The 576,716-nt window shown below is 34.7% G+C and overlaps 1 protein-coding gene across 1 annotated transcript; it reads right to left on the bottom strand.

Annotated features, from left to right (window-relative positions):
* Positions 1–169,084: 169,084 nt before the first annotated feature.
* Positions 169,085–406,500, bottom strand: LOC118203011 (homeobox protein DBX1-A-like). The gene is made up of 5 exons (XM_085812225.1): positions 405,174–406,500; positions 283,470–283,532; positions 272,686–272,811; positions 211,795–212,084; positions 169,085–171,281 (listed from the first exon to the last, which is right to left on the bottom strand). Exons 1-5 carry the CDS (start codon positions 405,607–405,609, stop codon positions 170,976–170,978), a joined length of 1,221 nt encoding a protein of 406 aa, XP_085668351.1. The 5' UTR covers positions 405,610–406,500; the 3' UTR covers positions 169,085–170,975.
* Between the last annotated feature and the right edge of the window lie 170,216 nt (positions 406,501–576,716).

Here is a 576,716-nt window from a genome sequence, read left to right as displayed (position 1 = left end):
GTCTTCGTGGTGTAGTGGTTCTGCACACTGGGTCGGTATTCCAGTGGTCCGTGGTTCGATTCCCGGCGAAGGCGGTTGCATATTTTTCATCTTTTCTGCTTTCAATTAACCTAATGACTCTACAAACTGAATTTTAGGGTTTAAGTGCGAAGAACATGATATTTAATAAATAAATGCAACACGCAAAACGTTAACAAAATGCCATTTTGGGCGTAATGTATAATCATGAAAGCCTTCAGATTTTATTATTATTATTATTATGAAACTTTTAAACTATTGATAAGCTAAGATTCTTTGTCATTGTCGGGCATACGTAGTTTCGCCAGCTGAGAAGGAACTGTTTTGGCGCCTTTAGTACTAGAGTTAGAGAAGCAGTTTGTTTAAATAAAGTTTTAATACAATTGACACGGCAGCAGTCTATACAGTCAGCTCTTAAATCTGGCATTGTTTAGAGGTATAAATACGATTTAATCGAAGTGTAGATGAATTTAGAATTACAATTTATATGCCAGAAACTCCACTAGTTTAAGATTTAAGAAAAGTATATAGAGACATTAGGAATTTTTGGAAGCAGTAAAGATGAAAAATAGCAAACGCCTTCGCCGGGAATCGAACCACGGACCTCTGGAGTACCGGCCCAGTGTGTTGACCACTACACCACGAAGGCTCGCTAGGGAAGTGGGAGAAATACCTTATAAGTAAACTAACATTTGCTAGAGAAAAACATTTTGAAGTTAAATTATAGAAACTAATGTTTGAATTCTGAATTAATACCTATTATTAATCACTTCCCGCAATAGTGGCGATCTAAAATTTTTATTTTCCGTACCACTTCAACTACAAACGAAATTAAAAATGACATTGACAAATATGTATTGCGTTAACCCCCCAAAAAAAGAATATAAATAATGTATATTTTATTACAGTTAGTCCCGAATATGTGTTACGATCGCCCCAGTCGAAGAATTTTAAGAAATGGAGATTTTAAAGATTCATGTGATTACAATTTTTTTTTAATGCTAGCAACACAGAAAACGTAACTCTTGAATATTTATTCAATTCTTGGCGATTTTAATGTTTTATTCATAAGAACTGCAATTTTTAACGCAGCTGCATTTGCTCCGTGTTTCAAGTAAATTAAACAAGCATAAATAGTGAACTGTTTCCGTTACAAATATAAAAAAATCTGAAGTGTACACCACATGACTTCCTTGTATTGGAATATTAAATTGGAATATTAAATTACACGCATTTTTTCTTGCATTTCATTTAAACTTATTGGATTTAATTAAATCCACTTCGCCGACAGCGCATAAACCACAATAGAGTAAATGCATTCTTTAAAATTCACTCTAGTATTTGTTTACCATAACTACACTCTGGCGCTAGATTCACTTAACAGTATTAATAATTATATAGCAGTTAACTTATATAATAATTATATAACGGAAACTAAGTTAACTGTTATATAATCCAATAATTATATAACAGTTAACGTATATATTTCGTTCATATTATAACTCATAATGCACAAAATTTATATCATTTAAAGAATAGAATTATCTAATCGTTGCCACATATTCTATTCATATACTATAATAAAGCTAGAATGATGTATAAAAGAAATTAAGCAAACAAAACAAAAAAGTAACAGTTTTTCACAGACGATTGAGTATTTCTCATTCAATTAATTCAGTTCTCACTTCGCGAGAAGGCAAAAATACATATAAAACTCAAAATATCCATATTAAAAATTACGAAGTAAATCACAAACACTTATTTCCTCGAAAAAATTCCAGAAAGAATTAAGCATGATTTAATTGGCAATAATAAATGAATACGTTATCTTTGTTGTTGCGAAGCTAAGTTTCTCTAGATTGGCAACAAATCCACTAGTCTCCTCTTTTAAATGTAAACATCAATGGCCACCATTAAAAACAGGCCTAGCGGCAATTAAACAACTTTAAAATTGCTGATAATTCTAAAAATATTGCACGCAGATTTACTAAAGGCATAAAATCCTTAACCGGAAGATAAAAACAACATAATTCAATCATTTTTAAAGCAAAAAATGTACAATTTTTAAACATATAAAAGTAAAGAAACTGAGATCACTGAGCCGGGTAACAGAGTGGATAGATATATAAATATATTTATATACGTTTGGTGCGGCCGATTGCAACCAAAATACGAGGTGCACATCTACATGTTATAGCAGTCCTATATACAAAATGTTAACGTTCTGAGGCTACTCGTTTTTGAGTTATGCGAGATACGCACGTACGTACATACGTTCGTACAGACGCCACGAAAAATTCTCTTCAGAATTAATTTTAAAGCAGTTTTATAATTTTTTTTGAAGGAAAAGAGTCTTTTATTATGTCCTTACGTACAGATATCACGCAAAAACATCGTTAAATTCCATTCGATAGCGGTCAAAATGGATATTTTCGTTGAAATATGCTGCCTGAAACTTTTCACGATTACAATACTTCCCTTTTACTTCGTACAAGGAAGTAAAAAGCTGTTGTGTACACCACATGACTTCTATGTACGAAATATTAAATTATATGCATTTTTTTTCTGCATTTCGTTTAAACTTATTTCCACGAATTTCATTAGAAATAGATTTCTCATTCAATTGATTCAGTTCTCACTTCACGGCAAGGCAAAAAAAGTACATAAACACTCAAAATATCTTCATTAAAAATTGAAAGATATAGAAAAACATAAAACACTAAATACAGTTAAAACAATTGAAAAAGCAATTTTTACAACCAAAATTACAGCGCAAAAACAAGTCATTTGATCAACGGGCGCGAAGGCAGATTTTTCGGTGCACAAAACTTGAAAGTTTACTTTTGGTCTCACTCGGCAAAAAGACCCTGAGGGTGCAGAAACTGAATTTGTTGTGGACGCTATGATGAATTAATATATGGGATAATTTAATAACTTAAATGATAATTCCCGAATAGATTAAGCATGATTTATTTCGCAATAATTAAAGAAGACGTTACTTTGTTATTACGAAGCTTAGTTTCTGTAGATTGGCAATAAATCCGTTATTCTGCTAAATTTCAAATGTGAACAAATATGGCTGCTGTGGTAAAAGATTAGGCTTAGCCGCACTTAAACAACTTTGAAATTGTTGCTAATTTTACGGATATAACATGCAGGATAAATAAAGGCATAAAAACCTTAACCGGAAGATAAGAACAACATAATTCAATCATTTTTGAAGCAAAAAATGCACAATTAACCAACATATAAGAATAAAAAACTGAACTCAAGGTGTGTATTTTTGGTGTATATAATTATGGCAAAGCACACTAGGGCTATCTGCCTAAGGGGAGGGATGGCTTCGTGGAGGACTTTCGAAGGGAAACTGGCTCGTTTACGCATTACACATGGGGAAAACCACGAAAACACCCATGCAGTCAGCCCGTTCGCGGGATTCGAACCTCGGACCGAACTACCAGTGTTCAGCGACTTTACCGTTCGGTCGCTGGTGGGCCTGAGCTCAAGGAGCCGTGTAGCAGAATAGGTATATATATATATGCTTTTGAGGTGGTCGATTGTCACCAAAAAAGGAGGGAGGTGTACAACTACATGCTGTATTAGTCCGATATAGAAAATTAATTGCAAAATTATTACAAAACCTGAGGCTACTCGTTTTTGAGTTATGCGAGATACGTGCATACATGCATACGTACGTACAGATGCCACGGAAAAAACAATTCTGAATCCATTTTAAAACAGTTTTATAATTCTTTTGGAGAAAAAGAGTCATTTATTCTGTTCTAACGTTACACAAAAACATCGTTCAACTGAATTTGATAGCAGTGAAAACATATAAGAATAAATAAAATAAATAAATAAATAAATAAATAAATAAACTGAGCTTACGCAGCCGAGTAACAGAGCGGGTGTCCGAAATCGGCCGCAACAAAAGTATATATATATTCTTTCGGTGCGGCCGATTGCATCGAAAACGGGAGATGCACAACTACATATTATAGCAGCCTTATATACAAAATTTCAAAGTTTTGAGACTACTCGTTTTTGAGTTGTGCGGGATACATACATACATACGTACAGACGCCACGAAAAAAATCTCTTCTGAATCGATTTTAAATCAGGTTTATGATTCACTTTACTATAAAAAACAGTCCTTTATCCTGTCGCTACGTACAGATGTCAAGTAAAAACATCGTTAAATTGCATTGGATAGCGGTCAAAACGGATAATTTCGTAGAAGTATGATGCCTGAAATTTTACGCGATTATAATACTTCCTTTTTACTTCGTACAATGAAGTAAAACACTAAAATTGAAGAGTCTTAAAACTTTTAGTACTATTTTGCTATTTGGTTCGATTATTAAACGACAAAGCTAAATGAGGACTAGTGAAAAAATTTGTGTTCGCTATAATACCAAACTATTTAAACTAATTTGCTTTGCATGCAAGATATATATTGACTCTGTTCTGTGAGAGATACGTTAGGTTACGTTACTTCTTTATTAGGACAAAACATTGGAAAGCGTTGGTCGGAAAACGAAAAGTTTCGTGGAGGGCTTTATAGAGGAAAATGGCTCGAATTCATGTTATGTACTAGGAAAACATGCTAATTTTATGTCTGGATTAGGCCTCAAGTAGTTAGGCTGCTCTGGATCGAGCTGCAGTGGAAGTACCAATAATTAGTGGTTGTATACATTTAATCTATGTATTATATCTAAAGAAATTAAATAATGAAGAATCTGCATAAATGTATGTATGCTTCTCACATTGTGATAAAACATCGGTACCTAGAGCCATACAGTTTTGAATAACGTAATCCTCCACCGATTATGGGCATCTGGAAGGCCTAATTTGGAATTCGGAATTTGTTTTATTATCTGTTTCATATTTCGTCAAACTTTAAGGAATTTTTGATTCACAAACTCTACGATTTCAAAGCGAGCAAAGCCAACACATTACGGGGGGAAAATTACAAATAGATTAAATTCGAAGGAAAAAAAACCTGAAGGTGTTCAGATTTTAAATGATGTCCAAAGGGGATTTTTTAATGTTTTATGTGTTACCTTTATTGATTAAATATCAGGTTCTTCGCACTTAAAACACATAAAATTCAATTCAACACCAATATCCCAAACAATTTAAAAACAGCATATCTGTTAGAATTTCCGACACAAAATCTCGCGTACTGAAGATTCCCCCCCCCGGTACAGTGTTGCCATTGCTTGCTTTGAGATCGTTGAATTATCCGTAGACCGCAACAATATTCATCGTCGTTACCGCATTAGAAGGAAGTGCATATTGCTAGGGGAGTCATCACCTTTGCACAACACAAAAAGTAAGAATTTCGACTGATTTTCGAGTTTTAATAAGTCAAACTGTTATGGTCATAGATATGTTACGGTGAAACACCGAAATCTGTAGAATGTCGACTTTCACCGGTGAATGTCAACATTCACATAATCTCTTGGTGTATGTCCAAAATATTTTCCAAATACTCTTATTTCTGACTTACAACGGTCAATGTCGACATTCACCATGTACTAGTGGTGAATGTTGAACATATAACAATACTATATTTTCTTCTCCGTCATTCAGTCGCGAATAAACGCACTTGAGACTTGAAATAAGAACTTAAGAACCTAAAACACACAATACATTCAAAATGAGAAAATAAAATAATAGAATTTAAAAACTTACTTAATTATACAGTACGTTCTAAATGAGAAAATAAAATAACGGTAATAGAAAAGTTACTAAATTATGGGATTCAAATCGTATTTATTGCAACAGCTTAAACTATTATGGCAGTTTATGACCTCTCTTTTCGACTTTCACCAGAGCATATCTGTGATTGTCGACATACACCGGTGAGGATCCGAATATACAAGAATGTACTGAAATATTCGGTCTTTCACCGACGTATTTGGTGAATGTTGATATTCTCCGAACATTCTCCAATTTCGGTCTATCACGGTAACAGATATAAGAAATTTCCAGTGTGTCATTTCTATACATAGATAATTATGTTTCTTGATTTATTTTACTAATAGTGTATAAAAATTTGTTTTATAAAGAAAAAACAATCTGTATTCACCCCAAAATTTAAAATTTGTACTAAAGCACCGCGCGAAAACTGACAGTAATACAAATCTAGTTACAGTAATAATTTTTACAATTTTGTGATGAAATCTCATTAGGTATGTTTCCGCACCTATTTAAATTTTAAAATATCAAAGAATTTTAACACCATTACAATAAGATCTTAGAAAACAGAAAAAGTGTTAAGAGGGCTCATACACGTTAAACCCCTCATGATCTTCGAATATGTGACTGTTGCAAGAATGGGGATATTTTATTTACTTTAAAAGCAATTACTTCCAACTTTTGGCAGCTGGCTACATAATATAGCTGCTTTAGAAAGTAGTAACCAGAAAGTTTGTGTCGCCACAAATATTTTTCTAATTTAATCCTCTTCGTGACAAAATATTTCGCCGTGTTTCCATCTTGCGCGCGTGATATTTTAAAAATGGCTGATGGTACATACTTGAAATTGGATGGAATTCTTTTTATGAGCACTATCTTCTAACTGAACCAAAAATCTGATAAATATTTTAATATTAAAAAATTTTATGGACGAAAATATTACAAATGTTTTTAATAAAATACATTTTATAAACTCGACTCCAAATAAAATAAAAATTTAACATGACATTTTTAGAATTTTAGGTTCACAGTAGTTTCCAAATGTTATAAAAGCTATATATAAAATATGGAAATAAATTATGCGACAGAATATTTTAAACTGTGCGCGCAAGGTGGAAACATGACGAAAAATGTTGTCACAAAGCGGATTAAATTATAAAAATATTTGTGGCAACACAAACGTTCTGATGACTATTTCAGAAAGCAGCTATATTATGTAGTTAGCTGTCAAAAGTTGGAAGTAATTGCTTTTAAAATAAATAAAATATCCCAATTCTTGCAACAGTCACCTATTCGAAGATCTTATGGGTTTTAAGGTGTATGAGTCCCCTTAAAAAATTTTCAGTAAAGTTTTATAAATATTTAAAAAATAATTTTTCAAAGATGAAAGTAGGTGCATTTTTTCCAGCAATATCATCATGTACTTACCCTGAAATTTTTAAATCAGTAGCTATGATAGATTGTTTTAAAGAGTGCTTGCAAGTATGAAAATCACCATTTTGAGAAAAATGGTTTTAAAGTTTCAAAATTTCCAATATACCTTATATTAGGGAGAAAATACCTTATAATACAACTTAAATAAGCATCATTGGCAGTCCTCTGTCTTCCCACCCCTTCTACAGTTGTCTGCTTCAATAGGTTATTTTTAAACTCCTAATAAATGTTTCTTTCCTGATGAACCGACCCTTTCCAACATAAAAGTTCAGCGAAGTGTTATATGTTTTTTTTTATTTAAATGCGTGTGTTTATTTTTTTATGTTCGTGAAAAAATGTAATATATTTTTTTCTTTTGAATTCTGATGTCTTTATAACTTACTTGACTAAGTTACTAATTAAGTTTTTAATTTTAGCTCGATGATTTCATTTCTAAAATTATATCTTCTGTACCTTATAATACTGTTGCGTGCGTACGGGTTCGTTATGAAATGAATGCACAAGTCCGATGAAAAATGAACAAAAATTTATTATTATCACAACAAAAATGCTTAAATTTTCTCAAATTATCATGCAGTATTACAATTTCTCACAGTAGTTATCTTTTAACTACTCAAATGTCCAATAGAACATAATTCAAAACAGCTAAAGAACGCTAATCCGCGAATTCGCTACAATCAACAAGAGCAGTTTTCTAAACAACAACAAACTAAGCAATTACTACAAACTGAGATGTTTTCCTCCTTTTATAAGATTTTAAAATCACGCGCTAGAATTTTCCAGTACTTTCTCGAAATCAAATAATAATTTATTTATTTAACGCACGCGCTCTTGTATTTTTAATTTTTCCGGCTTAGCTTTCTTTTAATATTCGTCACGCGCTGCACTGCGCGAGAAATGAAACCATTTAATTTATAATTGAACTAACATTAGCTTTTTAAATACCAAATTCGTAACACTGCCCCCTTCCCAAGGACTGCACGTCCCGGGCAGTACAATCCCTGGACAGGAAGCTAAACTTACAACTGTGGCATAAATGCAACTGAGGCATAAACATTACATCACAATATCAAACAACATGAACAATAAATGCAATAACTAACTTAAACAAATCAAATGCTATCAAATACTAAATACAAATCAAATACTAAATACAAATCAAATCAAATACACATTTAAAAACAAAAAGGACCATGGTCTGATACTATTTACAATTATTTACATTATGTACTATGGCCATAGTAATGAGCTAACCTGTCGTAAGAGTTCGAAGACTCACGGATCCGAACCACGACGTCATTCGGTTTCAGCACTGTATATGGACCATCCGAAGGTGACTGTAATTTAGGTGACAGTCCTTTTCGTTGAATCGGGTTCCACAACCACACCTTGTCTCCTTTGTTGGATCTATGTCTAGTAGCTCTTGTGTCGCATCTGGTCTTCGTTTTCTCCGTCGCCAAGTTGACTCGCTTTCGTGCAGAACGGTGCATCCCCTCAAACCGGGCCTGGGCATCTTGGATGTGTTCCTCAGGCGATGAAGGCGCATCCGTAGGGAGACTAAACAGGCGGTCACAAGGCAGACGAAGGTCTTGACCGAAGAACTTCTGAGATGGAGAATAGCTGATAGTCTTGCGTTTCTTTTCGACCCTGATATGATTTCGGCAGCTTCCCGAGCTCGATCTTTCGGACAAGGCGTCGACATTTCCAGGCGAGGATCCCTTTTGAGGATGGATAGTCATGCCATCAGATGCTGAAAGCAGCTTATTGTTTTTGAAATCTAAGGAAAAATTGTATTTCCTTAAAAAGTCCAATCCGAGTATGCATGGATCTGTAATATCCGCCACATATGCCGTGTGATGGTAGGCGGCACTTCCAAACGTGATTTTCAGGTTTAACTTCCCAGCTATGTCGATATTATCACCAGACGCAGTCTGAAGGGTAACATAGGATGGCGTCCAAATAAGTTTATCTTTAAACTGTTCAGCTAAATCTTTCCTAATGATGGTAACATTAGCTCCTGTGTCAATGATCATATTGCAAGGAACTCCATCGATATTCCCATTGATGGACAGTCCGTTATTGTTGCCACTCACTATAGAGATCTTAAGCGCTTTAAAACAGGGTTTCTCATTATCTGGCAACCTCCGTTCCTTGATATGGTCATTAATTTGTTTCCTGCGTCGTTGCTCAGAAATTGTCTCAATTTTCGTACCCTGGGGTGTTCTGCAATTCTTTCGTACGTGGCCTTCAGCTCCACAGTTCCAGCACTTTGGTTTCTTGTTAGTCCTTTTCCTTCCCGTGGCATTTAATTGTCTGTTTAAATCGTATGCTTTATTTTCCGTGCTCTGGGGAGTTCTGCAGTTCCTTCGTAGGTGGCCTTCAACACCGCAATTCCAGCACTTTAGGGTCGGTTTCGTTTCACCACTATTCCGTCTTAAAGCATTCACTGGTCTTGTCAACTCATCCGTTTTATTATCCGTGCCCTGGGGTGTTCTGCAATGCCGTCGTAGGTGACCTTCAGAACCACATCTCCAGCATCTTACAGCCACTTTGTTCTCACTGCTACTCCGTATCAAAGCATCGACTTGTCTGGATAAATCATCTAAACGAGCCATCAATTGGTCCCCTGGGTCGTGGACTCGCACAGCTCTGACTGGGTAGCGATCTCTAAGAGTTGCTTGCTGGGCTGCCTCGAACTTCATGGCGTACAACAGAGCGCTTTTTATGTCCTTTACATCTGCCATTCGAAGAGCTTTCTGTATTTCAGGATCCCGGATGCCGTCGATGAAATATTGCAGCGACAGGATTTCTCTTGTTTCTGTCGGGCACTCCGAAAAGGCGAGGTGGGACAGCCTTTCAACATCCGTGGCGAGCTCCTGGAGTGATTCGGTGGGCTTCTGTTGACGGGATTTTAATTGAAGCCTGCTGTAGTCTTTTAAACATTTCTCGCCAAAGCGCCGCTCCATAGCGCCGGACAGAGCTTCGAAATCTAACCTTTTGTTTTCGGGAAGAGTCTGAAGGATATCCGCTGCGTCGGCTCTTAAAGAAGCGGCGAGATGACAGGCCTTAGCTTGGGAATCCCATCCATTCGCATCCGCAACGATAGAAAACTGGGTCTTGTACACTTGCCAGTATGTCTTCCCATCATATGTGGATAGCTTCAGAAATGGACGAGCAGGCATCGGTAAGAATTTAAAATCATCATTCTTGCTCCCTGCCGTCGCTACGAATTTCTTTAACGTTTCCATTTCTTTGGCAACTGCAGAAACTCTCTCATCAATTTGTTGTTCGACTTGGTGTTGGACGGCACAAACTCTTCCTTCAATTCGTTCCTCCACAGCCGAAACTCTCCCTTCTATATGTTCTTTTACAGAAGAAACTTTTTTTTCTATTTCTTCTTTCACCGAAGAAACTCTTTCTTCAATTTGATCTTTTACGAAAGAAACTTTTTCTTCAATTTGTCCAACTTTATTTTCAACTGTGTCAGTTCTGCCTTCCATAGCTTCAAATTTATTTTCTATTATGCAGGTAATTTCTCTTTTCATTTCTTCTTGACATGCTTCAATCTTTTCTTGACCAGCTTGAACGGCTTTCATTTCGTCCTTAACGGATTCCTGGCCCAATTTCATTTCTTCCTTAACGGATTCCTGGCCCAATTTCATTTCTTCCTTAACGGATTTGACGGCCCCTTCCATCTTTTCTTGGAAAGCAGCAAATGCAGTCATCATTTGCCTGAATTGTTCTTCCATCGCTCTTGTTATTGGCATTCAAATCCCACTTCTGACACCAAAAATTGTTGCGTGCGTACGGGTTCGTTATGAAATGAATGCACAAGTCCGATGAAAAATGAACAAAAATTTATTATTATCACAACAAAAATGCTTAAATTTTCTCAAATTATCATGCAGTATTACAATATTTCACAGTAGTTATCTTTTAACTACTCAAATGTCCAATAGAACATAATTCAAAACAGCTAAAGAACGCTAATCCGCGAATTCGCTACAATCAACAAGAGCAGTTTTCTAAACAACAACAAACTAAGCAATTACTACAAACTGAGATGTTTTCCTCCTTTTATAAGATTTTAAAATCACGCGCTAGAATTTTCCAGTACTTTCTCGAAATCAAATAATAATTTATTTATTTAACGCACGCGCTCTTGTATTTTTAATTTTTCCGGCTTAGCTTTCTTTTAATATTCGTCACGCGCTGCACTGCGCGAGAAATAAAACCATTTAATTTATAATTGAACTAACATTAGCTTTTTAAATACCAAATTCGTAACAATACAATCAAGAAAAATAAGGTTCTGTTAAACGTATCAATCTGGAGATCTAAAGCAGTGGCTTATTCTTAACACATATTATGTCTCTGTTACCGTGAGAGACCGAAATTGGAGAATGTCGACTTTCACCGGAGAATATCAACATTCACCAAATACGTCGATGAAAGAACGAATATTTCAGTACATTCTTGTATATTCGGACCCTCACCGGTGTATGTCGACAATCACAGATATGCTCTGGTGAAAGTCGAAAAGAGAGGTCATAAAGTGCCATAATAGTTTAAGTTGTTGCAATAAATAAGATATGAATCGCATAATTTAATAAGTTTTTTATTACTGTTATTTTCTTTTCTCATTTAGAACGTACTGTATAATTAAGTAAGTTTTTAACTTCTATTATTTTCTTTTCTCATTTTGAATGTATTGTGTGTTTTAGGTTCTCGTGTTCTTAAGGGGACTCATACACCTTAAACACCTCATGATCTTCGAATATGTGACTGTTGCAGGAATTGGAATATTTTATTTATTTTAAAAGCAATTACTTCCAACTTTTTACAGCTGACTACATAATATAACTGCTTTAGAAACTAGTAACCAGAAAGTTTGTGTTGCCACAAATATTTTTGTAATTTAATCCTCTTTGTGGTAAAATATTTCGCCATGTTTCCACCTTGCGCGCATGATATTTTAGAAATGGCTAATGGTACATACTTGAAATTGGATGGAATTCTTTATATGGGCACTATTTTCTAACTGAACCAACAATCTGATGAATATTTTAATATTGAAAAATTTTATGGACGAAAACATTACAATTTTGTTTAATAAAATACATTTCATAAACTCAACTCCAAATAAAATAAAAATTTAGCAGGAAATTTTTAGAATTTTAGGTTCATAGCAGTTTCCAAATGTTATAAAAGCTATATATTAAATATGGAATTAAATTACGAAACAGAATGTTTTAAACTGTGCGCGCAAGTTGGAACATGACGAAAAATGCTGTCTCAAAGCGGATTAAATTATAAAAATATTTGTGGCAACACAAACTTTCTGATCACTACTTCAGAAAGCAGCTATACTATGTAGTCATCTGTAAAAAGTTGGAAGTAATTGCTTTTAAAATAAATAAGTTATCCCAATTCTTGCAACAGTCACCTATTCGAACATCTTATGGGTTTTAAGGTGTACGAGTCCCCTTAAGTTCTTATTTCAAGTGTCGAGTGCGTTTATTCGCGACTGAATGACGGAAATGAAAATATAGTATTGTTATATGTTCAACATTCACCATTACTACATGGTGAATGTTGACATTGACCGGTGTAAGTCAGAAATAAGAGTATTTGGAAAATATTTCGGACATACACCAGGAGACTATGTGAATGTTGACATTCACCGGTGAAAGTCGACATTCTCCAGATATCGGTGTTTCACCGTAACATCTCTACATATTATCATTATGCATATTATTATTATACAGATTATCACTCTACATATTACCACTCTACATATTATCACTATACATTGCGAACTTGATGGGTACAGTTTAGGAAATTGTACCGATCAATCTCGATTCTGCATTACACGCACTTGAGACTTGAAATAAGAAATTAAGAGCACGAGAACCTAAAACATACAATACATTCAAAATGACATTTTAAGATCTCATCAAACTCTGGCATTGCGTCAAAACGTTGGCTAATTTGTTCCCCATTTTTATCATGAAATCAGTACCATAAGTGACAGGGTAAAAACTGCAATGTAAAAGAAATATTAGATTATAAATATTAAATAATATTTGCGGAACAAACATCCTTAAATTTATGTAATTGCCATTTGGCAACGCACTCATATTTAGTCATAGATATCAAATCAAAATACAAAGTTTAGCTTACTGTATTGTGTAACCAATTGGATACATAGTGTTTACGTATATAATTTTGAAAGTTTCAGTGTGGTGGCAACACTAACGGTCGTTGTTGCGAGTTGATGTGTAGCATGTGGACATTATTTGAGTTTACGAATTTTTGATTTCTTTGTTTATTGTTATTTTGATACATTCAAAATTATAAAATTGTTTGAACAAGTTTGTATTATCAGGACTTGTGTTCCTCTTTACTTGCTTTGGAAACATGAACTGTCCTGACTCGGAACAGGGAGCTTACTCAAGCTATGTTCAATAAATTGTGAAGTAGACAATACACACAGGAAGGGTATACGAAACCCTTTATTTTTCTATCTTTACAGAGATTTCCGGAACTTCGGAATACAGAGACCAACCACTTGTGGTCTGAAAGTAAGAATATAAAACTACTAACTAAAACTAACTTTGGATTAATATATAAGTGCCTAACTTTAAGATTGGCCGTTATTTAACAAAATCCGTATGTAGTACAGAGAGCTGCTAAAACTACGATACGTTTGAAATTATCAAGAGGACTAAACCTCTGGCCTTGAAGGCAACCAGCAACCGAGTAAAAACTACTATGGCAAGCGGCCTGCTTCTAATAACTCCTTCCTCTCTCTTGCTTGGCAAAAAGCCACAACTTAAGTACTTGGCGTTAGCAAGATAAATTTGCATAAATAAGTTAAAGCTTTTAATTCTGGCCGGAAGTAGAAAATAAGAAGTGATAGTAAAGATTTAAAAATAAAATAAACGTTACTAAAACTTAGGATCCTTACAGTATTATTACATAAAATTATTATTACACATTTTGCCTGTAATATTTTTTGTAAAAGTTAATTTGTAGAAGTAAATAATATTTTTTCAAAAAATTGGAATAAAAACTTAGTTTAGATTTTTTTTTAGTATTTTTAGTCCAAAGGGGCAATTTGCCCCGAAGGACTATTATTTTCATTTTGGCATATTGTGTCGAAAACTTTAAAAGACTGTATCAAATTTCAAATTGTAGCCTCCAAATATTATCGCATTGTATTATATTTAAAGAACTTTAACGAATTTTTGATTCAAACTTAAGGATTTCAAAGTGAGCAATGGCAGCGTTGTACAGAAAACACATTTTATCACCAGCGCGCGAGACTGTGTATCGGAAATTCTAAAGATACGCTCAATTTAAAATTATTTTGCGATATTGCTGTTGCACTGGATCTTATGGTTTAAGTGCGAATAAACATGATATTTAATAAATAAAGGTAACACACAAAATGTTAAAAAATCGGCCCTTTGGACGTAATGTAAAATCTGAAACTTTTCAAATTTTCGTTTTTTCTTCCGTCTGTTTTATTTGATATCTAATCTAACGTATTTTTGTTTTTTAAAAATAAAAATAATAATTCATGCATTTAAGGGTTAAGGAAAACTGATTTTTATGTGAATATTTAAGGAAATATAAGTGGGAATGATGGGGCAGCTCATAAGCGAATGTAACACGGTTATACCATAAGAAAAGAACGCAAAAGCAATTTATTATCCAAAGAAAGAAAACAGCACAAACTAAAATCACAATAATTAATAATCACAGTAGTACAATAAAATCACAATAATTAATATGCCAAAGACTATGCTATGAGTAGAGGAGTAACAAAATGGTCTATCCTAGGAGAAAGTGTTGCGTTTAGAAAACCGCCAGAAATAGCTTTTAGATTACATGTAGAAATCTAATTTTTGTATGCTCATCTTTCCCTTATTTTTAAATCTATCGTTTTTATATCTGACGTATGATATGCATCTGTAAATTTCGATCTTATTTTTACTTCCTTGCACGAAGTAAAGAAAGTATCGTAATCACGAAAAATTCCCTCTTTCATATTTCAACGAAAATATCCATTTTGACCGCTATCGAATGCAATTTAACTGCACGTAACTGTACGCAAGGACAGAATAAAGGGCTCTTTTACCCCAAACAAATTATAAAACTGATTGAAAAGGGATTCAAAAGATATTTTTTCATGGCATCTATATGTACATACATATGTATAGTATATGTATCTCGCATAACTCAAAAAGAAGTAGTCTCAGAACGGGAAAATTTTCTATATAGGACTGTAATGACATGCAGTTGTGCACCTCCCTTTTTGGTTGCAATCGGGCGCACCAGAAGTATATATATATATATACACTCGGCTCCATGAGCTCAGTTTTTTTATTCTTATACTCATATGTTGGTAAATTACGTTATTTTTATAACGTTCTTATTGCGTTCTAATGTTCTTATGTTCCGGTTAAGGTTTTTATGACTTTTGTTAATTTGCATGCTATAGTTGTAGAATTATAAACAATTTAAAAGTTGTTTAAGTGCAGCTAAGCCTAATTTTTGTTTACCATAGCAGCCATATTTGTTTACATTTGAAACTTAGCAGAATAGGCAATTATGTCTTTCTGCACTTTCAGTGTCATTTTGCCGAGTGGGAACAAAAGGGTTTTATTTCTTTTTTTGTATATTTTTCAATTTTGATGAAGATATTTTGAGGTTTTATGCATTTTTGCCTAGCCTCGAACTGAGAACTGAATTAATTGACTGAGAAATCTGTCTCTAATGAAATTTGAGGAAATAAGTTTAAACAAAATGCAGAAAAATTGCGTATAATTTAACATTTCGTACAAGGAAGTCATGTGGTGTACGCGTCAGATTTAAAAGAAAAAAATATTTTCCAAAATTAAATAAGGTTTTTTTAATAAAATTGAATATGAAAGAAGTTTGGTGTTTGTACTAAGCTATTTTATTATACAATAGTATAATACTATTTGTAAAATTGTAAACTCTATTTGCCGAATTATTTAAAAAAAGTCGTTTTTTACTAAATAATTTTTATAATGCCATGATTATGCCTATGATTAATAGCTCGTGATTCCCTGTTTCAGAAGTTATGGAATAAGAACCAATTCTATTTTAATAACAATAATTTTTTAAAGCCAAATAATTTTATATGTGAAAATAAAAATGCTCTTTGTGAAAACACATTATATCTTAAAAATGGATGCTTTGATTTATTGGAAATTTTATTACCTATTATTTTTGTGTAACTATTGCTAACGTAAATCAAAACTCATAACTATTTTAACTACAGAAAATGTTTCACAAAATTTTAAAAACTGAAAATAATCTCTTATGAATTTAGAAATAAATGGCTTTATAATTTACATAAATTTCAAAATTATAACTTTTTAATGTGAAAGGTGCACTAGTTTTTTTTACGTTAAAAATAAATATTTTATTTATTGCAGAATAAATAAATAATTCGGATTAAAATAACATAAGTTGCCAAATGCGGCACTGCAGTTTGGGGAATATAGCTATAGGGAGAAGAGAAGGGAATTAATGCCGTTCATCAGGCGACTAATCGCTTGCCAGAGACACCTGGTGGTCTGAAGGAGAATTAATTGTCGCCTAATCCACAAGACGGAGTTGAGGCCACGCCCCTGAAGCGCCCTGATTGGGCGAAAGAGCCGATTCATCTCAGCTTCCTATTGTTCCGTTCAAAGCATAGAATAATCGCTATTGGCCATTAAAGATGCAATTATTGAGTAAAATCGTTTTCATACATGGTAATGACGGAACTGAGATTTTTTCCCCCGTATTTTCGCCCCGTCTCTTCTAAAGCACTTTTTTCTATCTTTATTTTTTGACTGGTGGCTAACTTTTTTTAATGAATGAATCTACGTGTGTTCTGATGCTGGCGGAGTTAAAAACTCGGAGGATGGAACACAAAAGACTTCTTTTTCATTTATTTTTTAACTTTTGTGAATTTTATTTTATTTATTTATTTATTTTTTTTTTTTTACGCAAGCGCTACTTTAATACATGGGGTTTTGATACAGATTTTAACGAGATCTATTCATCAACAAAAGGTAGTGGAGTACAAAGACGCCATCGAATTTTTACACATTATTTTTTTCCAATATTCTTTTTTTTACCTCGAGGTTTTAATTAGAGCTTAAATATTTTTTTCTCTCTCTCCATTATTATTATTTTTTTTTACTTTTTTAGTCTGCATGATTAACTAATATCTTCCCTCTGGATAGAAGTTTTTTTAACCCTAATTTCTTCTTACATGGTTTTTGCGGCACTGAGTTTTTTTTTCCCTGCACCCGCCTAGCGCAAAAATTAATCAGGGACACGTATCGGCTCATTAGAAGAAAATGTCTTAGAAAGACAGATAATGAAGTTTTGGAAAATTTCTGCTGTAGATAGGAGGGAAAAAAAATCCCCACTTTTTCTCTTCTGCTATGAGTTTAATGGTTTATGTCCCATTTTTCAAACGCCATTTATGAGAGGGGGGTATGTAGGGATAAATGACACATGGGAGGACATCCCTGTTTCTTTGTTAATCCTTCCAAGATTAATAGTGTCTACGGAAACTATTAAGTAATCTTCAAAATAATTTTGCACTATTAGTCAAGTAACTGAAGACCTTCGCTACCTAATGGAGGATGTTTAATTTTGGGACTATAATGACTCGCTGGAAATTACGGATCGTTGCTCTGTAACCATTGTAGCTGCTTGAAGTAGCACAATTTAACTCAAGTGTAGTACCGTTCTCTTATATATTTTGGTAATTTGATTTATGAGCTTTTAAAATATCCGCTCGTTAATGGCAGATTAACGTATAATCATTAACTCACGTCAATTTGAGCGTCGCCAGGACGGGCGTGTAATTTTTACATCCTGCTGTAAGACTGCGCAGTTTCGGCACGAGATTTCGCAACCGAGGAATAATTTAAAAATTCTTATTTTCCAGCAAATTAGAAGCTTACTTTTCAACTGCTAAATCCCAGCGGAATTTTAATTGCGAAACTTTGTCTTGTAGTTCATGCATTAATAAATTTAGTCCTAATAGTGGCCAGATAGTCGTCATGGACAAGAACACTTACATCGATGGTGTGTCACTAAACTCTTAAACGTGTCAGGACTTGTGTTTCTCTTGATTTGCGTTGGAAACATGAATGAACCTGAATAGGAACAGGAAGCTTACTCAAGCTATGTTCAATAATGCTGTTATCACATCTATAGACGCGCGCGCTTATCCGGGACAATTCCGAGAAACGAGATTCTAGTAGTACGGCTTTAAGCGGCAGGCTTCCGAGAAATGTTTCGTCTAGCTAGGAGGATCGTGTCCCGGCTACGAGCAACATTTTAAAACTTTTCCCAAAATGTTCCGGCTGGAGACGTGTTCCTCGAACGTTCAACCAATCAGATGAAAGGTCAGCTTCTGAAGGATCACGGGTAACTTTCAATATGGCAATGGCTCTCACTGTGAAGTGATGGACGGTGGAAATAGAGGCCGATTTAATTATTGCTGTTTTGTTGTAATACAACTGCCTGAGTCATTTTTTAAATGTGTATATATTCATTAAATATATAATCGTGGAAATTTCAGAGTTGACAGTATTTTACGACGTTCTTGCATTTCGGATTTGTTTACAAATTGTTCGTAGCCAAAAGTTCGCCAAATTTGTCGTATTTCGTGCTGATCGTGTATTATAACACTGTTATATAATAGAATTTTATTTCTTAAATTTGAATAATTTTTTAAAATACGTTTGTATATGCGCGGCTTTTCTCCTAATTACTTATCTTTTAAATTGTTAACTGCATAATCAGTGACACATTTTAAACAGCATAAAAGATGCATAAAAAAGAAAAGCATAGCTTATGTAATAATGATAATAATCATTAAATTTGTCTATTATTTTCACGTTATTAATGAAATACTTTTTGGATTATAAATACATTAGAAACTATACTTTTATTGTAAATGCTACATATTGAAACATTGAAAATTTATGGATTTATTATTATGCATGATGAAAAACATTTGTATATACATTCATTAATATAAATCTTATTCATTACATTAATACTAATAAATATATATTAACAACTTCTAAAACATCGCATCTCTCTATCTGTATGTAAATATATGACTTAGATGTGTATATATATATGTATGTATAAATACAAAAATGAACATTGCCAAGAAGTTTATTTGAAGTTACTTTTAATTCAGATAACGATTATGTAATTGGCAGCAACTATAGTTATCAGTTCTTTGCAAATTATTATGGGTATGTAATAATCAGTTGAAAAATAATTGATGAGTATTTGAGTACTAAAGAGTGTACACATTTTGTTATTGGGTTAATTCATAATTATATCATACGTATGATCTACGTAATAAAAACATGACTAATAAATAATAAGAAATGTAACAGCTGTGCATTTATAACATTTGATTACTTAAAACAGCGCACAACTGATTATCACCTTCATGTCTGTTTACATAATGAATTGCACTTTCCAATTAAGTGCACGGGCCTACTAGTGGCCGAAGTGTCGTTGAACACTGGTAGTTCTGTCTCAGGTTAGAATGCCGCGAACGGGCTGGCTACATGACGTTTCCTTGGTTTGCCCCATTTGTAACTGGTATACGAGCCAGTTTTAAAAAATCTTCTACAAAGGGATCCCTCCTGTTGTTATCCCTCGAGGCTTTGCGGTAATCACATAAAACCAACTGAGCCCACCAGCGGCCGAGCGGTAAAGTCGCTGAACACTGGAAGTTCGGTCCGAGGTTCGAATCCCGCGAACGGGCCGGCTGCATGGACGCTTTCGTGGTTTTCCCCATGTGTAACGTGTATACGAGCCAGTTTCCCTTAGAAAGTCCTCCCCGAAGGCATCCCTTCCCTTAGGCAGATAGCCCTAGTGTGCTTTGCTGTAATCTCAATAAACCAAACCATAAAACAAACTCATGATGTGAACACCTAATTTCTAGAGTTGGTATAATTAATGTGTTTTAGGTATATTACCGAGTGTTCTATGGGACAGTAAACAACTCGCACATGTTTAATTGCTCATGTATTCATATGCTTTATTTGATCTTCATTTTGCTGAATAGTATCAGCTGGCTGTGAGGAGGTAAATATCAGTCATATAGATTTTTGTCATTTGAATGGACAGAACAGTAATTATGAGCCATAAAGTTAGTCAGAAAATGCTTTCACCAGGTCACAAATTTTCCAGTGAGCCATCAAATTTTCATTGAAATGCAGACAACAGAAAATACACACAAGCGATGTGTGATAAATAGACTTATCCAGCACATGTTTTTAAACTATTCATAGGTGTATACAGAATTTGGCTATTACTGATGTAATTGATTGCTATAACCAGAAGTGTGTTTATCTGTTACATGAAGTGCCAGAGTGGAGATCAAAGTGATTAACTTGATAGCAATCACCTTTCAATTATCTTCCATTACTAACAATAAAGTTTAAAACGAAAAGCGTGTGAGCGATACAAAACAACACGAAGAAGCGAATGTCACTTGAAAGGAAACGTCACTTTCGCCAATCTGAGCGATAACTGATTCTTGTTTGGCTTTCAGCCTGTTTGCCAAGTGAAGATGGTAACCCTATTTTGCCAAAGGCCGTTTCTCAGAACTGTTGCTACAAACGTTTTGTCCCGGCAACAAACAGCTAATGTGATAACGCTCTAAGGTGTGAAGTAGACAACACAAGCAGGAAGGGTATACGAAACCCTTTATTTTCAATCTTTTACAGGCACTTCCGAACTTTGGAATACAGAGACCAACCACTTGTGGACTGAACGTAAGAGTATAAAAACTACTAACTAAAACTCTAACTAAAAAGCTAATTTTGAATTAATATACAAATGCCTAGCACTAAGACTGGCCTTTATTTAAAAAAGGTACGTATGTAGTACGTCGACCTGCTGAAACTACGATACGTCTGCAAATATCAAGCAAGCTAAACATCTGGCCTTAAAGGCAACCAGCAACCGAGTGAAAACTCGTAAAACTACAGTGGCAAGCAGGCTTACTTCCTAAAACTCCTTCTCTCTCCCTAACTCTTGGCAAAAAGCCACAACTTAAATACTTGGGCGTTAGCAAGACAATTTGCATAAACAAGTTAAAGCATTTAATTCTGTGGTGATTTAATTCTGTGGTGAATAAGTGGAAAATAAGAAGTGATAGTACAGTTTTGAAATAAAATAAACGTTAGTAAAACTTAGGATCCTTACAAACAAAGGACCATGTAATCCGATTCCTAAAGATCCTTCACCTTCCGACCTGTCAAAAATAAAACCTGCGATCAAATCTTCACAAATCCTTCAAGCAACTTAAAACAGTCGCTTATCCCACCTGTTGCGAATTGTGCCAGATTATATGCTCTTCCCAAAATTCATAAATGCGGTATTCCTTTCCGCCCTATTGTATCAAATTTAGGTACTGCCTCATATCCGTTAGCTAAATATTTAGTTTCTAGATTTTCAACTCTATTGGACAATAACATTTACACCATAAAAAATTCAACAGAATTTGTAAGAAAGGTTAAAAACATTTCTCCTAGAAATTTACTCATGGTTTCTTTTGATGTAAAATCATTATTCACCAATTTTCCAGTGGGCGCTTGGAACATGGGCACTTGGAATCCTGAATTTGGAATTTTTTTAATTGTCTATTTCATATTTTGTAAAATTTTAACAATTACAATAACACCGACAACTTGCAATGGAAATTAAACGTTATAACATAATATCAATTCAAGTCTAAATAGAATAGTGCTGGATTAGCACGTCAAGTTACGGCTGACTTAGGTTTTCTCGACAAACCTAACAGGCGTGACAATTATTCGAAATGGCCAAGGAGTGTATTTGCGAAACAGCAAGATCAACAACAAAATGCGCCTTGGCTGACGAAAACACGCTATGAATAAACTTCAATATTCACCCGTTTAAACACTCACTTCATTTAACTTTAAATTTACATCCCGGCGAAGAAATGCAAGGGGAAGTTGAGGAGTTCAGGAAAGATAACAAAAAACATTGAATAATATGTCAATTTAAAAAAGCCCTACACCCCTACCTCCAAACCACCTGAAAGGACTTTCTCTTCCCGAGTATTTTCAGTGCTCCCATGCCGCACATACATTATACATTTACAAGCATCTATGCCTTCTCCGGGATTCAAAACCGGACCCATCGGTACGGCATTGCTAATCACGATACCGATCAGGGCTGTTCAAGGAAGAAACAGAAGAAATTCTGGGTATATCCTCTGAGCTGTTGCTCGGTTTCCGTTCTGTAGAAAAGAACGTCCTCTCTCGTGCGATTTCTTTCAGAATTCGCACGAGAAAGGACGATTTCGATCTACCTGTACGTATCTACGTATCGTACCTGCCTTTAGGTACGTACCCACCTGTCTTTACATTTTTAGCATATATATTTATATAAATTTTTACATAAAATTTACATAATATTTTCTGCTTTCGTTAAATATTTATGTAAATATATGTGATGTACCAGCTTTTGTCCGGAATAAATAGATTGGTAAAGAATCATAGATGTAGTCGTAGCTGAAATTATCAGACGATAAGTTTAAAAAACAGGATCCATTTATTATATTTCAGGAGAAATAACACTTACAAAATCAGATATCCGGAGTAAATAAAAAAAGAACTACTAATAACTTTTTGTATGAAGTTTACTGCATCGTTACATTAAAGAAAAGACCCCGATATTCCTTTGCGAGTCCTTTTATAGCCTCTGGAAAGACGGAGCTTCCAAGAAATGACGTCAGCCTCGTCAGCCATTCCAGTTCGCTTTAAATATCTCCAGAACATTCTATAACTGTACGTGTAGAAAAAGCGGGAAAAACAACTTGACTACGGGGCTGTAGATTTAATTCCACGTACTTTCAAATAAGAGACCGTCGCCATTAAAAATGAAAAGAACATACAGTTGGAATTTTAAGTGTATTCTTGACTATGGAATTTTATTATTACATATATTATATAGATAAATATGTGTGTGTGTGTTTTATATATATAAATAAGATCTGTGTATTGAAGAATTGGTATTTATATGTATGTGATGTACCAGCTTTTGTCCGGAATAATTAGTTTGGTGAAGAATCATAGATTTTGTCGTAGCTTAAATTATCAGACGATAAGTTTAAAAAACAGGATCCATTTATTATTATTCAGGAGAAATAGCAGTTACAAAAAAATCAGATCACCGGAGTAAATAAAAAGAACTACTAATAACTTTTTGTATGAAGTTTACTGCATCATTACATTAAAGAAAATTAATTGACTACGGGGCTGTATATTTAATTCCACGTACTTTCAAATAAGAGACCGTCGCCATTAAAAATGAAAGAACATACAGTTAGAATTTTAAGTGTATTTTTGACTATTGAATTTTATTATTATTATTATATATATATATATATATATATATGCATTTTTTTAAAAAAATTGTTTAGTTTAATTTTAATTTATTAAATTAGTAGATTTATTTTCATGAATAGATTTTGCAATTGATTTCCTTATGCTTCTGAATTTAAATGATATTGTAGATTAGTTCGAGAATTAAATCTTTTACATGTTTGCAATTTTTAAATTATTTAAAATTATTTTGGCTTTTTTCCTTTTTTAGAATTTAAATTTGCTTTTTTACTTTTTTACTTTTATACGTATATATATATATTTGCATAAATGTTTAATGAAAGCAGAAATTTTATGATGAAAGCTTAAAGATGTTGTAGAAAAATTATTGTTTACATATTCTAACTTGCTTACTTACATTCAAACCTGATTTATTGACTCATTTCTCCCCTTCACTTTAATGTAAACTGTTTCCTTACAATAATAGCGTATCTGCAGAGAAACTACTTGTACAGGAAAACAACAATAGCATTCTATTTTTTCTCTCTTGGGGGGAAAACTGCGTCCTGTAAAGAAGAAAAAATGAACGAGAAATTAAGTGTTTCGCTAGCGTAGTGATTGAGTAATATATAGAAGATCACGGTTTACCAAGTTTGCATTAGTTGGGGAAAATATTACCCTGAGTTTTTTAAAATTTGTATTTTTATAACCTTACATTTATTGTCGAATTTTTGAAAAAAAAAAAAAAAAAAGTGTAGTTTTATATTTTTAACTGCTAACTTTGCTTATTTAAAATTACGTATTTGAAATCTAATAACCTTCTGGCTTGAAACGATTGTTCTTTTTACTTCCTTGTACGAAGTATAGGAACTATTGTAATCGCGAAAATTTTCGGGTATCATATTTCCACGAAAATATCTATTTTGACAGGTATCTAATGCAATTTAGCAATGCTTTTGCGTAACATCTCTAGGTAAGTACAAAATAAAGGACTCTTTTTCCGCAAACAAATTATAAAACTGATTTAAAACACATTCGAAACAGATTTTTTCGTGACATGTGTACGTACGTACGTATGTATCTCGCATAACTCAAAAACGAGTAGTCTCAGAACGTTGCAATTTTTTATATGGGACTGCTATAATATGTAGTTGTGCACCTCGTATTTTGGTTTCAATCGGCCGCACCAAAAAAGTATATAAATATATTTATATATATATATCCAGTCTGTTACCCGGCTCAGTGATCTCAGTTTCTTTACTCTTATACATTTGTAAATTGTACAATTTTTGCTCTAAAATGATTGAATTATGTTGTTCTTATCTTCCGGTTAAGGTTTTTATGCCTTTAGTAAATCTGTATGCAATATTTTTAGAATTATCAACAATTTTCAAGTTGTTTAAGTGCCGCTAAGCCTAATAATGTTTTTGATGGCGGCCATTGCTTGTTTACATTTGAAACGCCAGACTAGTGGGTTTGTTGCCAATCTAGAGACTCTTAGCTTCGAAGCAACAAAGATAACGCCTTCATTTATTATTGCGAATTAAATCATGCTTAATCCTTTCTCGAATTTTTTCGAGGAAATAAGTGTTTAAGATTTACTTCGTAATTTTTTAATACAGATATTTTGAGTTTTTATGTATTTTTGCCGTGTCGCGAAGTGAGAACTGAATTAATTGAATGAAAAATACTCAATCGTCTGTGAAAACTGTTTCTTTTTTGTTTTGTTTGCTTAATTTCTTTTATACACCGTTCTAGCTTTATTTCAATAGAACATGTGGCAACGATTAGATAATTCTATTCTTTGCACCAAATCGTTGCAATCGGTCGCACCAAAACGTATTTATATACACATATAAAACTACTCTGTTACCCGGCTGGGTAAGCTCAGTTCTTTTATTCTTATATCTTATACCTTTTTTGCATTATAAATGATTGAATTATGTTGTTCTTATCTTCCGTTTAAGGCTTTTATGCCTTTAGTAAATCTGCATGCAGTAGTTGTAGAATTATCAACAATTTAAAAGTTGTTTAAGTGCCTAACTTAAACAAGCCTAACTTTTTTTACCATACAAGCCATATTTATTTACATTTGAAACTTAGCAGAATAGTGAATTAAGTCAGCTTCTGCACCAACTTAAGTGTCTTTTTGCTGAGTGGGACTAAAAGGAAACTTTCAATTTGTGCACTGAAAAATCTGTCTTTCTGCCCGCTGGCCGAATTCCTTGTTTTTGCGCAGAAATTCTAATTTTAATTGTAAAAAAAATTTTTTTAAAGTTGTTTTAACTGTATTTGATGCTAAATATTTTTCAATTTTTGCTGAAGATATTTCGTGGTTTTATTTATTTTTGCTATGCCTCGAAGTGAGAACTGAATGAATTGGATGAGAGATACATCTCTAATGAAATTCGAGGAAATAAGTTTAATCCTTTGCGGCACAGTGTGTCCGGTCTAGACACACCTAAAAATTTCCTTCTGTACGCACGGAGAAATTGAATGAAAAAATATTTATACCTTACTGTAGGTTATTCTGAACCTTTTTTATTTATAGTAGATGGCAGCTCAACACAAACCAGTCCGTATATTTAACCGTGTTCAGTTTTTTAAGACCCTCATTTTTCAGAGAAATTTTCCAGATTTTTTTAGGGTATAAAAGGAATTGTTTGAAAAGAAATGTCTATATTATGTTTTTGGCTGTATGCTAATCTTCTTATTCTATATTAGTTTTAAATTTTTACTTTGAAATCTTGCCTAAAATCAAACGGCGAACCTTAGGTGTGCCCAGATCGGGCTCACCGATCTTCTAGGACAGCTGAGAGTCTGTAGTCTTTGTTTCTCCCCATCTCATCGGTCAGTTCATTGACAACAATGCTCGTTTCAGCACTCTTTTCGAAGCTCTGTTCAATCAGGGTGCCCACAGAATTAAAACGATAAACTTCACAAAATTTTACTTGTGTACTCCTTTAGGCCTAATTAGACTGGCTACCTTTTTTTTTTTTTTTTTTTTTTTTTTTTTTTTTAAATCTAAACTCCAACTTTAAAAGGTAGTGTGCCGGAAAGGGTTAAATGAAATGCAACAAAAATTGCGTATTAATTAATATTCCGTGCGAGGAAGGTGTACACATCAATTTTTTTTTTAAATGAATTATCACTGGGCTAAAAATGGAACGTCTACAGTAGCCTTAATGGAAAACGAAAAGATAGTACAAGCACGATGAAGGAGCACAGACGATATGGAAAGCTTAATTACATTAGAAAAAATTGAGCTGTCACTTTAGGGGTACCAAAGGTATGTTTTATTTCGAGCTGCTTCGAATCAACCCAACGATCAACTCAGATGTTTATTGCCAACAGCTTGTAGAGTCACTACGTTATTTTGAGGCAGGGGAGGATGAAAAATGAGCAATATCCTCGCCGGGGCTGGAACCACGGACCTCTCGAATGCGCGTCGAGCGTGCACACCACTACACCATGAAGGCACGCTATGAAGGAGGGGGAAATACATTTATTTAATATAAATGTAGGTACAATTTTAATACAAATGTAGATTTATTTCAACATAAATGTAGATATAATTTAAATTATAATAATGCAGATATAAATTAGATAAATGCAGATATAAATTGGAGATAAATATAGATTTATTTTAACGGTCTTGGTACCTTTTGAATGATTTTTTTTTAAAATTTTAAATGCTTTCATCTGTTTTTACGAATGTTATTTAATTGTTTTGTAACGCAAAATGATTAGAAACTGAAAACCATTTTTCGCCTATAATTATTTTTTAATTTAAATGTTTTGAAGAAAAGTTTAACAATCAAAAATATCTTTCTTCTCTTACAGTTTTCAATGTTTTTTCACGATTTTTTTTTTTTATTGTTTTTAAACCAGAATTAGCAAATCGCGAAGTAATCGTGCTCCACCACGACAATTGGAGACCTTACACATTTTTAGCAACACGTGCGAAATTATTCGTGCTTGATTGCGAAGTAATTGCGCATCCCCCATATAGCCCCGACGTTGTACAGTCTGATTATCATTTATTTCGAAGTTTACAAAACTTCTTAAATGACAAAAATTGCAGTAATAACTCAATCAAATGCTCGAAACGCATTTGATTGAGTTTGCTGATACTGTTATTATTTACGTGTTTCGCCCTAAGGCACTACACAGAAGGGAAGGTGGCCTTCGAGGAGGACTTTCTAAGGGATCTGACTCGTATTAACACGTTAAACATGAGGAAAACCACGAAATGAGTTTGCTAATAGAAACAAGAACTTCTATAGGCGCGGAATCAGGAAGTTACCAGAAAGATGGCTAAAAGTTATTGAACAGAACGGAAGAAACTTATTAAATTTTTTATATAGAAAAAATTGAGTTCCCCCACCCAAAAAAAAATAATTACTTGCCAACCCGATGTAATCCCAAATGTATTAATGAAGCTTAGAACCGTAACTTCAAACAATTTTTTCTGTATTTTTAACCTTAGGTACACATGCTAAAATATTATTTGTCAATAAAAAAATATCACGAAAATAGAAAGAATTAACATTCATTTTTCCAAAAATAGTAAACTTTCCTTGCATTAGGCAGAAAATGTTTTAAATAATGACTTAATGATTAAAACGTACTGTTACTTTAAAAGAAAATTCTTTAAATTTCCTTAAATAATGAGCTGAGATACGTTTTTACAATTGTAATTTCAACAGGAAAAGAAAATTCTAAGTTGGACATTAAATTTCTTCGAGATATTTAATTGTATTCGGAAGAAAAATCGATGTGAGCTGTGAATAAGCGAATTGAGTGCATTTTTCTGAAGAGGTTTTGAGATACTCTGTTAATCGATATAAAAATATTTTCCTTTTATTTGAAGAGCAGAAAAATGGCTTCATAGTTTATTAATAAAGTAACATTTCCTGAATTTGTTGTTCAGAAATACTATATAGTTACTGTATCATATGAATATTATAAAATAATTTAACAATATATATATAGTAAAGAAGAATGTTTTTGTTTGTGTGTTTGTTTGTTCGCAATTAACTCAGTCACTACTATAGCTATCGTCACCAAACGTTATACAATTCTTTTCTGTGTCTTTGAAAACAAATAGCTAAAATCAGAGATATTAATTAAAAACTCTGAAAAGGCTAACTTTCGCTCTCATTTTTTCCGAGTGGCAACATGCTGAAATCTGCTTTATTTCAATCTGCTTTATTTTTGCTTTATTCTGCTTTATTTATTTATTTTATCTGCTTTATTTCAATTTTAATTTATTTGAAGAAGTGTTGCCACTGCCCGCTTTCAAATCGTAGAATTTGTTAATAAAATATGTCTTAAGTTTTGCAATGAAATAAAAATAGCATTGCCAAACATTAAATACATTATTTCCGATTTCAAAAATCGTCGGAAGCCATTTCGAGTGTTCCCAATTTCTTGTGACTTTAATCAGCCGAGATATTAATTAAAAACTTAGAAAACGCTACTTTTCGCACTCATTTTTCCGAATGGCAACAGTATCGCACGCTGAATTCTGCTTTATTTCAAGAAGTGTTGCCACTGCCCGCTTTCAAATCGTAGAATTTGTTAATAAAATATTTCTTAAGTTTTGCAATGAAATAAAAATAGCATTGCCAAACATTAAATACATTATTCCCGATTTCAAAAATTCGTCGGAAGCTATTTCGAGTGTTCCCAATTTCTTATGACTTTAATCAGCAGAGATATTAATTAAAAACTTAGAAAACGCTAATTTTCGCACTGATTTTTCCGAGTGGCAACAGTGTCGCGCGTTAGAAATAAAAATGCTTTATTTCGAAAAGTGTTGCCACTGCTCGCTTTCAAATTGTAGAGGTTATTAACCTAAACTTTGCAAGTTTTACAAAAATAAAAATGCCTGGTTGTATGCGTGTTTGTTTGTTCATGTTATTAATTTCTGATCAATTATGATAAATTTTTACCACATTCAATCAACTTAAATTGAATATAGGTAAAATATTGGATGGAATTCGAGCTCTTACGAACATTTGATTAGAAAGACGAAAATCATTCAAAACTGCATGGCATTGTTGTTGATTATAACGAGAGAGAATTAGTTAATTTCTGTATCGAAATTTCTTATGTGGGTTCCATATCGCATCAGAGTGAAAAATGTACGATTCTGAATCGCATTTTTTGCATCGTTATTACAATAGAAAAGGATTACAGCGGTATCGTTCTGTCTGTTGTTAGATACATTACTATGAATCTAACTTAATTCGCATCGGGTACTTCCGCTAGTGTCTACATGTAATAAAAGAAAGAAAGTCTATGTGTGTGTGTGTCTTTCGTTCGTGATTTTGCGCGTAACTTCTAGACAAGAGTCAGTGCACCTCGAAGCGATTTTTTCAGAGTTCGAATCAGATGTTTTTTTAAATTTTATCTTTTCGATTTTATCGCATCATTTTGAATAGTTTCATTTTATTAGAAATGTGGTTTTGACAACAGTTTTTTATTCAATTGTATACTGGACTGCTGACTGTTGAGAATCAACACTGTTGCCACTTGGAAAAATGAGGGCGATAATTCTGTGCAGTTTTTCTTAGGTACTAGACGTTTGTGAAGAGAAGGCAACGGGAAGTTGGTTAATTTATTTATTAGGATAATGAATATTTGTATTAAAGGATATTGCTTATTTCATCATTGTAATTTTGTTATATGTAATACATTAAAAAAAATTGGGTTCGTTTTTTTTGGATGACGTTGTTTTGCAGAGTAAAATTCTGCGAAATGTTTGGTGTTTGTTCCCTTCCAGAATTTTCCGGTACATTTAAAAGCCAGTCGAAAGGTGGCCGCGTAGCTGCTAGTAAGAAATAAAAGAAAATTAAACAGAAATTTAAAAATAAACAGATAGAATCAGCCGTTATTACTTTAAGCTATCTATATCTAACTGCTAATTGCTTTAGATTAACTTGAAATTCTACTTCTCAGAGCTTATGGGATTTAAAATAGTAATAAAAAATATAAAAATCTGAAATGGCTCAGATTTTACCGGTCGCCCAGAATGGTTGGTTAAGGTTTTTCTGCGCTCTTTCTGAACTGGTAGCCTTCTAACCCATTATTTTTTCTCAGAAACTAATTCATTGTTTGCAAAATCGATCCTTAAAGCACTCTAAAAAATAAAATAAAAAAAAATCGTGAAAAAACATTGAAAACTGTAAGAGAAGAAAGATAGTTTTGATTGTTAAATTTTTCTTCAAAACATTTAAATTAAAAAATAATTACAGGTAAAAAATAGTTTTCAGTTTTTAATCATTTTGCGTTACAAAACCATTTATTAACATTCGTAGAAACAGATGAAAGCATTTAAATTTAAAAAAAAATCATTCAAAAGGTACCAAAAGACCCTTAAAATAAATCTATATTATCCTAAATTTATATCGGCATTTATATTTAAATTATATCTACATTTATGTTGAAATAAATCTACATTTGTATTAAAATTGTACCTACATTTATATTAAATAAATGTATTTCTCCTTCCTTCTTAGCGTGCCTTCGTGGTGTAGTGGTGTGCACGCTTGGCGCGTATTCGAGAGGTCCGTGGTTCGATTCCCGCCGAGGGTATTGCTCATTTTTCACGTCTCCCGCTTCGAAATAACCTATTGTCTCTACAATCTCTGCGTGAAAAATTCGACATGAAGCATCGCACTGGAATATATTGAGAAAATATTTTACTGTACACACCAGCTCCAGTGTTGTCTTTTATCTCTGTAACATAATCCAATATAAAACGTTGCGTTTGTTGAATCTTAGAAACGATTCTTAATCTTTCAAAATATTTCTTTTGTTTCTTTTATAGCAATTAAAAATACGCAAAGAAATGCAATATTCGTTATGGAAACATTGGAGAAATCGAAATTTGTTGTCCAGTATAATTATTTATCGTATAATAAATCTATCATCTCCCCTTTTCCAATTAAATGACTTTTTTAATAATGAAAACATATCACTTAATTTTATTTCGAAAGCGATTTTAAGTACAATATTGAATTGCTCAAAATAACTCCTTTTTAAATTTTTTGTTGCACAATTAATATTGTTATGCTTGATATATATATATTTTTTCCTGCTAGCAATAATATGAATTAATTAAAATGCATACGTATATCCAACAATTCGGCGTAATTCAACCACCATTTTTAAATCAGAACTTTTAATAGCCTCGTTCCAGCGTCGCGATTTCTATAATTAAGAATCCGCCGAAACACGCAAAACAGATTGAAATAAGAATCGTTTTAAATAATTGGCAATTATTTGGAGCCTTTCTAATTGACTTCTTAGAGGAAACACTAATTATTTATCCGATGCAATCAACTTCCGTATCCCCGATAAATACGTCGACAGAAGTTTTAATTCGACAAAACAATTAGTGATTATCAATAAAAATATTAACGGAAGGATAATATTTTCATTTTCACCGCTTGCAAAAGGCACTGAAGAGTTGATGTTATTAATGTAGTTGGCTTTCGCGCATTGCTCTTATTAGGTAATTATCTTTTTCTTAAAATGTATAAATGAAAAAGTTTAAATATTTAATTTGAATTAAGAAACGAGAATAATTAGTCCATAGGGGCTTTATCCCTGAGGGACTATTGTTTTCGTTTTACGATTTCGCATCGAATCGCTCTGAAAGTCCGTTTCACTTTTCAAACTGTTGCCACCCAATATAATCACCCTGTGTTATATTTGAAGAAATTAAATAACGGAGAATCTGCATAAATGTATGTATGTTTCTGGCATTGTGATAAAACAACGGTACCTAGAGCCATCCAATTTTGAATGACGTCATATCCTACTGCGAATATGGGCATATGGAAGCACAAATTTGGAATTTGTTTTATTATCTATTTCATATTTTGTAAAACTTTAATTTTTGATTAATTAAAGTTTTACAGAATATGAAATTTTTGATTAATTATGGCATTTTTGATTAATTTTTGATTAACAAACTCAAGGACTTCAAAGCGAGCCATGGCAACGTTGTACAGAAAATCATTTTTATCTCCAGCGCGCGAGACTGTGTATCGGAAATTCTAAAGATACGGTCAATTTAAAATTATTTTGCAATATTGCTCTTGAACTGAAGTTTATGGTTTAAGTGGAAAGAACATGGTATTTAATAAATAAAGGTAACGCACAAAACGTTAAAAAAACGCTTCTTTGGATGTAATTTAAAATTTGAAACCTTTCAGAATTGTGTATATATATATATATATAAAGTTGTTCTGAAAAGTAAAATTCTGTGCAGGTTTTTTAAATTTAATATTTGGTGTTTCTTTTAGGCACTTTTCCGGTACATTTAAAAGCCAGACGAAGGCTGCCCTCGTAGTGTTAAGTATATGACAAATAAATAAAATTCACGGTAAATATTTAGGATGTTATTGGATCCTACAAACTGTTTGACAGTCAGATCGATATACAAACGGGATTTTAGTTTGGGGATATGGGCATCTAGAAGCTCAAATTTGGAATTTAGAATATGTTTTTATTATCGATTTCATATTTTGTAAACCTTTAATGAATTTTTGATTAACAAACTCGTGGGATTTCTAAGCCAGCATTGCGCCCCCCCCCCAGAAAAACTTTTTATCTTTATTTTTCTTGGCAGCGTGTCAGCTCTTCTTTAAATTTGTCTCTAATGCACAAGCCCCTTGTTCTTTTTATTTTTTTAAAACAAATAAATTAATTATACGTTAAGAATCAATGAAACCAAAGCGAATATGGGCTGCGAATATGGGCATGTGGAAGCCGAAATTTGAAATTTGGAATTTTTTTTATTATCGATTTCATAACGAATTTTTGATTAACAAACTCAAGGATTTCAAAGCGAACAATGACAATGTTGTACAGAAAAAAATTTTTTCTCCATGGCGCGAGACTGTGTATCGATTCTAAAGAGAGGCTCCATTTAAAATTACTTTGCGAAATTGCTCATGAACTGAATTTTATGGTTTAAGTGCGAAGAACATATTTAATAAATAAAGGTAACGTAAAAAAAAATGTTAAAAAAATCGCCCCTTTGGACGTAATTTAAAATCTGAAAACCTTTCGGATTTTTTTTAATAGTTTATTTTTAACCTGTAGAAAATTTTAATGTGAACTTTCTTTATTCTTCATCAAGCATTCAAATGCCAAATACAGAAAAGTCTCCACAATAATTATATGGTGTATGTTGGCAAAAATCAGGATATCTGATCTTTTTGTTATTTGCTTTTACAAGAATTATTTTAAATAAAAACAATGTAATGTGTTTACCACATGACTTATTTGTACGGAATATTAAATTTTACGCATTTTTTACTGCATTTAATTTTAACTTCTGCATTAAATTTTTACTTCCCAGAATTTCATTATAGATATATTTCTCATGCAATTAATACAGTTCTCACTTCAAGACTCAAAATATCATATAAAAACTCAAAATATCTTTATTAAAAATTGAAAAGTATAGAAAAATATAAAATACAAAATACGGTTAAAGCAATTAAAAAACAAGGGTTAATCTTTGGATTATGGTAACTTGGCGATTTTTGGCGAAAATTTGGCGACCAACCCTGCTACAGCAACCTGCTAGTTTTGGTTTGGACGCTATTTTGTTTTCAAGAAGTAAAGGCATTTTTTTATTTTTTTTAATTTTTTACTCTAGAAGCCCATAAGTTTCCAGAAGCCATAACGAAATTAATATCTCTTCGGGGCGAACAATACGATAAAATAGTTCAATTAAAAATAAGTATTAAATCAATTACAGGACACCTATGCATTCAAGAGAGCATATTCTAACGGCGATAACGCGAAATCGTGTTGCCAACGCAGGTAAACGAATTGATGCAAATTAATTACGAGGGGCGTGAAAGTGAGCACCTACAATAAAGGGAAATAAATTTTATGCAACAACTCCCTTTAAGGGATGAAAATCACTTCAAATTTTCAAGGTAAAAATTGTTGAGAAAAGCGGTTTTTGGAAAGCAAGAATTACACCATTATGCGAAACTATCAATCCAATATTATGGTGCTTCTAATGGCAGCATAAATGATTTATGAATCTTCATTCATAAATCATTTATGAATTTATTATTTATTATTTACCCTTTTTTACTAAAAGGAAATACATAATTAAGAAGCATTTCGCACAGCAATCAAACATTGCCCCCCTTCTTCTGAATCTCGCACCCAAATTTGCATCAAAATACAGCTTGACACGATGGTCAATAAATAAAAACTTCATCGTAAAATATTTCCCCCCGTTTAATTTAACAGAAATGAATGTAAATCGAAAAACTCGAATTAAAAATGGCGGATGTTTAAAGCTCATTTCATCACGATTTCTGACACATTTTAATGAGAATTCATTTATGCAGTTAGCGAATAAAACCGTGCATGGAGGTGTTGTCAATATTGGAGCCTGGTTTCATTAAACGCCCATAAAATTAAATTGGGTGGAAATTAGAACGTGGTTTGCCGTTTCATGATTAGTTTTACGTGCATTGTAGACGGCTTCTCTGGATTTCGAATGAAAGTTAAATTGTTGGAAGGATTTTAATTCCTAGATTATTTTCACTTTCATTTGGGAATTTAAAATGCATGCATATATTGAGCTCCTTACGTTGATGTCTTTTAATATGCTTAATCTTTATTGAATTATGTAATGAATGATGCACTGAAAGCTAAAATTCTTTTACTTTCTGCCTCTTCTGAAATCATTAGCTACTTTTAATTTTAAAAATCATTATATGATTATTAGCCCAACGGGCGTTATCCCAAAAGAGCTATTAATTTCGTTTTTGTTGTGTTGAAACGTTTAAATGCCGGTTTCACTTTTCAAATTGTTCCCACCAAATATTATCGCCCTGTATTACACTTAAAGAAATAAAATAATAAAAAATCTGCATAAATAAATGTATGCATGTTTCTCGCACTGTGATAAAACAACGGTACCTAGAGCCATCCAATTTTTGAGTAACGTAATCCTCCACCTAATATGGGCATCTGGAAGCCATTGTAGAGACAGGTGACAGGTGAGAGCAGGGTCCGGACACCCGGGTGGCTTTCACTGACTATTCGGGTATCGTCCGAATCCCGCAACTGTACAGAAAAAGAATATTGCAAACAGGAGCAGATGGAGGAAAACAAGGGTACTTCTGATTCCTACAATAACAGTGATTATTATACAATAAAAAGATACTTACATAAAAAACTGCTGTTACTATGTTGAATTACCACAATAGTAGTATTACACTATACACTGAGGTGACAAAAGTCATGGGATAGCAATATGCAAATATACAGATGGCAGTAGTATCGCGTAGAAAATGTATAAATGCGAAGTGCTTTGGCAGGGCTTTCATTTGTGTTCAAGTTATTCATGTGAAGAGGCTTTGGCGTGATTATGGCCGCACGACGAGAATTAACAGACTTTGAACGCGGAATGGTAGTTCGAGCTAGACGCATGGGTCAGTCTATTTCGGATATCGTTAGGGAATTCAACATTCCGAGATCCACAGTGTCAAGAGTATCTAATTTCAGGCATAACATCCCACCATGGACAGCGCAGTGGCCGACCACCTGCACTTAACGACCGAGACCAGCGACGTCTGCGTAGAGTTGTCAATGTTCACAGACAAGCAACACTGCGTCAAATAACCGCAGAAATCAATGTGGGACGTACGAGGGACGTGTCCGACAGGACAGTGCGGCGAAATTTGTCTTCCTTGGGCTATGCCAGCAGAAGACCGACTCGAGTGCCTTTACTGACAGCACGACATCGCCTGCAGCGACTCTCGTGGGCTCGTGAGCATATCGGTTGGTCCCTAAACGAAGGAAAAACCGTGGCTTGGTCAGATGAGTCACTATTTAAGTTGGTAAGAGCTGATGGTAGAGTTCGAGTGTGGCGTAGACCCCCACGAAGCCATGGACCCAAGTTGTCAATAAGGCACTGTTCCAGCTGGTGGTAGTTCCATAATGGTCTGAGCTGTTTTTACATGGCAGGGACTCGGTCCTCTGGTGCAACTGAACCGATCATTGACTGGAAATGGATACCTTCAGCTACTTGGAGATCACTTACAGCCATTCATGGACTTCATGTACTCAAACAACGATGGGATTTTTATGGATGACAATGCGCCATGTCACCGGGCCACAATTGTTCGCGTTTTAGAAGAACATTCTGGACAATTCCAGCGAATGATCTGGCCACCTAAATCGCCCGACATGAATCCCATCGAACATTTATGGGACATCATCGAGAGGTCAGTTCGTGCTCAAAACCCTGCACCGTCAACACGTTTACAATTATGGACGTCCTTAGAGGCAGCATGGCTCAATATTCCTGCAGGGGACTTCCAACGACTTGTTGAGTCCATGCCACGTAAAGTTGCTGCACTTCGCCGGGCAAAAGGAGGACGAACAAAATATTAGGAGGTATCCCATGACTTTTGTCTCTTTAGTGTACAGTGCACTATTATAATAGTCGATGCATGGACGATAAATTAATACGTATAATAATAAAATTTTCTAAATTCTACAGACATTGCAGAGCGGTATCAATGCGCATTGCTAAATATATTATACAATACCTATAGCTATATATATTACACATTAATATTACATGCATAAAATACATTAATACACAGATAACATAAAAGGTGCATTCGATATATTGATACATTATACATTAATAGTGCACTCGATTCAAGCCATACAATAGGAAAAAAAAGTACCTAAACTCTACAGACATTTTGGAGAGCAATACCAATGCGCATTACGCAACTTATAGCTATATACATTATACATTAATAACACATACACATGTCTATTACATTGATACATACATAACATGAAAGGTGCATTCGATGTATCAATATAATTACATAATACATTATACATTAATAGTACACTCGCTATATTAATACATACTATAATTAAATTTTCTAAACTTTACAGACATATTGCAAAGCTGTACCAGTGCACATTATGCAGCTTATACCATTGTAGAGATATTAGGTTATTTCGAAGCAAGAGAAATGAAAAATGAGCAATGCCCTCGCCGGGATTCGAACCACGGACTCTCGAATACGCGTCGAGCGTGCTGGCCGCTACACCCCGAAAGCATGCTAAGAAGGCGGGAGAATACCTTTAACCCGTACTTGGAATTAGTTTTAATATCGATTTCTATATTTTGTAACACTTTAACGAATTTTTGATTAACAAACTCAACGATTTCAAAGCGAGCAATGGCAACACTGTATGGGAAAAAAAGAGAAAAAAAAACATTTTTTATCTCCAGCGCGAGAGACTGAAATTTGTATCGTAAAGATTGGTATCGGAAATTCTAATGATATGCTCATTTTAAAATTATTTAGCGACATTGCTGTTGAATCGAATTTTTTGGTTTAAGTTCGAAGAACGTGATATTTAATCAATAAAGATAACACACAAAACGTTAAAAAAATGCGTCTTTGGGCGGATATAAAATCTAAAACTTTTCAGATTTTTTCTTTTTTAATTTTTTCTTATTAATTGTTATGTAACCAAAATTAACAACAAATTTTCAAACTCTGATAGTATTTGAAATTAAAAGAATACAGAGGCTGTTCGCACAGTTTTTAGACGATTTTTGTAAGCGGTAATAACAAAATCGTTTTCCTGAAAAAGAAGTAATTGCAATTGTACTATGTTTTTAAAGTCAAAATGATCGTCTGTGGCTTGAAAGTTTTGTTTTTATTCAAAATGGCGAATTTAACAAAGCAGTGGTTCGAAGGCTACATTCACGCTCTTTCCGAAGAGAAATATGCATACTCCGTTATCCAAAAACGATGTGAGAGTCATGGTTGTTTTATATCTAAAGCATCGATAGGTAATATCATCAACAAGAAAGGAAACAAACGTCCAATTGGAACCTCAAGTCGGACAAAAATTCCAAACAAGTATCCAAGCAAAAAACGGACATCTTCGACTATTGCAAAGGTACGTCGTTTAATGTTAAAAGAAAATCCCCCTAGTCAAAGGACAGTTGCAAAATCATTAAAATGCTCTGTATCCACTGTAAACAAAACGATAAACGTTGATTTAAATCTTAAGAAAGCGAAACAACGCAATGTGCATCGTCTTCTTCCAAAGCATATCGCTCAACGCAGGACACGCTGCAGAATTCTATATGAGAAACACTTATCCAAAGAAAAATGGAAAACGATTGTCACGATAGACGAAGCATGGGTGTATCTAAATGATTGTAACAAAAAAGGAGCCATTTATTATCATAATAGGGAAGAAAAAATTTAAGTACACGGTTCAAAGAATCGAAAGAATGTTTTTCTAAGAGATTCATGATTGTTGCTGGTTTCTCTTATAATGGCAAGTTAAAAATAAAGAGAGTGCAAAAAAATGTCAAGATTAACTCCAAATACTATCAGGAACATATTTTATCGCCCATTTTTCTGAATGAAATAACATCGCTCTACCCACAGTGCTATCCATCTGTGAGACTCCATCAGGACAAAGCTAGCAGTCACACATCAAAATCCACTGTCAATTTCCTAAAAGAAATGGGACAAAAACTGGTATCAAGGCCGTACCCTTCACTGATATCCCTACTAAATCTCGCGATGTGTCACCTATGGATTTTTGCGCTTTCGGACTTTTAAAAACTGCATTATCCAAACGTTGTCCAAAAACCTAACAGGACTCTGGAAAGCTGTTCGGGAGGAATGGGATAGAGTACCTCTTCTGCCACTTCGAAAGGCATTATTATCCTGGAAATAGCGGTGTCGAAAGATAGTTCAGAATAAAGGATGTCAAATAGAACATTTAAAACACAAGAATTTTATGTAGTTTAATGTTTATGATATATGTTTATGATATTATGTAATTTAATGTTTATGATATGTAATTTAATTTTATGTAATTTATGTTTTGTGAATACAATAAACATCGTCTAAAAAATGTGTGAACAGCCTCTGTACAGATTTTTTTCAGATTTATTGTTTCCTGGTAAACGCAAAAAGTAAACAAAGAGAGATTTTCTAGCACCCTTTAGAATTTTTCATACAAAAGGCATAGTTGATAATCTCATAATAAAAGAAATTTGAATTCACACACAGGAAAAACAGTACAAACTGCAAGCAAATTTCTCGCCACTACTTTTTAACTTCAAAAACGGGTATGTTTAAAACATGAGCACGCATATATAGTAAGATATCGCTACATTTTTATAAATATAAAAATATATAAATTGAAACGTCGAAACCTATTCCATACGCCAAAAAAAAAAAAAAAAAAAAAAAAAAAAAAAAAAAAAAAAAAAAAAGGATTAGGAGAGAGAAACAGAAGAAGAATAACTGTGTCTTTTTCTCCTATGGATGAAAATGTGACAGATTCTCCTGCGAAAGCTGTCAGTGTCCAGAACGAAAGCAATACCGGACCACGCGTTTGTTTCAATGTAAAGCCGGACAGAACGGACATTTGGTATAAAGTATATGAATAGATGTTTCCGGATTTCCAAGGCTATGATGGACATTCATGTCTTCCTCTGTTTCTGATTACTTTTAGAACGACTTACAAAGACAGCAGAAAGATATTGTCCGAAATAAAATACAGGAAAAAGATATTGGATTTTTTTCCGCCATCGATTCAGTGCGGTGGAAAAGCATTTATTTTGCTTAGTAATACTATCAGAGTTGTTTGGTAAAATTCTATATTTTGTGATGGTATTTCCCTGCACCTTTTTGTCTTAATAATGCATGACATTAATACCAAATTCATAAGACAATTGAAATGTTAAATTACTTTTTTAACGTACATCCTATATAATCTGAAAATGGTTCCCGTCATTCTGAGTAAAATTGTATTCTTTTAATTTCAAGTACTATCAGATTTTGAAACTTTGTTGTTAAGGGGTGTTGGAACCCCAAAAATCTTCAAAAAATTGCGATTTCGGATTTTTGCATTTTCAAGTTCTCTACACTTTTATCTTTCTAAAAATACCATTCTTTAATCTCTATAAAAATTAAAACTGTAAAAAAATCTAGTTTTAATGACTGGGGGTTTCGTACGCCTTTCCCACATGGTGTATTGAGAATACGGCAAAGCACACTAGAGGTATCTGCCTAAGGGGAGGGATGCCTTCGTGGAGGACTTTCTAAGGGAAACTGGCTCGTATAGACGTTACACATGGGGAAAACAACGAAAACGCCCATGTAGATAGTCCGTTCGTCTGGGGCCCACTAGCGTCGGAGGAGTAAAGTCGCTGAACACTGGTAGTTCGGTCCGGGGTTTCAATCTCGTCGAACGGGCTGGCTGCATGGGCTTTTTCGTGGTTTTCGTCATGTGTAATGTGTATACGAGCGAGTTCCCTTAGAAAATCTTCCACGAAGGCATCCTTCTCCCCTTAGGAAGATGGCCATTTCTGTACTTTGTCATAATTAAATAAACCAAACCCGTTCGCCTGGAATCGAACCTGCGCGGTCTTCTGGAACGCGGACTTCATTTTTTTTTTTTTTTTGCTTTAAAAATGATTTATAAAGGTATTTCTCCCGACTTCTTGACTTCTGGAACGCGGACTTCATTTTTTTTGCTTTAAAAATGATTTATAGAGGTATTTCTCCCGATTTCTTGACTTCTGGAACGCGGACTTCATTTTTTTTGCTTTAAAAATGATTTATAAAGCTATTTCTCCCGACTTCTTGACTTCTGGAACGCGGACTTCATTTTTTTTGCTTTAAAAATGATTTATAGAGGTATTTCTCCCGATTTCTTGACTTCTGGAACGCGGACTTCATTTTTTTTGCTTTAAAAATGATTTATAAAGCTATTTCTCCCGACTTCTTGACTTCTGGAACGCGGACTTCATTTTTTTTGCTTTAAAAATGATTTATAGAGGTATTTCTCCCGATTTCTTGACTTCTGGAACGCGGACTTCATTTTTTTTGCTTTAAAAATGATTTATAAAGCTATTTCTCCCGACTTCTTGACTTCTGGAACGCGGACTTCATTTTTTTTGCTTTAAAAATGATTTATAAAGGTATTTCTTCCGACTTCTTGACTTTTGGAAACGCGGACTTCATTTTTGTTGCTTTAAAAATGATTTATAAAGGTATTTCTCCCGACTTCTTGACTTCTGGAACGCGGACTTCATTTTTTTTTTTTTTTTTGCTTTAAAAATGATTTATAAAGGTATTTCTCCCGACTTCTTGACTTCTGGAACGCGGACTTCATTTTTTTTGCTTTAAAAATGATTTATAAAGGTATTTCTCCTGACTTCTGGAGAAGTCGGGAGAAATACCTTTATAAACGCATTAACACGGCACGAGGTCACTCTAAATATGCGCCGAGCTGAAAGTCCTCTGGGGAGGTTGGTTGTAGGAAAGAGGGTTTGAAGACTCTCGGACCCATTCCTCCCAGGGGGCTTTCCTTCAAAATTGGGGGTGGAACTGAGCGTTCTGTCACCTGTATGGTGCGCAAGACGCTTACCAACAACAGGCGTAATCTTGTTTTACTTTGCTACGTCAATTTCGTCTGCTTGTTATGATGCCATTGTCGTGCAAGTGGGGTAAATCACAACATAGCATATTTGTTTTAAAATTTCTTCTGAATTACAGTTGTTTTAATAAGACATAAAATAAGTTGCTTGAAAGCAGGACTTAGTTTAGAAGGTTTTGAGTTTTCCCGTACAACCTTTTACCTTGCCAATCGGTATAGGATTGTTATTATTATCACTATCGATATACGAACGTTATTTTTATTGATGTAAGTACATTATTGTTATACCTTTTATTAAAATAAACCCGTTGAAATGTTTTATATATTTTATATTATAAAGTATTTCTCCCGCCTTCTTAGCGTGCCTTCGTAGTGTAGTGGTCTGCACGCTAGCCGCGTATTCCAGAGGTCCGTGGTTCGATTCCCGGCAAAGCCGTTGCATATTTTTCATCTTTTCTGCTTTCAAAATACGTAATGACTTTACAGTATTAGTAGAGATATATATTAGTAGGGAATAGTATAGAATTTATGTTAGAAGGTATAGAGTGATAATGATGTCTGGAAAATGAGATTAAAGTAACAATTATTACAACGAAAAAGAGCATAATGCATATGAGTTTCTAATTCACTTTTTTATTTCCTTGTACGAAGTAAAGGGAATATTGTAATCCAGAAAGTTTACCGGTATCATATTTGAGCGAAAATATTCATTTTGAGCCTTATCGAATGCAATTTAACTATGTTTTTGTGTGACATCTGTACGTAAGGATAGAATAAAGGACTTCCTTTTTTTTATAAAATTGATTTAAAATGGATTCAGAAGAGATTTTTTTCGTGACGTCTGTGCGTACGCATGTATGTTCTAGCATAACTCAAAAATGAGTCGCCTCAAAACATTCAAATTCTGCATATAGGACTGCTATAACATGTAGTTCAGCATAACTCAAAAATGAGTCGCCTCAAAACATTCAAATTCTGCATATAGGACTGCTATAACATGTAGTTCAGCATAACTCAAAAATGAGTCGCCTCAAAACATTCAAATTCTGCATATAGGACTGCTATAACATGTAGTTTTGCATATTTTTTTTTTTGGTGGCAAACGGCGGCACCAAAAGTATATATATATATATGTGATGTACCAGCTTTAGTCGTAGCTTAAATTATCAGACGATAAGTATAAAAAAAAAAACAGGATCCATTTATTATTATTCAGGAAAAATAGCAGTTAAAAAATCAGATATCCGGAGTAAATAAAAAGAATTACTAATAACTATTTGTATGAAGTTTACTGCATCGTTACATTAAAGAAAAGCCCCCGATATTCCTTTGCGAGTCCTTTTATAACCTCTGGAAAGGCGGAGCTTCCAAGAAATGACGTCAGCCTCGTCAGCCAATCCAGTTCACTTTAAATATTTCCAGAACATTCTATAACTGTACGTGTAAAAAAGGCGGGGAACACAGCTTGACTACGGGGCTGTGGATTTAATTCCACGTATTTTCAAATAAGAGAACGTCGCCATTAAAAATGAAAAGAACATACAGTTAGAATTTTAAGTGTATTCTTGACTATGGAATTTTATTATTACATATATATATATATATATATCCACTCTGTTACTCGTATTCGTGAGCAGAGTTATTTTTATTCTTATATGTTCGGTAAATTGTACATTTTTTTGCTTTGAAAATGATTTATTATGTTGTTCTTATGATCCGGTTAAGGTTTTTGTGCCTTTAGTTAATCTCCATGCTGTAGTTGTAGAATTATCAACAATTTAAAAATGGTTTCATTGCGGCTGAGGCTAATTTTTTGGTATAGCAGCCATATTTGTTTACATTGGAAACTTGGCAGAATTTTTAATTCAGTTTCTGCACGTTTCGTGTCTTTTTGCCGAGTGGGACCGAAAGTAAATTTTCCGTTTTGTGCACCGAAAAATGTTTCTTTCTTCGCGCTGGCCGAATTTCTTGTTTTTGCGTAGAGATACTAATTTTAATTGTAGAAATTTTTAAATTGTTTTAATTGTATTTGCTGTTTTATATTTTTATATATTTTTCAGTTTTAAATAAAGATATTTTGAGGTTTTTGCGTATTTGTTGCTTTGTCTCGAAGTGAGAACTGAGTGAATTGAATGAGAAATATATCTCTAATGAAATAAATTTAAATGAAATGCAGCAGAAAGTGCGTAAATTTTAATTTTCCGCGCAAGGAAATCATGTGGTGTACACATGAGAGTTTTTCTCTTGTTTCTAACATGTGAAACAATCACATTAACAGTAGAATGAAAACCATTCCTTCTAACGTAATTCAATTGGTGTGTAGGAATTGTTATAAAAAGCGCAAATTAGAAGAAACACGCTATAATTTTGAGATAATATCCAGAAAATTGTTACTTTCCCTTTCAGGGGATATTATTACGTAATATTTACGCAACTGAAATGTAAATCGTAATCTGATTTTTTTTAATTTTAATAATTTATTCCTAGTTCTGGTGAACTGATAAAATGTATTAACTGTAAAAGTATTAGAAAATACTGATATGGTATAAAAGGGAAATGGCGACAAGATTAAATAGTCCCCAACTCTTTAAAGTTTTCCCCTCCCACGGGGGAAAAAAAAAAGTTATGAAATTTCCCTTTTTCTCCCAAACTAATCCGTCAGAAGGTACAAATGGGATCAAAACATAAAGCACTAGGGAAGAGGGAAAATATTCTGAAAAAGGAATACTCGGGGCGTGTGTGGGGGGAGGAGTAGGTAGAGAAGATCGAGGATTGAACACTGGGGTACGAGATTTGAGGTTCCTTTTCAGAGAAACTTCAGAATAAATGACCTTAAATGGAATAGGAAGGAGGAGGATTTGGAAAAAATCTTGTTCCATTATTTCCCCCCGTTGCCTATAGGAAATACAAAATAAGATAGAAAGGGAAGAGACCACTGAGAATCAAAGGAGAGAAAAATAAATATAAGGAACTGAGAATGAATTATTTTGCGGAGAATACTGGTATGAGATGTTTGTATTGATATAGGTCCTACTATAATCATTTCAACCGAAAACTAGACAGAAATTGTAATTATCAGATTAAAACCGTAGAAAAATACTAATCTTTCATTTTTTCAGATTTTATAAAACCGTTATTATTTCAAAGAGGTGGTGGTGGGAAAAATTTTCTGGAATTCCATTTTAATTTTTTTAATATTTCGTAAATCGAATCCTGCATGTAATGATAATAATAAATGAATAATTAGTCCAAAGGGGCTTTTCCCCTGAAGGACTGTTGTTTTCGTTTTGCGATTCTGCGTTGGTTGACTATAAATGTCCGTTTCACATTTCAGACTGTTGCCACCGAATGTTAGAGTCCTGCATTATATTTGAAAAAATCAAATAATGAAAAATCTGCATGAATGTATGTATATTTCTCATCCATTACGCATTGTGATAAAATAACGGTACATAGAGCCATCGAATTTTAAATGACGTCATCCTACTGCGAATATGGGCATGTGGAAGCCAAAATTTGGAATTTGGAATTTGTTTTATGATCGATTTAATATTTTCTAAAACTTTAAACGAATTTTTGTTTAACAAACTCGAGGATTTCAAAGTGAGCCATGGCAACGTTGTGCAGAAAAAAAAAACATTTTTATCTCCAGCGGCACGAGACTCTGTATCGGAAATTCTAAAGATAGGCTCAATTTAAAACTATTTTGCGATATTGCTGTTGAACTGAATTTTATGGTTTAAGAGCGAAGAACGTGCTATTTAATAAATAAAGGTAACACACAAAATTGGGGGGGGGAAAGCCCCTTTGGACGTAATTTAAAATCTGAAACCTTTCAGATTTTTATTTTAAAGTATTTTAATAAGTATGCTATCACACTCTTTATATTAAGAATTTGTTTATTAATGTGAAATTCAAAGTTGTAATTAACTCAAAGATCAAAAGTTCTAGTCTCGAAATGGGATTTTGTGTTGAATCACTGTAAAAGACTGAATCACTTTTGAGATTGGTGCCGCTAAATATTATCGTCCTGTATTATTTAAAAAAAATTAAATAAAGGAGAATGTGCAGGCATGTAGGTATGTTTCTCGCACTGTAAAGAAAACGTCGGTACCTAGAGCCATCCAATTATGAATAACGTAATCCTCCACACGAACATGTGCACCTGGAAGGCCGAATTTGCTTTATATTCTGTTTCACTTTGTGTAAAACTTTAACGAATTTTTTGTTAACATAATCAATAATTTCAAAGCGAACAGTGGCAATACTGTACGGGAAAAAACATTTTTATCTCCAGCTTGCGAGATTGTCTATCAGAAATTCTAAAGATATGTTGTTTTTCAATATTTTGTGATATTTCTGTTGAATTTAATTTCAAGTGGTTTAAATGCGAGGAAAATGATATTTAATAAGGTAACACACAAGAACATTAGAAAAGCTCTGCTTTGAGAGTAATGTAAAATGTGAAAGCTTTCAGATTTAAAAATTTTTTTATCAATAACATTTTCTTGTGTTTTTTTTTAAATTTTAACTCAATATGTATTGAAATTGTAGAAAGAATTAATAATTCATTTCATCTCAGAACTTATAAATCCGTTATTCCGAAAAAGAAATTGAGAATAAAATTTTTAAAAATACACTAGTGTTTATTGAGAAACTAAAAGAAATAACTAAAGTTTATAAATAAATTTGGAGTGCATAACTAAAGCTTTTAATTAGTGACATTCAGATGAAACTCAAGATTAAAAGCTTAATATTTTTAGAAAAATAGATTAAAATAAAAAGGAAAAAAATCTGAAAAGTTTGAGATTTTAAATTACCTCTAAAGGGTTCTTTTTTTTTAACATTTTGTGTGTTACTTTTATTGATTAAATATTATGTTCTTCCCACTTAAACCATAAAACCAATATCACAAAATAATTTTAAAAATGAGCGCGTCTTTAGAATTTCCGATACACAGTCTCGTGCGGTTTGAAGTAAAAATGTTTTTTTCTGTACAATGTTGTCATTGCTCGCTTTGAAATCCATGAGATTGTTAATAGGATTCTTCAAAGTTTTACAAAATATGAAATCGATAATAGAGCAAATTCCAAATTTCAAAATTGGTGTTCCAGATGGTCATGTTCGCAGGAGGATTATCTTATTCAAAATTGGATGTCTGTAGGTACCGTTGTTAGATCACAATGCGAGAAACATACATACATTCATGCAAATTCTTCATTATTTAATTTCTTTCAATATAATACAGGGCGATAATAATTGGTGAGAACAATTTCAATGCACCGATTATAGTGTGAGCCGACCGAAAATGCCAAAACGAAATTAATAGTTCTTTTGGACAAATTGCCACTTTGGTCTAAAAATGTAAAATGTTCTGCGCGAATTATTTGAAAGTAATTTACCATTTTAGTTTACTTTCTCACTAGTTAAAAAATCATTAAAAATCATATAATTCGATAGTTTTAAAAATTATGGTTGTAAAATGATTTGCTACTGAAAGTTAATTACACACGTTTTGCTTCTTAAGAGAATGTGATTTAAAAACTGTGAAATTACCGTTCCCTGCAATTTTTACTGAATATATATAACAATAATGACAGAATCCCATACATGTTGCTTATCTGTATGAAGCAAACAGATTTATAAAAACCTTTTGACTTTTCAGGACTGGCAAACCTAGAAGGCAAAAGACAAAAAGAAAAGACGATTTCTTTCAAGTAAGTAGTGTAAAATGAAAAAAAGGAATGGAATGATTATGAAAATGTGCAGCTGTTTGTCACGAAAAGCATTTTCTAAGTGCTATAATATAAAAATTTCCTTATATTTCGTAATTTAAGTACTTAATACTATACCTTAAAGAAGTTTTTGGTGTATATTAAGCTTTCATTAATTATTTCCAACTATAAAAATATACTTTTTTTACTTCCTTGTACGAAGTAAAAAAGAAGTATTGTAATCGCGAAAAGCTTCAGGCAGCATATTTCAACGAAAATATCCACTTTGGCCGCTTTCGAATGCAATTTAACGATGTTTTTGCGTGATATCTGTACGTAAGAACAGAATAAAAGACCCTTTTCCTCCAAAAATACTAAAAAACTGCTTTAAAATAAATTCTGAAGAGAATTTTTCGGGGCGTCTGTACGAACGTATGTACGTACGTATCTCGCATAACTCAAAAACGAGTAGCCTCAGAACGTTGAAATTTTGTATATAGGACTACTATAACATGTAGATGTGCACCTCGTATTTTGGTTTCAATCGGCCGCGCCAAACGTATATAAATGTGAGTAGCAGGAGTGCAACAACTCAACACAACGAACGGCATTGCAGTGAGACGAGAGATGAACGAGGGAACCGAAAGAGAGCAGTCATGTTTTCGACTAAGACGTATTAATAGATGGCGAATCTGTTAACTTCTCAATTATAATTCTTTTTTTTTTTCATTTGTAAATACTGTTGCGTGCGTACGGGTTCGTTATGAAATGAATGCACAAGTCCGATGAAAAATGAACAAAAATTTATTATTATCACAACAAAAAAAATGCTTAAATTTTCTCAAATTATCATGCAGTATTACAATATCTCACAGTAGTTATCTTTTAACTACTCAAATATCCAATAGAACGTAATTCAAAACAGCTAAAGAACGCTAATCCGCGAATTCGCTACAATCAACAAGAGCAGTTTTCTAAACAACAACAAACTAAGCAAGCTACTACTAACAAACTAAGATGTTTTCCTCCTTTTATAACATTTTAAAATCACGCGCTAGAATTTTCCAGTACTTTCTCTAAATGAAAAAAAAAAGAGTTATTTATTTATTTAACGCACGCGCTCTTGTATTTTTAATTTTCCAGCTTAGCTTCCTTCTTTTAATATTCGTCACGCGCTGCACTGCGCGGGAAATAAAACCAATTAATTTATAATTGAACTAACATTAGCTTTTTTTTTAAATACCAAATTCGTAACACTGCCCCCTTCCCAAGGACTGCACGTCCCGGGCAGTACAATCCCTGGACAAGAAGCTAAACTTACAACTGTGGCATAAATGCATTAATAAGCATTACATTGCAATAATAAACTACATGAACAATAAATGCAATACATAAAACAAATCAAATGCTATCAAATACAAATCAAACACTAAATGCAAATCAAATACTAAATACAAATCAAATCAAATACACATTTAAAAACAAAATGGACCATGGTCTTATACTATTTACAATTATTTACATTACGTACTATTGCCATAGTAATGAGCTAACCTGTCGTAATGAACGACTTTAGGTTTAGGGTTCGAAGACTTACGAATCCGAACCACGACGTCATTCAGCCTTTTTAGGACTGTATACGGGCCATCCCAAGGTGACTTTAATTTCGGACAAAGTCCTTTCCGTCGAGTCGGATTCCACAACCACACCTTGTCTCCTTCGTGGAATTGATGTTCAGTAGCTCTTGTGTCGTATCGGGTCTTCATCTTCTCCGTCGCCAAGTTGACTCGCTCTCGTGCAAAGTTGTGCATCACTTCAAACCGGGCATGGAGATCTTGAATATGTTCCTCAGACGATGAAGGAGCATCCGGAGGGCGGCCAAACAATAAATCACAAAGCAGACGAAGTTCACTACCGAAGAGCATCTGTGATGGAGAATAGCCGGTAGTCTCGTGGACAGCACTGCGGTAAGCCAGTAAAAAGAGTGGTAATTTCTTGTCCCAGTCCTGCTGGTTTCTGGAAACCACTAATGAGAGGTTATTAAGGATGGTTCGATTGAACCTCTCTACCATGCCGTCCGACTGGGGATGTAATGGCGTCGTTTGGGTCTTTTCAATGCCGAGTAGTTTGCATAGTTCTTTGATTACTACCGAGGTAAAATTCCTTCCCTGATCGGAATGTAACTGAAGAGGCACTCCGAACCTGGAAATCCAGTGCTGTATCATTACCTCAGCTACTGTGACAGCCTCTTGATCAGGAATAGGATAAGCTTCAGGCCACTTGGTGAAGTAATCAACGACAACGAGTATGTATTTGTTGCCATCAGCAGTGCGTGGCAGAGGTCCCAGGATGTCAAAGGCGATTCGTTCAAAAGGCGCCCCTACGTTGTAACGTTGCAGCTTGCCTCGGCTGCGTCTCTTAGGTCCTTTCCGACCTGCACAGGCATCGCAAGATCGGCACCACTTTTGCACGTCATCCTTTGCATTATTCCAGTAAAAGCGCTCACAAACTCTCTGCAAGGTCTTCATTATTCCAAAGTGACCTCCCGTAGGGCTGTTATGTAGTTCTTTAAGGACATCAGGAATGCGGGATCTTGGAAGTATCAGCTGCCATCGGAACGTCTTCCCATCATCCGATTCGAATTTCCGGTATAAGACGCCGTTTCGAATGTGAAGTGAATCCCAGAGTGCCCAATATTGTTTGGTTGTAGGACTACAGATAGAAATGTCCTGCCAGGTAGGTTTTCTGTTTGACGACTCCATTAGATCAATTATGGGTTTAATGTCGCGGTCTTCCAGTTGGTCTTTCCTGACTTCATCATCACTCCACGGTTCTCGATCAGCCGATGTTGATGTTGTAATTTGTCTTGCGACCGGAGTCAGCAGCTCGTATTTCGCTTCCACCCTGGAACAATATCGGCAGCTTTCTTGGCAAGGTCTTCTAGACAGGGCGTCGGCGTTTCCGTGTGATGATCCCTTACGATGACGGATAGTGATGTCATATTCTTGGAGTCTCTGTATCCACCTGGCTATTTGACCCTCAGGATTCTTGAAATTTAAAAGCCAGGTCAATGATGCATGATCGGTGCGGAGCAGGAATTTTCTGCCGTATAGATAGTGATGGAACTGTTCTACAGCTTTGACTATGGCGAGCAACTCTTTCCTGGTGACACAATAATTCCTCTCCGGTTTAGACAGGCACTTGCTCCAGTACGCCACTACACGTTCTTGGCCGTCTATTTCTTGGGACAAAACAGCACCGACACTTTCATTGCTCGCGTCGGTGTCGAGAATAAATGGTCGGTCGTGCTGAGGATACGTCAGGATTGGAGCAGATGTTAAAGCCTCCTTTAAGTTGTTAAATGCATCGTCGCATTCTTTTGTCCACAAGAACTTTTGGTTGCTCTCTGTCAGCTTGTGAAGGGGTCTTGCGATGGAAGAAAAGTCCTTCACGAATCTCCTATAGTAGGTGCAAAGCCCTAGGAAGCTTTTCAGCTGATGGACATTTTCGGGACGTTTCCAGGATTTAACCGCTGTTACCTTTTCAGGATCCGTGCGCACACCTTCTTCAGAGATGACATGTCCCAGGTAAGTCACTTCCTTTCGGAACAATTTGCATTTAGCGGGACTCAGCTTTAGATTGGCTTCTTTCAGTTTCTGAAGCACCTTTCTAAGATTTTCTAGATGCTCTTCAAAACTCTTTCCGACGATGATGATATCGTCCAGGTATATCAGACAGGCTTCATAGGAAAGTCCTTTCAAAACAGTCTCCATGAGGCGTTCGAATGTTGCCGGCGCATTACACAGTCCAAACGGCATCATTTTGAATTGCCAAAGCCCTTGTCCCGTAGTAAATGCCGTCTTTTCTCGGTCATGAGGGTGTATTTCTACCTGCCAATACCCACTCTTTAAATCAAGCGTTGAGAACCACTTGCTTCCAGAAAGAGTGTCTAGAATGTCGTCAATTCTAGGAAGAGGGTAACTGTCTTTCTTCGTAACCTCATTCAACCGGCGATAGTCAACGCAAAATCTTGTTGAGCCGTCTTTCTTTCTGACGAGAACGATGGGAGATGCCCATGGACTTGTTGAAGGCTCGATGACATCGCCTTCTTCCATATCTTTTAACAGTGTTCGCACCTCTTCCTGTTTAGCAAACGGCAGACGCCTTGGATGTTGCTTGATCGGGGGATGATCGCCGATATCTATTCTATGTTGTGTCAAACCAGTTCGACCCACGTCAGAAGACGAGCGGGAAAAAACAACTTGAAGATCTTTAATAACGCGATCGGCAGCATTCTTCTCTTCATCGTTTAGTTGCGCATTCTGCAATAACTCCGATGTAATTCTCTCTGAGGACACGGATTCTTGGATGTTACTCTTTCTTTCAACGGTGGTTACTGGAGTACATGCTGCAACCACTTCACCTTTCTTAATAATTCTCCCCTTCTCAGTTACATTGGCGACTCTCACCGGGATAACCGTTCTGGATAGGTCGACGAGTGTTGAGGCTACTAGTACTCCTTTTGGGCTATTACAGTTATTGGGATATTCTATGATGCCGTAGCGGAAATTTCTGTTTTCGGCTATGGATCCAGGAAGTAAAATTTCTGTTCTTGCCGGTATTGTGATATTGTCTTGTGCTATGATTTTATGGACAGACTTAACTTCATCATTGACTCCAAATAACGCTATGTCCTCAGATGTAGAATGCAATTCGTTATTTTTAAAGTCCAAGGAAAAATTGTATTTCCTTAGAAAGTCCAATCCGAGTATGCAAGAATCAGTGATCTCTGCTACATATGCCGTGTGATGGTAAGCGGCACTTCCAAACGTGATGTTAACATTTACTTTTCCATCGATGTTGATCTTCTCACCGGACACAGTCTGTAGGGTAACGCAGGGCGGCGTCCAGATAAGTTTGCTTCCCAGTTGTTGAGCCAAATCTTTTCGGATTATGGTAACGTTGGCTCCTGTATCTATCGTCATATTGCAGGGAACTCCATTAATATGTCCTATTATGAAAAGTCCATTACTGCCGCCTCTCACTGCAGAAATCTGAAGCGCTTTAAACTGGGACTTTTCATGATCTGGCAACCTCCGCCCCGCGAGATGGCCACTAATTAGTTTCCCTGCTGTTTGTTAGGAGCGGTCTTAGCATCCGTGCCCTGGGGTGTTCTGCAGTTTCGTCGGATGTGTCCTTCAGCACCACAGTTCCAGCACTTTACGGTCGGTTTCTTGTCACCAATATTCTGTCTCAAGGCGTTCAGTTGTCTAGTTAAATCGTCTAGACGAGCAGTGACTTGATCCCCTGGCTCCTGGACTTGAGCAGCTCTGACTGGATGGCGGTCTCGACGGGTGGCTTGCTGGGCTGCCTCAAATTTCATGGCATACACTAAAGCGCTTTTCAGATCTTTAACATCCGCCATTCGCAGTGCTTTCTGTATTTCAGGATCCCGGATGCCATCGATGAAATATTGCAGGAACAGGATTTCCCTTGTTTCTGTCGGGCACTCTGAAAAGGCGTGATGTGACAGCCTTTCAACATCCGTGGCGAGCTCCTGAAGCGTTTCGGTGAGCTTCTGTTGACGAGATTTTAATTGGAGCGTGCTGTAGTCTTTTAAACATTTCTCGCCGAAGCGCAGCTCCAAAGCGCCGGATAGAGCTTCGAAATCTAGGCTTTGATTTTCGGGAAGCGTCTGCAGGATATCCGCTGCGTCTGCTCTCAGAGAAGCGGCGAGATGACAGGCCTTAGCTTGGGAATCCCACCCATTCGCATCCGCAACGATAGAAAATTGTGTCCTATACACCTGCCAGGAGGTCTTCCCATCATATGTAGATAGTTTCAGAACGGAACGAGCAGGCATCGATAAAAATTTGAAACCTTCAGAATTGTTTCCTACCGTCGCTATGCACTTCTTTAGGCTGTCAACTTCTTTGGCGACGGCAGCAGAAACCCTATCATCAATTTGTTGTTCGACGGCAGAAACTCTCTCTTCTATATGTCCAACTTTAGTTTCAACCGCGTCTATTCTGCCTTCCATAGCCTCAAATTTATTTTCTATTACGCAGGTAATTTCTCTTTTCATTTCGTCCTGACCTGCTTTCATCTCATTTTTAAGAGATTTCATCTCTTCCTTAACGGATTCCTGGCCCAATTTCATTTCTTCTTTAAAAGATGTTTGGCCAGCTTCCATCTTTTCTTGGAAAGCAGCAAAAGCAGTAATGAGCTGTCTCAATTGTTCTTCCATCCCTCTTGTTATTGGCATTCAAATCCCACTTCTGACACCAAAAATTGTTGCGTGCGTACGGGTTCGTTATGAAATGAATGCACAAGTCCGATGAAAAATGAACAAAAATTTATTATTATCACAACAAAAAAATGCTTAAATTTTCTCAAATTATCATGCAGTATTACAATATCTCACAATAGTTATCTTTTAACTACTCAAATATCCAATAGAACGTAATTCAAAACAGCTAAAGAACGCTAATTCGCTACAATCAACAAGAGCAGTTTTCTAAACAACAACAAACTAAGCAAGCTACTACTAACAAACTGAGATGTTTTCCTCCTTTTATAACATTTTAAAATCACGCGCTAGAATTTTCCAGTACTTTCTCGAAATGAAAAAAAGAGTTATTTATTTATTTAACGCACGCGCTCTTGTATTTTTAATTTTCCAGCTTAGCTTCCTTCTTTTAATATTCGTCACACGCTGCACTGCGCGGGAAATAAAACCAATTAATTTATAATTGAACTAACATTAGCTTTTTTTTTAAATACCAAATTCGTAACACTACTCATCACTGTATCTCCATCAATAATTAAATAAATACTTAGTCACCTAAATGTGTGTCGTCAGCGTAGAAATCTCCTAAACGCCGAGTTTGCATAAATATATTTATAATTATATCCACTCTGTTACTCTGCTCAGTGATCTCAGTTTCTTTACTCATATATGTTTGTAAATTGTACATTTTTTCTTTAAAAATGATTGATTTATGTTGTTTTTATCTTCCGGTTAAGGTTTTTATGCCTTTAGTAAATCTGTATGCAATATTTTTAGAATTATCAACAATTTAAAAGTTGTTTAAGTGCCGCTAAGCCTACTTTGATGGCGGCCATTGCTTGTTTACATTTGAAACAGCTGAGTCGTGAATTTGTTGCCAATCTAGAGAAGCGTACCTTCGAAACAACAAAGATAAACGCCTTCATTTATTATTGCGATTTAAATCATGCTTAAGCCTTTCTGGAATTTTTTCGGCGAAATAAGTGTTTAAGATTTACTTAATTTTTAATAATTAGTAATTTAATTTTTAATAATTAGTAATTTTTAATAGAGATATTTTGAGTTTTATGTATCTTTGCCTTGTCGCGAAGTGAGAACTGAATTAATTGAATGAGAAATACTCAATTGTCTGTGAAAAACTGTTTCTTTTTTGTTTTGTTTGCTTAATTTCTTTTATACATCGTTCTAGCTTTATTATAGTATTTGAATAGAACATGTGGCAACGATTAGATAATTCTTTAAATGATACAAATTTTGTGCATTCTGAGTTATAATATGAACGAAATATAATACTGTTAAGTGAACCTAGCGCCAGAGTGTCGCTATGGTAAACAAATAGAGTGAATTTTAAAGAATGCACTTATTCTATTGTGGTTTGTGCGCTGTTGGCGAAGTAGATTTAATTAAATCCAATAAGTTTAAACAAAATGCAAGAAAAAATGCGTATAATTTAATATTCCGTACAAGGAAGTCATGTGGTGTCGCATCAGATTTTTTTTGGTGCTTCAGATATCTAAATTTACGTTTCTTAGCGAAGAGATTTTATTAAGATTTAAAATAAAGTTGTCGTGGGAAATGGCCATGTAACTATAACTGCAGCTGTATGGCGTAACCTTTTCGCGCCAACTAGATGAACCCGCAGACGATATGTTAACGAAGACGAATGTGATGACACAACATTCTTTTTCTTTTCTTTTCATTTTAACTTATGTCAATAAATAGTAGTTTAGTAATAATTTGATGAACTTTAGTGGTGATTATACTGGTGTTTATTAGTGATTTATCATTCTTTAATATTCTTCGAAACTGTATATTTATCAGCAGGAAAAAAAAAAACTTAATCGATTTTATAACCTGTGCAATTTCAGTCCTTCGATTTGTTTGAACTTCTCTATTTGAATGTTGCTGTTTCATCTCCTTTGGATTATTTCTGCGTGGCATTTGAAATGTGAAGTAAGTTCTTTTTATTATTCGTGTCTGTTGTATAAAATTATAATCTTATTAATGATGTATTTGTAATATTAATAGACAAATCATCATATCAATGATTAAACTATTAATAATGCAAAATTTAGAATTCTTATATTTGTTGATTAGCTAATATACCGTTGCTCATAAGAGTTCGTACATTTACGAGTTTCAGTGAAATATTGCTTTATTTATTGATAAAAAGTAACATTTTAGAATGAAAAAGTTTTAATAATATCTATAAATTTCTGTTAGCAGCAAAACTGCATTAGTTATGTTATTGTTATTTAACGTTTAACTGTATGCTAAACATATTTAAACGTTTTGTTTTGGAAAATCGATAATAAAAACAAGTAACAGAAAAGTTACCTCACAAAAGTCATCGTACGCTTTAACCCTTTGCGGCACGGTCTGGGTACACCTAAAAATTTCGTTCTGTACGCACAAAAACTTGAATGAAAACGGATTTATAGGTTACTATAGGTTACTCGAAACCTTCTTTATTTATGAAATACGCCACAAAAGTGATCCAAAAGTGAATGACAAATATCACAAATATAAAAAAAAGAGTCACTATCACAAAAGTGAATATTTATTTATGTATTTTATCCACTTTCAATTTTAGATAAAGAAAAAAGTCAGTATTAAAAATAAAAATGTTTGGTTTTATTCAAAATCACATTGAGATGATATTAAATATATTGGGCATTATATTCGAATTCATTTCCGGGTTACAGCGCTTTTTCTGCAAATTCCCAAAGTGTGCGAACACTTTCTTTGTATACCATTCCCTAAAAGTCTCTAAAATCTCTGTGATTATTAAGGAACAAGAAAACAGCAATTAAGTCTAAAGGCGATTTATTTGTTTGGTAAATGGGTATGAATTTAAAATCATTTCACATTTTCGAATAGAATAATGAAATTTCATTCACGATAAATACTCTTGTCGAATTTAGTATAGTATTAGTATAATGTGTCGAATTTAATATAATATTAGTCATATTATAAAACGTTGATAATGCTGATAAATCACGATTCCTTCAAGAAATATTTAAAGTAACTAATTACCTTTCAGAATTGATCATATATTTTCAAGTTGTTAATTTTCAGTTCACACTAGCTAACTAAATTGCTGAAACAAATTCGTTGCTGAAACAAATCGTGAACAAATTCGAATTGATGATCGTTTTTCTTAGAAGCAACAAAGCAGAACAATCTTAAAGTTTTTTAAGTGCCGCTAAGCCTAATAATTTTCTTCATGGCGGCCATTGCTTCTTTACATTTGAAACAGCAGGATAGTGGATTTGTTGCCAATCTAGAGAAACTTAGCTACGCAACAACAAAGATAACGCCTTCATTTAGTATTGCGAATTAAATCATGCTTAATCCTTTCTGGAATTTTTTCGAGGAAATAAGTGTTTAAGATTTACTTCGTAATTTCTAATACAGATATTTTGAGTTTTTATGCATTTTTTACTTGTCGCGAAGTGAAATCGGAATTAAATGAATGAGAAATACTCAATGGTCTGTGAAAAACTATTTCTTTTTTGTTTTGTTTGCTTAATTTCTTTTATACATCGTTCTAGCTTTATTATAGTATTTGAATAGAACATGTGGCAACGATTAGATAATTCTAGCAGAACAAATTAATTAAGTAGAAGCAGAACAAATTGATGATCGTTTTTCTTAGAAGCAAAGTGTAGAATGACGTGCAGATAGAATACACGAGTCAACAGCTTTTCATTATATTAATTAGTTAAATAGAATGTTTCATTATTTATTAGGAATAAGAGATTTTGCTTGTATAGGATAAGAATTTTTTTTAGTTTTCAAGAAATCTGAGAAAAAGGAGATGGAACAACGAAATTTCGTGAACTAGGAAAACATGTGATTCCTAGTTTACGAAGGAAGATAATTTCTTTAAGAGGACTCATACACCTTAAAACCCATACACCTTAAAACCCATAAGACCCAAAAACCATACACCTTAAAACCGAATATGTGTCTGTTGCAAGAATTGGGATAACTTATTTATTTTAAAAGGAATTACTACCAACTTTTGACAGCTGACTACATAATATAGATGCTTTCTGAAATAGTGATCAGAAAGTTTGTGTTGCCACAAATATTTTTATAATTTAATCCGCTTTGTGACAACATTTTCCGTCATGTTTCCAACTTGCGCGCACAGTTTAAAACACTCTGTTGCATAGTTTAATTCCATATTTAATATATAGCTTTTATAACATTTCGAAACTACTGTGAACATAAAATTCTAAGAATTTCATGTTAAATTTTTATTTTATTTGGAGTTGAGAGTAAAAAATGTATTTTATTAAAAAAATCTGTAATGTTTTCGTGCATAATTTTTTTTAATATTAAAATGTTCATCAGATTTTTGGTTCAGGTAGAAAATAGTGCCCGTATAAAGAATTCCATCCAATTTTGAGTATGCGCCATTAGCCATTTTTAAAACATGCGCGCGAGGTGGAAACACGACGAAACATTATGTACCAAAGCGGATTAAATTACAAAAATATTTGTGGCAACACAAACTTTCTGGTTACTACTTTCCGAAGAGCAGCTATATTATGTAGTCAGTTGTAAAAGGTTGGAAGTAATTGCTTTTAAAACAAATAAATTATCCCAATTCTTGCAACAGTCACTTATTCGAAGATCATAAGGGGTTTAAGGTGTATGTGTCCTCTTAAGCTTTCCCTTAGTTAAAATTGTAAACGGGAAAAGTTTATACAGAAAAGTTCCTTATAGGGGAAAGTCAAGGTGATGTCAAATAACTTGTAAAACCTAAACTAACACGATGCAATAAACAAACAGCATATACAGATAAAAATAGTATTTACACAATATAGTTGCGTCATCTTTTAAAAATTTGAGATCAGTTGCATATCTAATTAGGCACCTTTTTTACTAATTCACGAATTAAATTTAGATTTAGCTGTTTTCTCCATATATTCTGTGAATACGATCTAGTTTCGTTAAAAAAGTTATCTACGAAAGCATATCTCCTTCTAGGCAGATATTCTTCGAATGCTTTGTCGCATTTAAATAACCAAAGTACTAATCCTGAATTCAAACCCCGTTATCATTTATTTAGAAGTATTCTGGTTACGTTTGCTCGAGACAATGGTTTGATTTTTTTATATTTTCACTAGGGTTGTCACATGGTATGCTTTTAATTGCTCAAGGTAGTGGACAAATCCTTCTGTGTTTTGGATCCTTATGTGTCTTATCCTCTTAATAGTTTTAAACGTATTGTAGTGTTAACAGTTCTCTTTACTACATACGGCTTCCTGTTAATATACGGCCAATCTTCCACGTAGGCCCTTGTTTGTTCCTCCAAAGTTAAGTTAGAGTTTAGTTAATATTTTTTATATTCTTACGTTCAGACCACAAGTGGTTGGTCTCTGTATTCCGAAGTCCGGAAATTATTGTAAAGAGTGAAAAATAAAGGGTTTCGTATACCCTTCCTGTGTATCTTGTCTACTTCCCACATTTATTGAACATAGCTTTAGTAAGCTCCCTGTTCCGAGTCAGGTCTTTCAATGTTCCCCAAGCAAGTAAGGAGAAACACTGAACCTGATAAGTTCACGCGGAACTAAACAACTCGCAACAACTGCATAAGTAACTGAGCGTAGATGCTCTCTCTGTGGTCTTTCAACCGATCGTGAGATATTTCTAGTACTTTCTGATTCTCGAAATTACTGGAAAGCAATAGGAGGGTGGAATTCCGGTTACAGCTAACATATCGTCAATTATATTTATTCAATTTCAATGCATATTACGGTAATATACAGACAACACCGAAATATCGCCAAATTTGGCGATTTTTAGCGATTTCTCGTCAAATTACGGAGAAATTTCCATTTACTCAATGTTAAATGAATGCGCTTGCCCCTATATTCTTGGTTTTCCGGCATAGATTTCTCTTAAAATTTGTCTCGCGCTGCATTGCAAGGGGAAATAAAACAATTTTAATTATAATTCTACTAAAAATACCTAACTAAATATAAAATTGCCCACCAGCGGCCGAGCGGTAAAGTCGCTGAACACTGGTAGTTCGGTCCAAGGTTCGAATCTCGCGAACGGGCTGGCTGCATGGGTGGTTTCGTCGTTTTCCCCATGTGTAACGTGTATACGAGCCAGTTTCCCTTCAAGTCCTCCACGAAGGCATCCTTCCCCTTATGCAGATAGCCCTAGTGTGCTTTGCCGTAATTAAATGCACATCACTAAATATAAAATTCGTAACAGTATGTTTTCACTGTGCTTATGTTTTGGCCGTGCTACAGTTGTGTTCATGTGACAATATACGTCACCTTTCTGGAATGATCCACCTCCATCTATTCTGCGGAAATCGTATGTTACAACCCAAGCAGTTCAAGTAGAATTTCACTGTTCATATATGTTCTGTGTTCAGGTGCAATGAGATGCTCCAACAATGCTCACGAGAATAATCACTAAATCAGGATGCCCACTCCGTAGCTATTCATAATCAATCCCGCGCTCAGGTTGAGGTGCTTCTCTCACCGCAGTGTCCGGAGAGGATCCATTCATCGTTTTCATACATTCTTGATACGTCAGATAAGGCAATAATTTCCCATCATTCGCGATCCTATCACAATGCTTTCATTACTATTATAGATATATTTGTGGATAATAGTCATTCAGTAAGCGCAGACTCATAGATTTCTCTCGCAAAACAATTCGCGTCGATGTTATGCTGTCTGGGTGGACAATCTGTGGTCAACTGATATGATGCAGTCTATATGTTACCGTGAAAGACCGAAATTGGAGAATGTCGACTTTCTCCGGAGAATGTCAACATTCACCAAATGCGTCGGTGAAAGATCGATTATTGCATTATACTCTTGTACATTCGGACCCTCACCGGTGTATGTCGACAATCACAGATATGCTCTGGTGTAGGTCGAAAAGAGAGGTCATAATTTAGTAAGTTTCTTATTACTATTATTCTATTTTCTCATTTAGAACGCAGTGTATAATTAAGTAAGTTTTTAACTTCTGTTATTTTCCTTTCTCATTTTGAATGTTCTGTGTGTTTTGAGTTCTTATGTTCTTAAGTTCTTAAGGGGACTCATACACCTTAAACCCCTCATGATCTTCGAATATATGACTGTTGCAAGAATTGGGATATTTTATTTATTTTAAAAGCAATTACTTCCAACTTTTTACAGCTGACTACATAATATAGCTGCTTTGGAAACTATTAACCAGAAAGTTTGTGTTGCCACAAATATTTTTGTAATTTAACCCTCTTTGTGACAAAATATTTCGCCGTGTTTCCACCTTTAACATTTTGTGTGTTACCTTTCTTTATTAAATATCATGTTCCTCGCACTTAAACCATAAGATCCAGTGCAACAGCAATATCGCAAAATAGTTTTAAAACAAGCCTATCTTTAGAATTTCCGATACAGAGACTCACGCGCTGGAGATAAAAATGTTTTTTCTGCACAACGTTGCCATTGCTCGCTTTGAAATCCTTGAGTTTGTTAATCAAAAATTCGTCAAAGTTTTAAAAAATAGGAAATCGATCATAAAACAAATTTCAAATTTCAAATTGGGTCTTCCACATGCTCATATTCGTTGGAGGATTACGTTATTCAAAATTCGATGACTCTATGTACCGTTGTTTTATCACAATACGAGAAATATACATACATTTATGCAGATTTTTCATTATTTAATTTCTTCAAATATAATGCAGGACTCTAACATTTTGTGGCAACAGTTTGAAAAGTGAACCGACATTTATGAGTCCGACGCAAAATGCCAAAACGAAACTAATAGTCCTTCGGGATTCAAATCCCTTTGGACTAATAATTCATAATTTTGGGTAATATATTAAATGCATATTATATACATTTTCTAACTGATGCGCGAAAACACGGAATTACTCCTTTCATAGAAATTGCATTGAATGCTCATTATTAGACTGGTTTCCGTATGTTTGTCAAAAACACGCGTAAAAGATCCAACAGCTAGCTGCATCTGAATTGGTAGATATACTGCACGGAAACATGTGAATATACCCTAACGGATATACAAATAGATACATACGCAACATTAAAAAATGAACAGGTGTTTTTGTAAGTGTATAGTGTCCTTGCGGCATGGGGTCTTTTAAAATACTGATGAATTGAGAGACCTTTCGAGTGTTTAGTGGTAGCGGAAGAGGTGTAGGAAACCTTCGGATCCGTCCCAAGGGTGTATTCTCCGTCTAAATTGGGTTAGGTTAGGTTAGGTTATTTAATTACGGCAAAGCCTCGAGGGCTATCTGCCTAAGACGAGGGATGCCTTCGTGGAGGACGTTCTAAGGGAAACTGGCTCGTATACACATTACACATGGCGAAAACCACGAAAACACCCATGCAGCCAGCCCGTTCGCGGGGTTCGAACCTCGGAACAAACTACCAGTGTTCAGCGACTTTACCGCTCGGCCGCTGGTGGGCCGTAAATTGGGTTAAAGCCGCACGTTTAGTGCGGTAAAATTCTAGTGTCCCTCTCTCTTCTACTCGCTAATATTCTATCAAACAACGTAATTTTAATTGAAAAAAAATAAATGTTACAGAAGAGATGAAAGAAAAACATTTTGTGTGTTACCTTTATTTATTAAATATCACGTTCTTCGCACTTGAATAATAAAATTCACCTCAAGAGCAATATCGCAAAATAATTTTAAATCGAGCATAGTTTTAGAATTTCCGATACACAGTCTCACGCGCGGCAGATAAAATCGTTGATTCTGTACAACTTTGCCATGGCTCGCTTTGGAATCCTTGAGTTTGTTAATCAAAAAGTTTTACAAAATAGGAAATCGATAATAAAACAAATTCCAAATTTCAAATTTGGACTTCCACATGCCCATATTCACAGTAGGATTACCTCATTCAAAATTGGAATGCTCTAGGTACCGTTATTTTATCACAACGCGAGAAAAATACATACATTCATGCAGATTCTGCATTATTTAATTTCTTCAAATATAATACAGGTCGATAATATTGAGTGGCAACAGTTTGAAAGTTAAACGAACATTCAGAGTAATTCGACGCAAAAATCACAAAACGAAAACAATAGTCCCTCAGGGACAAAACTCCTTCGGACTAACAAATCTTAAAAATAACAAATCTTAGGACCTTCAGTATGTAGGATTGTATATCAGTATTATTTTAGTAGCAATTTTACTAAAACAAATTGCAGATGTTCTATCTACTTACCCATAAATTTGGTATAATGTAAGATTTAAATGTACATGCCATGCATGCGTACTTTCAAGAACAAGTGGCCTGTAGTGCTATTGTTTAAAATTAAATTATTTAAGAAACTTTTTACAAGGTTATGATCGCTGTTCTAACATATTTTATGACAGGAAAGTTAATTTAGTAAATTTTTATTGTTACAGTTAAAAGCGCATTAATACCCCGTAAACAAGTCCTTCTTTAAAACATTCTATCTCTTTAAGTTCATCCTCCTTTTGATTCTTAGAAATTAATTAATTCCATTGATCCTGCCATTCAGTTCACAAATGAAACTCTCAAAGGAATCTCTCAAACCTCTTGCATTCTAATTGCACACAATAAATTTAATTACATTACCAGACATCATCACATCATCAGAAATCAATGTTTTCACTTTTATAAGCAAATAATAGTTAATTATCCTCGTACTCGCAATTTCAACTTAAGGGGGACTCATACACCTTAAAACCCATAAGACCTTCGAATATGTGACTGTTGCAAGAATTGGGATAACTTATTTATTTTAAAAGCAATTACATCCAACGTTTTACAGCTGACTACATAATATAGCTGTTTTCTGAAGTAGTGATCAGAAAGTTTGTGTTGCCACAAATAGTTTTATAATTTAATTCGCTTTATGACAAACGTTTTCGTCATGCTTCCACCTTGCGCGCACAGTTTAAAACATTCTGTTGCATAATTTGATTCCATATTTAATATGTAGCTTTCATAACATTTGCAAACTACTGTGAACCAAAAAGTTTAAGAGTTTCATTTAAAATTTTTATTTTATTTTAAATTGAGGATATAAAATGTGTTTTATTAAAAAAATCTGTAATGTTTTTGCGCATAAATTTTTTTAATATTAAAATTGTCATCAACTTTTTGGTTCAGGTAGAAGATAGTGCCCATATAAAGAATTCCATCAACTTTTAAGTACGTACCATTAGCCATTTTTAAAATATCATGCGCGCAAGGTGGAAATATGACGAAACATTTTGTCACAAAGTGGATTAAATTACAAAAATATTTGTGGCAACACAAACTTTCTGGTTACTAGTTCCCAAAGCAGCTATATTATGTAGTCAGCTGTAAAAAAGTTGGAAGTAATTGCTTTTAAAATAAATAAAATATCCTAAATCTTGCAACAGTCACATGTTCGAAGATCGTAAAGGGTTTAAGGTGTATGAGTCCCCTTAAAAAGAATGAAAGGCACATATTAACTGTAAAATATTTTTAGTCTGATTTTAATGAGAATAGTTAATTTGTTTTAAAATTATAATGATTGCTGACTACTTCTAACAACATTAGCTTCTGGTATCTTTGACACCGGTAAAGATAGCAATTTAAACTTGGAATTTCAATTAACGTCTTCAGAAAAGTAACTGCAGCAAGAATTTCAAAACAAAATTCGTGTGATAGCAGTATTTTACTATTTACTAGTTTTGTTTGAAGTATCTTTTGGACTACAGTGTAGAGTCATTATGTTATTTTGAAGCGGAGGTGTGGAATATGTGCAATGTTCTCGCCGACACTCTAACCTGTACATTTCGAATACACACCGATTGGGCTACCGTTACACCACGAATACATGCTGGAAAGATAAGCGATAAACGACGGAGGACGTGGGCACAGTCCCTTTACCATTTGGGTTAATCAGTACAGCACCAAGTCCACCTTTATCTTACATTTCATGTTACATTATATATTACGATACATGATTTACACATTGCATTATATACTACATATCAAATTAATACCTTACCATAACATTACATTAACTTCACATCAATTTATTACGTTAAAATTCTTTTCTAATAAACCCTATATTGGTACATTATAAAAGGGTTATTTTGCACAGGATTCGCATTAGACACTGGATACGCATTATATTATCATTATACACTGGGTACGCATTATATTATCATTATACACTGGGTACGCATTACATTATATACGGGGAAATTAATGATACATAGGAACATTATACGCAGTAGGGGGTTATAAACACGATACGGGTTAAATTATTCACAGGAAATTAGTTACACACAGGTTTTGCATTATACAGGATAAATTATACACATGATAGGCTTTATACACTGGATGCATATTGAATTGTCATCTGGACCATGCCAATTGTACCCGTTACTCGATACACTGCCTACATCGTTATGCATAATACTATTATAAAGTTTGCATTCACATTGTTTCAGTTGGGTTTTGCATTGTGTGTCATGTTGCTTATTAATCAGTACATACTACATTACATATTATGATACATATGACACCATTACGATTACATTACATATTGCATTATATATTATGATACATATGATACCATTACGACTACATTACATATTACATTATATATTACGATACATATGACACTATTACGATTACATTATATATTATGATACATATGACACTATTACGAAAACATTACATATTACATTATATATTATGATACATATGACGCTATTACGATTACATTACATATTACATTATATATTATGATACATATGACACTATTACGATTACATTACATATTACATTATATAATATGATACATATGACACTATTACGACTACATTACATATTACATTATATATTACGATACATATGACACTATTACGATTACATTATATATTATGATACATATGACACTATTACGAAAACATTACATATTACATTATTTATTATGATACCTATGACACTATTACGATTATATTACATATTACAATATATGTTATGATGCATATGACACTATTACGATTACATTATATATTATGATACATATGACACTATTACGAAAACATTACACATTACATTATATATTATGATACATATGACACTATTACGAAAACATTACACATTACATTATATATTATGATACATATGACACTATTACGAAAACATTACACATTACATTATATATTATGATACATATGACACTATTACGAAAACATTACACATTACATTATATACTCGTTTTATGATACATATGACACTATTACGATTACATTACATATTACATTATATATTATGATACATATGACACTATTACGATTGCATTACATTATATATTATGATACATGTGCTGGAAAGAGTGAAAATACTCATAACAGTCCTTACTCATTGAAATAAAATAAGGAAATATTTTGTTATAAAGAAGCATAGTATTTAACCCATCGGTTTGTAGCGTCATTAGGTTTTTTGAAAGCAGGAGACATGAAGAATGAGCAACGTCCTCTCCGGGAATCGAACCACGGAACTCTGGAATACGCGCCTAGCGTGCTGACCACTACACTACGAAGGCATGCTAAGAAGGTGAGAGAAATACCTTATATATTTCCTTTTTTAAAGTGCGACAGGGGTTTTTAAGGGACCCAATCGCCAAAACCTGGGTGCGGAGAATCATCATTCATCACCCTTTTAGTTCGGGCGCCACCGTAGAGTCATTAGGCTATTTCGAAGCAGAACAGATGAAAAATAAGAAATGCTCTCGCCTATGGAAGATTACGTTATTCAAATTATTATTACTTTATTATATGGACTATGGAAGATTACGTTATTCAAATTTGGATCGCTCTAGGTACCGTTGTTTTATAACAGTGCGAGAAACATACATACATTCATGCAATTTCTTCATTATTTAATTTTTTTAAATATAATACAGGGCAATAATATTCTGTGGCAACAGTTTAAAAAGTAAAACAACGCTCATCGCGAATCGACGCAAAATGCCAAAACAAAATTAATAGTCCTCCTGGGCAAATAGTCTCTTTGGACTAATACAGATTACTAGTTGACAATATTTGGATAAACTACATTAACCACATAGAATAATTCATATATAATCGATGAATACGTCAAATTTCGTGAATTCCTTGCAACCAGACAGTCTGTATAACCCTTATAAACTGAATGTTATAAAATCTAATCTCTTGGCCTTTGTCCAAACAGCATTTATGTTCCTCCTGTTAAACACATTCAACGCCTCTAATTATTTGATACATTCTTTTATAATTTTCTATGTTGCCAATTAGCTTATATACACATTAGGTTATTTCGAAGCAGGAACGATGAAAAATGAGCAATGTCCTCGACCGAAACTCGAACCTCGGACCTCTCGAATACGCGCCGAGCGTGCTGACCACTACACGACGAAGGTATGCTAAGAAGGCGGGAGAAATACCTTATACTCCCCCTTTTAAACGGCGACTGGGATTAGGGGACCCAATCGCCATATCTTGGGTGTGGAGAATGATCATCCACCACCCTTTTAGTTCGTGCGCCACTGTAGAGACAAAGGTTATTTCGAAGCAGGAAAGAGGAAAAATGAGCAACGCCCTCTCCGGGAATCGAACCATGGACCTTTGGAATACGCACCCAGCGTGCCGACCGCTACACTACGAAGGCATGCTAAGAAGGCGGGAGAAGTACCTTATAGATTTACAAATTAATGAAATTAGGCATTCAGTGCTGCTGCCTGTACTAAGGAAACATTGTTTTAATTTTGCGTAATTTACGGTTGTGATTCATCCGGAATCGAAATAACACTATTGTAGTACAGTTTGTTATGTATTCTTTCTTACCGAATCTTTGTATATTTAGTTTATTGAATAGCAAGAAAACTTATGTAATTGCATTAGAGAATGAAAAATGCTGCTTCTGTAGGCTGATATGCTTGGCCTAAGAATCTTCGATGCTTGACGTGTTGATGAAGCTACCAGACTTTTGTCTGTCATAGTTCTATTGGGTCGGTGCCGTTCTTCATTAGGTTGCAACACATGTATAATAATTGTATAATTGGTAATGCAATTAGTATTGTAATGTATAATAAGTGTATAAATGGTATTGTAATTAGTATTGTAATGTATAATAATTGTATAATTGGTAATGTAATTAGTTTTGTAATGTATAATAATTGTATAATTGGTCATGTAATTACTATTGTAATGTATAATAATTGTATAATTGGTAATGTAATTAGTATTGTAATGTATAATAATTGTATAATTGGTAATGTAATTAGTATTGTAATGTATAATAATTGTATAATTGGTAATGTAATTAGTATTGTAATGTACAATAATTGTATAATTGGTAATGTTCCTATTATTCATCGTAACATACACTGTAAAGTCTATGTGTGTACTGCATAATTAGTATTATAATGTATTGAAATTGCATAATTAGTACTCTAATGAATAATTGGTTAAGTATGAATTGTATAAATCAGTATCGTAATATATAGTGCGTGCTGCAAAATTAGTTTTTAAAATGTATTATAATTGAATCATTAGTATCGTAACGTATTGTAAAAGTAGCATGTTACAAAAGCCCCTGTATGGCCATGTACTTATATTTTTCTCAGATGTCAACAAACACTGGAACCCGGGCAGTTGGACGGTAGCGAACCCCATCGGCGGCTCTGGATAATGGCGGACGTGGTGCTGTATTGATTAACCATTAAGGTAAAGGGACAGTGCCCACGTCCTCCGTCACTTATCACTTAGGTTGTCGTTAACAAACTTCTATCTATGTTGTTAACAAACTTCGTTTTTGGTTATTTTCAAGGCTAAATCAGCATGGATTGTTAAGGGGACTCATACACCTGAAAAACCATAAGATCATCGAATATGTGACTGTTGTAAGAATTGGAATAACTTATTTATTTCAAAAGCAATCACTTCCAACTTTTTACAGCTGACTACATAATTTAACTGCTTTCTGAAATGGTCATCAGAAAGTTTGTGTTGCCAGAAATATTTTTATAATTTAATTCTCTTTGTGACAAAATCTTTCGTTATGTTTCCACCTTGCGCGCACAGTTTAAAACGTTCTGTTGCATAATTTAATTCCATATTTAATATATAGCTTATATGCCATTTGGAAACTACCGTGAACCAAAAATTCTAAGAATTTCATGTTAAATTTTTATTTTGTTTGGAGTTGAGTTTATAAGATGTATTTTATTAAAAAAAATCTATAATGTTTTCGTGGATAAAATTTTTAATTTTCAAATATTCATCAGATTTTTTGTTAAGTTAGGTAATAGTGCCCATATAAAGAATTCCACCAAATTTCAAGTACGTACCATTAGCCGTTTTTAAAATATCGTGCGCCCAAGGTGGAAACAAGACGTAAAATTTTGTCCCAAAGCGGATTAAATTACAAAAGTATTTGTGGCAACACAAACTTTCTGGTTACTAGTTCCCAAAGCAGCTATATTATGTAGTCAGCTGTAAAAGGATGGAAGCAATTGCTTTTAAAATAAATAAAATATCCCAATTCTTGATATTCGAAGATCATAAGGGGCTTAATGTGTACGAGCCCCCTTAAGTATAGAGAATGAAAACTTCCGACACCTTTATCGTCCCTTCTGACTACCATCTTCTATCTATCTCTCTGTAGCAACATCGAAGGACGAGAATTTCATGATGAAGCTTCTGTCAGCCCAACTGCTCAGCAGTTTTCTTCAACTAGAAACCGCAACCGTTCTACATAAATGTCAGTGAACGCCTAACATCATTGACAAAGAGCATGATTACGTCATTCACTGATGATTATTGATTTATGACGTAGTATATCTCTCCGTAGCAACATTCAAGGACAAGAGTTTCATGATGAAGCTTCTGTCAGCCAACAGCCAAAGCCTAACATCAAAGATGACAAAGATGATGATTACGTCATTCACTGATGATTATTGATTTATGATGTAGTATATCTCTCTGTAGCAGCATTCATTTACAAGAGTTTCACGATGAAACTTCTGTCAGCCAACAGCCAAACCCTAACATCATTGACAAAGATGATGATTACGTCATTCACTGATGATTATTGATTTATGATGTAGTATATCTCTCTGTAGCAACATTCAAGGACGAGAGTTTCATGATGAAGCTTCTGTCAGCCAACTGACCAACAGTTTTCTTCATCTCGAAACCACAACCGTTCTACAGAAATGTCATTGAACGCCTAACATCATTGACAAAGATGATGATTACGTCATTCACTGATGATTATGGATTTATGACGTAGTATACCTCTCTGTAGCAGCATTCAAGGACAAGAGTTTCATGATGAAGCTTCTGTCAGCCAACAGCCAAAGCCTAACATCATTGACAAAGATGATGATTACGTCATTCACTGATGATTATTGATTTATGATGTAGTATATCTCTCTGTAGCAACATTCAAGGACGAGAGTTTCATGATGAAGCTTCTGTCAGCCAACTGACCAACAGTTTTCTTCATCTCGAAACCACAACTGTTCTACAGAAATGTCATTGAACGCCTAACATCATTGACAAAGATGATGATTACGTCATTCACTGATGATTATGGATTTATGACGTAGTATACCTCTCTGTAGCAGCATTCAAGGACAAGAGTTTCATGATGAAGCTTCTGTCAGCCAACAGCCAAAGCCTAACATCATTGACAAAGATGATGATTACGTCATTCACTGATGATTATTGATTTATGATGTAGTATATCTCTCTGTAGCAACATTCAAGGACGAGAGTTTCATGATGAAGCTTCTGTCAGCCAACTGACCAACAGTTTTCTTCATCTCGAAACCACAACTGTTCTACAGAAATGTCATTGAACGCCTAACATCATTGACAAAGATGATGATTACGTCATTCACTGATGATTATGGATTTATGACGTAGTATACCTCTCTGTAGCAGCATTCAAGGACAAGAGTTTCATGATGAAGCTTCTGTCAGCCAACAGCCAAAGCCTAACATCATTGACAAAGATGATGATTACGTCATTCACTGATGATTATTGATTTATGATGTAGTATATCTCTCTGTAGCAACATTCAAGGACGAGAGTTTCATGATGAAGCTTCTGTCAGCCAACTGACCAACAGTTTTCTTCATCTCGAAACCACAACCGTTCTACAGAAATGTCATTGAACGCCTAACATCATTGACAAAGATGATGATTACGTCATTCACTGATGATTATGGATTTATGACGTAGTATACCTCTCTGTAGCAGCATTCAAGGACAAGAGTTTCATGATGAAGCTTCTGTCAGCCAACAGCCAAAGCCTAACATCATTGACAAAGATTATGATTACGTCATTCACTGATGATTATTGATTTATGACGTAGTATACCTCTCTGTAGCAACATTCAAGGACAAGAGTTTCATGATGAAGCTTCTGTCAGCCAACTGCCCAACAGTTTTCTTCAACTCGAAACCACAACCGTTCTATAGAAATGTCAATGACCTCTTAACATCATTGACAAAGATGATGATTACGTCATTCACTGAGTGATTATTGATTTATGACGTACCATATCAATGTCTTTTTATTCTATTGTTTCGCAGTGTATATTTTATACTAATAAAATAATAACATGGTGCAAAACGGCAACCCGTTGAAGAACGACAGGGACTTATACGCCGACCCAATACTTACGTCTCCAGGAATGTACGCACCCATGGACAGACAGACAGAAAGAAGTACAGGGGGCACCAAAACATCGTTATGGGCAAAACTGGTATCGACCCCCCCCACACTGCAGTAACCATCTATGGAAGTGCAGCCTTACAGGGCACGCTAATGCCATGCATTGCAGCATTCATAATACAGTGAAATGCGTCTAACGTTTAAAACGAAATATCGGTTAACACAAAATAATACAAACTACTATGTATTTTTATGCATTTTGTTTCATTTAACACGAAACAAAAATCTCTTAACCCGTACAGATATCCTCTCTGGAAATGAACAAAATACGGAAAACACCGGCCTCGCAGGCGACATTTAAGAGGGGTGTGAAATGAAACAGAAATGGTTTCACATGTTTCGTAGAAAAGAGGCCAACTTGGCTTTGAAATACCCTCGGAATAGACTGCGACGCGAGCCAGTTTTGTTCATCTAAGCTACTTTCGACAAGCTGCTTTCCTTACAAACGCAACAAACATCTCATCTCTCATCAGCTGGCTTTGGAATTCGGTGACAAGTACATCGCAGTGTGATGAAAAACATGGGAGTTTGGTTCATATGTTGCATCCTCTATGTCTCTGTCTCTTTATATATTGTAATCTGCATGGAATTTAGTGAGTCCGAGGACGAATGAAAATTGTTTTTGTCATGCAGGATTCTCAAAAGTATCAGATTCTTCGGCGTCAAAAGACATGGTGGAGGAGGTTATTGAAACTGTGCCGACTTAAACCTTTGTTGCTTAGTGTTCCACTACGTGGAGCACCCAAATTGAATCTCTTCTGAAACCGTTAAATTCAACCGTAAATGGATAAAAATGCCTTTATAATATACTTCAAACTTCCTTTTACTTTCTTGTACGAAGTAAAAAGGAAGTATTGTAATCGCGAAAGGTTTCACGCAGCATATTTCAACGAAAATATCCATTTTGACAGCTATCGAATGCAAGTGAACGATGTTTTTGCGTGATATCTGTACGTAAGGACAGAATAAAAGACTCGTTTCCTCCAAAAAAATTATAAAACTGCTTTAAAATGAATTCCGAAGAGAATTTTTCGTGGCGTCTGTACGAACGTATGTACGTATCTCGCTTAACTCGAAAACGAGTAGCCTAAGAACGTTGAAATTTTGTATATAGGACTGCTATAACATGTAGATGTGCACCTCGTATTTTGGTTGCAATCGGCCGCACCAAACATATATAAATATATTTATATATATATCCACTCAGTTACCCGGGTCAGTGATCTCAGTTTCTTTACCCTTATATGTTTGTAAATTGTACATTTTTTCCTTTAAAATGATTGAATTATGCTGTTCTTATCTTCCGGTTAAGGTTTTTATGCCTTTCGTACTTCTGGAAGCAATATTTGTACAATTATCAACAATTTAAAAGCTGTTTAAGTGCGGTTAAGTTTTAAATGGCATGGCGGACATATTTGTTTACATTTGAAACAGCAGAATTGTAGATTTGTTGCCCATCTAGAGAGACTAAGCTTCGCAACAACAAAAATAACGCCTTCATTTATTATTGCGAATTAAATCATGCTTAATCCTTTCTGGAATTTTTTCGAGGAAATAAGTGTTTAAGATTGACTTCGTAATTTTTAATACAGATATTTTGAGTTTTTATGTATTTTTGCCTTGTCGCGAAGTGTGAACTGAATTAATTGAATAAGAAGTACTCAATCGTCTGTGAAAAACTGTTCTTTTTTTGTTTTGTTTGCTTAATTTCTTTCATACATCGTTCTAGCTTTATTATAGTATTTGAATAGAACATGTGGCAACGATAAGATAATTCTTCAAATGATATAAATTTTGTGCATTCAGAGTGTCGTTATAGTAAACAAATATAGTGAATTTTAAAGAGTGCATTTATTCTATTGTGGTTTATGCGCTGTCGACGAAGTAGATTTAATTCAATTCAATCCAATCAATTTAAATGAAATTCAAGAAAAAAATGCGTATAATTTAATATTCCGTACAAGGAAGTCATGTGGTGTACACATCAGATTTTTTTAAAATAGTCGATGGCAGCTTATCACAAGGAGATCCAGAATTTTCATTTACGATGTGTTATTAAATTCCACTTATTTTCTAGTAATTTTCTATATTTTTTTGTGACGAAAAAAAATTGTTTAAAAAAATTCGGTATAATTTTGATGCTTGTACTCTATATTATTTATTATATATTTTTTTACATTTTTCATACAAAAAGCATGCGCAGAATCATTGAATAAAACGGGGTGTTCCATTAGCGGGAACACTGCACCTTTAGCGATCTCGTGCTATTACGCATCAGAACATCTGTCTTAGGAGAAAACATCTGTTGTACATGTTTTCTATTTACGTTGTTTTGGGGGAATGAATTCAAACAAAGCAGTCTTGAGGGGTGAGGTATGGTTTGTGCTATGAAAGTCCTAATATGGGCATCCTGAAAATTTTGTGAGTAGTTTTCAAGTGGGAATTTTATGAGTAGCTCGAGTCATCATTACTTAGGGAAGCTGAGCGAATTATTTTGCTATCGCCTTCTAGTCTCATTCCCGTTTATTTACAATAATTGTGTAGATATTTTTTGTGTATGTATATCTTGTAGAGTTCCTCACTTCGTAATTCTAAGTTAATGTTGGAAGTGAAGAATCTAAGAACAGATAGGCGAATAATCGCTCGAGTTCGGTGACAAGAAACAACAAGATAGAAGGGTAACTAACCCTTTATTATTCCAATAAGATTTAACAAAACTCCTCTTGGGAGTGTACAAGCAAAGCCCGCACTTGAACTTAAAAGCTAAGAATTAAACTAAAACTAAGATTAACTAAAAGAAGTATAGCCGAAGCTATCAAGGTTCAAATCGAGTTGGCCCCTTGACTTATTTGACTACGAAGCTTAGCAAGGGCCTGAGTACGGCCGAGCGTAATAACAGCTTTGAGAGAGAGAGTGGCCAAAAAGGCAAACGCGCGTAAATCAGAAACTCTGATTCTCTCTGACTCAGTAAGAAACTTCGTGGTTTAAATACCGCTCCTTCTCATTAAATATTCAGCAAGATTCCAAAACTGCGTTCTGGCCGGAAGTAGTAAGTTGAAGTTAAGAATTTGACAGGAAAGGAACTTAAAATTTAACTGTTAATAAAATTAACACAATCCTTACAATCTTATAGATTATTTTTTATTGTTAATATTAATTGCAGTTAATTTTTTATTATTAATTTTACATAAATGGCAGGAAAACTCTCCGAAGAGGTCTTCGTTTTCTTTTTTTTTCTTTCCTGTTACTTAGAATTCTAAACATATTGTTGCATGGAGCAGAAGTCGCACAAAACAAGTTCTTTTGTTCAAATCCTGCAAAGTTGGTTTATGCTTCTATCAAAAAGATGTGACATGCTTTAAAAATTTCACGAAGCTATCAAACCGAAAAACTTGTAAATATTTTTGTATATAGGACTTGTGTTTATACATATATTTATCTCATTTATCCATATCTATTCAAGAAAACTGTGTACATCTGTTACCGTGAAAGACCTAAATTGGAGAATGTCGATTTTCACTGGAGAATGTCAACATTCACCAAATACGTCGGTGAAAGATCGAATATTTCTTTACATTCTTGTACATTAGGACCGTCACCGGTGTATGTCGACAATCAAAGATATGCTCTGGTGTAGGTCGTAAAGAGAGGTGTATATATACACGCTACCAATCCAAAAGGAAGTGTTCCACAAATAAATGCAGTTGTAAAAGCAAGGGCCTCTTGTGCAATTCAAACTGTCATAATAGTTTAAGTCGTTGCAATAAATAAGATTTGAATCACATAATTTGGTAAGTTTATAACTTCTATTATTTTCCTTTATCATTTTGAATGTACTGTGTGTTTTAAGTTCTTATATTCTTAAGTTCTTATTCTGAGTCTCGAGTGCGTTTTTTCGCGAATGAATTACGGAGAAGGAAATATAATATTCTTATATGTTCAACATTCACCATTAGTACATGGTGAATGTCGACATTCACCGGTGTAAGTCAGAAAAAAGAGTATTTGGAAAATATTTCGGACATACACCAAGCGACTATGTGAATGTTGACATTCACCGGTGAAAGTCGACATTCTCCAGATTTCGGTGTTTCACCGTAACATATCCAGAAAACCATATATACAACTATAATACAGTGTTTTTTTATTACTATACAAAAGCTTCTACTCATTTCCGTGCTTCAAGGCCCACCAGCGGCCGAGCGGTAAAGTCGCTGAACAGTGGTAGTTCTGTCCGAGGTTCGAATCCCGCGAACGGGCTGGCTGCATGGGTGTTTTCGTGGTTTTCCCCATGTGTAACGTGTATACGAGCCAGTTTCCCTTAGAAAGTTCTCCACGAAGGCATCTTTTCCCTTAGGCAGATAGCCCTAGTGTGCTTTGCCGTAATTAAGTACACCATTACCCCATTTCCGTGCTTCACTGCAATGCTCGCTTCGTCGCACGTTTAAGAGCTCTGGTGGCGCAGTGTTCCACCTCATCGAACACCCAAAGAATTGAAACGGTAAGTGCAATTTTTACAAAATTTTATCTGTTTATAATTCTTTAGGCCTAGATAGACTGCATACAACATTTCGTGTTGAAATGCCGACTTTAAAGTGTAGTGCACCCCCAAAGGGTTAATGCAATGTTTGAGAAAGTTTCTGTATTAATGGACTGTCCTACTCTATTATCGGAAGATTTCGCTGCGGTAGTTGATGATAATATGTGTACAGCCCCAATAATGGCAGGCAAACACATTTTGAAGTGTGTTCTAAGCTAAAAAAATATCATTGATGTATTTTCTACGAGGAAAACGAAATTAATAATGCAACTCCTATTCTCACGTCATCCGAAATGAGAAATATTATGAAAAGTATGCGCAGTTATCTAGACGCACATTCTAATGGTGAAATGAATAACAAAATGGACGACATTGAACAATTTTTTAACTGTTTAATTCTAAAAAGACAGTGCAAAGAAAAATATCAAATTATTTTCCCAAAACACAATAAATGTATCGTTTTTCAAAAAACTTGATTATTTTTGTATTAATTTTCATTAAATTCTTCTGGATGTTTTGTTTCATTGATTTTTATGAAATACATGCATGTGATGTATCAGCTTTAGTCGTAGCTTAAATTATCAGACGATAAGTTTAAAAAAAAACAGGATCCATTTATTATTATTATTCAGGAGAAATAGCAGTTACAAAATCAGATATCCGGAGTAAATAAAAAGAATTAGTAATAACTTTTTGTATGAAGTTTACTGCATCGTGACATTTAAGAAAAAGCCCCCGATATTCCTTTGTGAGTCCTTTTATAGCCTCTGGAAAGGCGGAGCTTCCAAGAAATGACGTCAGCCTCATCAACCAATGCAGTTCGCTTTAAATAATTCCAGAACATTCGAAAACTGTACGTGTAGAAAAAGCCGGAAAAACAACTTGTGTACGGGGCTGTGGATTTAATTCCACGTACTTTCAAATAAGAGACCGTCGCCATTAAAAAATGAAAAGAACATGCAGTTAGAATTTTAAGTGTATTCTTGACTATGGAATTTTATTATTACATGCATATATACATATCTATGTAAACAAATGTACTCTAATAAACTTAATTTTATTAAATATATGTTTTTGTTCCCGATATGTTGTCGCCAATAAAGTCTGCTTGGCGAGATTAGCGCCGGCGAAACGGAAAAGTACCAAATTTTGTATAAAATTTATTACCAGTGTTCCTGAATAATGCAAGAATACTGAATAAGCTACACGTCAATAATAATTGATTGTACAAAAATTAGCCATAATATTTTAACTTGAAAACTTAATTGCATTTTATTGCAAATCCTGATTGTAATTCTGCGTATTTAACAATATGTTTCCATCAAAAACGAAGTACTGACCCAATTATTAGTAACACAATGATAAACTCTCGTGTGCACTTAACACCTAATACCATCTCTTCTCTCGCATTGAAACGATATTGATTACATTAATCATAATCTCACTCTGATTACGATTATGTGCATCGAATCGTCACGAATTCGGATTACCGACAGTTAAAAGCATTTACCGAGGACTTAGCTCACTGTTCTGACGAATGCTGCTGCACGCGAATCGGTGAAAATGAGCTTCAATGCCGGAGGCACCATATGCCGATGACAGCTCCCCCAAACGGCGAGCCTGCGAAAATGCGCAAATTGCCAACCCTCTATTCGGGGTTGGGGTGGATATATATACATAGGCGCACATATGCATGTATCTGTACGTGTTATATGTGAGCAAACTGAGTAGTTCTGGTGGGTTAATCCATTTTTTTACAACTGAGTTTCTGATACGAGTAACTGAATAAAACGAATTAAATTTAATCGATATCGAATGCGATTGAAGTCATGATAAATAATCGATATAATTATCTAATAGCATATTCTAGTTAATAAATTGTTGATGCTTCAGATAAATGTTTAAAATCCCATCACTGTCTTGCCATATGCATATATGGTGATCCAATTTATTAACTTTGAATGTTATGCTTAATTTTTACTTTTTTGTACGAAGTAAAAGAAGTATTGTAATCACGAAAAATTCCGAGTTTCATATTTCAACGAAAATATCCATTTTGACCGCTATCGAATGCAATTTAACGATGTTGATTTAACGATGGGTGAATCTTTATATTATGGTAACTTTGCGATTTTTTGGCGAAACTTTGGCGACTAACCCTGCTACAGCAACCTGCTATTTTTTTTTTTGGACGCCATTTTGTTTTCGCGAAGTAAAGGCCTTTTTTTTTTTAACTCAACATTTTTTCTAACAATCCGCTAGCCGAATTACGCTTATACTAGAACTTTTACGGTACAAAAGTGCTTAATCATGACGAAGATTAGGTGCGAAATTGGGAGAAAGTGCAGAATCGTCCACTGCTTGCCGCGTTTTTAAGAATTACATATACACGGTATCCATGTACACGTCGACCTATTTTCACTTAAAAAAATCTGATGTGTACACCACATGACTTCCTTGTACGGAATATTAAATTATACGCATTTTTTCTTGCATTTTATTTAAACTTATTAGATTGAATTAAACCTACTTCGCCGACAGCGCATAAACCACAATAGAATAAATGCATTCTTTAAAATTCACTTTGTTTACCATAGCGACACTCCGGCGCTAGGTTTACTTAACAATATTATATTTCATTCATATTATAACTCAGAATGCACAAAATGTATATCATTTAAAGAATTATCTAATCGTTGGCATATGTTCTATTCAAATACTATAATAAAGCTAGAACTATGTATAAAAGAAATTAAGCAAATAAAAGAAAAAAGAAACAGTTTTTCACAGACGATTGAGCATTTCTCATTTAATTAATTCAGTTCTTACTTCGCGAGAAGGCAAAAATACATAAAAACTCAAAATATCTATATTAAAAATTACGAAGTAAATCTCAAACGCTTATTTCCTCGAAAAAATTCCAGAAAGAATTAAGCATGATATAATTGGCAATAATAAATGAATGCGTTATCTTTGTTGTTGCGAAGCTAAGTTTCTCTAAATTGGCAACAAATCCACTAGTCTCCTGTTTCAAATGTAAACATCAAAGGCCGCCATTAAAAACAGGCCTAGCGGCAATTAAACAACTTCTCAGATTATTGCTAAAGTCCTAGCTAGTAACCTTTATCGCCTTAGCAAAATGTCGCCAAACTACCTCTTACCATATTCTAAAGATTAGCCGTTTTTAACGATATCGAATGCGTGACATCTGTAAGTAAGGACATAAGAAAGGCCTCTTTTTCCTCTTTTCTAAACGAATTATAAAACTGATTTAAAATAGATTCAGAAGAGATTATTTCTTGGCGTCTATGCACACCTACGTATGTATGTATGTCTCTCGCATAACTCAAAAAGAATAGTCTCAGAATGCTGAAATTTTGTATATGGGGCTGCTATAACATATAGTTGTTCACCTCCCTTTTTGGTTGCAATCGGGAGCGCCAAAAGTATATATGTGTAATAAGGCGGTTGAATCCGTAATGAACAGCGGATATGATGAAACGCCGATCCACAATGACTAAGAAGTTTGATAGCCTATGTTTAATTCAACTTTATTCCAGTAAACATGTTGTGACCACAATCAAGTTGGTACATTATATGTGCCTATCCCCAGAAAGCTTACATTTTAGATAAATTTGAAGCAAGATAGAAGGAGTACACAGACAGCAGTCCAGCTAGGCCAAAGCATTGAAGGTAAATGCGTAATGTTCAGGGTGAAATCTTAATTCAGACTGAGTTAGTTTTGGTTCTCAATGCATTTTGATTGGATAGTTAATATTACGGTAAAATTACTAATGGCTGCTTGAGTTTTAGTTCCATTTACATCATCAGAATTATGCAAGAGTCATATGACATGGATTTATCTCAAAATGACGCAGCCCACCAGCGGCCGAGCGGTAACGTCGCTGAACACTGGTAGTTCGGTCCGAGGTTCGAATCCCGCTAACGGGCTGGCTGCATGGGTGTTTTCGTGGTTTTCCCCATGTGTAACGTGTATACGAGCCAGTTTCCCTTAAAAAGTCCTCCACGAAGGCATCCCTCCCTTAAGGCAGATAGCCCTCGAGTGCTTTGCCGTAATTTAATAAACCAAACCAAACCAAACCAAAATGACGCAATGCAGAGAGATTACTATTTTTAGAATAAAGAAGGGAAATTAAGCTGTTTCATGACGATGTGAAAATGGAGTGTGTAGAGTAAAATCTCGCTTTCCTATAGCTCATTATGTCTCAAAATGACGCGATTTCGTCACAAACATAAAAAAAAAATTCGAATTCGAATTTCGAAAAAATCGCTTCGAGGTACACTGGCTCTTGTCTAGATGCACCTATGTATCAAATTTCGTAGCCTTGGCTCTATTAGCTTACGCGCAGCGCGAACGAAAGACACACAGACAGACTCTTTCTTTTATTATATGTAGAAATCACATTCTTCGCACTTAAACCATAAAATTCAATTCAACGGCAATATCTTAAAATAATTTTAAAATGAGCTTATCTTTAGAATTTCCGAAACACAGTCTCGCGCGCTGGAGATAAAAAAAAGTTTTTTTCTTTATGAATTAATTTAATTACCCCAATTAGTGTAACGTCTGGATGTACTATATACTTAATGCATAATGCGTCTCCAACATGCATTTAAATGCATGCATATTTATTTATTTATCCCTGTATCAGTATTTCTTTACTTATCTATGCATGTGTGATGTTAGTGTAATTCAAGTTATAGGTGATTTTATATATCCAAGACAAATCACTATGATCATAACATTTTGCGACGAGTACTGTATTCTCTATTATGTGCTAATGTATCCTAAACCGCATAATGTAATATATTTAACCTGTATTATATTAAGTAGCTACTGCATGTATATGTAATGTATATAATCAGTGTTATATCACACGTATCCAACTATACAGTGTTCATATTTCCATGCATATTTTAATGCATATTTTAATTGTAGTTCAAGGTATATTTTAAGCAAGTCATATATTGTGTAAGTGTTATTCAATGTAACAATATGTGTAACTATAATTTGTGCAGGTAATTATAATTGGTACTATTCCGTTTTGAGGGCCGTAAAAAATCGCCAAACTATTGTTGATGCCAGTGCAGCCAAAAATAATTGCGGCAACCCTAACGCAAGAAAAGAAATATAATAGGAAATAACTATCTAAAGATTGTTTTAATTTATATGAAAGGTTAATTTCATATTATACTTTTTTATTATTATAATTTATATAAAAAAGGCTAAACATAACTGAATGGAAGCATAAGAGTAAATAAATATTTCAGATCATTATTATAATTGGTACTATTCGGTTTCTAGGGCCGTAAAAAATCGCCAAACTATTGTTGATGCCAATGTTGCCAAAAATAATTGCGGCAACCCTAACGCAAGAAAAGAAATATAATAGGAAATAACTATCTAAAGATTGTTTTAATTTATATGAAAAGTTAATTTAATATAATACTTTTTTATTATTATAATTTACATAAAAATTGCTAAACATAACTAAATGGATAAGTTATTCGCTATTTCGCTACCGACTATCGCTAAAGCATAATTTCGCTACCGACTTATCACTAAAGCATAATTTCATCTCGTTGGTTGTTCAAACGTAATTTTCTATAAAGAATGATGCCTTTTCTTTGAAAATATTCTCGGTAAAGTGCAGAAACACTCATGTATTTGTTTGCCGCTTTTTACAAGGGTAAAAACAATTGAATTTTTGTCATTTTTTTTTTACTTTTTAAATGAAAATAGGTCGATGTGTACATAGATAAAGTCAAGGGTGTGCGCAGTGCCATTTTTGTGCAATTCTAGGATTTTTTTTAAGTGAAAATAGGTCGATGTGTACATGGATACCGAGTATGTGCAATTCTTAAAAACGCGTCAAGCAGTGGGTGAATCTGGACTTTACCCAAAATTCTATTTATATACCCAAAATACTTTTCGTCATGGGCAATTCCCAAATTGTTAAATCCATAGGATATCAAAAAAAGGATTTAAAATCAAAAACGGATTTAAAAATTAAACTAGTATGTCAATGGCGCCTTAAGAAATACAGAACTATATAAACTTACGCAATCTGAAATCAGCGCGTACGCTAGATTTGGCACGCTGTTAAATGGGCGCGTTTGCTAGATTTGGCGCTTTTGCGCATACATTTTCGCTGCAATTTTTTTACGGCCCTCAAAACCGAATAGTACCTTATAATTTATATAAGAAAAGGCTAAACATAACTGAATGAATTCCTGCATCGCGATTATTTCGCTACCGAGTTATCGCTAAAGCACAATTTCACCTCGTTGGTTGTTCAAACATAATTTTCTATAATGAATGATGCCTTTTCTTTGAAAAAATTCTATTACAGACTTTTTGTCATGGGCAATTCCCAAATTGTTAAATCCATAGGATATCAAAACAGGATTTAAAAATTAAACTATTATTTCAATGTCGTCTTAAGAAATATAGAACTATCTAAAGTTAAGCAATTTTGAAATCAGCGCGTGCGCTAGAATTGGCGCGCTATTAAATGAGCACGTTTGCTAGATTTGGCGCTTTTGCGCATATATTTTCGCTGCAATTTTTTACGGCTTCAAAACGGAATAGTACCTTATAATTGTTATCAAGGTCACCGTAGGAAATCTTGTAATGTGTATCTTGAACGACGTATAAGACACTGTATTTATAAATATAATCAATGTATACTAAATCGGCGAGACGCCAGCGTGCCCTCTCTCTTGACATATGAAGATGTTCTACTTAACCTTTTCCGTCACGCTACCTTTTAAAGTCGGAGTTTTGAGATATATATATATATATATATATATATTTAAAAAAAAGGTAGGCATTCTAATTAGGTTTAGAGGAGTACACAAGTAAAATTTTGTGAAGATAGCACTTATCGTTTTAATTTTGTGGGTGTGCCAAAAGTGGCACTGATTGAATAGAGCTTCGAAAAGAGTGTTGAAACGAGCATTGTTGTCAATGAACCGACCGATGAGATGCGGAGAAACAAAGAATATATACTCTCAGTTGACCTGGATCATCGGTGAGCCCGGTCTGGGCACACCTAGGGTTCGCCGTTTGATTTTAGGCAAGATTTCAAGGTAAAAATTTTAAACTTATATAGAATAAGGAGATTAGCATACAGCCAAACAAATAGCATCGAAATTTCTTTTCAAACAATTCGTTTTATATCCTAAAAAAAATCTGGAAGATTTCTTTGAAAAATGAGGGTCTTAAAAAACTAAACATGGCTAAAATATATGGACTGGTTTGTGATGAGCTGCCATCTACTATAAATAAAGAAGGTTCAGAGTAACCTATAGTAACCTATAAATCCTTTTTTATTCAATTTTTCTGCGCGTACAGAAGGAAATTTTTAGGTGTGTCCAGACCGGACACACTGTGCCGCAAAGGGTTAATGATTGACGTGGCACTAATTTTTGAAATTAATTTGCGGTATTGCTGTTGAATTGAATTTTGTGATTTAAGTGCGAAGAACATGATATTTAATAAATAAAGGTAACACATCAAACGTTGAAAAAACGTCCTCTTGGGCGTAATGTTTTTTTTTTTTTTTTTTTTTTTTTTTTTTTGTTGAGATTTTGATACCATTAACCAGTTTACCTGCGATCTCGTTACCTGTGATGCGACCAATGAAGAAAGCTGCGGCTTTTTTCAATGCGTTTTAAAAGGTTTAGCGATTTTGGGAGCTATCCTGGTTTGTATGCGTATACTTATGCTCACAACTTTTGTTGTGAAGTTCTCACTTATCCAAGCAGTGATACCAGGGTATTATAAAGTATTTTTCCGGCCTTCTTAGCATGCTTTCGTGGTGTAATGGTCAGCACACTCGGCGCCTATCCGAGAGTCCGAGTTTCGAGTCCCGGATAAGGCATTGCTCACTTTTCACGTCTCTCAGCGTCAAAAATCGTAATGTTTCTAATCTGATTTTCTCAGGCCATAAAAGCTACAACAATAAAAAATGTCAGGATAAGCTTTCATGGAATTTTAGAACAACTATAATAGAGAAGTTTTCAGAAATACAGGCGAAGCATAGCCTCTTATTACCGGCAAGCAATAAGAGGGCAGTATAGAAACATTTCTTATCACATTTCATTGGTTTTGAAACTCATTTTTGCTAAAATTCAGTAATAACATCGAAAATTGAACAGGAACTCTGTTTCAAGGAATTAGATTGCTTCAGTGCGTCAAAGATATGTATTCCTTCCTGAATTGGAAAAAGACATTTATGCCTTTCTCAAAGTTAGAATGTTTAGTCCAAAAGGGCTTTGTTCCTGAAGGCCTATTCTTTTCGTTTTGCGATTTTACGTTGGTTTATTATAAATGTCCGTTTGCCACCAAATGTTACAGTCCTGCATTATATTTGAAGAAATTAAATAATTAAAAATCTGCATAAACATATGTATATTTCTCCCATTGTGATAAAATAACGGTACCTAGAGCATTCCAATTTTGAATGACGTCATCCTACTGCGAATATGGGCATGTGGAAGCGCCAATTTGAAATCTGGAATTTGTTTTATTATCGATTTCATGCTTTGTAAAACTTTAACGAATTTTGGATTAACAAACTCAAGGATTTCAAAGCGAGCCATGTCAATGTTGTACAGAAAAAACATTTTTATCTCCAGCGCGCGAGACTGTGTGTCGGAAATTCTTAATATAGGCTCATTTTAAAACTATTTTTTGCGATATTGCTCTTGAACTGAATTTTATGGTTTAAGTCGAAGAACGTGATATTTAATAAATAAATGTAATACACAAAATGTTAAATAAAATGCGCGTTTGGACGTAATTTAAAATCTGAAACCTTGCAGATTTTTTTTTCCCTTCCCGTTCCTCCTGTTGCGTTTTACTGATCCTGTACGGTCCAAATGCTTGTTCCAATTTTCGTACTTATTCTAAATCTTCGAAAGTTCGCCATCTCTCCTTTCTCTATTCCAATTAAACCAAATTTATACCTTTTCGATTTTTTAAAATTTTAATTTTTTTTTAATCGCACGAAATAAAATTCTTACGCTTTACACGTGAAGAAGTAAGATTTTAATTTCATCATTTTAATTCAGAATTGAAAACTGCTTTTAATAACTTGAGTCTGGAAAGTAATTTTTTTAGATTTTTTGCAGTAGTACGTAAAATTTTTGCGACCTTTTGCAAAAAACAACACAGTCATATTTTTGTTTTTGTGTAATCTGAATTACAGAGCGCGGAGAAATGTCAAATATTACTCCCATTTCTTCGCATGCAACTCTTATAGTAAAAGTAAAATTTCAAAGTTATAAATCAATTAATATCTAAGTTTATTTTATCATTTATAATCGTGCCGTTATAAGGTAATTCTCCCCCCTCTTAGCATGCCTTCATGGCGTAACGGTCAGCACGCTCGGCGCGTATTCGAGAGGTTCAACTTTCGAGTACCGGTGAGGTGCTTATTTTTCATGTCTCCTGCTTTAAAAAAATACATAATGACCCTGCAATGGCGCCCAAACATAAAAAAAAGGTGGTGGATGATGTATCTCCATCACCAGGATTTAGCGATTGGGTTCCCTGACCCACAGTCGTCTTTTAAAAGGGTAACTATATAAGGTATTTTTCCCAGCTTCTTAGCATGCCTTCGTGGAGTAATGGTCCGCACGCTCGGCGCGTATTCGAAAAGTCCGAGGTTCGAGCTCCGGCAACGGCGTCGTTCATTTTTCGTGTCTCCTGCTTTGAAACAACCTAATGGCTCTACAACATTTAATGGTAAACATCTCTTTACACTTTGAATTATTTTGTTGCAGGCGTTAGTCTAGAGTAGGCACTTCAGAGTCATTTTTCGCCTCCTGGCTTATGTCGTTACCATGGCAACCGAAGTTGCAAAAGATGCTCGAGTTCATTAATTTTTCCTCTGTTTATTTGTGCTTAGTTTGTTTCGCATCGTGAGAAGTTCGCGAGGTGAAGACTTAGTTGAACTGTAAAATGATTGTCGTGGAATGAATGATGATCGCAAATGACGGGGGTTAAGAAGTACCTTGAAGTCCCTGCTTTAAAGAAATAGATTAGAAGTACAAATTGTAGCAAGTATTAAATTTTGATGCCATTTTCAACTTGCCTCGAGAGATCGGTTAATTAAGCTAAAAAAATTCGAAGAAATAACTTTAAATGAATGGCAGCAAAAAATGTGGGTTGTTTAGAATAAGGAAGTCACTTGGTGACCATATCAGATTTTGTTTTCTTTCATTGAAGATTTCTGAACAGATTTCTGAAGTTCCTTCGGTGTGCAGGCACTTTTATGTCACAGCAAGAAACACCATTAATTTCCTCGAGTTGACTCTTTTATTCCTCAACATAAGTTTAAATCATCCAAATATTAATTCAGTTACGTAGATATGCATTTTACTAAAATTCGTTAAGTTATAAAGCATTTAGTAGATAAAAAATGAATTTTTAAAGATATATGCTAAAAATTCTACGTTATATTATTATTTATGTCACTGGCATCTAGTAAGTTACTGATCTTAGTTGAATTTTTTATATTTAGCTACGTTATTTTAATTCTTGCGTATTGTACCAAACTCACAATTATATATTAATAAAATTGAGCTTTATTACAGTAATTTACAGTGTCATTTACTTAAAATGATGTATGGCAGTGTGTTTATTAAGGTTTAATTGAAATGCTATCTTACTAGCACTGTATAATGGCTTTTGCTGCAGCGTTACTGTTACGGCGGGAAAACAAACATTACAGTATTAAAGAAGACTCTAAATATATGCAAATATGAACTAATTATTCATAATTAACTGTGGACGTTTATGAAGTTTTCATACCAAAGTGCCTTTTTACCTCCTTGCACGCATTAGTGTAGTTCCAAAAACATTCTGACGTCTGTACGTACGACTCGTTTTTCCCGAAACCGACTGTAAAAGGGATTTAACCCTTTCCGGCACGCTACCTTTTAAAGTTGGAGTTTTGATTTAAAAAAAAAAAAAAAAAAAAATCTGAAACGTTTCAGATTTTAAATTACGTCCAAAGGGGCGTTTTTTAACATTTTGTGTGTTACCTTTCTTTATTAAATATCATGTTCCTCGCACTTAAACCATAAGATCCAGTGCAACAGCAATATCGCAAAATAGTTTTAAAACGAGCCTATCTTTAGAATTTCCGATACAGAGACTCACGCGCTGGAGATAAAAATGTTTTTTCTGCACAACGTTGCCATTGCTCGCTTTGAAATCCTTGAGTTTGTTAATCAAAAATTCGTCAAAGTTTTAAAAAATAGGAAATCGATCATAAAACAAATTTCAACTTTCAAATTTGGTCTTCCACATGCTCATATTCGTTGGAGGATTACGTTATTCAAAATTCGATGACTCTATGTACCGTTGTTTTATCACAATACGAGAAATATACATACATTTATGCAGATTTTTCATTATTTAATTTCTTCAAATATAATGCAGGACTCTTTTGTGGCAACAGTTTGAAAAGTGAACCGACATTTATGAGTCCGACGCAAAATGCCAAAACGAAACTAATAGTCCTTCGGGATTCAAATCCCTTTGGACTAAAAAGGTAGGCAGTCTAATTAGGCCTAGAGGAGTACACAAGTAAAATTTTGTGAAGATAGCAGTTATCTTTTAATTCTGTGGGTGTGCCCAAAGTGGGCACACTGATTGAATAGAGCTTCGAAAAGAGTGCTGAAACGAGCATTGTTGTTAATGAACCGACGGATTAGATGCGGAGAAACAAAGAATATAGACTCTCAGTTGAACTAGATCATCGGTGAGCCCGGTCTGGGGACACCTAGGGTTCGCCGTTTGATTTAAGGCAAGATTTCAAGGTAAAAATTTAAAATTAATATAGAATAAGGAGATTAGCATACTGCCAAAACAAATAACATAGAAATTTCTTTTCAAATAATTCCTTTTATACCCTAAAAATAATCTGGAAGATTTCTTTTAAAAATGAGGGTCTTAAAAAACTAAACATGGTTAAAATATATGGACTGGTTTGTGTTGAGCTGCCATCTACTATAAATAAAGAAGATTCAGAGTAACCTATAAATCCTTTTTCATTCAATTTTTCTGTGCAGAAGGAAATTTTTAGGTGTGTCCAAACCGGACACACTGTGCCGCAAAAGATTAAAATGGATTCAAAAGGGACATTTTTGGTGATGCCTGTACGTACGGTTTTCGCATAAATCAAAAACGATTAGCTGTAGAATGTTTGGTACACTGGTCGAAAAAAATAGGACAGTTCTGTATCTCCCGTTCTATTGGGCCGATTGACGAAATTCAACTTGCGTTTTTCATGTCTCCAAAGCGCGACTTAGGATATGTATTAGATTTATATATAGCATTGTTCTAATGTAGGTATTTTGACCCAAAATAGGATTTTTTCCGAAATAACATGCCATGCTTTTTCCATATTTCGATTCTACGGCTAAGCCTAATTTGTTTTACTATAGCAGGCATATTTGTTTACATTTGAAACTTAGCAGAACAGTGAATTAATTCTTTCTGCACCTTCAGTGTCTTTTTGCCGAGTTGGACCTAAAGGAAACTTTTCGCTTAATGCACCGAAAAATCTGCCTTTTTGTCCGCCGGCCAAATGGCTTGTTTTTGCGTAGAAACCGTAATTTTAATTGTAAAAACTGTTTTTTTAATTGTTTTAACTGTATTTGGTAATTTATGTTTTTCTATATCTTTCAATTTTTAATGAAAATATTTTGAGATTTTATATATCTATGCCTTGCCGAGAAGTGAGAACAGAATTAATTGAATGAGAAATATATCTAATGAAATTCGAGGAAATACGTTTAAATGAAAAAGTTCGTATAATTTAATATTCCACACAGGAAAGTCATGTGGTGGTCATCATATTTATATATAATTTGATCTCGGACTTCTTTTTTACTTCCTTGTACGAAGTAAAAAGGAAGTATTGTAATCGCGAAAAGTTTCAGGCAGCATAGTTCAACGAAAATATCCATTTTGACCGCTATCGAATGCAATTTCACGATGTTCTTGCGTGATATCTGTACGTAAGGACAGAATAAAAGACTCGTTTCCTCCAAAAAAACTATAAAACTGCTTTAAAAGGAATTCTGAAGAGAATTTTTCGTGGCGTTTGTACGAACGTATGTACGTACGTACGTATCTCGCATAACTCAAAAACGAGTAGCCTCAGAACGTTGAAATTTTGTATATAGAACTGCGATAACATGTAGATACGCACCTGGTATTTTGGTAGCAATCGGCCGCACAAAACTTATATAAATATATTTATATATATATATGTAGTCTGTTCCCCGGCTCAGTGATCTCAGTTTCTTTACTCTTATATGTTTGTAAATTGTACATTTTTTGCTTTAAAAATGATTGAATTATGTTGTTCTTATCTTTCGGCTAAGGTTTTTATGCCTTTAGTAAATCTGTATGCAATATATTTAGAATTATCAACAATTTTAAAGCTGTTTAAGTGCCGCTAAGACTAATAATTTTTTTGATGGCGGCCATTGCTTGTTTACATTTGAAACAGCAGACTAGTGGATTTGTTGCCAATCTAGAGAAACGTAGCTTCGCAACAACAATTAAGATAACGCCTTCATTATTATTGCGAATTAAATCATGCTTAATCCTTTCGGAATTTTTTCGCGTAAATAAGTGTTTAAGATTTACTTCGTAATTTTTAATACATATATTTTGAGTTTTTATGTATTTTTGCCTTGTCGCGAAGTGAGAATAGAATTAATTGAATGAGAAATAGTCAATCGTCTGTGAAAAACTGTTTCATTTTATTTTGTTTGCTTAATTTCTTTTATACATCGTTCTAGCTTTATTATAGTATTTGAATAGAACATGGGGCAACGATTAGATAATTCTTTAAATGATATAAATTTTGTGCATTCTGAGTTATAATATGAACGAAATATAATACTGTTAAGTGAACCTAGCGCCATAGTGTTGCTATGGTAAACAAATAAAGTGAATTTTAAAGAATGAGTTTATTCTATTGTGGTTTATGCGCTGTCGGCGAAGTAGATTTAATTCAATCCAATAAGTTTAAACGAAATGCAAGAAAAAATGCGTATAATTTAATATTCCGTACAAGGAAGTCATGTGGTGTACACATCAGATTTTTTAATTAAATATTTCAAAACTGCAATTTGTATTTTAATATTTCTTTAAGAAAATACTAAAACAGAAATGTAAATGAATCATTTTATCTATCGGAATCTGTTAATTGACTCAATTTTATTTTGACGTCATATCGATGCTTGTAATGAAGCATGATTATCAGCTAAACATCTTTTCACTGCCTTCTCTCGTTTAGACTGCGATGTCCCAGTTTAAATCACGAAACTTCGAACGATTTAATAAGTACCCGAGCCCTGAGACACCTCCGACGTACCCTATTTAACATGAAAGCATTTCGCTCGTACCCCTCTTCAATTCTATCAAAGGGAGGAGGTGGGGAAATAGGATGGACGAAGGCTTTAACATCAGGAATTTTACCGAAAATTCCGTTAAACCCCATCACGGCGCATTGGGGTTTCAGGAACAATGGTTTAAGTTTTGATGGCGTTTTCTAGGAGCGTTACGCTTTGTTACGTTACCCACTAAAAGAAAGGTAAATTAGTATGTCTTTGTATTAATCGTTTTGGAAACACGTTTTACAATTTTAGCTCCAAGGGTGTTAGCCTAGAAGGGCTATTAATTTAGTTTTGGCATTTTGCGTCGAAAACTTTAAATATCCGTTTCAATTTTCAAATTGTTGCCACCAAGTACTAATGCCCTGTGTTATACAGAGGCTGTTCACACATTTTTTAGACGATGTATATTGTATTCACAAAACTAAATTACATAAAACTCTTGTGTTTTAAATATTCTATTTGACATCCCTTATTCTGAACTATCTTTCGACACCGCAATTTCCAGCATAATAATGCCTTTTGAAGTGGCAGAAGAGGTATTCTATCCCATTCCTCCGGAACAGATTTCCAGAGTCCTGTTAGGATTTCGGGACAACGTTTGGATAATGCAGTTTTTAAAAGTCCGAAAGCACAAAAATTCATAGGTGACACATCTGGAGATTGAGTAGGGAAATTAGTGAATGATATGGCCTTGAAACCAGTTTTTTGTTCCATTTCTTTTAGGAAATTGACAGTGGATTTTGATGTGTGACTGCTAGCTTTGTCCTGATGGAGTCTCACAGATGGAGGGCATTGTGGGTAAAGCGATGGTATTTTATTCAGAAAAATTGGCGATAAAATATATTCCTGATAGTATTTGGAGTTAATCTTGACCTTTTTTTTTTTCACTCTCTTTATTTTTAACTTGCCATTATAAGAAAAACCAGCGACAATCATGAATCCCTTAGAAAAACTTTCTTTCGATTCTTTGAACCATGTACTTAAATTTTTTCTCCGCTTTTATGATAAAAATGGCTTTTTTATATTAACGGTAATACGAAGCATGAAACTCATAATAGTATTATCTTATAAATTTTAAGGATTGATTATCAAGGTTTAGATCATGCTTACATAAAAATTTCTAAGATTTTCTGAAAGACTACTTGGGTCAAAGGATAAATATTAAATATACATTTTAAAATTATGACATCTTGTAAATTTGCTTAGGGTATGAGATATTTTTCTCGCCTTCTTAGCATGGCTTCGTAGTGTAGCAGTCAGCACGCTCGGCGTGTATTCGAGAGGCCCGTGGTTCGAATCCCGGAGAAGACGTTGTCATTCTTCATCTCACCTTCTTCGAAATAACCTAAGGTCTCTACCAAGCGGCGCCCCAACTAAAAGGATGGTAGATGATGATTCTCCACCCCCAGGATTTGGCAACTGGGTCCCCTAAATCCCAGTCGGCCTTTAAAAGGGGGAGTATTTACAAACTACAACCCCAGTCGCCATTTTAAATGTATTTCTCTCGCCGTTTTAGCATGCCTTTGTAGTGTAGTGGTCAGCACGCTCGGCGCGTATTCCAGAGGTCCGTGGTTCGCTTCCCGGCGACGGCATTGCTCATTTTTCACGTCTCCTGCTTCGAAATAACCTAATCGCTCTACAAGGTCGGTGATCATCAGAGTAAATAATTCAAGAATTTTTAAAGCTTTCAAGTTCTTAAGACGGTGTTTTGGATGCTTAGAAATATGATTCTTTCTTACAAATGCTATTTTTGTACACAAGGTGTCTAGGAGCCATTGTCTTTACCGATGTTATTTTAAATATTGAAATTGAATTCAGTTACGTCATCTCGCAACATAAGATACGATGAACTTGTTTAATTAGAATTTCCTGGAGGCTATTTTTTGAATAGGTTCTTTTAAGTATTGTCATCTTTTTCTTCGAAGCTAAGTAAGGTTTTCTTAAGCTCATAGAAATAAAGGCTCTAGGCCTTTATTTGTATTTTTAAGTAATGTCTTATTTTACGAGTATTTCTATTTTAAACATGGTCTTAATTTATTTCTAAGCCATACACTTCGAAAAACATTATAAGGTATTTCTCCCGCCTTCTTAGCATGCCTTCGTGGTGTAGTGGTCAGCACACTCGGCGCGTATTCGAGAGGTCCGAAGTTCGAGTCCCTGTCGAGGACATTTCTTCAGTTTTCTGACATCAATATAACCTAAAAACTCTACAGTGGCGCCTGAACTAAAAAGGTGGTGTACGATGATTCTCCACCACCAGGATTCGGCGAATGGGTTCTCTATTCCCCAGTCGCCCTGTAACAGGTGGTGTGGTGTGATGGTGTATTTAATTATGGCAAAGCACACTAGGGCTATCTGCCTAAGGGGAGGGATGCCTTCGTGGAGGACTTTCTAAGGGAAACTGGCTCGTATACACGTTACACATGGGGAAAACCACGAAAACACTCATGCAGCCAGCCCGTTCGCGGGATTCGAACCTCGGACCGAACTACCAGCGTTCAGCGATTTTACCGCTTGGCCGTTGGTGAGCCTCGCCCTTTAACAGGAGAAGTATTTCTACCGCCTTCTTAGCATGGCTTCGTGGTGTAATAGTCAGTGCGCTCGACGCGTATTTGAGAGGTCCGAGTCCCGGCGAAGGCATTGCTCATTTTTCATCGTTCTTGCTTCGAAATAACCTAATGTTTTTACAAGCTAATTTGAAACATAGAAAATTCTAAAAGAATATATCAAGTAAATAGAGGCGGTGAATGTGTATAACAGGAGGGACATAAATGCTGTTTGGACAAATGCCAAGCGAGTATATTTTATAGCATTAAGTTTATAGAGGTTATACAGACTGTCTGGTTACAAGAATTCACGAAATGTGATGTATTCATCGATTATATATTAATTATTCTGTGTGGTTGATGTAGTTTATCCAAATATTGTCAACTAGTAATCTGTATTAGTCCAAAGGGACTATTTGCCCAGGAGGACTATTGACTTCGTTTTGGCATTTTACGTCGATTCGCGATGACCGTTGTTTCACTTTTTAAATTGTTGCCCTGTATTTTATTGTCAGTCTATAAATTCGTTCGCATTTTTTGGCAAATTTTTAAATAATATAAAAAACACAATTTAACATTTTTTTCAATTATATATTTTCCTCCATTATCTACAATGTCTCGCGATCTTACAGGCAGCTTTTTTAAGGGGACTCATACACCTTAAAACCCATAAGATGTTCGAATAGGTGACTGTTGCAAGAACTGGGATAACTTATTTATTTTAAAAGCAATGACTACCAACTTTTTACAGCTGACTACATAATATAGCTGCTTTCTGAAATAGTCATCAGAAAGTTTGTGTTGCCACAAATATTTTTATAATTTAATCCGCTATGTGACAACATTTTTCGTCATGTTCCCAACTTGCGCGCACAGTTTAAAACATTCTGTTGCATAATTTAATTCCATATTTAATATATAGCTCTTACAACATTTGGAAACTACTGTAAACCTAAAATTCTAAAAATTTCCTGTTAAATTTTTATTTTATTTTGAGTTGAGTTTATAAAATGTATTTTATTAACAAAATTTTTAATGTTTTCGTCCATAAAATTTTTCAATATTACAATATTCATCAGATTGTTGGTTCAGTTAGAAAGTAGTGCCCATATAAAGAATTCCATCCAATTTCAAGTATGTACCATTAGCCATTTTTAAAATATCCTGCGCGCAAGGTGGAAACACGGCGAAATATTTTGTCACAAAGAGATTATATTACAAAAATATTTGTGGCAACACAAACTTTCTGGTTACTATTTTCCAAAGCAGCTATATTATGTAGTCATCTGTAAAAAGTTGGAAGTAATTGCTTTTAAAATAAATAAAATATCCCAATTTTTGCAACAGTCACATATTCGAAGATCATGAGGGGTTTAAGGTGTATGAGTCCCCTTAAGCCATTGCTGTAGAAAGTGGTTTTGATGCAGAAATACTTGAAAGTTCATTGTGTACATCCTGTTTAGAATTTATCTTTTTTCCCAGTATAAAATTTTGTAAGGGCACGAAATAAGTGAAAATCCCTTGGGGCAATATCTGGGGAGTAAGCACGATGTGGCAAAAGCTCCCAATTAAATTCACTCGTTTTTTGCAGCGCTGTTCGAGCCGTATGCGGTCTAGCGTTATCATGATGAAACAACACTTCTGGATATTCACCCATCGTGGGCGTTTTTTGATCCATTCTGAGTGTAGACGGCAAAGTTGTTCACTATCAACTCCTGAATGAATCGTCTGATTTGGTTCTAACAGTTCAAAACGTCCTCAACGGGGTTTATCATCCATGCTGCTTTTTCCAACTTTAAATTTTTTAAACTATTTCTATGCAGTCATTACACTAATGGGTGTTCACCATGTACACTATTAATTTTTATCGCTGCAAACCTGGCAGATTCACCACACGAAAATAAAAAATGTAGCACGGCACGTTTGTACTGATTATCTATATTCATCTTCTATGGGTACTAAAATGCGTTCGATATTTACGAAAGTGGGTGATGAACTGAATAATATGTTAGTCAAACGATGACAAGTTTCAAGAAGTTCAAAATTGTATTGTTTTAGTAAATGCGTCATAGTGAATTCCACGCATACTCTTAATGCGCACGAACTTATGGACTGACCCGATATTGAAATAAATTAAATAATGAAGAATTTGCATGAATGTATGTATGTTTCTGGCACTATATATTTCTGGCACACTTCTATGTATGTTTCTGGCACACATAAAACAACAGTACCTAGAGCCATCAAAATTTGAATAACGTTATCTTCCATAGAATATGGGCATGTGGAAGCCGTAATTTGAATTTGAATTTTTTTTTATTATCGATTTCATGCTTTTTAACACTTCAACGAATTTTTGAAACTCAACGATTTCTAAGCGGGCAATGGCAACACTGTACGAAAAAAAAAATCATTTTTTATCTCCAGCGCGGGAGACTGTATATCGAAAATTCTAAAGATAAGCTAAAGAAAATTTTCTATTTTCTTATCTTTAATTATTAAACTTAAATAAAATTTAAATTTAGATAACACAATTCTAAAGATACTTTAAAATTATTTTGCGATATTTCCGTTGAAAACTGAATTTTATGGTTCAAGTACGAAGAACATGATATTTAATGAATAAAGGTAACACATCAAACGTTGAAAAAACGTCTTCTTGGGCGTAATGTAAAATCTGAAAGCTTTCATTTTTTTTGGAGATTTTGATACCGTTTACCAGTTTATCAAAATTTTAGAGACCAAAATCAAAATTTTAGAGACCCAATTATTTTTTTTGGAGATTTTGATACTGTTTACCAGTTTATCAAAATTTTAGAGACCCAATGATTTTTTTTGGATATTTTGATACCGTTTACCAGTTTATCAAAATTTTAGAGACCTAATCGGTATCAAAATTTTAGAGACCCAATTATTTTTTTTTGGAGATTTTGATACCGTTTACCAGTTTATCAAAATTTTAGAGACCAAAATCAAAATTTTAGAGACCCAATTATTTTTTTGGAGATTTTGATACCGTTTACCAGTTTATCAAAATTTTAGAGACCCAATTATTATTTTTTTTTGGGGGGAGATTTTGATACCGTTTACCAGTTTACCTGCGATTTCGTCACCTGTGATGCGACCAATGAAGAAAGCTGCGGCTTTTTTCCATGCGTTTCTAAAGGTTTAGCGATTTTGGGAGCTCTCCTGCTTTGCATGCAGTCAAAATGTTAAACAAAACGCCCCTTTGTACGTAATTTAAAATCTGAAACCTTTCAGATTTTTGTTTTGCTTTGTTTATTTATTTATTGAATCTATTTTCATCGCGATTGTCTTTCATTTTACATTCATAATATTTCTTCAGCGAATGATACTACACATCACATAAAAAATTGCAAGAATACACATGCTATTCGCACATATTTTAAACGATTTTCATTGTATTTACAGAAATATTTTACCTAAACGTTTTGTGTTTTAAATGTCCTCTTTCGTATCTCAATTATTCACCATCTTTCTGCTCTTTAATTTTCAAGACAATAAAGCCTTTTGTAGTATCGAAAGAGCTATTTTATCCCATTCCTCTTGAACAGCTTTTCCAAGTCCGAGGAGGCTTGAAGGTCTTGGACAATCCGCTTTTTGAAAGTCCAAAAGCGAAGTACTCCATGGATCTATTAAGAGAGAGATATATTATTATTATCATCAAGAGATTTAATAAATATATGAGCGAAGGATGTAGATTTAATATCCACTTCTTGTTCTTTTTTTTTTCCTAGGAAATTAGCAGTGGATTTTGAAGTTTGGCTGCTTGATTTGTCTTGAGGCAGTTCTACATTGAGGGTAATGCGGGTAAAGAGAAGGTATTTCATATTTAAAAATTTAGTATAAAATATGTTCCTGATAATATACGGAGTTCGTCTTAACATTTTCTCACTCTCTTTATTTTCAATTTGCAGTTATATGAAAAACCGGCAACAATCATGAATCCCTTGGAGAAACCTTCTTTAAATTCTTTAAACCATGTTTCAAGATATTCTATAAGGTATTTTTCCCGCCTTCCTAGCGTGCCTTCGTGGTGTAGTGGTTCTGCACGCTGGTCCGGTATTCCACAGGTCCTTGGTTTGATTTCCGGCGAAGGCGGTTGCTAATTTTTCATGTCGTCTGCCTCCAAACAATCCTAATGGCTTTACAGTGGCGCCCGAACTAAAAGCGTCGTGGATGATGATTCTCCACTCCACACCCAGGACTTGGCGATTGGTTCCCTAAAAACCCCAATCACCCTTCATGCATATGGTGGTGTGGTGGTGTATTTAATTTCAGCAAAGCACACTAGGTCTATCTGCCTAAAGGGAGGGATGCCTTCGTGGAGGACTTTCTAAGGGAAACTGGCTCTTATACACGTTACACATGGGGAAAACCACGAAAACGCCCATGCAGCCAGCCCGTTCGCGGGATTCGAACCTCGGACCGAACCAATAACATATATGATTTCGTATTTACATTGTATTATGTTAAATGTATCGTAATCTGCTATTTACACAAATGCAACAATTCCTTATTGCCAAGGTATACTACAACTGTTTAAACTGTATCATGTCATATGCACATCTCTTTTTAACTGGCATAATATTTTCAATGTATTTTACCGCAAACATATTAGTCCATACCTATGTATTAATCATTACTGTAATCTGCTGTAAACTACTGTATTTTTATCATCCTATACTGGATTTTTATCATACTGAACCGTATTTTTATTTGTAATCTCTCTATAGTTATATGTTTGACTTCTCCTCAGGAGTTTATCCTCGCGCTGTGTCATGTATTAAGTTTAATGATACATCACTTGTTAGAAGTCTTCTGCAATAACACATATCATTTCTTAACTACATCGTATTATGTTAAATGTATCGTAACTTGTTATTTACACAAATGCAACAATTTTACTGCCAAGGTATACCACAATTGTTTGTAATCAATCATTCATTTTCAATTATGTACTCACGTACTTGAATTAGTGTTGTGCTAAGAGTTCTCTAGGTCATGGTGGACGTGGTGCTATACTAATTAACCTTATGGTAGGGACATAGTGCCCACGTCCCTCGTTCCCTATCCTTATCCTTTAAAAGAGAGAGTATATAAGGTATTGGTACTACTTTAGTAGACGGTTGCACGGATTTTTGGCGATTTACGTTGGCGCAATTGTTGGCGCGATTTTTACAAACGTCAGCCATCTTGAAAAACGCTGCTTTTACGCATAGTAAAGTATTCGAAACTTTAAAAAAAATATCGTTAAAAGTAATGGATTAATTTTTTGTTGAAAATGTCGTTTATTAAGGAGACTCATACACCTTAAAATTCATAAGATGTTCGAATAGGTGACTGTTGCAAGAACTGGGATAACTTACTTATTTTAAAAGCAATTACTACCAACTTTTTACAGCTGACTACATAATATAGCTGCTTGCTGAAATAGTCATCAGAAAGTTTGTGTTGTCACAGATATTTTTATAATCTAATCCGCTTTGTGACAACATTTTTCTTCATGTTTCCAACTTGCGCGCACAGTTTAAAACATTCTGTTTCATAATTTAATTCCATATTTAATATATAGCTTTTATAACATTTGGAAACGACTGTGAACCTAAAATTCTGAAAATTTCGTGTTAAATTTTTATTTTATTTTGAGTTGAGTTTATAAAATGTATTTTATTAAAACAATTTGTAATGTTTTTGTCCATAACATTTTTCAATATTAAAATATTCATCAGATTGTTGGTTCCGTTAGAAAATAGTGCCCATATAAAGAATTCCATCCAATTTCAAGTGAGTACCATTAGCCATTTTTAAAATATCATGCGCGCAAGGTGGAAACATGGCGAAATATTTTGTCGCAAAGAAAATTAAATTACAAAAATATTTGTGGCAACACAAACTAAGGTGTATGAGTCCCCTTAAGATGGCAGGCAAGTGTAAATAAATACATTGACTATGAGTATAAAATACTAAAGTAAGGTTATTATTACTTTCATATAGCAAAGAAGAGAATAAAAACACCGCTATAAAAACATTGTGCCAACGTTTAATTAGATTAAAATATTACTGAAATTGAATATCGAATTAAAAACCATCCTACCAACATTTAAAAGAATTAGAATATTATTAAATTAAAATACTTTAAAATACTTTATATAGAATATAATTAACATTAAAACATATGAACAATAATTATCTCAGCAATTTTTGAAAATAGTGTATTAATTTTTTTAACAAAAATTGAAAAATACAATTATAAAATAAAAGAAAAATATGTACTTACATTTTTTTGAGTCATTTAACCTGTTGTTTATTGGTAAGTACTACAAAAAAATTAGGAATCATAATTTAGATAACATCTTTGAAGGAATTCCAAGATATGAATCAAATTTTAAAGCGGCGCGGAAATGCACAAATTGTCAGTAACCAATCAGGGAGCTGATTACAGCTCGTTAATGCACAAATATTCTATAACCAATCAGAGAGCTTATTACATCACGCCTAGAATTAAAACTATTTAAAAATTCATACATAATAAAATCATTTTTTTAAAAAATGCAAAATTAAATTGTATTTTAATATTTAACAGCCATAAATAATGTTTAAAACATTAGATTAAATTTATACATATTAAAACCAATTACTTTTAAAGTAAGCTGACGCCATTGATAGCATCATCCACAACATAAAATTTCATAAAATATGATAAATAATAAAAGTTTTATTTCAAATAAAAATGCGAAATTAAATTGATTTTTAATATTTAGAAGCCATAAATAATATTTAAAACACGGAATTTATGCACAATAAAACGCATTATTTTTTAAATAAAATAACAACAAAGTATCGGTTACCATAAATAACTTATCCAGCAATGGGTTTACCATAAGTTGTATTACTCGCCAAAAGAAAATCGCCAAAATCCTCGCAACCGTCTACCAAAGTAGCACTGTTGCTAATTTTTCATCTCGTCTGCCTTCAAATAATCCTACTGACTCTACAATTCTTCTCCCCTTTGATGATAATAAATGGATCTCTTTTCATTGCAGTCATTTAAATACATCCAAGATTCATCTATCGTACCAGCGGCCGAGCGGTAAAGTCGCTGAACACTGGTAGTTCAGTTGGAGATTCGAATCCCACGAACGGGCTGGCTGCGTGGGCATTTTCGTGGTTTCCCCTTGTGTAAATGTGTATAAGAGCCAGTTACCATTAGAAAGTCCTCCACGAAGGCATCCCTCCCCTTAGGCATATATCCCTAGAGGCTTTACCGTAATCACATAAACCAAACCAAACCAAACCATATACTGCGATGGCATTTTTCCATGTATGTCCGGATAAATGTTTCTCATAAAGAATTCTGCAGCGTGTTCTGCGTTCGGCGACTTGCTCGGAGAAAGTCTACCTTTTTAAAATTCAAATCAGCATTAATCACTTTTTGACAGTTGACACTTGACACTGGGCATTTTAATGATTTTGTAATTGTCCGTTGACTTGGCGGATGTTCTTTTAAAAATAAAGATTTTACTTTTGCAACATTCGAAACATTCCGTTTTCTCCTTGGATATGTGTTTGGAACACTTTTGCCGTTTAAAGCCAAACTTTGACGATTTTCTCCCTTTCTTGTTGACAATATTACCCATTGTAGACATCGAAATATCATGATTTCCACGGCATTTTTTGATAATTACAGACGAATCGTTTTTTTCGGCTAAAGCTCAAACATAACCTTTTATCCATTTGCTTCTTTAAAAGCGCCATTTTGCATGAAAACAAAGCTGTCAAGTAGCAGACGGTAATTTATACTTTCAAAAGCATAGTTGCAATTTAAAAAAACATAAAAAAAAACCTGAAAGGTTTCAGATTTTAAATTACAACCAAAGGGGCGGTTTTTTTTTTTAATATCTTGCGTGTTACCTTTATTTATTTAATATCATGTTCTTCGCACTTGAACCATAAAATTAATTCGACAGAAATATCGCAAAATAATTTTAAATTTCGCGCGCTGGAGATGAAAATGTTTTTTCTGTACAACGATGCCATCGTTCGCTTTGAAATCCTTGAGTTTATTAATCAAAAATTCGTTAAAGTTCCGCAAAATATGAAGTCGATCATAAAACAGATTCCAAATTTCAAATTTGGACTTTCTGATGCCCATATTCGCAGTAGGATGACGTCATTCAAAATTGGATGGCTCTAAGTATCGTTGTTTTATCACAGTGCGAGAAATTTACATACATTTATGCAGATTTTTCATTATTTAATTTTTTCAAATATAATACAAGGCGATAATATTGGGTGGCAACGGTTTGAAAAGTGAAACGGACATTCAGAGCGATTCGACGCAAAATCGCAAAACGAAAACAATAGACCCTCATAGAAAAAGCCCCTTTGGACTAAAAATTCCAAGCGGATGATATTTTACTTCCTTGTACGAAGTAAAAAGGAAGTATTGTAATCGCGAAAAGTTTCAGGCAGCTTATTTGAACAAAAATATCCGTTTTGACCGCTATCGAATGCAATTTAACGATGTTTTTGCGTGATATCTGTACATAAGGACAGAATAAAAGACTCGTTTCCTCCAAAAAAAAATTATTAAACTGCTTTAAAATAAATTCTGAAAAGAATTTTTCGTGGCGTCTGTACGAACGTATGTACGTACGTGCGTGCGTGCGTACGTACGTACGTATCTCGCATAACTCAAAAACGAGTAGCCTCAGGACGTTGAAATTTTGTATATAGGATTGCTATAACATGTAGATGTGCACCTCATATTTTGGTTGCGATCGGCCGCACCAAACGTACATAAATATATTTATGTATATATCCACTCTGTTACCCGGCTCAGTGATCTCAGTTTCTTTACTCTTATATGCTTGCAAATTGTACATATTTTGCTTTAAAAATAATTGAATTATGTTGTTTTTATCTTCCGGTTGAGGTTTTTATGCCTTTCGTAAATCTGTATGCAATATTTTTAGAATTATGAACAATTTTAAAGTTGTTTAATTGCCGCTAAGCCTTTTTTTTTATGGCGGCTATTGATTGTTTACATTTGAAACAGCAGACTAGTGGATTTTTTGCCAATCTAGAGAAACTTGGCTTCGCAACAACAAAGATAATGCCTTCATTTGTTATTGCGAATTAAATCATACATAATCCTATCAGGAATTTTTTCCAGGAAATAAGTGTTTAAGATTTACTTCGTAATTTTTAATACAGATATTTTGAGTTTTTATGTATTTTTGCCTTCTCGCGAAGTGAGAACTGAATTAATTGAATGAGAAATACTCAATGGTCTGTGAAAAACTGTTTCTTTTTTGTTTTGTTTGCTTAATTTCTTTTATACATCCTTCTAGCTTTATTATAGTATTTGAATAGAACATGTGGCAATGATTAGATAATTCTATTCTTTAAATGATATAAATTTTGTGCATTATGAGTTATAATATGAACGAAATATAATACTGTTAAGTAAACCTAGCTCCAGAGTGTCTCTATGGTAAACAAATACTATAGTGAATTTTAAGGAATGCATTAATTCTATTGTGGTTTATGCGCTGTCGGCGAAGTAGATTTAATTCAATCCAATAAGTTTAAATGAAATGCAAGACAAAATGCGTATAATTTAATATTCCGTACAAGAAAGTCATGTGGTGCACACATCAGATTTTTTTTGTACGGCAAAGCAAAATTGTCTAAAAAGTGCTCGGACAGCCACTGTCATAACCTTCTCCATTCTAATCACGCGGTTGGGAATCTTGAACCAAAGCGATGTCGGACTTGTACCATTTACACTGCAAACGACCGCAACTACACGCCTCACTCATACACACATACATGTATGCATGCGTCGCCGTAAATGCCGGCGAATTTGAATTTCGCCCTGAAGGAAAGAATCTGGCAAATCTGTGAAACTCTCTCTGATTGGTCGACGGAGCTTATGCATTTAGAGGGAACGAAAGCGGGGTCCACCTTATTAAAGCAGACCCCAGGCCCTTTTTCAAAATGTACACCAGCACAAGTTGAGCAAAGATATGTCGAGTTGCATAGAAACGGGGAAGAATTTTTTATCCCACTCTCTATTTTCCGAATATCAAACCTTTTCCCGGAGTTCTTTTACTACGGAAACTCATGCCAATAGTTCGTGTATTGAAGCGAGGTTGTATTTATATATTTTAATATCTTGGGGATCTTGGTGAGACCGTTTTTCGCTTCCGCGAAACGTTGTTATGTGAAGGGGAGGAGTTTAGAGGTTTTTTTTGGAGGTACTTTTTTTTTTTTTTTTTTTCTTTTTTTTTTTAAGTTAGACTCCTCATTTCTTTCTCTCTCTCTCTTTAAAGAAGCTCCTGTGTGGGGCTAATTTCGCTCGAAGGTAAGAACTCCGCCTCTGATGGGGGTCATTTCAATACTGAGATGCTTAATTCTGATGATTCCAATTCGGCGCTTTTACGAACTTTTATAATGCCTTCTTTAAAATACCCAACTATGTTCGACACCAAATTTTGGACAATACAAAGCGTGTTCACGTATTTTGTAACGATTTTGCAAATATTTATATATAAACAAACCCTTGGAATGTTATTAGTCCAAAGGGGCTTTGTCTCTGAAAGACTATTGTTTTCGTTTTGCGATTTTGTATCGAATTACTCTGAATGTCCGTTTCACTTATCAAACTGTTGCCACCCAATTTTATCGCCCTGTATTACTTTTGAAGAAATTAAATAGTGAAGAATCTGCATAAACGTTTATATGTTTCTCGCATTGTGATAAAACAACGGTTCCTAGAGCCATCCAGTTTTAAATGATGTGATCCTACTGCAAATATGGGCATTTGGAAGCCCAAATTGGAAATTTGGAATTTGTTTTATTATCGATTTCATATTTTGTAAACCTTTAACGAATTTTTGAGTAACAAACTTGTAGAGTCATTAGGTTAATTGGAAGCCAGAGAGAGGAAAAATTAGCAACCGCCTTCGCCGGGAATCGAACCACGGACCTCTGAAATACCGGCCCAGCGTGCTACCGTTACACCACGAAGGCACGCTAGGGAAGTGGGAGAAATACATTATATACTTCCCTTCTTAAAGGGCGACTAGGGTTTTAGGGGACCTAGTCGCCAAATCCTGAGTGCGGAGAATCATCATCCACAACCCGTTTAGTTCGGGCGCCACTTGTAGAACCATGAGGTATTTTTGGAAGCAGGCAAGATGAAAAATTAGCAACCGCCTTCGCCGGGAATCGAACCACGGACCTCTGGAATACCGGCGCAGCGTGCTACCGTTACACCTCGAAGGCACGCTAGGGAAGTGGGAGAAATACCTTATAAACTCAGCGATTTGAAAGCGAGCAATGCCAACACTCTACGGGGGAAAAAACCCTGTTCATCTCCAGCGCGCGAAACTACGTATCGGAAATTCTAAAGATATGCTCCATTAAAAACTATTTTGCGATATTGCTCTTGAACTGAATTTTATGGTTTAAATGCGAAGAATGTCATATTTAATAAATAAAGGTAACAGACAAAATGTTAAAAAGACGCTCCTTTGGACGTAATTTATTAAAACTTTTTAATAGTTTCAGTCTAAAACCTTTTGTCAAACTATCATATTACATAATTCAGAAGTCAAATAACAAAAATCAGCGTTATATTTTCAAAATTTGGAAAATATAACGCTGATTTTTGTTGTTTGACTTCTGAATTAGTATTTGTTCGGCGTGTTATTGGGTCTTAATTATCATATTGCATCTTGATTTTCAAGATAAAAGTTCTTTTCTTAAAATATCAAAGTTGATTTTATTCTACTCCTCCTTCAGAATCTTATAGAGTCTGTCCACTGTTTGGGTATGCCGATTAAAAAGAGCTCGTTTTAAATGCACAGTAATCCACAGGAGACACAACAGTTGACTTGGGTGGGATGCATTTAAAGCAAATAGCTTAAATTCGATTCTATTTCTCATTTTTGTCAGAAAATAAAACAGTAGATTTAGACGTATAGCTGGGAGCCTTATCCTGATGGAATTTAACACAGTGAAGATTCTTTGGATAAAGAGATGGAATTTCGTCTTTAAAAATAGTTGTTAAGATGTATTTTTGATAGTAATCCGAATTAATTTGACATTTTTTTCTATTTTTCTTTTTTTAAGGTTTTCTTTAAAAGAGAATTCAGTAATAACCATAAAACTAATAATAACTTTTAGTAAATAACCATAAAACTAATAATAACTTCAGTAATAACTTTTAGTAAAATTTTCCTTGTTTTCTCGGAACCAGCATATTAACTATTTTTCTTCGCTTTTTCGTTAGTAAATCCATTTTTACTTCCTTGTACGAAGTAAAATGGAAGTATTGTAATTGCGGAAAGTTTCAGGCAGTATATTTCAACGAAAATATCCATTTTGACCGCTATCGAATGCATTTTAACGATGTTTTTGCGTGATATCTGTACGTAAGGACAGAATAAAAGGCTCGTTTCCTCCAAAAAAAATTACAAAACTGCTTTAAAATTAATTCTGAAGAGAACTTTTCGTGGCGTCTGTACGAACGTATGTACGTACGTATCTCGCATAACTCAAAAACGAGTAGCCTCAGGACGTTGAAATTTTGTATATAGGATTGCTATAACATGTAGATGTGCACCTCGTATTTTGGTTGCAATCGGCCGCACCAAACGTATATAAATGTATTTATATATATATCGGCTCTGTTACCCGGCTCAGCGATCTCAGTTTCTTTACTCTTATATGTTTGTAAATTGTACATTTTTTGCTTTAAAAATGATTGAATTATGTTGTTTTTAAATTCCGGTTAAGGTTTTTATGCCTTTAGTAAATCTGTGTGCTATATTTTTAGAATTATCAACAATTTTAAAGTTGCTTAAGTGCCGCTAAACCTTTTTTTTTATGGCGGCCGTTGATTGTTTACATTTGAAACAGCAGACTACTGGATTTGTTGCCAATCTAGAGAAACGTAGCTTAGCAACAACAATTAAGATAACGCCTTCATTTATTATTGCGAATTAAATCATGCTTAATCCTTTCGGAATTTTTTGGAGTAAATAAGCGTTTAAGATTTACTTCGTAATTTTTAATACAGATATTTTGAGTTTTTATGTATTTTTGCCTTGCCGCGAAGTGAGAACTGAATTAATTGAATGAGAAATACTCAATGGTCTGTGAAAAACTGTTTCTTTTTTGTTTTGTTTGCTTAATTTCCTTTATACATCGTTCTAGCTTTCTTATAGTATTTGAATAGAACATATGGCAACGCTTCGGTAATTCTATTCTTTAAATGATATAAATTTTGTGCATTATGAGTTATAATAGGAACGAAATATAATACTGTTAAGGGAATCTGGCGTCAGAGTGTCGCTATGGTAAACAAATACTAGAGTGAATTTTAAAGAATGCATTTATTCTGTTGTGGTTTATGCGCTGTCGGCGAAGTAGATTTAATTCAATCCAATAAGTTTAAATGAAATGCAAGACAAAATGCGCATAATTTAATATTCCGTACAAGGAAGTCATGTGGTGTACTCATCAGATTTTTTTCTACTGCAATCAGATAAGTATATCCAAACCTCATCAAAGTTAACTATATATTTCCATTTTTCACCTGCCAAATAATTCTACAGAGATATTTATAGATTTTGCAATAGCTCTTTGAGAGGCTTTATTTTCCTTGAAAACATGAGATGCGACTTTAGATTTAATAAGAGTTCTACGTATCTTTGTTGGGTATGCATTTTTTGCCTTTTTTCCAGTGAGATGTTGTAAGGATCTTAAGTTTTACTAACGTTTATTTTATTTTAAATCTTTACTATCACTTCTTATTTTCTACTTCCGGCCAGAATTATAAGCGTGAAGGAGTTTATGCAAAGTTGTCTGGCGAACGCCAAGTATTTAAGTGTGGCCTTTTTGCCAAGAATGAGAGAGGAAGCAGTGAGTTCGAAGCAGGCCGCTTACCTTAGAAGTTACGCAGTTGCTATTTGCCTTCCAGGCCAGAGGTTTTAATCCTCTTGATAAATTAAACGTATTGTAGTGTTTGTTCACAGTCTCTGTGCTACATACGCTTCCTGTTATTATAAAGCCAATCTTACACGTGTATTATTCTAAAGTTAAATTTGAGTTTAGTTTTATTTTAATATCTTTTACGTTAGACCCCGAGTGGAGGGTCATTGTATTCCGAAGTACGGAAGTCATTGTATATAAAGAAAAATAAAGGGTTTTGTATACCTTTCGTCTGTATCCTGTCTACTTACTACAATTAGTGAATATAGCTTTAGTAAACTCTCTGTTCCTAGTCAGGTCCTTGTATGTTTCCGAAGAAGATTAGAAGAAACATTGAACCTGATAGTGGCGCCCGACGAAGAATAACCATGGCCGAATTTCAAGAAGAACCTGTGCTGCCTGCAGAAACGGCTCAGAATCCAGAAATGCCAGCTGCCGCCCTGGAAGGATTTGGGTACATCGTCCAGACCATGCGCGCTTCGATGAAACCAGAAGCAACCTTTAACGGAAACTCACCGGTAACCAGTTTTTTGGAAAAATTGGATGACCACTTCATGCTCTACCCCGTGCACGAGTTTCAGAAAGTTACCTTAGCTACCAGCGCTTTGAGGGGCCAAGCGCTTAACTGGTTCAAATGTATCGGCAGAAGTCTCTTGGGTCAAGCAGGAAGTCCCACCTATAATTACGAAAATTTCAAGACTGCCCTACTAAAAGCCTTCCCTGTTGTAAGGGATCGTGCGAAATTAGAAACAGAACTTTTCAGTATATATCAACAAAGAATGGAAAACCTCTCGAGCTTTATTTTAAGAAAAATTCACGTTTTCAAGCTCTTGTATGGAAACCGTCCGGATCCTGAAATAATTCAAGTGATTTTGCCGAGGTTACTACCCCAAGTGCAAGACTTTATTGAATTGAGAAATCCGACTACACTGGGAAAATTATTTGAGCTAGCAATCCAGTTTGAAAGTAGAAGAACGGCGGACGTCGAAAGAAGACGCCAATATCAACAGCGAAACCAATTTGGTACGCCAAGACTACAGCAAACTCAAGCATACGGCTACGGAGAAAAAGCGAATCACTAGGCAAGGAAACCCGAGCATTCAAAAACAGCCGGCGAACGTCGACAGTTCAATAGCAACCCAGGAAAAAAGTCTCAAGGCCAGTGGAGAAAGAAGGAAAGCACCGAAAGGAAAAATAATTTAAACTAAAACGGATTTCTGCTGACGAGAGGGTGCGGAAATCCGAAGGCCACGAAAATCCCTCTTCCTACAAGTTAAATACAGTAATGGTGAAAAATTTAACTCTTCCGAAGATTGATGTCTTGGTAAATAATATCCCGGCCACCGCACTCCTGGATACCGGCGCGCAGTGTTCCTGTGTGGCAGAAGTCTTTTTTAGAAAGTATTTTCGCAAATACCGCATATATAATGCGGATAATACAACAGTATTAGCGGCGCAAGGAGAACAATGTAAGTGCGTAGGTAAAGTACCTTTGTACATCCGTATCAAGGACGAACAAGTAAAGGTGATGTTTTTTATAGTAAAGAATTTGCAAGCACACTTAATACTAGGAATAGACTTTCTTTCAGACGCACAAGCTACACTGGATTTTAATGAAGCATCCCTTAAGCTGACGATGAAACCAGTGCGTGTAGAAAGGGTTGAACCGCCAAGGTTAAATCTTGACCACCTGCATAATGACGAGCAAGATAGAATCCGACAAGTGGTAAGTGAATTTGCTTCCTTATTTAGTGATATTCCAGGATTTACTCAGGTTACTAACCATAGTATTGACACCGGAGATGCATTGCCGGTTCGTCAAAAACCATACCGGTATAATAAGAATAAGGAAAAAATTATAGAATGGCATATTACCGATATACTACGTAAAAAGATCATAACGCCCATCTCAAGTAGTTATGCTAGTCCGGTGGTTTTATGTAAGAAAAATAATGATTATCCTTTGGAGCATCCAAAAAGGTGGAGATTCGCTATTGATTACCGTAAATTAAATTCCATAACGAAATATCCGGTATATCCGTTACCGATCATAGAAGAAATTTTAAGGAACATAAAATCAACCAAATTTATGACGACTTTAGACTTAACGAATGGTTATTTTCAAATAGGGGTCAGGCCTGAGGACGTGCCTAAGACTGCTTTTATAACCAAGTCTGGCACTTATGCATTTTTGCGTATGCCGTTTGGCCTTTCAGGCGCCCCAGCAACATTTCAGCGATGCATGGACATTGTGTTAAGACCTGTTCTTGGAAAGTCCACATTTATCTATTTAGACGATATCATTATTACTAGTGATAATCTCGACCAACATATACAGGATTTAAGACAGGTGTTTTCTTTATTAAATGAGGCCGGTCTAAAAGTTAATGTCGAAAAGTGCAAATTTGCAGCCCCTGAATTAAAATATTTGGGTTACAAAATATCGCAAAAAGGGATCGAGACAGATGAATCAAAAATAATCGCTGTACAAAAGTATCCGACTCCAAACACGGCAAAGAAGCTCTCTTCTTTTCTAGGACTTTGTTCATATTATAGGTCCTTTATAAAAGATTTTGCGGCTATCGCTGAGCCATTGTTAAAATTAAAAAGGAAAAAGGGCAAGATTCTCGTGGACGGCTGAAGCCAATAGTGCTTTCGAAAAATTAAAACAAGCATTAACGCAATTTCCTGAAAAGGATGAAAATTTAGAAATTTCAGCGGATGCTTCGGATTATGCGGTAGGAGCGGTACTTTCGCAAAATCAGCAGCCCGTGGCATTTTTAGCCGAACTTTAAATCAAACACAAAGAAACTATTCCGCGACCGAGAGAGAGGCACTTGCAGTTCTGTTAGCAGTGCAAAAGTTCCGAGTCTATTTTGGAAAGGCGCCGATAACAGTATATTCTGATCATGCGGCGGTAACTAGATTGTACTCAGGGAAAAATTTATCCCCAAGGTTAATAAGATGGGCACTCAAGCTGCAAGAATATAATCTGGTAATCAAGCATACCCTCGGAAAGGAAAATATCGTAGCAGATGCCCTATCACGAATTAAATTAGACGAACAGGGTAATACCGTAAAAGTTGAAATGCTTACAGCGTGTACAATAAATTCCCGAGAAACTGTAATAACCGAACTGGGTAAGGATCCTGAGTTTGGAAGTATTTATGAGTATTTGAAGGATCCTGAAAATTTTAGCCACCAAAATATTGTGGCGATAAGAAATAGGGCGGCCCATTACGAACTAATAGATGGTCTATTATTCTACACAAAAACTACGAATTCCAACAACGAATTTCGACCTGTTATCCCAGCTAGTCTTAGATTAAATATCCTGCAAGAGCTCCATGACAGCCCTTTAGCTTCTCATGCTGGTATTCGAAAAACAATCCAACGCGTACGCGAGGCAGTCTACTTTCCTGAACTGCAAAAGTTAACAAGGGCGTATGTCCAGTCCTGCCCAACATGTCAAGCCGTTAATTATATTAATTTCCGCCCGGCCGGGTTTCTAAATAGTATTAAATCCGAATTTCCAAATGAAATAATCGGCATCGATTTATTGGGCCCTTTCCCAAAAAGTCAGTTAAACAAAAGTCGCTATCTCCTTGTTATGGTTGATCATTTTAGTAAATGGACCGAAATTGTTCCCTTAAAACGAGCCTCCGCGAAATTAGTTACTGATTCTATTTCAAATAAATATATTTTAAAATACGGGGCGCCCCTAAAAGTTATATCGGATAATGGTCCTCAATTTGTAAGTAATATATTTGAAGACATGTGCCAAAAACTGGGCATACGTCATTTAAAAATGGTCCCGTATCGGCCGCAATCAAATATAGCGGAACGGGTCAACAGAAATATAGTGAAAATTATCCGTAGTTATGCTAAAAATTTTCATAAAAGCTGGGATAACTATGCCAATGAATTTGCTTTCGCCCTTAGGACCGCAAAACATGATACAACGGGCAAAACTCCTGCTGAGTTATTTCTAGGCAGAAAGGTTATAACACCGTTAGATAAACTATTTTATGTGCAACAAAGAGCCCCAGAATTTAAAATGGGTGATATAGAAAAACTAATAAAGGAAGCAAAAAAGAATACGGAAGTAGCACAAAGAAAACAGAAGTTATACTATGATCTGAAACGACGGGGAGTAACTTATAAAGTAGGGGATGAAGTTTTAAAAATTAAGCATTCACTTTCTTCAGCACCTGAAGATAAAACTGCCAAATTTTTTCCACGCTTTGAAGGACCATATGTTATAGAAAAAATAACTCACGCTGTTGTAGTGTTAAAGGCAAGAAATGGTGAAACCTGTTCCGCAAATATTGATCAAATTAAACCCTACTTCGATCGTAATAAAATGAAAATCTTTTCAGATCTTTTGCAGGATCCGGTACGGCAGACACCGCAGATACAAGTTCCAGAGGTGGGAAAACGACAAGTACAAGGGCAATTCAATGAGAGACAGAAGCAAGTGAAAAGAAAATTGCCCCGCGGAAAAATTGAAGGTAAAAAGAAAAAGAAGCCGTTCCACCGTCCAGAAAACAGAGTTCACGAACACCCCCAGAATGAAGAAGGGAGAAGGACGACGTATGTGAAGAGGACCAGGAGAAATGACGGCAACTATAACCCGGCTTTGAAACGGAAGATTGACTCATCCGACAGAACTCTCCGCAGCAAAAGTCGCCGAACTGCGGAAGGGCCATCAGCGGCGGAGGAAAAAGTACAAGAAAAATTTGAACGGCCAACAACGAGGTCCAAGCAGGATCACGACAGAAGTTTCCCGGTTCCACCAAGACCAGCTGCCTTCAAACGGCCAAGACCACAAGCAGAGGACAAAAGGAAGATGTTCAAGGGTGGCCGTACTGGTGAAAAACGGAAGCTTCCAGAGGAAAGCACTGAAGGGCCAGCCCGTACAAGAAGGAGGATCAACCAAGCTACTATCTGCTATACCTTTAAAGACTGGGCCCAGAAAAGGATGTCTGAATATTACAAAGATAAGTAAAATTTTATGTTATTTTGCAAACTTGAGTTAATCTTTCATTCTTACTGCAAGTGGCAGATTTCAAGAAGTTTTACCTCATGCGAGGTCTACCTTTATCGCCGAAAGGGCGAGAAATGAGTTGTGACCGATTTTCTTATTATGTTTTTCAATTACTCGCGCGTAAAACTAAAATTGATGTATAATAGCGTTGTGTAAGAACTTAAATATTGTAAAAATAGTTATTGTATAAATTTTATTTAAAACATTCTAGCAAGAGAGAAGTTTTAGTCTGAAAGACTTTTTGAAATGTAGTATTATTTCAATGTAGAAAGAATTGGCACTTGCTTTGAAAAGAATAGAAGTTAACAATGTACTACTAATGTATGTTTTCAAATGTGTAAAATTAACGGCATGTTGATATGTTCTTATATACATGTGAACTGTTATTTTAAATGTTAAGAAATACCGTGATATGGTAAAAGTGAAAGTAATGTTAAAAATTTGTTATTCGTGTGACTGTAAAGATTAAATCATGGCAAATATGTGGTAAAGGTTGAATGATGTAGTTAGGCTCTCTGACGCTACACTTTAGAGTTAGCCACTTTTAGAATAGTACCTCAGGGTTTAGAGTTGAAAAGTAGGGTGTGTTAAGAGGTCTCGTGTGTTGAATTTTAACACGTTAGTGTTTTGATTGTAGGAGGAAGTGTGGCACACGTAGACAGAAACACATTCGTGTTTGGTGTTCTTTTACAACACATGTCAGAGAGCACGGGGAGAGATAATTAAAATAGTCATGAATGAAATAAGAATGTTAAGAGAAGTATATTCTATATGTTATTTGCAATGTCATTCTGTAACATTTCATTAAACTAGTTTTCCTTCCAGATCTCTGGAAGGAACCAGAATTGAATAAAGCTCCTGTTTAGATGCAGTACAGATGAGAAAAAAAAGATTGTTGTATATCCCGGGAGCTGCTATTGTAACAAATTTCTTTCTTTCAAATTTTCTAGTTTCTAGCTAAGTTATGATTGTAAAAGGTTGGCCTCGCGTTAGTTTTTAGAGCTAAAAGTTTTCAACAAGGTCGTTTGAGACCTCAGATTCAAACAAATTAACTCTGGCGGGAAGTATGTAAGGATCTTAAGTTTTACTAACGTTTATTTTATTTTAAATCTTTACTATCACTTCTTATTTTCTACTTCCGGCCAGAATTATAAGCGTGAAGGAGTTTATGCAAAGTTGTCTGGCGAACGCCAAGTATTTAAGTGTGGCCTTTTTGCCAAGAATGAGAGAGGAAGCAGTGAGTTCGAAGCAGGCCGCTTACCTTAGAAGTTACGCAGTTGCTATTTGCCTTCCAGGCCAGAGGTTTTAATCCTCTTGATAAATTAAACGTATTGTAGTGTTCACAGTCTCTGTGCTACATACGCTTCCTGTTATTATAAGGCCAATCTTACACGTGTATTATTCTAAAGTTAAATTTGAGTTTAGTTTTATTTTAATATCTTTTACGTTAGACCCCGAGTGGAGGGTCATTGTATTCCGAAGTACGGAAGTCATTGTATATAAAGAAAAATAAAGGGTTTTGTATACCCTTCGTCTGTATCCTGTCTACTTACTACAATTAGTGAACATAGCTTTAGTAAGCTCTCTGTTCCTAGTCAGGTCCTTGTATGTTTCCGAAGAAAATTAGAAGAAACATTGAACCTGATAATGTAAACTTTGATGTTGCTTTCCTTTATATTTATTATAATACCATGCTTTTCATATCTTTTTTTGATAACTGAAGAAGAGTATTTTCCTTGAACAACGCAAAAATATGGCGTTAGATTCATTGTTTGTTTTTCAGCGACGCTCTAAAGAAAAGAATATTCTTAGTGCTCAGCACTAAGAATAAACGATAATTAAACTTATTCCAATTAAGACGATAATTAAACTTATTCCAATTATATGGTAGTCACTTTTGCATTTTGAAATTAATATGTAAATTCATGGGGAAAATCAAAATCGTTATAAAAATGTGTAAACACCATCTATAGTATGTAGGTACTTTTCCGTTTTGCCGGCGCCAGCGATAAAGTCGCCAATAATGGTACAACCGATGCCAAACGGAATATTCTCGCTGGTAACCTTTTACGCCTCATTTTCAAAACAAGTCGCAGCTTTTTCTTATCAGATTGATTGTTTCTTTCAATACTGGCATATAATTACATAGACCGTGCTGCAATCGAGAAGCCACTCATCAGTGATGCTAATGCCCGTAACAGGAAAAGGTGGTGTTTAAGTCATAAAGCCTGGACTATAGAGCAGTGGAAGCGAGTAATATGGTCTGACGAGTCTTCTTTCACATCGTTTCCCACTTCTGGCCGAGTTTACGTCTGGAGAACGCCATCTCAAGCCTATAATACAGACTGCTTGTTGCCAAGAGTGAAACATGGCGGGGGTTCTGTTATGGTTTGGGCAGCCATATCGTGGTTCTCTGCTAGCCCCATGATAACTGTGTCAGGGCACATGACTGCCAAGACTTAAGTGAACATTTTGGCCGATCAAGTACATCCCATGGTACAAACTTTGTTCCCCGATGGTGATGGTGTTTTCCAAGACGACAAAGCCCCTGTTCACACAGCTCACATTATCCAGGACTGGTTTCCTGAGCACGAGGATGAGTTGTCCCATCTCCCCTGGCCACCACAGTCATCAGATTTGAATATTATCGAACCTTTGTGGTCTACATTGGAACGGAAAGTGCGTTCTCGTTATTCACCGCCAACATCGTTATCTGAACATCTTTATCTGATCTTCCGTTTTGCAGGAAGAATTGTATAATATTCCCTTGGAAAACATACAGGAACTGTATTTATTCATTTCGAGAAGACTGCAAGCTGTTTTGGATGCCAACGGGCTTCCTACATCATATTAAGCAAAGAAACATTTTTTTAAAGGTGTTTCCATATTTTTGTCCAACCCCTGTAGATTAATACAGAATAAATACGGAAAATATTATAATGAATAAAAGTGTATTACACTACAGATGCGATACAATTCAGTATATCACAGGGAATATTAATTCAGTGCATAGCAAACGCAATCAAGATGAATCGGGATATAACTAATACGGTTGATATAAGTATAAATAGAGGCAGTACTTTAAGATTTATCCAGACAAGTGGACGTTTTGATGCGGAGTAGCAGTGAGAACAAAGTGGCTCCAAGGTGTTGGAGATGTGGTTCTGAAAGTCACCTACGACGGCACTGCAGAACACCCCAGGGCACGGTTAATAAAACGGATGAGTTGACAAGACCAGTGAATGCCTTGAGACGGACTAGTGGTGAAACGAAACCGACCCTAAAGTGCTGGAACTGCGGTGGTGTTGAAGGCCACCTACGAAGGAAGTGCAGAACACCCCAGAGCACGGAAATACGATTTAAACAGACAATTAAATGCCATGGGAAGGAAAAGGATTGACGAGAAACCAAAGTGCTGGAACTGTGGAGCTGAAGGCCACGTACGAAAGAATTGCAGAACACCCCAGGGTTCGAACATTGAGACAATTTCTCAGCAACGACGCAGGAAACAAATTAATAACCATATGAAGGAACGGAGTTTGCCAGAGAATGAAAAACCTTGTTTTAAAGCACTCAAGATTTGTAGAGTGAGTGGCAACAGTAATGGACTGTCCATCAAAGGGCACATCGATGGAATTCCTTGCAATATGATCATTGACACAGGAGCTAATGTTACCATCATTAGGAAAGATTTAGCTGAACAGTTTTAAAGATAAACTTATTTGGACGCTAGGAAAGTGGGAGAAATACCTTATATACTCCCCTTTTTAAAGGGCGACTAGGGTTTTAGGGGACCTAGTCGCCAAATCCTGGGTGCGGAGAATCATCATCCACAACCCTTTTAGTTCGGGCGCCACTGTAGGATTATTAGGATTTTTGGAAGCAGGCGGAGAGATGAAAAATGGGAAAACGCCTTCGCCGGGAGTCGAACAATGAACCTCTGAAGTACCGGCTCAGTGTGCAGAACCACTACACCACGAAGGCACTCTAGAAAGGCGGGAGAAATACTTTATAAACTTCCTGGTTCTTAAACAGAAACTTCCGGTTTTGCGGCGTAGAGCAAGAACAGCCATAATTCTGATTCTAAAGATTGGAGAGACAAAATCAAAGCAGTTTTGGGAAGCTTAAAGTATAAGATTTAAAATAAAGTATTAAAATACTTTTGAAAAATTTCGTTAAAATTGACAATTAGGACGTAGTTTGATAAATTATAATTTCGCCTCTTTGTAAGATATTTCTAAGGCATTCGTAGCATGCCTTCGTAGTGTAGTGGCCAACACGCTAGGCGCGTATTTCAAAGGTCCGTGGTTCGACTTCCGACGAAGGCTTTGCTGATTTTTCAACGTCTCTTGCTTCCAAAAAAACTAATGTCTCTACAGTGGCGCCCAAACTAAAAAGGTGGTGGAGGATAATTCTCCACACCCAGGATTTGCGATTGGGTCCCCTAAAAACCCCAGTCGCCCTATAAAAGGGGGAGTATATAAGGTATTTCTCCCGCCTTCTTAGCATGCCTTCCTAGTGTAGTGGTCAGCACGTATTCCAGAGGTCCGTATCTACATTTTTTGCAAAGTAAGTCTAATGATACGTTTAAAACAGTTTCTTAATTCTCAATTTTATTTCGGTAAATTTCATTTAATTCATCTTTTTTTTTTTTTTTTTTTTTTTTTTTTTTTTTTTTTTTTTTTACGTGATTTGTTTAGCCTAGAAGGGCTGTTAATTACGTTTTGGCATTTTGCATTGATTTGCTATGAACGGCGAATCACTTTTGAAATTGTTGCCACCAAATATTACAGCCCTGTATTATATTTAAAGAAATCAAATCATGAAGAATCTGCATGAATGTATGTATGGTCCTCGCATTGTGATCAAACAGCGCTACCTGTAGCCATCTAGTTTTGAATAACTTAATCTGTAATTTTCCACCGAATATCAGCATATGGAAGTCCGAATTAGAAATTTGTTTTGTCATTGATTTCATATTCTGTAACACTTCAACGAATTTTTGATTCATAAACTCAACGATTTCAGAACGAGCAATGTCAAATCTGTACACACACAATAAATATACAGTGGTGGACAAAATTGTGGACACTTTTGGAAATTTTTATGTTTTTGAACTTTGTATGCTTATAGAAAACGTTACGTTTCACAAAATGCAAACTTTTATATATCATTTTAAAGAGAATTTATTACTGAATTCAATACAAAACACAAAATTCAATTATTTGCAATACAAAAAAAGTTCAACGATAATAGTTATCGATATACATTAGATAGTGACGATTACAGTGAGTCATCAATACTTAGTAGGGTACCCTTTATTTTTGATTACAGCTTCACATCGACGTTTCATTGAGCTGACAAGAGTTTTAAGCTCTTCTTTCGTTATTACATGATGCCAGGAAACAATTATAGCCTCAACTAGTTTCCTTTTATTTGATGGGCGCCTCATTCGGACAAGAGTTTTCAAACGGTGCCACAAATTTTCGATAGGATTGAGGTGGACTGTTTCCTGGCCGTGACAACAAATTAATGCTCTTTGTACGAAACCACTCTTTCGATATTTTGGCCGTGTGGCAAGGAGCAGAATCCTACTGAAAAATAAACGAAGCATTGTTGGGAAAGAGATCTCTGATGGAAGGTAGAAGTTTTGGTTCTAGAATAGTGTCAATGTATTTTCTGGCATTCGTTATCCCATCGATGACATGAAGGCGACCAATACCATCTGCTGACACTCATGACCAAATCATAACACTAACTGGGTTCTTCACAGTTGCGTGAATGCAGTCAGGATGTAGCTCTTCTCCTATTCTACGTCTTATATATTTTCGCCCATCACTACCGAATAACGATATCTTAGTTTCATCACTCCATATAACCTGTGACCACTGATCATTTGTCCAATTAATGTGTTCCTTTGCCCACTGTAGTCTTTTTTTTTTCGTTGCTGAAAATTAAGATAAGGCTTTTTTCGTGGAATTCTACCTCTCGGTCCAACATCTGTTAATCTTCTCCTTAATTGTTCTTGAACTGACAGAAACATCAGCATCATTCAGATCACTTCTGATGGCCGCTGATGACATTTTTCTATCTTGGAGACATAGTCTTTTTATTCTTCTGTCATCAATAGATCTGGTGCACCTTTTTCGGCCTTTTCCTTCTTTGTTTTTTTATTGAATTTGTCTCCTGATATCGTAAACAAAACTTTCGGACTCCAGATGTAGTCACTGAACCACCCACCTGTCTTGCAATTTCAGCATAGGAAAGACCATTTTCTCCTAACACAATAATATTACATCTCTTTCTAGGTGTCATTGCTTCTTGACTAAATATTAAAAATTTTTACAAAAATTCCTACTTGTAATTGCAGTGTATAAGAAACAGGTCCTCCTTCTACAGAACAAAGCAAAATAATGAATTGTTTGAAGTGTAAACATGATGTCAGCTTCTACTGGCAGTTACTAACATTTGATTGGTTCTCAGAACAAGAACAGTGATTGGCCAGGAAAGTTAGATATTACAAACCACTTCATAACTGTGTTTTTTATTTATATTAAAGTACATATAACTTTTTTTGTATTGCAAACAATTGAATTTTGTGTTTTGTATTGAACTCAGTAATAAATTCTCTTTAAAGTGATATATACAAGCTTGCATTTTGCGAAACGTAACATTTTCTATAAGCATACCAAGTTCAAAAACAAAAAAATTTCCAAAAGTGTCCACAATTTGGGCCACCACTGTATATATATATATATATGTACATTCCCTTTTCTTATTACATATTTTTTAAGTTAAAATTTTTATTTTTTATTTTTTGATTGTTTTTGCAAATATTGCATTATATTTCTTATATTTTGTAATTTTCTAATGTTTATTTCAATCACTTTGAATTCTATTTCATAATGCCAATTTCCAATGTTTAATTTTTACAAATAGTTTTGAATTAAAGTGCATAAACACGAGGGTGTCGGGGGACAATTACTCGAGTAATATCAATTTTACTGCATGAATTGCTTTTCACTCAAAATTGAATTAGCTAAAATGCTTAATAGGAATGAGTTCTTTGGTTCTCTGCATTGGTTCTTTATACCTTCTGCTCACGGAAATGTTTGGACTAGCGTGAATTACCGGTTTGGCATCGCCTTATTGCTCGAGTAGAGGACGAAACACTTTCGTATTTATTTCTTAATTATTGTTCATTGAACGGGAGTTAGTTTGTTGCCCTTGAAAAGTCAACTAATTTCCGATCGATGGCAATGATTACTTGCATTTAATTTAATTACTTGCTTTTAATTTATTCCTTTTTACAATTGAAATTTTGTTATTCATGATTTAATTCAAGTCCCCGTTAAACATTTTTAGCAATTTACATTCAACTTGCTTTAAAACAATTTTCGAAATTGAACTTACTAAGTATGGATTCACTCTTTTAAGATAATTCTACTAATATTAAGCTTAGGAAATAATATAATCAGTATTTCTTTAGTAAATAAATTATTATTAACTTACTTTGCAGCAATTGCGCAAGTAGTGGAATAACTCGATTTCGCACTAAGTGAATTTAAGATCATACAGCATTATAATATATATATATTTTTTCTAGATTTATTTTTATATATTTTAATATTAATGTTTGCAAAAAATTTTTAATATAACAAAAATAGCAGCTTGGCACTCAACTTTACCTACATAAGCGCCATCTATATAATTAATTTGAAGAAAACACTTACTTCTCTTTAAAAACACTTTTGCAGACCCCAATGCTCATATAGTAGGTAAGTTAGAATTAAAACTTACTATTTACTTGCTTTAAATATTTTTTAAAATTTTTTATGTAGTATTTAAGTATTTTCTAAATATAAAATTACATTTTTAAGTATATGTTTGTTTTTAAAAAATTGTGAATTAGTTTTTTGTTTCTTATTGGTTTATGTGGATTATGTCTAGTTCTTTTTTAGTTTCTTTTTATTGATATGCATATTCATGTCGGGGAGGTTTCTATAGTCAAGGGTTTCTAAAATACATTGGTTTCTAGATTATTTTTTATAAAAAATGTTTTTAAAAATTTAATTTAAAAAAAAAGTTAAATTTAATACTTGACTTTACTTGCTTGTTTCTCAAAAGACTTCATATGTATTTTCCTTTTAGAACTTTAATTCTTAAATGCTAATTTCTAAGGGTACCACTTTATTGGTATTTCTTTTTGGACATTCTTCACTTTTTACTTTTGGTTTTGACTTTTACCCTTGCCTGCATGAATGACGAAACACGAATTGAATGATTGGAGAGTTAGGTTTGGAGGCAACTTCCCCTTGATAAGTCTGTCTCCTGCCTGCTCAACAGTCATTCACTTATGCATTTTTAAAAAAATTGTTTGGATTAATTTTAATTTGCTAAATTAGTGAATTTATTTTCATGGATTGGTTTTGCACTTGATTTGTTTATGCTTCTGAATTTAAATGATATTGTAGATTAGTTCGAGAATTAAATCTTTTATATGTTTGCACATTTTTTAAAATTTTTTAAAAATTATTTTGGCTTTAAATTTGCTTTTTTACTTTTATACGTGTTTGTTAAAATTTAAATTTATATATATATCTCCAACGTGCGGAATCTGTATATAAGAAATTCTGAAGATAGGCTCATTTTAAAATTCTTTTGTGATATTGCTTTTGAATTAATTGAATTTTTATGGTTTAGGTGCGAAGAACATTTAATAGGTGAAGGCAACACACAAATGGTTAAAAAAAGTCCCTTTGGGCGTAATGTAAAATCTGAAAGTTTTCATATTATCTCTCTGTTTTTTCTCTGTTTTCTCTCTTAATAGGAGTCATCGATTTATCAAGGGATCTGAAGAGATCTCTTGGGCGCATCATTGTTTTATTCCAGTCCATTACGGGTCTATCCAGCCCTTAATGCGATGAGATCTCCAGGAATTTGCGACTGCATGCCACATCTGGACAAATTCCAGTGTGTGCTAATATGTTACTGTTCTTATATTTCCTGATAAATACTGCACTGTGTTTCAATACCCGATAGCTGTCGTATTTCTCAATTGATCTGCCATCGAATATGTTAATATTATAATACTGCAATTAATTACAAGCAATATAGAAAGCACAATTCGGATTTTCTACGGTTTGGCGGAAGCTTCTTCACTCCAAGTTGAGACTAAGGAGAGGAAGTAAAATGCGTTAAGTTCTTATCAGGATCAAAATACGCTTAAAACCACTCTTGCTAAACGCATTAGAAATCCGATTATCCGAATCAATAAGGACCGGACCACATTCGGATAATGAAAAATTCAGATAATTGGATTTTTTCCGAAGAAAGGATCTACGTACGCTTTAATTAATTACTGTACGTATTGTACGTTGGAAATGGAAAAAAATAATAATAATTTTTAAAGAAAAAAGAGGTTTTGGGCTTGTATTCCGAAGGTCGGTGGTTCGATTCCCAATGAAGACTTTGCTGATTTTTCAAGTCTCCTGCTTCCAAAAAAAAAAAAAAAAAAAAAAAAAAAAAACCTAATGTCTCTACAGTGGCGCCTGAACTAAAAAGGTTGTGGAGGATGATTCTCCCCAACTAGAATTAATTAATTGAAATCCAAATAATTAATTTAATTAATTGAAATGAAAAGGCAACACTTTTGTGTACATGTTATATAGCGTACCGTACACTACTTACAAGTGCTGAAAATCATTGCTGGCTAATCTTTGGAATATGGTAACAGGTAGTTTGGCGACATTTTGGTAAGGCGATAAAGATTACTAGCTAGGACTTTAGCAATAATCTGAGAAGAACACAGTTCGAATCACAGATTATTTTGTCTCAGAGAAATGAGAGATCATGAGACATGTAATGTAACATTTTCCGGAAAATTCCGATCGGGATTTTAGCTAATAAGCACTTAGAAACAATTTCGCTGCTAAAATGCAGAATCGCCCACTCATTTGTTTGGCGCTTTTTACAAGTGTAAGAAGAATTGGATTTTTGTCTATTTACTTTAACTTTTTAAGTGAAAATAGGTCGATGTGTACATGGATAAAGTCAAGTGCGCAATGCCATTTTTGAGCAATTCTGGGATGTTTTTTTAAGTGAAAATAGGTCGACGTGTACATGGATACGTGTATATGCAATTCTTAAAAACGCGGCAAGCAGTGGGCGATTCTACACTTTCTCCCAATTTCGCACCTGATCTTCATCATGATTAAGCACTTTTGTTCCATAAAAGTTCAAAAAATGTTGAGTTAAAAAAAAAAAAAAAAGCCTTTACTTCGTAAAAACAAAATGGCGTCTCCTCCCCCAAAAAAACTAGCAGGTTGCTGTAGCAGGGTTTGTCGCCAAAGTTTCGCCAAAAAATCGCTAAGTTACCATAATCCTAAGATTCACGTCATTGCTTGCTGAACATCTCAATCAAAGTAGGCTGTTTGACTGTCTTCGTCCGTTTTTGGACAACCAAGTCGCGCGTCCGCTTGACGGTGAGAAGTTGCATGTGGTCAACTCGGGCTGACGCTCCATTCACTTCGACGCAGTTTCGAGTCCGGCAAACGCTTCACTAGCTGATGGTCTCGCGTCTGCTCCAACTTCGAAGTTAAGGTCACCTTCTCCTTCGACACTTTCTTCTCTCACACTTGCAATAAGTTCATAGTCATTTTAGAATTTGATACCCAGGGTCTGACGAATCACATACCGTCCATTCTGCTGTATTCTCAGCACTAACATCTGAACATCCAGGAATTTGCAAAAGAATGTTTTTCAATTCCGCCAGTAGTGACACTTCATCCTCATCTTCTCCTGTCTCTTCCCTTTCCTTTTCTTTTTTTATTTCTTTTTCCTTTTTCTCCATTTCCTTCTCTTCTGAAAGCGATTCGGATAGTCGAATTTCGGATACTTGGAGTTGTATTGTATACCGCTTTATTAAGCAGCAAAACAGAGATAAGTAGCAAAAAATAGAGAAAACCAAAAATAGAGAGATTAAGTAGCAAAAAATGGAGAAAACCAAAAATAGAGAGATTAAGTAGAAAAAAATGGAGAAAACCAAAAATAGCGAGATTAAGTAGCAAAAAATAGAGAAAACCAAAAATCGAGAGATTAAGTAGCAAAAAATAGAGAAAACCAAAAATAGAGAGATTAAGTAGCAAAAAATAGAGAAAACAAAAAATAGAGTGATTAAGTAGCAAAAAATAGAGAAAACGGAGACATAATTATGAAAATTTTCAGATTTTACATTACGCCCAAAGGGAAATTTTTTAAAACCTTTTGTGTGTTACCTTCACCTATTAAATGTTCTTCGCACCTAAACCATAAAATTTCAGTAGTTTAATCCAGTAATTTAATATACTTCCAGAGTATTTTTCAATATCTATGAATTTGGTTTATTTATGTATAATTAAATATTATAAAAAACAGAAGAGAAACCAACAGTTCCATTTAATGCCTGGCTGCAATTTTATTGATCTTTCACGCGTCTTTTCACAAGTCACTTTCATTAATAATTTTTTGGCCCACCAGCGGTAAAGTCGCTGAACACTGGTAGTTCGGTCCGAGGTTCGAATCCCGCCAACGGGCTGGCTGCATGGGCGTTTTCGTTTTTTTCCCCATGTGTAACGTGTATCCGAGCCAGTTTCCCTTAGAAAGTCCTCCACGAAGGCATCCCTCCTCTTAGGCAGATGGCCCTCGAGGCTTTGCCATAATCACACACACACACACACATTAATAATTTTTTGATTAAATAACACTTATTATGCCCATATGTGGTTTAATTATTCTTAGAATGTGAAAAATTAATGAAAAAAATTAATTAAAAATAAAATTAAAAAAAAATTAATAAACTGAAATCTTTCAGATTTTATATTATGGGCAAAGGGACGTTTTTTAACGCTTGAAACCGTTACATATTAAATATCACGTTCTCCGCACTTAAACCATAAAATTGAATTCAACAGCAATATCACAAAGTATTTAAAAGAGCATGTCTTTAGAATTTACGATACAGTCTCGCGCGCTGGAGATAATTTTTTTCTTTTTTCCTTATAGTGTTGCCATTGCTCGCTTTGAAATCGTCGAGTTTTTTAATCAAAAACTCGTAAATGCTTTACAGAATATGAAATAGATAATAAAACAAATTCTAAATTTGGATTTCCAGATGCCACTATTCGGGTGGAGATCTGCGTTATTCAAAATTGGATGGCTCTAGGTCCGTTGTTTCCTCACAGCGCGAGAAACATACATACATTCATGCCGATTCTTCATGATTTAATTTCTTTAAATATGATACAGGGTTGTAATATTTGGTGGCAACGGTTTGAAAAGTGAACCGACATTTAAAGTTTTCAACGCAAAATGACAAAACGGAATTAACAGCCTCTCTGGACTAACGCCCTAATAATTGATTGATGGTTTAAAATCGTAATAGAATTTATATAGGTTTTATGGTTTTTAAACATCACCCAGGCACCTAATTAAAAATTAGAAATTAGAAAATGGTGTCTTGAAGATTATCCAGTAAAATACTCTGTAGAGATATTAGATACTTTTTGAGAAGCAGGCAAGAGAAAAAATATGCAACGCTTTCGCCGGGAATCGAACCGCGGATCTCTCAATTACGCGCCGAGCGTGCAGACCACTGCACCACGAAGGCTCGTTAAGAAGGCTGGAGAAATACCTTATAACATTAGGAGTTAATTTTTTATATTTGCAACGAAGCTGCTAAGTTTACATTAAAAATCAAAGGAAAAATATAATGCATAATGTAACCTCTAAGCCGTGGTGTAAGCAGGGCCGTCGCATGGGTATTAGGTTAGGTTATTTAACTGCGGCAAAGCCTCGAGGGCTATCTGCGTAAGGGGAGGGATGCCTTCGTGAAGGACTTTCTAAAGGAACTGACTCGTATACACGTTACACATGGGGAAAACCACGAAAACCCCATGTAGCCAGCCCGTTCGTGGGATTCGAACCTCGGACCGAACTACCAGTGTTCAGCGACTTTACTGCTCGGCCGCTGGTGGGCGCCGTGTGGGTATTAGGCGTCCTTGTTCAAATTGAAATGTAACGCCCCTTTATGGGATTCTGTTGCACTCATATAAAGTGCTGCAAATTATACGTGAAATACTCTTTTATAACATTCAAAATTTGACTTTCGAACTGAAAAGCTTTAAAATTGTAATATTAAAACACGTATTTGTTTTTATTATTTCATAAATTTTAAAAACAAAACGATGATAAAACAGTTTTTAGGTAAATTATAAAAATAAGAAAATATATTAAAATATTGATTTTTCTAGCTTTAGCAGTTACAAACGCGCGTATCTATTCCTTTATGTTTAATTTACCCAAAATTTCGCTCTCTGTGGATATAATTGGCAAGTCCAATAACGTCTCTTGCGCCATGGTAGATCATATGTAGTTTTTTTAACAATTTTAAGTTTTGAAAAACTGCGTTCTCCAGTAGCCAACGAAGCTGGCAGGGTTAATGAAATCCGTAAAGCTATTGCAATATATAGAAATGTATCGGTAAGATTGTTTTCAAGAATATAATTTAAAACATCAGTAGCTGACATATCTTATTTGGTAAAGCATCGCAAAGATTTTATTTCTTCGAACAAATTTAATCCATCAATATTCTTTCCATTGACATTTTTAGTATCCATTAGTTTTTGTTCTTCTCCTTTACAATGTTTTAAAATTTCATCGTCAATCCAGTTTTTTAAATTAAGTATACACTGGTGTGCAAAAATTAAGGACGAAGTCGAAAAATTAGCATATCAGCTGAACGAAGAGGCAGAGCGGACAGAAAGACCAGTCAGGAGATTAAGTAAGGCGATGTACGGTAGCACATGCGCAGATATGCAGGTAGACGTAATGGGGGTAGTATAAAGTAATCTGAGTAGTATAAAGCATGTTGTCGGTGTAAGATCAGTATTTCTGGCACAGAGATTGCACGCCGTATAGCAGTTAAAATCACACCGAGTTGCTGCCTCAGCGAGAAATGGCGAATAATCAATCTGTTAGACGACATCTGGATGCTTTTACCCGAGGTAGAATCATTGGGAAGTTGGAGGAAGGCCGCAGTGTGACAAGTGTGGCTGCAGAGTTCGGAATTGCTCACAACATCATTTCACGACTTTGGAGACAATTTCAAACTACAGGAGCAGCTATCCGGGAGTTTAGTAGTGGTCGTCCACGAGGAACCACACCCGCAGATGACCGGTATATTGCCTTACAGGCCAGAAGAAACAGGCGGCAGACAGCGGGAGAAATCGCTAGACACACGACGCAGGCGACTGGACGACCGATATCGCGTTTTACCGTGGCCAGAAGACTGCACGGTGGTGGTCTGTTTGCACGACGCCCTGTACGGTGTATACCTCTAACGCCTGCCCATAGGAGAAGGCGTTCTCTGTGGTGCCGGGAACACCGGAATTGGAGAGACAATGAATGGGGACGAGTACTCTTTACAGATGAGAGCAGATTCAGTGTGAGTAGCGATTCTCATCGCATACTCATCTGGAGAGAGCGAGGAAGCCGTAATCATCCCTCGAACATCATTGAAAGGGACAAGTATGGAGGTGGCGGTGTTCTCGTTTTGGAAGGCATCATGCTTGGTAGTCGTACAGACCTTTACATCTTCGACGCAGGTTCAGTCAACGGGACTCGTTACTGTAACGAGATTCTTCTTCCATATGTGCGTCTTTTTAGAGGCGCTATGGGTCCGCAGTTCCTTTTCGTGGACGACAATGCACCATGTCATCGCACAGTAGCTGCCGAACAGGTCTTAGAGAGTGAGGATATTGAACGTATGGATTGGCCGGCACGATCTCCGGATCTCAATCCCATCGAGCATGTATGGGATTTTCTAGGAAGACGCTTGGCAGCTCGTACCTTACCACCAGTAACGATTCCGGAGCTTCGATTGGCGCTGCAAGACGAATGAGCAACAATGCCTCAACAACTCATTGACACCCTCATTCTCAGCATGGGCAGACGCTGTGAAACCTGCCTAGCAGTCAGGGGAGATCATATCCCCTATTAAAGACGGAATGTTTCTTGCTGGACGCCCATCACAGGGATGTTTCGGCCTTCAGTCGCATTGCGCTCCATGCTACTTTTTCAATAAAGCTTCTTTTTATCCCTCTGATTTCTCTTTTAGTAAGTGTTGCTTACGTTACTCCTGTCCTTACGTATTGGGGATTAAATGTGTTGATTTGGAAAGCTTTTGTACAAAGTTATATTGAAAAAACCGTCTCGTCCTTAATTTTTGCACACCAGTGTATATTGTACTTAGAACCTAGAAGTAATTGTAATGTTCTTTTAAACGACTGAATATTTCAGTAACTGAAGACATACTAGTGTCTAATATTATATTGTAAAATTCAACCTTAATTTTTTGTCTCGGATTGTTGATTGGTTTGTTCATCTTGAAATAGTTTCTTTTTAAACCTATTTCGACTTTGTAGAAAATCAGTATCCACCCCCAAATCATTAGCAACGATACTTGCATTGGCAATTGCATGTTCATACGCTTCATCTGATCTACGATTATGGAATTCCGATATAAGATTTTGTAAATTGTCAGTCACTATTTGTAAATCACATTTAGAGTTTTGCATTATTTCATTTACCATATTTACTAAATTTAAAATATCGTGTCAGATGTTAATGGAACAAATGAATTTAAACGACGAAACCATTTGAATCAACTTTTTTTGCTAGAGTTCTTGATTCCGTGTCTCTTGTTTGATCTTCTTGAATATTTGTTAACGCTCTGAAATTTCCCTTCAAATCGTTTTCTTCGACCGTTGGGTCTTAACCTTTTGCGGCACAGTGTGTCCGGTCTGGACACACCTAAAAATTTCCTTCTGTATGCACAGAAAAATTGAATGAAAAAGGATTTATAGGTTACTCTGAACCTTCTTTATTTATAGTAGATGGCAGCTCAACACAAACCAGTCCATATAGTTTAGCCATGTTTAGTTTTTTAAGACCCTCATTTTTCAAAGAAGTATTCCAGATTTTTTTTAGGGTATAAAATGAATTGTTTGAAAAAAAATTCCTATTTTTTTGGCTGTATGCTAATCTACTTATTCTATATTAGTTTTAAATTTTTACCTTGAAATCTTGCCTAAAATCAAACGGCGAACCCTAGGTGTGCCCAGACCGGGCTCACCGATGATCTAGGTCAACTGAGAGTATATATTCTTTGTTTCTCCGCATCTCTCCGCATTCTTTGTTTCTCCGCATCTCATCGGTCGGTTCATTGACAACAATGCTCGTTTCAGCACTCTTTTCGAAGCTCTATTCAATCAGTGTGCCCACTTTAGGCACACCCACATAATTAAAAGCTAAGTGCTATCTTCACAAAATTTTACTTGTGTACTCCTCTAGGCCTAATTAGACTGCCTACCTTTTATTTTTGTCAAAACTCCAACTTTAAAAGATAGCGTGCCGGAAAGGCTTAAATCCCTTTTACAGTCCGTTTCGGGAAAAACGAGTCGTACGTACAGACGTCAGAATGTTTTTGGAACTACACTAATGCGTGCAAGGAGGTAAAAAGGCACTTTGGTATGAAAACTTCATAAACCTCCACAGTTAATTATGAATAATTAGTTCATATTTGCATATATTTAGAGTCTTCTTAAATACTGTAATGTTTGGTTTCTCGCTGTACAAATAACGCTGCAGCAAAATCCATTTTACAGTGCTAGTAAGATAGCATTTCAATTAAACCTTAATAAAAATACTGTCATACATGATTTTAAGTAAATGACACTCTAAATTACTGTAATAAAGCTCAGTTTTATTAACATATAACTGTGAGTTTAATACAATACGCAAGAATTAAAATAACGTAGCTAAATATAAAAAATTCAACTAAGATCAGTAACTTACTAGATGCCAGTGACATAAATAATAACATAACGTAGAATTTTTAGCATATATCTTTAAAAATTCATTTTTTATCTACTAAATGCTTTATAACTTAACGAATTTTAGTAAAATGCATATCTACGTAACTGAATTAATATTTGGATGACTTAAACTTATGTTGAGGAACTTATGTTAGCCATGTTTAGTTTTTTAAGACCCTCATTTTTCAAAGAAGTATTCCAGATTTCTTTTAGGGTATAAAATGAATTGTTTGAAAAAAAATTCCTATTTTTTTGGCTGTATGCTAATCTAGTTATTCTATATTAGTTTTAAATTTTTACCTGGAAATCTTGCCTAAAATCAAACGGCGAACCCTAGGTGTGCCCAGACTGGGCTCACCGATAATCAAGGACAACTAAGAGTCTGTATTCTTTGTTTCTCTGCATCTCATCGGTCAACTCGTTGACAACGATGCTCGTTTTAGCACTCTTTTCGAAGCTCTTTTCAATCAGTGTGCCACTTTGGGCACACCCACAGAATTCAAACGATAAAAACAATCTTCACAAAATTTTACTTGTGGACTCATCTAGGCCTAATTAGAGTGCCTACCTCTTTTTTTTTTTTTTTTTTTTTAATCAAAACTCCGACTTTAAAAGGTAGCGTGCCGGAAAGGGTTAAAGCCTGAATTCTACTTTCCCATCTGGTGTTGGAGAGTGGTTTTAAAGTAATATTTTCAACATATTGTTGCAAAATAGACCAATGTTTAACGGATGAAGAAAAGCAGTTGTAAAGCTCGTGAACTACTCCGAAGAAATTAACCGTTTCGAAGGAAATTTATCTGCATCATTTACAACTAAATTTAGAGAACGGCAGAGCAGGGGATGTAGAGTTTCCTCTAATTATTTTCAATATTTTTTTGTTGTAATCCTTTGTGCTTTCCTCTCATATTAGCACCATTATCGTAAGATTGGTCTCGTAAATCTGATAAGTTCAGTCCTAACGATATTAAATGTCCATTTATGAATTCAAACAGACCCTGTCCAATAGTGATATCGAAGGATTGAAATCCTTAAAAAAAGTTCTTCAATTTGGGCTTTAATGGTTTCCTCGTTCTTATAAACAAATCGAATTACAACAGTCAACTGTTCGGTATGTCTGACATCAAGTGTAGTATCCAGAATTATTAAGTAATATTTTGACGATTTAATCATACGTAACAAATGCTTTTTAATTCCTTCTGAAATAATGCTTATAATTTTATTCTGAATTCGATCCCCTAAGTAATGAGCAATGCTCTTCTTTTTGAGGTGTTTGAATTTTGTGGAGATTTCGAGCGATTATTGGATCAAATTTTGCTATGGTTTCAACCAACTTCACAAAATTTCCATTATCAGTATGATACAACTCTTTGGAAGAACCTCTAAATGCAAGGCATTGCCGGGTTAAATATTGAATTAAGGGGTATCAGAAACCCCTATACCAACAATGTTAAATTGGCAATTTTCGATGTACCTTTTCTCAATATCTGCTGTAGATACAAGCTTGAAATTTTTTCTGTAATTAAAGTATACCTATCTGATTATACTGAAATGATCTTTTGAAACATTTTGAATTTTAGAGTAAATTACAGAATATTTTGTTAGGCATAGTAAAATTGAGCACTTTTCTCACACAAAAAAAATTTAAAAATTTTTTTTTCTAATTTTATTACAAAAAGCTCATTTCAGTAAATATTAGGGAACCTAATAAATAAGTCATAAAAAGTTTAGATACCTGTGAGCAGCAGTTCCTGAGAAAAGGTACATCGAGTATAAAAAAAATCACGGTTGGAGAAAAACGCGTTTTTTAAGTCCTCATTGATCAAACCAGTAGATGACAAATAAAAACTAGATTATTTTGCAGTTCTAATTTTCATAGAGATTATAGAATGGTACTTTTAGAAAGATAAAAGTGTAAAGAATTTGAAAATGCAAAAATCCGAAATCACAATTTTTTGAAGATTTTGGGGTTCTAACACCCCTTAAATAAATAAGCCGATTACCAATTACCGATTGCCAGTAAACCTTTTCTGCATCATAAAGTCTTTGTTGAGCTGCGTCAATAGGACATAAATTACGCAAAGACATTTTGAGTTTACTGAATTTTGAACTATGTTTAAGGTGAAATGCACTGTTTTCATGTATTTTCAAAAAGGGGGATAAATATGCCCAATCATTACATCCATCCTTAATAAGCTGTGAATGCTTCTCACTGAATACTTTACATGCGAAGCAAAAAACTGCGTTTCGGGAATATGACTATACTAAATAATTCATAATACTTTTTCTCCATTCGGTAATATTCTATAGTAGAACGATTCTGAAAGTTTTCTGCCTGAGTTATCTCTCGGAAAATGTTTGGTTATCGAGCGGGGAGGATCATTTTTCAATTAAATAGTCTCTAATTTTTATAGAAATTGTATCAATCTAGGTACCTGGATCGTTTAAATTCAAAGTCAAAAATCTTCGTTTTGAGATATTGCGTTATTACCTGACGAATTTTCTACGTCAACATCCAAGTTTTCTATTGGTACAAGTCGTGGCTTCTCCTTGATCGGATTCTGATGAATTTACATTTTGAGATAAATTTTCATTATGAAATTACAAACCAAATTTTGATGTTGACGGTCATAATTCAATTGTTTGTCCGTCTAATCCGTAGCTGACAGTCCTAGTTCAATTGAGCCCACCAGCGGCCGAGCGGTAGCGTCGCTGAACACTGGTAGTTCGGTCCGAGGTTCGAATATCGCGAACGGGCTGGGTGCAGGGGTGTTTTTGTGGTTTTCCCCATGTGTAACGTGTATACGTGTCAGTTTCCCTTAAAAAGTCCTCCACGAAGGCACCCCTCCCTTAAGGCAGATAGCCCTCGAGTGCTTTGCCGTAATCTAATAAACCAAACCAAACCAAACCAAACCTAGTTCAATTGCTTGTCCGTCTAATCCAGGGGCGTAACTAAGGTTTTAAGCTTCCGGGGGCACCTAAAGATTTTGCGCCCCTTTCTGTGTTCCAAGAGTGGAAAACATTTCATCCTGAAATGTGTATCATCAATTTGGCGCCCACTGGATGCTGCGCTCGGGGACGGATGCCCCCCCCCCTTGTCTCACCCTAACTACACAACTGGTCTAATCCTATTGTGTTTCTAATCCTATTGTCTATTTAGAGATCCCGCCAATTTCTGATTAGCTTCCTCTCGTTGCAATGTCCTTTTTCTATTTTGCTCCAGACTTTTTCGTTTTTTGTGAACATGTTTCTAAAATATATTTATTGCACTTATCTCTCCTGAAAGTTTGTCACCGCTGTACTGATACATCCTATATACACTCATGAGCAAAACTAACAGAATTTGCAAATTATGCCAACTTTTACGAAAACTATTGAACAAAAGGTACTAATTATACCAACGAAGAATTGTGCAAATATTGGGAGTCGAATACGTAAGCGTAGATGTGTGTGTCTGCAAAGATGTGAGAATATCAGGGTACGAGGGTTTAAGGGGCCTCATACACCTTAAATCCCTTATGATCTTCGAATATGTGACTTATGCAAGAATTGAGATACTTTATTTATTTTAAAAGCAATTACTTCCAACATTTTACAGCTGTCTATATAACATAGCTGCTTAAGAAAATAGTAACCAGAAAGTTTGTGTTGCCACAAATATTTTTGTAATTTAATCCTTTATATGGGCACTATTTTCTAACTGAACCAAAAATCTGATGAGTATTTTAATATTAAAAAATTTTATGCACGAAAACATTACAGATTTTTTTAATGAAATGCATTTTATAAACTCAACTCCAAATGAAATAAAAATTTAACATGAAATTCTTAGAATTTTTGGTTCACGGTAGTTTCCAAATGTTATAAGAGCTATATATTAAATATGGAATTAAATTACGCAACAGGATGTTTTAAACTGTACGCGCAAAGTGGAAAGTTCACGAAACATTTTGTCATAAAGCGGATTAAATTATAAAAATATTTGTGGCAACACAAACTTTATGATTCCTGTTTCAGAAAGTAAATACATTATGTGATCAGCTGTAAAAAGTTGGAAATAATTACGTTTAAAATAAATAAGTTGTCCCAATTCTTGCAACAGTCACATATTCCAAGATCTTATGGGTTTTAAGGTGTATGAGTCTCCTTAAAAGATAAGCTGAGTAGGACTAGACAAAAAAATCTCTTCGAGTATTACTATAAATCCTGGCTACCTGGTGGAGAAAAGGAAAAACTTATCTAGATATCAATAGATTCGACGTTAAAAATCTATATTTAAGCAATAATTGCAATAATAGCTGAATTTGTAGTTGTAGGTTCCTGTAGAATATCTGGAAGTTTCTCACACGGATATACACATTTAAATTCCATTCAGAACAACGTATTTAAGTGAAACATCTTTCCCGACGTATGTAGCAACAAAAACAAAACGTGGAAACAAATTAAATGCAGAATATGAAATGCGATTGCAAATAACATCAAGAGCTAGATTTCGCCAGTTGGTGTGAATAAAAATGTAACCACTCTCCTGTTACTAAATATAAGGCAAGTTTAGGTGAACTCTGAAGAAAACATTAATGCTATTAATGAGTAAATTTATATTCGTTTTATGTTAGTTAAAATTACAATAATTTAAAAAAATTTTCTTTACATGAAGTACCTATAACACATTGATTTACTTTAAATACTATTTTAAGATATATTTTTCTAAGGTTGGAATGGAGTTGTTTGTAAAAAACCTTATATTTATCATACACTGTTATCATACACAGATTTCCGCATCACCCATGAGATACCGTGTATTGGGATGCGTCTTCATTATTTAACGTGGTGGGATCCCCAAAAGGCCTACACCACGAAACATTGCCAACATAAAACTAAGGTTTAATATATATTTAACTGTTATCATAAGCTTCATGAAAAATAAATGTTTCTATAATAATATCTTTGTTATCAAATTTTTTAATCAATTGTAATTATTTGTCCTTGATTTTGTTTTTATTCATGGCAATTTATATAAATAACAAGAACATTTTTATTTTTCATCACAATAATTTATTTCTCTTAATTTATAACATTTGTTTTCATGAAACTTATGATAACAGTTAAATATAAACGTTAGTATTAACCTTATCATTTAAATGTTGTTTGTATTCATTGGATAGATGCAAGTTATTTACCAATTTAATAATTTTAAAGAAAAATGCATTCATTGGCAACATTGTATTTCATATCTGGTTTTGGCAACAATAAAAGAAAATTCTGAACTTGCATTTGAAAACCAAATATATGAGAAACTTCTATTGTATAACAAAAAATCCATTTTAGTCAAGATTTACGTAAAATCAGTTTTTAGCGCGCGTCTACATCTTCGAGTGAGTAACTACACAAACTTTCAAGTCAATCGAATGTATAGTTTTGGAGATCTCGATATAAGTAAGTGGTATTTCGCTTAAATAAAGAGACGAGCGGAAGTATCCGATGCCAGTTAAGTTAAACGGTGAGTAATACATCTAACAGCAAAGAGAACGGTACGCTGTAATACTTCTCTAATAACGATGCAAAAAATCTGATGTGTACACCACATGACTTCCTTGTACGGAATATTAAATTATGCGTATTTTTTTCTTGAATTTCATTTAAATTAATTGGATTCAATTAAATCTACTTCGTCGACAGCGCATAAACCACAATAGAATAAATGCACTCTTTAAAATTCACTATATTCGTTTACTATAACGACACTCTGAATGCACACAATCTATATCATTTGAAGAATTATCATTGCCACATGTTCTATTCAAATACTATAATAAACCTGAAACGATGTATGAAAGAAATTAAGCAAACAAAACAGAAAAGAAACAGTTTTTCACAGATGATTCAGTATTTCTCATTCAATTAATTCAGTTCTCACTTCGCGACAAGGAAAAATACATAAAAACTCAAAATATCTGCATTAAAAATTACGAAGTAAATCTGAAACACTTATTTCCTCGAAAAAATTCCAGAAAAGATTAAGCATGATTTAATTCGCAATAATAAATGAAGGCGTTATTTTTGTTGTTGCGAAGCTTAGTCTCTGTAGATTGGCAACAAATCTACAATTCTGCGGTTTTAAATGTAAGCAAATATGTCCGCCATGTTATTTAAAATTTAACCGCACTTAAACAGCTTTTAAATTGTTGATAATTGTACAAATATTGCTTCCAGAATTACGAAAGGCATAAAAACCTTAACCGGAAGATAAAAACAACATAAATCAATCATTTTTAAAGCAAACAAATGTACAATTTACAAACGTATAAGAGTAAAGAAACTGAGATTACTGAGCCGGGTAACAGAGTAAATATATATATAAATATATTTATATACGTTTGGTGAGGCCGATTGCAACCAAATACGAGGTGCACATCTACATGTTATAGCAATCCTATATACAAAATTTCAACGTTCTGAGGCTACTCGTTTTTGAGTTATGCGATATACGTACGTACGTACATACGTTCGTACAGACGCCAGGAAAAAATCTCTTTCAGAATTCATTTTAAAGCAGTTTTATAATTTCTTTTTTTGGAGGAAAAGAGTCTTTTATTCATCGTTAACATCGTTAAATTGCATTCGATAGCTGTCAAAACGGATATTTTCGTTGAAATATATTTCCTGAAACTTTTCGCGATTACAATACTTCCTTTTTACTTCGTGCAAGGAACTAAAAATACGTTTCATAGTTATACATTTTTTCAATCTGATGCGATATGGAACTCACATAAAAATTTTCCATAGGAAAAATAAACTAGTTTTTTCTTTCATTATATCAGCAACAATGGCAGGCAGTTTTGAATGATTTTCGTCTTTCTCATCAAATGGTCGTAAAAGCTGAAGTTCCATCCAATATTTCACCTAGATTCAATTTTAGTTGATTAAATGTGGCAAAAGATCTATCGTAATTGACTATAAATCAATAAATAAACACACAAACAGACATTGTTATTTTTATATAGAGAGATTTTATAAAACTTATAAATATTTGATTACCAGACTCTACGATTTGAAAGCGAGCAGTGGCAACACTTTTCGAAATAACGTATTTTTATGTCCAACGCGCAAGGCTGTTGCCACTCGGAAAAAATGAGTGCAAAAATAAACGCTTTCAGAGTTTTTAATTAATATTTCGGCTAATTAATGTCGTACGAAGATGTCAACAGTCGAAATGGCTTCCCACGAATTTTTGGAATCGGAAATAATGTATTTAATGTTTGGCCATGCTATTTTTATTTCATCGTAAAACTTCAAAATTTTTCATTAAAGTTTAGAATTTGAAAGCAAGCAGTGGCAACACTTCTCAAAATAAAGCAGATTTTTATCTCTAGCGTGCGAGATTGTTGCCACACGGAAAAATGAGGGCGAAATCTTGCGTTCTCTTAGTGCGAAAATTAACGCTTTCAGAGTTTTTAATTAATATTTCGGCTGATTAATGTCGTACGAAAACGGGAATAGAAATGGCTTCGCGCAAATTTTCGGAATCGGGAATATTGTGTTTAATGTTTGGCAATGCTATTTTTATTTCGCCGTAAAACTTAGAAATTTTTTATTAACAAACTCTATGATTTGAAAGTAAGCATTGGCAACAACGTTCGAAATAAAGAAGATTTTCATCTCCAGCTTATTGTCACTGGAGAAAAATAAAGGAGAAAATTATCCTTTTGTCGAGTATTTAATTAACATCTCTGATTTTTAGCTATTTGTGTTTTGAAAATGTGGACGTCGATCTTTTACAGGACCCAGAAAAGAATTGTAGAAAGCTTGGTAACGATAGCTGTAGCACTGACTGAGTTATTAGATGACAACCAAACACACAGACTTTCTTCTTTATATATAGACGAGAAGGTTCTGGTAATTTCCATTTTCTCGAGATTTCTGGAAAGCAAAAGAGTAGAATTACGGTTATAACATTTCGGCGGCCAATGAATTCCAATTAATTTTAATCTGCATTTCAGTAGATTTCTTGCTTTATCAACCAATGGGCAGCAAAAAGCAGGTGGAAAACACTTTGCTGAAGGCTAAGATTGAAATAACGCAAATTGGAAGATGTCAGCTTAAATCGTTCAAGATAAACATTAAACTTACCATGTCCAGACAATTACGTAACTTTAAAATTGAGCAACAAGTCCTTACTTTTCAGTCTTTCAAAAATAGTTGGGAAGAATGCTTTTGTAACAGATCCCTCATCAGAAGAGATATAACCACAGTTTCACCGCTCAATCATTTTAGCTTTGAATGTTTTTTACTTCCTTGTATGAACTAAAAACGAAGTATTGTAATCGCGAAAAGTTTCAGACAACATATTTCAACGAAAATATCCATTTTTATCTCTACCGAATGCAATTTAACGATGTTTTTGCGTGATATCTGTACGTAAGGGCAGAATAAAAGACTCTTTTCATCCAAAAAAATTATAAAACTGCTTTAAAATTAATTCTGAAGAGAAATTTTCGTGGCGTCTGTACGAACGTATGTACGTACGTATCTCGCATAACTCAAAAACGAGTAGCCTCAGAACGTTGAAATTTTGTATATAGGACTGCTATAACATGTAGATGTGCACCTCGTATTTTGGTTGCAATCGGCCGCACCAAACGTATATAAATATATTTATATATATCCACTCTGTTACCCGGCTCAGTGATCTCAGTTTCTTTGCTCTTATATGTTTGTAAATTGTACATTTTTTGCTTTAAAAATGATTAAATTATGTTGTTTTTATCCTCCGTTTAAGGTTTTTATGCCTTTAGTAATTCTGGAAGCAATATGTTTAGAATTATCAACAATTTTAAAGTTGTTTAAGTGCCGCTAAGCCTAATCTTCTTCTTGATGGCGGCCATTGTTTGTTTACGTTTGAAACAGTAGACTACTGGATTTGTTGCAAATCTAGAGAAACGTAGCTTCGCAATAACGAAGATAACGCCTTCATTTATTATTGCCAATTAAATCATGCTTGATCCTTTCTGGAAATTTTCTTAGGAAATAAGTGTTTAGGATTTACTTCGTAATTTTTAGTATAGACATTTTGAGTTTTTATGTATTTTTGCCTTCTCGCGAAGTGAGAACTGAGTTCATTGAATGAGAAATACTCAATCGTCTGTGAAAAACTGTTTCTTTTTGTTTTGTTTGCTTAATTTCTTTTATACATCGTTCTAGCTTTATTATAGTATTTGAATAGAACATGTGGCAACGATTAGATAATTCTATTCTTTAAATGATATAAATTTTGTGCATTATGAGTTATAATATGAACGAAATATAATAGAGTTAAGTGAATGTAGCGCCAGAGTGTCGCTATGGTAAACAAATACTAGGGTGAATTTTAAAGAATGCATTTATTGTATTGTGGTTTATGCGCTGTCGGCGAAGTAGATTTAATTCAATCCAATAAGTTTAAATGAAATGCAAGAAAAAATGCGTATAATTTAATATTCCGTACAAGGAAGTCATGTGGTGTACACATCACATTTTTTAAAATAAGATTTTGGAATATTTACACCAACATTAATATCATTTTTAGTTGCATTCTTAGCAAGCCAAACAGCTCTCTCGTTTCCATAATTACCAGAATGACCACGGACAAATGTAAAAAACGCTGAAATAACCTTCTTCTTTAGATCTCCAAGAGACTGCTGTATATTAACAATAATATCATTACATAAAGAGGTATTTTTCAGGGATTCCAGGGCAGAGAGTGAATCCGTAGAGATTAAGTAGCTGGAACAACGTCCATCCTCGCTAATTATCGACTACTACTGTATCCATTACCACTATCTACTGTATTATCATTTAATTTTGCAGATTTAGAACTTCCTTTTCTTTCTGTTCATTACCATCTTTATAAATGCTTTCTTTGTGAAGCGGTTGCCATATTTTCGCTTAAATACTTATAAATATATTGTTGCCAAACGAAGTCAACAAATTCCGGCTTCAAGGTATGGATAATCCCTCGAAAGCAATTCTTAGGCAAAACGTTCATTGAATTTTAAGAAATAAGTCTTTTATTGTCAAACTTTTCATCCAAGGGCCCTTTTCTATGGGTGAAGAGCTTAAAAAATCATTATTCTATTATTTATTTATCATTTTCTCCCCTTTCAGTCTTCATCTTCTTATCTTGAGTGTTATCTTTGCCGTCTCTTCCTTTCTTCCCCTTACCCAGAACTTCATAATATCATTATTGGGAGATATAATTGACTGGTGAAGAATTCTCGCATTTGAATATAAATTGGGAAGGAGGGAGGGAATGGAAAAGGAATTCCCGAATGCTCATTTTGAAAGTTTTTACTCATCTATTCATTTGCCATTTCATCTTCGCTTCTTAAGGCGGTAATTTCTCTTCTACTTCTTTTTCTTTCCTCTTTTAATCTTCCGATTTCCTTCGGAGAAGTTGTTCATTTTCTTATTTATTGTCCTTATAGATTTGGGTTTTTCTTTTTTTTTTGTCTTGGCGTAATTTATTGTTTGTTGTCATATCGTCTGTGGCCTTTTAGCAGTATTCTAATGTTGTTTTGACGCGGACAATAGCATTTAATGCGATTAAAATGTTTGATTTTTCTTTCGCTGATGGCCTGAAAAGCACTTAAAGCACAAATGCAAATGCCACGTTGACGTGAACCATTAAATAGCGTTGGAAATAAAAGAACGCGTTTGAAATAATAATGAATCCACTTATATGTCATTCTGATTTCTCTCTTTTGTGCTTGTGGGTATATGTATCTAAGCACTTTCATATATACAGTAGCTCTCCAATTTTGCGAATCAATTCGGACCAAACCCCATCCGGATAATCCAAAATTTGGATAATTATATTTTTATTTTTTCATAGAAAAAATATAATTACATACACTTTAATTAATTACGTACACTTTAATTCACTTATGCGCTGTATGTATTTGTTATGATACATGCTTAATAAGTTCATATATACAGTAAAAAGAATGCGTTTGAAATAATAATGAGTCCACTTATATGTCATTCTAATTTCTCTCTTTTGTGCTTGTGGGTATGTGTATCTAAGCACTTTCATATATACAGTAGAGCTCCAATTATGCGAATCAATTGGGACCAGACTCCATCCGGATAATTCAAAATTTGCATAATTATATTTTATTTTTTTCATAGAAAAAATATAATTACGTACACTTTAATTAATTACGTACACTTTAATTCACTTATGCGCTGTATGTATTTGTTATGATACATGCTTAATAAGTTCATATATACAGTAAAAAGAATGCGTTTGAAATAATAATGTGTCCACTTATATGTCATTCTTATTTCTCTCTTTTGTGCTTATGGGTATGTGTACCTGAGCATTTTCATATATACAGTAGAGCTCCAATTATGCGAATCAATTGGGACCAGACTCCATCCGGATAATTCAAAATTTGCATAATTATATTTTATTTTTTTCATAGAAAAAATATAATTACGTACACTTTAATTAATTACGTACACTTTAATTCACTTATACGCTGTATGTATTTGTTATGATACATGCTTAATAAGTTCATATATACAGTAAAAAGAATGCGTTTGAAATAATAATGAGTCCACTTATATGTCATTCTGATTTCTCTCTTTTGTGCTTATGGGTATGTGTACCTGAGCATTTTCATATATACAGTAGAGCTCCAATTATGCGAATCAATTGGGACCATACCCCATCCGGATAATCCAAAATTTGCATAATTATATTTTATTTTTTTCCATAGAAAAAAATATAATTACGTACACTTTAAATAATTACATACACACACTAGGTACACTTTAATTCATTTATGCACTGTATGTATCTGTTATGATGCATATTTAATAGTAAGTTTATATATACAGTAAAAAGAATGCGTTTCAAATAATAATGAATCCACTTATATGTCATTCTGATTTCTCTCTTTTGTGCTTGTGGGTATGTGTATCTAAGCATTTTCATATATACAGTAGAGTTCCAATTATGCGAATCAATTGGGACCGGACCCCGTCCGGATAATCCAAAATTCGCATAATTATATATTTTTTTTCCATAGAAAGGGTCTACTGTTATGATGCTTACTTCACGTGAGAGGACCGAATAAACACACACACACACACACACAAAAAAAAAAAAAAAAAAAAAAAAAAAAAATAACTTATCTGTTAAGACATCTAATGTTATATCTGAAACTCCTATATGTTAAATGTTAAATATGAAACTACTTGCCGTGAAAAGGTTTCTACTTCCTCTTAGGGAGGAAAACTAAACTCTTAAGAATTTGCCAACTAACAAAATTTTAGTGATCGTATAGTGAAACGTGTACAGCATTTTTGCGTTGTGAAAAAAATGCATCCCGGGACCGCGCCGTGAGAGGATCGAAAACATAAACATATACAAGATATAAAGGAAATGTTCATATTAAATATATAAAGAAAACATACTGTAATAGTTTTCCAGATTAAATATCAGTTTATTCAATTACATCACAATATGAAAAATCTTAACCTCATCTGAGAGTCTTTTCATTTAAATTCATAAAAAAAAACTTAAGGTTTGTCTGGTAATTTAAAAGAAAGGAAAGGGAAACAATTTATGGCCTGAGAGTTAAATTTTAGATTCGACGTTGTTTTTACTGCTAAGGACGTTTTTGAAAAACTTGCTTAAAGTTCAAACACACCAAAAAAATAAAACTTATCTTGAGGGGACATCTTGAAGTGGAAGACTCGTATCTTATCAAGCGTTGATGTCGGCCGGGCTCATCTTGACACTGGTTCTAAAAACGGTCGGCGCCAATTCCCACTGTAGAACAGAAACAGGAGCACTGCTGCCCAGGACGGCTATCCGCTTGGTCCTGAAAGTCCTATGTCAACACGCAGGTAACTCGTTCAAATTTCGCCTCTTTACCAGCACGCCGCAAGGAAGAGGGTTTTCCGCCACAGGTCAGAAACGTTTTTTCTAGGCAATTACGGCTCGCCTGTTCTTACTCATCCCAAGAGCAAGCTTCACGAGTAACGTCCCAAGTCCAGCAAGCCCGAAAATCAGCGAGTCCAAAAGTGAGTGAGTCTCGCCTCTTAACCAAACGCGGCCGGGGAGCATATTTGCCGCTCCCCGCCGGAAAACATCTCTCTTCGTAATTACATTTTGTCCAGCAAGCCCGTAAGTCCAGCAAGCCCGAAAATCAGCGAGTCAGTCAGAGAGTGAGTCAAAAAGTGAATCCAACTCGAGTTTTCCTTCGTCTCCTTCACAACCCGGGCTCCCACTATGGCTTCACTTATCGCCCCCTTAATTATGGCAAAATCTTCGTTTTCAACTCCAGAATGCGGAAATAAGGGTGATCGCGCATGCGCGCCCTTCTTCACTTAGCCAACAACCGGACCCTCAATCGCCAAAAACCTGAAATGACTTACATTGAAAGACAAGTAGCAACCTTTGACCTTTCTGTCACGTACTTTCCTCTCTTAAGGTCAACTAACAATGAAAATTCTTTCTCGAACATTCTAAAGGACAAAGCGCGCGAAATCATGACTTGGCAAAAATTGCCTCCCTTTCCCTGCTTCTTTCACAATGAATAAAAGTTTGTACAAGATTTGTAAATAAAAGAAAATAAATAATATTCATTTAAACTAAATAATATTTCCAGAAGCATCTGTTTTCCCCCAAAATTAAAGCCTTAAAATAAATAATTCATAATCAAATAAAAATTAAGATTTCCATAAATCAGAAAATCATTCACATAGTTTTTTATAACGCTATCAGATAATTTCTCTACATAACACTACGTACACTTTAGTTAATTACTGTATGTATTGCATTTTGAAAATAGAAGAAAAAAACAACTACTTTTAAAGAAAAAGTGTTTCATTTATTAAAATGAAAAGGCAACACTTTAACGTACATGTTATGCAGCGTATTGTACAATGCAGTAGAAATCCACTTATACGAAACAATTGGGACCGGATCCCATTCGGATAACCCAAAATTCGGATAATTGAATTTTTTCCGAAGAAAGACTCTACGTACACTTTAGTTAATTACTGTATGTACTGTATGCTGAAAATGAAACAAAAGAACTATTTTTAAAGAAAAAGAGGTTTTAATTAATTAACATGAAAATGTACTGTATAGTAAAGTATAGTTAACTGTATAGTACAGTAGAACTCTAATTATCCGAATCAATTGGAACCAGACCCATTCGGATAATCGGACTTTTTCCGAAGAAAGGGTCTACATACACTTTAATTTTAATTACTGTATGTAGAGACTACTAATTTAATTACTGTATTACTGTTGTAGAGACACTAGGTTAATTGGAAAGGCCGGAGAGATGAAAAATGGGCAAATGCCTTCGCCGGGAATCAAACCGCGGACCTCTGGAATACGCGCCCAGCGTGCAGTCCACCACACCATGAAGGCATGCGAAGAAGGCGGGAGAAATGCCTTATATACTGTATGCTGGAAATGGAAGAAAAAAGCTATTTTTGAAGAAAACCAGGTTTTAATTCATTAAAATGAAAATGTAGCACTTTTACGTACATGTTATGCACTGTACAGTGCTTACAAGTGCTGAAAGTCATTGCTTGTTGAACATCTCGGTCAAAGTAGACTACTTGACTGTCTTCGTCCGTTTTCGGGCAACCAAGTCGCGCATCCTCCAATGAGAAGTTGCATGGAGTCACACTCGGGCTGACGTTCCATCCACTTCGACGCCGTTTCGAGGCCGGTAAACGCTTCACTAGCTGATGGTCCCGTGTCACACTTTTAATAAGTTCATCATTTAGAATTTGAAACCCAGGGTCTGACGAATAGCACACCATCCGTTCTGCTGCATCCTCGGAACTAACTTCTGAACGTCCATGCATTTTCTAAAGAATGTTTCATAATTCCTCAAGTGGCACGTCATCCTCATCTTCTCCTGTCTCTCCCCTATCCTTTTTTTGAGCTTCTTTTTCCTGTTTCTCCTTTTCTTTCTGTTCTTTAGTTGATTCTGAAAAATTCTGAAATTCTGAAAACGATTCGGATAGTCGGAGTTTGGATAATTGGTGTTCTACTATACAAGGTGATCTAAAAGTCAATAAACATTAAAAAATTGAGCTTCAGTATGTAAGGATTACGTTAATTTTATTAACAGTTAAATTTTAAGTTAAAGTTCCTTTCCTGTCAAATTCTTAACTTCAACTTACGTATGTGAAAACAAACCCACGTAAGTGAAAAAATCAGCTCACAAAATATTTCCATTAAAGATAAATCTATTTAATTGATCTCTTAACGTTTCAGAAATGCTAAATAACTCACACAGTTTTACTTTACGGCAAATAATTTAATTAAGAAAACTATAAAACAGTTTTGGAGGAAAAAACCTGCATGAATAGTTTTCCCTTAATGCGTGAAAAATCCCTAAGCTAGGGAAAATTTAGGGTATTTCAACACGCTTTTAAAGCAAGTGAAAAAAATGTCTTATTAGACGCCGCTGGAGAATTAACATGGCGTAAAGTCTCTAATTAGCGATAATGAGAATGTAAATACAGTGCGGGAAGACATTCTAGTTTTTTTTATTCTTGTCTTCATTTATTTTAATAATAATAATAATTGTACTCTCAGCAAAGCATAAGTAACCCTGAAGGAGTTTTATTAATATCTCACTTGTTCCTTGTTAACTTGATGGCAAATTAATTGCTTCCGAGGAGATTTGGAGCGGTTTTTGCATACGCCGTGTTATTTGCTCGGTATCGGAAGGCTGCTTGTGAAATATTATGCGGACTGATATTTTTATTATTTGCTTAAATATTAGTGATGTTTCAATTCAAAACCCCCCATTAAACATTTATGTTTTAGCATTTTTTATCTTTTTTTTTTTTTTTTTTTTTTTTTTTTTTTCAATAATTTTTGAAGTAATGATTGAATTAAACGTTTAGAGTTGTTGAAAGCTTCTTTCTTGATGACTCAGATTGCGTAATAGATTTACTAAAAGAAGAATTTTCAGATTAGGTAAGAATGTTGCTTTAAATATGACGGAAGTATTATATTTTAACTTCGAATGGACATTAACTTCTGGAGTTCCTTCTTAACCCGCGGGAAAGCGTGTGGTGTGTACCATACCCCACCCCTACATAAAAGTGGAATATTCCTAACTTGTGAAACTAAAATTCTGTGCTGCATTCAGTAGCTGAGTTTCTAGTTGTGATTGGCTTTCAGAACCGCTTTTTCTTTTCCAGCGTGTTTCAGTTGGTGTTGGTGTATTTAATTATGGCAAAGCACACTAGGGCTATCTGCCTAAGAGGAGGGATGCCTTCCGTGGAGGACTTTCTAAGGGAAACTGGCTCGTATACACGTTACACATGGAGAAAACCACGAAAACACCCATGCAGCCCGTTCGCGGGATTCGAACCTCGGACCGAACTACCAATGTTCAGCGACTTTACCGCTCGGCCGCTGGTGGGCCCAGCGTGTTTCAGAAAAACGATTTATCGGTATTTTGTTGGAACTGGGGTATGACACACCCCACGCGCCTGTTCGCGTAAGTGTTTTTCTGACTGAATATTTAGTTCAGAAATTTATTTCTAGAGTGTAACAGTAAATATTTCTACTCGCAAGTGATTTTAAAGTACTTGACATTAAATTCTTAAAACTTTCTAATCGCATTATGGTAAAAAGAATGACTCCCTATGAGTTGGAGTTGCAACGCCTATGAAATTTATTAGAAATATTTGAAAACGATGAAGACTGCATTTCGGAAACTGAAGATGAAACTAGGAATATTTTCTACACTGTTTTTGGTTTCGCAAAAGATAAAACATTAATTCCTAATGTTCCTGAAAAAGGAAAAACTGTTCTTATGCTTTCAACATTATATAACGATCGTACTATAGATGATACTATCGGAGAAAATAAAACATCAGGAATTATATGTTTTTATAATATGACTAAAGGAGTAGTGGATATGGGGAATGAAATGTCAACCAATTATTTAATTGCCAGTATAACAAAGAGGTGGTCAATGGTAATTTTCTTTCCTGCACTGAATAGTGCTGTAATAAATGCTTGAATTATATTACATTCAACTGCTAATCCACCAACCAGAAACAGAAGTCTGTTTTTGTAGGACTTAGCATTACAATTACAGTAAGACCCAGCTTAACGCGGGGGATACGTTCTATCAAAGTAGAGCGTAATGCGAAACAGCGCTAAACGAGGCTATCTTTACATGTAAATATTGGGGTTAGGGGAAGATGGCTAGGAAATTGGTTAGGTATTAAATTTAAAAAGTATGTTTTTTTTAATAAAAATAAAACCAAACATTTATTTCTTAAAGCCCAAATTAATACCACATTATTATTTCTTGCAAAAATAAAAACAAAATATAAATAACAAAACGAATATTCTTAAAAAAAAAACAAATAAAATTCTAAGTCAGTCATATTTAGTAAGCCTTCCGCGTTTTCAGCGTTCTGCCTTTTTGTGACAAAAGCATCTAATGTTGTTTGCCTTTTTCTTTTGCGTTGTTCTCTTAAAAGTTCTTCATAAACGGATAGAGCATCTCTAACACCACGCCTTACTTTTGAGCTCCTGTCAAAATTCGGATCATTTCAATGAATTGATCCATTATTTCAGTTATGGTAGACAAACTCCTTTTTACAAACGCCATCGAAAGTTCTTTTTGCTCTTCTTCTGAATCACTGCTGTCAACATTTTTGTTTTCTTCTTGTTCAGTTAATTCTTTGAGCTCATCATTAGAAAGACTAGCCGCTGCTTCTTGAATTATTTCTTCGACATCTTCCACATTTACCCCTTCAAAATATGTCTGTACAATACCGCACCAAACAAGAAATACAAGTACACTCTTTCGGATATGTATTTGAAACCTATCGCTGCATAATATTTCGGGGAATCCCCGTATGCTGCGAGCGATTTCGTGGAATCCCCGGGTTGAAATAAAAGAGCGCTAAACCGAAACAGCGCTAAACGAAACAGCGTTAAGCGGGGTCTTACTGTAATGAAAAAAAGTATTGAACAAAGATCAGAGATTAATACTTTACCAAGAAACTGACGTACTGCATGCAAAGCAAAAGTTTCGACGAAGAATTAAAACGAATACACGAAATTTGAAACAACTAAGTATGAAAGATGTGATAAATTGCCCTCGCGCCAAGGACAGAAGAACGTGAATGCAATGTTTAAAATGTGAAAACATTCTGTGCCAAGAACACATGAATGTATTTCGTTCAAAGTGTGAAGAAATAAAAAAAGCATGGTGTATTAGAGATGCAATGAAACTTAGAGACGTGATGTTTATTTTTTATTATTTTCATTTATCTTAATTTTAACTCTAAGATTATTTTGGAAATTAAATTTTTGAAACCCAATTATTATTCACTTATTTATAATACACGAGAACAAGAAAAACAGCTTTAAAACAAAATAAAACTATTTTGATCGTATTTTAAATATTGGGGTCCCCAATATTTATATCCCACGCGCCCACTCTAGTAACGTTTCTTGGTGCGACTTCCGCAGGGTTAAAATTTACATGGCCCTTTCTTAGGGCGTACATAAAAGTCTCCGTTTGGAGCTTGAACTCAAGAATACTAAGAAAAATTAATAAAATAATAATAATAAAAAAAAAACTTAAAAGGTTTCAGATTTTAACTTACGTCCAAAGCGGTGTTTTTTTAAATATTTTGTCTGTTACCTTTATTTATTAAACTTCACGTTCTTCGCACTTAAACCATAAAGTTCAGTTCAAGAGCAATATCGCAAAATAGTTTTAAATGGAGCCTATCTTTAGAATTTCCGATTCTTGCGCGCTGGAGATAAAAATGTTTTTTTCTGTACAACGTTGTCATGGCTCGCTTTGAAATCCTTTAGTTTGTTTATCAAAAATTCATTAAAGTTTTACAAAATAGGAAATCGATCATAAAACAAATTCCAAATTTCAAATTTGGGCTTCCACATGCCCATGTTCGCAGTAGGATAACGTCATTCAAAATTCGATGGCTTTATGTACCGTTCTTTTATAATCGGTAATAATATAATCGGTAATTATGTATATATGTTTTATAATAAAATCGTAGTGCATTGATTTATTTCATTCTCAGAACAAACTCTTAGTACGTTCATTTATTTCACTTTCGTAACAAACTCGTATTGCGTTCATTTCTTAACTGCTCAGAACGACTGCGTAGTACGTTGATTCATTTTCATAAAAAACTCGTAGTGCATTCATTTATTTATTTTTCAGAACGAACTCGTAGTACGCTCCTTCATTTTCGTAACAAACTCATAGTACGTTCATTTATTTCACTTTCAGAAAAAACACTTAGTACGTTTATTTATTTCATTTTCGTAACAAACTCGTAGTACATTCATTTATTTCATTTTCGTAACAAACTCGTAGTAAATTCATTTATTTATTTATCAAAATAAAATCGTAGTTCATTCATTTATTTCATTCTCAGAACAAAATGCCAGAAAAGTACATACATTGATGCAGATTTTTCATTATTTAATTTCTCCAAATATAATGCAGGACTTTGACATTGGGTGGCAACAGTTTGAAAAGTGAAATGGACGTTTATAGTAAACCAACACAAAATCGCAGAACGAAAGCAATAGTCCTTCAGGGAGAAATCCCCTTTGGACTAATAAAACTTAACTAATGCTCATCTAAAACGATACAGCGGAAGCTACCAAAATTCTACAGAAGTTGGCCCCTTAAACGCTTAACTAAACGGCAAAGCTATCAAGTGCCTGAATTACGGCGGCTAAGCGTTATAATAGCTAGAGATAGAGAGTAGCTAAAAGGCAAACCGCGCGCTAGTCAGAATCTTTGGCTCTCTAACGATGTCAGTGGAACTTCGATTTTAAATACTGCTCTTCCTTCATTTGCATTTAACCGCGATTCTGAAAACACATTCTGGTAGGAAATTGTAAGATGGGAATTAGGAAAGATAGGAAAGTGGCTTTAACTAAAGATAGCTGTTAACAATTTAGGATAAACCTTACAAAGTTTACTGCATAACTAGTTTTTCTTATATAGATAATAATTTAAACAATATGTTTCATATTTTCTGGAATCTTCACATCTTGTAATCCATTTTTGTTCTCGGCCTTGCTCAATTACTTGCTTATTGTTCATGCCAGCCAGTATGAATCATACACTGAATAGCTTGAATAGAAGTCTGATTAATTTCTTATCACACTTAAACGTTTATTTCTCGAAATTGTAGTTTCTGGGTCCAGACTAACATAGTTGCACATTAATTAAGAAAATCTGTGGTTTCACACGTGCTATGTCTAAAGCTATATATATATTTCTTTGAAAGCTTAATTTTGTAGTGAAATGGACCAGGCGCATTTAGCTTGATTGCTTCTCCAAAAGTCGTAGAAATTATTTAATTCTCATAACAAATTCGTAGTACATTTATTTATTTACTGCTCAGAACGAATTCGTAGTACGTTCATTTATTTATTTCATTCTCAGAACTAACTCGTAGTACGTTCATTTATTTCAATTTCATAACAAACTCGTAGTACATAGATTTATTTATTTCTTAGAATAAACTCGTAGTAAATTCATTAATTTAATTCTCGGAATAAAATCGTAGTGCACTCATTTATTTCATTCTCAGACCAAACGCTTAGTACGTTAATTTATTTCATTTTCGTAACAAACTCGAAATACATTCATTTATTTATTTCTCGGAATACACTTGTAGTAAATTCATTTATTTAATTTTCAGAATAAAATCGTAGTACATTCACTTATTTCATTCTCAGAACAAACGCTTCGTACATTAATTTATTTCATTTTCGTAGCAAACTCGTAGTACGTTCATTTCTTATCTTCTGAGAACGAATGCCTAGTACGTTCATTCATTTTCATAAAAACTCGTACTATATTCATTTATTTATTTTTCAGAACGAACTCGTAGTACGCTCCTTCATTTTCGTAACAAACTCGTAGTACGCTCCTTCATTTTCATAACAAACTCGTAGTACGTTCATTTGTTTCATTTTCAGAAAAAACATTTAGTACGTTCATTCATTTTCGTAACAAACTCGAAATACATTCATTTATTTATTTCTCGGAATACACTCGTAGTAAATTCATTTATTTATTTCTCAGAATAAACTCGTAGTAAATTCATTTATTTAATTCTCAGAACAAACTCTTAGTATGTACATTTATTTTACTTTCGTAATAAACTCGTAGTACGTTAATTTCTTAACTGCTCAGAACGAATGCGTAGTACGTTCATTCATTTTTATAAAAAAACTCGTAGTACATTCATTTATTTATTTTTCAGAACGAACTCGTAGTACGCTCCTTCATTTTCGTAACAAACTCGTAGTACGTTCATTTATTTCATTTTCAGAAAAACGTTAGTACGTTCATTTATTTCATTTTCGTAACAAACTCGTAGTACGTTCATTTATTTCATTTTCGTAACAAACTCGTAGTAAATTCATTTATTTATTTCTCGGAATAAACTCGTAGTAAATTCATTTATTTAATTCTCAGAATAAAATCGTAATGCATTCATTTATTTCATTTTCAGAACAAACTCTTAGTACGGTTATTTATTTCACTTTCGTAACAAACTCGTAGTACGTTCATTCATTTTCATAAAAACTTGTAGTATATTCATTTATTTATTTTTCAGAACGAACTCGTAGTACGCTCCTTCATTTTCGTAACAAACTCGAGCCCACCAGCGGCCGAGCGGTAAAATCGCAGAACACTGGTAGTTCGGTCCGAGGTTCGAATCCCGCGAACGGGCTGGCTGCATGGGCGTTTTCGTGGTTTTCCCCCATGTGTAACGTGTATACGAGCCAGTTTTCCTTAGAACGTCCTCCACGAAGGCATCCCTCCTCTTAGGCAGATAGCCCTCGAGGCTTTGCCATAATCACACACACACACACACACCGTAACAAACTCGTAATACGTTCATTTATTTCATTTTCAGAAAAACGCTTAGTACGTTCATTTATTTCATTTTCGTAACAAACTCGTAGCACATTCATTTATTTATTTCTCAGAATAAATTCTTAGCACATTCATTTATTTATTTTTCAGAACGAACTCGTAGTACGCTTCTTCATTTTCATAACAAACTCGTTGTACGTTCATTTATTTCATTTTCATAACAAACATGTAGTGCATTCATATACTTACTTACCAGACTGAACTCCATTTATTTTTTAGAATAAACTGGTAGCACATTCATTTATTTACTCAGAATAAACTCGTAGTACGTTCATTTACATTTATTTCTCAGAATGAACTGGTAGTACATTCATTTATTTCATTCTCATAACAAACTCATAGTACATTTATTTATTTCATTCTCGGAACAAACTCGTAGTATGTTCATTTATTTCATTTTCATAACAAACTTATAGTACATTCATTTATTTACTGCTCAGAACAAACTCGTAGTACGTTCATTTATTTCATTCTCATAACAAACTAGTAGCGTATTCATATACTTACTTACCAGATTGAACCTTTGTACTTTCATTCTTTTTTTTATTTTTTAGAATAAACTCGTAGTACATTCATTTATTTATTCTCAGAATAAACTCGGAGTGCATTCAATTATTTGATTATTATCTAATGTTATACAAAATGTGAAATAGATAATAAAACGAATTTCAAATTCCAAATTTGGGCTTCCAGATGCCCGCATTCGGGTGAAGACGTACGTTATTCAAAACTGGATGGCTGTAGGTACCGCTTGTTTATCACAATGCAAGAAAAATGCATACATTTATGCAGAATCTTCATTTTTTAATATCTTTAAATATAAAACGGGGTTCTAATATTTGGCGGCAACAATTTAAAAAGTGATTTGCTCGCCGTTTATAGTGAATCAACGCAAAATGCCAAGCGAAATTAATAGCCCTTCTGGGAAAATTGCTCCTTTGGGCTAAAAATATTATCTATAATTTGTTCTTTGTTAACATATTTTTTTAATTAATTAACTTCAGCAAAATCCTGAATTTCCTTTTGTAAATTCCGAATCTTCCTCAGAATGCAATAGCGAATATTAAATACCTTCGCCAGAGGACTCTTTACTTTTAATCCGGATGTTAGCATTTGATATTGACACTATTCGTAAAGTAAGCTTAAATTTTGAAAATTATAACCGGAACTTGCGGATAATATTATTCAACACTTTTATTTTGATAAGGAATTAAGTCGAATGAATTCCATAATCCTAAAATGTGTTTAGACATCTTGAAAATAAGCGAACATTTCCTAGCAAATTACTTGTAATCCGCAATGAAGCAATGAAAACAATACGCAAAGCTGAGTGTACAGCTTTATTTCTTGTTTATACTTCCGGAGCATTATTCGACTCTACAGCTGAAAGCTCCGTAGCAATAAAAGATTAATCTAAATTGATTTTTATGAAAGTAAACATTCCGGATAATGATATTTTGGATTTATTATAGTAAAGAATTATTTCGTTATTACTAAGAGAACAGTTGCTATTTACGAGGAAATGGTATTTTATTTCTTCCTGTAACTCTAAACAGAAAAAATTTGATGTGTACACCACACGACTTCCTTGCATTGGAATATTAAATTATACGTATTTTTTCTTGCATTTCATTTAAACTTATTGGATTGAATTAAATCTACTTCACCGACAGCGCATAAACCACAATAGAATAAATGCATTCTTTAAAATTCACTCTAGTATTTGTTTACCATAGCGAAACTCTGGCGCTAGATTAACTTAACAGCATTACTAATTATATAACAGTTAACGTATATATTTCGTTCATATTATAACTCATAATGCACGAAATTTATATCATTTAAAGAATAGAATTATCTAATCGTTGCCACATGTTCTATTCAAATACTATAATAAAGCTAGAATGATGTATAAAATAAATTAAGCAAACAAAACAAAAAAGAAACAGTTTTCACAGACAATTGAGTATTTCTTATTTAATTAATTCAGTTCTCACTTCGCGAGAAGGCAAAAATACATAAAAACTCAATATATCTGTATTAAAAATTACGAAGTAAATCTCAAACGCTTATTTCCTCGAAAAAATTCCAGAAAGCATTAAGCATGATTTCATTGGCAATAATAAATGAATCCGTTATCTTTGTTGTTGCGAAGCTAAGTTTCTCTAGATTGGCAACAAATCCACCAGTCTCCTATTTCAAATGTAAACATCAATGGCCGCCATTAAAAACAGGCTTAGCGGCAATTAAACAACTTTAAAATTGCTGATAATTCTAAAAATATTGCACACAGATTTACTAAAGGCATAAAACCCTTAACCAGAAGATAAAAACAATATAATTCAATCATTTTTAAAGAAAAAAATGTACAATTTACAAACATATAAGAGTAAAGAAACTGAGATCACTGAGCCGGGTAATAGAGTGGATATATATATAAATATATTTATATACGTTTGGCGCGGCCGATTGCAACCAAAATACGAGGTGCACATCTACATGTTATAGCAGTCCTATATACAAAATTTCAACGTTCTGAGGCTACTCGTTTTTGAGTTATGCGAGATACGTACGTACGCACATATGTACATACGATCGTACAGACGCAACGAAAAATTCTCTTCAGAATTAATTTTAAAGCATTTTTATAATTTTTTTGATGAAAAGAGTATTTTATTCTGTCCTTACGTACAGATATCAGGCAAAAACATCGTTAAATTGCATTCGATAGCGGTCAAAATGGATATTTTCGTTGAAATATGCTGCCTGAAACTTTTAGCGATTACAATACTTCCTTTTTACTTCGTACAAGGAAGTAAAAAACATCAGTGTGGAAAATTGAATCTGATGCAGTTTTTCACATATTGAGGAATATAAAATTAAAAATACAAGTAATGATGTAGATGTAGTCCTTTTTCTTCCTTGTAAGAAGTAAAAAGGAAGTATTGTAATCGCGAAAAGTTTCAGGCATCATATTTCAAAGAAAATATCATTTTAACAGCTATCGAATACAATTTAACGTTGTTTCTGCGTGACGTCTGTACGTAAGGACAGAATAAAGGACCCTTTTCCCTCCAAAAAATTAAAATGAATTCTGAAGAGTATTTTTCATGGCGTACGTACGTATCTCATAACTCAAAAACGAGTAGCCTCAGAACATTAAAATTTTATATATAGGACTGCTAAAACATGTAGATGTGCACCTCGTATTTTGATTGCAATCGGCCGCACTGAAAGTATATAAATATATATATATATCTTTGTTACTCGGCTCAGTGATCTTAGTTTCTTTATTCTTATATGTTTGTAAATTGTGCATTTTTTTGCTATAAAAGTGATTGAATTAGGTTGTTCTTATCTTCCAGTTAAGGTTTTTATACCTTTAGTAAATCTGAAGGCACTATTTGTAGTATTATCAGCAATTTAAACGTTGTTTAAGTGCTGCTAAGCCTAATTATTTTTGCCATGGCGGCCTTGTTTGTTTACATTTAAAATTCGGCAGAATAATACATTAGGTGCCAGTCTAGAGAAAGTAAACTTCGCAACAACAAATATAGTGCCTTCTTTTATTATGTATTGCGAATTAAATCACACTTAACGCATTCTGGATTTGATGCAACAATTTATTCGAGGAAATAAGTGTTTAAGATATACTATTTCGTAATTTTTAATATACATATTTTTAATTTTTATCTATTTTTGCATTGGCGTGAAGAAGCGAGAACTCAATTAATTAAATGAGAAATACTGAATCGTCTGTGAAAAAACTGTTTCTTTCTTTCTTTTTCTTTCTTTTTCTTTTGTTTTGTTTGTTGGTTTAATTTATTTTATACATCGTTTTAGATTTATTATAATTTTATAATATTATATAATTATATATAGATAATATTATTTGAATGTTGTCCGCTCTGGCGGCAATTCCAAGCAGAGTCTTTGTACTCACATATATAAGAACATGTGGCAACGATTAGATAATTCTTTAAACGATATACATTTTGTGCATTCTGAGTTATAATATGAACGAAATATAATACTGTTAAGTGAATCTAGCGCCAGAGTGTCGCTGTCGTAAACAAATATAGTGAATTTTAAAGAGTGCATTCATTCTTTTGTGGTTTATGCGCTATCGACGAAGTAGATTTAATTCAATACAATACGTTTAAATGAAATGGAAGAAAAAAATGCGTATAATTTAATATTCCGTACAAGGTAGTCATGTGGTGTACACATCAGATTTTTTTCCTTAAATTTCAAGTCGCAAAATCATATTCGAAACAAATAACATAAATCGATGCGATATTGTTGCATGCGTACAATTTAGTAATAGATTGAATGCATAAGTCCAAAAATAAGTTAAAAAAAATTTATTTTTATTAAAAGAAATATTTCAGAACTCTGGAATTTTCCACAGAAATATTTGAACAAGTGTTCACACTGTCACACAATGTAATTAGTAGTTACACTTTAAACTACTTAGAACGTTAAACACAAGGCAATGCAAAGGGTATTTACAGAGAAAGCCGACTCCGTTATATCAGCTCACGAAGAACTAAACAACTCGCAACAGCAATAACTAAGAAAGCATTGCAGAAATGTATCTGCAATGAAATTGGGGGAGGGGAGGATAAGTTTAGATGAAATGCAGTAAAAAATATGTATAATTTAAATAATAAATACGTATAGTTTAACAGATTGTGGAAGGAATACATTTCAGATATTTTTTAACATTTTTCAAATTTTCTTCGTCATTTTGACTGCTTTTTTATGCCACGTTACTGGAACCATAGTTGCCAGAATCCTGACTGCTCTTGGACCACGTTGCGAATATAAATGCAGTTGTTTCTTGTAATGTTACCTTGAATTACAACATTATTTCTGAGATTATATACATATCTGAGACTTCAACTAGCTTGAAAGGAAATATTGGAGAAAATTGGAGAAAATGCCAAACGCTTCGGAGTTCGAATAATTGGAGTTACACTGTATAAGGTGATCTAAAAGTCAATCAATATTAAAAAATTACGCTTCAATTAATTAAAGACAAATATGAATGCAGTTGGCACATAAATGCAAAAAACACTTTGTAATCGCGAAAAGTTTCAGGCAGCATATTTCAACGAAAATATAAATTTTGACTGCTATCGAAAGCAATTTAACGATGCTTTTGCGTGACATCTATACGTAAGGACAGAATAAAAGACTCTTTTCCTCCAAAAAAAAAAAAAAAAAAAAAAAATTATAAACTGCTTTAAAATGAATTCTGAAGAGAATTTTTCGTGGCGTCTGTTCGAACGTATGTACGTACGTACCTCGCATAACTCAGAAACGACTAGCCTCAAAACGTTGAAATTTTGTATATAGGACTTCTATAACATGTAGATGTGCACCTCGTATTTTGGTTGCAATCGGCCGCGCCAAACGTATATAAATATATTTATATCTATATCCACTCTGTTACCCGGCTCAGTGATCTCAGTTTCTTTACTCTTGTATGTTTGTAAATTGTACATTTTTTCCTTTAAAAATGATTGAATTTTGTTGTTCTTATCTTCCGATTAAGGTTTTTATGCCTTTCGTAAATCTGGAAGCAATATTTGTACAATTAATCAACAATTTAAAAGCTGTTTAAGTGCGGTTAAGCCTAATCTTTAAATAACATGGCGGACATATTTGTTTACATTTGAAACAGCAGAGTACTGGATTCGTTGCAATCTAGAGAAACATAGTTTCGTAAAAACAAAGATAACGGCTTCATTTATTATTGCGAATTAAATCATGCTTAATCCTTTCTGGAATTGTTTCGAGGAAATAAGTGTTTAAGATAATTTTCGTAATTTGTAATACAGATATTTTGAGTTTTTATGTATTTTTGCGTTGTCGCGAAGTGAGAACTGAATGAGAAATACTCCATCGTCTGTGAAAAACTGTTTCTTTTTTGTTTTGTTAGCTTAATTTCTTTTATACATCATTTTAGCTTTATTATAGTATTTGAATAGAACATGTGGTAACGATTAGATAATTCTATTCTTTAAATGACATAAATTTTGTGCATTCTGAATTATAATATGAACGAAATATAATACTGTTAAGTGAACCTACCGCCAGAGTGTCGCTATGGTAAACAAATATAGTGAATTTTAAAAAGTGCATTTATTCTATTGTGGTTTCTGCGCTGTCGACAAAGTAGATTTAATTCAATCCAATAAGTTTAAATGAAATGCAAGAAAAATGCGTATAATTTAATATTCCGTACAAGGAAGTCATGGGGTGTACACATCAGATATTTTTTAATGTAAATGCTTTAGTCGCAACTGTTTCTATTAGAGTGCATTATTCATTCGAATTCAAAATATATCATTCTGGCCGAGCGGTAAAATCGCTGAACACTGGTAGTTCGCTCGAGCTTTGAATCCCGCAAACGAGCTGGCTACTTGGGCGATTTCTTAGTTTTCCCGATGTGTAACGTGTACAAAAGCCAGTTTTCGTCAGAAACTCCCTTACGAAGGCATCCGTTCCTTTGGGCAGATAGCCCTCCTGTGCTTTGCCATAATGAGATACATTCCGATGACCTAATTGATCACGTGATTTATGTATGCCTTTTATAAACATACAGTGCAGATGACCTCAGAGATCACGTGACATATGTACAGCTAATGCAAACAAGCAAGGTCATTCTGCCTCTTCTTCTCTTGCGGAATGAATCTCATTAAATAAACTCAAACCTGGATAACTTGCCATAGAATTTGCGGGAAAAGTCAACTGTTTTTAAAACATTAATATAACGCAGCTTTTGTTTTAAAGTCCTGCCAGGGAAGGTTTATGAATGTAAGTATATATCGGTAGATTTTTTAATTTCAGAAAATTTAGAGTGACATATGTTTTTTTATTATTATTATTATTATTAAAATGTGCGAATAAAATTTGTAACTTTTGCATGAAAATATCGTCTAATTCTGAAATTTTTGTTCCAACGTCGGATACCATTTTTTGGTAGGATTTTATTAGATCATTAAAATCCGTCAAACCACGTACAGATACGATCGTCCTTCTAACATTGTAAGGATCTTAAGTTTTACTAACGTTTATTTTATTTTAAATCTTTACTATCACTTCTTATTTTCTACTTCCGGGCAGAATTATAAGCGTTAAGGTTTTTATGCAAAGTTTGTCTGGCGAACGCCAAGTATTTAAGTTGTGGCCTTTTGCCAAGCGAGAGAGAGGAAGCAGTGAGTCAAAGCAGGCCGCTTACCTTAGAAGTTACTTAGTTGCTGTTTGCCTTCCAGGCCAGAGGTTTTAATCCTCTTGATAAATTTTAAACGTATTGTAGTGTTCACAGTTCTCTGTACTACATACACTTCCTGTTATTATAAGGCCAATCTTCCACGTTTATTATTCTAAAGTTAAATTAGAGTTTAGTTTTATTTTTATACTTTTACGTTAGACCCCAAGTAGCGGGTCAGTGTATTCCGAAGTACGGAAGTTATTGTATATAGAGAAAAATAAAGGGTTTTGTATACCCTTCGTCTGTATCCTGTCTACTTACCACAATTAGTGAACATAGCTTTAGTAAGCTCTCTGTTCCGAGTCAGGTCCTTGTATGTTCCCGAAGAAGGTAAGAAGGAACAATAGAACCTGATAACATAATTAATAAATATTATGAGTGTCGCGTTCAGAAGGCTCTTCTTTTCACCGTTTGAGGAAAAATTCATTTTCATTCCTTGCTCATGCAAATAGATATTTCCAGGCATTGCGACGAAGGCGTGGAACTGAAGAAGCAACGCACGAATATAAACAAATTTCCTCGCAAATGCATATTACATAATGTTGACTTCGAAAAGGGGCGCCTACGAGTTTTAATATGCTCCGAATGAAAGCTAGAATGCAACGCAAGAAGGTGAAAAAAACATAATAATAAAGGAACACTTTAATTTAATACATGTCACTGGTGCGTATGTTTAACTGGGCGGTGGTACGGAGGAGAAAAATTTTCAATGCACCAGCGAAGATTCTCATTTTAAAACAGCAGCTCAACAAACCCGCATGGCAAAACCTTTATTGCTAAGTCTTTCCTATATTGTGAAGAAAAATGTGAGATGTAATTTCACACCCCCCTTACTGTACCCTCTCCAGCGCCCCCTCTCCACACAGGCACGAAACACGCGCAAACGACTTTTCCAACAGGTGCTCTTGGCTCGACTACCGCTAGAGAAGCCGGCCACAAAATTATTTCAACAAATTATCAACTCCCTCAGGCGTGTGCTCGCGGACCCCTTCGGGAAAGGGGTGGGGAAGGGTCGAAAGGGGGAGGCGAAGGTAGAAGGTTCCCGTTTTGCAGCTTTTACGCCAAAATTTTAATAATTTTTCGCGGAGATGTGAATGCCGGGAAACGGGCTGAGAGGCGGGGGAGGGGCGGACCCAGCAAAAGGAGAGGGGACTCGTAAGAGAAGTAAAAATAAAATGCCCCAAAACCCGTTTTGAATGGTATATGTCAGCATTTAAATAACCTTCAAAACTGGAAAATTCCCGGCTGAAATTTTAACGCTCCGAAAAATCAGGAGAAAGTGCAAAATGGATCTAGACTTTTCTCTTGTACGTATCTATATCTATATCTATATATATATCTTAATATATATATGTGGTGGTGACACTGTTATTAAGATCTGGAAAACTCATTTGACAGCCTTGCCGCCCGAGATACGTACATTTTTTTTAATATTATTTATTTCAGCCTGCCCCCCTTTCTCTCCTCTTTATTCGACCCCCTCAACTTCTTTATAAGGGGTGGAGGGAGGAGTTTTTTCCCCTTTATGGTAATCTTTTCTCCTGAAACGGAGCACAGAAAAGTAAAAATAATAAGAACTTAATATTTTTACATGTGCGTGGGCACTTTTTTTTTATAAATTTATTATTACGGCCTCCATTTTTTTATCTTACATATATACATATATATATCTGCCCTTTTCCATTTTTTCCCCTTTCGGTATCGTTTCTATCAATGCAAAAAGGGCAGAGGCAACACAAGTGGAAATTGAAAGAGAAAAAGCAATTTATTTAATAATTTAGGGGAAAGCCAGTCACCCCGTGGGGGGAAAATGACAGCTAATAGCATGTTAGCGAAATGTTATTTTCCCTCATTCCCCCCCTTCGTAATTTAATAGGCAAATTGCGTTCATGCTTTACAAGTCATTACAATCAAGGGATTTTCTCTAAAAGACACTAGGGAAAAAGCATTAAAAAAAGCGGTAGGGAAAAAAAAAAGTAATCTTTTAGCCTTTACATTTAATGACTAAAACTTCTGAAATTGAATATTTTTTTAACATATATTAAAACGCTCTTTGTGGGGTAAAAAATAAATAAAATATAAATAAAAACTGCAACAAAAATCTAACTTCATCACCTACTTCTTGAAGAAAAATAGCTCACTTTAAATGAAATATTCAAACTTGACAGGTTTATTACTAAAATTTCTCCGCGACGTACGTTTTGAAATATCAAATGCAGCTCAAATCTAATCTACAATATGCAAATGCAATAGGACTGGAAATCTTTCGGCGAAACTTTTTGCTTCGCCATTTTTTTTTTTTTTTCGAATTGCATGCTGGGAACTGTATAACTGTCAAGCGAAGTTTTATACGCTGCTTTATTCGATAGCCTGATATTTTAATTTAGACATTTGCGTATATTAAAATCCTTCTGCAATATTCACAGTAGTATGCACGCATTACCAAAATATAGCTACTAGAAATTTCTTCCGAGATTCTAAATTGAGGTTTTTACCATTAATCAAATGTCGTGGTATTTTCTGTAGGGATCATATGAACAAGCTGGTTTACTTTATTTATACTTTACTTTTTTTATTAAATTTTACTAATACAACTGTGCCTATTTATTTAAATGATTAAAAAGCTTTTGGGGTTGAAGTTAGAACGATAATAAAGCATTTGAATTCCGTACGAGAGTATTTCTAAGCAGTTAAACTCGTAAAAGCAAAAAATGTGCTGAACGAAAGATTTTAGAAATAATATATCTATTTATGTAATGCTTCTTCATGTATTATATTGTACTAGCGAAAGTACCCGATGCTAGTTAAGATAGATTGAGAGTAATGCATCCAAAAACAGAGAGAACGATACCACTGTAATTCTTCTCTGATAACGATGCAAAAAATAAGATTCGCAATCATACAATTTTCAGTCTGATGCGATATGGAACTCACATAAAAATTTTCGATGGAAAAATAAGCTAATTTTTTCTCATTATATTGGCAACAATGGCACTTAGTTTTTATAATGATTTTCGTCTTTCTAATCAAATGGTCGTAAAGGCTCGAGTTCCATCCAATATTTCACCTATATTCAATTTCAGTCGATTAAATGTGGCAAAAAAATGGATCCCAATTGATCAGAAATCAGTAACGCGATCAAACAAACAGACATTCTTTTTTACATGTAATAAGATTTTCTAAAACTTACAAATTTTTGATTAACAAACTCTACGATTCGAAAACGAGCAGTAGCAACACTTTTCGAAATAAAGCATTTTTATCTCCAACGTGCGAGACTGTTGCCACCTCGGAAAAATGAGTGCAAAAATCAGCGTTTTCAGAGTTTTTAATGAATACTTCGGCTGATTAAAGTCGTACAAAGATGGCTGTGGCTATAAAATTCTCACGAATTTTTGGAATTGAGAATAATGTATTTAATGTTCGGCAACGCTATTTCTATTTCATCGTAAAACTTAGAGACATTTTTTATTAACAAACTGTAGAATTTGAAAGAGAGCAGTGGCAACAACTTTCGAAATAAAGCTGATTTCCATCTCCAGCTTGAGAGACTGTTGCCACTCGGAAAAAGGAGGGCGAAAATGACCGTTTTTCCGAGGTTTTAATTAATATCTCTAATTTTAGCTATTTATTTTTGGAAAAAAGTGGCCAGCGACCTTTTCCAGGACCCAGGAAAGAATTGTAAAAAGTTTGGTGACGATAGCTACCGTAGTGACTTGGTTATTAGCGAATAAACAAACAGGCTTTCTTCTCTATATATGTAGATTATATTACATAAACACAAACACAGTGTTCTTTTAGTGTGAAAACGTATGTAGTGTTTCCATTAGCCTTTCTAAAATTCATTAAAATACCGGGTGGCCATAATTAAACTGACTGCGCTCACAGTGTTCTGTAGAGCGATCTATTTTCGAAAATGACGCCACATTTTGTAGGAAGATTAAACAAGACGGGGGCCGAAGGATTCCATGAAAAAAAATTAGTTCCAAAAGTCACCGCTAAGGGAATATTTGGCGCTGTGTAATAGAAAATAGAGTGTTAACAAATACAAATTAATACGGAATAAAATTTATCGTAGGTCCATTCTTCTATGAGAACATTACCTCGACAGGACCGGAAACCTGTTCTGTTACCGGACAGAAATATCGCCACATGTTGAACAACTTTGTCATTCCGGCACTTCAGCAAAGACAATGCGTGGGGCAAATCATATTTATGCAAGATGGGGCCCCTCCACACGTTTCTGTACGGGTGCAACAGATGCTACGCCAGAAATTCACAACAGAAAGAGTCATTAGTCGCTACTTTGCAACTGCATGGCCACCTCGGTCGCCTGATCTTACCCGATGTGACTTCTGGCTACGGGGTTACCTTAAGTCCAAGGTCTATCAAGGAGTGTCCAGGACCTGGCTACGTTGAAGGATAACATATCACGGACTGTACGGGAGATTCTTGCAGACATGTTACTTTCTGCTGTTGTGCGTACTGTGCACAGAATGCAATATGTGGTCCACAACAACGGCAGCCACATTGAACCTAATTTGAATGCAAAATAAAAGATAATTTCCGTATTGATTTGCATTTGTTAACACTCTATTTTCTATTACACAGCGCCAAATATTCCCCTAGCGGTGAATTTTGGAACTAATTTTTTTTTTTACGGAATCCTTCGTCCCCGTCTTGTTTAATCTTCCTACAAAATGTGGCTTCATTCTCGAAAATAGATCGCGCTACAGAAAACTGTGAGTTTAATTATGGCCACCCGTTATAAGGCGGATATTATTAAACTTGCTCTATTCTCAATATTGTAACACAGAAACTGTTCGCACACTTTTAAACGATTTTCGTTGGTTATAAAAGTGAAGCAACAGCCTGTGTTAGACGTAGATTTTTAGCATAGAAACTGAAACGATTCTGAGGGAAATAAAGCCCCTCTTTATCAGAAGGAAAGAAATTTAATGCAATATGATACATGAGAATTCATTTCTTTACTCCTGATAGACTTTGTTTACAGAAGAACTTTAACTAAACGTTTTGTGTCTTTTTAAATGTTCTATTTCGAAACCCTCCTTCTTCACTATCTTTCTAAATCGTAACGTCGAAGACAATAAAGCCTTTTTTAGTATTGGAAGAGGTATTTTATCCCATTCCTCTTGATCATCTTTCCAAAGTCCTAGGAGGTTTGTAGGTCGACGTTTGCAGATGTAGAAATATAAGTGTAGTTAAGATACAATAACACGCTGAACAAATATTAATTTAGAAGTCAAACAACAAACATTTCACCCAACATTATTAATCAAACAGTTAAAAAATTCTCATCTCAACACACCAAAAGGCACACTCTTGTTTTAGAAGATTATAAAAATTCCATTGTCATTCCCTTCTTTCCATCAATTAGCTATAAAGTTGCACGTATTTTGCAGAAATTTCACTTTCGAGTCGTTTATTCTCCCATCAATAAAATTCCGAGTTCCATACTCCAGGACACCATTCTGGATATAAATTCCTGGGGTATTTACAGGATTCCTTGCCAGTGTGGCTGAATTTACATTGGCCAAACTAAGAGAGCCTTAAAATTTCGCATTAAAGAACATGAGGCATATATTAGAAAAATGGAAACACAGAAGTCTTCTATTGCCGAACATTGTTGGTCCGAAAATCACACTTTCAATTTGTCTGCTGCCAAAATTATTCAAAAAACATCTTCTATTGGTGAAATGTATTTTATAGAGGGATTTCACATTCAAAAAATCTTTCTGTTCTAGTTAACGACCCTAATTCCAATCCATCTTTGCCTACAGCCTTTGAAGAAATTATGTTTTAGTTCTGGTTTCATCAACAGATGGCGCCAGGGGCTTATCTCCTGTACAGGCGTTCTTATCTTATCTAATCATTATATCTTATCTCGTTCATTTGCGCTTTTGCAGCTGAGGATGATGGTTCGGTAAAACCATCGAAACTAGTCCTGTGAAAATTTGAAAATGTAACGCTGATTTTTGTTGTTTGAATTCTAAATTAATATAAGTGTAGGTCACCATTTCTTGTTAGCCCAAAAGGGCAATTTGCCCGGAAGGGCTATTTAATTTCGTTATGACATTTTTTGTCGGCTAACTATATATCCAAGTCATTCCAAGTCAGCCCGAAAACTTTCAGACTGAAATTCTGAGAGGTTTGACAGTTTTTAAAACTAGAGCTTGCATCGATATGTAACTCTCGTAGGATAAACAAATTTTGATAATTGAGGATTGAAGTAATAAAATAAGTTTTGATAATAAGTATTAAAGTCAGTCCCAAAACTTTCAGACTGAAATTCTGAGAGGTTTGAGAATTTTTAAAACTAGAGCTTGCATCGATATGTAACTCTCGTGGAATAAACAAATTTTGATAATTGAGGATTGAAGTAATAAAATAAGTTTTGATAATAAGTACTGAAGTCAGTCCCGAAACTTTCAGACTGAAGTTCTGAGAGGTTTGAGAATTTTTAAAACTAGAGCTTGTATCGATATGTAACTCTCGTAGAATAAACAGATTTTGATAATTGAGTTATAAAATAAGTTTTGATAATAAGTATTAAAGTCAGTCCCAAAACTTTCAGACTGAAATTCTGAGAGGTTTGAGAATTTTTAAAACTAGAGCTTGCATCGATATGTAACTCTCGTGGAATAAACAAATTTTGATAATTGAGGATTGAAGTAATAAAATAAGTTTTGATAATAAGTATTAAAGTCAGTCCCAAAACTTTCAGACTGAAATTCTGAGAGGTTTGAGAATTTTTAAAACTAGAGCTTGTATCGATATGTAACTCTCGTAGAATAAACAGATTTTGATAATTGAGTATTTTGATAATTGAGTTATAAGTTTTGATAATAAGTACTGAAGTCAGTCCCAAAACGTTCAGACTGAAATTCTGAGAGGTTTGCGAATTTTTAAAACTAAAGCTCGCATCAATACCTATATGTCATAGAATAAACAAATTTTGAAAATTTCATGTGATAACGTTATGAACATTCACGTGATAACGTTATGTTTTCGCGTAACGTTTTGATGTGATAACGTTATGAAATATAGCCGATTCATAGTCAGGTAAAACATATCAATCAAACAATATTTATTAATTAAAATTAAATTTACAGGCATAATCAATGAATCAATCACATTCGGTATTTTTGGCGAAAACATGTAGTATTTAATAGACAATCTTCAGCACAATAAAGAAAATTTTTTTTTTCTCTTTAAAATTTACATGCTTGTAAATAACACATGAACCTGCTTTTGGCACACATAAAGTGCATTTATTTTAAGCACATATGATGAATGTAGGAACATTAGTGTGTACATTATTTACATGATATTTATAATACCCAGCTGCACGCCGTACAAGAAGTGTTCATAATCCAAATTTTTGTCTTGTTCAAAGTGAAAAGTTTGCATTCGTAGACAATAAATAAGGAGGATTTGATCTCCTTTAGGAACATAGAAAACCTCTTTGATAATGTTAAGTAGCGGCAGCTCAGTTCTGCAGATACTGCATTCTTCTCGAACTTGGTAATGTTCATACGATAGTTGAGCAATAATAACAGAGGCCGCATAATCTTTTTCAAAAATATGACGTCAAGTCGCATCCAGATTTACAAAAGCTGTTGTATAACACGTGCAGCAGCTTTCCAGTTTGAAAACCCAATAAATGTAAGTTGCATTATAACTGGCGTTTAAAACCATAAGATAATTAAAGTGGTGTTTGCAAATATTGCACACTGTGAGGGGGGAAAAAGACAGTTCTGTATCTCCCCTTCTACTAGGCCGATTGACGAAATACAACTTGCGTTTCTCGTGCCTAAAAACGTCCAGTAACAGGACGTTTGACAGCAGATTCTGAAGGACAATATTTCATATTGTGTCATTCTGGACCAGAATGAAAACTCTCATGAACTGTTTCCACAAGAGATTGTAAATCATGTTAATATTTAACAGTTCTGAACCTATATTTGTTGTATAACACGTGCAGTAGTATTTGTTGTATAACGCGTGCCTCAAAACGTCCAGTAACAGGACGTTTGACAGTAGATTCTGAAGGACAATATTCCATATTGTGTCATTCTGGACCAGAATGAAAACTCTCATGAACTGTTTCCACAAGAGATTGTAAATCATGTTAATATTTAACATTTCTGAACCTATATTTGTTCAATAAACTGATCGAGTAATATCCAATTTAACCCTTTGCGGCACAGTGTGTCCGGTAAAATTTTCCTTCTGTACGCACAGAAAAACTGAATGAAAAAGGATTTATAGGTTACTATAGGTTACTCTGAGCCTTCTTTATTTATAGTAGACGGCAGCTCAACACAAACCAGTCTATATATTTTAGCCATGTTTAGTTTTTTAAGACCCTCATTTTTCAAAGAAATCTTCCAGATTTTTTTTAAGGTATAAAAGGAATTGTTTGAAAAGAAATTTCTATGTTATTTTTTGTCTGTATGCTAATCTCCTTATTCTATATTAGTTTTAAATTTTTACCTTGAAATCTTGCCTAAAATCAAACGGCGAACCCTAGGTGTACCCAAACCGTGCTCACCGATCATCTAGGACAACTGAGAGTCCGTATTCTTTGGTTCATCGACAACAATGCTCATTTCAGCACTCTTTTCGAAGTTCTATTCAATCAGTGGGGCACTTTGGGCACACCCACAGAATTAAAACGATAAGTGCTATCTTCACACAATTTTACTTGTGTACTTCTCTAGGCCTAATGAGACTGCCTACTTTTTTTATTTTAAATCAAAACTCTGGCTTTAAAAGGTAGCGTACCGGAAAGGGTTAAATCAATGTGTCTTCTTAGTGTTGATGTCAGATGGCATAATGATAAAAAATGTTCGTTAGGTGTGCGGATTTGTCTGATATACAGTTACAGTAGAGTTGAATGACTAAGCTAAGAATTTCACTTCTGTCTATTTTTAATGAGATTATTATTGTTCGTATTGTACGATTCTTAAATTATTACAATTCGTACATTAGCTAGTGGTACTTGTGATATTAACTACTTTCTGCAGTAGCTTTAAGTGTACATGGATATAGTCAAGAGTGTGCGCAATGCCATTTTTGTGCAATTCTGGGATGTTTTTTTAAGTGAAAATAGGTCGACGTGTACATGGATGATACCGTGTATGTGCAGTTCTTAAAAATGCGGCAAGCAGTTTGCGATTCTGCACTTTCTCCCAATTTTGCACCTAATCTTCGTCATGATTAAGCACTTTTGTTTCATAAAAGTTCTAGCATAAGCGTAATTCGGCTACCAGATTGTTCGAAAAAAATGTTGAGTAAAAAAAAAAAACATGCCTTTACTTCGTGAAAACAAAATGGCGTCCAAACAAAAACTAGCAAGTTGCTGTAGCATTGTTGTTCGCCAAATTGTCGCCAAAAAATCGCCAAGTTACCACAATCCAAAGATTAACCGAAAATTTTAACGGCTGACAAAATTACTGTAGTAACTCAATTATAAGGTATTTCTCCCACTTTCCTAGCATGCCTTCGAGGTGTAGTGGTTCTGCACGCTGGGTCGGTATTCCAGAGGTCCGTGGTTCGATTCCCGGCGAAGGCGGTTGAATATTTTTTATCTCTCCTGGTTCGAAAAATACCCAATGTCTCTACACAATTACAAATTTCTAAATGAGTTTTGATGGTAACAGAATATTATATCAGTTACCAAAGATACAAAATACAGTGTGCAATGCTAGTGGAGTTTGAAATCACATTATTTCATTAACAAATACTAGAGTATAAACGAAAACGCCAGTAAATCTATGCAGTTTAAAATGGGTTTTGTCGAGTGTTAAAACATTTTGTATAACCTTTAGATTTTTTTAGTCCAAAGGGATTTCAGTCCCGAAGGACTATTGCTTTCGTTTTGGCATTTTGCGTCGGACTCATAAACGTCGGTTCACTTTTCAAACTGTTGCCACAAAATGTTAGAGTCCTGCATTATATTTGAAGAAATTAAATAATGAAAAATCTGCATAAATGATTGTCTATTTCTCGCATTGTGATAAAACAATGGTACATAGAGCCATCGAATTTTGAATGACGAAATCCTACTGCGAATATGGGCATCTGAAATCCCAAATTTGGAATTTGTTTTATTATAGATTTTATATTTTGTAAAACTTTAACGAATTTTTGATTTACAAACTCAATGCTTTAAAAGCGAGAAATGGCAACGTTATATAGAAAAAAAATACTTTTATCTCGAGCTCGCGAGACTGTGTATATCGGAAATTCTAAAGATATGCTTAATTTAACATTATTTTGCGATATTGCTCTTGAACTGAATTTTATGGTTTAAGTGCAAAGAACATGATATTTAATAAATAAAGGTAACACTCAAAACGTTAAAAAAACGCCCCTTTGGACGTAATTTAAAATCTGAAAAATTTCAGTTTCTTTTTTTTTTTTTTTTTTTTTTTTTTTTTTTTTTTTACGTTTAAGCCAAGCAAGATACATTTTTTGGGTTTTCAACTCCAATAAGCTATTTCTTGATGATAACAAAAACGTAACATTAATATGGCATCTCTGTTGCTATTCAGTATCAATAAATCGGTTAATTTTTGTAGTGTTTATTCACTTTTTTTATTCACTCGGGCATTAATCGAACGTCAAAACATCTCTTTAAAATGTTTTTATATAGATGTTCGTAATCAATTTACAACATTTGAATGCATCTTCTTTAAACACAACTTCCTATAAAATGCTTTAGTCTTTGGCCTAAGGAAGTTTATAGATACCAAGTTTCTTGTTTTAATTTTCATACGAGCATCTGCAAACAGTCTTTTCGAAGCTAAGAATTTTCAATTCTTTCACTTTCTACAAATGACATTTCATAAACTTCAGTATCCTGAGTCTTGTGCTTTTTTGAGAGTGTGTAATTTTAGTGGAATGGATATTTCAGAAATTTCAAAGTATTTCTGTGAAAAACGGTTTCTTTTTTGTTTTGTTTTCTTAATTTCTTTTATACATCATTCTAGTTTTATTATAGTATTTGAATAGAACATGTGGCAACGATTAGATAATTCTATTCTTTAAATGATATAAATTTTGTGCATTCTGAGTTATAATATGAACGAAATATAATACTGTTAAATGAATCTAGCGCCAGAGTGTCGCTATGGTAAACAAATACTAGAGTGAATTTTAAAGAATGCATTTATTCTATTGTGGATTATGCGCTGTCGGCGAAGTAGATTTAATTCAATCCAATAAGTTTAAATGAAATTCAAGAAAAAATGCGTATAATTTAATATTCCGTATAAGGAAGTCATGTGGTGTACACATCAGATTTTTTTAAATAAGAAATTTCATCTCTTTATCCAAACAATCTTCACTGTGTTAAGCTCTATCAGGATGAGGCTCCAAGCCATACTTCTAAACATACTGCTCTATTTTTGAAAAAATGAGAAATGAAACCGGAATCGAAGGTATTCCCTTTAAATGCATCCCACCCAAGTCCCCTGTTATGTGTCCTATGGATTACTGTGCATGTGGAACTTTTAAAACAAGCTCTTTATAAGCGTCATTCCAAAACATCGGATGAAGTCTGGAAGATTGTGTAGGAGGAGTGGAATAAAATCAACCTCGATGTTTCAAGAAAAGGACTTTTATCTCAGAAATCAAGATGTAATATGATAGTTCAACAAATGGGCTATCAGACGGAACATATTAGAAAATGAAATTCTAAGGTTTGTTTATATATAAATCTTTTCAAAATCATTACAAAAATGTCTGAACGCTCTTTGAAGTTTAAGTATAGTGTTATTTTCAAACGGAAATGTAATCAGTATCATAATCAGAAAAATTATGTGCTTTAAAGATAAAAGCAATTAGAAAACTATGCAGATTTCCCTGCGTAACTTAACGAAACTTGAACAAGTTACATAATTGTACCTTTGAAGGTTTTTTTCAAGCGCAATATTTTAAATTCATGCAATAATTTAATTGGCTGATAACGATTTCTTTTCAACAGTTCTTTAAATAAGCAACCGATTACAGCGAAATTTCCAGTCGGCCGAAAAGGTCCATATTATCGCGGAATTCTCGGTAATATTTGAAGAACATTACTATTATGAAATTTATCTCTTTTTCTTTTCTTAAATAACATTCTTCAAAAATTTGAAATGAAAATTATGCTAGCACAAGACTCAGAACTCGGCGAATATCTATGCTGTCCACCTCGTCAGTGGTATAGCCGACGCTAGGCTCACTTTCGAAGATTAGGTCATCCGATCTGTTACATTTTTCAGGTACTGGTCCAATCATGTTGACCCTCATTTGCGTCTATAGCACTTTGATGTCCATTTCGTCCGACCCGCGGTCCACGCAGTGCCGCACATGATGGTGCCCACTGTCGTCATCGGCTTGGCTGTCCGGCGTGTGGCATGGCGTAATCTTCATGTCTTTGAAATTGTTTTCATCCCGAATGCAGTCCGAGTCTTTGGTGACGTAGGATCCGACGTCACTGAGGTCAGGGTTAGGGTTGTGTTTGGTGGGGAGAGTCTGCTCCCTGGATCCTCCACTGGATAACAATTCCCGTTCTTTGGAGTTGCGCCATTTCATTCTCCGATTCTGAAACCATATCTTTACCTGGAAAGAGGAGAAAGAGTTGAAGAATTTTCAGTATGAGCCCATAATAAAGAAATCATTCATTTCACGGAGAAATAAAAAAAAGATTAAAAAAAAAAAAAAAATCTGAAATGTTTCAGATTTTAAATTACGTCCAAAGGGGCGTTTTTTAACATTTTGTGTGTTACCTTTCTTTATTAAATATCATGTTCCTCGCACTTAAACCATAAGATCCAGTGCAACAGCAATATCGCAAAATAGTTTTAAAACGAGCCTATCTTTAGAATTTCCGATACAGAGACTCACGCGCTGGAGATAAAAATGTTTTTTCTGCACAACGTTGCCATTGCTCGCTTTGAAATCCTTGAGTTTGTTAATCAAAAATTCGTCAAAGTTTTAAAAAATAGGAAATCGATCATAAAACAAATTTCAAATTTCAAATTGGGTCTTCCACATGCTCATATTCGTTGGAGGATTACGTTATTCAAAATTCGATGACTCTATGTACCGTTGTTTTATCACAATACGAGAAATATACATACATTTATGCAGATTTTTCATTATTTAATTTCTTCAAATATAATGCAGGACTCTAACATTTTGTGGCAACAGTTTGAAAAGTGAACCGACATTTATCCGTCCGACGCAAAATGCCAAAACGAAACTAATAGTCCTTCGGGATTCAAATCCCTTTGGACTAATTAAAATTCTTAGTTTTACTGAAATATTACTGAATAAGTTTTATTGAAATGGGATATTTAAATAAAATAGAATTCTTTTTATTTAGGATACAAGATTCTAATTAGAATTTACTTTGTTTTTACCTTCCTTCGGGGAAGGGTCAGAATTTTCGGGTGAACTGTTATAATTAAAATACATTAAAATAGTTTATCGGCTAATTCTGGATACAGAAAAGCAAGGATTTGGGTGGAAGAGATATTTCAATTTATTTCAATTTTCTTCCCCCCCCTCCGATGAAGTGGCACTGAAGTTGCTTGAATTCCTCTTCTGTTATGTTAATTTTTCTTTAGTTTTCATTAAATTTTTAAATGGGGTTTTTGCTTGTTTGAAAAGTTTTTGTTTTAGCGTTTTTAAAATTCTTTGTTACATTTATAGGAATATTTAAAATTTATCAATTATTTGTTACATTTATATTATATATATATTTGTTACATTATTGTTACATTTATGATCCAGTGGATGAATTTCAATTTTTGGTCTTTGTGAAAAGTTAGTTCTAAATTTCTTGCTTGATGTCTTGAATGATAATTTTTCAACAGCTTAATACGCGAAAATACTAGGCATGTTTGTATTTTGTTTAAGGTGGCTCATACACCTTAAACCCCTTGACACCCTTCGAATATGTGACTGTTGCAACAATTGGGGTATCGTATTTATTTTAAAATCAATTAATTCCAACTTTTTACAGCTGACTACATAATATAGCTGCTTTGGAAACTAGTAACCAGAAATTTTGTGTTGCCACAGATATTTTTGTAATTTAATCCACTTTGGGACAAAAGTATTCGTCACGTTTCCACCTTGCGCTCACGATATTTTAAAAATGGCTTATGGTACATACTTGAAATTTGATGGAATTCTTTGTATGAGCCCTATTTTTTAACTGCACCTAAAATCTGATGAATATTTTACTATTAAAAAATTTTAAAGACGAAAACATTAAAACTTTTTTTTAATCAAATACATTTTATAAACTCGACTCCAAATAAAATAAAAATTTAACATGAAATTCTTAGAATTTTTGGTTCACAGTAGTTTCCAAGTGTTATAAAAGCTATATATTAAATATCGAATTAAATTATGCGATAGAATGTTTTAAACTGTGCGCGCAAGGTAGAATTATGACGAAAAGTTTTGTCAGAAAGCGGATTAAATTATCAAAATATTTGTGGAAACACAAACTTTATGATGACTATTTCAGAAAGCAGCTATATTATGTAGTCAGCTGTAAAAAGTTGGAAGCAATTTCTTTTAAAATACCGTATATACCCGCGTATAAGTCGAGATATTTTGGACAAAAAAAAAAAAAAAAAAAAAAAAGACTCAAAAGTGGGAGGGTCGACTTATACGCGGCGCCATAAAAAATTAAAAGAATCGGAAGTTCAAAAATTTCTTTGTATAATGCAGTTGTTTTCTTCCCGCACTCGAATTGGACGACTTATCAAATAAGTCACTTATTTGAAGTAATTTCATGACTTAAATTATGTGACGAACTACAGTGGTGGCCAAAATTGTGAACACTTTTGGAAATTTTTATGTTTTTGCCCCTGAAAAATGCGAATGCCTGCGAAATACCTTCTGAATGATTATAAAATCATTTAAAAAATATTTTATTAGAAACGAACTAGACGGTACGGAAGATGATGCTGTTTTTGAAAGTGAAAATGACGACGAAGGCTGTAGTAGTGAGCTCACCAGCGGCCGAGCGGTAAAATCGCTGAACACTGGTAGTTCGGTCCGAGGTTCGAATCCCGCGAACGGGCTGGCTGCATGGGCGTTTTCGTGGTTTTCCCCATGTGTAACGTGTATACGAGCCAGTTTCCCTTAGAAAGTCCTCCATGAAGGCATCCATCCCCTTAGGCAGATAGCCCTAGTGTGCTTTGCCATATTCTCAATACGCAATACGCTGTAGTAGTGATTGTAACAATACAGAGTTCGAGACTGAAAATATGTATGATGCCGAGCCAATGACGACAGAAGAGTTCTATGAAATGTTTGGCGAATCTGACCATGAATCGGACGTTGAAGCATTTTAATTTTGTTTATTTACCAATGTATTTTTTATCGTATATTTACTTTTTTTTCTCAGATGATTTTGAATAAATGTAGTACTTAAAAATTTTTTTTCGAAGTTTCTCGATCGATTTCGGAAGTGGGGGATCGACTTATACGCGGGTTTCTTATTTTCTACGAATTTTTTATGTCGAAGTGGGGGGGGGGCGACTTATACGCGGTATCGACTTATACGCGAGTATATACGGTAAATAAGGTATCCCAATTCTTGCAACAGTCACATATTCGAAGATCTTATGGGTTTTAAGGTGTACGAGTCCCCTTAAAAAATGTTTTATAATTATATATATATGTGTGTGTAAGATATAACAAAATACGACAGCTGATTTAAAAATAGTTGGCAATTTCAAAATTAACTATTCTAGATTCTCCCCCTAAATTCATCTGTTCTCCTAAATTCGAGATCCTTCTATGTTATGTAACAACCTAAAATTAACCAATCACAGATTAGCTGTGCTTATACGTCAGACTTGGTATATATACTTGGCACAATAAGTAACCAGAAATTCCTTCTATGTTATGTAACAACCTAAAATTAACCAATCACAGATTAGCTGTGCTTATACGTCAGACTTGGTATATATACTTGGCACAATAAGTAACCCGAAATTTTGTGTAATTTTGTGTAAATTTTGTGTAAGTCATTCCATTCCTTTCCCTAAGTGCTGCTCTGATATTCCCGCTTCCCTTCTCAAATGCCTACGTCATTTCTTTTAAAACCAATATACTTAGCAATTTATCCCATTTAATTATGATTGAATAAATGTCTATCAAACTAATTGGATATGTGGGAAAATAAAGATTAGTGGTTTTTTGGAATCCAGTTTCGTCATCTTTGTCTCGTTTTGACACTCTGCCATCACGACTATGCAGTAAAATTATTACACATATATATTTACTAATGTATTATTTAGTATATTATCTCCTTTGATAAAGGTAGTTAGAATTATATTGAAATGAAATAACGTATAAGCATATTTAAAAACTGAATCTTGAAAACAATTTTACAACGGAAACATCAGAAATGAATCTTGAATAAATTGAAAATGGAAACTTTTAAGAAGGTATAATTAAAAGTAATCAATAAGCCAAGTAATTATCGCCATTGACTGGAAAATAGTTGACTTTTAGAGGGGAACAAACCAACTTCCGATCAATTAACAATAATTTATAAATGCAAAGGTGTTCCGTTTTTTCTCAAGTAAGAATTATTGTGCCAAAAAAGCATTTTAGTAAGATAAGTTTAAACTAAGTAAGTAGAGTTTAAGTGAGATGAATTGAAGTAAAAACGCTGTTTAGAATTAAGTAAAAAAGAGTGGGTATTCCGTCAAGTTTTAAAATAAATTTTAAAATCGTGATATATTTGTGTAAGAGTTGTAGTTTCTTACTTGAGAAAAATGTCCCCCGACACCTTCGCTTTTAATCATATTAGCTCAGTATAAACTTTTAAATGGTTTATATATATATGTACATATATATGTGATGTACCAGCTTTAGTCGTAGCTTAAATTATCAGACGATAAGTTAAAAAAAAAAAAAAAAAAAAAAAAAAAAACAGGATCCATTTATTATTATTCAGGAGAAATAACACTTACAAAAAATCAGTTCTTTGGAGTAAATAAAAAAGAATTACTAATAACTTTTTGTGTGAAGTTTACTGCATCGTTACGTTAAAGAGAAGACTCCGATATTCCTTTGCGAGTCCTTTTATAGCCTCTGGAAAGGCGGAGCTTCCAAGAAATGACGTCAGCCTCGTCAGCCATTCCAGTTCGCTTTAAATATCTCCAGAACATTCTATACCTGTACGTGTAGAAAAGGCGGAAAAAACAACTTGACTACGGGGCTGTGGATTTAATTCCACGTAATAATATTCCACGACGTTCTCCAAATAAGAGAACGTCGCCATTAAAAAATGAAAAGAACATACAGTTAGAATTTTAAGTGTATTCTGACTATGGAATTTTATTATTACATATATGTGTATATATACCCGACATAGGTGTATTTCATTTTTTACATCGGGTAGTGTCGGGGAATTTCTTTCGCGTGTATGAAAATGATTTAAATTAGTTTAATTAAATGGAATTTCTGCTTTAGATTACATTGGATTGAATTTTATTCAGATACGCGAAAGGGAAGAAAAGTCAGGCTTTTCCATGAAATAAACAATAATTACTCATTTTTTTACTTTTCTTTGAATTAAGGTTTTCTATATGATTTATCAACAAGTTTTATATTACAATAGTTTAAAAGTTATATTTTCCAGTAGAGTCATCTTTTGTAAGTTTCATAATTACAATAGTTTATTCGTTCTTAGTTTTCATCTTTTTTCCTAGAATATAATCTCCATTAATAATTTAATTATATATGAGAGATTCAGAAATATATAACTGAAAAATGAAATTAGAAAGGTCATTAAAAAGGAAACCTAAAAAAAGAAACTAAAATCAAAATAAATCCAATAAAAAAAATAATAATAATAATAAATTACAAATTCGATTCAGCTTAGCTCTTCTTCAAGGGGACAGATTTGACTGAATAAATTTGGAGTCGTATTTCTGGTATTCCATTAGAGAAAATGGCAAATAATAGGAAATCGGTGGCTTATAATAATAATTAATTAATCAATAATAAATAAAAGTTTGAAAGTTTTCAGAGTTTAAATTACGTGCAAAGTGGCCTTTTTTAATGTTTTGTGTGTTACCTTTATTTATTAAATATCATCCATCTCCTTCGCACTTAAACGGTAAAATTCAGTTCAACAGCAATTTCGCAAAATAATTTTAAATTGAGCCTATCTTTAGAATTTCCGATACACAGTCTCGCGCACTGGAGATAATTTTTTTTTTTTTCTGCACAAGATTGCCATTGCTCGCTTTGAAATCCTTCAGTTTGTTAATCAAAAATTCGTTAAAGTTTTACAAAATATGAAATAGATAATAAAACAAATTTTCCAGATGCCCATATTCGGGTGGAAACGTATGCTATTAAAAATTGGATGGCTCTAGGTACCGTTGTTTTATCATAATGCTAGAAGCATACTCACATTTATGTAGATTCTTCATTATTTAATTTATTTAAATATAATACAGGGCGATAATATTGTGTGGCAACAATTTGAAAAATGAATCGGTCATTTATAGTGAACCAACGCAAAATGCCAAAACGGGCCAAGTGCCAAAAAAATGCCAAAATAATAGTCCTTCAGGGCAAATTGCCCCTTTGGACTAATAATTATTAATTAAACAATAATTATTATTAATTAAATAATATCAATTAATTATTAAACAATATCAATAATTAATTAAACAATAATATTGATTAATTAATTAAACCATTTTTATCTGATAAAATGCTATCACCGAAGTGGCTTTTATTCTTTTTACATTTACTTATCTAGTTCTTTGACATGCTTATAAAGCATTAGGATATCTTTCTAATCAAGGTAAAATATTAGTTTGTGTTTTAAGGAGCCCTTTTTTTTAGCCTCCTAACATCGAGTTACTTAGTTTTAAGAAAGCCAAATAAAAATACTGCCTTTTCCAGAGGTCTAAAATTATTTACATTCTGATAGCAATTACGAGACGTAATTAATTATCATAATAATTACATAATTAATTAATTATCTCCATGAGAAAATTGCACTTTTGCTTTTGTGAGTATTTAAACATGTAGTTCTAAGAAAGTTAGTAATTTTCAAAGAAAATTAGGAAATTGTAATATGTAGATTTATTTGGAGTAAAGTAAACTGTTTTCTTTTTTTTACATTTTTATTTTATACTTATACATTGTAATATTTTTTAAGAATTTAAAGATATCTGTAGAATATGAATTTTCATGGACTTTTTAGTTATTTAACTTAACATTAAACTTTTTAGTTAATATTTCTCCTGCTGAATTGAAAAAAGATGCTTTTAAATGCCAAAAAAAAAAAAAATACTTTTTAATGTTCTTATGGCTTTCAAGCGGATACATACTGTGCAAATTCCGGTCGGAATCAGTAAAATGAATAAGAATGTTGTATACTACACTGATTACGAATAAGTATTTGGACACCTCTGATAGAAAAGAAAAACTAACTTTATTCAAAATCAATAGTTGGTAGAGCCTCCACGAGTGGTAATTACAGCGTGGACCCTCCGGGGCATACTTTCCACAAGTCTTTGTATGACAGCTAGTGGTATTTTCTTCCACTCGACATAGAAGTTCCTTCACCGATTTTGCACGGGTAGTGCACCCCTGAATTCGGCGATGCAACTCGTCCCACAGGTTCTCGATAGGGTTCAGGTCTGGACTCTGGACAGGCCAGTCCATTCGATGAACTCCATTGGCACCATACCAAGCCTTGGTTAACGTCGAAACATGACAACTGGCATTGTCGTCCTGAAAGTAACAGGGGTCCTACCCGTAAAACTGCCACAACGTAGGAAGCACATTGTCATCCAAAATAGTGCAGTAGGCATCGGAGTTGAGCTTACCATGAATGGGGACCAAGGATTCCAGCCCATACCAGGAGAAACGCACTCAGACCATAATTCCACCTCCACCGAACTTGACTGTTGGCACAATGCATTCGGGCAGGAGACGTTCTCCAGGTAGACGCCAGACCAAGACTCTGCGATCCGAACGGTAAAGGGTGAACCTTGATTCGTCACTCCAAAGAACCCGTTTCCACTGATCTATGGTCCAATTTCGATGTGCTTTGCACCCCATTAACCGAGCAGCGCGGTTGGACTTTGTGATCAGAGGCTTATGGGCAGCAGCACGACCATGAAAACCAAGCAGATGTGCTTCCTTACGGATGGTATTCTTTGAAACAATACTCCCGGATGCCTGTTGAAACTCCTCGCGGATGAGGGCCATCGGTTGGGTGCGGTTCTTCCGAATTTCTCTTGACAGCACTCGTCGGTCTCTATTTCCCAGTTTCGTTGGTCTGCCGACTCGGGGCACATTCCGACAATCACCTCTCACCTTCCACCTCTTAATCACATAGGCCACTGTCGATTTTGAGTACTTCAGATCGCTAGATATGTCCCTTAAGGATCGGCCACATTTGTGATACCCGATAATTATACCTTTCTCGAAATCAGAGAGCTCCGAACTGCGAGGCATCTTGCATGCGACTAAAGCCGATGCTGTTTCCTACACGCTCTATAGCGGTGGAGTCCGTGACGTACCTTAGGACCGCAGATATCGTCATTTGCATAGGTGTCGAAATACTTATTGGTAGTTAATGTAGTAGTTTGTCTTGGGTTCAAATATTGATAAATGGATTAGGTGTGGTGCGTGGGAGCTTTCGTGACTTTCCCCAATGTGTAATGTTAATTAGAGCCAGTTTCCGCTCAAAAGTACTCCATGAAGGCTTTCATCGCTTTAAGTAAGTAGCTTTGGTGTGTTTTACCACAGGCAATGTTTATCACTTCATGTAGCATTTCCTGATATAAGGCGTTAAGGGGATCATGGAATTTAAAATAGCTAAAAATCAACCAAAATATTGAATTTTTTTTTCTTTTTTTTTTACTCTCATAATATTCCACATATGTAACAACATCATATGCAGAAAACCGATTTCAAATATTCCAATTTTTAAAGAAGTTAGAAGCATTTAAAATGTGTAACAGCGTAAACTTTGCCCTTTAAAATTTGGAGAAAATGTAAAAAAAAAAAAAAAAAAAAAAAAAAAAAAAGTATTTCAACAGTTATTTACTGATGTTATAATTTATAGATTTGACCAAAAGAAGTGTTTATTTCTTTAAAAAAAAAAAAAAAAAAAAAAAAGGCTAGAAATAAATTTCAGTATTGACAACCATTAATGAATTTTTGGTTATGCAGGCGTAGAACAGGAAGAAGCCAACTAGTTTTCCCTACTCGTTGCAGAAAAATGATCCATGTCGCTTCAACCAAAGCAAAAAGAGCTTGAAAAAAAAAACAGAAATAGTAAAAAATACCATAAAGCCTTAAAAAATAATGTAAATGTAACAAATAAAGGCAAAACATATGATAACAAATGAAGGTAAAACATATGAAGGTGAATTTTAAAAGTTTCAGTGAATATAAAGCATAAATTGTTTCTACCTCTAACTTCGAATCACATACCAATCTGCGATGTGTTTATTTTTCTCAAATTGAATATTATGAGATTAAAAATAGTTAAATGATACGAAAATGTTATCTAGTGTCTATATATTCCTATTTAAAGTTAATTTGCTGTTTCTCATGACCATGTATTAAAGGTAAGTTTGAAGAAAAACATTAAATTCGGTTCGGATTCTCAAAACAAGTCTTTTCGCAGTTATGTCTTGAGTCTCATTTTTAGTTAAAAATGGAAATGGAAAAATATTTGGAAGAAATTATCTTGTTACAGTAGATCTGTGTATGCATTTTTGGATATGAGGTTATTAAGAAGTTTAAACTTGTGATAATGTTTAACAAAAAGGTGACTTTTTTCCGAAAACTGGGTTTAAGTCCACAAAAATACATTTTAAAAATTTCTGATCCATCATATTCAATAATGGATACACAAAAACTTTTGTCTAGTCTTTATAACTAACTGAAAGGAAAAAATATTGAAAATTAGTGCGAAAAGAGCATTTGAAATCTTTAATTAAAATAATTAATTATTTTTTAAAAAATGTTTAATTTAAAATAAATTGAAATTTTGAACATATATTTTATAAGCTGATGTTATAATATGTATATGTATAAAATTTCTTGTTGAAAACACAAAAACTTAAAAAACTAATTTTAAAGTCCACCGTTCCCTTAGATGGATATCAAATTTTAATTCTCATTTTGCGTGTATCAAGGCATATTTCATCATTAAGGTATACCATAGCTGTGTTAAGGTTGAGGTAAAGGAAATACTTGCCTTAGATAAAATGCGAGAGGGTTCAAGGTTAAAATATAAGAAATTAAATAATGAAACGTGTCTAAAATGAATGAAATCGAGACTCATTATAGCATCAATAATAACACGCAGTTTTGAATGATTTTCATCTTTCTAATCAAATGGCCATAAAAGCTCAATTTTCATCCAATATTTTACTTATATTCAATTTTAATCGATTAAATGTGGCAAAAAAAGGTGGATCATAATTAATCAGAAATCAATAACTCGAACAAACAAACAGACATTATTCTTTATATATATGTAGAGAGAGATTTTGTTAGAAGTTAAAAAGTTTTTGATTGACAAACTTTGCGATTTGAAAGCGAGCAGTGGCAACGCTTTTCGAAATAAAACATTTTTATTTGCAACGAGCGAGACTGTTGCCACTCGGAAAAATGTGTGCAAAAATGAGTGTTTTCAGAGCTTTTAATTAATATCTCGGCTGATTAAAGTCGTACGAAGATGAAAACATTATAAATGGCTTCCCGGGAATTTTTGGAATCGGGATTAATACATTTAATGTTTGGCAATGGCAATGCTATTTTTATTTTATTGTAAAACTTAGAAATTTTTTATTAATAAATTCTACAATTTGAAACCGAGCAGTGGCAACACTTCTCGAAATAAAGCAGATGTTTATCTCCAGCGTGCGAGACCGTTGCCACTTGGAAAACTGAGAGCGAAATTAGCGTTTTCAGAGTCTTTAATTAATATATCTGATTTTAGCTATTTTCTTTTTTGGGGGGGACTGGAGGTCTACCTTTCTCAGGACCCAGAAAAGAATGGTAGAAAATTTGATGACAATAGCTGTAGTAGTGACTGAGTTAATCGTGAACAAATAAACACACAAACATACATTCTTCCTTATATATTCTTCCTGTATATAGGACCCAGAAAAGAATGGTGGAAAACTTGGTGACAATAGCTATAGTAGTGAGAGTTAATCGCGAACAAACCAACAAATAAACACACAAGCATACATTTTTCCCTATATATTCTTCCTATATATAGAGAGAGAGAGATTGAAATATAGAAATTAAATATCGCCCTTTTAAAATTTCCTCAATTAACTGTAGGTATAACGTTAAAAGAAATGAAATTTTGCCGATTCGTCAGCAAACCGAATCTGGTCAATCTTAAAGTAAAATTAATTATGTGTAACTAATATTGTTACATTTATACCAGTAAGCATTTCATGCACACGTGGTGGGATCAATATTGTTTCTGGCAACAATCCCCACATGGTTTTCCGATGCAAAGCCTCATATGTATGCCACTCATTTTTTATGCGTTTTAAAAACCCAAATGCCCACTGTCTCTAGTTTCAGCCCCCCTCTAGATGGTTGGGGGTGGGGGACATCTCATTTCTTTGCACGGCGCATGCGCGAATCAATGAGACGTGGCAATTCGTATGACAAGCACCTCTTCCCATTGGTTGCAGCTGTGACGTCATTGCTATTCACGATATTCAGTCGCAACCGGGGATCGCTGGGGGTTGAGGGGAGAGTAAAGTGCCGTTAATGCAAAAGCTCTACCCCTTTTGCATGTATGACGGAGTTTTCAGCTTCACCTGATATCCGGTACCCCCTTTTTAAACTTCTTTTTTCCCTCGATTTCTTGTGCGCTTTTTGTGGGAGATATCTATGAGGGCTAGGGCCAGGGCTATACGAGTGAGGCGTCTGTGTGGATTCCATATATATTCATGCATGTGTTACACTGAAATATCGAAATCTGTCAGAAGCGGTTTTCTTTTGGGTAGGGGAACTAAGGGAAAAAGATGAGGAAGAAAGGTGCTTTAAATCTTTAACCGTGACTTGAACAGGATCGAAATGGCCATACTTATGAAAATATATTCCGAATATGTCGCCGTATCCGAAACATTAACAATGGTTTTTGAGTTTCGGTTAACTTTATTTTGGGGAGCTACTTCAATAACTCGAATTTCACAGAACTCTCAGAGTGTCAGAATATCATGAATTCATGATAACTACTAGATTTTGAGTATGAAAGAATATGAAGTGTATGCCAGCCGTATGTTTTATGATGAGAATTGTATTCAAAAGGACCTTAATTTTAACAGGAAATAATGAAGACAAATGAATAAATAAACAGGCAACTATAGTATTTTAAAAACAAAGTTATTTTTTTTATCAAAATAACAGAATTAGTCTTTCACGGTGAAATATACTAATTAATCAATACATCCGTTTTTTCAATATTTTTGATTGGTGTAGTATTCCCAGTTATTAAATACAAAACCAAATAAAAAACATTACGCCCAAAGGGGCTTTTTTTTAACGTTTTGTGTGTTACTTTTATTTGCTAAATATCATGTTCTTCGCACTTAAACCGTAAATTTCAGTTCAACAGCAATATCCCAAAATAATTTTAAAAATGAGTATATCTTTAGAATTTCCAATACACAGTCTCGCGCGCTGGAGATCAAAATGTTTTTTTCTGTACAACGTTGCCATGGCTCGCTTTGAAATCCTCGAATTTGATAATCGAAAATTTATTAAAGTTTTACAAAATATGAAATAATTAATAAAACAACTTCCAAATTCCAAATTTGGACTTCCAGATGCCCATATACGGTGGAGAATTACGTCATTCAAAATTGGAGGGCTATAGGTATCACTGTGCGAGAAACTTACATGCATTTATGCAGATTCTCTATTATTTAATTTCTTTAAATATAACACAGGGCTGTACTATTTGGTGGCAACAGTTTGAAAATTTCAACGCAAAATGCCAAAACGAAATTAATAGTCCTTCTGGGTAAATTGCCTCTTTGGACTAATAAAAAAACTCTGAAGTTTTTTTTAACGTTTTGTGTGTTACCTTTATTTATTAAATATTATGTTCTTCGCACCCCAGCGGCACCACAGCGGCACCACAGCTTCGCACCACAGCGGCAGAGTGGTGAAGTCGCTGAACACTGGTAGTTCTGATCTGGTTTCGATTCCAGGCAATAGGGCTGGCTGCATGGGCGGTTTCGTGTTTCCCACCTAAGTAACGCGAATACTAGCAAGTTCCCTTTAGAAAGTCCTCCACGAAGGCATCGAGTGTTTTGCCATAATTAATTAAACCAAACGAAGATTTTATCATTACTCTTGAGTATGGAAAATGTTTTTACACAGGAAATATTATTGTGCATTTTGTTTGAATATTTTAAGAATACTACTAAAATCATAAATTTGAAACTGCAGTTTTCTTAGTAAGATGGTTTGCAAAACTTTTTTTTATCTTATTATTATCTTTTTTATCTTATTATTATCTTTTTATCTTATCATTATCATCTTTTTATCTTAATATTATTAACTTTTTTATCTTATTATTATTAACTTTTTATCTTATTATTAACTTTTTATCTTATTATTATTAACTTTTTTATCTTATTATAATTAACTTTTTGTGTGTGTGTGTGTGTAATAAATATCATGTTCTTGGCACTTACGCCTATTCTATTCTTCGGCAAAATCACACAATATTTAAAAACATCATATCTTTATAATTTCCGACAGACAGTTTCGCGAGCTGGAGATAATAGTGTTTTATTCCGAACAGTGTAGCAACTGCTAGCTTTGAAATCATTGAGCTTATTAATGTTACTAATGTTACGCTATTTAATTACGGCAAAGCCTCGGGGGCTATGTGCCTAAGGGGAGGGATGCCTTCGTGGAGGACTTTCTAAGGGAAACTGGCTCAAAATTCATTAAATTTCTACAAAATATGAAATATATATTTCGAAATTCAAAATTCGGTCTTCCAGGCGTACATGTTCGAGATTCGAGTTCGGACTACTTTATTCGAAATTTGATGGCTCGATGTACCGTCCTTTTGTAGAGAACTTTTTCAAATATTGTAAAATATTGGAACAGTATTATATCATTGTAAAATATTTGTATTTAAATATTGTAAAATATTGTACATTTTAATTGTACAACTTTGTAATTCTAAAATATTGTACGCAGTATTGTACATTTTGTTTGAATATGTTAAGAATACTAATAAAACCATAAATTTGAAACTGCATTTGCGAGCCTGTAACAAAACCGAAACAAATCCGAACGAAATCTATGCAAATAAGTTTAGTACTTTTTATCTGGAATTGTATTATATTATTGTAAAATGTTTGTATTTAAATATTGTAAAATATTATACATTTTGTTTGAATATGTTAATAATACTAATAAAACCATAAATTTGAAACTGCATTTGCGAGCCTGTAACAAAACCGAAACAAATCCGAACGAAATCTATGCAAATAAGTTTAGTACTTTTTATATGGAATTGTATTATATTATTGTAAAATATTTGTATTTAAATATTGTAAAATATTATACATTTTGTTTAAATATGTTAAGAATACTAATAAAACCATAAATTGGAAACGCATTTGCGAGACTGTAACAAAAGCGAAACAAATCTGAACGAAATCTACGCAAACGAGTTTAGCGCTTTTTATTCGATTTTCAAAGCAAGCGCTAACCGTATTTAAATATTATAAATAAAAGGAGAAGATTAGGAGAAGAATCTGATTTTGAAAACACACCTCTTAATTTCATAAAGTTGAAAGCCGAAAAAATTTTGCGTGTTGAGCCAAAAAAAAAAAAAAAAAAAAAAAAAAAAAAAAAAGTGTTTGTTTTTTTTTTTAGCTTAATTAAGTCTGAAGGAAAACGGGGGAATAGAAAGAAATGTTAGGTATTTCGAGAAGCGAAAGCTTTTTGCGTGTCACTTTTAAGTAACACCTGTTCATTACAAGTGAATTACCTGTCTAAAGCAAAGACGAACGGTGTCATAAAAAAGCACGCTTCGGAGAGCTGTTGGAAAGGTTTTTCTTTTATTTTAACGCTTTTTCTCATTAAATATGTCGACATTTACTCAGTGTTGTTATGACTTTATTTAGTTATCTGGCAACTGTTGTAAACGTTGCGGTCATGCAAAGGGAAGGCGTAAACATAATAAAGATGTTCCATGAAAAGATCTGTGTTCCTTCCCAGTCGTGTGTTGAATTCGGGTTTATAGGGTTTTAAGAAGAAAGAATACGAATGAGGATATTCAAATCAGTTTTTTTAACGGCAAGAATTTTGTATAGGTTGCACCAAATCTCTCTCAATTTGTAACTTTTATGTTAATCTTTAGTTTCAACCCTTAGTTTATAAGGTATTTCTTCCACTTTCCTAGCGTCCTTCGTGGTGTAGTGGTTATACACGCTGGGTCGGTTTTCCAGAGGTCCGTGGTTCGATTCCCGGCGAAGGCGGTTGCATATTTTTCATCTTTTCTGCTTCCAATCAACCTAATGACTAAGTGGCGCCCGAACTAAAAGGGTTGTGGATGATGATTCTCCGCACCCAGGATTTGGCGACTAGGTCCCCTAAAACTCTAGTCACGCTTTAAAAAGGGGAGTATATAAGGTATTTCTCCCACTTTCCTAGTGTCCTTCGTGGTGTAGTGGTTCTGCACGCTGGGCCGGTATTCCAGAGGTCCGTGGTTCGATTCCCGGCGAAGGCGGTTGTATATTTTTCATCTTTTCTGTTTCCAATCAACCTAATGACTCTACAAGTTCAGTTTCAGCCCTTAAAGATACGTATTTTTGTTTGTTCGCATAACTCAAAAATGAGTAGCCTCAGAACGTTGAAATTTTGTATACAGGACTGCTATAGGATGTAGTTGTGCACCTCCCTTTTTGGTTGTAATAAGTCGCACCAAAAACATATATATATATATGTTCGTATACCCGGCTCCGTGAGCCCAGTTCTATAAAAAAAATTATTTATTTATTATTGTATAGTATTTAAATATTATACATTTTGTTTGAATTGTAATATGTTATTTTACAATAATATATTATTTTAAAATAATATACAAAATTGTAATATATTGTAAAATAATATATTACAATTTTGTAATTGTAAATATTGTACAGCCGAGTATTCTTACTCAGCTCCGTGAGCCCAGTTCTTTTGTTTTTATATGTTGCTAAATTGCACATATTTTTGCTTTAAAAATGGTTGAATTATGTTGTTCTTATCTTCTAGTTAAGGTTTTTATGACTTTAGGTAATCTGCATGCAATATTTGTAGAGTTATCAACAATTTAAAAGTTGTTTAAGTGCGGCTTATCCTAATTTTTGTTTACCCCAGCAGCCATATTTATTTACATTTTAAACTTAGATGAATAGTGAATTAAGTCAGTTTCTGCACGCACTCGGGAATATTTAAATATATTGTTGCGTGCGTGCGGTTTCGTAATACATTGAATGCGCAAGTCCGATAAAAGGTTAATAAAATTTATTCTTATCGCAAGAAATAAAACAAAATGCTGAAATGTTTCCTCACAGATATTCTTACAATATCACACAGTAGTATATATGTTACCGTGAAAGACCGAAATATGAGAATGTCGACTTTCACCGGAGAATGTCAACATTCACCAAATACGTCGGTGAAAGATCGAATATTGCATTACATTCTTGTACATTCGGACCCTCACTAGTGTATGTCGACAATCACAGATATGCTCTCGTGTAGGTCGAAAAGAGAGGAGTCTATGTACACGCTGTTATTGCAAAAGGAAGAGTTCCACAAATAAATGCAGTTGTAAAAGCAAGGGCCTCTTGTGCAATTCAAAGTGCCATAATAGTTTAAGTTGTTGCAATAAATAAAATTTGAATAACATAATTTGGTAAGTTTATAAATTCTATTATTTTCCTTTCTCATTTTCAATGTACTATGTGTTTTAAGTTCTTATGTTCTTATGTTCTGAGTCTCAAGTGCGTTTTTTCGCGAATGAATTACGGAGAAGGAAATATAATATTCTTATATGTTCAACATATGTTGACATTGACCGGTGTAAGTCAGAAATAAGAGTATTTGGAAAATATTTCGGACATACACCAAGCGACTATGTGAATGTTGACATTCACCGGTGAAGTCGACATTCTCCAGATTTCGGTGTTTCACCGTAACATATATATATAATTTGAATTTAACAAATATTCTCTAATTCGTATAAAGCTAATTTAAATTAAAATTTTAAATTATGAAAATTTAATTGTATACAAATAAAAGATTAATTATTGCTGCGAACTAATTTGCAATATCATTTAAATTCAGAGAGCATATGTAAATTAAGTGCTAGTATCTAAAACCATGAAAAAAATATTTAAAAATTCAAAAAATTAATCCTAAAAATTTAAAGAATTTTTAAGACTAAATTAATTTGCACAAAGTGAATAATTGTTGAGAAGGCAGGAGGCAGATCTTTTCAAGGGGAAGTTGCCTCCAAACCCACCTCTTCAATTACTCAATTCGTGTTTCTTCATCCATATAGGCATGGGTGAAGTATTATTCAAAACCAAAAGTAAAAACCAAATGTAGTGAATTGCTTAAATATGAAATTTTAACTATTACAGTATTTCGAGAAATTTAGTAAGCAAATCGACTAGGAAACAAAATTATTAATTACAAGTGCATTGCTAACGTAATTAAGAGTTTAAATCCAAAGTAATTTAGAAAACTAAATTTGCTAAACAAAGTGAGGGTGAGTAGTTTGTTTCTGCTAACTGTGCAATTCAGAGTGTCATAAATAGTTTAAGTTGTTGCAATAAATAAGATTCGAATCACATAATTTAATAATTTTTATTACTATTATTTTATTTTCTCATTTAGAACGTACTATGTATAATTAAGTAAGTTTTCAACTTCTATTATTTTCCTTTCTCATTTTGAATGTATTGTGTGTTTTCGGTTCTCATGTACTTAAGTTCTTATTTCAAGACTCGAGTGCGTTTATTCGCGACTGAATGACGGAGAAGAAAATATAATATTGTTATATGTTCAAAATTCACCATTAGTACATGGTGAATGTCGACATTGACCGGTGTAAGTCAGAAATAAGAGTATTTGGAAAATATTTCGGACATACACCAAGAGACTATGTGAATGTTGATATTCACCGGTGAAAGTCGACATTCTCCAGATTTCGGTGTTTCACCGTAACATATACTTTACTATTTACAACTAAGTGAACAACTGAACTGAGATATTTCTCTCCAGCTTTTTAATCAATCACGAGAAGGTTCTGGTAATTTCTGTTTTCTCGAGTTTTCTGGAAAGCAAAAGAGTGGAATTACGAGATATCTATTTATTAAATGTTAAATGCGCATGCTCCTGTATTTTTATTTTTCCAGCGTAGCGCTCTCTGCACGGGGATATAAAACAATTTTAATTATAATTGTACTAAAAATAGCAAACTAAAATACAAAATTCGTAACGGTATTTTTGTTTGCTTGTGTTTGTTTTCAAGAACTTTCAATCATCGCTCGTTCTAATCTGAAATATTTGAATTTTATGATGTATAATTGGAGTATTATTGCATGTTACGGCTGATTTTGCAGCTGTATCAGCTTCCTCGTTCCCCGTGGTTCCAACATGAGTTTTGATTCATGAGATTCGTGAAGACAGGCTAGGATGTTGTGAGGTACTTTCGATAATTTTTATAAGGTATTTCTCTCGCCTTCTTATCATGCCTGTCTGGTGCGGTAGTCTGCTCGCTGGGCGCGCATTCACGGCCAACTGGAAGAACATGGCCTGATTAGCTACAGAGTGACGTCACGGAAGGCGTCTGAGTCCTCCGTGACTTCACGTTTGAATATGCGAGTTTCGTTAAATGTTTAGATTCTTTTGTTTTAAATAATTCATAGTAATTAACTTTTCAGAGACTTACGGGAAAATGTATATAAAAGATCATTTATTCATTTATAGTTAAGATTGATAGCTTGTAGGTATTATTTTAAGAAATATTCATTAAATTTTCTATCCAATGTTTTAACGATATTTTGTACAATTATTTTTATACTGAATGACATTTTAGGATTTACTGAAAAACAAAGTTTTAAAACAAATAAATAAATAAAGATTGCTATTTATTAACATAAATAAATCTTTACAGTTTGATTGTTCATACTATCAGGTTCAATGTTCCGCCTTACTTGCTTGGGGAACATTCAAGAACCTTACTCGGAACAGGGAGCTTACTAAAGCTATGTTCAATAAATGTGGGAAGTAGACAAGATACACAGGAAGGGTATACGAAACCCTTTATTTTTCACTCTTTACAATAATTTCCGGACTTCGGAATACACAGACCAACCACTTGTGGTCTGAACGTAAGAATATAAAAATATTAACTAAACTCTAACTTAACTTTGGAATAATAAACAAGGGCCTCCGAGAAGATTGGCCGTATATTAACAGGAAGCCATATGTAGTACAGAGAACTGTTAACACTACAATACGTTTAAAATTATTAAGAGGATTAAACCTCTGGCCTGGAAGACAACCAGCAACCGAGTAAAACTGCTAAGGCAAGCGGCCTGCTTCTACTAACTCCTTCCTCTCTCTCGCTTGGCAAAAAGCCACAACTTAAGTACTTGGCGTTCGCCAGACAAATTTGCATAAATAAGTTAAAGCTTTTAATTCTGGCCGGAAGTAGAAAATAAGAAGTGATAGTAAAGATTTAAAATAAAATAAACGTTAGTAAAACTTAAGATCCTTACAATACTTCCACTAAATACTAATATAAAATTCTTTAACAAATACTCCGAAAAATATATTTACAAAATTTACTGTTGATTTCATTCATCCCAAAATTTCCAGGTTCATTTTCGCAGATATGAAGGAAAAGGGAAGGAAATGAATGAAAAGAGTCAAAAGTATAAATAATTAACCGACAAAATAATAAACACTATTTTACCAATTAAAAGACATAAAAACGATTTTTTATTATCTTATAACGATATAACTATTTATTAATAATTATTGCTGTTTTTAATTTTAAGAATAACTTGAATGAGCGATCAGTAATATAGCTTTACTGCAGAGCTTTTAAAATGTATGCAAATGTATTTTTTATTCATTTCAGTTATTATCTAACAAAACGAACATGAAATCAAAAGTCGCAGAAAAATTAAAATTTCCTAAAAGTCTGACATTTGCCAACATAAATTAAATAAAATGTAATTTTGTGCAAAATTACAGCAAGCGAATTATTGCTAATGTAATGATATCTTTATAATCTGATAATAAAGAAGAAATCATGAAAGACTGAACAGATGTTGCTTCAATACTTTCAGGATTCTCAGGAAAGCCAATTAATTTGTTTTCCTTTCTATGTCACCTTTTTCACTCAAACTTCATCAATATATAAATTCTCGAATTGTTCATGTCCCAGTAAATGTTTTTAGCTTTACCTTCTACATGCTTGCAATTAGCTTCATTGTTCATTGATACATCAAGCTTAACAGGCCCAGGATTTTTCAGAAATGGTCAATACATGGAAGGAAGATTAGTTGACTGTTATAGAAGCAACTGTAACAAGGAGCGTACTGTCTTTGGCGAAATGAAGCAACTCCAATGATGGAACACAGCAATAACTTTTATTTAACACTAAAAAAATGGCGACATACAAACAAGAAGAGAAAACATATTCTAACACTTAAAAATAAATTACATTCTTCGTGCGAGAGTCGCACGTGGCACTCGAGTCTGTTTTCAACTATTGCCATTCACAAATACCTTAATGTTCATCTATTTAAATTATTTAAACTACAAAATTTTAATACTATTTAAAGCTGTTACAGTACTTAATGTATAACGATTTGAGTTGACTTGGTTTAGTTTATTGTGGCAAAACACTGTCTTAGGGATGCCTTCGCGGAGGACTTTCTAAGGGAAATTGGCTCGTATACACGTTATACATGGGGAAAATCACGCAAATACCCTTCCAGACAGCCCCTTCGCCTGGATTCGAACCCAAAAACTATCAGAGTTCAGCGATTTGACCGCTCGGTAGAATGGTGGGATAATGTATAACGAATAAGCAAAGAATCACTTTGGATTCCCTGTTGTGTTTCTCCAAGTGAGTATTGAAAAAAGCTTAATGAAGGAGCAATATAATTAAGTATGAATAGACACAGTGAAACAGATAACCTCATTATGATGCTCTTGAGACAGACCCTGCCGCAATAGTTAGAGAGAGCATACTAATAAAACCCTGAACTAAAAAGAAAAAAGAAAGCTCTCAATGCCCATGAATGGCTCATGAAAGAAAAAAACAGAAATCCAGACACCGTATGTTTTAAAACTCCGCACGCTTTTTCGCATACAATTTCACCCTCCTTTTCAATAACACACACCCCCTCGTCTCTCAATACGGGGGGAGGGGGATGAGAAAAGCCAAAATTTTTGCAGCCCCACAGCAGAGAGAGGGCGCCATCTTGTTCGAATGATGCCAGGGGTGGTGCATACAATGGTGCAGAGTTGGCCACATGACAAGTGCACGCGGTACCGAGTGAGAGGGTGATTCCCGCGCAATGGAGACGTCAGCTGGCACACCCCTTGCCCACCCCCCCCCGCGAATTTTCCGTCGAAAATGATCCAGCTCACCTCCCCCACCTTCTTTTCAGCACAGACATATACATTTTTAGGAGGATTTCCACTTGGGGTATGAATTGTCATCGTTAAGAAGAGGCTGCTTCGTAAGGGAGTGTTAGCATCTTCTATAAATGATAAATATTATATTGGGAAATTATATCTATGGTATATTTGTATTCACTTATATTTCCATGCATTTTAGTTCGGTAAACCAAATTGAAAGATTTCAATAATTTGATTAAATTTTCAATTCATAGATTTCTAGACTGGAGATTTTTCAGTCGCAGTTTTCCGTAGTTTTACGAGCTTTTTGTGACATTTTCAAAAAATGATTGAATTTTCTTTACACAGGTAATTGAAAATTTATTTTTCTTGTTTCAAAACAACTTCAATTTTTTTTTTTCGTTGAGTATAATTAACACATGTTTGCATTTTTAGCCCAAAGGGCTATTAGTTTCAAAACGGCATTTTGCGTCGATTTGCTTTTCAAACTGTTGCCACCAACTGTTACAGACCTTGAAAAATCTGCATGAATGTTTGTATTTTTCTTGCACTATAAAAAAAACAACAGTACCTAAAGCCATCCAATTTTGGATAACATAATCCTCAAACCCAACAAGGGCACTCGGAAGCAAATTCGAAATTCAAACTTGGGCACCAAAGTTTCAATTTCGAATTTGCTTTATCGTCTGTATCAAATTTTATAAAACTTTAACGAATTTTTGATTAACAAACTCAACGATTTCGAAGCGAGCAATGGCAACACTGTACGGAAAAACTTTTTTTATCTCCGGCGCGTGAGACTGTGTATCGGAAATTCTAAAGATATGCTTATTTTTAAATTGTTTTGCGATATTGCTGCTGAATTGAATTTTGTGTGTCTTAAGGGCGAAGAACATGATATTTAGTAAATAAAGGTATAAGGTATTTCTCCCAATTCCCTAGCGTGCCTTCGTGGTGTAACGGTATCACGCTGGGCCGGTATTCCAGAGGTCCGTGGTTCGATTCTCCGGCGGAGGCGGTTGCATATTTTTCATCTTTTCTCCTTCCAATTAACCTAATGATTCTACAAAGGTAGCACACAAAACGTTAAAAAAGTGCCCTTTTGGGCGTAATATAAAATACAGCATTGTCTTTATCAGATAAAATGAAAAAAAATTATCGCCTCCAACTGAGGAGCCAGAGAAGAAGCAGAAGTCTCATCCCATGAAGCTGTGAGCAGCAAGTGGTCTTATGTTGCGGTCTTCATTGAGTATTTCGTAGTTGTGTGTGTGTGTGATTATGGCAAAGCCTCGAGGGCTATCTGCCTAAGGGGAGGGATGCCTTCGTGGAGGACTTTCTAAGGGAAACTGGCTCGGATACACGTTACGCATGGGGAAAACCACGAAAAGGCCCATGCAGCCAGCCCGTTCGTGGGATTCGAACCTCGGACCGAACTACCAGTGTTCAGCGACTTTACCGCTCGGCCACTGGTAAGCTATTTCGTAGTTGAAGACTTGTGTTCACATAGTCGCATTGGACAGCTTTAGAGAACAATTTCTCATTTGTTCCTTTAATAAATTCTGTGATGGTTTCACGCTTAAGCTTATTTCGGATGAGAAAGTCAGCATCAGGGATAATACGAATAAATTTGTTCTGCACTATTTAAAGTTGATGTTATTGATTAGGAGAGGCAGTATTCCAAGCTGGAGATGCATAACAAAGAATAGGTCGGAAACAAGTAGTATAAATGTGTCTCTTGGTTCTTAGGCTAAGGTTAGAAAATTTTCCAATTACTGGAAGAAATCTGCGCATACAATTCCGATTGCTTTATTTTTAACATTCTTAATATGGCTGGTCCAAGTGAGATTATGGTTAAGAATCACACCTAGGTATTTGGCTTTTGTAACTAAGGGAACAGGCTCTTGAAAAAGAAAACGTTCTTTAAACTTAATCCGTTTTTACTTCCTTGTACGAAGTAAAAAGGAAGTATTGTAATCGCAAAAAGTTTCAGGCAACATATTTCAACGAAAATATCCATTTTGGCCGCTTTCGAATGCAATTTAACGATGTTTTTGCGTGATATCTGTACGTAAGGACAGAATAAAAGACTCGTTTCCTCCCAAAAAATTATAAAACTGCTTTAAAATTAATTCTAAAGGAAATTTTTCGTGGCGTCTGTACGTATCTCGCATAACTCAAAAACGAGTAGCCTCAGAACGTTGAAATTTTGTATATAGGACTGCTATAACACGTAGATGTGCACCTCGTATTTTGGTTGCAATCGGCCGCACCAAACGTATATAAATATATTTAAATATATATCCACTCTGTTACCCGGCTCAGTGATCTCAGTTTCTTGACTCTTATATGTTTGTAAATTGTACATTTTTTGCTTTAAAAATGATTGAATTATGTTGTTTTTATCTTCCGGTTAAGGTTTTTATGCCTTTCGTAATTCTGGAAGCAATATTTGTACAATTATCAACAATTTAAAAGCTGTTTAAGTGCGGTTAAGTTTTAAATAACATGGCGGACAAATTTGTTTACATTTGAAACAGCAGAATTGTAGATTTGTTGCCAATCTAGAGAGACTAAGCTTCGCAACACAAAAATAACGCCTTCATTTATTATTGCGAATTAAATCATGCTTAATCCTTTCTGGATTTTTTTCGATGAAATAAGTGTTTCAGATTTACTTCGTAATTTTTAATGCAGATATTTTGAGTTTTTATGTATTTTTGCCTTGTCGCGAAGTGAGAACTGAATTAATTGAATGAGAAATACTAAATCGTCTGTGAAAAACTGTTTCTTTTCTGTTTTGTTTGCTTAACTTCTTTCATACATCGTTTTATTATAGTGTTTGAATAGAACATGTGGCAACGATAATTCTTTAAATGATATAAATTTTGTGCATTCAGAGTGTCGTTATAGTAAACAAATATAGTAAATTTTAAAGAGTGCATTTATTCTTTTGTGGTTTATGCGCTGTCGGCGAAGTAGATTCAGTTCAATCCAACCAATTTAAATGAAATGAAAGAAAAAATGCGTATAATTTAATATTCCGTACAAGGAAGTCATGTGGTGTACACATCAGATTTTTTGTTTTTGCAAAGGATTAAAAGCTGAAACTTACTGACGTTAATTTTAACTCTCCAATTGGTGCACCAGTCCTCTACAGTGTAAAGAAAATCTTGCATTTTATCAATTGCATGATTAGCGTTGATAAACTTAATGGCTATCGCCGTATCATTGGCGTAGCATGGGTGCTACTTTGGTAGACGGTTGCACGGATTTTGGCGAGTTTTTGGCAATTTTTCTTTTGGCGAGTAATACGACTTATGGTAAACCCATTGCTGGATAAGTTATTTATGGTAACCGATACTTTGTTGACATTTTATTTAAAAAATAATGCGTGTTATTATGCATAAACTCCGTGTTTTAAATATTATTTATGGCTTCTAAATATTAAAAATAAATTTAATTTCGCATTTTTATTTGAAATAAAAATTTTATTCTTTATCATATTTTATGAAATTTTATGCTGTGGATGATGTAATCAGTGACGTCACCTTACTTTAAAAGTAATTTGTTTTAATATCTATAAATTTAATCTAATGTTTTAAACATTATTTATGGCTGTTAAATATTAAAATACAATTTAATTTTGCATTTCTTTTTTAAAATGATTTTATTATGTATGATTATTTAAATAATTTTAATTCTAGGCCGGATGTAATCAGCTCTCTGATTGGTTATACTAAAATATTTGTGCATCAATGAGCTGTAATCAGCTCCCTGATAGGTTACTGAAAATTTGTGCATTACCGCGCCATTTTAAAATTTAATTCATATCTTCGAATTCCTTCAAAGATGAATGTTGTTTTTGATAAGTACCAAGAATTTTTGGTTTCGGAATCAAAAAATTGTCCTTTGAGACCTTATTTTCGCCAGCCTGGCTTTCCTAATCAAAGATTTATTTATAAATTCTTACAAGGGTCAGAGGAAATTTATTTTAAAGTTTGGAGGAAACGTCGCTAATTGTTTCTTCAATGAAGTGCGAAAATGTAGATCACAGATGAAGACCGTTAGAAGAGCCGATTCTGAGACGGCCGTATATGATATTGTGGTCATGTTGGAAGAAATAACCGCTGTAACGGTAAGAAAATTATTAGACATTCCTCCTTTTTTACCGACAATAAACTAATTGCTGTCATTTTAGCTCTAGTGTACGAAGCGTTCTTATTTACTTATTTTAAAGTATTTAATTTAAGTAATATTTTAATTCTTTTAAACGTTGGTATGAGGGTTTTTAATTCGATATTCAATTTCAGTAATATTTTAATCTAATTAAACGTTGGCACAATGTTTTTATAGCGGTGTTTTTATTCTCTGCTATATGAAAAGTAATAATAACCTTACTTTAGTATTTTATACTCATAGTAAATGTATTTATTTACACTTGCCTGCCATCTTAAAAAACGACATTTTCAACAAAAAAATTAATCCATTATTTCTAACGATATTTATTTATTTTTTTTTTTAAGTTTCGAATACTTTACTATGCGTAAAAACAGCGTTTTTCAAGATGGCTGACGTTTGTAGAAATCGCGCCAACAATTGCGCCAACGTAAATCGCCAAAAATCTGTGCAACCGTCTACCAAAGTAGCACCGGAGCATGCAAGAAGAGAGTACTTGTCAAGTCCAGGATGAGGAAAGTCTGAGATATCAAACAGGTAAAGAACCGGTCCGAGGATGCTTCCTTGTGGAACGCTAGATCTTATAGCTCTCAGACTAGAGGTTTCATTGCCTAGTGGGACGAAGAACTTGCGATGTTGCGAAAAGGAATAAATCAGGAGAAATAATGCCGTTTGGTGCGACGATCGACCCTTTTTATACCACTTATTTACAATACCACCTAGCGGCTCGTCCTTTGCTTTCTGACTATACATTCTATGACGAATATTGTTCGCATAGCTGCCTTCTATCTGCTCGTATATCACCCCGTAAAGTTTTGCTTTCTTGTTCAGATTCATCCTGTATTTCATAATTTTTTAATTAACTAATAATTTTGATTAAATTGCAGCGATTCTTCGAAGCAAGACATGTGACCCCCAGACCGGGTTTCTGCTTTTTAAGGATGGATTCCTTTGCAGGAAAATTTCGAAAGCTGATAAAAAATCCAAATTGAGGGGCAATATAGTTATAAGGTATTTCTCCCGGCTTCTTAGCATGCCTTCGTGGTGTAGCAGTCAGCACGATCGGCGAGTGTTCGAGAAGTCCGAGGTTCGAGTCCCGGCGAGGGCATTGATCGTTTTTCATGTCTCCTGCTTCCAAAAAAAAAGTAATAAATCTACAGTGGCGCCCGAACTTAAAAAAGGTGGTGGATGCTGATTCTCTACCACCAGGATTTGGCAATTGGGTTCCCTAATCCCCAGCCGTCCTTTAAAAATAAGCGGTACTTTAAAGGGGGGAGTATATAGGTTATTTCTCCCGCCTTCTTAGCATGCCAGCGTGGTGTAGTGGTCGGCACGCTCGGCGCGTGTTTGAGAGGCCCCGGGTTCGAGTCCCGGCAAGGGCATTGCTCATTCATCCCAAGCCTGTACCAACCACGGGAAATTCCCAGCGTATTACAGACGTTTCCTCAGACGGGACGTCAACTGTTCTTGCGGTTTTCGCGGGGAAGACGCGGACGCACTTCATTACCTGCTCTCCTGCCCTCTGACAGAGCACCTTCGACAGCAGTTCTTTCCTTCCGACTCCGACTACATCACATATCCTGTGAATAGACTGTTCACGGACTATTACTGCAACAAGGGCATCTTAGAGATAATGAAGCAAGTGAATGAAAATAATTATATCCAAGAAACTACAGATTAAAGTAAAATGTAGAAAGTCGGCCTAACCGTCAGATTGCTGGCAATGACTAGGATGACTTCCTAACCCTGTAGTGCCATTAACTCAGTTTGGCGGAACAGGTTAAGTAAAGTGACCATATCTCTCCTGCTTCCAAATAACCTAATATCGCTACATAGTACAGGCAATAGTTCTGGCCTCCGAAAGCGGAAAGTCTTGTTTTTGATTTTCATTTTTCCGGGAAGTATCCTTAAAAGTATTTAACATCAAACAGAATTATTTTTTGCTTTAATATTATTTGCTATAAATAAGAAAACTACCTTCACGTCGTCATCTCGGTGGTTTATTTTATATCCTCTCTAGCGGCAAGAAAAAAAAAATTCTTGCTCCATATTCTGGGTGCTGCCACGATAATAATTTACAATATTGAAGAAAAAAAATAGTGCTTCATTTTATAGGGAAATAAATAAGAAAAAAAAAGGAAACCTCATCTCTTTCTGCATGCGTCAAAAATCTTTAATTCCGTTTTATGACGTGCAATAAAGAACCTTCTGGTTTAGCCAACTGTAAACGAATAACTCCCAAATAAATAAAACGGAAAAAATACGGAATGAAAAAACGGTTTTTTCTCTCTTCCGACTTTATAAGATCGAAGACTTGAATAACTTTTTCTCTATGCTCTTTTATTTATATTTTCTCAGAGAGAGAATAAGAGAGAAAAGCTCATACCGCTGTCGTTAAATAAGCGGTATTTTAGAGAAGACTGTTAGAGTATGAGTGGTATGAATCTGCGATGCAGGCAAGCTTCCTGTGGAATTCAACACATATTTTTTTAATAATTCGTTTTTTGATTTAAAGGCACACTGAGCTACGTCATCGGGGTCACCGCTTTCAGATAGTTTTATGAAAATGCCTAGGATATAAGGAGGAGTATATAAGTTATTTCTCCTGCCTTCATAGCATGCCATCGTGGTGTAGTGGTCGGCACGCTTGGCGCGTATTCGAGAGGTCCCAGGTTCGAGTCGCGGCAATAATGTAAACAGGCATAAGCATTTGTAATTATATTATTCTTTAATCCTAAACGAACTCACAAGTAAACCTTCTCTCCTTTGATACCGGTTTTCCGGAAATTTTCTGAAAGCTTGTAAGGATTATGTTAATTTTATGAACAGTTAAATTTTGAGTTAAACTCCATTTCCTATCGCTTCTTAATTTCAACTTACCACTTCCGGCCAGAACGTAGTTTTAGAATCACGTCTGAATGCTAATGAGGAAGAGCGGTATTTAACCGCGGAGTTCGACTGCCTTAGAGAGATACCAGATATTCTGGCTACACGCGTCCTCCTTTTTAGGCATCTCTCTCGTAAGCTATTATTACGCTCGGCTCATCAATTTAGGCCCTTGATAGCTTCGCAGTCAATTAACGTTAAGGGGTTAACTCTGTTAGTATTTTGATAGCTTCGGCTATATCTTTTTAGTTTAGTTCTTAGTTTCCTGAGTTGAAGCCATAATAAAGGATAATTTAACCAAACGACAGTTGCAAAATCATTAAAATGCTCGGTGTCCACTGTAAACAAAATGATAAACGTTGATTTAAATGTTAAGGAAGCGAAAAAACGCAACGTGCATCGCCTTCTTCCAAAGCATTTCGCTCAACGCAGGGCACGCTGCAGAATTATATATGAGAAACACTTATCTAAAGAAAACTGGAAAACAATCGTCACAATAGATAAAGCACGGGTGTATTTAAATGATTGTAACAAAAAAAGAGCCATTTATTATCATAAAAGGGGAGAAAAAAATTTAAGTACATGGTTCAAAGAATCGGAAAAAAGTTTTTCTAAGGGATTCATGATTGTTGCTGGTTTTTCTTATAATGGCCAGTTAAAAATAAAGAGAGTGCAAAAAAATGTCAAGATTCACTCCAAATGCTATCAGGAGCATATTTTATCGCCAATTTTTCTGAATGAAATACCATCGCTTTACCCACAGTGCCCTCCATCTGTGACACTCCAACAGGACAAAGCTAGCAGTCACACATCAAAATCCACTGTAAATTTCCTAAAAGAAATGGAACCCAAAACTGGTATCAAGGCCATACCCTTCACTGATATCCCTACTGAATCTCCCGACGTATCACCTATGGATTTTGGTGCTTTCGGATTTTTAAAAACTGCATTATCCAAACGTTGTCCCCAAACCCTAACAGGACTCTGGAAAGCTGTTCGGGAGGAATGGGATAGAATATTTCTTCTGTCACTTCAAAAGGCATTATTATTCTAGAAATTGCGGTGTCGAAAGATAGTTCAGAATAAGGGATATCAAATAGAACATTTAAAACACAAGAATTTTATGTAATTTAGTTTTGTGAATACAATATACATCGTCTAAAAATGTGTGAACAGCCTCTGTATATGTTGAGTGCGACCGATTGCAACCAAAAAGAGAGACCCACAACTACATGTTATAGCAGTCTGATACACAAAATTTCAACGTTCTAAGGCTACTCGTTTTTGAGTTATGCGAGATACACACATACGTATGTGCGTACGTACGGGGAGAAAAGTCTCTCTGAATCCATTTTACACTCCATTTTGCGAAACATATTCCTTTGTTCTGTCCGTAGGTATATCAAAAACTTATTGTTAAGCTTATTGTTATTGTTATATCTTATTATAACTTATTGTTAATCTTATTTATTGTTATATCTTATTGTTAAGCAAAAACTTCGTTCGAATACTCGAGAGCGGTCAAAATGGCTATTTTCGTTGAAATATGGTACACGAAGTATTTCGCGATTTCAATACATCGTTTACTACGTACAAAAATGTAAAACGTGGTTAATTATTTTTTAATCATTTAATGTATACTTCTTATGCAGAGTGGAATTTTCATATAGACATGATTCCGCGGTTATAATACAAAACTATTTAAATGATTCGTCATATTTCTAAATGATTCATTTCCTGTTGAATGATTAATTAAGTTCCCCTTTAAACGATAATATATATCAATTCTCCTTTAAATTATTCCTTACCATTTTCGCAGCTACATTAAAAAAAATTATTTTAGTCAATTGTGTTTATTTCTAAGCTGATATTTTTGAGTCTGTAAGCGTATGGAAAACGGCCTGGGAGAAAAACATTTTTAAATTCAGTGTCTGTACTTTTAAGAAGTTGAAGAAATTAAACCGGAAGAAAGTGAAAAAATCTTTGATATTCTTTTAACTGAAACTCTTATTTCTGTAAATAAATTAGAGGATGACAGGGTTGATCTTATTGGCGACTTTATTGTTTGGAATCATTCTTATTGTTGTCAGCTAGACCTGAAAGGTTATTAATTTCGTTTTGGCATTTTGTGTTGAAAACTTTAAATGACCGTTTCACTTTTCAAATTATTGCCACCAAATATTATTGCCCTGTATTGTAGTTAAAACAATTAAATAATGAAGAATCTGCATGAATGTATGTATGTTTGTCGCATTGTGATAAAACAACGGTACCTAGCGCCATCTAGTTTTGAATAACGTACGTCTCCACCCGAATATGAGCATCTGGAAGCCCGAATTTGGAATTTGTTTTATTACCTTTTTCATATTTTGTAAAACTTTAACGAATTTTTGATTATGAAACTCGAAGATTTCAAAGCGAGCAAAAGCAAAACTGCACGGAAAAAAAATATTTTTATCTCCAGCGTGCGAGACTGTGTATCGGAAATTCTAAAGATAGGTTCATTTAAAATTTTTTTTGCGATATTGCTGTTGAATTGAATTTTATGCGTTTTAAGTGCGGAGAACATAATATTTTAATAAATAAAGGTAACACACAAAACGTTAAAAAACGCCCCTTTGGACGTAATGTAAAATCTGAAAGTTTTCAAATTTTTCTTCTTTTTTTATGAAATAGTTAATTTTACTGAAATACCCGAGTAGAAGATGTATGTGATGTACCAGCTTTAGTCGTAGCTTAAATTATCAGACGATAAGTTTTACAAAAAAACAGGATCCATTTATTATTATTCAGTAGAAATAGCAGTTACAAAATAAGATATTCGGAGTAAATAAAAAGAATTACTAATAACTTTTTGTATGAAGTTTACTGCATCGTGACATTTAAGAAAAAGCCCCGATATAACTGTACGTGTAGAAAAGGCGGGAAAAACAACTTGGCTACGGGGCTGTGGATTTAATTCCACGTACTTTCAAATAAGAGACCGTCGCCATTAAAAATTAAAAGAACATACAGTTAGAATTTTAAGTGTATTCTTGACTATGGAATTTATTGTTACATGTATGTAAATATAATGGAATTATGTAAAATACTTGGTTAGGAAATAAAAAAGCAAGCTGTGATTGCAGTAAGCTACGACTATGTGATTATAGCTTACCGGATAATACCGAACATGCCATCAACGGTTAACTCAATTGCAGTTAATGCGAGGGCAGTTAGTAAACGCAAGAAAGAAGTTTTTTTATCCATTTGTTTTATTATCCATTTCATATTTTATAAAGCATTTATGAGTTTTTGGTTAAGAAACTCGTCAATTTCAAAGCGGACAATGAAAACACGGTACTTAAAAAAAAACGCGCCTGATTGTGTATCGGAAATTCTAAATATATGCTTTTTAAAATATTTTGTGATATTACTGTTGAACTTAATTTTGTCGTTTAAGTGCGAAGAACATGATATTTAATAAATAAAGGTAACACACAAAATAAGATAAATAGAGTTTGTAATATAAGGTAAGTAGAATTTGTAAAATAAGATAAATAAATTTTGTAATATAAGATAAGTAGAATTTGTAAAATAAGATAAATAGAGTTTGTAATATGAGATAAGTAGAATTTGTAAAATAAGATAAATAGAAGATTTTACGCGCGTGTTAAGATAATTTTCATCTCTAACTTTTAGAATAGTTTAGAAAATCAAAAATTAACTTGGAAAATGCATTGACAAGTGTAGAAACACTCTAGTGTTTCCTAATTTTCGCTTGGAACCGAAGAAATATTTTTAAATAGCGCCAAATGTAGTTGAATATTTGTTTCCTTTTTTTTTTAATAACGCTTAAAAATACTGATTAAAAACAACTTTAATTCATTATGTAATTCTTTGCTTTCCGTAATTTTTTCAGTGTATTTTCAGAAAAGCTGAAAAGAAATCGAATTGAATTATTGAAAGTTAAAAACAATTGATTCTGAATTTCCATAATGTTAGAAAATTGTTAATCTATAGTTTTGGGTAACATTTTCTTATTTTTGAAAAGACTGAATATTTGATGCCATTAATATTATAATATAAAAACCAATATTAAAAAAAAAAGGGGAAAATAAAATTAAAACTCGACAGTAGAAAGTAATGTAAAAAATAGATTCAGCCTGACTTATTTCCCTTTTCTTTTGAAACATTCTCTTATATGAAGTGTCATTTTTTTTCACTTATTATTTACTTTTATTTAATAAAAATATATATCTATATATATATTCAGAGCTAAGTGAGATTTTTGAAAGGAAAGATAGATTTTCATCTTTGAAAAGAATAATAAAAAATGGATTCTTTTTCTCATATATATAATATAATATACGCGAATTTTTGTTTATTTATTTATTTATTTTTTGAATTCTCCAATGGTTGTGGACTACTTGGGCGTCATATTTTCCCATTGAATTCCGATTTCGTTTTTTTTCCGTCACGGTTTATTGGCAATGTGCGAATACAGAGGGCGCTTCATTCGAAACGAAGGACCAATATTTAGGAGAATATATATATTTCCTATTTTATTTCATTTTTATTCTTTACTTTTCACTTTGGTTTTTAAAAGTATTTCTCTCCGAGCATTGATGCTAGAAAGCTATAAATTTCACCATCTTGAAGGAAGCTTATACATACATATAGATATATTTTTCTTTTAGAGCTATTTTAATAGGATTTTATTTATAAAGGATCGTTTGCCAGAACGCCGTCTTTTATTGAAGAGAATTTTTATTTATTATGATTTTTTATTTTCCGCTCAGAAAGCAAGTAGTGGCAATGGCCGTTGAAAAAAAAAAAAAAAAAAAGAAGAAGAAGGGTTCTTATCTACGTCAGGTTTAGGCTTTTCCTGACTTCCTATACAGCATTTTCTTATAAAACTACTGCTGCGATATTTATCTGTTAGGCGTATTTGACCGCAGAAATAAACTGCGTGGATGACTTGTTTAATTGATATGAGAAAAATTATCTATCACTTGTTTGTAATTCAGAAACGCATTTCGATATTTTATCGAATTTCTTTTTTTCCCTAGCCCAGAAGGGTTATTAATTTCAAAACGACATTTTGAGTCGATTCACTTTTCAGATTGTTGCCACTAAATATTATCGCCCCTTATTATATTTAAAGAAACTAAATAATGAACAGTCTGCATGAATGCATGTATGTTTCTCGCACTGTGAAAAAACAAGAGAGCCATCCAATTTTGAATATTGTAGTCTTCCAACCGAACATGTGCACTCGGAAGCCCGAATTTTGAATTTCGAATTTTCTTTATTATCTATTTCATATTTTGTGAAACTTTAACGAATTTTTGATTTACAAACTCGACGATTTCGCAGCCAGCAATGACAACACTGTACGAAAAAAAAAAAAAAAAATATTATCTCCAGCGCGTGAGACTATGTATCGGAAATTCTAAAAATAGGCTGTTTTTAAATATTTTGTGATATTGCTGTTGAATTGAATTTTATGTGTTTTAAAAGTGCGAAGCACATGATATTTAATAAATAAAGTTAATTCACAAAACAATAAAAAAAACCCACCATTTTGGGTGTGATATAAAATCTGAAACTTTCAAATTTTCCTTATTTTTTAAAAAGTTTGATAGTAATATTATTTGCATACAAATGGGACTTTACTAATAGCAAACAATTGTAGATATTGTTACGGATTTGGCATTTAAATAGCTTATGTTAGTTGAATTGTAAATTAAATGGTTTTATTTCCCGCGCAGTGCAGCGCGTGACGAATATTAAAAGAAAGCTAAGCCGGAAAATTGAAAATACAAGAGCGCGTGCAATGTAACATTTAATAAATATCTCTTTTTGATTTCAAGAAAGTACTAGAAAATTCTCGCGCGCGATTTAGAAATCTTATAAAAGGAGGAAAACCTCTCAGTTCGTGGTAGTTACTTAGTTTGTTGTTGTTTTAAGAGTTTGTTTAGAAAACTGCTCTTGTTGACTGTAGCGAATTCGCGGATTAGCTTTCTTTAGCTGTTTTGAATTAAGCTCTCTTGAACGTTTGAGTAGTTAAAAGATAACTACTGTGAGATATTCTAATGCTGCACGAATATTTTAGGAAATTTAAGCACATTTGTTGTGATAATAATAAATTTTTGTTCATTTTTCATCGGACTTGTGAATTCATTTCGTAACGAACCCGTACGCACGCAATACGAGATTTACCAATAACTACCGCATTTCAGAAGTGGTTAAATCAGCTATTTTTAAGCTGACGATTTTTTCTGAAGAAATTTTTAGCATTTACAGAATGGAATAATGTGTAATGATAGTCACATATTCTTAGAAAATATTGATTAAAGGGTTAAATCGATATTTATTTTACAATTGCAACATAAAATTTTTCTTTTTTCATTCTAAGATATTATATGTAGAGTTTTAATACTGAAATGTTTTTTCAGAATTTTCTTTCAGTTTTATTTTAACATAAAAACATAGTTTAAATCTTATTCCAAGAAATATATCCGTGAAGAAGTTTTTCTTTTTTCCTTTTATCTTCAAGAGACATTAGTCTCTTTTTTCCTTTTATCTTTTTCCTGTTATCTTCAAGAGACATTAGTCTCTTTTTTCCTTTTATATTTTCCCTTTTATCTTCAAGAGACATTAGTCTCTTTTTTCCTTTTATATTTTCCCTTTTATCTTCAAGAGACATTAGTCTCTTTTTTCCTTTTATCTTTAAGAGACATTAGTTTATTTCGATGTCAGGAAGTTGAAGAAATATGCAACGCCCTCGCCGGGAATCATACCTGGACCTCTCGAATGCACATCAAGTGTGCTATAGTTACAACACGAAGACATGCAGAAAGGAGGGAGAAAATAACTTATATACTCCCCCTTTTAAAAAGCGACTGGGTTTTCAGGGGGCCAAATTGTGGTAGGGAAGAATCATCATCCACGATCTTTTAGTTCGGGCGCCAATGTAGTGTCATTAGATGTTTTTTTGCAGCAGGAAAACTGAAAAATGAGCAGTACCCTCTCCGGGACTCGAACCTGGACCTCTCAAATATGCGCCGAATGCGTTAACCGTTACACCACGAAGGCATGCAGAAAGATGGGAAAACATACCTTATATACTTTCCCTTTTAAGGGTCGACTGGGGATTAGGGGGCCCAGTCTCCATATTCTGGTGGAGAAGAATCATCATCCACCCCGTTTTAGTTCGGGCGCCACTGTAAAGTCATTAGGATCTTTTTCCAGCGGGAAACCTAAAAAATTAGCAGTACCCACGCCAGGACTCGAATACGCGCTGAGTGTGCTACCATTACACCACGAAGGCATGTAGAAAGGAGGGAGAAAATACCTTATGTACTCCCCACTTTTTAAAGGTCGACTGGGAATCAGTGGGCGCAACCTCCAAATTCTAGTGGTGAAGAATCATCATCCACCACCTTTTAGTTCGGGCGCCACTGCAGCGTCATTAGGTTTTGTTTTTGCAGCAGGAAGCTTGAATGATGAGCAATGCCATCGTCGGGACTCGAACCTGGACTTCTCGAATATGCACCTAGTGTGCTAACCTTTGCACCATGAAGACATGCAGAAAGGAAGGAGAAAATAGTAAATGGAAATGCCTTGAAATAATTTATTTAAGCAAAGATTTTCTTTCATGTATACCATGAAAGAAACATATAAAATATATATGTTTTTAGACATGTCGTATTAAATCACACAATGAAATTTTGATCACCTCATATTACAATACCCTCTTGCATCCCTCCTCGGCAATTACCCGCAATAATTGAACAGTTACAGTTACAGCGCAGTGGTTTGTTAGAAAATCTCTCCCACATAATACGTTATGACCATTAAAATACGTTCTATGTTGTGACAATTATCTTATCCAACAGTGAATTTACTACCCACAGTGCTCTGCAGTAGAGCGTTGAATCAATATGTTCTAAATGGGCTGGGGGAGGAGTAGAGAATTAGGAACGTAATGACCCCGATTGGGCTCTTCTAACTGCTGATCGAGTGCCAGGGCTTGCTACATAATCCAGCGAATATTGATGGCGTCCATACTGAGTGATGTGTAATTAGTATCGCTGGCGACACTGCTTAATGGATAACTCTGTACTGACTATAGCAGTTGTACCGTTTGTTAATAGTGGGAATTTAATACTATACTCTGCGCACTATCTATGTATAATTAACTATATATGGCTCTCTGTTTGAAGCTATACATGCCTTAACAAAATGCTATAAGCAGTTTTAAGTAGTCATAACTTGAAACTGATAATCCATTCACGTTATAACGAATCTTTAGGATTACGGGGGGGGGGAGAGATGCTTTATATCCAGTGGCATATTTCACAAGTGCGCATCTGCGTAGCCACTGAGGGAAGGGTTTCGAAAGTAGAACAATAAACTTCTATTGCTCTTGTGTCGCTGTTTTGCCATATTCAACACAAAATCATTCCTAAGATCATTAATTTTATGTTAGATGATACGAAGCTTTTCAAAAACTAGGATGCTTTCCGTAAACAATTAGTATTAATAAGCACTGTTCAACTGGAATTGGGTTGGATTATTTGTTTATAGCAGTGCTTTTCAGCCGACTTACATGTACCTGTATGTATTGCTCCGAGGGAGGGTGGAAGGAAATTCCTCAACGAAAACAATGTAATAATGAAATGTTAATAAACAAATAAATATAACTTTTCGTATCTTATGTAATTTGTCTCCATTCTGATACCATGTGCATCATTTATTTCTGATATACTGAAGGAGACCTAAAAACACTTAAAAAAAAAATATCTCCCCTTATGATCCCTGACACAGCCGTTTACTTTCCTCTTCCGTAATTAACGTCAGTCTTGACCGCATTTGCCAAGCCACCATCCTGGTAACGGGGTCTTCCTGTTTCCGCGAAATCATAAATCTTCATTACCATCCTTCCCAAAGGGGTTATACAGTAAGGGGCTGACTGGACATGACTGGACATTGGCCGCTCCGGGAAGAATATTTCACAAGTGCACATCAGCATAGCCACTGAGGGAGGGGTTTCGAAAATGGACCAATAAGATTCTATTGCTCTTGTGACGCTGAATCTTCGTGCATGTGAGGGTATGTTGTTTACGTTTTAATTTGCATTTGTTTCGCAGTTATAAATGTATGGAGTAATAATAGAAAATCTCGTTGTGCTTTCATTTTTTGAGTTCAATTAATTTCTGGCATTTCGCGTTCACGATTTTTATCACGCATTAATATTTGGATTGATGTTCATGGTATATTATCGCTCTTTACATCGAAAAAACGACTCAAGCTACAATTAGCCTCGAATATTATGCATTTCCTAACACCTGTGGATTAAGAGAATTCAAGTGTATATATATTTTTTTAAATTCAGCTGAGAAGGACTGGAAGAAGCACTACAACGAATCTATTGTTTTCTTATTTCAATGCGTGCATTCTTTTAATTTTGAAGAGGCAAGATTCAGAATACATATTGTGTATAACCTGATTATATTCGCTTTTAACATTAAAAATTATATGTGAATAAATTGAATATATTCGTTATGATAAAATAAATTAATTCTATTTGATGAGTATTTCTGGAGAAGAGTGAACAGTTATTAAATATGAAATTTAACACACTAAGTGTATACAAATGCAAATTATTAAAATTCACTTTGAATAAAATTCTGCATTGTCTATTATTATAGAACATCTTTTTCATACAGATTGCAATAAAATGGGCTGACGTCTATTTACGTATATAACTGGTGTAAATATTTTTCTCATATGCATAGGTTTATCTAAAGATAGCATTTAGGCGCAGATGTTTATCATATATTTCTTTCTTATTTACCATTTATTAGATAATATTTCACATGCAAATTTTTGCGAAGTGTCCAACATTTGTTTGTATTTCAAATTCTTTCAACCAGGTAGTGAAATCTTCACAATTGCTTATATTTGATCTAACTGCGCAATAGAAATTTCCAGAAGAAATCGACAATGCTTTAATTATTTTGTACAGAAAATTGCGTGGCACAATATTTTCAACCATCTTGCTTAAATTTTAAAGCACGCGAAAAGTCATGTGACATGAGAGAAATATTACTGGATGCCCATTGGTCGATCCTAGAAGCCACTCCCTCGGTGGCTACACAGATGTGCACTTGCGAAATATGCTACCCGATGCCAGTTACGTTAGACTGAGAGTAATGCATCTAACATCCGAGAGAACAATACCGCTGTAATCCTTCTCTAATAACGATACAAAAATTACGATCCATAGTTCGTACATTTTTCAGTCTGATGCGATATCAAATCCACATACAAAATTTCGATAGAAGAATAAATTAATTCTCTCTCATTATATCGCAACAATGGCAGGCAGTTTTAAATGATTTTCTTCATTTTAATCAAATGGTCGTAAAAGCTGAAGTTCCATCTAATATTTCACTGATATTCAATTTTAGTCCATTAAATGTGGCAAAAAATGGATTGCGATGGATCAAAAATCGATGATGCGAACAAACATTCTTCTTCATATATATAGATTTTGTAAAACTTACAAATTTTTGATTAATAAACTCTACGATTTGAAAGCGAGCAGTGGCAACACTCTTCGAAATAAAGCATTTTTATCTCCAACGTGAGAGACTGTTGCCACCTCGGAAAAATGAGTGCGAAAATGAGAGTTTTCAGAGTTGTTAATGAATATCTCGGCCGATTAAAGTCGTACGAAAATGGTAACAGTCTAAATGGCTTCGCACATATTTTTAGAATCGAGAATAATATACTTAATGCTTGGTAGAGCTTTTTTATTTCATATTTTGCAAAACTTAGAAACTTTTTATAAACAGACTCTAGGATTTGAAAGCGAGCAGTGGCAACACTTTTCAAAATAAAGCAGATTTTCATCTCCAGCTTGCGAGATTGTTGCCACCCTGAAAAATGAGGCTAAAATTTATCGTTTCTCCGAGTTTTTAATCAATATCTCTAATTGTAGATATTTTTTTTTTTTTTTTTTTTTTTTTTTTTTTTTTTTTTTTTTAAAGTGGACGTCGACCTTTTTTAGGACCCAGAGAAGAATTGTAGGAAGTCAGCTAGAGTAGTGATTAAGTTAAGCTCGAACATACAAACACACAGGCATTATATATAGAGAGATAACGAATTACAATGATTTCTTATGTAATACACACAAATTAACGGAGACACGACGTTATATTAGAATAAGAGAAAGACAGGCAGAGTAGTATAGCGTTGATAGCGTGGCCAGAGTTAGGAAAAGACTTGCGAGCGGTATTTATACTAAGTCTGATGTAATTGTAGAGACAAGCTATGATTGGTTAATTTATAAGGTATTTCTCCCGCTTTCCTAGCGTGCCTTCGTGGTGTAGTGGTCAGCAGACTGAGCCGGTATTTCAGAGGTCCGTGGTTCGATTCCCGGCGAAGGCGTTGCTAATTTTCAATCTCTCTTGCATCGAAACAAATCCGAATGTCTCAATAGTGGCGCCCGAACTAAAAGGGTTGTGGATGAAGACTCTCCACACACAGGATTTGGCGATTGGGTCTCCTAAAAAACCCCAGTCGCCCTTTAAAAGACGGAGTATTTAAGGTATTTCTCCCGCCTTCCTAGCGTGTCTTCGTGGTTTAGTGGTTCTGCACGCTGGGCTGGTATTTCAGAGGTCTGTGGTTCGATTCCCGGCGAAGGCGTTTGCTCATTTTTCATCTTGCCTGCTTCCAAAAAATCCTAAAGTCTCTACAAATTTGAGGTTGTTATATAACGTAGAAAGATCTCGAATTTGGGAGAACAGAGGAATTTAGGGGAGAACACCAAATCTAGAATCGTTAATTTTGAGGTCGCCAATTACTTTTAAATGCATTTTGTTATATCTTACATGTATACATTTTGTACTTCCAATTGCAATAAAGAAGAGGTGCACAACTGGATGTTATAGCAGTTCCACGTACCAAATTTCAGCATTCTATGGCTAATCGTTTTCAGTTACGCCAGATACTACGTACAGACGTCACGATAAATCTTTTTTGGAAAAAAAAAGTCTTTTGTTCTATCCGTACATTACAGATATCATAGGAGAAAAAAAAGTCCTATGGATTCGGGAACGGTGAAATTGGGTATTTACATTGAAATGTTATACCCGAAATTTTTTGCTATTACAATACTTCGTTTATTTAGTACAAGGAAGCAGAAGTACTGTAGATGGTAGACAGGTTATTTTGGAAAATCATTTTTTTTTTTTTAAATAAGAGGTAAACAAAAATGAAGGTGTGGCGTATATACGGGGAAGAACACGATAAATAAAAAAACTCCCGAACTCACCTGAGAATCCTTGAGTCCCAGTTTCTCGGCAAGTTTTTTCCTGTCCGGCTTGCTTATATATTTCTGGATTTGGAACCTTTTCTCCAGGCCTTGCCGCTGAGCGTCGCTGAAGACCGCTCTCCTCATCATGCCGCGACGAGGCTTGCCCCTAGCCGCGGCCGCCCATGGAAAGGTGGCAGGAAGAGGAAAGGTGACCCCCGACGTAGGAGTTATTCCCGCCAAACCGTTCATACCGACGGAGTTGAAACCGATGCCTGCAACTGTTACTCCAGGGATGCTAGAATTAGGACCTGAAAGATACGAGAAAGACAGCCATTCTGATTACATGTAGTACATTTGAACTGATTCTTGAAAAATGAAGTCGGATATTTTTGCGTAAATAAAAAATTTCTTCTTTAGTACTCCCTTTTAACACTCAAAATGGCTATTAATTTCGTTTTGGCATTTTGATTTGATTCACCATAAACGGCGAATCACTTTTTTAATTGTTGCCACCCAATATTAGAGTCCTGCATTATATTTAAAGAAATTGAATAAGGAAGAATCTGCATAGATTTATGCATATTTCTCGCACTGTAGTAAAACAACGGTACCTAGAGCCATCCAATTTTGAATAACGTACGTTTCCATCCGAATATGAGCATCTGGAAGCCCGAATTTGAAATTTGTTTTATTACCTATTTTACATTTTGTAAAGCATTTTTATGAGTTTTTGATTAAGAAACTCGACGATTTCAAAGCGAGCAATGGCAACACTATACAGACAAAAACATATATATATATATATATATAATCGAAACAGAAATTGTAAAGCGAACAAGTAATGAGACGTAAGACCTATTTGGTCATAAAAATTTTTGCGCAGAATGCTTCAAAAATATATGAAATAATAGGTAGAAACATTGCAGCCAGCTTGCTAAAAAGTTACCAGGAGCTGTAGCTCCACGAAATAGTTCAAGGCAGTATTACTAAAATATTAACAAAGAAGAAATTTTTTTTAAAAAAAAATTATTAATCTGGAAAAAAACTGCTTACACGCGAAATAAAACTGTTAAAAATCAATGTTGGAAGACGTGAATGCACGAAAAAACTAATCTGACCGTTGTGATATGTGAAAAGTTAATACACATAAAAATAGATCGACGGAACAAGTTAAAACAAAATAAAATTAAAAAATAATTAAAACATAAAATGCAAAAATTATAAAGAAAACATAAATTGCAAAATTACAAAAATACAATAATTACAAAGCGGGAAATAGTTAATTAACCCACTCGAACCCTCAACCAGGCTTTTCAAGGGAAAAATGATTGAATGTCGAACTAGGCCAAATAACATTACGCGTTTCGCCGAAACAGACCATTGAAACTCTTGTTTGATGAGGAAAATTTTATAAAAAACAGGAATTGTCCCGAAAAAATCTTTTTTGGAGCTTCAATTCTCTGTTCCTTTTTCCCGACGCGTTCGAAGAAAAACACATTAAGGTGTAAAAAAAACACACACACACACACACAAAAAAAAAAAAAAAAAAAAAAAAAAAAAAAAGCTTTCAGATTTTATATTACGATTAAAGAGGCGTTTTTTAACGTTTTGTGCGTTACCTTTACTTATTAAATATCATCTTTTTTCGCACTTAAACTATAAAATTCAGATTAACAGCAATATCTCAAAATAATTTTAAAATGAACCTATCTTTAGAATTTCCGATACACAGTCTGGCGCGCTGGAGATAAAAAGTTTTTTTTTTTTTTTCCGTACAGTGTTGCCATTCTGCGCTATGAAATCGCTGAGTTTCTTAATCACAAAGACTTTAATGTGTGACAAAATAGAAAGAGATAATAAAGCAAAATCCAAAATTCGGTTTTCCAAGATGCCGATATTCGATGGAGAGTTACATTATTCAAAATTGGATGGCTCTAGTTACTGTCGTTTTACCACAATGCCATATGCAAGAAACATACGTGCATTTATGTAGATTCTTCATTATTTAATTTCTTTAAATATAATACTGCACTGTAATGGTTGGTGGCAACAGTTTGAAAAGTGAATCAACGCAAAAAGTGAATCGACGCAAAATGCCAAAACGAAATAAATAGTCGTTCTGGGCTAACGACATTGGGCTAATAATTTTACGTGAACAAATAATGCTTAGTTTTGAAGATTTTTATTCATTTTAAAACCAAAATCAATTTAACTTTGAATTTTGGTTAATTTTTAAATTTCCTTTTTTTCCCCTCATCAGTATATCCAAAATGACTTTAGATTCTAAAAAAGATTTGAATATGGGTAAATATTTTAGGGTATTTTATAATAACACTAGCAGCTTCGCTGCCAGCCTCCGTCTGGCTTTTAAATGTACCGGAAAAATAGCTGAAGGGAACAAACACCAAACGTTAAATTTAAAAATTGCGTAGAATTTTACTCTGCAGAACAACTACATAAAAAAAAGTTATTACGTATAATAAAATTACAATGAAATAAGCAATATCTCTTAATACAAATATTAATTATCCTAATAAATAAATTAACCAACTTCCCTTTGCAAAATCTTAAGAACTCAAATGGTATAAAGGAGGTTAAGAACTTTGTTTCTTAAAAAAATCACTCAAAAGTTTTCAATATTTTAAAGACAGTGAAATGAGCAATAAAATAACATAAAAGAATACAAAAAACAAAAAATTCCGAAAAAGCAAAGTATAATTAATGATATTTTATCTTATATTTTCAAGAGAAAAAAATTACAATGAAATAAGCTATATCCCCTAATACAAATATTAATTATCCTAATAAAAAAATTAACCAACTTTCCGTTGAAGAAAAAAAAGATCATGCAAAACTTTTCAATATCTTACAAACAGTGAAATAAGCAAAAAATAACATGAAAGCAACTCAAAAATCATAAAATTCCGAGCGGAAATTCTCTTAAAAACAGTGACATAAGAAATACGACGAAAAATTGTTGCCAAACCCATATTTCTAAAAGAATGAAACTATTCAAAATGATGCGATTTCATCACAAATCTATCAACAACAATAAGACAGGAAAATTGTTGCCAAAATCACATTTTTAAAGATGTGAGATGTGAGAAGTGTACTCGGAAGCTTCATTTAAAAAATTCTTTAAAAATACAAAATATTATCATTTTTCTAAAATTCTTTTTGCAAAAGCAGTCGGAAGGATGAAAGTTTAATGTGTCCAAAAATCAAAGAAAAATAAAGTGTACATTTTTAAAAATAAACTATTTTAGAAAAAATCACGTTGAAAAGATGTTAAGCTCCCTTTGTTAAATAAATTCGTATTTACTCGATTTATTGAAACGCAAAATTTATTTTAAGTTCGTAAAATAGCTAAGTGCCTACGGTTTCATGACTATGTGAAAATGGAGTGTGTAGAGTAAAATCTCGCTTTCCTATAGCCCATTATGTCTCAAAATGACGCGATTTCGTCACAAAACATAAAATAAAAAAATTTCTAATTCGAATTTCGAAAAAACCGCTTCGAGGTGCACTGGCTCTTGTCTAGATGCACCTATGTACCAAATTTCGTAGCCGTGGGTCTATTAGCTTACGCGCAGCGCGAACGAAAGACACACACACACACACAGACAGACTCTTTCTTTTATTATATGTAGAGATACTACTTTGAGAAAATCAAACATCAATGCTACCAACTCTTTCGATCATGGTCTCAAATTTTGAGATGCGAATTAAATAAAACTTGACTTACCTGTGAAGTAAGGCTTTCGACAGGCAACCAATGAATGCAGATTACACTTTAAAATGTCATGTAAATTTTAGGGTATTAAATTTTTAATTATTAATGACTGTATGATGGAAAAAAATTAGATTTCTTATGGGGTTATCTAAAGTATTCTGAACAGATACAAAACTAGATACTCGTTTGTAAAAATAATTTTAAAATTGAAAAGAGAAGTTTTAGAATTTCTTTGGAAATTCCGAAGTTACCATACATATCAGATGGATTTTAAATAAATTTATGTCTATGAAAATCTTTGAAAGTTTATAACATCAAGTTTATAACATCAACACTAAAAAATAAATAAAAGTTCACTTTTAATTAAACGTTTTTAATAGTTTTGAATAAACTACGATAAAACGTTACTGTACAATGCTCAAGCGACTGCATTAAGTTTATAACATTAACAAAAAATATAAAAAGAAATAAACGTGTGTTTCATCGCTGTTATTGGCTAAATGCATAATTAATAAATAGTGTCTACACGCGTGTTAATTATTCCATGAAAAACGTATAATTGAATGAAAATATATAGAATACATCTGCTTTTGAGTGAGCATAAAAAATAATTTCCGCAGCAATTTTATCACCGTTACTTTTTTATTTCAAAAATGGCTTTACGAAGAACAATAAAAATTACTTCGGAATTTTCTCAATTAATTAACTCATTTAATCATAGAAATGTGTAAAACGAGTTATGGAAACGACTAAAAAAGAATCTACACTAATTATCTAGCGAAACGTGAACGGTCCCTCCCCCCCCCTCTTCAACTTTCGATGTCGTTTCTGTCGGAATGAAAACGAAAAAAAAAAAAAAAATAAATAAAGTAAAAAATACCTCAAAAGAAGCCCCCCCCCCCAAAAAAAAAAAAAAAAAAAAAAAAAACGTAATAATTCCGGCAATTAAGCCAAAAATGAGAGAACTGGAAAGTAAAATGGAACAGATGTTTTGAAACGAACATTGCATTTATATTGTAGCGTACGTGATTTTCTTCAAGCTTCGGATCGTTTTTTATTCGAAATGATAATTGTTTCGGGATTTTTTTTTTTTCAATTTGCGCAGCTCCATATAAGAGAGAAAGATTTGCTGATAATCTCCATTCAGTTTTTTGAATGCTGCAATTATTTGTAAAAGTGGTTTAAGACAATTCGTACAAACTTGAAAAAAATTAACAATTTGCATTTAGATCTATTGAATATGTTACCCGCAGAGAATGGAACGCCGGCATTATATATATAGAATGCCTAGGCATTGTATATAATGCCGGACGTATTTAGGCAAAGTATAAAATAGGAGCAGTATTACACACTTTCCCTAGGCATTGTATGTAATGCCAAGGCATTCTATAAATGTTCTTTAGACAAAGTATGAAAAAAAAAGGTTATGATAAGACTATTTTTTAAAAGACGTTCATTCCTCAAAATTATTGTTTTCGTTTTGCGATTTCGCGTTGGTTCACTATAGATGTCCGTTTCACTTTTCAAACTGTTGCCACTCGATGTTAGAGTCCTGCATTATATTTGAAGAAATTAAATAATGAAAAATCTGCATCAATGTATGTATATTTCTCGCATTGTGATAAAACAACGGTACCTAGAGCCATCCAATTTTGAATGACGTAATCCTGTTGTGAAAATGGGCATGTGGAAGCTCAAATTTTAAATTTGGAATTTGTATTATTATCGATTTCGTATTTTGTAAAACTTTAACGAATTTTTGAGTAACAGACTCAACGATTTAAATGCGAGCCATGGTAACACTCTACGGGAGGGGGGACCTTTTCCGTAATTGCGTATCAGGAAATTCTAAAGATATGCTCATTTTAAAATTAATTAGCGATACTGTTGTTGAACTGAATTTTATAGTTTAAGGGGACTCATACACCTTAAAACCCATAAGATGTTCGAATAGGTGACTGTTGCAAGAATCGGGATAACTTATTTATTTTAAAAACAATTACTACCAACATTTTACAGCTGACTATATAATATAGCTGCTTTCTGAAATAGTCATCAGAAAGTTTGTGTTGCCAAAATATTTTTATAATTTAATCCGCTTTGTGATTTTTCGTCATGTTTCCAACTTTCGCGCACAGTTTAAAATATTCTGTTTCATAATTTAATTCCATATTTAATATATAGCTTTTATAACATTTGGAAACTACTGTGAACCTAAAATTCTAAAAATTTCATGTTAAATTTTTATTTTATTTTGAGTTCAGTTTATAAAATGTATTTTATTAAAAAAATTGTTAATGTTTTGTCCATAAAATTTTTCAATATGAAAATATTCATCAGATTGTTGGTTCAGTTAGAAAATGGTGCCCATCTAAAGAATTCCATTCAATTTCAAGTATGTACCATTAGCCATTTTTAAAATATCATGCGCGCTAGGTGGAAACATGGCGAAATATTTTGTCACAAAGAGGATGAAATTACAAAAACATATGTAGCAACACAAACTTTCTGGTTACTAGTTTCCAAAGCAGCTATATTATGTAGTGAGCTGTAAAATGTTGGAAGTAATTGCTTTTAAAATAAGTAAAATATCCCAATTCTTGCAACAGTCACATATTCGAAGATCATGAGGGGTTTAAGGTGTATGAGTCTCCTTAAGTGCAAAGAACATGATATTTGATAAATAAAGGTAACACACAAAACGTTAAAAAAAAAAAAAAAAAGGCGTTTTGGACGTAATTTAAAATCTGAAACCTTTCAGATTTTTATTTATTTATTTATTTATTTTATTTTTTCTGAGACTGAGGATCGGTAAGATACACCTGGCAACGGAAATTAAATTGAGAAACAGTCATAATTTTCACAACAATGCCCTTTTTTAATACGTTTTTATTTTTTCTGATAGGGCTCAGAAAGGTGGTTGTACAGTTCAATATCGTGTAACATTTTGTATTTCGTTGAAAGTTCTTTCAACATTTTCTCACGTCGTCCGCGTCCACTACTCTAATGAGTTTTCGTGAAGTACGGGAAGTAACTCGGCGTCCGTGACGTAATACTGTATAGTACTGACGCTTTCTTTAAACATAATAAATTAATGTACTTTTGTTTTCTAGCGATTCATTGGTCAGTAGTCCAGTGGTTCCTTCTTACTGGTTATTTTGGATTTTTTGTATTTATTAACTTCTGGTAAGTAGTTTCAGTTCTTCGAAACGAATCGGAAATGTATTTTATACTTTGCCGGTTTGTCATTTTGCATTCTGTAGAATGTCTGGGAAATGTGTGGACTATGAATCGTTTCATACATTTCCGGCTAGTTTTAGGCATTATATACAATGCTTAGACATTTTATAGCATACCAGATTTCAAACTTTGCCTTTGGCCCACCAGCGGCCAAGCGGTAAAGTCGCTGAAAACTGGTAGTTCGGTCTGAGGTTCGAATCCCGAGAACGGGCTGGCTGCATGGGCGTTTTCGTGGTTTTCTCCATGTGTAACGTGTATACGAGCCAGTGAAAGTCCTCCACGAAGGCATCTCTACCCTTAGGCAGATAGCCTTCGAGGCTTTACCATAATCACACACACACACACACTTTGCCGTTAACAAAAATATATTACTGTAAAGAAGATTTATCTTTAAATCCTTCTTATATTTAAAATTATTTTAGCAAGTGGTAGTAACGCCAAAGGATATAATTTATTATTTAATCTCAGGTATGGAAGCTAAGTAACAGAGATTTCTTCTTTTTAACAATATTCTATTTGATTACGTAATTAGGGTTAATTGCCTACGGGAAGTAAAACTTTTCATGGATAAGTAAGGGAAATTTTTATAGTTGTTTAGTCATATGGAACATCGAGAACATTCCATTAAATGCATACGAGTTGTATTTGTATTGTATGCCCCTTTTCACATAAAATAAACTAGTCACTGTAGCAAATGAAAAAATAAATATTTCGTTAAAATATTATAATTATAATATTATATTATCAAAAGACATTTTTATCTCTTTATTAAAGAGATAAAATCATTTTTATCTCTTTATTAAAGAGATAAAAATGATTTTTATCTCCAGTGCGCGAGATTGTGTATCGGAAATTCTAATGCTATGCAGTGTTTAAATATTTTTAACCCAAATGCTCTCGAAATGTCTATGTGTATGTAAATGAAAAAACTCCTCTTTGGGCGTAATATAAAATCTGAAAGCTTTCTGATTTTATGTTTCCTTTTTTGTGTGTGTGTGTGTGTGTGTGTGTGTATTTTATGTAATCAGTATTCATTAATTTTATAAAACATGTATATCTACATTAAATGAATGTTAAAAGCAGGAGATATACACGTTTATATAAATATTTCCTTGATTTTATTACAAAAATTAAAATTTTTGATCTCGTGTAATTGTATGTTTTTAACAGAATCTGCATAATCTCAAGGAAGAGGAAAGCTTCAACGTTTAAAGAATCCTTGTTTTAGTACTGTTACAGACGACAGAAAACTAAAATAAGCATTTACACCCTTCTGAACACTAGCTAGAAAAACCGTCGTGCTAAAATCATGCTAGCACGCACGTCGAAATGCGCATAATTCGCAATGGCACTTATGAAACAGCATGCATGCAAAGTGTTCTAAATTATGTGTGGTGCACAAAATTGAAAGTTAATTTTCGGTCATACTGGGCAAAAAGACTCTGAAGTTCGTGCACCAATTGACTTAATTCACTATTATACTAAGCGTTTCAAATGTCAATTCTACAACTATTACATGTAAATTAGCTAAAGGCATAGAAACCTTAACCAGAACATAAGAGCAAGGTAACTGAAACACTTTAAAGCAAAAAACGCACAATTTATGAACACATAAGAATAAAAAAACACTGAGCTCACTGAACCGAGTAACATACTGGGTGTGTGTATATATATATATATATGTGTGTGTGTGTGTGTGTGTGTGTGTGTGTGGACATTCGCTCCTACAACTCAACCGCCTTTTCCTAAATCTGGCAACAGCTACAGCAGCAAGATACGTCTTCAAGCTGCGTGAAGAAATGGACAGACTTCCATTCCGATGAGGTGATGACATGGCAATGGATGGAGTTGAACTATGCCGCGCGAAGATGTTGCTTGATGATGTGATTCCGTTTCATGATGAATAGAACTTTTTATCGTACTCCCTTTTACTCTGTACATATCATAATCATCTATTCTATCATCATATCATCATATCATATCATAATCATAATAATCATCATATCATAATCATATCATAATAATCATCATATCATAATCATCTAATTCTTTCATCATTAAATACCTTTAAAATGCCACTGCCTTCCTCTATTTTAATCCTAACCTCATCCCACACATATATATATATACCAAGAAAGCAAAAAATCAATTATGTTTCTTTATATATGCAGGACTGTGCAGAACTACATATTATAGCAGTCCTATATACAAAATTTAAACGTTCTGAGACTACTCGTTTTTGAGCTATGCGAGATACATACAGTGTCTCACAAAAGTGATGGGACGCTTGTGCTTTACAAAAGAAAACTGTAGTAAAATAAATTAAAATAACATGTAAAAATTTTTTGTGGGTGTGTTTCATACTTAAATTTAGCAACAATTATTACATAACATACATTTTCTCAAAATATTAAAATATTAATTTAATAAAAATGCAATTGTTTAGGACGGAGCAAAAAATGGCTCACATAAGTGATGGGACACTTACTTTTCCATCAAATATTTATCAAAAAATTTTACTTTTTAAAAAGTTTTAATATTTTGTTGGATTTCCTTTTACTTTTAAAACATGATTTAATCTTCTTGGGATGCATTCGACTAATTTTTTTGTGATTTCTCGAGTGATTTTACTCCATTCTTCTTGAAGCACCGATTTTAATTGTTGTTTTGAAGAAATGGCGTGTTTGCGAATTCTTGATTCCAATTCTTGCCAAATATTCTCTATGGGATTTAAGTCTGGAGATTGAGGTGGTGTTTTTATTATTTCAGGATAGTTATACAGCAGCCAGAGTCTAACGTTCAAAGCAGTGTGCTTGGGGTCATTGTCTAGGCAGAACTTAAAATCGTTATGAAGGTTCAATTTTTGTGCTGAAGATTTCAAATTTTGATTTAGAATGTCAATATACTTGTACTGATCTATTATACTGTCAATAAAAACAAGATTATGAACTCCAGCGGACGACATACACCCCCATACCATAATTCCTCCTCCACCATGTTTTACTGTTGGCACCAAGTTCTGTTTGCGAAATTCTTCCCTGGGTTTTCTGCACACCAAGATTCTACCGACAGAACCAAATATATTAAATTTACTCTCATCAGCAAATATAACTTCATTCCAGTAATCAGAATTCTTATTTATGTTGGATTTTGCGAAAGCCAGTCTGAGTTTTCTATTCTTTCCACTTACGAAGAATTTTTTCCTGGCTGCTCTACCGTGATATCCAGCAGATCGAATTACTCTTCTAATAGTCTCAGGATTAACAATTACTCCATATAATGCTTGTAAATCAGCAACAACTTTAGGAGCACTCATTCTTCAATTTTTTTTAATATTTCGAACGATAATTCGCTTTATTCCATTGGATAGCTTTGATGGTCGGCCAGGTCTTCTTTTATCCTGAATCACATGATGCTTTTTATATCGTTTAATGATATTGAAGACTGTTGAATGAACTCAAGTTAACTGTTTCAGCAGTTTCTCTAATAGATTTTCCACGTTCAATATGCGAATTAATAACTAATTTTCGAATTTCAGGCAAAGTTTCTTTCCGTTTAGCATTCATGGCCGCACAGAGCTAAAAAACACAAATATTCCAAAACAAACTGGAGAGAAATACTGCAGACGATTTTATAAATTATTTCCAATTGCTTTTGAGTAAAAATAAAAACCCCAAAAAATATTTTTATTGTAGTACGTAGTAGTATCTAATGGTGTGCCATCACTTATGTGAGCCATTTTTTGCTCCGTTCTAAACAATTGTATTTTTATTAAATTAATATTTTAATATTTTGAGAAAATGTATGTTATGTAATAATTGTTACTAAATCTAAGTATGAAACACACCCACAAAAAATTTTTACATGTTTTTAAATTTATTTTATTACAGTTTCCTTTTGTAAAGCACAAGTGTCCCATCACTTTTGTGAGACACTGTATGTACGTATGTACAGACGTCACGAAAAAAATCTCTTTTGAATCCATTTTAAATCAGTTTTATAATTCATTGGGGGGGGAAGAGACCTTAATTCTGCTCTTACGTACAGATGTCACGCATAAACATTGTTAAATTGCATTCGGTTAAAATGATATTTTCGTTAAAATATGATACCCAAAATATTTCATGATTAGAATACTTTATTTACTTCGCACAAGAAAGCAAAAAATCAACTGAGATTCGAAATGTAATACACCAAACCTGTATGAAACATGTACTGCGCAATGTATCAAATAATCAATACATGAAATGTGAATATTAATCAATACATGAAATGTGAAATGAAATACGAAATATTTATTCAAAGGCATGTGTAACAATGAACACATGTGAAACAATTACTAAAGATTGCACCCACTGCTTATTAAAAACTCAACAGCCCATCTTTATTGACTTATTTCATTGTTCTTCGAATCGTGCCATTTGCGGAAGTCTCATTGAAAATACGCGTATCTAATAAAATAAATAAACACGTAAAAGTGGAGACTGGGAAAAGCGAAGGACCTTTGATTATTTAAATGAAGCATTTAAAAACTAATGTGACTGTAACAGCTTTCGTGGAATATAAATATTTTTGAAAAATGGACTTCTGACTTCCAATCGGGAGCCTTAAGTATCTATTTAATGACGGTTACAAAAGAACAGAATAAATGAAAAAAAAAAAAAAAACTTCTACTTCAAATTAAGTTTTTTATTTTATTTTTTTCATTTTATGTCTTTTCTACGAGAGAAAGTGCACGATTGTTTGAAAGGGGTCGTATTCATAATGCATTAACAATGGAGTTTTATGATGACGGGACAATTAACAATGTTTTCTAATTGATTTTCACTGCCGAGTTCAGATTTCATTTACATTTTATTGTTCAAAGATGATTTTCCAGAAAATAAACCATATTAAAAAGGTTTTGAGAAAAAAAATTACTTCTTTTTTAAAGGGACTGTAAGCTTTAAAGCGTTTAAAGGGGGCTTTTGTTATGAACACTTATATGCCGTTATTTTAAACAAAGAAGCTGGAAACTTTAATCGAATAATTACTCCTTTAAATCGTACTAATCCAATACAAATCTTAATTTAGTACTAATTACTAGTCTAATCCTACCAATCCAGTTACCGACATTTTAAAGGGATGACATAAAGATTTAATTACCAAGAAATAATTAAGTCTTCCTATAATGTCAAATGCAACATCTCCGAGAAATGGCAGTATGCCGTGCCGTGTTAATGATATCGAACGGCAGTTCTTGCTGGGAGACATTAGAAAAATCAGGTAAATGTTCTGTTAGGTAACGTAATAAAGATGTTACCAGCAATGCATGAAAGCCGGTATTCTACAGAATACTTAGGCATTTCATAGAATGCCGAAAACTGGCGGGCAGTGTATGAAAGGATAAACATTTCATTGACATTCTATAGAATTAAAACCGTCAAAGTTTGAAATACATATTCGATTCGTTTGGAATATCCATGCATTTAATGCATTCATACATAATCTATCCATTTAATACACTCATTCCATAACTCCATGCATTTCATACATGGTTTTCTTTAATAAAAAAATCTGATGTGTACACCACATGACTTCCTTGTACGGAACACAGAGGTTGTTCACACATTTTTTAGACAAGGTATATTGTATTCACAAAACTAAATTACATAAAATTCTTGTGTTTTAAATGTTCTATTTGACATCCCTTATTCTGAACTATCTTTCGACACCGCAATTTCCAGGATAATAATGCCTTTTGAAGTGGCAGAAGAGGTATTCTATCCCATTCCTCCCGAACTTTCCAGAGTCTTGTTAGGGTTTTGGGACAACGTTTGGATAATGCAGTTTTTAAAAGTCCGAAATCACAAAAATCTGTAGGTGACACATCGGGAGATTGAGTAGGGATATCAGTGAAGGGTTATGGCCTTGATACCAGTTTTTTGTTCCATTTCTTTTAGGAAATTTACAGTAGATTTTGATGTGTGACTGTTAACTTTGTCCTGATGGAATCTCACAGATGGATGGCACTGTGGGTAAAGCGGTGGTATTTCATTCAAAACAATTGCCAATAAAATATGTTCCTGATAGTATTTGGAGTTAATCTTGACATTTTTTTGCACTCTCTTTCTTTTTATCTTGCCATTATAAGAAAAACCAGCAACAATCATGAATCCCTCAGAAAAACTTTCTTTCGATTCTTTCAACCATGTACTTAAATTTTTTTCTCCTCTTTTGTGATAATAAATGGCTCTTTTTTTGTTACAATCATTTAAATACACTCATGCTTCATATCATTTTTCTTTGGATAAGTGTTTCTCATATAGAATTCTGCAGCGTGTCCTGAGTTGAGCGATATGATTTGGAAGAAGACGATGCACATTGCGTGTTTTCGATTTCTTAAGATTTAAATCAACGTTTATCATTTTGTTTACAGCGGACACCGAGCATTTTAATGATTTTGCAACTGTCCTTTGACTAGGGGGATTTTTTTTTTTTAACATTAAACAACGTATCTTTGCAATAGTTGAAGATGTCCGTTTTTTCCTTGGGTACTTGTTTGGAATTTTTGTCCCACTCGAGGCTCCAATTTGACATTTGTTTCCTTTCTTGTTGATGATATTACCCATCGACGCTTTAGATATCACAAAACCATGACTCTCACAGCGTTTTTGGATAACGGAGTATGCATATTTCTCTTCGGAAAGAGCGTCAATGTAGCCTTCGAACCACTGCTTTGTTAAATTTGCCATTTTGAATAAAAACAAAACTTTGAAGCCACAGACGATCATTTTGTCTTTAAAAACATAGTACAATTGCAATGACTTCTTTTGCAGCAAACGATTTTTTATTACCGCTTACTAAAATCGTCTAAAAAATGTGCGAACAGCCTCTGTATTAAATTATAAGCATTTTTTCTTGCATTTTATTTAAACTTATTGGATTTAATTAAATATACTTCGTCGATAGCGCATAAGCCACAATAGAATAAATGCACTCTTTAAAATTCACTATATTTGTTTACCGTAGCGACACTCTGGCGCTAGTTTCACTTAATATTTTGTTCATATTATAACTCAGAATGCACAAAATTTATATCATTTGAAGAATTATCTACTCGTTGCCACATATTCGAATCAAATACTCTAATATATCTAGAACGATGTATAAAAGAAATTAAGCAAACAAAACAAAAAAGAAACCGTTTTTCACAGACGATTGAGTATTTCTCATTCAATTAATTCAGTTTTCACTTCGCGACAAGGCAAAAATACATAAAAACTCAAAATATCTGCATTAAAAATTACGAAGTAAATCTTAAGCACTTATTTCCTCGAAAACATTCCAGAAAAGATTAAGCATGACTTAATTCGCAATAATAAATGAAGGCGTTATCTTTGCTGTTGCGAACTTAGTCTCTCTAGATTGGTAACAAATCTACTATTCTGCTGTTTCAAATGTAAATAAATATGTCCGCCATTTTATTTAAAAATTAGGCTTAACCGCTCTTAAACAGCTTTTAAATTGTTGATAATTGTACAAATATTGCTTGCAGATTTACTAAACGCATGAAAACCTTAGCCGGAAGATAAGAACAACATAATTCAATCATTTTCAAGCAAAAAATGTACAATTTAAAAACATATAAGAGTCAAGAAACTGAGATCACTGAGCTGGGTAAGAGATTGGATATATATATAAATATATTTATATATGTTTGGTGCGTCCGTTTGCAACCAAAATACGAGGTGCACATCTACATTTTATAGCAGTCATATATACAAAATTTCAACTCTCTAAGGCTACTCGTTTTTGAGTTATGCGAGATACGTACGTACATACGTTCGTACAGACGTAACGAAAAATCTTCTTCAGAATTCATTTTAAAGCATTTTTATAATTTTTTTGGAGGAAAAGAGTCTTTATTCTGTCTTTACGTCCAGATGTCACGCAAAAACATCGTTAAATTGCATTCGATAGCGGCCAAAATGGATATTTTCGTTGAAATATGCTGCCTGAAACTTTTCGCGATTACTATACTTCCTTTTTACTTCGTACAAGAAAGTAAAAAGGGAAAAAAAATGCGTCGCTACAAAAAGAAGTTCGGCACTTCGTTTTAAAAAGCCAGGTATCCTATAAAATGTCTAGGTATTCTATAGAAAGCCAGTGTTTCATACATTTCCGGTTATACAGGCAAAAAATGGGAAGATTAAGCCCATTGTAAACATCTATAGCAAAACCCATTATAATGGTTTAGTTCGCAAACAAAATCTTTATTAATTTGTTTTTGTTTATCGAAATTAGAGCTTAACAAGGCAAATTACGTAATTAAAACTGGTACACAGAGATATTTTGTTCTAAATGCTTTGCTACAGAGCTTCCTCATGTGAGCATATAACATAGCTATATGATGCTTGAAGGTTTTTCCAGTCCTGTCGTGTCCAGTCTTTTTACAATCTCACAATCTCATATCCACCGAAAGAATATTTTTAGAAAAAAAAAAAAAAAAATCCTTCTGGAGATTGGGGGGGGGGGAATCTGAAAGGTTTCAGATTTTAACGGTCGCCCAGAAGAATTTGTTAAGGTTTTTTACTCTCTCGCTGAGCTTGCAGTCTACCAGTTTCCTTTTACATTCACTCCTCGAACTAACATTTTTTTTATGTCTTTTTAGCTTTATTATTAAGCATCATTTCCTTCGCAGTTATGCCATATAAAGTTCAACAGCAAAATTACAAAAAATTTAAAAGCAGCATAGCAGTATACGTTTAGAATTCACGATGCAGCGTTGATTGTTGGTAACCATTAAGGTAAGGGGACAGTGCCCACGTCCGCCGTCACTTATCACTTGGCATACATTTTTCTATTTTTTTCCCAGTCTTTTCTCAGTTCATCATATTAACGTTCAGTTTTGTTACTAACATGTATTTACAATTTTTTTTTTATTATTATTAACGTTTTGTGTGTTTTATTTATTAAATTTCACGTTCTTGGCATTTACGCGACATGAATTTCCATTCAACAGCAAAATCACAAAATATTTAAAAGCTGCATATGTTTAGAATTTCAGATAAACAGTCTCGCACGCTGGAGATACAAATGTTTTATTCCGTATAGTGTTGCCACTTTTCGCTTTGAAATCTTTGACTTTTTTAATCGAAAATTCATTAAAGCTTTACAAAATATTAAGCAGTTACTAAAATAGATTTTAAATTCAAAAATTCGGGCTTCAAGTTGCCCATGTTTCGGTGGAGACACCACGTTATTTAAAATTATATGCCATTCATGTGCCATTGTTTTATCACAATGCGAGAGCCATACATACATTCATGCAAATTCTTCATTATTTAATTTCTTTAACTATAACACAGGGCTCTAATGTTTGGTGGCAACCTATTTAAGTGTTTTGACGCAAAATGGCGTTTCGAGAATAAAATCCCATTCAGTACTAACATCCCTTTTGAGCTAATGAATCCTTTTATTACTTAGTTAATTTTATTAGTTATTATTTTATTAGTTAGTCTTTTTATTATTATTTTTAACAAACCGAAAGAGTCTCCCCAGCTTGAGGAAAATAAAAGTAAAATTTAAATATTAAAACAGGAAATTTACAAAATAAAGCTCACCTACAAGCTTTGACTCAGACTTCTTAGACTTAACTTAGCTATATATAACTTATTGCTTCTAACTTAGCTATTATAACTTAGCTATATAACTTAGCTTTATAACTTAGCTATTATAACTTAACTTCTAACTTAGCTATAGATAACTTATTGCTTCTAACTTAACTATTATAACTTAGCTATATAACTTAGCTATTATAACTTAGCTATATAACTTAGCTATTATAACTTAGCTATATTACTTAGCTTCTAACTTAGCTATATATAACTTATTGCTTCTAACTTAGCTATTATAACTTAGCTATTATAAGTTAGCTATATTACTTAGCTTCTAACTTAGCTATATATAACTTATTGCTTCTAACTTAGTTATTATAACTTAACTATATATAACTTATTGCTTCTACCTTAACTATTATAACTTAGCTATATATAACTTATTGCTTCTAACATAGGTATTATAACTTAGCTATATAACTTAGCTATTATAACTTAGCTATATTACTTAGCTTCTGACTTAGCTATATATAACTTATTGCTTCTAACTTAGCTATTATAACTTAGCTATATAACTTAGCCTATTATAACTTAGCTATATAACTTAGCTATTATAACTTAGCTATATTACTTAGCTTCTAACATAGCTGTATATAACTTATTGCTTCTAACTTAACTATTATAACTTAGCTATATTACTTAGCTTCTAACATAGCTATATATAACTTATTGCTTCTAACTTAGCTATTATAACTTATCTATATAACTTAGCTATTATAACTTAGCTATATTACTTAACTTCTAACTTAGCTATATATAACTTATTGCTTCTAACTTAGCTATTATAACTTAGCTATATAACTTAGCTATTATAACTTAGCTATATTACTTAGCTTCTAACTTAGCTATAGATAACTTATTGCTTCTAACTTAACTATTATAACTTAGCTATTATAAGTTAGCTATATATCCATAGCAATTATAGCCAACAAAGCTAAATAGATCTAGTTGTAGGTAGTATTGCTAGAAATTTTGAGCGAAAATAGCAAGAGAAGAATTGAAAAATCAAAAAAAGAAAAAAAAAAAAAAAAAAAAAAAAAAAGCAGGCAGTGTCAGAGCCCATGTGAGTTTTGTGATGTCACATGATGTTTACATGAGCTTTGACGTCATCACAAAGTCAAGTTCATTATTACCCCGAGGGTGGTTAGTTCAGAAGGGCTGTTAATTTCGTTTTGGGATTTTGCATTGATATTCACTTTCTGAGTTCATTCACTTTCAGACTGTTGCCACCGAATATTAAAGACATTAAATAATGAAGCATCTGCATAAATATATGTATGGTTCTCGCATTGTGATAAAACAGCGGTACCTAGAGCCATCCAATTTTGAATAACGTAATCCTGTAGCGAATATGGGCATCTGGGAACCAGAATTTGGAATCAGGAATTTGTTTTATTATCGATTTCATTTCATATTTTGTAACGCTTTAAAGAATTTTTGATTAACAAATTCAAGGATTTCAAAACGAGCCATGGCAACGTTGTACAGAAACAAACATTTTTATCTCCGGCTCGCGGAACTGTGTATCGGAAATTCTAAAGATAAGCTCTTTTAAATATTTTGTGATATTGCTGTTGAATTGAATTTTATGGTTTAAGTGCGAAGAACATAATATTTAATAAATGAAGGTTGTAGAGTCATTAGGTTAACTCGAAGCAGGAAAGATGAAAAATATTCAACCGCCTTCGCCGGGAATCGAACGACGGACCTCTGGAATACGGGCCCAGCGTGCTACCGTTACACCACGAAGGCACGCTAGCAAGTGGGAGAAATACCTTACAAGGTAACATCCAAAACGTTAAAAAAACGCCCCTTTGGGCGCAATATAAAATCTGAAAGCTTTCAGATTTTATTTTCCCTTAGTCTAATACTATGAATAAAAAAAATAAAAAATTAAAAATAAAAAAAAAAAATTTAAAAAAAAAAAATCTGCTATGAAAATAAGTGCTATAAAAACTTGTCTTAACAGAAAAAAAAAATATGTCTTCAAGTTCGCAACCTACAAATAAAATGCAGTGTAACAGGATGACGAGTTATGCCTTGCATTCGAGCAATATCGATATCATAAATACTATGATTTAGAATCGAAATCGCTACGCACAAACTGCGATTTCTGGTAGGGTCCCTTTGAGAGGATTCATCGGTGGAATGACAGTGGTAATGTCTGAAAAAGCCAAATATGAGGGTTGGGGGTGGGTGGGTATATTCTGAATAGGGGTTGGGGGGGAATGGCAGCCCTTTTTTTGCCTTTTGACTGTATTACACCCGCAGTTGGGCTTAATGGCCTGATAGCTAATGCGCCGTTTAGGCCCAAGCACATTCCACAACAGATGGCAACACACAAGAATGGGAGTCGGATAAAAAAAAATCATAGATCTAGTGTTTGGATCATAAGTGGTATATGTGTCGTGGAAAAAAAATGTCGCCGAAGATATGCATAAGTTAACATGTTTGAAGATAATCCCATATCTCCCATATGTTAAGCACTATTCATATCCTAAGTGATTAATATTTACTTTCATTATTAGACTTCTGAGAAAAATAAATAAAAATAAAAATTTGAATGCTTTCAGATTATACATTACGCCCAAAGGGGCGTTTTTTTAACGCTTCCTGTGCTACTTTTATTTATTAAATATCGTCCTCTTTACACTTAAACCATAAAATTAAATTCAACGGCAATATCGTAAAATAATTTTAAAATGAGCCTATCTTTAGAATTTCCGATACACAGTCTCGCGCGCTAGATATATATATATATATATATATATATATATATAATAATTTATTCCCTAAACAGTATTGATTAATTGATTATATTATCTCCTAAGATTAATTAAAGTAGAATTATTTTAGAAGAGTGAATCCATACTGGTAAGTTATATTTTGAAAGATGTTATGAAGTGATTTGAAAGCAAAATGTTAATAATGTTTTAACGGGGACTGGAGTTAAATCATCATGAAGAATAAAATTTCAATTGTAAAAGGAAAAATTAAAAACATGTAATCATTGTCATTGATCGGAAATTAGTTGGCTTTTCAAGGGGAACAAACCAACTCCCGTTCAATGAACAATAATTGATAAAAATACGTAAATACGAAAGTGTTTCGTCTTTACTCGAGTTATAAGTTAAAGCCAAACCGGCAATTCTAGTCAGGCCAAATATTTCCGCGAATAGAAGGGATGATGAACCAATGCTGATATATAACTTACCAGTATGGATTCACTCTTTAATGACTATAACTTACTAGTATGGATTCACTCTTTTAAAATAATTCTACTTTAATTAATCTTAGGAGATAATATAATCAATTAATCAATACTGTTTAGGAAATAAATTATTATTAACTAACTTTGCAGCAATTGCGCAAGTAGTAATAACTTGTTTTCGCACTAAATGGATTTAAGATCATACAACATTTATATATATAAATAAAATTCCATAGTCAAGAATACACTTAAAATTCTAACTGTACGTTCTTTTCATTTTTTAATGGCGACGGTCTCTTATTTGAAAGTACTTGGAATTAAAACCACAGCCCGTAGTCAAGTTGTTTTTCTCGCCTTTTCTACACGTACAGTTATAGAATGTTCTGGAAATATTTAAAGCGAATTGGAATGGCTGACGAGGCTGACTTCATTTCATGGAAGCTCCGCCTTTCCAGAGGCTATAAAAGGACTCGCAAAGGAATATCGGGGTCTTTTCTTTAATGTAACGATGCAGTAAATTTCATACAAAAAGTTATTAGTAGTTCTTTTTTATTTACTCCGGTGATCTTAATTTTTGTAACTGCTATTTTCTCCTGAAATATAATAAATGGATCCTGTTTTTTAAACTTATCGTCTGATAATTTAAACTACGACTACATGTATGATTCTTCACCAATCTATTTATTCCGGACAAAAGCCTGGTATATCACACACATATATATATGTTCTTTTTTTCCGTACAGTGTTGTCGGTGCTCGCTTTGGAATCATTGAGTTTGTTAATGAAAAATTCATTAAAATTTTACAAAACAGATGATAAAACAAATTCAAAATGAGGGCCTCCGGTTGCCCATGTTCGGGTGGAGGACTACGTTATTCAAAATTTGATGTTTCTACGTACCGTTGTTTTTTCACAATGCATGAAACTTACATACATTCATGCGGCCGAGCGGTAAAGTCGTTGAATACTGGTAGTTCGGTCCGAGGTTCGAATCCCGCGAACGGGCTGGCTGCATGGGTGTTTTCGTGGTTTTCCCCATGTGTAACGTGTATACGAGCCAGTTTTCCTTAGAAAGTCCTCCACGAAGGCATCCCTCCCTTTAGGCAGATAGCCCTAGTGTGCTTTGCCATAATTAAATACACCACCCCACCACCACCATTATTTAATTTCTTTAAATGTAACACAGGGCTCTAATACTTGGTGGAAACAATTTGAAAAGTGAACCGACATTTGTAGTGAATCAACGCAAAATGCCAAAACGAAATCAGTAGCCCTTCTGGGCTAACGCCCTTTGGGCTAATAATTATAGCTACACTTTTAATCCACACCATTTATTGTGTATGATCGTGGTGTAGCAACTAAGGCGATTTTCTGGTAATTAAAACTATTAAGGAATGCTAGTATTAAGAAGTATCTAATTGCTGTAACAATTAATTAATTCCTCAGTTTCATAAAACAGCTATCAAATGAAAGTGTCCAAACATATAATTTTAATTTAAAAAAAATTAGTTGTCCCATTTGAAGGTTAAGTTTTTCTTTAAATTAGCCATGCAAGGGGTTAGTGCCTAAAACTGCTATTTAAAAAAAGGAAACAAAAAGAAAAATATATGTAATGAGTTTAGTGACTCCAAGCTAGCGTATTTTCGTAAATCATGAATTAAATATATTTTTTTTAAATCAGTCAAATTAAAAATTTTAAAAATGTTATCAAGATATGCGTTTATTGCTTTTAAAGCTTGTTAATTAATAGCAGATTAAATTTAGTAAAGTTAAGTATTCTACGCTTTGCCGAATGACAACACACTGGAGCAACAGAAGAAAGAAGCATTTTATTTCTGGCAGTGGCAAAACATAACTTGAAAACATACCTTACCAAATGCATGTGTTTGCGGAATAAAAATAAAAGATAAAAATTTCTTAATTCGAGCTGTTGCAACATATAGTGGCTTTAGACAAAAAGATAAAAGATAAAAATTTAAGAAGCATTTTATTTCTGGCAGTGGCAAAACATACCTTACCAAATGCATGTGTTTGCGGAATAAAAATAAAAGATAAAAATACAACGATAAAAGATAAAAATTTCTTAATTCGAGCTGTTGCGACATATAGTGGCTTTAGACAAAAAGATAAAAGACACAAAGATAAAAGATAAAAATTTCTTAATTCGAGCTGTTGCAACATATAGTGGCTTTAGACAAAAAGATAAAAGATAAAAGACACAAAGATAAAAGATAAAAATTTCATAATTCGAGCTGTTGCAAAATATAGTGGCTTTAGACAAAAAGATAAAAGATAAAAATTTCTTAATTCGAGCTGTTGCAACATATAGTGGCTTTAGACAAAAAGATAAAAGATAAAAAATTCTTAATTCGAGCTGTTGCAACATATAGTGGCTTTTAATTCGCTGAGCTGGTTTAGTCAAAAATTCATTAAATTTACACAAAATCAGAAATAATTTCGAAATTGAAATTTCGGACCTAGAGGGGCACTTGTTCGGGAGAACGTCTCTGTGTGTTCAAAATTTGACAGCTCTATATAAAGCTGTTTTTTCACAGTACAAACAACATATATACATACATACATACGTATATACACACATAGAGATTTTTCATGACTTAATAATAGAGAAGAGATAATAGCTGAATTTGTAGACTTTAGGTTATTTCGGAAGCAGGAGAGATGAAAAATGTGCAACGCCTTCATCGCACTCGAACCACGTGCCTGTCGAATACGCGCCGAGCGTGCTGACCACTACACCACGAAGGTATGCTAAGAAGCCGAGCGAAATACCGCATAAGTCTGGAATATGTACTACATATGTAAACGGCACAGACTATATAAACATTCGGTACCTCTGTATAACTCGCGTATTAATCAAAAGAAAGCCTGAGAAGAACAAATCTTCCGACTCAGTTAATTATGAAAAAGAAAATTGTATTACTGTGTTTAACATGATCAAGAGTTTTATATAAACTATTTCAAATATTTTATTTTGTTTTTTACTTTTTGTGAACTGGATAATTTTTTAATAATTTCTGCTCATATTTATTAGCCGAAAGAGCGTTATCCCAGAAGGGCTATTAAATATTATCGCTCTGTGTTATATTTAAAGAAATTAAATAATGAAGAATCTGCATAAATGTTTGTATGTTTCTCGCATTGTGATAGAACAACGGTACCTAGAGCCATCCAATTTTGAATAACGTCATCCTCCATCGAATATGGGCATCTGGAAGCCCTAATTTGGAATTTGAAATTTGTTTTATTATCGATTTTATATTTTGTAACACGTTAAAGAATTTTTGATTAACAGACTCAAGGATTTCAAAGAGAGCAATGCCGACACTGTATGAAGAAAAAAAAAAAAAAAAGAAAAAAGAAAAAAAAAAAAAAAAAGATTTTTATCTCCACCGACTGTGTATCTTAAATTCTAAAGATACGCTCATTTTAAAATTATTTTGCGATTTTGCGGTTGAATTGAATTTTGGAGTTTAAGTGCGAAGATCATGATATTTATTAAATAAAGGTGACACATAAAACGTTAAAAAACGCCCCTTTGGGCGTAATGTAAAATCTGAAAACTTTCAGATTTCTTTTCACTGCTTTTATTTGTTTTAAATTTAAAAAGTGAATTTATGTTGATATATTTTAAAATTAATACAGAAATTCAAGAATTTCCAACTATTCTAATTGATAGAAATACTTAAAGGTATATAAGATTATTATTAATAATGTACACTCATGTCCATAAATTAAGGATAATTCGGAGTCACGCGGGAATCGAACTCTAAAATAAATATATCACTTGTAAAATCACTACACACATCTTCAAGAATCATATACAAATTTCAGGAAGTAACCAGATGACACCGATGGTACGTCACAATGACGAGAGTGTAAGAGAGTGATATATAAGGAATACAGGCAAAGAAGTAAAATTGTTCGCAGGCGCTTTATAAGCATTTCAGTGCAATAACCGAATAGTTATGACACAAAGGACGCATTTAGATGATTTTTTATGTGGTAGAATTATCGGCCGTCTGGAATGTGGGCGTACCCAACTGGAAGTGTCAGACGAACTTGGAATTGCGCAGAGTGTCATCTCCAGGCTTTGGCAATGATTCCAAGATGATGGTCATGTGAGTAGACGTTACAGCACAGGTCGCCCCAGAGTTACAACGCCGAATGAGGACCGGTATTTGGCAGTTACTGCCAAAAGAAACAGGCGGAGCACAGCCTCAGACCTGTCTCGTCAGCCACTGGTACGGCAATTTCAAGGCAGACCGTGTATAGACGCTTAGGGCAGATTGTTCTATATGCTCGTAGACCTGTCACGTGCGTTCCACTTACCGCAACTCACTGTCGCCTGCGGTTAGCCTGGAGTAGAGAGCATGCATTGTGGACACAGCAACAGATGTTTTCCGACGAGTCCAGGTTTAGCTTGCAGTCTGATTCTCGCCGGACTTTCATATGGAGAGTCCAGGTACCGGTTACAACAAGAAAACATCATTGAACGACACCGTTACGGTGGTGCAGAAGTGCTCGTTTGGGGTGGAATTATTCTCGGTTCCAGAACTGACCTGCATGTTCAAATTGGAACCATGACAAGCCAAATCTATCGGGACGTCATTCTGGAACAACATGTACGTTTGTTTCGGGACGCCATGGGCGCACAATTTGTGTTTATGGATGACAACGCCCGTCGTCATCGTAAGCGAACCCTTCGTAAGCGAAAACATCGTAAGCGAATGCCTTCAATGGGAGGATATCACCCGTATGGACTGGCCAGCATTCTTACCGGACTTGAATCCAGTAGAGCATGGGTGGGATATGCTTAGCCGACGAGTTGCAGCCCGTCAACCTCCACCTACATGTCTACCGGAACTTCGGAGAGCATTGCTTTTTAAGTGGTGCAATATCCCCCAAATCAGATCGATAATTTGATACTCAGCATGCCTAGGCGTTGTACGGACTGTATTGCATCGTCTGGGAGACATACAATGTATTAAAAATCATATCAACCATGTAATATTGTTTTTTTGTAAATAGGTTTTTTTTTCTAATTTGCTCCAGGGAGAAAAAATCGCTAGTTTTTTTTAATAATATCAAACATATAGCATCTTTTTTTGGCTCTTTACCTTTTGTTTAATAAATAAGCTTTACAAATAAGTCAAATTTGTTTTGCTTCTAACTCTTCCTTTGCCTGATTTTGCATTATCCTTAATTTATGGACATGAGTGTATTACCTGTTATGTGAATTACTAACTTTATTGCTTCGTGTAATATTACCATTATATTGCATCACGTATATCATTGTATCATGTACCTTAGTCCTTACATTGCATCTTGCATATCTGCGCGTTTTCATGTGTGTACTATTATTATCATTGTTTCATGAACTACTGTGATCACATTGCTTCACGTATATATGCGTGCCCTATTGAGTGTCCTCTGAGTATCATGCGCGCTGTTTAAATAATTACGTGCTATTATGCGTGTCATAACATCATCAAGTGTTCCGTTTTTATGTGTCCGCATTATATAATTGTCTGCATCGTGTTTATCTATGTTCGTTCTGTGTTGTGTTTAGTTCCGTGTACTTTTTTTTTTTAAAGATCCTAATAAACTCCCGGGGCGGTCTCATGGGGCTGGAGGGAGTTGTTGCCTCTAGATAGTGGAGGACACGAGGCATATGCCTGTTTTACTATGTTAGACACCAGACGCCCCCGTCCTCCGTCACCTGTCACCTGTGAAATATGCTAACGGGATTGATGCCTTATTGTAAGATTTTCTAAGGAAGCCTGCCTCATATTCACGTTACGCATGAGAAAAACCAATCGTGTAGCCAACCAGTTTGACCTGTATGGAATCCAGTTCGAACTACTAGACTACCATATATTATCGCCCTGTCTTATACACTGACTACCAATACGTATTTCGACACCTATGCAAATGACGATATCTGCGGTCCTAAGGTACGTCATGGACTCCGCCGGTATATATCGTGTAGGAAACAGCATCGGCTTTAGTCGCATGCAAGATGCCTCGCAGTTCGGAGCTCTCTGATTTCGAAAAAGGTATAATTATCGGGTATCACAAATGTGGCCGAACCTTAAGGGACATATCTAGCGATCTGAAGTACCCAAAATCGACAGTGGCCTATGTGATTAAGAAGTGGAAGGTGAGCGGTGACTGTCGAAATGTGCCCCGAGTCAGCGGACCAACGAAACTGGGAGCTAGAGACCGACGAGTGTTGTCCAGAGAAATTCGGAAGAACCGCACCCAACCGATGGCCCTCATCCGCGAGGAGTTTCAACAGGCATCCGGGAGTATTGTTTCAATGAATACCATACGTAAGGAAGCACATCTGCTTGGTTTTCATGGTCGTAGTGCTGCCCATAAGCCTTTGATCACAAAGTCCAACCGCGCTGCTCGGTTAATGTGGTGCGAAGCACATCGAAATTGGACCGTAGATCAGTGGAAACGGGTTCTTTGGAGTGACATATCAAGGTTCACCCTTTACCGTTCGGATGGCAGGGTCTGGGTCTGGCGTCTACCTGCAGAACGTCTCCTGCCAGAATGCATTGTGCCAACAGTCAAGTTCGGCGGAGGAGGAATTATGGTCTGGAGGTGTTTCTTCTAGTATGGGCTGGGACCCTTGGTCCCCATTCATGGTAAGCTCAACTCCGATGCCTACTGCACTATTTTGGATGACAATGTGGTTCCTACGTTGTGGCAGTTTTACGGGTTGGACCCCTGTTACTTTCAGGACGACAATGCCAGTTGTCATGTTTCGACGTTAACCAAGGCTTAGTATGGTGCCAATGGAGTTCATCGAATGGACTGGCCTGCACAGAGTCCAGACCTGAACCCTATCGAGAACGTCTGGGACGAGTTGCATCGCCAAATTCAGGGGTGTACTAGCCGTGCAAAATCGGTGAAGGAACTTCTATGTCTTCTCCAAGCCGAGTGGAAGAAAATACCACTAGCTGTCATACAAAGACTTGTGAAAAGTATACCTCGGAGGGTCCACGCTGTAATTACCTCTCGTGGAGGCTGTTACCAACTATTGATTTTGAATAAAGTTAGTTTATCTTTTCTATCACAGGTGTCCAAATACTTATTGGTAGTCAGTGTATTTAAAGAACTCAAATAATGAAGGATCTGCATAAATGTATGTATATTTCTGGTATTGTGATAAAACAGAGGTACCTAGAGCCATCAAAATTTGAATAACGTAATCTTCCATAGAATATGGGCATGTGGAAGCCCTAATTTGAATTTGAAATTTGTTTTATTATCGGTTTAATATTTTGTAACTCTTCAACGAAATTTTGATTAAAAAACTGAACGATTTCAAAGCGACTAATGGTAACATTGTACGAAAAAAAAAACCATTTTTATCTCCAGCGCTCGAGACTGTATATCGGAAATTCTAAAGTTATGCACATTTAAAAATTAATTTGCGATTTGGCTATTGAACCGAATGTTATAGTTTGAGTACGTAGAACATGATATTTAATAAATAAAGGTAACACACAAAACGTTTAAAAAACGCCCGTTTGGACGTAATTTAAAATCGGAAACCTTTCAGATTTTTTTAGTTTTTATGTAATAATTTTATTAATTTTATTTATTTATTTTTTTTTTCCTCCGTACAGTGTTGCCGTTGCTCGCTTTGGAATTGTTGAGTTTGTTAATCAAAAATTCGTTACAAAATATGAAATAGATAATAAAACAAATTCCGAATTTGTGTTTCCCGATGTCCCTGTTCGGGTGGAAGATTATGTTATTCAAAATTTGATGGCTCTAGGTACCGTTCTCTAATCACAATGCAAGAAACTTACATACATTTATGCAGATTCTTCATTATTTAGTTTCTTTGAATATAATACAGGGCGATAATATAACGAATAGATAATAAAACGAATTCCAAATTTGTGTTTCCCGATGCCCCTGTTCGGGTGGAGGATTGTGTTATTCAAAATTGGATGGCTCTAGGTACCGTTCTTTTTTGACAAAGCAAGAAGCTTACATACATTTATGCAGATTCTTCATTATTTAGTTTCTTTGAATATAATACAGGGCGATAATATAACGAATAGATAATAAAACGAATTCCAAATTTGTGTTTCCCGATGCCCCTATTCGGGTGGAGGATTATGTTATTCAAAATTTGATGCTTCTATGTATCGTTCTTTTTTGACAATGCGAGAAGCTTACATACATTTATGCAGGTTCTTCATTATTTAGTTTCTTTGATTGTTATACAGGGCGATAATATTTGGTGGCAGCAGTTTGAAGAGTGATATGTCGTTTATAGCGATTCGACGTAAAATGCCGAAAGGAAATTAATAGCCCTTTTGGGCTATCGCCCTTTGGGTTAACAAAGAATAATGTGAAGAAATTATCACGAACAACCAAAATATTAAAACGTAACAAAGAAACAATGCTTTTTTATATTCATTTGAATTTAATTTTTTTTTCATTTCTTTCATTTGAATTTAATTTTTCGAGATTGAAAGCAGTAATATCTTCTAAATACCAACAACAGAGTCTTCGCAGGAAATCTTCAGTGTACACCATTTTTGCTCTGAACTCTTTCCGCAATATGGAATAAAAAGTATTTCCAAAGTCGGAATGCAAAAGGCAGATAAAAAGATGGGTTTACATATAACAAATGGGCTCTCTAAGGAAAAAAAAAGGGAATAAAAAGGCGAATAATGAAATGTGAAATGGCGGTGGGAATCAATTCGGGAAATCAAAGTACTTAAAGCAGCATGTGGTCGTAGATATTTAACCCCTGGTTTTACGGGTCGACACTTAAGCTAAATGAGAAATTTCCCGTATAAAATTCGTAACTGCAATTCCTAGATATGAAAATGACTTTTCTATTCGCCTTATGGAATACGAGGTTTTGATTTTACGACTAGACGAATCATCACACATAGGTCGGGAAAGTCAAAACCATTGTTGACAAGGATTGGACATGATTTTTGTGGATTTAAATTGTTCTCTGATATCATGATGCGTGTTGGGTTGGTGTTGGTGTATTTAATTATGGCAAAGCACACTAGGGCTACCTGCCTAAGGGAAGGGATGCCTTCGTGGAAGACTTTCTAAGCGAAATTGGCTCGTATACACGTTACACATGGGGAAAACCACGAAAACGCCCATGCAGCCACCCAGTTCGCTGGATTCGAACCTCGGACCGAACTACCAGTGTTCAGCGATTTTACCGCTCGGCCGCTGGTGGGCCGGTGCGTGTTGGGAATGGCATCACCACGCCGACACAAGATAAAGCACTTTTAGAAAAATATGCTACGATTTTCCGGGAATGGGAAAAATTGAATATAATTGAAAAGGTAACTGATAATATTGACATGTGGCATTTTGGTGTCTTCCTGTTTCCGCGGTCGTCAAAAAACGTTCCTGTTTCTGCGAAATCATCAATCTTCATTACACCCCCCCCCGTTTCAAAGGGGTTTACATAGTGAGGGGCCGAGTGGACCTTGGCCTCTCACAAAATGTAGAAAAACAAAACATTTTTAGATTTAGAAAAAAGAATTTTTAAAACAAATAATCGAAAAATTTAGAATTTTTAGATTTAGAAAAAAGAATTATAAAAATAAATAATCGAAAAATTTAGAATTTTTAGATTTAGAAAAAAGAATTATAAAAATAAATAATCGAAAAATTTAGAATTTTTAGATTTAGAAAAAAGAATTTTTAAAACAAATAATCGAAAAATTTAGAATTTTTTAGATTTAGAAAAAAGAATTATAAAAATAAATAATCGAAAAATTTAGAATTTTTAGATTTAGAAAAAAGAATTTTTAAAACAAATAATCGAAAAATTTAGAATTTTTAGATTTAGAAAAAAGAATTATAAAAATAAATAATCGAAAAATTTAGAATTTTTAGATTTAGAAAAAAGAATTTTTAAAACAAATAATCGAAAAATTTAGAATTTTTAGATTTAGAAAAATAATTTTAAAAATGAATAACCGAAAAATTTAGAGATTTTAGATTTAGAAAAAAGAATTTTTAAAACAAATGGTAAGATTTTCACTGTGTAAATCTCACTTACTGTAGAAAGTGACGAATCTTAAGAACTAGTTAGCGAATAATCGCTTAAGTTCGTGTGACAAGAAACAACAAGATGGAAGAGTAACTAACCCTTTATTATTTCAATAAGATTTAACAAAACTCCGTCTTGCAGTGTACAATCAAAGCCGACATTTGGGCTTGAACCTAAGAGACTAAAAATTAAACTAAAACTAAGATTAATTGAAGAAATATAGCCGAAGCTATCAAGATTCTAATCGAGTTGGCGTAATAACAGCTTTGAGAGAGAGAGTGACCAAAAGGCAGACGCGCGTAAATCAGAAACTCTGATTCTCACTCGCTAAGACCAAAGAACTTCGCGGTTAAATACCGCTCTTCCTCATTATGTATTCAGAGGTGATTCTAAAACTACGTTCTGGCCAGAAGTAGTAAGTTGAAGTTAAGAATTTGACAGGAAAGGAACTTTAACTTAAAATTTAACTGTTAATAAAATTAACATAATTCTTACAAAATAATCGAAAAATATTTTTTATCTCAGATCTTTGCATGGATGAACCTGATACTGTATTTAAAAGAAGAGAAATGTTCAAATTCTGTGATGATTTTGGCAATAACCTAAAATGTCGTTTCCGAAAAAAAAAAAAAAAAAAAAAAAAAAAAAGGAAACAAAATCTGAAATGTTTCAGATTTTAAATTACGTCCAAAGGGGCGTTTTTTAACATTTTGTGTGTTATCTTTCTTTATTAAATATCATGTTCTTTGCACTTAAACCATAAGATCCAGTGCAACAGCAATATCGCAAAATAGTTTTAAAACGAGCATATCTTTAGAATTTCCGATACAGAGACTCACGCGCTGGAGATATAAATGTTTTTTCTGCACAACGTTGCCATTGCTCTCTTTGAAATCCTTGAGTTTGTTAATCAAAAATTCGTCAAAGTTTTAAAAAATAGGAAATCGATCATAAAACAAATTCCAAATTTCAAATTTGGTCTTCCACATGCTCATATTCGTTGGAGGATTACGTTATTCAAAATTCGATGACTCTATGTACCGTTATTTTATGACAATGTGAGAAATATACATACATTTACGCAGATTTTCATTATTTAATTTCTTCAAATATAATGCAGGACTCTAACATTTTATGGCAACAGTTTGAAAAGTGAACCGACATTTATAGGAGTCCGACGCAAAATGCCAAAACGAAACTAATAGTCCTTCGGGACTCAAGTCCCTTTGGACTAAAAAAAAAAAAAAAAAAAAAAACTGAAATATTTCAGATTTTAAATTACGTCCAAAGGGGCGTTTTTTTTTTTTTTTTTTTTTTTTTTTTTTTTTTTTTTTTTAAATTTTTAAGTTTAGTGTGGCGATTTTTATTTATTAAACATCATGTTCTTTGCACTTAAACCATAAAATTTAGTTCAATAGCAGTGTTGAGAAATAATTTTAAAATGAGCATATCTTTAGAATTTCCGATACACAGTTCGAAGCGCTGGAGATAATTTTTTTTTTTTTTCCCGTAGAGTGTTGCCATTGCTCGCTTTTAAATAGTTGAGTTTGTTACTCAAAAATTCGTTAAAGTTTTACAAAATATGAAATCGATAATAAACCAAATTCCAAATTTCAAATTTGTTATTCCAGATGCCCATATTCGTAGTAGGATTACGTCATTCAAAATTCGATTGTTCTATGTACCGTTGTTTTCTCACAATACGAGAAATATACATACATTTATGCAGATTTTTCATTATTTAATTTCTTCAAATATAATGCAGGACTCTAACATTTTGTGGCAACAGTTTGAAAAGTGAACCGACATTTATGAGTCCGACGCAAAATGCCAAAACGAAAGTAATAGTCCTTCGGGACTCAAATCCCTTTGGATTAAAAAAAAATTCTTTTAAAATTCTGCATAAAGGGGAATTATAATAAAATCTTTCAGAACAAATATTCGTTCTAAAACGAAGTTCTAAAATGACGTTCATTCTTCTAAAACGAATCTGCTTTGGTTTTAATTGCGCCTTTTGACAATCGGTATTGTTTCATTTTTTTTCACCTGTAATGTTCCTTTAGATGAGGATTTCTAATTTTCTCAACATAATAACATTCGTTATTTAATAAATTCCCAGTATTTTATTCTTTCGGTAATGCCAATTCAACAACGTTAACTATTATCGTGTTATGTAATTAAAATAAATTGATATTTTTCGTAAATTCATTTAAAATTGGTTAGGTATGTGGAATATATGCGAGAATCATAAAACCTTTAACTAATCGTCTGCCAATAAATGGCAGTTCTGTATATTTTTTAAAGAACGTCTTTTTTAAATTGGCAATGACTAGAATTTAGAATTCTAAAGATGTAATTAACAGTTGTGTTTGTGATTTTTGTCTCTTCGTGCAAAGTAAGGTATTGTATTAGTTTATGTATGTATTTATTCTATGAAAGTGTTTAGTCAATGTATTAATAATAATGTAAATATTTAGTCATCGAACGTACATATATATGTCTAAAATGTGATCTCCAAAATAGATTTATTGAAGAATAAAAATTTTGTTCTGTGAAATAATTTTCCATATTATTTTGGAGGTTAAATGTTGGCAGTTACATAACAGAAACCTTATGAATTTATTTAGAAATTACGCTAAAATAAAATTGATATTTTTCATAAATTAATATTCATTGAAAATTGGTGAAATTAGGTTATCAGATACTCTTAAATATACATATGTGGGAATAATCAAACATTTAACTATTCGTCTGCCAATAAATAGCAGTTCTGTATATTTTTTAATGAATGGCATTTTTAAATTGGCAACGATGAGAATTTAGAATTCTAGATGTAAACAACAGTTGTGTTTGGGATTTTTGTCTCTTCGTGCAAAGTAAGTTATTGTGTTAATTTATGTATGTTTTTATTCTATGAAAGTGTTTAGTCAATGTATTAATAGTAATGTAAATATCTAGTCATCGAAAGTATTATATATATCTAAAATGTGATCTCTAAAAGCTTTATAAGAATAAAAGTTTTATACTGCGATATAATTCTCCATTTCATTTCGTAGGTTAAATATTGGCCAGTTGCATAATAGAAGTTGTTGCATAATAGTTGCTCATGAATTTTATTTAGAAGCTACGCCAAAATAAGGTTGCTATGTTGCGTAATTTTAAGTTTTACACTAGCGAGTTTCTATTCCAGTGGGATTTACCTATAAACATATTTTTGAAAAAATGGAGATGGAATGCAGAATAACAAAGACAAGAAAACTCGAGATCAGATAGCTTCATAATTAAGAAATTCTTCTTTGCAAAAAGTAAAAAGCAAAAATTTGCGAAACTTATAGCGGTTAAGTAATCTTTGATGTATTTGTTGTTAAAACTCTATCCTACACTTGAAAAGTAAGAACGGGGGACATACTGTCAAGTCGAGTAATGAGTTTTTCGAATCGCGTTTGGTGTCGCAGTTTAATCCGTTCAAGGTAGAAAACCCAAACGAAATAGAATACTTAACCTTCCTTCCTGAACAAAGATAAAATAACAATAAAAAAAAAAACTTTTACACAAAACATCTTGATGAACTGTGTTTTGCATACACGCAAACTTCGTCCTCTTTTCTCTATTTCAAAAGCATCGCCTGGTTTAAAATGCTACCTCTATACCACACTTCATAGGATCGAGGGTGCAGTATGGGGGAGCAGGGATGAAATAGAGAGAATATTCGAAGACTTAAGCCTATCTCACAAAAAGTAACTCAGCTTTTAAAAGCGGAAACTTTGCATTGAATGGCTTCCTAGTTTGAAAAACCGCCCGTGGCATCGCGGCATGAGCACCCAGCTACCAAAGCGAAATTCTCGCTCTTTAAAAATACCCCAAAAAAGAACTGGGGAAAAAAAAAAATCTTTATTTTCTTTTTGACCTATTCAGGAATAAGTCGAAAAGATTCAGGATTTGAATTTTTTCCCTCTTGTCCCCCCCCTCTTGCCACAGAAGTTTCGTTAAGGTTTGAATGCGTTGTTATTTTTGTAAAAGATCTAAGCCTAACATTCGATGCTTCGTTAAATACGAATGCAGGTCTGGTGTTCGAGGATTGTACTATTTGAGGTTTTAAATACCCTCACGATCCCGTCTTTTGATTGGTAAGTCAGAAGGTGGGGGGACTAAAATAGCAGCTGTGTGTTCTTTTTGTTAACTTTATTTCTTTTTCCTTTTCTGCAATGATTACAAGCCGGTGAAAAGAATTGTAGAAGTTCGAGAACTAGGTATAAAGCTTGCTGCTACCGATTTAAATGATATAAATATATTTAAAAGCTTTTTTTTTATCATCTTTTTAACGCAGAACGAGCCGTCACCATTAAATAAAGCAAATTAATTTTATTTAAATATTTCAATTTGCTGATTCATTTTTATATTGAAAGTATAACATTCTATTAAATTGAAATCTGATTTTCCTTAAAAAGAATTACTAAATTGTTTCTTCTTATTTCGTTACTATTAATTCTTAATTATTAAAAAAAAATAAGAAAAAAAATAATTTACGTATGCTTAGGACTAAAAAAAGTACGTCTTCAAAACAATTACTTTTTTATTTTAAATTATAATATTTCCAATAAAAATAAGTAAATAAAAACAGTAAATAGTAGGTGAAAGGAATTGAATAAAATGTAAAACTACAAATGAAAATTAGCTTGTTGTACGATGAGTTAGTTTGAATTACTTATTTTAAGAAAATTAACTTAATGTAATTAAAAAAATCTGAAATCTTTCAGATTTTACATTCGCCTAAAGGAGCGTTTTCTTAACTTTTTGTGTGTTACCTTTATTTATTAAATATCATGTTCTCGCCCTTAAACCATAAAATTCAATTCAACCGCAATATCGCAAAATAATTTTAAAATGAGGATATCTGTAGAATTTCCGATACACAGTCTCGCTCGCTGGAGATATTTTTTTTTTTTTTTTTTTTTTGTACAGTGTTGTTTAAAAAATCGTGGAGTTTGTTAATGAAAAATTCATTAAAGTTTTACAAAATATGAAATCGATACTAAAATAAATTCCATATTCGGATACAAAATTTGATGGCTCTAGGTACCGTAGTTTTATCACATTACGAGAAGCATACCTACATTGATGCAGATTCTTCATTATTTAATTTCTTTAAATATAATACAGGGCGATAATATTTGGATGGCAACAATTTGAAAAGTGAACTGACATTTATAGTGAATAAACGCAAAATGCCGAAACGAAATTAATAGTCCTTCTGGGCAAATTATCCCTTTGGCAAATTGCATTAAAATAATGTATCTTAAAACTTAAACAAAATGCTTAAGCAAATACAAACAAAGTAACTAAATGATAGCAAGTTATGGCATAGAAGGAGAATAAAAGTAAACATTTTAAAAGATAGACTTTTTAGCCCAAAGGGCGTTAGCCCAGAAGATCTATTAACTTTGTTTTGGCATTTTGGGTCGAACACTTTAAATTTCCGTTTCTCTTTTCAAATTGTTGCCACCCGATATTATCGCCCGTGTTATATTTAAAGAAATTAAATAATGAAGAATCTGCATGAATGTATGCATGTTTCTCTTATTGTGATAAAACAACGGTACTTAGAGCCATAGATGATATGTGTGTTTATAGTTTGTGTTTTAATGTTGTGATTGTACTTGAGTTTTGTTTTGGGGTGAACTTAGAGGCGAACCAAACAAGATCATAAGGTCTATTTTTAGATCAGGTGGATCGGGTCGTATTCCTCTCACTTGTACCTCGAGGCATTTAATTTTGAATAACGTAATCCTTCACCGAATATAGGCATCTGAAAGCAGTAATTTGGAATTTGTTTTATTATCGATTTCGTATTTTGTAACACTTTAATGAATTTTTGATTAAGAAACTAAACGATTTCAAAGTGAGCAGTTGCAACACTGCTCTAGAAAAGAAAAAAAAAAAGAAAAGAAAAACCTTTTTATCACCAGTGCGTGAGACTGTGTATCGGAAATTCTAAAGATATGCTCAAGTTAAAATTATTTTGGGATATTGTTGTTGAATTGAATTTTATCTTTTAAGTGCGATAAACATGATATTTAATAAATAAAAGTAGCACACAAAGCGGTAAAAAAAGGCCCCCTTTGGGCGTGGTGTAAAAATCTGATAAGTTTCAGATTTATTTTGTATTATTATTTTGGCTTCTAATCGATTTAAATCCTTTTGCAGGATGCATTAGAGCTATTCAATATTCTTCTTTCGGAATTTATCGTATTTCAACATGCAGTATTTCTTCTCAAGCTTCTCAAGCTTCTTAGAAACCCTTCACGGAAAAGTTACTTATTCCAACAAAAGTGAGGTATGTATTTAGAAACTAGCGCTAATATTCATTTTGAAATATTGCATTAATAATAGAATTTTTTGGTAATGTTGCCATTCGGCTATAAAGCAATATACCGAAGCTCAACTTATTTGGAATTCCAGCTGAAATTATAATTTTAATGAAGAACCAGAAGTGAACTCCAGTAAGTCCAGACTAAATTTCAGCACTGTTCACAGTTATAGTCTAATGCAGTGGTGCTCAAACTGTGTTCCACGGGAGTCAAAAAATTCAAAAATAAAATTAGAAAGCACTCACAATTGTTCAGTAGTATTTATTAACTAAAAAATATAAAGATACATTTAGTTATAGATTAATTTTAAGACTTAACATGTGGTTATTATATGTGCAAAAAGAATGACGTGGAATGCTTTGAAAAGCTAAACACTTTCACAGAAATGGAAAATCAATTGAATTTAGACGACGGTGTTACAAATTATACAATGGAACCCCTTTTCCAAATGACAAAATCTGATGTGGACCCCACAGGATTTCCCTGTGTGGCCTATTAAATTATGCACATTTTTTTCCTGCATTTCATTTAAACTTATTTCCACGAATTTCGAGATACATTTCTTATTCAATCCTCATTCCACGGCAAGGCAAACATATATTAAAACTCAAAACATCTTGTTACAAATTGTTAAATACAGAAAAGCATAAAACATCAAATGCAGTTTAAAAAAAAATTACAATTAAAATTAGAGTTTCTATGTAAAAACCAGCCATTCGGCCAGCGGGCACGAAGACATATATTTCGGTGCACAAAACTGAAAGTTTACGTTTGGCCTCACTCGGCAAAAAGATACTGAAGTTGGTGTAGAAACTGACTTAATTCAGTAATCTACTAAGAGTTCCAAATGTAAACAAATGGAGGCTTCGTTAAGCTTAGTAGTACTTAAACAACTTCTTAATTAATTTAGAAATCAAACAACAAAAATCAGCGTTATATTTTCAAATTTTCACAGGACTAGTTTCGATGGTTTTACCGAACAATCATCCTCAGCTACAAAAGCACATATAAACGAGATTTCTCTTGCATCGAAATTGATGAGCTAATTTCTCTCAGTCAACTCTGTTTGAAACAAACGCATTTTGTTTTCCAAAATAAATATTACAAGCAAACTAAGGAATTAGCTATGGGAAGCCCCCTCAGTCCATTCCTGGCTGATATCTACATGCATTATTATGAATCAAAATTGTTAGAAACTTTAAATTTCCCGGCATGGTTCCGCTACGTAGACGATACTTTTACCCTGTTTGAAGGTAATAAAGATGATTTAAATATTCTTTCAACAATGACTTTTATTGATCCTGCTATTGAGTTCACTTTTGAACTTGAGACTTGCAATTCTCTTCCATTTCTCGACATTTAGGCCACACGTAACACATCCAACTTCAGTACTACGGTTTACCGTAAACCTTCATTCAGTTTGCCTTCCACCACACTTGAAATCATATCATCCGACTAAACAAAAGTTAGCTTCATTTTATTCCTATGTTTTCCGTGCTCTTCAAGTTTGCTCCTCCAAACTATCCCTTGATGAAGAACTAAATTATTTAAAAGCAATAGCTATTGACAGGGGCTTTTCACCCAACAGTATTAATCAAACAGTTAAAAAATTCTCATCTCAACACACCAAAAGGCACACTCTTGTTTTAGGAGATTATAAAAATTCTGTTGTCATTCTCTTCTTTCCATCAATTAGCTATAAAGTTGCACGTATTTTGCAAAAATTTAACTTTCGGGTCGTTTATTCTCCCATCAATAAAATTCCGAGTTCCATACTCAAGGACCCCATTCCGGATTTGAATTCCTGGGGTATTTACAGGATTCCTTGCCAGTGTGGTTTAATATACATTGGTCAAACTAAGAGAGCCTTAAAATTTCGCGACAAGGAACATGAGGCATATGTTAGAAAAAAGGAAACACAGAAGTCTTCTGTTGCCCAACATTGTTGGTCCGAAAATCACACTTTCAATTTTTCTGCTGCCAAAATTATTCAAAAAATATCTTCCATTAGTGAACTGTATTTTCTAGGGGCATTTCACATTAAAAAAAAACTTTCTGTTCTAGTTAACGAGCCTAATTCCAATCCATCTTTGCCTTCGGCCTTTAAAGAAATTATGTTTTAGTTCTGGTTTCATCAACAGATGGCGCCAGTAGCTTATCTCCTGTCCAGGCTTTCTTATCTTATCTAATCATTCTACCCTATCTCGTTCATTTGCGCTTTTGCAGCTGAGGATGACGGTTCGGTAAAACCATCGAAACTAGCCCTGTGAAAATTTGAAAATATAACGCTGATTTTTGTTGTTTGACTTCTAAATTAATATTTGTTTGGCGTGTTATTGTATCTTAACTTCTTAATTGTTGATAATTGTACAACTATTGCATCCAGATTAACTAAAGGCATAAAAACGTCAACCGGAAGATAAAAACAATGAAAGGGCCGGGTTCGAATCCCGGAGAAGGCATGGACGTAAAATTGTCTGTCCCTTCATGGTAATGACGGCCGCCTTTTAGTTGCTCCACAATGAAATGGCCATCACTTCTGGCCTTAGGGGTGGACAATGCCGTTATAGGCAAGTGCCCGCCGTTGGAGAGGGGGGGGGGAATACTGCTTTGTACTAGATATTAAGAGGCAAATAAATGGAAAGTATCGTAGAAAGAAATAGAAAAATGATTTAAGAGCAAGAAGAAATTTTTCTGAGGTAGAAGAACAGAAAAATAATGTTCTTTTTTAGTAAAATATGACTAATCTTAAACTTTAAAAATATTAGTAAATCTTTTGAAGCCAAAATTTCAATTTAGAATAGTATTATACTGAAAAAAAATTATTATATTGTTGTCTTAAATTATTCATAAAAACTAATGTAATTTCTACATATAATAAAAGAAAGAGTCTGTCTGTGCGTGTGTGTGTGCCTTTCGTTCGCGCTGCGCGTAAGCTAATAGACCCACGGCTTCGAAATTTGGTGCATAGGTGCATCTAGACAAGAGCCAGTGTACCTCGAAGCGATTTTTTCGAAATACGAATTTTTTTTATTTTATGTTTTGTGTGAAATCGCGTCATTTTGAGACATAGTGCGCTATAGGAACGCGAGATTTTACTCTATACACTCCATTTTCACATCGTCATGAAACGTAGGCACTTTATGAACTTAAAATAAATTTCGTGTTTCAATAAATCGATTCAATACGAATTTATTTAACAAAGGGAGCTTAAAACCTTTTCCACGGGATTTTTTCTAAAATAGTTTATTTTTAAAGATGTACAGTTTATTTTTCTTTGATTTTTGGACACGTTAAACTTTTATCCTTGCGAGTGCTTTTACGAAAAGAATTTTGAAAAAATGATAATATTTTGTATTTTTAAAAAAATTTTTAAATGAAGCTTCCGAGTACACTTCTCACATCTCACATCTTTAAAAATGTGATTTTGGCAACAATTTTCCTTTCTTATTGTTGTTGATAGATTTTGGATGAAATCGCATCATTTTGAATAGTTTCATTCTTTTACAAATATGGGTTTGGCAACCATTTTTCTTCGTATTTCTTATGTCACTGTTTTTAAGAAATTGTCCTATTTCATTGTCATTTTTTTTTTATATATATAATACATTTTTATTGATTTTTTCTTTTTCTTTTTTTTTTTTTCGATAAAGTTGTTTTGCAGAGTAAAATTCTGCGCGGAATTTTTTGTTTTTTGAGTTCCTTCAGGTTATTTTTTGCTTATTTCACTATTTGTAAGATATTGAAAAGTTTTGCATGATTTTTTTTTTCTTCAACGGAATGTTGGTTAATTTTTTTATTAAGATAATTAATATTTGTATTAAGGGATATAGCTTATTTCATTGTAATTTTTTTCTTTTGATTTGAATGATTATTCAGATCTTGTATTCTCCCACTTCTTACTGTGTATCTTAGTGGTTGTAAACGGAGCCGAAATAGCACGTAAGACTGGAAATCGGAAGGTCCGGGGTTCAAATCCCGGCGAGGACATAGCTGATTGTTCATATTTTCCTTCTTCAAAAGAATGTCAAGCGGTTCTACAATTTATAAGGTATTTCTCCCACTTCCCTAGCGTGCCTTCGTGGTGTAGTGGTAGCACACTGGGCCGGTATTCCAGAGGTCCGTGGTTCGATTCCCGGTGAAGGCGGTTGCTAATTTTTCATCTGTCTGGCTTTCAAAAAATCCTAATGACTCTACAAATTTACTGCCTGTTTTAGCTATTTCTTATCAAAATTTTGGGAAAAAAAAGGGGGGGAGTTTTTTTTTTTTTAACTTTTCTTTAAATCAATGCTGTTAATTAATATATTCTTTCGAACTCGTGGATTTTACCAATCACATAAACAATTTTTGTCATTTTACTTTTCATTGATTTCCCTTGGCGAAGCATTTTTACTTAGCCGTATAGAAAACTCATAATTCATCGTGTAATTAGTGAAGGAATCGCTTTCTCTAATAAAAACATCACTTTCACCCTTTCCTTTCGGAGATGTTGACAGCTATTAGAAAAATCCAAAAATAACAACTTGTTTGTGAGCGGCTGAAAACCAGATGTCCCGCTAACTCCAATAAAGAGGTGTCCGACCAAAACAGCAGATCAATTACCCACTCCATCTGAAGTGTTGGCAAATAAAGGGGTTGCGAGCCAAGTAACGAGAGCAGAGGGCAAAGCGGGCGGGTAAGACAACCCTTGCAGGTGATGGACCTAACCGTCTAGGTTCGAAGAGAACCAGAAGTCCTTTGGCGTATCGAATGGCCATCGATTGCGGACAGATGGTCCAAGAATTTTTTTTTTTTTTTTTTTTCCTCTTTTCTGGCTGGAGGTTGTCCATTAACTTTGGTTACTGAGCGGCGAGTTACTTGCTTGTTAAGACTGATGCTAAAATCTAAGAATTGAATGGTCAATAGAAACTGAAGTGGGTGTTTGAAGTGATTGTAAAGAAGGGATCACAGAAAGACCATTTCAATCTGTCTGCAGATTGAACTTCATCTACTAAACAGGACAACACTTGCGTGCAAATATAATATGTGTTAGTCTCTAATTCTATTATGTGCTGAAAAGTGTTTATAAAAAAGTGACTGTTGCAAGAATTGGGATATTTTGTTTATTTTAAAAGCAATTACTTCCAACGCTTTACAGCTGACTACATAATATTAGGAACTACTAACCAGAAAGTTTGTGTTGCCACAAATACTTTTGTAATTTAATCCGCTCTGTGACAAACATTTTCGTTATATGTTTCCACCTTGCGCGCATATTTTAAAAATGGCCTTGAAAGTACGTACTTGAAAGTTGATGGAATTCTTTATATGGGTGCTATCTTCTAACTGAACCAAAAATATGACGAATATTTTAATATTAAAAAATTTTATCCGCGAAAACATTACAGATTTTTTTTTAATAAAATGCATTTTATAAACTCAACTCCAAATAAAATAAAAATTAACATGAAATTCTTAGAATTTTTGGTTCACAGTAGTTTCCAAATGTTATAAAAGCTGCATATTAAATATGGAATTAAATTATGAAACAGAATGTTTTAAACTGTGCGGGCAAGGTGGAAACATAACGAAAATTTTTGTAACAAGGCAGATTAAGTTATAAAAATATGTGTGGCAACACAAACTTCCTGATTACTGTTTCAGAAAGCAGCTATATTATATAGTCAGCAGTAAAATGTTGGAAGTAATTGCTTTTAAAATAAATGGGCTATTCCAATTCTTGCAACAGTCACATATTCGAAGATCTTATGGGTTTTAAGGTGTATGAGTCCCCTTAAGTGGTACTAACCCTAACGAAGACGCCATTTGTTTACATTTGAAACTCTCAGTAGAATAGTGAATTAAGTCGGCACCAACTTCAGTTACAACCGAGCGAGACCGAAAGTAGTAGACTTTCAGTTTTTTGCACCGAAAAATCTGCTTTCTTGCCCGCTGATGAAATTGCTTGTTTTTGCGTAGAAACTCTAATTTTAATAGTAAAACTTGTTTTTTTTTTAAACTGTTTTTAAATGTGTCTGGTGTTTTATGTTTTTCTATATTTTACAAGTTTTAATGATTGAGTTTTTACGTATTTTTGCTTTGCCGTGAAATGAGAACTGAATCGGCTGAATGAGAAGCTTATCTCTAATGGAATTCTAGGAAATCAAATGAAGAGCAGCAAAAAATGTGTTTAATTTAATAGGCCGTGTGGTGTCATGTCAGATTTTTCCTTTTAAATCTTCGCACGTATGTTTTGTATAAATAAATTTTCTGAGATATTTTTCTTATGATGAGTAATTTATTATTAGTATGAGATGACATACAATCCAAAACATTTAAGTCTATCATTTTCTATCTGATGTCAAATAGATTATATTAGCGCTACACGAAGACTCCAAAAGCATGGCACTATCTCACCGAGAAACGATGTTTTCTCGTGTAGTTTCGTTATTTAAAAAATTTGATTGATAGCCGAACTCTAGGCTGAAATTAATATTCATTAATTTGAAGCGGCTAGTCGATGTTAATCATTTTCGCCAGAAAATAGATTTTTATATTTATTCAGAAAGTAGTTATTCATCATTCTGCTTCTTAAACGAAACTTTTATAACATTTCATCGTACAAAATTAATAAGCTTATTTATTTGATCTGTATGAGCTGGTGTAGACTATTCGTTAGCCAGCGAATAATTAATCAAAGCCTTATAAATTGAAAGCAGGAGTGTATATATAAAGATTAAAATTGCTTAACATTTTAAAAGGCAGTTTTGCTAATGTTTTTCCTTATTGACGTGTGTAAGGGTCACCTTCAAAAGAATACAATCTTTCAACTTCTGATTTTCTCAAGTATGCTTAGAAATAAGCAAGATGATCAAAAGTGTATTCAAACTATATTCTCTCAATGATTCTGATCAGGTATTGGATGGTGCATTTTTAATTTCATAGGAATCCGTCTCTCACTGATCTGTCGAATATCGATATCGAATATCGATAGTACATTTCTATACACAGTACTGTAGTTCTTGTCGAATATCGATAGTACATTTCTATACACAGTACTGTAGTTCTTCTCAGATATCGATACACAGTATTGTAGTTTATGTATACATTTCTATACACAGTGAATGTGTTTACATTTCTATACGCGGACCTGTAGTTTTTGGGGGGCATCGATAGCACATTTCTATAAACAATACTATAATTCTTGTCTTATATCGATCGTACATTTCTATACACAGTACTGTAGCTCTTGTCGGATATCGATAGCACATTTCTATACACGGTACTGCAGTTCTTGTCGGATATCGATAGCATATTTCGATACACAGTACTGCAGTTCTTGTCGGATATCCATAGCACATTTCTATACACAGTACTGCAGTTCTTGTCGAATATCGATAGTACATTTCTATACACTGTAGTGTAGTTCTTGTCAGATATCGATGCACAGTACTGTAGTTTATGTATACATTTCTATACACAGTGAATCTGTTTACATTTCTATACGCAGTACTGTAGTTTTTGTTGAACATCGATAGCACATTTCTATAAACAATACTATAATTCTTGTCTTAAATCGATCGTACATTTCTATACACAGTACTATAGCTCTTCTCGGATATCGATAGCACATTTCTATACACAGTACTATAGTTCTTATCGATATCGATAGCACATTTCTATACACAGTACTATAATTCTTTTCGTATATCGATCGTACATTTCTATACACGGTACTGTAGTTCTTGTCGGATATCGATAGCACATTTCTATACACAGTACTGTAGTTCTTGTTGAATATCGATAGCATATTTCGATACACAGTACTGCAGTTCTTGTCGGATATCGATAGCATATTTCGATACACAGTACTGCAGTTCTTGTCGGATATCGATAGCACATTTCTATACACAGTACTGCAGTTCTTGTCGAATATCGATAGTACATTTCTTTAGACAGTACTGTAGTTCTTGTCGAATATCGATAGTACATTTCTATACACTGTAGTGTAGTTCTTGTCGGATATCGATGCACAGTACTGTAGTTTATGTATACATTTCTATACGCAGTACTGTAGTTTTTGTTGAACATCTATAGCACATTTCTATAAACAATACTATAATTCTTGTCTTAAATCGATCGTACATTTCTATACACAGTACTATAGCTCTTCTCGGATATCGATAGCACATTTCTATACACAGTACTATAGTTCTTATCGATATCGATAGCACATTTCTATACACAATACTATAATTCTTTTCGTATATCGATCGTACATTTCTATACACGGTACTGTAGTTCTTTTTGGATATCGATAGCACATTTCTATACACAGTACTGTAGTTCTTGTTGAATATTGATAGTACATTTCTATACACAGTACTGTAGTTTTTGTCGAATATGGATAGTACATTTCTATACACAGTACTGTAGTTCTTGTCAGACATCGATAGTACATTTCTATACACAGTACTGTAGTTCTTGTCGAATATCGATAGCACATTTCAATACACAGTACTGTAGTTCTTGTCGAATATCGATAGTACATTTCTATGCACAGTACTGTAGCTCTTGTCGAATATCGATAGCACATTTCTATACACAGTACTGTAGTTCTTGTCGAATATCGATAGTACATTTGTATACACAGTACTGTAGTTCTTGTCACATATCGATGCACAGTACTGTAGTTTATGTATACATTTCTATAAACAGTACTGTAGTTTTTGTTGGACATCGATAGCATTTCTATACACGGTACTGTAGTTCTTGTCGGATATCAATAGCACATTTCTATACACAGTACTGCAGTTCTTGTCGAATATCGATAGTACATTTCTTTAGACAGTACTGTAGTTCTTGTCGAATATCGATAGTACACTTCTATACACTGTAGTTCTTGTCAGATATCGATGCACAGTACTGTAGTTTATGTATACATTTCTATACACAGTGAATCTGTTTACATTTCTATACGCAGTACTGTAGTTTTTGTTGAACATCGATAGCACATTTCTATAAACAATACTATAATTCTTGTCTTAAATCGATCGTACATTTCTATACACAGTACTATAGCTCTTCTCGGATATCGATAGCACATTTCTATACACAGTACTATAGTTCTTATCGATATCGATAGCACATGTCTATACACAGTACCATAATTCTTTTCGTATATCGATCGTACATTTCTATACACGGTACTGTAGTTCTTGTCGGATATCGATAGCACATTTCTATACACAGTACTGTAGTTCTTGTCGAATATTGATAGTACATTTCTATACACAGTACTGTAGCTCTTGTCGAATATGGATAGTACATTTCTATACACAGTACTGTAGTTCTTGTCAGACATCGATATTACATTTCTATACACAGTACTGTAGTTCTTGTCGAATATCGATAGCACATTTCTATGCACAGTACTGTAGTTCTTGTCGAATATCGATAGCACATTTCTATACACAGTACTGTAGTTCTTGTCGAATATCGATAGTACATTTCTATACGCAGTACTGTAGTTCTTGTCACATATTGATGCACAGTACTGTAGTTTATGTATACATTTCTATACGCAGTACTGTAGTTTTTGTTGGACATCGATAGCATTTCTATACACGGTACTGTAGTTCTTGTCGGATATCGATACAAGAATATTCTGCTGTTTTGCTCCTGCAGGCGCAGTACCTTGGGTGAGCCTGGTTGCCATCTAGTTTTATGGAATACTAGCTCATTATAAAACCACACGAGAAGAATACTTTTACTACCATGCTTTCGGGTTATCTTATTCCATTCTCAGTTATGAAGTGATCGCAAATTCCAAGCCTCACCCATGCCCATACCAAAAGATCCATCACAACATGAAGTGATAACGCCTTACTGATTGAGTGATATAAAAATCCCCGTTTTCTAAACGCTTGAACAACTTAGTTTAAATGCAGAGACAGATCGTTAAAGCGGTTAAAGTGGATAAAGGGTTAGTAAAAATTCTATTTACTTACTTTGTAAGCAAGGTCAAGCCACAGAAATTATATTTGCTACTATTTTTCTTCAATATGTTCTCATATGTCTCATTTCTTCTCAAATGCTCGAAAGATCCGCCGCTTGGCCTTTTTTTTTTTTTTTTTTTCTTTTCAATTGCGAATTTTATACAATCCATCAACTCGTGAATAAATTTAACTCGACTCTAAAACCGTATCACGACAGGCGCTTAACTCCAAAACAAAAGCTTCGTTTCATTCTTCTTTTTCGAGACCATAATGGATCTATTCTTTTTTAGACACGTGCCTGCCCACGTAATTGTCACACGAGCCGACGCTACTCATTGCAGAAAAGTAGCAGCTCTGCATAATAAAACAATACTCTCACAAAATACGAAGTAAACAAAGGAATCGTATCTCTCAAAAAACAGCTGTTTTTAAGCACCCTTCAGTACTGTCGAAAGTGGAGCCACTTAAAGGTGTTTCGCCGAGGGATCTGTATATACATATACATGTATATTATATAAATATCGGTAAGTGTCTAATATAATCTGCCTCTCGAAGTGGTCCTGAAGAGCAATTGATTCAACGGCAAGGGTGGATAAACAGATTTAGTGTCGCTTAATGGAAAAAAAATTCTATCCCGAGGGCTGCTCTAGTTTCACTCGTGTTACGCCGAGGGGGGGGGTGTGAATTGGGGGGGATAAGAGGAAGGGGATATAATTGCGTCCAAGTATGTGGTGATGGTTTGTTATTGCTTGGATGTAGTCTAGCTGAAAGTAAGTAGATCGCTATCTTTAGTGCAGCAGTCCATGGCTGATCGAAGCATTAATAACAGCATAAAGACATAATCCGGTGCTTAGTGAAAGATAAATTATAGAGGAAATTGTTACAAAGTTTTATTAATTTAGTGTGTTTATGAGTAATACGAGGCACAGTCGTGATGGATCTTTTGGTGAGCTATAAGCGTGCTGCGAATTAAAATGGCAGTTACATTGTTTTAACGGCTGTCTAATGAATGTTACTGTGAATGAAACATATAATGACAAGTTGCAACTTGATTAGAATTTTATAAGAAGTATCATCATGAAATTGGTAAATTTCGGTTGTTACCTAGTGGTTAAATATTATTCTGTGAGAAGCGAAATTATTTTTCTTGTGTACTCCAATTCATTAATAAAAGCAAGTTCGTTTTCTTTTTTAGCCCAGAAGATCTATTAATTTCGTTATGCCATTTTGCGTTGGTTCACTATAAATGTCCGATTCACTTTTCAAATTATTGCCACCAAATATTCCAGCCCTGCTTTATATTTAAAGAATTTAAATAATGAAGAATCTGCATAAATGTATGTATATTTCTCGCATTGTGATGAAACAACGGTACCCAGAGCCATCCAATTTTGAATAAAATAATCCTCCACACGAATATAAGCATCTGGAAGCCCAAATTTGAAGTTTAAAATTTGTTATATTTTCGATTTCATATTTTGTAAAGCATTTATGAATTTTTGATTAAGAAACTACATGATTTCAAACCGAGTAATGGCAACGCTGTCCAGGAGGGGGACATTTTTATCTCCAGCGCGCGACACTGTGTATCAGAAATTCTAAAGATATACTCTTTTAAAATTATTTTGCGATATTTCTCTTGAACTGAATTTTATGGTTTACCTGCGAAGAACATGATATTTAATAAATAAAGACGAACAAAAACATGAAAAAGAATCAAAAGATTAAAGTAAAAGTAAGCCCTTTGGGCGTAATACAAAATGTGAAAGTTTTCAAATTTTTACTTTAATCTTTTTAGTTATTTATTTTTTTTAAATTTTCAGTCTACACTGTAATATGAATAGAACTTTTATATCAAATCGAAAACTGAAGAAATTATTAGTTAGAAAATGCAAATATATATTAAGTGCAGAATGATTTCAGAGGCGCATCAGTAGGGAGGGGGGCGAGGGGTAAAGTTGTTGAACACTGGTAGTTCGATCTGGATTCTAGGCAAAAGAGCTAACTGAATGGACTTTTTTTCCACGCGTAACGTGTCCTCCACGAAGGCATCCCTCCCCCTTGGGTAGATAGCTTCCGCTCTTTTGTCGTAATCAAATAAACCAAATAAACCAGAAAGATTTTACATTTTATAATTCTTAGGAAATCAGACAGGAAATTTTTGATATATTTAGTAATGAATAAGATATTTCAAAGTTTCCATTTATTTTACAAATATCAAGAAATTTATTTTCAGATTTGGCACTCGAATATGATGAAACAGGAAGTTTAAAATTTCATATATCATTGCGCTTTCGCAGTATAATTTCAAACAATTCATTAAATATTCTAGAAACGTTTGAATTTTCAGATAAAAATGAAAAAGTATTTTCCTAAATCATCAATTTAAATTCTTAATTTCTTTTTTTAATTTTCTTTTCTTTTCTTTATTTATTAGTTCAAAGAGGCAATTTGCCCTGAAGGACTATTAATTTCGTTTTGGCATTTTGAGTTGAAATGTCGGTTCACATTTCAAATTGTTGCCACCGAATATTAGAGCCCTGTGTTATATTTAAAGAAATTAAATAATGAAAAATCTGCATAAATATATGTATATTTCTCGCATTGTGATAAAACAACGGTACCTAGAGCCATCGAATTTTGAATGACGTAATCCTCCTACGAATATGGGCATGTGGAAGACCAAATTTGAAATTCGGAATCTGTTTTATTATCGATTTCATATTTTGTAAAGCTTTAACGAATTTTTGATTAACAAATTCGAGGATTTCAAAGCGAGCCATGGCAACGTTGTACTGAAAAAACATTTTTAACTTCAGCGAGTGAGACTATCGGAAATTATAAAGATATGCTCAATTTAAAACTATTTTGCGATATTGCTCTTGAACTGAATTTTATGGTTCAAGTGCGAAGAACGTGATATTTAATAAAGTAAAGGTAACACGCAAAATGTTAAAAAGATGCCCCTTTGGACGTAATTTAAGATCTGAAACCTTTCAGATTTTATTTATTTATTTATTTATTATTTTGTATTTGCGTTTTCTAGAATTTGCTTGCTTCGTTTTAAGTATATTAACATACTTTCATCCCTTTTATGCTCAGTATGAGTGGTTTCTTTGGAAAATTCATTTAAATAGAGGAAATTTCATTCATACATAGCGAAACCTTAAAGCATAAAGCATTCGTATTATATAAACAAATGCCAATTATTTGGCGTAATGCAAATTGACATTAAGCTGAAATCTCAGAGTGCTTAAAAAATACGCGAAATAAAAAGTTCCATAATCAAAGCACATTGCGCTGCGAGTAAAAATCGTTTCTTTGCGCAGCCATCATATTTTGTTATATCTTACACACACATATATATAGATATATATTAGAGCTTCTCTTAATTGTAATAACTATGTTTCGAGTTCAAAAATGCAGTAATTATTACACAACCTCACAAATGTACTGTAATCATTAAATGGAGTCAGAAGGCGTTTTCTAGAATTTGCTTGCTTCATTTTAGTATGTTAACATACTTTCATCCCTTTTGTGCTCAGTATGAGTGGTTTCTTTGGAAAATTCATTTAAATAGAGGAAATTTTATTCATACATAGCGAAAACTTAAAGCATAAAGCATTCGTATCATATAAACAAATGCCAATTATTTGGCGTAATGCAAATTGAAATTAAGCTGAAATCTCAGAGTGCTTAAAAAATAGGTGAAATAAAAAGTTATACTTTGCGAATACAGAGAGGAAGTACCCAAATTAAAAATGAGGAATTAAGATGTACATGTATACTAACATATCCCTTAGTAATTACATAAAACAGGAAATTAACCACTAAAAATCGAAACTAGAAAATATAGCAAAACTGTTCTTATACACTAAAATCCTCTTTTCCCACTCTTCTCTTTCGGAAAGTCACAATCTGTTCAATCAAACATCTGACGTGTTTCCGCGGAAAAAAAGAAATGAAATAAAATATAATAGAGTATAATATTTATAAAAAAGGTCCCATGCATTTAAGAGATTGAAAGTAGACACAGAGAAAAAAAGGCACTAGAAAAAAAAAGGGAGGAGTTTGTCGTATTAGATTTCAGTGTTTGAGTGCTTTAAAATCCTAAATTTGATACGAAGATTCACCATTTGCTCAATCCATAGTATTGACTGAGCTTTTTATTTTAACCCTGATAGCGCTTTTCAGTGTTTTTCAATTTTTTTTTTTTTTTTTTTTTTTTGAAAGGAAGGAACATACGTAGATTAACACTCCAAAAAGACAGGCCTTTATATGCAATAAAGTGCTTTAAATTCTTCTAAATGTGTTCTTTCTTCGCAGCGCTAATCGATCAAGCTATCCATCATTGCAGAAGTTTGGATTTGAGAGCGTTTAAAAAACTCGGTTTTCTTTTTAACATATTAATGTGTATGTGCTTCATCCTTGAGCACAGAATTTAGACGCTTTTATTTTGTACAATAAGAGATATTGAAACGCATCAAGAGTTTGTTAAAGATTTGAATCAGTAAATAGGAATAAAATACAGATTGATAAAGACTCTTAGTAAAGTTTTTATTATTAACATTAAGAAGATTTTTGCCTTTTAATTATACCTAAACTCGCGGAAGTACCCGATGCCAATTAAAGGGACTCATACACCCTCAGATCCTCGAACACGTGACTGTTGCAAGAATTGGAATAACTAATTTATTTTAAAAGAAATTACTTCTAACTTTTTACAGCTCACTACATAATTTAACTGCTTTCTGAAATAGTCAGCAGAAAGTTTGTGATGCCACAAATATTTTTATAATTTAATCCGTTTTGTGACAAAAGTTTTCGTCATGTTTCCACCTTGCGCGCACACTTTAAAACATTCTGTTGCATAACTTAATTCCATATTTAATATATAGCTTTTATAACATTTGGAAACTACCGTGAACCAAAAATTTTAAGAATTTCATGTTAAATTTTTATTTTATTTGGATTTGAGTTTATAAAATGTATTTTATTAAAAAAATCTGTAGTGCTTTCGTCCATAAAAATTTTTAATAATAAAATAATCATCAGATTTTTGGTTCAGTTAGAAAATAGTACCCATATAAAGAATTCCATTAAATTTCAAGTATGTACCATTAGCCATTTTTAATATATCGTGCGCGCAGGGTAGAAACACGACGAAAATTTTGTCACAAAGCGAATAAAATTACAAAATTGTTTGTGACAGCACAAACTTTCTGGTTACTAGTTTCCAAAGCAGCTATATTATGTAGTCAGCTGTAAAAAGGTGGAAGTAATAGGTTTTTAAATAAATAAGTTATCTCAATTCTTGCAACAGTCACATATTCGAAGATCATAATGGGTTTAAGGTGTATGAGCCCTCTTAAGCCAATTAAGACGATACGTTTTTTTAGAAAGACGTTTAAAAATATATGATCTGATATCAATATCAGTAGAGTATTGTTGTTTTATGTTTTGACATTATAAAAATTTACATTACTACATAAATTAGGAATATTAAATTTTCGAAACGTATTATAATGTTGATACACTTGCATTAATCTAAGGGAATTTGACATTACCTTACCAACGTTAACGGACAAATACTTTCTAAGACTATTTGGAGAGATTTTTGACAGCATTGTTATCGTTTACAAAAGCTGGACAAATGAGAAAAGGTATTAAAATGATAGTAAAATAAAAATAATTTAAGGTTTTTAACTGAAATTACATATATATATATATATATATATATATAAGAGAGAACGACACCGCTGTAATCCTTCTCTAATAATGATGCGAAAAATACAATTTATAGTCATACATTTTTCAGCCTGATTCAATATAGAACTCACAAATTTCCATACAAAAATAAACTAATTCTGTTTCATTATATCGGCAACACTGGCGTGCAGTTTTTAATGATTTTCGTGCTTCTAATCAAATAGAAGCGAAAGATCGAGTTCCATCCAATATTTCACCTACATTCAATATTAGTCGGTTAAATATATAAAAAAATTGATCAGAATTGATCGGAAATCAATAACGCGAATAAACAAAACACACCTTCTTTAGATATACAGATTTCGTAAAATTTACAAATTTTTAATTAACAAACTCTATTATTTGAAAGCGAGCAGTGGCAACACTTTTCGAAATAAAGCATTTTTAACTCCAACGCTCGAGACTGTTGCCACTGGAAGAAATGAGTGCGAAAATGAGTGTTTTCCGAGTTTTTAATTAATATCGCGGCTGATTAAAGCCGTACGAAGATGGGAACATTCTAAATGGCTTCGTGCAAAATTTTGGAATCAGGAATAATCTATTTAATGTTTGATAATGCTATTTTTATTTCACTGTAAAACTTATAAATTTTTTATTAACAAACTCTACGATTTGAAAGCGAGCAGTGGCAACACTTCTCGAAATAAAGCAGATTTTTATCTCCAGCATGCGAGACTATTGCCACTCGGAGAAATGAGTGCGAAAATGAGTGTTTTCCTAGTTTTTAATTAATATCGCGGCTGATTAAAGCCGTACGAAGATGGGAACATTCGAAATGGCTTCGTGCAAAATTTTGGAATCAGGAATAATCTATTTAATGTTTGATAATGCTATTTTTATTTCACTGTAAAACTTATAAATTTTTTATTAACAAACTCTACGATTTGAAAGCGAGCAGTGGCAACACTTCTCGAAATAAAGCAGATTTTTATCTCCAGCATGCGAGACTATTGCCACTCGGAGAAATGAGTGCGAAAATGAGTGTTTTCCTAGTTTTTAATTAATATCGCGGCTGATTAAAGCCGTACGAAGATGGGAACATTCGAAATGGCTTTCTGCAAAATTTTGGAATCAGGAATAATCTATTTAATGTTTGATAATGCTATTTTTATTTCACTGTAAAACTTAGAAATTTTTTATTAACAAACTCTACGATTTGAAAGCGAGCAGTGGCAACACTTCTCGAAATAAAGCAGATTTTTATCTCCAGCATACGAGACTACTGCCACTCGGAAAAATGAGGGCAAAAATGAGCGTTTTCAGAGTTGTTAATCATTATCTCTGATTTTAGCTACTTTTTTTTGGGGGGGAAAAAGGTGGACGTCATACTTTTCCAGGACCCAGAAAAGAATTGTAGAAAATTTGGTGACGGTAGCTAGTGATAGTGACGATAGTGACTGAATTAATTGCGAACAAACACGCAAACAGACTTTCTTCTTTATATATATATAGATTATAATATAAAAATTTGTCTGCATTTAAATATGTTGCATATGCCTTTATAGCTTGCTACGACTAATTTAATTTAAGGGTATATGTTTGGAAGATATTTCTTATGTTCCTGATACTGTAAAGAATGATAAATTTGATAAGCTGTTATTTTTAATTATTAATTATTAGAAACAATGAAAATATATTGCTGAAAATTATTTTTCATAAAATCGAGCGCAAATAATAAAAGACTCTAAAAATTGCAGATATCCTTAGTAAGGTTCATTTTCCCGTCAATTCGAGTTTAACTTGGTCATTTCTTCATCTTCTACAAGACCGAGAAGAAGATTCAGGCGAAGGATCTTCAACGAAATCACCGCAAGTAAAAGTATTGCGGAGAAAGCATCGCGAAGGTCCAGTTAATCCAATATGGTTAAAGCACACGAGAGTTTTCTGTTAAAGGCATGTTTCCCTTAGAAAGTCCTCCACGAAAGGCATCCCTCCCTTTAGGCAGATAGCCCTCGTGTGCTTTGCCATAATTAAATACACCAACTGTTAAAGGCATGGAGGTAGGAAGTAATAGTGGCCCTAAACAGGTTTCTCCCGTACCCTGCTCTGAAGCACCGGGGATCCCTACGTGTTTACCAAAACATTGGGTTATTTACCATTAAGTTCAATGGGTTTTTGACGCGATCGAATGTAAATATTTTGTAATTACGTCGTAAATATACATATAAATCTATATATTTCCTTTTTCTACAACACTTCAGAGTCCTAAGTATGTGAAAACAACATTTTTAAACAACATTTCATTCTGAACGGAATTAAATGCTATACTTTTCACAGAACAGTTTTCTCAGAATGGTTTAATTTGAATGAAATATTTTCACAAGTTTTCGTTAATTACATTAGAAAAAAAAATTAAGGTAATTCGATTTTATTCGTTTAAGGTACAAAAATTAAGATCAGCAGTGTTGCCACTGCTGATTTTAATTTTTGTTAAGTTTATTGTACTATTTATATTAAAATTATGCTTTATTTCTTTTGTATTTATAGAGCTTCTTCCTAAAATACTTTCTTAAAGATGACATGATTTTTTGGCTTCTGAGGCATCTTTTAAATCGAAAAATGTAAGTCAATTTATAATCAATGCTCTATTCGGTTCATTTTAAATTAGAGAATTATTAGAAATTAGCGAAATACTTTAAATAGTACTTGACTTTCTCTGAACATTTCTGAAAGGGAATGAAATAAGTTTTTTTTAAAGTATTATTTAAAACTTGTAACTGAGTTATTATAAAACGTAAGGAGAATAATTCTTTTAATTATACTTATCAGTTTTTTTACCCTTCATTTCAACAATACATATTCCAAAAATCTTTTATTACTTTCTTATTACAAATGTTACAAATTATTCTTATTACAAATTTTACTTTATTACAAATGTGTGGTTCCAAATCAAGGGAAAGCTAACTTCTTGGCATATCTGTGTGTATATTTATTAATTTTGACGAGGATTGCAGCATTTGATGGTAATTTTATTTTTAATTAACCCAAATAAGTAAAACCTGTAAGCCCAAAGTGATTATTTTTCAGATATATAAAATTAAAACGATGAGTTTAAAATGAGCAGCAGTAAAGCCTCTCCTGTAAAAAATTTTAAAAGGTACATGTTACAATAATATATGGATGTGAAAAAAATTTATTTTATTTAAAACATTTTGGCGTTTGGAACATAAAATAAAAGTAGCGAATACTCCATCAAGGGTATCGAAAGACGTGTACAATTTTAAAGGTTCCGCAAGGTATTTTTCATTCTTTAAGCATAACATTTTTGTTAAAATCTATATTTTTGTAGTTCAACAGCTTAGAATTTTATAAAACAAATTCATAATCAAAATCGCTGTTGTTAGTTATCGAAAAATAACCAAGATGTGATTTTTGCGTAAATGTCCCTAAACTATACAAATTGCTACTATCCATCACACTATGAATGTTTCTTTCATGCGAAAGTGTCCCTTTTTCGATTTGTATGGAACTATTATGTGTCGAAATACTATCAGAACACTGTCAAGTGAGCTTCTGAATGTAAACAAAGAACACCCCATCTGGTGACCGAAGCTTCGAAGCGGTGCTTCACCTCTAGCGCCGGTTCTAGCATGGTTAAGGGGATGAGTGTTTTCATGGAGGATTTTCTAAAAAAGCTTGATTGGCAATAGTTGTCTTGTTTGCTGAGTTATTTCTTAAACTTCGCTCGTAAAATCTTCCATTAATCCGTGCGGTGAAATCTTTGATTGATTCTATTTTTAGATCCGAGCGCAGGTTTCTGTTCCTTATGAAATACGCAGCACCTGTGGTAATTCTAAGAGCTTTATTTTGCAACACCTGAAGTTTTCTGTAGTCGTTCTCGCTGGCAGAAACTGAAAACTAATGCTTTGTCTGGTCGTTTATAGATTTCCCCGGTCATTTCAGAAATTTCCGGGCCCACCAGCGGCCGAGCGGTAAAGTCGCTAAACACTGGTAGTTCGGTCCGAGGTTCGAATCCCGCGAACGGGCTGGCTGCATGGGTGTTTTCGTGATTTTCCCCATGTGTAACGTGTATACGAGCCAGTTTCTCTTAGAAAGTCCTCCACGAAGGTATCCCTCCTCTTAGGCAGATAGCCCTAGTGTGCTTTGCCATAATTAAATACACCAACACCATTTCAGAAATTTCCATTACCTTTTTCTCGAAATAGGCTAAAAGGCATACACAGCTACAGTTACTAAGGGATCGAACCAGTTACAGTGACACAGGAGTCAAACCAAAATGTCGCTAAGTTTGGCGACTTTTGACGATTTCTAGTCAAATTTAGCGATAAAAATTAGTCGCCAAAAACATGGTCAAATTGGCGAGACAGCCGTTAAATGGACTTACCCATGTAACACTGTTTTTCAGGCAATACTTCGCATCATGACGCTTTTCATGTTACATTATACGAGAGGTACTACAGTTTACGTATAATATCACGAAAATTATGTACATGTTGTATGCAAAATTCGTAACAATATGGTATTTTTTATTTATTCATCCATCGTTCACCGATCTTAATGTTTTGGGCTTTGAATTACAGGTTAAAAGCAAACTAAATTTATGTGAGTGGACTTTTATTCGGCGCAAATACATAAAATAAAATTAAACTTTTCCATGCTTCAGTGAATGTTTATAAAATTCAAATATAAAGGTGACCAAAAAGGTAGAGAATTTATGCAAAAAAAGCTTTCGCGTAAAACAGCTCCCAACTTGATATCAAAGCACATCTGAAAGAAATACGAGCATTTGGTTTTGACATTTATAGGTCCCGACCAGGAACCAAATGAAGCCAAATATCATATTTCACGGGAAAGCAGCATGCGGCGCCATGTTTCGCCATTCACTACATATTAGAAATCATGAATACCAATATTCTGAGAAATAAAGTCCCAATATTTCCGCGTTCGGAGTTTTATTGGATTATTTATGTGAAAGATGTAAAGGCCTGGTGACAGGCTAGCAGCCTGGGTAGTAAATAATAGTCATTTCTTCAGATGGATATATGTGGAATATGGACTACATTTTAGAACCAAGAATGATTGAATTGAAAGTGTGCAGATATGGCATCGTTCGTTACCTTCCGTAGGAAGATCTTGTTGAAAAATATGTAAATATCCAAATGTCAAACTCACAATATACGCCATTTTTGGACTTGGAGGAAAGAACTTAAATGTCTATATCGCAAAAAAAGTACAGCATTCGAAGCTATTATCCTGCATCTAAATTAACAACATTATAATAGAATAGTTAATATGATTTGATATCTAAGGAAAGCCCAAAACGGCTATTAATTTCGTTTTGGCATTTTAGATGGGTTCACTATAAATGTCGGTTCACTTTATAAGGTATTTCTCCCGCCTTCCATGCGTACCTTCGTGGTGTAGTGGTTCTGCACAATGGGTCGGTATTCCAGAGATCCGTGGAAAACCGACCCAGTTCCGGCGAAGACGATTGCTCATTTTTCATCTTGCCTGCTTTCAAAAAAATCCTACTGTCTCTACAAGGTGTCCGCCGATAACATCGCGGATGAAAACGTAGCGGAGAAGACAACGCAAGACGAAAACGCCGTGCTGCAAAACATCGTGGGAGAAAACATCGCAAAGAGAAAACATCGCAGTCTTAAAAAATCGTGGTACAAAACATCGTCGTTGAAAATAAAGCGGTTCAAAAACTTCGCAGTTGAAAAACATCGTGATAAAAAATAAAGTATCTACAAATCATCGCATGACGATAACATCGCAGATATGCTTTTTTTTCAGGCTTTAATAACTGTAAATGGAAATATGGTTCTCATAAGGATTTGTGAGTGCAAGATGTAAAGAAGAATAATTTTTACTTTCACAGTTTTTTATTGACTAATAAATTTTTGTTGAAAAAGTAAGAAGGAAACTTAAGCATAGAATATTAAATGCAACTTATAGATTATACTTTTCATGAAAAATTACCAGTAAAAACTTTATAAAAAATGATTTATTTATGGCCTTTGTTAGTTAACTATGTCGGTTTAAAATTCTATTGAGTGCTATAAGTTGCATTAATTTTCTATACTTAAGTTTCCTTCTTATTTTCTCAGCAAAAATTTATTAGTTAATAAAAAATATGAAAGTAAAAATTATCCTTCTTTCCATCTTGCGCTCACAAATCATTATGGAAATATCCATTTACAGTTGTTAAAGTCTGAAAAAAGTATGTCTGCGACGTTATCGTCATGCGATAATTTGTAGATACTTTATTTTTTACCGCGATATTTTCGACGACGATGTTTTTAAACTGCGAAGTTTTTGAACAGCTTTATTTTCGACGACGATGTTTTGTACCACGATGTTTTGTAGCACGGCGTTTTCGCCTTGCGTTGTTTTCTCCGCGACGTTTTCGTCCGCGATGTTCTTGCCGCAATGTTTTCAGCTGTAACTGCACACTGGGTCGGTATTCCAGAGGTTCCGTGGTTGGATTTCCGGCGAAGGCGATTGCTCATTTTTCATCTTGTCTGCTTTCAAAAAAATCCTAATGTCTCCACAGTGGCGCCCAAACTAAATGGGTTGTCGATGATGATTCTTCACAGCCAGAATTTTACGATTGGGTCCCCTAAAAACCCCAGTCGCCCTTTAAAAGGAGGAGTATATTTCTCCCGCTTTCCTAGCGTGCTTTCGTGGTGTAGTGGTTCTGCACGTTGGGTCGGTATTCCAGAGATCCGTGGTTCGATTCCCGGCGAAGGCGATTGCTTATTTTTTATCTTGCCTGCTTTCTAAAAAACCTAATGTCTCTACAACTTTTCAAATTGTTGCCAACAAATATTAGAGCCCTGCATTATATTTAAAGAAATTAAATAATGAAGAATGTGCACGGATGTATGTATGTTTCTCGAACCTTGATGAAAAAAAAAAAGGGTAGAGACATCCAGTTCTGAATAACGTAGTCCTCCATGATGACCGAGACTTTGAGCACTTGTAAGTAGTACACTGTCTAACATATATGTAAGTTCAGTACTAACATTTTCAGTGTCTAGCATGTACGTAATTCAATACGTTGTCTAACATATAACTAAAAGTCTTGCCTTTTCATTTTGATTAATTAAAACCGCTTTTTCTTTAAAAATAGTTTTTTGTCTCATTTTCAGCATGCAATACATACATTAACAAAAGTGTACATAGACCCTTTCTTCGGAAAAAATCCACTTATCCGAATGGGGTCCGGCCACAATTGATTCGGATAATTGGACTTCTACTGTACTTTGTTACGAAAATGTCGTTTTAATTGCTATTATGCAACATGTCGCGAATGAACCATTATGCCAGTGCTACTCGAACTATCTTTATTACTTAATTCTTCTTCATGAACGAACTGTTTACTATGAGTTTAGATTACTCTACTCGAAATAAGTATTTTGCTTTACCAGATTAATTCTCTAATTATAATAAACTAGCAGCTTCGCTGCCAGCCTTCGTTTGGCTTTTGTACCGGAAGAATGGCTGAAGGGAACACCAAACGTTAAATTTAAAAACTGCGTAGAATTTGACTTTGCAGAACAACTTCATAAAAAAATTTTATTATGTATAACAAAATTACAATGAAATAAGCAATATCCTTTAATACAAATATTAATTATCCTAATAAATAAATTAACCAACTTCCCTTTGCAAAATCTTAAGAACTCAAATGGTATAAAGGAGGTTAAGAACTTTGTTTCTTAAAAAAATCACTCAAAAGTTTTCAATATTTTAAAGACAGTGAAATGAGCAATAAATAACATAAAAGAATACAAAAAACAAAAAATTCGGGAAAAGCAAAGTATAATTAATGATATTTTATCTTATATTTTCAAGAGAAAAAAATTACAATGAAATAAGCTATATCCCTTAATACAAATATTAATTATCCTAATAAAAAAATTAACTAACTTTCCGTTGAAGAAAAAAAAAATCATGCAAAACATTTCAATATCTTACAAACAGTGAAATAACCAAAAAATAACATAAAGAGACTCAAAAAATATAAAATTCCGCGCAGAATTTTACTCTACAGAACAACTTTATCAAAAAAAAAAAAAAAAAAAAATAATAATAATAATAATAATAATAATAATAAAAATAATAATAATAAAAAGTATTATATATATATATATATATATATATAAATGACAATGAAATATGCCAATCTCTTAAAAACAGTGACATAAGAAATACGATGAAAAATTGTTGCCAAAATCACATTTTTAAAGATGTGAGATGTGAGAAATGGACTCGGAAGCTTTATTTAAAAAAAATTTAATAATACAAAATATTATCATTTTTCGAAAATTCTTTTTGTAAAAGCAGTCGCAAGGATGAAAGTTTAACGTGTCCAGAAATCAAAGAAAAATAAACTGTACATTTTTAAAAATAAACTTTTTTAGAAAAAAATCCCTTTGAAAAGGTGTTAAGCTTTCTTTGTTAAATAAATTCGTATTGAATCGATTTATTGAAACACGAAATTTATTTTAAGTTCGTAAAATAGCTAAGTGCCTGCGTTTCATGACTATGTGAAAATGGAGTGTGTAGAGTAAAATCTCGCTTTCCTATAGCCCATTATGTCTCAAAATGACGCGATTTCGTCACAAAACATAAAATAGAAAAAATTTCTAATTCGAATTTCGAAAAAACCGCTTCGAGGTGCACTGGCTCTTGTCTAGATGCACCTATGTACCAAATTTCGTAGTCGTGGGTCTATTAGCTTACGCGCAGCGCGAACGAGACACACACACACACACAGACAGACTCTTTCTTTTATTATATGTAGAGATACTAATTTGAGAAAATCAAACATCAATGCTACCAACTCTTTCGATCATGGTCTCAAATTTTGAGATGCGAATTAAATAAAACTTGACTTACCTGTGAAGTAAGGGTTTCGACAGGCAACCAATGAATGCAGTGGGGATTCTAGGAAAGGCCTGGGGACGGGTTTTGCCACAGAAGATGCGGCGTATGTGTAGGCAGGTGGGCAGGGTATACCAGCACCTATCAATGAAAAATCAAGCAAACTGTCAATTAAAAAATATGAAGAAGTGGAAGCTATATCTTAAACACCTATAGCAAAAAAAAAAAAAAAAAAAAAAAAAAAAAACATTTCTTGACGTAAAAACTCAGTACTGTAATATTCCGAAGTTACGCAATGGGTGATGACGATGAAAAATGCATAATGTAATAATAAAAGCGCATAATTAATTATTAGTAATAATAAATTATTCGCATTATAATTTTTCCTTCGCTCTTATTTTAATTAGACATGACGAAGAACTGAAAATACTATACTAAAGAAAATATTGATTATATTATCTCCTAATATAAATTTAGTAGAAGTATATATATATATACTTTCGGTGCGGGCGATTGCAATCGAAATAGGAATTGCACAACTACATGTTATAGCAGTTCTATAGATAAAATTTCAATGTTCTGAGGCTACTCGTTTTTGAGTTATGCGAGATACATACATACGTACATACGCCACGAAAGTATCTCTTCAGAATCCATTTTAAATCAGTTTTATTATTCGTTTGGAGAAAAAGAGTCCTTTATTCCGCCCTAACGTACAGATGTAACGTACAGTAAAAACTCAAAATATCTGTATTAAAATTTACGAAGTAAATCTTAAACACTTATTTCCTCGAAAAAATTCCAGAAAGGATTAAGCATGATTTAATTCGCAATAATAAATGAAGGCGTTATTTATGTGTTGCGAAGCTTAGTCTCTCTAGATTGGCAACAAATCTACATTTCTGTGTTTCAAATGTAAACAAATATGTCCGCCATGTTATTTAAACCTTAACCGCACTTAAGCAGCTTTTAAATTGTTGATAATTGTACAAATATTGCTTCCACAATTACGAAAGACATAAAAACCTTAACCGGAAGATAAGAACAACATAATTCAATCATTTTTAAAGCAAAAAATGTACAATTTACAAACATATAAGAGTAAAGAAACTGAGATCACTGTGCCGAGTAACAAAGTATATATATATATATATATATATATATATATATATATATATATATATATATATAGTATTTATGTACGTTTGGTGCGGCCGATTGCAACCCAAATACGAGGTGCACATCTACATGTTATAGCAGTCCTATATACAAAATTTCAACGTTCTGAGGCTACTCGTTTTCGAGTTATGCGAGATACGTACGTACATACGTTCGTACAGACGCCACGAAATATTCTCTTCAGAATTAATTTTAAAGCAGTTCTATAATTTTTTTGGAGGAAACGAGTCTTTTATTCTGTCCTTACGTACAGATATCACGCAAAAACATCGTTCAATTGAATTCTGTAGCGGTCAAAACGAATATTTTCGTTGCAGTACGATACCCGAAATTTTTCGCGATTACAGTACTTCCTTTTCACTTCGTACAAGGAAGTAAAAAAGCGAGATGAAAAAAATAATCATTCATGGACCACTTAATTCTGCATGTAATATTTATTCCATGTACCCAATGATTATAATGCTTCAGCAATGATGGATTAAAACCTACAAATAAATCTACCGCAGCGAACTCTGTTCCCTTCGTCACTTCAGATTGATAACGCTGGAAACAGAAGTCAGCAACTCTTTGCAATCGATATTTGCCGGCCTGTCCTTTTGAAGAGGTAGGGACGCGATCTTTGTTAACTAAATAATCACCGTGTAATTAATCGGTCGGCATGCGTACACTAATTAACAATTAGTCACCGAAAAAGGCCTCCCTGCTTCATTTGCATATTTCCTGACTGCCACCCCCCGCACGCACCTAGAAGGGGGGGGGACTACCAATTAGGAACAGCCACCAGTAATTAGACTCGCATTTCTGCCGTTGTAGCTTCTTTAAAAGTTGGCCCTTCGGCGCTCTAAACCGCAGGAATTATTGACACGGCGGTAATAATTTTGGCGCAGTTTTGAAGGCGATAAATTAGCTTTCCTTGCTTTCTGCTCCCTTGGTCGCGAGCGGGTTGTTTTAAAGTTTATAAATGCCTCTGGTGTTATTGGAATTTTAAAGGAGGTGGAACCGCAAATTGAGGTAAGGTTCATTGGAAATTAAAGATGGTAACGGTTACCCTGGAGAATGTAGCCGAGGAAATATATGGGAATAACTGATTCCCTCTTCAAAGAGTTGGAAGGTGGGTGAGGGGCGAGGAAGATTTTTGGAATTATAATTTTCGCGATATTTCACAGTCGATTGGGCGTAAGTAAAGGAACGGTTTGATTCTTTATTCGTGAAAATGCGCCAGTGGCGTTACGTAATTACATGCACCAAATTGTCGCCACTGCGAATTCAGTCCTGGGTTTGGGTCGTAAATTGACTGTAACTTTTGTCTCATTGAGTCCTTAAAAGATATCTGCATTACGGGCATTATGAGTTCCGAGTAAAGTTTTCATTAATTAGGTGCATATTAATGAGTTTTGGATCGTTGAACGCTTGCGACACTCGAGCAAAAAGAAGTAATTGCCTGTTTTGTTTCTGATTCTCGATACGAGATCTTAAAATTAAGAAGTTAACTGTTTGAGATCTTCATTGTTTGCTTGCTCCATAAAAAGATAATAAAGCGAATGAATTATAAGAAATAATAACTGTGTGATGTTGGTAAACTGTGTAACAGAAATCTGCCTTTTATGGCAGCGAGATGTTCATATTAACTATCCCTTTGCAGTTCATCAAGCTATTCCATCTTAGTAAATATATATAAATACCGAGTGCTTAAGCAAAGTGTGGCAGAAAAGTGGCGAAATTCTTGCTAGAAAGTTCTGCGTTAGTGCACCACAACAGCCCATTCCCGCAATAAAGAATGTTCCTAATTTCTTGACTGCCTATCAGTGCAGTTATGACTTCTAAATAGAGCTTATGTGATAATGTACTACGCTACACAGGGTTAGCATAAATGAATCGTTCGTTTTGAAAAGGCTATATTTTCAAAAGTATTTCACGTGCACACATGGAAGATATATGAAAAGAACCATAAATTCACCAAGTTTATACACCCTCTACGAATAATTTAGTATGTGCCCTTTTGGTGACACGACACACGTCCAAACAATAATAGAGCTCATTTCATACATTTTGAAGCATTTTTGTCTAGATGTTCATCTTGTCGATTGACCAGATGTTCGGAATACCACAAAAAACTGTGTGGAAGATTTTGCGCCAACGGTTGCATTTCAAACCGTTCCATGTGTAGCTCCTGCAACATTTAAAGCCGGAGGTGTGTGTGTGATTATGGCAAAGCCTCGAGGGCCATCTGCCTAAGAGGAGGGATGCCTTCGTAGAGGACTTTTTAAAGGAAACTGGCTCGTTAAAGCTGGAGGGTTACGCTTACCAACTAAATTTTTGCGTCAACATGCACATAGAAAAAATTGGTATATTATTTCAGAGAAAGTTCGATTTTGTGTCGAAATACTTACGTTAAAACAATGTTATATATAAATTTTAATATACGTCCTAAGTCGCGCTATCGAAACAGGGAAAGTAATGTCGCTGAACGCTGGTAGTTCGGTCCGAGGTTCGAATCACGCGAACGGGCTGGCTGCATGGGCGTTTTCGTGGTTTTCCTCATGTGTAACGTGTATACGAGTCAGTTTCCCTTAGAAAGTCCTCCACGAAGGCATTCTTCCCCTTAGGCAGATAGCCTTCGAGGCTTTGCCATAATCACACACACACAGACGAGACAGGGAAAACGCAAGTTAATTTTCGACTACCGGTCTACTAGAACGGGAGGTATAGAACTGTCTTTTTCTGTGTGTGTGTGCAATGTGTTTTTCTTGCAACGTTAACAACACATTATATGGTTAATGATTTCTTGTAGTGACAATTTATTATGGGCAAGTATACTATGAAAAGAGAAAATTAAAACACAGTGCGAAATTTATAGTTCTCAAAGCAATAACATGTACCTAATAATAAATATTAAATAACTAAATTATAGAAGAAAATCATTTATGCATTAATAAGTCATAACAAATGACAATTGTACATTAATATGTGACAATTACGCATTAGTGTGTGACAATTATGCATTAATATGTGAACATTAAAAACCTTTCATAGCTCTTAAAAAGCGATAATATGTACTACATAATGATAAAAATTAAATAACTAAATTATATAAGAAAATCACTTATGTATTAACATGTGACAAATAACAATTGTACATTAATATGTAACAGTTATGCCAATAATGCATTAATATGCAACAAATGACAATTATGTATTAATATGTGAACATTAAAACCTTGCACACAAATAATAATTCGTTATTACACAGGATTACTATAGTTTATATTATTACAGGATTACCGTAGCATTCAGTTATTTATTTATATTACAACAAGGTTACTGTAGTTTTCAGTTATTTATCTTGACTATCGGTTTTCGGCACATTAACTATAGCTCCGTTATGCTTTATCAAGTAAATGATTTGGCTATAAATATTTACAGTAGCATATACACACAGTACATTTATAATGAAGAAATTCTGTAAAATATTTAATTAAATTTGTGCAGTTTAGTTGACAGTACTAAACTGCACAAATTTAATTAAATATTTGTACTTGAAGAACAAGCTGGCCAAGCTTTATCGCTCTTCGCTTATCTTAACGGGGAAAATCAATAATCGTGCGTTTCTTCATTTTTGTTTATTGCGAAACATTAACAGGTTTACGTAGATGATCATTTCTGGGCAGTCATATATACAGAACTGAGGCCACCCCACATATACGAAGATTTGTGTCTCCAAATAAAAAAGGATCAAGGAAAGAATCCTTTTTTTATTTGGAGACACTTCCTTGTAGAGTGAAGTACCCAGGGTAAGAAGCTATATTACATCCGGATGTTCGTGTTGCATTTTCCTGCTTTAGCCTCTGCTGAACCTATGCAACAATTCGTGCTACGGAAAATGATGAGAATTAAATGTGTTATCCCTTAAAAAGGAAGAACTTGGGAAAAAAAGGGAAAAAGTTGAATGAAGAAATTAACTGCTAAAAGAATTTTTCTATTGGTGTATGAAACGAGATCATTTACGTCAAGGATGTCAAACTCGACGCCCACAACAAATATTTTTGCGGCCCGGCCAATATATCGGAAAATAATAATATATAATAATAAAATAACATATCGACGAAGGAAAAAAATGAAATGTTTACTGCTAAGTAGTTAACGATAATTTATTCAGTGTTGTTAGATTATTCACAGCGAGCTGACACACACACTACTTAAATTACAAATGCGTGTGAGTAGCTTGCGTTCAGCCCATGGAGGTAGGAAGTAAGATGGAGTCGCCCTAAACAAGTTTCTCCGTACCCTGCTCTGAAGCACCGGCGATCCCTACGTGGTGACCAAAACATTGGGTCATTTACCATTAAGTTCTATGGGATTTGACGCGTTCGGGTGTAAATATTTTGTAATTACGTCGCAAATATACATATAAATGTATATATTTTCTTTTTCTACAACACTTCAGAGTCCTAAGTATGTGAAAACAACATATTTTTAAACAACATTTCATTCTGAACGGAATTAAATGCTATACTTTTAACAGGACAGTTTTCTCCGAATGGTTTAATTTGAGTGAAATATTTTCACAAGTTTTCGTTAATTACATTAGAAAAAAAAATTAAGGTAATTCGATTTTATTCGGTTAAGGTACAAAAATTAAGATCAAAGCTTATTGTATTATTAATATTAAAATTATGCATTATTTCTTTTCTATTTATAGAGCTTCTTCCTAAAACACTTTCTTAAATATGACATGATTTTTTGGCTTCTTTTAAATCGAAAAATGTAAGTCAATTTATAATTAATGCTCTATTCGGTTCATTTTAAATTAGAGAATTATTAGGAATTAGCGAAATACTTTAAATAAGTATTTCGCTAATAATTAAATAGGTATTAAACTAATAATTAAATAGGTATTAAATAGTATTTGACTTTCTCTGAACATTTCTGAAAGGGAATAAAATAAGTTTTTTTTTTTTTTTTTTTTTTTTTTTTTTTTTAAAGTATTATTTAAAACTTGTAACTGAGTTATTATAAAATGTAAAGGGAATATTTCTTTTAATTATACTTATCAGATTTTTTTCTTACCCTTCATTTCAACAATACATATTCCAAAACTCTTTATTACGTTCTTAAGTGCGCATCTCATAGCATTTGCTTTACAATACCTTTTAACAGATTGCTTTCCAATACGAACAATTCTTGCTTAAATAATTTTATAACGTATTTGACAACAGGATTTCAATTTATGTTTACAATTCAATATTAAGGTTATTATATATTTAGATAACATTTATAATCATTATAAATTAGATACATTTAATCATTAGATTTCTTCACAGTACTTTCACAGTTGTTTATAAGTAAATAAATTCTTCATTTCAAATACATTTATAAATAATTTAATGAATATTTAAGTATTTTGTCAATGGCAGATACATGCTTTTTGCAAGCACATGCATAAATACCCATACATATTTCCTATTTATCATTTCCGACATGTGCAAATCTTTAATTTCTGTGCATTCACTATATTTTTCGTGTAAAGTAATTTACACTAATTTAGCATACACCCGAAAGTTTTACATAAAAAATATATATGAATATAATTTGAATAAAAATTATAAGTATTATTTTTAATACCCACTCAAAGGTCAGTTTTTCTTCAAATTTCCTCCACGATGGCATCTCTCTCTTTAGGCAGATAGCCTTAGCATGCGTTACTCTATTTAATAAAAACTTAATCTGACCTATGTGCCTAATTACAAATATTTTAACATACATAATTTTATATTTCCATTTAGCCATCAAGTTTCAAACTTTTCAAATCTTCTAGAAAATAAATTTTGGCAGATCTCTTTTAGCAATTTTCTTAAAATCTATATTTTTGTAGTGCAACAGCTTAGAATTTTATAAAACAAATTCATAATCAAAATCGCTGTTGTTAGTTATCGAAAACTAACCAAGATGTGATTTTTGCGTAAATGTCAGTAAACTATACAAATTGCTATTATCCATGACACTATGAATGTTTCTTTCATGCGAAAGTGTCCCTTTTTCGATTTCTATGGAACTGTCGTGTGTCGAAATACTATCAGAATCTTGTCAAGCGAGCTTCTGAATGTAAACAAAGAACACCCTGTCTGGTGACCCAAGCTTCAAAGCAATGCTTCACTTCTAGCGCGGAATGGCCCCTCCTCCCTTTCCTACCTCCATGGTTCAGCCACCTTCGGCTTTTGGGGGACACGTGCACTCAGAACTTGTACGCATTCCCCGATAGCCGAATGTGGCCGAACTCGTGGTCTCAGTTTTCCAATCATAGTTTTGTACGATATATTGGTGCATGCATGTGCATACACTTTGCTTTATTATTAATTATTACTTAATTCATATTGTTACGGATTTCATAGTTATTTATTTAGTTAATGTTTTTGATTTAGAATTGTAATTAGATTTGCTTCATGTTGCCTTAGCAACGCAGACGATTTTTGAACAGACAGCTGCGTTGGAAGGTTAAAAATAGAACAGCGCGTGCATTTAATACCTAATAAATAAATATCTCGTAATTGGTGTTGCCATCCACAAAAATCCAGATATTTATAGATGTTTCCAGTATATTCGAGAAATTAATTATAAAGCTTAGAAAAGCCGAGAACAAACAACTCATCTCAGTTGTAGCTGTAGTTCTAGCGAACTGTTTGTTGACTTAATGCTGTGATTGATTTGTAGCGATTTCGCTGTGAGATAGAATTAGTTTCTCTGTTTTGAATTGATTTTTGCTAAACGTTTGACATTTTGTGATATTGTTAGAATAATTTTGAAGAAATATTGCATGCGGCCCGCCTAAAGTTAAACCTTGTTTGTTTGGCCCAAGTGTACCTATGAGTTTGACATCCCTGATTTACGTAATGTGGAAGCAAATAGTAGCCGTACCTCAATTTAAAAGGTTTAAAAATTAAGACAAATATTTTCTCGAAGTGAATTAATGATCGACGCAACTTTGTACGTCATGACTGCTGCATTTTCAACTCGTTCGGAAAAGCGTATGTAGTCCATTGTAAAAATGCCATAAATGTATACAGTCAATTCTTATTTAACTGGGAGGGGAAGGAATATTTACCTCGGGTTGCTTATTTACCAAGTAATGAAAAGAAGAGATGTTTATCTCGGTTTGCTTGTTTTTGAATGCTGATTTAATTTGCACATCTAAATGAAATTATTTTCGAAATGAAACTGTTTAAAAATACAGATAAATTTATAAAATATTTGTATTAATTATAATATAAGCCAATCCTTTTTAAAGTGTTTTTTAAATCGCTGCCAAATTAAACGATTTCTTAATCAACCGGATCACGCAGGATTATGGCGAATAAACTAGAGCGAATTGTAGATATTTTGAAGTTAATGCTACAGACTTATTGCTATTTTTACGTTGTCTTTTAAATTCTAAAATTTGAAAACAGGAAGAAAAGTACTAATGGAAAAATGTCTAATGACTCATACAACAGTATAAATATTGCTACGAATTTTGGGTACTATTCGGTTTCGAGGGCCGTAAAAAATCGCCAAACTATTGTTGATGCCGATGCTGCCAAAAATAATTGCGGCAACCCTAATAATTGCGGCAAGAAAGTATAATAGTAAATAACTATCTAAGATTGATGTTCTAATTTAGATGAAAGGTTAATTTCATATAATACTTTTTTATTATTATAATTTATATGAAAAAGGCTAAACATGACTGAATGGAAGTATAAGAGTCAATAACTATTTCAAGTCAATATTGTAATTTATATAAAAATTCCTAAACATAACTGAATGGATGCCTGCATCGCTCTTTCGCTACCGACTTATCGCTAAAGCATAATTTCATCTCGTTGGTTGTTCAAACGTAATTTTCCATAATGAATAATGCCGTTTCTTTGAAAATATTCTCGGTAAAGTGCGGAATCGCTCGCTTATTTGTTTGCCGCTTTTTACAAGGGTAAAAATAATTGGATTTTTGTCAATTATCTTTTACTTTTTCAGTGAAAATAGGTCGATGTGTACATAAATAAAGTCAAGGGTGTGCGCAGTGCCATTTTTGTGCAATTCTCGGATTTTTTTTCTAAGTGGAAATAGGTCGATGTGCACATGGATACCGAGTATGTGCAATTCTTAAAAACGCGTCAAACAGTGGGTGATTCTGCACTTTACCCAAAATTCTATTGCCGACTTTTCGTCATGGGCAATTCCCAAATTGTTAAATCCATAGGATATTAAAAAAGGATTTAAAATTAAAAAAGGATTTAAAAATTAAACTAGTATTTCAATGGCGTCTTAAGAAATATAGAACTATATAAACTTACGCAATCTGTAATCAGCGCGTACGCTAGATTTGGCACGCTGTTAAATGGGTGCATTTGCTAGATTTGGCGCTTTTGCGCATACATTTTCGCTGCAATTTTTTACGGTCCTCGAAACGGAATAGTACCGAATTTTGTATATATGTAAATAATTTTAGTGAAATTATATGTGAAATTGTGGGTTATTTTTCGTGGGGGGGGTATAATATAACATGAAAATCTAAAGAATCAACGCTTTGCTGGAAAAGTAGGAATACAGGAGCAAGTCTGTAAGTCACCAAACTTGGCGAGCATTTGGATTGAATAACTAACTGATGCTACATTTGGCTGTAACGATATCCGTCCTTCATATACCTATATATATATTCGGGAAATGGAAGGTACTATAAATCTCTTTTTCGGCCAGAGTACTTTGTCATCAGTTTCTACTACACTTCCTTGGAAGTTGTCTTAAAATTACTATTATTCTTTGGGAGCTGGTTATAGTGAAAATTTTTTTGGATGTATTTGAGTTCATTCGCGTTGCCCAAAGAGCTTCTTTGCAAAAGACTGCAAAATTATCCGTCTATGAAATGCCGAATATAGCATACAATGTTTCCCAGAAATATTAATCTTGCAAGCGAAGAAAATTAAACGATATCAGTCAAAGATACTGAAACAATCACAAGCGTGATGGGTCCTGAACAAAGGACCGAATTCCTTGAAGGATGATCAATATCTAAATCTTATAACATTTGAAACCGCAAGTAACTGCTTTACAGTCAGAGAGTTACAGATAAAAATGTCTCAGAAATTAAATGTACCAAAATTCTTTAATAGTAACCGTTTATCATATACGAATTTGTGTAGCTTAAAACAAAAAATGCTGGCATGAATTTTTAAAATGAAGTGAAATCTAATTATATCAAGCTGCGTATTTAACAAGATTATAACTACGCTAGGCCCACCAGCGGCCGACCGGAAAAGTCGCCGAACACTGGTAGCTCGGTTCGAGGTACGAATTCTGCGAATGGACTGGCTGCATGGGCGTTTTCGTAGTTTTCCCCATGTGCATCGTGTATACGAGCCAGGTTTCCTTAGAAAGTCCTCCAAGAAGGCATCCCTTCCCTTAGGCAGATAGCCCTCGAGTGCTTTGCGGTAATCAAATATAACTACTTTATCTCTAAATATATCCCTTTGCGAGGAAAAAAAGCCATGTTTTGTGAAAATAAATTCTGGAATAAATTGTAATCAACTCTAAAAAGAAAAAAATCATTTTTATTCATTATAAAATTTTTTTAAAATATATTTTCTTACCTGTGAAGGCATAGCTGTTCTTATAGTCTCCTTTGACAGAGAAGTATTGAAATTTCGGATGTTCTAAAAGATAAAAAAAAAAAAAGACACTTCTTAAAATATTTTCCTTCAATTATTATTAAAATCTTTATATAGAACTATGTACACATTGACATGGTAATGAACTAAAGGTAATATTGGCAAACAGAGTAAAATTCATTCATTACTTAAAATGCATTTTTGTGAGCGGAATTTATGGCGAAAATATTGATAATCTAGAAAGGAGATAAAGTACTTAACGATACATCTTATCCACTCAATATATTTTAAAATCATCAATTGACACTTTTGAAAACTTTATTTGCGAATTTTTCTTTAATATATAACGTATGCTTTTATGGAAAAAACAAAACGAACTTATCCTATTCATCATATTGACGTAGCATTTGAATATTCATAACACTATACATCATAATTTTAACATAACACCTACTTATTCTAGGGTTTATTATTCAAACCTTTCCTTCATCGAGCAGAACGTATATTTAACCAAAGCTAGACTCGTACATCTTGCAAGCAGGAAGTTGAAAAAATAATAATACTAGAACACCCTATTTGCGAATAGTAGAACTTCCAAAATGGGAGTGTATACACAGGCGTAAGTTCTTTATCAAAATCAGTCAAAAACCTCGTAGCCGTCAGACGACACCTCCCTTAAACTCCGCCTGATGATAAGATTTCTTTATCAAAATCATAATCTTGGATAATGCATGGCGAACGTGCTTTTACAAGGAAAAATTACGATGTATTTTTGGCAGGCCCATTGCAATTATTATTAAAACGTAGTAGTGTGTACTACTATTTAAAAATAAGAAATTTTAAAAAAAATGAAAGCTTTCAGATTTTAGATTACGCCCAAAGGGGCGTTTTTTTAACGTTTCGCGTGTTACCTTTACTTATTAAATATCATGTTATTTCCACCTAAACCATACAATTCAATTCAACGGCAATGTCGCAAAATATTTAAAAGAGCATATCTTCAGAATTTCCCATATACAGACTCGCGCGCTGGAGACGAAAATGCTTTTTTTTTAACTTCCTTGTACGAAGTAAAAAGGAAGTATTGTAATCGCGAAAAGTTTCAGACAGCATATTTCAACGAAAATATCCATTTTGACCGCTATCGAATGCAATTTAACGATGTTTTTGCGTGATATCTGTACGTAAGGACAGAATAAAATACTCTTTTCCTTCAAAAAAATTATAAAACTGCTTTAAAATGAATTCTGAAGAGAATGTTTCGTGGCGTCTGTACGAACGTATGTACGTACGTGCGTACGTACGTATCTCCCATAACTCAAAAACGAGTAGCCTCAGAAAGTGGAAATTTTGTATATAGGACTGCTATAACATGTAGATGTGCACCTCGTATTTCGGTTATAATCGGCCGCACAAAACGTATATAAATATATTTATATATATATCCATTCTGTTACCCGGCTCAGTGATCTCAGTTTTTTTACTCTTATATGTTTGTAAATTGTTCATTTTTTGCTTTAAAAATGATCGAATTATGTTGTTTTTTATCTTCCGGTTAAGGGTTTTATGCCTTTAGTAAATCTGTGTGCAATATTTTTAGAATTATCAGCAATTTTAAAGTTGTTTAATTGCCGCTAAGCCTTTTTTTAATGGCGGCCACTGATGTTTACATTTGAAACAGGAGACTAGTGGATTTGTTGCCAATCTAGAGAAACTTAGCTTGGCAACAACAAAGATAACGCATTCATTTATTATTGCGAATTAAATCATGCTTAATTCTTTCTGGAATTTTTTCGAGGAAATAAGTGTTTGAGATTTACTTGGTAATTTTTAATATAGATATTTTGAGTTTTTATATGTATTTTTGCCTTCTCGCGAAGTGAGAACTGAATTAATTGAATGAGAAATACTCAATCGTCTGCGAAAAACTGTTTCTGTTTTGTTTTGTTTGCTTAATTTCTTTTATACCTCATTCTAGCTTTATTATAATATTTGAATAGAACATGTGGCAACGATTAGATAATTCTATTCTTTATATGATATAAATTTTGTGCATTATGAGTTATAATATGAACGAAATATATACGTTAACTGTTATATAATTATTTGATTATATAACAGTTAACTTAGTTTCCGTTATATTTATTATTTAAAATTATTATATAAGTTTACTGTTATATAATTATTTATACTGTTAAGTGAATCTAGCGCCAGAGTGTCGCTATGGTAAACAAATACTAGAGTGAATTTTAAAGAATGCATTTATTTTATTGTGGTTTATGCGCTGTCGGCGAAGTAGATTTAATTCAATCCAATAAGTTTAAATGAAATGCAAGAAAAAATGCGTATAATTTGATATAATTTAATATGCGTGTAATTTAATTATTATTAAAATGAGTATAATTTAATATTTAGGGAAGTCATGTGGTGTTCACATCAGATTTTTTTCTTTTTAATTTATTTCCATATCGTAATGCAGAATTTCATTACTTTTCACCTACCTCGACGACTCACATGACGAATACCTATAGAGTAATGTTTCATGTGAGAAAAGCCACCCCCAAAAAATTAACCGCCCGGGGCAAACCGCCGCCTTCATTTTCCTCTAGTTACGCCCCTGTTTCTGGGGGTATTTGGTGAGCGTACGGATTTTTATTTTCATCTCAAAATACGTAGCGAAGAGAACTATAGTTGCTTAATCATTGTAGATAAGCAATTAAAATAATCAGATATATACACCACATGACTTCCTTGTATGGAATATTATATTATATGCATTTTTTTTGCTTTTCATCTAAACTTATATCTTCAAATTTCATTATGGATATGTTACGGTGAAACACCGAAATCTGGAGAATGTCGACTTTCACCGGTGAATGTCAACATTCACATAGTCGCTTGGTGTATGTCGGAAATATTTTCCAAATACTCTTATTTCTGACTTACACCGGTCAATGTCGACATTCACCATGTACTAATGGTGAATGTTGAACATATAACAATATTATATTTTCTTCTCCGTTATTCAGTGGCGAAAACACGCACTTGAGAGTTAAGATAAGAACTTAAGAACATGAGAACCTAAAACACACAATACATTCAAAATGAGAAAGGAAAATAATAGAAGTTAAAAACTTACTTAATTATACAGTACGTTTTAAATGAGAAAATAAAATAACAGTTATAAAAAACTTACTAAATTATGTGATTCAAATCTTATTGATTGCAACAACTTAAACTATTATGGCACTTTATGACCTCTCTTTTCGACTTTCACCAGAGCATATCTGTGATTGTCGACATAACCGGTGAGGGTCCGAATATACAAGAATGTAGTACAATATTCGATCTATCACCGACGTATTTGGTGAATGTTGATATTCTCCGGTGAAAGTCGACATTCTCCAATTTCGGTCTTTCACGGTAACAGATATACTCCTTATTCAAGTCATTCAGTTCTCACTTCGTGGCAAGGCAAAAACACGTAAAAACTCAAAATATCTTCATTAAAAATTGAAAGATATAGAAAAATATAAAACATTAAAAACAAATGTTTAAATGTACACATAGCTGTCATGATTTTATGTAACTATCATATGTACTTGTACAAGCAATGTTTGTAATCAACATATCTATGCTTATACACAGGCCTTGTATGCCCATGTAATATTTATATTTTTACACGGAGGAAATATACCCTTCTGCCGGGGTGACTATTAACACTGTAAGACTTTTACAACAAAGTCAGGTCAGTGGTTATCTCAAGCGCCGGTCAGCTGGCAAAAAGGCAGATTTTAAGGTGTACAAAACTGAAAGTTAATTTTTGTTCCACTCAGCAAAAAGACACTGAAGGTGCAGAAAGATTTACTGCTATTCTGCTAAGTTTCAAATGTAAACAAAAATGGCTTGGGGATACAGTGAAAGTTTTTGTTCTTGGTTCGTAGGGTCTACGAGAGAAAATAGACTTACAAGCCAACTCATGGTTGATCTTTACAATATGGTAACTGGTAGTTTGGCGACATTTTGGAGGCGATAAAGGTTACTACCTGGGACTTTGGTAATAATGTGAGCAGTACTCAGTTCCGATTACGCATTATTTTGCGTGAGGGAAATGAGAGATCATGGGATATGTCATGTGAATTTTTGGATGTCGGAAGTTGGTATTTAAATGGTCGTATAAATGTAAATATTAAGTTTAAACAACTATTTTCTAATTATTAAACAGTATAAAAGCTGTAAAAGCAACACATCTTTCACTGTGTGTAACTTTGCTGAAAAAATGCCTACATGGGAAGACTCGAAACAATAATGAGTGTTTTAATAACCTTTTGAGGACTATTTTACCTAAACAAACTTTTGCCCAACTTGCAACATTGCTTTTAGGTGCACATATTGCTGTATTATTATTTGATTTAAGATATTTAAGACTTTTAGCTATTTTCAGGTATATAGAAATAGAAATTAATCCCATTGTGCTTGAATTGAAAGCTACATGGGAATAGACAAACAGCGAATTCAGAAATCGAAACGCCGATCTCTACAAGCAACAAATTTATCTAGAAAATACTAAAAGAAAGTCAAAATTAGTTAAGAATGAAGTAAAAGAGGGCCTACCATACCAAATATAGCGAGTTTTAAAGGTCTAAAATGGCTACAAAATTTTTTGTGCTGTATTAAAATCTTTAAATGCATTTTCTGAGAAATCGTGTTTTTCGTTACTTTTGATTGCGATTACGTTAATTTCTCAAAATGTATTTAGAATATTGAAATGAAATTTTGCCAAAATGTTTTATTCATCTTCAGCTGTGTTCTGTAGCAAAATATGACCTCTTTGTGTTTATTTATTGATTTTATTGACAGTATTTTGAAGAAAAGAGGATTTTTTTTTTGTTTTAATTTTGAGTTTTTGTACCAAGTTTTGAATATTTCAAAATATTTTATAAGTACAGCAAATCTTTTGCTACAGAACACAGGTAAGTATGTTATTTATATACAGTGTAAAGATTATTGAAGTATATTCATTAGAATCTGTTATAGGAGATCTGGCGTAAATGAACATTTTCACTAAAATTTTACTAAATATTGCCTATATTTAAAAAATTAATGAAACATTCTATAAAATCCCATTTAAATTCATAGTTTTGTATCTCATCTTACTCAAAAACATGTGTGTTTAATTAAAATGTTATGTATTTAAAAAAATGCTTCGTATGTAGGCACATACCTTAACTAGAGTTAAAAGAATCGCCAAAATCCACTGCGCGAGCGATTGGAACATTAAGCATAGTCTGTTTTTACTCTATTCGTCCGTGAATTAAGTTCACAATACAAAACAAGGGTTAGTAAAATGCGACAGAGTGTACGCAAAAAAAAGGTACTTACGTATTATCTCGTCAATAGCGAAGTTTGGCTACCAACAAACCGTGAAAGTTGGCGAAAGTTATGCCAATCATTGCTGAATTGTGAAGGAAGGGAATTTATTTAGTTAATAAACAATCATAATTCAAACCTTTGCGTTTTTGTGTTTCGTAAGAAAGGCTTTCGTCGATTTGTATTGTTATATTATCTCGATTTCATCAAAAGCTTATAAATTTCCCCGAGTAATTGTTTTATTGTTCACTGAATAAAAACGACCATATCGTGACATATTCAGCTGACCATATTATCCATGCTTTTTTGATGGCAGGGTTCCATACCTTTGAAATTAATCACTGCTTGTTATTTTATGGAAGAAAAGTCCCATATTTTAATATTTTTTTTTCAAAGGGAGGAAAAAATACAGGAATAACTTTTAATTTATATTATACTTTGTAGAATAAAGGGTAGCTTATCTATAATCAGTCGGGGTTATACCAAACAAAAGCGCAGATGGGATGAGTGGGTACTCATATGTACCGCCTGGCGATAAATCGTGCTAGTTGGTCACAGTTTCTTGATCGACGGCATAATACGTAAGTACCGCAGAAAGATTGGGTTTGAAAGTGACAGATAGTCCAGTTTCACGTCTAGGTTACAGCCGAAAACATCGCGGACGAAAACGTCGCAGAGAAAACTACGCAAGGCGAAAACGTCGTGCTACAAAACATCGTGGGAGAAAACATCGCAAAGAGAAAACATCGCAGTTCTAAAACATCGTGGTACAAAACATCGTCGTCGAAAATAAAGCGGTTAAAAAACTTCGCAGTTTGAAAACATCGTCGTCGAAAATATCGTGGTAAAATATAAAGTATGTACAAATCATCGCATGACGATAACATCGCAGACATGCTTTTTTTAGGCTTTAATAACTGTAAATAGATGTTCCCATAATAATTTGAGAGCGCAAGATGTAAAGAATAATAATTTTTACTTTCACATTTTTTTTATTAACTAATAAATTTTTGCTGAAAAAGTAAGAAGGAAACATAAGCATAGAAAATTAAATGCAACTTATAGATTATACTTTTTATGAAAAATTACCAGTAAAAACTTTATAAAAATTATTTATTAATGGTCTTTGTTAGTTAACTATGTCGGTTAAAATTCTATTAAGTGCTATAAGTTGCATTAATTTTCTATGCTTAAGTTTCCTTCTTATTTCCTCAGCAAAAATTAGTTAATATAAAATATGAAAACAAACTATCCTACTTTCTATTTTGCGCTCACAAATTTTTATGGGAATATCTATTTACAGTTATTAAAGTCTGAAAAAAAAGCATGTCTGCGATGTTATCGTCACGCGATGATTTGTAGATACTTTATTTTTTACCACGATATTTTCGACGACGATATTTTTAAACTGAGAAGTTTTTGAACCGCTTTTTTTTCGACGACGATGTTTTGTACCACGATGTTTTAGAACTGCGATGTTTTCTCTTTGCGATGTTTTCTCCCACGATGTTTTGTAGCACGACGTTTTCGCCTTGCGTTGTTTTCTCTGCGACGTTTTCGTCCGTGATGTTTTTGCCGCGATGTTATCGGCGGACACCCACGTCTAGGCACTTCTAGCACTGTAAGTAACGGAGAACTTGATGCATTGTTTACGCTCCACTTTAATTGTGACTTATTAGGTTTAAGTCACTATTAAAATGGGTATAAATACCCACTGAGCTATTCTCTTATCTTGTAGTCCCTCCGAACCATGAACAACTACATTCACTGCATCCACTAAGACTTGATTGAAGCTGATTCGTTTTGAACTGAAGGTAGTGAAAATAATCTTTTATGGTGGTGTGGTGTATTTAATTATGGCAAAGCACACTAGGACTTTCTGCCTAACGGGAGGGATGCCTTCGTGGAGGACTTTCTAAGGAAAACTGGCTCGTATACACGTTACACATGGAGAAAACCACGAAAACACCCACGCAGCCAGCCCGTTCGCGGGATTCGAACCTCGGACCGAACTACCAGTGTTCAGCGACTTTACCGCTCGGCCGCTGGTGGGCCGTGAAAATAATCTTTTAAACTGGGCAACTATTAACTCACGCTTATTCCAGTAACGATCCTTCAATAATTCCCACGCTATGACATAATTGTTATCTGTTATCGCTACTCTCTGTGAAGTACGATAATGCATCACCTTAAAATTTCAACTGCTGTTTTCGCTTTAGAAAATATTAGTAACAACTACAACATGATTCAACATTATACCGAATTGAGACAAAATAGAAGTTTGACAATGGAAACTAATTGAAGTTTGTATGCCAAACTCGGTTTATTTTCAATTTGTTTTTATAAGCTACCAATAGGCAATTATTACAAAAGCATAAACGAAAGAAAGCATTTAGTGTTAGTAATTTATCAGTATTGATAAACATCATTAAATAATATAGCTCCGTAGTCTTTGGCAGTTTAAATCTGAAAGAGTTAAATAAGTCATTTATCCCTTACAAATTTGATAAATTTGTTTTCTCTTTAACTGATTAATTAACTATCAATAACATAGTAACTATCAACATGTATCATAAAATTTCCTGCAGGCTTAAAACATTTTGTGGTAGTTTCAAATAATTATTTTTATATGCAAAGTGAATTACTTCGAACATTGCGTAAGAAATTGGGATCTGCGCCATTAACTTATTAAGGTAGGCTTTTAAAAATTGTTTTATGCAAACTCGTGATCCTTCGCCGTACAGAATAATTATTAGCTTCTCTTCTCGTCATTAATAATAACGCCAATAAATGTAATATCTAGTAACACAAATGAATTCGCTAATAATCGCTCTGTAGATAATATATAATTTTATGCAATACGTTCGGCGATAAAGTACTTGTATAACACTAATTGGTACTTCCAAATTACTATGCAGTAACTAGTGATTAATGCTTTCGATATCAATAACTTTAGTGATGAGCGTAATGTATATAATTTTCAAGCCTGCTCTATCTGTCTGTACTATATCTTCGTATCATGTGGGTTAGATGTCATAATAAGATTAACAAAGATGTTAAAGCTTTCTTCTGCTACTGTTGTAAACTTGACTCTTGACTTTGCTTTTGGATATCCGGAACTGATTAAGAAAGGTAGCGATTTCCAAAAAGCATGGAAAGTATGCTAATTTCTGCAAAAAAGTAATATAAAATGTTTACTGCTTTATTGCTAATATTTAATTTTACATAGCTTTGCATAATTTTGTTTCTCTGTTAGCTCGTTTATTCATTTGTTTTCTGGCATCAAATCTAGAGATTGTTATTTAGCATAATTTTGCTTCACCTAATTTTCTAAAATCTTCAAAAATCTTCACCGCCCACCAGCGGCCGAGCGGTAAAGTCGCTGAACACTGGTAGTTCGGTCCGAGATTCGAATCCCGCGAACGGGCTGGCTGCATGGGCGTTTTCGTGGTTTTCCCCATGTGTAACGTGTATACGAGCCAGTTTCCCTTAGAAAGTCCTCCACGAAAGGCATCCCTCCCCTTAGGCAGATAGCCCTAGTGTGCTTTGCCGTATTCTCAATACACATACACACTAAAATCTTCACCATCGATAGACAGTATCATTGATAAGCAAGTGGGCGTTGTGTATCGATTACGCAGTTTTCAAATAAATAAAATTCAATGGATCTTTTCCTCACGTGCTCTACCATACATAATTATTATTTTAAATCATACATATACAATCACTGGATTCTAATACATGTTTTGTAATCATGCATTATTTCAGCATAGGCAACAATACCGACATATATTAATTTTCATTATTTTTTAGAAACATGCACAATTGCTGTTTTTACTTCCTTGTACGAAGTAAAAAGGAAGTATTGTAATCGCGAAAAGTTTCAGGCAGCATATTTCAACGAAAATATCCATTTGGACCGCTATCGAATGGAATTTAACGATATTTTTGCGAAATATTTGTACGTAAGGACAGAATAAAGTACTCTTTTCCTTCAAAAAAAATTATAAAACTGCTTTAAAATTAATTCTGAAGAGAATTTTTCGTGGCGTCTGTACGTACGTACGTATCTCGCATAACTCAAAAACGAGTAGCCTCAGAACTTTGAAATTTTGTATATAGGACTGCTATAACATGTAGATGCGCACCTCGTATTTTGGTTGCAATCGGCAGCACAAAACTTATATAAATATATTTATATATATATCCACTCTGTTACCCGGCTCAGTGATCTCAGTTTCTTTACTCTTATATGTTTGTAAATTGTACATTTTTTGCTTTAAAAATGATTGAATTATGTGGTTTTTATCTTCCGGTTAAGGATTTTATGCCTTTAGTAAATCTGTGTGCAATATTTTTAGAATTATCAGCAATTTTAAAGTTGTTTAATTGCCGCTAAGCCTGTTTTCAATGGCGGCCATTGATGTTTACATTTGAAACAGGAGACTGGTGGATTTGTTGCCAATCTAGAGAAACTTAGCTTCGCAACAACAAAGATAACACATTCATTTATTATTGCCAATTAAATCATGCTTAATCCTTTCTGGAATTTTTCGAGGAAATAAGCGTTTGAGATTTACTTCGTAATTTTTAATATAGATATTTTGAGTTTTTATGTATTTTTGCCTTCTCGCGAAGTGAGAACTGAATTAATTAAATGAGAAATACTCAATCGTCTGCGAAAAACTGTTTCTGTTTTGTTTTGTTTGCTTAATTTCTTTTATACATAGTTCTAGCTTTATTATAGTATTTGATTAGAACATGTGGCAACGATTAGATAATTCTTTTAAATGATATACATTTTGTGCGTTCTGAGTTATAATATGAATGAAATATAATACTGTTAAGTAAACCTAGCGCCAGAGTGTCGCTATGGTAAACAAAGTGAATTTTAAAGAGTGCATTTATTCTATTGTGGTTTATGCGCTGTCGGCGAAGTAGGTTTAATTCAATCCAATAAATTTAAAGAAAAGGCAAGAAAAAATGCGTATAATGTATTCCGTGCAAGTCATGTGGTGTATACATCAGATTATTTTTATTAACAGAACTAAACTAAGCATTTTGATCTCTCTTTATCGTTTTATCAGCAATATGAGCCAGTATAAGGCATTTATAAAGGTCTCACGATGAATTAATTCGAATAATGGAAAAGACTGACTGTATCATAGAGATTTATCCTCATAGCGTCTAGTCTCGTATATAACAAGAAAAAAAATTAAATATGACGGTAGGCAATTTTCCTTATTGCAAGATTTCCTTATTCCTATATACAATTCCGCATAAAAATGTAAACGAAGCATTGAGACTTCCTAGTTGATTACAAAGTGAAAAGTATATCAGCTATTCTCCATCGATGATGAAAGGACAGTCTGTGCCATCTGAAAAAGCGGCGACCGTTGTAAAATCGCTGAACGCTGGTAGTTCCGACCTCGGTTCAAATCTAGCCGAAAGGGCTGGCTGCATGGGTGTTTACGTGGTTTTCTCCCCATGTGTAACATGTATACGAGTTAGTTTCCCTTAGAAAGTTTTCCGCGAAGGCATCCTTTCCTTTAAGAAGATAGCCCTCGCGTGCTTTGCCATGATTAAGTAAACCAATCAAACCAACCTGACATTTTTTACATGCTAGCCGTTAACGTAGCCAGGTGCCGTAAAAATTATCAAAAGAAAGGAAAATATATAAGATAATTTTAATGTGCCTAGCTAGTGTAATATCAAGAGACTAGGGAGTAATTAATAATATACTATATGAATATCTGTGTTTATTGCTTTACACTGCTTAGTTTACATACATTAATATACAGATTAAATTTGAAAAAAACTAAATATCTTAAACTCTGCTGAATGGCAACATACTAGCAAAAATATTTTATTTCCGGCAGCGGTTACACATTTTTTTCAAATTGCTGAATTTGTTGATTGAATTCGAAAGGAAAACGCCTTAGGCTTTGCCTAAAGTGGCAACACATTTCTTTTGAATAGCTGAATTTTCTGATTAAATCTTAGGTTTTTTAGAATGGCAACACTTTGTTTTTAAATTGCTGCGTTTTTTAACGAAAATTTCGTTATTTTAGCATAAAGCATAAAACGAATTTTTGAAATTCGCAATTCAGATCTGTGGTTGGTTTTTAAATGTGCATGTTAAAGCGGAAGACTCCGTGAGGAACAAGCATGTTATACAACGTATATACCTGCTTATATACCTACAGATTCTTGTTTGTTTAATAATGGAAATATAAGCAAATGCGAAGAAAACGCAATATAATTTTTTTTTCCAAAATTTTTTATCGATTACTTTTACTTTCTTCTAATCTATTTCTCGCCCACCAGCGCCGAGCGGTAAAATCTCTGAACATTGGTAGTTCGGTCGAGGTTCGAATTCCGCGAACAGATTGGCTGCATGGGCGTTTTCGTGGTTTTCCCTATGTGTAACGTGTATACGAGCGAGTTTTCCTTAGTAAGCCCTCCACGAAGGCATCCCTCTCCTTAGGCAGATAGCCTTAGAGGCTTTGCCGTAATCACATAAAGCAATTTAATCTATTTTTTATGGATTTTGCACAAATACTTTAGTTTAAAGATCAGTTAATCATCGTGGACTCTAATCCTTCCATTATCAAATAACCAGAAAATAATTTTCTAGATGATATTGTTTCCGAATTTCTAACTTAATTTACCGATTGAGCCGATTCTCCAAAATCTGTCGATTGCTGTTAATGATGATGTCTAAGTTCGCAACAGCCCACCAGCGGCCGAGCGGTAAAGTCGCTGAGCACTGGTAGTTCGAACGGGCTGGCTGCATGGGTGTTTTCGTGGTTTTCTCCATGCGTAACGTGTATATGAGCCAGTTTTCCTTAGAAAGTCCTCCACAAAGGCATCCCTCTCCTTAGGCAGATAGCCCTCGATGCTTTGCCGCAATTAAATAACCTAGCCTAACCTAACCTAAGTTAGCAACAGGGCAGATTTTTAAAACAAAACTGTGAAAATCAAGTCGACGTCGCGCACTATCGATCTTATGAATGTAAACCATATTAAAAATTCAGCAGAGTTTACGATATTGAACCAATTAAATGAACCTTTTTAAAATGCTTTACATAAGATTTAAAATCATTGTTGTTCATTTAGTACAATGGTCTTCTAATTCGACTCACGGAACCCTTAGAACTATGATTTTGTCGGGGAACTCCATCCCACCCTTAGAAAAATATATCTTAAAATAACACTTTATTTATTAATGGATTATTTAGTATATTATCTCCTTTGATAAAGATAGTTATAATTCTGTTGAAATGAAGTAACTTATAAGAATATTTAAAAACTGAATCTTGAAAAAAATTTTAAAATCGAAACATCAAAAATGAATTTTGAATAAATTGAAAATGGAAACTTTTAAAAAGGTATAATTAAAATTGAAAATGTAATTAATAAACCAAGTAATTGTCGTTATTGGCCGGAAATTAGTTGACATTTCAAGGGGAACAAACTAACTTCCGATCAATTAAAAATAATTAATAAATGCGAAGCTGTTTCATCTTTTTCTCAAGTAAGAATTATGCGAACAAAGGGTTTTAGTAAGATAAGTTTAAGCAAAGAAGTAGAGTTTAACTGAGATGAAATTGAAGTATAAAATCGCTGTACAGAATTCAGTAAGAAAGCGGCTGTTTCTTTAAGTTTGAAATTCAACATCATGATATATTATTGTAAGAATGAATTGTATTGAATATATTACGATTTTGAATTTTAAACTTGATGAAACAGCCACCTTTTTTACTGAATTTTATACAGCGCTTTTACTTCAATTCATCTCACTTAAACTCTACTTAATTTAGCTTAAACCCATCTTACTAAAAAGCTTTTTTGACATCTCTACATATAATAAAAGAAAGAGTCTGTCTGTGTGTGTCTTTCGTTCACGCTGCGCGTAAGCTGATAGACCTACAGCTACGAAATTTGGCACATACGTGCATCTAGACAAGAGCCAGTGCATCTCGAAGCGTTTTTTTCGAAATTCGAATTCGATTTTTTTTTTTTTTTTTTTTTTTTTTTTAGTCCAAAGGGATTTGAATCCCGAAGGACTATTAGTTTCGTTTTGGCATTTTGCGTCAGACTCATAAATGTCGGTTCACTTTTCAAACTGTTGCCACAAAATGTTAGAGTCCTGCATTATATTTGAAGAAATTAAATAATGAAAAATCTGCATAAATGTATGTATATTTCTCGTATTGTGATAAAACAACGGTACATAGAGTCATCGAATTTTGAATAACGTAATCCTCCAACGAATATGAGCATGTGGAAGACCAAATTTGAAATTTGTTTTATGATCGATTTCCTATTTTTTAAAACTTTGACAAATTTTTGATTAACAAACTCAAGGATTTCAAAGCGAGCAATGGCAACGTTGTGCAGAAAAAACATTTTTATCTCCAGCGCGTGAGTCTCTGTATCGGAAATTCTAAAGATAGGCTCGTTTTAAAACTATTTTGCGATATTGCTGTTGCACTGCATCTTATGGTTTAAGTGCGAGGAACATGATATTTAATAAAGAAAGGTAACACACAAAATGTTAAAAAACGCCCCTTTGGACGTAATTTAAAATCTGAAACATTTCAGATTTTTTTTTTTTTTTAATGTTTTGTGACGAAATCGCGTCATTTTGAGACATAATGGGCTATAGGAAAGCGAGATTTTATTCTACACACTTCATTTTCACATCGTCATGAAACGTACGCACTTAGCTATTTTACGAACTTAAAATAAATTTCGTGTTTCAATAAATCGATTCAATACGAATTTATTTAACATAGGGAGCTTAACACCTTTTCAACGGGATTTTTTCTAAAATATTGTCTTTTTAAAGATGTACAGTTTATTTTCCTTTGATTTTTGGACACGTTAAACTTTCATCCTTGCGACTGCTTTTACAAAAAGAATTTTGGAAAAATGATAATATTTTATATTTTTAAATGAAGCTTCTGAGTACACTTCTCTCATCTTTAAAAATGGGATTTGGGCAACAAATTTCCTGTCTTATTGTTGTTGATAGATTTTTGATGAAATTGCATCATTTTGAATAGTTTTCATTCTTTTAGAAATATGGGTTTGGCAACCATTTTTCATCGTATTTCTTATGTCATTGTTTTTAAGAGATTGACATATTTCATTGTCATTTATATATATATATATATATATATAACAAGCAAGGTAGTTAGTACAATACTGTATGACCAATTTGGTCTAGATAACATTTTAATTAGATATATATATATAATACATTTTTATTGATTTTTTTTTATAAAGTTGTTCTGCAGAGTAAAATTCTGCGCGGAATTTTTTTGTTTTTTGAGTCTCTTTATGTTATTTTTTGCTTATTTCACTGTTTGTAAGATATTGAAAAGTTTTGCATGATTTTTTTTCTTCAACGGAAAGTTGGTTAATTTTTTTATTAGGATAATTAATATTTGTATTAAGGGATATAGCTTATTTCATTGTAATTTTTTATATGTAATAACTTTTTTTATGAAGTTGTTCTGCAGAGTAAAATTCTACACAGGTTTTAAATTTGACGTTTGTTGTTTCCTTCAGCCATTTTTCGGGTACATTTAAAAGCCAGACGAAGGCTGGCAGCGAAGCTGCTAGTAATATAATATTTCTTACTTTAGAAAAACACGAAACAGCTTCCCATTGATTAATTATTGTCAACTGATCGGAAGTTGGTTTGTTCCCCTTGAAAAGTCAACTACTTTAAAGTCAGTGACAATAATTACTTGGTTTATTAATTACATTTTCAATTTTAATTAATAATAATTTTAATTAGTTTAATAATAAAGTTTCCATTTTCAATTTATTCAAGATTCATTTTTGATCTTTCCATTGTAAAATATTTTGAAGATTTAATTTTTAAATATGCTTTTGAGTTACTTCATTTCAGTATAATACTAACTACCTTTATCAAAGGAGATAATTTACTAAATAATACATTAATCAATAAATTATTATTTTATTACTTTGCAACTTTTGTGCAAGTATTAGGCAATTTGTTACGATTAATTAAATTGTTTACTTAAAGTAACATTTAAGGGGACTCATACACCTTAAAACCCATAAGATCTTCGGATATGTGACTGTTGCAAGAATTGGGATAACTTATTTATTTTAAAAGCAATTATTTCCAACTTTTACAGCTGACTACATAATATAGCTGCTTTCTGAAATGGTAATCAGAAAGTTTGTGTTGCCACAAATATTTTTGTAATTTAATCCGCTTTGTGACAAAAATTTTCGCCAAGTTTCCACCTTACGCGCACAGTTTGAAACATTCTGTTGAATAATTAATTCCATATTTAATATATAGCTTTTATAACATTTAGAAATTATTGTGAGCCAAATGTTTTAAAAATTTCATGTTAAATTTTTATTTTATTTGGAGTTGAGTTTATAAAAATTATGCACGAAAATATTACAGATTTTTTTAATAAAATATATTTTATTAAAAAAATCTGTAATGTTTTCGTGCATATTTTTTTTAATATTAAAATATTCATCAGATTTTTGGTTCAGTTAGAAAATAGTGCCCATATAAAGAATTTCACTAAATTTAAAGTATGTACCATTAGCCATTTTTAAAATATCATGTGCGCAAGGTGGAAACATGACGAAACATTTTGTCACAAAGCGGATTAAATTACAAAAATATTTGTGGCGACACAAATTATCTGGTTACTAATTTCCAAAGCAGCTATATAATGTAGTCAGCTGTAAAACAATGGAAGTAATTGCTTTTAAAATAAGTAAAATATCCCAATTCTTGCAAACAGTCACATATTCGACGATCATAAGAGCTTTAAGGTGTATGAGCCCCCTTAATGTAAATCAGTATGCTATAGATACTTCATATAAAAACAATTAAATGAAAATATTTTAATTTGATTAAAAAGTTTATAAATGAAATTAATCTGATTTGCTTATTAATAGCAATCATTTGTGACCTAAATATCACACCTACCGTCGCATTATAATAAGTGACAGCGTTCTGCTTGCATTTGTTTTACACAAACTGTCGAAGTCTAGCTCTGCTGATGTTACTGCAGTTGCATTTCGTATGTATTTAGTTTCTTTCTGTATTTTGTTTTTATTGCCGCATACGTTGAGAAACATTTTTCTCTTAAAGACGTTCCTCCTAATGGCAGAAAACTGTTTGAGTAACATTTTCGTTGACAGCAGACATACGAAGCTTCTGACTAATTTTCAAAGATAGCTAAATGAGTCTTAAGTCTTTTAGTTAATACGCAGCAGTCAACTAGTGTGTGTGCTTTATAATTTTCATGTCGAATTTTCATTTTGGCTCGTGGAACTCCAATGTTTGACTAGTGGAGGCCCGGGGTTCCGTGGAACACAGTTTGAAGACCACTGATTTAATGCAAAGATTGCACTCGGTCAAGGAATCCTTTCATAGAGGGTTACTTTTTTGTAGTTGTTGCGTTTCTACGGGTTCGTAGATTTGGAGTGATTGACGACAACACTTGATGAAGAGGAAAACACAATTTATTAGCAAGTATTACTCAGGACAGCTTCAAAAACACGTTTACAGTCGTCGAAAAACTACGACAAACACGCTGAAATAATCAGCAACACAGGCTATAACGGTGAAGACAGCTTCACGGCAAAACACTTAAGTACAGCTCCCGACTCAGCCGATCACTCTCGAAGATCAACACACTCACGGTACTCTTTGCAATAAAACTTACGATACATTCGACGAAGCACTAACGATGCCTCCTACTCCAGGATCAGGATCATCAGTCATAATAGGAAGCCTTCAGCCTGACGGCTTTTACTTCTATATATCACCTGCGAAAAGGCCTCGAAAATATTAAATTCGTGAATTCCAGAAATTTACGGAGGCATGTACAGTAATAATGATAAGCAATCTTTTGACAAAGCAATTTTATGGCAGTCTAGATAAGCAGCATCACTGAAGAGGCAGTCACGTGACGTGGAGGAGCTCCCAGGAAACGGAGACATCGTGTGGCTAAGATTTCACGGTACGAAAAAAAATTCTTGAATAAAGATTGAAAAACATAAGATAAAAATGCACAGTGCACATAGAAAATAGAGTACCCCCTACTCCGCGTATAGGCAGGGTTTATATAGGTTTTGGCCTGCCTTCGAGAGCATTCTGGGCCGAATTGGTAAGAATTCGTTGTAGATTTTTCTTCATCCGTCTATGGCATATCGCCAATTTTGTCACAGAATGTCGCCAAATGGGCGGATTCGCACCAAACAAGGCAACCTTGCCTTTCCTTAGCATTTTCTGGCAATCCTAAACCCGCTTTGCAAGGAAGCTATCTTACCGCGGCTGGACATTTCGTAACTCTATTACGATTGCCGTAATCGGTCACCAATTAGAAGAGTCTAATTTTGAATCTCGATTTAACCTTACATATTTTGCATCATGGTGTCTACGCACAGCAGGTTAAAATTTATCGGTCCAGCAGTCGTTTTATATGTACCTAAGAAACAGGAAGAAAAAAAGCTTTCATAGATCTTGTCAATCCTTAACAGAAAGTATGTCTGTCTGCATCTTACTATTAAGTTCACGCTTAGAGTTGGCGCATCTGACTCATACTTACATTTCCCATAATGATTCTGCAGAGTTGTCTCAGTGAACGTATAAATGGAAAATACATTCCTACTTTAACGGACATTTCGTCACCTCATGTTATTCAATATAGTAATAATTGCGATAGGAATGTACAGTATTTTTTTACATAAAAATGCATTTTTGTGAAAATTATTTTTACCAAGGGAATTATACAGTTCTTCCATCTCTTCCATTTATAATATTCTTTCCAGTTTTTCTGAACTCATCATAGAGATGATTATTATTATTATATTATCGCCCTGTGTTGTATTTAAGGGAAAGGATATTGCCATCGTCAATATGTTCATTTTGTTCAATAAAAATCCTAGAAATATTCTTTAATAAATTTAGCATTTGCTACTGTTAGTTAAGACTAATATAGGGTAGGGATATTTTCCCTCCATATGTAGGGGAAAAGAACACCACCCTTGATAATTCCTCCCTCCCTCCGACGGAATTACTTTTTTGCTCGCCTAACCTTCGCACAATTAATCAAAATATGCAAGAGGTCATTTTTTCCCACCTCTTGTACGTCGTCTCAATCACGTTAAAATCCACATCACGTGATCTCGAGCGTCACATGATTAACGAGTACCCTCCGTCGGCAGTTATTTATCACCTATCTCCTTCGTTTTTTTTTTTTTTCCCTTCAACTTCTCCTCCCTTTCGAAACTCTGGTTTTGCATTTCAGATATATTGAAATCGGCCGTCTTGAGTAAAAAGTTAATGAAAAAACATACGAAGGAAGGGGAGGGTAGAGAGCGTCTCTTCCCCCTATCCCCACTACCGTTCTGTAAGGAATGCGTGATGAATGGAGTCTTCGTTTTTTATTTATAAATTCGTGAGTGATTAATTTTTATTGCGCCGGTAGGTAGTTATTGAATGTTTACATGTTGTCATTTATTTAGGTAATAACAGCATAAACTGTCCTGAAAAGGCAAGCGTCATTTTGCAGGGATTTACCGGGCATTTATCAAAAGAGGTGTCCGGACATTGCGATGCGTCATGTTCCTTGTTAATAAAGCCGTGAAGAGACGTTTCGCTTCAGGGCTACATGAGTTACAATAATTGCTTACGGTGAGTAGATGGTGGTATACACCCAACTCTGACTCGGACGGCACTTCCAAAGAGTTTTACTCGCTCTCAAATACTGAAAGCCAGAAAAGGTTTTTCTTCACTCTACATAGTTAATACTTTCTACTCTTCTACTCTACCTCCATTTTTAGCCCAAAGGGCGTTAGCACAGAATGGCTATTAATTTCGGTTTGGAATTCTGCATCGAAAACTTTTAATGTCCGTTTCACTTTTCAAATTGTTGCCACACAATATTATCGCCCTGTGTTACATTTAAAGAAATTAAATAACGAAGAATCTGCATAAATGCATGCAGCGCGCGAAAGTGTGTATCAGAAATTCTAAAGATATGCTCATTTTAAAATTATTTCGCGATATTGTTGTTTAACTGAATTTTATGGGTTAAGTGCGAAGAACAGGATATTCAATAAATAAAGGTAACGCATAAAAGGTTAAAAAAAACGCACTTTTGGGCGTAATGTAACATCTGAAAGCTTTCGGGGTTCCCTCCCCGCTTTGCCATGCAATTTCGAACAAAAAATATTTGATATGCAATAATGGAATCAGAACCCGTTCTTTTCTCAGATCAAGTATTGTTAAATGTGTTAATACACTCACTACCAATAAGTATTTGGACACCTATGCAAATGACGATATCTGCGGTCCTAAATTACGTCACGGACTCCACCGGTATATATCGTGTAGGAAACAGCATCGGATTTAGTCGCATGCAAGATGCCTCGCAGTTCGGAGCTCTCTGATTTCGAGAAAGGTATAATTATCGGGTATCACAAATGTGGCCGATCCTTAAGGGACATATCTAGCGATCTGAAGTACTCAAAATCGACAGTGACCTATGTGATTAAGAAGTGGAAGGTGAGCGGTGATTGTCAGAATGTGCCCCGGGTCAGCAGACCAACGGAACTGGGAGATAGAGACCGACGAGCGCTGTCCATTGAAATTCGGAAGAACCGCACCCAACCGATGACTCGCATCCGCGAGGAGTTTCAACGGGCATCCGGGAGTATTGTTTCAATGAATACCATCCGTGAGGAAGCACATCTGCTTGGTTTTCATGGTCGTGCTGCTGCCCATAAGCCTTTGATCACAAAGTCCAACCGCGCTGCTCGGTTAATGTGGTGCAAAGCACATCGAAATTGGACCGTAGATCAGTGGAAACGGGTTCTTTGGAGTGACGAATCACCCTTTACCGTTCGGATGGCAGGGTCTGTGTCTGGCGTCTACCTGGAGAACGTCTCCTGCCAGAATGCATTGTGCCAACAGTCAAGTTCGGCGGAGGTGGAATTATGGTCTGGGGGTGTTTCTCCTGGTATGGGCTGGGAACCTTGGTCCCCATTCATGGTAAGCTCAACTCCAATGCCTACTGCATTATTTTGGATGACAATGTGCTTCCTACGTTGTGGCAGTTTTACGGGTTGGACCCCTGTTACTTTCTGGACGACAATGCCAGTTGTCATGTTTCGACGTGAACCAAGGCTTGGTATGGTGCCAATGGAGTTCATCGAATGGACTGGCCTGCCCAGAGTCCAGACCTGAACCCTATCGAGAACCTCTGGGACGAGTTGCATCGCCGAATTCAGGGGTGCACTACCCGTGCAAAATCTGTGAAGGAACTTCTATGTCTTCTCCAAGCCGAGTGGAAGAAAATATCACTAGCTGTCATAAAAAGACTTGTGGAAAGTATGCCTCGGAGGGTCCACGCTGTAATTACCTCTCGTGGAGGCTCTACCAACTATTGATTTTGAATAAGTTAGTTTTTCTTTTCTATCACAGGAGTCCAAATACTTATTGGTAGTCAGTGTATATTTCTTACCACCTGCGAATTTCTTTTATTACTGCGTGTCTTCGTGATAAACCCTACATTCGTACACAATAAATACATGTTTTTGTACGCTCAACTACCCCCCAAGTTTGTCCTATGATCATAGAATCACCTTGTATGTGTTTAAGAGGTAAAAATTGCAGAGTAAAGGTTCTTATGGTATTGTTCCGAACCTTTGGACTGTATTCAACACAATGTTAGAAATTAAAACTCTTTAAAATAACGTGAAAGTGTAACATAAACTTTCGCATAATATGCATTTGAATTAATTTTATGCTAGACAAATTTTCATTTAATGTGCAGGATGACTCACGTTTCTCTAGCCCATGTTTATCCGGCTTCATCGGTCCGTATGACGGGCAGAATATTCTCATTTTCTTCAAACATTCAAATTCTTTAATAAAAAAGAACCCACTCACCCCCGCCAGAACACCAGAGAATGTGGTTCGAGTAAGTCTCGGTCGCTCTGTCAGGCGGCACTCTATAGAGCTGAGAATATCTCAAAGCAATATATAGTGTATTTTACGCAAAGACCTAGTGTTCATCTGTATAAAATTATGATATTCCAACAATTGAATAAGCGGGATTACCAACCATGCCTCACTCTTTGCCAAACAATGTTTGGCATATTTGAAGAAAAGGAGGATTTGACCATCATACTCAGCGATGAAGCCCATTTTTATCTAAATCTGCTAGTTCATAAATAAAACTGTAGATTCTACTAAGCATTACATAATGGCACGTGGTTTAGTGGAAATATTGGAAATATTTTTAGTCCAAAGGGTCTTTGTTCCTGAAGGACTGTTGTTTTCATTTTGCGATTTTGCGTTGGTTCACTGTACATATCCGTTTCACTTTTCAAACTGTTGCCACCCAATGTTAGAGTCCTGCATTATATTTGAAGAAATTAAATAATGAAAAATCTGTATGAATGCATGTATATTTCTCGCATTGTGATAAAGCAACGGTACCTAGAGCCACCGAATTTTGAATGACGTAATCCTACTGCAAATATGGGCGTGTGGAAGCCCAAATTTGAAATTTGTTTTATTATATATTTCATATTTTGTAAATCTTTAATGAATATTTGATTAACAACTCAAGGATTTCAAATCGAGCGATGGCAACGTTGTACGGAAAAAAACATTTTAATCTCCAGCACGTGAGACTCTTTCAGAAATTCTAAAGATAGGCTCAATTTAAAACTGTTTTGCGATATTACTGTTGACCTGAATTTTATGGTTCAAGTGCGAAGAACGGGATATTTTATATATATATATATATATAGAGAGAGAGAGAGAGAAAGATTAGTAGTATGTCTTTATGAGAGAATTCATTGCGTCTTCTTCTGCCTTGTTTTAGAATTCAGTTATTTAGTGCAATTTACTTAGCGATAGCCTTGCTATAGCAGCATTTTATCCATATACAAACCAGACATTTATACAAAACTGGACGGATTGAACAGACTAGAAAATTCACTATGAGAGATGCTCCTGAAAAATGCATTTCTATTTCAGTAAAGATTAATTAGGACTATTGCCGATGCCAACTTTATCTTCCCGCTGTCGTAACTAATTATACACCGTTCGGAAATAAGCTTCTGTTAATTGATGTACCCAAAATCAAATTCAGAAGCATCTATTAATATTATCGAATTCATTACACCGTCATTCAGCTCCTGATTCCCTAAATCATTCTTGATTGAAAATTCCGAATTTTGAATTTCATTTCCACGTGATTTACAGATGAATTTTTAATCACGGAAACAGGGTATGGGTGCCTCGAATCGGTAGCTGTCCCATTATACACTGAGCTGTTAATGCCTCGGATCATTATGATAAATTAACACTGTCATCATTCGAAATCGGGAAACGGGAAAATGTCATCGTTAATTAAGGATATGGTAACTTTATATATATTGCTGAAAAACACGCGGGCACTGTGTCATTAATATGAGAACAGATGCCCGCTTTATGTATTAATAAATGGAAATTATTAGGTTTGGTGGAGCTTTCCGTCACGAAAGAAGACATTGCTTATACAAGCAATGGGTGGAGTTTCATTTGCATTTTTTACCATATTTCCCCCTTTTGATCGCTTTAGTCAATGAATATCCAAAGAGATTACTAATTAGCTGTTTCATAAAAAGGCGTCTAATAATTTGTCTCTGTTGCCAGCCAATATTTTCAGCGATAATCTCAAAGCCGCTGTGAATTCTTTTTTTCGAGCAATCAAGAAATAAGTTCGGAGTCTACGTTTGCAAATTCGGTTTCGTTCCTGTTTCTGAAGGCGTAATACAGAGGCTGTTCACACATTTTTTAGACGATGTATATTGTATTCACAAAACTAAATTACATAAAATTCTTGTGTTTTAAATGTTCTATTTGACATCCCTTATTCTGAACTATCTTTCGACACCGCAATTTCCAGGATAATGATGCCTTTTGAAGTGGCAGAAAAGGTATTCTATCCCATTCCTCCCGAACAGCTTTCCAGAGTCCTGTTAGGGTTTTGTGACAACGTTTTTAAAAGTCCGAAAGCACAAAAATCCATAGGTGACACATCGATTGAGTAGGGATTGAGTAGGGATATAAGTAAAGGGTTATGGCCTTGATACCAGTTTTTTGTTCCATTTCTTTTAAGAAATTTACAGTGGATTTTGATGTGTGACTGCTAGCTTTGTCCTGATGGAGTCTCCCAGATGGATGGCACTGTGGGTAAAGCGATTGTATTTCATTCAGAACAATTGGCGATAAAACATGTTCCTGATAGTATTTGGAGACTTTACATTTTTTTGCACTCTCTTTATTTTTAACTTGCCATTATAAGAAAAACCAGCAACAATCATGAATCCCTTAGAAAAACTTTCTTTCGATTCTTTGAACCGTGTACTTAAATTTTTTCTCCCCTTTTATGATCATAAATGGCTCTTTCTTTGTTATAATCATTTAAATACACCCATGCTTCATTTATTGTGACAATTGTTTTCCATTTTTCTTCGGATAAATGTTTCTCATATAGAATTCTGCAGCGTGTCCTGCGTTGAGCGATATGCTTTGGTAGAAAACGATGCGCATTGCACGTTTTTTCGCTTTCTTAAGATTTAAATCAACGTTTATCAGTTTGTTTACAGTGGAAACCGAGCATTTTAATGATTTTGCAACTGTCCTTTGACTAGGGGGATTTTTTTTAACATTAAACAACGTACCTTTGCAATAGTCGAAGATGTCCGTTTTTTCCTTGGGAACTTGTTTGGAATTTTTGTCCCACTTGAGGCTCCAATTTGACGTTCTTTTCCTTTCTTGTTGATGATATTACCTATCAACGCTTTAGATATCACAAAACCATGACTCTCACAGCGTTTTTGGATAACGGAGTATGCATATTTTTCTTCGGAAAGAGCGTAAATGGAGCCTTCGAACCACTGCTTTGTTAAATTTGCCATTTTGAATAAAAACAAAACTTTAAAGCCACGGATAATAATTTTGACTTTTAAAAACATAGTACAATTGCAATGACTTCTTTTGCAGCAAACAAAGTTTTATTACCTCTTACCAAAATCGTCTAAAAAATGTGCGAACAGCCTCTGTATTTGTGAAAAGTAACAGTTGTTTTCATGAAACTAAGCTCTTAATGATTGAGTCAATAACAGCAGATAATTAGAAAAGTAGTCGAGATAAAGCTTCGAAGCTCTCAGTTCTACAGAAATTATGTACGAAAGGAATGTTTTGCTATTACATTTCTATTGTTGCGTGCGTACGGGTTCGTAATAAATTGAATGCACAAGTCCGATGAAAAATGAATAAAATTTATTTTTATCACAACAGATTAAAACAAAATGCTTAAATTTCCTTAGAGATATTCGTACAATATCCTGGTTTTTCACAGTACTTATCATTTAAACTGTTAAAATGTTCAACAGAACTTAATTCAAAACACAGAAACGTAGAGAAAACTAATACAATCTCGCTTCGAATTGGCTACAGTAAACAACAAGAGTTTTCTAAACAACTCATGAAACAGCTGAGCTGAGATGTTCTCTCTCTGGCTTTTATAGCCTTTTAAATCGTCCGCACGAGATTGATGTAGCAACTTCTCGAAAGCAAAAAGAGGAGAATTGCGGTTACGGTTAGTGAATTACCATTTATTCGAATTAAATGTACATTAAAATAGATATTTATTGATTAAATGTTAAATGCACGTGCTCTTGTATTTTTAATTCTCCGGCTCAGCTTTCTCTTAATATTCGTCACGCGCTGCACTGCACGGGGGAAAAAACAATTTAAATTTATAATTCTACTAACATTAGCTATTTAAATTCCAAATCCTTAACAGTATTGTTCTTATCCCATCTGAAAATAATCAGCAAAGTAATCCGTATATTAAAACAAGAATGTGTTTTTCCGTACTTGTATAACACCTATGTAAGTATCCCACCACACGGTAACAATTAACATTTTCAGAAACAACTGAAACATTTCGGCATATCTGCGAGAACATACCTTACCCGATAAGCATCCAGATATTGGATATCAAGAATAATTACGTGCTTTGCCATAAGTCTTAATCAAATGAATATCATATGCATACAAGGCACTTGAAGAAGAGTACAACAATGTACAAAGAAATATATACATGTGCATACAAGGCACTCGAAGAAGAGTACAATCGAAATATATGTATATACATATAAATAAAAACTCATATACAGATATATAGTACACACTTACATACATAGATATTCCGAAACAAATAAAAGTATACATACTCTCACTCATATTGATATATACATCCATACACATACGTTATCATTATAATTAAAGTTTACAAGAAGCACACCATTGAGGTACGCGTGATATCCTTAGTATAAATTAGGTACCATAAATAAAAGATATAAACATGTACAGGTACATTACAGCATTCAGATACAGTACCAACTTTATGTATGAGAACCTGGCACAGCCTAAATACAAAATTACATATTGAACATACATATCACATACTCTGTTGCTGACATATTGAACTAGCTTATATAGACTTTTATGACTACTATCTTGCAGTGTCAGAAGAGTAATTGCTAGTACAGTAGTCGATTATTGTTTTCAGTTTCCGCTGGGCAACTCTGTTACTTTGTAGATTCTGGAACCAATTTGGCCAGAATCTGGCTCCCGGTTGCTTGAGGCTGTTAAGTGCTGTGTATGGGCAGGAGAACACAAAATGATCTGGATGACCCTCCTCCCCACATTCTCAGTTACCATTCTCTCTCAAGCCAAAGCGGCAGAGGTATGAAGGAAAGGGCCCACGACCAGTGAGGAAATACGTCATGTAATTGCTATTAGTTTGGATTGTTGTCTTGACCTTGGGAATGAGATTGTAAACACATCTCCCTGTGGAGGCTTGATTCCAACGTTCTTTCCATATTCTTAGGAGCTGATGGAATATCCGACTCTTTAGGTCCGAGACTGGCCTAAGTGTCGGGACTTCTCCTGCGATACCTGAATATGCTCACTTTTAATATGAAATGTGCAGCTAAATGACGGAACATCACAGCAGGTTTTTCACTTTTAAGCTGGACACTTAAGGGGACTCATACACCTTAAAACCCATAAGATCTTCGAATAGATGACTGTTGCAAGAATTGGGATAACTTATTTATTTTAAAAGCAATTACTTCCAACTTTTTACCGCTGACTACATAATATAGTTGCTTTCTGAAATAGTCATCAGAAAGTTTGTGTTGCCACAAATATTTTTATAATTTAATCCGCTTTGTGACAACATTTTCCGTCATGTTTCCACCTTGCGCGCACAGTTTAAAACACTCTGTTTCATAATTTAATTCCATATTTAATATATAGCTTTTATAACATTTCGAAACTACTGGGAACCTAAAATTCTAAAAATTTTTTGTTAAATTTTTATTTTATTTGGAGATGAGTTTATAAAATGTATTTTATTAAAAAATTTGTAATGCTTTCGTCCATAAAATTTTTCAGTATTAAAATATTTACCATATTTTTGGTTCAGTTAGAAAATAGTGCCCATATAAAGAATTCCATCCAATTTCAAGTATGCACCATTAGCCATTTTTAAAATATCGTGCGCGCAAGGTGGAAACATGGCGAAATATTTTGTCACAAAGAGGATTAAATTACAAAAATATTTGTGGCAACACAAACTTTCTGGTTACTAGTTCCCAAAGCAGCTATATTATGTAGTCAGCTGTAAAAGGTTGGAAGTAAGTGCTTTTAAAATAAATAAAGTATCCCAATTCTTGCAACAGTCACATATTTGAAGATCAGGAGGGGTTTAAGGTGTATGAGCCCCCTTAATATAGTCTGTGGATATTCTTTCGTAACATACAGCTTTGACTCTACGTCGAAGATGAAGTAGCGAATTTTCGCTGTGTTTTTAAGAAATAAACGCTGCAGATGAAATGTTTTAAATGCACGGTTAAAAGACACACGCACTTTGTGCTCTCAAATTCACCATAACTTGTGGCTACTAAATTAACAGAAAATAAGAATGTAAAATGCACATTAACTTAAGACAGCTAACGACTATCTCTTAGGTTGACTAATACTAAATCGGCTACACGCAGCAAAGCCGAGCCGAGAAATATTAATATAAAGTGTTGAACAACGATTAGAGAGCTAGTTTCGATGAAGATCGGAATTAAGTCCGCTGCTACTCCTTTTAAACTCTTAACACGAAGTTTAAATACTGCTTCTGAAACACGTTTAAATTTGGATACTATGTCATAACAAATTTACATTCCGGCAGAAAACTGAAATCAGGAGGGACAGGAAAAGTCAAACTAGTTTGACCTTTCCTGTTTCTCCTGACAGGCTAATTACAGTAATAATTAGTGATGGGCAACTTCGGTACTTTCTTGTACCCGGTACGAGAGTAACGGGTACAGACAAGTACCCGGTACAAAATACCCGTTACTCAAGTAACCGTTACTTTGAAAAGTACCGAAAACCGATTTCAAGTACCGAGTACCCAAGTAACGATTTGGAGTACCAAAGTAACGAAATACCGGAGTAACGGTTTTCTGTACCGGAGTACCCTAGTAACGATTTGGAGTACCAAAGTACCCTAGTAACGATTTGGAGTACCGAATTGCCCTAGTAACGATTTGGAGTACCGAAATACGCAGCTAACGATTTTGCGCACTGAAGGAACTCTTCCACGTCACCACGTGTTTGATTTTATCTGTACGGAGTAGATTTTGAATATCAGAAAACATGTCAACTACGGAAGTGTCTGAGGAGCAGGCCATTCATGGACACTAGAAGCGCATATCACCATTTCGCAAATACAACCAGATACTACTGTCCTCGTACCAAAACCGAAGTGAGCTGAACCCTCATCGATCCTCCAGTAACGAATACCGAAATACCGAGAAGAGACGCATATTTTCGTTACAAAGTAACGAATAGCGAAAAGCACCCGTTTCAGTACAGAAGTAACGAATACCGAAAAGTACCCGTTTCGGTACAGAAGTAACGAATACCGAAAAGTACCCGTTTCGGTACAGAAGTAACGAATACCGAAATACCGAGAAGAGACGCATATTTCCGTTACAAAGTAACGAATAGCGAAAAGCACCCGTTTCAGTACAGAAGTAACGAATACCGAAAAGTACCCGTTTCGGTACAGAAGTAACGAATACCGAAAAGTACCGATTTCGGTACTGAAGTAACGGGTACTTGGATGTACCGATTTTCAGTACCCGTTGCAACTAAGTACCCGTTACAAAATACCCGGTTCGGTAGTACCGACTCATCACTAGTAATAATTGGTTAGAATAAATTACATAATAAATAATAATAATAATTGGAAATAATTGGTTAGAATAAATTACATAATAAATAATAATAATAAGTGGAAATAATTGGTTACAATACGTTAAATACTTACTGTAAGACCGTACGTTTTTTTAGAAAGACGTTTAAAAATATCAGTAGAGTATTATTGTTTTATGTTTTGACATTTTAACAATTTACATTACTAGATGAATTAGAATATTAAATTTTTGATGTATATAATGTTGGTACACAGGGCATTAACTTAAGGGAATTTGACATTACCTTACCAACGTTAACGGACAAGTACTTTCCAAGACTATTTGGAGAGATTTTGACAACATTGCTGTCGTTTACAGAAGCTGGTCGAATGAAAAAAGGTATTAAAATGATAGTAAAATAAAAATTATTTCTTTAACCCCTTCGAGCCGGGTAGCGAAAACGCGCGCTTATCGCTGAGGCCGGCAGTGTCTTAGGCGAGCGTCTCTCCAGGGCCGGGGGCTTTTTTGCTACTAAGCCTAAATCCATGAAATTTCCGAAGTATCAACGCATTGTTTAATAATGCTCTATAGAGTATTTAAACGGCTTATGCTTTATAAATATTTTTATATATATACTTTAATTACCTTATTTTTTGTTTAAATGCATATTTTACACATTTTATTTTAATTACTCACCATTTTATAAATTTTAACATTATACATCTGAAAACTAAATATATTACTTAAAATTCTCTTTTCGTACGAAAAATTTGAAAACAGGGATCTACACACAGTCCTGCGTTACATTCCTTGCACTCGTAATAACTCATTTTGGAGGATTTTTCCGGGAATGTGAACAAACGAAGCATCGTCGTCTCATTTTCTTATCAGTCTCTTCTGAACAAAGTTTTGGAAAATGTCTTTCAGTTAATCTTTCAGAATCAATATCAGAATATCAGAATCAATATCTGAAATATTTTACCTCATTTCTGCTATTTCATGCTCTGTTAAACATTTTCGACGCTTCGAAATTGCAACGGTAAAAACAAAGAATTCACGTCTAAGAAGATCTAATTATTTTCTAAAAACTGAACAGCAAACCGAAATACCCAACGCTTTAGAGCAAATAAAACTTCTCTACTTACAGTAAACAACTACCACGTGCGAATAAAGTGCGATTTAAAGAGACGTCATAAATCACGCCATTCGGAAACATTTATTTCCCCGTTTGTTTATATAATCAAAAACACGTGTATGTGAGTCATGCTTCTCTCATTTCGAGTATAAGAGGTAATTTACATGTATCTGAAACCATATGGACATACAATGCCATCTTGTGGCAGAAATTATAGTTTGAAAAACGTTCCAAAGTACTGGCACAAATACGTGACAGTCGGTAGAGAATGGAACAATCCTCTGGCACGCCTGCGTGTCGGCCGGTAGGTAAGTGCGTTCGTTGCTGGCACGTATACGTGACAGTCGGCGCGAAGGGGTTAAGGTTTTTAACTGAAATTATATATATATATATATATATATATATATGTAAGATAAAAATGTATGAATCAGAATTATAACTATAAACATTAATTCTTCCTCTCTATTCTAAAATCGTAATAACTTATCTGCATTGCGTCATTCAAATTAATCATGCGATCTTACGTAATCGTTAATACCAGATGCCTCGCACCCTGGGCCACCAGTGCGGAGAACACACTGGTTAGCTCAAGAGGACAGCCCTATTGATGGATATGGTTTGTTTAGAAGTATTGCGAGGCCTTCCAGTTGGTAAAATACAGGAATTGTAAATGAAAGATAATAACGGTGAAACCATATTTTCTGAAGCTTACTCCTATTATTATATGCTGTTAAAATATAATTTATCAGTATAGAAATAAGTATCATAAATATTTATGTGCATTACATTTAATTATAAGTAATGATTATGTAAAAATTTATTTTGTGATATTCTGTAATAACAAGAACCTTCCCTGAAGAATTATGATTATGTGAATTCTCAAACAAAAAGACTTTTGGACTGAAATGCTGAAAAATTCAGTAGGACTCTAAAAATTAAAAATTTATTTAAAAAAAAAATTGATATTTATAAATTATACTTTACAGGACAAAAATTTTATGATTTATTTATTTTTAGTCCAAAGGGATTTGAATCCCGAAGGACTATTAGTTTCGTTTTGGCATTTTGCGTCCGACACATAAATGTCGGTTCACTTTTCAAACTGTTGCCACAAAATGTTAGAGTCCTGCATTATATTTGAAGAAATTAAATAATGAAAAATCTGCATAAATGTATGTATATTTCTCGTATTGTGATAAAACCACGGTACATAGAGTCATCGAATTTTGAATAACGTAATCCTCCAACGAATATGAGCATGTGGAAGAAAGACCAAATTTGAAATTTGAAATTTGTTTTATGATCGATTTCCTATTTTTTAAAACTTTGACGAATTTTTGATTAAAAAACTCAAGGATTTCAAAGCGAGCAATGGCAACGTTGTGCAGAAAAAACATTTTTATCTCCAGCGCGTGAGTCTCTGTATCGGAAATTCTAAAGATATGCTCGTTTTAAAACTATTTTGCGATATTGCTGTTGCACTGGATCTTATGGTTTAAGTGCGAGGAACATGATATTTAATAAAGAAAGGTAACACACAAAATGTTAAAAAAACGCCCCTTTGGACGTAATTTAAAATCTGAAACATTTCAGATTTTTTTTTTTAATTTTAATTTTTATTTTTATTTTTATTTTTATTATTATTTTTTTTTTTACATTTGCTAGTGTTTTAATTCTTTCTCTTTAAAAAGGCTTCTCTGTCGCTACGCCTTTTTCTTTTTGAAGGGGGGAAATATGTAAGATAAAAATGTATGAATCAGAATTATAACTATAAACATTAATTCTTCCTCTCTATTCTAAAATCGTAATAACTTATCTGCATTGCGTCATTCAAATCAATCATGCGATCTTACGTAACCGTTAATACCAGATGCCTCTTGACGACCAATCACCGAATTGTAAACCAGAACTTTTCTCTTCGCGTGCTTCCATCTTTCATAACTACGCACTTCAGCTTTTGCTCTCTACTGTGCTAAGATGTAATTTCACTGGCTTGCTTTCTATCCCAACAATATTAAAAATGTAAAAATCTTCTGTGGAAAGGCACGACTAGAGTGCCAAGTGATTGTGGCCACAAATATAAATTGGAAAATAAAAATGGAATTAAAACTGCCTCGACTGCCAAGTTCTTCAAATACTACGCAATCAAAATTCTTCTTCAATATGGATCTAAGCACGCATCTACAGTGTTCTGTCTTTTCCTTGTGCTTCTATAATGACATATATATATATATATATAATTTATCAAGCAAAGCAGTAATAACAATTTGTGAAAAACCAATTTTGGTCTAGAAAACATCTTGCGCAATATGCTGCAAAATAAGTAAAATATAAAAATTGTAGAAAGCTCGCCTAAAAGTTACCAAGAGCTGCTGCTCCAAAAGGTTTAAAACGTTTTCAAAAATTAATACACATGAAAAGCAAATCATTAGACATGTAAAACATAAATAAAATTAAAAAACTGAAAAAGTTAAAAAGTAAGCGGAAAATGGTAAATTAGCCAAATTCCACTTCCAAACAGGCTTTTCAAGGGAAATTTCATTTATTTGAACGTCGAACCAAGCTAACCCCATTACGCGTTTCGCCGAAACAGACAATTGAAACTTTTTCGCTAAAAAAATTTTTTGACAAAGTGTCTTGGAAATTTTAATAGTCTCAATTCTCTGTTCCAATTCTCTGTTCCAATTCTGTTTCTCAATTCTCTGTTTGCTTTTCATGTGTATTAATTTTTGAAAACGTTTTAAACCTTTTGGAGCAGCAGCTCTTGGTAACTTTTAGGCGAGCTTTCTACAATTTATATATATATATATATGTCATTATAGACATATATATATATATATATATATATATACTAGCGGAATTATCCAATAGCAATTAAGTTGGATTGCGAGTAATATATCTAAGAACAGACAGAACGATACCGTTGTAATCCTTCTCTAATTACGATGCAAAAAATACCATTCATAGTCATACATTTTTCATTCTAATGCGACATGGAACCCGCATAAAAAATTTCGATAGAAAAATTAATTAATTCTCTCTCATTATATCAGCAACAATGGCACACAGTTTTGAATGATATTCGCCTTTCTAACGGAATGGTCGTAAAACCTCAAGTTCCATCCAATATTTCACTTATATTCAATTTTAGTCGATTCAATGTGGCGAAAGATTTATCATAATTAATCAGAAAGCAACAATGTTAACAAACAAACGCACTTTCTTCCTTATATATAAACTTATAATATAAACTTACAAATATAAACTTATAATATAAACTTACAAATATTTTTATTAACGGATATAGTATAAACTTATAATATAAACTTATAATATAAACTTACAAATATTTTTATTAACGGATTCTACGATTTGAAAGCGAGTAGCAGCAACACTTTTCGAAATAAAGCTTTTGATCTCCAAAGCGCGAGACTGTTGCCATTCGGCAAAAATGAGTTAATAAATTAAATTTTGCCAGTCGGAAAAATGAGGGCGAAAATTATGGTTTTTCCGAGTTTTTAATTAACATATCTGATTTTAGCTATTCCTCCCTTTTCTTTCTTTCTTTTTTTTTTCTTTGAAAAAAGTGGTCGTCGACCTTTTTTAGGACCCAGAAAAGAATCGTAGAAAGTTTGGCGACTACACCTGTAGTAGTAACTGAGTTATTAGAGGACAGACAAATAGACTTTCTTCTTTATATATATGTGTGTGTGTTGGGGGGGGGGAGAGTTTAGTGCTTGGAACTACAAATTAGTTAAATTTTGTCCCTTTTTTAGTTCTGCATCTAAAGTAGATTAATTACTGTTTAAAGATACTGGAAACGGCATACACGATTCTTTATAAGTTTTCATTCCAAAGATACACATGCTATTTAACACGTTCCCTGCTAGACCGTTTTCTGAAGACTTCCCGTTCAGGCCGCGAGGGGGGCGTATGCGCTCCACGCGGCAGGGAACGTGTTAATAAATAAAGGTAACACACGAAACGGCAAGAAAACCGCTCCTTTGGGCGTAATGTAAAATTTAAAAGCTTTCAGATTTTTTAAAAAAAATTTCGCATATTTTCTACTTTGTTAAACAACAAAACTCTGAGATTCTGCTAAACGCGATGACGCTCCAGAGATAAATTAAACATCTGAAGTGTCGAGAAATGGGAAAAACTAACCAAGGGCTGCGTCTACAGTCTTTTCGTTCTTCTCGCCAATCAGTTTTGAGCGCACGATTGTATCTATGGGCTGTATTTAGTCAATAATGTATTTCAAACATTAACTGAAAATAATTGTTTAACCAATATAACTGATGAAAGATTTTAATAAATAAATTCACATAAGTACCATGGGTCAAACATAAGCATTACATAAAATTATAGATTGTATGTATAATACATGCAATAATGGATTGTATTATATAATTATTTTGATAATTTGATTACTAAATCATGCTATTTTACCTTAACAAATTGCGAAATTATTAGAAAGAAAACATTTAACCTATTTAATACTTTTTATCTATTCAATTTTCAGGCGTAAGATTAACTAAATAAAGAAAATTCTTTTCGCAAAAAATACTAAAACGCATTTCATCTTTCATATAAAGTACATTTTCTTTGTACTTATGAATTAAGTTGTGTTCACTGATCACTAAACTAATAGGTTTAAAACTTAAAAATAAACTTTTTGTATTATCCGTAACTTCCAGACATTTTGAGGATGTTTCTCGAACTCATATTCGTAAATCAGAAGTAAAATCCAAAAACAGAATCCCGAAAAGGTTTATTTACAATGATATAGATATGAATCAATTGATTACGGGACATGGGAGGTTCCCGTATTACTTGAATTAGTTTAATATACAAGACAATGAATTTCATACATGTATTAAGATTAAGATGAATGTTTACAATAATGTTATTGTTAATTTATATACTAATTGCCACTCGTTGCTTCAATTGCTCTCCCGCCCCGACAATACAAATTTGCTTATTGTGGATATAAAATTGTTGCTTCAAAATATGCACCCTAAAATTGTGTTGCACGGGGTCAAAGCCCATGTTGGGTATGCCGGAAATGAGAGGGCCGACATTCTAGCCAAAGAGGCTGTTACTAAAGAGAACATACCATTTATGGAAATATCTGGCTCCAAACGAGTAGCTTTAACTCTCATGAAAGAATATTTTAATAATGAGTGGAAAGAACTGTGCTGACAGGAAGAAAAACCTACTCTTAGATATTAATATTTCAAATAAAATGTTTATTTACAATGATATATATATGAATCAATTGATTACGGGACATGGGAGGTTCCCGTATTACTCGTACTTGAATTAGTTTAATATACAAGACAATGAATTATGTTTGATTTTTGGTGTTCCAGAAAATGCCAGACACTTCGTGGTGGACTGTCCGCTAATAGATATTATTAGAAAAAGTTTTAATAATGTATCATTTGATTTCAAGAATTTGAATTTTAAACATTTTAAGCATTTTTCAAGAATTCTAATGCGCTTTGTTAATAATAATAGGTAAGTTGTTGGCATTTTGGTTTGAGGGATTTACTTTGGTGGGCATTATTGGTGGTGCAGTAATTTTTAGGAGTTTTAATTTAAATTTTTGATTACACTTGGGATTTAAAGGGTTTTAATTCTTAGTTTTTATGTGTGGTGCCCTGTCAATTCCAATGTGTTGTTTGTTTGGTAGTATTTTGTGTTTGTGTTGTCCTTATATATGTACCTTTCCTTATTTTTGTTCTCTTATACTAACATATATTTTTCTTGGTTAGTTATTTTTGGTTTTATGGGTGCCCCTTTAAGATCATAAGATCACTTCGTAATCAGGTGGGTGGGGAGCACTTCAGCAATCTTAACTTTCATACAGTTAATTAGCATAACTTTTAAAATCTCCGAGTCTTCTGATAACGCATCTTCTGATGTTCGATTCGGCGCAAGTGAGGATGACAGAGGGAAGTCTATCATAATTTTTCCAATTAGTAACGACGATAAGAAAGAAGTGTTTTTTAGAAAGCTTTTGGTTTGGTTTATGTGATTACGGCACAGCCTGGAGGGTTACCTAAGGAAAGGGATGCCTTCGTGGAGGACTTTTTAAGGGAAACTGGCTCGTAAAAATTTTACACACGGGGAAAACCTCATTTTTAAAAAATCTACTTCTCATTTTACAAAACTAAAATCGGAACTAATGTTGTTTGTTCACTGCTAGAGTTTTAGATTATTATGCCAAAGTCGAGGAAAGACTTTTGACTGTCCAATGGATACAATCTCAAAGACATGAATGCTGTATGCCAGGGGTGGCCAACCTGCGGCTCGGGAGCCACATGCGGCTTTCTGAAGGATTACTTGTGACTCTCGATAAATGTATTCCAGTTCCCTTTTCATTTTTGTGTTATTACATTTTAAAAAATCTGATGTGTACACCACATGACTTCCTTGTGCGGAATATTAAATTATACGCATTTTTTCTTGCATTTTGTTTAAACTTATTGGACTTAATTATATCCACTTCGCCGACAGCGCATACACCACAATAGAATAAGCGCATTATTTAAAATTCACTCTATTTGTTTACCATAGCGACACTCTAGCGCTAGGTTCACTTAACAGTATTATATTTCGTTCATATTATAACTCAGAATGCACAAAATTTTGTAAAAAAAGTGAGTCACGTAACTTTCAAATTATTGAGATTCTCGCAATTGTAATGAAAAGTCAACCAAATAATTGTGTTTCTTTGTGTAGTAGGGCTGTTATTCCAGAAGCAGTAAAATATAAATTCAAACTGTATCGTCTAATTCATGGTAATGAAACTGGGAAAACGTTATGGGAACGGAGAAGCTTGGATTACGAAAACAAAGAAGAAAGTTTCCAAACGTCTTTAAAAACATCCAAAGACCTGCACGTTCTGTTTCACACTGCGTAGACGGTCCCCGTTTAGACGAAAGCACACCCAACCGATGCGGCAGTGAAGTTAATCTGGAAATTAATTGCCGGCGCCCGCTTTGGCGACTGAATATGAAGCGCCTCCCTTTATGTGCGCGGGGGCGCCAGCTGGGCCCTTAAACAGTCATCAGGGCTTGATTTGTGGCACCAATGAGCGTGCACAGAAGATTATTTAGTAGGGCGGAGTATGAAAAGCGGGATTTAATAACGGTACCTATGGTGACAATCATGAAGCCCCAGATTGCACGCGCTTATGGATTCCGGGAAATTCTCCCAGATTCGGGAGAGTTGAAATGTGGACGGATAGCAGCATCCGAAGCAGACGCGAGTTTTCTTGCTGGGGTGCGGTCTTCAACAGAGAACAGAAGCGATTGGTGAAAATTTTCATTTGATGTGTAATAACATTACGCACTGGAAATTAAAGGGAAAATAATTCTAACTATTAACCAATTAACTGCCAAATTTTTTTCTCTCAATTTATATTTATTTTTGGGTGTCTAGATGGACTGGAAATTGGACTATAAAGGGAATATACATGGAATTTTCCATGTGCCCCAAATGGGGATCGACATTCAAGTAGCCCTCAACGGAAAATAAAATTCACATTAACAATAAATAGTTACTAAATATATCCTAAAACCACTAGAGAACACGTCAGTACACAGGAGTTGGAAGTTATATACATTATAATATGACATACCGCGTTTTGAAAATGCTGAAATCTTGAAATTCACAAAAATTTTACTTCTCACAAACAATACTCTCCAGCTCACTCATTTAACAACTACTACTCAGCAACTCATGCAAAAGCTTGCGAAAGGTTTAAAGAACAATGTAAAAAAGGCTCCATTGTTGCCAGCCTAATTAAGGTTAAAAAATTTCCGCTACTAAGACAAATAATCTCCAAATGGGGATCATGGCAGTTAATAGGTTAAGAAGAATCGCGATCGAAAAAACAAAGTGGAAATAAAATTAATTGTTTTTTCACCAGCCCTTACAGAACACAGAAAATATTATCTTATCCGTGAAAAAAATGTAATGAGTGAGTTAGTTATTCAAATATTACACTTTTTGATTCTCCAATTTTTGGAACTAATAGTATTAGTCTTAAGGGGACTCATACACCTTAAACCCCTCATGATCTTCGACTATGTAACTGTTGCAAGAATTGGGATATTTTATTTATTTTAAAAGCAATTTCTTCCAACCGTTTACAGCTGACTACATAATATAGCTGCTTTGGAAACTAGTAACCAGAAAGTTTGTGTTGCCACAAATATTTTTGTAATTTTATCCGCTTTGTGACAAAATGTTTCGTTATGTTTCCACCTTGCGCTCACGATATTTCAAAAATGGCTCATGGTACATACTTGAAATTGGATAGAATTCTTTGGCGCTATTTTCTAACTGAACCAAAAATCTGATGAATGTTTTAATATTAAAAAATTTTATACACGAAAACATTACAGATTTTTTAATAAAATACATTTTTATAAACTCAACTCCAAATAAAATAAAAATTTAACACGAAATTCCGAGAATTTTTGGTTCACAGTAGTTTCCAAATATTATAAAAGCTATATATTAAACATGGAATTAAATTATGCAATAGAATGTTTTAAACTGTGCGCGCAAGGTGGAAACATGACGAAAAATGTTGTCAAAAAGCGGATTAAATTATCAAAATATTTGTGGCCACACAAACTTTCTGATGACTATTTCAGAAAGCAGCTATATTATGTAGTCGGCTGTAAAAAGTTGGTAGTAATTTCTTTTAAAATAAATAAGTTATCCCAATTCTTACAACAGTCACATATTCAAAGATCTTATGGGTTTTAAGGTGTACGAGTCCCCTTAAAAGAACCTTAAACATAAGTCATATTCAATTTCCCAGTAAATGTAATGTGTAATATGAAATGTTTGAAATATATACCGTGCAATATGAATGTAAATGCACCATGCAAGTATGAATAAGCAAGTCCGAATATGGTACGGCATGTGTAATAGTGATGCAAGTCAGAGTATGGCAATATGAACCATGCAAGTCTGAATGGGTAGCGATAACCTAAGTACCTAATTATGTCATTCTAGATAAGGGCGGGCGTGGTGCTCATACCAATTAACCGGAACGGTAGAGGGATGGTGCCCACGTCCTCCGTCACTCACTCACTCACTCACTCTCACATTCAGTTGCAATATGTATAGTGTATATCCACAGTTAATTATACCGTAAGTAACGCATAATAGCAATGTATAGTGCACATCCTAGGGAACATAAGCACAGCACACAATACTGTAAATACGTTCTTCAGGTAACATACTGCAAGATTCTGTAGGCATTTCTGCAACAATATGTATGCATGTCATGAGTATAATGTATGTACAGATGTATGGTATAAGATTAAGGCGTAAATTTAAGTATAATGTACTATAATGCATAAGATTAAATTCCTAATGCAATTATGACAGTGAAATGTAAATGTACTGTAGCATTGTTTATGTTAATTTTGCAATATGTATAGTGTATATTCTCAGTTAATTATGACGTAAGTAATGTAAAATTAATGCAAGTTTATGTATGTAATTAGGTAATACTATGTATGTATGGCATGTCATATATGCTTGTTGACTACCAGATATGTTCTCCTATGCTATAAGGTATTTCTCCCACTTCCCTAGCGTGCCTTCGTGGTGTAACTGTAGCATGCTGGGCCGGTATTCCAGAGGTCCATGGTTCGATTCCTGGCGAAGGCGGTAGCATATTTTTCATCTTTTCTGCTTCCAATCAACCTAATGACTCTACAATGTAACCTGAAGCCATAGCACTGCAAGCCTATGTAAGCAACGCCATTATTTTATAACACACTCTGACACTAGCCCCTGTATGGCCATGTATCTATTAATTTTGAACTCAATAAATGCTGGGCCCGGGCAGTTGGGTGGGAGTGCATTTCCGGGGGCATTTTTGGTCTGTTCGACTGCCTACCGGATGGTCTGGGTGCTGCGTCTGGGCGTCATGTGCGAGGCCCACTTGTAGCCATACCATCTGGCCTGCTGTAGATAATGGTGGACGTGGGGCTGTACTGATTAACCGTTATGGTAAAGGGACAGTGCCCACGTCCACCGTCACTTATCCCTTATCTCACAGTTAGTGGAACTTCGACTTAAATACTACTCCTTCTCATTTGCATTAAACGCCATTCTAAAACTCATTCTGGTAAGGAATTGTAAGAGATAGAAAAGGTGCTTTAACTTAAAAATAACTGTTATAAAGTTAGGATAAACGTTGCAATACATTGAACAAATCGTAAGTTGCCTAGGAACAGAATGTTTAGAAGGGAGGCAAAGTTTAATTTAATAGTTGGTAAAAACAAGAGAGAAGAGGTTGAATGTTTGATGACCACTTTTCTGCGGGAAAACTGGCTTTTATTCACGTTACGTATGGCGGGAAACCACAAAATTATAAGGTGTTAGCCTAGATTTGAACCCAAGTCGAACAACCAGTGTTTAGCTGCACTGACTAGGTAGTTATTGGTGAACCGAAAAGACGCTAAAAATAAAAATAAAAATATATGCATGTATATGACGCATTTTATTATTACTTTCCGTTTGATAGAAACATTGTGCTTAAATGATATCAGATAACAAATATCCATAAGTTTATCGATTCTATTTACCTGAAAATAATTCATTTGATTAGTTTCTTTAAGGACTTAAAAATTCACTTTTTTTGCAAAAATCTAAAGAAAATTTCACCAATTTGGTTTTAAAAAACTTTACCTAATGGTAGCTCAGAGAAAATTCAATAGGGAAGATTAAAGAAACGGAAAGAAGCGAATATCTTTCAGTTATACGAAATTAAAAGCAAAGGTTATGGTGATAGAGAAAAAATGCTATTTTCCGTTTTCTTTCAAAAATGTCTGCAATCATATAACACACCAAAATTTTTATGTTTAAGTGATTATTAGAAATAAATATTAAGAAAAGACTGAAAAAAAAAAAGTTTTGTCGACACTTAGCATTTCATCGGGAATTAATAAAACTGAGAGCTTAAAAAATCCTTAACAAAGCCTTTGGGCAACCATTAAAAATCTGAAATCTTTCAGTTATTTTTCTTTTACTTTTTATTATTGTTATTATTATTGTTGTTGATGTTACGCTAATGCAAATGACATGTGGTAATTTCTTAGAAAACTGGTTTTTTTTTTTTTTTTTTTTTTTTTTTTTTACTAATTGTTTTATGCTTGTTTTAAAAAATAAAACGTATTCTATACATTTCATATGAAATGCTGAAAATTTCGGAAAAAAAGTGCGTCTTTGCATCTTTCCTCATTGCATGTTTCTGTTTCTTTCAATTCGCGTGACCTTTCTGTGATTCTGGGCATCTCAAGAAATGAAATCTCGGCTTAAACAGTCCAAATATTTGTAAGACATTTATTTACCGAGTGCTCTACTCCCCTTCGAACACTGCAACTTATCTTCAATACTTAGACGCCCCCTTTCTTCGCTTTACAAATAGAACCATAAGATCAGCCCATAAACATTATTCAAGAGTCTTCTACGTCCGCCTTTAACAAAAGATTCTACTCCCACCCTTCCCAAAATGCTCTTCACACACCTCCTTCGTACTAACTAAATAAAGCAGAATTCCAAGCGAAAGCCTGAAACACTCGCGACCCCCCCTCAAAAAGCTTGCATTAACTGCGATATTTGTATTAACTCCTTCCTGTTGAATTACTCCGAGAAGGTTCTGGAAAGAGAGAAAGCGAGAGAAAGTGTGTGTGTGTGAGAGAGAGAGATAAGGAGAAAGGACATTAGACAAAAGCCCAATCCTCGAATTCTCGGTATCGTCTTGTAATTACGAATGTAATTAGAGGTTATTATATTGTTGAGTTGCTCGCCATTGTCGCTTTTGTGATTATAAGGAGCTAAGGAGTCAGCGTGCGAGGGGGGGGAGGAACGTGAAGGTGTTCTTGAAGATAAAAGATTTGGTGGTTTGGGGCGACCAGAAGGAGGTGCGTAATGCTTTTATAACAATTTCCGAATACGCAAATGGGTAAAAGATGAAGTGTTTAGCAGTTTACGTTCAGGTAGATTTCTAATTCAGATGAATTTGATTAGACAGAAACTAGGATGTTTCTGAGGTTCATTGTGATGATTGGTTATTATCTGAAAAGGTATTTGTCTGTCTTGTTTGTCATCTTCTTTAGATGCAATACAGAAATACCTCGCATAGTCCGCGCAGTTACTTCTGCCAGTATCTTGGACTGTTTGAAACCGGACAAATAAAATAGATACATACAAAAAGTTATAATTGGTTCCCCCCCCTCAAAAAAATTTTTTTTCCCGCATTTTCAATTTTTCGCTCCTATTGCACTTATTTAAAAAATTAATAATTATGACTCACCTGTGCAATTTAATATTAGTTATTAATATTGTTTGTCAATGTACAAATAATTAAGATGATAGATTTGTTTTAATTATGTAAATAATAATTAATATTATGACGCGATTGAATGTAATTAATAAATACAAATACCTTCCCTAGAAAGAGTTTTTAAAAGTTTTTTCTTTGTGTTTCTGTAATTTCTTTTATTAATTTTATTTTATTTATTAACATTAACAAATATATTACTGTTAGAAATAAAATTTATCTATTATTATTAGCCGAAAGAGGCGTTAGACCCAAAGGGCTATCAATTTCAAACTTTCAAAATCAACTTTGCGTCGTTTCGCTTTCTGCGTTGGCTCACTCTTCAAAGTGTTGCCACCAAATATTATCGCCATGTATTATATTTAATGAAACTAAATATTGAAGAATCTGCATGAATGTTTCTCGCATCGTCAAAAAACAATACCTAGAGCCATCCAATTTTGAATAACGTAGTCCTCCAACCGAGCATGGACATTTGGAAGCCTGCATTTTGAATTTCGAATTTGTTTTATTATCCATTTCAAATTTTGCAAAACGTTAATGAATTTTTGATTAACAAGCTGAACGATTTCAAACCGAGCAATGGCAACGCTGTACGACGGGGAAAAAAAGAGAGAGAGAGAGAAAAAAAAAAAAAAAAGAAACTTGCGTGACTGTGTATCGGAAATTTGAATGATACGTTCATTTTAAAATTATTTTGCGATATTGCTGTTGAACTGAATTTTATGGTTTAAGTGCATAGAACATGATATTTAACAAATAAACCTAACACACAAAACGTTAAAAAAACGCCCTTTTAGGCGTAACATAAAATCAGAAATCTGTGAGATCTTTTCTTAGAAGTTCTCTCAAACTTTTATATTCATTTTTATTATATATTTCTTATTAATATTATTCATTAAATAGCATAATGGAAATATATACTTACATTTATTTAAATAATTACTCATGTAAACTGTATATATGTATACTCACACACACTCGCATATTATACATTATTCAAATTACTTTATAAAACATTTCAAATTTTCCATTTTTAGTCTGTACATTGTTGTTTTGCACAGATAGCCGTTTTGCACTAGCTGTTTTGCACAACTAGCTGTTAACTAGCTGTTTTGCACAGATAGCCGTCTAAAGAAGTTCTTATATGATGAATTTAATAAGTTCGTGAATTAAATGCGTTTTCTTAAATCAATGAGATTAAAAATTTTAAAAATATTTTTAAGAACTACATTTATTGCTTTTCAATCGCTTAGTTTGTTAACCAGTAACAGATAGGTTAAGTTTCTAAGCTCATATCTTGCGCTTTACACTTTTTCGTAAACAACACGCAACACATTAATACGAGGAAGATAAAGTATTTTGTTTCCTGTAGTGGCAGCACATTCCGACTTTGTTGATTAAATGTGAAAGATAAATATCTTACATTTTGCTGAACAAAAAAACACTGGCGCGGGAAAGATAAAAAGGTTTATTTCGAGCAGTAGCTTTGAAATCACTGAATTTGTTAATAAAAAATTGATTAAATTCACATAAATATGAAATAAATAAAAAAATTCAAAATTAACTTTTTTCCACAATGCGGGGAACATACACACGCACGTACATACATACATACTTATGCATGCTTACCTGTTTAACATATTAAAATATATATATAAATTGCATATTTATTTAAATACATACATACAGATTCTTTATTTAATAACAAAGTACACTTTTGATCATGTTGTAGAGTCATTAGGTTAACTGGAAGCAGAAAAGATGAAAAATATATAACCGCCTTCACCGGGAATCGAACCACGGACCTCTGGGATACCGGCCCAGCGTGCTACCGTTACACCACGAAGGCACGCTAGGGAAGTGGGAGAAATACCTTATATACTCCCCTTTTTAAAAGGCGACTAGCGTTTTAGGGTACCTAGTCGCCAAATCCTGGGTGCGGAGAATCATCATCCACAACCCTTTTAGTTCGGGCGCCACTTGTAGAGTCATTAGGTTAACTGGAAGCAGAAAAGATGAAAAATATATAACCGCCTTCGCCAAGAATCGAACCACGGACCTCTGGAATACCGGCCCAGCGTGCTACCGTTACACCACGAAGGCACGCTAGGGAAGTGGGAGAAATACCTTATAAAGTATTATATTGTTATCAGTTTCTTCTCTTCCTGATCTGCAAAATTCTTATGTATGTTTCAAGGTAATCCCGCTGCTAAATTAAAATTATTTTTTATAATCGTTCATCAGTTTTCAAATATCATTTACCTAAAAAATCACTAAAATTTCTCTTAGAATTTACGACATTATTAATCATAGCTTAAAAAAAAATTTTTAACGCCACCCAATTTTTTTTTTCTCTGTGTCCAACTATATTTCACATGCCCTACAAACCGCACATGCTGTTTTCACGTTAAATAATTAGCAGTTATTTTAAGGAAATTATGATTATTCCTTGCTTAGTATTACATTCACAAAGCTTTCCCAACTGCAGTGTATCTCAGTTTTAATTCAAGGCCAAATGCTTAGTGAGGATTTTCGAAGAGCTCTATAAGCTACGTAAAGTAATAATTTGAAGTACATTAGAAAGTAAAATCTTCTCAATTTAATTTGGATGTATCGGTAAAACGTCTTCAGGTTTGCCAGGTATAGACAGCTAAAGTTCAGTCACGAAATCTTAAACATCAGGAATGTAGTACTTTTGATAACAGTTATTAAAACCTACGTTTTTACTTCCTTGAAGGAAGTACTATAATCACGAAAAATACCAGGTACCATACTTCAACGAAAATATCCACTTTGACCGCTATCCAATGCAATTTAACGATGTTTTTGCATGACTTCTGTACCTAAGGACAGAATAAAAGACTCTTTCACACCCAAAAAAATTACAAAACTGATTTAAAATGAATTCTGAAGAGAACTTTTCGTGGCGTCTATACGTAGGTACGTATCTCGCATAACTCAAAAACGAGTAACCTTAGAACCTTGAAATTTTGTATATAGGACTGCTATAACATGTAGATGTGCACCTCGTATTTTGATTGCAATCGACCGCACCAAACGTATATATGTGTGTGTGTGTGTGTATATATATGTATATATCCACTTTGTTAACAGGCTCAGTTTTTCTCAGTTTCTTTACTCTTATACGTTTGTAAGTTGTGCATTTTTTGCTTTAAAAATGTTTGAATTATGCTGTTCTTATCTTCCGGTTAAGGTTTTTATGCCTTTAGGAAATCTGCAAGCAATATTTGTAGAATTATATCAACATTTAAAAGCTGTTTAAGTACGGTTAAGCCTAATTTTTAAATAACATTTTTGTTTACATTTGAAACAGCAGAATAGTAGATTAGTTGCCAATCTAGAGAGACTAAGCTTCGCAACAATAAAGATAACGCCTTCATTTATTATTGCCCAATAAATCATGCTTAATCCTTTCTGGAATTTTTCGAAGAAATAATAAGTGTTTAAGATTTACTTCAAAATTTTTAATATAGATATTTTGAGTTTTTATGTATTTTTGCCTTGTCGCGAAGTGAGAACTGAATTAATTGAATGAGAAATACTGAATCGTCTGTGATAAACTGTTTCTTTTTTGTTTTGTTTGCTTAATTTCTTTTATACATCGTTCTAGATTTATTATAGTATTTGAATAGAACATGTGGCAACGATTAGATAATTCTTCAAATGGTATAAATTTATACGCATTCTGAATTATAACATGAACGAAATGTAACGCTGTTAAGTGAAGCTAGTGCCAGAGTGCCGCTATAGTAAACAAATATAGTGAATTTTAAAAAAGTGCATTTATTCTATTGTGGTTTATGCGCTATCGCTGAAGTAGATTTAATTCAATCCAATATGTTTAAATGGAAGAAAAAATGCGTATAATTTAATATTCCGTGCACGGAAGCCATGTGGTCATGTTATCAACAGTTTTCATCAGATATTTTTTTTTTTTTTAACCACAGCATGCATATTTGTTTACGTTTGAAACGTAGCAGAGTAGTGAATTAAGTTTTTCTGCGCCTTCAATGTCTTTTTGCCGAGCAGGATCAAAAGGAAACTTTCAGTTTTATGCACCAAAAAATCTGCCTTTTTGGCTGCTGGCCGAAATGCTCGTTTTTGCGTATAAACTCAATTTTAATTGTAAAAAATTTTTAACGTTGTTTTATCTGTATTTGGTGTTTTAAGTTTTTCTATACTTTTAAATTTTTCATGAAGGTTTTTTGAGTTTTTATGCCTTCCTGCAAGTAAGAAATCTATCGCTAATGAACTCGAGGAAATACTACATTTTTTAATTGTTTTAACTGTATTTGATGTTTTATGTTTTTCTATAGCTTTCAATTTTTCATGAAAATATTTGGAGTTTTCATGTATTTTCCTTGCCGCGAAGTGAGAACCGAATTAATTGAATGAGAAACATATCGTTAATGAAATTCGAGGAAATAAGTTTAAATGAAATGCAGGAAAATATGCGTATAATTTAGTTAATATTCCGTACAAGGAAGTCATGGGGTGTACACATCAGTTTTTTTTTAACTTCATAGTGTGTTATATTGCATGGTGCTTGCATAGCTGATTATATTATTAGATGTGTAACTATCCTGCAATAGAAACATTAATTTCAGTAACAATTATTTTTGTTCTTAAAAATGTCACTTTTCTATAGGAGATAATTTATTTCTCAAATATGGTAAGTAATACAGCATTTTTAAGACCAATTTTGGTGTAAAAAAAGTTTGAAGTTAGTTCATAAAGGCATTTTATTTTTACAGAGGGACGTTATTCTGGAACAGCGTTGTTTACGGCTTACAATTTTAACCAGTATGCTCTTAATATCCGAAGTAGCGGTATATGAAATTACGTTAGAATCGAAGACGTAAGAATCAATATTTTAATGAAATTTATCAGCTACCTAATTTTCCCGCAAACAGTATTTATATTTTGGCACTTATTGAATGACATACCCAACAGATGTGTGTGTGGGGGGGGGAAGAGATAGGATAAAGTAAATAAACAAAAAAGTGGAGAGTCTTGATGCAGTTTTCAGGCACTTTAATCGTTCAGTTTTCATGGAAGTTTAAAAAAGGAAAAAGGGAATCCGAATTTCTTGTATGACGCGCATTTTCTTCCGCCCAATGACATCTGGCTTTAATAACATCAGACAGCTAGCTTTAAGTGAATTCAAAAATAGTAATAAAAAAATTCTTTTTCACCGCTTCCTCACTTAATGCTCAGTAAAATCCACGTTTCTGGGGCTCTGACAGTAACGCTTATTTTCAAAAGCAGACGACAATCTCGGAATTCAGAATAAAATTGCATTTTGGTAGTATTAGCACTCTCTCTTTTTTAGCGCACGCCTGCTTTAAGATATGAAATCGGGGGTAAAAAAAAGTAAATAATATTGAAAAGGAAAAGCGAAATAGAAAATAGGATTTGACTTTCACGTTCTTTACGTAATCTGCTTCTGCGTTCCCCGTTTTCAATCAAATCGAGTCGATGATTTGGAAAAAGACTTCTAACACTTTTCCCTTTGTTTTGTCCCATTTGGCACTAACTGGCGCGAACCGGGCGGTTCGCTCCCATTGGTTAAATGGCGCGCACGCGCCGTGACGTTTCGCCGTTACGGTTGCGATCGGCTTCCGGGTCGTTTGGCGTCGGGAATAGATCTTTTAGGGCGTTTTAAGAGGTTCTAAGTTGAGTGGAACTCGAGTCACTAGGGCCGCATATCGGTGTTTGTTTTTTTGGTTTTGTTTCTGTTGTTATTTATTTATTTATTACTTTTTTCCCTTTCGTCCGTGCACATTACGTTGTTATTGTAGAAGTTCCAATACGATTGTTCCTGCCTTTTTTTTATTACATTTTTTTTCCGTCTTCCGATTTGTCTTACACAACAACAACAGGCTGCGAATGATAGTCAGACAAGCAATAGAGAAATAACACTCGAAGAGAAACAATAACCGTAATTGCGTCGTTATGAGTGTTTCATGGACCGTTATTTTCACCAATTACCGGTATTAACTCCATCTTTCAATGTGACACCGTTTCATTATCTTTTGAATTATGGATTCATTGGAGCCATTAAGTTCCATTAATGCCTGGCTCTGCACTCATGTAATTTTATGACTGAACTGAAACATTGTAAATTTGGAATATGAAAAGGATATTTGATTTTATAAGCGAAATACTTTACAATAGTCATAAAATTTGTCGACTATTCTATGTCAAAGGTGCTTATAAAGAGCCTGCCGATTTTCCTCCTTTCGAAAAACGGAGAAGAACAAAAAAATTAAATCAAAACAAATATTTTGAAAAAAAAAAAAAGGGAGAGAGAGAGAGAGAGAGAATGTTCTTTTTATTCTTTATAAAGGAACATTAGTTATTCTGCCCATTTTTGCCATACTACATAAAGCTGATTTTGCATCTCTGCACATTTGCGTTTAAGGATCTTCATTTAAAGAATACAATTTGAGTCTGGTGTATTGATCAGCTTCACAGTTCATCGAAGTAAAGGGTGGGCCAAATAAGACCTACCAATGTTAAACACAAATAACTTTTTTATTTTTTTGATATAATTATTTTTTCTTTTTGTATGTTATAATTGAATTCTTGGAAATTTATTATTTCTCAAATATGGTAAGTGATACAGCATTTTTAATAGCAATTTTGGTGTAAAAAAGCTTGAAGTTAGTTCATAAAGGGATTTTATGGTACTTACGTATTAACGCAACCAGGCCAAAATTCGCATAAATCGCCAAATTTGGCGACCCTACTTACGGCAACCCTACGTGTTATACGTAGTTTTTCGTAAAGAAATTATTTTTCTTACTGGTTAGATTGAATGTTTTGAAATACTGTGTGAGAACCGGAAATTGGTTTGAAGGTAGCCGAATTTCATTTGTGACAGCGGTGCGCTTCATTTATTGTTGGTGTAAAGAGTTAACCTCAATTAAATTTTGAGCAGAAGAGATGGAAATTGCTGACAAAACTGTTATAGATTGTTATAATTACAATGGCGAAGACGGTTTTCAATCAGTGCTAAAAGCAATAGCCAAAAGATTTCCGCCGAAAAAATAATTCTGCAACTTATTCAAATTCGAAACCGGAAGGGTTTAATTGCTATTTTATATTTTAAAACAAAATAATATAAAAAATGGATTAAAAATTATCTGTAATTAATAAATGTACATTTTCTTTCTATTCATACTTTTTTACTCAAACTTACAAATCGCGCCAACCTGGTTGCGATAATACGTAAGTACCTTTTATTTTTACAGAGTGACGTTATTCTGGAACAGCGTTGTTTGCCGCTTACAATTTTAAGCAGTATGCGCTTAATATCCGAAGTAGCGGTATATGAAATTAACGTAAGAATCGATATTTTAATAAAATTTATCAGCTACCTAATTTTCCCGCAGACATTATTTATATTTTGGCACTTATTGAATGACGTACCCAACAGATGTGGAGGTGAGAAGAGATAGGATAAAGTAAATAAACAAAAACGTGGCGAGTCTTGATTCAGTTTCAGGCACTTTAATCATTCAGTTTTCATGCAAGTTTAAAAAAGGGAAAAGGAAATTCGAACATACAGTGCAAAACAACGCGTTAAAACTATCGAGTTTTGCTATTCTTGTCAACGATCAATTGTTATGATGCAGCGTAAATATCGGCAATATTTTAATTCAAGATCAGCTGCCACAGCCGACTTTCTTTCTTATGGGGATATTTAAAATACAAAGTATAGTTTAATTAAACCAAAGCCTATTAGACAGCCGAATCAGAATAGTCGAAACGAAATACCGAGCCTTCAACCAGAAACATTACGTGGTGTAATGGAAAACGCGTTAAAAAGAGCCAATCTCTGTATCGAGAAAAATGGTGCACATTTGTCTGATGTCATATTTCATACATAATTTCCATAAGATATATTTAATGTATAAAAAATTAATATCAAAATAAAGGAGTATTACAAGAGTTATCCGTGCTTAACATTAGTAGGTCTTATTTGGTCCACCTGTGTTTATATAAAAGATGAAATTCTTGTTAAATTCGTTGGAATTTTGGAATTTTTTTCTATTTAGTTTTCTGGGAGAGCGGAAAAATCAGTTACTAAATAGTTCTTTCAGAATAATAAGTAATTGACTTATAATATATCCATATAAGGAAGAATGTCTGTTTGTGTGTTTGTTCTCGATAAACTCAATCACTACTAGTGCCCTAACGTCACCAAATTTTCTACCATTCTTTTCTGGGCCCTGGAAAAGATCGACATCCACTTTTTTTTTCAAATAAAAAAAAGCTAAAATCGGATATTAATTAAAAACTCTGAAAAAGCTTATTTTTGCCCTCATTTTTTTCGAGTGGCAACAGTCTTGCGCGTTGGAGACAAAAATGCTTTATTTCGAAAAGTGTTGCCACTGCTCGCTTTCAAATCGTAGAGTTTAATTAGTTGTTAATCAATAATTTATATGTTTGACAAAATCTATATATATAAAGAAGAATGTCTGTTTGTTCGCATTATTGATGTCTGATCAATTATGATAAATTATTTGCCACATTTAATCGATTAAAGTTGAACATAGGTGAAACATTGGATGGAACTCGAGCTTTTACGACCATTTCATTAAAAAGGCGAAAATTATTGGGTGGCTGAAAATTATTTTCGATTGTTAAACACTGATAATTAGACTCGATGAGAAATCTGTTTGTTTCTTTTGACTTCCCCACTTTTATTCTAAATAAAAAAAAAGGAACTAACATCGCTATCTTCAAATAATGGATTAAAATTGAAGTTCATTGAAAGTACTAAAAAAGACTCTGCATCTCTGTCCTGTTCTAGCAAGAAAAGCATATTATTTTCCACATCATACCTCTTTGTGAGGCAGGTTAATATTTAAACAAAGAAAAGCGATATCCTGAGAAATACAGAAGAGATGCTTTATCATTTATTATAAATATTATTGCTGAAATCTGCAAACATCTTCATACTCAATACGCATTAAATTTGAGAATTAAAAAAAGGAACTAACATCGCTATCTTCAAATAATGGATTAAAATTGAAGTTCATTGAAAGTACTAAAAAAGACTCTGCATCTCTGTCCTGTTCTAGCAAGAAAAGCATATTATTTTCCACATCATACCTCTTTGTGAGGCAGGTTAATATTTAAACAAAGAAAAGCGATATCCTGAGAAATACAGAAGAGATGCTTTATCATTTATTATAAATATTATTGCTGAAATCTGCAAACATCTTCATACTCAATACGCATTAAATTTGAGAATTAAAAAAAGGAACTAACATCGCTATCTTCAAATAATGGATTAAAATTGAAGTTCATTGAAAGTACTAAAAAAGACTCTGCATCTCTGTCCTGTTCTAGCAAGAGAAGCATATTATTTTCCACATCATACCTCTTTGTGAGGCAGGTTAATATTTAAACAAAGAAAAGCGATATCCTGAGAAATACAGAAGAGATGCTTTATCATTTATTATAAATATTATTGCTGAAATCTGCAAACATCTTCATACTCAATACGCATTAAATTTGAGAATTAAAAAAAGGAACTAACATCGCTATCTTCAAATAATGGATTAAAATTGAAGTTCATTGAAAGTACTAAAAAAGACTCTGCATCTCTGTCCTGTTCTAGCATATTATTTTCCACATCATACCTCTTTGTGAGGCAGGTTAATATTTAAACAAAGAAAAGCGATATCCTGAGAAATACAGAAGAGATGCTTTATCATTTATTATAAATATTATTGCTGAAATCTGCAAACATCTTCATACTCAATACGCATTAAATTTGAGAATTAAAAAAAGGAACTAACATCGCTATCTTCAAATAATGGATTAAAATTGAAGTTCATTGAAAGTACTAAAAAAGACTCTGCATCTCTGTCCTGTTCTAGCAAGAAAAGCATATTATTTTCCACATCATACCTCTTTGTGAGGCAGGTTAATATTTAAACAAAGAAAAGCGATATCCTGAGAAATACAGAAGAGATGCTTTATCATTTATTATAAATATTATTGCTGAAATCTGCAAACATCTTCATACTCAATACGCATTAAATTTGAGAATTAAAAAAAGGAACTAACATCGCTATCTTCAAATAATGGATTAAAATTGAAGTTCATTGAAAGTACTAAAAAAGACTCTGCATCTCTGTCCTGTTCTAGCAAGAAAAGCATATTATTTTCCACATCATACCTCTTTGTGAGGCAGGTTAATATTTAAACAAAGAAAAGCGATATCCTGAGAAATACAGAAGAGATGCTTTATCATTTATTATAAATATTATTGCTGAAATCTGCAAACATCTTCATACTCAATACGCATTAAATTTGAGAATTAAAAAAAGGAACTAACATCGCTATCTTCAAATAATGGATTAAAATTGAAGTTCATTGAAAGTACTAAAAAAGACTCTGCATCTCTGTCCTGTTCTAGCAAGAAAAGCATATTATTTTCCACATCATACCTCTTTGTGAGGCAGGTTAATATTTAAACAAAGAAAAGCGATATCCTGAGAAATACAGAAGAGATGCTTTATCATTTATTATAAATATTATTGCTGAAATCTGCAAACATCTTCATACTCAATACGCATTAAATTTGAGAATTAAAAAAAGGAACTAACATCGCTATCTTCAAATAATGGATTAAAATTGAAGTTCATTGAAAGTACTAAAAAAGACTCTGCATCTCTGTCCTGTTCTAGCATATTATTTTCCACATCATACCTCTTTGTGAGGCAGGTTAATATTTAAACAAAGAAAAGCGATATCCTGAGAAATACAGAAGAGATGCTTTATCATTTATTATAAATATTATTGCTGAAATCTGCAAACATCTTCATACTCAATACGCATTAAATTTGAGAATTAAAAAAAGGAACTAACATCGCTATCTTCAAATAATGGATTAAAATTGAAGTTCATTGAAAGTACTAAAAAAGACTCTGCATCTCTGTCCTGTTCTAGCAAGAAAAGCATATTATTTTCCACATCATACCTCTTTGTGAGGCAGGTTAATATTTAAACAAAGAAAAGCGATATCCTGAGAAATACAGAAGAGATGCTTTATCATTTATTATAAATATTATTGCTGAAATCTGCAAACATCTTCATACTCAATACGCATTAAATTTGAGAATTAAAAAAAAAAAAAAAAAAACCATTATTGTCTTAAATGATTTTAAAATAAATGTTTGCATTTATCAGTGTCGGTACATTTATAAAAGTAACACTTTGAAACAGGGATGATCAGTCCCAGGTTTGTGATGTGATTCCTCCCCCCCCCCAAGCAATGGAGTTATTTTTGCGAGTAATATCCTTTTCTTTTTTCTTTTTTGCATCCTCTCAAAAACGTACATATGCTTCGTTAACATTGCTTTTAAAGCGATAAGTTTGTTTATAAAAGTTTCCTGTCATCCAACCGGTACATGGTTAGCGTGGCTGACTGCCGTCCCGAAGGGCCTGGGTTCGAATCCATCAGACAGCTTGGATATTTCTAAATGTATAGTGTCGGTGCGGAATGGCAGCTCTAAATATCCGAATGTCCTCTCCAGAGGTTGATAGTAGAGGAAGAGGAAGAGGGTTGGAAGATACTCGGACCCGTCCCCCCACGCGTAATGGCAGACCGCACATTGAGTTGAACCAAGGAGGTTAGAATAGAAGGAGGGAGGGTTCGCAGTTTCCTCCACTGTCGGGGAATGAAACTCCGCCGAACAAGCGGCGTCCATGTTTGTGACTTCAAAACATTGCATTACGGCAGTGACATGTACGTGTTTCTAAGCTGTTCCGTGCATTTATTTTCCAGTAAAAATATGTTAAATTTATAATGAAATCCCTCGCTATTGTTGAATATTTGTTTTAAAGTAATAAAGATGATATCCATAATTTACTATGTACAGCAAATTATTAAGAAATAGTTCGAAATCTAAATGCATGCGCATAACATTAAAGCCTTTAAAAAATGATGTTTCTGCATATTTCACGAATTTGCTTAGGTTAGAAAATAAATCTTAATAAAATAAAACAGATTTATGTGAATTCATTGATTTCAGTTTATGCGCATTTCATATTTATTAATCTCAAAGAAACTGCCTTTAATTAAATTGAATTACAGAAATACACCTATATAAGTTTTTGGATACATCTTTCCACATGTTCAATGGTGTAAATATTTTACTTAATTTTATCACTATACTGCCCAGAAATTTGTAAGTTTATGCAAAAAATTTTTAACAACAGAACAGTTTATCTTAACTTAAAAAAATGAATAATAATTAATATATAAAGAAAAGCATTGCTTTATTTAACACCTTTACAATTAATAAAAGTAGTAACAATTGATTTCTTACTTTTCATGAAAGTTATAAAACGAATTAAGTAAAACGTTCAAATTATACAATTTAAATCCTACCATATAGCATTGTATCTTAAGGAACGAAGATACCAGCTATAAACAGAAACATTAAAATGTATTTAATATATTTTGATTATAGTTATATTAAATAACCTATTTTAAGTACTTTTTTTTCACATCTGGAAAGAAAACCACATGACATTGTGATATTTTTGACATAGTTGTCATATTACATAAAAAAAGAAAATTAATACTTACGTGTGAAAAATAATGCCCGGAATTTTTTTCGAGAATCTATTTGTGCATTAATATGCAATACAAGCTGACATGCTTCAAAAAGAAAAGAAAAAAATGTTGCAATGACAGACTTCCTTGCACAAGTCACGGTGATAACAGGAAGATGGCCGCCAAGCTTCACCGTTTGAGTTGAAACTTCCCTCCTTCTATTCTAACCTCCTTGAGTTGAACGGTGTTAAGCGAATTTCGCTTACTGCGCATGCTTGATGGTGTACCTTTCGCGAGGGGAGAAATATTGGCGACTAAGCAACCCTACGCTAGCTTATTCGTGATCTCCATGGCTGTCGAGTGTGTTCGAGTGATGTTTACAATTGCAATGTTGTGGAACTTTGCTAATTAGTTATTTTAACGTCCATACCGATTGCTTATTTTTCTAATATATGTTTCATTTTAATTTGTCAATAACAGTGCATTTAATATTTGTTAACAGATGTTCGTAATAATTCGTTACTTAGATGTAATTTGTTCACATGTTATAATTCAGTAATTGTAGACTGGAGTATCTCGCTTAGTTTGTTAGCGTATATTCGCGCTTATATTTTCTCATTTCAAAGAATTTAATAACTAGCATTAAGGAATTGTAAAATTTCTGCAGTGTTATTTGCAAGCACTTGTTATATTCCTCAGTGTTTCTTTATGTATGTACGAATGGAACGTATTGTAAATCCTGAATTGTTTTTATTGCTTAAAAGTATAATGAATAAATTTTCAACTAATATATCCTTAATTTCAGTCTTTTTCTGAACGAAAATTTGTACAGTTCCAAAGGAATGTGCAGAATTTCATAAGTATTATATTTTACATTTTGAATGTAAACAGTGCTTCACATTGCTTCGCAATAATTTCAGCTTTCTAGTTGTTGGAGCAATGCAGCAAAAAATAGTATTTTAAAACAGTAATTAATTTACATTTACATTATACTCTACGAAGATTTAAACGCCAGATTTGTTTACAATCAGATGGCGGTACATCTCCCATATACCGTATTTATCTTCTTTTCGAATCGCGCCAACATAGTTATTACGCCAAATTCTTTTCTGAGCATGCGCAGTATGCGACATTCGTTTAACACTGTTTAAATCAATGTGCGGTTTGCCATTACGCTCCCCCCACCCGGGTCATGGATGTAGGAAGTAAGATGGAGTCGCCCTAAACAAGTTTCTCCGTACACTGCTCTGGAGTACCGGCGATCCCTACGTGGTGACCAAAACATTGGGTCATTTACCATTGAGTTCTATGGGATTTGACGCGTTCGGGTGTAAATATTTTGTAATTACGTCGCAAATATACATATAAATGTATATATTTTCTTTTTCTACTACACTTCAGAGTCTTAAGTATGTGAAAACAACATATTTTTAAACAACATTTCATTCTGAACGGAATTAAATGCTATACTTTTCACAGGACAGTTTGCTCAGAATGGTTTAATTTGAATGAAATATTTTCACAAGTTTTCGTTAATTACATTAGAAAAAAAAAATTAAGGTAATTCGATTTTATTCGGTTAAGGTACAAAAATTAAGATCAAAGTTTATTGTATTATTAATATTAAAATTATGCATTATTTCTTTTCTATTTATAGAGCTTCTTCCTAAAATACTTTCTTAAGTATGACATGATTTTTTGGCTTCTTTTAAATCGAAAAATGTAAGTCAATTTATAATTAATGCTCTATGCGGTTCATTTTAAATTAGAGAATTATTAGGAATTAGCGAAATACTTTAAATAAGTATTTCGCTAATTCCTAATAATTAAATAGGTATTAAATAGTATTTGACTTTCTCTGAACATTTCTGAAAGGGAATAAAATAAGTTTTTTTTTTTTTAAGTATTATTTAAAACTTGTAACTGAGTTATTATAAAATGTAAAGGGAATAATTCTTTTAATTATACTTATCAGATTTTCTTTTGACCCTTCATTTCAACAATACATATTCCAAAACTCTTTATTACGTTCTTAAGTGCGCATCTCATAGCATTTGCTTTACAATACCTTTTAACAGATTGCTTTCCAATACGAACAATTCTTGCTTAAATAATTTTATAACGTATTTGACAACAGGATTTCAATTTATGTTTACAATTCAATATTAAGGTTATTATATATTTAGATAACATTTATAATCATTATAAATTAGATACATTTAATCATTAGATTTCTTCACAGTACTTTCACAGTTGTTTATAAGTGAATAAATTCTTCATTTCAAATACATTTATAAATAATTTAATGAATATTTAAGTATTTTGTCAAAGGCAGATACAGATACCCATACATATTTCCTATTTATCATTTTCGGCATGTGCAAATCTTTAATTTCTGTGCATTCACTATATTTTTCGTGTAAAGTAATTTACACTAATTTAGCATACACCCGAAAGTTTTACATAAAAAATATATATGAATATAATTTGAATGAAAATTATAAGTATTATTTTTAATATCCACTCAAAGGTCAGTTTTTCTTCAAAATTCCTCCACGATGGCATCTCTCTCTTTAGGCAGATAGCCCTTGCATGCGTTACTCTATTTAATAAAAACTTAATCTGACCTATGTGCCTAATTACAAATATTTTAACATACATAATTTTATATTTACATTTAGCCATCAAGTTTCAAACTTTTCAAATCTTCTAGAAAATAAATTTTGGCAGATCTCTTTTAGCAATTTTCTTAAAATCTATATTTTTGTAGTGCAACAGCTTAGAATTTTATAAAACAAATTCGTAATCAAAATCGCTGTTGTTAGTTATCGAAAAATAACCAAGATGTGATTTTTGCGTAAATGTCAGTAAACTATACAAATTGCTATTATCCATTACACTATGAATGTTTCTTTCATGCGAGAGTGTCACTTTTTCGATTTCTATGGAACTGTCGTGTGTCGAAATACTATCAGAATCTTGTCAAGCGAGCTTCTGAATGTAAACAAAGAACACCCCGTCTGGTGACCCAAGCTTCAAAGCAGTGCTTCACTTCTAGCGCGGAATGGCCCCTCCTCCCTTTCCTACCTCCATGACCCGGGTGCTCTTCATCTAAATTGCGGGCGGACATGAGGAAATTCGCGCTAACACCTGAATGGTGCTCAAGGCTGTTGACAAGGGTAGGCGTATTCTAGCGACTTCGTGGGCTTGGGCTGACTACGTCAGACAAGTAAGCATAAGCAGCAACAACAACAATATCAAAGTTCGACCAAAACATAAAATAAATAAATCAATTTCAAACTAAAAATTGGGCTTTTCGGTGTACATGTTCGGATGAAAGACTAAGTTCAAAATTTGGTGGCGATAGGTACCATCATTTTCTTGCAGAGCGAGGAACAAATATATATACGTACAAACATACTTTGTACATACATATAAACACTTTGTTAATGTGTTTTATTAACAGCAGAAAACGCTATGATTTAATATTAAAATATTTTAATATTGTTTCATAAGAATAAACTGAATTTAATTTTAAAAAAATTAAATCACATATTTAATTAAATATTCTTTGCGCCATTGCTGCAAGGAATGAAATTTAAATTTAAACAAATTTAAATTCTTAACAAAAACGTATAAAAGTAAAAAAGCAAATTTAAATTCTAAAAAAAGGAAAAAAGCCAAAATAATTTTAAATAATTTTAAAAAAATGTGCAAACATGTAAAATATTTAATTCTCGAACTAATTTACAATATATTTAAATTCAGAAGATAAGCAAATCAAGTGCAAAATCTATCCATGAAAATAAATCTACTAATTTAATAAACTAAAATTAAATTAAACAATTTAAAAAAAAATGCATATGTGATTGACCGTAGAGTAGGCAGGAGACAGACTTATCAAGGGGAAGTTGCCTCCAAACCTAACTCTCCAATCATTCAATTCGTGTTTCGTCATTCATGCAGGCAAGGGTAAAAGTCAAAACCAAAAGTAATTCCAATATAGTGGTACCCTTAGAAATTAACATTTAAGTATTAACATTTAAGAATTAAAGTTCAAAAAGGAAAATACTAATGAAGTCTTTTGAGTAACAAGCAAGTAAAGTCAAAAATTAAACTTTTTCTTAAAAAATTAAATTATTTTTTAAAAAATTAATTTTTTATAAAATAATAAAAAAATCTAGAAACCAATGTATTTTAGAAATCCTTGTCTACAGAAATTTCCACTATACGAATATGCATATCAATAAAAAGAAACTATAAAAGAACTATACATAATCCATATAAACCAATAAAAAACAAAAAGAACTAAATCACAATTTTTAAAAAGCAAATATGTATTTAAAAATATGATTTCATATTTAGAAAATACTTAGATACTACATAAAATTTTTTAAAAAAAAAATACTTAAAGCAAGTAAATAGTAAGTTTTAATTCTAACTTACCTACTATATGAGTGTTGGGGTCTGCAAAAGTGTTGTGAAAGAGAATTAAGTGTGTTCTTCAAATTATATAGATGGCAAAATTATATAGATGTAGGTAAAGTTGAGTGTCAAGCTGCTATCTTTGTTATAGTAAAAAAAAAATTGTAAACATTAATATTAAAAATTAAATTAAATTAAATTAAAAATCCTAAATGTTAGTAATATCAATTATTTAGGGAGTTAAGTAACTGAGCCTATCAAGAGATGTAAGTTTGCTTGAAGGAAATTAAAGTGAAGTGGTATGTGAAAAAAATGTAAACTGTTTGTAATTTAAAATGTGTGTTCTGTTGAAAAATTGTGAAAATTGTTAAAAAAATTAAGTGAAAGATATTTTGTGTGAAAATTGCAAAAAATTAAAGTAATTAAGAAAAACTGAAATGTTTAAATATTAAAGTTTTAAAGTAAAATTTCCCAAAATTTTTTTGAAATGAAGTCCTTAAAAAACCTCTAAAAATTCCCAGAAATTTCTCAAAAATTCCTTTAGGAAGTTAAATAAAACTTAAATTTGATGAAAGAAAATATTAAAAGTTTAATGAACTTGATTTCAATTGGTATATTAGTGTAATTTGTTTATCAGTATCCAGTAAACTTCTTTGTTTATTGCAATAAAAATATGCTATCCCTATTGATTTCACTTCATCAATATTTTACAATCCCATGCATAAGGAGATAAAAAGAAAGGCTTAAAACAACGGCCTTTAACGTATGTACATTTTAATTAATTTTATGGAATTTTTTGAATAATCTAATTTTACTCGGTGCTTATTTTCTGTTAAAAATCAAACCCTCCAAAATGAATTTATTCATTTAAAATTGCTCTTCGAATGGCTTCATACATCAATTACTGTAAAAGGGGGAAGATGTAATCCATATGCACAGCAATGAAATACTTCAAAAATCTTTCTTATCTAATTAAAACACGAATTCAAAAATGTGCTACACGTTTTCCTGCAATGTAATTCGAAATAAGCAAATGAAAATAACTTTCTGAAATGAATGAAAACCAACAAAACAAATTACGCCAATAAATCTAGAAAAACATCAGCATAAATACGAAGACATTTATACAAAAGGAGAGTTATTACTAATGTTTAATTGCATTTTGCATTTTTGGCCTTCTTGTGACACAAGTGAAATGAGAACATTTTCTATAATTTATTAAAAATAGTGTAACAACTGCAAGTTAGAATTTGTTTTCTGCAACAAAGATTTACGTTCGACTGTTGACAACATTTTTTCTTTCTGTTGACAGCACATTCGTTTTAAGACAGCTTGAATCTTGGATATAGTTTACGGTCGCAGTTTAAATGCAGTCGTGTAGCCACTTTCATTTCAACTTTTCACTCGCATAATGAGTTTTTGCGTTAAATTGTTAACACGGAAAAGTTTTTGATGTTCATCACTTAGTGAACCAATAATTACACGCACACTTCGACGCACTCCATTTGCAAAATGTTCCTCAGACTGCAAAATCGGAAAGATATCTACATATTTTTCTTCTTCCGTGTCTCAACTTTAATTAACTAACATATTTTATGACTTGTCTAAATAAGTTCGTCAGTTATTTTGCTCTCTGAAAATAACAAAGCAAAAGCTGCTGTCCCGAATATACATGCGCACCTGGAAAAGCGAACCGATTTCAATTAGCGAAGAAAGCAGCGCCCTAACAACTCAACCCCTTCATTTATTTGACAGACGACGGCTTACGTAAATTTCCCACAGTACAGTCAACGGTTTCTCGAAACTACTTAAACAACTTTAACAACGTTAAAGCGCAAAATAAGACACAGACTCGAGCGCTAAAAAATAAAAACAAATAAAAACATAATAATTCTCTCGACGCTGTTGGCAATCAAAACTACTTAAGAATAATGTCAGCAAACAACTCGGCTCTGAGCAGACGATTATTCGTTAAACACAGAATTCTTTCATTCGAAACAAAAGAGCCGTTGTTCGGGCCTTTTAGAAAATATTTGCGACAGTAAGCCTTTGCCTTCGTGCAACTAGAAGCATTATTATTGCTTCATTTCATTCTAAATTAAAGAACGCAAAGAGGTGCTTGTAAAGTAAGTAACACACGTCTTTCTTATTTTTAATTAAAATGCTTCCTGCACAACAGCTGGTAGAGGGATTTAAGTGGGGAAAGTAGCGCGGGGGGGAAGGCGGAGAGGGAAATTTTTCTCCCCATCGACGCTTGCGAGTAAAGCGATATGTTAATTTGATGACATGGATGAAATTTAAATGCCGCGGCATTGCCTTGTCTTCTAGTTTTGACGTAATAAAATTAAAATACTTGTTTGCAACTGCATGATTTATCAATTTGTGTAATAATGGTCATTCACAGATCTGACGGGGGAAGGCGATCGATGGGTATTTTCGCTTTATTCATTTCTAACTGAATTAATTGATCTCGGCGCTTTCTTTTTACACAGACGATAAGTGTGCACGCACTTCCAGGGTGAATTGAGGGGAAGCACTGCAAAACATCTTCTCGAATACAGGATTTAAAACGCATAACTGAACGCAGAACTCCCAATTTGAAAAGTTAGATAATTTCTTATTAGTCCAAAGAGGCAGTTTGCACAGAAGGACTATTAATTTCGTTTTGGCATTTTGCGTTGATCGGCGAATCACTTTTGAAACTGTTGCCATCAAATATTAGAGCCTTGTATTATATTTAAAGAAATTAAATATGAAGAATCTGCATGTTTCTCGCACTGTGATAAAACGACTGTACCTAGAGGAATCCAATTTTGAGCAACGTACGTCTCCACCCGAATATGGGCGTCTGGAAGCCCAAATCTGGAATTTGTTTTACTATCTATTTCATATTTTGTAAAACTTTAACAAATTTCTGATTAACAAGCTCGACGATTTCAAAAAGAGCAATGACAACACTGTACGGGGGGGGGGAGACATTTTTATCTCCAACACATTTAATAAACATGACATTTAATAAATAAACGTAACCCAGAAAACGTTTAAAAAAACGCCCCTTTGGGCGTAATGTAAAATCTGAAAGCCTTCAGATTTATTTTTTTCCCCCGTTACATTTGTATGTACGGACAGAATAAAGGAATGTGATTTCAAAATGGATTTTTCGTGACGTTTATACCTGCGTAACAAATTTAGCCAGATGACAAAAATCTAACTTTTAATGCGGTCTGCCGGTTCCTAAGATTCATGTTCTATTTTGGAGAGTTTCATACTCGTTATGAAGAAAATAAAATTATAAAAAATTCCCCTCTCGTACGAGAGACTTGTTTGTTTGTTTGTGTAATTACGGCAGAGCCTCGAGGGCTATCTGCCTAAGGGGAGGGATGCCTTCGTGGAGGACTTTCCAAGGGAACTGGCTTGTATACACGTTACACATGGGGAAAACCACGAAAACGCCCATGCAGCCAGCCCGTTCGCGGAATTCGAACCTCGGACCGAACTACGAGTGTTCAGCGACTTTACCGCTCGGCCGCTGGTGGGCTCCCCGTACGATAGAAATTGAACGATATATTTAATTTCGAAATTTGCAATTTTTGATGTCATTTTCAACTTGCATCGAAGGATCGGTTAATTAAGTTAGAATAGTTAACTGAGATATCTCCTTAAATGACATTTAGTTATATTCTTTTCTGATTTATTTTCGTGTATTATTAATTTAATACGGACAGAATTTACAAGCAAGTAATTTATATGTCTTCAATGCTAGAAATGTGTTATTAATATTCACATGAAATTTAATTACTTTAAAATTACTTATTACTTTTTACATCTAACTTACGGATATGTACAAAATATGCATATGAAAAGCGACTCTTTCCTATTAGATATAGTCCTCGTAAAAAGAAATATACTTAAATTTATGAATTTAACTGGCACGTATATACTGCTTATGTACGGGGGACGTAAAGTGATGGATTGTCTTAATTTGTGGCAGCGTTATCGCATGCCACAAGTAAACTTTTAAAGTTACTGCAAAAAATGTTTGAATTGAAGACACTTAACAAAAGCTTAACCCTAAAGATTCATGTTCTTAATTTTATCATGGAAATGCTTTCAATGAAGGGAAAGTCATAGTAAAGCAATACAATTATAGAATTTCCTTCATTGTTCTTTATGCTATCTTGAATCTGTAATTTCTTCCAATAGCTTTCGAAACAGCTAGGCAAATTCAGAGTAAAACGTAAAATTCTTTTAAATTATGAGACTGAAAATTATTACCTGATGTGAGACATGTATGATTATGATAAATACGTTTAACTATGTTACTAGAAGAAAACGATCATATATCTATGTGGAATATTTGTTTATAATCTCTTGTTCCCTAACTTTCACTGTTGCAAGTGCGGTGTGTAAGTAACTGTAACCACAATCATCTATCTGATCCGCATTCCTTTCCAACAAATCGTTCTTTCAAATATCTGGAAGATAATTTATTCATGATACTAACATGAAGGTCGTGGCAACAATTTTCTCTTTCTTTTCCTTCGTTCGGTTAAGATAGTCATTTAATAGAGGATACCATCAGTCACGTGATCTTTGTTCATTGCTTTGCATATGACGTGATTAATTAATTACTTAACTCGCAACTAATTTTAACGAACTGGGATGGGTTAATTATGTTGCATGTCTTGATTCTAAAGTCTTTTACGAGACACAATGGTATTAGTCAAGTTTCGTGAAAACCGTAGTCTGAGAAGCTCCTTAAGGGTGTCATCGACGTTTTTCCCTTTAGAGGGATAAATAAATAAATAAATAAATAAACTGAAAGCTATCAGATTTTACATTACACACATAAAAACTTTTTTTAATGTTTAGTGCGTTACCTTTATTTATTAAATATCACGTTCTTCGCACTTAAACCATAAAATTCAGTTCAAGAGAAATATCGCAAAATAATTTTAAATTAAGCATATCTTTAGAATTTTCGATACACAGTCTCACGCGCTGGAGATAAAAATGGTTTAATTTTTCCGTACACTGTTGCCATTGCTCGCTTTGAAATCGTAAATTTGTTAATCAAACATTTGTTAAAGTGTTACAAAATATGAAATACATAATAAAGCAAATTCCAAATTTGGGCTTCCAGATGCCAATATTCGGAAGAGGATTACATTATTAAAAATCTGATGTGTACACCACATGACTTCCTTGTACGGAATATTAAATTATACGCACTTTTTCTTGCATTTTATTTAAACTTATTAGATTGAATTAAACCTACTTCGCAGACAGCGCATAAACCACAATAGAATAAATGCATTCTTTGAAATTCACTTTATTCATTGTTTACCATAGCGACACTCTGGCGCTAGGTTTACTTAACAGTACTATATTTCGTTCATATTATAACTCAGAATGCATAAAATGTATATCATTTAAAGAATTATCTAATCATTGCCACATGTTCTATTCAAGTACTATAATAAAGCTAGAACGATGTATAAAAGAAATTAAGCAAACAAAACAAAACAGAAACACTTTTTCACAGACGATTGAGTATTTCTCATTCAATTAATTCAGTTCTCACTTCGCGAGAAGGCAAAATACATAAGAACTCAAAATATCTGTATTAAAAATTACGAAGTAAATCTCAAACGCTTATTTCCTCAAAAAAATTCCAAAAAGAATTAAGCATGATTTAATTGGCATAATATATGAATGCGTTATCTTTGTTGTTGCGAAGCTAAGTTTCTCTAGATTGGCAACAAATCCACTAGTCTCCTGTTTCAAATGTAAACACCAATGGCCGCCATTAAAAACAGGCTTAGCGGCAATTAAACAACTTTAAAATTACGGATAATTCTAAAAATATTGCACACAGATCTACTAAAGGCATAAAATCCTTAACCGGAAGATAAAAACAACATAATTCAATCATTTTTAAAGCAAAAAATGTACAATTTACAAACATATAAGAGTAAAGAAACCGAGATCACTGAGACGGGTAATAGAGTGGATATATATATAAATATATATTTATATACGTTTGGTGCGGCCGATTGCAACCAAAATACGAGGTGCACATCTACATGTTATAGCAGTCCTATATACAAAATTTCAACGTTCTGAGGCTACTCGTTTTTGAGTTATGCGAGATACGTACGTACGCACGTACGTACATACGTTCGTGCAGACGCCACGAAAAATTCTCTTCAGAATTAATTTTAAAGCAGTTTTATAATTTTTTGGAGGAAAAGAGTCTTTTATTCTGTCCTTACGTACAGATATGACGCAAAAACATCGTTAAATTGCTTTCGATAGCGGTCAAAATGGATATTTTCGTTGAAATATGCTGCCTGAAACTTTTCGCGATTACAATACTTCCTTTTTACTTCGTACAAGGAAGTAAAAATTTTATAGCTCTAGGTACCGTTGTTTTATCCCAATGCGAAAAACATACATACATTCATGCAGATTCTTCTTTACTTAATTTCTTTAAATATAATACAGGGCTGTAATATTTGGTGGCAACAGTTTGAAACGTGAATCAACGCAAATTGAATAGCCCTTCTGGGCTAACGCCCTATGGGCTAGAAAACTTTAAACTAATTGAACTGGAAACAGAGGGAAAATTATTTACAAACCTTAAAGAAGTTAGTTGTACAGATTCGGCAGAATTCTTAAGTCAAACAATTCTTGCTGTGCCATAAAATACACACCTGACTTGTTCCATTTGTTCCTGCAAAATGCGGGAACGTTTTAAGTACCTCATTGTCTTTAACGCTAAGCATAAAACATGCAGGGTGTTGTCTTAATCAAGATTTTGACACATGATGAATGAATGTTATTTTACCACGCTTTACTGCCTACTCCATTTATAACGAGAGAGCCTCGGCAAAACAAACAGCTGCGGTAACAAGGAGTCGACGTATATGAATTAACGATTAAGTTTGATATTAACGAACCATCATCCGAAAGAAGCGATTATAACAGGGCTGGGCGCTTTTTTGCACAATCTAAAATTCTTTCCTGCTCCGTGACAAGAGGTGATTTGATTAACGTTCTTCATTAATTGATCCGAGTTCGTGATATTGTTGACATGGCTTTCGAGAAGGATTAACTTCATTGTGAACAGGATTATTAATGTAAATAGTTAATAGAAAAGATAATGATATTTATTTTTTTGTAATGTAGTTGATTAGATAGTATTACAGGCTAAAGATGTATTTCTTCGAAAGAAATTGCATAGTATTTTTTGTAACTATTTAAACCGCTATCATAAAATCGTCTTTGTCACATATTTGTACAGTCTGTACACCTTGCACACACACACAAAAATAAATAAATAAATAAATAAATAAATAAATAAATTAAAAATAAATAAATAAATAAAAATTAAAAAAAAATTGGACAGTTCTACACTGACTACTAATAAGTATTTGGACACCTGTGATAGAAAAGAAAAACTAACTTTATTCAAAATCAATAGTTGGTAGAGCCTCCACAAGAGGTAATTACAGCGTGGACCCTCCGGGGCATACTTTTCACAAGTCTTTGTATGACAGCTAGTGGTATTTCCTTCCACTCGGCTTAGAGAAGACATAGAAGTTTCTTCCCCCATTTTGCACGGGTAGTGCACCCCAGAATTCGGCGATGCAACTCGTCCCAGAGGTTCTCGATAGGGTTCAGGTCTGGACTCTGGGCAGGCCAGTCCATTCGATGAACTCCATTGGCACCATACCAAGCCTTGGTTAACGTCGAAACATGACAACTGGCATTGTCGTCCTGAAAGTAAGAGGGGTCGAACCCGTAAAACTGCCACAACGTAGGAAGCACATTGTCATCCAAAATAGTGCAGTAGGCATCGGAGTTGAGCTTACCATGAATGGGGACCAAGGGTCACAGCCCATACCAGGAGAAACAACCCGCAGACCATAATTCCACCTCCTCCGAACTTGACTGTTGGCACAATGCATTCTGGCAGGAGACGTTCGCCAGGTAGACGTCAGACCCAGACCTTGCCATCCGAACGGTAAAGGGTGAACCTTGATATGTCACTCCAAAGAACCCATTTCCACTGATCTACGGTCCAATTTCGATGTGCTTTGCACCACATTGACCGAGCCGCGCGGTTGGACTTTGTGATCAAAGGCTTATGGGCAGCAGCACGACCATGAAAACAAGCAGATGTGCTTCATTACGGATGGTATTCATTGAAACAATACTCCCGGATGCCTGTTGAAACTCCTCGCGGATGAGGGCCATCGGTTGGGTGCGTTTCTTCCGAATTTCTCTGGACAGCACTCGTCGGTCTCTATCTCCCAGTTTCGTTGGTCTGCCGACTCGGGGCACATTCCGACAATCACCGCTCACCTTCCACTTCTTAATCACATAGGCCACTGTCGATTTTGGGTGCTTCAGATTGCTAGATATGTCCCTTAAGGATCGGCCACATTTCTGATACCCGATAATTATACCTTTCTCGAAATCAGAGAGCTTCGAACTGCGAGGCATCTTGCATGCGACTAAAGCCGATGCTGTTTCCTACACGCTGTATACCGGTGGAGTCCGTGACGTACCTTAGGACCGCAGATATCGTCATTTGCATAGGTGTCCAAATACTTATTCGTAGTCAGTGTATATCTCCCGTTCTAATGGACCGATTGTCGAAATTTAACTTACGCTTTCCTGCCTCGAAAGCGTGCATAGGATATGTATTTAGATTTACATATAGTGTTGTTCTAATATACACAAAACTGGACTTTTTCTGAAATGACATCCCGATTTTTTTCCATTTTTCGATTTTACGACTCAAATTTTGCCAATATTGTAAAAACGCAAGAGTACTTTTTAAACAATTAGCTCTCAAAATTTAATCTCCTCAGTGTTAATTGAATTTTGTATATCAGTTAATATCTCCGTTTTTATTATTAAACTTATTTGATTCTTCCTTTCACATTTTGAAATTTAGGTTCATTCCGATTAAAATTCGCCCATTTTTTACGATTTATTTTTAAAATTTGTATTTTTAAATAATTTTTATAAATTTTTCAAAAAAAAGGTTTGAATGATAATCTATCAAATTTTTAAAATCATCTTAAATTAGATGTATTTCCAGGCGCACCTGCAAACTGCGGAACTCAGGATATTTATTAGATTTATATATAGCACTGTTAGGTATCGGACTTTTTCTGAAATGACATACCAAAATTTTTTTTTCACATTTCGATTCTACGACTCAAATTATATTCAGTACTGTAATTTTTTATGAGAAATTTAAAAATTTATCTTGGCGATTTTTTTTAAGATTGCGCCAAGAATGATTCGCTTGGCAAACTTCTTAATTTATAGCAACCTATTTTCATTTCCTTTTTTTCATTGTACACAAGCAGAAAAAAGGTCATCATTCGTAATTTCAAATAATTTTAACAAAGTTCGTGAAACACATTTAGCGTTATTATCGCTTATAACGAATATGCTAAATTTCAAAACGCGCCAATATGTTAATTCACGTAAATGTTAGGAAATTTTGAATTAAAAAACTCTAATTTTTTGCAGGTATGCTTAGAAATACATCGAATTTAAGAAGCCGGTAAATATTTTATAGGTTATAATTCAGAATGTTTTCGAAAAATTAATAAAAATTATTTAAAAATAGAAATTTTAAAAATAAATTTTAAAAAATGGACGTATTTTATTTGGAATGAACCTAAATTTGGAACTATCAAAGAAGAAATCAAGCAAACTTAATAAAAATAGAGATATTAATAAATATATGTTACCATGAAAGACCGGAATCGGAGAATGTTGACTTTCACCTGAGAATATCAACATTCACCAAATACGTCGGTGAAAGACCGAATATTTCACTACATTCTTGTATATTCGGACTCTCACCGGTGTATGTCGACAATCACCGATATGCTCTGGTGAAAGTCGAAAAGAGAGGTCATAAAGTGCCATAATAGTTTAAGTTGTTGCAATAAATAAGAAATGAGCAATAAATAAGAATAAAATTATTTAAAGATTTGAATCACATAATTTAGTAAGTTTTTTATGACTGTTATTTTATTTTCTCATTTAGAACGTACTGTATAATTAAGTAAGTTTTTAACTTCTATTATTTTCCTTTCTCATTTTGAATGTATTGTGTGTTTTAGGTTCTCATGTTCTTAAGTTCTTATTTCAGGTTTCAAGTGCGTTTATTCGCGACTGAATGACGGAGAAGAAAGTTATATGTTTGACATTCACCATTAGTACATGGTGAATGTCGGCATTGACCGGTGTAAGTCAGAAATAAGAGTATTTGGAAAATATTTCGGACATACACCAAGAGACTGTGTGAATATTGATATTCACCGGTGAAAGTCGACATTCTCCAGATTTCGGTGTTTCACCGTAACATATATACTACATTCAATTAACATGGAGGAGCTGAAATTTTGAAAGCTAATTTTTTAAAAACGACTCGTGGGATTTTTATAACACTTGGCACAATTTGAGCCTTAGAATCGAAATATGGAAAAAAATTGGTATGCTATTTCAGAAAAGGCCGATTTTGTGTCCAAATACCTGTACTAGAACAATACTATACATAAATCTAATATATACCCTAAGTCGCGCTTTTGAGACGTGGAAAACGTAAGTTCAATTTCGACAATCTATACAGTAGAACGGGAAATATAGAAATGTCCCATTTGTGCAGGTGTTCATGTAGAATAAAAATGTTGTTGAGTGTTATGCAAATTGAAAATTTTTTCATTTCTGTTCTTCAAAACTAAGTTTACTAGAAAACTATCGTTTTCAGGCTAAAAATATTTCACTTGGCCAAATAAAGTTTATGTCGAATTTGCTACGAAAGCGTGCAAGCTCATTGGAATTCGGAATCTAGTAAGTTCATTTTCATTTATTATCTGCAGGCTGAAAAATGTTTCCACTTGCAAAATAAAATTTATCTGGAGATTACTATCAGCGCTTAGAAGTTAGTACTAGTTTCTGCATTACATACACTAAAACTGGTCTTACAGGTGCTTAAATCGCACTAAGTTCATCTGTCATACCTTATCCCATTCCTAAAGTCATGGAATGCTGTTTCATTCTTTTTACTTCCTTGTACGAAGTAAAAAGGAAGTAAAAGTTTCAGGCAGCATATTTCAACGAAATTATCCATTTTGACCGCTATCGAATGCAATTTAACGATGGTTTTGCATGATATCTGTATGTAAGGACAGAATAAAATACTCTTTTCCTTCAAAAAAATTATAAAACTGCCTTAAATTAATTCTGAAGAGAATTTTTCGTGGCGTCTGTACGAACGTATGTACGTACGTACGTACGTATCTCGCATAACTCAAAAACGAGTAGCCTCCGAACGTTGAAATTTTGTATATAGGACTGCTATAACATGTAGATGTGCACCTCGTATTTTGGTTGCAATCGGCCGCACCAAACGTATATAAATATATTTATATATATATTCACTCTGTTACCCGGCTCAGTGATCTCAGTTTCTTTACTCTTATATGTTTGTAAATTGTACATTTTTTGCTTTAAAAATGATTGAATTATGTTGTTTTATCTTTCGGTTAAGGTTTTTATCCCTTTAGTAAATCTGTATGCAATATTTTTAGAAATATCAACAATTTTAAAGTTGTTTGAGTGCCGCTAAGCCTTTTTTTATGGCGGACATTGATTGTTTGCATTTGAAACAGCAGACTAGTGGATTTGTTGCCAATTTAGAGAAACTTAGCTTCCCAACAACAAAGATAACGCCTTCATTTATTATTGCTAATTAAATCATGCTTAATCCTTTCTGGAATTTTTTCGAGGAAATAAGAGTTTAAGATTTACTTCGTAATTTTTAATATAGATATTTTGAGATTTTATGTATTTTTGCCTTCTCGCGAAGTGAGAACTGAATTAATTGAATGAGAAATACACAATCGTCTGTGAAAAACTGTTTCTGTTTTGTTTTGTTTTCTTAATATCTTTTATATTAATATCTTTTATATTTTTATCTATCTAGCTTTATTATAGTATTTGAATAGAACATGTGGCAACGATTAGATAATTCTATTCTTTAAATGATATAAATTTTGTGCATTATGAGTTATAATATGAACGAAATGTATAAGTTAACTGTTATATAATTATTGGATTATACAACAGTTAACTTAGTTTCCGTTATATAATTATTATATAAGTTAACCGTTATATAATTATTAATACTGTTAAGTGAATCTAGCGCCAGAGTGTCGCTATGGTAAGCAAATACTAGAGTGAATTTTAAAGAATGCATTTATTCTATTGTGGTTTATGCGCTGTCGGCGAATTCAATCCAATAAGTTTAAATGAAATGAAAGAAAAAATGCTTATAATTTAATATTCCGTACAAGGAAGTCATGTGGTGTACACATCAGATTTTTTACTTAAGATTTAAAATTTCATCAACTCTGCTCTTTCACGGTAGTACTCGTATACAGCATAAAGCTACTTTCTTGTGTATTACAACTGCGCGTTACCGCGTACTTCTAGTAATAATATTCCCTATCGCAAACTCATTAATTTTACTTATCACGTATATGTGGTTGTCACCAATGGTTCGCCATTAGCTTTTATTAATAGAGAGGGCAACGGTAAAATGCCAAACCCATACAACTGCCATTTTGTGCTTACGATCACCAGATTCCCTTTTGATAAGGATTGTTATAATTTTATGTAGATTTATAGTTTTTTCGAGCTTGCATTAAATATGGAAGATGAATTTTACTTATAAATATATTTTATACGTTTATGTGAACGCGAGTTTTGCATCTCTAATATCCGTGAGTAATTTTAATATGTTTGACACTTAGAATGGAAAAAAAAAAAAATGTTAGTTATAAGCAGTAAAGAAATTGAGTCAAAATACAATAAAGTCCACGTGCAGTGAAGAAATTGAGGTTTTTGGTAGTGAAATAGTTTCAAAATTAAATTTGGATTACTTTTTATGTTTTAATTATATTAAGTTACTAGCGGAAGTACCCGATGCAAGTTAAGTTAGATTGAAATTGATGTATTTAACAACAAAAAGAACGATACCGCTGGTAATTCTTCTCCAATAACGATGCAAAAAATACGACTCATAGTTATACATCTTTCAGTCTGGTGCGATAAGGAACCCACATAAAAAATTCCATTAGAAAAATAAGTGAATTCTCTCTCATTATATCGGCAACAATAGCACACAGTTTTTAATGATTTTCATCTTTCTATTCAAATGGTCGTAAAAGCTGAAGTTCCATCCAGTAGTTAACGTTAACCTATATTCAGTTTTAGTCGGTTAAACGTGGGGGAAAAAAATTATCCAGAAATTTAAAAAAAAAAAAAAAAAAAAAAAAAAAAAAAAAAAAAAATTCTGAAATGTTTCAGATTTTAAATTACGTCCAAAGGGGCGTTTTTTAACATTTTGTGTTTTACCTTTCTTTATTAAATATCATGTTCCTCGCACTTAAATCATAAGATCCAGTGCAACAGCAATATCGCAAAATAGTTTTAAAACGAGCCTATCTTTAGAATTTCCGATACAGAGACTCACGCGCTGGAGATAAAAATGTTTTTTCTGCACAACGTTGCCATTGCTCGCTTTGAAATCCTTGAGTTTGTTAATCAAAAATTCGTCAAAGTTTTAAAAAATAGGAAATCGATCCTAAAACAAATTTCAAATTTCAAATTGGGTCTTCCACATGCTCATATTCGTTGGAGGATTACGTTATTCAAAATTCGATGACTCTATGTACCGTTGTTTTATCACAATACGAGAAATATACATACATTTATGCAGATTTTTCATTATTTAATTTCTTCAAATATAATGCAGGACTCTAACATTTTGTGGCAACAGTTTGAAAAGTGAACCGACATTTATGAGTCCGACGCAAAATGCCAAAACGAAACTAATAGTCCTTCGGGATTCAAATCCCTTTGGACTAAAAAAAAAAAAAAAAAAAAAAAAAAACCGCTCCTTTTGTACGTAATTTAAAATCTGAAAGCTTTCAGATTTTTTAGAATTATTTTTCGTTTTTTTTTTAATCATCCGAAAAGGGCGTATTAATCTTAAAACACGATTTTGCGTTGTTTCACTTTTCATTCTAGCCTGTTGCCATTCCGAAACAATTAAGACATTATTCTTTGTATTTTAGTCTGTAATTAATTAATTAAACTATTTAAAAGCTGTATAGATGCATATCCAAAAAAATCTTAGTTTACTTTTTAATCTGATTTATTTAAATAAAAAGTTAATTTATAGATTATTTTTTTTTAATTTATAGTTTATTTTTTTTAAATTTATAGTTCTACTAAATGAACGTTGAGGAACCTAGTGAACTGTTAAGGGACGTATAGGTGAGTTCAAATAACAAAAGTCGTAGACTCAAGAAAGGTAAACTACCCTTTATTTCATTCAAGATGAACAGCTGGCCCCTTTTCCGGGCTTACAACAAAGCCTCCACTCGGGCTTGAATTCAAAATAAGAACCAAAAGAGAACTCGCTAAAAGAGACTTAGCCGAAGCTAACGCAAATCTAACATTGTTGGTCCTAAATTTAAACTGGCCGGCGAATATCAAAAGACATGTAGTATATTTAAGTATGCGTAACAATCTCTTAGAGACACTTCGTTAGGCCGAAGGTGGTGGTGGTGGTGGTGTATTGAGAATACGGCAAAGCACACTAGGGCTATCTGCCTAAGGGAAGGGATGCCTTCGTAGAGGACTTTTTAAGGGAAACTGGCTCGTATACACGTTACACATGGGGAAAACCACGAAAACGCCCGTGAGCCAGCCCGTTCGCGGGATTCGAACCTCGGACCGAACTACCAGTGTTCAGCGATTTTTCCGCTCGGCCGCTGGTGGGCCGTTAGCCCGAAAGCAATCGCAATCTATTCAGGATTCCTATTTCTATTTCAAGAAGTATGTTGAAACTTCCTTAAATACTAAACTCATTTGCATTTAACGCGATTCTAAATATTCATTCTGGTAGGGAATTGTAAGTGGAAACAAGAATCGATAGGAAAGTATATTGAAATAAAAAAGACTGTTATAAAATTAAAATATACCTTACAATGCATTTAATTCATAATATATCTAATTAAAAATACCAAACATTTTTATAGAATTACATTGCATACTTCATAAATATATAGAGGATATATATTCTCTTGTTAGTCTAAATGCACATTTATCTAAATAAAATGTTTCGCTATGTCACCTGGGCCAACGCTATCGATAATTGATATTGACAAACCATATTAAACCTTCAAAGAGCCCCTTTGGATGATCGTTAAAATCTGAATCCTTTCAGGTTTTTTTCTATTTTAGTTTTTTAGTTATTATTTATTTCTTACTATCGGAAGTACCTGATGTCAGTTACGTTAGATTGAGAGTAACGCATCTAACAACAGAGAGAACGATACCGCTGTAATCCTTCTCTAATAACGATGCAAAAAATACCATTCATAGTCATACATTTTTCACTCTGATAGGATACAGAACCCACATAAAATATTTCGATACAACAATAAACTAAATCTCTCTCATTACATCAGCAACAATGGCATGCAGTTTTTAATCGTTTTCGTCTTTCTAATCAAATGATCGTAAAAGCTCAAGTTCTATCCAATATTTCGCCTATATTCAATTTTAGTCGATTAAATGTGGCAAAAAATTGCTCATAATGGATCAGAAATCAATAACGCGAACAAACAAACACACAAACAGACATTCTTCTTATATATATATATATGTTACCGTGAAAGACCGAAATTGGAGAATGTCGACTTTCACCGGAGAATGTCAACATTCACCAAATACGTCGGTGAAAGATCGAATATTGCATTACATTCTTGTACATTCGGACCCTCACCGGTGTATGTCGACAATCACAGATATGCTCTGGTGTAGGTCGAAAAGAGAGGAGTATATGTACATGCTGTCATTGCAAAAGGAAGTGTTCCACAAATAAATGCAGTTGTAAAAGCAAGGGCCTCTTGTGCAATTCAAAGTGTCATATTGTGCAATTCAAAGTTGCTGCAATAAATAAGATTTGAATCACGTAATTTGGTAAGTTTTTAACTTCTATTATTTTCCTTTCTCATTTTGAATGTACAGTGTGTTTTAAGTTCTTATATTCTTAAGTTCTTGTTTTAAGTCTCGAGTGCGTTTTTTCGCGACCGAATTACGGAGAAGAAAATATAATATTCTTATATGTTCAACATTCACCATTAGTACATGGTGAATGTCGACATTGACCGGTGTAAATCAGAAGTAAGGGTATTTGGAAAATATTTCGGACATACACCGAGAGACTATGTGAATGTTGACATTCACCGGTGAAAGTCGAGATTCTCCAGATTTCGGTGTTTCACCGTAACATATATATAACAAAATTTTGATTAACAAATTCTACGATTTCAAAGCGAGCAGAAGCATTCCTTTTCGAAATAAAGCATTTTGATATTTATATTTTATTTACGCCTTATACAATTGAACAGCAAAATTACAAAAATTTTAAAAGCTGCATAACAGTACACGCTTAGAATTCCCTATGCAAGTGTGCCCTTAAGAGTTGCCATATATTGTTCTGTTTTTTCAATCTTTTCTCAGTTCATGCTATCAGTATTCAGTTTTCTTACTAAGATGGATTTTCTTGTTCTTTTTTAAGTTTTCTTACTAAGATGGATTTTCTTGTTCTTTTTTAAGTTTTCTTACTAAGATAACATTTTTCTGTCTTTTTATTACCATTTTATTACCGTTTTTATTACCGTTTTATGTATTTATTTTTTTTTAATTAAATACCACGTTCTTGGCGCTTACGCCATGTGAAATTAGATTCAATAGCAAAATCACAAAATATTTAAAAAGAGAATATCTTTAGAGTTTCCGATAGAACGTCTGGCACGCTGGATAGAAATTGTTTCATTGCACAATGTTGCCACTGCTCCCTTTGAAATCGAGGTGTTTGTTAATCAAAAATTCGTTAAAGTTTTACAAAGTACGAAATAGATAATAAAATATTTTCACATTGCGAGAAACATACATATATTCATGCAGATTCTTCATTATTTGATTTCTTTAAATAGGATACAGGGCGGTAATATTTGGTGGCAATAATTTGAAAAGTGATACAACGCATTTAAATATTTCGATGCAGAGTATCTTTCGACACTAATATCCAATTCGGAATTAATGTTCCTTTTAGGCAAAAAAGAGAAACAAATCAATGAAAATTTGCATATTCACTGGAATATGGAATATAGACATCCAGTGTGTGTTTATATATTAAACGAATAATAAAATTGTTTGAAAAGAATAAATTGAATAAATACATTGAATAAATACAAATTTAATTAATTCTTTGCGCCATTGCTGCAAGAAATGAAAAGAATAAATTGAATAAATACATCCTTGCAGCAATGGCGACCCATTGCTGCAAGGAATGAAATTTAAATTTTAACAAAAATGTAATACATAAAAAAGCAAAATTAAAGTTAAAATAATGTGCAAACATATAAAAGAATTAATTTTCGAACTAATTTACAATATCATTTAAATTCAGATTGCATAAATAAATCAAGTGCAAAACCAAAATATGAAAATAAATTCACCAATTTAGCAAATTAAAATTAATCTAAAATTTTTTAAAAAAATGCGTAAGTGAATGACTGTTGATCAGGCAGGAGACAGACTTGTCAAGTGGGGTTGGTGTTTCGGTGTATTTAATTACGGCAAAGCACACGAGGGCTATCTGCCTAAGGGGAGGGATGCCTTCGTGGAGGACTTTCTAAGGGAAACTGGCTCGTATACACGTTACACATGGGAAAAACCACGAAAACGCCCATGCAGCCAGCCCGTTCGCGGGATTCGAACCTCGGACCGAACTACCAGTGTTCAGCGACTTTACCGCTCGGCCGCTGGTGGGCCTTATCAAGTGGAAGTTGCCTCCTAACCTAACTCTTCAATCATTCAATTCGTGTTTCGTCATTCATGCAAGCAAGTGTAAAAATCAAAAACAAAAGTAGTGAAGATTGTCCAAAAAGAAATACCAACTTAGTGGTACCTTGAGTAATTAGCAATTAAAATTAAAGATCTAAAGGAAAATACCAATAATGAAGTATTTTGAGAAATAAGCAATGAAAAGTTTAGTATTAAATTAAACTTTTTTAAAAATTTAAATTTTCGAGAAAAATTTAGAAACCAATGCATTTTAGAAACCTTTGTTTACAGAAACCTCCCCGAAACGAATATGCATATATCAAAAAGAAACTAAAAAGGAACTAGACAAATTAATATAAACCAATAAGTAACTAAAAAGAACTAATACTTTTACCCTTGCTTGCACGAATGACGAAACACGAATTGAATGATTGAAGGGTTAGGTTAGGAAGCAACTTTCCCTTGATAAGTCTGTCTCCTGCCTGCTCAACAGTCAGTCACTTATGCATTTTTAAAACATGTTTTAGATTAATTTGCTAAATTGGTGAACTTATTTTCATGGTTTGATTTTGCACTTGATTTACTTATGTAATCTGAATTTAAATGATATTGTAAATTAGTTCGAAAATTAATTCTTTTATATGTTTGCACATTATTTTAACTTTAAATTTGCTTTTTTACGTATTACATTTTTGTTAAAAGTTAAACGAATAATAAATATGTAATTCATATAATACTTCCGGGTCTTTCCATATGTAGAGGTTTCCGAAAGAAGCCTAAAAATGGCGCTTTGAATATTCGACGTACCGCCATTTTTATTAATCACGCAACACGGAACAGCAATCGAGTTTCCATCAGGCGCGAATAAACACTTCATATCGAAGCGACCGCTGCTCCAATTTGTTATTTATTAACGTCTTATCGAAAGACGATTACCGTTCCGGCCCCCAGATTATGTTTTATTCAAGGTAATCATATTGTGGGTATTTTTAGTTTTGGGCCATTAGTGCCTCTAATAATCACATCAAGTTATCGTTATACTCTTCGGAGGAAAAAAATGGAATAAATAAAAGCTTTTCCTTACCTCCAGCTAATAAATGGGTGATTGAAAACTACCCTTAAAGAAGAGTTTAATGTCTTTCTGTATGCTCTTTATGTGATTATCATCGTAAGTAGTATTAAGATACGCATTACTTTAGTTAATCTATTTGTAAATCATTTAGTATCCAACATTTGGATGTTTTCGTGAGAAGAAAATTGTTAATGAATTAGCGTGCTGATAAGAAAAATTCATTCTCCCTACGAAAGGTTGTTTTAAACATCTGGCACCAGCAATTGCTGTTAGGTTTGCGTAATGTACTGCTAATCATGTGCTACTTATTCTCAAGAAAAAATTTCAGCGTGTCATTCGAAAGAAGGCACTGATTTGAAGAAAGAAAATTTCCTATGTTTAATTAATCATAATTATTATAATTTAAAGAGGTCACCGTTTTAAAATATGACTGTTATTAGTCCAAAGAGGCTTTGTGCCTGAGAGACTGCTGTTTTTACTTCCTTGTACGAAGTAAAAACGAAGTATTGTAATCGCGAAAAGTTTCAGGCAACATATTTCAACCAAAATATCCATTTTGACAGCTATCGAATGCACTTTAACGATGTTTTTGCGTGATATCTGTACGTAAGGACAGAATAAAAGACTCTTTTCCTCCAAAAAATTATAAAACTGCTTTAAAATGAATTCTGAAGAGAGTTTTTCGTGGCGTCTGTACGAACGTATGTACGAACGTGCGTACGTATCTCGCATAACTCAAAAACGAGTAGCCTCAGAACGTTGAAATTTTGTATATAGGACTGCTATAACATGTAGATGTGCACCTCGTATTTTGGTTGCAATCGGCCGCACCAAACGTATATAAATATATTTATATATACATCCACTTTGTTACCCGGCTCAGTGATCTCAGTTTCTTTACTCTTATATGTTTGTAAATTGTATTTGTATAATTATCAACAATTTAAAAGCTGTTTAAGTGCGGTTAAGTTTTAAATAACATGGCGGACATATTTGTTTACATTTGAAACAGCAGAATTGTAGATTTGTTGCCAATCTAGAGAGACTAAGCTTCGCAACACAAAAATAACGCCTTCATTTATTACTGCGAATTAAATCATGCTTAATCCTTTCTGGAATTTTTTCGAGGAAATAAGTGTTTAAGATTAACTTCGTAATTTTTAATGCAGATATTTTGAGTTTTTATGTATTTTTGCGTTCTCGCGAAGTGAGAACTGAATTTAATTGAATGAGAAATACTAAATCGTCTGTGAAAAACTGTTTCTTTTCTGTTTTGTTTGCTGAATTTCTTTCATACATCGTTTTAGCTTTGATATATTATTTGAATAGAACATGTGGCAACGATAATTCTTCAAATGATATAAATTTTGTGTATTCAGAGTGCCGTTATAGTAAACAAGTATAGTGAATTTTAAAGAGTGCATTTATTCTATTGTGGTTTATGCGCTGTAGACGAAGTAGATTTAATTTAATCCAATCAATTTAAATGAAATTCAAGAAAAAATTGCGTATAATTTAATATTCCGTACAAGGAAGTCATGTGGTGTACACATCAGATTTTTTCATTTTGCGATTTTGCGTCGAAGCACTTTGAATATCCGTTTCATTTTTCAAACTGTTGCCACCCAATATTATCTCCCTGTATTATATTTGAAGAAATTAAATAATGAAGAATCTGCATAAAAGTATGTATGTTTCTCGCATTGTGATAAAACAACGCTACCTAGAGCCATCCAGTTTTGAATGACATAATCCTCCTGCGAATATGGGCGTCTGGAAGCCCAAATTTGAAATTTGTTTTATTATCGATTTTATGTTTTGTAAAACTTTAACGAATTTTTGATGAACAAACTCCGGGATTTCAAAGCGAGCCATGGCAACGTTGCACAGATAAAACAATTTTATCTCCAGCACTCCGCTCGAGACTGTGTATGGGAAATTCTAAAGATGTGATCATTTTAAATCTTATTTTGCGATGTTGTTGTTGAACTGAATTTTATGGTTTAAATGCGAAGAACGTGATATTTAATAAATAAAGGTAACACACAAAATGTTAAAAAAACGCGCCTTTGGAACTTTCAGATTTTGTTTTCATGTTAAAATTTGAAGATGCCAAAATTTTGATCTTTGATAATTGATTCTTGTTCTGATTTTAAGACTCCAGAATTTGAATGCCCAGGTTGCTAATTCGCATTCTTGTTCCAAATTGCTAAAGTTTTATAATTTGATTGGCCATTAAGGATTTTGGTCAAGCCTAGCTTGAAGTCTTCCACAGTTCTTTGATTGTAAGCTACATTATAATGCATTACTGAATATAGGAACATTTGCGCTTCAAGACAGCAAACCACATCATCCAGAGTCACTTAACCCTTTCCGGAACGCTGTCTTTTAAAGTTGGAATTTTGATTTAAAAAAAAAAAAAAAAGTAGGCAGTCTAATTAGGCCTAGAGGAGTGCACAAGTAAATTTTGTGAAGATAGCACTTATTGTTTAATTCTATGGGTGTGCCCAAAGTGGGCACACTGATTGAATAGAACTTCGAAAAGAGTGCTGAAACGAGCATTGTTGTGTATGAACTGACCGATGAGATGCGGAGAAACAAAGAATACAGACTCTCGGTTGTCCTAGATGATCGGTGAGCCCCTTCTGGGCACACCTAGAGTTCACCGTTTGATTTTAAGCAAGATTTCAAGGTAAAAATTTAAAACTAATATAGAATAAGGTGATTAGCATAAACCAAAAAAATAACGTAGAAATTTCTTTTCAAACAATTGCTTTTATACCCTAAAAAAAATCTGGAAAATTTCTTTGAAAAATGAGGGTTTTAAAAAACTAAACATGGCTAAACTATATGGACTGGTTTGTGTTCAGCTGCCATCTACTATAAATAAAGAAGGTTCAGAGTAACTTATAAATCCTTTTTCATTCAATTTTTCTGTGCGTACAGAAGGAAAGTTTCGGTGTGTCCAGAGCGGACACACTGTGCTGCAAAGGGTTAAAAAGCATATTTGTGAGAAATTAAGGGATTCTCTTAAATCCGACCAGGCAGCAAAAGCAACAGGCAAATCCTGGGCTAACATTCAACACACATGGAAAACGTTTTGTCGAAAACCCTGTAAAGAGGCTGTGGAAAACTTCAGACTGCCAGCGGTCCACTATTGCCTGGCACATCATCTTAATAAAATTGGCATCCTTCCATCTAGTATACGCCAAATTTATGATTCGGGCATCGTCAATGCAGAGCATTTCGTAATATGTTCAGAACTAGATAAAGAGTCTCCGAAACGCGGAGAGATAAGCAAACTATATTGGAATGCCAGAACATTCATCAACTCCTTGCAAAGACTACATCTCTTATGTTCCGTTCTTTGTTTTTTAAATCTTTAACTTTTTACTTTGTTCCTGTGTTCATTTATTCTGATACTTTCCTTATAAATATTTGTTCTTTTTTATTATTTATCATTGTTCATGTGTGATGCTTGAGCTTTTTTGTATGTTTGGAATTACATTTCCAATAAGGCCATATGACATATGAATGACTACATTCTAGTCACTTACTTGCTAATTTCTCAAAATTCCACTTGTTTAAATTTCTTTTTAGTAAACCAAATTCACAACATTTGGTTTTATTTTTGGTTTTACTTAAGTGAAAACCAAAAACCAAAAATAATTCAAAACCAAAAATAATTCACAACATTTGGTTTTATTTTTGATTTTGACTTAAGTAAAACCAAAAATAAAACCAAAAATAAAACCAAATATTGTGAATTTGTTTACTAAAAAGAATTTTAAACAAGTGGTCATGTTTTTTTACGTCATTCATGTAGAAAAATTTAAGCAAACATTTCTACATGAATGACGGAACACGAATTGAATGACTGAAGAATTACGTTTGGAGGTACCTTCTCCTTGAGTCTGTCTCCAACCTGCTCAACAATTATTCACTTATGCATTTTTATTAATTTTTTAGAATTAAAAAAAAATTTTTGGAATTATATAATTATTCATGGATTTTGATACTTGCACTTGATTTACTCAGAATTTAAATGATACTGTAGATTAGTTCGCAGTAATAATTAATCATTTATTTGTTTGCAATTAAATTTCATTATTTAAAATTTAATTAACTTTAAATTTGCATTTACGAATTAAAAATGTTTGTTAAATTTAAATATTTACTCAGATATTACTCAGATTTTATTTTTGGTTTTGACTTAAGTAAAACCAAAAATAAAACCAAATGTTCTGAATTTGGTTTACTAAAAAGAATTTTAAACAAGTGGTCATGTTTTTATCTTGCATATTTATAAACACATGTATATTTTTATCTTACATATTTTAGTTACTAAAGAAATATTGATTATATTATCTCCTAAGATTAATTTTAGTAGAATTATCTATGGATTCACTCTTTTTAGATAATTCTACTAAAATTAATCTTAGGAGATAATATAATCAATATTTTAGTAAATAAATTATTATTAACTTACTTTGCAGCTATTGCGCAAGTAGTAGAATAACTTGATATTGCAGTAAGTGAATTGAAGATCATACAACATTTATCTTACATATTTATATACACATGTATATATTTTTATCTTACTTATTTATGTACACACATATATATATATACACATATGTATTTTTTGTTACATATTTATATACATTTCTTACATATTAACACATATATATTTGTACATTTACTATTTTAGGCATCTGGTCTCGCAAACGGCTAGTTAAAAAAAATAAAAAATCTAAATTATAGCTATTTCTGACTTAGCTTTTTATACATTTTAGTCGAATTTATTAAGTAAAATTCGCGTGTTCTTTGTTGCAAGCAAGCAGCTGCAATTTTATGCGAAAGAAAATTAGCAGTGAGTGAGGTCGTAATTGAAAATAATTAACGCATCGCGAACATTCCCCCTGTGTTCTATTTTCCATTTAATTCTGCGATCGGGACCACGTCAGCTTTATAAAGCACAACTTATTATAACATCAAAATTGGAATGGAGGCGGGGAGGGATGAAGAAACCTTCCTCACCCCGCTTCTCCCACCTCGCTCTGAACCCGTCCGGAGGGCGAGAACAGTTTAAAGGAAACTAACTGAACAAATTCGTTCTGGTGAGGGATTTCCTTTCTCCCTTTAACTGTGACCGCAGGCTGATCGTTCAATTAGGCCGTCACCGGCTGAAAACTGATGAATGAGGCACCTATGTTCCCCCAGGGTCTATGAGGGGGGCACCACCCCAAAGTGTCAGCCCTGTTTGCTCTTAGCTCTATTATCATTTAATTACTAGGTCTCGGCGGATGCATGCCGAGGTATGATAGAAGATGAAAGCGTTATGAAGATATCGTGATTTTAATCATTTTTTTTTTTTATTATTATTTAGGTTTTTCTGATGAAATAGTACTGCTTCCCCCTCTCTCTTAACGTAAAAAGAAAAACTACGATGTACTCTGTTACAAAACATTATCTGTTATTTTAAAATTGTACGTTGTATCGAAGGATCAGCTTTAATTATTGAAAAAGAACTGCATTATAAAACGCTATGTAACATAACTGATTTAACGGAATAATAGCTAACATTGAATATTTAAATATAAATACAAGAATCGTTTCAAATTCCGTTAAATGGACTAATTTAAATATAAAAAATACATGCACAGTTCTTATAAACAAATGATCACTCCATTCATGAAGTAAACATTACCTGGCGTTATGACAATCTTTCGTAAATGACTGTACAAAGTCTGTAATCCGGACGTCCATTATCCGGGATGATCTATAATCCGGACCTCAAAGCCACAAACTTTTTTTGTTATGCTTTACGCATGCGCGTTTGATGCTTACGCATGCGCGTTTAGCACAAAAAACGAAACAACTTACATTGAAAGAAATGTTTGATAAAGTAAACAAATAAATATTAAGCTTTTTTTTTTTTTTTTTGTAAATTTTGTTACCCTTTAGATCATAATTGCTCTTTATTTCATAAATTACGGTTTCGTATTTTTAATTGCGTAATTTTTGCATGCCATCTTACCAGATTTAAATTGATGATCCGGAAATACCCTTAATCCGGAATCGCCGAAGTCCCGACGAGTCCGGATTACGGACTTTGTACTGTATACTAACTCTATAATATAAATATTTACAAAAATTATCAGTTTGATACATTGCTTAATGCGCAATATTTATAGCAATATTTTAGAAGCGTATAGTTTTAATAGCTCATTTTCTACTTCCTTGTACGAAGTAGAGGACTTATTCACGAAAAATAATCGCGAAAAATTCCAGGTATCATATTTTAACCAAAATATCTATTTTAACGGTTATCGAATGCAATTTAACGATGTTTTTGCGTCACATCTGTATGTAAGCACATAATAAAGGACTCTTTTTCCCGAAACGAATTATAAAACTGATTTAAAATGGATTCAGAAGAGACTTTTTCGTGGTGTCTGTACGTATGTATTTCGCATAACTCAAAAACGACTCGCCTCAGAACGTTGAAATTTTATATATAGGAATGTTATAACATGTAGTTGTGCACCTCCCTTTTTGGTTGCAAACTCAGTTTTTTTTTTAATTCTTATATGTTGGTAAATTGCGCATTTTTTGCTTTAAAAAGGATTGAATTATGTTGATCTTATTTTCCGGTTAAGATTTCTATGCCTTTAGTTGATCTGCATGTAATAGTTGAAGAATTATCAGCAATTTAAATTTAAGCGCGGCTAAGCGTAATTTCTTTTACCGTATCAGCCATACTTGTTTACAAGTGAAACCTAGCAGAATAGTGAATTAAGTCTTTTCTGTACCTTCAGTGTCTTTTTGCCGAGTGGGACCAAGAAGAAACTTTTAGTTTTGTGCACCGAAAAATCTCCCTTCTTGCCCGCTGACCGAGTGGCTTGTCTTTGCGTAGAAACTGTGATTTTAATTGTAAATTTTTTTTTTAAATTTTTTAACTGTATTTGGTGTTTTATGTTTTTCTATATCTTTCAATTTTTATTGAAGATATTTTGAGTTTTTTATGTATTTTTGCCTTGCCACGAACTGAGAACTAGATTAACTGAATGAGAAATCTATCTGTAATGAAATTTGAGGAAATAAGTTTAAATGAAATGCAGGGGAAAAAATGCGTATAATTTAATATTCCGTACAAGGAATTTATGTGGTGTATACATTAAATTCTTTATGTATGTACTGATAAAGGTGCTATACACAATACTGACAAACATTTCATATGCTATGCACAAAACTATACACAATATTCGTGAATATTACTTTTTTGAAATGAATACAAATCTTTTTGCACAATATTTGGGAATGTCATTATGGTACTCATGCAGATAGATTATTAGCATGCATACTGCTTAATAGATTTAATTTTAATTTTTTTACGCTGACTAACCGATTGTGTGACCAGTCAGTTAAAATAATTACTTTAAAAAATATATAATGATTAGTTCAAATATGAATTGTGTCATTTTATTTTGCGTCTGTTTTAAAAAATAATTTCATATTAGAGATACATTCTGCATCGTTCATCAAAGATATAATCTCTACATATAATAAAAGAGTTTGTCTGTGTGTGTGTGTTTTTCGTTTGCGCTGCCGTAAGCTAATATACCCACGGATACGAAATTTGGTACATAGGTGCATCTAGACAAGAGCCAGTGCACCTCGAAGCGATTTTTTCGAAGTTCGAATTAGAATGTTTTTTATGTTTTGTGACGAAATCGCTTCATTTTGAGGCATAACGGGCTATAGGAAAGCGAGATTTTACTCTACGCACTCCATTTTCACCTCGTCAGGAAACGTAGGCACTTAGCTATTTTATGAACTTAAAATAAATTTCGTGTTTCAATAAATCGATTCAATACGAATTTATTTAACAAAGGGAGCTTAACACCTTTTCAACGGGATTTTTTTCTAAAAAAGTTTATTTTTAAAAATGTACAGTTTATTTTTCTTTGATTTTCAGACATTTTTACATACCTTTTTATTGATTTTTTTTTATAAAGTTGTTCTGTAGAGTAAAATTCTGCGCGGAATTTTATGTTTTTTGAGTTGCTTTCATGTTATTTTTTGCTTATTTCTCTGTTTGTAAGATATTGAAAAGTTTTGCATGATTTTTTTCTTCAACGAAAAGTTGGTTAAGTTTTTATTAGGATAATTAATATTTGTATTAAGGAATACAGCTTATTTTATTGTAATTTTTTTTCTCTTGAAAATATGAGATAAAATATCATTAATTATAATTTGCTTTTCTTTTTTTTTTTTTTTTTTTTTTTTAGGAAATAAAAGTTCTTAACCTCCTTTATACCATTTGAGTTCATAAGATTTTGCAACGGGAAGTTGGTTAATTTAATTATTAGGTTAATTAATATTTGTATTAAAGGATATTGCTTATTTCGTTGTAATTTTGTTATACGTAATAACTTTTTTTTTTATGAATTTGTTCTGCAGAGTAAAATTCTACGCAGTTTTTAAATTTAACGTTTGGTGTTCCCTTCAGCCATTTTTCCGGTACATTTAAAAGGCAGAAGAAGGCTGGCAGCGAAGCTGCTAGTAGTAATTATTAAAATAAGATATTATAGTAAATAGTCTGTAGCAAAATTCCTCCTTTTTGTTTCTACTTATGCGACAAACCCTGGGCAGTTCTTTTCAATGAACTATGAAAAAATTCGAGCGTCTTAAAATGGTATTATCACTAAATATATTATAGAGTGAACGGATTAAACGTTATGAATTAAAAAAAAGAAGAAGAAAAGAGAGGGGGAAACAGAAAAGGAAAAATTTGAAAGCTTCTCAGATTTCTGAAATATTTCAGAAATTTGAAAGATTTTATATCCTTTGGGAGTAATATAAAATCTGAAAGCGTTCAGATTTTGTATTACGCCCAAAGGGGCATTTTTTAACGTTCTGTGTGTTACCATTATTTATTAAATATCATGTTCTTCGCACTTAAATCATAAAATCAACAGCAATATCGCAAAATATTAAATAATAGTAATAATAATAAAGCTTAAAGGCAAATAGTGAAAGAGATAATGTTTTTGTGAAGTAGTTTTTCCAGCATGTCATCTCCCAGTTATTATTAAAATTAAAGATGTTAAACCACTGGCGCTTTATCCTTATAACTCACGTGTCAAAACCTGTCACATCGTAAAGCACTTTAAAAATCAATCTCCTCTTTGCCTAAAATTCAAAATTTCCTTCCGAGATTATGAGATCCATCGCCACACGCTACGCAGAGCGTTAAATTTTTTGAATTTTTTTTTTTAACCACTCGTACCACTGCTTTCGCTCAAATCAAAATTTTAATTACCTGAAAACTAGTCACTTGGCAAATTGCCATACGAGAGCGCCTCACTGAACAAGAATTAATAATAATAATAAAAAAAAACACATATTAAATTCTCAAAGAAAGGCTATCGGCACAAGTTCGATCAATCAAGCAGCACGGATATTGCAGAAATAAAACCTTCGGCTTTACCGAAGCCCCTGTATTTTAACATTCTTGCTTGGCGTGATTTTTATGTATTTATTTATTTTTTTCCCCTCTTATACGCAATCACTTATTTTGTATCGGCGAGAAAGTATGTTCATCGCGTGTATTATGTATTTTAAGTGCAGTTTTCTCTTCGACTTAACGATGATGTTGATGTTTGGGTCCCGCCTCTTGCGAAAGTGTGGGGCTTATTTAATCTGACTTGATGCATTGCCGATGAATGATGATGCATCGTAGAGGTCTCAGCTGGGAGCATTTATTTTGTGAAAGATTGTTGGCCGAAGTTTTATTTCAGGTTACGGACTCCATTATAAGATTCGGGGGGAAGGGAAGCTGCTATCTGAAAACTCCTCATGATGGTATGCTTTAAGATTTCCGAAGAGGGATTTGTAATTTTAAGTCAATAAAAACAATAGCTGTTATTGCTGACTGATTAAAACCAAATCTTTAGTATTGAATGAATTTAAATCTTGATTAAAAATTCTGATGGGTATGTTACCGTGAAAGACTGAAATTGGAGAATGTAGACTTTCACCGGAGAATGCCAACGTTCACCAAATACGTCGGTGAAAGATCGAATATTTCTTTACATTCTTGTACATTCGGACCCTCACCGGTGTATGTCGACAATCACAGATATGCTCTGGTGTAGGTCGAAAAGATAGGAGTATATTGCCATTCCAAAAGGAACTGCCATTCACAAACTGCCATTCCAAAAGGAAGTGTTTCACAAATAAACGCAGTTGTAAAAGCAAGGGCCTCTTGTGCAATTCAAAGTGTCATAATAGTTTAAGTTGTTGCAATAAATAAGATTTCAATCACATAATTTGGTAAGTTTATAACTTCTATTATTTTCCTTTCTCATTTTGAATGTACTAGGTGTTTTAACTTCTTAAGTCCTGAGTCTCAAGTGCGTTTTTTCGCGAATGAATGACGTAGAAGGAAATGTAATATTCTTATATGTTCAACATTCACCATTAGTACATGGTGAATGTCGACATTCACCGGTGTAAGTCAGAAATAAGAATTATTTTTAAAATATTTCGGACATACACCAAGCGACTATGTGAATGTTGACATTCACCGGTGAAAGTCGACATTCTCCAGATTTCGGTGTTTCACCGTAACACGTACACCACATGACTTCCTTGTAGATATATTATGTTATACGCATTTTTTCTTGCACTTCATTGAACCTTATTTCCTCGAATTTCATTATAGATAGATTTCTCATTCAATTAATTCAGTTCTCACTTCGCGGCAAGGCAAAAATACGTAAAAACTCAAAATATCTTCATCAAAAATTCAAAAAATATAGAAAAACATAAAACAAAAAATACTGTTAAAACAATTTAAGGGGGCTCATACATCTTAAACCGCTTATGATCTTCGAATATGTGACTGTTTCAAGAATTGGAATATTTTATTTATTTTAAAAGCAATTACTTCCAATCTTTTACAGCTGACTGCATAATATAGCTGCTTTGGAAACTAGTAACCAGAAAGTTTGTGTTGCCACAAATATTTTTGTAATTTAATTCGCTTTGTGACAAAAGTTTTCGTCATATTTCCACCTTGCGCGCATGATATTTTAAAAATGGCTAATGGTACGTACTTGAAGGTTGATGGAATTCTTTATATGGGCACTATCTTCTAACTGAACCAAAAATATGATGAATATTTTAATATTAAAAATTTTTATGCACAAAAACATTACAGATTTTTTAAGTAAAATACACTTTTTAAACTCAACTTCAAATAAAATAAAAATTTAACATGGAATTCTTAGAATTTTTGGTTCACAGTAGTTTCTAAGTGTTATAAAAGATACATGTTAAATACAGAATAAAATTATGCAAAAGAATGTTTTAAACTGTGCGGGCAAGGTGGGAACGTGACGCAGAAAGCAGCTGTATTACGTAGTCAGCTGTAAAAAGTTGAAAGTAATTGCTTTTAAAATAAATAAGTTATCCTAATTCTTGCAACAGTCACATATTCGAAGATCTTATGGGTTTTAAGGTGTATGAGTCCCCTTAAAGAAATTTACTATTAAAATTACAATTTCTATTCAAAAACAAGCAATTCGGTCAACGGGCAATAAGGCATATTTTTCGGTGCACAAAATTGAAAGTTTACTATTGGTCTCACTCGACAAAACGACACTGAAGGCGTAGAAACTGACTAATTTGTTGGGGACGCTATGCTGAGTCAATATTTGAGAGAGTTTAGTAACTTAAATCATAATCACAGAACGGATTAAGCATGATTTAATTCGCAATAATGACAGAAGACGTTATCTTTGTAGTTGCGATGCTTATTTTCTCTATATTAGCAACAAATCCACTATTTTATTAAGTTTCAATCGTAAACAAATATGGATGCTATGGTAAAAAAATGAGGCTTAGCCGTAATTAAACAACTTTTAAATTGTTGATAATTCTACAACTATTCCATGTTGGTTAACTAAAGGTATAAACCCTTAACCGGAAGATAAGAAGATAATTCAATCACTTTTAAAGCAAAAAATGCACAATTTACAAATATATATGAATAAAAAAAAAAAACTCAGCTCATGGAGCCGAGAACAGTGTAGGTATATATATACTTTTATTGCGGCCGATTGCTACCGAAAAGGGAGGTGCACAACTACGAGTACATGCTATAGCAGCCGTATATAGAAAATTTCAACGTTCTGAGGCTGCTCGTTTTTGAGTTATGCGAGATACATACATAGGTACACGTACAGACTCCATGAAAAATTGTCTTTTGAATCAATTTTAAATCAGTTTTGTAAATCGTTTGAGGGAAAAGAGTCCTTACGTACAGACGTCACACAAAAACATCGTTAAATTGCATTTAATAGTGTTCAAAATGGATATTTTCTTTGAAATGTGATACTCAGAATTTTTTGTGACTACAATAGTTCCTTTACTTGGTACAAGGAAGTAAAAAACTTGCCCTTTCAATTTTGAAAGTTCCAGGATTTATTAATGTACACGCTGCACACACAAATAAAGTGAGAACAGTTCTGTATCTCTCGTTCTACTGACCTTATTGACGAAATTAGACTTGCATTTTTCATGTCTCGAAAGCGCGACTTAGAATATATATTAGACTTATATATAGCGTTGTTCTGACATAGGTATTTTGATATAAAATCGAACTTTTTCTGAAATGACATGCAAATTATTCTCGATATTCCGATTCTACGACTCAGTTATGACAAAATGCCAAGTTTTGTAAAAAATCGCAAGAGTAGTTTCTAGAAAATTATCTCTCAAAGTTATCACTCCTGAACGTAAATTGAATTTGGAATATATTTATTAATATATCATTTTTTTTTATTAAACTTACTTGATTCCTCCTTTCACAGTTCGAAACGTAGAATCAAACCAAACAAAATTAGCAGATATTTTCTGATTTACTTTTAAAATTTGTATATTCAGTAATTTTTAAGAGTTTTTCAAAAAAAAAGGGGGGCTACAACCTAAAAAATTTTAACCATAACCTTAAAGTAGATGTATTTCTAAGAAAACCGGCAAAAAGTTAGCTTTCCCTCAAAATTTTTGGAAATGTATATATTCCAGAAATGTATATATACTCATAATTTCCGGAAATTTATATGTAAATGTATATATTGGCGAGTTCGGAAATTTGGTATATTTGTTATAAGCAATAATAACACTAAATGTGGTTTAAGCACCTCTTTAAAATTATTTCAAAGAATGATAACACACTTTTTTCCGCTCGTTCACTATGAGAGGGAAAGGAAAATAAGTTACCATAAATTAAGAATTTTGCCACGTAAGTTATTCTTGGCGCAAACTGGAAAAAGTGCACCAAGATAAATTTTTGAATTTCTCTGTAAATTATTCACCAAAATTTACAAAATTTAATATTTAGTCATAATGTGAATCATTATGACTAAATATTAAATTTTGTAAATGCTAGTCATAATGTTGAAATGGGTGTAGCCTGTCATGACCATAAGACCAACTTGTTTGGTTAGGCGGGTCGGGCTGTGCCCGTTACCGATACTGATAATGTGAATGATAGTGTCGAAATATGGAAAGCAATCGGTATGTCATTTCAGAAAAAAGTCCGATTTTTAAATAAAATATCTACCTTAGAGTAATGCTATATATAAATCTAATATATATTTAAGTCGGCGGCTGAGCGGTAAAGTCACTCGCAAAGAGAAAACATCGTGGTACAAAATATCGTCGTCGAAAATATCGTGGTAAAAAATAAAGTATCTACAAATCATCGCATGACGATAACATCGCAGACATGTTTTTTCAGTTTTTTTTTTTTTTTTTTTTTTTTTTTAAGGTTATACTTTTCATGAAAAATTACCAGTAAAAACTTTAAAAAAATAATTTATTAATGACCTTTGTTAGTTAACTATGTCAGTTTAAAATTCTGTTAAGTGCTATAAGTTGCATTAATTTTCTATGCTTAAGTTGCCTACTTACTTTATCAGCAAAAATGTATTAGTTAATAAAAAATATGAAAGTAAAAATTATCCTCCTTTCCATCTTGCGCTCACAAATCATTACAGGGATATCCATTTACAATTATTAAAGCCTGAAAAAAAGCATGTCTGCGATGTTATCGTCATGCGATGATTTGTAGACACTTTATTTTTCACCACGATATTTTCGACGACGATGTTTTTAAATTGTGAAGTTTTTGAACCGCTTTTTTTTCGACGACGATATTTTGTACCACGATGTTTTAGAACTGCGATGTTTTCTCTTTGCGATGTTTTCTCCCACGATGTTTTGTAGCACGACGTTTTTGCCTTGCGTTGTTTTCTTCGCGACGTTTTCGTCCGCGATGTTTTCGGCTGTAACCTGTTTGGTCCGAGGTTCGAACCCCGCGAACGGGCTGGCTGCATGGGTGTTTTCGTGGTTTTCCCCATGTGTAACGTGTATAAGAGCCAGTTTCCCTTAGAAAGTCCTCCACGAAGGCAGATATTCCCCTTAGGCAGATAACCCTAGTGGGCTTTGCCATAATTAAACACACCATACCATATATTTAAGTCGTGGTTTCGAGACATGAAAAACGCAAATTAATTCTCGTCGACCTGCCCAGTAGAACGGAAGATATAAAAACATCCCTTTTTCGTGCTGAGTGGGCGTGCTCTATTGGGGAAGGTATTAAGGAGTATACATAGGAAGTTATCTTAGTATTAAACATCATACTTGAAAATGAAGATCACTATTTTAGTGTCGTTAACAAAAGGAAATACGGCAATATCTTGCATATCCTGGGTAATCTGCAGATATCCTGCATTGTTTCCAAACCGGTGTGGTGTATTTAATTATGGCAAAGCACACTAGGGCTATCTGCCTAAGGGAAGGGATGCCTTCGTGGAGGACTTTTTAAGGGAAACTGGCTCGTATACACGTTACACATGGGGGAAAACCACGAAAACACCCATGCAGCCAGCCCGTTAGCGGAATTCGAACCTCGGACCGAACTACCAGTGTTCAGCGACTTTACCGCTCGGCCGCTGGTGGGCCTGTTTCCAAACCGGAGTAGATAAGGAACGAAATACATAATACATCCCCCCCAGATAGGTCTTAAGGGGACTTATACACCTTAAATCCCTCATGATCTTCGAATAGGTGACTGTTGCAAGAATTGAGTTATTTTTTTTATTTTAAAAGCAATTACTTCCAACTTTTTACAGCAATAGTAACCAGAAAGTTTGTGTTGCCACAAGTATTTTTGTAATTTAATTCTCTTTGTAACAAAATATTTCGCCGTGTTTCCACCTTGCGCGCATGATATTTTAAAAATGGCTAATGGTACATACTTGAAATTGGATGGAATTCTATATATGGGCACTATTTTCTAACTGAACCATCAATCTGATGAATATTTTAATACTGAAAAATTTTATGGGCGAATACATAAAAATTTTTTTAAATAAAATACATTTTATAAACTCAACTCAAAATAAAATAAAAATTTAACAAGTTTCACAGTAGTTTCCAAATGTCATAAAAGCTATATATTAAATATGGAATTAAATTATGAAACAATGTTTTAAACTGTGCGCGCAAGTTGGAAACATGACGAAAAATGTTGTCACAAATCGGATTAAATTACCAAAATATTTATGGCAACACAAACTTTCTGTTTACTATTTCAGAAAGCAGCTATATTATGTAGTCAGCTGTAAAAAGTTGGTAGTAATTGCTTTTAAAATAAATAAGTTATCCCAATTCTTGCAACAGTCGCCTATTCGAACATCTTATGGGTTTTAAGTTGTATGAGTCCCCTTAAATTCAACCCTTAAATTCAAATTTATATACTGTATGTAAGGAAAAGCAACTATGTAATACATAGGAAGCTAACCATGTAATAATTCCAGATAATTTTGAAAGCAAATCATGTAAAGGAAACAGTAAATGAAATTGCTTCAGAATGAAAATGTGCAATGCTTAGTTGGAAAAGGATTTTGCTATGAAGTGGAAAACGTAAGGTTATTTCAATACGGAAAATGCACTTTTTATGTCATACACAAATTTAAATGGTTATTTTAACCTTAAAATAGGCCCACGAGCGGCCGAGCGGTAAAATCGTTGAACACTCTTAGTTCGTTCTGAGGTTCGAATCCCGCGAACGGGCTGGCTGCATGGATGTTTTCGTGGTTTTCTCCATGTGTAACGTGTATACGAGCCAGTTTCCCTTAGAAAGACCTCCACGAAGGCATCCCTTCCCTTAGGCAGATAGCCCTAGTGTGCTTTGCCGTAATTAAATAACCTTAAAATATAGCATCTTTTATTGAATGTAATGTAGCTCTGGGCACAATGCTTATTCATAAAGATATTGCCCGTTTTACATATTCTTAGCCTAATAAAACAATGTTGAGAACGATTCTGTAGAAAGCGGACTTAAACCGCTGCTTTGCGTCCGCTTACTAAAAACTTACTAGAAAAACATACGCCACCTTTTTTATTTTGCCGCCATTGTAAATTCATTGGGATTTTTTTTTTTTTTTTTTTTTTTTTTTTTTTTTTTTGAAGTAGGAGAAGAGACAAATGCGCAATGTCCTCGCCGGGACTCGAACCTGGACCCCAAAATACGCGTCGAGTGTGCTAAGGCATGCAGAAAGGATGGAGGAATTACCTTATAAAAATTTACGGCTAATCTTTGGAATATGGTAACAGGCAGTTTGGCGACATTTTGGTAAGGCGATAAAGGTTACTAGCTAGGACTTTAGCAGTGTACGTGGATAAAGTCAAGAGTGTGTGCAATGCCATTTCTGTGCAATTCTGAGATGTTTTTTAAGTGAAAATAGATCGACGTGTACATGGATACCGTGTATGTGCAACGCGGCAAGCAGCTTGCGATTCTGCACTTTCTCCCAATTTCGCACCTAATCTTGGTCATGATTAAGCACTTTTGTTCCATAAAAGTTCTAGCATAAGCGTAATTCGGCTAGCAGATTGTTGAAAAAAATGTTGAGTAAAAAAAAAAAAAAAAAATCTGAAATGTTTCAGATTTTAAATTACGTCCAAAGGGGCGTTTTTTAACATTTTGTGTGTTACCTTTCTTTATTAAATATCATGTTCCTCGCACTTAAACCATAAGATCCAGTGCAACAGCAATATCGCAAAATAGTTTTAAAACGAGCCTATCTTTAGAATTTCCGATACAGAGACTCACGCGCTGGAGATAAAAATGTTTTTTCTGCACAACGTTGCCATTGCTCGCTTTGAAATCCTTGAGTTTTTTAATCAAAAATTCGTCAAAGTTTTAAAAAATAGGAAATCGATCATAAAACAAATTTCAAATTTCAAATTTGGTCTTCCACATGCTCATATTCGTTGGAGGATTACGTTATTCAAAATTCGATGACTCTATGTACCGTTGTTTTATCACAATACGAGAAATATACATACATTTATGCAGATTTTTCATTATTTAATTTCTTCAAATATAATGCAGGACTCTAACATTTTGTGGCAACAGTTTGAAAAGTGAACCGACATTTATGAGTCCGACGCAAAATGCCAAAACGAAACTAATAGTCCTTCGGGATTCAAATCCCTTTGGACTAAAAAAAAACATGCCCTTACTACGTGAAAACAAAATGGCGTCCATACAAAAACTAGTAGGTTGCTGTAGCAGGGTTGGTCGCCAAATTTTCGCCAAAAAATCGCCAAGTTACCATAATTCAAAGATTAACCAAATTTATCTAAAAGAACTCCTTGGAATCCTAGTTCTCGGGAGAGAAACAGGGGCTTCTCGAGAAAGAGCGGTTTGCAATGCACGAAAGAAAATCGTTTGCAATGCATTTTTGAGAACGACTTTTCAATTCCTGAAAAGACACAAACCTCTTTTCCACGCAGACCTCTTTCGATATTGCATGCTGAATCCTTGCTCATCACATGGCTTTGGATGTATGGAGATATCCGAAAACCATTCTTCTTTTAGGACTCCTTTTAGGTGCGGGAACTGAGCATAGTGAATGATCTCCGAGGACTACAACTCCTCTGTTTCGTCACGAAGAAAGGCTAAATGTGGCCAGGCATTAGCATGAGGAAGGCACCAAGAACCTTTCTTCTCGAATCATTTGCAATAAATTTGACAGAACATTTGTGTATGTGTTAGCATTTATTGCCATTCAACCTGACTGAAGTTTTCTTCACTTTTTCAATGTCTTCGTCATTAGGAGACCTCATAAGCTTTCCGAGCGTCTTTAATGAAATTTCTCCCATCCCGAAAACGTTCAATCCTTTCATTGCTTTAAAGATACGCCTTCTCATCTCCATAAATGGGTTTCAGCATGTTTCGTAAATTTATCAAGTTTGGATATGAAATTTAAACTCGTTCGCTGATGGCACTGCTGAATGACGTTTCCTCGCCGAACTACTACTAGAACTCCGTAGTTATCTATACCTATGTCGCGCTCAGATATATTCAGTTAGGATTACGGAGTATCTTTTGCGCACGTTGTCGTTGCCCCCCCCCGCTCGCGTGTTTGCTGCATCTGGTGACGTCATTTACCGACCTTTATTATCATAACCTTGTAATTACAAGGAGAGAATGTATTAAAACTGCAGGCTGTTCTTAGCGTAAAAATTTCACCCAAATAATCGTCGCTATGTAATCAAAGGTTGTTGAATACGTTTGAAATTTCGGACCACTTTAAAATGGTATGTAGGCTTACTAATTTTTAAAATTCGCAATTTTTATGAATAATAAATTCGTGGAATTTTTAATTAACAAATACAATTTCTGGCATTGTAATATCAGAATAAAATCTGATGTGTACACCACATGACTTCCTTGTATTGGAAAATTAAATTATACGCATTTTTTCTTGCATTTCATTTAAACTTATTGGATTGAATTAAATCTACTTCGCCGACCGCGCATAAACCACAATAGAATAAATGCATTCTTTAAAATTCACTCTAGTATTTGTTTACCATAGCGAAACTCCGGCGCTAGATTCACTTAACAGTATTAATAACTATATAACAGTTAACTTATATAATAATTATATAACGGAAACTAAGTTAACTGTTATATAATCCAATAATTATATAACAGTTATCGTATATATATCGTTCATATTATAACTCATAATGCACAAAATTTATATCATTTAAAGAATAGAATTATCTAATCGTTGCCACCTGTTCTATTAATCGTTGCCACCTGTTCTATTCAAATACTATAATAAAGCTAGAACGATGTATAAAAGAAATTAAGCAAACAAAACAAAAAAGAAACAGTTTTTCACAGACGATTGAGTATTTCTTATTTAATTAATTCAGTTCTCACTTCGCGAGAAGGCAAAAATACATAAAAACTGAAAATATGTATATTAAAAATTACGAAGTAAATTTCAAACACTTATTTCCTCGAAAAAATTCCAGAAATAATTAAGCATGATTTAATTGGCAATAATAAATGAATGCGTTTTCTTTCTTGTTTCGAAGCTAAGTTTCTCTAGATTGGCAACAAATCCACTAGTCTAATGTTTCAAATGTAAACAATCAATGGCCGCCATAAAAAAAGAAGGCTTAGAGGCACTTAATCAGCTTTAAAATTGTTGATAATTATAAAAATATTGCACACAGATTTACTAAAGGCATAAAATCCTTAACCGGAAGATAAAAACAACATAATTCAATCATTTTTAAAGCAAAAAATTTACAATTTACAAACATATAAGAGTAAAGAACGTGAGATTACTGAGCCGGGTAATAGAGTGGATATATATATAAATATAGTTATATACGTTTGGTGCGGCCGATCGCAACCAAAATACGAGGTGCACATCTACATGTTATAGCAGTCCTATATACAAAATTCCAATGTTCTGAGGCTACTCGTTTTTGAATTATGCGAGATACGTACGTATATACGTTCGTACAGACGTTCGTACAGACGCCACGAAAAATTCTCTTCAGAATTCATTTTAAAGTAGTTTTGTAATTTTTTTGGAGGAAAAGAGTGTTTTATTCTGTCCTTAAGTACATATATCACGGAAATACATCGTTAAATTGCATTTGAAAGAGGTCAAAATAGGATGTTTTCGTTGAGATATGCTGCCCGAAACTTTTCGCGATTACAATACTTCCTTTTTACTTCGTAGAAGGAAGTAAAAAAATTATTTAAAGCATTTTTGCTTCAGAAGTTCTGAAATTCTATATAAAGGTCTTATTATTGAAGAACATGTTTGGCACCCATTTGAAACAAAAGAATTAAAGTGTATTTTAAAACACGTGACCATAACTTCCGTTTCTCAATAACATGCTTGTCTTAAGCAATGTATTTTTTTTTTCTTTTTTTCCTTTGAGAACATAGAGACTCCCCGTACACCACATATGTACTACACGGGGCTTACAGAAGTAAGTTAACTAAAGCATTAAAAGTTACATGCAGAAATAAAGCGAACAAAAGCAGAGAACAGCAGTCTGGACTTCACGAAAACAGATAAGTTCACTGGCCAAGTCACTCCGAACATTTTCAAATCGTTCTGTAAGCATAATCTAGGGCATGAGAAAATCAAATGTTCCACATCCTGAGGAACTCTTTTTGAACATTCACATAAATTGTTTGATCGTAAAATAAAACGAAACAGGTAACTTTCAAATTTACCGTGACCCGATAAAAACTGAGACGCTTTAAAATTCAACGAGAGGAAAGACTCGGAATTCAGTCTATGGTAAATAGAAGGTAGGAACGTTTTGGTGACTTCAGCATTACAAGACGAAATGTATTCCTCATTCCACATAGCTAAAAGCTTTTTATAATGAAAGGACTTCCAATAACTCTTTGGAATGCTAATGTTGATATCAATGGGTAAATTTAAGGCATCTTTAGCTAAGAAATCAGCTCTTTCTTTTCCGTAGAAACCATGATAAGCACGCACATAAGCAAAGCAGATATCAATACCTCTAATTCTAAGTGAACTAACAGTTACTAGGGTTTCGATAACTAATTTATCGCAGCTGGTAATGCTGTTCAAAAGTTGAAGAGAAGAAAGAGAATCAGAACAAATAAGGTACTTTGAGGATGTTGTCCCATTATCCTGGATCCATTTGACGGCAAGATAAATGCATGGAAGTGCTGCTTGAAAAACTGTGCATTCATTCCGTATACGGTGTCTAAAGAAACAAACCTCAGAATGGCCTTCAAAAAGAACAAATGCAAGGCCAACCTTGTTGTTCATCTTGCTGCCATCTGTAAAGAAAACCATATGAAAACTTATTTCAGCAGTCTTTTTATAATCGCAGAAATTTATGGGTTCTAAAGTAGCGGGATGAGGAAGATCAGTGAAGGGGACAATTTCATAAATACAGTCTTCCAAAGCATCAGTTGCCAATGACTCTAAAATGTTATTCTTATATGCAATTTCAAAATCAATAGGCGGAACTCCTGCAAGAACAAAAGTAGCCTCATAGCTTAAGGTTCTATATTAAGCAATGTATTAAAGTGTAACTTAGAATTATAAAGCTAAACTAAAGCTGAATTATACCAAATTACTGAAGTTTAAGTTGAATTATACGATGTGCAGCGATATAAATTCCAGCAGCAGAGAAATAAGAAAAACAATGGATGTGTGATAGAAATTGCCTTTTTATCTTACACAGATATACGTGCTAATCAGTCAAAAATTTATTCATGCAGTTTTGAAAAGAATTTTCAAATTTATTTTCATTATGACTGATTTCATCATAAAAATTTTGAAATTCTATTGAGAAAATTCTAGTGGACCGTAACGTATTAAATTAATATTAAAGTTATGATAATTTATATTGTATTGTACGATAGAGATTATTGTTCCGAATTTCTCAAATTGTTAGATTTACATATGCCGTAACATAAAAGGAATAATTTTTATCCTCAACTGCGGAATGTGCATTTTTTAACACGAAATTTGCTTTATTTTTTTCCCTGCCTTTCCCGTATTTCGAATAACACGTCTGTATTACTAAATGATAATCCAAGTCTAAAAGTAAAGGCAGATTATTATCAAGAGAAAAGCGCCCATTTTTTGTAATATATTGCACCGTTTTCTCGAAATTATGAGATATGTCATTAAGCTTCAAGATCCCACAAAGAGATACGTTGCCACCTCTCGAAGCGAAAGATATTTGTCTTCGAAATTTTATCTACACACTCTGCGGTTTCAAAGAAATGCGTTGCCACTGTTCATTGCCCGAAATAAAGTATTTTTATCTTCCATGCTTCTGTGTGTTGCCATTCGGCTAGCGTAAGATATTTATTTTCTCTTTCAAATTTAATTTGTGTTTTATTGATTAACAAAATAAGGTATTTAAAACAACAAACACGGTTCTTCATTTCATTTTTTAAAGTTCTCGTGAAATGACACTGCAATAGCTGGACAAATTAAAAATCTTATATACATGATTTAGGCAGGTTGCTGCCAATCGAAAAGTAAAAGAAAATAATGGATGTTTAAGAAAACGGCGAAACACAAAAATGAAGATGCTAAAGAAGTTCGGAAGATATGCTGATGGGTAAGAAGAAACGGTTTCCATTTAATGATGTTTAATACAAAAGAAAAAGAAAGCACTCAAATGAGTAATTTAGCACTAACATACGGTACTTTGATCTGTTACTGACATTTTTTATGCAAATATTTCTGATAGTTATAGGAAGAAAATATAATTATTACGTCAATTTTTCTAATCCAAAACTCTTTCTATACCAGTTTCTGGCATCGTATTGTAGGACCCGGCATTTTTTTGGAAACTATTTAATTATTTATACGATGGTAACACTTTGATTATGTTGAAAAAAACTCATGTAGGTACTCGTATATATTGATGCTGTAGAGACATTAGGGTTTTTTTTGAAAGCAGCAAAGGTTAAAAATAGCAACGCCTTTGCCGGACCTCTAGAATACGTGCCCAGCGTGCATTCCAGAAATTCCTTATAATGTTGTGGGGAAAATACTAGTCTTCAGTGGTTTCATCCACTTTGGATAACTTTCTTGTCCATCTATTCAGAAGCATGTAAATTTCTTCAATAAACATGATGAGGTTACTAAAAATTTGCAGCAGTTACTAAATCTCACATTCAACAAAGTAGACAATACATTTTAAAGAAAAATCTGAATTCTCTTATTTATTACGGCAGAAATTCTATTGGTGATACAGCAGTAGAAAAGCATTGAAAAGTCCGGCTCGCAAGTGAATCTTCAGAAGTGAAAATTTTGTATCTGAAAACGTAGCGAAATGAAAAAAAAACAGCGAAAAAAAATCGTAGTTCTAAATGTAGTAAAACGTCCTCTGGGTTGCATTGTATTTAATAAACCAAAATGTTATATTATATGGCATAGCAATGGGAAGGAATGTAGATATAAAAACATCTCAGACAATGTTATCACAAAAATACACTTATACTCAATTAAAACCCCGCAGATTTTTTTGAAACTCTACTTGATGTACTTAATTATAAAAGAGCTCAACTCAAACTGTTAATAAAACGTGTTCTTTGAATAGTAATTAATGAAAAATGTTCCGTTATGCATTCGAATTCATAGCATCATCTATACAGTAATTGTTAATGTGTGTGTGTGTGTGTGTGTATTATGGCAAAGCCTCGAGGGCTATCTGCCTAAGAGGAGGGATGCCTTCGTGGAGGACTTTCTAAGGGAAACTGGCTCGTATACACGTTACACATGGGGAAAACCACGAAAACACCCATGCAGCCAGCCCGTTCGCGGGATTTGAACCTCGGACCGAACTACCAGTGTTCAGCGACTTTACCGCTCGGCCGCTGGTGGGCTAATTGTTAATGTAACATTTTCATCAATGGTCTCTTTACTATTCATTTGAATTCTTTAACTTGTAATGTAAGTCAAACACAAAGAATTTTCTTTTTTTTTTTTTTTTTTTTTTTAAGTTCTTGATACAAGGAAGAATATTTGAAGCTCTAATGGTGTGTTGTATTTAATTATGGCAAAGCACACTAGGGCTATCTGCCTAAGAGGAGGGATGCCTTTCGTGGAGGACTTTCTAAGGGAAACTGGCTCGTATACACGTTACACATGGGAAAAACCACGAAAACACCCATGCAGCCAGCCCGTTCGCGGGATTCGAACCTCGGACCGAACTACCAGTGTTCAGCGACTTTACCGCTCGGCCGCTGGTGGGCCTGAAGCTCTAATGGAAAAATGTTTTGGTAGATTAAGAAACAATTTATTATTTACTGAAATTAATCCTTCAGTTTTTAATTAAAACTTCTCAGTTCCTATTAATTATTTAATTAAAGCATGCAAAGTTAACTAATTATATTCATTATATAAATCACGACGGTGAGTTTTTCTACAGAAGGATAAAAATGAAACACCGAAAATGTTTATATTTATATTTCCTAGCAATTAATTAGGCAAAAAAAAAAAAAATTCTCTTCGATTAAAATTGCATGCCTGTAGCTAAACTGCATTTCCTGAATATAAATGAGACAGGAATTATGAATACGCTGTCCTGTATGGCTACAAAGTTATCAGACTTTAAAAATGATTTTTAGAGTTAAGGTTATAGTAATTGGAAAGTTATTCCTTTTAACTATTCAAGACTTAATTAAAAAAATGACTGCTGCAGTCTAACATAACACCCGAACGAAATCTAACTGCATGCTCCCTTTGTAAACCAAAGCAGCTATGATAAACTCCCTTTGTAAACCAAAATAAAGTCTTTCGTACGTAAAAATCCTTAATAACTTAACATCAAAATTAGAAAGAAAAAGTATGATTTTGTACTTACAGATATTACATGAAAAAAGAAACACTCTTGTATTCCGAATTTATCCGATTATAGAGTTAAGGTTATTTTGATTTATAGAGTTAAGGTTATAGTTATTGGAAAACTATTCTTTTCAATTATTGCAGACTTATTAAAAACTATTGCTGCAGTCTAAAAGAACATCCAAACGAAGTCTAACTGAAATAGTAGTTATGATAAACTTCCTTTGTAAACCAAAATAAAGTATTTACATCGTACGTAAGAATCCTTAATAACTTAACATCAAGATGAGAAAGAAAAATTATGATTTTGTACTTGCATACTATATTACATGGAAAAGAAACACATTTGTATTCCGCATTTATCCGATTATAGAGTTATGGTTATTTTGATTTATAGAGTTAAGGTTATTGGAAAACTATTCTTTCAACTATTGCAGACTTATTAAAAAACTACTGCTGCAATCTAAAAGAACATCCAAATGAAGTCTAACTGAAATAGTAGCTATGATAAGCTCCCTTTGTAAACTGAAACAAAATATTTACTTCGTACGTAAAAATCCTTAATAACTTAGAGGTATTTCTCGCATGCTTTCGTGGTGTAGTGGTCAGCACGCTCGGCGCGTATTCGAAAGGTCCATCGTTCGAGTCCCGGCGAGGGAATTGTTCATTTTTTGTCTCGCCTGCTTCGAAATAACCTAATGACTTACAAACTTAACATCAAAATTAGAAAAAAAAAGTTATGATTTTCAGCTTAATACACTTTATATGAAAAAGGAAAACTTTTGTATTCGACATTTATCCTTGAAAAGGCCAGAAGGAAATGTATATAGATATACAATGTAAAATATAAAATATCTGTCTTTCAAATAATAAATTAATAATAGCCCTTTAACTCCCGCCTTCATTCTAAAAAGAATAATAACATTTCTGGATTGGGTCATTTCTAGATGAATCTATGCCACGAAGCTTGCGAAACGCTAATTGGAAACCTAAGCTTTGAGAACTTAAACTAAAACCTTTCTCTTAACAGCCTTCCATATTGGATAACTACGCACTCTGGCTTCTCTCTCTATGCTGCTTGGACATAATTTCGCTGTATTCGCTTCCTATTGCAACAGTCAAAGTGTAAATGTTCTTGAATAGGCACGATTAGAGTGGCAGATGAATTGTGGCTACAAATGTCAACTGTAAATAAAAATGGAATTAAAACCGCCTCAACTGCAAATTTTCTGAGTCATTACGAATTCTACGTCTCAGTGTTGCTACATCAATACTCCTCTGAAATTTGCTTCTATTACATTTCTTAACCTTGTCGCAGAGTTTATTTTTCCATTTTCGTTTATTGCTTAAAAAGATGTAAGCTGTATAAATAAATTACACTGAAATTTATCCTTCACATTGATCTTTAAGTTCTCAAATTTAGGTTCCCAGTCAGCTATGTCATCAGTGTTTCTCAAGCTTCGTGGCATAGATTAATCTAAAAATGACCCAGTCCAGAAATGTTGTTATTCTTTTTAGAATGAAGACGACAGTTAAAGGGCTATTATTAATTTATTATTTGAAAAACATATTTTATATTTTCTATTGCATATCTATATATATTTCCTTCTGGCCTTTTTAAGGATAAATGTCGAATACAAAAGTTTTCCTTTTTCATATAAAGGTATCCTATATCAACATTTTCTGTATTTCATTTTTATCCTTCTATAGAAAAACTCACCGTCGTGATTTATATAATGAATATAATTAGTTAACTTTGTATGATTTAATTAAATAATTAATAGGAACTGAGAAGTCTTAATTAAAAACTGAAGGATTAATTTCAGTAAATAATAAATTGTTTCTTAATCTACCAAAACTTTTTTCCATTAGCGCTTCAAATATTCTTCCTTGTATCAAGAACTTAAAAAAAAAAAAAGAAAATTCTTTGTGTTTGACTTACATTACAAGTTAAAGAATTCAAATGAATAGTAAACAGACTATTGGTGAAAATGTTACATTAACAATTACTTTATAGCTTATGCTATGAATTCGAACTCATAACGGAATATTTTTCATTAATTACTATTCAAAGAACACGTTTTATTAACAGTTTGAGTTGAGCTCTTTTATAATTAAGTACATCTAGTAGAGTTTCAAAAAAATCTGCGGGGTTTTAACTGAGTATAAGTATACTTTTGTGATAACATTGTCCGAGATGTTTCTATATCTACATTCCTCCCCATTGCTATGCCATATAATATGACATTTTGGTGTGCATTATCAAGGAATAAAATTATGTATGGAAATAATATAAAATTATGTATGACTTCGAATGCCATCTTTTTAACTATGCTATAAATTCTCTGTAAGTCATCTTATTACATATATATAGTATATACTTAAAAAGACTATTATGCGAAATTACATTCAGACTCAAAATGAAAAGTTATTACTACAAGTATTTAGCGTTCTTTCTGTAAGAACTTATTGTAAGAGGGAAATTTACCGTGATCTTCATTATGCTCATTCTAGTTGTTAGAAAACCTTAGATATTTCTTCAATGAATTTTCCCGAATTCCGAGGACGGGCTGGCTGCATGGGCGTTTTCGTGGTTTTCCCATGTGTAACGTGTATACGAGCCAGTCCTCCCCTTAGGCATCCCTTCCCTTAGGCAGATAGCCCTCGAGGCTTTGCCGTAATCACACACACAATGAATTTTCCTTTTTTTAGAACAGTTCCATATCATTTACCTAAAATACGAAGGCCTTGAATCATCAAGAAATCTTGATGAACCAATGATCCTCAGTTACTAGAAAACGGCAAAGCACACGAAGGCTATTAACACAAAATGAATGACTAGAGAATATCTCAATAATTTTCTGGAAGCTATAATTTGTTGCTACTTGAAAAAGAGCTTTGTGTCTGAAATATATTCGAGCGTTAAGCCCAAAGATTTTCCTCGAAAGCTTTTACATTATTGTTATTCTTGATGCAGAGCTTAACAGAGAGAGTATTTTTAAGAATTTAAATATCACCGATTTGCCAGTTTATTGTTACACACATATATAATCAAAGATCTATGGACCATTAAACACTAAATAATATTTATAATGTGTGCCACGTTTATATTTAAAATGATTTTCATAAAAATTGAATTCTTCAATTTTGCACCGTTCGAATAATGAAGATGTTAAAATTTTATGAAGGAAAAAAAGTTTGAATAAATTTCTGGATTTTAAACTTGATTTTACTCTAATTTAAAAATACGCTAGCGAAAAAACATTAATTGTAAATAAAAATTAAATGAGAATTTTTTAAATGAATGCGCAATTCTCCATTTATTTCGTATGACAAAGTGAAATTAATTAATTTTTCATATCCCAATTAAGAGATAATAGGAAACACACATTAACTATCCTAACTAAAGTAGCATAATAATTATATGGGGAAGGGGACTCATACACCTTAAACACCCTATGATCTTCGACTATGTGACTGTTGCAAGAATTGGGATATTTTGTTTACTTTAAAAGCAATTACTTCCAACTTTTTACAGCTGACTACATAATGTAGCTGCTTCGGAAACGAGTAACCAGAAAGTTTGTGTTGCCACAAATATTTTTGTAATTTAATACGATTTGTGACAAAATGTTTCGCCGCGTTTCCACCTTGCGCGCATGATATTTTTAAAATGGCTAATAGTACATACTTGATATTTGATGGAATTCTTTATATGGGCACTATTGTCTAACTGAACCATAAATCTGATGAATATTTTAATATTAAAAAATTTTATGCACGAAAACATTATAGATTTTTTTAATGAAATACCTTTCATAAACTCAACTCCAAATAAAATAAAAGTTTAACGTGAAATTCTTAGATTTTTGGTTCACAGTAGTTTCCAAATGTTATAAAAGCTATATATTAAATATGGAATTAAATTATGCAACAGAATGTTTTAAACTGTGCGCGCATGGTGGAAACATGACGAAAATGTTTGCCACAAAGCGGATTAAATTATAAAACTATTTGTGGCAACACAAATTTTCTGATGACTATCTCAGGAAGCAGCTATATTATGTAGTCAGCTGTAAAAAGTTGGAAGTAATTGCTTTTAAAATCAATAAGTTATCCCAATTCTTGCAACAGTCAGATATTCGAAGATGTTATCGGTTTTAAGGTGTATGAGTCCCCTTAAGATAAAATAGTAAACATTTAGATTATACGAAGCAGAATGAAATATAGAAATACCTTTCTGGAATGAAGGTTTATTAAAGCAAGCTTTCGCAGATTATACAATACTTATTGAACTAATTGAAATTTTTGCTTTTGAAGTTCATATTACAAGCAGAAATATTCTGGATTTAGTAAAATAGTTATTTTATAAACTTTATCTTATATTACTCTGAGTAATTTTTACTGAAGATTAATTGGTACTTTTCTGTTATTGGATTCAGAAATTGCATGCATCTATATATATTTGTAATAATAAAATTCCATAGTCAAGAATACACTTAAAATTCTAACTGTATGTTCTTTTCATTTTTAATGGCGACGTTCTCTTATTTGAAAGTACGTGGAATTAAATCCAAAGCCCCGTAGTCAAGTTGTTTTTCTCGCTTTTTCTACACGTACAGTTTTAGAATGTTTTGGAAATATTTAAAAGCGAACTGGATTGGCTGACGAGGCTGACGTCATTTTTTGGAAACTCCGCCTTTCCAGAGGCTATAAAAGGACTCGCAAAAGGAATATCGGGGCTTTTTTTAAATGTCACGATGCAGTAAACTTCATACAAAAAGTTATTAGTAATTCTTTTTATTTACTCCGGATATATGATTTTTGTAACTGCTATTTCTCCTGAATAATAATAAATGGATCCTGTTTTTTAAACTTATCGTCTGATTATTTAAGCTACGACTAAAGCTGATACATGTTTGTGTTTAATACATGCATACATACACATAGAAATGCATACATGCATGCCCACATACATTTTTGAATCTGGTCTTGGTAACAGAAAAGTACCAATTAATTTAAATTCAACGCCGTTAAGGGATTTCTACCTCACTGAATATTCGTATATTCTACCTCATGAATGGTCACGTGGTTAAGATAGTTGAATGCTAAAAGTTTGACATCGGTTCCACCCCAGGCAAATGGGCTGGATGCAGGGTTATTTTTTATAGTTTTGCTCATGTGTAACGTATAAAATGAAGGAGTTTCCCTTAGGAAGTCCACTACGAAGCCATCTCTCTCCTTCGACAGTAACCCTCGTGTGCTTTACCACATTCCAACTGGATCCCTGGACACGTTGCCATTAAGGGGAATGAACTGGCGGATATTGCAGCTAAAACTGCAACCACAATGTACAATCTTCGGATTTCACTAGCAGACATCAAAGGGTTTGTCAAAAGCAAAATTCTCAGCAAATCGCAAAAGCAATGGGATGACAAAGTATATAACAAGCTGAGAAATGTAAAACCCACCATTGGATACTGGCCATGTATGGCTAATAGAAAGGAGGATGTCCTCTTGACTCGACTGAGAATTGGCCATTGTCGCCTGACCCATGACTATCTTCTGAAGGGAGAAGAGAATCCCAGCTATCCAAACTGCAATGCAGATCTGACACTCCATCATATCTTGGTGGAATGCCAGAGTTTAAATTATTTTCGCCAAAAACATTTTAATTGTTCAGAACTGGACTTAGGAAATTTAATTGGAAAAACACATCATCGTAATTTGTTTCTGCTTTTAAAAGATATTGGCTTTTATAATAGACTTTAACCTGTTTTTTTAAAAAGATATCAGCTTTTATCATAGATCTGTCTCTTTTTATCTAAGCTGGAAGTTTTTATAAATGACTAATTGCATTGTTACCATTTGTCTGGCGCAGATAACCTTGACAGGTTTTGTGCCAAATTACAATAATCCAATCCAATCCAATCCCATATTCCAACAATCTAATCTAACACTCTATATTAATGGTAATAATAAATTAAATTCTCTTTATTTTATGTTACAGTTTCTTAATTACTTTTTAGTTTAATATTTTTGAAGATTTCTGCATGAATTTTTAACCACAGACTAATTTTAACCAAGAAACAAGCCAAAATAAAATTTAAAATTAGGCAAAGCAGGAAAAAAGTTGCTGGTTTGCCTAATTTGAAGAGATAATAATTATTCAAATTACTATATTTTAGCTCGTGTTATTCAGTAATCTATGCTAGCGTTTCTTAATTTTATTTAGTAGCCGCTCCCCAAGTGCAGCAGATATAACCTTCAAAGCTCTGTGTATAGTTTATATTGTAATCTTACGGTAAAATATTTTGTACATGATAAATTTCAGGTATTTTCATTTAATTTATGTTTGCATTGGTTTGAAAATAGAATACAAAGAAAATGTAACAACAAAGCAAAAGATAAACTTTAAAAATGATTAAGAACGTAGTCCATGACTATTGGTTCTATGCTACTGACTTCCAGTTTATATTATTAAGAAATAAGTAGTTTTTAGAATTTCAATAATCCAAAAAATGTATGGTGGTAAAACAATTTATATCTATCTAGAAAACTTTTCTCACTTTGATTAGAACTTAAGAAATTATTTAGTCAAATAATTAATAAGTCAAATAATTTCTAACCAAATTTAAATTAATTATTTTCATATTTATGTGCATGCCGGAAAAACTGAGGAAAACCCAGAGAGAAAAACCTCAATGAATGGAAGATATATGAGTAGCACAATATTAATAAACATTGCCACAGATTAATCATAATGAAATTAATAAATAATAATATATGTTAATTTAATAACATTTATAATTATTATCGGATTATTTATTACATTTGAAGACTATCTTTTAATAGTCTTCTTTTAAACAGTTGCGTGCTATGTATCTTTCCTGGCCAATTTCTTGCAAATGATGATTTTTCAGGGTGAAATCACAGAACTTTTAAAAATTTTTGACTTGTTTTTAGAAAATTCAGTTATTCTGGAATTTCCTAGTTTATTTTAGGAAAGAAATTTGTAGGTTTCAGTTTAAAAATTTTGCAGAACCAAAAGAAAAGTGTAGGCTTCAGTTTAAAAAAATTAAAAAACCAAAAGAGATTTTTTGTATTAAATTTTAAATAAAAAAGTATTTTAAGTGTAAATACTTTTTAAAATTTTGAAAAATTCCTTTTACTGAATATGACGCTATGCCGTAATAAATTTGAATATTCTTGCGTGAATTGGAAAACTAAATTTTTTAAGAGCTTTTTCAAAGAAAAAAAACATTACATTAAGCTTTTGAAAACTATTTTTATTTTGTCTCTCCAATCGTTAGAGCAGGATTATGGCTGTTCTTGTTCTACGCCGTGAACTAGCAGATTTTGTTTAAGAACCGAAAAGTTGATGTCTAAAGGAACACAGACTAAATAACTTTAAAATGGGAATTTTTCATTTGAATACATTCGGTGGCGTTCAAAAGATGATTTTGAGCTTTTCTATTTGTTATTTAAGTGCTCGGTAACAAGTTTAGTTTCGAATTTCATTTTCATACTCGGTTGTAGTTTTCTTTCTGTTTGCATTTGCATTACTTTAAACCCACTTTCTGAACAACTTGATTTTTTTCAGCTTTTATGTTACGAATAAAACTTTTGACTTAACTTATTACTATAGTAATTTTATGAAGCTTTCTACGAATATTCTGTGAAATATTCTGAATTAAATGTACTAAAAGTTTAGGTTCATGTTCTGAAACTTTTTCAGACAATTCTGCAAATGAAAAAAGAGAAATTTCTCGCAAAATAACTAGTGCGTGTACTCACACAGTTATCTTTAATAGACATTTCACTTTATCGCATTGATTTTAGTCCATTTAATTACTTATACCTTAATAAATATGAATGACAAAAGTAAAATATTGGTACATATTTTTGTGCGAACATATCTAGTAATCCTGAAATTCAACACATTTTTAATCCAAAATGTAATATAAATCCAAAAATTATACTTTGGTAATGTTTTGTTTGATAATTTTTGTTATACTTTTAAGTTTTAGCTAAATAACGCCAATAATATATTTATTTGTACTACCTTCCAAAATTTGCATGTTGAATGTAGTCAGATAAAAAATACATTTTAATACGTGATGTTGTCTTAAGTCTGTTGTATGGAATGGGAAAATTTAATATTTACTTAATATTTTTAAGATAAAAATTTCGTCACCGTAAGGATTTTTAATCAGCGTAAATTTCACTAGTATTATTTTGTCAGGACAGAACAAACATGAAAAGTTATCGTAATAATTTGTCTAAATTTAAAAAATGAGAACTAATAACTTTTAAATTTTTACAGCAATTTGTAATTTTATCTGTCTGTCTATATCTATAGCACACAATTTAATCTAGAATTAGAAGCATTACATTTTAATCTAAAATTAGAAGAATTAATTCTAAAAATTAGAAGATCAATATATCAATAAGATCAATATATCAATAAGATATTGACTTTTATTATTTGGCATTTGTTCATTATGTGCACCTTTATGCTGCACGAATTTTGTGTATAAACCTGGCTTAATGTTCTATGCGTAACCTGTTAAAATATTTAAAGTAAAAACATGGAATATTTTTAATGAAAGCGTCTAACTTACACTAATTAAACACTATTACTTAACGCCGACTAAGCTCTATTTAAATTTAATATATATATATATTAGTCTGAATGCTTTCAGATTTTATATATATATATACTATATAAAAGTCTGAAAGTTTTCAGATTTTATATTACGCTCAAAGAAGCATTTTCTTAATGTTTTGTGGGATACCTTTATTTTTCAAATATCATGTTCTTCGCACTTAAAACATAAAATTCAATTCAACAAAATTTTAACAAAATATATAAAACAGCATATCTTTAGAATTTCCGATAGAGTCTCGCGCGCTGGACATAAGAATGTTAGTTTGTTTCCGTACAGTGTTGCCATTGTTCGTTTTGAAATCATGGAGTTTTTTGGCCAAAAATTCGTTAAGTTTTAGAAAATATGAAATCGATAATGAAAAAAATTCCTAATTTGGGCTACCAGATACCCATATTCGGTGGAAGATTACGTTATTAAATATTGAATGGCTCTAGGTACCGTTGATTTATCACAATGCGAGAAACAGATATATTTATGCAGATTCTTCTTTATTTAATTTCTTTAAATATAACACAAGTTTCTAATATTGGATGGCAACAATTTAAAAAGTGATACGCCGTTTATAGTGAATCAACGCAAAGCAAATGTCAAAACGAAATTAATAGCCCTTTTGGGCTAACGCCGTTTGGGCTAAAAATTAATAATTTGAGCCAAAAATTCGTTAAGTTTTAGAAAATGTGAAATCGATAATAAAAAAAAACTCCAAATTTGGGCTTCCAGATACCCATATTCGGTGGAAGATTACGTTATTAAATATTGAATGGCTCTAGGTACCGTTGATTTATCACAATGCGAGAAACAGATATATTTATGCAGATTCTTCTTTATTTAATTTCTTTAAATATAACACAGGTTTCTAATATTGGATGGCAACAATTTAAAAAGTGATTCGCCATTTATAGTGAATCAAAGCAAAGCAAATGTCAAAACAAAATTAATAGCCCTTTTGGGCTAACGCCGTTTGGGCTAAAAATTAATAATTCGAAATTCGTCTGCCTTAATACATCCAGTCTGAATTTCTGAGATTCATTTAGATCAGGGGTATCAAACAGGCTGTTCCCGAAGCTTTTATGCCACCTGCGGAGATATGTGAATTATGTATTTGTTGCAAATACGATGTTGTAAAGATCACAAGATTTTTGTTAACCGAGGTCCGAAATTACAATTTTTTCGTTTCCATTGAAAACGAGCATGAATAACCCAATCTGTAAATGCGATTAAGTAATTTGCAACGTTGTATAAATCTAATTCAAAGATTTGAAGATGCAGAGTTTATTAGCTTTTACTCGTACTTATTGAAAAGAAATGGGTTAAATCAAGAAGTTTGCATGAAAAATAATCGCTCGGTTTGGGAATACATTTTTATGTGAACAGATTTTTTTAACAGTTAAAAATTGATAAGAGAAGAACCATTGATCGATGAATCTACAATCCGTGTGGAAGTAATTTCTTTATCGGAATCTAATATCACAAAAGCTGCAGTAAAAAATAAAGAGTTTATAACTGCTTGCGTAGAAACGTACAGTGTCTCAAAAAAGTGATGGGACACTTGTGCTTTACAAAAGGAAACTGTAATAAAATAAATTAAAAGAACATGTAAACATTTTTTGTGGGTGTGTTTCATACTTAAATTTAGTAACAATTATTATATAACATACATTTTCTCATAATATTAAAATATTAATTTAATAAAAATACAATTGTTTAGAACGGAGCAAAAAATGGCTCACATAAGTGATGGGACACCATTAGATACTACTACGTACTACACTTAATTCGATTTGCTGGATATCACGGTAGAGCAGCCAGGAAAAAATTCTTCGTAAGTGAAAAGAATAGAAAACTCAGACTGGCTTTCGCAAAATCCAACATAAATAAGAATTCTGATTACTGGAATGAAGTTATATTTGATGATGAGAGTAAATTTAATATATTTGGTTCTGACGGTGGAATCTTGGTGTGAAGAAAACCCAGGGAAGAATTTCGCAAACAGGACTTGGTGCCAACAGTAAAACATGGTGGAGGAGGAGTTATGGTGTGAAAGTGTATGTCGTCCGCTGCAGTTGGTACTCTTGTTTTTATTGACAGTATAATGGATCAGTACAAGTATATTGACATTTTAAATCAAAATTTGAAATCTTCAGCACGAAAATTGAACCTTCATAACGATATTAAATTCTACCAGGACAATGACCCCAAGCACACTGCTTTGAACGTTAGACTCTGGCTGCTGTATAACTGTCCTAAAATAATAAAAACACCACCACAATCTCCAGACTTAAATCCCATAGAGAGTATTTGGCAAGAATTGGAATCAAGAATTCGCAAACACACCATTTCTTCAAAACAACAATTAATATCGGTGCTTCAAGAAGAATGGGGGTAAAATCACTCCAGAAATCACAAAAACATTAGTCGAAACCATCCCAAGAAGATTAAATCATGTTTTAAAAGTAAAAGGATATCCAACAAAATATTAAAACCTTTTAAAGAGGAGAATTTTTGGATAAATATTTGATGGAAAAGTAAGTGTCCCATCACTTATGTGAGCCATTTTTTGCTACGTTCTAAACAATTGTATTTTTAGTAAATTTTTATTTTAATATTTTGAGAAAATGTATATTATGTAATAATTGTTACTAAATTTAAGTACGAAACACACCCAAAAAGAATTTTACACGTTTTTGTTTTATTTATTTTACTACAGTTTCCTTTTGTAAACTACAAGTGTCCCATCACTTTTGTGAGACACTGTATGCACAGAGGGTGTTCACACATTTTTGTAACGACTTTTCTCCGGGAATTTAAATATTAATTCTAAAATACAAACGTAACTGCCATCCAGTTGGAATAAGGTTAATTATCGTCTGCAGCGTTAAAAATATTCTTTTCTTTAAAATGTTGCTAAAAAATAAACAATTGGATCGAAGGCTCTATTTTTGCGCTGTCCGAAAAGAGAAACTCTTATTCAGTTATCAAAAAAAGATGTGAAAAGATGGTTTTAATGTTTCTACACGTAAAGTAAGTGACATAATTAACATGAAAGGTAAGAAACGTCAAAGTTTACATCTTTGACTGGGAAAAAGGCAAAAAATGCATACCCAACAAAGGTAAGTACAGCTCTTATTAAATCTAAAGTTGCATCTTATGCTTTAAAGGAAAATCGAGCCCTCAAAGAGCTATTGCATATCTTTAAGTATTTTTGTAGGAACTGTGAACAAAATTATAAAATCTTATTTAGAACAAAATACATGATGCTCATCAGCTAATGCCAAAACATGTTTCTCGACGTAAGACTATGTGGTGAAAATTGCTCGTATGAAAATTATTTGACTGGTGAAAAATAGAAATATATAATGGCAATGGATGAGGCTGGGATATACTTATCTAATTGCAATAGATAAAGATCGACTTATGATGTTGGGAGGCCCCAACTTGTCAGCAACAGTAGTAGTGACTGCTATGAACTGGAAATTACGCAGGGGACTCGTACTTAAGGGGACTCGTACACCTTAAAACCCATAAGATCTTTGAATATGTGACTGTTGTAAGAATTGGGATAACTTATTTATTTTAAAAGCAGTTACTTCCAACTTTTTACGGCTGACTACATAATATAGTTGCTTTCTGAAATAGTGATCAGAAAGTTTGTGTTGCCACAAATATTTTGATAATTTAATCCGCTTTGCGACAACATTTTTCGTCATGTTTCCACCTTGCGCGCACAGTTTAAAACATTCTGTTGCATAATTTAATTGCATATTTAATATATAGCTTTTATAACATTTGGAAATTACCGTGAACCAAAAATTCTAAGAATTTCATGTTCAATTTTTATTTTATTTGGAGTCGAGTTTATAAAATGTATTTTATTAAAAAAAAACCTGTAGTGTTTCCGTCCATAAAATTTTTTAATATTAAAACATTCATCAGATTTTTAGTTCAGTTAAAAAATAGGGCTCATATAAAGAATTCCACATAATTTCAAGTATGTACCATTAACCATTTTTAAAATATCGTGCGCGCAAGGTGGAAACGTGACGAAATATTTTGTCACAAAGCGGATTAAATTACAAAAATATTTGTGGCAACACAAACTTTCTGGTTACTACTTTCCAAAGCAGCTATATTATGTAGTCAGCTGTAAAAAGTTGGAAGTAATTGATTTTAATATAAATAAAATATCTCAGTTCTTGCAACAGTCACATATTCGAAGGGTGTTAAGGGGTTTAAGGTGTATGAGCCCCCTTAAGAAGGGTTTAACTCCCTTTTTATTTCACTTTAGAAATCACAGTTGCGTTCACTTGACGCTCACAAACTACGCCGACCCGACGGTTAAACAAAAATAGAAAAGTACAACTAAAAATAAATGACAAGATGCATAAATAACGAAGTCACTATCTAAGAGGCTGGCTGTATAATTGTAACTATCTTAACCGCGTTCTAAGATACAGCTGAGATTCAGCAAACTTTCTGATTAAGAATTTGAAAGATTCAACGAACTGTCGAAATAGGCGCACAGGCCGAAACGCGCGGTTCTTAAACTTTCTACCAAGCAACCTTCACGCTCGTGATTCAAGAAGCACACTTACAAATCTCGTTTCCCTTCTATTTAAACTCAATTACTTCTGCTTAAAATTTGAATACTCTGCGCGTTCTACTACGATTTACATACTCTGGCATTTGCAATTCGAGGGAAAAGTAAAGGCTTGACAGGAAAGATAGCTTAAAATAAATGTTAGTTAAAATAAATATAAACCCTACAGACTTACTACCGAAAAAGAGGAGATAAAGGCTTAATATATTGGTTAAGATAAAAAAAAAGTTTTTCTAAAGGTTTTACGGTTATTACCTGGTTCTCCTAAAACGGAAAACTTAAAATAAGGAAAGTAGAAAAAAATGTCAATATTAATTTGGATTACTGTCAGAAATATGTTTTATGATTGTTCGGATAAAAAAATTCCATCTCTTTATCCGAACAATCTTCATTGTGGTAAGTTCCATCAGAACAAGGCTCCAAACCATACCTCTAAATCTACAGCTCTATTTTTTGAAAAAATGAGAAATGAAACCGGAATCGAAGCTATTCTCTTTAAATGCATCCCACCCAAGTCTCTCGATGTGCCTCATATCGATTACTGTACTTCTGGATTTATAAAAACAAGCTCTTTATAAGCGGTATCTCAAAATAAGGAGGAGGAGTGGAAAGTGGGAATAAATGAAGGGAGTGGAATAAAATCAACTTTGATGTTTTAAGAAAAAGACTCTTAGAAATCAAGACGTAATCAACAAAAGGGCTATCAAACTGAACATATTACAAAACAAAATTCAAAGTTTTATTTATATATAAATCTTTCCAAAATCGTTAAAAAAAATGTGTGTACTTTTACTTGCTTATTATACCGAAGAAAAAATTAATAAATACGGAAAAGAAATTAGGTTGTTAATATTTATTCTGAGAGTTTGGCTTTCTGTGAAATGTTTCTTTGAAAATTTAGAAATTTTTCATAATTGATTTGTCGTTTAAATTTTATAAGTAAATTAATTAATGATTAATTAAACATGCTAGAACTATTTGAAAGGAATGTTTGTCTAAGAATTTCATATTTAGCTGTCGGTATATTTTGCATTACGATGTGTAACCAACAAATATCTATTGCAAGTACCAAAAAGCAGATTTCAGATAGAAAAAAACAATGAAAAAAAAATAGGAATTTGAATTGTTTTCCTTTATGTTATTATTCTTTATGTCACGTTTTTATAAATATCTAGTAAACGAAACTTGAAACTTGTTTAAAATATTTTTTTTTTTATTTCGTTAATATTATTTTTTTTTTTTTTTTTTTATTTTTTTTTTATTTTTTGAAAATAAAAAGTTCTTTCGTGCATACGGCTGACTCCACCGATTCAGATATTCAGAATATGCTTAAAATCCGTGGGGGAAAAAAAAAAAATTTTATGCCTATTGATACAAGCATAGATTTCGAATGAAACTTTGAGCGTTACAATTATAGGACATAACCAGAATTACAAGGAAGAAAATTTAAAGTGCTATTAAGAGTAATTTTTTTATAATTTGGGAATCTGAAATTATTATTTTAAAGATTAAAAACAAGCTTCAAATTTCCTAATAATATGCGTACGGGTAATTTTAGAATAAGAACTGCAAACAGAAAGAAAGGCTGCTTCAAACAATTTTGATTCTTTTTGTTTGGAGGCCGAGTTGTTTGGGGTTTCTTCTTTCTCTCTTTTTCTCATATCATTCAGTTATTAAAATGTGGATTGCTGTTGTCTTGAAAGACGATGCTAAATAGATTTGCAAAAATATTATATCCTTTAGATGATGATTTAGATATTTTTTGAGAACTTGATTTAAACTAGGTTTTAAACTGTCGGCTTAAATCAGTTTTAGTGATTCCATATTATTCTGCCAGTTTTAAATCATTGAATGATATATAATTACTCAGTTATAATGTAGAACGATCAGAAACAATATAATGTAATACGCGTATTACCCTTTCCTCCATCAGTTATTTATAGACGAAACTTGATTTAAACGAGGTTTTAAACTGTCGGCTTAAGGAATTTTAGTAATTTCATATTATTCTGCCAGTTTTAAATCATTGAATAATATATAATTACTCAATTATAATGTAGAATTATCAGAAACACTGTAATGTAATACGCGTATTCCCCTTTCCTCCATCAGTTATTTATAGACGAAACTCCGGAATATATTTTCTTTCCTCAAGTAGAAAATTAACTGTTCTGCGAGTAAAATGTTACGTTAAAACTCTCACATAAAAGCCTATCTTTACGTTTTACTTTCAGTGTCTTTTGAAAAGATGTTAGAAATGAATAAAATTCTTGTTAAAATCAGAATATTTTAATTTTGATATGCTTTATGCATCCGCTTAAGAGTTCTAAGGGCACAGTCACTTCTAAAGCACTTTTTAAAAAAAGCTTTATTTCTTTCTTTTTTTTTTTTCTTTTTTTTTTCTTTTTTCTTTTTCTGTTTTTCAGCCCACAGGGACAATTTGCCCAGAAGGGCTATTAATTTCATTTTGGCATTTTGCGCTGACTCACTATAAACGGCGAATCACTTTTTAAATTGTTGCCACTAAATATTAGATCTCTGTATTATATTTAAAGAAATTAAATAATGAACAATCTGCATAAATGTATGCATGTTTCTCACATTAAGATAAAATGATGGTAACTAGAGCCATCGAATTTTGAATAACGTACGTCTCCTCCCGAATATACGCATCTGGAAGCCCAAATTTGGAATTTGTTTTATTATCTCTTTCATATTTTATAAACCATGAGTTTTTGCCTAAGAGACTCAACGATTTCAAAGCGAGGATGGCAACACTGTACGAAAAATAAACATTTTTATCTCCGGCGTGCGAGACTTTGTTTCGGAAATTCTGAAGATATGCTCCTTTTAAAATTATTTTGCTATATTGCTCTTGAACTGAATTTTATGTGCTTAAGTGCGAAAAACATGATATTTAATAATTAAAGGTAATACACGAAACGTTAAAAAAACGCCCCTCTGGACGTAATGTAAAATTTGAAAGTTTTCAGATTTTTTATTTATTTATTTGGAAAGAGGGGAAATGTCCACAATTATATAGAGTAAATAGTTTTATATGAAATATTATTCTTTAAATTTATTGTATTCGAGAAACATAAAATTCTACCTTAATTATCATTAATTAAGATAATAAGTTAGGTGATTTCGCATATTAACCTTACTTATCATTTGAAGTTTTAACATAAAATATATAAGCTTAAATACATAAATTTTTGTCATTTATATCATTCGAAACTTAAATATTAATGCGATGTTTTTGAATAAACATTCTTATTTTTTCACTTCGCTTGAAAAGAGTGGAGTTTATCATGTAAAAAGGTTCAAAGTAATATTTAATTTAAGAGAAAGTCAAAGAAATAAGATTTGTTTCTCTCTATTTTTGAAGTCACCAAAGAATAAGGCCTTTTTATTCATCATCAAAGAATAAGTCCTGTATTGTTTTTCCTTAAAATCTTACACTACTTATCAAAAGGACACTTCATAAACGAAATTAATCTGAAATTACTGAATTAGAGAGAAATCATAGTACAAACCGTCTAATATTGCCTATTTTCTAAGAAAATTAATGAAATAAATCATTGTTAAATGAAAGTGTGCATGCATTGTTTATTTCTTAGTTACTTATATTTATGGATAACATGATTATTTAAATTTCTGCGAATTAAGCTACAGTGGCATCACCATAATTTCTAATAATATGTATTCTTTAGGATTTAAAACTTAACTTCAGAACTTGTAGGATTTAAATACCTTTAAAAATAATTGATTTTCCAATAATTATATGTAATACGTTATTAATTATTAGCAGTTATTTAAAATTAATGGCTGACTAACTTCTAGAACTTGATGAAAAACTTCATTTATCTCTAAATTAAAAACGATTCAGAAATTCGTATGTCTTGTACTTAATACAGAGTCAGATTTTTCTAAACTCTAATAATACCCTCTCTCTAATAGCACTTCATAAGGACTAAAAAGTTATCTATAACGCTTCTGTTAAATTAATTTTGAATGCATAAAATGAAAATATCTCTCTTTGGTAAATACCGTGGAACTTCGATAGATCGAACTGAATGTTAACATTCCTTGACATTTGGTCATGTTTTCTATTATTTTTTTTTATTTAATTAATTTTTTTGTTAAATACTCTTATTTCTGGTTCAGTTTCGGCTTATCCAAGTTCAATATCAGTACAGTTTAATTTAAATAAAAATATTTATGATAGTTTTACTCTAGAAGAACAAAGAAAAATGTACAGTATCCGGTGTTTTAACTCGTGTTAATTCAAAGTTGAGATGTTTGTTTACAATTAAAAAAAAAAAAAATCGGAAAGCCTTCAGATTTTATATTACGCCCAAAGATGCGTTTTTTTTAACGTTTTGCGTGTTATCTTTATTTATTAAATATCATGTTCTTCGCATTTAAACCGTAAAATTCAATTCAAGAGCAATATCCCAAAACAATTTTAAAATCAGCATATCTTTAGAATTTCCATTACATAGTCTCATGCGCTGGAGATAAAAATGTTTTTTCCGTACAGTGTTGCCAATGCTCGCTTCGAAACCGTTCAGTTTATTAATAAAAAACTCAAATTTTCAAATTTGGACTTCCAGATTCCATATTTGAGTGGAGACATACATTATTCAAAATTGGATGGCTCTAGGTACCGTTGTTTATCACAGTGCGAGAAACATGCATACATTTATGCAGATTCTTTATTATTTAATTTTTTTTTAAGTATAACACAGAGCTCTAATATTTGGTGGCAACAATTAAAAAATTGAATCGCCGTTTATAGGGAATCAACGCAAAATGCCAAAACGAAATTAATAGCCCTTCTGGGCAAATTGCTGCTATGGGCTAAAAACTAGACAGTTTATCTTAGACAGAACAAAAAAAAAAAAAAAAAAAAAAAAAAAAAAAAAAGAGGATATGCAAATTATGATAACAAGATATAACCTCATGTTTCTTGTTAAATCAATTATTTTCTTTTTTCAGTCAAAGTGATTCAAAAGAGTTTATGAGTGTTTTTTTAATAACATTTTCCTTTACTTAAAACCTAAACTGCTATTATAACAATGTTTCCATATAGTGACACAAATATTTTACATAGGCACGCACACTCACACTTGTGATACAAAAAGTTAAAAAAAAAAACTTAGGAGGAGGAAAAAAATGTTATTATATGTATATTTATGAAATTCATTAGCAACTAGTGTTTTGGCTTAAATTACTCATTAGCAACTCTTAAATTTCACTCGCGGCTCAGTTTCATGTATTATTTTCTTATTTGGTTAGTGCAGAGTGGATTATTTTAATTAAAATAGAAACTTAAATATCAGAACTTACCCGACACCGATATGACATTCTTCGCTGCCATCTTCTCCTTTGACTCTGCTGCCAAAATTGCACTAACGCCGAACTTGAGATAGGGTGCTCCCGGACTCGCGCTCTGGGCTCCGCTGCCGTTTTGACATCTTCCACTGACAGTCTTGCTGCTCACCGCACCGGGAGAGCACCCAGCACAAGTCGTGCACGCCGTGCACCCCCCTGCCTGTTCCGGACAAGCAGACACGGCTATGGGCCGGGCAAGGAACGGCCCGCCACTGGCTACTGCAGCAGCCACAGCGGCCCTGTCCCTTAAGATATTGTCCACCAGGAAGGAACTGCTGACCGGTGGGCTGGCAGCCGGGGACAACGGACTGGACACCAGACCTCCTGCAGGCATGGGACAACGGAGTAATGGGGAGTAAACTGAAGTTTGGGCCAACAAGTTTGGATACATAATACACTCCAAAGTCCTCTGCAACACCTCTGTGGCGGTAATTTTACCTGTTTTTTAAACGATATGTCATGGTTATATCACCTAATTAAAGCTGCTAGATTAAAATAGCAACTCCAACAGCCAGTCCAGTAATCACAATCTTGGAATATCTCGTCTAAGTACCATTGTCCAGATATTCTAAACTTTTGTTGCTCGAAGATTAAGGTATTCTTTTTATTAATTAATTTATTTTTTTCAGTCACTTCAAATCGATTTACATCCCAAATTACGAAGATTGTTCAGTTTTCAGTTGGTTTGTTTTCTTGGAAGCAGTCAGTTCATCAACTTTGCCCCTTCAAGCGAAGGAATCCAATTAAAGAAAAAGTCTTTTACAGACGAGATTACTCTAAAGGCTTTTTTTTTTTTTTTTCTTTTTCTAGTTTAAGAAATAAATAAGTTATCTTTCATATTTTTGTTCGAATAATTCACATTTAACGAAAAATATTTCGAAAAAAGTTCCTTTGCAGAGCTGATTGATTTAACGTAATTGCCAGTATTTTGAGATAAGTTATTGGCAACGAATTCAGTTCATTTATTAGTCAACCGATCTGCAGCTCTATTAAAGCTGAGCAATTACAGCTCATAAAAGAATAACAACTGAGACCGCGGAAAAGCGCTCAGCGGGGGGCCGAACCAACGGGAAACACACGTGCGATTTAAATCGTCTGCAAGAATGCGGTTATTTGTCTCTCTGGGTATCGTCTGCCGCTCCTGTGACCATCAGCTGCGAGTTAGAACGATTAGGGTTAACCGTCGGGGTCTTGTCAAATCAGCCTTGACGGCTAGAGTCCATGAATTATACACAACGCTGCTGAAATGTTTTCGTAATGTGCTAACACGGCCTTCGCCTTCTTGAGTACAGAGGGAAGAGCCAAATACATACACCCCGCGCCGTGAACCACATGAATGTAAGGCCGGCCCCCAAAGTCCGTTGCCGATTGGATAAGAGATATGCCCATCAAAAGCGTGGCTCGCCCATTTAGCGTCACGTGACAATTATCACGTGATCACGCCCTCTCGAATCACCTGTTGAGATGGAGAGGAGCGGTATTGTTTCGTCTTGATGCACTTAGGGATTTTTCTGCATGGGGATTTAACTAATACTTTCTTTTTTCCCTTTCTTAATTCCGGGAAATAAATGGAAGAGACGTTTGGTGAAAGATAATGGAAGTTTTCGGACGCTTATATTTATTTATATCAGCCTAGTTTTGAAGGTATAAATTCAAGATCTACAAGCGGTTTCTTAAAATAATCATGAAACTGTTGGTATTACAATTTTTTTCAAACACGCTCATTTTTAGCACAAAGGGGCAATTTGCCCAGAAGGGCTGTTAATTTCGTTTTGCCATTTTGCGTGGATTCATTATAAACGGTGAATCACTTTTGAAATTGTTGCCATCAAAATATTAGAGTCTTGCATTATATTTAGAGAAATTAAATGATAAAGAATCATAAATGTACGCATGTTTCTCGCATTGTGATAAAACAACGATACCTAGTGCCATCCAACTTTCAATGACTGCGAATATGGGCATGTGGAAGGCCAAATCTGAAATTTGGAATTGGTTTTATTATCGATTTCATATCTGTTTCACACTTGTTTGTTTGTTCATTTTTGATTAACAAACTCAAGGATTTCAAAGCGAGCCATGGCAACGTTGTACGGAAAACACATTTTTATCTCCAACGCGGGAGACTGTGTATCGGAAATTCTAAAGATACGCTCAATTTAAAATTATTTTGCGATATTGCTCTCGAACTGAGTTTTATGGTTTAAGTGCGAAGAACATGATATTTAATAAATAAAGATAACACGCAAATCGTTGACGAAACGCCCCTTTGAACGTAATTTAAAATCTGAAACCTTTCAGATTTATTTATTTTGCTGAGTTATTTCCGTGCTTTTATTTCCCTGAACAAAAACTTCGTTAGAAACTGAAAATGCTTAGAAAACGAACTCTGAAGTCAAAGTGCGCCAAGTTTTCGTAAACATTCATAATTCCGGTTTCTTAGCAGCAATTCTTAGAATGTATTAATGTACTCAATAAATTGCCGGATAAAAATATGTTTCTTGCAGAAAATTCTAGTCGAAATTAATGCTTTTATACGGGGAATGGAAAGAGGAAATAAAGTGTTGCCTTCTGAAAAGTGAAGTACGATTTATCATGCAAATGTAATTTCTTTATTTGAAAATCACAAGATAATTTTCATTAATAAAGAAATTATCATTAATAAAATTATCATTAATTAAGAAATTTATCATTAATAAAGAAAAGAAAAGTTTTTACATGGGAACAAGAAATTAAATATTTTTTTTTAAATAATTCATCTACAATTTTATATCGCAAATCATAACAGCGTGAGGCTGTCTTGATAAATTTATAAAGATAATAGCGTATAAAGATAATAACAATTTCATTCATAGATTCTCACTCAGATATTTTATTATTCGATATCAGGGCCGTTCTAGGCCATTGCTACCCGCGTATTTTCCTACGATTGCCGTCCCCCCCCCAAAAAAAAATGCTCCTCAATGATTAATAAAACTTTTATTTCATACTCACTAAGTACTTACATATGACAAATTGTATAAAAAGTACTTACATATAACAAGTACTTACGATAATTTTAATGAATTAAAAATATTTAGCCGTGGTATCGCGAGACCCTGATTGTGAACCCCCGCTAGGAACGGCCCTGATATAAAATTGTAGATGAATTTTCTAAAGTTAATTTTGTGTCTCGTGTGTGTAAGTTATTGTATCACTTCTCAAATTGTAGCCGCTCTGCATTATATTTGAAGAAATTAAATAATGAAGAATCTGAATGAATGTATGTATGTTTCTCGCATTGTGAAAAAGCAACGGTACGTAGAGTCTTCAAATCTTGAGCAACGTAGTCCTCCACCCGAACATATGCACCTGGAAGCCCAATCTGGAATTAGTTTTATTGTCTATTTCATATTTCAGAGTTTTTAATTAATACTTTAACGACTGTCTATCGGAAATTCTAAAGATATCCTGTTTTAATATATTTTATGATTTTTACGTTGAATCGAATTTTATCGCGGGGAGGGGGGGGTAAGCTCCAAGAACGTGATATTTAATAAATAAAGTAAGCACATAAAACGTTAATAAAAAATCTGATGTGTACACCACATGACTTCCTTGTACGGAATATTAAATTATACGCTTTTTTTCTTGAATTTCATTTAAATTGATTAGATTGAATTAAATCTACTTCGTCGACAGCGCATAAACCACAATAGAGTAAATGCACTCTTTAAAATTCACTACATTTGTTCACTATAACGACACTCTGAATGCACAAAATTTATATCATTTGAAGAATTATCGTTGCCACATGTTCTATTCAAATACTATAATAAAGCTAAAAGGATGTATGAAAGAAATTAAGCAAACAAAACAGAAAAGGAACAGTTTTTCACAGACGATTGAGTATTTCTCATCCAATTAATTCAGTTCTCACTTCACAACAAGGCAAAAATACATAAAACCTCAAATAACCGTAATTAAAAATTACGAAGTAAACCTTAAACACTTATTTCCTCGAAAAAATTCCAGAAAGGATTAAGCATGATTTAATTCGCAATAATAAATGAAGGCGTTATTTTTGTGTTGCGAAGCTTAGTTTCCCTAGATTGGCAACAAATCTACAATTGTGCTGTTTCAAATGTAAACAAATATATCCGCCATGTTATTTAAAAATTAACCGCACTTAAACAGCTTTTAAATTGTTGATAATTGTACAAATATTGCATAGAGATTTACTAAAGGCATAAAAACCTTAACCGGAAGATAAGAACAACATAATTCAATCATTTTTAAAGCAAAAAAAATTTACAATTTACAAACATATAAGAGTCAAGAAACTAAGATCACTGAGCCGGGTAAGAGATTGGATATATATATAAAGATATTTATATACGTTTGGTGCGGCCGTTTACAACCAAAATACGAGGTGCACATCTACATGTTATAGCAGTCCTATATACAAAATTTCAACGCTCTGAGGCTACTCGTTTTTCAGTTATGGGAGATACGTACGTAGATACGTTCGTACAGACGTAACGAAAAATCATCTTCAGAATTCATTTTAAAGCATTTTTATAATTTTTTTGGAGGAAACGAGTCTTTTATTCTGTCCTCACGTACAGATATCACGCAAAAACATCGTTAAACTGCATTCGATAGTGGTCAAAATGGATATTTTCGTTGAAATATGCTGCCTGAAACTTTTCGCGATTACAATAGTTCCTTTTTACCTCGTACAAGGAAGTAAAAAGAAAGTTTTGTAATGAGATCATGATAAGAAAACTGAACATTGATATGTAGAAGAGCAAAGACTAAAAAATACATTGAATATTATGTTGAATTGTATTTGGCGTGAGTGCGAGGAAATGGTGCTTAATAATAAAGCTAAAAAGACAAAAAAGACAAAAAATGGGTTAGGAGGAGTCAGTGTAACCGAAGACCTTTGAAACCTGAAACCTTCCAGACTTTTTTTTATATACTTTTTTTTTCATTTTTTAAATCTCTGTGGCATGTTATCAATCAAATTATCGAACTGAAAAATCATTTTTCAACAATGAATAATAACGCTTTCTCTTCTAGCAATTCTGTAACACCTTGCTACATCTTGTCAAAGGAGGGAAAAAATAGCTACCAGCGATTTTGCTAAAAAATCAGAAATTCTATTAAAAGCTTTGTAGAGAAAGCTTTGTGGATAATATACCGCATATATGCATATGCTTCCACCTCTTTTCTTTCTTATTTTATGAATCGAATATTTATATACGTTGTGAATTTTACCCAAAATATTTCTGGATAAAAATATATTATAAATGTTTTATCTCGGGTATTAAATAATTCGAAAATCATTGCCTTTCGTTGACATTATTAAAAATTAATTTTCGCATGAACTTTGCGTAACAATATATTAGCAACTTAATATCCACAGTGCTACCTAGTTATAATACTTTTTTTTTCTGAAAATGAATCCATAGCATTTAAGTAGCAATAAAAAGAATGTTTGCCCTTCTTTGGAAAAAAAAAATATATATATACATATGTGATGTACCAGCTTTTGTCCAGAATAAAAGACGGGTTGGCTGCATGGGTGTTTTCGTGGTTTTCCCCATGTGTAACGTGTATACGAGCCAGTTTCCCTTAGAAAGTCCTCCACGAAAGGCATCCCTCCTCTTAGGCAGACAGCCCTAGTGTGCTTTGCCATAATTAAATACACACACACACCAGAATAAAAGATTGGTGAAGAATCATAAATGTAGTCGTAGCTTAAATTATCAGACGATAAGTTTAAAAAACAGGATCCATTTATTATTATTCAGGAGAAATAGCAGTTACAAAATCAGATATCCGGAGTAAATAAAAAGAATTACTAATAACTTTTTGCATGAAGTTTACTGCATCGTGACATTTAAGAAAAAGCCCCGATATTCTTTTGCGAGTCCTTTTATAGCCTCTGGAAAGGCGGAGCTTCCAAGAAATGACGTCAGCCAATCCAGTTTGCTTTAAATATTTCCAGAACATTCTATAACTGTACGTGTAGAAAAGGCGGGAAAAACAACTTTACTACGGGGCTGTGGATTTAATTCCACGTATTTTCAAATAAGAGAAGCCGCCATTAAAAAAGAAAAGAACATACAGTTAGAATTTTAAGTGTATTCTTGATTATAGAATTTTATTATTACATATATATATGTGTAATAGACGAACATTAGTAATAAATTTTATGCATATTGGTTAATATACTTAAGCAAAAAAAAGTAACAAAAATAAAAATGCATATAAAATGTAAATGCATGTACGTAAATTAACATCACAATTTGTACATTTCAGGAGTATTAAATGGAGTATATTTGCATGGCTTTGACGGAATTTCACCTTTTGAATCAAGGTATTACTTCCTTTTTTTTTTTTTTTTTAGTCCAAAGGGATTTGAATCCCGAAGGACTATTAGTTTCGTTTTGGCATTTTGCGTCGGACTCATAAATGTCGGTTCACTTTTCAAACTGCTGCCACAAAATGTTAGAGTCCTGCATTATATTTGAAGAAATTAAATAATGAAAAATCTGCATAAATGTATGTATATTTCTCGTATTGTGATAAAACAACGGTACATAGAGTCATCGAATTTTGAATAACGTAATCCTCCAACGAATATGAGCATGTGGAAGACCCAATTTGAAATTTGAAATTTGTTTTATGATGGATTTCCTATTTTTTAAAACTTTGACGAATTTTTGATTAACAAACTCAAGGATTTCAAAGCGAGCAATGGCAACGTTGTGCAGAAAAAACATTTTTATCTCCAGCGCGTGAGTCTCTGTATCGGAAATTCTAAAGATAGGCTTGTTTTAAAACTATTTTGCGATATTGTTGTTGCACTGGATCTTATGGTTTAAGTGCGAGGAACATGATATTTAATAAAGAAAGGTAACACACAAAATGTTAAAAAACGCTCCTTTGGACGTAATTTAAAATCTGAAACATTTCAGATTTTTTTTTTTTTTTTTTTTTACTTTACTACTTCTATAACTACTTTTTAATTTTAAGTATAATTTAATACTCAAATAATAATGAAATACTATAATGAGTTCAGATTTAAAGAAATAATATTTTTGTAATGTTCTATAAACAACATTTTATGCTATTGTTGTCCAGGAGCACGGAAAACTTACATTAGAAATACGTATAATTTTTCTTACAATAACCTTCCTACAATTTAAAAATCTAAATAATTATTATTTTTTTTTTTGAGTTATTCATAGGACCATATAATAATACATTAAGGATAAATTTTGTTGCCATTTGCAAGTTTATTTTTGAACTACCAGAAATACCTGATGCCAGTTAAGTTACATTGAGAGTATCTAAGAACAGAGAGAACGATACCGCTGTAATCCTTCTCCAATAACGATGCAAAAAATACGATTCATATACATTCTTCACTATGATGCGATGTGGAAATCAAAGAAAAAATTTCGATAGAAAAATAAACTGATTCTCTCTCATTATATCAGCAACAATGGCACGCAGTTTTTAATGATTTTCGTTTTTCTAATCAAATTGTTGTAAAAGCTCAAGTTCCGCCCAATATTCCATCTTTATTCAATTTCAGTCGATTCAATGTGGCAAAAAATGGATCAGAATTGAACAGAAATCCATAACGCAAACAAACACATAAACAGATATTCTTCTTTATATATATATAGATTTTATAAATGTTACAAATTTTTGATTAACAAACTCTACGATTTGAAAGTGAGCAGTGGCAACACTCTTCGAAATAAAGCATTTTTATCTCCAGCGCGAGAGACTGTTGCCACTCAGAAAAATTAGTGCGAAAATCAGTGTCTTCGGAGTTTTAAATTAATATCTCGGCGAATTAAAATCGTACGAAGATGGGAATAGTCGAAATGGCTTCCCACGAATTTTTGGAATCGGGAATAATGTATTTAATGTTCGGCAATCCTATATGTTTTTAACTGTAAAACGTATAAATTTTTTATGAACAAACTCTAGGATTTGGAAGCGTGCAGTGGCAACACTTCTCGAAATAAAGTAGATGTTTATCTCCAGCGTTTGAGACTGTTGCCACTTGGAAAAATGAGGGCGAAAATGAGTGCTTTAAGAGTTTTTAATTAATATCTCTGATTTTAGCTACTTTTGGGGGGGGAATTGGTCGTGGACCTTTCCCAGAACCCAGAAAAGAACTGTAGAAAGTTTGGTGACGATAGCTATAGTAGTGATTGATTTATTAGCGAAACAGACTTTTTTCTTTATATATGCAGATATATCACTTAATGCACATGTGTTTTAAACTAATGGTCTCGATTTCAGATTGCATGTGGACCAATTGCAACATCTGAAACAGCTAACAAGCCAGACTGTTTTTTTCAAACAAAGTGAAAAACTTTATTTAAAAACAAATTAAAAATGCATATAACTTTTTTAGTTTACTAAATATTTATCAAACATTGCATAAAAAATAACAGTGTCTTAAAAGGGAAAAAGTGTAATTGATATTTATTTTCTGGAGTTCCAATGCCTGTAATATTAAATTCTTAGACTGACATTTCTTTCAAATAATTCTAACATGCTTTTATTATTCATTAAATAACTTACCTTAATGTAAATTAAAAGTTAACAAGTTATGAAATTTTCCCAAATTTTCAGAAAGAATTTACTAAATGGAACAAACCTGAAAATAAATAATAGAAACCTTGTCTCTTTCTCTTATTCATTAATTTTTTCTTCGACGCATATTTATGCGTATAAAAATACATAATATCTCACAAAAATGATCGGCCATTATAATATTTTACATTTTTTTATGTACTAGGAGAAAAGCTTTGAAATAAAATAAAGAGGATATTTTCCCATCGAATATTTATTTTTTTAGCTCTCTCTCTTCGTACTAAATAAATTTGAAAAATTTAAAAAATAACGTTTCAGGCTAAAATGCAAAGAACAGATACCACAAAATTAGTCGGATATTTTCATAATTTCTAATAAAAGTCCTTTGCAATAAATAAAAACGACATTTATGGCATTAGTTTGGATAAAGAAGCTAAGCAACGATCTAAAAATCGCTTGCTTTTATAATTCGAATTTTCCTTTTAAAAAATATTCGTTATTAGTCCAAAGGGGCTTTGTCCCTGAAGGAGTATTGTTTTCGTTTTGCGATTTTGCGTTGTTTCACTATAAACAACGAAACACTTTTCAAACTGTTGCCACCCAATGTTAGAGTCCTGCATTATATTGGCAGAAATTAAATAATGAAAAATCTGCATAAATGTATGTATATTTCATTGTGAGAAAACAACGGTACCTAGAGCCATCGAATTTTGAATGACGTAATCCTCCTACGAATATGGGCATGTGGAAGACCAAATTTGAAATTTGTTTTATGATCGATTTCATATTTTGTAAAACTTTAACGAATTTTTGAGTTACAACCCCAAGGATTTAAAAGCGAGCAATGCCAACACTCTACGGGGAAACAGGAAAAAAAAAAAAAAAAAAAAAAAAAAAAACTTTTTATCTCCAGCACGCGGAACTGTGTATCGGAAATTCTACAGATATGCTCGTTTTAAAACTATTTTGCGACATTGCTCTTGAACTGAATTTTATAGTTTAAGTGCGAAGAACGTGATATTTAATAAATAAGGGTAACAGACAAAATGTTAAAGGAACGCCCCTTTGGGCGTAATTTAAAATCTGAAACCTTTCAGATTTTCTTTTCTTATTTTTGTTTTTATGTTCATTACAGAATACAAAAATTCAAAGTGTTCGATCATTTTTTTGAACCATTGTATGTTTGTATGGAAAAATATTAGAAACTTTTTCAATTCTTACTACCGCTTAACACTTGATGGTGTTTGGATTCTCATAAAGTGGCTAGAATTACTAGACATTATCTCCATCATGGGTTGTAGATACTCATTGGTCAATCGGGTTTTTTTCTTATTAAATTTCATTTGTGGAAAAAAAATTGCTGTTCATGTATAACAGTATTACCAAACAGAACGATTATTATTGATGCAAAAATTCGGAATTGAGGTTATTTACTTTTTGATAAGAACGAATAAAAATTAGTGAGCTGTTTATCTCCAAATTTTTGAATAAGATTTACATAACGTTGTAAATTACTTAGCTGCATTTGTAGATTTTTAAATGCATTATTCATATTCCTTTTTAATGGAAATAAATGTAATGCAAATTTGGACTTCAGATAACTGATATCTCGTAATATTCACTATACCGTATTTGCAACAGATACATTGTTAAATTAGATTTCAATTATATTTCAATTTGATAACACTTATTTTAATTTAGTTAACCCTTTAACTGTCAAGTTATTTTGATGATTTGGGCACACAAATTGTCAAATTTTTTTATTGCAAAAATCAAATGTTTAGTAAAAAATAAAATATACTTAAGTAGTTAAAAATTGATATTTTGAAGTGCATGGGTAAAATTTTTAAAGTTTTGTAGCCACTGCATATTTGCTTGAGGCGGCTGCCACTCAACAGGGCAGTTGTAAAGTTCGCTTCTAGTGGAGCATTATTTTCCAAAAATGAAAAAAATTAATTATTTTCTAAAAAATAAATAAATAAAAGTGAATACTAATTAGTAGTTCAGTAATTCAGTCTTGTGTGGTACAACTGGAAACACTTTTCCAAGCACAAACCAACTCCACAATCACTACACCAGAATTGTGTTTCCTTCCTTATCTTTTTCCCATTTTTATCCTTTTTCGAACAACACACTTTGCACTGCCTTTTAGGCTCACGTTTCGCAGGTGTAGGAGGAATATGGGATATAAAATTTCGTTCAGTAAGACGGGCAGGGTTATCTATTGTAGGTGGTCTGCCAACATTCTTTTGTCCAGAAGCTGCATCATCATATTTATGTAAAAGCTCTTCTACAACTTAAATTCGAAATTCTGAAAATGTAATACGTTTCCCAACTACATTTTTATACAGCAAATATGAGTTCCAGAGTACCTTATCTAGTAAATGTAAAAATATCTTTTTATAATATTTTTTCTGACGTTTTCGGATTGTTGGATGAAAGGATATTTCCTAATCACAGCGATCTACACCACCCATAGTTAGACTGTAATTAGAAACAATCTTCGGCTTGAGTATATCTCCATTCTTTTTTATTTTGAGGCTGACCATGGAAGTATCATGAATACTGCTCATCAAACACACATCCTTCATCTTCGGTTGAAGAATCTAAATCATCTATATAATGCTTCAAAGAACTGGACGCCATTTTACAACAATAACTGTGCACTTTGAACCAAAGAACTTATAACCTCTAACCTTTGAAATCTTCAGTAAAGTGCTGTCATCTATTGAACTGAGCGCACATTAACTTTTCCCGAGATACAGTCGGGTTTCACAAAGAGATGAAGTCGAACTAAACGTCTCCCGATATATATTCGGGTATAACAATACAATGCACTCAAAAAGAAATTACCCCGAGTAATACTCGGGCGTGACATTTTCGAACACCAGCGCTGTGCCCGAGATAATCTCGGGCATGACAGTTAAAAGGTTAACCTTTCCCACCTTATCTCGTTTCAACTTACAACTCCCTGCGAGAATGAGTTTTTAGAATTATGTCGAATGCAAAAGAGTAAGAGATAGTATTAAAGGAAAGTTCAACTTACTTCGAAAGTGGATTAGTGGATTATTCAGTAATGGCAAAGCACACGAAGGCTATCTGCCTAAAGGGAGGGATGCCTTCGTGGAGGACTTTCTAAGGGAAACTGGCTCGTATACACGTTACACATACATACTTCGAAAGAGAAAGGGGCTAGGAATCGTGAGTAGCGCAAGTTTGCCTCTGGGCTAAGTCTCTCTTACTGCTATTACGCTCTGCCATATTATTACAGTATACAACACCAATTATCCGAACTCCAATTATCCGAATCACTTTCAGAGTTTCAGAATCATCTGAAGAAGAGAAGGAAAAAGAAGCTCAAGAAAAGAGAAGAGATAGGAGAAGATGAGGATGACGTGTCACTTGAGGAATTAAGAAACGTTCTTTTGAAAATTCCTGGATGTTCAGAAGATACAGTTGAGGATACTGCTGAGGCTGCAGTAGAAGAGATGGTCTATGTTTTTCAGAGACTGGGTATCAAATTCTAAGTGATGTGAAATTCTAAGTGTGAGAATTCTAAGTGAGTATCAAATTCTAAGTGTGAGAGAAGAAAGTGTCGGGGAAGAAGTTTACCTTTATGTCGAAGTCGAAGCAGACACGGGACCATCCGCCAGTGAAGCGTTTGCCGGTCTTCGAAATTGCGTCAAAGTGGATGGAACTTCAAACCGAATGTGACCACTTGCGACTTCTCATTATCAAGGGGAAGAGCGAAAACGGATGAAGACAGTCAGATTACTTTTACCGAGATGTTCAGCAAGCAATGACTTTCAACACTTGTAAGTACTGTATAATGCGCTATGTAACATGTACAGTAATACCCCGCTTAACGCTGTTTCGTTTAGCGCTGTTTCGGTTTAGCGCTCTTTTATTTCAACCCGGGGATTCCACGAAATCGCTCGCCACATACGGGGATTCCCCGAAATATTATGCAGCGATAGATTTCAAATACATATCCGAAAGAGTGTACTTGTATTTCTTGTTTGGTGCGGTATTGTACAGACATATTTTGAAGGGGTAAATGTGGAAGATGTCGAAGAAATAATTCAAGAAGCAGCGGCTAGTCTTTCTAATGATGAGCTCAAGGAATTAACTGAACAAGAAGAAAACAAAAATGTTGACAGCAGTCATTCAGAAGAAGAGCAAAAAGAACTTTCGATGGCGTTTGTAAAAAGGAGTTTGTCTACCATAACTGAAATAATGGATCAATTCATTGAAAATGATCCGAATTTTGACAGGAGCTCAAAAGTAAGGCGTGATGTTAGAGATGCTCTATCCGTTTATGAAGAACTTTTAAGAGAACAACGCAAAAGAAAAAGGCAAACAACATTAGATGCTTTTGTCACAAAAAGGCAGAACACTGAAAACGCGGAAGGCTAACTAAATATGACTGACTGAGAATTTTATTTTATTTATTTGTTTATTTTTTTATTTATTTTTTTTTAAGAATATTCGTTTTGTTATTTATATTTTGTTTTTATTTTTGCAAGAAATAATAATGTGGTATTAATTTAGGCTTTAAGAAATAAATGTTTGGTTTTATTTTTTATTAAAAAAACATACTTTTTAAATTTAATACCTAACCAATTTCCTAGCCATCTTCCCCTAACCCCAATATTTACATGTAAAGATAGCCTCGTTTAGCGCTGTTTCGCATTACGCTCTACTTTGATGGAACGTATCCCCCGCGTTAAGCGGGGTCTTACTGTACGTAAAAGTATTGACATTTCATTTTAATCAATTAAAACCGCCTTTTTCTTTAAAAATAGTTTTTTCTCCCATTTTCAACTTAACAATACATACAGTAATTTAAGTGTACGTAGATCCTTTCATCGGTAAAAATCCAGTTATGCGAACTTTTGATTATCCGAGTGGGGTCCGGTCCCAACTGATTCGGATAATTGAAATTCTACTGTACGTTCCTTTTGATAGTTTGCCGGATAGTTTCGATTACGGGCCAAGTACTTTAGAGTTGTGTTAACTTCGACTAAATCTCTTAGCTAGTTATAGTTAGTTCTTATTTCTTATTTTTGAGTTCAAGCGCAAATGGAGGCTTTTTTGTAAGCCCGAAGAAAGGAGCCAACTGTCAATCTTATTTTGAGTGAAATAAAGGGTAGTTAACCCTTCTTGAGTTTACGACTTCTGTTCTTTGAACTAGATTTACTTTAGCAGAATAAAAGTGATGAACTGTACAACATAATCCGAACGTCTTTGCTGACCGGATAAAACTGCTTTGGGGGCCGCGAGTTTGAGACCACTGTTTTAAATAACCTCCACTTATCCGCAACTGTGGTATATCGAACACTGTCCCAACATGTTTTTGCGTAGCATCTGTACGTAATGCATTTAATTTTCTCTTCCACTGATGGCATTTTACTCCTGAATTGTATTTTGAAACCAGCTATCACGGTACCCGCCAAATGATTCAAATACTTGTAATCTCGGAGAATAAAGTCTAATTCGGGAAAAGACTGTATCCCATAAAGCCGGCTATTTTACGTCTTTGAGTGTTTTTCCCTTTGAGGGGGGGCGGAAATAATAAAATGCCATCTTTAGCTAACAAAATCCCTCCCCATATCGAAAACCAATATAAGACTACGTCAACCGTACAAACCGTACAAGGGGTCCAATAATAAAGGAAGAGCCCGACAGCTTTTATTTGCACCAATAGCCTTTGTACCGGTGGCGAAACAAAAATAAAAAGCACAGAAAGAGAGAAAAAAGCCATTTTCCCCCCATCCATATCGTATAGCTTATATATATCCTTAACTCCATCGTTACTTAGCGAAGCGGCAAAACGTTTTGGGAGGGGTATCGAGGGAGTGGGAAAAGCAGGAGCTAACAGAGGGTGAGAGTGCGATGCTTCCCCCTGCGGGTGAGGGGTGTAGGAGATTTAACGGAGATGATCTCTGCACGTGCGGATGAACCTCCTCCTCTATTCACAAAAGCCGCTCCGACGACACTTTTGACCGCAAGGAATTTGTGTGCGGTCAGATTTAGAGCCATGATCGCTCCCGTATTGATGTTTACGTCTTATTTTACTATCTATTCAGTGCCATCTAACGGCAGGTAGAACTGGCAGAAAATCCTGGGCTTGGACAGGCCATTGTCCGCCAGCAAATGGCAGACGAGTTCAGGAATTTTCTTTTGGCCTTTTTTTTTTTTTTAAAGAAATTTATGCTATGCTGAATTTTATTGCTATAAAATCGAACAGCTGCCATTTTAACCCAATAACTGCCAAATTTTTACTTCCTTGTACGAAGTAAAGGAAGTATTGTAATCGAGAAAAATTCCGGGTATCATATTTCAACGGAAATATCCATTCTGACCGTTATCGAGTGCAGTTTAACGATGTTTTGGCGTGACATCTGTACGTAAGGACTGAAAGAAGCACTCTTTTTCCCTCCCTCCTTTTAAACGAATTATAAAACTGATTTAAAATGTATTCAGAAGAGATGTTTTCGTGGCATCTGTACGTACGTATATGTTACCGTGAAAGACCGAAATTGGAGAATGTCGACTTTCACCGGAGAATGTCAACATTCACCAAATACGTCGGTGAAAGATGGAATATTGCACTACATTCTTGTATATTCGGACCCTCACCGGTGTATGTCTACAATCACAGATATGCTCTGGTGAAAATCGAAAAGAGAGGTCATAAAGTGCCATAATAGTTTAAGTTGTTCAATCAATAAGATTTGAATCACATAATTTAGTAAGTTTTTTATGACTGTTATTTTATTTTCTCATTTAGAACTGACTGTATAATTAAGTAAGTTTTTAACTTCTATTATTTTCCTTTCTCATTTTGAATGTACTGTGTGTTTTGGGTTCTCATGTTCTTAAGTTCTTATTTCAAGTCTCGAGTGCGTTTATTCGCGACTGAATGACGGAGAAGAAAATATAATATTGTTATATGTTCAACATTCACCATTAGTACATGGTGAATGTCGACATTGACCGGTGTAAGTCAGAAATAAGAGTATTTGGAAAATATTTCGGACATACACCAAGAGACTATGTGAATGTTGACATTCACCGGTGAAAGTCGACATTCTCCAGATTTCGGTGTTTCACCGTAACATGTATATCTCGCATAACTCAAAAACGAGTAGCCTCAGAACATTGAAATTTTGTATATGGGAATCCTATAATATGTATTTGTACACCTCCCTTATTGGTTGCAATGGACCACACTAAAAGTATATTTATTTATTTATTTACTAAAGTAGTATTGATTTTATTATCTCATATAAAGTTAGTAGAATTGTATCTGAATGAAGTAACTCAGAAGCATTGAAACTGAATCCCGAAAATATTTTTTTCTAAAAGAAACTTGAATTTTAATCATGAAAAATAGAAATGGAAACTTTGAAAATGAAAATTAATCAATACACTAAGTAATTATCGTCACTGATCGGGTCACTGATTGCGAGTGTAAATGTGTCTGTTAAAATTTTGATTTTATACAGACTATGAAAGGAAATGAATTAATTTCTGGCTAATTGTCGTTGCGGAACGAGGAAGAAAAGAAGAAGTAATCTTCACTCCTAACGAGCTATTTAAAAGACTTAGAGTACTGAAATATTCTCATTTTTTTATAAAAGCAAAAAGGAATAAGAAAATGCCAGAAAACAACGATTTTTTACATTAATCTACCATGAATTCAGTAATTACGCAATTTACAAACCCCCAACTGATAAGTCATCCAACTTAACCGCCTTTTCAGGTTTAGGAACAAATTTTCATATCCCTATCAGTTAAATGATTTAGAAAGAGTACTTTAACGCCTGCCCTTTTAAGGCAATGATTAATAAAGCGATTAGGTACTAGATTATTTTTGAGAATTTTAATAAGTAGCAGAATTTCGCGATGTAGATCTACCGTATCTGTACAAATATTTTGAATTTGTTGTAGTTGGCTTAAGATAGTACAGAGGCTGTTCGCACATTTTTTAGACGATTTTGGTAGGCGGTAATAAAAACTCGTTTGCTGCAAAAGAAGTAATTGCAATTGTACTATGTTTTTAAAAGTGAAAATGATCGTCTGTGGCTTGAAAGTTCTGTTTTTATTAAAAATGGCGAATTTAACAAAGCAGGGGTTCGAAGGCTACATTAACCCTCTTTTCGAAGAGAAATATGCATACTCCGTTATCCAAAAACGATGTGAAAGTCATGGTTTTGTGATATCTAAAGCATCGATAGGTAATATCATCAACAAGAAAGGAAAAATACGTCAAATTGGAGCCTCAAGTGGGACAAAAATTCCAAACAAGTATCCAAGGAAAAAACGGACATCTTCGACTATTGCAAAGGTACGTTGTTTAATGTTAAAGGAAAATCCCCCTAGTCATAGGACAGTTGCAAAATCATTAAAATGCTCGGTGTCCACCGTAAACAAAATGATAAACGTTCATTTAAATCTTAAGAAAGCGAAAAAACGCAATGTGCATCGTCTTCTTCCAAAGCATACCGCTCAACGCAGGACACGCTGCAGAATTCAGTATGAGAAACACTTATCCAAAAAACAAAACAAAACAAAACAAAAAAAAAAAAAAAAAAAAAAAAAAAAAAAAAAAAAATGGAAACAATTGTCGCAATAGATGAAGCATGGGTGTAAACAAAAAACGAGCCATTTATTATCATAAAAGGGGAGAAAAAATTTAAATACATGGTTCAAAGAATCGAAAGAAAGTTTTTCTAAGGGATTCATGATTGTTGCTGGCTTTTCTTATACTGGCAAGTTAAAAATAAAGAGAGTGCAAAAAAAATGTCAAGATTAACTCCAAATACTATCAGGAACATATTTTATCGCCAATTTTTCTGAATGAAATACCATCGCTTTTACCCACAGTGCCATCCATCTGGGAGACTCCATCAGGACAAAGCTAGCAGTCACACATCAAAGTCGACTGTAAATTTCCTAAAAGAAATAGAACAAAAAACTGGTATCAAGGCCGTATGCCCTTCAGTGATATCCCAACTCAAACTCCGATGTGTCACCTATGGATTTTTGTGCTTTTGGACTTTTAAAATCTGCATTATCCAAACGTTGTCCCCAAACCCTAGCTGGACTCTGGAAAGCTGCTGTGGAGTAATGGGATAGAATATCTCTTCTGCCACTTCAAAAGGCATTATTATCCTGGAAATTTCGGTGTCGAAAGATAGTTCAGAATAAGGGACGTCAAATAGAACCTTTAAAACACAATTTTATGTAATTTAGTTTTGTGAATACAATATACATCGTCTAAAAAATGTGTGAACAGCCTCTGTATTACTAGAGAAACACGCCAATGTGACATTCATAATCGTAATAACAACCTTGTATTTAGCGTAAGTATATTCAAACACTCAATCGATTTCGAGGGCAGCTAAGGGTCCCTCCTCATCAGGAGAACAAATTCCTAGAAATTCCTCTTTCCTCTTAATTAATTCCTCTTTTTAGGAATTTCGTTCCCCTGATGAGGAGGGACCTTTAGCTGCCCTCGAAATCGATTGAGTGTTTTAGTATACTTACGCTAAATACAGGGCTGTTATTGCGATTTTGATAGTATTACTAATACCTTTGTCCTCCAAAAATATTAAGGATAATTAATTAAGTTATATCCATATTAGTTTTTCTTCTTAACTTGGTTATTTCATCCATATTGTCCATCAATTATGTTGTACCCCACTGCTCGCCTCACAAGAATAATAATCTTTAGTCACTTTTAATGATTTCTTGATCAAAGAGTTGAATTATAGACATCGAATCAATGGGAAGGACTCGTTTCAGGAAGATCTTTCTTTGTGCGCTTTACGTTTGATACCCAAAAAGGATACTATTTTTCATTTTGTCATTCCATTTGGAAAAAAAAAAAAAAAAAAAAAAAAAAAATCCATTTGAAAATCCATCCATTCATTCTAATTTCATTTGTGCTATATTGAGATCATCTTTTCAGGTCATTGCACTTTATGCGCCTCCATGATTCAGAATTGTCTAGCATGGTAGAAGTGGTTAAACTTACCACATGGCTGATTTGACATGGCTGATTAGCTAGCACATGGCTGATTAGTTCACGAGGCGGGGAGTTAGTTTCACGATTAGTTCACGGGTTAGTTCACGGATTCACGGGTTCAAGGGTTAGTTCACTGATTAGTTCACGGGGCTTCCCCGCCCCGTCAACTAATCAGCCATGTGCTAACTAATCAGCCATGTCAAATCAGCCATGTGCTAAGTTTAACCACTTCTACCATGCTAGACAATTCTGAATTCATGTGGAAAACCATCTTCTTTGCCGATTTAATTTTAGAAAAAATTTCGATCTTTAATTAAATGACTTCTTGATTACAATAAGCGAGGAATTTTCAATGTGTTTGCATACAACTAGACAGGATTTCAAATAATTTCAAAATAATACCTGTTTGATTATATTAACTGAAATCACATTAAGTAACTACTACTGTATTAATTTAGAAGTCAAACAGCAAAAATCGGCATTTTATTTATATAACGCTGATTTTTGTCGTTTGACTTCTAAATTAATACTTGTTCGGCGTGTTATTGTATTTTAATCACAAAACTGGAAATTATTTAGATAAAAAATTAAGAATTATCAGAAATTATTTCTATTAAAAAAAGACGTAACTTCTTGATCAGCAAGTTTAAAAAAAAAAAAAATTGAATTTTAGATTTTTAAGAATATTCCCTTGATAGAATTACCAAAACGTTTATAATTAAATATTTCTCCTTTCTCACATTATTCCTTGATGGTTGAAGTGGTAGCACGTCCGGCTAACAATCGGAAGATTCGGAGTTCAAATCTCAGGAAGAGTATCTTAGATTTTTTTCATATTTCCTGCTTCCTAGAAGTCCAATGGACTCTACAAAATAATGATTAGTCTTTTGAAATTAATTCTGTATCGCTTCTCCCAGAAGTTAGGTTATTAAAATAAGACAAATTACACGATGGCTATCTGCCTGAGGATGATTTTCTGGAGAAATTTCTTAGGGAAACTGACTCATATGCACGTTACACATGAGGAAATCCTTGAAAACCAATTATGAAGCTATAAGGTATTTCTCCCGCCTTTTTAGCATGTCTTCGTGGTGTAGTGGTGAGCACACTCGGCGTGTATTCGAGAAGTTCATGGTTCGCGTCTCGGCGAGGGCACTGCACATTCCTCCAGTTTCCGGCTTCAAAAAAAATCCTAATGACTCTACAATGGCGCCCAAACTAAAAAAAGTGTTGGGTGATGATTCTCCACTCCCAGGATTTGGCGATTGGGTCCCCTAATCCCCAGTCACCTTTTGAAAGGGGAAGTATGTAAGGTATTTGTCCCGCCTTCTTAGCATGCCTACGTGATGTAGTGGTCAGCACACTCGGCGCGTATTCGAGAGGTCCGTGGTTCGATTCCTGGTTAAGGCATTCCCCATTTCTTTAGTTCCTGCTTCAAAAAATTCGTAATGCCTCTACAAAGCCACCCGTTTATTTAGGATCAGGCCCAGTTCGAACTTTCACTATTCAGCGAGCTTAATTACTCGCCTACTTGTGGAGCCAGTGCTCCAAGAACAACAAGGTTCTTGGCTTCCCCGCCCCATGAACTAAATCACACTATGGGTCTACTCCCCCTTTGGGCACTTCGTGGAGGTTCAACCTTCACTATTGCCCTTCTAACCTATTTTGAGCCTTCTTTTCTTAAGTATGTGTATGCCACCTTATGCATGTCCTTATATTTGTCACCTTATGTATCTACCGCACCTTATGTTCTACGTATCGTGCATCCTGGCATCTGCCAATATTTGCATTTTCTGCATATTGTAACATATATCTCGCATAACCCTGTATCATGCATCTTATTTCGCACCTTCTACCATGTACCATGCACCTTCTACCATGTACCATGCACCTTCTACCATGTACCATGCACCTTCTACCATGTACCTACCTTCTGCCACTTATATCACTCTGCACCTCGTATTGTGTATCTTGGCATCTGCATATATCTGTATCCACAGCATCTTGTATCATATATCTCGCAACATCCTGTAACATGTAACTGAATATGCTCCTATGTATCTTATATTCATAAGTATGTGTACGCCATCCAATGTGTGTCACCTTAGATATGTTCTTATGAATGTCCCCTTATGCATCTCATGCACCCCATGTTCCTACTTAACAACAACAACAATATTGGCTGCCCCGCCCCGTGAACTCAATCACACTACGGGTCCACTCCCCATTTGGGCACTTCGTGGAGGTTCAACCTCCACTATTACTCTTCCAGGGAAGCAGCGCACCACCTGGATAAGACACCAGGCAGCACTGGTTGTCAATTGCTCCTGCAAGTCGTATGGGCGAGCCCGTCGCAGTGGGCCGTTACCCAGCAAACCGAGGGGAACTAGCGCTCCGGCTACGGTTCCACACCGCTCAGAACATGCCAGACCCCGAGGCCGGCCAATAAGTGACCTTTCCCAGGGCCTTCAGAACCACCAAGTTCATAAATTTTATACCCCGTGGCCGAGACTGCCTAGGTACTGATCCTAGCCAGTAGCTTCGCAGAGTTCTCTCCGTCGACCCCCGGGGGGGGGGGCTCCAAAAACAACAATACACGACTATCCTTTTGAGGATTTTCGCTCAAAAACTTCTCATACTGAAATAAAATACTGAATCTATTGAGTCCTACAGTTCGTTTGCTGACTTTTGACAGGCTAATAAGAGTCCTTAAGCCACGTACATCATAATTATTGATGCTGCTAATAAGAGTCCTTAAGCCACGTACATCAGAATTATTGATGCTGCTAATAAGAGTCCTTAAGCCACGTACATCAGAATTATTGATGCTGCTAATAAGAGTCCTTAAGCCACGTACATCAGAATTATTGATGCTGCTAATAAGAGTCCTTAAGCCACGTACATCAGAATTATTGATGCTGCTAATAAGAGTCCTTAAGCCACGTACATCAGAATTATTGATGCTGCTAATAAGAGTCCTTAAGCCACGTACATCAGAATTATTGATGCTGCTAATAAGAGTCCTTAAGCCACGTACATCAGAATTATCGATGCTGCTGGAGTCTTAGTAAGCTTATTGATTTCTGTAAGGCTAATAAAAACTGCTTCAATTCCTGTATATCAGAAGGTTGTGTATAGTACGATTCCAATTGTCAGACTCCGACTACCCGAATCGCTCTCAGAATTTACGAAAAAAAATTGAGACGAAAACGTAATGTTGGACAATCAACGTTTTCAGACATTCAAAGGAGCAAACCTCCACTTTTTAACCCCGTGTCTCTGCTTGAAAACGAAGATGGAAGTTCTTCAGTAAAATCAATGAAGGCAGCAACAAACAAAAATTTAGAAGATGTGGTTTTCAAGTGGTGTTTGCAGCAACTTTCTATGGAAAACCCAATTTCAGGTCCTATTCTTTGTGAAAAAGCCAAGATCTTAGGACAGAAGCTTGGCTGGTCATCCTTAAAGCAAGTAACGGCTGGCTAAGAAATTTTAAGTGCAGGCACGGTGTCTTTCGAACACCTTTGACCGAGATGTTCAGCAAGGAGTGACTTTCGGCATTTGTAAGAACACTACAGAACGCTATCCAACCCTGTACGTAAAAGTGTTGCCTTTTCGTCTTAGTTAATTAAAACCTCTTTTACTTTAAAAACAGTGTTTTCTTCCATTTAAACATGCAGTACGTACAGTAATTAATTAAAGTGTACATAAACCCTTTCTTCGGAAAAAATCTAATTATCCGAATTTTTGATTATTCGAATGGGGTCAAGTTCCCATTCGGATAATCGTTCTGCTGTATCCAGTATTTTCATAGAATGATGTTATATACTGCTACGAAATGTAAAATCGCGGTGAGATGGCTTCCCCGCAAAGCAGTTTTAGGGTTGCCATAAAATGGCAAGGGAAGGCGGGGTTGCCACATTTGGCGAGAAATCGCCCATTTGGCGACAAAATTCGCAATATACCATGGACGGTTGGTTGGAGAACTTTCTGGAACGAATTCTTACCGGTTTAGTCCAGAATGTTTTCGAACACAAGCCGAAAGCTACATAAACCGTGCTGGTCTGCAGTATGCTTCATCGAGAGGAAGTGTGTCTCTCATCGAGCGTGAGTGTGTCTCGTCTAGCGAGTCAATCCCTGCGGAGTCGATCGAGTTGACAGCCGGGCAGCGAGTGCAGAGTGGGTCGTCGAGTCCTCTGAAGGAGTCTGTTAGTGTATCGCGGTTACTGCATCGTCGGGAGAGCGTGTTGAGCTCCGGGAAGGATTGAACCGAAGAGTCGGGAGCTGTGCTCGTGTGTTGTCGAGTGCATCGCGAGTTGTAGCGTGGAGAGTCTCGAGAGTACGTGGAGTTCCGAGAACGACCGAGCAGAGTCGGGAGCTGTAATCCGGAAAGCAGAGTCGGCTGCTTTGCAGGAAGCTGTCTCCACTGTGATAGCCTGATAACCTGAACGCTGTGTCGCTGATCGTGTCAGCGTGTTTATAGTAGATCTTCGACGACTGTAAAACGTGTTTTGGAGCTGTCTTGACAATACTGGCAAATAAAGTGTGTTTCGATACTTCATCAAGTGTCGTCGTTATTCACTCCAAATCTACGAACCCCGCACGAACGTGGAAGGAAGAAAATAACGCAACAATACTTTTTTATCATTTATTTCATATTTTGTAAAATTTTACTGAATTTTTCAATAACAAACTCGAAGATTTGAAAGCGAGCAGTGTGTTCTCGACCAGGGAGGAATTTCATAATTTCAGAGGGCGGGGGGAGATGCGATCAGCCTTTTATTTATCGTTAAGTATTTAATAAGTTTATGAATATAAAAAAATGACTTTTATTCAGATTTTGGTATTTATCAACATTTTCTACACTGTTCGTTGTTTAATTTATAAAACATGTTAAGAAAATCATCTAAATCTGGATGAATATAGATATTTATATTTCGAGTTTTGGAAACGAGGGGGGATGGACATCTAGCGGTAGTGAAAGGAGTGCATAGGGCAATTTCAAATTTAACCGGTAAATCTAATTATCCGAATGGAGTCTGGTCCCAATTGATTCGGATAATTGGAATTCTACTGTATTTACTTTTTAAGAAGACTTCCTTCGTTGATGCGGCCCACCAGCGGCCGAGCGGTAAAGTTGCTGAACACTGGTAGTTCGGTCCGAGGTTCGAATCCCGCGAACGGGCTGGCTGCATGGGCGTTTTCGTGGTTTTCCCCATGTGTAACGTGTATACAAGCCAGTTTTCCTTAGAAAGTCCTCCACGAAGGCATCCCTCCCCTTAGGCAAATAGCCCTAGTGTGCTTTGCCATAATTAAATACACCACACCTCCACCTTCGTTGATACGCGCGTAAACTTATGTAAATTTGTAGAGACATTAGGTATTTTTTGACGCAGGCAAGATGAAAAATGAGCAAACGCCTTCGCCGGGAATCGAACCACGAACCTCTGGAATACCGGCCCAGCGTGCAGAACCACTACACCACGAAGGTACGCTAGGAAGGCCGGAGAAATACCTTGTAAATTCATACACATAATTAACTAAGTATTAAGGGGACTCATACACCTTAAAACCCATAAGATGTTCGAATAGGTGACTGTTGCAAGAATTGGGATAACTTATTTATTTTAATTCGCAATTACTACCAACTTTTTACAGCTGCTAATTATTCGCAATTACTACCAACTTTTTACAGCTGACTACATAATATAGCTGCTTTCTGAAATAGTCATCAGAAAGTTTGTGTTGCCGCAAATATTTTTATGATTTAATCCGCTTTGTGACAACATTTTTCGTCATGTTTCCAACTTGCGCGCACAGTTTAAAACACTCTGTTTCATAATTTAATTCCATATTTAATATATAGCTTTTATAACATCTGGAAACTACTGTAAACCTAAAATTCTAAAAATTTCACGCTAAATTTTTATTTTATTTTGAGTTGAGTTTATAAAAGGTATTTTATTAAAAATTTTTTTAATGTTTTCGTCCATAAAATTTTTAATATTAAAATATTCATCAGATTGTCGGTTCAGTTAGAAAATAGTGCCCATATAAAGAATTCCATCAAATCTCAAGTATGTACCATTAGCCATTTTTAAAATATCATGCGCTCGAGGTGGAAACACAGCGAAGTATTTTGTCACAAACATGATTAAATTGCAAAACTATTTGTGGCAACACAAACTTTCTGGTTACTAGTTTCCAAAGCAGCTATATTATGTAGTCAGCTGTAAAAAGTTGGAAGTAATTGCTTTTAAAACAAATAAAATATCCCAATTCTCGCAACAGTTACATATTCGAAGATCATGAGGGGTTTAAGGTGTACGAGTCCCCTTAAAAAAGTCAGAAACTATCAATAGATCTATGGTCATCAGGTCCTCCGTTTCAATTCGGGTGATAAAGGTAAAGTCAAAGCGTGTTATTCTAGGTTATTATATTTTCTTATTTAACTGCAAATAGAAATAAAACTGAACTTTGCGAAGTAGTAAACCGTAAGAAATTCTGCTTAAATTTTCCAGTTTATATTATGCTGCAAATTATGATCAGCTGTTACACTCCTCCCGCCAATAAGAAAATAAATGAATAAAAATAAAATAAAAAAAAAAAAAAAAAAAAGAGAACTTCCCCTACTTGCAATCAAAAACTGACAGCCATCTTCTATTTAAAATCTCCGCCACCCCCTCAATTCACCTGCGCTGGCACATCAGGAGGAAAAGGGGGGGACTGCAGCGAATTCCCATTTTGTTCTATATTCCACACCCCCTCGCCCTGTCCCTACCTAACCCTTTATTTATATAGCTAGATAAATTTTTCCTTCAAAACGTTTTACCCAATCATCATATTTATCGATTTACTATGGAAAACAATTTTCCCTCTTCTTCCCCTGTTTGTTGTTGATCTATTCGAAATTCCTCCAGTCATCCCTACCCCTCCAGAAACCGCTTTCTCTCTTTCGTTCTCTCTAGGTGCTTGTTTATTTATTTTTTTTATCGTCTGCGCCGCCTAGAGGAGCGAGTGGAAAGTACTAATGCTATTGGAATCCTAGAGGTTTTCCTTGCAGCATATCAGGAGAAAAGATGCCTAAGTCAGAAGGATTAGTTTTTAGTTTCTTATGATTTACCGTCGAAGCTAATTAAACTGCAAGATTTTATTTTCACCTGAAGTAACCAATTAGACTTTTAAGCTATTTTGTCCCTTTATGCCTCGTTTCCGGTGCAAATCCAACTCCGTTCATGACTGCAAAGGTCGTTTCCGCAGCAGTCACGAATGTCGCCACGAAAGCCAAAAAGCAAGATATATAACAACAAAAACAACAAAGGAAGACTTAAGATCTTTCGTATATATTGACTTATGTCTTTTCGTATATATTGACTTATGACGTATATATAGACTTTCTGTCTTTAATTTACATGTGATCCATCCGGCAAACCGTATTTCTATCAATTATAATATTTATAATCCTTGTTTAACGGAATACCAAATTTTTATTGATGGATCGGGTTATGAGGGCGGGTTGGGTTCGGCTTTTGTTGTATATTATTTTGATACTGAGATCTATCACTATAAATTGGACCTTGAAAAATATAACTCTGTTTATCAAGCCGAGCTCATCGCTGAGATCTATCACTATAAATTGGACCTTGAAAAATATAACTCTGTTTATCAAGCCGAGCTCATCGCTGAGATCTATCACTATAAATTGGACCTTGAAAAATATAACTCTGTTTATCAAGCCGAGCTCATCGCTGAGATCTATCACTATAAATTGGACCTTGAAAAATATAACTCTGTTTATCAAGCCGAGCTCATCGCTGAGATCTATCACTATAAATTGGACCTTGAAAAATATAACTCTGTTTATCAAGCCGAGCTCATCGCTGAGATCTATCACTATAAATTGGACCTTGAAAAATATAACTCTGTTTATCAAGCCGAGCTCATCGCCGTCCTCTATGCCCTTAAATTTATATTGAAAAGTAATTTTGCAAGAAATTCTAACTTCCATATTTTTACAAATTGCATGTCTTGTTTAAATGCACTTTATAATGTAGAAAATAATAATGGTCTGATTATCGATATTAAAAATGTTTTCCAAAAACTATCCTTATCTTTTAATATTAAATTTGGTTGGGTTAAAGCCCATATCGGAATATACGGTAATGAGAGAGCGGATGTGCTCGCAAAAGAGGCTGCCATAGGGAGTGTTTCGGAGACGCCTTATGTTCAGGGTTCAAAAAAAAAAAAAAAAAAAAAAAAAAAAAAATAGCAACTAAAGTTATTTATTCGTTTTATTTTAAGCAATGGCAGTTACAATGAAATTCTTCTAAAAGGAAATGTCGCTATTTGAAACATTTAGAACTGATTAGGGAAAAAAAAAATTATCTTTAATGATTTTGATGTTAACCAGTTTCTGACCGGTTTTCCGGGATACTTCGCTAGGTTTAAGATACAGAACGACGATAAATGTAAACTATGTGATCTGTTTGGTGATGCTAAGCATATCCTCGAGGTCTGTCCCTACTTTGATGGCTTAAGAAACAATAAAAATATTGATTCTGAAAATCCCTTTTTATGCTATAAAGATTTTGCACAATTATGTAAATCTGTGATGAAATTTATTGACGGTGAGCGCCGGGCAGTGGGAATCAGTGTATGATATTTGCATTTTATTGCCATCACTAATTGGTATATTTTAATAATTTGTTGTTACCACTGTTTGTGTTTGTTATTCGCTTTTTTGTTTTTGTCTTTAGTGTCTGCTCTTGTCTAAATGTTTGTATTTTTTCCTTTTCTTCACTTTTATGCTTTTAATTATTATTTACACATGATTATTCTCATTTAGGTATTTTATGTTTTATTTTTTCATTTGTTGAAATGGGCATGGCCTGTCATGACCATAAGACCGACTTGTTTGGTTAGGCGGGTCGGGCTGCGCCCTCTACTGATACTGATACTGATATTGCTAGGGTACTGTAAAGAATTCCCATTCGCTTATTAAACCTCAACAATTTGATAAATTTCAAGATTGCGATAAATATTAGGAAAGCCATCAAGAAACCAAAGAATTACTCTAGCTACGAGTAATGCAAATTCAATTGTACACATGTAACGATAGCTTCAAAGCCCAGCGGATTGTTATACGCAATATAGCACAACATCGGTGAATATGTCTAAAGCTTACTGAAGTGTAGTATAGATAAGTTATGCCGGAGTACCTGAGAGTAAGGTAAGAAACTTTAAGGGGACTCATACACCTTAAAACTCATAAGATGTTCCAATAGGTGACTGTTGCAAGAATTGGGATAACTTATTTATTTTAAAAGCAATTACTACCAACTTTTTACAGCTGACTACATAATATAGCTGCTTTCTGAAATAGTAATCAGAAATTTTGTGTTGCCACAAATATTTTTATAATTTAATCCGATTTTTGACAACATTTTTCGTCATGTTTCCAACTTGCGCGCACAGTTTAAAACATTCTGTTTCGTAATTTAATTCCATATTTAATATATAGCGTTTATAACATTTGGAAACGACTGTGAACATAAAATTCTAAAAATTTCACGTTCAATTTTTATTTTATTTTGAGTCGAGTTTATAAAATGTATTTGATTAAAAAAAAAGTTTTAATGTTTTCGCCCATAAAATTTTTCAATATTAAAATATTCATCAGATTTTGGTTCAGTTAGAAAATAGAGTCCATATAAAGAATTCCATAAAATTGCAAGTATGTACCATTAGCCATTTTTAAAATATCGTGCGCGCAAGGTGGAAACACGGCGAAATATTTTGTCACAAAGAGGATTAAATTACAAAAATATTTGTGGCAACAAAAACTTTCTTGTTACTAGTTTCCAAAGCAGCTATATTATGTAGTCAGCTGTAAAAAGTTGGAAGTAATTGCTTTTAAAATAAATAAAATATCCGAATTCTTGCAACAGTCACATATTCGAAGATCATGAGGGGTTTAAGGTGTATGACCCCTTAAATGAGGTTCCGAAGAATTTTGAATTACACGTGGAATTCCAGTCGACTTTTCATAATCTCTGGGCCGAAATGTCAATTAGTTCTTAATAGAATATGGGGCGTTCCTTGTTTCGTCCACTTTATAAGGTATCTCTTCCGCCTTCTTGGCATGCTTTCGTGGTGTGGTGGGCTGCACGCCGGGCGCGTATTCCAGAGGTCCGTGGTTCGATTCTCGGCGAAGGCGTTGCACATTTTTCATCTCTCCTGCTTCAAAAAAAAAAAAAAAAAAAAAAAAAAAAAAAAAAAAAAAACCTAATGTCTCTACAGTGGCTCCCAAACTAAAAGGGTGGTGTATGATCATTTTCCTGGATTTTGAATGATTCTCCTCACCCAGGATTTGGCAATTGGGTTCCCTAAAAACTCTAGTCGCCCTTTAAAAGGGGAAGTATATAAGGTATTTCTCCCGTCTTCCTAGTGTGCCTTCGTGGTGTAGTGGTTCTGCACGCTGGGCGCGTATTCCAGAGGTCCTTGGTTCGATTCCCGGTAAAGGCGTTGCTGATTTTTCATCTTGCCTGCTTCCAAAAATACCTAATGTATCTACATATCTTTTATGATATATCTTCGAAACTGGAGTTCTTTTGTAGTTGGTCTAATGCTGTGATGCACTTATGTTAGTGGGAATGAGAAGAAGTATTGTTCTGGAAATCCTCTTTCGCCGGAAATATAGGTATCTCAGGGGGGAGATATTTCTTTTAAAGTAATAAGTGTCTCTACAACGTAATGACACTACGAGCCCGATCCCACCGCCGAACCAGACCCAAGGATTCAACCCTTGTCCTTCTTCCTTCGAGAGACCTGAATGCTATACAATGGTCGTTAATTTGTTACCTACCAGTCACATGGGCTGCCCGTCGCCCAAGAACATTACCCAGAAAACCTGGGGTGTGGTACGAAAAAGAGTAATTGTTTCCGAAATTTTTTGCAAAACCTATACTCTCAGTACGTCACTTTCGATTGAAAAAAACTTTGAAGACTGAAAAGCTTTGTGCGTTTTAGCTGCTTTAATGATAACTTTATTGCCCTGGGTTTGGAAATGAAGCAGTTGATAAATCAGCTGAAAAATCATACGCGGCAGAGATGTCTGAAATTTAAAATATTAAACGAGTAAAAAAAAAAAATAAAAGTTTTTTAAAAAAAATCTGAAATGTTTCAGATTTTAAATTACGTCCAAACGGGCGTTTTTTTAACGTTTTGAGTGTTACCTTTATTTATTAAATATCATGTTCTTTGCACTTAAAACATAAAATTCAGTTCAAGAGCAATATCGCAAAATAATGTTAAATTAAGCATATCTTTAGAATTTCCGATATACACAGTCTCGCGAGCTGGAGATAAAAGTATTTTTTTTTTATATATAACGTTGCCATTTCTCGCTTTTAAAGCATTGAGTTTGTAAATCAAAAATTCGTTAAAGTTTTACAAAATATAAAATCTATAATAAAACAAATTCCAAATTTGGGATTTCAGATACCCATATTCGCAATAGGATTTCGTCATTCAAAATTCGATGGCTCTATGTACCATTGTTTTATCACAATGCGAGAAATAGACAATCATTTATGCAGATTTTTCATTATTTAATTTCTTCAAATATAATGCAGGACTCTAACATTTTGTGGCAACAGTTTGAAAAGTGAACCGACGTTTATGAGTCCGACGCAAAATCGCAAAACGAAAACAATAGTCCTTCAAGGACAAAGCCCCTTTGGACAAAAAAAAAAAAAAAAAAAAAAAAAAAAAAAATCAGAATTGAAATGAACATGAACACTTCGGAAGAAGGGCATTAGCATGGTAACCTATGCTTGAAAATACGGTAATCGAGGACCACAGAGAAGAAAATGGTTTCTAAAGAAAGAAAGTTCTGGTTAAGAAGAAAATGGTAGAATAAGCCGCCTAGACGATATAGTGGTTAGGGAAGGTAAACCGCTGAGTTGGCATCCGACCCAGGTATAGATATATCCATTCAGAATTGGTTACCAACTCGGCGGGTGTCAACCACTAGCTACCAGGCCGCAGCCCCGGCTGAGCAGACGACATTTCTAAAATGCAAAAAAAAAAAAGAGATATACATATGCATACAAGGCACTTGATCAAAATATATGTATATACATACAAATACAAACTCATATACAGATATATACACACTTACATACATAGATATTCCGAAACAAATAAAAGTATACATACTCTCACTCATATTGATATATACACCCATACATATACGTTATCCTGATAGTTAACGTTAACAAGAAGCATGCCATTGAGGTATGCGTGATATCCTTAGTATAAATTAGCTGCCATAAATAAAAGATATAAACATCTACAGATACATTACAGTATTCAGATACGGTACGAACTTTATGTATGAGAACCTGGCACAGCATAAATACAAAATTACATATTGAACATACACATCACATACTCTGTTGCTCACATATTGAACTAGCTTATATAGACTTTTATGACTACTATCTTCCAGTGTCAGAAGAATAATTGCTAGTACAGTAGTCAATTATTGTTTTCAGTTTCCGCTGGGCAACTCTGTTACTTTGCAGATTCTGGAGCCAGTATGGCCAGAATCTGGCTCCTGGTTACTTGAGGCTGTTAAGGGGGCTCATACACTTTAAAGCCCTTATGATCTTCGAATATGCGACTATTACAAGAGTTGTGATATTTTATTTATTTTAGAAGCAATTACTTCCAACTTTTTACAGTTGACTCCATAATATAGCTGCTTTCGGAACTAGTAACCAGAAAGTTTGTGTTGCCACAAATATTTTTGTAATTTTATCCGCTTTGTGACAAAATGTTTCGTTATGTTTCCACCTTGCGCTCACGATATTTCAAAAGTGGCTCATGGTACATACTTGAAATTGGATAGAATTCTTTATATGGGCTCTATTTTCTAACTGAACCAAAAATCTGATGAATGTTTTAATGTTAAAAAATTTTATACACGAAAACATTACAGATTTTTTAATAAAATACATTTTTATAAATTCAACTCCAAATAAAATAAAAATTTAACATGGAATTCCGAGAATTTTTGGTTCACAGTAGTTTCCAAATATTATAAAAGCTATATATTAAACATGGAATTAAATTATGCAACAGAATATCTTAAGGGGACTCGTACACCTTAAACCCCTCATGATCTTCGAATATGTGACTGTTGCGAGAATTGGGATATTTTATTTATTTTAAAAGCAAATACTTCCAACTTTTCACAGCTGACTACATAAATATAGCTGATTTGGAAACTAGTAACCAGAAAGTTTGTGTTGCCACAAATATTTTTGCAATTTAATCCTCTTTGTGACAAAATACTTCGCCGTGTTTCCACCTTGCGCGCATGATATTTTGAAAATGGCTAATAGTACATACTTGAGATTTGATGGAATTCTTTATATGGGCACTATTTTCTAACTAAACCGACAATCTGATGAATATTTTAATATTAAAAATTTTATGGACGAAAACATTAAAAATTTTTTTAATAAAATACATTTTATAAACTCAACTCAAAATAAAATAAAAATTTAGCGTGAAATTTTTAGAATTTTAGGTTCATAGTAGTTTCCAGATGTTATAAAAGCTATATATTAAATATGGAATTAAATTATGAAACAGAGTGTTTTAAACTGTGCGCGCAAGTTGGAAACATGACGAAAAATGTTGTCACAAAACGGATTAAATTATCAAAATATTTGTGGCAACACAAACTTTCTGATTACTATTCCAGAAAGCAACTACATTATGTAGTCAGGTGTAAAAAGTTGGAAGTAATTGCTTTTAAAATAAATAAGTTATCCCAATTCTTGCAACAGTCACCTATTCGAACATCTTATGGGTTTTAAGGTGTATGAGTCCCCTTAAACTGTGCGCTCAAGGTGGAAACATGACAAAACATTTTGTCGCAAAGCGGATTAAAGTATAAAAATATTTGTGGCAACACAAACTTTCTGATGACTATTTCAGAAAGCAGCTATATGTAGTCAGCTGTAAAACGCTGGAAGTAACTGCTTTTAAAATAAATAAGTTATCCCAATTCTTGCAACAGTCACATATTCGAAGATCTTACGGGTTTTAAGGTGTATAAGTCCCCTTAAGTGCTGTGTGTGCAGGAGAACACAAAAAAGATCTGGATGACCCTCCTCCCCACATTCGCAGTTACCATTCTCTCTCAAGCCAAAGCGGCTGAGGTATGAAGGAAAGGGCCCATGGCCAGTGAGGAAATACGTCATGTAATTGCTGTTAGTTTGGATTGTTGTCTTGACCTTAGGAATGAGATTGTAAACTCCTCTCCCTGTGAAGGCTTGCAATGCCGAAGGGCCCAGGTACGGAATCCCGGTGGATGTAAAATTGTCTATCCCTTCATACGAGGTAACGGTGGCCGCCTATTAGGTGCCACCACTTCTTTTGGCATTGCGAGTGGCCAATGCCGTTATAGGCAAGTGCCCGCCATGAGGGGGGGGGGGTAGAGAAGTTTGTAGAATTACATTTCAAGTTATTCTGCTGTGAAGAGCTTAGCCAACAAGCATTCCCAAAATACACGACTTTCTGCTTTTGACTAAATACAAATTAAAAACAAAAGTCAACAAAGAACTCAAAGAAAACCGCAAACCTAAAATAGCCACGAATGAAATTTACGGCAATAAAACTGATTTCTGTTGGAAATAACAAGAAGTATACGAACAGATTCCATAAGGAAGTCGAGGAAGTTTGTTCACAAATTAAATTAAGCTGGCATTGCCGTGACATAATTTGCTAAAACTGTCACCAGAAACAATACGCGAATGACACATTTCGGATCTGGTAACGTTCGCGTTGGGAGAACAACTTCTCGGCCTTAGAATGAAAGGAGACTCGATGACAATCGTAGCGAAAGCTGTTGGGGTAAGAAAAATTATTCGTCTCCGTAATATTTACTTAATCGTGGCATTTTATTATGTTGATAATTCATCGTGCAATGAGTTCGGGTCACCTGCAGTATGTTGAATGACATAGTTGCAATTGTGGCAGAAATGTTCTTTAGGTATAATTTATTCGTATAATTAAGAGACTGCATAAATGGGACTTCCAATTATTTGTGGGCCAAAATAAATGCAAGGAAACTTGTAGAAATGCTAAAGTTGTATTCATGTTGCCACATTCTTTTAAGAAAGTTTACCCTCCAGGAATAAAAGTAGATCTGCGTTTGGTAATTCTTAATGTACTGTTACGAATTTAAAGGAGTTAGAATTGTGAGCTGTGGTTATGTATTTCTTGAAGCTGTCAACTTCCTTGGCTACAGCAATACAAACTCTTTCATTAATTTATTGTTTGACAGGAGAAACTTTCTCCGATTTGATGTTAGACAGTAGAAACTGTTTCTTACATTTGCTGTTCCACTCTTTCTCGAATTTCTCCAACTTTATTTTCAAGTGTCTATTTGGCTTTCTGTAGCCTCGGAGTTGTTTTCGATTATGTAACAAATTTCTCTTTTGATTTTATCTTGACGCGCTTTCGTCTTGTTGAGACATTAGGTATTTTGGAAGCAGAAGAGATGAAAAATAGCAACACCTTCGCCGGAAATCGAACCACGGACCTCTGGAATACGCGCCCAGCGTGCAGACCACCACACCACGAAGGCATGCCAAAAACGCGGGCACCAAAAACCCTATATACTCCCCCTTTTAAAGGACGACTGAGGTTTTTAGGGGACCCAATCGCCAAATCCTGGGTGAAGAGAATCATCATCCAACACCCTTTTAGTTCGAGCGCCACTTTGGAGACATTAGGTATTTTGGAAGCGGGAGAGATGAAAAATAGCATCGCCTTCACCGGGAATTCACCGTAAAGCTTTCAGATTTTATATTACTTCCAAAGGGGCTTTTTTTTTTTTTAACGTTATGTGTGTTACCTATATTTATTAAAAATTATGTTCTTCGCACTTAAACTGTAAAATTCAATCAACAGCAGTATCGCAAAATAATTTTAAAATCAGCATAGCTTTAGAATTCCCGATACTCAGTCTCGCCTGCTGGAGATAATTTTTTTTTTTTTTTTTTTCTTTTTGGTACAGCATTGCCATTGCTTGCTCTGAAATCGTTGAGTGTGTTAGTAAAAAATTCACTAATGTTTTACAAAATATGAAATAAATAATAAAACAAATTCAAATTAGGGCTTCCACATACCCATATTTTATGGAAGATTAATTTATTCAAAATCGGATGGCTCTAGGTGCCGTTGCTTTATCACAATGCGAGAAACATGCGTATATTAATGCAGATTCTTCATTAATTAATTTCTTTGAATATAATGCAAAGCTCTAATATTTGGTGCCAACCATTTGAAAAGTGAAACGACATTTATAGTGAACCGACCACATTTTTTTTTTTTTTTTTAGTTCGGGCACCACTGTTATTAATTATTTTGAAACCGAAGTATATGAAAAATGAGCATTGTCCTCGCCGGGACTCGAACCTGGACTTCTCGAATACGCGCCGAGTGTGCTAACCATTAAACTACGTAGGCATGCTGGAAAGAGGGAGAAAATACCCCTAGTCTGACAGGTCTCCCTGGCATAGTGGTTTGGGAAATCGCCTTCCATACCCTTAGTCTGATGTCTGCTAGGCATTCAAGCTGACCTTATGGTATGTTGGATAAGCTAGACTAAGTTCGGATAACCTAGACTAAGTTCGGATAAGGTAACTAAGTTCGGATAAGCTAGACTCTACTACATATTAAATTTGTATTCGCCAATTAATTGCATTTCTGAATTCTTACAGAGAAAAGCTTAATAATAATCCAATAAAGCGAAGTAATTTAATCTTTCTAAGCAACAGTAAAAGAAAAAAAAATGCGTGTAAAGCAAAAAATATTACTATTCAGCCGAAAATCCTCAAAAAGTATTGTCATTAGCCAGTAATTGCTTTGGTTAACGGCCATTTTCGTGCATTACTTGAATCCATATTTACCTGCGTGATAAAACACTTATGCTAATATTTAGCACTCCGGAATCATGCTGATTTAACTTGAGCAGTATATCAGGATCTATGCCATTTTGGCTAATATGTCTCCGGCCTACATGCCGCTGTGAATACCAATTAATGAAGGAGAGGTCATATAATCTGATATCGTCGCCTGTTTAACCTTACTTGTCAACATCTGAATATTAAACTATGAGTTTAGAGTATAAAGGCATATACGTCGACTATATCCTTTCTACATGACTTATTTACGCATAGCTCGTCTAGGCCTTCAAAGCCACCACTACAGAAGAGTATTTACATTGCATTGCTTTCCTTGCGAACTTTACTTGTGATTGACAGCTTTTATTAGCCATTAGAAATGAAAAACGCTGAGTTTTACATTACTTTTTACTTCCTTGTACGAAGCAAAATAAGTATTGTAATCACGAAAAACTCCGGGTACCTTATTTCGACGATAATCTCCATTTTGACCGCTATCGAATGCCATTTAAGGATGGTTTTGCGTGGCATCTGTAAAGGACAGAATAAAGGAATCTTTTTCCTCCAAAAAGAATTATAAAACTGATTTAAAATTTATTTGGAAGGTATTTTTTCGTGCTATCTGTATGTACGTGTGTATGTATCTCGCATAACTCAAAAACGAAAAGCCTCAATATGTTGAAATTTTGTACGTATATAGGACTGGTATTACATGTAGTCGTGCACCTCTTTTTGGTTGCAATCGGCCGCGCCAAAAAAGTACATAAATATATATATACGATATATATTTCAGGCACTTTACAATATATATATATTTCATATATATAAGAGATATAAGATTTTTTACTAGCGTCCTTTTAAAATATTTTTGTGCGTTAAAATTTCTAAATTTTTTTCTCCCCTTTTTGATTTTGAAGGTATCTCGATTTGTAGTTTTTACATTTAGTTTTTACGCAATAGTTTTTACTACTGTAGTAATGCTTGCAGTCGTTACATGATTTTAAAAGTTTGCTAAGGAACTATAGTGTCAAATGTATTTTTTTAGCATTAGCTTTTAAACATTCCTCTTCCTTAAAAAATATTTCATATATATATATATATATATATATATATGTTGGATTTTAAATCCGTAGCTTAATAATTTTTCCTCGCGCGCTGTCTAAATTTTAGCTGTTGACTGCACGAGTGAAATGGATAGAACTCTCGCCACTTTGTTTTATGAGAGGAGATATAAGATGATATAGATGTATTAATAGATGTAAGATAATATAGATATTGTATTAATAGATAAACGGTGTTATAGATGCTGTATTAATAGATTAACGATATTATAGATGTATTAATGTTTCATTAAATATGTTTTGTTTGAGTATGAATTGTGATTTCGAAACTAAGTTTAAGTTTTTTAAGCGTACCAAATTTAATTTTGTTGTATAAGTTTTTAACAAAATTTATTTAGTATTTTCAAAGTACCAATTACGATTTGTTATAGAGTTTTTTTTTTTTTTTTTTTTTTTTAATTTTGTAGTATTTTAAGTGGGTTTTTTATGGCGTAAATTTTAACTGCTTTCTTTAGTGTAATTGTTTTTACTTGGTATCACTTGTAAACTTTAATTAACTAAATTATATCATTTCACTTAAACTTTACAGTTTATCACTTAAAACTTTAATTAATGGAATTAACTGCATCAAATGTACTTTAAAATTTTAACTAATTTTAACTGTCTTTATCATTTCAATCTTATTTCAAAATTTGCAGCTCAATGCGCAATTTTTTTGACCAACTAGGTCATTCAATTTTTTATTTACTACTTTCTACTTTTGCAATTATATAAAGTCGTTTATCGTTTGTTCTTTTTACTTTAATTAGTTATATATATATATATATACCCACTCTGTTACTAGGTTCAGTGAGCTCAGTTTTTTTTATTATTATACGTCGGTAAATTGTGCATTTTTTGCTTTAAAAAGGATTGAATTATGTTGTTTATCTTCCGATTAAGGTTTTTATGACTTTATTTAATCTGCATGCTATAGTTGTAGAATTATCAACAAGTTGTTTAAGTGCTGCTAAGCCCAATTTTTTTACCATAGCAGCCATATTTTATTACATTTAAAACTTAAGCTGAATAGTGAATTAAGTCAGTTTCTGCACCTTCAGTGTTGTTTTGCCGAGTGGGAGCAAAACTTTCCGTTTAGTGCACCGAAAAATCTGCCTTGTTAGCTCCTGGCCGAATTGCTTGTTTTTGCGTAGAAACTCTAATTTGAATTGTAATTTTTTTATTGTTTTATTTGTATTTGGTGTTTTATTTTATTTTATTTATTTTTCAATTTTTAAAGACTATATTTTGAGGTTTTATGTATTTTTGCCTTGCTTCGAACTGAGAACAGAATTAATTAAATGAGGAATCTATCTGTAATGAAATTCGAGGAAATAAGTTTAAACGAAATGCAGCAAAAAGTGCGTATAATTGAATACTCCGTATAAGGAAGTTCGTGACGTACACATCAGATTTTTATGTATTGTGAACTGTTATGAATACGATTCGTGCATTTGATGAAGATAAACTTTTTTGTTGTTAAAAACTGTTTGCATAGACTTAGAAATTTCTAAAATTTTTCTTCAAATAAAATATTTACCATAACTGAATATGCAGAAAGACGTATCAATAATTTATGCAACTACATTTTTATAATTCAGATCAATTCAAGGTAATTTCTTTAATCGGGATTCATAAATATGAAACAGCTCATAAATATGAAATTAGCTCGAATAATGAGCTATTTCAGTAACACTGCTATAGCCAATAAAACATTTGTGTGATTTTTTTCTGTTTTAGCGTAGTACCACCTTCAGCTGAACTGTTAAGGATATTAAAATAAAATAACTTTCTTTCCTATTTCTCAAACAGTTTTATATGATATGCTTCTTTAATAATTCTTAATATTGAGAGTAAATCAGAAATATCTGATTTTAAAGCAATACCCAACAGGTAGCTAAAAAAATCTAAACAAATCCTTGAAATAATGAATAACTTCATTTTAAAGGCTTTAGTGATACACATATGCATTTCGCAGAATTTCTTTATAATTTCCTGCACATAGTAAATTATAGATATTTTTATTACTTTAAAACGAAAATTTAATAATAGCGAGTGACTTATATATAGCGAGTGACATAATAAACTTAATATATATTTATTGGGAAAAAATGCATGGAACATCGTAAAAACAAGTAAATTTCCCAAGTAGCACAGCAACGTCGCAATGACGTAGCAAAAACGTTGCAATATGTCGTCTTTAAGACGCCCAGATGTCTGCGAAATTCCACTGTTTTGTAAGCGTTGCAAAGACGTCATGAGGTTTTTGTCGCATAGACGTCGTTATTGCGTCTTTCGTATGTGATATTTTGGTTGTTAAAGCGTCGTATCACGACGTCTTAACCATGCCTAAATGTTCGCAAAATTCCACCTTTTTGCAACAGTTGTGAAAATGTCGTTATTATGTCCTTGTGTTACATATTCATTTATGCAGAAAAATAAGCTTAATAATTAATATATTTTCCTTCTTTTTTAAAAGTTTGTAATCCTTGTATTTATCTAAAGTTTAAATATTTTATCATTTCCTGAAAAGCAGAAGATAATACAATTTTTTTCTTTAGGCTAAATATGCATAATTAACAATAGCCTTAATTATTTTCAGTCCTGTAAACTATATTTTTTAAATAACTTAAATTCTAAGTTACGATTATTTAAGATTTCCCCATTTTTTAAGTGAGAGTAATTATGGAAGTGGTTATTATAAATATATAACATTAATAGTAGGTTTTAAGTAAATAAAACTCAATTAGACATAAATATCACAGCATTATCACATTTATTTCTGTTAAATCTCAGAGACATTGAAAATTGCTCCTGTCATGATAAATTAGGAAGATGGTTCTTAAGGTAACACAATCAGTATTTTACCTGAACTCAAGTATAAATATATTCGCGTTTCACAATAATAAATATAACCATTAACTTCTATATCTCCAAGATATGCAAATGAAAGACAGTATAAAGAAGTTAATAAATGTGATCAAAAATATTTCATACAAAAATATACCTAAATCTTATAACTTGAGATATTCATATCTAAAATGAAATAATAACCTAACAAACACTTATATCAATTAAGTTTTCGAAGATGGCAGTTATTTTTAGTCCAAAGGGGAAATTTACTCAGAAGCACTGTTAATTTCGTTTTGGCATTTTGTGTTGGTTCATGATAAGCGTTGTTTCACTTTTCAAATTGTTGCCACTCAATCTTATCGCCCTGTAAGAATTGTAAGAATTGGAGGCTCCCTTCAGCCCACCTGGACACAAGTGTCCCCATAGCTCAAAAGAAGGGGCCCCGTATCTCCACAAACGAGGGCAGCCAGTAACACAGCCACCCCCAAACAACAAACAAAAATACTAAATCAAAACTAAATAAGCACATCTAACACAAAATTACAGACTAACTAACAAACAAACAAAGAAAATACATAAACACAAATTCACAACATAGAACACCACAGATATCCAAAACCCATATAAACACAAAATTCAATTTTAACAGAAGGTTCCTACTAGCGCCCTATTTTCATTCATAAACTTCATTAGAGCAATAGAATATGATTTTAAAACTTTGAAATTAATGACACTTACATTAAAATCAGTAATGTTAAAAATCTGTCTAATAGGGGCTATTAAACTGCAATCAACCACAAAATGCCTAGGATCACCATCCACCTGACAACTATTACATACTTTATTTTCCTGCAGATTAAATCGGTTGAAATAGAACGGAAACCTACCATGTCCAGTTAAAACCTGATTAACATCAATGTTGTTTATACATTTCATTTTATTCGGGATTTTAATTAGTTCCATAAATCCTTTGTTTTTAGGTGAAGAGAACCACTGTATTTTCCATTTGTTAACGTAATATTTTTTCATTCTTCGAATTGCAATTCTCTTCGAATCTGTTACTTCAATATCCATTGCACTGACATTTGAGACCGCCTGCTTGGCCAGGCTGTCGGCCCTCTCATTACCAATAAAGCCTATATGGGCTTTAACCCAATGTAGCTTAATATTTAAATATGAACTCAAAGTTTCTAAATGACTCTTAATTTCGACAATTAATGGATTGAAATTGTCTGGGCGGGAGAGCGCATGGAGAAGTGACAGGCAGTCAGTGTAAATATTTACAGACGTGGGTATAAGCAAGGTATTTTTAATCCATAATAAGGCTTGTTTGAACGCTTCACTTTCTGCCTGGAAAACTAAATGATATATGTTCAACTTAAACATTCTATAATCCACCTCAATTCCATAAAAATAATAGTAAAAAACAACAACACAGTACAACATTTCCATAGTAAAAAACAACAACACAGTACAACATTTCCATAGTAAAAAACAACAAAAGCAGCTCATACGCTCCTTCCGACCCCAGAACCATCTGTATAAATATCAAACACATCAACAGTTGGATTACATTTATCAAAAACAAAACCAATTCTATTGGAAGGATGTATTAAATGAATATTAAATTTTTCAAAAACATTCTTGTATTATATTTGAAGAAATTAAACAATGATGAAACTGGATAAATGTGTGTATGCTTCTCGCATTGTGCTAAAACAACGGTACCTAGAGCCATGCGGTCATAAGGTATTTCTCCCACTTTCTTGGTGTGGCATCGTGGTGTAGCGGTCTGCACACTGGGTCGCCTTTCGATTCCAGAGGTCTGCCTTTCGATTCCCGCCGAAGGCGTCGTTAATTTTTCATCTTTCCTGCTTCCAAAATACCTAATGTCTCTACACAGTTTTGAGTGACGATATGGATATGGGAATCTGGAAGCCCTAATTTTTTAGTTTCGAATTTGTTTTATTGTCTATTTCATATTTTGTAACACTTCAACGAATTTTCGATTAACAAATTCAACGATTTGAAAGTGAGTCATGGGGACGCTTTACGGGGGGGGGGAGAGGAAAAAAATCAACTCCAACGCGCGAGACTGCATCAGAAATTCTAAAGATAGGCTCATTTTAAAATTATTTTGCGATGTTGCTGTTGAACTGAAATTTATGATTTAAATGCGAACTCGATATTTTATAAATAAACGTAACGCACAAAACATTAAAAAGCCCCCTTTTGGGAGTAATGTAAAATGTAAAAGCTTTCAGATTTTTGCAATTTTTTTCACCTGTTTTTAATTTTTAAAAATTTTTTCAAAATTCTCCATTCGACTTTTTTTTTTTTTTTTCTATTTCTTGTTATTTTTGCTTTGTTTTTGTTGAAAATATATTACAAACACAATTTGATATCGATTAGTGAATTGCATAAAATGTTAATTAACATTTCTTTTACATACACCTAAATTTGGAACAAAATTTCCCAGTTTAATACACTTTAATTGGACTTTTATCCCCTTTATGAATTTGCATTTAAAAATGCATACCTCTTTTTTTTTTACATACACAAACAGGAATCTAAATTATAAGTTAATGTCATTTTGAACATAAAGTAAAGCACATGGAGCATTTTGAAGATGTGACAATTACGAAAATTTCATTATGAAAAAAGTACGTTTTAAGAATATTTTTACGATTTCCATTATAATTACTTCTCAGTGTGTCCTAATGGATGGTTTTATTTAATATAAGATATTTTAACATTGTTCTACGTATGCATAAAAGTTTTTTCTACTAATAAAATTTTAAAATGCTAAGAATATTATAGAAATTTTCTCGAACACTTTCAGTAAATTCAACTAAATGGTGTTACGAAATGTACAGGCGCAGTGAGATAGCTTCCCCGCAAAGCAGGTTTAAGGTTGCCATAAAATAGCAAGGGAAGGCAGGGTTGTCACATTTGGCCATTTGGCGACAAAATTGGCGATATATCATTGACGGATGGAGAACTTTCTGAAACGTATTCTCACCGGTTTAGCCCAGAATGTTCTCGAACACAAGCCGAAAACTATATAAACCCTGCTGGTACGCGGAGAGTCAGAGTGCGAGTTAGTATGTCTCGAGTTAGTCAGTCCGTGCGGAGTCGATCGAGTTGACAGCCGGGAAGGGAGTGCCGAGTGGGTCGTCGGGTACATCAAAAGAGTCTCAGAGAATCTCAGTTAGTGCATCGTCGAGAGAGCGTGTTAAGCTCCGGAAACGACTGAACCGAAGAGTCGGGAGCTGTGCTCTGTGTGTCGTCGAGTGCATCGCGAGTTGTAGCGTGAAGAGTCTCGAGGGTACGTGGAGTTCCGAGAACGGCCGAGCAGAGTCGGGAGCTGTACTCTGGTGCTTTGCAGTGAAGCTGTCTCCACTGTTATTGCCTGACAGTGTGAAGGCTGTATCGCTGATTGTTCCAGCGTGTTTATAGTAGATCTTCGACGACTGTAAGTGTTTTTGAGCTGTCCTGATTAATATTGGTAAATAAAGTGTGTTTCGATACTTCATCAAGTGTCGTCGTTATTCACTCCAAATCTGCACGAACCCCGTAACGTAACGTAAAGAAGAAGAAGAGAAAATAACGTAACAACAGGTGTCAGGAAAAAAACGCAAAAATATTCTTAAATCACTTTAAAAACTTCCGGCAGAAACTCAACGATTTCAAAGCAAGCCATAGCAACACCGTACGGGGAAAAAAAATCGTCTCCAGCGCGCGAGACTGTGCACCGGAAATTCTAAAGATAAGCTGATTTTAAAATTATTTTGCGATATTGCTGTTGAACGGAAATTTATAGTTTAAGTGCGAAGAACATGATGTTTAATAAATAAAGGTAACACTCAAAATGTTAAAAAAAAAAAAAAAAAAAAAAAGTCTCTTTGGACGCAATTTAAAATTTGAAACCTTTCATGTTTTTTTTTTCCAGTATTTTTATTATTTAGTCTGAAAAGTAATATTTTCCGAAATACAGGTACCTACTGCTTGCGACTGCAGACCATCCTATTGAGAAGGATACCATATTCCTATTCCAGTCTTCCCGACATTTTCGTGAAAGCATTGCAGGAATCAATGCAGGGATGTAATCTAAATTTCAAATATTATAGGAGGTTCTCTGATTTATCCTGGAAAAGCATCTTTAATTCGTCTCCAATCCCTCCCCACAACATTCTCTCTCTCTCTCTCGTTCTCCGCTTTACATATTCATATTATTTAACGGGATACGAATTGGATAAAAGGGGCGGATTCCGATGCAGAGTCAGGAATTCCCGAAATTCGGGAGAAGTCATACCTGAGCTTGGTATGAGTATGTGAATGCATTTTCGCTGTGTGGGTTAAGGGAGCTCCTGCGATTGTAGTGCGTTAATATTATCATAATCCTCTCCTTCTCCGATCTAATATCATATTCGGGTCAGAATTGAGTTTTGGGAATACAACGATTAGAAATATTGGTGCTAATGCAAGATGTGCTCTACCGTGAAATTTACAAAGACGAGTTTTAAAATGCTTTTATGTGTGGTTTTGTTTATAACCGCAACGGAGGGGAAAATTGCAGTTCTAAGGAATAAATATGTAGATATTTTAAAATTAAAAAAAAAGCTGATGTGTACAATACATGACTTCCTTGCACGGAATATTAAATTAGACGCATTTGTTCCTGCCTTTCATTTAAATTTATTTCCTCGATTTTCATTAAAGATAGATTTCTCATTCAAATAAATCATTTCTCACTTCGACAGAAAACAAAAATATATAAAAACTCAAAATAGGTATATTAAAAATTGAAATATATAGAAAAACATAAAACACCGAATAAAGTTAAAACAAATAATTTTTTTTTTTTACAATTAAAATTGCAGTTACCACGCAAAAATAAGCACTTCCACCAACGGGCGAGAAGGCAGACTTTTCGGTGCACTAAACTAAAAGTTTACTTTTGGTCTCGCTCGGCAAAAAGACACTGAAGGCTTAGAAATTTGTTCGGGACGCTATGCTGAGTGAATACATGAGATAATTTAGTTAACTTAAATGATAATTGCAGAATAGATTAAGCATAATTTAATTCGCAGTAATAAACGAAGACGTTAGATAGAAAGAAGACGGAAGAGACGAAGAAGACGACGACGAAGATGAAAGAAGGAAGAAAGGGCGAAGTAAGAATAGCGAATCTAGGAATTACCGGTAAGAGAATGAAGGATACTAGGGGCCACCCAACCGGTATAGTGGTTATGTCGCTGACTGCCTTGCCGAAGGGCCCGGGTTCGAATCCCGGAGAAGCCATGGATTTTTTAAATGTATAGTGTCCGTGCGGAATGGGGGGGCACTATAAATATGCGGCGAGCCGAAAGTCCTTTCAAGAGGTTGGTGGTAGGGAAAGAGGACCCTCGGACACGTCTCTTCTGGGGAGGGACCAAATTGTGGACGGAACTGAGCTAAATCGCACTGTCACCTAAGGTGCTCAAGGCTGTTGCCAACGACAGGCGTAATCTTATGCTCCTTGCCCTGAGGAATTTTGTGGGCTTGGGCTGAGTGAGTATACGTCAGACAAATTAGCATCAGCAACAATAACAGAATGCTAGGGAATGAACTGGCACGATCCTGAGCAGAGGATGAAGCAGGAATAGATTGGGATTATTCAGTTATAGCAAAGCAAACGAGGGCTATCTGCCTAAAGGAAGGGATGCCTTCGTGGAGGACTTTCTAAGGGAATCTGGGTCGTATACATGGGGAAAACCGCGAAACGCCCATGCAGCCAGCCCGCTCGCGGGATTCGAACCTCGGACCGAACTACCAGTGTTCAGCGTCTTTACCACTCGGCCGCTGGTGGGCCAATAGGAATAGATAGTTTGGTTTATTTTATTATGGCAAAGCACACGAGGGCTACCTGCCTATGGGAAGGGATGCCTTTGTGGAGGGCTTTCTAAAGGGAACTGTCTCGTATCCACATTATACATTGGCAAAACCACAAAAAGGCCCATGCAAAGAGACGGTTCACCTAGAATTGAACCCAACTCAGTCGAACTTCTAGTGTCCGACGACTTCACCGGTCGGCCGCGGAAATGGATGAACTGATATTAAAACAAGACTGTCTCCTCACCGCAGGTCAAAGGAAATAAATTTCCAGGAAAATTCTTTTGGGTAAAATGTTACAAAATTACAAAATTAAGCGATTCAAATTTATTCAGAAGTACAGTAAGACCCCGCTTAACGCTGTTTCGTTTAGCGCTGTTTCGGTTTAGCGCTCTTTTATTTCAACCCGGGGATTCCACGAAATCGCTCGCAGCATACGGGGATTCCCCGAAATATTATGCAGCGATAGGTTTCAAATACATATCCGAAAGAATGTACTTGTATTTCTTGTTTGATGCGGTATTGTACAGACATATTTTGAAGGGGTAAATGTGGAAGATGTCGAAGAAATAATTCAAGAAGCAGCGGCTAGTCTTTCTAATGATGAGCTCAAGGAATTAACTGAACAAGAAGAAAACAAAAATTGTTGACAGCAGTGATTCAGAAGAAGAGCAAAAAGAACTTTCGATGGCGTTTGTAAAAAGGAGTTTGTCTACCATAACTGAAATAATGGATCAATTCATTGAAAATGATCCGAATTTTGACAGGAGCTCAAAAGTAAGGCGTGGTGTTAGAGATGCTCTATCCGTTTATGAAGAACTTTTAAGAGAACAACGCAAAAGAAAAAGGCAAACAACATTAGATGCTTTTGTCACAAAAAGGCAGAACACTGAAAACGCGGAAGGCTAACTAAATATGACTGACTGAGAACGTATCCCCCGCGTTAAGCGGGGTCTTACTGTACAAAGTTTGTCTTAAAACAAAGCGACGACCCTTCACAAATTCTTTCATCAGTTAAAACTTTGGTAAAATTAATTACACTTACCACTTGCGAGCTTTGATGCTCTCTCTTTCCGTTTATATAACTGTTTATTTTTTATAGGGTACAAATATCGAGGTACAAAATTTACTCTCCAAGGAAGGATATGAATCACCATTTTACGCAAGATTCGTTCAAATTTTCTCACTTCGATCCTCCTACCTTCTTCTCAAGTAAGTAAACAGTTAGCAAATTCTAAACAAGGTTTTTAAAATGAAAATAAAGGGAAGGGCGTAAATAAAAACTGATTAATTGTGCCGGTAAATAAACAATAATTTCATTTTGCATGCTTGTATGAGTGTATAATCAAAAAGAGTGTTCTCATCATGGAGGTAGGAAGTAAGAAGGAATCTCCCTAAACAAGTTTCTCTCGTACCCTGCTCTGAAGCACCGGCGATCCCTACGTGGTTGACCAAAACACTGGGTTATTTACCATTGAGTTCAATGGGATTTGACACTTTCGGATGTTTTTGTAATTACGTCGTAAATATACATATAAATGTATATATTTTCTTTTCCTACAACACTTCAGAGTCCTAAGTATGTGAAAACAACATATTTTTAAACAACATTTCATTCTGAACGGAATTAAATGCTATACTTTTCACAGGACAGTTTGCTCAGAATGGTTTAATTTGAATGAAATATTTTCACAAGTTTTCGTTAATTACATGAGAAAAAAAATTAAGGTAATTCGATTTTATTCGGTTAAGGTACAAAAATTAAGATCAAAGTTTATTGTATTATTAATATTAAAATTATGCATTATTTCTTTTCTATTTATAGAGCTTCTTCCTAAAATACTTTCTTAAATATGACATGATTTTTTTGCCTTCTGAGGCATCTTTTAAATCGAAAAATGTAAGTCAATTTATAATTAATGCTCTATTCGGTTCATTTTAAATTCGAGAATTATTAGGAATTAAATAGTATTTGACTTTCTCTGAACATTTCTGAAAGGGAATAAAATAAGTTTTTTTTTAAAGTATTATTTAAAACTTGTAACTGATTTATTATAAAATGTAAAGGGAATAATTCTTTTAATTATACTTATCAGATTTTTTTTACCCTTCATTTCAACAATACATATTCCAAAACTCTTTATTACGTTCTTAAGTGCGCATCTCATAGCATTTGCTTTACAATACCTTTTAACAGATTGCTTTCCAATACGAGCAATTCTTGCTTAAATAGTTTTATAACGTATTTGTCAGCAGGATTTCAATTTGTGTTTACAATTCAATATTAAGGTTATCATATATTTAGATAACATTTATAATCATTATAAATTAGATACATTTAATGATTAGATTTCTTCACGGTACTTTCACAGTTGTTTATAAGTGAATAAATTCTTCATTTCAAATACATTTATAAATAATTTAATGAATATTTAAGTATTTTGTCAAAGGCAGATACATGCTTTTTGCAAGCACATGCATAAATACCCATACATATTTCCTATTTTTCATTTCCGGCATGTGCAAATCTTTAATTTCTGTGCATTCACTATATTTTTCCTGTAATTTACACTAATTTAGCATACACCCGAAAGTTTTACATAAAAAATATATATGAATACAATTTGAATGAAAATTATAAGTCTGGAATCAATAAGAGGACCATTCATGATCGGACTTCCTTTGGCAGGATATACAAATGCTTTCACCTGCGTCGATTACCCTATTTTCAAATTCTTAATAAGCTGTCTTGATGATGTAGCACGTTCACATGGTCACATCATCTTGACCGCACATGGTACTTCCGCCAAATTCGCAAATGTATCCCTCTTCTGTTCCACACATTTGTGTAAAATTGTACATAATTTTACACAAATGTGTGGTTCCAAATCAAGGGAAAGCTAACTTGTCGGCATATCTGTGTGTATATTTATTAATTTTGACGAGGATTGCAGCATTTGATGGTAATTTTATTTTTAATTAACCCAAATAAGTAAAACATGTAAGCCCAAAGTGATTATTTTTCAGATATATAAAATTAAAACGATGGGTTTAAAATGAGCAGCAGTAAAGCCTCTCCTCTAAAAAATTTTAAAAGGTACATGTTACAATAATATATGGATGTGAAAAAAATTTGTTTTATTTAAAACATTTTGACGTTGGGAAAATAAAATAAAAGTAGCGAATACTCTATCAAGGGTATCGAAAGACGTATACAATTTTAAATGTACCGTAAGGTATTTTTCATTCTTTAAGCATAACATTTTTCTTAAAAATCTATATTTTTTGTAGTGCAACAGCTTAGAATTTTATAAAACAAATTCATAATCAAAATCGCTGTTGTTAGTTATCGAAAAGTAAACAAGATGTGATTTTTGCGTAAATGTCACTAAACTATACAAATTGCTATTATCCATCACACTATGAATGTTTCTTTCATGCGGAAGTGTCCCTTTTTCGATTTGTATGGAACTATCGTGTGTCGAAATACTATCAGAATCTTGTCAAGCGAGCTTCGGAATGTAAAGAAAGAACACACCATCTGGTGACCCAAGCTTCAAAGCAGTGCTTCACTTTTAACGCGGGTTGGCCCCTCCTCCCTTTCCTACCTCCATGGTTCTCATACGCTTTAATATATTAAATCCTTTAAATTTCCACTCGTTACCTTAACTGGCTTTCGTCTCACGTTAATATACATGATATTTATTCAAAAATGGTAATGAAATTAGCTACCGGATTTTATATTGAAGGACTGAGAAAACACAATGAATTAATTAACGCGATTATTTACAAGATTTTAAACATTAAGCTGTGTCGCATTAAATTCTAATTAATAATTCTTCGCAAAGTTAGTGATGAGACTTTTTGAAACCTAATTTGCCCCAAATTCCTGGGCTTCGAACTAATATTTTCTGAAACCCTATCAACCCATTTTCTCCGTGTAGCCTTCTGCCATCAGCACTCTTTGGTAGCCCCGATTAAACCTCTACTGCACACACAACGAATGCAACCGAATGGACAGAACAAAAGAGCGCAACCCAAGAATGGAACGAAGGAACGTTTCCATTCATCAGGGTCCCGCCTTGTCACTTGCAGCTGCCCTGCCCTTCTCCCCCCTTCCTTTTACCCTGGAGCGCGCCGCCGGACCCTCGGACCCCCCTGGCAATTGATGATCTTTTATTGGTTTGTAGGTGACGGCAGATTTCGGAGAGGGTGGGTATGCGCTTAGTCGAAGGTTCGAAGTTTTCGCAAGGGGCTGGGACAGGAGGGGGTCAGTCCGAAGCCTCCACTAATTATGAGGAACAACAGACTTCGGGGGATAGGGGGCAGACGAAAGCTAAACGCCTGAAATCACTGCTCCTTATATAAGAGGAGAAAGGGGGGTGGAGGACCTGACACCACGTGCTATTGACGGGTGCTAGAGCCCAAATCGGGGGTGGTCCCAAGGGGGGCTAAGGGAAATAGCTGGTGCGTATGATTCCGAAGCCTGGCGGAAAACAGTAGCCACGTGATGAACAACTTCTCTAGCTGGAGCAAGGCACACAGACATTATGGTTCCTATATTCCTCTTCGTGTTGTAACATGAATTTTCGTCGGCTGTCAATGTCAGAGAGGGAGGGAGAGATCTACCCTCATCTTGAGCTTCCCACTTCGTTCATCCCCCAGTCCCCTCCATATGGTCGTTTAGTCTATCTCTTCGCCGATTGGTGGATAAAGAGAAGGCTGTCAGATTCTCCCTTCGATCCTTGTTTATTATTGCCCATTGCGCGTTAATGATGAATGTTATAGTTTCATTTCATCGGTCTTCCCTGGAGTGAAGGAGGATTGGTAGGGAGGGTGTTCCAGAGGAAGGGGGGAGAAGAATGCTCCGCTTCATATACGGAAGTCTCTTCCTTCCGATTTTGCGAGGATGGTTTTGCGAATGGACGCCCAAACCCACCCCTGTCTTTTGTATTTCAATTAGTGTCAAAACTGACTATTTGTCGACTGCTTTAGTTGATATAATCTGGCGGCTATTAAAGCGGGCATCAAAATTCCATACTTACGTCAGAGTTGTGAACAACTTCTCTCATAAATGTACGGTTTAATTTTAATTCAGTTTTATAACAAGAAACTGACACTTCGGCTATTAATTGTAATCTGCGTTTGGCAAACGAGAGGGTTGACAATTTTTCTGACAAGATGCGTATATTATGTGTTTAAGTTAAATTATCTGTATCGTGTTTACTAGATAAATTAGCTTCAACGATAACAGCTTGCATCGTATACTTTACCTCAATTTGTTATGTCCAAATCCAATTTGTTATTTTCAAATACAAAGCGTGAGAAAACTAATTAAAAAAAAATGATAACTTGAGGAACGTGTTGCGGAAATGATAAAACTGTTGTTTTAGTAGTTATTACAAAAAATATCATATCTATTTTAGTAAAGAAAAATATATTTGTGTTAGATTATTATTATATGACGGACATGACTAGATCAAAGATGTTTCACCGACACTTTAAATTACTGTATTAAATATAATTTTAAAGCGAAGTTAAAAATAAAATCATGACTTCCTTGCACGGAATATTAAATTATACACATTTCTTGCTGCATTTCATTTCAACTTATTTCCTCGAATTTCATTAGAGATAGATTTCTCATTGAGTTAATCCAGTTCTCACTTCTCGGCAAGGCAAAAATGCATAAAACCTCATATCTTCATTAAAAATTGAAAAATATAGAGGAACATAAAACACCAAATATGGTTAGAACAATTTAAAAATAATTTTTACAATTAAAATTAGTTTCTACTCAAAAACAAGCATTTCGGCCAGCGGGCAAGAAGGCATGTTTTTCGGTGCACAAAACTGGAAGGTAACTTTCGGTCCCACTCGGCAAGAAAACAATGAAGATGCAGACACTGATTTAATTCACTATTCTGTTAAGTTTCAAATGTAAACAAATATGGCTGCTATAGTAAACAAAAATTAGGCTTAGAAGCACTTAAACAACTTTTAAATTGTTGATAATTCTACAACTATTGCATGCAGATTAACTAAAGGCATAAAAACCTTAACCGGAAGATAAAAATAACATAATTCAATTACAATTTGTAATTTATTGTGAGAAATATTATGGAGAAATTTAAAAATTTACCATGGAGCATTTTTTTCAGGTTGAGCCAATTCACTTCGCCAAATTTCAAAAGGCGCCAAAATGTACATTCACGTATATCTTGGGAAATTTTGAATAAAAAAACTCTAACTTTTTGCAGATGTGCTTAAAACTACATCTACTTGAAGATGATGTTAAAAATTTGGCAAGTTATAGTACAAAAATTTTTTCAAAGAATTTATAAAAAATATTTTAAAATACAAATTTTTGAAATAAATAATAATGAATGTGCGAATTATATTTGGATTAAGCCTAGATTTCGAATTCTGGAAGAAGGAATCGAGTAAGTGTAATAAAAAAGAGATACTAATAAATATATATCAAATTTCTAAATCATAATGTTTTTCTATAGCTTTCAAGTTTTAATGAAAGTATTTTGAGTTTTTACGTATTTTTACCTCTCCGCGAAATGAGAACTGAATTAATTGAATGAGAACTGTATCTGTAATGAAATTCGAAGAAATAATTTTAAGGGGCATAAACCTCTCATGATCTTCGAATGTGTGACTGTTGCAAGAATTGGGATATTTTATTTATTTTAAAAGCAATTACTTCCAACATTTCACAGCTGACTACATAATATAGCTGCTTTCTGAAATAGTAACCAGAAAGTTTGTGTTGCCACAGATATTTTTGTAATTTAATCCTCTTTGTGACAAAATATTTCGCCGTATTTCCACCTTGCGCGCATGATATTTTAAAAATGGCTAATGGTACACACTTGAAATTTTATGGAATTCTTTATATGAGCACTACTTTCTAACTGAACCAACAATCTGATGAATATTTTAATATTGAAAAATTTTATGGACGAAAACATTAAAGATTTTGTTAATAAAATACATTTTATAAACTTAACTCAAAATAAAATAAAAATTTAACATGAAATTTTTAGAATTTTAGCTTCACAGTAGTTTCCAAATGTTATAAGAGCTATATATTAAATATGGAATTAAGTTATGAAACAGAATGTTTTAAACTGTGCGCGCAAGTTGGAAACATGACGAAAAATGTTGTCACAAAGCGGATTAAATTATAAAAATATTTGTGGCAACACAAACTTTCTGATCACTATTTCAGAAAGCATCAATATTATGTAGTAAGCTGTTAAAAGTTGGTAGTAATTGCTTTTAAAATAAATAAGTTATCCCAATTCTTGCAACAGTCAGTTATTCGAACATCTTATGGGTTTTAAGGTGTATGAGTCCCCTTAACCGACCACGCCAGTTGGGAGGACTGCGTCATTGAGTAAACACGTGCAACTTCATTCTGCCGGAAAAATATCTAAAATATGTAATGTAAAAACGAAACAGCGAATCAACATTAAGTTTCTCGTCAAACTTAAGAAATCAGCCACGGAGGAAACATTTCAAATGTTTTTCGAGGCTTATGGAGATGAAACTTTGTCTCTTGCACGTGTGTTTGAATGGCATAAGTTGTTTTCAGTGTAAAGCACAGTGTGTATGTTGATGAACGTCCTGGGCGCCCAGCACGTTCTTCATGATTCATGATTGAATGGCTTCCCAGTGGTCAGACTGTTAATCAATACTACTAATTGAAGTACTAAAAAGACTTCGTGAAAAAATTAGGAAAAAAAAAAAAAAAAAAAAAAAGCCATAGTTTTGGAGTGATGGATAGCTGTTGCATCAGAACAATGCACCCGCTCACATTGGCCTTGTCAAGCGGTTTCTGACCAGCAAAAACATTATTGTGATGGAGTATCCTCCTTATTCACCTGATTCGGCTCCATGCTACTTTTTCTTATTTCCTGAAGTTAAATCTTACTTAAGGGAAACCCATTTTACCTCAGCTGAAGAGGTTCGGGCAAAAGCAGAGAATCTCCTGAAGGGCCTTGCAAAAACCTCGCTTCAGAACTGTTACCAGCAATGGCAGCACCGAATGCTGAAGGGAATTATTTTGAAGGTGATAATGCCACGGAGAACTGATTCTGTAAGTACAATGGTTTATTAAAACGGTTTCGGTATTTTTACTTCCTTGTACGAAGTAAAAAGGAAGTATTGTAATCGCGAAAAGTTTCAGGCAGCATATTTCAAAGAAAATATCCATTTTGACCGCTATCGAATGCAATTTAACGATGTTTTTGCGTGATATCTGTACGTAAGGACAGAATAAAAGACTCGTTTCCTCCAAAAAAATTATAAAACTGCTGTAAAATTAATTCTGGAGAGAATTTTTTGCGGCGTCTGTACGAACGTATGTACGTACGTACGTATCTCGCATAACTCGAAAACGAGAAGCCTCAGAACGTTGAAATTTTGTATATAGGACTGCTATAACATGTAGATGTGCACCTCGTATTTTGGTTGCGATCGGCCGCACCAAACGTATATAAATATAGTATTTATATATATATATATCCACTCTGTTACTCGGCACAGTCATTTCAGTTTCTTTACTCTTATATGTTTGTAAATTGTACATTTTTTTATCTAAAAATGATTAAATTATGTTGTTCTTGTCTTCCGGTTAATGTTTTTATGCCTTTCGTAATTCTGGAAGCAATATTTGTACAATTATCAACAATTTAAAAGCTGTTTAAGTGCGGTTAAGTTTTAAATAACATGGCGGACATATTTGTTTACATTTGAAACAGAAGAATTGTAGATTTGTTGCCAATCTAGAGAGACTAAGCTTCGCAACAACAAAACTAACGCCTTCATTTATTATTGCGAATTAAATCACGCTTAATCCTTTCTGGAATTTTTTCGAGGAAATGATTTACTTCGTAATGTTTAATACAGGTATTTTGAGTTTTTATGTATTTTTGCCTTGTCGCGAAGTGAGAACTGAATTAATTGAATGAGAAATACTGAATTGTCTGTGAAAAACTGTTTCTTTTCTGTTTTGTTTGCTTAATTTCTTTCATACATCATTCTAGCTTTATTAAAGTATTTGAATAGAACATGTGGCAACGATAAGATAATTCTTCAAATGATATAAATTTTGTGCATTCAGAGTGTCGTTATGGTAAACAAATATAGTGAATTTTAAAGAGTGCATTTATTCTATTGTGGTTTATGCGCTGTCGACGAAGTAGATTTAATTCAATCCAATCAATTTAAATTAAATTCAAGAAAAAAATGAGTATAATTTAATATTCCGTACAAGGAAGTCATGTGGTGTCCACATCAGATATTTTTTTTTTTTTTTTTTTTTTGTGATGGTGTGTGTGAGTGTGTGTGTTTGTGTGTATGTGTCTCACCTTGTAAATGAGAACGCTGGTTACAACCATTTACATAATAAAAATCGATAAGTTTTTATAAGTTCATGCCAGGTCGCATAGCAGTAGTGGCAGTCGCACTGTTCATCATAGTTCTGGCAAATATATGTTATCACTAAAGTATTTACTGCAAACTAGTTTTAATCACTTCTTCATTTTGTGCGTCATAATTGCTTTTTTATCACAATGGAACAATTTTTGTGGTCGCGATGTCTGCTCCTTGGTCAGATACGAAGGGTGTAGAGTCATTCGGATATTTTAGGCTGCTGGCGTGAAAAGTATGCAATGCCGTCGCCGGGACTTGAACCTCAGACCTCTCCAATACGCGCCGAGAGTGCTGACCATTACACCACGAAGGCATCCTAAGAAAGAGGGATAAATTCCTTATATACTGTGAGTAAAAAAAGTATTTGCACACCTACATTTTTGTTTGCAATTCATAAAAAGAAGCATTGAGAAATAAAAAAAATTGTATTGCCAAATCAGAATAAGTTTATTCATCCAAAACAAGCAAAAAAAATTACAATAATATAAATAACAATGCTTTTTTGTAACAAAATTAAAATATCTCGTATCAAAAAAGTATTTGCACACCTGCATGAATGCAAAAGAAATAAAATATATAAGCAAATTTCAAATAACTAATATTTAGTATGCATTCCTTTAGCATCTATTACTGCTTGTAATCTTGCTGGCATTGATTTAATTAAATTTTCTGTAATAGTAGGGTCAGTATTCGACAATTCTTCAATAAGGGCTTATTTAAGGGCAGATTTGCTTGAAATCTTCCTTTTTCTTATTTTTAAATCCAAAGAATTCCACAAATTTTCCAAAGGATTTAAGTCTGGTGATTGTGGTGGAGTGGCAAGTTTTCTGGGTACATTATAAAGCAACCACGTACGTGTTATACCGGCAGTGTGCTTGGGGTCGTTGTCTTGCTGAAAATAGTACGAATTACTGATACCCAATTTTATTGCACTTTGTGGCAAGTTATCTCGAAACACATCAATATAGGTTCCAGCTGTCGTATTCCCATCAATGAAACACAAATTACCAACTCCTTTGCTAGCCATGCACCCCCAAATCATAACAGAACCTCCTCCATGTTTAACTGTAGGTAACACATTTTTGGTATGAAAAGCAGTACAAGGTTTTCTCCAAATTAATTTCCTGCTAATTTAAAGATATTGAACTTACTCTCGTCGGAGAATATGACATTTTTCCAGAAATCAATTGGCATATTGATATATTCCTTAGCGAATTCAAGTCTCTTCAGTCTATTTCGTTCAGTTATGAGAGGTTTTTTTCCTTGGAGATCTCCTATAAATGTGTGCATCGTGCAGGACATTTCGAACACTTTGGGCACAGATTTGAACTCCAGATGTTGAAGCGACATCATTGGCTAAAGTAATTGCACTAACAAATGGATTTTTCGATGCTTCTCTTATGATTTTTCGCTTTATTCGCAGTGAAAGTTTCTTTGGGCGTCCAGAGCGCAAGTTATTTGATGTAGATCCTCTTTCTTTATGACGTTTTATAATATACCGAACAATAGAGAAGCAAACATTTACTTTTTTACCTATTTCTCGATAATTTAGGCCATTTGCACGTAGAGAAACAATTTTTTCGAAATCGGCAGTTCAGATTTCTTAGGTGCCATTGCAATTTGAAATCGACAATCAACTGATAACGTTTCGACAACACCTCCTTTTATAGTCGTCTTACGTATGTTATTTACTGCGGGGTGACTGTCAAATAATAGCATAAAAATGCAAATTTGCTAAAGTTGAGTTGAGTGTGCAAATACTTTTTTGACATAAGCTATTTTAATATTGTTGCAAAAAATCTTTTTTATTAATATTATTGTATTTTTTGTAATTAATTTAGATGAATAAGCTTATTCTATTTTTTAAATGCCAATTTTTGTATTTCTTAATGCATTTTCTTATAAATTGTGAACAAAAATGTATGTGTGCAAATACTTTTTGTACCCACTGTACTTCCTCTTCTAAAGGGCGACTGGGGATTAGGGAACCCAATCGCTAAATTCTGGTGGTGGAGAATAGTCATCCACCACCTTTTTTAGTTCGGGCGCCACTGTAGGATATTTTATACTGCATATGTGAAAAATGTGCAATGTTCTCGCCGGGACGCCGTAGCGTGCTGACCATCACACTACGAAGGCAGGCTAAGAAGGCGGGAGAAATACCTTATAAGGTGTATTCTTAAATCTTTGTAAAAACAGTGTATTATAAAGTGATACACACTAAATTTAACTACTTAAAGTAACTTAACGTAAATAGTCGGTCAGTTTCGTTAAAACATTCCACTAAAATCAGCCAAATTCAGGTGGAGCCAATATATTTTTCTTTCGCCGCACAGAAGCTTCTAAAATTCTTAAAAAACTTCTCCAAGAGCCTTCATTATCAGTAAAAGAAAATCAATATTCTAAAAGGGGAACGTGAGCGCCTTCACGCCTTCTCTTCTTTTTTAATGGCGCAAAAATTAAAAAATGTTCGTTAATTGCTCTTTAATCGCTTTTACGAAACAAACAATGATTAAAAAATGCGGTATAAAGAGTAGAAACTTTTTAAGCACAATGGGCTGAACCCGTAATATGAAAATGTATTAATTATCTTAGCCTCCTCTCGAGAAAAAATTTATTTTTTATCCGCTTTTATTATTATTTAGAGAGTTAATTGAATAGATTTGGCTCCTTGGACCAGCAGATTTCTCGGAGATTGTTTTAGTACAAGATTTATTCATGTATTATTTAAATTCAGTTTAGTAGGCTTATTCATCTAAAGTTTTTAAAGCTTTCAATTTAAATAATCAGTTGAAACTGCATAAGGTATTTTCTTCCACATTTCTGCATGCCTTCGTGGTGTAACGGTTAACACACTGGGTGCATATTTGAGAGGTCCAGGGTTCCAGTCCCGGCGAGGGCACTACTCCTTTTCCGCATCAAAATAACATAATGCCTCTACAGTGGCCCCCGAACTAAAAGGTGGTGGATGATGATGATTCTTCACCACCAGGATTTTGCGCTTGGGTCCTTTAAGCTCCGTTCAGACGGGGGCGTAAAGGGCATAAGACTGCGTTGAGACGGGACGTAAATATCACAAGGAATAAAATGCGAAAATTCCATTCACACCTGCGACACAGGGTCTACACTTAGAGCAGCTAAAAATTTGCGCATGCTTTGGATATGTCTGCAGCTTTCCCGTTCTGTTTTCCCATTCAGGTTTCAGGCGTTTGCTCTGATTGGTCAGCGCTTATCCCAAGTCGGCATAAAGTTTAAAACTTCGAATTTTATGCCAAGAGCCCTAAACCAGGTTTTGTGACGTAGCACAGACTGGTTGCCTGGCAACGCAGCTCTGCTTAAACCACTTATGCCCTTTATACCGTCGTCTGAATGCAGCTTAAGTGGTTAAAGCCGAGCTCCGTTGCCAAGACAACCAGTCTGTGCAACGTCACAAAATCTGGTTTAGGGCTCGTGGCATAGGATTCAAAGTTTTCAACTTTACGCCGAGTTTGGGATAAGCGTCGACCAATCAGAGCGAAGCTAAAACGAAGCGGCGTTCTACAGAAGATTTCGCTGTCACAAAACAAGCAGAGCGAACGCGGGAAATCAATCGAGCAGGAGAACAGGGCGGGAAAGTTGTAGACACACCCACGCATGCGCAAATTTAGCTTCTCTCATTGACCACGGCTTGCACACCGTTCTCGCAATTGTGAACGAAATTCCCGTATTTTATGCCCTTACGACTACGCCTCTATGCCCTTTACGCCGCCGTGTGAACACAGCCTAAATTCCCAATCGCCCTTTAAAAGGGGGAGTATATAAGGTATTTTCTTCCTCATTTCTGCATGGTGTAACGGTCAGCGCGTATTCGAGAGATACAGAGTTCGAGATCCAGTGAGCGTATTGCTCATTTTTCAAGTCTCCCGCTTAAAAAAAAAAAAAAAAAAAAAAAAAAAAAACTAATGTCTTTACAAATGTAGAACAAAAATTCTAGTTTTTCCATATTACTTAGAATAATACCGAGTGTAATTTACGAATGCCTCACTCTATGTAATTTTAATAATGTTATTATTATTATGTTAGTATTCCTCGCTTTGCAGTTGTAATATATTTTTTATTTTGCTAATTTTTTAAGGTATTTTATGTTAACTAGCAAGTTTATTAGCCCAAGGAACTGTTAATTTTTGTTTTGGCATTTAGCGTCTTTTCACTTTTCAAATTGTTGCCACCCAATACTGGAACCCCGCATTATATTTAAAGAAATTAAACAATGAAGAATCTGCATACATGCAAGGAAAAAAACATGGTATGTTATTTCAGAAAAAGTCCGATTTGGGGTCAGAATACCTACGTTGCAACAATGTTACAACAATTTTTTTAATTATTTTCACTTTAATTTTGCTTTTTTACGTATATTCATGTTTGTTAAAATATAAATCTTATGTATATTTTAAGTTGCGCTTTGGAGACATGGACAACGCAAGTTAAATTTCGGCAATCGGTCCAGTAAAACGCGAGATATAGTGTGTGTGTGATTATGGCAAAGCCTCGAGGATTATCTACCTAAGGGGAGGAATGCCTTCGTGGAGGACTTTCTAAGAAAACTGGCTTGTATACACGTTACACATGGGAAAAAACCACGAAAACGCCCATGCAGCCAGCCCGTTCGCGGGATTCGAATCTCGGACCGAACTACCAGTGTTCAGCGGCTTCACCGCTCGGCCGCTGGTGGGCAGCGAGATATACACTGAGTACCAATAAGTATTTGGACACCTATGCAAATGACGATATCTGCGGTCCAAAGATCTGCGGTCCGCCGGTATATATCGTGTAGGAAACAGCATCGGCTTTAGTGGCATGCAAGATGTCTCGCAGTTCGGAGCGCTCTGATTTCGAGAAAGGTATAATAATCGGGTATCACAAATGTGGCCGATCCTTAAGGGACATATCTAGCGATCTGAAGTACTCAAAATCGACAGTGACCTATGTGATTAAGAAGTGGAAGGTGAGCGGTGACTGTCGGAATTTGCCCCGAGTCGGCAGACTAAAGAAACTGGGAGACAGAGACCGACGAGTGCTGTCCAGAAAAATTCGGAAGAACCGCACCCAACCGATGGCCCTCATCCGCGAGGAGTTTCAACGGGCATCCGGGAGTATTGTTTCAATGAATACCATCCGTGAGGAAGCACATCTGCTTGGTTTTCATGGTCGTGCTGCTGCCCATAAGCCTTTGATCACAAAGTCCAACCGCGCTGCTCGGTTAATGTGGTGCAAAGCACATCGAAATTGGACCGTAGATCAGTGGAAACGGGTTCTTTGGAGTGACGAATCAAGGTTCACCCTTTACCGTTCGGATGGCAGGGCTTGGGTCTGGCGTCTACCTGGAGAACGTCTCCTGCCAGAATGCATTGTGCCAACAGACAAGTTCGGCGGAGGTGGAATTATGGTCTGGGGGTGTTTCTCCTGGTACGGGCTGGGACCGTTGGTCCCCATTCATGGTAAGCTCAACTCCGATGCCTACTGCACTGTTTTGGATGACAATGTGCTTCCTACGTTGTGGCAGTTTTACGCGTTGGACCCCTGTTACTTTCAGGACGACAATGCCAGTTGTCATGTTTCGACGTTAATCAAGGCTTGGTATGGTGCCAATGGAGTTCATGGAATGGACTGGCCTGCCCGGTGTCCAGACCTGAACCCTATCGAGAACCTTATTTCTGGACCTAACCTCTGGACCTAACCTCTGGGACGAGTTGCATCGCCGAATTCAGGGGGGCACTACCCGTGCAAAATCGGTGAAGGAACTTCTACGTCTTGTCCAAGCCGAGTGGAAGAAAATATCACTAGCTGTCATACAAAGACTTGTGGAAAGTATGCCCCGGAGGATCCACGCTGTAATTACCTCTCGTGGAGGCTCTACCAACTATTGATTTTGAATAAAGTTAGTTTTTCTTTTCTATCACAGGTGTCCAAATACTTATTGGTAGTCAGTGTAGAACGGTCTCTTTTGTGTGTGATGGTGTGCGTGCAATGCATAGATATATATTTTGAATATATAAAAGAAATAAGGCTTTTAGCCACTTTTTTTTTCTTTAACAAAATGTATGCATTACCATATTGCTAACAAATTACATACGCGCACAAATGGGGGGGAGGCAGCTAGGTAACCCATCTGCATACATTTTATGGCATTGAAGGATGCAGTACATTATCAGCGACGTATTTTTCGTGCATTTGCGAAATATTCAATATTGAGCCCAAAGGGAGTTAGCCCAGAAGGGCTATTAATTTCGTTTTGGCATTTTGCGTTGGTTCACTTTTCAGATTGTTGCCACCAAATATTAGAGCCCGCATTATATTTAAACATATTAAATCATGAAAAATCTGCATGAATGTATGTATGTATGTTTCTGATGCTGCGAAAAAACAAGGGTACCTAAAGACATCAAATTTTCAATAAGTTGTCCTCCACTAAAATATGCCTCCATAGCACAAAACGTCCTCAGTATGTCCTATTTAAGTCGCAATATCCCGGGACATACTTAGGATGTCCTGAGTATGTTGATTCTCAGATGTCCTGAGGACATCGTAATTTAACATCCTGAGGATGTCTTATTTAAGTCTCTATGTCTCGGGACATGAGACATCTTGAGGATGTTGATTCTCAGATGTTCTGAGGTCCATAGAGATGTGGAAGCCCGGACTTCGAATTTGGAATTCGTTTTATTATCTGTTTCATATTTTGTAAAACTTTAACTAATTTTTGATTAAGAAACTCCAACGATTTCGAAGCGAGCAATGAAAACACTGTACGGGGAAAAAAATATCTTCAGCGCGCGAGACTGAGTATCGGAAATTGTAAAGGCATGCTCATTTGGAAATTATTTTGCGATATTGCCGTTGAATTGAATTTTAAGTGCGAAAAACGTAATATTTAAGAAATAAAGGTAACACACAAAACTTTTAAAAAACGCCCGTTTGAGAGTAATGTAAAATCTGAAAGCTTTCAGATTTATTTATATGTTTATTTCATTACGTTTCATCCGTGGCATAGTTTATTAACATTACCGTGCTATTTGCATATTTTCCATTCATTCCCAGGCCTAATTTGAATTTGGAATTTGTTTTATCATCTATTTCATATTTTGTAAAACATTAGCGAATTTCTGACTAACAAACTCAACGATTTCAGAGCAAGTAGTGGCAACGCTGTACGGGAGGGGGGAGGATTTTTTTTACCTCCAGCAGGCGAGACTGTGTATCGGAAATCTTAAAGATATGCTGATTTTAAAATTATTTTGTGATACTGCTGTTGAATTGAATTTTACAGTTTAAGTGCGAAGAACATGATATTTAATATATAAAGTCAACGCACAAAACAGCCATTTTGGGCTGAAAGTTTTCAAATTTTTTTATTTCTTTATTATTATTTTTTTTATTAAAAAATAATAAATAAATATTAAATAATAAATGCTTATTTATTATTTTTTTTAAGTTCCTTTTTTTAAACTCTAAAGTTTTGCTAAACAGTTTTTCATATTGCCGCAGATCATTTTTTTAAATAATTGCATTACGTCTTCCGTAAATAAGTGCTCTTAGAGTGGGATCGAGTAGTTCAAAACCTGCTTGTTAGAGAATCAAGTGTATATTCTTACAATTTGTCCTTTTCTAGTTTTAAGTTTTATATTTGTTGTTCAAGCATGAACTGTGCATTCATATATTGAAAAATCTTAATCCTTATTGAAAACCTTGTTGTTAAAATTTCATAAGTTGATATATTTTGTTCAAGGATCGACTAAATATTTGCATAATTTGTCATTAAGATAAATTCTAACCTTTCTGTTCGAGCATATTTGTATATCGAAACCGTAACTATACATTCACGTACTGAAAAGCCTTGTTGCTCAATGTCAGAAAAATCCTTTTTGTTCAATGATCGACTGAGTGTACATTTGTCCTGTTCTGAGTCTCGTTATTGAAGTATATTTGTACATTGACAATTTTTACTTCCTTGTACGAAGTAAAAAGGAAGTATTGTAATAGCGAAAAGTTTCCGGCAGCATATTTCAACGAAAATATCCCATTTTGACCTCTTTCAAATGCAATTTAACGATGTATTTCCGTGATATCTGTACGTAAGGAGAGAATAAAACACTCTTTTCCTCCAAAAAAATTATAAAACTGCTTTAAAATGAATTCTGAAGAGAATTTTTCGTGGCGTCTGTACGAACGTATGTACGTACGTATCTCGCATAACTCAAAAACGAGTAGCCTCAGAACGTTGAAATTTTGTATATAGGGCTGCTACAACGTGTAGATGTTCACCTCGTATTTTGGTTGCAATCGGCCGCACCCAACGTATATAAATATGCTTATATATATATCCACTATGTTACCCGGCTCAGTGATCTCAGTTGCTTTACTCTTATATGTTTGTAAATTGTACATTTTTTGCTTTAAAAATGATTGAATTATGTTGTTCTTATCTTCCGGTTAAGGTTTTTATGCCTTTAGTAAATCTGTATGCAATATTTTTAGAATTATCAACAATTTAAAAATTGTTTAAGTGCCGCTAAGCCTAATAATGTTTTTGATGGTGGCCATTGCTCTTGTTTACATTTGAAACAGCAGGATAGCGGATTTGTTGCCGATCTAGAGAAACTTAGCCTCGCAACAACAAAGATAACGCCTTAATTTATTATTTAAATCATGCTTAATCCTTTCTGAAATTTTTGCGAGGAAATAAGCGTTTAAGATTTACTTCGTAATTTTTAATACAGATATTTTTAGTTTTTATGTATTTTTGCCTTGTCGCGAAGTGACAACTGAATTAATTGAATGAGAAATACTCAATCGTCCATGAAAAACTGTTTCTTTTTTGTTTTGTTTGCTTAATTTCTTTTATACATCGTTCTAGCTTTATTATAGTATTTGAATAGAACACGTGGCAACGATTAGATAATTCTTTAAATGATATAAATTTTGTGCATTCTGAGTTATAATATGAACGAAATATAATACTGTTAAGTGAACCTAGCGCCAGAGTGTCGCTATAGTAAACAAAGTGAATTTTAAAGAATGCATTTATTCTATTGTGGTTTATGCGCTGTCGGCGAAATAGGTTTAATTCAATCTAATAAGTTTAAATGAAATGCAAGAAAAAATGCAAGAAAAAATGCGTATAATTTAATATTCCGTACAAGGGAGTCATGTAACATCAAATTTTTTATATTGAAATTATAGCTGTATATTTACATAGTAAAAAAAAAAAAAAAAAAAAACCACTTGTTTAACGAAGATGGGAAACCTTATTATTCAGATATCAACTACATATTCGCGTAATTTATTCTTCTCTAGTATAAGTTTTCGCCTTATTGTTCGGGGTTTAGCTATATATTCGTATACTGAAAAACTTTGTTGTTCAATTAAACAATCATAAATTGAAACACATTAGTATTCAAGGATCAACTTTTAAGTTTTAGCAAGTACAGAATTCTGACACAAGAGAAAATAGATTCCTTGTCTAAAGTTTTGTGCATAAATACAATAATCCAAAATTACACTCTCATGAAATGAGCTTCTTCTTAATAATGCATATTCAAGGAGCTAAAAGAATCTGAAATATAAAACGCTTTAAAGATCGAAATCCAATAAAACGAACTGAGGAATAATAATTTCCTATAAAGGCATAGGACCTTATTGGTATGCTTCCGATTAACTGTGTGAAAACAGAATATATCTATACATGCGTCATAGCTTTTCAAAATATTCCATACGTAATCCGTTTTTATTGGCTGCCGTTTGAATCATTCTTTTTTATTTCCCTCAGCTGTGGTGGTTTACTAGGCAAAGGGTTTTTATTCCTTATTGATTTATCTTTATATATATATCTATATCTATATTTCGACCCTTTTGATTTCGGTTGGTATTTTTTCTGCGAAGAGAGACTGGGTAACAATATAAAAACTGTTTTTTTTTTGGCGCTGTTGTTGAGAATAAAAAATATATTTAAAAATATATATTTATATAAAGTTATGTTTTGAATGCACCGTGGGTTTCGGCTTTAAGTTTATAGGTGTAATAAAAAATAAATAAAAATGAAAATAGGAAAAAAGTCATGCATGAAATGCGGTTGGCTACAAATATTTTCCTTTGCTTCTTCTTCCCCCCCTTATTTCTCGTTTTTTTTTTTTTTTTTTTTTTTTTTGTAGTTTATACATAAAGGGCTGTTTAGACAATCTTCGGAAGAAGAGTATTTGTTCTTTTATATTTATTTGCGCTTATATACTATTAATGACAGGAGTGATAAAAATTTCATCCCATTTTAGAGTACGTATATAAATAGTTTAATGTTTATTTTTGTAAAGATCGCTGAATCTGCATTTTCTTTCTTTCAATTCTTTTTTTTAATCTAAAAAATTTTTTTCTTACATTCCCGGAGACATATTTCACAAGTGCACATCTGTGTAGCCACCGAAGGAGTGGCTTCTAGGATGGACCAATGAGCATCCAGTAATATTTCTGTCATGTCACATGACCTTTCCCACGCTTTAAGATTTAAGCAATTTTCTGTACAAATTTCTGTACATCGTCTATTTCTTCTGAAAATTTTCCTTACGAAATTAGATCAAATATAAGCAGTTGTCAAGATTTCACTACCCGGTTGAAAGAATTTGAAATAAATACAAACACATGTTGGATACTCAGCAAAAATATTCATGTGAAATATTACTTAATAAGTGATAAATAAGACGAAAGAAATATGTGATATACATCTGAGCCCAAATGCCATCTTTACATAAATCTATGCATATGAGAAAAATATTTACACCAGTTATATATGTAAATAGAAGTCAGCATTTTTTATTGCAGTCTATATGAAAAAGATGTTCTACAATAATAGCCAATACATAATTTTTATTCATAGTTTTATTCATTCATTCACTTCGCTAATTTGCATTCAGTGTGTTAAATTTCACATTTAATAACTCCTCACTCTTAAATATACAGAATGAATTTATCTATTCACAACGAATATATTCAATTTATTCACATATATCTTTTAATGTTAACAATAGATATAATCAGATTATACACAGTATGTATTCTGAATCTTATACTTTCAAAATCAAAAGAATGCAAGCACTGAAATAAGAAAACACTAGATTCATTGTAACACTTCTAGTCCTTCTCAGTTCAAAAAAAAAAAAAAAAAAAAAAAAAAAAAAAACTATACACATGAATTCTTTTAATCCACAGGTATTAATAAATGCATAATATTCGATGCTAATTGTAGCCTGAGTCATTTTCTCGATGTCAAGAGCGATAATATGCCGTAAACATAAATCCAAATATCAACAAGTGATAAAAATCGCGAAAGTGAAATGTCAGCGATTCATTAAACTCATAAAACGAAAGCACTACGAGAATTTTTACTATTACGCAATACAATTATAACTGCAAAACAAATGCAAATTAAAACGTAAACAACATACGCTCACATGCACGAAGATTCAGCGTCACAAGAGCAATAGAAGCTCATTGGTCCATTTTCGAAATCCCTCCCTCAGTGGCTGTGCTGATGTGCACTTGTGAAATATGCTTTCCGGAGGGGCCACTGTCCAGTCATGTCCAGTCAGCCCCTTACTGTGTAACCCCTTTGAGAAGGGTGGTAATGAAGATTTATGATTTCGCGGAAACAGATGCGTTTTTGACAACCGCGAAAATATGAAGACACCGTTACCAGGATTACGAGGCAAGCCAAAAGAGGGAAAATGACCTTGAAGTGTTTATTCTAAAACAACACACTATAGTTATGGAAGTTGACTATACATACCTTGGAGTTCTTTTAAAATACTGAGTATTTGTTAACAATATTTCTACGGAATGTGGTCACCTAAAGCTGCTCGTCTCGATGATCTGGAGAAAGAGGGGAAGAGACACAAGAACTTCGGGTTCCATCCCCTGAGATATTTTGGTCCAAACTGGAATTATGCGGAAATACGTGGTACTTGTATCCGTTGTTTTTAATTAGCCCATCTGCCTTCTAATTTCATTTCCAGTGGATTGGATTAGTTTGAAAATGAAAATTTAATAAAATAAAAATTAATACATGTTTTACTAGTAGTTACAAATATATATTATTTCTTTTATGTGATATAAATGAATATAGCAAAATAATAAAGAATAAATTTTAAAATTTACTTTTTTGCAAAAATGTGTTTAAGAATAACATTATTGTCGAAATTCGTGCATGCAATAAAATTTGTAATTTTACATTTTTTACGAAAAGTTATCCGAAAGAAACTTTTCGTAAAATTCGGATAACTTCAGTTATCCTTAATTCGGATAACTTCGGTTATTCGAAAGAAAAAATTGGTGTTATCCGACATGACTAGATCAAAATTAATTCGGATAAACGAGCTTCTGCAAATAAATTTGCAAGAAATGGCAATGCTACCTATAATAAAATTTGAATCAACGCCTTTCCTGGATTATTGGATGGCGATAATTGGCTAATTCTGACGCTGCATTTCCTTTACATGATTTATACGAATATAACAATAATAAAGAGTAAATCATAAATTAATTTTTGCAAATGTATTGCAAAATGTAACATTATTGTATCAGGACTTGTATTCCTCTTGACTTGCTTTGGAAACATGAATTGTCCTGACTCGGAACAGGGAGCTTACTCAAGCTAGGTTCAATAAATTGGGAAGTAGACAATACAAACAGGAAGGGTATACGAAACCCTTTATTTTTCTGTCTTTACAGGTATTTCCGGAACTTCGGAATACAGAGACCAACCACTTGTGGTCTGAACGTAAGAATATAAAACTACTAACTAAAACTCTAACTAAAACTAACTTTGAATTAGTATACAAGTGCCTAGCATTAAGATTGGCCTTTATTTAACAAAGGTCCGTATGTAGTACGCCGAGCTGCTAAAACTACGATACGTTTGAAATTATCAAGAGGACTAAACCTCTGGCCTTGAAGGCAACCAGTAACCGAGTGAAAACTCGTAAAACTACTATGGCAAGCGGCTTGCTTCCAATAACTCCTTCCTCTCTCTTGCTTGGCAAAAAGCCACAACTTGGCGTTAGCAAGACAATTTGCATAAATAATTTAAAGCTTTTAATTCTGGCCGGAAGTAGAAAATAAGAAGTGATAGTAAAGATTTAAAATAAAATAAGCGTTAGTAAAACTTAGAATCCTTACAATTGTTGAAATTCGTGCATGCAGTATAATTTGCATTTTTCCAAAAAGAACTTGAATTATCCGAAAGAAAAACCCGGATTATCCCACATGACTAGGTCATAATTAGTTCGGATAAACGAGCTTCTGCAAATGAATTTTAAAGAAAAGATAATGACATCTATAATAAAATTTGAATCAACGCCTTTCTTGGATTAATAGGGCAATTGGCTAATTTTTTAACACGGCATTTATTCTACATGATTTATACGAATATAGCAAAATAGTAAAAAACAAATCTTAACTTCGTGCATGCTGTATAATTTGCATTTTCGCATTTTTTACGAAAAGAACTTGAACTTCAGTCATTCGAAAGAAAAACCCGGGTTATCCGACATGATTAGGTCCAAATTAGTTCGGATAATCGAGCTTCTGCAAATAAATTTTCAAGAAATGGCTATATTCCCTATAATAAAATTTGAATCACGCCTTTCATGGATGGCGATAATAGGGCAATTCGCTAATTATGACACTGCTCTCCAAATCGCAGCACCTAGTTTCACATATCATTATTTATTCTACCGGTTGGCTATAGCGTTGCGTCAGTAATTGTAACCCTGAATCTTTCATCAAGCAATCCATCTGCGCAAAATTGTGCATTGTCATGCAATTTTGCGCAGATGGGACGTAAGGATATCAGTCACTCAACTTGTTGTTCCTCTTATTTCAATCACACGATGTAGAAACTCGATACAAAGAGATAATAGCACGTTAAATAATAGTAAAATATAATAAAAAAATACACTGTGTATTTGCATATTTTTTTAAAAATATTTTCCCTGTTCCAGTATCTTCTTCTCATTGTAGGCATGTCTGCAGTTTGACAAGCACCTTTCTTGGGCGACGGTACCACCCCTTAGGGGGGGGTGTTCCATTTTTATTCCGCTGCGATATTTTTTCTTTCGCCCCTTTTTTTTACTTCCTTTGTTTTCTTTATATCCCGTATAATCTATTCAGTAGCAACACAAAAAGTATCACACTATGTTGTTACAGAAAATAGCCCTCATCGATATAATATACTGGGTAAAGAAGGCGATTTTGTAGTTTGGGTGTCAAAGTGACAGTGATAATATTAAGGTGGTTTTAGAGCTACGTAAGAGGAAAAGCCAGTGGAAGATATTTTTATTCTTCTCTTCTTTTCCTTTTACCTTCTTTTTGACTTTCGGTGTGTAAAGTATTTGACAGATTTTTGGCTCGAGGAAAACAAAATTGATGAGGATGATTTTACATATTATGATGGATTATATAGCTTTTATTCAATGCTTTAGCTTTTGATAATGGAATTTGACAAGAGCTGAGTTTCTTCAAAAATTTTACTTTGAATCATTGACAGATGTGATATGCACAAATTATTGAAAAGTTTATGATGTGCTATATTTGAAAGTGAAAAATGAAAACTTTAACTGATTTACAGTATTCTTCTTTACGCCCGTGGCCCGTATAGGGTAAAGTTCCGTAAGTTGTATCCCCTAAGAAGAATTAGGTATAAATCATAGGATCTATGCAAATAATAATAATTAAAAAAAATCTGATATGTACACCACATGACTTCCTTGTACGGAATATTAAATTGTACGCATTTTTTTTTTTTTTGAATTTCATTTAAATTGGTTGGATTGAATTAAATCTACTTCGTCGAGAGCGCATAAACCACAATACAATAAATGCACTCTTTAAAATTCACTATATTTGTTTACTATAACGACACTCTGAATGCACAAAATTTATACCATTTGAAGAATTATCGTTGCCACATATTCTATTCAAATACTATAATAAAGCTAAAACGATGTATGAAAGAAATTAAGCAAACAAAACAGAAAAGAAACAGTTCTTCACAGACGATTTAGTATTTCTCATTCAATTAATTCAGTTCTCACTTCGGGACAAGGCAAAAATACATGAAAACTCAAAATATCTGCATTCAAAATTACGAAGTAAATCTTAAACACTTATTTCCTCGAAAAAATTTCAGAAAGGATTAAGCCTGATTTAATTCGCAATAATAAATGAAGGCGTTATTTTTGTGTTGCGAAGGTTAGTCTCTCTGGATTGGCAACAAATCTACAATTCTGCTGTTTCAAATGTAAACAAATATGTCCGCCATGTTATTTAAAACTTAACCGCACTTAAACAGCTTTTAAATTGTTGATAATTGTACAAATATTGCTTCCCGAATTACGAAAGGCATAAAAACATTAACCGGAAGATAAGAACAACATAATTCAATCATTTTTAAAACAAAAAATGTACAATTTACAAAAATATAAGAGGAAAGAAACTGAAATCACTGAGCCGGGTAACAGAGTGGATATATATATAATATAGTATTTATATACGTTTGGTGCGGCCGATTGCAACCAAAATAAGAGGGGCACATCTGCATGTTATAGCAGTCCTGTATACAAAATTTCAACGTATTGAGGCTACTCGTTTTTGAATTATGCGAGATACGTACGCACGTTCGTACATACGTTCGTACAGACGCCACGAAAAGTTCTCTTCAGAATTCATTTTAAAGCAGTTTTATAATTTTTTTGGAGGAAAAGAGTCTTTTATTCTGTCCTTACGTACAGATATCACTCAAAAACATCGTTAAATTGCATTCGATAGCGGTCAAAATGGATATTTTCGTTGAAATATGCTGCCTGAAACTTTTCGCGATTACAATACTTCCTTTTTACTTCGTACAAGAAAGTAAAAAAGGGGGAACAAAAGTCTGAAAGCTTTCAGATTTTATATTATACCCAAAGGGGTGATTTTTTAACGTTTTGTGTATTACCTTTACTTATTAAATATCATGGTCTTCGCACTTAAACCCTAAAATTGAATTCAACTGCAATATCGCAATACAGTTATAAACTGAGTGTACCTTTAAAATTTCTGATACGCAGCCTCGGGCGCTGCAGATAAAAATGTTTTTTTTTCTTTTTTCCCGTACAGTGTTGCTATTGCTGGCTTCGAAATCGTAGAGTTTGTTAATAAAAATTTCGTTAAAGTGTTACAAAATATGAAATCGATAATAAACAAATTCCGGCTTCCAAATGCCCATGTTCGGTGGAGGATTAAGTAATTTAAAATTGGATGGCTCTAGATACCGTCGTTTTATCACAATGCCAGAAACATACGTACATTTATGCAGATTCTTCATTATTTAATTTCTTTAAATGTAATGCAGAGCTCTAGTATTTGGTGGCAACAATCTGGAAAGTGAACCGACATTGAGCCCACCAGTAGCCGAGCGGTAATGTGTCTGAAGATTGCTAGTTCTGTTCGTGGTTAGAATTTCGCGTACAGGCTGCCTGCAGGGGCGTTTTCGTCGTTCTCCACATGTTTCTCTTAAAAAAAAAAAAAAAAAAAAAAAAAAAAAAAAAAAACTATAGTGCTAGGTTCCCTTAAAAAGTCCACGAAGGCATCTCTCCCGTCCATGTAGTGCCATAGGCCGGAATACGTAAGTAATAATAATATATCTGTTACCTAAAATCAGACGAAAATAATGCCGATCCGAAGTATAATAGGCAACGAAATAAAGAAACAGTAATTCTCAAGTTTCATATAGCTCTAGAAGCGTAGACAGAAATAAATGACAAGAACTTGAAATATACAGTGTCTCACAAAAGTGATGGGACACTTGTGCTTTACGAAAAGAAACAGTAGTAAAATAAATTAAAAAAACATGTAAACATTTTTTGTGGGTGTGTTTCATACTTAAATTTAATAACAATTATTACATAACATACATTTTCTCAAAATATTAAAACAGTAATTTAATAAAAATACAATTGTTTAGAACGGAGCAAAAAATGGCTCACGTAAGTGATGGGACACTTAATTTTCCATCAAATATTTATCCAAAAATCTTACTACTTAAAATGTTTTAATATTTTGTTGGATTTCCTTTTACTTTTAAAACGTGATTTAATCTTCTTGGGATGGATTCGACTAATTTTTTTGTGATTTCTGAAGTGATTTTACCCCATTCTTCTTGAAGCACCGATTTTAATTGTTGTTTTGAAGAAATGGTGTGTTTGCAAATTCTCGATTCCAATTCTTGCCAAATATTCTGTAAGGGATTTAAGTCTGGAGATTGTGGTGGTGTTTTTATTATTTCAGGACAGTTATACAGCAGCCAGAGTCTAACGTTCAAAGCAGTGTGCTTGGGGTCATTGTCCTGGTAGAATTTAAAATCGTTATGAAGGATTAATTTTCGTGCTGAAGTTTTCAAATTTTGATTTAAAATGTCAATATACTTATACTGATCCATTATACTGTCAATAAAAACAAGATTACCAACTCCAGCGGACGACATACACCCCCATACCATAACCTCCTCCTCCACCACGTTTTACTGTTGGCACCAAGTTCTGTTTGCGAAATTCTTTCCTGGGTTTTCTCTACACCAAGATTCTACCGTCAGAACCAAAGACATTAAATTTACTCTCATCAGTAAATATAACTTCATTCCAGTAATCGGAGTTATTTATGTTGGATTTTGTGAAAGCCAGTCTAAGTTTTCTATTCTTTTCACTTACGAAGAATTTTTTCCTGGCTGCTCTACCGTGATGTCCAGCAGATCGAATTACTCTTCTAATAGTCTCAGGATTAACAATTACTCCATATAATGCTTGTAAATCAGCAGCAACTTTAGGAGCACTCATTCTTGGATTTTTTTTTAATATTTTGAACAGTAATTCGCTTTATTCCATTGGATAGCTTTGATGGTCGGCCAGGTCTTCTTTTATCCTGAATCATATGATTCTTTTTATATCGTTTAATGATATTGAAGACTGTTGAATAACTCATGTTAACTGTTTCAGCAGTTTCTCTAATAGATTTTCCACGTTCAATATGCAAATTAATAACTAATTTTCGATTTTCAGGCAAAGTTTCTTTTTGTTTAGCATTCATGGCTGCACAGAGCTAAAAAACACAAAAATTCCAAAACAAACTGGAGAGAAATACTACAGACGATTTTATAAATTATTGCCAATTGCTTTTGACTAAAAATAAAAACCCCAAAAAATATTTTTATTGTAGTACGTAGTAGTATCTAATGGTGTCCCATCACTTATGTGAGGCATTTTTTGCTCCGTTCTAAGCAATTGTATTTTTATTAAATTAATATTTTAATATTTTGAGAAAATGTATGTTATGTAATAATTGTTACTAAATATACGTATGAAACACATCCACAAAAATGTTTACATGTTTTTTAATTTATTTCATTACAGTTTCCTTTTGTAAAGCACAAGTGTCCCATCACTTCTGTGAGACACTATAGGCAAACTAACGAAATAGTAGTTCATTACTTTCATATGATTCTAAGCGTGTTGTCAAAACCCACATGTAAATAACATGGACCGAAAATAATACGCATATCTACAAAACAGTATTTCTTCCGGTCCTTTCGAACCGAACTAAACATAAAAATTAAAATAACATTTTGTTTAAAGTATCGCAGAAAATTCTGAATATGCATAAGTTTATCAAATTATGATCAAAGAGATGTTAAAAAAGCAGCAGACATGCTAGCAAAACTGATAAAACTAGCAGCATTTAAATAGTATTTACTTTTAAAGGAACTAGAATGAATTCTTGATTTCCTTTCCAATGCTCATTATTTTCTCGATTTTAAAAGGATATTCGTAATTATTTTTGCTTTCGCACATATTCAGCAAAACCACAAATATTGCTGTATTTTTAGCCCAAAGGGCATTAGTCCATAAGGGCTGTAATTTGCCATTTTGCGTTTATTCATTATAAACGGAGAATCACTTTTAAATTGTTGCCATCAAATATTATCGGCCTGCGTTATATTTTAAGAAATTAAATAATGAAGAATATGCGTGAATGTATGTATGTTTCTCGTGTTGTGATAAAACAACAATACGTAGAGCCATCCAGTTTTGAATAACGTACGCCTCCACCTGAATATGGGCATCTGGAAGCGCGAGTTTGGAATTTGCTTTATTAGGTTAGGTTAGGTTATTTAATTACGGCAAAGCCACGAGGGCTATCTGCCTAAGGGAAGGGATGCCTTCGTGGAGGACTTTCTAAGGGAAACTGGCTCGTATACACGTTACACATAGGGAAAACAACGAAAACACACACGCAGACAGCCCGCTCGCAGGATTCGAACCTCGGAATGAACTACCAGTGTTCAGCGACTTTACCGCTCGGCCGCTGGTGGGCCCTGAAGTGATGTTAGGTTATTTAATTACGGCAAAGCCTCGAGGGCTATCTGCCTAAGGGGAGGGATGCCTTCGTGGAGGACTTTAAAAAGGGAAGCTGGGGAAACTGGCTCATATACACGTTTCACATGGGGAAAACCAGGAAAACGCCCATGCAGCCAGCCCGTTCGCGAGATTCAAACCTCGGACCGAACTACCAGTGTTCAGCGTCTTTACCGCTCGGCCGCTGGTGGGCCTGAATTTGCTTTATTATCGATTTCATATTTTGTAACACTTTAACGAATTTTTTATTAAAAAACTCCACTGTTTCAAAGGGAGCGATGGCAACATTGTACCGGGGGGGATATATTCATCTCCAGTGCTTGAGACTGTGTATCGGAAATTCTAAAGATACGCTCTTTTTAAATTATTTTGTAATATTGCTGTTGAATTGAATTTTATATGGTTTAAGTGCGAAGAACGCCTGTTATCTTTATTTGCCTGTTATCTTTATTTAATAAATAAAGATAACAGGCAAAACGTTAAACAAATGCCCCTTTGGGCGTAATATGAAATCTTAAAACTTTCGAATTTTTTTATTGTATTTACCTATCTTTTTTAAAAATTTTTATTTATTTATTTATTTTTAATTTTGCCATTATATTCCTTCGTAATGAGATGAAAAGGCTATAAACAGCTTCGCCCGTTTACTATCGAAAAAACGGAAAAAAGACTTATCTAAAAGAAACAAGTCAAAGGTTGCCTCAACAGGTTTTTCTTTGCTGAAGGTGTGAGGGGGGAAGGGAATTTGAAGGGGACCCCCTAGGCTGACGCTGAGTTTGACAGACCACTCTTCAGTCAATATTAGACTTTTCAGAACAAAAATAGATTGAGTCAACTCACAACTTCAATGCCGGGGATTCCAAAAATGGATTTCAACCATGTTCTTGAATGGAATTTCCGTTAAATGTGAAAACTACGCTACTAAAATTTAGTTATTGTAAATGTTAGAAGATTAGTTTAGTAACTGATGCAAACTAAAATCTGAAAATTTGAAATTGTTTCAGATTTAAGGTGATTTATTTGAGATTCATTTATTGATACCTCAGACTAGGATGGGATTAAGGGGACTCATACAGCTTAAAACCCGTAAGATCTTTGAATATGTGATTGTTGCAAGAATTGGGACAACTTATTTATTTTAAACGCAGTTATTTCCAACTTTTCACAGTTGACCACATAATATAGCTGCTTTCTGAAACAGGAATCATAAAGTTTGTGTTGCCACAAATATTTTTATAATTTAATCCGCTTTGTGACAAAATGTTTCGTCAACTTTCCAACTTGCGCGAACAGTTTAAAACATCCTGTTGCATAATTTAATTCCATATTTAATATATAGCTTTTATAACATTTGGAAACTACTGTAAATGTAAAATTCTAAGAATTTCATGTTAAATTTTTATTTCATTTGGAGTTGAGTTTATAAAATGCATTTCATTAAAACAATCTGTAATGTTTTCGTGCATAAAATTTTTTAATATTAAAATATTCATCAGATTTTCGGTTCAGTTAGAAAATAGTGCTCATATAAAGAATTCCATCCAATTTCACGTATGTACCATTAGCCATTTTTAAAATATCGTGCGCGCAAGGTGGAAACGTGACGAAAAATTTTGTCACAAAGCGGATTAAATTACAAAAATATTTGTGGCAACACAAAGTTTCTGGTTACTAGTTTCTTAAGCAGCTATGTTATATAGACAGCTGTAAAATGTTGGAAGTAATTGCTTTTAAAATAAATAAAGTATATCAATTCTTGCAGAAGTCACATATTCGAAGATCATAAGGGGTTTAAGGTGTATGAGGCCCCTTAAGCTTATAAGATATTTTCTCCCTCCTTTCTGCATGTCTTGGTGGTGTAACCGGTAGCACACTCGGCGCGTATTCGAGAGGTCCTCGAGTCCGGCGAGGGCGTTGCACATTTTTTAAGTCTCCTGCTTCAAAATAACCTAATGACTCTACAAATTAATTACAACTCTATAGAATTTTAATTTTGTTACTTCCTTGTATGATGTAAAGGAAGTATTGTAATCGCGAAAAATGTCGGGTATCGTATTTCAACGAAAATATTCATTTTGACCACTCTCGATCCTATTTGAAGGATGTTTTTTGTGTTACATCTGTATGTACGGACAAGCACCCTTTTTCTAAGAATGGATTTAAAATGGATTCAGAAAATATTTTTTTCTTGACTTCTATACGTACGTTTGTATGTATCTCGCATAACTCAAAAACGAGTAGCCTCAGAACTTTGCAATTTTGTATATGTGACTGCTATAACATGTATATGTGCAACTTCCTTTTTCGGTTTCAATCAGCCGCACCAAAAGTATATATATAAATAAATAAATAAATAAATATATATATATATATATATGCACACTCTGTTACCAGGCTCAGTGAGCTAAGTTTTTTATTCTTACATTTTGGTAAATTGTGCATTTTTTGTTTTAAAAGTGATTGTTTAAAAGTATTGTTCTTATGTTCCGGTCAAGACTGCATGCAATAGTTGCAATTTGCATGCAATGGTTGTAGAATCATCAACAATTTAAAAGTTGTTCCACTAAACCTAACTCTACCGCCATTTGTTTACATTTGAAACTTAGTAGCATAGTGAATAAAGTCAGTTTCTGCTCGTCTTGCCGAATGGAGGCAAAAGTTTTATGCAGCGAAAAATCGATCGCCCAGACGGTATAGTGGCTAGGAGAGCCTACTGCGGTACCTAAGGGCCCGGGTTCGAATCTCGCAGAAGACATGGATGTTTGTAAATGTATAGTGTCGGTGCGGTATGGCGGCATTCTAAATATGCGGCAAGCGGAAAGTCGTCTTCTTTGAATTGTTGGGATTGCAGAGGGGTGGGATTCCTCCCGGGGGGCGTAATGGCAGACCGCACATTGAGTTGAACAGTGTTAAGCGAATTTCGCTTACTGCGCATGCTTGATGGTGTACCTTTGGCGCGGGGAGAAATATTGGCGACTAAGCAACCCTACGTTAGCTTATTCGTGATCTCCATGCTGTCGAGTGTGTTCGAGTGATGTTTAAAATTGCAATGTTGTGGAACTTTGCTTATTAGTTATTTTAACGTCCATGCCGATTGCACTTGCTTATTTTTCTAATATATGTTTCATTTTAATTTGTCAATAACATTGCATTTAATATTTGTTAACGTATGTTCGTAATAATTCGTTATTTAAATGTAATTTGTTTACATGTTATAATTCAGTAATTGTAAACTGGAGTATCTCGCTTAGTTTGTTAGCGTATATTCGTGCTTTTATTTTCTCATTTCAAAGAATTTAATAACTAGCATTAAAGAATTGTAAAATTTCTTCAGTGTTATTTGCAAGCACTTGTTATATTCCTCATTGTTTCTTTATGTATGTACGAATGGAACGTATGGTAAATCCTGAATTGTTTTTATTGCTTAAAAGTATAATGAATAAATTTTCAACTAATATATCCTAAATTTCAGTCTTTTTCTGAACCAAAATTTTTACAGTTCCAAAGGAATGTGCAGAATTTCATAGGTATTATATTTTACATTTTGAATGTAAGCACTGCTTCACATTACTTCACAATAATTTCAACTTTCCAGTTGTTGGAGCAATGCAGGAAACAAATCTAATTTTACACAGTAATTACTTTACATTGCACGTATACTCTACGAAGACTTAAACGCCGGAGGTATTCACAATCAGATGGCGGTACATTTACCACATACCGTATTTATCTTCTTTTCAAATCGCGCCAACATAATTACGCCAAATTTGTTTCTGGGCATGCGCAGTATGCGGCATTCGTTTAACACTGTTCAACTCAATGTGCGGTCTGCCATTACGCCTCCCGGGGTGCACTCCCTCAGAATTTGGGGGGGGGGGGTGTAAAATAGAAGTCCAACCTCTCTTCGGAGTAGGCTCTGGTCCATGTAATATGGACAAGGCAATAACAATAACAACCGAAAAATCTGTCTTTCTGCCTAATTTTAATTAATTTTAATTTTAAAAAAAATTGTTTTTTCTACTGTTTTTATTTCTGTTTGGTGTTTTAGGTTTCCCTGCAATTTGCGATTTTTAATGAAGATGTTTAGAGTTTTTATGTATTTTTTCCTTGCCGCGAAGTGAGAACTGAATTCCTTGAATGAGAAAATTTATCTCTAATGAAATTCTGGGAAATAAGTTGAAATGAAATGCCGCAAAAAAAAATGTGCATCATTCAATAAACCGTACAAGGAAGTCATGTGGTGTCCTCACCAGATTTATTTATAAGTAAAATATTAAACGGGAGGTGTACGAGAGGTAAACAGATTAAGGGGACTCGTACACCTTAAAACCCGTAAGATCTTTGAATATGTGACTGTTGCAAGAATTCGGATAACTTATTTACTTTAAAAGCAATTACTTTCAACTTTTTACAGCTGACTATATAATATAGCTGCTTTCTGAAATAGTGATCAGAAAGTTTGTGTTGCCACAAATATTTTTATAATTTAATCCGCTTTTTGACAAAAGTTTTCGTCATGTTTCCACCTTGCGCGCACAGTTTAAAATATTCTGTTGCATAATTTAATTACATGTTTAATATATAGCTTTTATAACATTTGGAAACTACCGTGAACCAAAAATTCTAAGAATTTCATGTTCAATTTTTATTTTATTTGGAGTCGAGTTTATAAAATGTATTTTATTAAAAAAATCTGTAATGTTTTCGTCCATAAAATTTTTAAATATTAAAACATTCATCAGATTTTCGGTTCAGTTAAAAAATAGGGCTCATATAAAGAATTCCATCCAATTTCAAGTAGGTATCATTAACCATTTTTAAAATATCGTGCGCGCAAGGTGGAAACGTGACGAAATATTTTGTCACAAAGCGGATTAAATTACAAAACTATTTGTGGCAACATAATTTTTCTGGTTACTAGTTTCCAAAGAAGCTATATTATGTAATCAGCTGTAAAAAGTTGGAAGTAATTGATTTTAAAATAAATAAAATATCCCAATTCTTGCAACAGTCACATATTCGAAGGGTGTTAAGGGGTTCAAGGTGTATGAGCCCCCTTAATATCATAATGCCAAAGCAAAACCACTTCTTTGGCTACTTCAATCCTGTGGCTACTTCTTTGGGTATTTTTGTTAAATTCATTCGCATGATAACATGTTGTCAAAAAATTCAGCTAGTTTAAGCTTGTAGCGTAGAGCCTGATGATCGTGTAGGCCTACATGCTCGGGCCTCAAGAGCGTTCAAGGCCTCAAGAGGCTCCATAATCTTATTTATCTCTCACGAACGAAAACAAAGAAAAGGAGCTTGTAGGCCTTCTGAAAAACATTTGTGCCTAAGGCTTGAGACTTTCTTAATCAGGCTCCTCTTGTACGTAGTCGATGTAGGATTTAGACATGTTTATGTAACCTATTGCAGATGGGAAAGAATAGCTGTGAAATTTTACGAGCACTTAAGGGGACTCATGCACCTTAAACCCCTTATGATCTTCGAATATGTGATTGTTGCAAGAATTGGGATAACTTATTTATTTTAAAAGCAATTACTTTCAATTTTTTACGGCTGGCTACATAATATAGCTGCTTTTGGAAATCGTAATCAGAAAGTTTGTGTTGCCACAAATATTTTTATAATTTAATCCGCTTTGTGACAAAAAGTTTTGTCCTGTTTCCACCTTGCGCGCACAGTTTCAAATTATCTGTTGCATTATTTAATTCCATAGTTTATATATAGCTTTTATAGCATTTGGAAACTACCGTCAACAAAAAAAACTGAGAATTTCATGTTAAATTTTTATTTTTATGTGGATGGCCCACCAGCGGACGAGCGGTAAAGACGCTGAACACTGGTAGTTCGGTCTGAGGTTCGAATCTCGCGAACGGGCTGGCTGCATGGGCGTTTTCGTGGTTTTCCCCATGTGTAACGTGTATACGAGCCAGTTTCCCTTAGAAAGTCCTCCACGAAAGGCATCCCTCCCTTTAGGCAGATAGCCCTCGTGTGCTTTGCCATAATTAAATACACCAAATATTTTCTGTGGAGTTGAGTTTATAAAATGTGTTTTATTAAAAAAATCTGTAATGTTTTCGTGCATAAAATTTTTTAACATTAAAACATTCGTCAGATTTTCGGTTCAGTTATAAAATAGTGCCCATATAAAGAATTCCATCAAATTTCAAGTGTGCTTCATGAGCCATTTTTATCAAATATCATGCGCGCAAGGTGGGTACATGACGAAAAATTTTGTCACAAAGCGGATTAAATTAAAAAATATTTGTGGCAACACAAAGTTTCTGGTTACTAGTTTCCAAAGCAGCTATATTATGTAGTCAGCTGTAAAAAGTTGGAAATGATTGCTTTTAAAATAAATAAAATATCTCAATTCTTGCAACAGTCACATAATTCAAAGCACATAAAGGGTTTAAGGTGTATGAGCTCCCTTAAAATACCCCGTAGAGACAAAGGAGTTACTGAAACAAGCTCTAAAGAAAATTCTCTGTGCAGTACACGATACTCTGCGTAGCTAATTTGAGTCGATTAGAAGTGCCTGGAAGACATTCCACGTTTCAGCACATCTTTGGTACCGACCATACGGAGGTCAGCCAATATTAGTGATGCAAATCTGTGTGAAGACTGTGAATAACCATTAAAGAAATTGTAATGCAATGCGGATGCTCATTGGATCTGTGAAGAAAACTGTGAGAAACGTGTTGCCACCCCTCAAAAAAAGAAAGAATGTCAGAAAGGGCTGTTTTGTAGCATACTTTACTTACCCAAGCAAATTACAAAATGTCCAAGATCGGAATGATGGTGCCCCATCCGCATTCCCTACCTGACACCACGTGACTACTTCCACCTTATTCGCTGAAGATAGTAATTGTAATGCAATGCGGATGCTCATTGGATCTGTGAAGAAAACTGTGAGAAACGTGTTGCCACCCCTAAAAAAAGAAAGAATGTCAGAAAGGGATGTTTTGTAACATACTTTGCTTACCCAAGCAAATTACAAAATGTCCAAGATCGGAATGATGGTGCCCCATCCGCATTCCCTACCTGACACCACGTGACTACTTCCACCTTATTCGCTGAAGATAGTAATTGTAATGCAATGCGGATGCTCATTGAATCTGTGAAGAAAACTGTGAGAAACGTGTTGCCACCCCCCAAAAAAAGAAAGAATGTCAGAAAGGGATGTTTTGTAACATACTTTGCTTACCCAAGCAAATTACAAAATGTCCAAGATCGGAATGATGGTGCCCCATCCGCATTCCCTACCTGACACCACGTGAGTACTTGCACCTTATTCGATGAAGATAGGAAGTATTACAGCGCTCGTGCACTGAATGCTGTAATAGGTACTGAATACCATGGCAAGAACAGACTTATAGCACATTTTAAGGAAGCGGATGGAATGGATACAGGTAGAGGCAGAATGCTTTGAAAATATTTTGTCATTGTTGGGACTTAATCACACTTGTTTGACTGTAATAACAGAACAAGTCCACGTATTTTATCGTGGCAAGGAGCGTTAGAATAGATCTGTCGTTAGCGTGGGCTTTGGGCACTTTCTAGGGCGCTTTTTTTGTCGACAATACGTCTTTATGGAACTCCGTCCCAATTTTAAAGGAGAATCCCTCGGAGGACGGATCCAGATGTTTCCCAACTCTCTTCTCCTACCATCCAACCACTCGTTAGAGCTTTCGGATCTGTATTTTCAGTGTCCCTGTACCACAAACATGCTGAACATTTACAAATATCTATGGGATGCAAACTGTAACGATACAGCAGTCAGCAATGCTAACTGCTATACCGATTTGGACAGCTGGGTAATATGTAAATGCAAATGTGTTCGGTCAGTAATGTTTCTGATGTGATGGGGGGGGGATACTGTCTCATTACTTTTTGTATTACCTGTAGTAGAATAATCATAAGTTGCAAAATTTTAGTTCGGTTCTAATTCCTAGAACTTCAAAATACTACATATTTTTGTGTATAGTTCAAACAATTTAATTTCATAATCCAACGGAAACTTATTACAGATTAAGATCCTTTTGATCAGAAAATTTATTACGCTGTAGTTTTTAAAAATATTTATCGGACTTTTCACTAAACATGATTGTTATGACGAAAGCACAGTCAATGCCTCGCAGAAACGCCTTGTGAGAAGCTGTATACACTATTAATACCAGAAATCAGTTACCTCAGAAAGTCTTGTCAAGGGGTTGATGGTAAAAAAAGAGGGGCGGGAGATCCTCGGACTCCCCGGGGTGTTCTCCCTCAAAATTGGGGTGAAAACTTTAGCAAATAGCTATGTTCAGCAATACATCAATTACCAGTGGTACTACGTAGGTGCTGGCCTAGCTGCTACCTGTACCTGTGAGAAGCTGTGTGCACGTGGTCCGTCTTACTTTACTTAGTTGCTTAGCTGATATTTTTTAAAAATGGTTTTACCTATTTATTTTGTCTATGTATTAAGATTTAAAATAATACCTCTCAACATCGAATCATTTTTTATAAATCAGCAAAAATGTCCGAAACCATACGATGAGTCAATTTGCAACAAAATCTCCGGAAAGTTGTAACATGTCATACTGTCTCGGGGCCAGTTGTTACATGTTACAACTTGCCTCGAGATCTTGATTCATGTAGTTAGATTTTCTTCCTTAAATGGTAACATGCAAATTGCTTTATTCTATCTAGCCTTCTTTATTAAAATAGAAAAATTGATTTTTAACTGTTAAAGTTTAGACCTCTCCTTAGGGCTTCACCTCGGCAACCGTTTAACAAACCCTGGCGCAAAAGAAGATCTCTCATTCTAGCTGTTGCACCGGAAACGGAAGCATTTGGAAAAAAAGTATGAAAAGGTAATTAATCAGAAACGGAAAAAGGAAAGACAGGGAAAGTAACGAGGTGAAAAGGGAAAAAGAAGAGGTCTTTGAATTCAAAAAAAAAAAAAAAAAAAAAAAAAAAAAAAAAAAAAAAAAAGTTCTGAAACAGAAAAATTGTTGTGCTTAGCTTGCGGAGAAGCCTCCAGCGATTCTTATGAAATAGAATGGGCGCAATGTTTAATTTGTAAAATGTGGGCACACGTTAAATGTGTGAGAGGAAGCAATTTTATCATTAATTCGTGTTTTTTGCAGTTTTGATAAAGACTGACTTTTATGTTGATTGGCTAAATAATTTTATCTTTGTTTTCTCATAAAAAAACTTATCATGCATTATCACAATACCAAGTAATAATAATCAACAAATGTTTTTTAAAAATTGTCATTTTCGTTATTACTCTTTGGGCCCAGGTTTGTTATAATTTACCTCATGTCCGTGCCAAATTGTACCGGAAGAACAGTTTTGATCAAATGCTCGCTCAAAAATCAACAAAATGTTGGTTTTCTGCATATTATGAAGGAATAGTTATATTATTATTAACAAAAGCAGTTAAAAGAAATCTGAAAGCTTTAAGATTTTATATTGCTCCGAAAAGGGCGTTTTTTTAACATTTTGTGTGTTACGTTTATTGATTAAATATCATGGTCTTCGCACTTTATAACACATAAAATTCAATTAAACAAATATTTAATAATATAAAAAATATTAAGTAATAAATATTAAATAATGACATAGATTAATAATATTAAATTTAACAAGTGTTAAATAATAATATTAAATTCACAAAATATTTAAAAACAGCATACAGATATCTTTAGAATTTCCGATACACAGTCTCGCCCCAACTGGAGATAAAAGTATTCTCCCCCCTCCATACAGTGTTGCCATTGCTCGGTTGGCAATCGTTAAGTTTGTTAATCAAAAATTCGTTAAAGTTTTATAAAATTTTAAATAGATATTAAAACAAATTCGAAACTCAAAATTCGGATCTCCAAGGGCTCACGTTCGGCTTTGAAAACTGCGTGTTTTAAAATTTGATATTTGTTGTTTCTTCACAATGCGGGAAACTTTGGAAATTGTAATTATGAAAAAGATTTCAAAGTAGTTGAAATAAACATTAGAAAATTACAAAATATAAGAAAAATAATGCAATCTTTGTAAAAACAAATCAAAAAATAAAAAATAAAAAAATATATATTAAGAAAAGTGAATGTACATGAAGATATAAAGGCCAGAAAAAGCATTAATTAACTTGTTCCTATAAAGTTTTCACATATAATTCTACCTCACTTAGACTTAAACAAATAATGCTGTAGCTATCAAAAGCTAAAATTTATTGTTTCTAGAATAATATTTTGACCTCAGTGAACAAGTAAATTTTCTGTTCTACAAATTTTCCCGAAAACTTCATATTTCCCTTTCATTTTGATTGGTCTCTCACTTTCGAACGAGTAGACCACACATTTTTAATTATTTTATGGGACTTTTTTTTTTTTTTTTTTTACCCAGGGAGTCCTACGAGACAATCTTTTTCCAAATCAGTGGGACTTAACATTTTATTATTTTGAGTCTGAAAATTTCACTCTTTTTGAAAATAAATTTTCATTTTCAACTGTTGGTGTTGGCGTGGTGATTGAGAAGCGAGCTAATAAAGTCTTAGGCTCGGGTTCTAACTGAAGATGAGGCATGGATGTTTGTAAGCATATATAATATCTTCTTAGCATGAAGGCACTTAAAATAATATCCAGCTGAATGTTTTCCAGAGAGGCTGTGGCAAGAAAAGGGGCTGGAGGCCTTCGAATACATTTCCGGCGAATTCTCCATCGAAAGCATCAGATTCGAACATTAGGATAAAGAGCCTTCACACTAGTCATCCATGCGAAAAGTGGTGGTGTTTTCACGCATTAAGAACACTTTGTACAATTCCTTTAAACTGGTATCTCTAGCTGAAATTTAGTTTATGAGCAACAGAACAAATGATATAAGTCTTTTAAATTGATATCTCTAGCTGAAATTTTATTTATAAGCAACAGAACAAATGATACAAGTCTTTTAAATTGATATCTCTAGCTGAAATTTAATTTATGAGCAACAGAACAAATTATACAAGTCTTTTAAATTGATATCTCTAGCTGAAATTTAATTTATGAGCAACAGAACAAATTATACAAGTCTTTTAAATTGATAATTCTAGCTGAAATTTTATTTATAATCAAAGAAGCAAGTGACAGAATTCTTTTAAATTGAAATCTCTAGCTGAAATTTAATTTATGAGCAACAGAACAAATTATACAAGTCTTTTAAATTGATAATTCTAGCTGAAATTTTATTTATAATCAAAGAAGCAAGTGATAGAATTCTTTTAAATTGATATCTCTAGCTGAAATTTAATTTATGAGCAACAGAACAAATTATACAAGTCTTTTAAACTGGTATCTCTAGCTGAAATTTAATTTATGAGCAACAGAACAAATTATACAAGTCTTTTAAATTGATAATTCTAGCTGAAATTTTATTTATAATCAAAGAAGCAAGTGATAGAATTCTTTTAAATTGATATCTCTAGCTGAAATTTAATTTATAAGCAACAGAGCAAGTGATACAATTCTTTTAAATTGATATCTCTAGCTGGAATTTAATTTATACGCAACAGAATAAGTGTTGCAATTCTTTTAAATTAATATCTCTAGCAGAGATTTAAATTATAATCAACAGAGCAAATTATATAATTATTTTAAACTGATATCTCTAACTTAAATTTAATTTAGGTAACGGAACATTTACGTTTTCTTTCCAAATGCCAGTTTCATGAATATTGGATATATTTTCAAACTTATGGACACAGTCAAAAAGAAAACTTGAAAATAAATATTTGCTGTTGGAAAAAGAGGGTTGTTTCGTCTGTATCATAAATATAAAATAATTAGATCATGAACAGCTTTGTAGGGAAACATCATTTAATGTTTTTATAATATTATTAATATTTTCTGAGTGGCAACATGATTTAATATTTTTGCATAGTTAAGATTCGCTGCGTATCAACAACGAGTTGAGTTCAGAAAGTTATCAGTTTGAGTGTTCCATGATAGTCGTTGGGTAAGCCTTATTCCTTAATAAGCTTGTTATACAATTTTTATACTGAAAATAAGTAATAAAGATACAATAACACGCCGAACAAATACTAATTCAGAATGATATATGTAACTACATAAGTACATTATATTACATTATTATAGTAACTACATTATATTAAGTGATATATGTAACTACTTAAGTACATTAAGATAACTACATAAGTAATATGTAGCAAATAAATATGAAAGGTGATATAAAAATAAATATGCTGTTTTCTTAAAGACTAAAATAAGCATTTATTTAAATTCCGAAACGCTTTGGATGTTTTGTTTCGATTTTGAGTTTTTGTCAATACCTACAGCTTTTATAAGATACCATTTCACGTAGTATTTAAGAAGAAGTTATCTAGGGTTCTTGATATTTGCTCCCAAAACTCATAAATTGACTTATTTCACTTTTATGCTTCTTATTCTCTATTGCAATCTGATGTTTGTCCAAAATCCGTTTTGTCCTACCACGTTTTCGTTATCGGAAAACTGTTAAGAATTTCTCTCTTTTTTACTTCTTTTCTTTTTAGAAAGGTATAAAGACATTTTTTTCGGACATAATTCTTTTTCTCCTGAAGTCATTTTTGAGTGGATAGCGAACGATATATAGTTGAAACTATTGTTCTCTCGGGGAAGACAAGTGTCACAACATGGTTCATCTTTCTTTCTATTGTTACTTATTTTTTTTTCCAGCTAGAAACTGATTCGTACTATTGTATTTCAACCCTCATATCCAGGATTTGCTTTTGTTGAAAAGTTAATTCATTTAAATGACTTGCATGTTTTTAAATTTGGCTTGGTATCCTCATTTTCGTAAACATAAGAAACTGCAGCAAACACTATTAGATTTATTTGTATTGCAAAGACATTAGGTTATTTTGAAGCGGAAAACACGAAAAATGCCTTCGCCGGGACTCGAACCCTGGAACTCTAGAATACGTGCCGAGTGTGCTAACCGCTATACCACGAAGGCATGAAGAAAGGAGGGAAAAATACCTTATATACTTCCCTTTCAAATGGCGACAGAGGATTAGGGGACCCAATCGTCAAATCCTGGTGGAGAAAAATCGTCATCCACCACCTTTTACTTCGGGTGACACTTAACAGAGTAACTTAGAATTTTTCAGTGTCAGGAAATTGAAGAAATCCGCAGTGTCCTCGCCGGGACTCGGACCCTGGAACTCTCGAATACGTCCCGAGTGTGCTAACCGTTATATCACGAAGGCATGAAGAAAGGAGGGAAAAAATACCTTATATACTTCCCTTTTAAATGGCGACAGAGGATTAGGGGACCCAATCGCCAAATCCTAAAGGTGAAGAATCCTGATGGTCCACCGCCTTTTAGTTTGGGCACCACTGTAGAGTCATTAAGTTATTTTGAAGCAGAAGACATGAAAAATGATCAGTCGCTTCGACGGGACTCGAACCTAGACGTCTCGAATACGCGCCGCCGAGTGTGCTATCGTTACACCACGGTAGCATGCAGAAAGGAGGGAGACAGTACCTTATAAACTCCCCCTTTTAATGGGCGACGTAGTGTCATTAGGTTATTTTGAAGCAGAAGACATGAGAAATGAGCAATGTCCTCGCTGGAAATCGAACCTGGAGAAAATACTTTAGTATTAATGCATTTTTCTAAAATTGTAAATTCTACTCCAGTCAAACGAAAAAAAAACTCTCTAACGTAAAATTTAAAACTAGGCAAAAAAGCAACCTTAATTTTGTACAGATTTATTGATTTATTTATCGATTTCGAGGGTTATTACGCAAAAGACTTTCTTTTTCAGGAGTGACTTTTTTTAGTTTATGAAATATTTACGAGTTTGTTTATTATTAATTATTTCATTAATTTCGCACAAAACAAAAATAAGTAAGAAAAACTCGAAAATCCAAATTCAAAGGCTTTATAAATGGACATCTTCAGAATGAAGGACTACCAACTCCCCAGATAGATCGCAGAATCTTCCCCGGTTTTTAAATTTTAGTCTTTTCTAAGGAAATCGTTTTCTGACAATAAATGGATTATACTGAATTAATCAAATTGTGCAACTTCTATTCTTCCTCCCTTAGTGATTTTCAGCATAGATTTTTCTCATTAAATTTTATTTGACTTGTATTGCAGTGATCTAAATTTGTAGAACTTCTATGAAGATTCAACTAGTGATTAATCACTAAATATTTGTATTAAATTTTGTTTTACATCAATATTGATGCATTACAAAGACTATTCGTACAATAATATATATATATGGTAATTTACATTGATAAATAAAATTCCTTTTCTACTCAGAATTTACTCCATGTAAATGTGTAAGAAAATTATGAAATAAAATATATAGAGTGATCACAAAGTCATGAAAAAAATCTCTTGTGAATCCGTTTTGGAAGAAAGCCTTTTATTCTGTCAAAGTACAGATGTCTTGCAAAAAAATTGTCAAAATTGATTAGGGAACGGTGAAAAATAATATTTCCGTCGAAATACACACACACACACACAGTCTGGCCAATAAACTAGAGACCTCTGAGATTTTCATTAAAATGCGTGCTAGGGATAAATTTGCAATTTTTGTTTATGACGTGAGTTATTCGGGGTTAGAATGCTAGTCTAAGTAAGGTGTAACTAACTAACTAAACTTTATACCCAAGCCGTGAACTTAATCGCACTTTAGGGACTGATACTAAGCATCAGTTTGTGTCACCCTAAGATGACGATTTTACACACGTGCTGGACCCAGCAATCCCGCAACTCCGAGACACCAACAATTTTTAGAAACTTAGCTTCGCAACAACAAAGATAACGCATTCAATTATTATTGCCAATTAAATCATGCTTAATTCTTTCTGGAATTTTTTCGAGGAAATAAGTGTTTGAGATTTACTTCGTAATTTTTAATATAGATATTTTGAGTTTTTATGTATTTTTGCTTTCTCGCGAAGTGAGAACTGAATTAATTAAATGAGAAATACTCAATCGTCTGTGAAAAACTGTTTCTTTTTTGTTTCGTTTTCTTAATTTCTTTTATACATCATTCTAGCTTTATTATAGTATTTGAATAGAAGATGTGGCAACGATTAGATAATTCTATTCTTTAAATGATAAAAATTTTTTGCATTATGAGGTATAATATGAACGAAATATATACGTTAACTGTTATATAATTATTATATTATATAATAGTTAACTTAGTCTCCGTTATATAATTATTATATAAGTTAACTGCTATATAATTATTAATACTGTTAAGTGAATCTAGCGCCAGAGTGTCGCTATGGTAAACAAATACTAGAGTGAATTTTAAAGAATGCATTTATTCTATTGAGGTTTATGCGCTGTCGGCGAAGTAGATTTAATTCAATCCAATAAGTTTAAATGAAATGCAAGAAAAAATGCGTATAATTTAATATTCCAATACAAGGAAGTCATGTGGTGTACACATCAGATTTTTTACTATTCATTTCATAATGACTGTGTGTGTGGCTTCGTTTCCATAACAGAGTATGATTCTTCTCAACCTTGCTGGCGTGATGGCAATAGATGCACGTCCTGGCAGCATCCTTAAGTTCGTTAACTATTTCGTAAGATGTGGCAGCAAACTTTTGTCTAATGAACCCCCAAAATGCATTGTTGTAAGATGACACATCAGGACCTCGTAGTGGCTCAATCCAAAGGTGCAAGCCAATCCAAATGCACAGTACCACGTCTGGTGCCTTTATCAGGAAATACTTCATTGAGATATTCTTTAACGCCAATCATTGAGATATTCTCTAACGCATAATGGGCTGGTGCTTCACTCCTGCTGGAACTATATACGACCGGGGAGCCCCGAACTTGCAGATATGGAACATAGTCAGTTACGTAACGTAGTGAGATATGATTCAGTGCACCATCAAAGAAATGTAGACCTACTAAGTAGATTGCAGACGTTGCAGCCCAGATCACGAGACGTGGTGGGTTTTGTTCAATTTCTTTATCAAATTACGTGTTTTCTTTACTCTAGAAATAAACGTTTCTGGGATCTGCACTGCTATATGTATATGTGAAAAAGACTTTTCGCTGTGAAGGAAGAGTTTTAAAGACACTAAGCATACGCCCACAAGACTGGTGCCGTTTTTCGCATGTCACTACCACTTAATTCGTTTACAAATGAAAGTTTTAATATCTTCAACTGCAAAACCTTCGTCATATGTTTTTGTAACGTCGAGTGTTTAACACCCAGTTCCTGTGACCACATACGAATGGATTTTTTTGCGAACGTTCGACAGACTCTGCAGCCTCCAATCACGTTTCCATTCGTGTTGATGGTCGACCTGAGCGAAGCTCATCTTTTATGCAACCAGTTTCAAAGAGTATTTTTCCCCACTATAAAACTGTCGGTTTTGGAGGGTAAGTTTCTGAAACCTTATAGTGAAATCATACTGAATATCTCTCGTTGATTTTCTTGTATGGGGTCTTTCGTGAATCCAAATGCTCATTACGATCTGTTCCTGCTTGGTGTAAGTGAGCCCATCAGCCATGATTTAGATGTACAGCGGCACCTGCAACAATAAGAAACAACAGTAAATTAATATCTTTGTAAAATATAGCGGTAGCAAGACTTTATGTTCATTCAAGACTTTACGTTCATTCTTTATGTTCATTTATGTTCTTTGTTCATTCATATAAGACTTTATGTTCATTCAAGACTTTACGTTCATTCTTTATGTTCATTTATGTTCTTTATGTTCATTCATATAAGACTTTATGTTCATAGCTAATTAAACGTTAAATATTAATAATGTTTTACGTCAGAATCATATTCTAAATAGTTCTGTAACCCGAATCGTGCATTATAAAGTCAATTTGGAATTTCTTTGAAATGACGTTACTGTGTGTGTGTGATTATGGCAAAGCCTCGAGGGCTATCTGCCTAAGGGCCTCCGTGGAGGACTTTCCAAGGAAAACTGGCTCGTATACACACTACACATGAGGAAAACCACGAAAACGCCATGCTACCAGCCCGTTCGCGGGATTCGAACCTCGGACCGAAATACCAGTGTTCAGCGACTTTACCGCTCGGCCGCTGGTGGGCCGACTTTACCGGCTCGGCCGCTGGTGTTAGGTTATTTAATTACAGCAAAGCCTCGAAGGCTATCTGCGTACGGAGAGGGATGCCTCCGTGGAGGACTTTCCAAGGAAAACTGGCTCATATACACATTATACATGAGTGTAATGTGTATACAAGCCTTTTTAAACATATTTTTGAAGGCTATTTTATTACTGATCATTATAATGAATTTAAAGTATTTTAAATATAGATTAATACAAATACAAAGTAATACTTTCTGCAAATGTCCAATCTATCTGGGACAGAACAATTTTTAATCTTCTTCATCAAAACCCAGACACTCATCTCCAGAGCTCAATGAAGAGTCACTTGAAACTTCTAAATCAGCATCTGAGTCTTCACACAACAAAGAAGCATCCACTTCTCCACTTCCCTTCATAAATCCCTTAAATGGTTTAGCAGACATCTAAAGACTCATAGAGCTAACTGAGTTTTCAATTCTTTGAGTTTATTTTTAACGTCTTCTATTCTGTAAGAACGAAACTGATTCCACACTAGTAGGGAAGGTTTCTTCAACGGTCCGCCAGGGCGTTTCGACCAAATTTTATTTATCCATAAGACGCACCCGTTTTTCAGACCTATTTTCAAAGAAAAAAGGTTCGTCTTATACCCCGGTAAATACGGTAATTAAACGATTTTTACTTCCTTGTACAAAGTAAAGGAAGTATTGTAATCACGAAAAATTCCGGGTACCATATTTCAACGAAAATATCCATTTTGACCACTACCGAACACAATTTATCTATGTTTTTGCGTGACATCTGTACGTAAGGACAGAATAAAGGACTCTTTTTCCCAAAACGAATTATAAAACTGATTTAAAAAGGATTCAGAAGAGATTTTTTTTGTGGCGTCTGTACGTACGTATGTATGCATCTCGAATATCTCGAAAACGAGTAGCTTCAAAACATTAAAATTTTGTAAATAGGACTGCTATAACATGTAGATGTGCACCTCGTATTTTGGTTGCAATCGGCCGCACCAAACGGATGTATATATATAAATATATTTATATATATACATCCACTCTGTTACCCGGCTCAGTGATCTCAGTTTACTCTTATATGTTTGTAAACTGTACATTTTTTCTTTATTGATTATGATTGAATGATTGTATTATGTTGTTCTTATTAAAAAAAAATCATTGAAAAATGTTGTTATTATCTTCCGGTTAATTAGTAAATCTGTATGCAATATTTTTAGAATTATCAACAATCTTAAAGTTGTTTAAGTGCCGCTAAGCCTAATAATTTTCTTGATGGCGGCCATTGCTTGTTTACATTTGAAACAGCAGGATAGTGGATTTGCTGCCAATCTAGAGAAACTTAGCTTCGCAAAAACAAAGATAACGCCTTGTAACATGTAGTTCTGCACATACCTTTTTAGTTCCCATCGGCCTCACCAAAAGTATATAAATATATATATATATATATATATATACGTACGCATTATGTTACTCGGCTCCGTTACAGTTTTATTTTATTCGTATATGTTTGTAAATTGTGCATTTTTTGCTTTAAAAAAGATTGAATTATGTTGTTCTTATCTTCCGGTTAAAGCTTTTATGAGTTTGGTTAATCTGCATGGAATAGCTGTAGAATTATCAACAATTTAAGTTGTTTACGCCTAATTTTTGTTTATCATAGCAGTCGTAGTTGCTTACATTTGAAACTTAGCAGAAAAGTGAAATAAGTCTTTCTGCACCTTCAGTGTCTTTTTGTCGAGTGGGATCCAAAGGAAATTTTCAGTTTTGTGCATCGAAAGTTCTGCCTTCTTGCCTGCTGCCCGAATGGCTTGTTTTCGCGTAGAAACTGTAATTTTATTTTTAAGAAATTGTTTATTTAATTGTTTTAACTGTATTTGGTGTTACGTTTTTCTATATCTTTCAATTTTTTTATTAAAATGTTTTGAGTTTTTATGTATTTTTGCCTTGTCGCAAAGTGAGAAAATCTCTAATGAATTAATTGAATCAGAAACCCATCTCTAATGAAATTCTAGGAAATAAGTTTTAGTGAAATGCAAGAAAAAATGCGCTTAATTTAATATTCCTTACAAGGAAGTCATGTGGTGTTAACATCAGCTTTTTTAGTAATAACGGACAATAACAGCTAACAAAATTTAAAATAAGGTTATAATAGGTTAAAAAGTTGAAATGGGTAAGAGATGATCTTCATAAGGATGTAATACGTTTATGCCAAAGCAGTTTTATGAAGGATATGTCTTTTCTGCCGAGTTCAATAAACTTACGAGCACACTTATAATGGGGCACCCTTTATGAAGGCGTCCGGTGTGGGCACACTTAAGAAGTGGTCCCGAATCAGGTGTAGCAGGTTAAATAGTCACCCTGTCGAGCTAAACGTAAATACATCCGACTTTTGAGATAATACCCCTGCTATTTTACTATCATTTGAATGGTCTGAAGAAGACTGAAGACTGTTTTGCCTCAAATCCAGTTTGATGAAATATCATGCTGGCTAGATCAGATGTTCTGGTAAAGTACGAGGGAAGAAACAGGACGACAGAACAGAATTATTGTAAAGGTCATTGGTTATTTTCAGGGGGCTCATACACTTTAAACCCCTTATGATCTTCGAATATGTGACTATTACAAGAGTTGTGATATTTTATTTATTTTAAAAGCAATTACTTCTAACTTTTTACAGTTCACTACATAATATAGCTGCTTTGGGAACTAGTAACTAGAAAGTTTGTGTTGCCACAAATATTTTTGTAATTTTATCCGCTTTGTGACAAAATGTTTCATTATGTTTCCACCTTGCGCTCACGATATTTCAAAAATGGCTCATGGTACATACTTGAAATTAGATAGAATTCTTTATATGGGCGCTATTCTCTAACTGAACCAAAAATCTGAAGAATGTTTTAATATTAAAAAATTTTATACACGAAAACATTACAGATTTTTTAATAAAATACATTTTTATAAACTCAACTCCGAATAAAATAAAAATTTAACATGAAATTCCGAGAATTTTTGGTTCACAGTAGTTTCCAAATATTATAAAAGCTATATATTAAACATGGAATTAAATTATGCAGCAGAATGTCTTAAACTGTGCGCGCAAGGTGGAAACATGACAAAACATTTTGTCACAAAGCGGATTAAATTATAAAAATATTTGTGGTAACACAATCTTTCTGATGACTATTTCAGAAAGCAGCTATATTATGTAGTCAGCTGTAAAAAGTTGGAAGTGATTGCTTTTGAAATAAATAAGTTATCCCAATTCTTGCAACAGTCACATATTCGAAGATCTTACGGGTTTTAAGGTGTATAAGTTCCCTTAAATGAAACCTTACAAACTGCTGTATGGAATTTCGCAATCTTTCAATTTTTTACATTTGATTTTCTCCGCATTTAGGTTGTAAACACAAGTGCACGCATACTGAATGGGCTTAATCGCGGAAAAAAACAATAAAATTACGTATTAAGAAAGTATCGTCAGTATTTTTTTTTTTCTAGCATTTTATTTTAAGGAATCTGCCATTCACACTTAATCGGCGGTAATTAAATAGAAATACGTCTTTGCACAGCAAGACAAATAATAATTTTAAAAAAGAATTATTGTTCCATTATATAATTAGGTCTTCAACTGGTTTCTTAATTATGGGGATACATTTGTCGAGTTGGGGATATTCCTCATTCAGTGAATTAAAAACTCCATTCGGAAATCCCTCAACATTAACAGCATCATTAACAACCAATGAAAAGTCTTTCTTTTCGAAAACGTTGATTGCGAATTTGGGCTCACCCCTCTCCTGATCCATGGTTATTCCGATGAGCAGACGATATTTAAAAAGTTATTTAAGATAACCCTCCCCTTTCACTCCCAACCCTACCCTTCTCGCACTTGACTGGCATCGTCGAAAAATAGCAGTTACTGCATCCTCAACAGCCTATCAAAAGACGATTGTTCCTTGCTTCTACCCCTCTCCACGAGAGAAGGCAAAATGGTAGTGGAAGCGGGGTGGTCGAGAGAGGGTAGTCTCATTAGCGCGCTAAGGGTTGTTCTCTGGCTCATTAGTCGCCAGTTAATTAGAATGTTGTCTAGCAGGGTGGCCGTATTAATTGGCTTGCCGCTTAAGCATTGTTTAAACAAGTTCCGGATGTCACCATGTGTTACGCTTTTAGAAAGACGACACTTTAATTAGGGAACGGAGCTCCCCCCTCCTTCGCCCCCCTCCCTCACGCACCCCCACGGCGTTTTGAAATGCGCATTTTGTGTTTCGGTTGCTTCAATGTATCAAGTTGTGATTGGTTGCTGTCGAGGTTAAAATGTTCGGGAGGTGGGTGGGTAGATAAGATGGTCGCAGAAAGGTCTTTCTGTCAATTTCGTCAGGGTTTTAGAAGCGAAGTGTGCTATTATTAAATAATCCTATTATGGATACTCACAGACCGAATCAGAACTAGCGTTACAACTATAACCTACCGTTTCAATTATAATCTTATAAGGTATTTCTTCCGCCTTCTTGGCATGCCTTCGTGGTGTAGTGGCCGGCATGCTCGATGCGTATTCCACAGGTCCATGGTTCGAGTCCCGGCCAGGGCAGGGTTCATTTTTCACCTCTCCTGCTTAAAAAAAATACCTAACGTCTGTGCAGTGACGCCTGAACAAAGAATCTCTAAGGAGAAGAAGTAAAGGTTCCCCGAGGCAAATGTGGCTCCGTCAGACCGAAGAGACACATTATGTATATCCCTGAAGCTTACTTTAAAGGGGCAAACCATTCCGAAGCTATCCACCCTCCGTACCTCACTGCGCATGTGCGAAAAACCATCAGGAGGAAACAAAGCAGCATGCCGTCGGCCGTATTAGCAATCTTTTACCACGTTGTTCGAAAAGGTTGTTTGTTGTTGTAGTCAGAGATACTTGGTGTTAGTTATGTGAAATTCTTTTAGAGACTTTAATGTAAAATGGTTTTGGGTATTGGGTGAAAACTTTGCTCTTGGTTTTCACAATAGTCATTCCAAATAATTTTCTAAAAGCTTTCATGGTAATTTGTTTTTAAAGTTGTTGTCGGATAACTATAATGTATTTCAGTGTTTTCAATTTATTTAGGGGTGCCTTTAATTGTCTTTAATTATTTTTTCTGTTTCAGTTAGTTATTGCAAATTTTGCTTTTAAAATTTCACTGTAAAATTTTAACTATGGATTCATAAAAATTTATTACGTTTTGTATGGCATGGGTTTTTCCCCCTTTTTAAGTTTACAGAAGAAAAGAATTAAGAAATTTATTTCATTTAAATTTTGTCTTCGTATGGCTCGCTGTTTAAATTCAAATTAAAAATTGGACAGGATTTGTATAATTCGCCCAAAATTCCAACTAACATCCTTTTGCTCATAAAACTCCAGAAATGTATGAAAATAAAACTTGAGTTATTTCAAAGTAAAAAATTTACTATCTCCTCGAACTGCGCTGGTTAAATTTCACCCTGCGCTGGTGTTTCACTGCATAGCCGTGGCTCTTCGGTACAGCGGCGCAGAGGCGAAACAGGTTTACATTGCGTCTATGGAAGCTTTCATTCTTCTCCTTAGAGATTCTTTGGCCTGAACTAAAAGGTGGGGAATGATGATTCTTCACCACCAGGATTTGGCGATTGGATCCCCTAAAACCCCAGTAGCCCTTTAAAAGATGGAGTATTAAGGGTATTTCTCCCGCCCTCTTAGCATGCCTTCGTGGTGTAGTGGCTGGCACGCTAGACGAGTATTTGAGAGATCCATGGTTCGAGTCCGGGCAAGGGCATTGCTCATTTTTCATCTGTCCTGCTTTCAAAAAATACCTAATGACTCTACTGTGGCGCCCGAACTAAAAGGTGGTGAATGATGATTCTTCACTGGCAGGATTTGGCGATTCTGTCCCCTAAAACCCCAGTCGCCTTTTAAAAGGGGGAGTATATAAGGTATTTCTCCCGCCTTTTTGGCGTGCCTTCGGGGTGTGGTAGTCTGCACGCTGGGCACTTATTCCAGAGGTCCGTGGTTCGATTCCCGGCGAAGGGATCCTCATTTTTTATCTTTTCTGCTTCCAACTTAACCTAATGTCTCAATAACCTAACGTTACATATGTACCTTCCGCAAAAGATTTCCGATAGCAGAAAATTAAATTGAATTCTGAAATAAAATTAAAAGAAAAATAGTTTAAATACTCGGGAAATTTGTTGCCGAACTTAGGCTTTCGACCTTTCCTTTGGTCATCATCAGTCGAAGCAGAGGTGGGCAAAGTCCGGTCCGTGAGCCAAATGCGGCCCTTTTAATTGCTTGATACGGGCCATTATATGAAATCCGGTGCTTTTCATCCCAAATGTTTATGCACTGTTTTTACAGAATTTTTTTTTTTTTTTTTTTTTGAAAAAAAAAAAACCTATGCATGACTATAAAATGTTTGATTAATCATCGATGCATTTTTGCTTCCTTGTACAAAACACAGGAAGTATTGTATTATTGTTCATGTTGGTCGTTATTGTAATAGTTATAAGTTTGGCTTCCTGTCCAGGGATTGTACTGCCCGGGACGTGCAGTACCTGGGAAGGGGGCAGTGTTACGGATATGGTATTTAAATAGCTAATGTTAGTTGAATTGTAAATTAAATAGTTTTATTTCCCGCGCCGTGCAGCGCGTGACGAATATTAAAAGAAAGCTAAGCCGGAAAATTGAAAATACAAGAGCGCGTGCATTTAACATTTAATAAATATCTCTTTTTGATTTGGAGAAAGTACTAGAAAGTTCTCGCGCGCGATTTTAAAATCTTATAAAAAGGAGGAAAACTTCTCAATTCAGTTAGTCAGTGATTTTAGTTTGTTTGTTGTTGCTTTAACTGTTTGTTTAGAAAACTGCTCTTGTTGACTGTAGCGAATTCGCGGATTAGCTCTAGCTGTTTTGAATTAAGTTCTCTTGAATGTTTGAGTAGTTAAAAGATAACTACTGTGAGATATTGTAATACTGCACGATAATTTGAGGAAAATTTAAGCATATTTGTTGTGATAATAATAAATTTTTGTTCATTTTCATCGGACTTGTGCATTCATTTCGTAACGAACCCGTACGCACGCAACAATATATATACATATATTTAAGACAATTAAATTAAATACGTTAAGAAATCGAAATTGATTTCATTATACTTGCGAAATAGCTTCAAAGTAATAAAATAATAATTTATTTACTAATGGATTATTGAGTATACCAAGAACATCCTTAAATCGTCAAACATCGTTCGATAGCGGTCAAAATGGATATTTTCGTTGAAATATATGCTGAGATAAGGTTAGTAGAATTCTAGTATAATGCAGTAACCTGATGCATTGAAATTGAATTTAGAAATATATATAAGGTTGTATGATCTTCTTAAATTCACTTAGTTCAAAAACACTTTGTTCTAATACTTGCGCAATAGCTGCAAAGTAAGATAATAACAATTTATTTACTAAAGAAATATTGATTATATTATCTCCTAATATTAATTTTAGTAGAAGTATCTAAAAAGAGTGAACCCGTAGGTAGGAAGTTTAATTCCGAAAATTGTTTTAAAGTAACTTGAAGGTAAATTGTTAAAAATGTTTTACGGGGACTTAAAAGTAACTTGAATGTAAATTGTTAAAAATGTTTTACGGGGACTTAAAAGTAACTTGAACGTAAATTGTCAAAAATGTTTTACGGGGACTTAAAAGTAACTTGAATGTAAATTGTTAAAAATGTTTTACGGGGACTTAAAAGTAACTTGAATGTAAATTGTTAAAAATGTTTTACGGGGACTTAAAGTAATTCATGATTTACTCTCCCCAAATTATTTCCTATTCTTGGAATTCTTCGATGTTAAGTGTCCTTATTGATACGTGTATTTTATACTGTTTTAATTGGAATTATGTCAATGAGATCAATTTAGAATTAACCTTTACGAGAACATGTAAGCAAAAGATTTCGTTCTCAGAAAGAGACAAGAGTTTCAAATACAGTAGAAATCCAATTATCCGAATCAATTGGGACCAGACCGATTCGGATAATCAAAAATTCGGATAATTGGACTTTTTCCGAAGAAAATGTCTGCTTACACTTTAATTAATCACTGTATGTATTGTACGTTGAAAATGGGAGAAAAAAAGGCTATTTTTAAAGAAAAAGAGTTTTTAATTAATTCAAATGAAAAGGCAGCACTTTTACGTGTACAGTACTTCCAAGCGCCGAAAGTCACTGCTTGTTGAACATCTCGGTCAAAGTCGGCTGTTTGACTTTCTTCATCCGTTTTCGGGCAACCAAGTCGCGCCTCCGCTTGGCAATGAGAAATTGCACGTGGTCACACTCGGGCTGACGCTCCATCCACTTCAAAGCAGTTTCAAGACCGCCTAACGCTTCACCAGTTGATGTTCCCTTGCCTGCTTCAACTTCCTCGACACTTTCTTCTCTCACACTTTCAATAAGTTTATTATCACTTAGTGTTAAATATTTGCATAGTCGTCAGTAGTAACGGCAGCCGCCGTCAATAAAAAGTGGTGCTTTTCTTGGTAGCGGCGCAGTTTATTTTCAGTTCGAAGCAGGGCCCAGAGGAGACCTGACCAGAGGAGATTTGAGGGGATGATGGTTCCGGTCTAGTCCAGCCTGGGTTCCAGTTCCAGTCTAATCTGGACTGTTATACCAGAGGAACCAGACGGAATTTTGTCCTTATGAGATTTGTTCTTTTCCTCAGTCGCCGAATAGCTGACAGTTCCAAGCATTCCTAGGAATTTGAATGTGCGGGTATTTTTCCACCTAAGATGCTAAGTTTGTTCGTGATGTTAAGTTTGTTCATGATGTTAGGTTTGTTCATGATGTTAAGTTTGTTCATGATGTTAAGTTTGTTCATGATGTTAAGTTTGTTCATGATGTTAAGTTATCATCATTTTGGAGATATTAGTTGAATAAACCTTTAAGTTTTGGACAAGGTTTGTGTTCTTCAGAAACTCAAGATTTGAAGTCAGATATATAAAATAACAATTAACTGCCAAATTATTTTATCTCAATTTACATTTATTTCTGGCTGTCTAGATTGACATAGAGACTGGAAATTGGAATATAAATGGAATATAGATGGAATCTTCCATAAGCCCCAAATGGGGACCGACATTCCAGTAGCGCTCACTGGAAAATAAAATTCACATTGACAAAAAATAGTTAGTAAATACATTCTAAAACCATTAGCGAACACGGCAGTACACAGGAGTTGGAAACGATGTACATGATATGACACACCGGCGTTTTGAAAATGTCGAAATCCTGAAACACAAAATTTTACTTCTTCTTACAATACTCTCCACCTCACTCATTCACACAACTACTACTCAGCAACTCATGCAAAAGCTTGAGAAAGATTTAAACATCAATGTAAAAAAGTAACCGCTGTTGCCAACGTAATTAAAGTTACCAAATTTCCGCTACTAAGACAAATCCCGAAATGGGGATCATGGCAGTTAATAAGCTAACATAGGTTTTAACGTGGGGAAAAAAAAAAAAAAAAAAAAAAAACACTTAAAATTTAAAATTTGGTTCTGACGAATCACACACCATCCATTCTGCTCTATCCTTAGCACTAACTTCTGAATATCCAGGCATTTTCAGAAAAATGATTCTTAATTCCTCAAATGACACGTCATCCTCATCTTCTTCTGTCTCTTCCCTATCTTCTTCTTGAGCTCCTTTTCCCTTTTCGTTTTCTTCTTCAGTTCCTTCTGAAAATTTCTGAAAGCGATTCGGATCATCAGCGATTCGGATAGATGGGGTTCGGATTAACTTCTGTATGTACTCTATGTTGAAAATGGGAGAAAAAACGACTTTTAAAGAAAAAGTGGTTTTAGTTAATTAAAATGAAAAGCCAGCACTTTCACGTACATATTATACAGCGCACTGTATACTACTTACAAGTGTTGGAAATTATTGCTAGCTGAACATCTCGGTCAAAGTAAGCTGTTTGACTGTCTTTATCCGCTTGACAATGTTGCATGTGATCACACTCGCGCTGACGCTCCATCCACTTCAAGGCCGGGAAATGTTTCACTGGTTACAGCCGAAAACATCGCGGCAAAAACATCGCGGACGAAAACGTCGCGGAGAAAACAACGCAAGGCAAAAACGTCGTGCTACAAAACATCGTGGGAGAAAACATCGCAAAGAGAAAACATCACAGTTCTAAAACATCGTGGCACCAAACATCGTCGTCAAAAATAAAGCGGTTCAGAAACTTCGCAGTTTAAAAACATCGTCGTCGAAAATAACGCGGTAAAAAATAAAGTATCTACAAATCATCGCTTGACGATAACATCGCAGACATGCTTTTTTCAGACTTTCATAACTGTAAATGGATATTACCACAATGATTTGTGAGCGCAAGATGGAAAGAAGGATAACTTTTACTTTCATATTTTTTATTAACTAATAAAATTTTGTGGAGAAAATAAGAAGGAAACTTAAGCATAAAAAATTAATGCAACTTATAGCACTTAATAGAATTTTAAACCGACACAGTTAACTAAGAAAGGTCATTAATAAATCATTTTTATAAAGTTTTTACTGATAATTTTTCACGAAAAATATAATCTATAAGTTGCATTTAATTTTCTATGCTTAAGTTTCCTTCTTACTTTTTCAGCAAAATTTATTAGTTAATAAAAAAATGTGAAAGTAAAAATTATCCTTCTTTACATCTTGCACTCACAAATCATTATTGGAATATCCATTTACAATTATTAAAACCTGAAAAAAAAAGCATGTCTGCGATGTTATCGTCATGCGATGATTTGTAGATACTTTATTTTTTACCACGATATTTTTGACGACGATGTTTTTAAACTGCGAAGTTTTTGAACCGCTTTATTTTCCACGACGATGTTTTGTATCATGATGTTTTAGAATTACGATGTTTTCTCTTTGCGATGTTTTCTCCAACGATATTTTGTAGCATGACGTTTTCTCTTTGCGTTGTTTTCTCCGCGACGTTTTCGTCCGCGATGTTTTTGCCGCGATGTTATCGGCGGACACCGTTTCACTAGCTGATGGTCCCGTGTCTGCTTCAACTTCGATATTAAGATCATCTTCTTCCTCGACGCTTTCTTCTCTCACACTTTCAATAAGTTCATCCCCATTTAGAATTCGAAACCCAGGGGGTGACGAATCACACAACATCCATTCTGTTTGCATCATCTTCTTCTGAACTTCTGAACTAACTTCATCTAACTTCTGAACATCCAGAAATTTTCAAAAGAATGTTTCTGAATTCCTCAAATGACACTTCATCCTCATCTTCTCCTGTCTCTTCCCTTTCCTTTTCTTGCGCTTCTTTTTCCTTTTTCTCCTTTTCCTTCTCTTCTTCAGTTGATTCTGAAAAATTTTGAAATAGTGAAAGTGATTCGGATAATCAGCGATTCGGATAGTCTGAGTTCGGGTAATTTGAGTTGTACTGAACAACTTTTCGAAAAAACATGTCTTCATTTTTATTTTGACTAAGATAAAGTAAGAGATACATATTAGTTCTATTTATTTCGTAAAAACACTTCATTTAATAAGTTTAAGAAAATAGTTCTCATGAATTATATTACCCCGGTAAATATATGTTGCGCAACTAAATTACTCCTGTCTTAGCTGCTGTTATATCCCACTCAAAAATCAAAGATCATGGTGAAATCATTTTTCCTCTATTTGAAATCGTAAGTCTGACACTCGCGGTGTTTTCAACAATGGTGTGGGGGGGGGGTTAAAAGGAAAGAGGGGACAGTTGCCCCCAATGCTATCATACACAACGGACACACTTTAGGGCAATCTGTGCCTAAGGCCCTTTATGGATTCTGTGTGTGTTTTTAAATCTCAATGGATGATGTCTTTGACACCTGTGGGACTGGTGAGGGGGTAAACACCAGGTACCAATCATTCGCTCGCGGGGTGGATTCACGGTGGATATCTACGAATCGGGGACTGAGTATATATTGAATATTTCTGTGTGACTCTTTGAACGCAGTAGTAGTGTCTATGAAAGCCGTTCTTCGGTATTTAACATGATGTTCTTCTTCTGGAGAAATGACGTTTTTTAATGTGCGGCGTCGTAGAGAAACCAACAGACTTAAGACATCTTCCTTGTTGCCTTACCAGTGGCAGAATGGTTGAAAACAAGGTTACTCTTCTGTAGAGCGTAATTGGGGAACGTACGGTCTTGAGACCGCAAGTGGCCTTCTTGAGTTTCTTGTGTGGCCTCTATCTCTTGTAGTAACTAATATTTAATTACATAGGTTACGACACTACTATTTAATTACATAGGTACGACACTACGACATAGACTGATCTTCCTCATCCCGCTTCTTTAGAACCCATAAATTTCTGCGATTATAAAGAGACTGCTGAAATAAATTTTCATATGGTTTTCTTTACAGATGGCAGCAAGATGAACAACAAGGTTGGCCTTGCATTTGTTCTTTTTGAAGGCAATTCCGAGATTTGTTTTCTTAGACACCGTATACGGAATGAATGTACAGTTTTTCAAGCAGAACTTCTGTGCATTTATCTTGCCGTCAAGTGGATCCAGGATCATGGGACAGCATCCTCAAAGTACCTTATTTGTTCTGATTCTCTTTCTTCTCTTCAACTTTTGAACAGTTTTACCAGCTGCGATAAATTAGTTATCGAAACCCTAGTAACTGTTAGTTCACTTAGAATTAGAGGTATTGATATCTGCTTTGCTTATGTGCGTGCTCATCATGGTTTCTACGGAAATGAAAGAGCTGATTTCTTAGCTAAAGATGCCTTAAATTTACCCATTGATATCAACATTAGCATTCCAAAGAGTTATTGGAAGTCCTTTCATTATAAAAAGCTTTTAGCTATGTGGAATGAGGAATACATTTCATCTTGTAATGCGGAAGTCACCAAAAAGTTCCTTCCTTCTATTTACCATAGACTGAATTCCGAGTCTTTCCTCTCGTTAAATTTTAAAGTGTCTCAGTTTTTATCTGGTCACGGTAAATTTGCAAGTTATCTGTTTCGTTTTAATCTACGATCAAACAATTTATGTGAATGTTCAAAAAGAGTTCCTCAGGATGTGGAACATTTGATTTTCTCGTGCCCTACATTTGATGGCCCTAGATTATGCTTACAGAACGATTTGAAAATGTTCGGAGTGACTTGGCCAGTGAACTTATCTGTTTTCTTGAAGTCCAGACTGCAGTTCTCTGCTTTTGTTCGCTTTATTTATGCATGTAATTTTTAATGTTTATTTATACATGTAACCTTTAATGTTCTAGTTAACTTACTTCTGTAAGCCCCGTGTTGTACGGTTACAGCGAAAACATCGCGGACGAAAACGTCGCGGAGAAAACAACGCAAGGCGAAAACGTCGTGCTACAAAACATCGTGGGAGAAAACATCGCAAAGAGAAAACATCGCAGTTCTAAAACATCGTCGTACAAAATATCGTCGTCGAAAATAAAGCGGTTCAAAAACTTCGCAGTTTAAAAACATCGTCGTCGAAAATATCGTGGTAAAAAATAAAGTATCTACAAATCATCGCATGACGATAACATCGCAGATATGCTTTTTTCAGGCTTTAATAACTGTAAATGGATATTCCCGTAATGATTTGTGAGCGCAAGATGGAAAGAAGGATAATTTTTACATTCATATTTTTTATTAACTAATAAATTTTAGTTGAAAAAGTATGAAGGATACTTAAGCATAGAAAATTAATGCAACTTATAGCACTTAATAGAATTTTAAACCAACATAGTTAACTAACAATGGTCATTAATAAATCATTTTTATAAAGTTTTTACTGGTAATTTTTTATGAAAAGTATTATCTAAAAAAGATTAGAAAAAGGAAGGTAAGTAACTGCATAATCTTATTTTTAAAAAAATTGCTAAGTTAATTTTGAGATTATTTTCTTCACTTTTGTAGGTCTAATACTCTTATAGCGAAAATTATTTCTTGTTTTGTTTCAGTTTATTCTTAAAATGTCATTAAAATTTCCATGCACGGCGTGCAGTCAGTTACTTGAATGACGAGTTTTTAGTTATGAAGAAAACCAGCTATGCATAATATTTCAGTAGGATTTATATTTATTAGATTATGCCAAAGCACACTACGGCTTAAGAGGTGGGATTCCTTTGTGGAGCACATTCTCAGGAACTGGTTCATATGCACATTATACTTTAGGAAAATCACGAAAATCTTCATGCAGCTTTTTTTTGTTTTGTTTTGTTGTTTTTGTTTTGTTTTTTAGAAATAATGTATACTTGCAGTGAACATTCTTGACTATCTCCCTCTAAGACGAACAGTGTTTATGAGAATAATAAACATTGGTTTTTAATCATTACGCAAGTTCACCACATTCACTCAAGATTAAAAAGATATGGAATTTTGAGTAGTCGCTTTAAATAGGGTTGCCTACATTTACTTTTAGATTTAGACATTTCTTATTTAGCACTTTAAAAGTATTATTTAATTTTTCATATACATTTTATTCGAAAATTTGTAGTTACTTGTTGAACTTACAGTGGCCAACTTTCTAAGACAATTTTGAATGTTTTCTCCAGTATTTCTTAATTTTCAGAATATCTTAAATTATGCTTGCCAAAATTCTGTAGCGAAATTAAAATTAATATTTCTGAGTGAGATTCTATTTTGTAGCGATTCTTTGCCTAGCAACTTTGAAGCGACTAATTTTTCTTGTAGATTTTTAATTAAAGATAAAATTTTGTGAAATAAAAACTTAATCGAATTTCCTTTATATAGATTTCAAGGATAAAAACTGTACATATTTTATATTGTCTTTTCTTTTCACTGACTGAAACGTTTCAAGTACAATTTCTTTTTGTATTTATATGACAAATTTTTTGGAATAAGAAAATATAACATTTTTATGAATCATATGAATACATATTTATGAATTATATATGCTTTAGAAACATATGATTTTGAATATCAATGATAATTATACTTTAAAATCCGGGTTCGCTTCGTGCATGATTATTTTTTAATTAAAGTATCCAGAAAGAAATTGTTTCAAAAAAATGAAAGTATTTAGTGCGTCTAGGCATTAAACTATTGGAAAAAGATATCTTGAAAGAAGGCATGTTAATTTCCATAGTTTACGTTTTAAATCAAACAAAATTATCTTTTTGTTTTAATAATTTTACAAATCTTATTGTTTTTTTTTTCATCTGTAATTAACTGTAGTTTTAGTTTCTCAGTTCACAATAATAAGCAAAGATATACTGTGAAATAGCTGAGTCAATGAGAGGTGTGTTATTAGGTAAATGTAGAATTCAGTGTATGTACACCACTGTAAACAACAAATATACTAATTGCTTATCTGGATTTCTTTGCCTCAACGTTAAACATTTTCTTCCTCTTACACTTAACAGAGAGGGAAAAAAAGCTTCTCTATCTCTTTTCCCAGCCATAAAAACTCTACTACGATGTTCATTATTGCATCTGCATGTAACAAAAAGAACAAAATGTTGCACATAAGTTTATAACTTCATGGAGTTAGCCATTTTTTATACTTCGATATGTGTTCTTTTTAATATTCACGTAAGGCTTAATTAGCATGTTGGCTATGATTCATACTATATACTTGTATAAAATCGAATCACATGCTTTTTTGAGTGCAGGATTGCTCAAAAAAACATATTTTTCGTTTTATTGTTAAAATATGACTAATTTTTATATAAAGTGTAGTGGTGATGGTGCGTGTTCAGAGGACTACATATAGTCCTTATTCGTTTTGTATAATGTCCGTATTTACTAGTCCTTATTATATTACATATTATAGTAATGCATTTTAGTAATATTTACGAATTCGCATTGATTCTGTGACACAATCATTTTGCTTCTTGAAGGCAACTTTTGCAATAAACTTCGAATGTTTCAGTTTCATCATAAAATGAATTATTTTTTATGGATATTTAGCACTAGGGTTTTGATACGAAAAATATGATTTAAATTTTGTGCTCTAATTTTGCATTAAACCGGACCAAAATTTTTGGGAAATCCTCTTGTTATTGAAAACTAATACATATATAAAAGTAGAAAATTGTAGTTTCTCTAAATTGTTTTGAATTTCTTTTAAATGAATTTCAAATGCTTCTAGGATTAATATATTCCTAATTGTAATGGGTAAGAATTGCAATAAAAATTATAGCTCATAGGAAATGTAGAATTATAAAACAATAAGATAATTATGAATTTTCTCAACTGTATTCAGAATTCTTGCATCTTTTTCTTTAGCACTGAGTCATCTATGATTGTTTCACTACTGACCTAGCTAACTACATTGTTATCAAATGAGTCTTACAAAAATGCATATTATGATGCTTCAAATCATTAAAACAGTATAGATAATGGCTATCTGGTTATATATTTGTGTAAGGTCTTTCTGATTTGTATATAAAAATATTTGAGTTATATTTATTTTATTGACAAATGTTTAGAAAGCAGACAAAAAACTCTGATTGACTTAAATGAATGTAGGTCTTTACATTTATGACTTAAATGAATGTAGGTCTTTATATTGAAAATAATGCTAGTTTCATAACTCCCTACAATTAAATATAATATGAATTTCTTGCATATCTATGAATTTGCAATTTGAAAGACACACAATTTGCATTTTTGATAGTCCAGTATCAATGAACACATAAATTCAGAAATTTTAATGAAGAAGATTTCTACTTTTTCTACAATATTCATTTAATTTATTTACAGTTACGTATAGAGTTTGAGCTTAATTTCAGGAGAGGAGACTAGAAATGTTAACTTTTTGTTTACTCGTTTACCTGTTGTAAAAGTATCTGGAAGTGGCATTCGAAGATAATTTGAAATTTTTACTTAACTTTAATATCTTCTACAATTTAAACAAAATGAAGTAATGTGGTATGCATTATAGAAGAAGATATGACTTTACTAAATAATTACAATATTATTTTTAAAAAAAAACTGGTGTAAATATCTTATTTTTCTTTCATGTCTTTCTTTTTTTTTTCCATTAAATTACTAGACAAATTGCGTACTTTTGACCGATCTTACTAAAAAAAGTTTGGTTCCTGGAGTAATCATCCAAATAATTTTAAAAATCATATAAAATGTGAAAAAGGTTGGATAGGAGGTAGTCAGCTGAGGAGCATTTTATATTTTCGTTTGAAAAGTAAAAAAAAAATATATATCTTTTCTCATTTTAGATTTTTTTTTTTTTTTTTTTTTACACAAACCAACCTTGTCTCATATAAAAAAAATAAAGCTTTGAAAACTACAGATCTCAATAAGTTCAATCTCAGTGCAAATTTCAAAAGTTCTTTTGATGCCCTTCAAGTTCCATAACCGACATAAAAATTCTTGTCAAAGGCATCTCTCGTGAATAAAAAATACATTTTTATTTTAATTAAAAAGAATAAATATTTTAGTTAAATAATAGTTTTACTTTTAATAAACATTAAGTTAAATTAAATTTAAATAATTCTCTTGCGCATTGATTTAAGTAATGAAATTTGAATTTAATAAACATTCTCTATTCGTAAAAAGCAAAGTTAATTAAATTTTAAATTATGAAATTTAATTGTAAACAAATGAATGATTAATTATTGCTGCGAACTAATCTGCAATATCATTTAAATTCTGAATACATGGATGACGAAACGCGAATTGAATAATTGAAGAGTTAGGTTTGGGGGCAACTTCCCTTGATAAGTTTGTCTCCTGCCTGTTCAACAATTATTCACTTATACATTTTAAAAATTTTTTTAGGATTAAAAAATTTTTTGGAATTATATATTTATTCATGGATTTTGATACTTTCACGTAATTTATATATGCTCTCAGAATTTAAATGATATTGTAGATTAGTTCGCAGCAATAATTAATCATTTATTTGTTTGCAATTAAATTTCATAATTTAAAATTTAATTAACTTTAAATTTGCTTTTTACGAATAGAGAATGTTTGTTAAAGTTTTATTTTAATTAAATATGTTTACTTTTTGTTTATTTGCATTTTTTCTATTGACTAGTTCTTAAATATTAATGTTTTTTAAAGAAATCGAAAGTTGATTAAAGAAATTGATATATTAATATATGAATCATATGCTGAAAAATTCTTTTCCTATGCTATTTACATACTCAAATGAGTTTTTTTATACTGAAATAAGTACTGGATATATACTGAAAAGTTTTTTTACATTCATATACTGGAAAAGTATTTCCTTATGCTATTTATATAGTGAAAAATGTTTCCTTATTGTGAAATAAATACTGAATGTATACTGAAATGTATTTTATATTCTTCCCTAATGCTATTCATATGCTAACCTGTTAGTTTTGAAAGACTCCTTTTTAACTTTCCCTCTATATTAATTTCCAAACTTAAGCTGAAACTTCGTTTGCAGCATTAAACCACAGTATTTTATAAAAGAAGACTTAAGTTATCTATTTTATGAAGCAGTATAGAGATTGTTTGTTGAATTATATAATCACCTTGTATTAATGTTTATTTATCAGATCAAATTATATCCAAAAGTGCATCCTGAAAAATTCGTTTACAATAGACTGTGCTACTTTCAGATTTTGCAGTGCGTCAGGAAATAATATTTTGAATCTGTATTTTAATCAAAAGTTGCCATTCTTAATATTATATTATTTTTATTAAACACAGTGCCTTATAATCCAGTCTTTTACGATTTTTAAGTAACTATAAAAATTTATAGTTGTTATTGAATAATGAAAAATATTTATGGCACCATTATAAAATTTAGCGTAGATGTGTCAGCCTTGTTCAAAATTTGTAGCTTAAGAATAAACAATAATTTTACTTTCCTTCATTTCGTAAAAAAGGTGATATCGTGTCAAAACTTTGCAAATAATGTACCATCTATTAATGCAGTTATAAAAAAATAATTAAATAATAAATACTTCATTGTATACATTTAAAAAATTAGGAGCGCGAGAAAACTGTAAACATAGCAGAAATTTCCACCTAAGTTAGAACTAATATTTAAAATTGCTTCATAAATATTTGCGAATAAGCTATACAGGGAAAACCATAAGCATATATTGAGAATGTATTTTTGTAGCAAAAGACCGATGTTTATAGTGTTACCCATTGCAGAAAAACATGAAACTCTCTAAAATACCTTTCATATTTATCAAATAAAACTTCCATTTATATATCATTCTATATTTAGCAAATGAAAAACTGCTGTTAAGGATTTTTAACGTTAAATTTACATTACTGTCATATAATAAATTATTTTTAAAATTATGTTATATTATCAGTATTGATCAAAATTGAAATGACTAGGGATTTAAAAGCAAATCTCTTACCTCAGTTTTCAAATTTTCCCCCTTTTAAATGTACAGAAATACGCAATAAAATACCGTATTGTCTCAAAACATAATGGTGTCATATATGAAAAAGTTTTGTCTTTTAAGAATCTTTCAGAAAGACAAAAGGGGCTTACATATAAGATGTGCCCACGTATATAAGTTTGATATATCAAGTAAGTTACAAGAAAAGCCATTAAAAGTCTAATCTTGTTATTTGAGATAAAATTAAGTAAATATATCTCCCATTGCTTTACGAGTTAAAAAATACTCTTAAACGTATTCTTTAATATTAAGCTGCCTGATCAGGATGATTTCAGAAAGGAATAGAAATTGAAAATTTCGTCTTATATGCATCCACAATGGTATTAAATTTACTGAATTTTATTAAAATATAGATAGCTTATTAAGCTAAAAATTTATCCACTGTAAACAAATACTCTAAAGTCATTTTCTCACACAAACATGAATTAATGAAAAATGAAAAATGAAACGAAATAAAATTTTAATTGATAGGAATTTTTCAAAAATATCGTTATTGTTAATACCAAATCTCCAATAAATTTTAGCTTCGCCTACAGTTTCAGTTAATAAATGATATTTAAACGAACAAGGCATCATCATTTGTCGTTCGTAATTTCTCTGATGAAATAAAATTTGATTTATACTACCAAAGAGTGTATACCAAAGAGGCTTAAATAAAACACATTATATGGAGTAAAATATCATTCACATATATTCATGAAAGCTAGTATAATTGTAAATATCAACTCTAAGAGCATAAAAGTTCGCCTAATATTTTTCAGAAAATATAATGTAATTACGACTCATGTTAAAGCTGTAGTAATAAAAACATGTATAATTATATCAGACATTAAACATCCTCATTAATTAATGTATAAAAAATTTACACCTGCAGTTGAAAAGTGTAGGCTATCCCCTTAAATAGTCTAAAATAGGCCGATCATTATAATCATTTACAATCTTTTGAATTCTGAGAGATGTATCTCTGTAAACTTTTCTACTTACTGGTGGATGGTGACCTGCAATGTATTGTTCAATTTTTATAGAATTTAAATTTTGTTCCTTTTCTAAGCAATAAATAAATTTCCAGCTTGTTGGATGGCATCCGTTCATAAGTTCTTTGAATCTGCGATGGCATCCTTCAACCGCATTATTTGTCCTTGGAACTTTATCTTTTACAGCATCATAACAGTTCCAAAGAGAGATGTCAAACACTGGTCTGCAACGTTGTCCACGACGAGTAAATCTACCAATCCATGTGTCTTCAAAATAATTTATGATTGGCTGAATGATGTTCATATTATTTACAAAATAAGTAGATGATATTAATTGTTCAAATGCTTCAATGACATCTGAAGTAGGAACGAAAGCAAAGCTGCAAGTTGAGAGATTTCCAAAACGAAATTCGGATCAGTTTCATATTTACTTTGCAAACCTGCAGATTGAACCTTTCTATACACACATTGACTTAAATGAAAAAAAAACATCCTCTCTGAATGATATTCGGAAAGGAATTTTTAAAGGCATTTATGGCAGCCTTTTCAAAATCAGTCATTACAGTTTTGGGCTGCAGATTCGGTTTCAAAGATTTTATCACCGTAAACACTCTATTGTATGTTTCTTCGCGTTTGTTTGGCATTAATACATACACTGAAGGTATCACATTATCATATTTAACACCATGGATTGTATAAATCTGACTGAAAAGCGGTGGTGTTGCTTTAAAAGTTCCATCAGCAAACCATTTCGGACATTCAGCCATGAAGTCCAGATTTCTGAGGGTCGAAAAAATTAGAATTCTGTCTGTCTGCACTCCACTGCCATACAGCAAAAATTTCTCTTCTTTTAGTGTTTTTGAAAACTGTTCTGGGATTACTAATTCTTCAAGACATCTAGGATTATGCAATGGCATTTCTCCGTGTCGAGCATATCGGATAATTTTTTTAATATTTTCCACTGGTGGTATATGCCCCGAAACAGCACAAGGAAGACCAATTGTACCAACTGCTGCTAAAGAATGTGTCGATTCTTGCGTTGTTACCGCACGCTCTTTAATTGAACTCATAATCTCTTTCGCTGTAATTTTGCCAGCATTTGGAGGATGCCCGTGAGATTTTTCAAGAATGATATTATCATCTTGAGAGTGAATTCGGCCTTTACACAGTAAATTATACAAGTAAAATACAAGCCCTTACAAGTAAAATACTCTACACATTTGCAAATACTTTTCTCAGCACTAGCACGTTCATAGATGTATCCTTTCACCATAAGTTGTTTACGGTTCTTTTGGCTGATGATATAGTGTAACGGCATGTTGGCTTCTCTGACAGAAAATGCAGTTAAGTTTCCGAGTTTCAGGTACAACTAAGACTTTGAGCATCAGACATACATTATTTACCTAATTGTCAAACAATGGTTTTCTCGAGGCAGGAGCCACCTGTTCCCCCTTCAGGTTCAAATGACGTTTTACAGTTTGTTAAGTAAAAATAAGCAGGTGTTCCATTATTGAACACAGTTAGTATATGTTTATTAGTAGTTGAACACAAGGAAACTTTCTGTGAACTGAAAAATGTCAGCTAAGCAATTTACAATTTGATTTATTTTTAGTGTATCTGGAATCATTATTGCTAGTTTAAAACTAATGAGCAGTTTTTGTATATAGTGCTGGAACAGATTAAAATTTTAATAAAAATTAAACTCGAGGTTCCTTTCAGGTAACAAATATTAGCATCTTTACTGAGAAATGCTAGTAAACAGAGTTTTGAAATCGGAATAAATTATTTAATTATTTTAAAATGGTTCAAACCCAAAGAAAAACATCTTTAAATCAAATATCAGATAGTAATTGAATCTTAAAATAATAAGACTGAAATTTTATGATAAACAATGAGAAGTAAAATGAAGATAGAAAGAGAGATGAGTCTTGTTAGAATAAAAATATCTGTGTAGAATTAAAATAAAAAGAGTAAAAAATACAGCAATTCAACATCCAAGTTTTAGTTATAGAGATGTCTTATATAAGCATATTATACTCTAAGTAAAGTGGTAAAAGGCCTTCCGTGTCATATTTGTTTGTACAACTGGTCTATTGTAATGATCTGAATGTTGAGTTTTATCAGAAGTACTTTATTAATTACGTATCTCGAGGTCTCTATCGATATTTATCCACGTATTGTCGAGCAGCGAGTACCAGATGCATGTAGATCACAGCCACTATCATACTATAAGACTATAAGAAAACCATTTACTTGAGAAACTTAAGATTGAGTCTACCAGGAAAATCAGAAATGAGCTATGAGCTTTAAATCTAAAAGTCACTCTGCACGTTTTTTGACGCATTTTCATTTTTTATTGAATCTTTTTATTTTTGTTTCACATTTAATTTTATATGAACAAACGTTTCGCAAAGCATTCGAATTTATAAATTATAATCTTTAATCTTACTGTAATCATGACCCCTATTAGTGGTCGAATGATTAAAATCGCTGAATGCTAGGAGTTTGAACGCAGTGCCCATTTCAGGCAAAGAGGCTGGCTTCGTGGTTGGTATCGAGAAAGCCCTCATCGCAGGCATCCTTTCTCTAAGCTTGATAGCCTTTGTGTGCTTTGCCATATTTAAACAACCTAGCCTATTGTGTAAACATAGAAACATATGATAAGAGATTACACTCTTTATGGAAACGAAATGTACGTGTCGAAAGTGTGCAATTAAATTCTAGACATGTTGTTTACATATATATTTATATGTAAATGTAGTATGTAAATTGTGCAATGCGTTTATTTGCTAACAACTTTTATTTTTAGTGCATTTTTATAAAGAATTTAAATACTTCTTACATAATAACAAGACCGAGACAATGATGAAGAGAAAGAAGTACTCAGCTAGAATAAATAACTCAGACGGGAATTGCACGGGAAAAATAACATGAAAGACAGTGTTATTTAAACCTGAAAATTAATTAATATGCATTATTCTCTGTCCTGATAAATTCTCTGTCCTGATAAGGTTTTTTAGTAATTAAGTCTTTTAATTCAGTTTTGTTTAATTAGGTTTTCTTATCATATGTGTGGAATTCAATCATTTAAGGTAATGTGGATTACCTCAGATAACAGGAAGTGCGGATAAATGGCCAACTGTATTATTTCATAAAAAATTATCATTACGAAAATTTATTGCACACGGTACTGTTATTACGCAGTGTTATTACGCACGGTGTTATAAAAATGTCCCTGAAAAATTATCCTGGAAAAAATGTTCCAGTAAACATGTTTCTAGAAAAAATTAAATGTTTCTAGAAAATGTATGGCTATTTTCTTATTTTTCCAAATCTTATAGCAAACTATTTAGTGTCATATCATAAATATCACCACAAGTTTATATAACTTTTAAAATCAATGAACATTATTTAGCTTTTACATAAGAAAGTTGCCTTACATTTAATGAAATATGTTATACAAATGTACTAAATGTGAAATATTCTATAAAAGATACTTAAAGTGAATAGAATTAATCATACGATTGTGTTACGTGGATAATTACATATAAATTTAAACTAGGTCTTTGGAACATTGTGCATTATGCTTATCAATGTAGACGTTACGTCGATTATTTTTTTAACAGTTTGTAGTAAAGGCCAAATCATATTCCCAATTAGTAAAGCCGTATATCATACTCCTAGTTAATAATAATCCGTAAAAATGATATTCCCAGTCTGTAAAGCTGTAGATGCTGTTTCTAGGCCGTAGATGTGAAATATATGATATTTTATTCTTTAAGGGGCTGTGTTCAATTCTAAATTTTATTTTGTATAATTTTTTTTAAAGATTATATTTTAATTTAGAATTAAGATTAATTAGATAATTAAGATTACATTTTAATTTAGAATTAAGATTAATTAGATAATTAAGATTACATTATAATTTAGAATTACTCGGTCCTGTTATTATGTAGATTTAATCGTACAGGAACAGACGTTGTGAACACGAGACATAAAGAAAGACAGTCGTGTGGGCGTTTGTTGAGCAATCGGAAGAAAGGGGAATTAATGAAACATTTCGGAAAACGGAACTGGAAAAATAAACCACAGTACTTTTAAAAGCATTATACCAATTTCATTTACTTGTAAAGCACTTATATTTTCTCATTTCTTCGTATTTATATTATTCTCATTATTTACATAAACTAAAGTTTTATTCCTTAAATACATTAAATCGTAAAAGGAAATTTTATAATTTTTGTGTTTAAAGACCGGACACCAAATTTTTAAAGTTGTTTTGACAGATTAAAACATATTTCGGGAAAATTTGTATATTTCTCTTATTGGTCTGAAGAAGTATTTAATAATAAAGAAATTTAAAAAAAAATAAATGCATAATGCACAGTTCTGAAAAGACACTGCTTAAAGTTTATATAATTAAAAAAATTATTTAATTTTGGAAAATTTTGTTCCTCAGATTTTAAATATTTTCCATTCTCAGCGACAAAGTTTGAATTTATTATGTTTTTATCATACGTATAATCGTAGAGTTTCGCCTCCTTAATCGAACTACGTAAATATGTAATTTTATTGGAAAAAGTTTAAAATTTTGGATTATTCATTATTCGTATCGTTGAACTTAGGCCAAAAAAGAAAGAAAAAATGTTAATTAAATCCATATTTTTAATATAATTCATTGATGAAATTATATATTAATTAAATAAATCTGTATGTATGAATACTTATATGCAAAAGAGGCAAAGGGCCTTTTTTCAAAAACAAACAAGGAAGGGCGATCTAAACACGTTTGAACTCTAAACTTTTCTGGGTTCTCTTTTTAAACTGCATGGTAGATGTAAAACACACAAATACTAAGAAGTTAAGAAATGCTATTTCTGTCTGTACATGGACCATCATCAGTAATGACCGAAATTTTCAGCTGTCTTTTATTAACCAAATAGCCTTCAGCGGCCAGAGGGGACAGAACCCTGGAGTAAGGCTTGAACGAAACACCCGTTCTCACGGATGTTAACTAATGGTTGACTCTCCCCAATAGTATAAATAGCTGTAATTCATCCGCCCTCCCCTGAGTTCAGCCACTTAGCTTGTTTTTCAACTCAATGCTCAAAACTAAGACCTTCAAGCCTTAGTTTCCCGAAAAGTTCTTAATTGCTTTCATCTTGCATACAGATTGCTACAATTCCCAGGCAAATCCTAATTCTCACTTCTCTTTCGAAACAAATATATACTACCACTATTAATGAAAGAAAAAATTTCATTTTATGAATAACTGAATATGAAATGTAATCATTTATTAAAAAATGAACTTTTGTAAAAAATTCATAAATCAATATTCTGAAAATTTTAAGTGCGGTGAAATACAGCATTTAAGTCTCTCCCTTAACCCTTTCAGTCCCAATGGGTTAAGTCCCAGTAGATGTTTAAAGAAACCTAGAGAGAATTAAACGCATTAATTTACTACATAGTTGATGTCCCACTGGTAGCAGGCATCTTTTTTAACATCCCCATTACAAAATTGTTGCGCGCATCTTCTTAAAATCATCTTCTCCAAATGCCATTTGTTAAATGTATTTAAGTCCTCAAAAAAAGTATTTTCCCTTTCATTTAAAGATTTTATATTTTGACAACTTGCACATCCTTGTTTTTGATATTCTGCACTATATAACACGTAAAATTATAAATTTTTGCTGATAAAAAATCACAGAATCATGAGTCTATTTGAATTAATTGTGTTTCTTATATCCAAAACATGTTTACTATGTTGAAGACGTATATTAATAGAGTTTTATAATATATGTTTAGTGGGAAATATGCACTAATATATAACATGCATTAAAATAATTGAGTCACAAGATCAGTAAGAAACCATGGTTATTATCAAAATAAATAAGGACAATGTGCAACATAATAAAGACTACAGAAATGAATGAGGACAATATTTAAAATAAATAAGGACTATATACAGCTCCTCACACTCCCACATCCTCACCACTACATAAAAATTAAACATGTTGCAACAATAAAATGAACAAAAAAGAGAGAGTCTGTGCAATCCATTACTCCAAAAAAAGCATATGTTTCGAGTATATACAAGTATTAATACATAGTATTAATCACAACCAACACACTAAAAGTTGTACTAAACTACAGCACATTAAAAAATACTATACTTCAAAGGTAAAGAATTCTTAGGACAGAGAATCGCCACAAAGTAGACTCTCTCTCATAAATATTAATTTTAATTTCGCTACAGATTTCTGGAGTGCATATTAGATATTCTGAAAATTAAGAAACACAAAAGAAAAACATTAAAATTGCCTTAGGAATTTTGTCACTGTAAGTTCAATAAGTAATTACAAAATTTTCGAGTAAAATGTATATGAAAATTTAAATAAAATACTCTTAAGTGCTTATAAGAAATGTCTTAATATAAAAGCGTTCTTCTACCAATGGCGGCCCTCAGCGGACTTCAGTTTGGCCACTACTAAGTGATGGTCACTTTATTACGGAGGCACATAATTATAGGTGGGCCACATTTGCCTCCTGTGAAGGACAGTTACAATCCTGCCTTCTCCGAGGTTCGAACCTGGGACCTTTGGTATCGCAGCACGGCGACTCAAACCACTATACCGTCTAGGAGGTCTAAATATAAATGTAAATGTAAGCAATCCTATTTAAAGCGAGTACTCAAAATTCCATTGTTTTTAATCTTGAGTGAATGTGGTGAACTTGCGTAATGATTAGAACCAATGTTTATTGTTCTCAAAAACACTGTTCGTCTTAGAGGGAGATAGTCACCAAGAAGGTTCACTGCAAGTATACATTGTTTCTAAAAAAAAAAAAAAAAAAAAAAAAAGCTGCATGAAGATTTTCGTGATTTTCCTAAAGTATAATGTGCATGTGAACCAGTTCCTGAGAATGTACTCCAGAAAAGAATCCCACCCCTTAAGCAGATAGTCGTAGTGTGCTTTGGCATAATCTAATAAATATAAAACCTACTGAAATATTATATAGCTGACTTTCTTCATAACTAAAAAATCAGCATTCAAGTAACTGACTGCACGCCGTGCATGAAAATTTTAATGTCATTTTAAGAATAAACTGAAACAAAACAAGAAATAATTTTCTCTATAAGTGTATTAGATTATCAAAAATGAAGAAAATAATCTCAAAATTAACTTAGCAATTTTTTTAAAAGTAAGTTTATGCAGTTACTTACCTTCCTTTTTCTAATCTTTTTTAGATAATACTTTTCATAAAAAATTACCAGTAAAAACTTTATAAAAATGATTTATTAATGACCTTTGTTAGTTAACTATTAATATTACTTTGTTACTATATATATTACTTTGTTACTACTATATATATTACTTTGTTAGTTTGTTAGTTAAAATTCTATTAAGTGCTATAAGTTGCATTAATTTTCTATGCTTAAGTCTCCTTCTTAAAAATTTATTAGTTAATAAAAAATATGAAAGTAAAAATTATCCTTCTTTCCATCTTGCGCTCATAAATCATTATGGGAATATCCATTTACAGTTATTAAAGCCTGAAAAAAGCATGCCTGCGATGTTATCGTCATGCGATGATTTGTAGATACTTTATTTTTTACCACGATATTTTCGACGACGATGTTTTTAAACTGCGAAGTTTTTGAACCGCTTTGTTTTCGACGACGATATTTTGTACGACGATGTTTTAGAACTGCGATGTTTTCTCTTTGCGATGTTTTCTCCCACGATGTTTTGTAGCACGACGTTTTCGCCTTGCGTTGTTTTCTCCGCGACGTTTTCGTCCGCGATGTATTTGCCGCGATGTTATCGGCGGACACCGTGTTGTACATATGTGGTGCACGGGGAGTCTGTAAGGAAAAAAAGGAAAGGAAAAAAAAAAAAAAAAAAAATAGGTTACGACAATTGGAAAATTAATAGAATTAAATAACGTGCTGCCATCTATTGCTTGTATCGAATGCAAAGAGAGTGACAGCGCGCGATAGCGCGCTTTTATTCTGTATCAGATAAAAGAATGTTTGGAACAACAAAAGGAAAATATGAAGAATCAAGATGGTAGAATGAGATATTTCACTTAGCCGTCATCAGTCGGCGAAGAAAGCTGAATTGAATGAAAATAGACCAGCAATGTGAAAAAACGTTGGATCAGTAAGGTAGTAGGTACTTCAAATAATTAACGAAATGTTAGGTTAGAATATCCGAAGGATATTTGTGTTTTGCTCCAGGAAAAGGTGAGCATCGCAAAGAGTTGATAACAGCTGTTAGGATGTAATAGCACAGAAAGGAAAAAAATTGTTGCAAGTTTTTTGATGTGATTTTGTATAGTATCAATTTGAAGATTTCTGTGAATATATGAATTTGGGAAGAACCAGGGTGCATAAATAATTTCACGAAGAGTTTTATTTTGAATAACTTGGATCTTTTTTATGTGGGTTTTAGCGGCGTGTCCCCATACCGGACTGGCGTAAAGTAAAGTAGGTCTAAGGATGGACTTGTATAAAATAAGCTTATTGTTGATAGTCAGATTGCTATGTCTGCCGAGGAGAGGACGCATAGTAGCTATTGAGATATTGAATTTCCTGACAGTTTCGTGTAAATATTGCCGAAAAGTGAGTTTTTTTTGTCAAGTGTGACTCTGAGATACTTCACTTGATCCGTCCACTGAATTTCGTCGTCAAAGAAGATGGGATTAGGCGGAAGGAAGTTTGTTTGTCCTTTTCTGAAAATAATGGCTTTCGTTTTGTCAGTGTTAACGGCAGTTCTCCACAGCGTCATCCAGTTTTCAAGAAGCTCCAAATAGTTTTGTAGAAAAATTTGCATAGTATTGATGGTTGAAGCTTGAGATAGGATAGCGGTATCGTCGGCAAATAAGGCGATAGTAATATGAGATTCTTTTGGAATGTCTTGAGTATAAACATTGTAAAGAAAAGGAGAGAGAACGGAGCCTTGAGGGACACCTGCAGTAATATTTCTGATAGTTGAGAAGGTGTTTCCAACTTTGACAGCAAAAGTGCGATTTCTGAGGAAAGAGGCAATAAGTCGAATAAAGTGGTTCGGAAAATTGAGCTGAATTAGTTTGAATATTGGTGCCACACTTGTCAAAGGCTTTGGCAATATCTAAGAAAATTGAGCCGGTAGGAAATTTGCAATTAAATCCATCAGTAATGTAATTGATAACGCGGAGAAGCTGATGATTGGTGCTGTGCAGATGTCTGAATCCAAATTGAGCAGAACGTGCATTGAGACAACATGAAATGAGCGGAACATGAAATGAAACATCTGTTGAGCACAACTTGATGCTGCAGTTCTTAGAAGTCTGTACTTTTCCCCTCTGCCCCGCAACCTCTTAGCTTTTCACTTTATTTTGTGGACCTGGCGTTCTATAGTTATCTGTGCATGCTTGTAACAGTCTCGTCTCGCATTTCTACTGGCCACTGTGACAGTCTGGTTACTCCAAAGGGGCAATTTAATTTCCAGTAATTGTTAATTTCGTATGTCGGTTCACTTTTTAAATTGTTGCCACCGAATATTACAGCCCTGTGTTATATTTAAAGAAATTAAATAACGAAGAATATGCATGAATGTATCTATGTATGTTTCTCGCATTGTAAACAAACAACGGTACGTAAAGCCATCCAATTTTGAATAACGTACGTCTCCACCCGAATATGGACAACTGCAAGCCGAATTTGGAATTTGTTTAACTCTTGATTTTGTATTTTGTAACACTTTAACGAATTTTTGACTAAGATACTCGACGATTTCGTAGCGAACCATGGCAACACTGTACGGGAAAAAAACAATAATAATAATAATTAATTTTCACCGCGCGAGACTGTGTATCGGAAATACTAACGATATGCTCATTTAAATATTTTGTGATATTTCCATTGGATTGAATTTTATGATTTAAGTGCGAAGAACATGATATTTAATACATAAAGGTAACACGCAAAAGTTATAAAAACGCCATTTTGGGTGTAATATAAAACTCGAAAGCTTTCAGATTTTTATTTTGGCTTTTTTTAATAGTAGCTTTTTTTAAGTTTTTATGTTTGTTATTATGTTTTATGTTAATATATAAATGACTTAATTTTTGTATTATTTCTATATAATGCAGTAAAATGATAAAAATGCACAAAACCTATACTAATCACATAGGTCACATTTTTAGGTATAACAACATAGGTGTACCGCGTAATTTATTCCGCATCTCTGCTAGAGAATATGCTCTTGTGTGATATGCCTAACTCCTAAAGTGCTCAAATGGCTTCCATTTTGGCTTCTTTCTTCTGCTACTGTAAGTAACTGACGTCAGCGTTGGGAAGAACTTGAACTTGTTTGTCCAATGACCTTAGGTAAGTCTAGATTAAGCTATTACATGTGTCTATTCGATTCATTGTGGTTCTTCAGTTACATTTCTCGAGCATTATAGTATCCATATATAACCAAATAATTAAAGCAGCGAAACTTTGTGATATTCATTCCGATACTTTTCCCCTGCGACAAAGCGGATGCTTAAAAAAGGTTTTCTTAATCTTTCATATTTACGATGTAATTACGAGTCTATTCCTACCCCAGAGTTCTTCATCAACACACCTTAGATACTCTTTGGGAATTTTTTCTCGATGAATTGTAGAGGTTCGAATCCCTCGAAAGGGCTGACTGCATGGGTGTTTTCGTGGTTTTCCCCATTTGTAACGTGTATACGAGCCAGTTTTCCTTAAAAAGTCCTCCACGAAATCATCCCTACCTTAAGGCAGATAGTCCTCGAGTGCTTTGCCGTAATCTAATAAACCAAACCAAACTCGATGAATTGCATCAACCTGTAGAGACATTAGGTTATTTCGAAGTAGGAGACATGGGACCTCTTGAATACGCGTCGAGCTTGCTGACCACTACAACACGAAGGCATGCTAAGAAGGCCAGAGAAATACCTTATAAACTTATGAGGTATTTTTTCCCTCCTTTCTACATGCTTTTGTGGTGTAATGGTACCACACTCGGCGCGTATTCGAAAGGTCCAGGTTCGAGTTCCGGCGAGGGCATTGCTTATTTTTCGGGGTTCCTGCTTGAAAATAGCCTGATGACTCTACAGTGGCGCCCGAACTAAATGATGGTGGGTGATGATTCTTCTCCAAAGCGCGAGTATATAAAGTATTTTCTACCTCATTTCTACATGCCTTTGTGGTGTAAAAGTGGCACACACATATTCGAGAGGTCCAGGTTCGAGTTCCGGCGATGGCATTGCTCATCTTTCGCGGTTCCTGCTTGAAAATAGCCTGATGACTCTACAGTGGCGCCCGAACTAAATGATGGTGGGTGATGATTCTTCTCCAAAGCGGGAGTATATAAAGTATTTTCTACCTCCTTTCTACATGCCTTTGTGGTGTAAAAGTGGCACACACATATTCGAGAGGTCCAGGTTCGAGTCCCAGCGATGGCATTGCTCATTTTTCGTGGTTCCTGCTTGAAAATAGCCTGATGACTCTACAGTGGCGCCCGAACTAAATGATGGTGGGTGATGATTCTTCTCCAAAGCGGGAGTATATAAGTATTTTCTACCTCCTTTCTACATGCCTTTGTGGTGTAAAAGTGGCACACACATATTCGAGAGGTCCAGGTTCGAGTCCCGGCGATGGCATTGCTCATTTTTCGTGGTTCCTGCTTGAAAATAGCCTGATGACTCTACAGTGGCGCCCGAACTAAATGATGGTGGGTGATGATTCTTCTCAAAAGCGCGAGTATATAAAGTATTTTCTACCTCCTTTCTGCATGCCTTTGTGGTGTAACAGTGGCACACTCGGTCGGTGTGGCACACACATATTCAAGAGGTCCAAGTTCAAATCCCGGCGATGGCATTGCTCATTTTTCGTGGTTCCTGCTTGAAAATAGCCTGATGACTCTACAGTGGCGCCCGAACTAAATGATGGTGGGTGATGATTCTTCTCCAAAGCGCGAGTATATAAAGTATTTTCTACCTCATTTCTACATGCATTTGTGGTGTAAAAGTGGCACACACATATTCGAGAGGTGCAGGTTCGAGTTCCGGCGATGGCATTGCTCATCTTTCGCGGTTCCTGCTTGAAAATAGCCTGATGACTCTACAGTGGCGCCCGAACTAAATGATGGTGGGTGATGATTCTTCTCCAAAGCGGGAGTATATAAAGTATTTTCTACCTCCTTTCTACATGCCTTTGTGGTGTAAAAGTGGCACACACATATTCGAGAGGTCCAGGTTCGAGTCCCGGCGATGGCATTGCTCATTTTTCGTGGTTCCTGCTTGAAAATAGCCTGATGACTCTACAGTGGCGCCCGAACTAAATGATGGTGAGTGATGATTCTTCTCCAAAGCGGGAGTATATAAAGTATTTTCTACCTCCTTTCTACATGCCTTTGTGGTGTAAAAGTGGCACACACATATTCGAGAGGTCCAGGTTCGAGTCCCGGCGATGGCATTGCTCATTTTTCGTGGTTCCTGCTTGAAAATAGCCTGATGACTCTACAGTGGCGCCCGAAATAAATGATGGTGGGTGATGATTCTTCTCAAAAGCGCGAGTATATAAAGTATTTTCTACCTCCTTTCTGCATGCCTTTGTGGTGTAACAGTGGCACACTCGGTCGGTGTGGCACACACATATTCAAGAGGTCCAAGTTCAAATCCCGGCGATGGCATTGCTCATTTTTCGTGGTTCCTGCTTGAAAATAGCCTGATGACTCTACAGTGGCGCCCGAACTAAATGATGGTGGGTGATGATTCTTCTCCAAAGCGCGAGTATATAAAGTATTTTCTTCCTCCTTTCTGCATGCCTTTGTGGTGTAAAAGTGGCACACTCGGTCGGTGTGGCACACACATATTCAAGAGGTCCAAGTTCAAATCCCGGCGATGGCATTGCTCATTTTTCGTGGTTCCTGCTTGAAAATAGCCTGATGACTCTACAGTGGCGCCCGAACTAAATGATGGTGGGTGATGATTCTTCTCCAAAGCGCGAGTATATAAAGTATTTTCTTCCTCCTTTCAGCATGCCTTTGTGGTGTAACAGTGGCACACTCGGTCGGTGTGGCACACACATATTCAAGAGGTCCAAGTTCAAATCCCGGCGATGGCATTGCTCATTTTTCGTGGTTCCTGCTTGAAAACAGCCTGATGACTCTACAGTGGCGCCCGAACTAAATGATGGTGGGTGATGATTCTTCTCCAAAGCGCGAGTATATAAAGTATTTTCTTCCTCCTTTCTGCATGCCTTTGTGGTGTAACAGTGGCACACTCGGTCGGTGTGGCACACACATATTCAAGAGGTCCAAGTTCAAATCCCGGCGATGGAATTGCTCATTTTTCGTGGTTCCTGCTTGAAAATAGCCTGATGACTCTACAGTGGCGCCCGAACTAAATGATGGTGGGTTATGATTCTTCTCCAAAGCGCGAGTATATAAAGTATTTTCTTCCTCCTTTCTGCATGCCTGTGTGGTGTAACAGTGGCACACTCAGTTGGTGTGGCACACACATATTCAAGAGGTCCAAGTTCAGATCCCGGCGATGACATTGCTCATTTTTCGTGGTTCCTCCTTGAAAATAGCCTGATGACTCTACAGTGGCGCCCGAACTAAATGATGGTGGGTGATGATTCTTCTCCAAAGCGCGAGTATATAAAGTATTTTCTTCCTCCTTTCTGCATGCCTTTGTGGTGTAACAGTGGTACACTTGGTCGGTGTGGCACACACATATTCAAGAGGTCCAAGCTCAAATCCCGGCGATGGCATTGCTCATATTTCGTGGTTCCTGCTTGAAAATAGCCTGATGACTCTACAGTGGCGCCCGAACTAAATGATGGTGGGTGATGATTCTTCTCCAAAGCGCGAGTATATAAAGTATTTTCTTCCTCCATTCTGCATGCCTTTGTGGTGTAAAAGTGGCACACTCGGTCGGTGTGGCACACACATATTCAAGAGGTCCAAGTTCAAATCCCGGCGATGGCATTGCTCATTTTTCGTGGTTCCTGCTTGAAAATAGCCTGATGACTCTACAGTGGCGCGCCCGAACTAAATGATGGTGGGTGATGATTCTTCTCCAAAGCGCGAGTATATAAAGTATTTTCTTCCTCCTTTCTGCATGCCTTTGTGGTGTAACAGTGGCACACTCGGTCGGTGTGGCACACACATATTCAAGAGGTCCAAGTTCAAATCCCGGCGATGGCATTGTTCATTTTTCGTGGTTCCTGCTTGAAAATAGCCTGATGACTCTACAGTGGCGCCCGAACTAAATGATGGTGGGTGATGATTCTTCTCCAAAGCGGGAGTATATAAAGTATTTTCTACCTCCTTTCTACATGCCTTTGTGGTGTAAAAGTGGCACACACATATTCGAGAGGTCCAGGTTCGAGTCCCAGCGATGGCATTGCTCATTTTTCGTGGTTCCTGCTTGAAAATAGCCTGATGACTCTACAGTGGCGCCCGAACTAAATGGTGGTGGGTGATGAATCTTCTCCAAAGCGGGAGTATATAAAGTATTTTCTACCTCCTTTCTACATGCCTTTGTGGTGTAAAAGTGGCACACACATATTCGAGAGGTCCAGGTTCGAGTCCCGGCGATGGCATTGCTCATTTTTCGTGGTTCCTGCTTGAAAATAGCCTGATGACTCTACAGTGGGGCCCGAAATAAATGATGGTGGGTGATGGTTCTTCTCCAAAGCGCGAGTATATAAAGTATTTTCTTCCTCCTTTCTGCATGCCTTTGTGGTGTAAAAGTGGCACACTCGGTCGGTGTGGCACACACATATTCAAGAGGTCCAAGTTCAAATCCCGGCGATGACATTGCTCATTTTTCGTGGTTCCTGCTTGAAAATAGCCTGATGACTCTACAGTTGCGCGCCCGAACTAAATGATGGTGGGTGATGATTCTTCTCCAACGCGCGAGTGTATAAAGTATTTTCTTCCTCCTTTCTGCATGCCTTTGTGGTGTAACAGTGGCACACTCGGTCGGTGTGGCACACACATATTCAAGAGGTCCAAGTTCAAATCCCGGCGATGGCATTGCTCATTTTTCGTGGTTCCTGCTTGAAATTAGCCTGATGACTCTACAGTGGCGCGCCCGAACTAAATGATGGTGGGTGATGATTCTTCTCCAAAGCGCGAGTATATAAAGTATTTTCTTCCTCCTTTCTGCATGCCTTTGTGGTGTAACAGTGGCACACTCGGTCGGTGTGGCACACACATATTCAAGAGGTCCAAGTTCAAATCCCGGCGATGGCATTGTTCATTTTTCGTGGTTCCTGCTTGAAAATAGCCTGATGACTCTACAGTGGCGCCCGAACTAAATGATGGTGGGTGATGATTCTTCTCCAAAGCGGGAGTATATAAAGTATTTTCTACCTCCTTTCTACATGCCTTTGTGGTGTAAAAGTGGCACACACATATTCGAGAGGTCCAGGTTCGAGTCCCAGCGATGGCATTGCTCATTTTTCGTGGTTCCTGCTTGAAAATAGCCTGATGACTCTACAGTGGCGCCCGAACTAAATGATGGTGGGTGATGAATCTTCTCCAAAGCGGGAGTATATAAAGTATTTTCTACCTCCTTTCTACATGCCTTTGTGGTGTAAAAGTGGCACACACATATTCGAGAGGTCCAGGTTCAAGTCCCGGCGATGGCATTGCTCATTTTTCGTGGTTCCTGCTTGAAAATAGCCTGATGACTCTACAGTGGGGCCCGAAATAAATGATGGTGGGTGATGATTCTTCTCCAAAGCGCGAGTATATAAAGTATTTTCTTCCTCCTTTCTGCATGCCTTTGTGGTGTAAAAGTGGCACACTCGGTCGGTGTGGCACACACATATTCAAGAGGTCCAAGTTCAAATCCCGGCGATGACATTGCTCATTTTTCGTGGTTCCTGCTTGAAAATAGCCTGATGACTCTACAGTTGCGCGCCCGAACTAAATGATGGTGGGTGATGATTCTTCTCCAACGCGCGAGTGTATAAAGTATTTTCTTCCTCCTTTCTGCATGCCTTTGTGGTGTAACAGTGGCACACTCGGTCGGTGTGGCACACACATATTCAAGAGGTCCAAGTTCAAATCCCGGCGATGGCATTGCTCATATTTCGTGTTTCCTGCTTGAAAATAGCCTGATGACTCTACAGTGGCGCCCGAACTAAATGATGGTGGGTGATGATTCTTCTCCAAAGCGCGAGTATATAAAGTATTTTCTTCCTCCTTTCTGCATGCCTTTGTGGTGTAACAGTGGCACACTGGGTCGGTGTGGCACACACATATTCAAGAGGTCCAAGTTCAAATCCCGGCGATGGCATTGCTCATTTTTCGTGGTTCCTGCTTGAAAATAGCCTGATGACTCTACAGTGGCGCCCGAACTAAATGATGGTGGGTGATGATTCTTCTCCAAGCGCGAGTATATAAAGTATTTTCTTCCTCCTTTCTGCATGCCTTTGTGGTGTAAAATTGGCACACTCGGTCGGTGTGGCACACACATATTCAAGAGGTCCAAGTTCAAATCCCGGCGATGGCATTGCTCATTTTTCGTGGTTCCTGCTTGAAAATAGCCTGATGACTCTACAGTTGCGCGCCCGAACTAAATGATGGTGGGTGATGATTCTTCTCCAACGCGCGAGTGTATAAAGTATTTTCTTCCTCCTTTCTGCATGCCTTTGTGGTGTAACAGTGGCACACTCGGTCGGTGTGGCACACACATATTCAAGAGGTCCAAGTTCAAATCCCGGCGATGGCATTGCTCATATTTCGTGGTTCCTGCTTGAAAATAGCCTGATGACTCTACAGTGGCGCCCGAACTAAATGATGGTGGGTGATGATTCTTCTCCAAAGCGCGAGTATATAAAGTATTTTCTTCCTCCTTTCTGCATGCCTTTGTGGTGTAACAGTGGCACACTGGGTCGGTGTGGCACACACATATTCAAGAGGTCCAAGTTCAAATCCCGGCGATGGCATTGCTCATTTTCGTGGTTCCTGCTTGAAAATAGCCTGATGACTCTACAGTGGCGCCCGAACTAAATGATGGTGGGTGATGATTCTTCTCCAAAGCGCGAGTATATAAAGTATTTTCTTCCTCCTTTCTGCATGCCTTTGTGGTGTAAAATTGGCACACTCGGTCGGTGTGGCACACACATATTCAAGAGGTCCAAGTTCAAATCCCGGCGATGGCATTGCTCATTTTTCGTGGTTCCTGCTTGAAAATAGCCTGATGACTCTACAGTGGCGCGCCCGAACTAAATGATGGTGGGTGATGATTCTTCTCCAACGCGCGAGTATATAAAGTATTTTCTTCCTCCTTTCTGCATGCCTTTGTGGTGTAACAGTGGCACACTCGGTCGGTGTGGCACACACATATTCAAGAGGTCCAAGTTCAAATCCCGGCGATGGCATTGCTCATTTTTCGTGGTTCCTGCTTGAAAACAGCCTGATGACTCTACAGTGGCGCCCGAACTAAATGATGGTGGGTGATGATTCTCCAAAACGCGAGTATATAAAGTATTTTCTTCCTCCTTTCTGCATGCCTTTGTGGTGTAACAGTGGCACACTCGGTCGGTGTGGCACACACATATTCAAGAGGTCCAAGTTCAAATCCCGGCGATGGCATTGCTCATTTTTCGTGGTTCCTGCTTGAAAATAGCCTGATGACTCTACAGTGGCGCCCGAACTAAATGATGGTGGGTTATGATTCTTCTCCAAAGCGCGAGTATATAAAGTATTTTCTTCCTCCTTTCTGCATGCCTTTGTGGTGTAACAGTGGCACACTCAGTTGGTGTGGCACACACATATTCAAGAGGTCCAAGTTCAGATCCCGGCGATGACATTGCTCATTTTTCGTGGTTCCTCCTTGAAAATAGCCTGATGACTCTACAGTGGCGCCCGAACTAAATGATGGTGGGTGATGATTCTTCTCCAAAGCGCGAGTATATAAAGTATTTTCTTCCTCCTTTCTGCATGCCTTTGTGGTGTAACAGTGGTACACTTGGTCGGTGTGGCACACACATATTCAAGAGGTCCAAGTTCAAATCCCGGCGATGGCATTGCTCATATTTCGTGGTTCCTGCTTGAAAATAGCCTGATGACTCTACAGTGGCGCCCGAACTAAATGATGGTGGGTGATGATTCTTCTCCAAAGCGCGAGTATATAAAGTATTTTCTTCCTCCATTCTGCATGCCTTTGTGGTGTAAAAGTGGCACACTCGGTCGGTGTGGCACACACATATTCAAGAGGTCCAAGTTCAAATCCCGGCGATGGCATTGCTCATTTTTCGTGGTTCCTGCTTGAAAATAGCCTGATGACTCTACAGTGGCGCGCCCGAACTAAATGATGGTGGGTGATGATTCTTCTCCAAAGCGCGAGTATATAAAGTATTTTCTTCCTCCTTTCTGCATGCCTTTGTGGTGTAACAGTGGCACACTCGGTCGGTGTGGCACACACATATTCAAGAGGTCCAAGTTCAAATCCCGGCGATGGCATTGCTCATTTTTCGTGGTTCCTGCTTGAAAATAGCCTGATGACTCTACAGTGGCGCCCGAACTAAATGATGGTGGGTGATGATTCTTCTCCAAAGCGGGAGTATATAAAGTATTTTCTACCTCCTTTCTACATGCCTTTGTGGTGTAAAAGTGGCACACACATATTCGAGAGGTCCAGGTTCGAGTCCCAGCGATGGCATTGCTCATTTTTCGTGGTTCCTGCTTGAAAATAGCCTGATGACTCTACAGTGGCGCCCGAAATAAATGATGGTGGGTGATGATTCTTCTCCAAAGCGCGAGTATATAAAGTATTTTCTTCCTCCTTTCAGCATGCCTTTGTGGTGTAACAGTGGCACACTCGGTCGGTGTGGCACACACATATTCAAGAGGTCCAAGTTCAAATCCCGGCGATGGCATTGCTCATTTTTCGTGGTTCCTGCTTGAAAATAGCCTGATGACTCTACAGTGGCGCCCGAACTAAATGATGGTGGGTGATGATTCTTCTCCAAAGCGCGAGTATATAAAGTATTTTCTTCCTCCTTTCTGCATGCCTTTGTGGTGTAACAGTGGCACACTCGGTCGGTGTGGCACACACATATTCAAGAGGTCCAAGTTCAAATCCCGGCGATGGCATTGCTCATTTTTCGTGGTTCCTGCTTGAAAATAGCCTGATGACTCTACAGTGGCGCCCGAACTAAATGATGGTGGGTTATGATTCTTCTCCAAAGCGCGAGTATATAAAGTATTTTCTTCCTCCTTTCTGCATGCCTGTGTGGTGTAACAGTGGCACACTCAGTTGGTGTGGCACACACATATTCAAGAGGTCCAAGTTCAGATCCCGGCGATGACATTGCTCATTTTTCGTGGTTCCTCCTTGAAAATAGCCTGATGACTCTACAGTGGCGCCCGAACTAAATGATGGTGGGTGATGATTCTTCTCCAAAGCGCGAGTATATAAAGTATTTTCTTCCTCCTTTCTGCATGCCTTTGTGGTGTAACAGTGGTACACTTGGTCGGTGTGGCACACACATATTCAAGAGGTCCAAGTTCAAATCCCGGCGATGGCATTGCTCATATTTCGTGGTTCCTGCTTGAAAATAGCCTGATGACTCTACAGTGGCGCCCGAACTAAATGATGGTGGGTGATGATTCTTCTCCAAAGCGCGAGTATATAAAGTATTTTCTTCCTCCATTCTGCATGCCTTTGTGGTGTAAAAGTGGCACACTCGGTCGGTGTGGCACACACATATTCAAGAGGTCCAAGTTCAAATCCCGGCGATGGCATTGCTCATTTTTCGTGGTTCCTGCTTGAAAATAGCCTGATGACTCTACAGTGGCGCGCCCGAACTAAATGATGGTTGGTGATGATTCTTCTCCAAAGCGCGAGTATATAAAGTATTTTCTTCCTCCTTTCTGCATGCCTTTGTGGTGTAACAGTGGCACACTCGGTCGGTGTGGCACACACATATTCAAGAGGTCCAAGTTCAAATCCCGGCGATGGCATTGCTCATTTTTCGTGGTTCCTGCTTGAAAATAGCCTGATGACTCTACAGTGGCGCCCGAACTAAATGATGGTGGGTGATGATTCTTCTCCAAAGCGGGAGTATATAAAGTATTTTCTACCTCCTTTCTACATGCCTTTGTGGTGTAAAAGTGGCACACACATATTCGAGAGGTCCAGGTTCGAGTCCCGGCGATGGCATTGCTCATTTTTCGTGGTTCCTGCTTGAAAATAGCCTGATGACTCTACAGTGGGGCCCGAAATAAATGATGGTGGGTGATGGTTCTTCTCCAAAGCGCGAGTATATAAAGTATTTTCTTCCTCCTTTCTGCATGCCTTTGTGGTGTAAAAGTGGCACACTCGGTCGGTGTGGCACACACATATTCAAGAGGTCCAAGTTCAAATCCCGGCGATGACATTGCTCATTTTTCGTGGTTCCTGCTTGAAAATAGCCTGATGACTCTACAGTTGCGCGCCCGAACTAAATGATGGTGGGTGATGATTCTTCTCCAACGCGCGAGTGTATAAAGTATTTTCTTCCTCCTTTCTGCATGCCTTTGTGGTGTAACAGTGGCACACTCAGTCGGTGTGGCACACACATATTCAAGAGGTCCAAGTTCAAATCCCGGCGATGGCATTGCTCATATTTCGTGGTTCCTGCTTGAAAATAGCCTGATGACTCTACAGTGGCGCCCGAACTAAATGATGGTGGGTGATGATTCTTCTCCAAAGCGCGAGTATATAAAGTATTTTCTTCCTCCTTTCTGCATGCCTTTGTGGTGTAACAGTGGCACACTGGGTCGGTGTGGCACACACATATTCAAGAGGTCCAAGTTCAAATCCCGGCGATGGCATTGCTCATTTTTCGTGGTTCCTGCTTGAAAATAGCCTGATGACTCTACAGTGGCGCCCGAACTAAATGATGGTGGGTGATGATTCTTCTCCAAAGCGCGAGTATATAAAGTATTTTCTTCCTCCTTTCTGCATGCCTTTGTGGTGTAAAATTGGCACACTCGGTCGGTGTGGCACACACATATTCAAGAGGTCCAAGTTCAAATCCCGGCGATGGCATTGCTCATTTTTCGTGGTTCCTGCTTGAAAATAGCCTGATGACTCTACAGTGGCGCCCGAACTAAATGATGGTGGGTGATGATTCTTCTCCAAAGCGCGAGTATATAAAGTATTTTCTTCCTCCTTTCAGCATGCCTTTGTGGTGTAACAGTGGCACACTCGGTCGGTGTGGCACACACATATTCAAGAGGTCCAAGTTCAAATCCCGGCGATGGCATTGCTCATTTTTCGTGGTTCCTGCTTGAAAACAGCCTGATGACTCTACAGTGGCGCCCGAACTAAATGATGGTGGGTGATGATTCTTCTCCAAAACGCGAGTATATAAAGTATTTTCTTCCTCCTTTCTGCATGCCTTTGTGGTGTAACAGTGGCACACTCGGTCGGTGTGGCACACACATATTCAAGAGGTCCAAGTTCAAATCCCGGCGATGGCATTGCTCATTTTTCGTGGTTCCTGCTTGAAAATAGCCTGATGACTCTACAGTGGCGCCCGAACTAAATGATGGTGGGTTATGATTCTTCTCCAAAGCGCGAGTATATAAAGTATTTTCTTCCTCCTTTCTGCATGCCTTTGTGGTGTAACAGTGGCACACTCAGTTGGTGTGGCACACACATATTCAAGAGGTCCAAGTTCAGATCCCGGCGATGACATTGCTCATTTTTCGTGGTTCCTCCTTGAAAATAGCCTGATGACTCTACAGTGGCGCCCGAACTAAATGGTGGTGGGTGATGATTCTTCTCCAAAGCGCGAGTATATAAAGTATTTTCTTCCTCCTTTCTGCATGCCTTTGTGGTGTAAGAGTGGTACACTTGGTCGGTGTGGCACACACATATTCAAGAGGTCCAAGTTCAAATCCCGGCGATGGCATTGCTCATATTTCGTGGTTCCTGCTTGAAAATAGCCTGATGACTCTACAGTGGCGCCCGAACTAAATGATGGTGGGTGATGATTCTTCTCCAAAGCGCGAGTATATAAAGTATTTTCTTCCTCCATTCTGCATGCCTTTGTGGTGTAAAAGTGGCACACTCGGTCGGTGTGGCACACACATATTCAAGAGGTCCAAGTTCAAATCCCGGCGATGGCATTGCTCATTTTTCGTGGTTCCTGCTTGAAAATAGCCTGATGACTCTACAGTGGCGCGCCCGAACTAAATGATGGTGGGTGATGATTCTTCTCCAAAGCGCGAGTATATAAAGTATTTTCTTCCTCCTTTCTGCATGCCTTTGTGGTGTAACAGTGGCACACTCGGTCGGTGTGGCACACACATATTCAAGAGGTCCAAGTTCAAATCCCGGCGATGGCATTGCTCATTTTTCGTGGTTCCTGCTTGAAAATAGCCTGATGACTCTACAGTGGCGCCCGAACTAAATGATGGTGGGTGATGATTCTTCTCCAAAGCGGGAGTATATAAAGTATTTTCTACCTCCTTTCTACATGCCTTTGTGGTGTAAAAGTGGCACACACATATTCGAGAGGTCCAGGTTCGAGTCCCAGCGATGGCATTGCTCATTTTTCGTGGTTCCTGCTTGAAAATAGCCTGATGACTCTACAGTGGCGCCCGAACTAAATGATGGTGGGTGATGAATCTTCTCCAAAGCGGGAGTATATAAAGTATTTTCTACCTCCTTTCTACATGCCTTTGTGGTGTAAAAGTGGCACACACATATTCGAGAGGTCCAGGTTCGAGTCCCGGCGATGGCATTGCTCATTTTTCGTGGTTCCTGCTTGAAAATAGCCTGATGACTCTACAGTGGCGCCCGAAATAAATGATGGTGGGTGATGATTCTTCTCCAAAGCGCGAGTATATAAAGTATTTTCTTCCTCCTTTCTGCATGCCTTTGTGGTGTAAAAGTGGCACACTCGGTCGGTGTGGCACACACATATTCAAGAGGTCCAAGTTCAAATCCCGGCGATGACATTGCTCATTTTTCGTGGTTCCTGCTTGAAAATAGCCTGATGACTCTACAGTTGCGCGCCCGAACTAAATGATGGTGGGTGATGATTCTTCTCCAACGCGCGAGTGTATAAAGTATTTTCTTCCTCCTTTCTGCATGCCTTTGTGGTGTAACAGTGGCACACTCGGTCGGTGTGGCACACACATATTCAAGAGGTCCAAGTTCAAATCCCGGCGATGGCATTGCTCATATTTCGTGGTTCCTGCTTGAAAATAGCCTGATGACTCTACAGTGGCGCCCGAACTAAATGATGGTGGGTGATGATTCTTCTCCAAAGCGCGAGTATATAAAGTATTTTCTTCCTCCTTTCTGCATGCCTTTGTGGTGTAACAGTGGCACACTGGGTCGGTGTGGCACACACATATTCAAGAGGTCCAAGTTCAAATCCCGGCGATGGCATTGCTCATTTTTCGTGGTTCCTGCTTGAAAATAGCCTGATGACTCTACAGTGGCGCCCGAACTAAATGATGGTGGGTGATGATTCTTCTCCAAAGCGCGAGTATATAAAGTATTTTCTTCCTCCTTTCTGCATGCCTTTGTGGTGTAAAATTGGCACACTCGGTCGGTGTGGCACACACATATTCAAGAGGTCCAAGTTCAAATCCCGGCGATGGCATTGCTCATTTTTCGTGGTTCCTGCTTGAAAATAGCCTGATGACTCTACAGTGGCGCGCCCGAACTAAATGATGGTGGGTGATGATTCTTCTCCAACGCGCGAGTATATAAAGTATTTTCTTCCTCCTTTCTGCATGCCTTTGTGGTGTAACAGTGGCACACTCGGTCGGTGTGGCACACACATATTCAAGAGGTCCAAGTTCAAATCCCGGCGATGGCATTGCTCATTTTTCGTGGTTCCTGCTTGAAAATAGCCTGATGACTCTACAGTGGCGCCCGAACTAAATGATGGTGGGTGATGATTCTTCTCCAAAGCGCGAGTATATAAAGTATTTTCTTCCTCCTTTCTGCATGCCTTTGTGGTGTAACAGTGGCACACTCGGTCGGTGTGGCACACACATATTCAAGAGGTCCAAGTTCAAATCCCGGCGATGGCATTGCTCATTTTTCGTGGTTCCTGCTTGAAAATAGCCTGATAACACTACAGTGGCGCCCGAACTAAATGATGGTGGGTGATGATTCTTCTCCAAAGCGCGAGTATATAAAGTATTTTCTTCCTCCTTTCTGCATGCCTTTGTGGTGTAACAGTGGCACACTCGGTCGGTGTGGCACACACATATTCAAGAGGTCCAAGTTCAAATCCCGGCGATGGCATTGCTCATTTTTCGTGGTTCCTGCTTGAAAATAGCCTGATGACTGTACAGTGGCGCCCGAACTAAATGATGGTGGGTGATGATTCTTCTCCAAAGCGCGAGTATATAAAGTATTTTCTTCCTCCTTTATGCATGCCTTTGTTGTGTAACAGTGGCACACTCGGTCGGTGTGGCACACACATATTCAAGAGGTCCAAGTTCAAATCCCGGCGATGGCATTGCTCATTTTTCGTGGTTCCTGCTTGAAAATAGCCTGATGACTCTACAGTGGCGCCCGAACTAAATGATCGTGGGTGATGATTCTTCTCCAAAGCGCGAGTATATAAAGTATTTTCTTCCTCCTTTCTGCATGCCTTTGTGGTGTAACAGTGGCACACACATATTCAAGAGGTCCAAGTTCAAATCATGGCGATGGCATTGCTCATTTTTCGTGGTTCCTGCTTGAAAATAGCCTGATGACTCTACAGTGGCGCCCGAACTAAATGATGGTGGGTGATGATTCTTCTCCAAAGCGCGAGTATATAAAGTATTTTCTTCCTCCTTTCTGCATGCCTTTGTGGTGTAACAGTGGCACACTCGGTCGGTGTGGCACACACATATTCAAGAGGTCCAAGTTCAAATCCCGGCGATGGCATTGCTCATTTTTCGTGGTTCCTGCTTGAAAATAGCCTGATGACTCTACAGTGGCGCCCGAACTAAATGATGGTGGGTGATGATTCTTCTCCAAAGCGCGAGTATATAAAGTATTTTCTTCCTCCTTTCTGCATGCCTCTGTGGTGTAATAGTGGCACACTCGGTCGGTGTGGCACACACATATTCAAGAGGTCCAAGTTCAAATCCCGGCGATGGCATTGCTCATTTTTCGTGGTTCCTGCTTGAAAATAGCCTGATGACTCTACAGTGGCGCCCGAACTAAATGATGGTGGGTTATGATTCTTCTCCAAAGCGCGAGTATATAAAGTATTTTCTTCCTCCTTTCTGCATGCCTTTGTGGTGTAACAGTGGCACACTCAGTTGGTGTGGCACACAAATATTCAAGAGGTCCAAGTTCAGATCCCGGCGATGACATTGCTCATTTTTCGTGGTTCCTCCTTGAAAATAGCCTGATGACTCTACAGTGGCGCCCGAACTAAATGATGGTGGGTGATGATTCTTCTCCAAAGCGCGAGTATATAAAGTATTTTCTTCCTCCTTTCTGCATGCCTTTGTGGTGTAACAGTGGTACACTTGGTCGGTGTGGCACACACATATTCAAGAGGTCCAAGTTCAAATCCCGGCGATGGCATTGCTCATATTTCGTGGTTCCTGCTTGAAAATAGCCTGATGACTCTTCAGTGGCGCCCGAACTAAATGATGGTGGGTGATGATTCTTCTCCAAAGCGCGAGTATATAAAGTATTTTCTTCCTCCATTCTGCATGCCTTTGTGGTGTAAAAGTGGCACACTCGGTCGGTGTGGCACACACATATTCAAGAGGTCCAAGTTCAAATCCCGGCGATGGCATTGCTCATTTTTCGTGGTTCCTGCTTGAAAATAGCCTGATGACTCTACAGTGGCGCGCCCGAACTAAATGATGGTGGGTGATGATTCTTCTCCAAAGCGCGAGTATATAAAGTATTTTCTTCCTCCTTTCTGCATGCCTTTGTGGTGTAACAGTGGCACACTCGGTCGGTGTGGCACACACATATTCAAGAGGTCCAAGTTCAAATCCCGGCGATGGCATTGCTCATTTTTCGTGGTTCCTGCTTGAAAATAGCCTGATGACTCTACAGTGGCGCCCGAACTAAATGATGGTGGGTGATGATTCTTCTCCAAAGCGGGAGTATATAAAGTATTTTCTACCTCCTTTCTACATGCCTTTGTGGTGTAAAAGTGGCACACACATATTCGACAGGTCCAGGTTCGAGTCCCAGCGATGGCATTGCTCATTTTTCGTGGTTCCTGCTTGAAAATAGCCTGATGACTCTACAGTGGCGCCCGAACTAAATGATGGTGGGTGATGAATCTTCTCCAAAGCGGGAGTATATAAAGTATTTTCTACCTCCTTTCTACATGCCTTTGTGGTGTAAAAGTGGCACACACATATTCGAGAGGTCCAGGTTCGAGTCCCGGCGATGGCATTGCTCATTTTTCGTGGTTCCTGCTTGAAAATAGCCTGATGACTCTACAGTGGGGCCCGAAATAAATGATGGTGGGTGATGATTCTTCTCCAAAGCGCGAGTATATAAAGTATTTTCTTCCTCCTTTCTGCATGCCTTTGTGGTGTAAAAGTGGCACACTCGGTCGGTGTGGCACACACATATTCAAGAGGTCCAAGTTCAAATCCCGGCGATGACATTGGTCATTTTTCGTGGTTCCTGCTTGAAAATAGCCTGATGACTCTACAGTTGCGCGCCCGAACTAAATGATGGTGGGTGATGATTCTTCTCCAACGCGCGAGTGTATAAAGTATTTTCTTCCTCCTTTCTGCATGCCTTTTTGGTGTAACAGTGGCACACTCGGTCGGTGTGGCACACACATATTCAAGAGGTCCAAGTTCAAATCCCGGCGATGGCATTGCTCATATTTCGTGGTTCCTGCTTGAAAATAGCCTGATGACTCTACAGTGGCGCCCGAACTAAATGATGGTGGGTGATGATTCTTCTCCAAAGCGCGAGTATATAAAGTATTTTCTTCCTCCTTTCTGCATGCCTTTGTGGTGTAACAGTGGCACACTGGGTCGGTGTGGCACACACATATTCAAGAGGTCCAAGTTCAAATCCCGGCGATGGCATTGCTCATTTTTCGTGGTTCCTGCTTGAAAATAGCCTGATGACTCTACAGTGGCGCCCGAACTAAATGATGGTGGCTGATGATTCTTCTCCAAAGCGCGAGTATATAAAGTATTTTCTTCCTCCTTTCTGCATGCCTTTGTGGTGTAAAATTGGCACACTCGGTCGGTGTGGCACACACATATTCAAGAGGTCCAAGTTCAAATCCCGGCGATGGCATTGCTCATTTTTCGTGGTTCCTGCTTGAAAATAGCCTGATGACTCTACAGTGGCGCCCGAACTAAATGATGGTGGGTGATGATTCTTCTCCAAAGCGCGAGTATATAAAGTATTTTCTTCCTCCTTTCAGCATGCCTTTGTGGTGTAACAGTGGCACACTCGGTCGGTGTGGCACACACATATTCAAGAGGTCCAAGTTCAAATCCCGGCGATGGCATTGCTCATTTTTCGTGGTTCCTGCTTGAAAACAGCCTGATGACTCTACAGTGGCGCCCGAACTAAATGATGATGGGTGATGATTCTTCTCCAAAGCGCGAGTATATAAAGTATTTTCTTCCTCCTTTCTGCATGCCTTTGTGGTGTAACAGTGGCACACTCGGTCGGTGTGGCACACACATATTCAAGAGGTCCAAGTTCAAATCCCGGCGATGGCATTGCTCATTTTTCGTGGTTCCTGCTTGAAAATAGCCTGATGACTCTACAGTGGCGCCCGAACTAAATGATGGTGGGTTATGATTCTTCTCCAAAGCGCGAGTATATAAAGTATTTTCTTCCTCCTTTCTGCATGCCTTTGTGGTGTAACAGTGGCACACTCAGTTGGTGTGGCACACACATATTCAAGAGGTCCAAGTTCAGATCCCGGCGATGACATTGCTCATTTTTCGTGGTTCCTCCTTGAAAATAGCCTGATGACTCTACAGTGGCGCCCGAACTAAATGATGGTGGGTGATGATTCTTCTCCAAAGCGCGAGTATATAAAGTATTTTCTTCCTCCTTTCTGCATGCCTTTGTGGTGTAACAGTGGTACACTTGGTCGGTGTGGCACACACATATTCAAGAGGTCCAAGTTCAAATCACGGCGATGGCATTGCTCATATTTCGTGGTTCCTGCTTGAAAATAGCCTGATGACTCTACAGTGGCGCCCGAACTAAATGATGGTGGGTGATGATTCTTCTCCAAAGCGCGAGTATATAAAGTATTTTCTTCCTCCATTCTGCATGCCTTTGTGGTGTAAAAGTGGCACACTCGGTCGGTGTGGCACACACATATTCAAGAGGTCCAAGTTCAAATCCCGGCGATGGCATTGCTCATTTTTCGTGGTTCCTGCTTGAAAATAGCCTGATGACTCTACAGTGGCGCGCCCGAACTAAATGATGGTGGGTGATGATTCTTCTCCAAAGCGCGAGTATATAAAGTATTTTCTTCCTCCTTTCTGCATGCCTTTGTGGTGTAACAGTGGCACACTCGGTCGGTGTGGCACACACATATTCAAGAGGTCCAAGTTCAAATCCCGGCGATGGCATTGCTCATTTTTCGTGGTTCCTGCTTGAAAATAGCCTGATGACTCTACAGTGGCGCCCGAACTAAATGATGGTGGGTGATGATTCTTCTCCAAAGCGGGAGTATATAAAGTATTTTCTACCTCCTTTCTACATGCCTTTGTGGTGTAAAAGTGGCACACACATATTCGAGAGGTCCAGGTTCGAGTCCCAGCGATGGCATTGCTCATTTTTCGTGGTTCCTGCTTGAAAATAGCCTGATGACTCTACAGTGGCGCCCGAACTAAATGATGGTGGGTGATGAATCTTCTCCAAAGCGGGAGTATATAAAGTATTTTCTACCTCCTTTCTACATACCTTTGTGGTGTAAAAGTGGCACACACATATTCGAGAGGTCCAGGTTCGAGTCCCGGCGATGGCATTGCTCATTTTTCGTGGTTCCTGCTTGAAAATAGCCTGATGACTCTACAGTGGCGCCCGAAATAAATGATGTTGGGTGATGATTCTTCTCCAAAGCGCGAGTATATAAAGTATTTTCTTCCTCCTTTCTGCATGCCTTTGTGGTGTAAAAGTGGCACACTCGGTCGGTGTGGCACACACATATTCAAGAGGTCCAAGTTCAAATCCCGGCGATGACATTGCTCATTTTTCGTGGTTCCTGCTTGAAAATAGCCTGATGACTCTACAGTTGCGCGCCCGAACTAAATGATGGTGGGTGATGATTCTTCTCCAACGCGCGAGTGTATAAAGTATTTTCTTCCTCCTTTCTGCATGCCTTTGTGGTGTAACAGTGGCACACTCGGTCGGTGTGGCACACACATATTCAAGAGGTCCAAGTTCAAATCCCGGCGATGGCATTGCTCATATTTCGTGGTTCCTGCTTGAAAATAGCCTGATGACTCTACAGTGGCGCCCGAACTAAATGATGGTGGGTGATGATTCTTCTCCAAAGCGCGAGTATATAAAGTATTTTCTTCCTCCTTTCTGCATGCCTTTGTGGTGTAACAGTGGCACACTGGGTCGGTGTGGCACACACATATTCAAGAGGTCCAAGTTCAAATCCCGGCGATGGCATTGCTCATTTTTCGTGGTTCCTGCTTGAAAATAGCCTGATGACTCTACAGTGGCGCCCGAACTAAATGATGGTGGGTGATGATTCTTCTCCAAAGCGCGAGTATATAAAGTATTTTCTTCCTCCTTTCTGCATGCCTTTGTGGTGTAAAATTGGCACACTCGGTCGGTGTGGCACACACATATTCAAGAGGTCCAAGTTCAAATCCCGGCGATGGCATTGCTCATTTTTCGTGGTTCCTGCTTGAAAATAGCCTGATGACTGTACAGTGGCGCCCGAACTAAATGATGGTGGGTGATGATTCTTCTCCAAAGCGCGAGTATATAAAGTATTTTCTTCCTCCTTTCTGCATGCCTTTGTGGTGTAACAGTGGCACACTGGGTCGGTGTGGCACACACATATTCAAGAGGTCCAAGTTCAAATCCCGGCGATGGCATTGCTCATTTTTCGTGGTTCCTGCTTGAAAATAGCCTGATGACTCTACAGTGGCGCCCGAACTAAATGATGGTGGGTGATGATTCTTCTCCAACGCGCGAGTATATAAAGTATTTTCTTCCTCCTTTCTGCATGCCTTTGTGGTGTAACAGTGGCACACTCGGTCGGTGTGGCACACACATATTCAAGAGGTCCAAGTTCAAATCCCGGCGATGGCATTGCTCATTTTTCGTGGTTCCTGCTTGAAAATAGCCTGATGACTCTACAGTGGCGCCCGAACTAAATGATGGTGGGTGATGATTCTTCTCCAAAGCGCGAGTATATAAAGTATTTTCTTCCTCCTTTCTGCATGCCTTTGTGGTGTAACAGTGGCACACTCGGTCGGTGTGGCACACACATATTCAAGAGGTCCAAGTTCAAATCCCGGCGATGGCATTGCTCATTTTTCGTGGTTCCTGCTTGAAAATAGCCTGATAACTCTACAGTGGCGCCCGAACTAAATGATGGTGGGTGATGATTCTTCTCCAAAGCGCGAGTATATAAAGTATTTTCTTCCTCCTTTCTGCATGCCTTTGTGGTGTAACAGTGGCACACTCGGTCGGTGTGGCACACACATATTCAAGAGGTCCAAGTTCAAATCCCGGCGATGGCATTGCTCATTTTTCGTGGTTCCTGCTTGAAAATAGCCTGATGACTGTACAGTGGCGCCCGAACTAAATGATGGTGGGTGATGATTCTTCTCCAAAGCGCGAGTATATAAAGTATTTTCTTCCTCCTTTATGCATGCCTTTGTTGTGTAACAGTGGCACACTCGGTCGGTGTGGCACACACATATTCAAGAGGTCCAAGTTCAAATCCCGGCGATGGCATTGCTCATTTTTCGTGGTTCCTGCTTGAAAATAGCCTGATAACTCTACAGTGGCGCCCGAACTAAATGATGGTGGGTGATGATTCTTCTCCAAAGCGCGAGTATATAAAGTATTTTCTTCCTCCTTTCTGCATGCCTTTGTGGTGTAAAATTGGCACACTCGGTCGGTGTGGCACACACATATTCAAGAGGTCCAAGTTCAAATCCCGGCGATGGCATTGCTCATATTTCGTGGTTCCTGCTTGAAAATAGCCTGATGACTCTACAGTGGCGCCCGAACTAAATGATGGTGGGTGATGATTCTTCTCCAAAGCGCGAGTATATAAAGTATTTTCTTCCTCCTTTCTGCATGCCTTTGTGGTGTAACAGTGGCACACTGGGTCGGTGTGGCACACACATATTCAAGAGGTCCAAGTTCAAATCCCGGCGATGGCATTGCTCATTTTTCGTGGTTCCTGCTTGAAAATAGCCTGATGACTCTACAGTGGCGCCCGAACTAAATGATGGTGGGTGATGATTCTTCTCCAACGCGCGAGTATATAAAGTATTTTCTTCCTCCTTTCTGCATGCCTTTGTGGTGTAACAGTGGCACACTCGGTCGGTGTGGCACACACATATTCAAGAGGTCCAAGTTCAAATCCCGGCGATGGCATTGCTCATTTTTCGTGGTTCCTGCTTGAAAATAGCCTGATGACTCTACAGTGGCGCCCGAACTAAATGATGGTGGGTGATGATTCTTCTCCAAAGCGCGAGTATATAAAGTATTTTCTTCCTCCTTTCTGCATGCCTTTGTGGTGTAACAGTGGCGCACTCGGTCGGTGTGGCACACACATATTCAAGAGGTCCAAGTTCAAATCCCGGCGATGGCATTGCTCATTTTTCGTGGTTCCTGCTTGAAAATAGCCTGATAACTCTACAGTGGCGCCCGAACTAAATGATGGTGGGTGATGATTCTTCTCCAAAGCGCGAGTATATAAAGTATTTTCTTCCTCCTTTCTGCATGCCTTTGTGGTGTAACAGTGGCACACTCGGTCGGTGTGGCACACACATATTCAAGAGGTCCAAGTTCAAATCCCGGCGATGGCATTGCTCATTTTTCGTGGTTCCTGCTTGAAAATAGCCTGATGACTGTACAGTGGCGCCCGAACTAAATGATGGTGGGTGATGATTCTTCTCCAAAGCGCGAGTATATAAAGTATTTTCTTCCTCCTTTATGCATGCCTTTGTTGTGTAACAGTGGCACACTCGGTCGGTGTGGCACACACATATTCAAGAGGTCCAAGTTCAAATCCCGGCGATGGCATTGCTCATTTTTCGTGGTTCCTGCTTGAAAATAGCCTGATGACTCTACAGTGGCGCCCGAACTAAATGATCGTGGGTGATAATTCTTCTAAAAAGCGCGAGTATATAAAGTATTTTCTTCCTCTTTTCTGCATGCCTTTGTGGTGTAACAGTGGCACACACATATTCAAGAGGTCCAAGTTCAAATCCCGGCGATGGCATTGCTCATTTTTCGTGGTTCCTGCTTGAAAATAGCCTGATGACTCTACAGTGGCGCCCGAACTAAATGATGGTGGGTGATGATTCTTCTCCAAAGCGCGAGTATATAAAGTATTTTCTTCCTCCTTTCTGCATGCCTTTGTGGTGTAACAGTGGCACACTCGGTCGGTGTGGCACACACATATTCAAGAGGTGCAAGTTCAAATCCCGGCGATGGCATTGCTCATTTTTCGTGGTTCCTGCTTGAAAATAGCCTGATGACTCTACAGTGGCGCCCGAACTAAATGATGGTGGGTGATGATTCTTCTCCAAAGCGCGAGTATATAAGTATTTTCTTCCTCCTTTCTGCATGCCTTTGTGGTGTAACAGTGGCACACTCGGTCGGTGTGGCACACACATATTCAAGAGGTCCAAGTTCAAATCCCGGCGATGGCATTGCTCATTTTTCGTGGTTCCTGCTTGAAAATAGCCTGATGACTCTACAGTGGCGCCCGAACTAAATGATGGTGGGTGATGATTCTTCTCCAAAGCGCGAGTATATAAAGTATTTTCTTCCTCCTTTCTGCATGCCTCTGTGGTGTAATAGTGGCACACTCGGTCGGTGTGGCACACACATATTCAAGAGTAACAAGTTCAAATCCCGGCGATGGCATTGCTCATTTTTCGTGGTTCCTGCTTGAAAATAGCCTGATGACTCTACAGTGGCGCCCGAACTAAATGATGGTGGGTTATGATTCTTCTCCAAAGCGCGAGTATATAAAGTATTTTCTTCCTCCTTTCTGCATGCCTTTGTGGTGTAACAGTGGCACACTCGGTTGGTGTGGCACACACATATTCAAGAGGTCCAAGTTCAAATCCCGGCGATGGCATTGCTCATTTTTCGTGGTTCCTGCTTGAAAATAGCCTGATGACTCTACAGTGGCGCCCGAACTAAATGATGGTGGGTTATGATTCTTCTCCAAAGCGCGAGTATATAAAGTATTTTCTTCCTCCTTTCTGCATGCCTTTGTGGTGTAACAGTGGCACACTCGGTTGGTGTGGCACACACATATTCAAGAGGTCCAAGTTCAGATCCCGGCGATGGCATTGCTCATTTTTCGTGGTTCCTGCTTGAAAATAGCCTGATGACTCTACAGTGGCGCCCGAACTAAATGATGGTGGGTGATGATTCTTTTTCAAAGCGCGAGTATATAAAGTATTTTCTTCCTCCTTTCTGCATGCCTTTGTGGTGTAACAGTGGCACACTCGGTCGGTGTGGCACACACATATTCAAGAGGTCCAAGTTCAAATCCCGGCGATGGCATTGCTCATTTTTCGTGGTTCCTGCTTGAAAATAGCCTGATGACTCTACAGTGGCGCCCGAACTAAATGATGGTGGGTGATGATTCTTCTCCAAAGCGCGAGTATATAAAGTATTTTCTTCTTCCTTTCTGCATGCCATTGTGGTGTAACAGTGGCACACACATATTCAAGAGGTCCAAGTTCAAATCCCGGCGATGGCATTGCTCATTTTTCGTGGTTCCTGCTTGAAAATAGCCTGATGACTCTACAGTGGCGCCCGAACTAAATGATGGTGGGTGATGATTCTTCTCCAAAGCGCGAGTATATAAAGTATTTTCTTCCTCCTTTCTGCATGCCTTTGTGGTGTAACAGTGGCACACACATATTCAAGAGGTCCAAGTTCAAATCCCGGCGATGGCATTGCTCATTTTTCGTGGTTCCTGCTTGAAAATAGCCTGATGACTCTACAGTGGCGCCCGAACTAAATGATCGTGGGTGATGATTCTTCTCCAAAGCGCGAGTATATAAAGTATTTTCTTCCTCCTTTCTGCATGCCTTTGTGGTGTAACAGTAGCACACTCGGTCGGTGTGGCACACACATATTCAAGAGGTCCAAGTTCAAATCTCGGCGATGGCATTGCTCATTTTTCGTGGTTCCTGCTTGAAAATAGCCTGATGACTGTACAGTGGCGCCCGAACTAAATGATGGTGGGTGATGATTCTTCTCCAAAGCGCGAGTATATAAAGTATTTTCTTCCTCCTTTATGCATGCCTTTGTTGTGTAACAGTGGCACACTCGGTCGGTGTGGCACACACATATTCAAGAGGTCCAAGTTCAAATCCCGGCGATGGCATTGCTCATTTTTCGTGGTTCCTGCTTGAAAATAGCCTGATGACTCTACAGTGGCGCCCGAACTAAATGATCGTGGGTGATGATTCTTCTCCAAAGCGCGAGTATATAAAGTATTTTCTTCCTCCTTTCTGCATGCCTTTGTGGTGTAACAGTGGCACACACATATTCAAGAGGTCCAAGTTCAAATCCCGGCGATGGCATTGCTCATTTTTCGTGGTTCCTGCTTGAAAATAGCCTGATGACTCTACAGTGGCGCCCGAACTAAATGATGGTGGGTGATGATTCTTCTCCAAAGCGCGAGTATATAAAGTATTTTCTTCCTCCTTTCAGCATGCCTTTGTGGTGTAACAGTGGCACACTCGGTCGGTGTGGCACACACATATTCAAGAGGTCCAAGTTCAAATCCCGGCGATGGCATTGCTCATTTTTCGTGGTTCCTGCTTGAAAATAGCCTGATGACTGTACAGTGGCGCCCGAACTAAATGATGGTGGGTGATGATTCTTCTCCAAAGCGCGAGTATATAAAGTATTTTCTTCCTCCTTTCTGCATGCCTTTGTGGTGTAACAGTGGCACACTCGGTCGGTGTGGCACACACATATTCAAGAGGTCCAAGTTCAAATCCCGGCGATGGCATTGCTCATTTTTCGTGGTTCCTGCTTGAAAATAGCCTGATGACTCTACAGTGGCGCCCGAACTAAATGATGGTGGGTGATGATTCTTCTCCAAAGCGCGAGTATATAAAGTATTTTCTTCCTCCTTTCTGCATGCCTTTGTGGTGTAACAGTGGCACACACATATTCAAGAGGTCCAAGTTCAAATCCCGGCGATGGCATTGCTCATTTTTCGTGGTTCCTGCTTGAAAATAGCCTGATGACTCTACAGTGGCGCCCGAACTAAATGATGGTGGGTGATGATTCTTCCCCAAAGCGCGAGTATATAAAGTATTTTCTTCCTCCTTTATGCATGCCTTTGTTGTGTAACAGTGGCACACTCGGTCGGTGTGGCACAGACATATTCAAGAGGTCCAAGTTCAAATCCCGGCGATGGCATTGCTCATTTTTCGTGGTTCCTGCTTGAAAATAGCCTGATGACTCTACAGTGGCGCCCGAACTAAATGATCGTGGGTGATGATTCTTCTCCAAAGCGCGAGTATATAAAGTATTTTCTTCCTCCTTTCTGCATGCCTTTGTGGTGTAACAGTGGCACACTCGGTCGGTGTGGCACACACATATTCAAGAGGTCCAAGTTCAAATCCCGGCGATGGCATTGCTCATTTTTCGTGGTTCCTGCTTGAAAATAGCCTGATGACTCTACAGTGGCGCCCGAACTAAATGATGGTGGGTGATGATTCTTCTCCAAAGCGGGAGTATATAAAGTATTTTCTACCTCCTTTCTACATGCCTTTGTGGTGTAAAAGTGGCACACACATATTCGAGAGGTCCAGGTTCGAGTCCCAGCGATGGCATTGCTCATTTTTCGTGGTTCCTGCTTGAAAATAGCCTGATGACTCTACAGTGGCGCCCGAACTAAATGATGGTGGGTGATGAATCTTCTCCAAAGCGGGAGTATATAAAGTATTTTCTACCTCCTTTCTACATACCTTTGTGGTGTAAAAGTGGCACACACATATTCGAGAGGTCCAGGTTCGAGTCCCGGCGATGGCATTGCTCATTTTTCGTGGTTCCTGCTTGAAAATAGCCTGATGACTCTACAGTGGCGCCCGAAATAAATGATGTTGGGTGATGATTCTTCTCCAAAGCGCGAGTATATAAAGTATTTTCTTCCTCCTTTCTGCATGCCTTTGTGGTGTAAAAGTGGCACACTCGGTCGGTGTGGCACACACATATTCAAGAGGTCCAAGTTCAAATCCCGGCGATGGCATTGCTCATATTTCGTGGTTCCTGCTTGAAAATAGCCTGATGACTCTACAGTGGCGCCCGAACTAAATGATGGTGGGTGATGATTCTTCTCCAAAGCGCGAGTATATAAAGTATTTTCTTCCTCCTTTCTGTATGCCTTTGTGGTGTAATAGTGGCACACTGTGTCGGTGTGGCACACACATATTCAAGAGGTCCAAGTTCAAATCCCGGCGATGGCATTGCTCATTTTTCGTGGTTCCTGCTTGAAAATAGCCTGATGACTCTACAGTGGCGCCCGAACTAAATGATGGTGGGTGATGATTCTTCTCCAAAGCGCGAGTATATAAAGTATTTTCTTCCTCCTTTCTGCATGCCTTTGTGGTGTAAAATTGGCACACTCGGTCGGTGTGGCACACACATATTCAAGAGGTCCAAGTTCAAATCCCGGCGATGGCATTGCTCATTTTTCGTGGTTCCTGCTTGAAAATAGCCTGATGACTCTACAGTGGCGCGCCCGAACTAAATGATGGTGGGTGATGATTCTTCTCCAACGCGCGAGTATATAAAGTATTTTCTTCCTCCTTTCTGCATGCCTTTGTGGTGTAAAATTGGCACACTCGGTCGGTGTGGCACACACATATTCAAGAGGTCCAAGTTCAAATCCCGGCGATGGCATTGCTCATTTTTCGTGGTTCCTGCTTGAAAATAGCCTGATGACTCTACAGTGGCGCCCGAACTAAATGATGGTGGGTGATGATTCTTCTCCAAAGCGCGAGTATATAAAGTATTTTCTTCCTCCTTTCTGCATGCCTTTGTGGTGTAACAGTGGCACACTCGGTCGGTGTGGCACACACATATTCAAGAGGTCCAAGTTCAAATCCCGGCGATGGCATTGCTCATTTTTCGTGGTTCCTGCTTGAAAATAGCCTGATAACTCTACAGTGGCGCCCGAACTAAATGATGGTGGGTGATGATTCTTCTCCAAAGCGCGAGTATATAAAGTATTTTCTTCCTCCTTTCTGCATGCCTTTGTGGTGTAACAGTGGCACACTCGGTCGGTGTGGCACACACATATTCAAGAGGTCCAAGTTCAAATCTCGGCGATGGCATTGCTCATTTTTCGTGGTTCCTGCTTGAAAATAGCCTGATGACTGTACAGTGGCGCCCGAACTAAATGATGGTGGGTGATGATTCTTCTCCAAAGCGCGAGTATATAAAGTATTTTCTTCCTCCTTTATGCATGCCTTTGTTGTGTAACAGTGGCACACTCGGTCGGTGTGGCACACACATATTCAAGAGGTCCAAGTTCAAATCCCGGCGATGGCATTGCTCATTTTTCGTGGTTCCTGCTTGAAAATAGCCTGATGACTCTACAGTGGCGCCCGAACTAAATGATCGTGGGTGATAATTCTTCTCCAAAGCGCGAGTATATAAAGTATTTTCTTCCTCTTTTCTGCATGCCTTTGTGGTGTAACAGTGGCACACACATATTCAAGAGGTCCAAGTTCAAATCCCGGCGATGGCATTGCTCATTTTTCGTGGTTCCTGCTTGAAAATAGCCTGATGACTCTACAGTGGCGCGCCCGAACTAAATGATGGTGGGTGATGATTCTTCTCCAACGCGCGAGTATATAAAGTATTTTCTTCCTCCTTTCTGCATGCCTTTGTGGTGTAACAGTGGCACACTCGGTCGGTGTGGCACACACATATTCAAGAGGTCCAAGTTCAAATCCCGGCGATGGCATTGCTCATTTTTCGTGGTTCCTGCTTGAAAATAGCCTGATGACTCTACAGTGGCACCCGAACTAAATGATGGTGGGTGATGATTCTTCTCCAAAGCGCGAGTATATAAAGTATTTTCTTCCTCCTTTCTGCATGCCTTTGTGGTGTAACAGTGGCACACTCGGTCGGTGTGGCACACACATATTCAAGAGGTCCAAGTTCAAATCCCGGCGATGGCATTGCTCATTTTTCGTGGTTCCTGCTTGAAAATAGCCTGATGACTCTACAGTGGCGCCCGAACTAAATGATGGTGGGTGATGATTCTTCTCCAAAGCGCGAGTATATAAAGTATTTTCTTCCTCCTTTCTGCATGCCTCTGTGGTGTAATAGTGGCACACTCGGTCGGTGTGGCACACACATATTCAAGAGGTCCAAGTTCAAATCCCGGCGATGGCATTGCTCATTTTTCGTGGTTCCTGCTTGAAAATAGCCTGATGACTCTACAGTGGCGCCCGAACTAAATGATGGTGGGTTATGATTCTTCTCCAAAGCGCGAGTATATAAAGTATTTTCTTCCTCCTTTCTGCATGCCTTTGTGGTGTAACAGTGGCACACTCGGTTGGTGTGGCACACACATATTCAAGAGGTCCAAGTTCTTATCCCGGCGATGGCATTGCTCATTTTTCGTGGTTCCTGCTTGAAAATAGCCTGATGACTCTACAGTGGCGCCCGAACTAAATGATGGTGGGTGATGATTCTTCTCCAAAGCGCGAGTATATAAAGTATTTTCTTCCTGCTTTCTGCATGCCTTTGTGGTGTAACAGTGGCACACTCGGTCGGTGTGGCACACACATATTCAAGAGGTCCAAGTTCAAATCCCGGCGATGGCATTGCTCATTTTTCGTGGTTCCTGCTTGAAAATAGCCTGATGACTCTACAGTGGCGCCCGAACTAAATGATGGTGGGTTATGATTCTTCTCCAAAGCGCGAGTATATAAAGTATTTTCTTCCTCCTTTCTGCATGCCTTTGTGGTGTAACAGTGGCACACTCGGTTGGTGTGGCACACACATATTCAAGAGGTCCAAGTTCAGATCCCGGCGATGGCATTGCTCATTTTTCGTGGTTCCTGCTTGAAAATAGCCTGATGACTCTACAGTGGCGCCCGAACTAAATGATGGTGGGTGATGATTCTTTTTCAAAGCGCGAGTATATAAAGTATTTTCTTCCTCCTTTCTGCATGCCTTTGTGGTGTAACAGTGGCACACTCGGTCGGTGTGGCACACACATATTCAAGAGGTCCAAGTTCAAATCCCGGCGATGGCATTGCTCATTTTTCGTGGTTCCTGCTTGAAAATAGCCTGATGACTCTACAGTGGCGCCCGAACTAAATGATGGTGGGTGATGATTCTTCTCCAAAGCGCGAGTATACAAAGTATTTTCTTCCTCCTTTCTGCATGCCTTTGTGGTGTAACAGTGGCACACTCGGTCGGTGTGGCACACACATATTCAAGAGGTCCAAGTTCAAATCCCGGCGATGGCATTGCTCATTTTTCGTGGTTCCTGCTTGAAAATAGCCTGATGACTCTACAGTGGCGCCCGAACTAAATGATGGTGGGTTATGATTCTTCTCCAAAGCGCGAGTATATAAAGTATTTTCTTCCTCCTTTCTGCATGCCTTTGTGGTGTAACAGTGGCACACTCGGTCGGTGTGGCACACACATATTCAAGAGGTCCAAGTTCAGATCCCGGCGATGGCATTGCTCATTTTTCGTGGTTCCTGCTTGAAAATAGCCTGATGACTCTACAGTGGCGCCCGAACTAAATGATGGTGGGTTATGATTCTTCTCCAAAGCGCGAGTATATAAAGTATTTTCTTCCTCCTTTCTGCATGCCTTTGTGGTGTAACAGTGGACACTCGGTTGGTGTGGCACACACATATTCAAGAGGTCCAAGTTCAGATCCCGGCGATGGCATTGCTCATTTTTCGTGGTTCCTGCTTGAAAATAGCCTGATGACTCTACAGTGGCGCCCGAACTAAATGATGGTGGGTGATGATTCTTCTCCAAAGCGCGAGTATATAAAGTATTTTCTTCTTCCTTTCTGCATGCCATTGTGGTGTAACAGTGGCACACACATATTCAAGAGGTCCAAGTTCAAATCCCGGCGATGGCATTGCTCATTTTTCGTGGTTCCTGCTTGAAAATAGCCTGATGACTCTACAGTGGCGCCCGAACTAAATGATGGTGGGTGATGATTCTTCTCCAAAGCGCGAGTATATAAAGTATTTTCTTCCTCCTTTCTGCATGCCTTTGTGGTGTAACAGTGGCACACACATATTCAAGAGGTCCAAGTTCAAATCCCGGCGATGGCATTGCTCATTTTTCGTGGTTCCTGCTTGAAAATAGCCTGATGACTCTACAGTGGCGCCCGAACTAAATGATGGTGGGTGATGATTCTTCCCCAAAGCGCGAGTATATAAAGTATTTTCTTCCTCCTTTATGCATGCCTTTGTTGTGTAACAGTGGCACACTCGGTCGGTGTGGCACAGACATATTCAAGAGGTCCAAGTTCAAATCCCGGCGATGGCATTGCTCATTTTTCGTGGTTCCTGCTTGAAAATAGCCTGATGACTCTACAGTGGCGCCCGAACTAAATGATCGTGGGTGATGATTCTTCTCCAAAGCGCGAGTATATAAAGTATTTTCTTCCTCCTTTCTGCATGCCTTTGTGGTGTAACAGTAGCACACTCGGTCGGTGTGGCACACACATATTCAAGAGGTCCAAGTTCAAATCTCGGCGATGGCATTGCTCATTTTTCGTGGTTCCTGCTTGAAAATAGCCTGATGACTGTACAGTGGCGCCCGAACTAAATGATGGTGGGTGATGATTCTTCTCCAAAGCGCGAGTATATAAAGTATTTTCTTCCTCCTTTATGCATGCCTTTGTTGTGTAACAGTGGCACACTCGGTCGGTGTGGCACACACATATTCAAGAGGTCCAAGTTCAAATCCCGGCGATGGCATTGCTCATTTTTCGTGGTTCCTGCTTGAAAATAGCCTGATGAATCTACAGTGGCGCCCGAACTAAATGATCGTGGGTGATGATTCTTCTCCAAAGCGCGAGTATATAAAGTATTTTCTTCCTCCTTTCTGCATGCCTTTGTGGTGTAACAGTGGCACACACATATTCAAGAGGTCCAAGTTCAAATCCCGGCGATGGCATTGCTCATTTTTCGTGGTTCCTGCTTGAAAATAGCCTGATGACTCTACAGTGGCGCCCGAACTAAATGATGGTGGGTGATGATTCTTCTCCAAAGCGCGAGTATATAAAGTATTTTCTTCCTCCTTTCAGCATGCCTTTGTGGTGTAACAGTGGCACACTCGGTCGGTGTGGCACACACATATTCAAGAGGTCCAAGTTCAAATCCCGGCGAGGGCATTGCTCATTTTTCGTGGTTCCTGCTTGAAAATAGCCTGATGACTCTACAGTGGCGCCCGAACTAAATGATGGTGGGTGATGATTCTTCTCCAAAGCGCGAGTATATAAAGTATTTTCTTCCTCCTTTCTGCATGCCTTTGTGGTGTAACAGTGGCACACTCGGTCGGTGTGGCACACACATATTCAAGAGGTCCAAGTTCAAATCCCGGCGATGGCATTGCTCATTTTTCGTGGTTCCTGCTTGAAAATAGCCTGATGACTCTACAGTGGCGCCCGAACTAAATGATGGTGGGTGATGATTCTTCTCCAAAGCGCGAGTATATAAAGTATTTTCTTCCTCCTTTCTGCATGCCTTTGTGGTGTAACAGTGGCACACACATATTCAAGAGGTCCAAGTTCAAATCCCGGCGATGGCATTGCTCATTTTTCGTGGTTCCTGCTTGAAAATAGCCTGATGACTCTACAGTGGCGCCCGAACTAAATGATGGTGGGTGATGATTCTTCCCCAAAGCGCGAGTATATAAAGTATTTTCTTCCTCCTTTATGCATGCCTTTGTTGTGTAACAGTGGCACACTCGGTCGGTGTGGCACAGACATATTCAAGAGGTCCAAGTTCAAATCCCGGCGATGGCATTGCTCATTTTTCGTGGTTCCTGCTTGAAAATAGCCTGATGACTCTACAGTGGCGCCCGAACTAAATGATCGTGGGTGATGATTCTTCTCCAAAGCGCGAGTATATAAAGTATTTTCTTCCTCCTTTCTGCATGCCTTTGTGGTGTAACAGTGGCACACTCGGTCGGTGTGGCACACACATATTCAAGAGGTCCAAGTTCAAATCCCGGCGATGGCATTGCTCATTTTTCGTGGTTCCTGCTTGAAAATAGCCTGATGACTCTACAGTGGCGCCCGAACTAAATGATGGTGGGTTATGATTCTTCTCCAAAGCGCGAGTATATAAAGTATTTTCTTCCTCCTTTCTGCATGCCTTTGTGGTGTAACAGTGGCACACTCGGTCGGTGTGGCACACACATATTCAAGAGGTCCAAGTTCAGATCCCGGCGATGGCATTGCTCATTTTTCGTGGTTCCTGCTTGAAAATAGCCTGATGACTCTACAGTGGCGCCCGAACTAAATGATGGTGGGTTATGATTCTTCTCCAAAGCGCGAGTATATAAAGTATTTTCTTCCTCCTTTCTGCATGCCTTTGTGGTGTAACAGTGGCACACTCGTTGGTGTGGCACACACATATTCAAGAGGTCCAAGTTCAGATCCCGGCGATGGCATTGCTCATTTTTCGTGGTTCCTGCTTGAAAATAGCCTGATGACTCTACAGTGGCGCCCGAACTAAATGATGGTGGGTGATGATTCTTCTCCAAAGCGCGAGTATATAAAGTATTTTCTTCCTCCTTTATGCATGCCTTTGTGGTGTAACAGTGGCACACTCGGTTGGTGTGGCACACACATATTCAAGAGGTCCAAGTTCAAATCCCGGCGATGGCATTGCTCATTTTTCGTGGTTCCTGCTTGAAAATAGCCTGATGAATCTACAGTGGCGCCCGAACTAAATGATCGTGGGTGATGATTCTTCTCCAAAGCGCGAGTATATAAAGTATTTTCTTCCTCCTTTCTGCATGCCTTTGTGGTGTAACAGTGGCACACACATATTCAAGAGGTCCAAGTTCAAATCCCGGCGATGGCATTGCTCATTTTTCGTGGTTCCTGCTTGAAAATAGCCTGATGACTCTACAGTGGCGCCCGAACTAAATGATGGTGGGTGATGATTCTTCTCCAAAGCGCGAGTATATAAAGTATTTTCTTCCTCCTTTCAGCATGCCTTTGTGGTGTAACAGTGGCACACTCGGTCGGTGTGGCACACACATATTCAAGAGGTCCAAGTTCAAATCCCGGCGAGGGCATTGCTCATTTTTCGTGGTTCCTGCTTGAAAATAGCCTGATGACTCTACAGTGGCGCCCGAACTAAATGATGGTGGGTGATGATTCTTCTCCAAAGCGCGAGTATATAAAGTATTTTCTTCCTCCTTTCTGCATGCCTTTGTGGTGTAACAGTGGCACACTCGGTCGGTGTGGCACACACATATTCAAGAGGTCCAAGTTCAAATCCCGGCGATGGCATTGCTCATTTTTCGTGGTTCCTGCTTGAAAATAGCCTGATGACTCTACAGTGGCGCCCGAACTAAATGATGGTGGGTGATGATTCTTCTCCAAAGCGCGAGTATATAAAGTATTTTCTTCCTCCTTTCTGCATGCCTTTGTGGTGTAACAGTGGCACACACATATTCAAGAGGTCCAAGTTCAAATCCCGGCGATGGCATTGCTCATTTTTCGTGGTTCCTGCTTGAAAATAGCCTGATGACTCTACAGTGGCGCCCGAACTAAATGATGGTGGGTGATGATTCTTCCCCAAAGCGCGAGTATATAAAGTATTTTCTTCCTCCTTTATGCATGCCTTTGTTGTGTAACAGTGGCACACTCGGTCGGTGTGGCACAGACATATTCAAGAGGTCCAAGTTCAAATCCCGGCGATGGCATTGCTCATTTTTCGTGGTTCCTGCTTGAAAATAGCCTGATGACTCTACAGTGGCGCCCGAACTAAATGATCGTGGGTGATGATTCTTCTCCAAAGCGCGAGTATATAAAGTATTTTCTTCCTCCTTTCTGCATGCCTTTGTGGTGTAACAGTGGCACACTCGGTCGGTGTGGCACACACATATTCAAGAGGTCCAAGTTCAAATCCCCGCGATGGCATTGCTCATTTTTCGTGGTTCCTGCTTGAAAATAGCCTGATGACTCTACAGTGGCGCCCGAACTAAATGATGGTGGGTTATGATTCTTCTCCAAAGCGCGAGTATATAAAGTATTTTCTTCCTCCTTTCTGCATGCCTTTGTGGTGTAACAGTGGCACACTCGGTCGGTGTGGCACACACATATTCAAGAGGTCCAAGTTCAGATCCCGGCGATGGCATTGCTCATTTTTCGTGGTTCCTGCTTGAAAATAGCCTGATGACTCTACAGTGGCGCCCGAACTAAATGATGGTGGGTTATGATTCTTCTCCAAAGCGCGAGTATATAAAGTATTTTCTTCCTCCTTTCTGCATGCCTTTGTGGTGTAACAGTGGCACACTCGTTGGTGTGGCACACACATATTCAAGAGGTCCAAGTTCAGATCCCGGCGATGGCATTGCTCATTTTTCGTGGTTCCTGCTTGAAAATAGCCTGATGACTCTACAGTGGCGCCCGAACTAAATGATGGTGGGTGATGATTCTTCTCCAAAGCGCGAGTATATAAAGTATTTTCTTCCTCCTTTATGCATGCCTTTGTGGTGTAACAGTGGCACACTCGGTTGGTGTGGCACACACATATTCAAGAGGTCCAAGTTCAAATCCCGGCGATGGCATTGCTCATTTTTCGTGGTTCCTGCTTGAAAATAGCCTGATGACTCTACAGTGGCGCCCGAACTAAATGATGGTGGGTGATGATTCTTCTCCAAAGCGCGAGTATATAAAGTATTTTCTTCCTCCTTTCTGCATGCCTTTGTGGTGTAACAGTGGCTCACACATATTCAAGAGGTCCAAGTTCAAATCCCGGCGATGGCATTGCTCATTTTTCGTGGTTCCTGCTTGAAAATAGCCTGATGACTCTACAGTGGCGCCCGAACTAAATGATGGTGGGTGATGATTCTTCCCCAAATGGCGAGTATATAAAGTATTTTCTTCCTCCTTTATGCATGCCTTTGTTGTGTAACAGTGGCACACTCGGTCGGTGTGGCACAGACATATTCAAGAGGTCCAAGTTCAAATCCCGGCGATGGCATTGCTCATTTTTCGTGGTTCCTGCTTGAAAATAGCCTGATGACTCTACAGTGGCGCCCGAACTAAATGATCGTGGGTGATGATTCTTCTCCAAAGCGCGAGTATATAAAGTATTTTCTTCCTCCTTTCTGCATGCCTTTGTGGTGTAACAGTGGCACACTCGGTCGGTGTGGCACACACATATTCAAGAGGTCCAAGTTCAAATCCCGGCGATGGCATTGCTCATTTTTCGTGGTTCCTGCTTGAAAATAGCCTGATGACTGTACAGTGGCGCCCGAACTAAATGATGGTGGGTGATGATTCTTCTCCAAAGCGCGAGTATATAAAGTATTTTCTTCCTCCTTTATGCATGCCTTTGTTGTGTAACAGTGGCACACTCGGTCGGTGTGGCACACACATATTCAAGAGGTCCAAGTTCAAATCCCGGCGATGGCATTGCTCATTTTTCGTGGTTCCTGCTTGAAAATAGCCTGATGACTCTACAGTGGCGCCCGAACTAAATGATCGTGGGTGATGATTCTTCTCCAAAGCGCGAGTATATAAAGTATTTTCTTCCTCCTTTCTGCATGCCTTTGTGGTGTAACAGTGGCACACACATATTCAAGAGGTCCAAGTTCAAATCCCGGCGATGGCATTGCTCATTTCTCGTGGTTCCTGCTTGAAAATAGCCTGATGACTCTACAGTGGCGCCCGAACTAAATGATGGTGGGTGATGATTCTTCTCCAAAGCGCGAGTATATAAAGTATTTTCTTCCTCCTTTCAGCATGCCTTTGTGGTGTAACAGTGGCACACTCGGTCGGTGTGGCACACACATATTCAAGAGGTCCAAGTTCAAATCCCGGCGATGGCATTGCTCATTTTTCGTGGTTCCTGCTTGAAAATAGCCTGATGACTCTACAGTGGCGCCCGAACTAAATGATGGTGGGTGATGATTCTTCTCCAAAGCGCGAGTATATAAAGTATTTTCTTCCTCCTTTCTGCATGCCTTTGTGGTGTAACAGTGGCACACTCGGTCGGTGTGGCACACACATATTCAAGAGGTCCAAGTTCAAATCCCGGCGATGGCATTGCTCATTTTTCGTGGTTCCTGCTTGAAAATAGCCTGATGACTCTACAGTGGCGCCCGAACTAAATGATGGTGGGTGATGATTCTTCTCCAAAGCGCGAGTATATAAAGTATTTTCTTCCTCCTTTCTGCATGCCTTTGTGGTGTAACAGTGGCACACACATATTCAAGAGGTCCAAGTTCAGATCCCGGCGATGGCATTGCTCATTTTTCGTGGTTCCTGCTTGAAAATAGCCTGATGACTCTACAGTGGCGCCCGAACTAAATGATGGTGGGTGATGATTCTTCTCCAAAGCGCGAGTATATAAAGTATTTTCTTCCTCCTTTCTGCATGCCTTTGTGGTGTAACAGTGGCACACTCGGTCGGTGTGGCACAGACATATTCAAGAGGTCCAAGTTCAAATCCCGGCGATGGCATTGCTCATTTTTCGTGGTTCCTGCTTGAAAATAGCCTGATGACTCTACAGTGGCGCCCGAACTAAATGATCGTGGGTGATGATTCTTCTCCAAAGCGCGAGTATATAAAGTATTTTCTTCCTCCTTTCTGCATGCCTTTGTGGTGTAACAGTGGCACACTCGGTCGGTGTGGCACACACATATTCAAGAGGTCCAAGTTCAAATCCCGGCGATGGCATTGCTCATTTTTCGTGGTTCCTGCTTGAAAATAGCCTGATGACTGTACAGTGGCGCCCGAACTAAATGATGGTGGGTGATGATTCTTCTCCAAAGCGCGAGTATATAAAGTATTTTCTTCCTCCTTTCTGCATGCCTCTGTGGTGTAATAGTGGCACACTCGGTCGGTGTGGCACACACATATTCAAGAGGTCCAAGTTCAAATCCCGGCGATGGCATTGCTCATTTTTCGTGGTTCCTGCTTGAAAATAGCCTGATGACTCTACAGTGGCGCCCGAACTAAATGATGGTGGGTTATGATTCTTCTCCAAAGCGCGAGTATATAAAGTATTTTCTTCCTCCTTTCTGCATGCCTTTGTGGTGTAACAGTGGCACACTCGGTTGGTGTGGCACACACATATTCAAGAGGTCCAAGTTCTTATCCCGGCGATGGCATTGCTCATTTTTCGTGGTTCCTGCTTGAAAATAGCCTGATGACTCTACAGTGGCGCCCGAACTAAATGATGGTGGGTGATGATTCTTCTCCAAAGCGCGAGTATATAAAGTATTTTCTTCCTGCTTTCTGCATGCCTTTGTGGTGTAACAGTGGCACACTCGGTCGGTGTGGCACACACATATTCAAGAGGTCCAAGTTCAAATCCCGGCGATGGCATTGCTCATTTTTCGTGGTTCCTGCTTGAAAATAGCCTGATGACTCTACAGTGGCGCCCGAACTAAATGATGGTGGGTTATGATTCTTCTCCAAAGCGCGAGTATATAAAGTATTTTCTTCCTCCTTTCTGCATGCCTTTGTGGTGTAACAGTGGCACACTCGGTTGATGTGGCACACACATATTCAAGAGGTCCAAGTTCAGATCCCGGCGATGGCATTGCTCATTTTTCGTGGTTCCTGCTTGAAAATAGCCTGATGACTCTACAGTGGCGCCCGAACTAAATGATGGTGGGTGATGATTCTTTTTCAAAGCGCGAGTATATAAAGTATTTTCTTCCTCCTTTCTGCATGCCTTTGTGGTGTAACAGTGGCACACTCGGTCGGTGTGGCACACACATATTCAAGAGGTCGAAGTTCAAATCCCGGCGATGGCATTGCTCATTTTTCGTGGTTCCTGCTTGAAAATAGCCTGATGACTCTACAGTGGCGCCCGAACTAAATGATGGTGGGTGATGATTCTTCTCCAAAGCGCGAGTATACAAAGTATTTTCTTCCTCCTTTCTGCATGCCTTTGTGGTGTAACAGTGGCACACTCGGTCGGTGTGGCACACACATATTCAAGAGGTCCAAGTTCAAATCCCGGCGATGGCATTGCTCATTTTTCGTGGTTCCTGCTTGAAAATAGCCTGATGACTCTACAGTGGCGCCCGAACTAAATGATGGTGGGTTATGATTCTTCTCCAAAGCGCGAGTATATAAAGTATTTTCTTCCTCCTTTCTGCATGCCTTTGTGGTGTAACAGTGGCACACTCGGTCGGTGTGGCACACACATATTCAAGAGGTCCAAGTTCAGATCCCGGCGATGGCATTGCTCATTTTTCGTGGTTCCTGCTTGAAAATAGCCTGATGACTCTACAGTGGCGCCCGAACTAAATGATGGTGGGTTATGATTCTTCTCCAAAGCGCGAGTATATAAAGTATTTTCTTCCTCCTTTCTGCATGCCTTTGTGGTGTAACAGTGGACACTCGGTTGGTGTGGCACACACATATTCAAGAGGTCCAAGTTCAGATCCCGGCGATGGCATTGCTCATTTTTCGTGGTTCCTGCTTGAAAATAGCCTGATGACTCTACAGTGGCGCCCGAACTAAATGATGGTGGGTGATGATTCTTCTCCAAAGCGCGAGTATATAAAGTATTTTCTTCTTCCTTTCTGCATGCCATTGTGGTGTAACAGTGGCACACACATATTCAAGAGGTCCAAGTTCAAATCCCGGCGATGGCATTGCTCATTTTTCGTGGTTCCTGCTTGAAAATAGCCTGATGACTCTACAGTGGCGCCCGAACTAAATGATGGTGGGTGATGATTCTTCTCCAAAGCGCGAGTATATAAAGTATTTTCTTCCTCCTTTCTGCATGCCTTTGTGGTGTAACAGTGGCACACACATATTCAAGAGGTCCAAGTTCAAATCCCGGCGATGGCATTGCTCATTTTTCGTGGTTCCTGCTTGAAAATAGCCTGATGACTCTACAGTGGCGCCCGAACTAAATGATGGTGGGTGATGATTCTTCCCCAAAGCGCGAGTATATAAAGTATTTTCTTCCTCCTTTATGCATGCCTTTGTTGTGTAACAGTGGCACACTCGGTCGGTGTGGCACAGACATATTCAAGAGGTCCAAGTTCAAATCCCGGCGATGGCATTGCTCATTTTTCGTGGTTCCTGCTTGAAAATAGCCTGATGACTCTACAGTGGCGCCCGAACTAAATGATCGTGGGTGATGATTCTTCTCCAAAGCGCGAGTATATAAAGTATTTTCTTCCTCCTTTCTGCATGCCTTTGTGGTGTAACAGTAGCACACTCGGTCGGTGTGGCACACACATATTCAAGAGGTCCAAGTTCAAATCTCGGCGATGGCATTGCTCATTTTTCGTGGTTCCTGCTTGAAAATAGCCTGATGACTGTACAGTGGCGCCCGAACTAAATGATGGTGGGTGATGATTCTTCTCCAAAGCGCGAGTATATAAAGTATTTTCTTCCTCCTTTATGCATGCCTTTGTTGTGTAACAGTGGCGCACTCGGTCGGTGTGGCACACACATATTCAAGAGGTCCAAGTTCAAATCCCGGCGATGGCATTGCTCATTTTTCGTGGTTCCTGCTTGAAAATAGCCTGATGAATCTACAGTGGCGCCCGAACTAAATGATCGTGGGTGATGATTCTTCTCCAAAGCGCGAGTATATAAAGTATTTTCTTCCTCCTTTCTGCATGCCTTTGTGGTGTAACAGTGGCACACACATATTCAAGAGGTCCAAGTTCAAATCCCGGCGATGGCATTGCTCATTTTTCGTGGTTCCTGCTTGAAAATAGCCTGATGACTCTACAGTGGCGCCCGAACTAAATGATGGTGGGTGATGATTCTTCTCCAAAGCGCGAGTATATAAAGTATTTTCTTCCTCCTTTCAGCATGCCTTTGTGGTGTAACAGTGGCACACTCGGTCGGTGTGGCACACACATATTCAAGAGGTCCAAGTTCAAATCCCGGCGAGGGCATTGCTCATTTTTCGTGGTTCCTGCTTGAAAATAGCCTGATGACTCTACAGTGGCGCCCGAACTAAATGATGGTGGGTGATGATTCTTCTCCAAAGCGCGAGTATATAAAGTATTTTCTTCCTCCTTTCTGCATGCCTTTGTGGTGTAACAGTGGCACACTCGGTCGGTGTGGCACACACATATTCAAGAGGTCCAAGTTCAAATCCCGGCGATGGCATTGCTCATTTTTCGTGGTTCCTGCTTGAAAATAGCCTGATGACTCTACAGTGGCGCCCGAACTAAATGATGGTGGGTGATGATTCTTCTCCAAAGCGCGAGTATATAAAGTATTTTCTTCCTCCTTTCTGCATGCCTTTGTGGTGTAACAGTGGCACACACATATTCAAGAGGTCCAAGTTCAAATCCCGGCGATGGCATTGCTCATTTTTCGTGGTTCCTGCTTGAAAATAGCCTGATGACTCTACAGTGGCGCCCGAACTAAATGATGGTGGGTGATGATTCTTCCCCAAAGCGCGAGTATATAAAGTATTTTCTTCCTCCTTTATGCATGCCTTTGTTGTGTAACAGTGGCACACTCGGTCGGTGTGGCACAGACATATTCAAGAGGTCCAAGTTCAAATCCCGGCGATGGCATTGCTCATTTTTCGTGGTTCCTGCTTGAAAATAGCCTGATGACTCTACAGTGGCGCCCGAACTAAATGATCGTGGGTGATGATTCTTCTCCAAAGCGCGAGTATATAAAGTATTTTCTTCCTCCTTTCTGCATGCCTTTGTGGTGTAACAGTGGCACACTCGGTCGGTGTGGCACACACATATTCAAGAGGTCCAAGTTCAAATCCCGGCGATGGCATTGCTCATTTTTCGTGGTTCCTGCTTGAAAATAGCCTGATGACTCTACAGTGGCGCCCGAACTAAATGATGGTGGGTTATGATTCTTCTCCAAAGCGCGAGTATATAAAGTATTTTCTTCCTCCTTTCTGCATGCCTTTGTGGTGTAACAGTGGCACACTCGGTCGGTGTGGCACACACATATTCAAGAGGTCCAAGTTCAGATCCCGGCGATGGCATTGCTCATTTTTCGTGGTTCCTGCTTGAAAATAGCCTGATGACTCTACAGTGGCGCCCGAACTAAATGATGGTGGGTTATGATTCTTCTCCAAAGCGCGAGTATATAAAGTATTTTCTTCCTCCTTTCTGCATGCCTTTGTGGTGTAACAGTGGCACACTCGTTGGTGTGGCACACACATATTCAAGAGGTCCAAGTTCAGATCCCGGCGATGGCATTGCTCATTTTTCGTGGTTCCTGCTTGAAAATAGCCTGATGACTCTACAGTGGCGCCCGAACTAAATGATGGTGGGTGATGATTCTTCTCCAAAGCGCGAGTATATAAAGTATTTTCTTCCTCCTTTATGCATGCCTTTGTGGTGTAACAGTGGCACACTCGGTTGGTGTGGCACACACATATTCAAGAGGTCCAAGTTCAAATCCCGGCGATGGCATTGCTCATTTTTCGTGGTTCCTGCTTGAAAATAGCCTGATGACTCTACAGTGGCGCCCGAACTAAATGATGGTGGGTGATGATTCTTCTCCAAAGCGCGAGTATATAAAGTATTTTCTTCCTCCTTTCTGCATGCCTTTGTGGTGTAACAGTGGCTCACACATATTCAAGAGGTCCAAGTTCAAATCCCGGCGATGGCATTGCTCATTTTTCGTGGTTCCTGCTTGAAAATAGCCTGATGACTCTACAGTGGCGCCCGAACTAAATGATGGTGGGTGATGATTCTTCCCCAAATGGCGAGTATATAAAGTATTTTCTTCCTCCTTTATGCATGCCTTTGTTGTGTAACAGTGGCACACTCGGTCGGTGTGGCACAGACATATTCAAGAGGTCCAAGTTCAAATCCCGGCGATGGCATTGCTCATTTTTCGTGGTTCCTGCTTGAAAATAGCCTGATGACTCTACAGTGGCGCCCGAACTAAATGATCGTGGGTGATGATTCTTCTCCAAAGCGCGAGTATATAAAGTATTTTCTTCCTCCTTTCTGCATGCCTTTGTGGTGTAACAGTGGCACACTCGGTCGGTGTGGCACACACATATTCAAGAGGTCCAAGTTCAAATCCCGGCGATGGCATTGCTCATTTTTCGTGGTTCCTGCTTGAAAATAGCCTGATGACTGTACAGTGGCGCCCGAACTAAATGATGGTGGGTGATGATTCTTCTCCAAAGCGCGAGTATATAAAGTATTTTCTTCCTCCTTTATGCATGCCTTTGTTGTGTAACAGTGGCACACTCGGTCGGTGTGGCACACACATATTCAAGAGGTCCAAGTTCAAATCCCGGCGATGGCATTGCTCATTTTTCGTGGTTCCTGCTTGAAAATAGCCTGATGACTCTACAGTGGCGCCCGAACTAAATGATCGTGGGTGATGATTCTTCTCCAAAGCGCGAGTATATAAAGTATTTTCTTCCTCCTTTCTGCATGCCTTTGTGGTGTAACAGTGGCACACACATATTCAAGAGGTCCAAGTTCAAATCCCGGCGATGGCATTGCTCATTTTTCGTGGTTCCTGCTTGAAAATAGCCTGATGACTCTACAGTGGCGCCCGAACTAAATGATGGTGGGTGATGATTCTTCTCCAAAGCGCGAGTATATAAAGTATTTTCTTCCTCCTTTCAGCATGCCTTTGTGGTGTAACAGTGGCACACTCGGTCGGTGTGGCACACACATATTCAAGAGGTCCAAGTTCAAATCCCGGCGATGGCATTGCTCATTTTTCGTGGTTCCTGCTTGAAAATAGCCTGATGACTCTACAGTGGCGCCCGAACTAAATGATGGTGGGTGATGATTCTTCTCCAAAGCGCGAGTATATAAAGTATTTTCTTCCTCCTTTCTGCATGCCTTTGTGGTGTAACAGTGGCACACTCGGTCGGTGTGGCACACACATATTCAAGAGGTCCAAGTTCAAATCCCGGCGATGGCATTGCTCATTTTTCGTGGTTCCTGCTTGAAAATAGCCTGATGACTCTACAGTGGCGCCCGAACTAAATGATGGTGGGTGATGATTCTTCTCCAAAGCGCGAGTATATAAAGTATTTTCTTCCTCCTTTCTGCATGCCTTTGTGGTGTAACAGTGGCACACACATATTCAAGAGGTCCAAGTTCAGATCCCGGCGATGGCATTGCTCATTTTTCGTGGTTCCTGCTTGAAAATAGCCTGATGACTCTACAGTGGCGCCCGAACTAAATGATGGTGGGTGATGATTCTTCCCCAAAGCGCGAGTATATAAAGTATTTTCTTCCTCCTTTATGCATGCCTTTGTTGTGTAACAGTGGCACACTCGGTCGGTGTGGCACAGACATATTCAAGAGGTCCAAGTTCAAATCCCGGCGATGGCATTGCTCATTTTTCGTGGTTCCTGCTTGAAAATAGCCTGATGACTCTACAGTGGCGCCCGAACTAAATGATCGTGGGTGATGATTCTTCTCCAAAGCGCGAGTATATAAAGTATTTTCTTCCTCCTTTCTGCATGCCTTTGTGGTGTAACAGTGGCACACTCGGTCGGTGTGGCACACACATATTCAAGAGGTCCAAGTTCAAATCCCGGCGATGGCATTGCTCATTTTTCGTGGTTCCTGCTTGAAAATAGCCTGATGACTGTACAGTGGCGCCCGAACTAAATGATGGTGGGTGATGATTCTTCTCCAAAGCGCGAGTATATAAAGTATTTTCTTCCTCCTTTATGCATGCCTTTGTTGTGTAACAGTGGCACACTCGGTCGGTGTGGCACACACATATTCAAGAGGTCCAAGTTCAAATCCCGGCGATGGCATTGCTCATTTTTCGTGGTTCCTGCTTGAAAATAGCCTGATGACTCTACAGTGGCACCCGAACTAAATGATCGTGGGTGATGATTCTTCTCCAAAGCGCGAGTATATAAAGTATTTTCTTCCTCCTTTCTGCATGCCTTTGTGGTGTAACAGTGGCACACACATATTCAAGAGGTCCAAGTTCAAATCCCGGCGATGGCATTGCTCATTTTTCGTGGTTCCTGCTTGAAAATAGCCTGATGACTCTACAGTGGCGCCCGAACTAAATGATGGTGGGTGATGATTCTTCTCTAAAGCGCGAGTATATAAAGGATTTTCTTCCTCCTTTCTGCATGCCTTTGTGGTGTAACAGTGGCACACTCGGTCGGTGTGGCACACACATATTCAAGAGGTCCAAGTTCAAATCCCGGCGATGGCATTGCTCATTTTTCGTGGTTCCTGCTTGAAAATAGCCTGATGACTCTACAGTGGCGCCCGAACTAAATGATGGTGGGTGATGATTCTTCTCCAAAGCGCGAGTATATAAAGTATTTTCTTCCTCCTTTCTGCATGCCTTTGTGGTGTAACAGTGGCACACTCGGTCGGTGTGGCACACACATATTCAAGAGGTCCAAGTTCAAATCCCGGCGATGGCATTGCTCATTTTTCGTGGTTCCTGCTTGAAAATTGCCTGATGACTCTACAGTGGCGCCCGAACTAAATGATGGTGGGTTATGATTCTTCTCCAAAGCGCGAGTATATAAAGTATTTTCTTCCTCCTTTCTGCATGCCTTTGTGGTGTAACAGTGGCACACTCGGTTGGTGTGGCACACACATATTCAAGAGGTCCAAGTTCAGATCCCGGCATTGCTCATTTTTCGTGGTTCCTGCTTGAAAATAGCCTGATGACTCTACAGTGGCGCCCGAACAAAATGATGGTGGGTGATGATTCTTCCCCAAAGCGCGAGTATATAAAGTATTTTCTTCCTCCTTTCTGCATGCCTTTGTTGTGTAACAGTGGCACACTCGGTCGGTGTGGCACAGACATATTCAAGAGGTCCAAGTTCAAATCCCGGCGATGGCATTGCTCACTTTTCGTGGTTCCTGCTTGAAAATAGCCTGATGACTCTACAGTGGCGCCCGAACTAAATGATCGTGGGTGATGATTCTTCTCCAAAGCGCGAGTATATAAAGTATTTTCTTCCTCCTTTCTGCATGCCTTTGTGGTGTAACAGTGGCACACTCGGTCGGTGTGGCACACACATATTCAAGAGGTCCAAGTTCAAATCCCGGCGATGGCATTGCTCATTTTTCGTGGTTCTTGCTTGAAAATAGCCTGATGACTGTACAGTGGCGCCCGAACTAAATGATGGTGGGTGATAATTCTTCTCCAAAGCGCGAGTATATAAAGTATTTTCTTCCTCCTTTATGCATGCCTTTGTTGTGTAACAGTGGCACACTCGGTCGGTGTGGCACACACATGTTCAAGAGGTCCAAGTTCAAATCCCGGCGATGGCATTGCTCATTTTTCGTGGTTCCTGCTTGAAAATAGCCTGATGACTCTACAGTGGCGCCCGAACTAAATGATCGTGGGTGATGATTCTTCTCCAAAGCGCGAGTATATAAAGTATTTTCTTCCTCTTTACTGCATGCCTTTGTGGTGTAACAGTGGCACACACATATTCAAGAGGTCCAAGTTCAAATCCCGGCGATGGCATTGCTCAGTTTTCGTTTTTCCTGCTTGAAAATAGCCTGATGACTCTACAGTGGCGCCCGAAGTAAATGATGGTGGGTGATGATTCTTCTCCAAAGCGCGAGTGTATAAAGGATTTTCTTCCTCCTTTCTGCATGCCTTTGTGGTGTAACAGTGGCACACACATATTCAAGAGGTCCAAGTTCAAATCCCGGCGATGGCATTGCTCATTTTTCGTGGTTCCTGCTTGAAAATAGCCTCATGACTCTACAGTGGCGCCCGAACTAAATGATGGTGGGTGATGATTCTTCTCCAAAGCGCGAGTATATAAAGTATTTTCTTCCTCCTTTCTGCATGCCTTTGTGGTGTAACAGTGGCACACTCGTTCGGTGTGGCACACACATATTCAAGAGGTCCAAGTTCAAATCCCGGCGATGGCATTGCTCATTTTTCGTGGTTCCTGCTTGAAAATAGCCTGATGACTCTACAGTGGCGCCCCAACTAAATGATGGTGGGTTATGATTCTTCTCCAAAGCGCGAGTATATAAAGTATTTTCTTCCTCCTTTCTGCATGCCTTTGTGGTGTAACAGTGGCACACTCGGTTGGTGTGGCACACACATATTCAAGAGGTCCAAGTTCAGATCCCGGCGATGGCATTGCTCATTTTTCGTGGTTCCTGCTTGAAAATAGCCTGATGACTCTACAGTGGCGCCCGAACTAAATGATGGTGGGTGATGATTCTTCTCCAAAGCGCGAGTATATAAAGTATTTTCTTCCTCCTTTATGCATGCCTTTGTTGTGTAACAGTGGCACACTCGGTCGGTGTGGCACACACATATTCAAGAGGTCCAAGTTCAAATCCCGGCGATGGCATTGCTCATTTTTCGTGGTTCCTGCTTGAAAATAGCCTGATGACTCTACAGTGGCGCCCGAACTAAATGATCGTGGGTGATGATTCTTCTCCAAAGCGCGAGAATATAAAGTATTTTCTTCCTCCTTTCTGCATGCCTTTGTGGTGTAACAGTGGCACACACATATTCAAGAGGTCCAAGTTCAAATCCCGGCGGTGGCATTGCTCAGATTTCGTTTTTCCTGCTTGAAAATAGCCTGATGACTCTACAGTGGCGCCCGAACTAAATGATGGTGGGTGATGATTCTTCTACAAAGCGCGAGTATATAAAGGATTTTCTTCCTCCTTTCTGCATGCCTTTGTGGTGTAACAGTGGCACACTCGGTCGGTGTGGCACACACATATTCAAGAGGTCCAAGTTCAAATCCCGGCGATGGCATTGCTCATTTTTCGTGGTTCCTGCTTGAAAATAGCCTGATGACTCTACAGTGGCGCCCGAACTAAATGATGGTGGGTGATGATTCTTCTCCAAAGCGCGAGTATATAAAGTATTTTCTTCCTCCTTTCTGCATGCCTTTGTTGTGTAACAGTGGCACACTCGGTCGGTGTGGCACAGACATATTCAAGAGGTCCAAGTTCAAATCCCGGCGATGGCATTGCTCATTTTTCGTGGTTCCTGCTTGAAAATAGCCTGATGACTCTACAGTGGCGCCCGAACTAAATGATCGTGGGTGATGATTCTTCTCCAAAGCGCGAGTATATAAAGTATTTTCTTCCTCCTTTCTGCATGCCTTTGTGGTGTAACAGTGGCACACTCGGTCGGTGTGGCACACACATATTCAAGAGGTCCAAGTTCAAATCCCGGCGATGGCATTGCTCATTTTTCGTGGTTCTTGCTTGAAAATAGCCTGATGACTGTACAGTGGCGCCCGAACTAAATGATGGTGGGTGATGATTCTTCTCCAAAGCGCGAGTATATAAAGTATTTTCTTCCTCCTTTATGCATGCCTTTGTTGTGTAACAGTGGCACACTCGGTCGGTGTGGCACACACATGTTCAAGAGGTCCAAGTTCAAATCCCGGCGATGGCATTGCTCATTTTTCGTGGTTCCTGCTTGAAAATAGCCTGATGACTCTACAGTGGCGCCCGAACTAAATGATCGTGGGTGATGATTCTTCTCCAAAGCGCGAGTATATAAAGTATTTTCTTCCTCTTTACTGCATGCCTTTGTGGTGTAACAGTGGCACACACATATTCAAGAGGTCCAAGTTCAAATCCCGGCGATGGCATTGCTCAGTTTTCGTTTTTCCTGCTTGAAAATAGCCTGATGACTCTACAGTGGCGCCCGAAGTAAATGATGGTGGGTGATGATTCTTCTCCAAAGCGCGAGTGTATAAAGGATTTTCTTCCTCCTTTCTGCATGCCTTTGTGGTGTAACAGTGGCACACACATATTCAAGAGGTCCAAGTTCAAATCCCGGCGATGGCATTGCTCATTTTTCGTGGTTCCTGCTTGAAAATAGCCTGATGACTCTACAGTGGCGCCCGAACTAAATGATGGTGGGTGATGATTCTTCTCCAAAGCGCGAGTATATAAAGTATTTTCTTCCTCCTTTCTGCATGCCTTTGTGGTGTAACAGTGGCACACTCGTTCGGTGTGGCACACACATATTCAAGAGGTCCAAGTTCAAATCCCGGCGATGGCATTGCTCATTTTTCGTGGTTCCTGCTTGAAAATAGCCTGATGACTCTACAGTGGCGCCCCAACTAAATGATGGTGGGTTATGATTCTTCTCCAAAGCGCGAGTATATAAAGTATTTTCTTCCTCCTTTCTGCATGCCTTTGTGGTGTAACAGTGGCACACTCGGTTGGTGTGGCACACACATATTCAAGAGGTCCAAGTTCAGATCCCGGCGATGGCATTGCTCATTTTTCGTGGTTCCTGCTTGAAAATAGCCTGATGACTCTACAGTGGCGCCCGAACTAAATGATGGTGGGTGATGATTCTTCTCCAAAGCGCGAGTATATAAAGTATTTTCTTCCTCCTTTATGCATGCCTTTGTTGTGTAACAGTGGCACACTCGGTCGGTGTGGCACACACATATTCAAGAGGTCCAAGTTCAAATCCCGGCGATGGCATTGCTCATTTTTCGTGGTTCCTGCTTGAAAATAGCCTGATGACTCTACAGTGGCGCCCGAACTAAATGATCGTGGGTGATGATTCTTCTCCAAAGCGCGAGAATATAAAGTATTTTCTTCCTCCTTTCTGCATGCCTTTGTGGTGTAACAGTGGCACACACATATTCAAGAGGTCCAAGTTCAAATCCCGGCGGTGGCATTGCTCAGATTTCGTTTTTCCTGCTTGAAAATAGCCTGATGACTCTACAGTGGCGCCCGAACTAAATGATGGTGGGTGATGATTCTTCTACAAAGCGCGAGTATATAAAGGATTTTCTTCCTCCTTTCTGCATGCCTTTGTGGTGTAACAGTGGCACACTCGGTCGGTGTGGCACACACATATTCAAGAGGTCCAAGTTCAGATCCCGGCATTGCTCATTTTTCGTGGTTCCTGCTTGAAAATAGCCTGATGACTCTACAGTGGCGCCCGAACAAAATGATGGTGGGTGATGATTCTTCCCCAAAGCGCGAGTATATAAAGTATTTTCTTCCTCCTTTCTGCATGCCTTTGTTGTGTAACAGTGGCACACTCGGTCGGTGTGGCACAGACATATTCAAGAGGTCCAAGTTCAAATCCCGGCGATGGCATTGCTCATTTTTCGTGGTTCCTGCTTGAAAATAGCCTGATGACTCTACAGTGGCGCCCGAACTAAATGATCGTGGGTGATGATTCTTCTCCAAAGCGCGAGTATATAAAGTATTTTCTTCCTCCTTTCTGCATGCCTTTGTGGTGTAACAGTGGCACACTCGGTCGGTGTGGCACACACATATTCAAGAGGTCCAAGTTCAAATCCCGGCGATGGCATTGCTCATTTTT

This window comes from Stegodyphus dumicola, chromosome 2 (genome assembly GCF_044657685.1).
Source record: "Stegodyphus dumicola isolate Sdum_Otavi_A_Nest chromosome 2, ASM4465768v1".
In the NCBI taxonomy this organism is placed as follows: domain Eukaryota; kingdom Metazoa; phylum Arthropoda; class Arachnida; order Araneae; family Eresidae; genus Stegodyphus; species Stegodyphus dumicola.
Note: the sequence above shows the minus strand (reverse complement) of the source record. Positions and strands in the feature narration are given on the sequence as shown.

Excerpts from the sequence above, each read along its gene's own strand:
- LOC118203011 (XM_085812225.1), bottom strand. The coding sequence starts at position 405,609 with ATGTATCCAAACTTGTTGGCCCAAACTTCAGTTTACTCCCCATTACTC. Across the intron at positions 283,533-405,173 it reads GAATGTCATATCGGTGTCGG|AACATCCGAAATTTCAATAC; the intron begins GTAAGTTCTGAT and ends TTTATCTTTTAG. Across the intron at positions 272,812-283,469 it reads GAACAGCTATGCCTTCACAG|GTGCTGGTATACCCTGCCCA; the intron begins GTAAGAAAATAT and ends TTTCATTGATAG.